This window comes from Sus scrofa, chromosome 2, assembly GCF_054392235.1.
Source record: "Sus scrofa isolate SSC_HxYL_T2T_F1_AM1 chromosome 2, Sscrofa_HxYL_maternal_Yorkshire_Landrace_v2.0, whole genome shotgun sequence".
Lineage (NCBI taxonomy): Eukaryota > Metazoa > Chordata > Mammalia > Artiodactyla > Suidae > Sus > Sus scrofa.
This window is the reverse complement of record NC_139384.1, coordinates 145,207,264-145,694,968: the sequence shown is the minus strand read 5'-3', so window position 1 is coordinate 145,694,968 and position 487,705 is coordinate 145,207,264. Positions and strand designations below refer to the sequence as shown.

Genomic DNA, 487,705 nt, shown 5'->3' with positions numbered 1-487,705 from the left:
GTTGATGTACAAGATTATGAGTTACAGGTATATGAAACAGGAATGCACAATTTTAAAAGTTATACTCCCTTTCTGATTATTATGAAATACTTGCTATATTTTTTGTTTTACACAGTACATCCTCATAGGTTATTTTATGCATTATAGTTTGTAGGTCATAATCCCCTCTCTGTATCTTGCCTATCACTCCTTCCCTTTCCCCACTGAAAACCATGAGTTTATTCTCTACATTTGAGTCTTTCTTTTTTTGTTACATTCACCAGTTTGTTGCATTTTCTTAGATTCCATATATGAGTGATATCATACAGTATTTATTTTTCTCTGACGTATTTCACTTAGCATAATAACCTCCAAGTCCACCCGCGTTCTTGCAAGTGGTGAAATTTCATTCTTTTTTTATGGTTGAGTAGTAGTCGTGTGTGTGTTTGTGTGTGTGTGTGTGTGTGTGCGTATACATATACCATATTTTCTTTATTCATCTGTGGAAGGACATTTAAGTTTCTTCTCTATCTTGCCAATTGTAAATAATGCTGCTATGAACATTGGGGTGCATGTATCTTTTCAAATTAGTGCTTTTGTTTCTTTTGGGAATATGCCCAGGAACAGAATTCCTGAGTCACATAGTAATTATATTTTCAGTATTTTTGAGAAAACTCCATACTGTTTTCCACAGTGGCTGCACTAATTTACTTTCCCACCAACAGTGTACAAGGGTACCCTTTTCTCCACATTCTTGCCAACATTTGTTATTTGTGTTCTTTTTAATGATAATCATTCTGACAGGTGTGAGGTGTTAGCTCATTGTGGTTTTAATTAGCATTTCCCTGATGATGAGCATATTTTCACATACCAATTGGCCGTCTGCAGGTCCTCTCTGGAAAAATGTTTATTCAGGTCTTCTGACCATTTTTTAATTGGGTTGTTTATTTGTTTGGTCTTTTGAAGATCACACCCATGGCATATGGAGGTTCCCAGGCTAGAAGTCCAATAGGAGCTATAGCCGCTGGCCTATGCCACAGCCACAGCAGTGTGGGATCCAAGCCACATCGACCTACACCACAGCTCACAGCAACGCTGGACCCTTAACCCACTGAGCAAGACCAGCAACTGAACTATCGTCCTCATGGTTACTAGTCAGATTTGTTTCCACTGAGCCTTAACAGGAACTCCAGGTTATTGTTGTTTTGATGTGAGTTGTGTGAGCTGTTTATATAATTTGGATATTAACCCCCTATTTGTCGTATTCTCCCATTCTATAGTTTTTTTTTTCATTTTGTCAGTGGTTTCCTTTGCTGTGCAAAATCTTTTAAGTTTAATTAAGTCCTATTTATTTTTACTTTTATTTCTTTTACTTTAGGAGGTAGATCCAAAAAAAAAAAATTGCAGTGATTTATGTCAGTGTTCTGTCTATGTTTTCCCCTAGGAATTTTATGGTTTCTGGCCTTATTGATTTTGGGGGTTTTTTTGTCTTTCTTTTTTTTTTTGTCTTTTTAGGGCCGCACCTGCAGCACATGGAGGTTCCCAGGCCAGGGGTCAAATTGGAGCTACAGCTGCTGCCCTATACCACAGCCACAGCAACACCAGATCCGAGCCAAATCTGCGACTTACACCACAGCTCATGACAATGCCAGATCCTTAACTCACTGAGTAAGGCCAGGGATCAAACCTGCAACATCATGCTTCTTAGTTGGATTCTTTTCTGTTTCGCCACGACAGGAACTCCCATTTTGAGTTTTTGTATAAGATGTTAGAGAATGTTCTTATTTCATTTATTTTTACATATAACTGTCTAGTTTTCTCAGCACCACTTTATTTATTTATTTGTCTTTTTGCCTTTTCTAGGGCCACTCCCAGGGCATATGGAGGTTCCCAGTCTAGGGGTCTAATTGGAGCTGTGACCTCCAGCCTACGCCAGAGCCACGGCAACGTGGGATCCAAGCTGTGTCTGTGACCTACACCACAGCTCAGGGCAACGCCGGATCCTTAACCCACTGAGCAAGGCCAGGGATCGAACCCACAACTCATGCTTCCTAGTTGGATTGGTTAACCACTGTGCCACAATGGGAACTCTGTCAGCACCACTTATTGAAGAAACTGTCTTTTCTTCATTATATATTTCTGCCTCCTTCATCATAGATTAATTGCCCATATAAATCTGGATTTATGTCCAGTCTCCCTATTCTGTTCCATTTGATCTATGTATCTGTTTTTGTGCTAATACCATACTGTTTTGATTACTGTAGCTTTGTACTATAGTGTGGAGTCGAGAGTGTGATTCCTCCAGCTCTTTCTTTATCAAGATGGTTTTGGCTATTTGGGGTCTTTTGTGTGTATACACAAATTTTAAAATTATTTATTTTAGTTCTATGAAAAATACTCTTGGTATTTTGATAGGGATTGCACTGAATTTGTATATTGCCTTGGGTGGTATGGTCATCTTAATAGTAATTCCAATCCAATAACATGGTATATATTTCCATCTGTTCGTGTCATCTTCATTTTTTTTCAACAGTGTTTTTCAGTTTTCTGAGTACAGATCTTTTATCTTCTTAGGTAGGTTTATTCCTAGGTATTTTATTCTTTTTGATACAGTGTTAAATGGAATTGTTTCCTTAATCTCCCTCTCTAACAGTATAGAATGGTAACAGATTTCTCTATATTTTGTATTCTGCAACTTTACCAAATTCATGGACACACTTTGGTAGTTTTTTGGTAGCATCTTTAGAATTTTCTATGTATAGTATCATGTCATATATATAAACAATGACATTTTTACTTCTCCCTTTCCAGTTTGGCTTTCTCTTATTTCTGTTTCTTGTCTGATAGCTGTGGCTAGGACTTCCAATACTACGTTGAATAAAAGTGACAAGAGCAGGCATCCTTGTTCTTAATCTTAGAGGAAATGCTTTCAGCCTTTCACTGATGGGTCTGATGTTAGTTGTGGGTTTGTCACATATGGCCTTTGTAACATTGAGGTATATTCCCTCCATACCCACTTTCTAGAGATTTGTTTTTATTTTTTGTCTTTCTAGGGCCACACCTGTAGCATATGGAGGTTCCCAGGCTAGGGGTCTAATTGGAGCTGTGGCCACCAGCCTACATCAGAGCCACAGCAACATGGGATCTGAGCCATGTCTGCAACCTGTACCACAGCTCACGGCAATGCCAGATCCTTAACCCACTGAGCAAGGCCAGGGATTGAACCTGCAACCTCATGGTTCCTAGTCGGATTTGGTAACCACTGAGCCACGATGGGAACTCTTTTTTTTTTTTTGTCTAGATTTGTTTTTAAATCATAAGTGCATGTTGGATTTTGTCAAAAGCTCTTTCTGTATCTATTGATATGATCATATGGCTTTTATTCTTGAATTTGTTAATATGGTATATCACCTTGATTTTTGGATATGGAAAAATTCTTGTATCCCTGGATAAATTCCACTTGATCATGGTGTATATCTCTTTTAATGTATTGTTGGATTTGATTTACTAATATTTTGTTGAGAATTTTTGCATCCATGTTCGTCAGAAGGTTTGAGCCTTTTCAACTACAATTTTATTTCTTCAATAAATATTTATTGGGCGTATACCACATGCATGAGACTCTTTTAGATGCTGATGGAAGCATGGTAAACAAGATAGTCATGGCACTTGATTTCATGGAGCATCTACTACAGTGGGGAAGAGGCAGACAATACACAATTAAACAACACAAGCAGCCATGTACAGGATAGATAGAACAAATGGGGTTGAGAAGAAACTTGTATTTGAAGTACAGAAAGAACTGGGTATGACTGGCAAGTGGGCATGATGGGCAACTGGAGAGGGAGGAGATGGGGCTGAAGCAGCAGCCAGATTAGATGATACAAGACATTGTTGGCCAGTGCAAGGGGGTGATTTTTATGCCATGTTTAATAGGAAACCCTTGAAGTATTTAATCAGGGGTCTGAAATAATTAGATTAATTTTTTTAAAAGATCTTTTCAGTGTTCTATGTCAAATTGCTTGGCAGAGATGAGTCTGAAGCAGGATCTCTTAGGTTTTAGGGAGCTATTGAGAGATTGGAAGTAAGAGATTGGAGAATGAGATTGGAGAGACCGATGAGAGATTGTGGAGTGTGACAGTGGAGATGGAGATGCAGGGACGTGAAGAAACTTGGAATTTGGTTTTGCGGCTTCTCTGTTGCTTGGCCTATCTCTCTGAGGCTATATGATGACAACTTCTAAGAGAAGAAACATAAGTTCTTTGGGTGAAATGAGGGGATAAAACCCATTCCTTGTCCTCATATTCCCATCCACATGAGCTGCCTCTTGATTCTATTTGTGTTCTTCTTTTTATTTTTAAAATTATTTTAATTTATTTATTTGGCCTGCCCATAGCATGTGGAAGTTCCCAGGCCAGGGACTGAACCCTCACCGCAGCTGCTGCCCAAACTACAGCAGAGACAGTGCCACATCCTTAATCTGCAATGCCAGCAGGGAATTCTTGTTTGTTTTCTTCTTGCATTATTTCTTGAATTTTTTGTTTCAGTTTTTGTCTTTCGTGTTAGAGGTTTTTCTCAAATGTCTTTTTTTTGTATATTTATAAGCATAAGGCTCTAGAAAGCTGTTGGAATCTGCATGACAGAGTGGGATGGGTTAATTAATAGGTTCTTTGGTTTGATACTCCTCTGCTGCTTTAAATTTTTCCCCAAAAGAATTCCAAGCTTCTGGTGGGAGGAAGACGGGGCAAAGATAAAAACTTAGCTGCTGGTGGTCTTAGAGCCCAGCAGTGCAAAAGGCTATATGCTTTTACCTAATCCCTTTTAATCCCAATATTGCATCTCTTTCCCCAACATCTATAATACCTCTTCATTTCAATCTTCTGCCTGGAGCCTCTTTGATTCAACTCTTCCACAGAATCCACCTTGGACTCCTGCTAGGTTGAATGGAAGGTGGTCCCCTAGGTGCTTGGTATAGGGGAATATATATTGAGTCCAACTGTCCCATCTACACATTCGAGCAATACCCACTTAGTTGTAACTGGCGCCACTGCCTTACGTGGCATCCCTATTTCCTGAGCTTCCCAGGATTCTGTGCGAAGCTCACCTAGCTTCTCACTGACAATCTCATCCCCAGCAGGCTCAGGTTTCCTTTTTAATTAGCTCTGCTCACTCTCCCAGCCATTTTTCCATCCAAAACTTTTTTCACATACCTACTGTGCTCTCCTCACCTGTCCTTTGCCCTAAGGGTATATTTGATAAACACTTCTGATGTTAGTGAGAGGGACTGGAGATAAGTACATGTGTTCAGATCTCCAAATCAAAAAGGGGTACTTCTTTAAGCACCATGTAAGTACCTTGTTCAAGCTGCTTAGAGAAAGGGGGTAAGAAAAAGTCTATTGCAAATTGTAATCCCTTTGTGACCCGCAAAGAACCTGCCACATGTTCTCTGTTTAATGGCTTCCTTAAACTTCACCATCTGATCCTTGTCCAGTCAGTTTTAGATAAGGAAAGTGGGAGTACATCTAAAACAGAACATCCAATATTTGAACTGCATACCATATTTAACATAAAATAGTACCTTATTGGATAGTATTGACCAGCAGGACCAAACTGCTTGCCAATAAATAATCTGACATTTTGCCTAAATGTAGAAAAGCTGAGATCAATCGTACCTGTAAAAGAAAAACAGACTTAACAATTTATTAAAGTCAAAATGAAGGTGAATATGTCCAGCTTCCATTGCATCTTTGCCAGGAATATTTGTAGTGCAAACTTTGTACACCATGAGATTTTTGGAGAAGAAAGTAATCAGGACCATAAGCTTTCATTGTGCCCCTGCCCTTGACCATTACCAGTTTTTGAAATACTTGTAAAGGGCTCACCCAGGGTTATGGAGATTAAGGAATCTTGGCGCTTTTCTGAGTTGATGCCACACATTGAGCACTTCCTGGGACTGAAGGATTCATGGCTTCATCTTATTCAACTTCTTCTCTAGCACAACTACAAGCAGATGACATAAAAAGAATCCCCAAGGAAGCAGTATTTGGTTTATTACTACTTATCAGATCATAAAAGAGACAACTGTAGAGAATAGTTTGGGGAATATAGTAGAGATGCTAAAAGCATGAGTTAATGGACCCATCCTGGCTATGACTATAGGCAAGTAAGTTAACCTCCTGTGAACCTAGTTAAGCCATCTGTAAAATAGCACCTATTTAGTAGAGTTGTTGTGTGGATTAAGTAAGTTAACACATGTAAAGAGCTTAGAACAATGTCAGGCAAATAGATTCTAAGTGCTGCTTTTATTAGAACCACCATAACTATGATGCTCCGAAGCTGTGCTGTCTGATAGTGTAGTCACTAGCTACCTGTGGCTATTGATCACTTAAAATGTGGCTTCTTAAAATTGAAGTGAGCTGTGAATGTAGAATATATATCAGATCCCAAAGACTTAGTATGAAAAAAATGTGAAACATCTAATTTTGTTACATCAGTTACATGTGGATAATATTTGGATCTATTGGATATATTAAATATGTATATATATTTAATATAGATTAAATTTTACCTCACTTTTTTACATTTTTAATGTCGCTATTAGAAAATTCAAACTATTTATGTGGTTCATATACTGTTTCTTTTGGGCAATCTTCTCACATGACTTTACTCGAACCTCCACCCTGATATTGCCTCCCAAGGTAGAGCTCATAACTTACGAAGCACGGGCACCATACAGTCGGCCCTTGGTATCGACCAGGTTCTGCACCTGGATTCAACCCACCTGAGGATATGCAACTTGTAGATATGAAGGGCTGACTGTACTCCATCAGTTTAAATAAGGGACATGAGCATGGTGGATTTGGGTATCCTCAGGGAGTCCTGGAACCAGTCACCCTGGATAGCGATGGAAGACTGTGTATTTATTACTTGATCGAATACATTTCCCTCGTCCTAGTTCTCCCTTTTGAATAATAATATCTGAATGTACTTTTCCCCCACTGTGGAACGGCTCAAGCTTGGTAGAATCACTGTTGGTAGAAGATGACTCACAGCTCTTGCTGGTGAAATAGTGACAACAGTTTGAGTAGAGAGGCACAGATTGACAGATAGGTGAAGCATGCAGTAATTTTTTGGAGCTATCTTTGGAGTGTAGTCCTCAGGAGCTGCCTGATTACCTGCCCCATCCAAGTCAGAGGAATTAGTAGCACTCTGCTCACTAGAAAGACCCTGGACCTCGTTCTGCCAAAGTTCTTTTTCTTTCCTGAAACTGCATGTGTAAAGCTGAGAACTACCACATAGATACACATACAGTGTCACAATTGGGATATGCCTTTACTCGACAGGTCCTGAGAATAATTTAGCTAGTCTCATCATTTCAAATCAGATCAAAATTTAATAGGTAGCACTAGGCTATATACTTTTGAACAGACTCTTTTTGTACTACTACTAAATTACTACTTTTTAAAATTTTTTATTATTTTTTTTGTATTTCCTAGGGCTGCACCCATGGCATGTGGAGGTTGCCAGGCTAGGGTCTAATCAAAGCTGTAGCTGCGAACTCTGCCACAGCCACAGCAACGCAGAATCTGAGCCATGTCTGCAACCTACACCACAGCTCATGGCAACACCAGATCCTTAACCGACTGAGTGAGGCCAGGAATTGAACCCACAACCTCATGGTTCCTAGTCAGATTTGTTAACCACTGAGCCATGACGGGAACTCCACTACTTTTTTTTTTAGAGTAGATTTCATCCTCAATATTAATTTAAAAGTCTTGTGACTGGGAGTTCCCTTCGTGGCGCAGTGGTTAACGAATCCGACTAGGAACTATGAGGTTGCGGGTTCGGTCCCTGCCCTTGCTCAGTGGGTTAACGATCCGGCGTTGCCGTGAGCTGTGGTGGAGGTTGCAGACGCGGCTCGGATCCCACGTTGCTGTGGCTCTGGTGTAGGCTGGCAGCTACAGCTCCAATTCAACCCCTAGCCTGGGAACCTCCATATGCCGTGGGAGCGGCCCAAGAAATAGCAAAAAATGACAAAAAATAAAAAAATTAAAAAATAAAAATAAAAGTCTTGTGACTGGATTTCCCTTCATGGCGCAGTGGTTAACAAATCCGACTAGCAACCATGAGGTTGCGGGTTCAATCCCTGGCCTTGCTCAGTGGGTTAAGGATCCAACGTTGCTGTGAGTCATGGCGTAGGTTGCAGACGCGGCTCAGATCCCGCATTGCTGTGGATTTGGCTACGCTGGCAGCTACAGCTCCAATTCGACCCCAAGCCTGGGAACCTCCATAAGCCGCAAGAGCAGCCCAAGAAAATGGCAAAAAAACAAAACAAAACAAAAAAAGTCTCGTGACCTCTGTGCATGTGAATATCGGGATAAACCTGAGATCACCTGGCTTGTAAGATGCTTTAATTCTGTGGGCAGATGGTGGGTAAAGTAGTGCAGGAATGCACGAGCTGATAAATCGTGTACACTCTAAATGTACTAATAATACCATTACTAGAAACATTAATGTGTGCGTATTTGAGAGTTCTGTGTTTTGTTTTGCTAGAGTATTTGTTTTTTGTTTTGAGGGCTTTTTAAAAAGTTTTCAAATGAAGACTATTATCTAAATTCAAGTTATAGGAGTTCTGGTTGTGGTGCAGCGGAAACAAATCTGAATAGGAACCATGAGGTTGAGGGTTTGATCCCTGGCCTCGCTCAGTGGGTTAAGGATCCGGCATTGCCATGAGCTGTGGCATTGCCAGGAGCTGTAGATCGCAGATGCGGCTTGGATCTGGCGTTGCTGTGGCTGTAGCGTAGGCTGGTGGCTACAGCTCGGATTAGATCCCTAGCCTGGGAACCTCCATATGCTGCAGGTGAGGCCCTGAAAAGACAAAAAAGGCAAAAAATAAATAAATTCAAGCTATACTATAATAATAATTACTATTCTTTTTAACCATCTCTTATTACTAAAATTTTTAGAAAAAATGTTCAGTACTCAGTGATAATTCAGAGAGAATACCCGCAAAAATGAATATATGTCTTTCTGCATTTAAAGGCACATGCTTAAAATGCTAGGGTGGTTACAGTCTTTGGAGACCATATGAAGGTCTTGAGCAAGAATGAGCCACTGTCAGCAACAACTGTTAACTGTTCGTGTATATGCATACATCCATACATAAACAGAGAAAAATTCACTTACCCTAAAATTCACATCAAAGCATACCATTTAGTGATTTTTAGTGTACTCACAAGGTTGTGCACCTATCATCAATATCAAATTATAGAGTATTTCCATTATTCCAAAAGAAAACTTCATACTAGTTAATACACACTCTCTACACCCACTCCTCCCAGCCTCTAGAAGCCTCTAAGCTGTTTACTATCTCTATAGATCTGCCTCTTCTAGACAATTCATATAAATAGAATTATATAATACAGAATTTTTTGTCTGGTTTCTTCAACTTAGCATGTTTTCAAGGTCCATCCATGTAGTAGGATATAACAGTATTTTATTTTTTCTTTTTGCTTTTTTTTTTCTTTTTCTTTTTAGGGCTGCACCTGCAGCATATGGAAGTTCCCAGGAGAGGGATCTAACCAGAGCTGCAACTGCTGGTCTATGCCACAGCCATAGCAACAGCAGATCTAAATCTGCATCTGTATCTACACCACAGTTTACATCAATGCTGGATCCTTAGCCCTCTGAGTGAGGCCAGGGATTGAATTGCATCCTCATGAATACTAGTCAGGTTCTTAATCTGCTGAGCCACAATGGGAACTCCAGTATTTATTTTTATGGCTAAATAATACGCCATAGTATGGTTATGCAACATATTGTTTATTCATTCTTTTGTCGATGGCCATTTGGGTTGTTTCCACTTTTTGGTTGTTTGGAATAATGCTGCTGTAAACATTCACATATAGGTTTTTACATGAACATATGTTTTCACTTCTCTTGGTTATATATTCAAGAGTGGAATTGCTGGCTCAAATGGTAACTGTGTTTAATTGTTTGATGAACTGACAAATTGTTTCCAAAGCAGCTGTACCATTTTACATGCCCAGCTGCATGAAGATCCCACATCCTTGCCAACCCTTATGATTATAGCCATTTGAGTGAGTGTGAAGTGGTACCTCATGGTTTCGATTTGCATTTGATGTCGAGCATCTTTTCATGTGCTTATGGGCCATTTGTAAATCTTCTTGGGAAATAAGTCTGTTCAAATCCCTATTTTAAAAATTGGATTACCTATCATCTTATTATTGTTGAGTTGTTAGCCATTGAGCCTGCTAAGGTAAATCTAATTTAGATAAAGCATAAATTAGAGAAAGCACTCACTGCTCCAGGAAGACCAGAGGGTTGCACTTTGGCTTTATTTTTAATTCTTTTCAGGCACTTACTACATTTTAAAAAAGAACTTCTATTCACAGACTGTCTGTGAACTAGGACCTACTGCCATCACTAAGTTAATTAATCTGCCTCTAAGAACGAATGCAGAGAATATGGAAACACAAAGGAACTCTCAGAAAACCTTGCTTCCACCCGTGGCAGCAGCGCCCAGACGTCCCTTTGCTGTGTCCAAGTGAGTGACTGAAGCAGTGTGCTCCGAAAAAAGAAAAGTAGCCCTTTCTAGTAATGGTAAGTCACATCTTTTTGTTAAAACCACCAAAAGAAGAAAGTGAAACAAGAATTGTAGGTATCCTTTAAAGTGGCTGCGTACACACACACACACACACACACACACACTCACACTTAATCACCAGATTCTCGGGACCAAGGCCTTCCTTGGAATGCTGCTACCAGTGAACTCACAGGATGGAGGCATGACACAACTGTTCACCTGGGATCACCCGAGATCAGGCCTTCCACTGGCATTCATTCAACAAGCACTGGCAGTACTTCTGAGCCTGGTACTGCCAGGCAGGGTGCTTTCCTTCAAGAGCTCACAGTCTGTCTTGTGAGGCTGACACACAAAAAGGGGAGTGTATATGCTACAATGTGGTATTAGGTGTAGCAGGGAAGTGTGAACCCTGCCTCGGGATAGCAAAGAAGTTTCACAAGGAGGCAGTAGTTGGCTCAGCTGTGCTTAACTCAGCCTCACGATTGGTCTTTCCCAGGACATTTGCTAGTAGGAGAGGGAAGACAAGAGGAAACTTCAGCCTGTGTCTAGCCCTCTATGGGGGCAGCTATGGGATGGGAGCCTATGCTTCTGCATCTCCAGGCAGACCATCTTGGCCTGATGTCAGCTTAGTCTTTTGGCCCATGCTGGTGTGAAAAAAAACCAGGTAGAATCCCAGTTAACCCTCTTTACTGCAGGAATAGGAAAAGGCACCCAATCTCCAAATTTTCTTGTCTTTGATTTTATGTTTATCAAGGGAAATCTTGTTTTCATTTTCATAGCAAATGTTGATGACTTTGAACCAGGAATTTGCCTGCCTTGTGTTTCTCCTGCACTGCTTTATCTTGTTTCCTGAGTTGCTACTTTTGAGCTTGTGTAAGTCTTGTTGGAGGGTCTCCAGCCACATCAAAGGGCAGGGACTGCATGCCCTTAGCCCCAGGGAGCTCTTTGACCTTCTCGCCTGGTGGTGGCTTCTTCCACATAAAGAGTACCTCTGAACACCTAAATCTGGCCAGATTTTCCTTCAGCCTAATACTGGCATTCCAATAGTACAAGGTGTCTTGGCTGTATATCAGAAACTTCTTAGATTCAGGCAGCAGCAACCAGCTCTAGCAACTCAAAAAAGGAACGCATTAAAAAAAAAAAATGGAGTTCCCATCGTGGCTCAGCAGAAACAAATCTGACTAGCATCCATGAGGAGGCAGGTCCAAGCCCTGGCCTCACTCAGTGGGTTAAGGATCAGCATTGACATGAGCTGTGGGGTGGGTTGCAGACATGGCTCTGATCTGGTGTTGCTGTGGCTGTGTTGTAGGCCAATGTCTACAGCTCCAATTCGACCCCTAGCCTGGGAACCTCCATGTGCCGTGGGTTTGGCCCTAAAAAGACAAAAAAAAAAAAAAAAAAAAAAAGGGTAATGCATCGGAAGGAGATTTGGTTGTCCACAGAACTGACTAACAGGCAGGAGGACCAGGCTATGAAAATAGACAGGAACCAAAGGATGTTGCGCACCAAGAGCAGGAGAGAAGTTAGGACGGCCGTACCACACACCCAGCTCTTGATGGTCCCTCACCTGGCCCTTCATCCCTACGTCGCTCACTTGAGAGTCCCAGTCCCTGGCAGGAACATCACATTGGTGAAGCCCAGGTCTCAGGCCTGTACTGTGGCAGGTTGGCTTTCCTAGTGGGAGAAGGGGCTCTGTCTCCAGAAACCTACCCAACAGAAGATTCACCTGCCAGAAGAAAGTGTTCAGATGTCCCCTGCAGCCCTGTTTAGGGGAGTCGTAGGCAGAGCTTAGAAGAGGAACAACACTCATGGGAGACCTCTGGTGTATAAAGCAGTCCTTAGAGATAAATTTGAGGCTGGGATTTAGCTGAAGTGAGACTAATAATGATAAGTGAGTCCATTTGTTGATGACCTACCATGAGCCTGCCGCTGGATCTATGTGATGAAACCTTTATCTGGCAAACATGTAGTAATATCCTGTTTTACTGATGAGGAAATGAAGGTTCAGGAAGGCTGGACTGTCTCCAAGGTCATACTGGCATTCGCACTTAGGCCTGCCAGGCTGTGGACCCACCCCCACTCCTCACTGGTGTTTTTTTTATACCTCGGATTCAGGGATTGGAGAACAGCTCTCGGTCTCTGCATGGTGAGGAGTCACAGGATGGCCACTAAGCCATCTGTGAATCCATCTACGTGCCTTCCAGGCAATTGCTATTTCATGCTGTTTGCACCAGAATTCCTTAGGTTTCCTCCCTTCCTCACTCCCTTCTTTCCTTCCTTCCTTTCTCTCTCTCTCCTTTTTTTTTTTTTTTTTTTGGCCTTTTTGCCTTTTCTAGGGCCGCTCCCACAGCATATGGAGATTCCCAGGCTAGGGGTCTAATTGGAGCTGTAGCCACCGGCCTACACCAGAGCCACAGCAACTCGGGATCCAAGCTGCATCTGCAACCTACACCACAGCTCACGGCAACGCCGGATCGTTAACCCACTGAGCAAGGCCAGGGTTCGAACCTGCAACCTCATGGTTCCTAGTCAGATTTGTTAACCACTGCGCCATGAGGGGAACTCCTCTCTCTCTTTTTTAAAACTTCTCTGGATGCTTCCCTTGAAGTACCAAAACTGCCAACGAGACTCTGTGTGTGTACGACTCTGGGTAACTCCGCCACATTCACTCCTGGCATGGATCCTGGACCTACACACCCTCCGGGTTTTCACACTGTCTCCTCCGTGTGAGTAATGGACCAGACACATCGGTTAAAATTCACAGGATTTTCTCGGTGAATGTTAAGGACATGTGTTATGTGTTTTCAGAGCCAATGACCAAAATCCATCCTACGTGCATGTGGCATGCTGTGACCCACTCTTGCACCAAGCCCAGCACGTGGCTTCTATGTGCAGCCCAGGGCCCAGAGCTCTAGGGCTGGAGTGTTCTCCCAATGCAAATGCCGACCAGGTGACTCCTTGGTGAGAGATGCGGTAGATTTCGTCCACACAGAAGGCACTTTTAGGAGAGAGGCCTTTGGAGACCATCCCATTCCTTTGTTAGGGCCTGAACGCAGATGGGGCAGCTTGAGCCAACTGTTGCCCTTTCTGGGGATGCTATTGGGGGTCTCGTTCAGAGTCTGGGTTAATTTCTATTCTTGGGGACCAAGAGGAAGTGTAAGAGACATCTTTCCTCTGGGTTCTGGGAGCAGCGCAAAGTGGAAAAGCTAACTTGGCCACCACTTATCTGTCCTGGGTCCCCTGGAGAAGGTAGCAGAGGAAAGGCCTCTATCCACCCACCTTGTTTAACCTCTCCCGTCCAAGGATGTGTGGGTAACACCTAAATGAGGATGGAATGGTTCCAGGCCTGGGGCTTTGGACCAGGCTAGAGCAGAAAAGCTGAGTGGTTGTGACCAAAGCAAAGAGAGGCTGAGGAGTCACTCAGTGTCTGTAGGGAAAAGGTGATAGATGTGTACTCAATAGGAATGTGACAGCCCAGCATTCTTTCCCGGGAACTGCTGATCTGAAAGGGAACTTTGGTACAATTCCTGGGACAATGAGTCCCTACCCAACCCTCGACCAGTGGTCTTCCTGTCGGAAGCCCCTGCAGGAGAAGGGGAGCTCCAATCTCCCTGCCCTTTTTCTTGTGGCTGCTTTCCCATAAAGCCCTATTTTTAGACTAGTGTGGTGAATTCAGTGCATAATTAAAAACAAACAAACTTGCTCTAAGAGTACTCTTACGATTTACGGAGACATTTGTATAAAAACAACAATTCATGCTTTGCTGGATTTCCAAAAATAGACAACATGATTTCATTGAAAGATTTCTTCTGGTGTTTTTTAACCCATACACAATGGTCTCTGAATTATTAAGATAGCTATGTATGTCCAAAAGAAACAAATATCTTTTACCTGAACTGTGGATTTTATTTTATTGTATTTTTATTACTTTTTTTTTTTTTTTTTTTTTTTTGCTTTTTTAGGACCACACACACCTGCAGCACATGGAAGTTCCCAGGTTAGGGGTCGAATTGGAGCTGTAGCTGCCAGCCTACACCAGAGCCACAGCAACTCGGGACCCGAGCTGCGTCTGCAACCTACACCACAGCTCACGGCAATGCCGGATCCTTAACCCACTGAGCAAGGGCAGGGACCGAACCCTCAACCTCATGGTTCCTAGTTGGATTCGTTAACCACTGCGCCACGACCGGAACTCCCTGAAAGAGAGGAAATTGAAGCAAGAAACCACAGAGACCTGTGAGGTGGGCACTTGCTTTCGCATGCTTCTGTTAGTTCAGATGACAAGGGCCAGATGGCATGGACTGGAGGCCCACCACCTTCCCACCTGGCAGCTCTGTGAGCAGAGCCAGATCTATGCCTCTAACCCTGGCCAAACCCAGTCACTTACAGGGCTCTTTGAAAGAACTCTTGGAGTTCCCGTTGTGGCGCAGTGGTTAACAAATCCAACTAGGAACCATGAGGTTGCGGGTTCAATCGCTGCCCTTGCTCAGTGGGTTAAGGATCTGGCATTGCTGTGGCTGTGGTGTAGGCCGGCGGCTACAGCTTCGATTAGACCTCTCGCCTGGGAACCTCCATATGCCATGGGAAGTGGCCCTAGAAAAGGCAAAAAGACAAAAAAAAAAAAAGAAAGAAAGAACTCTTCCAGGACTGGAAAAGTACTGAGACACTGAGGGGCACGGGATGTCTTCATGAGCAGTAGAAAACCATGATTATAACATGTGCACGTCTTCATCTTTTCCATGGTCCCTGCTCCCCAGCCAGCGCCACTAAAGGAGACTCTGACTTAGCAGCAGTGTCTTCCTCTTCCTCCCCGCCAAGATTCTTTGGGCTTTTGGAATAAAGAGATGCCCTCCAGTCAAAGACCACCAGGAATGCACCTGTAGTCAAAGTGTATTCGTTGTCGCAGTGAAGGAAACACACGGGATGGGAACCCTGAAGCATCTTTGGTAAGAGGGCATTGTAAGTAAGGACTTAGAAGGATTTGGGCTTGTGTGGGTGATTTTAGAGAGTTAAAGAAGCAGGATTTTTTTTCTCAGTGTTTGATACTGTCAGGAAGAAAGAGGGATTCTCTGGGTATCTTCCATCTTATCTAGAAAGAGGAATGATGAAAGCAAAGCTACAGCTGCAATTGGGAAACAGTGGTCATGCATATTATCCAGGACAGAAAGACGTTGGGTCATTTTTGTGACGTGGACAATGTTCACGGTTTGTCTGTGTCCAGATTTGACTACAGAGCGGTCTTGTTTTTGTCTTGACCTGGCCGAGTTACAGATGGCCTTGTCTGATGTTGCTGTCCTGTGAAATTGTTTATGGGCAACAGGAGAGCTCCAAGGCTTTGGCTGTGAATGTCAGGTCAACTCCTTTAACACGAAGGTCTCGCGGATAGTCCCAGGCCAATTTCCAGATGTCAGAGGCTGCTTTCTCTTTCCCAGAAGTGGCAAGCAGAGAAGTGGGTGGCCGGGATTTCATTCTGAGGGTGTCAGGCAGAAAGTTTCTGAAGTGCATATAAGAGAAATAAGCAGACCAGAGGAGGAGAGGATTTACAAGAATGACTGTGAACACCGTGTTTACTTTGTGGTTTGTATATTCAAGAAATTTACTTTTGGAATTCCTGTCATGGTGCAGTGGTTAACGAATCCGACTAGGAACCATGAGGTTTTGGGTTCAATCCCTGGCCTTGCTCAGTGGCTTAAGGATCCGGCGTTGCTGTGAGCTATGGTGTAGGCTAGCGGCTACAGTTCTGATTCGACCTCTAGCCTGGGAGCCTCCATATGCTGTGAGTGCGGCCTTAAAAAGACCAAAAAAAAAAAAAAAATTTATTTTTAAAAAATATAAATTAAAATCTTGACCAATTTTGAGTTGGCTTTGGATGGCTGGGTTGTGTTACCTCTACTGTGATTCTGCTCTGAGACCAACCATGTGTCTTAAGCTCTTAAAAGAGTAGGTGTTCAAAGCCAAGCAGTTCTGAGTGATTAGAGTCTAGCGCTCCAGCTCCAGCTGAAGTTGATCCTGGGTCAGGACAGTGTTTGAAGAAAGATCAGAGTCAGGGGGATGCCAACAGAAGCCAAGCTCAGGTGCCTGCTGCCTCCGTCCCCTAGAAGACCCAAGCAGACAGAGTTCCCCAGGCTCTCAGTGCCCCCAGAAAGTGGCAGCCTTGACCACCAGTCTGAGTTCTGGGTTCTGGTCATTACCAGCAACAAACCTTGTCAGCCAAGAATGCTAGGATGGGAGGATATGGTCCCTGCCGCCCGGCATGCTGATTCTGTGGGAGAGTGAGGGCAGCCACGGCAACAGCAGAGAGACCTGAGCTCTGAAGGGCTTCAGCCAGGGGCCCCAGCCCCTTCCAGGGATGGAGTATTTCTTGGCAGAAGTCAGTATTCATAGGATTAGAGCTTTGCAAAGTGGGAGCAGGGAGGGCTGAGCACAGAGCAGGAGGAATGCGCAGTGGCAGATGAATTCAGATCATTCTTTGGGGTCTGGAGATCCCCAAAGGTGAACGCCTTGAGAGCCAGACCCTATGGTTGAAGTAAACCCTATCCAGGCCACAGGGGATAGGCCTAGTTGAACACCTAAAGGAGCCACTGAGGACAGTTGGAGCGAAGACACAAGTCAGCAGCGCCTCTCTGCCGCCTCCCTCCCACTTCCCCTCTCCCTCCCCCTCAGATGAGTGGCCAGAGGGCCCAGACTATGAGGGGTAGGGGGAGAAATGAAAAGAAAAGGGGCAAAAATAAGAGAGCTGACGATGGGCATCCAAGCGTTGTAAGAGTTTTGGAAATGAAGGATCTGGAGGGAGAATTGGTCAATGGATGCGTCAGCCTCCGAGCTGTACTCAGAGGACGGGGACAAAGACGGGTCTGTGTACTTGGCCAAACTTGAAAGGAATAGGGTGGTCGTCTTAGAGCACCTGGGACCCGGCCTGGGCTTCCCCACGAGGGGTCTGTCCCCCCGCCCCCCCGGCGGGGGGTGCTCGGGTCCGCGCGCTACCCGCGGTGAGACGGCGCTGCGCCAGGCGGCGCTGGAGGCGGGCGGGCGAGCACCTCGGTCGCCCTTTCCCTCCTTCCCCGCTTCTCCCGCCAGAGTGAGAGGCCTGTGTCTGGCAGGGGAAGGAGCGTCCCGCCCCCGGTCCCGGGTCTGGGCCGCCAAGCGGACATCACGAAGGGGCGGGCGGCTCCCGGGGCAGCCCCGCCGCCCCGCTCGGTGCGCCCGCCCCCGGGAGCCAGACGTGGCGCCTCCCCCGCGGCGGCGGGAGCTGGGAGGTGGGGTCGGGAGCCCGAACCCGGGGCTCTGATGTCACCGCGCGGCCGCCGGCGCCCGGGAGCGCGTCTCGGGCTGGAGCTCAGGTACACGGCGAGGCTGGGTCCAGGCGCGGGGGGTGGGCGGCCGGGCGAGCCGGCGGCGAGGAGCGGGTGGGAGTGGCCGGGGCGCCACGGAGCACTCGGCACCGCGCTGGGTCTGGAGGTGTTGGGTCCGCGCCGAGTGGGGTCTGCGCGAAGCGCGTCGGTCCCTGCGCGTCTGTGATCTTGGAAGAGGGGTGAGGGGCGCAGAGCCGGCAGCCGCGGGAGCTGGTGGGGAGCGCGCCGGGGGGGGGGGGCTCCCCGATAGCGCAGTGGTCTCTCGCCCCGCGTCCGCCAGCTCCCTCCCTTCAGCCGCAGAGCCGGAGGCTGGGGGCGGTGGGGTGGCAATCCTGGGCCCCTCCTGCCCAAAATCGCAGGGTCCCGGCGCATGTCCTGAGCCCTACTTCCCCGACGGTGAACCCAACAGGAAAGGCCGAGAAATGCACCGGCCAACGGCCATCCGCTCTCCCAGAGTCCCCGAGGCCCCGCACTCCTGCTACTCCGCGTGATTTTGTCGCCCCCTGCGGCCACCGGGCCCGTGCCTCTCTCCTCCCTGGAGCCCCTCGACTCAGCTTGAAGCCAGGTATGTGGTTTGACTTAGATCAGGCCTCCTCTCCCCAAGTGTCGCCAGTATCCTGCGTTTCCTGTCCGAGGCGCAGAGCTAGCGCCTAAGGTGCTAGAAGAGAGAGGATGATTTGCGGGGTGCGCTGTGGTGCGGCCAGGCCAGGAGAACAGGGGCCCCCTGGGAAACTGGGAGAGCCCCAAACTTCCCCAAATGCCTACTCTTCTAGACCTAGTCTGGGGTGCTGGGACTCAAGACACGGCCCAGGAACTCAGTCTGGCCGGGAGACTGCTGTGCAGGCAGCACCCCACAGAGAGCCTAGTGCTGAGGCATCTGATCTGGGACGGGTGGCCTGGACAACCTCTCCATAGAGAGGTCAGATGTGAGATGGCCTTTGAGAAAGTTAGGATTTAATTCCTGATCGCTGTTGGTCATTTGAGGCTGGCTGTCCTTCTGGTCACCTTACCTGGATCTTCTGTTGTCTTTGTGTAACGTGACCCACCAGGAAGCTGTCTTAATCGATTTCTTCAAAAACCTCTACCTAAAAACTTGGGTCAGCCTGCCTGCCTGGTCCAGTGTCTCTGCTAAGGGCCAGACCCACATCTCAACTTTCCAGCTGCTTGCCAGACTTGCCACAAACACTGCAACTCCCAAAGGCCCCAGACTGAATGAGCACTGGACCCCTTGGCCAGTTGCATCTCAGCTTCCTCATTCCTGAGACCAACACATCTACCTCCCCAGCCCCTAGCTCTGAACACTTAACTCCTTCTTGTCTCCTTTTCCTTTCTTCTCTTTGAGTCAGGTATTGAGTTGATCTCAAATGCCCTAATTCCACATGACCCCAGTCTGGTGGTTTTCCAGCAGGGATTCCATGCTGCTTCCCCTGCTCTGGTAGGACTTGGCAAAAAGTTCTTTTAGGAGCTCCTTGAGCTCTCACCTCTGGATTTATCTTCCATGCAGGCACTGGCTCTGCCACCTAGCCCACAGCTGACACTAACCCTGCTAAGGTTCCTGGGGTGTGGCCACTCCCAGGGGCTGGCTGGACTGCCAGAGGCTCCCTGAAGCCAGACAAGTGTGAAAACTCTCTGCTCTTTGAGCTGAGGCCCCAAAACACACTAAAGGAGCTGGACCTTTCTGGCATAACAGGTTCTGCAAAGAGCACAGGGTGAGCGACCTGCATGGGTATCAGGTGCTCGGCTTACCACTAAAAAAGCATCCTTGAGGAGTTCTCGTCGTGGCTCAGTAGTTAATGAATCTGACTAAGAACCATGAGGGTGCAGGTTCAACCCCTGGCCTTACTCAGTGGGTTAAGGATCCGGCGTTGCCGTGAGCTGTGGTGTAGGTTGCAGATGAGGCTTGGATCCTGTGTTGCTGTGGCTGTGGTGTAGGCCGGCGGCTATAGCTCTGATTAGACCCCTAGCCTGGGAACCTCCACATGCTGCAAATGCGGCCTTAGAAAAAAAAGACCAAAAAAAAAAAAAAAAAAAGCATCCTTGAGACAAGTTAAGGTCAATAAGAAAATGTACACATATTTTCTTATCCAGTTGAGCTGTTTTTATTGAGTGAACTCAGAATCCTTTGTTAGTAATTCAAATATAAGATAGAATTTTCAAGGCCTTTTTTGAGGAAACATCTTTGTATTCAAACAGTTACCCATTCCTGTAGATGCAGCAGAAGTCAACATGGGTGGCATGAGCCAGAGTAAACAGGGCTTACAAGCTCAGATCAGAAAGCTAGGAAGAGGAGTTCCCATCTTGGCACAGCGGAAACAAATCCAACTAGGAACCATGAGACTGCAGGTTTGATCCCTGGCCCCGTGATCTATGATGTAGGTCACAGACATGGCTCCAATCCAGCATGCCTGTGGTGTAGGCCAGTAGCCATAGCTCCTATGCCACTGGTACAGCCCTAAAAAGCAAAAAAAAAAAAAAAAAAAAAAAGGCTAGGAAGAGTCACAACATTGTAGATCACTATACTGTAATAAAAAATTTTTTAAATACTTTTGAAATATTTTTTAAAATTAAAAAAAATACTTTACATTAAAAAAAAAATACTGTGGCTCCCAGAGTTCCCACTGTGATGCAACAGGATTGGTAGCATCTTGGGAGCACTGGCACGCAGTGGATTAAGGATCCAGGTAGCTGCAGCTGCAGCTTACTTAGGTCATGACTATGGCTTGGATCTGAACCCTGGCCTGGAAACTCCATATGCGTTGGAGCGGCCAAAAACGAGAAAATAAAGTGTCTGATTAAACAGTTTATGTAGGTTAACTTATCTCTGGAATTATTTACCATTTTAGAATTTTTTTTTTTTTTTTTTTTTTTTTTTTTTTTTTTTTAAGTTTAGGGAAGAGAGAGGGCTAGTGTCTGGTTGCTAGGGGTTTACCTAGAGTAGGTGACAGTCCTCCAGGGGCTGCTCCTCAGGGTGGCTTCTTGTCTTTCTGAAGTCATAGAAACTGCTCTGCAAAAGTGGTCCCAAGCTTGAGTGTGAGGACCAACCTGCAAGGCTGGCCTTAGTGGGCACAAAGATGCCACCAGGTGGGTTCTGGTACCAGGTCAGCTAAGACACCCCCCCTCCCCCGGGAATGTTGCAGGTACTGCCTCTCCCTTCTAGGAAACACCATATCCTCCCACCACTGACCTCCCTACCTTCCCTAACCAGCAATCTGCAGCATCTGGGATGTTGGTGATCCTGGGCTTCAGAAGTATCTAGGAGACTCAGATAAGCCTGTTTTTCAGTTTCCACCCCAGCTCTGGGCCACCTTCCTCTGTACTCCCCATCAAGCAGCTCAGGGAAGGCAAGCCCCTACCCCCTCCAGTCCCTATAGCCCATAGGGAGCTCCTGGTTCCAAGACTCAAAGCTGCTTTCACCCTTATCCAGGCACACCCACCCAGTCCCTCCCCTCACTCCTCCTCCTGGCACTGGGGAAGTATTGATTTCTGGCTATTCCTGCTCCAAGCTGGGCTTGCCCGCTCCTTTGGTTCCCAACAACTGGAGTCACATGATCAGTGTGCATGGTGGCAACTGCCTCACTCATTCTGTCCCCTTCCTCAGAAAAGACAAGTAGGGAGAGAAGAGTGGCTAGAAGCAAAGGTGCCCTCTTCCTTCCTACCCCCCATCTACTCCTTGTAAGGCTGCTCCATTCCTTGTCATTCAACAAATATTTATCATCATTACCTGCCAGGCACTGACGGTACAGAGATGTGTAAGCGCAGGGCCTGTCCTCAGGAAGCTCAGGGGTGGATATGGGGAGACTGAATCACTAGTACACGGCCGCCAATCAATGTAGGGTTGACTGCTGTGATGGGGGAAGCTCAGGAACCGCTGGGAACCCGAAAGGTCAGGAGACCTCTAAGCTGAGCCCTGTAGGAGCAAGAGTGGCAGGACAAAGAGACCGGTGAGCCTGTCATTCCTAGACAAAAGGCAGAGGCTCCCAAGCAGGGGACATATTATCCAGGAATCTGCCAGTATTTTGAAGCGGCGGGGAGGGGGGGTCACCATTTACCACAGTGGAGTCTGGGCTTTGTTGGAGGCTTCAGGCATCTGGGGGGTGGGTGGGGTTAAACTGGCTTTCAGCAGGGTTTGCTTCTAGGAAATCGATTCTGGCTGCAGTAAGTTTGGAGGCAGGCCCAGATTCCAGGCAGGGATCTGACTCTTACCAGCTGTGTGCCTCTGGGCAAATCATTTCTCCCTCAGAACCTCGGTGTCCTCATCTGTAAAAATGCAGACAGCACTTGTGAGGGTCAAGATAAATATTTATTGAAAGCACCTGGAGCACAACCAGCCCAGAGGGAGGGAGGAAGGCTCTGAAGCTGCTCCTGCCACCTGACCCGGCCTCCCCCACCTCCTTTCTTTGTTGGCCTGCGATCTCGGACTTGATCTCGGATCTTGACCATTGTTTATCAGGGAAAGATCACAGGGAGAAGCTAACAAAGCTGCCAGGAAGCAGCCTGGGTGGGACAGGCTGGGGGAGGGAAGGAGCATGGGTACATGCAGCGCTCCAGAAGGTGCCAGGGTAGAGCCAGGGCTGCTAGCCAAGAGCGCGCCCCAGCGGGGAATGGGCTAGTCGCCAAGAATAAGTGAACTAAGGCCCTCACCCTCCATAGTGGCTCCCTTGGTCCTACTGCCCTTGCTAGCCCCGACTAAGGGGGTGACAAATGCTGGCGCCAAGGATCCTGTGGCCAGAGAGAGGATGTGTAAGCACCAGGCCCTCTGTGATGGAGGGGCCAGCAGGCTGCCCCAACCCTTCCCAGGAGCGCCTCACCCACCGCACCACGTCTGCTCTTCCAGGCCAGCCTCGGCCCTCGTCGGAGCCATGGAGGCCCTGGGTCCTGGAGGCGACCGCGCCTCCCCAGCCTCATCCACTCGCAGCCTGGACTTGCGGCGGCTGTCTGCGCGCGCTGACTCGGCCTACGGCTCTTTCTCCGCCGCCTCCGGCGGTCCGGAGCCGCGCACACCTTCGCCGGGGACCCGCCCGCTCCCCTACCTGGACTGGGACTACGTGCGCGTGGTCTGGGGAGGCCCGGCCCCCGCCGCGCCCGCCGCGGGCCCTCGCACCTGCCCGCAGCCCCGGCCTGCGGCGGCCGCGCACAGCGGGCCGCGTCCCCCTGAGCTCCAGGGCACCCCGGGGCCTCTCAGCCGCCACGCCACCCCGCTGCTGTACGCGCTGGCGGCCGAGGCGGAGGCCGCGGCGCGGGCTGCCGAGCCGCCCAGCCCGCCGGCCTCGCGGGCCGCCTACCGTCAGCGGCTGCAGGGCGCGCAGCGGCGAGTGCTCCGGGAGACGTCCTTCCAGCGCAAGGAGCTCCGCATGAGCCTGCCCGCCCGCCTGCGGCCCGCGGCCCCCGTGCGGCCCTCCGCCGCGCACCCGCGCTCCGCCTCGCTCAGCCACCCCGGGGGGGAAGTGGAGCCGCCGCGCCCCGGGGCTCCCGGGCCGGGAACCTCTGGCCGGGGACGCCTGGCCAACCAGCAGCGGAAGTGGTGCTTCTCCGAGCCGGGGAAGCTGGATCGCGTGGGTCAGGGGGGTGCGCCGGCCAGGGAATGTTCGGGGGAGGCCCGCTCCAGCTCAGGCCTTGGGAGGCTGGAGCCCCAGGAAGAGCAGCCGAGGACCCCGGCGGAGTTCGATGGTCACCAGATCAGGTGGCTGCCTGTGACCCAGCCCCGAGACATCGAGGACCCGAAACCCCGGTCCTTGAGGCTCGGCCATGGCTACAGACCTGCCGGTCGGAGTTGGAGCGCTTCAGGAGAAGTCTTGGCCCCGTGGGGAAGTTCAGGAGGGGTCATGCCCATTTCGCAGGTATGGAAGATGGGGGTTGCCAGCTTGGGATGGGGGCAGCTGGAAGACTGAAAACCTGAGCAACATTTCATCCATCTGCTTGCCTTTCTAGGCTGTTCCCCAAGGAGCAGAAACCACCAGCAGACCGTTGTTTCTGACCAAACGTTCTAGGTGAGAGACATGGACCCCTCTGGGGAATGAAAGCTGGGGGCAGGCAGCTTTCATAGATCCTGCCCAAGAAAGAAGAGGGCCTCCCACTTAGCCTCAGTTTGAACCTTCTGACCCTCTTTTGCAAACCACATCTCCTAATCCCTGCCCCCCAACACCCTACTGTTCCTCTGGTGCAGAACCAGGGTCATCTTTCCTGGTGACTGTGGTCAGTGTGGGGTCCCTGCCTCCAGGTTTCTGACTGAGAAAGATGCTGCAGAGGTGTGTCCTGCAGAGGGCCCCCAGAGCAGCCCCTCTGACGGTGAGCAGAATGTCTCAGAGAACTGCAAGGTGTCTGTTCGGCTTCCTTCCCTTCCCGATGATGAGGTTTTCCTGGAAGAAGCCCCGCTGGTCAGAATGAGATCACCTGCAGACTCCTGCGCTCCCTTGGGGCTCCCATCCAGGTGAATTCCCTGGGGCTTTTAAGCAAAGTGAGACACCCCGCTTCCTACACGCGTCTACAGAATGCTGGAGGAGCAGGGAACCCTCTTGCTGCTGGGGTCTGAGAGCCAGGAGGCGGGGGTGGGGGTGGGGGTGGGGGCAGGTTGTCCTTGGAAGCCACCACTTATCTTTGGCCAGAGCTTTTTCTGATTCACTGTCTCTTCCACTTCCAGGGTCCATGCCTCTGACCAGCATTATGGAGCTGCCTTGGGCCAAAGGGCTGACCAGGCTGTAATTTCCGCAGCGAAGCCCCTCCATGAGCACTCAGAGACTGCAGGGGCAAATGACTGCTGGCAGGGGGTAAACGGTTCTGAGAGTGACTCCAGGCCTCCATGCTATAGCCCCCCTGGGACTGCAAATGGTGACATCCCAACGTCTGACACTGGACTGCAGACCACTGACCCCCCCACAGCTGCAGAGTCTGACCCCCTCAAACCTCTCCCAGCGGATGTCCTGGGACCTCAAGCCAATGACACCCCAAGGCCTCCGGACTACACTGCCCTGGCTTGGGGCACTGGCCAGTCTGGTTCCAGGCCAGTATGGCCCAGTCCCCGCCTCGAGGAGCTGGTTCAGGAGCTGGCCAGGTTGGATCCCTCTCTGAGTGATACTCTCATCTCCTGCCCCAGCCCAGAGCCATCCCTGGGCCTGCTGGATGGGCTGATTCCTTTAGCTGAGATCTGGGCTGCAATGAGGCCAGGCTGTGAGGAGGCTGAAGAGGAGGCTGCTGCTGCTTCTGAGCCAAGGTGAGTGAGCGGCACCTGGGACTCAGGGGATTCTGAGCTCCTGCAGTGTCTGCAGTGTGGGGCAGGACAACCCAAGGAGCTCTGGTTTCATCTCCCCTCCAGGTCCTATCTACCTAACTCCACCCAGCACCTGCAAACTTCTCAGGCGGAGACAAGGCCCGAAAACCTTACCGCCCACACTGTGCCTGACCAGCCCTGTGACCAAGGTCTCCCTGAGCCAGATAACAGCATCCAAGCCAAGAAAGTGAGTGTGGAGGTCTGGCGGGCGCCGGGTGGGGCAAGAGCCCAGAGACTGGGCTGAGTACTCAGGGCCTGGCTCCAGTCTTAAATACCCATGCCCTCCCTGCAGGTGGAGCTGGCCAACCTCCTCCACAAGATGCTAAGGGACCTCCAGGCAGAGCAGGAGCAGCTGCAGAGAAAGGCCCAGGCTTGGGCCAGGTGCAGGGCTGCTCTGGAGTCCGCGGTGGGCCAGGCATGTGCCCCCCAGGAGCTCGAGAGGTTCAGCCGGTTCATGGCCGACCTAGAGCGGGTGCTTGGGCTCCTGCTGCTGCTGGGCAGTCGCCTGGCCCGCGTGCGCCGTGCCCTGGCCCGGGCGGGCGCAGACGGCGACCCTGAGGAGCAGGTAAGGGTTAGGGGAGAGCGGGCCGGTGAGGGACCTGCGGGCTCTGGCTGGAGGCATCCCGGGAGCGCTGGCACCCCCGCCCGGCTCACGGCGCCCTCCCCCTGCGGCTCCAGGCCTCTCTGCTGCAGCGACTGGGGCTCCTGCAGAGGCAGCAGGAAGACGCCAAGGAGCTGAAGCAGCACGTGGCGCGGCGCGAGCGGGCCCTGCGCGAGGTGCTGGTGCGCGCGCTGCCGGCCGAGGAGCTGCGCACCTACCGCGCCCTGCTGGCCGGCAAGGCCGCCGTCCTAGCCCAGCAGCGCAGCCTGGACGAGCGGGTCCGCCTCCTTCAGGACCAACTGGACGCTGTCAGGAACGACCTTGGCCGTCGTCCCCCGCCTCCCAGGCCGGCCTGGCCCCCAGGCACCCGTCCTCCGGACAAACCGCCCTTCCTCCCCTCCCATCCTCTGGTTACAGGCGGTGGGGGTGGGGAGCCCTGCCCCAGCCTCTCCCTCTCGAGGTGACCTGAGTTTATCCTGTGCTTTTGCATTGGGGTGGCGGAGCACCCAAGCCGGACCTTCCCTGGGGTCCTTTTCCAAGTCTTCTCACGTGGCCTTACCCAAGTCTTGCGGATTATTTGGTAATTAACTTAAGAATTTTTAAAACTGAAGTATTTCCCCCCCTCCCCTTTTGTGATGAGAAAGAGGCTCCATCAAGGTTGGCTGGAGGGAGGAGAGACAAGTCACGGGAGTATTTCCACTTAAGAAGCAAAATGGCCTTTTTTTTCTTTTCAGTAAAAAATTAATGTGGGAAGTGTGCAAGTCGGCTGGAGCCTGGCTTTGAGCAGGGATCTTTTTTGCTCAGTGCAGACACCAGTCCTGCCGAAGGTAGGGCAGAAGAGACATTTGTTGCAGAATACGGCTCAGGTCTGGGGATCTAGAAGACTGAAGAAACAAGCTTGAAATAGGAGGGGGCCGTCTCTGTTTTGGTGCCTGCATCATTACCGCAAAAGCCTAGGCCTTACGGGCTGAGTTCAGGTCTCCTTTGCGGGTTTTGACCTGACTCTGCAACCTCAGTAGTGGAAGTTGGGGGCTGCCTCACTTCAAATCTCAAAGGATGGTAATTTCCGCTAATGGAACATGGGTTCAGATGCTTTGCTGCCTAAAAACCCTGATGAAGGTCAGGTATGCTTGGACATTTGAGGACATTTATTACCAGATCCTGGAAGAACTTTCTTCCTCTTCCAGTTATGTCATCTAAATGTATCCAGTTCCCCTTTAGAGACCCCCCTGGGTCAACCAGGCTTGGGGAGGGAGGGTGGGAGCTACAGGTGAGTTACGGAGCACCTGGAGACCTGTTATGGGGGAGATGCTGAGGACTTGCAGAGGCAGTGTCATGTGTGTTCTGAAGATTTGTGGCTGGGCTGGGGTCGGGAGTGGGGAGTTAAGGGCGGGAGTGGTGTGAAATAGGCTACACACGCCCCTCTGTTTGTGGATTAGCCCTGTGTACACAGAATCAGTGTTAAGTTCGCAAATATACAAGTGAAAAGTCTGCCCTAGTGTTTGCAGCTGCAAAGGCCAGGGCAAGAACATTGTCCATGCAAACGTCCAGTGTGTTTTTGGTAGCTGGGTACATTCACAAGCATGTGTATGTGTATCTAAAGCCTGCTGACCCCAAAGTGAGAAATCTCTGCTTCTGGGCTCGTTTTTTCTGATGCATATTGTCACGAACTGCAACTGGCTGGGAATTTTAAAGGGTCGTATTCATACCAAAAGCATTAGTTATAACAGTCGCGCTATTGAGCACAGAACAATGCTCACATTGTGCCTTTTTATAAAAAACACATGGGGCTCCTGCTGAGGCAGTTGTGGGTTCTAACATTATGCTTTGCTTCTCTCCTTTGAACGCTGTGGGCGGGGTCTCGGCTCCAAGCTCCTCGGCCTAGCAGGCTCCCTGTAAGACGCTTTCTGGATGGAATCTACTGACTTCTGTCTTTTTACACCGACCCCATTGCATTCTCCCACTTGGATAGTCTTAGAAACACTTAACGCCGTCTATTAGGCCAGCGGAAATTGGGAAATTGCGTATTTCAGACACATCAGCCCCAGCCCCCAGGATGGGCATGAGAAGCAGCGTCTGCCTTTGTCTGGTTAAACTGCCTCTTTGCTGGGTTTTGCTCTGCGGAAATTGGAGGCTTCGGTGCTAGTCTCGACCAGATCGAGGGAGCACACGAAAGCAGGGCCACACCTCCCGCGCCCATCCTTCCATTTTGCCGCCGTCTCCTTCCTGCCCCCATCATCTCCTTTCCACCCACCCCTTACTCCTTCAGAGGGCAAGAAGGAGCTCACTAGGCTTGTTCGACAACAGCACAGCAAAGACTTTGGGGCCGGGGGCGGGGCAGAAGCCGGTGAATTCCACCCCCGTGGACGCTGCCAGCAGAGGGCACTGTTCTCCTGGTGATGAAAGCGTCTATCTCCACTTGACCACCCGCAGCCTCCTCAGCTCCCAGGCCGTCTCGGCTAGCCACAGGGATTTTGGCTCGTTCCAAGCAGTGTCCTTGTTGGGGCTGAGGTTAAGCCCTTTTGCTTCTAGCGGGAGGGCATTCTGGCCAGCCAGCTGTGGGCAGGGTGGTTCGCTTTCCTTTGCCACAAGCCTTTTGTTCGAAAGTCCCTGGGGAGGGGGAAGCTGGGGGGTGTCGATCTCGAGTATCAGTATCAAAAAGAGCCTTACTAAGAAATAGCAACAACAACAACAACAACAACAAAAAGACAAAAAAAAAAAAAAAAAAAGGAGTTCCCGTCGTGGCGCAGTGGCTAACGAATCCGACTAGGAACCATGAGGTTGCGGGTTCGGTCCCTGCCCTTGCTCAGTGGGTTAACGATCCGGCGTTGCCGTGAGCTGTGGTGTAGGTCGCAGACGCGGCTCGGATCCCGCGTTGCTGTGGCTCTGGCGTAGGCCGGTGGCTACAGCTCCGATTCAACCCCTGGCCTGGGAACCTCCATATGCCGCGGGAGCGGCCCAAGAAATAGCAACAACAACAACAAAAAGACAAAAAAAAAAAAAAAAAAAAAAAAGAGCCTTACTTAGTTCCCCAGGGTGGAAAAGACGGTTTCTCGGGTCTCTGCGGCAGTTTTCTGCCTGCGCCCCCGCCTGCTGGTCCCGCCCCCACCCGGGCGCCCGGGTGCCGCTCCCAGGCTGCGCTGAGCAAGGTTGTTGCTGGGCAACAGTAAGCCTCGTGGCCTCCTCCCCCGCTTGCCTCATCCCGCCTCCGCTGCTCCTCCTAATAGGGATTTAATGAGGGTACTTTTTACCTCCAGACTGTAAATTGCAAACCGAGTAGGGAAGCAATAACGTTCCGCGGCGCCCCAAACCAGCGCGCAATCGTGCTGGAACAGCCTGCCTGGCACCCCGCGTACCTCGGCGAGCGGCTGGTGTAAACCTCTGCGCTCCTCACGGGAGCAATTTACAGCGTTGCTCAGTCACGTGTAATTCAGAAGCTTCCTGGGCCCTTCAGGTCGAATGCGGTTGAGGACCGCAGGCGGAAGAGGTCAAAGGGGAATGTAGGGGACGGAGGCAAATGCTGTAAAGCAATCCTCCCAACGACTCTGTGGCGTGACTGTCACAGCCTGGCTGCAGATGAGACAGTCATGACGGGTGTTTATCTGTTGTCTTTGAAATTTAAGCCAGCACCAACTTCTCACTTGTCTCCCACTCCCCTCTGGAGGAGAAGTCTAGATAGCTCTCGCTCAAGCGCTGTCCTCTCCCTTCCCCCCGCCGTCTCTTCCTTTCCTCTTCCCTGCAGTAAATCTCAGGCCACCTCTGCTCCACAGGTTCAAGTCCAGAGGTGTGGCCGTTCTGAGACGGTGATGCCAGTCACAGCTTTTTTCACGGCAAAAAAGCTATCTGGAGAGGAACAGAGAGTCTATTTATTAAACCATTTTAAAAGGTCAAATAACTTCTTCCAGGAAAGGCCCAAAAAAAGGGGGGCAGAATATGGGTCCTGGGTGGGCCCAGCTTTATAACCATGTACATGGAGGGGTGCTTTCAGTCCAGAAGGCTGAATGACTGCTTGTTTAGATCTGGGAGGTGCGGGTGGGGATGCTGGAGGAATGTGCATGAAGAAAGGCATTGTGGGATTTCCCTTGTAGCGCAGCGGGTTAAAGACCCAGCATTGCCACTGCAGCAGTGCTGGTCACTGCTGTGGTGCAGGTTCGATCCTTGGCCCAGGAATTTCCACATGCCACTGGGTGTGGCCAAAAAAGAAAGAAAAAGGTGACATTCTAACTTAAAGCATTTTCATTTTCAGAATATGGGATAATTTTCCTTTTGTGAGAATACATTTCGTTGGTAGAGTTAGTGTTGTTTATATATATATATATATATAAATGCTACATAGTAAAAGAATGGTGATCATGGAGAGCAGAGCCACAAATAAGATTCGGTTTTGGAATTAGCCAGCTATCCCTTTGGGACCAACTGGGCACTCCCTAGTGTTTCCGGATGGCATTGCAGTTTACGAAGAATTCTACTTACTGATTCCCTGTGTTTCTGCCTCTCCACAGCCTGTAGGATGGGTAATGCCAGTCTCATAGAGAGGGGGAGATGGAGCTTGGGGAATTGGTTTATTTGCCTAAGGTCACTAAATGAATAAAGGGCTAAAATGAGCCCTTCTTGCTTCTCTGCAACAGGACAGTGTAAGGGAAAAGAGCACCAGGATAGCGTCTGGACTGTGACAGCTACTGTGAGGTCTGGACAAGTTACTTACAGTTTCCCTAGGCTTCAGCTTATTCTTTTTTTTTTTTTTTTTTTTTTGCTTTTTAGGGTTGCACCCGAGGCATATGGAGGTTCCCAGTAGGCTAGGGGTCCAATCAGGAGTATAGCTGAAGGCCTACACCACAGCCACAGCAACCCAGGATCTGAGCTGCATCTGTGACCTACACCACAGCTCACGGCAACACCGGATCCTTAACCCACTGAGCAAGGCCAGGGATTGAACCTCAACCTCATGGTTCCCAGCTGAATTCGTTTCTGCTGTGCCACGATGGCAACTCCAAGTAACTTCATTTTTAAAGTGAGGAAACTGAAGAGTTCCCGTTTTGGCTCAGCGGAAACAAACCCGACTAAGAACCACGAGGTTGCAGGTTTGATCCCTGCCTCGCTCAGTGGGGCCTCGCTCAGTGAGGTAAGGATCTGGTGTTGCCGTGAGCTATGGCGCAGGCCAGCAGCTACAGCTCTGATTCTACTCCTAGCCTGGAACCTCCATATGCTGCAGCTGCGGCCCTAAAAAGACCAAAAAAAAAAAAAAAAAATTCAAATTACTCCGAGTACATACCTTGTAAGGTGGTGGTTAATACCTGCAAAGTGTTTAGAAGTGTGCCCCACACTTAGCAAACACAGGTCATATATGCCTTACCCATACCCTGGTCTCCATCAGGTGTGTGGAATAGGAAATGTACCACTGTATTAAAAAGCTTGCTGAATACACATCTACATAGCAGTTAACTCTTCCCCTATTAAGAGGAGTGATTTTTGGAGCTCCCATAGTGGCTCAGTGGTTAACGAATCCGACTAGGAACCATGAGGTTTCGGGTTTGATCCCTGGCCTCGCTCACCAGGTTAAGAATCTGGTGTTGCCGTGAGCTGTGGTATAGGTTGGCAGTCGTGGCTTGGATCCTGCGTGGCTGTGGCTGTGGCTGGCGGCTACACCTCCAACTGGATCCCTATCCTGGGAACCTCCACATGCCGTGGGTGCTGCCCTAGGAAAGACAAAAAGACCAAAATAAATAAATAAATAAAAGGAGTGATTCTCTTCCTTGTGATAATTCTAACCAGGTACATTGCCCTAAACCAATGAACAAATTTTTCTTTTTTTCAGTTGGAAATACCCTTCCACAGGTGTACCTCCTACTAGGCAGATATTGTAATTTCCTACTGACTTTATAGTTTCAGAAGGGTCTTAGCCTACAAGGAAAAAGTGCAGGTTTCTAACACCTGAGTTTTAAGCTTATTGATGCTGGACTCTCACCAAATGTTTTTACTTCACTTGGAAGGCGTGCCACACACTCTTCTGAAACAAAGTTGCTTCTGGCTGTTCCAGAACCCTCCCCTGATCTAAGTGTGCGGTAAACATCAGTTATTGTTAGGATGGCTTTGCTGGTTCACATTTTGTCTTTCTCAAAGCTGCTCAGACCCATGTTTATCACCTTTATTACCCGTATCAATCAAGCTTCTCTTTTACCATAAAAAAAAATCTCTAATGTTTTATTCTATCTTCTCGACCTTCAGCTTCTCGGATTGCTTTAATTATTGCCTCTCATCATTTTTTCTTTTTTTGCAGAGGCAGAAGAATTAATTTGCATTTAAAAATAATTTATGCAGCTTAGCTTCAGTTCCAGGCAAGGAAGGTGAGGAAGGTTAGATTGGGGCCTACCTACAGTTTCTGGTTACCATAGCCATGTTTGGTGGACTCCTTTATTTTTTCAGAGAAACACAATTTTTTTCCAATAACGGAATGCTTGAAGGAGGCAGAAGAAGGGTGAAGAGTAAAGAGAAGAAAAAAATACAGTAGCTAGTGCTATAGAATGTGCTATAGAAGTATCTCATCACACAAGCAGGGAAAAACGTTTATTTCATTGCTTAAATCAAAACATTCCATGAAAGACTGCCTTCAGTAATTCCAGAGGCCTCACTGATATGTACACAGGAGGGGAGCCTGTGCCACAAGAACCATTTGGTATAACTAATGACATGCAAACACAATGTGCAAAAGCAGGGCATTATTTCAACAAGATGTTTTTTAAAAGCTTGGTTGAGCAAAGAGATGCCACACATTTAAAATGGAAAAAGAGCCATTATGATTACACTGCATTGAACCTGAGAAATCTTGGCAATACCTAAAATCTTCTCCATTACAAATGCAAGCAAAGATGCACATGAGTTAAGCTAGCCCTCTCCTAAGGTCATTGAGCAAAGAGAATGTGCGTTTGCTATGTTGGAATAAGCTGTTTGTTTTCAGATGGCTTTTTAAAATGGCTGTCACGGACTTTTTGTTTGTACATAACTTTCATGTAAAATAGTTGGTCCTTAATTGTATCTGTTATTATTTAACTAGTAATTTTTCTGGTGTAATGCTATGACATTTTTTTTCTTTGAATGTTTACCTACTGCAGTGATAGGCTCAGCTGGACTCCAAAGCCACAGGTTCAGAAACATGGCACAGTGGTGCAATTCACAGATAAGCCATACTTTAAAAATTAAATAGTCATGCCAAATCAAAACAGCCAGCCACCAAGTGCCAAAGACAAATAACCACGAATTTAAAGTATTTGTCAAAATGTGCCTTTTCACTCACTGTTAAATCACTTTTACTCCCAGGATGCACTTGTTTTCTAGTAATTAGCATTCACAGTACAGCTGAGATTAATTACATTCACAATGGTCACATTCTGGGTTCAAGACTCCCTAGAATCTTGATTGCCTAAAATGAGGTAGATAACCATTCAAGGGTTTTGTTGGTTGGGACTAATTTCCTTTAGATCTTGATCACTTTTTTTTTTTTAAATAGAATTCCAAAATATTTAGCAAAAGATTGAAAATGATCATTTTGGAAAAATATATTTTCAAAAGGTTCTTTTATGAAAGTCGTTTCACCTCATTTCAATTTAAAAACAGGATAAAAGCATCAAGTTACAAAAGCACAATGTATCTTAAAGCTGACAATCGATCATCACAGAAAGCTCTAATTCGGGCTTAGGAGGGTAGGGATGCAGAAGGAACAGGTTAACTCATTTAGGGGCCAGACCAGCTGCTGCCCCTTAACCTTTTTGATCCTAAATTTCACATCTCCAAAGTTTAAGCCTGACTTCTGGAGTTCTTCATAGGAAGCTCTCACTGAGATCTTAAATCCCATCTCTGGAGAAAGATCAAGCCTCAGACAGAAGCTGGAGGCGTAGGCCCACCTGCGTATGACAGGCTGCGGTGGACAAAGCTGGAAACAAGATGGAGCCAAAGGTGCTGGGCCGCCATCTGATTGAGAGGCAAGGCCAGGTTAGAGAAACCAAGCCATAACCTTGGGACCTTCAGGTTGCAGTGGGTAGGCTGGGCACTAAACCAGCCAAAGGCCCCGGAGTAGGTCGACGAGAGATTTCTGAAAAGGCCTGTAGACTGTTGCGAGTCTTTGTCTTTTTACGAGGAGCCATGGGCGAGGCACCCAAGAATTTGCTGAAGGAGCCGGACTTCCTCATGCCTCGAGCCAGATCCTGGAGCATCAGATCGTCGGCCAGGACGCCCAGAAACGCGCTGGTGGTGGAACTGAGAATGGTGGCGGCCACCTGCACCGGGCGCCGGGCCGCAAGATTGCCGCTGCCACCGCCAGCTCGGTCAGTCTCGGTAGAGCCTCGCAGGCCGGGGTCGCCGAGGAGGTGGCGCAGCGCGTACGAGGCGCCGGGCGGCAGGTACTGGTAGGCTCGCCGCCCGCTGTGGTCACGCACTTGCACCTGCGCACCCAGGCGGACCACCAGCAGTACGGCTGCATCCTCGTGCCCGTGGAGGGCCGCCAGGTGCAGCGGCGTGTAGCCGCCGTGTGAGCGCGCGTTCACGTCGACCCGCGCGCCCCCACGCCGCGCGACCTCCACCAGCTGCTGCACCATCTCGAGGTCGCCGCTCTTGGCTGCCCAGTGCAGGGCCGTGAAACCCGACATGAAGTCGCGCTTGGCCGCCAGACCGAGGTCGCGCAGCAGCAGCCCGTGGAGCTGGTGTGTCCAGCGGCCCCCGGCCGCCCGCACTAGCCACTCGTGTTCGGCCGGCTCCAGGGGCACGGCGGACGGCGGCGGTGCAGCGGGCACCTCTTCGGTGTCGGGGCTAAGCAGGCGCTGGCCGGCGCGTGACAGGCGCCTCAGGTGCGGGGAGCGGCCCGGACCCAGGCTGAGGCCCAGGCCAGGCTCCTCTACCGAGAGCCGCCTCAGCAGCAGCGGGGAGCTCCGAGGGCTGGGCTCCTCCGACAGCTGCCGACGCAGGCCTTGATCTTCCGTCCGGATCCGGAAGGGACCCGGGACGCAGCGCACCGGCAGCATGCAGGGCTTCTGCAGCGGCGCGCGCGGAGGCGGCGGTGGCGGTGACGGGGTTGGTGGCGGCCCTTTTGATTGTCTAGGCCCAGGTTCCAGGTCTGGCGGCTCTGCGTGGGTCAAGGTTGCCTCCGACGGTGCCCTAGACGGTGGAGCCACGTCTGCAGAGAGCCCCTCGGAGGGTTGGGATAGCTCAAAAGTTGGAATCTGCGGGTCCGAGGCTCCCCCTGACTGCAGGGCCGGGCTTAACAGCAGCTCCCTGGTTGGCTGAGTGGGCTCGGAGGCCGGAGCCCCGAGGGTGTCCTGCGACTCTGATGGTGGAGCCGGGTCTCTAGGTGGTTCCACCGCCTTCTGCTCGGAGGCCAAGGATGGAGTGCCCGAGGCAGCGGCTTCCACCTGTGAGACGGAAGTGATCTTCGACGGCGGGGCTAGTGTCCCCGGGGTGCTGTTCCAGCAGGTGGTCAGGGGCTCTGGTCCCTCCCGGGGCCGCAGCTTCTTCCTCAGCACCACGAATTTGACGCCGTCGAACTCTTTCACCACGGCCACGTCGTTGACAAACTGTTTGAAACGATCCCTGCGGGCTGCACGGCCGCGCGGGTCGCCTGCATCCAGCAACGGCTTGAAGCGGCTCAGAAGCTCGGAGTTGCGCACCTTTCCGCCGTGCTCCTGTAGGAAGCCCAGCACCGCCGCCTGGCTCACCCCGGCGGCCGCAGCGGCCGCGGCCGCGGCCAGCGCCATGGTCAGGGTCCGTACCCTCTCGGCAGGGAAGCCGGGGCCGCCCCCCTCCCACCGACCCGCGGCTCCCGGTTGCGCGGCAGGTGTACGTCGCGGCGCCGGCCGGGAAGTGCAGGAGCCCGGGTTCCGGGAGTCAAGTCCGCCTCGGCCAGGCTCACCTGATCGTTGTCACCGAGGCGTGACGGGCGTGTCCCCGAGGCTGGACCTTGGTCACGCCCGCGCCGCGGAGTCCGGGAGTCTCGCGGAAAAAGGAGCTGGGGGCCGCGGTGCGCGCCCCCCGCCGCCGCCCCGGGGGGCCCCCAGTCTTCGGGGTAGGTTTCTGCCTTTATATTCTGTCCAATGGGCGCCGGGCTCCATCCCCTTGCGTGCGGTACTCGCCTTACAGGTGACAGCTGCCACCAGGGCCGCGGTGGGAGTAGGGGAGCGGAAATTCTCCACCGCCCCTCCCAATTGGAGAATTAAAGGCGCAGTGCCAGGCTTCAGCTCGGCTCCCGGTTGCTAGGTGGGTGTGTTCGCCAGGGATGCCGCGGTCTACAGGCGAGGCAAGGATTTTTACTCCTTTCTGAAATATTTAACCACCACAAAATACTGGGCGATTGCTTAAAAGCAATACTTTATTTGAAAATCGTCACTACCTCTTGAATTGTTGACTGCGTTTCACACAGGAAAAACGGCTTCATGCAACTTGCGGTGAAGACCGTTTGCTGCGGATGGCAACGTATGCCATCCGAGGTTTAGAAGAGACGTTTTAAACAGCAATTTTCTTATGATAAAATAATACATGTTCGCATCGAATTTTGGGAGGAAACCCACAGGAAAGCCTAAGGAAAATAGCATTTGAAATCATTAATAACATTTGCACTCTTTTTCTTCTCCCTCCCCCATACGCATGTGTATACATGTGTATGCTTTACTGTAAGAAAGCAAAATTGGAATCGTGTTTTTTTAAAAAATTCACTTCACCAATATTTGTTGCGCACTTCGTTTGTGCCAGTGCCTTTTCAGTCTGTGATACATCAGTAAGCAAGACAGCTGACCTCGTGCAGCTTGCGTGGTAATGGAGGAGGGGGAGGGACAAAGAGATGTGATGGGTGAATCTGAAAATTGTATAATATGTTGGAGAAATGCTATGGAAAAAATAAAGCAGAGTAAGACGGAGGGGCAGGTTGCAAGTTTGAATCCTGTGTTAGGGGCAGGACTCCTTGTAAAGGCCACAGCTAAGCAAGGGCTTGAAGAGATTGGGGGGGGGGTGTTAGGTAGCTAGGTAGGAAAAGAAGCTTTGTCAGCAAAGGGAGCAGCCAGGGCAAAGGTGAGATCAGTTTTTTAATTTGCAAACACAATCCTTCAAAGATATCACCAGAGGCACCATACCTTAGTAGTTAAAAAGAGCAAAACTCTAGAGTCAAAATTCCACACTTGAATCCTGGCTCTGCATTGGGCTACTTGCTTGACCTCTCTGTGCCTCAATTTTCTTATCTGTGAAGGGGTAAGGAGATGGTACTAATTATACTCAGGTCACCAGGCTGTGAGGAGTGAGAGAATGGACGTAAAGCACTTACAACAATGCTTGGCTCACAGTAAACATTCAAATTATTAGTAGCAGTATAGTCGCTTCTATTATTCTTACCGAAGGGGGAAAAAAAAAGAGAACATAGGAAAGTTCTCCCTTTTCCCAAACCCTTTGCCCAGAGACAATTTCCATCTTCGGCTATTTCCAGAATGCATTTGACCTTCTTTGTAACCTCACTTCATAGTGTGAGTGCTTCCCCCAATGACAATAACTATTCTTTAAAAATATATAATGTTTAAATGAGAGCCTCAAATAAATGTAGATACACTTTATGTTCTTATTGTCCACAGTCTACGTTGTTTTTAATTCTTTTGGATAGTGCTGCTTATGTATAAAATTTTGTACGTGTTTCTGATGAATTTCTTTAGGATAGACTCCCACAAGGAGAATTACTAAGTCAAAGGGAATTATTTTTAAAACTTTTGAAACTTTTTACTAAGTCGTTTTGCAGAAGTTACAGCCCTATGAAATTCCCTAGTCTTTCCCTCCCTGACTTGTGTAATATCTTCTATAATATCTTCTAATTTGTCCATCTGAAAGACAAAAAAATGGTATCTGATTTCCACTTACTTTATCACTAATGAGGTAAAACTTCTCTTTCTCCTCTTATTTGATTTGTTCTTTTATGACTTGCCCCTTTCCCTCTTTACCCATTTGTTAATGTTTTCTTGTTAGGTCGTTATCAATCCTTTATTATATATGCTGTATTTTTCCACTTTGTCATTTATCTTTTAATTTTGTTTTCTGATTATACATTCATTTTTAGACAGCCACTTTTTTACTGAAGTACAGTTGACTTACAATGTTGTGTTAAATTCTGCTGTACAGCAAAGTGATTCAGTTATTTATTTATATACACACATAATGTATATATGCACATTCTTTTTATATTATTTTCCGTTATGGTTTATCTCTGGATATTGAATATAATTCCCTCTGCTATAAGTAGGACTGCGTTGTTTATTTGTTTTATATGTAATAGTTTGTATCTGCTAATCCCGAACTCCCAGTCCATTCGTCCCCTGCCTCTCCCATCTTTGGCAACCACAATTCTGTTTTCTGAGTCTGTGCGTCTGTTTCTGTAGGTTCATTTGTGTCGTATTTTAGATTCCACATATAAGTGATATCATATGGTATTTGCCTCTCTCTTTCTGATTTACTTCACTTAGTGTGATAGTTTCTAGGGCCGTCCATGCTGCTGCAAATGGCATTTTTCTTTCTTTTTTATGGCTGAGTAGTATTCCATTGTATATATGTACCACATCTTTATCCATTCCTTTCTCACTGGACATTTATTTTCAGTTGTTTCCATGTCTTGGCAATTGTGAATAGTGCTGCAATGAATATAAGGGTGCATGTATCTTTTTGAATTATAGTTTTGTCTGGATATATGCCCAAGAGTGAGATTGCTGGATCATATAGTAGTTCTATATTTAGTTTTCTGAGGACCCTTTATAGTGTTATCCATAGTGGTTGCACCAATTTACATTCCCACCAACAGTGTGGGTGAGTTGCCTTTTCTCCACACCCTCTCCAGCATTTTTTTTTTGGGGGGGTGGATTTTTAGGGCCACACCTGCAACATATGGAAGTTCCCAGGCTAAGGGTCGAATCAGAGCTTCAGCTGCTGGTCTACACCACAGCCACAGCAACGTGGGATCCGAGCCCCATCTGCAGCCTATACCACATCTCACGACAATGCCGGATCCTTAACCCACTGAGTGAGGCCAGGGATCGAACCTGTCCTCATGGATGCTAGCCAGATTCATCTCTGCTGAGCCACCCCAGGAACTGTTATGTGTAGGCTTTTTAAAGATGGCTGTTCTGACCAGTATGAAGTGGCACCTCACTGTAGTTTTGATTTGCATTTCTATAATAATTAGAACCGCTTGGAGCATCTTTTCATGTGCCTGTTGTCTGTATGTCTTCTTTGGAGAAATGTCTATTTAAAGTCTTCTGCCATTTTTCAATTAGGTTCTTTGTTTTTTGTTGTTATTAAGTTGTATGAGCTGTTTGTGTATTTTAGAAATTAAGCCCTTGTCAGTCACATTGTTTGCAAACATCTTCTCCCGCTCTGTGGGCTGTCTTTTCATTTTGTTTATGGTTTCCTTTGCTACGTGAAAACTTGTAAATTTGATTAGGTCCCATTTGTTTATTTTTATTTTTATGTCTATTGCCTTGGAGATTGACCTAAGGAAACATGTATATAATATATGCCAGAGAGTGTTTTGTCTAAGTTCTCTTTTTGGAGTTTTATGGTTTCCTGTCCTATATTTAAATCTTTGAGCCATTTCGAGTTTATTTTTGTGTATGGCGTGAGGGTGTGTTCTAACTTCATTGATTTACCTGCAGCTGTCCAGCTTTCCCAGCACTTTGCTGAAGAGATGGTCTTTTCCCATTATACATTCTTGCCTTTTCACTCCTTTGCCTCCTCTGTCGAAGATTAATTGACTGTAGGTGTGTAGGTTTATTTCTGGGATCTCTCTCTCTCTCTCTTTTTTTTTTTTTTTTTTTTGCTTTTTAGGGCCACACCTGAGGCCTATGGAGGTTCCCAGGCTAGGGGTCCAATTGGAGCTACAGCTGCTGGCCTCCACCAGAGCCACAGCAACACCAGATCTGAGCCACATCTGTGACATACGCCACAGCTCATGGCAGTGCTAGATACTTAACCCACTGAGTGAGGCCAGGGATTGAATTCACATCCTCATGGATCCTAGTTGGATTTGTTAACTGCTGAGCCATGACGACATCTCCCTGGGATCTCCATTCTATTCCCTTGATCCATGTGTCTGTTTTTGTGCCAATATCACGCTGTTTTTGTTTTGGTTTTTTGGTTTTTGGGGCTACACCCTCGGCCTATGGAAATTCCCAGGCTAGGGGTCCAATCGGAGCGATAGCTGCCAGCCTACATCACAGCCACAGCAACGCAGGATTTGAGCCGCATCTGCTACCTGCACCACAGCTCATGGCAATGCTGGATCCTTAACCCACTGAGCGAGGCCAGGGATCAAACCCACAACCTTGCAGTTCCGAGTTGGATTCGTCAATCACTGAACCACGATGGGAACTCCCTTTAATTCCTTTAATAACGTTTTATAGCTGTTAGCATATGTCTTTCACCTTCTTGGCCAGGCTTGTTCTTAAGTATTTAATTTAATTTTTTGGGTGCAATTTTAAAAGGTATTGTTTTTTTCATTCCCTTTCGATATTTCATTGTTAGTGTAAAGAAATGCAACTGCTTTCTTTATGTTAATCTTCTATCCTGCTACCTTGCTGAATTAGTTTATCAGTTCCAGTAGGTTTTATGTTCAGTCTTTAAAGTTTTCTATATATAGTATCTTCATCTGCATATAATGACACTTTTACCTCTTCTTTTCCAATTTGGATGCCTTTTATATCTTTTTGTTAGATGACTAATTTTTTTTTTCTTTCTTTCTTGGCCATCCTGGGCCATACGAAGTTCCTGGGCCAGGGAGCAGATCTGAGCTTCAGTTGGAACTTACCCTGAAGCTGTGCTCATGCCAGATCCTTAACCTGCTGTGCTGGCTGAAGATCAAAGCTGCATCTCAGCACTCCAGAGACACTACTGATCCCATTGCGCCACAGCAGGAATTCTGACAACTAATTTTTAATTGCAAATATTGGATCCTTTTAGCTTAAGAGGATACATGCAAAATATAAGAAGGTACATCTCCTATTTAAAAGAGAACTTTTGGGATCACTTTACCCTGGGGCATCAAACAATCTACATCAGAATGATAACAATGCCGTTGGGAAAAATCCTCACATTTTTATCACAGAATTATAACCATGATCAGCTATCATTTCTCTCTAAATATTACCCCTTCTTTAAACCCAGCTCCAATCCCAACAGTGTCAAATCTTTTGCAACTGCCCAGGGTGTATAATCCTCTTCGCTCTTCTGTAATCTCTTTCAGTGACCATTCTTGGCTATCTTTGGGTGCAAGGCAGTGAACCAGGTGTTGTGAGAAGATACAACTTGCCTTTGAAGAGCTAACCGCTTGGAGGAGAGAAAACCACAGTGAGTTGTGTTGTGTGTACTATCTGTACTATTTATTTTATCTAAATAAATGCTCCATGTGTTTTCTAGCAGGTAGACTGTGAGAACAGGATAGGCGAGGGCTTGGAATATGGACCGTGAAGGCTAAGTTCAGGGTGAAGAGTGTCTAGTGTGTTTTCTGTTTAGGGTATGTGTCAGATACACAGGAGAAGACAATGTTTGAAAAGTACGTATGGGGTCATGGATGGAGAACCTTAAATGCTCGCTTGACTTTACCCTGTTTGTGGTAGGATGCCATTAAAAACTTTTATTCTTTTTAAAAGTAACTTTAACAATTTCCTGATTATAAAATTAAGAGTGATATTTTCCAATTTCTCAGTAGTTTCCAAAATACGCAAAGAAAAAATCACATGTTAGAGAACCACTCTTAATATGTTTTGGCTTATTCTGTGAGCTTTGTGGTTTACATCCATAGATGTAAAACCCACATTGCACAGAATTAGATCACTAATTGTTTCATAACCTGTGCTCCCTCATAGCCTGCTGTAACCAGTGCTGGTGTGGCGAATGAGTGGAGGAGGGGGCCCTGGAGAGATGATGGCAGTGTCCCTCTGAGAGATGCTGAGGGACTTTCAGCTAGGGCAGAAGGACAGAGGAATGACAAAGATGTTTCAGAAGCAGAACTTGCATTATATTGCCTTCGTGCATTTTTTTGGGGGGGGGTCTTTTTAGGGCTGCACCTGAAGCATGTGGAGGTTCCCAGGCTAGGGGTCCAATCGGAGCTGTAGCCACCAGCCTATGCCAGAGCCAGAGCAACGCCAGATCTGAGCTACGTCTGCAACCTACACCACAGCTTACAGCAATGCCAGATCCTTAACCCACTGAGCGAGGCCAGGGATCGAACCTGCAACCTTGTGGTTCCTAGTCGGATTCATTAACCACTGAGCCATGATGGGAACTCCTGCTTGGACTTTTGTTCTGCCCCCTCTCTCTCTGAGGGGAGGAGGAAGGAGATTTCCCTGTTAAAGATCATTATTAATTTATGTAGTTTGAACTCATTCTGACCGTGATCCCTGAGAATAGACAAGGGATTAAATACTTTGCTTGTACCGAATTGCTGATACAAGCGAAGTTTATTGACAGCGCTTTACAGGCTCCGGGCTCTGAGCTTTACAAAGAATTGTGCCTCAGGTCAGAGTTAATAATTGGCGGAGCCCAAACTGGAGCCCCAGGCTGTCCGATTCCAAAGCCTGTGCTCATTTACTGTGCAAAATTAGATCACCATCACTTAAAATGGATGTTTTGGATGCTCAATCAACAAAGAAGGGGAGAAAGTCCTCAGATAAAAATCTGGCTTAAACTTTTCTACCTTTGCATCTGCACATCTTCCGCTTTACTATTTTAAGTGATTAGCTTATGCTTTGAGCAAATATTAGGATGAGGATGCCAGTGACATCCAGTTCCCCAGGCTGCTTTTAAATCTGGGTGCCCTGCTGCCAGTGAGGCCATTGAATCAATTTTTCCAGTGACCCAGCAGTTTGCCCGTAAACATTAGGAAAATCAAATAGAGAATGATATTTATAGCAAGGGTAAAATTCTATAATGTGTCTTGAACACTGAGAGAGAGAGCAATAGGCAGGACATTTTGTTCCTGTCTCATTAACTTAAATCTGGAGGCGGTCAGGCTAGAAGGAGGCCCTTTGCATGTTCAAAGCCATATTGTTAAAGAAATAAAAAATTAAAGCCCTCTACAACTATATTATATTTTTGTGTTACGTGGTTATGTTATATTACATTGCCTGTTCCATCCGACACTCTTCTCTGAACCCCAGGCCTGAGCCCCGCAGAGAGCCATAGAGGATGCTTTATGTTTGCAACTGCCTGCTGGCCCCTCCCATTAGGCTTAGCCCACCACAGCCTGCCTCCTCTGCCCCCTGCCGTCTCACCAATGCCTAGTTATCTAGAAGGAGGAGGATGAGTGTCTGGGGCCCCAGTGGGCAGGAGCTCCAGGGACACGAGGGGGATGGGCTGCTCAGAACGGCTGTAAAGGGACTTTGTCCACATATCAAGCTTTTGCAGTCATGACTTCTGGAACAAATCATGTTTTGTTCTTGCTTACCAGCCCAGGGGAAGCAAGAGGGGCCTCTTTTTTTCCTCATGCCTCTAAGTTGTGAAGCCCAGTCCTCTCTGAGGTCAAAGGGACTTTTCTTTATTTCTAAATCTTAGTGACACATGTCAGAGCCTTTGCCTCTGTTATAAACTGAGTTTTCCTATCTGTGAGTCAGTTTTCAGGCTGCTTCTTTGATTCCTCAGATGGTTGCTTGCTTGCTAGGTAGGGAACAGGGGAGTTGGTCCCTGGAGACCTGGAAAGGTCCATGGTGTCCTGGCCAGGTGAAGCATGAGGACATCCTTGGCTGCCTTCAGTCATCCATTCTTGGCCTGTTTTATTTTCATAGATTAGTTATGACCTAAAAGATTTTCTTTTGCGGGGGGGGTGGGGGGGGAGTTCCCATTGTGGTGCAGTGGAAATGCATCCAACTAGGAACTATGAGGTTACGGGTTCGATCCCTGGCCTCGCTCAGCGGGTTAAGGATCTGCCATTGATGTGAACTGTGGTGTAGGTTGCAGATGTGGCTCGGAGCTGCCGTAGCTATGACTGTGGCGCAGGCCGGTAGCTACAGCTTCAATTAGACCCCTAGCCTGGGAACCTCCATATGCCTCGGGTGTGGCCCTAAAAAGCAAAAAAAATTTTTTTTTACCCCCAGAGGGACATTATGGGTCTTTTACTTGGGTCAGTGTCTATGTTAGGAGGGCTTAGTTTGAGGGGCCTGCGAACTGCTGTTCTAACCATTTCCTTAATCGTAGAGTCCCTACCTGGGTCAGGATGGACCAATCAGCAAGCCATGACGGTTACCCGTTCAGATGGGCTTGGGGATGACAGTACCAAACATTTGGCCCTGTGAAATCCCCAGCAGCACCTGGCTTTAGAGATGGACAAGGAGAAATAGCTCAGCTCTTTCCTAAACGCCTGTGGTACTGGTACACCCTGTGTAACTTGCCTTCCATTCAGCATCCTGGGTAAAGGTGCAAAGAATCCTTTCATGTCAATTTCTCCAGCTTCCTGTTCAGTGTTTCTAAGAGCTCAGTAAGGGAAAGCTCAGAATAGGATACTTTGAAGCAAGTTATACAAAAGACTGCAAGGTTGATTGAGACCCTTCCTTCTGGAGGGCTTGTTGGGGAGGAGTCTAGCTGAGGTCTGCCTAACTGAGGGAGCTGCCCAGGTGGGAGGGGAGGGGGGCAGGCAGCCAAAGGGCTGGTTTCAGGTCCTCAGAAGATCTGCTTGCCTGCTGCTTTGAGACTATCTGCTAAGTAAATATCAAACAATTTTATTAACAGTCCCCAGAGTAATAACTAGTGACATTGAACGATGAGCAAAAAGCAGGAAGATGAACTGTACTTCTCAGGTTGTGTGGTCTGGCCAAGAACTCATCAACAGTACTGGTTTTTCTTACCTGACTAAACATCAATAAATTACTAGCAGCGCTAGATGAAAACTTGGATGGTTTAGGTCTCTTTTCATCTACCTGTTCTCTCAGTAGCTCAAGCTCCCAGGAGCAAGATGCTATGTCCTCATCTGTTGGGTGATAGCTGTATGGTCAGTTAATATTGATAATGATAAAATGGCAACAATTTGTCACATAATAGTGACTTTTATTGCTTTGATTTTTCTTTTTCAGAATGGGGCTAGAGGGCACGTCTACAAAAGCTATTCAGTAGTTCTCCTATATGTTCGATAACCATTGATAATAACTAAAAAGTAACAGTGTGTCAGATGGTAGGGACTCTCATCACTTTGTTTCTTTTTCTTTTTCATTTCTTTTATCATAGTTGGTTTACAATGTTCTGTCAATTTCTGCTGTCCAGCAAAGTGACCTGGTTATACATATTATATATACACATTCTTTTTCTCACTTTCTTAGCCTCCATCATGTTCTATCACAAGTGATTGGATATAGTTCCCTGTGCTATACAGCAGATCTCCTTTCCTATCCACTCCTCATATAATAGTTTGTCTCTACTTGCCCCCAACTCAAAGTCCCTCCTACTCCCCGCCCCATTGGCAACTACAAGTCTGTTCTCCATGTCCATGAGTTTGTTTCTTTTTCTCTTTCTTTTTTGAGTAATTTAAAAAAAAACCCTAAGGGAAACATACACCACAGCTCATGGCAATGCCGGATCCTTCACCCACTGAGCGAGGCCAGGTATCAAACCCACACCTCATGGTTCCTAGTCAGATTTGTAAACCACTGAGCCACGATGGGAACTCTACAACCTGATTTTATAGCATTTCCATCCCAAACCCCCAGTGCATCCCCCCACCCCCAACCTGTCTCATTTGGAAACCATAAGTTTCGCAAAGTCTGTGAGTCAGTATCTGTTCTGTAAAGAAGTTCACTGTGTCCTTTTTTTAGATTCCGCATGTAAGTGATAGCATATGATGTGGGTGTCTCACTGTCTGACTAACTTCATTTAGCGTGATAATTTCTAGGTCCACCCATGATGTTGCAAATGCCGTTATTTCTTTCCTTTTAATGGCTGAGTAATATTCCATTGTGTATGTGTACCACATTTTCTTTATCCACTCCTCTGTCGATGGACGTTTAGGTTGTTTCCACATTTTGGCTATTGTATATAGTGCTGCAGTGAACATCGGAGTACATGTATCTTTTCGAGTCATGGTTTTCTTTGGATAGGTGCCCAGGAGTGGGATAGCTGGATCAAATGGTAATTCTATTTTTAGTTTTCTGAGGAATCTCCATGTGTTTTGCACAGTAGTTGCACCAATTTACATTCCCACCAATGGTGTAATCGGGTTCCCTTTTCTTCACGTCCTCTCAGCATTTATTGTTTGTAGACTTTGATGACAGCCATTCTGGCTGGTGTTAGGTGATATCTCATAGTGGTTTTAATTTGCATTTCTCTAATAATTAGTGATGTTGAACATCTTTTCATGTGTTTTTAGCCATTGTTTCTTTTCTGTAGATAGGCTCATTTGTGCCATATATTAGATTCCAGATATAGGTTATATCATATGCTATTTGTCTTTCTCCTTCTGACTTACTAAGAGTCTCTAGTTCCATCCATGTTGCTGCAAATGGCATTATTTCATTCTTTTTTATAGCTGAACTGTGTACCACATCTTCTTATTCCAGTTTTCTGTTGATGGACATTTTGGTTGTTTCCATGTCTTGGTTATTGCGAATGTTGTTGTATGAACATAGGGGTGCATGTATCTTTTTGAATTATAGTTTTGTGCAGATGTATGTCCAGGAGTGGGGTTGTTGGATTGTATGGTAGTTCTGTATTTAGTTTTCTGACCTTCAGTAATGTTTTCCTGAGTGGTTGTACCAATTTACATTCCTATTGACAGTGTAGGAGGGTTCCCTTTTCTCCACACCCTCTCCAGCATTTTTTATTTGTTGACTTACTAATGATGGCCATTCTGACCAGTGTGAAGTGGTACCTTAATGTAGCTTTGATTTGACTTTCTCTAATAATTAGTGTTGTTGAGCATTTTCTTGTGTGCCTGTTGGCCATCTGTACATCTTCTTTAGAGAAATGCATATTTAGGTCTTTGCCCATTTTTCAGTTAGGTTGTTTGCTATTTTGCTGTTGAGTTGTATGAGCTGTTTGTTGTTTCTTTTCTTCTCCTTTCTTTTTTTTTTTTTTTGTCTTATCAGGGTCACACCCATGGCATATGGATGTTCCCAGGCTAGGGGTCAAATTAGAGCTATAGCTGCTGACCTATACCACAGCCACAGCAATGCCAGATCCAAGATGCATCTGCAACCTACAGCACAGCTCATGGCAGTGCCAGACCTTCAACCCACTAAGCGAGGCCAGGGTTCGAACCTGCATCCTCACGGATACTAGTCAGATTTGTTTCCATTGAGCCACGATGGACACTCCTATTGTTTCTTTTCAAAATGGAGTCAGAGGTTACTATCTACCTACCTCTCCTTGGGGTTGATGATGAAGGTTCCACCTTGGGATGGGAGTCAGTAAACAACCTGGATATGTTCCAACGGGTTAATGTAGCCCCATAATTTCAGGAACTAAGAATGATGCCACAGAGAGGGCTGCCTTCCTGAGCCACTGCAGTCTGATTCTTTTTTTTTTTTTTTTGTCTTTTGTCTTTTTGTTGTTGTTGTTGTTGCTATTTCTTGGGCCGCTCCCGCGGCATATGGAGGTTCCCAGGCTAGGGGTCTAATCGGAGCTGTAGCCACCGGCCTACGCCAGAGCCACAGCAATGCGGGATCCGAGCCGCGTCTGCAACCTACACCACAGCTCACGGCAACGCCGGATCCTTAACCCACTGAGCAAGGGCAGGGACCGAACCCGCAACCTCATGGTTCCTAGTCGGATTCGTTAACCACTGCGCCACGACGGGAACTCCAGCAGTCTGATTCTTAACTCGCTGCACCAGAGAGGGAACTCCGCCCTGGATTTTTCTAAGTGTAGACTTCTGGTTACCTTCGCAGATGTTGATCAAATGGAAGTGAGTACAGCACAGTCAGCAACACAAACGTCTACCCTGATGCTGCAGGAATTCAATTCCAGGCAGAATGGCTGGAGCAAGAGCAAGGATCCAAAATACAGAGGTGCTGGGGGTGCTCGGCAGGGGGAAGGCTCTGCTTCCCCATCCTGTCTCTGAAACCCTAGCCATTGAGGGTTTCTCTCTCAGTGCAGAGGGGCTGCAGCCTGCTGCTTGGCTCTTCATGCAAGACGCCGTGTTCCTTCCTCTTTTTTCTTCCTTCTCCAAGCTTCCCTTCTTGAGCCATGATAATAGAATTTCCTGGGCAAAAGAAACGTTTCTTTTTTAATGGGAAACATTTGGCAAAATGTCCCAATATTCTAATGTCCTCAGAGCCCAACATACTGGGCCTTAGAAAGTTTCCAGGGGAGAGACAATAAGACCACAGTCTGCACAGAGCCTTCTCTGTGGCTGTGACAGTGAGGACAAAAACAATCATATTAAAGCTGTTGTTTGGGATTAGGCTTTTTGCTGCCGTTTCTTTGTCATAGGTTTTTTTTGTTTGTTTGTTTTTTTTACTATTCACTCTAAATTTTTAAAGAACATTGTGTGTGTTTCCATGAAGACAAATTGTTTACATCTCAAAGTTAACAAATGCTGTTCCCTCTTTGTCATTTTCCATTCAGAAGATACAGTAGGTTGAATAGTGGACCCCCCAAAGGATAAGTCTACATCCCAGAACCTATGAATGGGACTAGTATTTGGGAAAAAAGGTCTTTGCAGATGTGATTAAATTAAGGCCCTCATCTTGGATCATCCAAGTGGGTGCTAAATCCAGGGCCAAGGGTCCTTATAAGAGACAGAAGTCACGGAAGCAGAGACTGCCAAGTGAAGACAGAGGCAAAGATTGGAGCAATGCAGCCAGGGAAGCCATGGAATGCCCAGAGCCCCCAAAGCTGGCAGAGTCAAGGAAAGAGTATCTTCTAGAGCTTTCAGGGGACTACAGCCTGATGACACCCTGATCTTATTTTGTTTTGTTTTTCTTTTTAAGGTCACACCTGCAGTACATGGAAGTTCCCAGGCTCGGGGTTGAATCGGACCTGCCACCCCTGGCCTACACCACAGCCACAGCAACACTGGATCCAAGCCACAGCTAAGAGCTACACCACAGCTCATGGCAATGCTGGATCCCTGACCCACTGAGCAAGGTGAGAGATAGAACTCGCATCCCTATGGACACTGTGTTGGATTCTTTTTTTTTTTTTCTTTTTTTTGCTATTTCTTGGGCCACTCCCACGGCATATGGAGGTTCCCAGGCTAGGGGTTGAATCGGAGCTGCAGCCACCGGCCTACGGCCTAGGTCAGAGCCACAGCAACACGGGATCCGAGCCGCGTCTGCAACCTACACCACAGCTTACGGCAACACCGGATCGTTAACCCACTGAGCAAGGGCAGGGACCGAACCCGCAACCTCATGGTTCCTAGTCGGATTCGTTAACCACTGCGCCACGATGGTTTAAGAATCTATGTTGGATTCTTAAACCCTCTGAGCCACAGTGGGAACTCCGACACCCTGATTTTAGACTCCTGGTCTCCAGAACTGTGAGAGGACAAATCTCTACAGCTTTTGGCTCCCCAGTGTGTGGTAATTTGTTATGGAAGCTCCAGGAAACTAAGACAGAAGGAAAGGAAGACATGGGGGGTTTATCCAAATATTCCCAGAGTGGAGGATTTCATCCCGAAGTAACATTCCCCGGGTCCCTAGGACGCAGATAACTCAAGGCTGCGACAAGATCTGGCCCAGGCATATCTCAATGAAAGCCCATAGCTGTGGCTGCAGCTTGGAGCATCCTGATATATGCATCAAATTTTGGGGAGCAAAAATTCGCCAACAGTGTAAAGGTAGCCAGATCTAAGGTGGTCTTCTGTGAGGTCTGTTCTGTGTTGAGATGGTAGGCCAGCAGGGAATTTTCTCTCTGCTGGGGAGGGCTGTTTCTGGTCAGCTCCTTCACCGAACTCCTGGTCCGTCTTGTCCTCCGCCCACAGTAGTTTTTGAACTTTCCCGGAACCCCCCACCACCTTGCAGTGCCTGCATCTGCAGCACGGCCTTCTGTGTTGTCATCGCCAAGCTGAGCGGGTTGGCAAACAAGGTGAGATAGCTTCATACTTCTAGTTTCAAAGGTAAAAAGAGAAAGGATAATAGGCGATGTTTCCTCTATGCTGTAAACCGTGGCTGGTGGGGAAGGTGATGTCAGCGGGGATCTACGAGAGGATGCGCTTAGGGCCAGACGGGGATCTGCGGGCATGCTGCGCGCCCAGGCGGGAAGCCCTTCTCCCTGGGAGATGCTAAAGCCTTTCTGAGAAGACATGTGGGCTGATGACCAGGAGCTCTGCAGACTGAGAAGGGAGAGGAAAGCATTCTCCGAAAAGACGCCAGCAAACGCAAAGGCATGTAGAATGTTTGTGGAACAGCAAGAATCCCAGGATGAAAAAGGAGGGTGAGGATGGGGTGAGTGAGAGCAGAAACAGGATGGAAAAGGTGATTGGGTCGAAACTGCTGAGGACCTTACGCATCCCCAGTAACTCAGACCTACCGTCTAAGCTGGACTGGTTCTCTTCCTTCCCAACCTCCCCTTCCCTCCCTCATAAAAGGGACCCTCAACCACCTGACCAGGCACTCACCCTCTTTAGTACTTCTTGAATCCATCCAGCTTTCTCCATCCCTGTGCCAGGCTGCCGTCATGTCCAGTCTGGACGTCTGCCGTGGTCCTCCCGCCCCACCTTGCCCCAAACTCCTTGCTCCTCTGCATATCATTCTCTCTGCAGCCAGAGCAATCTATTTAGAACACTGATCTAAGCATATCACTTGGCTGTCTTTGTAAAACTCTAAACTATTTATTTATTGTGATTGTTTTTTGGTCTTTTTGCCTTTTTTTAGGGCCGCTTCCTGTGGCATATGGAGGTTCCCAGGCTAGGGATCTAATCAGAGCTGTAGCCACCGGCCACAGCCACAGCCACAGCAATTCGGGATCCGAGCCAAATCTACAACCTACACCACAGCTCACGGCAACGCCAGATCCTTAACCCCCTAAGCAAGGCCAGGGATCGAACCTGCAACCTCATGGTTCCTAGTCGGGTTCGTTAACCACTGTGCCACGACAGGAACTCCAACTCTAAAGTATTTAAAATGGCACCCTGGGAGTTCCCATCGGGGCGCAGTGGTTAACGAATCCTACTAGGAGCCATGAGGTTGCGGGTTCAGTCCCTGCCCTTGCTCAGTGGGTTAATGATCCGGCATTGCCATGAGCTGTGGTGTGGGTTGCAGATGCGGCTCAGATCCCGAGTTGCTGTGGCTCTGGCGTAGGCCGGTGGCTACAGCTCCGATTCGACCCCTAGCCTGGGAACCTCCATATGCCACGGGAGTGGCCCAAGAAATAGCAAAAAGACAAAAAATAAATAAGTAAAAATAAAATAAAATAAAATGGCACCCTCTGTGTTACAGCTTCTGATCAAAGTGATACCTGCACGGAGGTGTTTATAATTCGAAGCATTTATGCCCTGACATGGCGTTTTGCATCCCCAGGCTTTCTCCTTACAGAAACTCTTTTGGCCAATTCTGGGTTTTGGTACCTTTTTTTTTTTTTTTTTTGCCATACCTGCATCATGCAGAAATTCCTGGGCCAGAGATCAAGCCCATGTCACAGCAGTGACACAAGCCACAGCAGTGACGACTGCCAGATCCATAACCCACTGAGCCACCAGGGAACTCCTGGGTTTTGGTACTTCTGGTGGTTACATCCACATTCCAAATATCATGCTTATACTGAAGTCTCCTGAGTCATCAATCTTGAATGTCCTAGTATAATAAATGAGAGTTTAATTAATTTCTTTTACCTTTTGTCTCCCATCTCCATCTCAGATTATACCTAGTTCTTTCTCAGGTCTGTTCTGAAACCTAAAAAAATATTCTCTTTCTCTCTTTTTTTTTTTCTTTTCTTTTCTTTTTTTTTTTTTTTTTGTCTTTTTAGGGCCGCACCGCACCCACGGCCTATGGAGGGTCCCAGGCTAGGGGTCGAATTGGAGCTGTAGCCACCCACCTACACCACAACCATAGCAACGCAGGATCGGAGCCACATCTGCTACCTACTGCACAGCTCACCGCAATGCCGGATCCTTAACCCACCAAGCGAGGCCAGGGATGGAACCTGCAACCTCATAGCTCCTAGTCGGATTCGTTAACGGCTGAGCCACAACAGGAACTCCCTAAAAAAATTTTTTAAACCTTAATTTCTTTCCTTATTAATCGAGGACAGATTTCCCCCTGATTTACCACTTTGTAAGATGGGAGCCTTAGCGTTCCCATCCGACCATCCACCTTCTACGCCCCAAACATTCCTTCCCTACACCCTGACTTATAAGTTATGCCCTTTAATAACATTTATATTCCATTTAACTGTAGTGGAATCTTCCATAAGTTCTTTTTAAGTTGATTCTAAAAGTAAAATAATTTTTAAAAATTTTATTGTAACCGTGAAAACCCATTCCCAGCAGCTCACCTCTGTGTTGCGTTTCACTTTGCTTCACATTTGAGTCCTGCCGTTCTTGTCTATTTTTGTTCGTTTGTTTTTCTGGGAATATAATTGCTTTTTTTTTTTTTTTTTTGGCATTCTGTGGGTTTCCCAGGCCATCAGTCATACTCTCTATCCTTTGAATGCCTCCCCTCAGCCCCCACCTCGCTCCGGGAGCCCTCGGGTCTCTCTGGCCTGGGGGCCCAGGCTTGCTGCACAGCTCTCAGCCCTCATCCTGGGCCTGCCCTTGGCGGCTGTCCTGGCTTGGACACACTGTTTCTCAGTGTCTCATCTTTCTCTTTTTCTTGGTACCTGTTGAAGCATGCGATCAAGTAGCTTCCTAGGAAAGGACGCTTAGGGAATAATTTTGTTTTTTATCTTTCTGTGCTTGAAAACTTCAAACAAGAGGGCAGAAAATAATACAATGAACCCTCATATACCCATCACCCAGCTCCAGTAATTATCAACTCAGGGTCAGGCTTTTTTTCACCCACACTCCTAGTCATTTCCTACCACTCCCAGATTATTTTGAAGCAAATTCCAGATATCATATCGTCAGCAAATATTTAAGTATGTATTTTGGAAAGGTGTGGACTCTTTCATTCTTTATTTATTTTTTATTTTATTTTTTGTCTTTGTAGGGCCACACCCGTGGCATATGGAGGTTCCCAGGCTAGGGATCAAAATTGGAGCCGTAGCCGCTGGCCTACACCACAGCTACAGCAAAGCCAGGTCCAAGCCATGTCTGCAACCTACACCACAGCTCATAGCAACTCTGGATTCCTAACCCACTTAGCGAGGCCAGAGATCAAACCCACGTCCTCATGGATACTGGTCAGGTTTGTTACCACTGAGCCATGCTGGGATCTCTCAAGGGAACTGCTCTTGAGTCTTTTTTTAATCTATGGTTCCCCTGTCTCGTTTTTCCTTACAGTTTATTTATTAAAAAAGAACTTTTTTGTTTTTGTTTTTCTTAAAAGTTTCCCACAATCTGGATTTTGCTCCTTGCATTCCTGTTGTGACATTTGACGTAGTCTTTTATCTCCTGTACTTCCCGTGAATTAGTAGTTGAATCTAGAGTCTTGAGCAGATTCAAGTTCGATTACTTTGGGGCTACCGTCATAGACGCTAATGTGTACTTCTAGAAGATGTCATGTCTACTTATCTCTCTTTTATAACATAGCAGCCATTGAGATTCTTGCCTAGATGCCTTGTTTTATTGGGGATTGCAGCAAGGTGATATTCTGTTCCTCCTACATTTACCAGCTGCAAGATCTCTGCATTAGAAATTTCTCCTAATTTACCATTCAGCTACCCTGAGGCTCCTATGGGAAAGATTGAATAAATTCCCGTTATTTACCATCTTTTAAACTAATGGATCCTTAGCATCTTCCAAAGGCAACCCGTGAGCTTTAAAAATTTTACTCATGAATTTAAACATATTTGATGTGTTTCATTTCATTATAGTTATTATCCTTCATGATGCTCACATCATCTTTCCATTTGCCAGTGGCAGTTTTGTTCACTTGGCTCCTGAGCCTCTTGACATCATTTTTCCTTGACCTCTGAAATGAGAAGGTGTTCCATTTTCATCTTGAATGTTTCCTGTCCTAGGCCTGGAATAAGCCATTTCTCATTGTTGCTGGGCTGGTCATTTTCTAGCCCTTTTCAGTAGACAGATCTGGAAATACATTTTTTTCCATTATGATTTATCATAAGATATTGAATAGAGTCCCTTGCACTATCCAGTAGGACCTTTTTTACGTATTTTATATGTAGTGAGGTATATCTGCTAGTCCCAAGCTCCTAATTTAGCCCTCCCCCACCCCCTTTCTCTTTGGTAACCATAAGTTTGTTTTCAAAGTCTATGAGTCTGTTTCTGATTCGTAAGTTCATTTGTGCCTTATTTTATTTTATTTATGTTTATGGCTGCACCTGCAGCATGTGGCAGTTCCCAGGCTAAAGGCTGTGGGAGCTGCAGCTGGGGCCTTCGCCACAGCCACAGCAGCACCAGATCTGTGCCACATCTGTGACCTATGCCACAGCTTGCTGCAATGCCGGATCCTTAACCCACTGAGCAAGGCCAGGAATCAAACCCGCATCCTCAGAAAGACAACATCAGGTCCTTAACCTGCTGAGCCACAATGGGAACTCCATATGCCATATGTTAGTTTCCATGTATAAGTGATATCATATGATATTTGTCTTTATATGTCTGACTTTATTTAGAGTGATAATCTCTATGTCCATCCATGTTGCTGCCTATGCCATTATTTCATTCTTTTTCATGGCTGAGTAATATTCCATTGTGGATATACCATGTGTTCTTTACTCATTTCTTTGTCAGTGGACATTTAGGTTGTTTCCATGTCTTGGTTATTGTAAATAGTGCTGCTTTGAACATAGGGGTGCACGTATCTTTTTGAATTATAGTTTTGTCTGGGTATATGCCTAGGAATGGGATTCCTAGGATCTCATGGATCATATGGTAGTTCTATTTTTAGTTTTTTTGAGGAACTTCTATATTGTTTTCCATAGTACATCAATTTACATTCCCAACAACAGTGTAGGAGAGGTTTCTTTTCTCCACATCCTCTCCAGCATTTATTTTTTTGTAGACTTTTTTTTTAAGGCTGCACCTGCAGCATATGGAAGTTCCTGGGCTGGGGGTCAAATTGAAGCTGCAGCTACAGGCCTATGCCACAGATCCAAGTGGCATCTGTGACCTATGCTGCAGCTTGAAGCAACACTGGAACCTTAACCCACTGAGTGAGGCCAAGGATTGAACTCACATCTTCATGGATATATGTCAGGTCCTTAACTCGCTAAGTTGCAATGAGAACTCTGCTTGTTTGCAGACTTTTCAAATGATGGTGTGATGTGGTACATTACTGTATTTTTTTTTTCTTTTTTTGATGCATCCACAGCATGTGGAAGTTCCTGGATCCTTAACCTGCTCTACCACATGGGAACTTGCTCATTGCAGTTTTGATGTGCATTTCTCTAATAATTAGAGATGTTGAGCATCTTTTCATGTGCCTATTGGCCATGTGTATAACTTCTTTGGAGAAATGTCTATTTAGGTCTTCTGCTCATGGAAATACATTTTTTAAAGAGAAAATATGTCATAGGAGTTCCCATTATGGCTCAGCAGTAAGGAACCCAAACAGTATCCAGGAAGATGCCGGTTCGATCCCTGGCCTCGCTCAGTGGGTTAAGTATCCAGCGTTGCTGTGAGCTGCAGTGTAGTTCTCAGATGCAGCTCAGATCTAGTGTTGCTGCAGCTGTGGCATAGGCTGGTGGCTACAGTTCCAATTAGACCCATAGCCTGGGGACTTCCATATGCTGCAGGTGTGGCCCTAAAAAAGACAAAAAAAAAAAAAAAAAAAAAAAGAGAGAGAGATGGAGAAAATACTTCATAAATTCATAAACTTTTTTTTTTTTTTATGCTAGTCAGATTCGTTTCTGCTGAGCCACCAAGGGAACTCTCATGAGCTTCTAAATCAAATCGAAGACTGAAGAATTTTACTTAACCTCGTGGATCTTATATCTGCATTCCCCCAAACTCAACATGAGGTAAGCTTTGTACCTTTTAAAATTCTGAACATTTCTTTGTTCCCCCTGAGAAAAGACTCAGAGTAAAGAAGTGAGCCATGTGGATATGTGGCTTGGGGGGGGGGTGCTTACAGGAAAGGAAGGCACGTGGACTGTTTGAAGGCTGGCAGGGACTCTCGTGTGACTGGAGCAGAGAGAGCAAGAGAAGAGGAAGCATGAGGCGGCTGCATCCCATACAACCTCGCAGCCCATGATAAGGGCTTGGGCTTTTGCTCTGGGGGAGGTGGGATCCGCTGCAAGTTTGTAAGCATGGCAGTGACAGCGGCGAACGTGGGCTTCAGCAGAGTCACTCGCTGAGCAAGAGAACTGGCGTTGAGAGTGTTGCTTTGAAAGCCAACACAATGATAGATGAATGTGGGAAAAGGAAATTCAGAAGTTGGCGTTGCACTGAAACAAGATAAACATTTCCATGGGCCGGAAACAGGACAGAAACTCAGAGACGCAAGCCACAGACCTGATGGGCTCAAAGTCCAGAGGCAGTGGAGATACTCAGGAGTGTTGCTCTTGCCAAGCGCCAAGGGCTGAAAATGCCCTTCAGCTATTTGGGGGCTAGAGCCAGGCCCACGGCGGGAAATCAGTGCTGGGATGGAGCATGTAGAATGAGATGTATAGTTTCTGATGTGTTTTGTTTTGTCTTTTTTTAAAATACAGACTCTAAATGTGCATGGATTCTGCTTTTGTTTATACCTGGACAAACATTTGGAAAGCCTTGGTCAGCCTGGGAGTGGAGGGGAGGCTGGACAGGGGCCTCCCAGCCCACTCTTTCCTTTTTATGTCCTTGTAGAGAGTTGGCTTTTTCTCCGTGAGTAGATCCAATCTCACAGAGAGAGTAACTGGAGCCCAGTGCGGGGTGCGAGGAATAATAAAATCAGAATTGTAAAGAAGCCCCTGAGTTTGACCTTTAGGAGGTCATTGGTGACCTCGAGAAGGACAGTTTGTTTGGCGATGTGGAGGCAAAAGACAGATTGACAGGAGACATAAGACACACCAGTGAGCTGAGAAGCAGACTGTTCCTTCCAGACGTTGGACAGGAGAGGGAAGGAGAGAGATAAGCAGGGGACATGGGAGGAATGGGGGTCAAGAGAGCCTTTTTTAGATGATGCAGCTTGGGGGCATTAGCCAGATGGGACAGTAGGAGGAGAGAGGGAGGGAGAGAGTTAAGACGTGGGGAAAAGGAAGGAAGAACGGACACTGTGAAAGAGGGGTGCCCCCAGGAGGAGTTGGGGACCTCCTTCCTTGGATTCCAGGGGAAGGTGGTCCAGGCAGTGCTGCTGGACGCATGCGTGGCGGCTGGGTGAGCTCTGAGGGTGGGTGTGGGGTAAGGGCTTGGAAGCTGGCCTGTGCCTGCAGCTTGTTACAGCGTAGCCTGCTTCTTGTGTGTCTGTATTTCTCTCTTTTTTTTTATTTTTTATTTTATTTTTTTTTTGGTCTTTTTGTCTTTTCTAGGGCCAATTCTGCAGCAAATGGAGTATCCCAGGCTAGGGGTCGAATCAGAGCTGTAGCCGCTGGCCTACACCAGAGCCACAGCAACGCAGGATCTGAGCCATGTCTGCGACCTACACCACAGCTCATGACAACGTCCGATCCTTAACCCACTGAGCAAGGCCAGGGATCAAACCCACAACCTCATGGTTCCTGGTTGGATTCGTTAACCATGATGTGACCATGGGAACTCCGTGTCTGTATTTCTCTGACTCCACACTGTCCATGCCTGGTTTATCCCCATGGTTCTAGCACAGAGGAGACCTTTAGCGAATGTTTGTTGACTGAATGAAAAAGAGAAACAGTGTGAAGGTGGATGGAGCAGGGCAAAGTGTGTGCTGTTTGGAGCCACTGCCATGGGGAGTGGGCCAGTGGGGTGACTAGCAAGAAGCATGGGATTTCCAAGCAACCTGGGAGGTCTGCCACGCATGCAACCATCAGGAGCTGGTGCTGGCAGGCAGCAGGGCTTGTGATCCTTTTTCTCTCTTGTAGGAGGCCAGGCAGTGCAGGAGCATGCCGAGAAAGCAGATGGGTTTTTTTGTAGTGTGAGTTGACCTGCTGTCATCCTCTCAGTGGAGGCCTGGAAGAGTTAGTGTCGCTCCCAGGGCCCTGGCTTCATTCCTAGAGAGCATGTTTGCCTAGGGTGGCCTTGTCCTTTGGGTTTGTAGCTGCTGTGACCAGAGCAAATTTGTGTGTCTGAATGTCATTTCTGGGAGACTTCTTCCCTCTCCATCCTTGCATCCTTCTCTGGATCCCTGGCAGGGGGCACCGATAGCCCCATTGGGGAGCCTGGGCTGAGGGTACAGTCTCTGCCCAGGCAGAGATGCTGGAAGGGTGGGAGCCAGGTTGAGCTGTCAGGTGTCCCCGGGGGCCTTCGGTTGGATGGTCCAGCCAGGGAGAGCAGGAGCGATGGCATGAACCAGGACCCAGGGTTCTGGAGGCATACCTCACACCTGGCAGGCTGGGTGAGTGAGACAGATACAGGAGGGACAAAGAGAGGCTGGCAGTGAGAGACTGGAGCAGGTGGCTGGCACAAGGCGGCTCGGGCTTTGGGCTTCATGATACTGGTGCTGTGCCTTTTCTTGGACTCCCAACATGTCTTGCTTTGCCCAGGAAGGATTCTGAAAGGGTGGCCAAGATCAGCCATATATTATCATTAAAAACAATTTTTATGTTTGCTCTCCTGACGTCTGGGAAGCAGTGACTGTGTCTTGCTATCCTCATGCCTACGGCACGTGGGAAGTGCTCCCTGAAGCTCTGTTGTGTGAATGAAGACATGACCGCAGTGTTTAGCCAGTCCAGGAACTTCTAAAACTGTATGATCGTCTGGGGAGTTGCTGTCGTGGCTCAGCAGAAACGAACTCGGCTAATATCCATGAGGATGTAAGTTCAATCCCTGGCCTCACTCAAGGGTTAAGGATCCTGTGTGGCTGTGGGTAGCCTGGCAGCTGTAGCTCCAATTCAACCCCTAGCCTAGGAACTTCCATATGCTACACCTATGCACCACCTGCCCCCCCCAAAATCAAAAAGTAGTCTGGACCAGCAGGACCCTGGGAAAATTGTCCTCTCCACGAAGGATTTCATAGATGAGAACAAATTCTAAAGGCCCCGAATCTGCAGCTGATCAGAAAAATGGACTTCGTGTATCTGACCTGGAGTCAGGAGGCCAGACTAGATGGACTCCTTTGACTTCAGGCACCCACCACCAGCCGTTCTCCCCTTCTGTGTAACAGGACTCCAGATTTGTTTAGATAGCAAGGCGCTCAGCTCTGGGGATGAATCATTACTGTTTGTCTTGTGGGAAAGGATCTTGACTCCATGTGGCTTCTAAGTGCCCTATGGGGCAAGCTGTCCAAAGGTCACGAACAGAAAGATTCCGAGAGCAGTTTAAGATGGTCCAAGCACCTAGCTTCAGGGTTCGATTTGTATTTTTTTTTTCTTTTTTTCTTTTTTTTTTGTCTTTTTGCTATTTCTTTGGCCGCTCCTGCGGCATATGGAGGTTCCCAGGCTAGGGGTTGAATCGGAGCTGTAGCTGCCGGCCTACACCAGAGCCGCAGCAACGTGGGATCCGAGCCGCGTCTGCAACCTACACCACAGCTCGCGGCAACGCCGGATCGTTAACCCACTGAGCAAGGGCAGGGACCGAACCCGCAACCTCATGGTTCCTAGTCGGATTCGTTAACCACTGCGCCACGATGGGAACTCCCAGGGTTCGATTTGAAGCTTGCAGCGAGAACCAAGGGGAAGGGGGAATTGAGGTAGGTGGATCCACTTAGGGTGTGGTGTAAGCAGAGGGGAAGGCACACACTGCCTGAATCCTGTGTGCCACGACGAGCTCCCATCCTCCCCGTCCTGCCCCTTCAGGCATCATCCTTCCCCACGGACCATGCGGCTGTGACAGCCAGAGTTGGGACTGGACAAAAGGGTTCAGCGACCAGCTCTATTGGAGAAACACAGTCGAGTACCCCTGGCTACACCCACAGCGCATGGATGACGCTGTGGGCAGCTGGGGAAGAGCAAGCGAGGGGCCAGAATGGGATCATGATGGGTGTCACCAAGGGGGGGGTCTCTTGGGAGGATGGCTGTCAATCTAGAATGAGCATGATCCTTACCTTGCAACTTTCCCCATCCCTTTCTGGGATGTACAAATAACACTTTTGTGTTCTTGTATCCTCCTTGTCTGTGGTCAATATCCATATGTTTCATTTATACTAAGTCTAGCACATGTCACAAATTAGCAACTTACTATCTGTACTTACCAGATCTGATGCATTTTGCATGTTTGTTTTGTTTTGTTTTTTTGCTTTTCTTACTTTCTGCAGCAGATTTAAATATTCTCAGTAATACAGCCGACACACATTAAGTCTGAGCCACTGTTCGGCAATCTCAGAACTTCTGTTGGTCAGCAGGTCTGGTGGTCAGCAGTCTTTCTGGGCTGCAACGAAGGTGGTTATGTGACTCATTTTTGGGGGTCAGTGAGACTGCAGGGGAAGTTTTTAGGGGGCCATCCAGGAAAGGTTTTCTTCTTGACAAATGGTAAGAGCCATGCAAGGAAGAGGTCCTTTGTCCCCTTCCTCCCTTCCTTTGTCCTCAGCACTGAAACGGTGGCTGGCACATGACAGTCACTCAACAAATGGTTGAATGAGTGAATGAATGGTCCTGGCCCAGCCCTAACAGCTGTGATTTTGACATCATGCTTCGTCTTGCCATCAGGCTTCATTTCTGTGTCCCGAGTAGGGAAGGTGTAAGCAGGATGGTGAAAAGGAGTCTTATGATGACCATGGAATAATAATAGTGTTAACAGCAGTTCACATTTAGTGAAAGTTTACTCTCTCAGGAATGGTTCTAAGCACTGCACATTTAATCCCCAAAGAGGGAGGTTCCATTGTGGCTCCGCAGTAATGAACCTGACTAGTATCCATAAGGATGCAGCTTCCTTCCCTGGCCTCGCTCAGTGGGTTAAGGATCCAGCGTTGCTGTGAGCTGTGGTGTAGGCCGCAGGTGCAGCTTGGATTTTGCCATTGCGGTGGCTGTGGTGTGGGCCGGCAGCTACGGCTCTGATTTGACCCCTCACCTGGTCATGTCCATATGCTGCAGGCATGGCCCTAAAAAAGCAAAAAATAAACATTTAAAAAAATGCCCTTATGAGGTGGAAATGATCATTATTTTCATTTTGCACGAGAGGAATCTGAGGCACAGAACATAAGGTACCATGCCTGAGGTCACTCAGCTGGCAAGTGGTGGTCCTGGAATTTGAATCGAGAAACTTGAATTCAGAGTGTACACGCTTACACACAGTGCCATCTGCAGAGTCTCCTGTTGTTGCTCTAACCAGTTGCCTCAAACCGTGTAGCTTTAGAAGCATAAATTTGTTCTTTTTTTTTTTTTTTTTTTTTTTTTTTTTTGTCTTTTTGCTATTTTTTTGGGCCGCTCCCGCGGCATATGGAGGTTCCCGGGCTAGGGGTCGAATCGGAGCTGTAGCCACTGGCCTACGCCAGAGCCACAGCAACGAAGGATCCAAGCTGCGTCTGCAACCTACACCACAGCTCACGGCAACGCAGGATCTTTAACCCTCTGAGCAAGGGCAGGGATCAAACCCGCAACCTCATGGTTCCTAGTCGGATTCGTTAACCACTGCACCACAACGGGAACTCCTAAATTTGTTCTTACAGTTCTGGTGGTCAGCAGTCTTTCTGGGCTAAAACGAAGGTGCTGGCAGGGCTGCGGTCCTTCGGCAGGTGTGCAGGAGAACAGGTTTCCTGGTCTTTTCCAGTTTTAGAAGCTGACAGAACTCCCAGCCTTGCGGCTGCCTCACCCTCAGCTCTGCTTCCTCTGTCACAGCTCCTTCTCTGATACTCCAGACTCCCTCCTGTAAGGACTCTTGGGATTATACTGGGCCCAACTGTGTAATCCAGCATAACTTCTTCATCTGAAGATCCTTAATTTAGGAGTTCCCGTCATGGCTCAGTGGTTAACGAATCCGACTAGGAACCATGAGGTTGTGGGTTCGATCCCTGGCCTTGCTCAGTGGGTTAACGATCCAGCATTGCCATGAGCTGTGGTGTGGGTGGCAGACGCGGCTCGGATCCCCCGTCGCTGTGGCTGTGGTGTTGACTGGCGGCTACAGCTCTGATTAGACCCCTAGCCTGGGAACCTCCATATGCCACGGGAGCAGCCCAAGAAATGGCAAAAAGACCAAATAAATAAATAAATAAATAAATAAAAAATCCTTAACTTAATGACATTTGCAAAATCCCTTTTGCCATGGAAGGTGACATGTTCACAGGGTCTGAGGATGAGGTCATGGATGTCTTTGGGGGCTATTACTCTCACCACCACACCATCCTGCCTGTGCAGCTCCAATGTCCTGTCCTACACCAGGGCCCGGACTTCCAGGCCCCAGGTCCCGCCGCAGACATTCTGACACACACTAGGGAATGGAGGAGTGTCCCCTCAAACCTTTGCCTGCTTTCCTGAAAGCTTCTGTTGTATCCCGCTCACCCCTAGCCTGCCCCTGCCGACAAGCAGAAGATGAATACCTAGTAAACCAGTAGTAGGACCCAAACCGCTGAGTTACAGGCCTTGGCCTCCTCGGTTCTTCTAGATTAGGTTCTGTACATAAATCAGATCCTCTTTTTCCCCTTCTGTTTTCATTCCAGCTGACCTCTTTCTTCTCTGTGTGTTTTCTCTTCTTCTTTTTTTTTTCTTTTGCTGTACCCACAGCATGTGGAAGTTCCCAGGCCAGAGATCGAACTTGCACCACAGCCGTGACAACCCTGGATCCTTAACCGCTAGGCCACCAGGGAACTCCAAGTGTTTTCTTTACTGCTCATTTACTTTTTACTCCTAATTCAAGGTAGAGTAATTGCTCTCAGCTCCCTTGGATTCGTTCCTCCAATCTCCCTGGCCAGTCCCTTGGTTCCAGGTCTAACTCTACCTCTCAGCTGTCTCACACTCGGTTTCCTTGGATTCCTTCCAGCAGCAGCCTTTTCCAGACCCATTTCGTCTGAGTAAATTCCCCCAGATATGTGGTTTTCCAATCTATTTTTAGCTGCAGAAGAATCCTTCGTTGAAATGAAAACCCAATGTATAAAGCAGATGAAATGGAACTCTTTCGGGAGAGGGTAGGCTCTTCTCTTCCCTGCGCTCCCCAGGGCCCCTCTGGGCTCTTTGCTCTCCAGACCTTTTCCCTTTGTCTTGAGCTGCCATTGGCTTCCCCGCGGTTTACTGTCTCCTCTCCCGAACCCTTCCTTTGGCCCCTTGGCCAGAATCAAGGATTCTTTCTCCACTTCCCTCATGCTCTTTGAAAGGCACATTTTTCCAAAGCAGCAAAGCATTTTAACTTCATCCTCTCGGTCCAGCTTGTCATCATGTGAGGCCACCTCTCACCTGCTGGTACCCTGCCTATAGGTGGGGCTGCAGGGATGGAGACCAGGTGGAAATGGGCTGGCCAGCAGCACTGTCACCTGGCTTCTCCATATGCAAGCATCTTGGGTCTTCCATTTATGTAGATTGTAGCTCTCTGGTTACTGGAGGGTTGACACATTTTTTTCCCAGAGAATTCATTTTGGTCACAGTGACCTTGGAGGAGCTGAAATGCTTCTACCTTAGGGAGGCCTGTGCCTACTGGGGATGTTGGCATGGGGGTAGGGGCAGAGGCACGGACAGAATCTTCTGACAGGTCACATGGGGTCTCTTGTAAAGTCGATAGCAACCCCTGTCCTTGGGCCCTCCATGCTGGGTTTGGAGTAGGATTTCCTTCCCATTGGGCAGCTCTGGACCGTGGGGGTTGATTCCAAAGTGCCTGTAGATGCAGAGTCTAGGCACCCATGGGTGTCTCTGTGGTCCATGTACTAAAGGCACCCTGGACCTTTGGAAACACATGAAGCTGAAGAGTCCAGCATGTATAGGTTCCTTCCAAGTCCTGTTTGTTTCTCATTCTCAATAATTAATTCCATACTCAATCTTGTATTTATAATTGTGTATTCTTTTTTTCTCAAAGAAAGCCTTCCAAATTCCATATGCTTCAGGCTCTACAAAACCTGGACGTATCCCTGGGACCCATGGTTTCGGTGCTCTCCCAGCAGATCCAGGGACTCATGTGCCACGGGAGGATCTTCTGTTTGAAAAGACAAAGGAGTTCCCATCATGGCTCAGTGGAAACAAGTTTGACTGGTATCCATGAGGATGCAGGTTCAATCCCTGGCCTCACTCAGTGGGTTAAGGATCCCACGTTGCTGCGGCTGTGGTGTAGGCTGGCAGCTACAGCTCCGATTTGACCTCTAGGCTGGGAACCTCCACATGCCACAGTGCAGCCCTAAAAAGACTAAATAAATAAGTAAACAGACAGAGATTCCCATCTCCAGGGCTTTCCAAAGCATCCATGCCACGTGCTCTTGTGGAAGGCAGGGAGGCCTGTGTTTTGACGTGCTTCCTGTCCCATCTGTGGGATGCAGTTTCCAGGTGGAGCTTGGGGCAGAGGCCAGCCGGAAACCCATGAGGCCAGGGAAGGGCTGCTTTCCACTGTTCGTTGCCTCTGTGCCACATGGATGCTACAGTCCAGCCTTGGTGCAAACTCTGGTCAGTCTCCTAGAAGTTGGAACATGGTTCCTTCTCTCCAGGCCAGGACTGCTGGTCTAGGCCTCAAGCTGGCAGAACTGCCATTTGACTATAATTCTTAAATCTGGCTTTTAAGAATCATATTTTGCAAAATGGGAGCATTTGTCTGCCAGCTCGGGACAACCTAGGACTTGGGAACTCAGTGCTTAGGACCCAGGAGGCTCCTTGGATCTGCTCTGCTTTGTATCGTTTCACAGTCCTTGATAGCAAGTCAGATGTGAAAGCCAGAGATGGGCAATGCTGCTTTAAAAACATGTAAGGACGGAGTTTCCTTGTGGTCTAGTGGTTAAGGATCCAGCATTGTCACTCTGTGGCGCAGGCTTGATCCACAGAGTGACAATTTCCACATGCTGCCTGTGCAGCAAAAAGAAAAAAAAAAATAGGGGCCCTTCTAGATGCAGACAGTAGATTAAAGCTTCCCTAAAGAATTCCTCTTTTCCAGTTCCTAACAAAATTAAGTAGATAAAATCACAGGGGAAATTTACTATCAGCAACAAATACAATACACTTCAAATGTGGCATCCAAAGAAAGAATCAGAAGATTTTGAGTGGCAAGGAGTGGCACAGCGCACCTCTGCTCCCTATTCTGTCCTCAAAGCCCAGAGGATGACAAAAGCCTTGCACATTCCTCCCAGTGCTCCTGAATCTGCAAAGAACCATTTATGAGTCATACCCTTATATTCTTCCTCTTCTGAATGAGCAATATTAAAAAGCATGCTGGGTTGAAATAGAGGAAGCTTGGCGCATGATCCATGGGGCTGACTCAGCCAGTGGAAATACAGACTCCAGATCAACACTCCAACTTGAGAAATTGATCCAAAGCCTGGGTTATCCTCCTTCCTTGGAAAAGGTGTATGTTGTCCCCCTTGCCATGCCCAGCAGGTGACCTGAGACTTGTGCTGGACATTCATCAGAACCTCAGGACAGGGATACGCACAGCTATACCAACAAAGGCTGCACCTGCTTTGACTGAGCTGTCCTCTTCAGACGACCAAAAAGTTCATAGACTCTACGTGCCCTGCCTGTCTTTTAGGTCAGAGGGAAAAACACACTGGTCTCAAACATGAGAAGATGGTCAGTAAGCAACCCCTCCTTGCTGTCATATTCTGGCAGCATAAAGAAGATCTGGACAGAGTCTCGAAACCAAGATGGAAAGAAATGGATGCCAACTCATGACAGCGAATTATAAATGATACATAGAAGGAAAACCGTGGGCAAAAGACTAGGGCTCCTCCCCTCCCCCCAAAAGGAAATTTCTTACCACTGCTTTATATATAAAGCACCTTAGTAAGAACATGAATTTAATAAATTGGAGGCTCCAAGATGGGGTGATAAAACAAAAGAACTGATGGAAAGGAAGCAAACTGAGAACAAAAGCAACACCATGATAGAATAAACAAATAAGAACTAACAAGAAAGAGAACTGACCCCACTGAAACTCCAGTGACTGAGCTGGGGCAGCTAAACAAGGTAAGGTGATTTAAGAAATTAGAACTAATAGAAATGGAATACAGATAAAGACGACCCAATATAAGGATTCATTGATATTGCTGAAGAAGAGAAACCAAAAATAGAGCTAAAAGAGAATTCTAACACAGAAGAAGCAAAACTAAAACTGCAGATTGAAAGACACTATGTTCCAGAAAAGCTCTACTCAGAATGTTTAATACTAAGACATGTTTTTAGTTATTGAACTGGAAAAAAAAAAAAAAAAAAAGAATGAAGAGTGACTTCTTTACACAAACAAGCAGGAAAAAAAAAAGTCAGCCACAAGAATAGAAATGCAGGCTGGCCTCAGACTTCTAACCAGAAGAAAAGGAGCAAAAGCTGCCTGCCACATTCTATGGGAAGGAAGGTGAGGTTCAAGAATATTAAATCCACCCAAGGGTGGAAGTGTAAAAGCAACAGCCGGATAGACTCACACAGCTAAAACCCTCCTTGAGAAAACAGCTTAACAGTGAAATTAGGAGTTCCCATTGTGGCTCAGCAGAAATGAATCTGACTAGCATTTTTGAGAATGCAGGTTCGATCCCTGGTCTCCCTCAGTAGGCTAAGGATCTGGTGTTGCCGTGAGCTGTGGTGTAGGTTGCAGACGTGGCTTGGATCTGGCGTTGCTGTGGCTGTGGTGTAGGCCGGTGGCTACAGCTCCGACTGGACCCCTAACCTGGGAACTTCCATATGCAGCAGGTGCGGCCCTAAAAAGACAAAAAAAGACAAAACAAAACAAAACAAAACCAAAAATGAAACAATGAAATTAGGCCATTTAGAGATGAAATGAAATAAAGAGCTTGCAAATAGAGAATCCTTGATAAAAGAACCTGTGATGAACATTGAATTTATTTAAATCTGGAATGTATACCAACTAACTAGAACAGAGTATGATTATCGTAAACCTGGACAATGTATCAATAATAATATAAGCAGTAAATGTCAGGAAGCAGGGTCAGGGGAGGTGGAGAGATGGAAAGAATCATGAGAGCTAACACTCACATGCACACGCATAATATTGAAGTGTGTAATTTCAAAACACTGGCCCCAAGCTCTTAATGTTTTTCACAATCTTTGCTTAACCTCAGAGGTATCTTTTAGGAAGTAATATCTCCTGTGGTCAAGAAGCATTATTTGAAGCTCAACTCTTCCTTCAGTTTCACTTCCACTTCTTTTAAATTCGAGGAAAATTTATTAATAAAAATAAATTTTTATTAAAATGGCATCTGTATGATGATACAGTTCATATAAAATATTTCTGTGGTCTTTTCTCCTGTCTATAAATATGCGTAGAAAGCTTTCTCAAACGTTGTAATGTAATGCTCATTTCTGTGGCTGACTCTGAAAGGTGGTATATAGCTGATTGTTTACTTGCTTGTCTTTTTTTTTTTTTTTGCTGCACCCATGGCATGCAGAAGTTCCCAGGCCAGGGATCGAACCTGCAGCACAGCAGCAACCCTTGCCACTGCAGTGACACTGCCAGATCTTTAACGGCTTCCCCACAAGAGAACTTACCATTTTTTTATGTTTTAATTTTCCAACAAATAAACAAATACATTTAAAACATTAAAAAAATATTATTTCAGGCATCGCACTAAACGGAATAAATAAACACAGACTTGGCAGCGATGGCTGCTACCTCCCAATGTCTACTCTCCTAATATTTTATGGAATTTTTTGCTGTGCACTTGATGGCCAGAATAAAGACCCCATTTCCTAGCTACGGTCAATAGGATGTAAGCAGACGTGCTATATGGCAGCTTCTGGAACCATCTGAGAGTGTTTGCTCAATTTTCTCTTTATTATCTTCACCCTCTCCTACTGTCTGGAATGCAGATTTCACCACTCGGAATCATGAAGTCAAGACTTTTCAAAGCAAAGCAACAGAAAGTGTGAACAGAATGTCGCATCACCTAGACTGCCTCTCTGGATAAAGTTAGAAACGTCTATCTTGCTGAAGTGACTGAACCTTATCCTAACCCATCCACAGACCTACTTACACACATATAGAAATAGAGTCTTTGGTATTATTTGCATTGCATTATTTTTTATTTTTTGTCTTTTTGTCATTTAGGGCTGCACCCGAGGCATATGGAGGTTCCCAGGCTAGGGATCCGATCAGAGCTGTAGCTGCCGGCCTACACCACAGCCACAGCAACGCGTGATCCAAGTCACATCTTTGACCTGTACCACAGCTCACGGCAACGCCTGGTCCTTAACCCACTGAGCGAGGCCAGGGATGGAACCCGCGTCCTCATGGATGCTAGTTGGGCTTGCTAACCGCTGAATCCCGGTACAATTTGCCTTGTAGATCAGTGATGGTGACACAGCCCAGTTTGTCACATACACAAGCAAATCGCTGATGGACTTAGATGTGACAAAAAATTTTGGAACGTTTTATACGGAGAGCCAAAGAGAATAACTTCATGAATTTAAGATAGGGAAGGATTTTTAAAAGGGGTTTTATGATGAAAACACTAAAGGAAATTTCGAGTACACTTGACAGCATCAATATTCTACACTTTTGTGTGACAGAAAGAAACTATAAACAAAAGTAAAAGGCCAGCAACAGTGAGGCCTGTGGGGTTAAATTTCAGTGCAGTGCTAGGTGTATATGTGGGGGGGGGAGCGGGGGGGGGCGGGGAACTAAGTCTGAGGAAGGCTGCATTGTCCCTTTACCTCTCAGACGGTGTCACCCAAAGCTCTGAGGACTTCTACAGAAACCTTGTCCTGTCTGGAACTTGGCATTGCACATGTACTATTATTTAATTGGGGAACCATTGTGTGTGTGTGTGTGTGTGTGTGTGTGTGTTAGCAGGTATCCCCTTCTCCTAGGTGTGTAAGGAACACTGGGAAATGCTGCCATGAGAAATACCACTTTACCTCGTGTGAGAAATGATTGCTGTATCTGCCTTTGTTTCCCCACAGGTAACTCACTCTCCCTCCTTCAGTAGTTCTGACCAGCAGCCGCACTGGAGGAGGTGGGGGCAGAGAGGAAGACGACGACGAGGGAGAGGGAGAAGAGGAGAGAAGAGCAAGTTCCCGTCGGGGCGCCCGGGAAACGAACCTGACTAGGAACCATGAGGTTGTGGGTTCGATCCCTGGCCTCGCTCGGTGGGTTAAGGATCCGGCGTTGCCGTGAGCTGTGGTGGAGGTCGCAGACATGGCTTGGATCTGGCGTTGCTGTGGTTCTGGTGTAGGCTGGCAGCTGTAGCTCCTATTAGATCTCTAGCCTGGGAACCTCCATATGCCATGGGTGCGGCCCTAAAAAGCCAAAAACAAAACAAAACAGGAGGAGGAGGAAGGAGAAAAAGAGGAACAGGAAGGAGAAGGAGAAGAGGACGAAAGAAAAAGAAATTTGGGGTTTGGGGAGGAGATGTAAATTTTCCTAACAGTGACCACATCCCAAGAGAAGGAAGTCAGCTGTAATCTCGCTTTTCCTTCTCACAGCCAGCAGCTGGGGCTGCAGAAGTGGATTATTTTGAAAAAAATGCACAACTTGGGGGAAAGACCATTTTTGAGATAATTTAGGGCAGATTCCAGAGAGTTGTGATGCAGAAAATGGTCTTCAGGACAGATTTCTTGCCAGTTACAGGAAAGAAAAGGGAAATAGCAGATCTGGTCCAGGCTGATCAACGCAACACCAACTGACCACACATCTCGCTCCCTCTCTCTCTCTCTCTCTCTCTCTCTCTCTGGGCTTTGAAATTAAGGTTTTTGTAGTCTAGAGAAGGAGATTTGATTAAGCATTTTATTTCAAGTGTAGAGGAGAGCCCTTATTTTCCTGAGTTGAATCCTGTGGCAGAGGTACTCTAATTAGCCTCAGTTTTAGGAGGAGGAAGGGGAGGCACAGGTAAGTAAATTGCCTGAGGTTAAAAAGCTGGCAAGGGATGGAGGCAGGATTCCAACCCAGGTGGTTTGTTTGCCTTGGGTCCAGCACCCTTAACCACAGCTTTGCCTGTTTCTCGCAGATAACTACAATACAGCATGGGAGACACTGCGAGAGGGAGGCACAGAGTGAACACTGAATCAGAAAGGACCAGCAAGATGTCATTTCACCTTAGTGACCTGCTACAATGTGCCCTGGAGAGAAGGAAGACGAAAGCTACTTCAAGGGGACAGGGTCAACTACCTGAAAGCCAGTGGAAGGGCAGGGAGGAGCTCCTCTTAAAGCCAGGTGTGCCAAGCCCAGATGTGGTCCTCGGACACCTTCAACCACGACAAGTTCCTGAGTCAGAGGGACAGGCTGGGCTGTTGCTCAGGAAAATCTTGGTGGGTGGGAAGGGTGTGGAGGGTGGACCCACCCAGGTTGAGGCCATTGAAATAGCAGGAGACAAGCCTTGCTACCTTCCCAAAGAGAGAGCAGACAGAGAGGCAGAGGGAATGACAAAATAAGGAGGGTTTTGGAGGATTCGGAGCTGGATTTTAGAAGGCTAGTCATTGAATAGGACCAGAGTCCCCTGAAGGCCTTTGGCTTGGGCAGAGGTATTAGTTTTCTAAGTTTTGTGCGTGTTTTGAGTAGTGGGATTCGCAGAGAGAATGCGCATGCATTGGGAGCTGCAGTCTTCCTTGCGTGGTGCCCAGACTCCATTAAGACCTCGCCCGAAACCCTTAGGGGTAGGCAGGGTGACGGTCACTTGTTATCTGATGTCTTGAATGCCGAACTCGGCTTGTCTATTGCACGAATCTGAGCCTGAACTGCGCATCCTGCAACTTTATTGCGCAAGGAGCCGAAGGCTGGTCCCTGGCCCGGGAAGGCCGCCCAGCCGGACGCGCGGGTCCCACCCCGGGTGCCGCCCTGGCTCGGACCAGAGCATCAGGTGGGGCCCAGCGTACGGCCATAAGAGGCTGAGGCGGCCTCTCCTGGACCCGACGGGCCGCACGCAATCCGCCGACACTCTGGCTGGTGGTCTCCGTGTATTTGCAGGCTCTGACCGGGTGGAGGCGGCTTGGGGGAGACCTCGAGGGCGCACGCCGCACCCTACTCTTCTCGGCACCGAGCGGGCTTCCTAGCGCGGAGGCGCGGGACACTCCCTCCCGGCCTCGTCCCCAGCCTCCCAGGGACACGCGGCAGGCCGGCGGGCACTGGCCCGGGTCCCCAGGCACGGCCCTCCTGGCCCCCCAACTTCGGGACTACAAGTCCCAGCAGTCCTCGCAGTCGGCACCTCCCGCCTCGCCGCGGAGACCCCCGGCCGTGCCCGCGCTGGGGCTCGGGCTGCGCTCGCGGCGGGGCCAGGCGGGGAGGCCGGTCCCGCGGGCGGGGGCGGGGGCGGCTCCGCGGCTTCTCCCGCCGCCGCCGCCGCCGCTGCCGCCAAGGGGAGTTTCCAGGAAGTGGCCATATTGGATCCATTCAGCCGCAGCCGCCCGGGCGGAGCGCGTCCCGCAGCCGGCTGGTCCCTGTCGCGGCCCGGGTGCTCGGCCCGGCCCGCCTGCCCGGTGCGGAGCTCGCCATGGCGGCCACTGACCTGGAGCGCTTCTCGGTGAGGGCCCCGCTGGGCCGCGGCGCGCGCGAGAGGCGCGGGGAGGGGGCCGCGTGCCGCTGGCCGGGGGCGCGAGCCGGGCTGTCAGTGCCGTGCGAGCCGGCCTCGACTCCGGGCGGGCCGGGGGCGCACGAGCTGGCTCTCCGAGCAGCGCTAGCCCCGGGACCTGGGGCGTCGGGCGGGGGCGCCTCGCCGGGCGGCTGGCGGGGTCGCTCTGCTTGGGCGAAGGCGAGGCGGACTCCTTTCGCGGAAAGGAGCACATAAATATCCGCCTGGTTCCGGCCAGGTGCGAGGACAGACCGGAGCCCCGGGCGCCGGAGGGGAGGATCCAGGTTCTTCCAAAGCCCCGTCTCCCTGCCTGTTTCTGCACGGCGGGGGAGACCCCTGGCCGCGCAGGTGCTGCTGGCTGGACTCAGGATGAAGCCCTAGGGGTCCGAGGGAGTCCCTCAAGTGAGCCAAGGGCAGTTGCAGACTTGGGTCCTGAAGACCCAAGGTCCTGGCCCTGCGTCTCCCAACCCCAGCCTGCACCCCAACCCAAGCGGCCGGATCCCGGGTGCGATTCCAGGCAGGTCCGGCCTCAGTGGTAGGGTCGGAGGCAGCCATTCCCCAGAAACTGGAGAGATTCCAGATTCAGCCCAGTGGATGTTTGCTTGGGCCCCAGGTCGGGTATGCCTTCTGCAGGGCTCACATCTCTGGTGGTCCCTCCAGAGGTCTCTCCGGGCCCGAGCCGGCCTGTAGCCTATTTTCTAAAGGCTTTTATAATTCACCCGAGGGGAGAGGGGACTCTCGGGGGTCGTGGCTGCATGTCCCCTGATTCTAAGGCTGAATTTGGGTGTGTCTGGGAGGTTGGGCTCTGACAGTGAAGGAAGCTGTGTCCTCTTGCCAGCATGTGAGGCCCTGGTCGTTGTAAGGGAGAGTCGGGAGACGTTGGGGGTGGGGGGAAATGCTAAATATATGACCGATAAGGAATTGGTTCTGGGGCTAAATAAGGGATCCGGGACTTACGTAATTAATGCTATAAATACTGCCATCCGAATTTATATATGTAAATTTTCTCTTTCATCTGAAAATACATTTGTTGGTCTACTTTGGAAATAGGGGTAACTAAAGCAGAGACTCTTGGTTTCATAATTTCTATACTGGAGTGTTTCATTTCCAGTGGAGAGGGGGCTGCGAGTCAGTTCAGTAAGTTTGAATACAGGCGGAGCAGGTTCAGAGCTTGGCCTGCACAGTAAATAGGAATTTATGTACCCCAGGAGGGCTGCACGTGAATCCCGACAGACCTGCTGGTTAGCTGGAGGCCAAGAGACCTGTGTGTGTTTACACATCTCTCCCCGCGTGTCTGTGTGCATGTTCTGTGCCCTGCTGAGCAGAAAGTTATGTCTGGGTTCTGTCTCTCCGTGGCCAGAGGTTGCTCTAACAGGAGGTCTTGCGGATGGAAGGGGTGTGTAGCGTAACTAGAATCAGACGCCCCAATGTGAATCCTGGACTCGCGTTGGCCACGTGACCTTGAGCAATTTGTTTAAGCTTTCAGTGTTCTCACCTGTACAATGGGATAAGAGTACTGCCTTTCCCATAGGGTGATTAGAAGGATTTAATGAGAGGATCCAGGTCAGGTAGTCAGAGCAGTGACTGGCACGTGGTAGGCACATCACAGGGTACATTCTCCCCAGCGCGCATGTGGCTTTGAAGACTGGCTCTCTGTGTAAGAAGGCAGCAGCGAATGGGTTTGCTCCGTTACAGGGCCCCCTCTCCAGGGGCCACCATCCCTGAGAGATGGTAGCTTTTAAACCACATCTGTGGGAATTCCGGCTCTTAATGCCCAGAGTGGGCCAGGACGCAAAGAGGGGGCTGACTCAAGGCAAGGCGTACCGTCCCGGCTCAGGGGCCTTGGTTACTGTGCCAGATTAAGCTGGATGGATGGACGCCATCCACACCCTTCGAGCTCTGGGCCGTCAGCCTCCTGGGAGGACTTGGACACAGTTGAATTTGGGTGGAGACCTTGGGTGGGGTTTGGCCTTCATGTAGGAGTCTGGGCTCCATTCTCCTCTCCTGCCTTGTCATCCTCGGCAAATTATTTCTTCCTTTACCCCGCTATCCAGTGAGCATAACCATGCTGATGTTTTCAGAGAGTTTGTGGAAGATAAATCGCAGTCTACGGCATGTCTGGGGGCATGTGCATAGTTGTCTCACCAACCCCATGGTTGACTTGGGTCTTAAGCAGTGGCCGGGAGGCTATGATCTGCTTGAACTGTGGCAGGTTGACACTGCCGCTGAGGCCAGCTCAGTGGTCAGACCAGCCCCAGAGGGCCTGGGAACTCTCCCAACCTGAAGCTTAGACGAGCAGATGGAATGGTGCTTTGAGGTCAGTGTGTGCCGGGTTCCTGTTCTCTACGTAGCATGATGCGAACAGCTCAGGCTCAGCAGCCTTTACCTTTTGGCTGGGCCTGGCCCAGCCCTAGGTGAGCCCCAGAGTTAGGGTTGAAATCTCCTTGGATGAGCGTGTCTGGGACAGCCCCCTGGGGAGTCTCTTGCCTCTTGCCCTCCTTGGACAGCCAGACTCCTGTCCACGATGCTCTGCCCCTTCTCCAGCCTGGGTCCCAGGCTCTGGGGCTTATTCTTTTTCGGTCTCAGGGGCCGGCTCCTGTGTTTCTCCTGTTAGACTCTCATGGGCAAGGTTCAGACTCCGTGGTGAGGGGGGATGGAGGGCCCGGGGGAAGTGGAGCTCTGAGGGGGAGAGAGGAGTGTGCGGCATGGCAGCCTCACGCCTGGCACCCCTCCCAGCCGATCACCCGCCCCCACCTCCATCTCCACTTTATCCCAGCGCCATCTGTCACTTCCGTTGTCACCCCTGTAATCTTGACACTTCCCCAAGAAGCAGGCTATCCCGGGAGTGCCTGTTCCACCCCTGAAGCAAGAGCTGGAGGGAAGGAAGGCAGGAGGCAGGCTCTCACCCTGGCGGGGCATCATGGAGTGGTAGCGCCTACCCCTGCACAAAGGGCCAGTAACTTCCTGGCTGAGCTGTTCTGAAGGAAAAATGAGGGCTCAGCAAGGGGTGTCTGTGCAGCTCTCAGTGCCTGGAGGTCTGGAGGGTGCGTAAGTGAGCACCAGCTGCAGAGCCCCTTGCCCTGGGAGGTGGGTCTGGCCTGCCTAGCACCATACCTTGCCGTGGGTGCTGACCTAAGAAAGATCTGCCTGGGATGTGGATTGGAATGGGCCAGGGCGGGGAGACGGGTGGGAGTGCGTGGGTGAGCCAACACAGCACATGACAAGGGACAGACCAGAGTCGGAACAGAGAGGTGGGTGAGAAGGAGACTGACTGCAATGCCAGTGACACAGGAGAATGGATGAAGGCTGGGAACCCAGGACCAGACATCTGTCAAAAGCTTTGGATGGCAGGGAGGCCACTGGATGCTTTTGTCCATCATCTTGTTGATGCCAATAGCCCATGGCTGGGTGAGATGCAAATGCTGGTCATTGGCACGTTGGGGCCTGAGACCCAACCTCAGTCCCCAAGGACCCCTTGAGATGGCAGAGAAGGTGGAGCCCTCTGAGTTTTGAGCCCTGAGACAGGCTGGGGGGAAGGTACGGATTTGGGGCAGTAACCACCATGCATGTTTCTGTGGCTCCAGTCCAGCTACCAGAAGAAAGCTGCTGCAGGATGACAGAGCAAAGGGCCTGAGGACTGGCTGGCCTCTGTGTGTCCCCTGCAGCCTCTCCAGTCTTCCTGCCTCTGTGCTGCCAGCTTGGGTCCCAGGACTCCGTTATGGCCGCCAAGGCACAAACTTTGCCAGATAACTCGATGTGGAGCTAAGCAGGCCAGAGGGAGACACAACTGCCTGGTGAGGATGCCTCCCAAGGGCAACATGTCCTCGTGATAGAGTTGGGGCGATCTGTGCCATCTGCATGCCCAGGGCTCGTACGAGGAGCCGCCGCTGGGAAGAGGTGGTGGACGGCAGGGCAGGGGACCCCTGGCCTGAACCATCAGTTGCCCTGGGTGCTAGTGGGGCAGACTGGATAGTCTCTTCCTCAGGACACATGGCTTCTGGATGGTTCCTGGCCCCTATCTTTGAGGCTCCATTGGAGGGACAGAAGCCGGGGAGGAAGGAATGGGAGCCGATTTCGGATCACAGGTGCTAGTTCTTCTGTGAGGGGCCTTCTGGGCTTGGACCTTCTGGGCCCTGAGGTTCAGCACAGGCCGTGGGCATGGACTGTGAGTCTGATACTCTGCCAGTGTGGCGGTGGGGAGGGGGCGGTGGGGAGACAAGCAACAGGAAAGTGGAGCAGCTCTGCCTTGAGCCTCAGGTTGGTGCTCAGGCCCTTCTCACACACCAGCATCCATCCCCGGGGGCGGGGGTCACGGTCACCTTTGCTGCCCACTTTCCTCTTTCCAAGGGTGGCATCTCCTTCCCTGTGGAACATAGGCTGCCTCCATCCAGCTGTCCAGACCGTGTGGCTTTCCCTGCCCCCGGAGTCCCTGCGCAAGTGGGAAAGTGACCACCTGGGGTTCCAGTACCTTCTGCAGCCTAGAGTGCCTTCCGCATCTGCTCTGTGGTGGGTTGGACTGTTCCCTCTCAGGAGGATGACGAAGCCCAGGAGCGTTTCAGGGACAGTGGGCCCAGAGACCAGTAACTTGCCTTCCTGGAAACCTCATTTTGACCAGAGAAGTGTGCGCTCCACCATCCCGGGGGACTAAGCGGCAGGCCTGGTTGTCTGTGTGCAGGAAGAGGGAGCGAAGCGCCTCTCGGAGGGACCAGAAGCCCAGTGGTTGGAGTGCTGGGGTCAGGGCGTGAGGTGGCCTTGGACTCTTGCCGGTCGTTTGCTTCCAAAGTCCCTTCGCTTCCCAGGATAGGGGCCCGGATGACTGGCCTTGAGAGAGTGACTGGTGGCCTCCTCCTGGGGCCCAACTGCCATCTTGCCGTTGTTACCGTGTCTGCCACTGTGCTGTCACCATGAGCCTGGCTTGTGTCTTCTCCCCGGGTTTTTGTTGCCTCCTTAGGAGAGGGCCACTTGGGTTCTCACGTGTCCTCTTGACCGGGGACAGGTATATCCTGTGTCTCTTCTTCCCTCCTGGCCCAAGGCCGCAGCATTCCCACCCCTGCCCTCCCATGTACATCCCTGGGTTATTTCCCGTAACCTCTGACCTGGACTTAGAGGCTTGCTATGGAATCCTGGGACCAGAGCCTAAGCCTTTCCTGGGAAAATTCCTAGGATTCCTCTTGGACTCAAGGACAGTTGCGCTATGACCGGTTCTGGCCAGAGGCCTCTGCTCTGGCTATTTAAGGCCCAGGCTGCTGAGCATAAGCTAGAGCCGGGGGTAGGGTGGTTTGTGCCAGGCCCATGGGCAGAGAAGTCTCCCGGTGGCACAGTGACTCCTGTGTCCATTGCACAAGGACTTTAATAGCCCCCCCACACACACCCAGAGCTCAAGCTCTTGTGAGGAGAAGGCTTCCCGTCTGCCTGGAGGGTGCTCAGGGCAGTGGGTGTCAGGCCTGGGAGCCTGACAGGGGGGGACATCCTGTCCGATATCCATGGCACTTGGAGAGAACTCTGTGGAAGGCCTGGGGTGGGGGCCGCTCTTTGTCTGGGATTCAGGAGCCACATACACTGACGGTGGGGCATCACCTCTACTTTCAGCCCAACAACCAACCTAGTTTGGGAGGTTTGGTGTCAGGGGCTTTTTTCACCCATGTCTGCCTCAGTTCTGCTGGTTCTGATGAACAGATTCCCAGTACTTCCGGACAAAAAGTTTTGTCTTTTGGGGGAGGGGGCAAGCGCAAGACACAGTTTCTCCCCAGTTCCCACCAAGAGCCAGCTCCTCTTGCCTGGTGATTCGGGCTGCTCCAGAAAGCTCAGACAGCATTGCCTGGTCAGGAAAAGGACATCCTATTTATCCACTGGGCTACATAACAAAACGCCATTCTCCACTTTGTTCTGGACGAGCGGGCATGGAGGAACGCAGTCAGCCTGAGCGGTTATTATTTTGGTTGCTGTCTTTGATGTTTGCAAAGAAATGATGACATAGAAGCCCGGAGCCCGGCGCAGGAGCCAAAAGCTTGTTAGTGATTAGAGGGGGGATAATGGCCCTGTGGAGTTTCCCATTGTGTGTGTAAAGCTCAGAGCTGCCAACTTCTGTCCTGGAGCTGGAGCTCTGAGGACCGTTTGAGCCCCCTGAGCTGGCACCCCTGGGAGCTGGGCATATGGAAAGGGCCAGAAGCAGCTGGGTCCTCCTCTCATTAGGGTCTGAGTTAAGTCATCCAGCCTGAAAGCTCCTTCCACGGAGCAGCCTCCTGTGGGTCCCCATGCCCCAAGAGTGGAGACGGAGTGTTTTGTCTTTCCAGGTCACTCTCCTGCCAGCCGGGGTTGCAGACCGCCAGGCCATGGGTCAGGTCCATCCCCCCAGACGTGTTGTGTTGGGCCATCATGATAATCTCAATTTGTAGGTGTTGCCAATCTTCGAAAAGTAATGAGTTTCAAACAAAAATCTAGATTTCTGGATTCTCTCTTTAAAAAATTGGAAGATTTGGCAGCACGAGGTGTGCATTCCCCTAGTTGGCTGGAGTCATGAAACCATAGCCATCATGGGCCGAGCACAGCCTCTGCAGTTCCCCACGGTTCCTGCCTCTCTCTGCAGGCCCCCACACTCAGCCCAGTCACCGAGTCTTTCGTCCAATAGGCAGCAAGCAGAGTGACGTGGCTGGAAGTGTGGGTTCTGCTGTCGCACCCTCTCCATCCAGATCGTGTCTTCGCCCTCCTGAGCAGTGTGATCTTGGGAAAGTTACTTAATCTCTTGGTGCCTCAGTTGTTGTTTCTGTGCCGTGGAGATAATAGGCAGCCTACCTCATAGGGCGGATGGGTGGGCTAAGCGAGATGGAATTAGAAGCACACATGGTGAGCCCTCGATAACTGGTAGGTGTGGTTGCTGTCATTATTACCGTCCTGCTCCCCTTCACCCATTCACATTACCTGCCTGGCCTCTCCAGCCGGTTGAGTTTAGACTGAATTAGACTGAGCCCCGTGGTCAAGAATTCAGTGTCCTCATCTTTTCGTTGGCAGCCATCCCAGTGCCTGGCACACAGCAGACGTGCCAGCGAGCATGTGTCGGGTGGCTAGATGAATGAGTTGGGAGTGTTGTAAGAGCAGCGGAGGTAGTAAAGCTGAGTGTCTCGGGGCCAGGCCTCGGCTGCTCTCAGACCCCTCCTCTGCCCTGATTAGTTCTTCAGCTTCTGTGCACCTCAGTTTCCTTACCTGTAAAATGGGTAATAATGGTCTCTGCCACACAGGGCGGGCAAGGGCCTGTGGGACTCTCCTGGCTTAGCCCGTGCAGGTGGTCCTCAGGGAGGTGTTGGTGTCATCACTGGACATCCATTCCTTCCTGTGGTTGGGGTACGACTTCTCCTTCCCTGTCCGTCCTCTCCTTGCTTTCTCCCTGTTCCTCCGCACTCAGAGTTTTATTTGGGAGCCTGCAGCAGTCAGGATGCTTTCCATTGCAAGTCTAGATGGCCCCATTCAGCTAGCTTCAGCAGGAAAGCTGGCTGTGGCCCCGGTAAAGGGAAACGCCCAGAGGGAGGGAGGACACCAGCTCTCTCCTCAGTGCTTTCCTTGGCTCTGCCATCCTCCGTGAGCGGGCTTCGGTCTTAGACCGGCTCCCCTCATGGTTCAAGATGGTCACGAAGGCTCACCCTGGGTCACTCGCCTTTGCCTGAACCCATCGTGGGATCATGCTCATTGGCTCAGGACCATGAGAACCCAGCCCCGGCGTTGGAGCTGAGGTCTTGCCCGACAGATTGCAGTAGCCAGTGGGAGCCCTGAAGTTCCTTTCTGAGTTGTGGTGGCTGAGACGTGCCAGTGGTGCTTTGTAGGCTGCTGGCTCCTCCTGGGCTGGGACCCTGTGCAGGTCAGCAGAGACACGTGGGACGGGCGCCTCGGAGTGAGTGAGGCCCCTTGGATCACATGTTGTGGATGCCAAATATGGGATCAGGGAGGTTGGCGTTCGTGAGAGTCACACCTCAGTGGAGCCGGGAGGTCAGACCAGCCTCCGAGACCGGGGACGAACACTCTGTTCCCGTGAGGACTAGCGGCCATTCTTCCGTGTGTGGACATGTGTGTGTGTGCACGCATGCGCTGGATATGGACACTCCTGTGGCCGCAGCGACTCCTGAGCAGGCATCAGTTGCTCTAGGTCTCCGGGCCTTGCAGTGACAGTGCAGCCTGGACAACCCCTTGGAGACGAGGCCCTGTCCGCTGCACATTCCTCCAGGGTGAGCCCAGCTGCGTAAGTGAAGGCAGGCAGGGCTTGCTGAGTGTGGTAGGCGGGCCAGTGTGAGACCCTGAGGGCCGCTCGTAGGCTTTGGAGCCTGGGACTCCAAAGTGAGAGAGGCAGGGCACCCCAGGAATAGGATGGCCTCTGTTTGTGTGCAAGGACTCTGCAGCAGAGCGTGTCCGTGCGCATGCGCACATGTGTGGCTTCCAGACACAGCTGACGGGGTGGGTTTTGGCGGCAGACTACAGGGCGTTGGATTGCATCCTGATGGTGTCGCCCTTGGAAGAAGAGGATGAATAAACACATAGTCTTCTCTGCGAGCACAGCACGCCTTACATGTTGGAGATTTTCAGTCTCGCCTGGAAGGAGGCAAGCTCTAGACTAACTGTTCTGTCCTCCATTTGATCCCTGCTGCCACGAGCAGGTGGAACAGAGGCTGAATAATGAAGCTCTGTGTGAGGGGGCAGCTGCCCCTGGTGCTGTGGCGGCGAAGACGAAGACGGGTTTGGCCGTTTATAAATGCTGGCGTTGTCTAGCAGGTCGGGCACAGTGGTGGGAGGGTGGGAAGAATGCGAAACCTGCCCTCCTGCAGCCTCCTTCAGGGGGAGGCTGGAGAATCACGTCGCTTCTAAAAAGGACAGCTAACCATGTAAGGACATGGGGTCAGAGCCCAGCCAGGGGTCTGGAATGTAAGCACTTAGAGGCCAGGTCCGAGCAGGTGCCAGGGAAGAGGTCGCAAGAGCTCTGGAGCTCAGGGAAGGGGCTGAGTTTGGGAAGTACGTTCCAAGGTTACCAGCGGGGCAGGAACTGAGCCTGTGAAAAAGAAAGGCCTCGGATGGTGAGGGGCCCCGAGTGCCATGCTGGGGGGTTCGGCCCTGGCCCAGCACATCCACTTACTGGTTTTGGTGTGGGCACCCGTGAAGGGAAGCTGCCTTTGGGGGGCCGGGCTTGATTGGGAAGTTGGTGATGTAATCCCCTGGGGTCAGGGGCTAGGGAGAAGGGGTCAGCTCTTCAGAGCAGAGGCGCCGTGGGAAGAGGGTCGTTGGAGAGAACAGGTTAGGGGTAACTCTGACTTGCTCAAGGGAATAGTACCACTGCCCAGAGAGGCCACGAAGGGTCTCGGCTGCTCCTGTACACACTTGGAAGTACTCCATGTAGGGTCGCAGTGACTGAGCTGGTGGGGGGTGGGGGAGTGAAGGTGGGGAGAAGAGGCCAATGGGCAGAACTGATGAAGAAGAGAGGGTTGGGTTTGAGTGCCAGGAGCTCTGGTTGGGAGGAAAGAGTTGCAGGGTTCAGGCTGAGGCTGCAGGGAGGTCAGGGGGAGCTCAGATGCTCAGAAGGCCCCTGTGCTGGAGGACAGGGAGCTGGGGCCCTGCTCTCTGGTCCTCAGCCCCCTCTGTTCACTGTGTCCGTTTCTATAGGGCATAAGGACTGCCACTGTCACAGTCAGTGCTCCTGGGACCATCTTCTCTTAGGCCTGTTTCCTCCGCTCTGCAGCTGTGGGCTGGATGTCAGGAGTCTCAGACCCACTGCCCTGACCTGCCTGGCTCTGGCTGGCACTCAGGGCAGAGGGGCTCGGGGACAGAGGAGGCGCGTTTCTGCCCTCCACGGAGCTGACTGGGGCTTGCCCTTGAGAGGGGCCAAGCCCAGAATGGCTGAGCCTGGGAACCTTCTCTCTGAGGACCACATTCCAGCCCCATTCCCAGGGAGGCAGAGAGTCCATCCCCACAAATTGGAGCCTGACCCTGACCCTCTACTTCGGGTCCTGGTGGGTTCTTTTTATAGTGCTGTGGGCAGCCCAGTGGCCCCTGCTCGCTCCCGCCCGCTGCCTGCCTCTCTGGGCAGGCCTCCACATTCTCATCTGGCATCTCAGTTCAAGCAGCTAGGACTTGGGTGGGGCTAGGAGGGTGGCAGGAACCCAAGCCTGGGAGTCCCTAGAGGAGGCCTCAGAGTCCTGAGACCTAGTGGTGGGTCTGAGTGAGTACTGGCCCCTTTAGCAGGGCCCATGTGTGCATTCTGCCCTTGGGTGCGTGACGAGCAAGGGGTGTCTGTGGGGGACCCTGAAACCAGCCCAATGGGAGAGGCCCCCAGACAGTGTGAGCGTCAGCGGGTTAGGCCAGACCTACCTGTGCTTGAGTCCTGCTTCAGTGGGAGGAGACTGCAGGAACATGCACACTCTTCAGTCTTGGCCTTTTGAAATCTTTTTTTTTTCCCCCTTTTTAGGGCTACACCTGCAGCATATGGAGGTTCCCAGGCTAGTTGTCTAATAGAAGCTACAGCTGCCGGCCTACACCACAGCCACAGCCACGCCAGATCCAAGCCGCATCTATGACCTACGCCACAGCTCACATCAATGGCAGATCCTTAACTCACTGAACAAGGCCAGGGATCGAACCTGCAACCTTGTGGTTCCTAGTCGGATTTGTTTCCGCTGCACCAAGACCAGAACTCTTTGAAATCCTGGTTTAAGGTCCAGGGGTCATGTGGGGCCTCCCCCTGGGCAGGAGGGCAGTGAGCCCTTGGGGTAGCAACCATAGGTGTTTGGGCCATCTACCAGGAGACACCTCAGGCCCAGGCGTTCCTCACCAGCCCAGGAGGCGCAGGGCCGTGGGTGAGAAGGCCTTTTCACTTGAGGCTCCCTCTGTGGATACTTGGCCTGGAGTTGGAGCTCTGGTGCCCTCAGGGTGTGTCCTGAGATTTTCCAGGAATTCAGACAGGGTGGTGGCGGGCAGGGGGTTGACCCAGGCTTAGCCTCCCTCTTCCCCAGTGGGCTCACTGCCCCTGTCTCTCCTGTCTCGGCAGAATGCAGAGCCCGAGCCCCGGAGCCTCTCCCTGGGCGGCCACGTGGGCTTTGACAGCCTCCCCGACCAGCTGGTCAGCAAGTCGGTCACTCAGGGCTTCAGCTTCAATATCCTCTGTGTGGGTGAGTATCAGGCCCGGCCGGGGGCAGCCTCAGGCAGAGGGCAGACGAGGGCCTCCCGGGAGATGGGGTGCTGCTGCCCTGGCCACCTGTTGAGCTGCAAGGGGGACTCTCAGGCAGAGTGACACTTTGTGGGGTCGAGGGAGTCAGGATCAAGGATCAAGGTGGAGCCAGGGCCTGACTCAGGGTTGCTGTGAAGAGTAAATGCGATTCGGTGCCTGAAAGTGCTTCGTACAGTGAGAATATTTATCACAGTGGTTTACCTTTTTTGTCTTTTGTCTTTTTAGGGCCGCACCCACAGCCTATGGAGGTTCCCAGGCTAGGGGTGGAAACAGAACTGTAACTGCCGGCCTACACCGAAGCCACAGCCACGCCAGATCTGAATTGAGTCTGTGACCTATACCACAGCTCACGGCAGTGCTGGATCCTTAACCCACGGAGTGAGGCCAGGGATGAAACCCGCAACTTCATGGTTCCCAGTCGGATTCGTTTCCGCTGCGCCACAATGGGAATTCCTATCACAGTGGTTTAGATGCACTTGTTTGTTTATTTAAAAAACATTTATTTCTGTTCCTACTATGTGTCACAGACACTGTGGTAAATCAGACTCTCCCTCCATTACACTGTCATATGGCACACACCTGAACAAATAAAGCCCCTAACAGGGAGGCTCTGGAAGGTTCTATGTGCCTCAGGGCCTGGGCCTCTCAGAGGGGAGAGAGAGCTCTGCCAGACCCTCCACAGGTGCCCAAGCCCTGGCATCTGCTTATCCTGAGCCTCCCTGCTCCTAATTAATGCTACATGGAGTTGGGGGGTCACCCGGACAGTTAGGCCGAGCTGCTAGTGGCTCCAGACCCCGGCCCTGTTGGCCCCATGACCGTCCTGGGCCCAGAAGGGCTGGTGACCACGTTGGTCCCACTGAGGCCCACAGAGGCCAGTGTCTAGTGGCATCTCACAGCACCCTACGCGCCCCTTCCCTGCTCCCTGAGGAAACAGCTCACGTGTCCCACGCACCCACATATTATGTTTGAGGCAGCCTTTTTTTTTTTTTTTTTTCTTTTTTTTCCTGCTTTTTAGGGCCACACCTGCTGCATAGGGAGGTTCCCAGGCTAGGAGTCGAATCGGAGCTCTAGCCCCTGGCCTACACTTCAGCCACAGCAATGCGTGATCCAAGCCGAGTCTGCGACCAACGCCACAGCTCACAGCAGCCCTGGATTCTTAACCCACTGAGTGAGGCCAGGGATTGAACCCGCGTCCTCATGGGCGCTAGTCGGGTCCTTAATGCTGAGCCACAATGGGAACTCCTGAGTCAGCCTTTTGACTCTTCTTTCTGAGGCCACTGAGAAGGGATGGTTCCTGGGGTTGGGGACGGTGAGGGATGGGGGGGGGGCTGCCCCTCTGTCTTGCATGGAGGCCGAGGGTACCTGAGCCCCCCCCCCCCCCACCAGCCTGGCTGGGTTGCCAGGGAGGGCCCCTGTTCTGGCCTCTGACCTCCCCGCCCCCCAGGAGAGACGGGCATCGGCAAGTCCACACTGATGAACACGCTCTTCAACACGACCTTCGAGACCGAGGAAGCCAGTCACCACGAGGAGTGCGTGCGGCTGCGGCCTCAGACCTACGACCTCCAAGAGAGCAACGTGCAGCTCAAGCTGACCATCGTGGACGCCGTGGGCTTCGGGGATCAGATCAACAAGGATGAGAGGCAAGAGGCAGGAAGGGCAGCCCCGCCTGGTCTCTTCCCTGTGGCGCCGCCCACGCGGGTGGGGTGCCAACCCTCCGCCCGAGGACTCCGCGCTCCTCGCTGCCCCTGGACCAGTAGCCCAGCCCGCGCTCCGTGGGGGCCAAGGGAGCGCCGCTTGGGGAATGTCTGAGGTCCCGAGGACCCCTTGGGGACCAGGAGAAGGGGTCAGCCACCGGCACCCAGACAGGGATCCCAGGGAGACGCTGTCCGTCTCCTCAGAGAAGGCCGGGGGGCAGCTGGCCTGGCTCGGGGCCCTGCCGCCGCTCCGCCGCCTGCCGCCTGCCTGCCTGCCTGTGACGGAGCTCCCTGTAGTTACAGGCCCATCGTCGACTACATCGACGCGCAGTTTGAAAACTACCTGCAGGAGGAGCTGAAGATCCGCCGCTCGCTCTTCGACTACCACGACACGAGGATCCACGTCTGCCTCTACTTCATCACGCCCACCGGGCACTCCCTCAAGTCCCTGGATCTGGTGACCATGAAGAAACTGGACAGCAAGGTCTGGTGCCCTCCCGCTGGTCCCGTGGGCTCCCGGTCCTCCCCGGAGGTGGGGTGAGGCGGCTGCATGCGACTCTGCGCTGTGGTCCTCAGGGCTCCGCTGGCTGGGGCCTTGCAGACAACCCTCTTGGCTTGGTCTTCTCTGTATTTTCTCTGTCCCTGTGCCTCCAACCAACCCCCGATGCTCTGGGCTCTTTCTGCAGAGCTCTGTCCCCTGCGTCTGGCTCTGAGCCCCTTCTTTCCTGCTGAATTGGTTCTTATTCTCAGCCTGCTAGCTCGTGGCCACCTCCCCATCACCCTAGGGTTACCCCCGCCCCCCTTGTGTGTCCCCTAGCCCCTCTGGCCCTCTGACCCCCTCCCCAGGGCATCCCAATTCTCTGCTCATCTCATCTCACTTAATTCCTAGTTCCTCTGCCCCCTTCACGTCCCTTGTCCTTCCTGTCGTGGCTCCCCTTGGGGTCCTTCTGAGGACCTCAGAGAGAGGAGAGTTAAGGCCCAGAATTGGAGTAGGAAGGGGGAGTGGGTGTTACGAGGGCAGTTTCATGGGGACGGTGGGAACCGCGTGGGGTCCTGGAGGGTGTGCAGCTTCACAGTCACCTGTCACCTTCCACAAGAGTTAATTTTCACCGGGAAGAATGGGGTAACCTTGGCTTGGGAGATCTTGGGGTCTTCCTTTGGCTTCCTGCTTGTGGGGAGCTCAGCCTCCTGCCATTGCTCCTGTTAGGCTCCATGCTAGTTAAGACCTTCAGAGCACACTAGGTCAAAGCTGAGCATGCACAGGGGACTAATTTTGGGCTGAATGGAGGTTTGAGGGAGCTGGGGCTATGAGCCCTGCAGCCAGTTGTGTCAACCCATCGCAATGGCCCCAGCTGGCTGGGTTCAGGCCAGGACTCCCCTTGGGAGCAGCTCCTTTTCTCTGATGTCGTGCCCCTCTGCCCAAGTCTGTGGCCTGAGCGGGGCTGTCCACAGTTAGGGAGTAACTCGCCTGCTGTCTCCTCTCCCCGATCCTGGCAGGTGAACATCATTCCCATCATTGCCAAGGCTGACACCATCTCCAAGAGTGAGCTCCACAAGTTCAAGATCAAGATCATGGGCGAGCTGGTCAGCAATGGGGTCCAGATCTACCAGTTTCCCACTGATGACGAGGCTGTTGCCGAGATCAACGCAGTCATGAATGTGAGCGTCGAGGCGGGGCTTCAGGGCTCTGGGGCTGGAGGGCTTGGAGCTGGCACAGATCTCTGGCAGAGCCCCAGGCCACTCCTGTTCCCCTAGATGCCAGCCTTTGCTCTTTAGCAAAGTCGGGTGGGCATCTGGGAGCCAGCCAGTCTTGTGTCCTGTGGACCCGGAATAGGAGGACTCGGGTGTTAGCCTGGTACTGGGCATCCCTAGGTTTAAGCTGCCCATGAGGCAAGCTCAGGGCGGGGATCTGAAACCTGCCGGAGTGAGCAGGTAGGATGCCACGGCTTGGGAACTTGGAAGAGAGCCAGGCCCACAGGTCCTTCGAGGGAGCTTCTGGGGGCCCCTGGGGAGTCCAAAGACTGAAACAACACCCTAGAACATGAGGAACCTTATTTTGGAGGTTCCAGGATACTTCTCCCAAGGAGAGCCAGGAATTGAGTATCTGGTCAGGCCTTGTTCAGGTCTGAGCAACCCACTCCCCTGGGGCCCAGGGGCAGTGAGGGTGGGGCCATCCGTCAACCGAGTCAGCTCAGCGCTCACGTGCACTTGGACCCCTTGCAGGCACACCTGCCCTTTGCCGTGGTGGGCAGCACGGAGGAGGTGAAGGTGGGGAACAAGCTGGTGCGAGCACGGCAGTACCCGTGGGGAGTGGTGCAAGGTGAGTGTGGTGGCGAGAGCGCGTCCCCAGCCAGACCCGAACCTCGCCCCCTGCCCTGCGTCCTCCGCGCGACTATCTGCCACCCGTCCGCCCTCTGGAGTCTGCCTCTGACACTCTAGCCGCGGTCCTGCGCTGTCCTCCCCATGCCGCCTGCCTGCATGCCCGGCTGATGCCCACATGCCCTCTGCTTTCAGTGGAGAACGAGAATCACTGCGACTTTGTGAAGCTCCGGGAGATGCTGATCCGGGTGAACATGGAGGACCTCCGCGAGCAGACGCACAGCCGGCACTACGAGCTCTACCGGCGCTGCAAGTTGGAGGAGCTGGGCTTCCAGGACAGCGATGGTGACAGCCAGCCCTTCAGGTGACAGCCTGTCTCCACAGCCACGGCCAGACTTGCCACACGGGCACCTGTTCTGGGGGCTCGTGAGCCAGGGAGCGAGGCCCCGGGGATGCCAGCATCCTTCCCCCTGGCCCCAGCGTGCCCAAGTGCTTCTGCCTCTCTGGCTCTGCCTACCCCGTCCCGGTCCCGCCGTAATCCCGCCCTTGGCCTCTTTCCCCCGGGTCCCCACAGCCTCCAGGAGACGTATGAGGCCAAGAGGAAGGAGTTCCTGAGTGAGCTGCAGAGGAAGGAGGAAGAGATGAGGCAGATGTTTGTCAACAAAGTGAAGGAGACGGAGCTGGAGTTGAAGGAGAAGGAGAGAGAGGTGGGTGCCGGGCCGGGGGTTGTGGCGAGGCCAGGGGGGCCCCGGCGCTCCTTCCGGGCCCACGCGAAGCCTGGCCTCTGCTCCTTCTGCTCGCAGCTCCACGAGAAGTTTGAGCACCTCAAGCGGGTCCACCAGGAGGAAAAGCGCAAAGTGGAGGAGAAGCGCCGCGAACTGGAGGAGGAGACCAGTGCCTTCAACCGCAGGAAGGCTGCAGTGGAGGCCCTGCAGTCCCAGGCCCTGCACGCCACCTCGCAGCAGCCTCTGAGGAAGGACAAGGACAAGAAGAAGTAGGTGGTGGGCTCCTGGCCCTGGGCTCGCTCCCACTCCCACTCCTTCTCGCCCCTTCTCAGCTCTCATCTCGCTCCCTTTCATTCTCACGTTCTCACCCCCCTCATCTCTCGTTCTCACCCCCTCTCTTGTTCTCACTCCCTCTCATCTCTCGTTCTCACCCCCTCTCGTCTCTCGTCCTCACCCCTTCTCTTGTTCTCACCCCCTTTCATCTCTTGTTCTCACCCCCTCTCTCGTCCCCACCCCCTCTCTCGTCTCTCTTGTTCTCGCCCCCTCTGGTTTGTTCCTTCTCATCGCCCCCTCTGTCTCCCTCTTTCTCACCGGTTCACCCCTTTGCTCTCTCCTTTCCCCTGCTCTCTCACCTCATTCTCACTCATCCTTCGTTTTCTTTCTCTGGTGGCCTTCATGGACCAAGACCTCAATCAAGCGCAGGCGCCCACCCTTGTCTTGGTGCATGAGTGGCCCCTCTCCCTCCCCCATCCCACAGCCCATTACTCTCTCTCTCTCTCTCTCACTGTCTTTCTCCTGCAGCCCCTCAAGAGCTGGGTGGAGGAGGCCGGCCGCCCAGGCAGGGAGTGGCCCCTGAGAGGGTGTAGGCTCCTGGGGAACGTCTCTCAGGCCGGGAGAGGGTCAGGGCCTCGGCATGGCAGCATTTCTGGACAGAATCCCAAAGCCCCTGTGGGTTCTCCTTGGGCGGCCGGGGTGCCGCCCCTCCGTCCTGAGGCTGTGGACATGGTCCCCATGTGGACAGGCAGGTGCTGACTGAGGACAGTGGAGCCCAGCCAGGCCTGACCCCCTGGACACTGTGATCACGGCCTGCTGAGGGAAGGGCCGCAGCTCCCGGTAGGGGCTCCCTGAGTCCTGCTGGGCAGAGGGGCTGCCCCTCGAGGAGAGGCTGGAGTTGTTCTTCTGAGAGTCAGGAGTTGACGGGGAGGAGAGAGAGGGGTGGGGGATGGAGAGGAGGCCTTTCCCAGCCTCCAGGAGGCCTGGCAGCCTCCTGGCCAGGTGGGGGCCGCCCTAAGTCCCTCCTCCTCAGCGTTTTTCATGGCCCGTTTCCATACTCAGAGCTGGCGCCCGGGTGCCCTGGCTTCCTCTCCCACCTCACTTCATTCAGCGTCCCACACCCCGTCCCCCCGTGGGGATCTCGTCCATTCCTGCTTCTCCCTGCTCCTGGCCTGTGTCGGTAACTTCCTTCTCTTGCCTACCTCGAAACTAAGCAGGCGTATCCATCTCGGCCCTCAGTCTTATCCTCTTGGAATCTCATTTCCTCCTGGAATGTTCGAGAATGTGTATGTCCAGGCCCTTCTTTCCTTGGTGGCAGTGGAGCGTTGTGGTTAGAGCCATGCAGTGCATAGCTAGCTGTGGCCCTGGGATGCTGCTTGTGGCGTTAGCCCTCCCCTGCCCCCCAGCATCGCGTTCCCTAACATACGCACATGCGTGACACGGGTACACTGTCTTAGTCTCTCCTGCCGCATCACACACAGAGACTCAGATGCATGGCTACCAATACACACAGTTCCCAGGACACACCTGCACAGAGGCACAGACACACCTAAGGAAAAGAAAGTTAAAGGGCTCCTCCCTCAGGGGAGGCCAGGAGGACAGAGCCAGGCATTTAGGAACTAGAGGCTAGTTCTCAGTCTTCAGGCCTGTTTTCTGCTTTGGGACAGAGAGGCTTCTTGCTATAGTTTCCCCATCCTGCTGACTCATGGCTCCAATCCCCGTGCTGGCACCTCTGGGGCAGATAAGCCCCTGCCTGTCCTCAGGGAGGACCCCGGCCCCACACTCCCCTCAGCTGTATCAGTTTCCCTTCGGCTTTGCCTTTGCTTCTAGCCCTGGTCCCATGTCCAGCTCTGTGAATTAGAACCTGTGTGGATTTCAAGCTAGCAGCTCAGAAATCTGGTTTCTCCTGGAAGGAGTATGCCAGTCTGTGGCCCAGGTGCTGGCACCCCAAGAGACTTTGCCCTGTTCCTGCCAGCTTAGCCCAGGCCATCTCCATTAAAAAAAAAAAAAAAGGCAGAGTCCCCTAGGAAGCGAGATGTGGAGAAACCTCTGAAAAACTGAAGACAATAGAGTTCCCGTTGTGGCTCAGTGGGAAGGAATCTGACTGGCATCCACGAGGACGCAGGTTCGATCCCTGGCCTCAGTCAGTGGGTTAAGGATCCGGCGTTGCCATAAGCTGTGATGTAGGTCACAGATGTGACTGGGATCTGGCGTTGCTGTGGCTGTGCTGTAGGCCAATAGCTGTGGCTCCGATTCAGCCCCTAGCCTGGGAATCTCCAGATGCCATGGGCATGGCCCTAAAGAGAGGAAAAAAAAAAAAGCAAAAACCCCTAGAAAACTGAGGACGAGGACCTGTGGCTGGGTTAGGGTGTAAGGTCAGTGGGGTGGGGTCGGCCGGGTTCAAGGGCATCATCACTGGTGTCAGGTTTCCAGGCTTTTTTCATGTGACCTGAGCCTGGAAACAGGTCTTTTCTGTTGGCGGGACATTCCAGAAAGCTTCAGTCAGTTTGGCCTCTGGGAGAGGGCCCTCTCCTCCCGTGCGGGCCTCGGGGAGGCCGGGAGCGGGGTAGATGGGGTGGCCGGGAGCACCCTTCCCCCGGCCTGGTCAGGGCACCGGGGTGAGTCAGGAGTGCATTTAGAGGGGCCTTTGGGGACGCCCGTTTACTTGAATGGCTTTGACCGATTGTACTTATTCGTCAAACCTTAATCCCTTTTTGTAAAATTACCTCCTAGTCGGATCTGGACGCGAAGCCTGGGATGCCATAAACCGAAGCGAGTTCTCTGCTTTGCTCGTCCCAAATGCCAAACTGACTGTCCTTTCCCAGTGTCCACCTTGCTGTCTTTTGCTTCTGTTTGATTTGGTCGTCGGCGTATCTTTTAATGTGTCTGTTTCTGTTCTGTTTGTTTTATTTTTATTTTTCAGTTAACGCACGCACAGACTTACATGTCAAGAGCGGACTTTAGACTTTCATGTGTTAAGTTGCTTGAGTTACACCTTGTGACCCTTCTCCCATAACTTGGTGTGAGGACGGACTGGGAGCCGGTACAGACTCCAGTGTTTACAGCCCTGCTTTGTCCCCCAGCCCTGTCCCCCCCCCCCCGAGGCTGCCCGGGCCTTGGGGAGGGGCCACCCTCTCTATGCAAATTCGTCAAAGCCATGAATGCTGGAATCCCAAACTGATGAGGTTTATTTTTTTCAGAGCCAGTGGCTGGTCTTCCATTTACAGTGTCACTATCCCTTGATGGAGCAGTTTTGTGCCGCTCCAGCGAAGGCCCCCGCCGGCGATGCTCGGCCTAGTTGTTCAGCGTCAAGATGGCAACTCGCGCAGTGCCCTAGGCGAGGCCGGTATCAATGCTGCAGATCCGCCCGATTCCCCTTCGTTTTAATTTTTCTAACCTAGAGCCTAATGATAATAATAACTTTTAAAGCACTTCTAAATTTTTTATTTCGGCACCAGCATCAAGACAAATAATACCCTCTCCCATTATTTTCATAAGTAACACAGATACCCTGATTTTTAAAAACTAAAAACATCTCAGCCTTCCTGATGTATAAAGTATCCCTATACAATACAGGGAGAGGTGGGTAATAAACATCCTGTCATGACAGTGTTTGGAATTTCTTTACGGATGGAAGCGGGTCACGCACCAGACCACAGCCCGTGTTTTCACTGTGAATGTAAATGGAACAGCAGCCCGCAGCCGTTGTCCGTGTGCCCCAGCGGCGCCACGTGTAAACAGGGACCAGCCCCACGTGTGTGTGTTCAGTGTGTGACTCCTGCTAAGACTCCCACCCCAACCTTGCAGATTCCGAATGCAAAGCGTGCTCAGAGGGAGAAGGTTTCTTTTTTCCAGGTCATTGTTTGCTTTTTCCTGGTGGAGTCACAGGACGAAGAGACGAAGGTGTCTGATGTTCATGAACAATGTGAGAAAAAACTGCCTGCAGAGGAGCTTTTCCTCTTTAGCTGCCCTCTTAGGGAGCCCATCCCAGGTCCACACATGCTCCTCTGTTCCTGTTGGTTTGCAAGCCACTGAGACTGTCAGGGTTGAAAATACGCTCTGATAACATGGGATGCGAGAAATGCATGGCTAAAGGGAGGATTTCACTGAATGCTGGTGAAGCACTGAGCTGGGCACAGGCTCCCCAGAGTGACACGCAGCTCTAGCCTCAACGAGCTCAGTCTAGTGCCCTCCTGAGTTGGAAGCCTTAGGAAGCCGCGCTCATGTATGGTCGGATCGGCAGTTTGTTTTTTGTGTCCTCCTTCTTTCCTCCCACCGTGGCTTCCCTCTTTGTGCCTTGGCTTCCTGCTTTGCTGATGTCCAGGACTAGGTCCTGGCTCCCTGCTGCCATGCAGAGAAGGGTGGAGGGTGAGTTGTGTGTATCCATCGAGGCACGGCCAGGAAAAGCAGGCCTTTTTCTCCTCACCAGGAGGGCAGGTTTTAGTGACGCTCACGTTTTATCGCTGGCTCCAAGGATTCTGCCCTGACCAGGGGTGGATACAGATTTAGAGGGGCTGGAAGCTTGAACTCTTTGAGAAGCCTTCTTCCAAAACATACCCCCCCCCCCAAAGAACAAAAAAAAAAAGGGATATGAATATAAGGTCGGTACAAGGCTTTAGAAGGGGCCTTGAAAATTAAGCTTCATTCGTGTCATAGTGAATCCACCTCTGCTTGTAACGGAGGACTGATGCTTCAGTGTGGGTATCCAGAAAGACACATCAGCCTATCTGAGGCAGATGTGGACTGCAAGCAGCTTAACTTTAGGGCCATTATGTGTCTGAAAATGTATTTAGTTGGTGGGAGTATGACCTTTAAGATCGCCTCTGTCAACTAATGTATTTCTCAAGATGAGGCCCAGCAACCCAGCGGGGTCCTCGATTATATAAGAAATGAAGATTCCTGGTTCGTGGGCCAATCTGGGGACTCTCAGAGCAGGTAGACTCTGCCATCCGCCCACCGCCGCCTGCGGGCCACCCCCAAGGCATACCTTGGAGGCCAGAGGTGGGGCTGGTTACCTGTCTTTGGGCCCAAGGCTTCCCAGCATCTTGGGGGAGACCTGCCATTGTGACGTTTTCTGAGGTCTGAGCTGCCTCCCAGGTCCCACTGGCTTTGGTGGGCCCCGCTGCACTTTTCTTCCATGCTGTTTGTGTTTGGAATTTTGTCGTTTTTAGCTGAGACCAAATTAATCCTCGGTGCACACGGCAAGCTTGAAACTTGCTGTTATTTACCGAGCTGCCCCCCATGGAATGGGGCCTTTGTCGCGGGGCCTGCCCGCCCCTCCTTTGCTGTCGCAGTGGTGTCTGTTGGTATTGTTAGGGTTGTCAGTGGGATCACACTGGCTTTTACTATCATGTCTTTCATGAACCAAGTTGGTTTGGGGTAGAATCACCATATAATTTACTGCCCAAACTGAGACTTTGCGAGTGAAAGGAGATGCTCTTAATTATTATGCCAGGTCAACAGGCATAAGCCGTAACCGTCTCAGGCACCCTGGGATGTGCGGTCACCCGAGTTATGGGGAACCTGAGTCTAGGTGGTCTGTACTTGTGCAGACCGGCCGCATATGTGTTCGTGTATGTTCGTGTGGGTTCCCTGTGAAGTGGGGCTCAGATAACTGGATATGAGGCCGGAGGGAAGTGTGGCTTGCTACTCTGTTACGTTAACATGCTTTTCTAAAACTGCCTCACTGGTTAATTCATTTACTCCTTCATTCATTGACTGTTTTTGTTCCCTTCCATTCACTTTGTACTCATTTTTTTTCCATTAAATTTTGCATTTATTTTGAGTTTTTGTGGTGTCTTTTTTTGGGCAGTGGCTTTTCTGATTTAATGTTTCCTAGCCTATTAATCCGCTATGGCATCCCGTTTAAAACGCAGCTTGTCTTATCTGTGAACTTTGTGGAGTTGATCAGCCTCTGTCGGAGGTATGTTTTAATAATGAATCCTGCCATGGGCATCTGTGAAAGGCTCTTGAATAGGTTGGCACTGGAGGAAAGATAGTTATGACTGAGAAGAGGTAGCCTGTGGCCAATGCATCTTTACCAGGTGACTGTCAGGTAGCACATGAGGAAAGGCAGACCCTGCCCTTGGAGAGTTTATATCCTTGTGGAGGCTTGACATGGAACAGCCAACCTTTGAGTTCTTCCTGTCTGCCAGTCATGACTCTCAGGTGCCTTACATATATTAATTCCTCTAATCTTCACCATAATCGTATGATTAGGTATCATTTTCGCCATCTTAGCGGTAAGACACAGAGAGGTCGAGCAATGACCCAAGGTCATACAGCTCTTAGCTGGGAGGATTTGGGGTTTGAATATTGGTATCTTGCACCCTTAATTTCTGAGCTATGGCTGTTCCTTGGAAACCTGATGGAGTGATGGAGGAACAGGGGAAATGTGGCCAATATTAAAGCATGCAGTTTGACAGTGTGGGAGGGTGGCCTTGAGATGGTTATGTAGACATGGGGTGCCCTGGCAAGGAGACGAATCTGTGGCTGAGGAAGGGCAGACTGGTGGTTGAAGGAAGCGATGGCAATCTCCTGGGCCCGCCTGTTGGGGAGCTTTTTCTTTTGGACACTAGGCTTATCTCTGGCAAGACCCAAGTGTGGAGCTAGGGGACCAAAGTGGGGACGTTGACAGCCCAGCTGGAAGAAGGGCATGCAGGCAGCCCTGGAGAAGGTACGGCACAACTCTCCCCATGGGGAGGCAGGTGGCAGAGACGCAAAGTCTTCTCTAAGCTGTGAAGGACAGACTCTCCAGGAAGCCAGGGGCAGTAGGGCCACACCGCGGGAAGAAACAACATTATAAAACTTGGCTCACACAACTGGGGGAGGAAATATCTGAAAAGTTTCAGACAGGTCTGTGATGCTCATCTACCCTGTTCTTCTCTTAGCCCTTCCACCTCTGAGCCCTCTCCCATCTCCATTTTTCTGCAGCCACAGCCCTTCACCAGCCCCTAGCCCCTGTAGGAGGATGGAGTGTGTCCTTATTTCTGCCACCACAGTGACCCCCCCCAATCTCTGATCTGAGTTCCTAACCTTGGGGAAAAAAAGTGTTAGAGGAGAGTAGGATGGGACCTGGGACCCCCAGGCAAGCTTGGACAGCACAGAAACTCAAAACAACAACCACCACCTCACGAGTGGTACTTGGGCAATACGGAAGTTTGCCTCCCCAAAGAAGGGGAAGGTTATTTACAGAAAGATGAAGCAGCAAGGCGGTCCCTTACCCCAGGACTGTGGCTCACAGCTCTACCTTCTTTCTCCAAGGGATTGAGAGCTGGTTTACCTCCAGGGATGCAGCTTTACATCCAGAGCTACTGGGTTAAGGGGTCTGGGTACCTGTCAGCAGTGTCCTGATGTCAGGGACAGCCTGAGCTGGCGTGGGCCTGTAGGACAAGCCACCACCAACGACAGTGCCCCCTCACAGTGGGAGGAGGGGGGCAGAGGGAGCTGTGGCCACAAGCAGCCTGCTGCCACTCAGTGTCTTGCTCCGGGCTGGACTAGAGGACGGTTCCTGATAGGACCTGGGAGATGGAATTTCAAGTGTGTTTGACTCTATCATAAAATCCACATGCATGGTATCCATGTGAAATAAGACTCAGATGGGGTTGAAAGGAATCAAAGTGTATTTTACCAAAAGCCCCAGCAAGTAGCTATGTCACAACAAATGGTAGAGATGTGAACTGACTACCGTACAGACACTATTATTATCTCTGGTCCTTGACTGTTTTGAACCTTGTAGCAAATCACACGCCCTATGGCTTAGCACATTTACCCAAAAAAACTTCCATGGAGGGACCTCACAGAACACCTCTACGTGTGTGGCTTAGTCCGTGACATCCCCAGCACTACTGACACAGCCCCCGCAGGCATCTCTGTCAACTGGATGCCCCTGCCTAGAGAATGGCTCTGCAGTGTCACAGCATCCGAGGGCAGCTGGCTTTCCCCTCACAGCCTTGCGAGTCCTCTCCTCCTGCTGGCAGCGCAGGGCCGGGGGCAGACTCAGCCTCCGAACCTGCTCACCTCAACCAGCGTCTGGGAGCTGTGCCTTCCCAGCTTAAGGGTAACTGGAAGTGTCATTCTTTAACTCAAAAATTCCCCTCGTTAAGCTAATAGACTCCTTTGCTTAGGAGTAAAAAGAGATTTGCCTAAAGCTTCATCAAGTTACTTTCTGTACATAAACAAAGCCTACTTGATCATCACGTCCTTAGAACAAAAGACTTAAATCATGGCTAGGTCCAGGTATCTGGAGAGACTGTCCCATTTTTGCAGGGGCGGGCAGGATGCTGGGACCCGAAGCGCTGCACATGTTCATGAGATAAGCCTAGGGAACTGGAAGGCCCTGGCCAGCCCTGGCAGGTGGAGCAGCTAGAACGTGTCTGTCAGTACCAGCCTGGCCCTCCGGCCCTCCGCAGAGCCTACCTCTGGCCTCATATTCCAGCCCTGATACAGCCCTTGCTGGAGAAAGGAGCAAAACCGCACTGCAGCAGGAGCATTTATTCCTTCTCCCTGGGGCCCAGAGTGGCAAGGGAGGCAGGGGTTCAATCTGTCAGACTCCCTTTCCCTTTAAGGACCCAGACCCATCTTTTTTGCCCCCTTATTTTTTTTTCTCAAGATTCAGGAACATTTTCTCAGTTTCTCTTTCAGGGCCTTCTTCCTTTGTTATAGGATCCATAAAGCCATGAATATAGAGGAGTCCATGCAAGGAGGGATTGCCATTATGCTCTCAAGGGCACGGGGGTAGGGGCACAGGGGCTGGCAGGTGAAACAGAACGTTGTCTGTGCAGGAAGGTGACTACACACGTATCAGCTGCTGCTTTACAAGTTCTTTGCAGCGGTTCCACTGCCTAATGCCAACCTGTAATTAAAACAGAGTGGTCATTCTTGAGGCAGAACCCTTTTACCTTCTAAAGAATGAGCAACTGAGTGCCAACTTGGCAGCATGGAGCAATTTCAGGAAAGTCCAACCACCCAACTTAAGAACCTAAACTCCACCATCTCAGGGACACCCATCTTCCACCTCCCTAAAACTGTCCTTCGTCTAACACATTCCATCTTAACCCTGTCCATCCTAAGCAGTTCTGCCTCCCAGTGCCTGCCTCATGGAAGCCCAGTGCCTGGGACCATATAGCGGGGGTGGGGGGGTGGGGGGGTGGGATCTGAAATTTACACTCCCCAATATTAAGCTCAGTGTTGCATCCCACTGAGCTGGGCAGGTCCCTGAATGCTCTTGGCTACAGGGGCTGCCGCTGGGACAAAGCGTCTCTCCCTGTCTAATTGGTCTGCTGAAGGAATGGGTCCCATACTCAGGTCCAGAGGGAATGCCATGCGTGTTCAGAGTCCTCATGGCCAGAGCATCTTCTGAAGCCCACACGGGTCGAGAAGGGCCACGGGTACCCTTCGGGGGGCAGAGTGCCTCAGCTCAAGGGGCAGAACTGAGAGCCTGGTCTGGGGCCAAGTCCATGTCTACCTGTGCTTTCTTTAGCAGATCAGAGATAGGAGCGCAGCAGTCGGGCATGAGCCTCTCCAGCTCTAAGGTGATGATGACCAAGGCCAGTGTGGAGCCCTTGAACTGCAGCAGCTGGTGGCCCGCCATACAGTGCTGCAGCTGCCTGGTCAGGGACGCGACGTGGAGGGAAGGATTCCTCTGAGGCAGCAGCTCCTTCACGTGGGGCCAGCCCAGGACCACCAGGGTGTGGAACTGGAGACGGTGGTTTTTAAGATTAGGTCAGAGAGGCCCATACTTTTCAGATACCAAGGACCCAAAGTGCAAACAATTTAAATTTCCATCAGGGAACATCAAATGTTGCCCAAGCCCTTTCATTCCCATTCATGGCCCCGCAGGGGCTCGAGGCTTAATACCCACTCTGTGGCCAAGTTCAGCTTCAACCTGGGAGAGGAAAAGACAGTCTGCTTTGCAGCAGGGTCATTAGGAGCCTCAAGTACCCCGCCTGACAGTGTTTCAATTCTGAAACAGAGAAACAGTCCATTCAAGATTAAGGTCACAGAAAAGTTACTTGTATCTGCTGGACGGGAGAAGAAACTCTGCAACTTGGCAACAGTGGCGGGTTTTCAAAATGCTTAGTGATTTAATCTTCATGCTTCATAACAGACCAAAACCCCATGACGTTTCCACATTGCGTAATTTTGCCTTACTAACGGAACCATATCCTTAAGGACGACCATCATCCTCCAACTAAAACAAACACAAACTAATATGACATTTTTTTAAGTGCCGGATCAATATGGTCTAAAGCCTCAGTAAGGATTGTGGGTAGGTGCATAAAGACAGCTAAATGAATGTGTGTAAAGTGTAGCAAAAGCAGACAGATTTTTATGTACAGTATTCATAGAATGGAAAGTTACATATTTTTGCAGTGTGTATTTAAAAGAGAAACTCACTCTAATAGTGCCGTCTAAATATCTTTGTAAAGTTCATGTCTTTAGAAGTGGGAGTCTGGCAGAACTCTGTTGGATTGAAGATACAATGTCACTTGTCCGTGTGTCGTGAGCCCTGTGGGTGACCTCACTGTGCTGCATGTGCAAGGACGTGTGCTTTGCCGTCCTGTGTTGTGAACAGCTCTTCCAAAGGCACGACGAGTCCAGGGAAACTCCTCATACTTACTATGGTCAAGAAGTCCAGCGGTGTCCCAGTGTAGAGATCCCAGTGCAGTTTGTTCAGAATAGCCAGCTCCATCCTCAGCAGCTCATTCGGGGAGTAGCCAGAGCCATAGTGCTTTATGAAGTCTTTTACGCGCGGAACTAACTGTAAAAAGAAAATAAAGAGGCCAAAGCCCTACACCATGTCATGGTAGCTTTTGTTTTCCTTTCCTTGGGGATTGGGCATCCATGACCCTAGGAGAGTGGTCTGCCAGTGACCCACCACAGAAAACTGCTTCCAGAAGAAAAACCAAACCAGATCTTGGCTATCTGTCAAGTCCCCAGGTCGTTGGGACAATGTGTAGTGACTATCACATGGCCGCCTGCTGCCAACAGGTCTTGATCCCCAACTGCATTCCAGCTCATACCCGAAGGTGCCTTGCAGGCTGGGGCTGTGCTGTCTCCCCTATTCAGCTGCAAGAACGCACTCAAAGGTTTCCAGCTGTGGCCTCAACCCATTCTCCATCTCTAGCCCTACCGTAATTCCTTGTCATAGAGGGTATGCCTTTCTCTCTATGAGAAAGAGATGCTGATAAAACCTCGCAGGGTTTTGGCAACACCATAGGCACAAACACATTCCTTTCTGCCTTTATTGAAGGCAGGTCAGTCCCAGAAAAACTGAATTTTTTCTACATAGACTACAAAAGTTTGTCTGTGAATAAACATTCAAGTACCAAGTGCATCAAAGACTTCGTCCTACTTTTTTTTTTTCAATTAACAAAATCTTACTACAACCTCTAGGAACAGTTCTTTTATAAAGGTTATTTACTTGATTTTTAGTTGGACAAAACATCTTGGGGGGAGGCTTACATTATATTCTAACAAACAGGATTTAAATTTTTTTTCCCAAAGATTTGGAACTGGACACACAGGAGACTCTTTCTGCCTGCTTAGACCCTGAGATCAGCCAATCTCAGGGTGAGACCTTGTAGAAATAGCAGGGGTTCCATATCCCCAAAGGAGGAGAAGTTGGAGGGAGGGAGAGACAGAGGCCTCAGAAAGTTCAGGATTCTCTCCTGAACAGAAGCCACAGTGAAACAGAAGTTCAAGCAAGGTGAAGCCTTTCTGGGGGCTTCTTCACCCACTGCACATGGCCCTCCTGGCCTTCTGGGAGAATGGTCCCATAGTCCCTGAAAACCAGGGACACAGCCAAGTCCTTAAGCAGCTTTCTTAGGTGTAGTGTCTGGGGGTGGCCATTTGGCCATATGCTTTGGCCATATGGCCTTTTTCTTCTGCTAAGTGGGAAGTGGCATCCTGCATCAACCCATGAGGCAAGATCAATCTGCCAGGAGGTAAGCCCTCTGGGTTTGCTGTACCAGGAGAATTCAGCTCTTCTAATTCCCCATTGTGGGGTCCCAGCATCTGACGAGCCTAAGGAAGGGACAGTTGAGATCCTGGAAAGGTAATGACTTTTCCAGGATGCGCATTCCCAAGGGCACAGACCCTACAGGAAACTTCCAGTGTTATACACCCATATCCCTCAAAAGTAACTTGGAATGAACTTCCAGGGACCCATACCTCCTCTTCTTCATTAACTTTGGCAGCAAGTCTCAGGGAAGTAATTGTGACACAATGGAATAAACGCCTTTTTACCTGAAGTGGGGAAGAAACACACTTGAGCAGAATACGAATGCCAGAGATTAACTGTAAAGTATCTTTTTTTTAAGTAAAGAAATCAAGTTTTTCCTTTTTAAATTAAAAGGCAGACTGTATTTATCCATATGGAAGTTAGTTTCATTTTCAGACATGATCAGTGAAAACCTCCTGGTTTCAGAACCACAAATGACTCACTAGCCAGCAGTCGTCTATCAGAGGACTGTCTGGAGGTGGGAAATAGGGCAGCATTTTAGGGAACACACAGTCTCATCCTGGCCTGAGGCTGCTGTGGATGGGTCCAGACAAGCACACCCAACACCATCATACAGGGAGTCCTTTCCCCACTAGGTCCTCTTAGGCTCCCCAAGTCAACCCCTAATGGACCCAAAATACTGAGCAAGACGGGGCAGAGTGTAGGAGGTGGAGGGGCTCCAATTCCAGTTGGAACAATTTACTTAGCGTATGAGGCTCAGTGTGGACATCTGGCATGAGTCTCCTCTCAGGCAGCAATGGGAACAGAGTTCCCTTTCCGCCCCCCAACACCTGTCACCATCCATCAGAGACCTCCTAACCTTTACTGAAAGTATGAAGCGGCTGAAGATAGTGAGAGCCAGGTTAAAAGTGGTCTGGGAGAAGCCAAAGATATTCTCAACTCTCAGGAGCCACAACACGACTCCCTCGAAGGCTTTGCACATCTCCACCTGCTGGAAAGAGGAGGTGGGGGAGGGAAGGGACAGTCACTAGTGGCCGGTCTCTGTCCACCAGGGGCTGGACCGTCTGCTTAAGTTGATCAGAAAGGCGGTGAGAAGCCCCCTCAACTTCCAATCTCGGTCAGTAAAGAGCCCCTCATGCCCAGCGGCTCCCCCATTCAGATCTTCTTCCCGTACCCGTTGTGGGTCCTACGAAGAGTTCCCCAACTCAAAGAAGCCCTTTTCCGAAGCACCCTCTCAGTGGGAGAAGTCAGCGAATCCCGCCTCTTGCTTGGTGCGAGGGGACGCACCTGGGGAAGGTGCGCGCTCCAGGCGCGGCTCACCTGAGCGCGGGTGCAAGTGGAGCCCGGCCGCGAACCGTGTGCGCGTGAGGACGGGGATGAACACGCTCCCAGGAAGGCCCGACGCGGGGACCGGTACCTGGATTTGGCCGCCCTGCCACAGGCGCGCCTCGCGGCCCAGGGCCTGCGTCAGGTGGGCATCCAGCTGGCGCTCGTCCACGACGCCTCCCCAGTCGCTTGGCACCAGATAGGGCTGGCTCGGGACTGGGGGCGGCGGGGGCGGCGGGGGCGGCGGGGGGGGCGGAGGGGGCGTGGTCGGCGGCCCCACAGCGGCGTCGGGGGCGGGGGTGGGGCGTGCAGCGGGCGGAACCGGCGCGGGGAGCCGGGCGGCCCCGCACAGGCACGCCCCCGGCAAGGTCCTGAGTCTCGTCCGGGGGAGAGAGGCGGTCCCCAGGGCCGGCGAGAGAATCCAGCGAAGGACCAGTTCAGCTGGACGCGGGACGGTTCTTACCTTCGAGGCCGAGGGCTGCGGCGGGAGCCGCGGGCGGGAGGCCATGGCAGCGCAGCATCCTGGGTCTGCATCCGAGCTTAGCCCGGCTTTTTCTAACCCGGCGCCTGGGAATTGCAGCTGGGGCGGCCCCCGGGCGGGGCAGGGCGGGCTCGGAGGCCCCACCCTGCCCCGCCCTGGGCCCAGAGGTGTCCCGGTGCGTGGGGCCAGCCCCTCCTAGCCATTTGCTCGCCAGATGAGGAACAGGGACTTGGGAGGCGGGTGGGACAGAGAGCGCGCAGGTGGGTGAAGGATCCGCTCTGCTCTTCCTCCCTCCTTATGCGAACTCACTGAACGCCCAAAGCCTGCGTTCAGAGTCGCGAGAGCCCAGGATGGGGCAGCTGGTACCAATGCTGGTTCTGAGGAAGGTTATTTATTGAAGCCCTGCAACGTGTTAGGTGCTACGACCATAACGGTGAATAAAATAGCCGAGGAACGTACGTTCTGGTCAGGAAAAAGGCAATAAATATGAGTAGAATATATGGAAATCCCAGCAATTCCACTTCTAAGTATATGCCCAACAGAAATACACTTGGATGCACCAAAAGACACCCACATGATGTTCCCAGCAGCGCTATTTGTAATAGCCCCAAACTGGATACAACCCAAACATCTGTCAACAGTTGAATGGGCTAAACAAATTGTGGTACATTCATACAACGGAACACTACACTGCCCTGAAAAAGAATGAGCTGCTGTACCCAATAAGGAAGACTCTCACAAACATCATATTGAATGTAGGGAGACAGATAAAGAGTTCATACTGTATGATTTCATTTATATAAAGTATACAAATGAATCTATAATGTTAGAGGAAGGATAGTGGTTACCCTTGGGGGCATACTTTTTTTTTTTTTTTGTCTTTTTGCCATTTCTTGGGCTGCTCCCGCAGCATATGGAAGTTCCCAAGCTAGGGGTCCAATCGGAGCTGTAGCTGCCAGCCTACGCCAGAGCCCCAGCAACTCGGGGTCCCAGCCGCGCCTGCAACCTACACCACAGCTCAAGGAAACACGGGATCCTTAACCCACTGAGCAAGGCCAGGGATCGAACCTGCAACTTCATGGTTCCTAGTTGGGTTCGTTAACCACTGAGCCACAACGGGAACTCCCTTGGGGGCATACCTCTATGTTGATAAGTTATCACTGAAAGAAATTAAAGACTTAAATAAATGGAGAGACATCCTGTGTTCAAGAACCAGAAGATTTAAATTGTTAAAATGGAAATACTTCCCGAATTGATCTATAAATTCATCATAATCCCTGTTAAGTTTGCAGATGTCTTTTTGCAGAAATTGACAGGGTATTTCTAAAATTTCTATGAACCTGCAAGGAATTCACAATGGCCAAAACAATCTTAAAAAGTTGAATAGAGTCTTTACATTATCCGATTTCAAAACTTACTACAAGCCTAGAGTAATCAAGACAGTCTAGTATTTAATAGACATATATAGATCCATGGAATTGAATTGAGAGTCTATAAATCAACCCTCATGTTTATGACCAATTAATATTTGACAAAGATGCCACAATAGTGGGGGAAAGAACAGGTTTTTCAGCAAATGGTGATGGGACAGATGAATATTCATACTGCAGAAGAATGAAGCTGGATCACTAAATCATATCATATACAAAAAGAACTCAAAATAGATCATAGATCTAAATGTAAGAGTTAAAACAATAAAACTCCTAAGAGAGTAAATCTTCATGTCTTGGGTTGGGATGTGGTTTCTTAAGTATGCCCCAAAAGTACAACAAAGGAAAAAAATGTATACATCGAATTTGATGAAAATTGAAAACCTTTGAGCTTCAAAGAACACCATCCAGAAATTAAAAAGACAATACACATGAGAGAAAAAAATATATATAACGTATCTGAAAGAGACTTGTATTTTGAATAAATATAAATAATTCTTCCAACTTCATGAAAAGACGAATGAAAAGGGCAAAGGGTTTCTCTGAAGAAGATATTCAAATGATCAATAAGCGCATGAAATGACATCCAGCATCATTCGTCATCAAGGAAGTTAAGTCAAAACCACAAGGAGATACTATTTTACACAAGTAGGATGGCTGTAATAAGAAAAGCTTGAATACAACACTACCAGGTGTTGTGAGGAGGTGAAGAAATTGTAAACCTCATACATTGCTGGTGGTGCAGCCACTATGGAAGACAACTTCGCGGCGCCTCACAATATTAAATATTAGAGTTACCAAATGATGTGGAAATTCCTCTTGTATATACCCAAGGAAAACAAAACATGTTCACACAAAAACTTGTAGCAGCATGATCTACAGTAGCCAAAAATTAGCCAAACGTCCATCAATTGACAAATGGACAAAAATATGGCATATCCATACAATGGAATATTATTCAGCCATAAAATGAAAAGGATTGCTGGAGTTCCCGTCATGGCTCAGTGGTTAACAAATCCGACTGGGAACCAAGAGGCTGTGGGTTCAATCCCTGGCTTCTCTCAGTAGGTTAAGGATCCAGCGTTGCCGTGAGCTGTGCTGTAGGTCGCACACGTGGCTCAGATCCCGCATTGCTGTGGCTCCAGCTCCGATTGGACCCCTAGCCTGGGAACCTCCATATGCCGGGGAGGGGGGGGGGTGCGGCCCAAGAAAAGATGAAAAGACAAAAAAAAAAAAAAGATTACTGATACGTGCTATAATAGGAATGAACCTTAACATTATTCTAAGTGATAGAAGTCATTTTACAAAAGGTCATATATAATTCCACTTACATGAAATGTCCAGAATAAGCAAATCTGTAGAAATAGAAAGTAGATTGGTGGTTGTCTAGGGCTGGGGTACAGGTGGGAAGAAGGCGTGATGACTATTAGTATAGTGTTTCTTTTTGGGATGATGAAATTATTTAAAATTGATTGTGGTTATGGTTGCACAACTCTACAAATAGTAAAAATCATTGAATTGTACAATTAAAATTGGTGAATTGTATGACATGATTATATCTTAATAAAGCTGTGTGTATGTAAATGTTATATATATATTATATATGGTATATCAGATAGTTATAACTACTATGGAGAAATATAAAGTAGGGTGAGGTGATAAGAAGGCTGGGGCTAAAGGTTGGAATTTTAAATAGATCATTGGTAGGGCTCACTGAGAAGGTGATGTGTGAACAAAGACATTCTAAAGGAGGTGAAGGAGTCAGGTGGGTATCCAGGGGGAGGGCTCTCGAGGGCCTAAAATTGAATCTGGGTCTTGTCGCTACTGGTATGTATGACTTTGGACAAGTTCCTTAATGGCTCTATGGGGCTGTTTTAAAATCGGTGAAACAGTTACTATTTTCTATTAAGATGTCTAGTAGTACCTATTTCAAAAGGTTGTTGTGTGAATTAAAGTAATAAAAGAAGTAAATCACTTAGAACAGTACACTGGCACCTGAGTGTTTTTATTAGCTCCTATTGCAAGCACAAAAGCCCTTTTATTCTAACATGAAACAATGTCTTCAATGTCAGATGAATCAAGGAGGCCAGGTGGAGCTGGTGCAAGGAGGATAGCTTGCAATACTGAGTAAGGATGATTGCAGGAAGCAGGAAGAGGGCCTTTGACTTTTATCTCTCTGAGGTGAAATCATGGATAGGTTCTGAACTGAGAAAATGCAGTGTCTGATTCATGTTGAAAGTAGACTAGCATGGGAGTTCCCATCGTGGCACAGCAGAAAAGAATCTGACTAGGATGGGGTTTCGGTTTGATCCCTGGCCTCTCTCAGTGGGCTAAGGATCTGGCGTTGCCCTGAGCTGTGGGGTAGGTCTCAGACGTGACTCAGATCCCACGTTGCTGTGGCTATGGCGCGGGCCGGCAGCTACAGCTCGGATTGGACCCCCTAGCCTGGGAACCTCCATATGCCGTGGGTGCGGCCCTAAAAGGCAAAAAAAAAAAAAAAAAAGAAAAAAAAAAGAAAAAGACTAGCACGGACAAGAAAACCAGTTCTGAGTTGTTTAGTAGTAACGCAAGTGAGCGTTGGTGTGGTAGAAGTAATCAGATTCTGGTTCTACTTTGAAGATAGACAGATAGCTCTATAGAAAGATTGGATATTGTGTATGAGAGAAAAAAGACTGTTTTGACCAGATCACTTGTCAGAATTGAGTTTACATTTATTGTGATGAACCTTTAAAATAAACGACTTTATTTATAATAACGTTTGACGGGGGTGGGGTGGGTACTAGTAGGGAATAGGAGGCAGGAATCAACGTTTCAATTTTGGACACTACAAATTTGAAGTGCCTATTACACATCCAAGTGGAATTGTATTCAGAGGAAAGGTTCGGACAGGAAAGAGGATAGATTATTCTTTTTTAATTTCACAAATATGTATTGAAAACCCACGTTTTGCTTATTCTAGGCTCTGGAGGTAATTGTGAGAATACCGACAGAGCCGCTCAGGTCCTCGCCTAAGGGTGAGACAGATCATAAACAGGGTCAGCCATCAAGCGCAGTAATGTCTGTCTAGTTTTTGACTCTTCGGATAGGACACACTATACAATTGCTATTCTTGTTGTTAATATTTGGAGTACTGCAAACGCTAGAAGATAGAAGATGCGGATCTAGGAGTGCCTTCTCCTCCCCTTTGGTGATAGCCTGGTATCCATCCCCACCCCAAAGTGGGCCACGGTTCCAGCACAGCGGAATGGCAGCATTGCGCAGGCGCGGCTTCAGCCTGGCGTCCTAGGAGACGGTCCCCGAAAGTCTCCGCGCAGGCGTAATGCAAGAGGAAACCTGAGGCCAGGGGATGGGGCGGGGCGAGGTCGGAATGCGCCTGCGTAGCGCGCGCTCTCGCCCCGGGAGCCGCAGTCTCGGGAGCGCCCAGGCGGTGTTTCGGTATTCTCTGACTCGCCTCTCCCGCGAACCCGGCGTCATTGGCCTGCACCCCGGGCGGGGACGTCCGCCGGGCACGGGAGGAAGCCACGATGCCGGTGAGGAGAGTCTCACAGCCGCTGGGGTTCCTCCTCATCCCAGCGGCCTGGCGGGGTGGCGCGGCCGTTGCCATGGAGGCGCGGAGCCGAAGGGCGGCCGGGGTGGGGCGGGGCGGGACCTGGCAGGCCCGGCCGGCCGAGCATTTGGGGAGCCCGGCGGATGGGCCTGGGCCTGTGGGGGGTCTGCCCGACCTTGGGAGGGGCCCGGGGCCGGCCTTTCCGCCTTCGTCGCTGCTGCATCCCGCAAGGCCTGCGCTGTTTAACATGAAGGCGCTGTGCCAGAGGATGCGCTCTAGCTCCCAGCCCAGCCCGTTGGGTAGGGCGTCTAGGAGCTGCAGCCGAGGGTCGGCTTTGGATGCCTCTCACCTCGCGGGGTATCTGCGCTCCGGAGCCAAGCTCTGGAAGGCGTCAAAGCACGGGCTTCCTCCCCTACTCCAGGCTCCTGAATCGACCTGTCATTCCTCTCGTGGCGCTCTGGCTTACAGTGCAGAATGTAACCCGTAGGTGTCTTTGTGTGTGAGGGGGGTGGGGGGTGGTATGTTCGTCTGGTAGGATTTCACAGATTGTTATCTTGCATTTGATAAGGGGGCGTCGTGTAAGTCTAGTATAGGGTCATGGAGAACACTTGAGCTGTGGCCAGTTATTTACTGGTTACGAGGCCTTGGGCAATTATTTAATCCTTGTGGGCCCTTCGTTCCCACATAATTAAACTTTTCCTCATGGGGTTGTCATCTGGAGGAAATAAGCTACTGCGCAGGAGACTTGAAGGACAGTGCTTGACCTTTAGCGTTAAATGCTTAATATTTGTTCCTTGTCCTTGCTTTCTATTTATGAATTCATTCAGCAGATATTGGGCACCAGCCACATGCTAGGCAATAGCGATACAATATTGAGCAAAACCAACCAGGTGCTTGCAGTTGTAGACACGTACCTTGTTGAGCAGAGGTGAAAACCATACGTATTTAGAGAGACAAGGCACTTAACAGTAATGAGTGACGTGATTGCGTGGCATACTGTAGATAGGAGTAGATTCTGGTGAATTGTAAAGTACTGCCATGTGGGAATACTGACCTACAGATGTCAGATCATCTGTTTTTTTCAAGAGAATCTAGAAATTGTGACTTTTGTGAAATTTCTCAATTTTTAAATTGTAGCGGCTAATTCAATTGAGCCAAGCAAAAGACATTTGTGGGTTGAGTGTAGCCCCTTGATTTCCTCTTTGGAACCTATGGTTTAGATAGACACACATTAATCAAATAAAGAGAAAAGGGGAGGGGAGAGAGAGAGAGAATTGTAACCACTGTAGAGGAAGAAGAGAGAAGCATGCTTTCAGGGCCTATACAAGGATTTGACGCAGTAGTAAGGGAAGTCTTCCCAGGTGAAAGGGCTATTGAGCTGAGATTTGCAGGGTAAGTGAAGGGGCGGGTGGAGAATGTTCTAGGCCGAAGGAACAGCACATAGGCGTGTGATAAGAAGGAGCATGGTGACAAGAAAAGGCCTGAGAAACCCGATGTGGCTGAGGCTAAGAAAGCCAAGCAGGGTAACTCGTGAGATAGGGCTGGAGAGGTAGACAAGGGCCAGAGCCAGACCTTACAGACCACCTTCAGGATTTCAGTTTTTTCCCTAAGATCTGTGGGAAAACCACTGAAGAGTTTCAAGTAGGGGAGTGACATAATTAGGCTTGTGTTGATGCCGACTGCCATGTGGAGAACAAACTGTAGGGGGATCTAATTAGGTGCAGGAGGACAGTTTGGAGTCTCTGATAATTCCAAGTGAGATAAGATGACCTGGATGAAGGTGGTGAAAGTAGACATGGAGATAGGTGTGTTGAATTGGTATCATCTGTTCCTTGTCAAGAACAGTAGCTCGTATTTTTTTCTCTAATGCTTAGGAGAGAATTTGAGACATTAGGAATTTAACTACTACTTGTTTAATGGAAGTGGTGAACTTCCTTAGTATTTTAATATAGATACTTAATCATAAAATTTCAAAAATTGAAACTTTATATATACAAATGTTCACAAGGTTAGAATCAAGATAAAACATTTTTCTCTGCCAGTCTTTTTTCACTTGTCTTCTGTAGAGAAGGTAGACTATATATGGATGCATTATCTAATTAAAATTTGTTGCTAATATATCATAGAAAATAAAACAGAATCTCAGGAGAACAGAGGACCTACTACCATGTTCTTGATTAAAGTTATTAACCATGTTCACATGTGTTTTCCTACAGGCTGGAGACTCAGGAAGTCAGGGACTTCTGTGCAGAAAGAAGTCTCTGATATACTCGCTCATTTTCTGCCTAAATTGCATGAACTATAAATTACATTTCCTCTCCCCTCATTTATATTGTAAAAGAAACTATTTTTATATCTTTTAGTAAGCTTTTTTCCTGTATATCTGTAATTCTTTAATTGCATTTAACAGTTATTTATGGAGTGCTTTAATGTGTGCAAGGCACTGAGATAGCAAAGCATCCTTTTTCAAATTTTAAATTTAATCTTCTGAAGGTAAAAGTAAATACCATTTTTATCATTTGTAAATATTTTCTCCCCCAGATCAATAAATCGGAGAAGCCGGAAAGCTGCGATAATGTGAAAGTGGTTGTGAGGTGCCGCCCCCTCAATGAGAGAGAGAAATCAATGTGCTACAAACAGGCCGTCAGTGTGGATGAGATGAGGGGGACTATCACTGTACATAAGACTGATTCTTCCAACGAACCTCCAAAGACATTTACTTTTGATACTGTTTTTGGACCAGAGAGTAAACAACTAGATGTTTATAATTTAACTGCTAGACCTATTATTGATTCTGTTCTTGAAGGCTACAATGGTGAGTACTTTAAACAACTTGATCAGCTATTTACATTTCCCAGTGAATTCACCCTTTGTAATTGTACAATCAAATTGTACAGTGTGATGACTTGTAGTAAATACATACAGTTGCGAAACCATCCCCACAATCTAGTTTTATCACCCCCAAATTTCTTTTATGTCCATTTGCAGTCCCACACCCAGGCAGTCATTGACCTGTGTTCTGTCTAGTTTTGCCTTTCATATGAATCGGACATTCCTTTGTGGCAAAGTGGGTTAAGAATCTGGCATTGCAGCAGCTGTGGCCAAGGTCACAACTGCAGCTCAAGTTGACCCCGGGCCCAGGAACTTCCACATGTCTGGGGGGTGGCCAAAACATTTTTTTTCTGTAAATCAAATCATAGGCCATTTTATCTTTGTTTCCTTAGACTTGGTGTAATATTTTTGAGGGTCACCCATGTTGTTGCATGTATCAGTTGTTTGTTCCCTTTTATTGTTGAGTTGTAGTCTGTTCTATGACTCTGCCATCTTTTATGATCTTTGATGGGAATTTGAATGATCTAGTTTTGTGACTATGAAAAATAATACTGTTATGAACATCCTTTTAAAGTCTTTTTGCTGATATGTTTCAAAGTTTCTCTTGGGCAGATGCCTAGGAGTGGAATTGCTAGGTCTTTCCTTTAATATATGTTTTTCTTGTGAAAAAACTAAAACTTTTTTCCTAAGTGGTGACTGTACTGTTATTCCCAGCAACATGGTGTGAGCTTTCTAGTCTCTTCACATTCTCACCAATATTTAGACCATTAGTCTTTTTAATTAGAGCTATTCTAGAGGATCTGTAGTAGTATCTCATTGTTTTAACTTGTATTTCCCAAATGATTAACAACGTTGAACATTTATTTGTGTACTGATTGAACATTTGTCTATCTTCTTGGTAAAATATCTCTTAAAATATTTTACCCATTTTATAATTTGATTTCCCGTGTTCTTTTTTTTTTTTTTTTTGTCTTTTTAGGGCTGCACCCGCGGCATATGGAGTTTCCCAGGCTAGAGATCTTATCAGAGCTATAGCTGCTGGCCTACTCCACAGCCACAGCAATGCCGGTTCCGAGCCACGTCTGCGACCTACATCACAGCTCATGGCAACGCCGGATCCTTAACCCACTGAGCAAGGGCAGGGATCAAACCCACCACCTCATGGTTCCTAGTTGGATTCATTTCCTCTGTGCCGTGACGGGAACTCCAAGATTTCCCGTGTTCTTATTATTGAATCATACTCTTTAATACTCTTTATATACATTCTAGATTCATATCCATGATCAGATATGTGTTTTGAAAATATTTTCTCCCAGTCTGTGGCTTGTCTTTTCATTTTCTTAATGGTGTTTTTTTGAAAAGTTTATGTTTTAAGTCCAGCTGTCAATTTTTTTCTTTTGTCACATGCTTTGGTGACATAGCTAAGAAATTTTTGCCAAACCCAAGTCCACAAAGATTTTCTCCTATGTTTTTATCTAGAAGTTGTAAACATTTTAGGTCTTATATTTAAGTCTGTGATCTATTTTGAGTTCATTTTTATACAAGGTGTGAGATGAGGGTCTGATTTCTCCCCTCCTCCTTTTATTTCCTTTTTGCCTGTGGATATCCAGTTGTTTGTGCACCATTGGTTGAGAAGGCTATTCTTTCCCTATTGAATTAACTTGGTGCTTTTGTCAAAGTTCCACCGACCACAAATGTGTAGGCTTATTTCTGGATTGCCTATTGTTTTCCAGGTCTGTGCTGGGGTTTTTTGTTCTTGTTTTTTCTTTTTGGCTGGCATGTGGAAGTTTTGGGGCCAGAGATCAAACTCATGCAGCCACAGCAGTGACCCAAGCCACTGCAGTGACAGTGCCAGATCCTTAACCCACTGTGACACAAAGGAGTTCCTCCATGTCTATGGTGTTTTTTTTTTTTTTAGGGCTGTACCCATGGCATATGGAGGTTCCCAGGCTAGGGGTCAAGTTGGAGCTGCAGTCGCTGGCCTACACCTCAGCAACACCAGATTCAAGCCATGTCTGGGACCTGTACCACAGCTCATGGTGACACTGGATCCTTAGCCCACTGAGTGAAGCCAGGGATTGAACATGTGTCCTCATGGATACTAGTCAGATTTGTTTCCACTGAGCCATGACAGGAACTCCTCTGCTGTTTTAATTATTACAGCTTTCTTGAATATTTTGAAATTAGGTAGTATATGTTGTCTAATTTTGTTAGTTCTTTTTCAAGGTTGTTTTGGCTTTTCTAAATCTAAAATATGCGTTTTCATATAAATTTTAGGAATATCCTGTTAATTTCCTAAGGAAAAAAATACTAGGATTTAGATAGGGATTTTGCTGAATTGTTACTCTGACCATATTTAGTCTTCCAGTCATGAATATGATATTTTTCTCTGTTTATGTCCTGTTTAATTTCTGTCATCAATATTTTGTAGTTTTTAATTTATAAATTTTGTTCTACTTTTGATAAATTTATTCCTAAATTCTTTCTTTTATGCTATTGTAGATAGAATTGTTTTCATAATTCCCTTTTTGGAATTGTGCATTGTTAGTATAGAAATGCAGTTGATTATTTTTTAATTTTATTGGGGTATAGTTGATTTATAACATTGTATTTGCTTCAGGTATACAGCAGAGTGAATCAGTTATACATATACACATATCCATTCTTTTTTCCCAGATAGGTTATTACAGAACATTGAGTAGACCTCCCTGATTATTTTATTAAAAAAATTTTTTTTAAATTTAATTTTTTAATTAAAAAAATTTTTTTGTCTTTGGTCTTTTTAGGGCCACACGCATGGCATATGGAGTTTCCCAGGCTAGGGGTCTGATCAGAGCTATAGCTGCTGGCCTACGCCCACAGCTACAGCAATGCCGGGTCTGAGCCGCGTCTGCAGCCTACGCCACGGCTCAGGGCAACGCCAGATCCTTAACCCACTGAGCAAGGCCAGGGATCGAACCTACAACCCCATGGTTCATAGTCAGATTCGTTTCCACTGCGCCACGACAGGCACTCCCTAGTTTTTTTTTATTGAGATAAAATGTAAATAATGTGAAATTCATTGTTTTAACCGCTTTACAGTATAAAAATCAGGGGTTTTGTACATTCGCAGTGTTGTGTAACCATCATTACCTGTTTCCAGAACAGTTTTATCATCCTAAAGAGAAACTCTGTAGCCATTAGCAGTTACTCCTAATTTGCTCCCTCCTACCCTAGCAGGCACTTACTTTCTATGCATAGGAGTTTACCTGTTCTGGGCATTTCATATAAATAAACCACATACCATGTACTCTTTTGTGTCTGGCTTCTTTTACTTAGCATGTTTTTGATGTTCATCCATGTTGTAACATGTATCAGTACTTCATTCTTTTTTATGGCCAAATAATGTTCCATTGTCTGGATATACTCTGTTTTATTTATCCATTAGTCGATGAACATTTATGTGGTTTCCATTTCTTGGCTTTTATGAATAATGTTGCTATGAATATTTTTGTTCAAGTTTTTATGTGGACATGTATTTTCAGTTTCCTTAGGTACTGAGGAATATAATTGCTGAGTCAAAAGGTTAATTGTCAGACTGTTTTCCACAGTGGCTGCACGGTTTTTACATTCCCACCAGCAATGTATGAGGTTTTCAGTTTCCCCACATCTTTGCCAAAACGTATTATCTTTCTTTTTAATTATAGCCATCCTAGTGGGTGTGAACTAATATTTCATGTTTTGCAATTGATTTTTGTATATTGACTCTGTATCTTGCAACTTTGCTAAACTTGATTATCTCCAGTATGCTTTAAAAAAGTTTTATTGGAGTATAGTTGATTTACAGTGTCATATTAGGTTCAGGTGTATAGCAAATGATTCAGTTGTATGTCTATCCATTCTTTTTCAGACTCTTTTCCCATATGGGCTTTAGGAAATATTAAGTAGAGTTCCTTTTGCTATACAGTAGTAGGTCATTGGTGATTATCTATTTAATTTGTTTATTTTAAATAAACAATACTTTATTTAATTTTTTGTAGTATACATATACCCATTCCTTTTCAGATATTTTCCCATATAGGTTATTACACAGTATTGAGTAAATTTCCCTCTGCTATATATTAGGTCATTGTTACTTATCTATTTTATATATAGTAGTGTGTATATGTTAATCCTAACTAATTTATCCCTCCCTCCCACATTTCCTTCTTAAGTAACCTTAAGTTTGGTTTCAAAATCTTTGAATCTGTTTCTATTTTATGAATAAGTTCTTTTTTAAAATTAGTTTCCACATATTAGTGATCTTCTATATTTCTTTTTCTCTGTCTGACTTATTTCACTTAGTGTGATAATTTCTGTGTCCATCCATGTTGCTGCAAATGGCATCATTTCGTTCTTTTGTATGGTTGAGTAATATTCCATTGTATATACGTACCACATCTTCTTTGTCCGTTCCCCTGTCACTGGACATTTAGGTTGATTCCATGTCCATGGCTGTTGTGAGTAGTGCTGCAGTGAACATCGGAGTACATTTGTCTTTGCAAGTCGTGGCTGTGCATGTATGTTTTTGAATTATGATTTTTTCTGGATATATGCCCCAGAGAGGGATTGCTAGATCAAATGATAGCTGTATTTTTATTTTTTTAGGGAACCTCCATATTGTTCTCATTAGTGGCTATACTACCTTATATTCCTACCAACAGTGTAGGTGCATTCCCTTTTCTGCACACCCTGTCCAGCATTTATTGTTTGTAGACTTTTTGATGAGGGCCATTCTGACTGCTGTGAGGTGGCACCTCACTGTAGTTTTGATTTGCATTTCTCTAGTAATTAGTGATGTTGAGCATCTTTTCATGTGCTTTTTTATGTAGCTGCATTAGCTGTTTGTATATTTCGGAGATTAATCCCTTATAAGTTTCTTTGTTTGCAAATATTTTCTCCCATTCTGTGGGTAATTTTTTAAATTTTGTTTATGGTTTCCTTTGTGTAGAAGCTTTTAAGTTTAATTAGGTCCTGTTTGTTTATTTCTGTTTTTGTTTTCATTACTCTGTGAGGTGTATCCAAAAAGATATTGCTGTGATTTATGTCTAAGCGTGTTCTGCCTATGTTTTCCTCTAAAAGTTTTATAGTATTCAGCCTTACATTTAGGTCTTTAATCCATTTTGAGTTTATTAGGCTTTTTAATGGGTTGATTCTCTAGGATTTTCTACCTACAAGAGCATGTCTGAAAATAAAGATAGGACAACTTCTTTCTTTGTGATCTTTTTGTTACCTAATTTATCCTAGCTAGAACAGAAGCTCCAGTACAGTGTTGAATAGAAGTGGTGAGAGTGGACGTTTTTGTATTGTTCCATGCTTTTACCAGTACCATGTTATCTGTAGATTTTTCCAGAGATACCTTTAATCAGAATAAGTTCCCATCTGTTCCTAGTATGCTGAGAATTTCTTTTGGGGATTGTATTGAATTTTGCAAAGTGCAGTGTTTTCACACTTAGAAATTATTTTTCAAAGTTTTTTTTTTAAAATATGGCCAATTACATTGATATTTATTTATTTATTTAAATGTAGTGAGATTCTGTGGATTTGACCTAGAGTCACACCTCCAATCCTTTGCTCTTTTCAGTGACACCTTATATATATATATTTAAAAAAATTTTTTATTATAGTTGATTTACAGTGTTCTGTCAATTTCTGCTGTACAGCAGAGTGACCCAGTTATACATATATACATACACACACACATATATATACACATTCTTTTTCTCACAATATCCTCCATCATATTCCATCTCAAGTGATTAGATATGGTTCCCTGTGGTATACAGCAGCATCTCATTGCTTATCCACTCCAAATGCAGTAGTTTGCAGCTACTAACCCCAAACTCCCAGTCCATCCCACTCTTTCCCCCTTGGCCACCACAAGTCTGTTCTCCCTGTCCATGAGTTTGTTTCTTTTCTGTAGATAGGTTATCTATGCCGTATATTAGATTCCAGATATGAGTGCTATCTTATGCTATTTGTCTTTCTCTTTCTGACTTCACTTAAGTAGAGAATCTCTAGTTCCATCCATGTTGCTGCAAATGGCATCATTTTGTTCTTTTTTATGGCTAAGTAGTGTTCCACTGTATATAAGTATCATCTTCTTCATCCATTTTCATCTCTCAATGGACATTTGGGTTGTTTCCATGTCTTGGCTATTGTGAATAGTGCTTCAATGAACACAGGAGTGCATGAATCTTTTTCAATGAAGTTTTGTCCAGATATATGCCCAGGAATGGGATTGCTGGATCATATGGTAGTTCTAAATTTAGTTTTCTGAGGTACCTCTATACTGCTTTCCATAGTGATTGTACCAATTTACATTTCCACTAATGTTGTTGGAGGGTTCCCTTTTTTCTACCCCCTCTCCAGCATTTGTTATTTGTAGACTTACTAATGATGGCCATTCTGACCTGTGTGAGGTGGTAACTGCCTTGTAGTTTTGATTTTCATTTCTCTAATAATTAGTGATATTGAATATTTTTTCTTGTGCCTCTTGGCCATCTGTATGTTTTCTTTGGAGGAATGTCTCTTCAGGCTTTCTTCCCATTTTTCAGTGGACTTGTTTTTTTGCTGTTTTGTTTTATGAGTTGTTTATATGTTTTGGAGATTAAGCCCTTGTTGGTTGCATCATTTGAAATTATTTTCTCCCATTCTGTAGGTTGTCTTTGAGTTTTTGTTTGTTTGTTTATTTGTTTTTTATGGTTTCCTTTGCTCTGCGAAAGCTTGTAAGTTTGACTAGGTCCCACTGGTTTATTTTTATTGCCTTGGGACACTGACCTAAGAAAAACATTCGTAAGGTTGATGTCAGAGAATGTTTTGCCTATGTTCTTTTCTAGGAGTTTGATGCTGTCTTGTCTTATGTTTAAGTCTTTAAGCCATTTTGAGTTTATTTTTGTGCATGATGTGAGGGTGTGTTCCAGTTTCATTGATTTACATGCGCCTGTCCTGTTTTGCCAGTATGACTTGCTGAAGAGACTTGTCTTTTTCCCATTTTATGTTCTTGCCTCCTTTGTTGAAGATTAATTGATCGTAGGTGTCTGAGTTTATTTCTGGATTCTCTATTCTGTTCCATTGGTCTATATGTCTGTTTTTGTACCAGTACCACACTGTCTTGATTCCTGTAGTTTTGTAATATTGTCCAAAGTCTGAGAGAGTTAGATCTCCTGCTTGGTTTTTGTTTCTCAGGATTACTTTGGCAATTCTGGGTCTTTTGTGCTTCCATACAAATTTTTGGATTGTTTGTTTAAGTTCTGTGAAAAATATCATGGAGAATTTGATAGGGATTGCATTGAATCTATAGATTGCTTTGGGTAGTATAGCCATTTTAATGATGTTAATTCTTCCAGTCCAGGAGCATGGAATATCTTTCCATTTGTCTGAATCCTTTTTAATTTCCTTGATTAATGTTTTATGGTTCTTAGTGTATAAATCTTTCACCTCCTTGGTTAGGTTTATTCCTAGGTATTTAAATTTTGGGGTACAGTTTTAAAAGGTATTTTTATATTCTTTTTCAGATATTTCATTTTTAGTATACAGAAATGAAAAATGCAACCCCAATTTTCTGAATGTTAATTTTGTATCCTGCTACTTTGCTGAATTCATTGGTGAGATCCGGTAGTTTTTATGTGGAGTCCTTAGGGTTTTCTATATATAGTATCAAGCCTTCTGCATAGAATGACAGTGTTACAACACTCTTTTCTTCCAATCTGGGTACCTTTTATTTATTTATTTTTTTGTTTGTCTGATTGCTGTGGCTAGGACTTTGAATACTATTTTGAATAAAAGTGGTGAGAGTGGGCATTGTTGTCTTGTTCCAGATTTTAGCAGGAAGGCTTTCATCTTTTCTCCATTGAGTATTATATTGGCTGTGGGTTTGTCATAGATGGCTTTTATTATATTAAGATATGTTCCTCTATACCCACTTTGCTAAGAGTTTTTATTATGAATGGATGTTGGATTTTGTCACATGCTTTTTCTGCATCTACTGAAATGATCATGTGGTTGTTGACTTGTTCTTTGCTTTTTTTTTTTTTTTTTGAAGGCTGAACCCATGGCATATGGAGGTTCCCAGGCTAGGGGTCAAATCAGAGTTATAGCTGATGGGCTACACCACAGCCACAGCAATGTGGGATCCTAGCTGTGTCTGTGACCTACTCCATAGCTCTCAGCAATGCCAAATCCCCAACCCACTGAGTGAGGGCGGGATTAAACCTGCATCCTCACCGATGCTAGTCAGATTCCTTTTCACTGCACCACAACGGGAACCCGACTTTTCTTTTGCTAATGTGGTGTATGAGGTTGATTGATTTGCATATGTTGAAATCCTTGTGAACTTGAGATGAATCCCACTTGGTCGTGGTGTATGATCTTTTCTAAATAATGTTGGATTTGGTTGGCTAAAATTTTGTTGAGAATTTTTGTGTCTATATTCATCGATGATATTGACCTATAATTTTCTTTTTTGGTAGTATCTTTGTATGGTTTTAGTATTAGGGTGATGGTGGCTTCATAGAATGTCTTTGGAATTATTCCTTTTTCTTCAGCCTTTTGGAAAAGTTGAAGAAGAATTGGTATAAGTTCTTCTTGTATGTTTGGTAGAATTTGCCTGTGAAGCCATCTGGTTCTGGACTTTTGTTTGTAGGGGAGTGTTTTCATTATGTATTCAATTTCATTTCCAGTGATCAGTCTGTTCAGGTGATGTATTTCTTCTTGATTCAGTTTTGGCTGGCTGTATGTTTCTAGAAAGTTGTCCATTTTTTTCTAGGTTGTCCAGTTTGTTGGCATATAATTGTTCATGGTATTCTGTTATGGTTTTTTGTATTTCTGCAATATCCATTGAGATTTCTCTTTTTCATTTCTTTGTTTATTTGAGTTCTTTCTCTCCTCTTCTTGGTGAGTCTGGCCAGAGGTTTGTCAATTTTGTTTACCCTTTCAAAGAACCAGCTCTTAGTTTTATTGATTTTTTTCTATTGTTTTTCTTTCTTTCTTTTTGCATTTCTATTTTATTGATTTCCTTTCTGATCTTTATGAATTCTTTCCTTCTGCTGACTTTAGGTTTTGTTTGTTCTTTTTCTAATTCTTTTAGGTGGTAGGTTAAGTTGTTGATTTGAGGTTGTTCTTTTTTGAGGAAGCCTGTATTGCTATGAACTTCCCTGTAGGAGCTGCTTTTGTGGTGTCCCGTAGATTTTGAATGGTTGTGTTTTCATTATCGTTTGTCTCGAGATATTTTTTAATTTCCCTTTTGATTTCGTCATTGACCCATTGGTTTTGTTTGTTTGTTTTGACCCATTGGTTTTTATTGTTTAGTCTTCGGGTAGTCGGTTTTTTCTCATTTCTTTTCCTGTGGTTAATCTCTAGTTTCATGCCATTGTGGTCAAAGAAGATACTTGAAATAACTTCTGTACTTTTAAATTTGTTGAGGTTTAGTTTTGTGCCCCGGTATGTGGTCCATCCTTGAGAATGTCCCATGTGCACTCGAAAAGAAGTGTGTGTGTATAGGGGGGGTGTATGTGTGTGTATGTATATATTTCAGGAATGTAATTTCCTAAAAATGTGAATTAAGTTTTAACTTTTCTATTGTGTCATTTAGGATCTCTGTTGCCTTATTAATTTCCTCTCTAGAGGACCTGTCCATTGATGTGAGTGGGGTGTTGAAGTCTCTTAGTATTATTGTATTCCCATCAATTCTCCTTTTATGTCCTTTAGTATATGTTGTATATATTTGAGTGTTCCTATATTAGCAGCACATGCATCGATGAGTGTAATATCCTCTTCTTGAATGGATCCTTTAATCATTAAATAATGTCCTTCTTTTTATGGCTTTTGTTTTAAAGTCTATTTTGCCTGATATGAGTATTGCAACTCCTGCTTTCCTGTCTTTTCTATTCCCATGAAATATCTTTTTATATCCCCTCACTTTCAATTTCTCTGTATCTCTTTGCCCTAAGGTGAATCTCTTGTAGGCAGCATATTGTAGGCTCCTTTTTTTAAAATCTAGTCTGCCACTCTGTGTCTCTTTTGATGGAGCATTCAGTCCATTGATATTTAAGGTAATTATTGATAAATATGTGTCTATTGCCATTTTAAGCCTTGTTTTCCAGTTGATTCTGTTTCTCCTTTGTTCCTTGCTTTTTTTTGGTTGGATGATTTCCTTATATTTTATGCTTGTATCCTCCTCTTTTTAGTTTTTGTAAATGTAATGTTTGGTTTTGATTTGTGGTTGCCCTGTTTTTCAAGTATATTAACCCCTTCCTATATCTGCTTGCTTTAGCCTGATAGTCATATAGGCTGAAACATGTTCTAAAAGAAAAAAAAAGAGTTTAGATTTTCTTAAATTCTTTGCCCATATTTTATGATTTTGATGTCATTTATTAGCATCTTCATGTTTATCCTTTTGCTGTTCCTTGTGTTTATTGTCACCTTTACAGTTGCTTTCCCCCCCCCCCCCCTTTTAGGTCTATATGCTGGCTTATTTAGGTTGTTACTTTCCAGTTGTGATTTCCACCATCCTATTTTTTCTTAATTCTTTTTTTATTTAGAGAAGCCCTTTCTGTAATTCTTTTAGAATGGGTTTAGTATTGCTGTACTCTTTGACTTTTTGTTTGTTGGAGAAATTCTTTATTTCTTCTATTTTAAATGATACTCTTGCTGGGTAAAATATTCTAGGCTGTAAATTTTTCCTCTGCATTATTCATTCTGCTGTTCAGTGCCTTTAACTCACCTTGTGTGTCTGAAAATGAATTTTCTAATTTTTCTTGGTTCCATATATTTTAAGTTCCTCTCTAAAGTAATCTGTATTACTATTCACATCCACTATTAATTTCTTCATATTTTCTCTTAATTCCTTGAGTATTTTCACTATCTCTTTTTTAAACTTTGTGTCTGTTAGACTGCATAGGTCTCTTTCATTGTTTGCTTCTTCAGGCAAATTCTCCTGTTCTTTTAACTGGGAGTGGTTCCTGAGCTGCTTCGTTTTGCTTGTATTTTTCTTATTCTGTGAGTTCAGGGAAAACAACTACTGTAGTATCAGAGAGCTATTTATATGCAAGAGTGCCCCTGGGTATTTTGTGAGGGCTTACTATTTATTTTTGGCATCAGGGCTGCTTTTGGTTTGGATGCTTGCTGTCTCTTTGCTCAGTGCGTGCAGGCTGTTATCTCCTTGATAGGGTGCTGTGCATGCTTCCAGGTAGATGGAAGGAATGGGCAGGGCTAGTAGACAGGGCCTGGTTGCTGGGCCCTTGACAGTGGCAAGGACCCATGGAAACAAGGCACAGGTTCTTCCTCATTGCAGGGCCCTGGGAAGTAACAGTGACCCTCAGGCAGGTGTAGGTGGTGCCTGGAGCTTGCGGCAGTGGCAGGACGTCCGTTTTAACAGGGGAGTGAGAGCAACAGTGGGTGGTCCTCAGTTGCAATGCCCTATTCTGCAGCAACCCATGAAGTGACTGGGGCTGCAGGTGGTATCTGTTCACAGACCCCTAGTGGTGGAGGGCCATGCCCATCTCTGGAGTCAGAGATAACTATGGTGATTTGCCTCCGTTGCTTGTACACCACACAGGAAGTGCCCTGTCATGCTTAGGCCATGCCACTGGTAGCTGGTGCAAGAGGGGCTGTCACCTGTAGCCCACACAAGAGGTGCCTCTCTGCTCGTAGCCTCACCCTCTGAGAATCCACGCATGCATAGTGATAGATATTCCTATTACAGTCTGCACCTACTCATCTTACCCTCACCGAGAATGGTGCCTTGCTTCTCCTGCAGGACCAGACCTCCCAGATTCTCTCAGCTGTGGCGCTCCACTCTCCAGCCCTTGGCACACTGCCCCCAGCCCCTCAGGCCATCTACACACAGCCAACCCTAGTCCTCTCCCCAGTACTGACCTCCAGAGCCTGAGTCTCACTGCTCAACCCCTTTTTGAGTATCTCTGGCTGTGGTTTCCAGGGAGGTGGTATTGATGATCTGTGCAGCTTGCTGTCTGCTTTGCCCCCTTCAATCCAGCTGGGCTTTTCTCTGAGGCTTTGAGGTCCCTCTGTCTCAGCTGATCTCCCCATCAGTTTGGTGGGTTCCCAGGGTGTGGGTTTCTTTCCTCTTTCACACCTGCCTCTCAGAGTTCCGTCCTGATGCCTCTCTCTCTCTCTTTTTTCTGTTTGTTTTACTGAGTTATGTGGAGGGTTTCTTGCCCTTCTTGGAGGTTTAAGGCATTCTACCAGCGTTCAGTAGATGTTGTATTTGAATCGTTGTACATGTAGATGGTTTTTTGTGTGCATGTTTTTGGGAGAAGGTGAGCACCATGTCTTACTCCTGCACCATCTTGATCTTGGCTCTCCTTGATTGATTTTTTTTGGGTCTTTTTTTTTTTTTTTTTTTTTTTAAACTTGGGCTGCACCCTCTGCATGTGGCAGTTCCCATCGGTTGAATCGGAGCTGCAGCTGCCGGCTTGTGCCACAGCCACAGCAATGCTGGATCCAAGCCATGTCTGCAACCTACCCCACAGCTCATGGCAACAAGGGATCCTTAACCCACTGAGTGAGGCCAGAAGTAAAACCCCCATCCTCATGGCTACTAATCAGGTTCATTACCACTGAGCCACAATGGGAACTCCTCTCTTTGAATGATTTTTAAATGGGAAACCAGCCATGCCTCTTGGTCTTGCTGTATTATTTATTCTTTTGTATATTTTTAGATTTATTTGCTAAAGTATTGTTTATTTTTGCAGCTGTGGTCATGAGGGATATAAGCATGTAATTTCTTGTTTGTTTTTATCTGCTTTTGGTATCAGAATAATGCTAGTCATAGACTGAGTTGGAAAGTATTCCCTCTTTAATTACCTGGGAAAATTTGCGTAGAATTAGTATTACATCTTCCCCAAAGGTTTGGTAAAATTAACCAAATGAAGCCTACTGGGCCTGGAATTTTTTGTGTATGGGAAGGTTTTTAACTACAGATTCCATTTCTTTAATTCAGTTTGTTTTAATAGGTTTTCTTTGAATATTCAAGTTAACTGTTCCTTTAGTGGTTTTTTGCACTTCGTCTTTAATGAAATTTGTCTATTTCATCTAAATTGTTGACATTATTGCCAAAAATTTGTGTGTATCAGTCCCCTATTCTTTTTTTTTTTTTTTTTTTTTTTTTGTCTTTTTGCCTTTTCTAGGGCCGCTCCCGCGACATACAGAGGTCCCCAAGCTAGGGGTCCATCGGAGCTGTAGCCACCGGCCTATGCCAGAGCCACAGCAATGCAGAATCCGAGCCACGTCTGCGACCCACACCACAGCCCACGGCAACGCCGGATCCTTAACCCACTGAGCAAAGCCAGGGATCGAACCTGCAACCTCATGGTTCCTAGTTAGATCTGTTAACCACTATGCCACAACAGGAACTCCAGTCCCCTATTCTTATGTTAGAATGTAGTGATAGAACTTTTCTCATTCCCAATGTTGGTATGTGTGTTTTCTTTTTCTCCTGATTAGTGTGGCCAAAGGTTTATCAATTTTATCGATCTTCTCAAAGAACCAACATTTGGTTTTATTAATTTTTCTTTATTATTTTTATGTTTTCTCTTTCAGTGATCTTTGTTTCTTTTCTCCTATTTCAGTCTTTTTCTAATTTTTAACTTTTTTTTTTTTTTTTTTTTTGGTCTTTTTTGCCACTTCTTGGACCGCCCCTGCAGCATATGGAGGTTCCCAGGCTAGGGGTCGAATTGGAACTGTAGCCACTGGCCTATGCCATAGCCACCACAGCAATAGAGGATCTGAGCCACATCTGTGACCTACACCACAGCTCATGGCAATGCTTGATCCTTAACCCACTGAGTGAGGCCAGGCGTCAAACCTGCATGCTCATGGACAGTAGTCAGATTGGTTTCTGCTGAGCCATGTCGGGAACTTCCTCTACTTTCTTAAGATGGAAGTTGAGGTCATTGTTGTGAGAGCTTTCTTCCTTTCTAATACAGAAATTTAATGCTATTTAGTTATCTTCTAAGTACTGCTTTAGTGGCATCCTGAAAGTTTTGACATACTGCGTTTTCATTTTCTATACAGTGCAAAATACTTTCTACCTTCCTTCTTCTTTTTTGATTCCTAGGTTATTTAGAAATGTCTTAGTTTCCAGTTGTTTTAACATTTCCAGAGATTTTTAAGGTTTAAGTATAAACCTGGTTGCTTTAAGGTTTATAGTATAAACTGCTGATTTCTAATGTAGTTCCATTTTAATAAGGGAACATACTTTTTATCTCTTGACTTTTTCGTTTTATGACCCAAAATGTTTCTTTTTTATTATTTAAAATGTTTTGTGTATACTTGAAAAGGACATGTATTTTGCTATTGTTGAATGGAGTGTTCTATAAATGGTCAATTTGTAGTGTTTAAATCATCTTTGTAATTAATTATTTTCTACTTGGTCTATCTCTTATTGAGAAGGGGGTATTGAATTCTCTGACTGTATTTTTGTATTTCCCTATTCCTTTAAATAGTATTAGTTTTTCCTTCATGTATTTTGAAACCCTGTGAGTAAATGCATAAATGTTTAGGGGTTTTATGTCCTTTTGGTGAGCCTCCTTTTTATTATGAAATTACTCTCTTTATCCTTGGTAATATTCTTTACTCTGAAACCTACTTTGTCTGATATTATTATAAAAATTTTAGCTTTCTTTTGAGTGGTGTTAACATGGTATATATCCTTTCCCATCTTTTTGCTTTTGATGTATTTGTGTTTTTATATTGAAACGGCATTTTTAGTAGGTACCTTTTCTAGAGGTTGCTGAGATCATGCCAGTTTTGTTGATTTGCTAGAAGAATTCATGGCACTGAAGGTGTAGTTGTATTTATGGCTTTGGTTATTAGAACAAAAAGGATACTAAAAAAAGAAATCAGCGAATGGGAAAATGTGCATGGGATGAAGTCTGGAGGAAACTAGGCATAAACTTCTAAGAGTCCTCTCATGGGTGGGTGCTGAGGATACATCTAATTGTCCTAGCATTGGCCACGACAATACACATGAATGTTCTTTGTCAGGAAAGTGATGTAAAGACACAGTGCCCAAGGTTTTTATTGGAAGCTGCTCATGGAGTCACCTTCAGCCTAGCAAGTGCAAAGATCCCAGACTCTCAAAAGAAGTAAAGCAGATGTTAGTATAAACCACTGTGTTTGTACGAGCAATTGCGGCATAGTGAGCCACTCTTATTAGTTACGGATTGGTGGGAATCCTCCCTGAATTTAATTTCCAGATACTAGTCAGAGGCCAACTTTAAAAGCAAAGGATAGCAAAAGGTAACAGTCTAGGGTCTGCTGTGTTAGCTCTTTTCTGCACAGAAGCATATAGTTTGTCTTTTTTTTTTTTTAATCCATTTCTGCTATCTCTGCTACTTAATTAGGGTATTGAGCCTATTTGTATTTATTGTGATTAGTTCTTAGGTATAAATCTGTCATCTTGCTATTTGTTTTCTCTTTGTCCCATTTGTTCTTAGTTCCCCTTTTCCTCTTTTTATGCTTTCTTTTGGATTAATCAAGTATTTTTCTTATTCCAGTCTATCTTTGTGATTTGTAGCAGTGCACCTTTGTTGCTTTATAAACCTTAAATAATTACAGTTACTTTCAAGTGATACTATATCACTTTATGGATAATATAAACATTTTATAATACTATACTGTAGTCTCTTTTTTTAGCAGGATAAGTTTTGTTGAGGTATAAATAATTTACAAGGCTGTGGTAATTTCTGCTCTGTACTTCAATCTCTTTCCTCCCAAGTTTTGTGCTATTGTTGGCATAGATTTTACTTCTACATGTTGTAAACTCCAAGTGTTACCATTTCTGTTTAAACCATCAGTTGCCTTTTAAAGAGATTTAGATAACAAGAAAAAAGTTTATGTCTTTATTTATTCATGTAATTACCGTTTCATGTATTCTTCACTCCTTTAGGTAGATCCATATTTCCGTCTGGTGTCATTTTCCTTCTGCACTGAAAAATTAACCTTTTCCATAGTATCATGTTGCTGAAATCACATAGTATGTTGCCTTTTCAGATTGACTTCATTCAGTTAGTAACATGCACTTAAGTTTTCTCCATGCTGTTTCCTGGCTTGATAGCGGCATGTCTTTTTATTGATGAATAATATCCCATTGTCGCAATGTATCATAGTTTATCTATTCACCTGCCTACTGAGGAACATCTTGGTTGCCTTCAAGTTTTGGCAGTTATGAACAAAGCTGCTGTAAATATCCACGTGCAGGTTTTTTGGTGGACCTCCTGCTATTTTAAATACGTAATTCAGAAATGAGATTAGATAAAATCACAGGGAGAAGTTCATGTTGAAGGAAATTATAATGCTCTATTTGTTAAGTTTGGCATTTAAAAACTGGAAATTGGGACTCGCATCTCTGAAAATAAGATGGGATTCTTTAATTTTAGGGATACTTGGTCTTCCTTTCTCAGTTCTAAAATTGTACATAAATGTCCTTTTTAAAAAATTTTATAACCATTTTTTTTTTTTTGTTATAGCTGGTTTACAGTGTTCTGTCAATTTTCTACTATACAGCAAGGTGACCCGGTTACACATACATGTATACATTCTTTTTTCTCATGTTATCATGCACCATCATAAGTGACTAGATACAGTTCCCTGCGCTATACAGCAGGATCTCATTGCTTATCCACTCCAAAGGCAATAGTTTGCATCTGTTAACCTCAAATTCCCAATCCATCCCTTCCCTCCCCCTCCCTCTTGGCAACCTCAAGTCTGTTCTCCATGTCCATGGTTTTCTTTTCTGTGGAAATATCCTTCTTAAATTAGTAATCTTCATATATTTAATGCATTAATGGAAATTGCAGTAGGAATTAATTATGAGGGTTTTTTGTTTTTGTTTTTTTTTTGGGGGGGGGTCATTACATATTGGTAGAAAGTATGGGCTCTGGAGACAAATGGACTGTGTGTGTTCAGATCTTATTTCTACCACTTACTATGACATTGAGCAAGCCAGTCAGCGTCTTTAAGCCTTTGTTTCCTCACCTAGACTGTGGGAACATAAATAGTGCCTAGCTCTTAGAGTTAAGGTGAAAATTAAATAGAAATGCATGAAAAGTACATAACTCAGCACATAGGAACAATCAGTAAATAGTAGCTGTTGTGTCTGTTTTAAAATGCAATATATGAAGAGTTCCCTGGTGGCCTAGTGTGTTAAGGATCCAGCATTGTCACTGCTGTGGTATGGGTTCAGTCCCTGGCCCAAGAGGTTCTGCATGCTCTGGACATGGCCCCCAAAACTGCAGTGTATGAGTTCATGATATTTTCAGCTCCTTTGAAGGCAGTTATTTATATTCTTTTTTTTTAAGTGTTTCTGGTATATAGCAAAGTGATTCAGTTTTATATAAATATATAATACAGATATGTATTATATGTTATACATATATAATATGTAATGTATTATATAATATATATTCCTTTTCATATTCTTTTCCATTAAGGTTTATCTTAGGATACCGAATATAGTTCCTTGTGCTATACAGCAGGAACTTGTTGATCCATTCTATATATAATAGTTTGCATCTTCTAGTCCCAAACTCCCAGTCCATCCTCCCCATCCCTCTCTTCCTTGGCAACCACAAATCTGTTCTCTATGTCTTTGGGTCTGTTTCTGTTTAGTAGATAAGTTCATTAGTATAATATTTTAGATTCCATGTATAAGTCATCATATGGTATTTATCTTTCTCTTTATGATTATTTAATATGATAACCTCTAGGTCCATCCATGTAGCTGCAAAGGCATTATTTCATTCTTTTTTATCGGTAATATTTCATTGTATATGGGTACAGTGTCTTCTTTATCCATTCATGTGTTGATGGGTATTTAGGTTTTTTCCATGTCTTGACTATTGTAAATAGTGCTGCAGTGAACATATGGGTGCATTTATCTTTTTGAATTACAGTTTTGTCCAGATATATGGCCAGAGTGGGATTTCTGATCATATGTAAATTATATATATATATTTTTTGTCTTTTTGCCTTTTCTAGGGCCTCTCTCACGGCATATGGAGGTTCCCAGGCTAGGGGTCTGATCAGAGCTGAAGCTGCTGGCCTACACCAGAGCCACAGCAACGCAAGATCCGAGCCTCACCTGAGACCTACACCACAGCTCATGGCAATGCCCGATCCTTAACCCACTGAGCAAGGCCAGGGACCGAACCCGCAACCTCATGGTTCCTAGTTGGATTCGTTAACGACTGAGCCACGATGGAAACTCCTAGTTTCTTTAGCCCTATCTGCATCCACCTTCCTTTTCCATCTCTATTTCTTCCATTCTGTATTTCATTTCCTCAAGTTCTCTACTCTCTATTTTGCCATTTGCTGTCCACTCTGTTCATGTCTAATTCTTGCTACGACATCAGATCATATCTTAAACCTAGCTTTTCTGGAAAGCCTTCCCTGACTGCTCCCAACCCCTTCCTGCATCAGCTCTCCTGTCTAGATTATATTCCTTACTGTCTTCTAGAACTGTGTTTCTCATTCCCAACACTCATCCAGCTTTTAATGATTTGGTCAACATGGCCTCCCCAAGATTACATGCACCGTAAGATTAAAGGTTGTGTTTTTTTTGTTTGTCCCTGTGTCCCTGGTGCCCAGTACAATGCCATACCCAGGTGTGTACTAAGTATTTGTTGAAGGAATGAATTTGGGTATCTAGAAAGTTTTAAGTTGTATCTGGAATTACATGTAATAATTGCATTGTCGCCTTTTTTTGTTGACTTTCTCTATTCCTTACAGCTGTTACTTAAAACAATTTTTTTTAAATTTAATTTTATTTATTTATTTTTCTCTTTTTGCGATTTCTTGGGCTGTTCCCGTGGCATATGGAGGTTCCCGGGATAGGGGTCCAATTGAAGCTGTAGCCACTGGCCTACACCAGAGTCACAACAACAAGGGATCCAAGGTTTGTCTGCAACCTACACCATAGCTCATGGCAACTCGGGATCCTTAATCCACTGAGCGAGGTCAGGGATGGAACCCACAACCTCATGGTTCCTAGTCGGATTCGTTAACCACTCACTGAGCCACGACGCAAACTCCAAAACAATTTTTTTTTTTTAAGTAATGAACTTATTTTAGATTAAGAGGGAAAAAAAGCTACCATTTGCCAGGCCTCAGGTTGGTCTCTTTAAGTAAATTGTTTCATTTGGTTCTTACTATCAATGTGGAGTTGGTTATTCTTATCTCCATTTTACCAGGAGATAATCTCTGGTTAGATATGTTGAAAGGTCAAATGGCAGAAACTTGTCAGATGAGTGGATTCAAGCTGAGATCTCTCTACTCTGGAACCTGTATTCTTTTGCTCTAACTATATTCCTTCTCTAATTTAATGTCCACATTAAATAATTAATACACACTTTCTAAGAAATTTCTTATGAGTAGCTCAAATGTCAGATTTTGCATTTATGGCATTGACTGCAGTACTTACAACAGTGCTATCTGTGCTCCTGTGGCGAACAGTGCGTATTGTACAGCACAGCATAGTAAAGGTGAAATTTGCACTGGAATAAATTTTAATCTAGGGTAGAAATTGCATCACAGTGTCAAAGGAATTAATTTTAAGAGCTCTTGTTCTGTAACATTAGACTAAAAAGTGATTCTCTTCATTATTTTCAGGGACTATTTTTGCATACGGACAAACTGGAACAGGTAAAACTTTTACCATGGAAGGTGTTCGAGCTGTTCCTGAACTTAGAGGAATCATTCCAAATTCATTTGCTCACATATTTGGTCACATTGCAAAAGCAGAAGGTGATACAAGGTAAATGAAAATTGTTTTCTAATATTGAGAAGTACAAACATTAGAAGATGTCTTCATATCTATTTTATAAACACATTGCAAAAGTGTTCTTTAAACATTTCAGTATTTTTTTATGTTGTTAAGAAATGATGTTTTGCTGGAGTTCTGCTGTGGTGCAGTGGGTTAAGAATCCAACTGCAATAGCTCGGGGTTGATCCCTGGCCTGGCGCAGTGAGTTTAAGGATCCGGCATTGCCACAGCTGCAGCAGAGATTGCACCTATTGCTCAGATTCAATCCCTGACCCAGGAACTTTCATAAAAAAATAAAATAAAATGATGTTTCATTTACAGATTTTTGGTTCGAGTGTCCTATTTGGAAATATATAATGAAGAAGTTCGTGACCTTTTGGGCAAGGATCAGACACAGAGGTTAGAGGTAAGGATAATTGAAATTGGAGCAATAGAATATGTACTAAATTAAGGTCTTTTGTGTACAAAATTACTTTTAATATTTAACTTATTTTTTGACCAGGTAATGTGATATCATGGTTTAAAAATAAAAATATTTTAAACATTTATACGTTGAAAAATCTTGTTCCTATCCCATTTTGCCCAGCCTAAGACAACCATTTTCATTCATCCTTTCAGTGTACCTGTTTTTTGGGGCGGGGGAGATGCCTCTGGCATGCAGGAGATCCTGGACTAGGGGCCAAACAATGCCACAACAGTGACAACACCTTATCCTTTTTTTTTTTTTTCCCACATCTTTTTAGGGTCACACCCGTGGCATATGGAGGTTCCCAGGCTAGGGGTCAAATCAGACCTGCAGCTGCCATCCTGCATCTCAGCCACAGCAACACCAGATCTGAGCTGTGTCTGTGACAGCTCACAGCTCATGGCAACGCCAGATCCTTAACCCACTGAGCAAGGCTAGGGATCTAAACTGTGTCCTCGTGGATGCTGGTCAGATTCATTTCCGCTGAGCCATGGTAGGAACTCCACAACATCAGATCCTTAATCACGAGGCCACCAGGGAATTTTCAGTATTCTTTACGTAAATACAGACAAATTTTATTTTTACTCCAAAAATAGCATACTATGTACATTGATAAAAGCAAGTGCCTAATTGAAATTTTTATTGAGGCAAGTGTAGATTCACTTGCAATTGTAGAAAATAATACAGAGGTGGCCCTTTGCACAATTTGCCCCAGTGGTAACATTTTACAAAGCCGTAATGCATTACCACGACCATAATACTGACCTTGATACAGTCCACAGATCTTCTTCAGATGCTCCCAGTTTTTCTTACACTGACTTGTGTCGAATACCATTTTATCACATGGGTAGATTGGTGTATCTGCAGCCACATCAGGGTACTGAACAGTTACATCTCAAAGATGCCCATGCTGCCTTTTTCTAATCACATCTGTCTCTTTTGTGACCACTACCCTCTGTTCCCAGCCCCAACCCCTGGCAACTGCTCATCTCCTTTCCAATTCTTCAGTTTGGTCATTTCAGAAATATTAGGAAAATATAACCACACAATATGTAACTTTTCGGAATTGTATTTTTCACTTGGCATGACACCCTAGAGATTCATCCAAGCTGTTTCTTGTATCCATAGTTCATTCCTTTTTATTACTGAGTAGCGTTGCATAGTGTATTTAACCATTCAGCTGTTGAAATTCGTCTGCACTGTTTACAGTTTGGGGCACTTATTGGTAAAGCCACTGTAAACATTCACATAGATTTTTATGCAAAGTTGTCATTTTCTGGTATGAATGCTCAAGAGTACTTCAGAATTTAAGTCAAACATTTAAAGTGTCAAAATACAGGTATTAAGACTAACTGAATGTAGTCACAGATACTTGTGATTTCAGTCTTTCTTTGACCTAAAGGAAAAACTATACTTTATTAATTTATTTATTTTGTCTTTTTTTTTTTTTTTTTTTTTTTTGGTCTTTTCTAGGGCTGTACCTGCAGCATATGGAGATTCCTAGGCTAGGGGTCTAATCAGAGCTGTAGCTGTGGGCCTATGCCAGAGCCACAGCAACTTGGGATCTGAGCCACGTCTGCAACCTACACCACAGCTCATGGCAGTGCTGGATCTTTAACCCACTGAGTGAGGCCAGGGATTGAACCAGCAACCTCATGGTTCCTAGTCGGATTTGTTAACCACTGAGCCATGACGGGAACTCCAAAAAACTAAACTTTGTGATTGAGAAACTCTAGTTTCTGTACTTTTGGATAATAGATTGGTACTAAAGACTATTTTCATCCTGCATCTTAGAAAAGGGCAATTGTGAGATTATTTGCATAAATGTCAGATAATCACAAAATTTGTAAATTGGTACATAATGCTTTTAACTGACAGGAAAGCTGCTTCACATTCATTTTTAAAATCGAGATATAATTCACATAGCATAATATCTTTTTAAAGTGTACAAGTTAATGATTCTTAGTATCTTCACAAAGCTATGCAGCCATCACTACTATCTAATTAGAACATTTTATTTATTTATTTTTTAATTTTTAATTTTTATTTATTTTTATTTTTATTTTTATTTTTTTTTTGTCTTTTTTTGCTATTTCTTTGGGCCACTCCCGCGGCATATGGAGGTTCCCAGGGTAGGGGTCTAATTGGAGCTGTAGCCACCAGCCTACGCCAGAGCCACAGCAACGCGGGATCTGAGCCGCATCTGCAGCCTACACCACAGCTCACAGCAACGCCGGATCGTTAACCAGCTGAGCAAGGGCAGGGACTGAACCCGCAACCTCATGGTTCCTAGTCGGATTCTTTAACCACTGCGCCACGACGGGAACTCCTAATTAGAACATTTTATTACTCAGTAAAGAAACTCATTGACCATTAGGAGTCACTCCTCGTTCCCCTTTCTCCCCCCCTCCTGGTAACCAGTAGTTCACTGTCTGTCTATGCATTTGTCTATTCTGCACGTTTCATTTAAATAGAATTATAGAATTTTTGTCTTATATGTCTGACTTCTTTCACTTAGTATAATGTTTTCAGGATTCGTGCAAGTTGTAGCATGAATCAGTATTTCTTTTTTATTTTTACAGCTTTATTGATATATAACCCACATACCATACACTTCATCCATTTAGAGTATATAGTTCAGTGTCTTTTGATACTGTCACCACAACTAGTTTTAGAATTCTTTTATACCCCCAAGAAGCCCATACCCCTTAGCTATCACCCCCACAACCCCACTCCACCTGTTTTCCACAGTCCTAGGTAGTCATTAATCTACTTTTTGTCTCTACAAATTTGCCCAATTGGATATATCATATAAGGGGATAACACAGTATGTGGCCCTTTGGACTAGCTTTTTTCACTTAGCATAACTTTTCGTGGCACAGGCATATTGTAGCATGTATTGGTATTTCATTTCTTTTTTTGCTGAATGATATGACATTGTATTTGATTCTTTCATCAGTTGAACATCTGAGTTGTTTCTTTTCGTCTGTTAGAAATAATACTGCTCTGAACATTCTTGTACAGATTTTTGTGTGACTATAGGGACACCCTGTTTTATTGTGCTACTAGATTATGCTTTTATAGATAATGTGTTTTTTTCAAAGTGAAGGTTTGTGGCAACTTTACATTGAGCAAGTCTGTTCAGCACCGTTTTTCCAGTAGTGTGCTTATTACTTCATGTCTCTCTGTCACATTTTGGTAATTTTTGCAATATTTCACACCTCCCACCAGCTCAAAGTTTGTGACTCGCTGAAGGCTCAGATAATGGTCAGCATTTTTTAGAAATAAAGTATTTTTAAATTAAGGTACATACATTTTTTTAGACATAACGCTATTGCACACTTAGTAGACCACAGTATAAAGATAGCTTTTATACACACTGAGAAACCAAAAAATTCATATGACTTGCTCTATTGCAGTGGTCTGGAATTGAACCTGCAATATCTTTGATCCATAGATTTTTTTCAGTTCTCCTGGTTGTATATCAGTGAATGCAATTGCTAGATAATGTGGTAACTCTATTTTTAATCATTCGAGGAACTACTAGACTGTTTTTCCAAGAGGCTGTATCATCTTACATTCCTGGCAGCAATGTATGAGGTGTTTAATCTCCACATCCTCATCAGCACTTGTTATTGTCACCATTTTAGTGGTAAAAGGGTATCTCATTGTGGGCTTGATTTCCATTTTCCAGATGGCTAATTACATTGAATATCTTGTCACACCATTTATATTTATTTTTTGGAGAAATTTCAGTTCAGATCCATTGCTCATTTTTAATTGGGTCTTTGTCTTTTTGTTATTGAGTTGTAATAATTCTTAATCTATTTTAGGTACAGGTTTGTTAATAGGTAGGTAATTGGCAAAACTACTCTCCCATCTGTGGGTTGTCTTTTCACTTTCTTTTTTTTTTAATTTTATTATTTTTTATTTTTTTTTATAATTTTATTTTCCCACTGTACAGCAAGGGGGTCAGGTTATCCTTACATGTATACATTACAATTACAGTTTTTCCCCCACCCTTTCTTCTGTTGCAACATGAGTATCTAGACAAAGTTCTCAATGCTATTCAGCAGGATCTCCTTGTAAATCTATTCTAAGTTGTGTCTGATAAGCCCAAGCTCCCGATCCCTCCCACTCCCTCCCCCTCCCATCAGGCAGCCACAAGTCTCTTCTCCAAGTCCATGATTTTCTTTTCTGAGGAGATGTTCATTTGTGCTGGATATTAGATTCCAGTTATAAGTGATATCATATGGTATTTGTCTTTGTCTTTCTGGCTCATTTCACTCAGTATGAGATTTCTCTAGTTCCATCCATGTTGTTGCAAATGGCATTATGTCATTCTTTTTTATGGCTGAGTAGTATTCCATTGTGTATATATACCACATCTTCCGAATCCAGTCATCTGTCGATGGACATTTGGATTGTTTCCATGTCCCGGCCACTGTGAATAGGGCTGCAATGAACATGCGGGTGCATGTGTCTCTTTTAAGTAGAGCTTTGTCCGGATAGATGCCCAAGAGTGGGATTGCAGGGTCATATGGAAGTTCTATGTATAGATTTCTAAGGTATCTCCAAACTGTTCTCCATAGTGGCTGTACCAGTTTCCATTCCCACCAGCAGTGCAGGAGGGTTCCCTTTTCTCCACAGCCCCTCCAGCACTTGTTATTTGTGGATTTATGAATGATGGCCATTTTGACTGGTGTGAGGTGGTATCTCATGGTAGTTTTGATTTGCATTTCTCTTATAATCAGCGATGTTGAGCATTTTTTCATGTGTTTTTTTGCCATCTGTATATCTTGTTTGGAGAAATGTCTATTCAGGTCTTTTGCCCATTTTTCCATTGATTGATTGGCTTTTTTGCTGTTGGGTTGTATAAGTTGTTTATATATTCTAGAGATTAAGCCCTTGTCCGTTGCATCATTTGAAACTATTTTCTCCCATTCTGTAAGTTGTCTTTTTGTTTTCTTTTTGGTTTCCTTTGCTGTGCAAAAGCTTTTCAGTTTGATGAGGTCCCATGGGTTTATTTTTGCTCTAATTTCTATTGCTTTGGGAGACTGACCTGAGAAAATATTCATGATGTTGATGTCAGAGAGTGTTTTGCCCATGTTCTCTTCTAGGAGTTTGATGGTGTCCTGTCGTATATTTAAGTCTTTTAGCCATTTGGAGTTTATTTTTGTGCATGGTGTGAGGGTGTGTTCTAGTTTCATTGCTTTGCATGCAGCTGTCCAGGTTCCCCAGCAATGCTTGCTGAATAGACTTTCTTTTTCCCATTTTATGTTCTTGCCTCCCTTGTCAAAGATTAATTGACCATAGGTGTCAGGGTTCACTTTCTTGATGTCCTTTGAAGCATAAAAGTTTAAAATTTTGATCATGTCTTATTTATCTGTATTTACTTTTGTTGCTTGTGCTTGTTGGTATTTTATCTAAGATGTTGCTTCATCCAAGGTCATGAAGATTTATGCCTTTTTTTCACTAAGAGTTTTATAGTTTTAGCTCCTATATTTAGGTCTTTTATTTATCTCTAGTTCATTTTATATATAGCATGTGAGGTAGAGGCCCAAGTTCACTCCTTTGCATATGGATATCCGGTTGAGTTATCACTATTATTGAAAAGACTACTCCTCTCCTGCCACCCCCATTGCAGTTTGCTTTTTTCACTGAACAGTGGATTGTGGCAGTCTTTCTATATTACTTCTATCCATGTTGCTGCAAATGGCATTATTATGGTTTTTTGTTTTTTTGTTTTTTTAGGTCTGCACCTGCAACATATGGAAGTTCCCAGGCTAGGAGTTGAATCAGAGCTACAGTTGCTGGCCTGCGCCATAGTCACAGCAACTCAGGATCCAAGCCATGTCTGTGACCTACACCACAGCTCACAGCAACACTGGACCCTTAATCCACTGAGTGATACCAGGATGGAACCCGCATCCTCATGGATACTAGTCAGATTTGTTTCTGCTGTGCTGAGATGGAAACTCCTATTTTGTTCTTTGTTATGGCTGAGTAGTATTCCATTGTGTATGTATACCACATCTTCTTAATCCATTCATCCATCAATGAACATTTAGGTTGTTTCCATGTCTTGGCTATTGTGTATAGTGCTGCAATGAACATAGCCATGCATGTATCTTTTTCAATGAAGTTTTGTCCAGATATATGCCCAGGAGTGGGATTGTTGGATCATGGGGTAGTTCTTTATTTAGTTTTCTGAGTTACCTCTATACTGCTTTTCATAGTGATTGTACCAATTTACATTCCCACCAGTGGTGTAGGAAGGTTCCGTTTTCTCCACACCCTCTCCAGCATTTGTTATTTGTAGACTTGAGTGGTTCCCGAGCTTCTTCATTTTGTTTGTATTTTTCTTATTCTGTGAATTTAGGGAAAACAGCTATTGTCTTGGAGGGCTATTTATATGTGAGAGTGTCCTGAATATTTTGTGAGAGCTTACTATTTATTTTTGGCATGGTGCTGCTTTTGGTTTGGCTGCTTGCTGTGTCTTTGCTCAGTGTGTGCAGGCTGCTATCACTTTGATAGGGTGCTGTGCATGCGTCCAGGTAGATGGAGGCAGTGGACAGGGCTAGTAGTCGGTGTCTGATTCCTGGGCCTTTGACAGTGGCAAGGACGCATGGGAAGGTAGTGCAGGTTGTTCCTCATTGCAGGGCCCTGGGAAGTAGCAGTGACCCTCAGTCAGGTGTAGGTGGTGCCCAGAGAGTTTGACATCAGCAGCTGCAGGGCATGTGCATTTCCAGGAGAGTAAGAGCAATAACGGTGGTGAGCACCACCCTCCTCTGTGCCAACCTCTGAGGTGACTGGGGCTGCAGGTGCTGCCTGTTCACAGACCCCTGGTATTGGTGGACCACACCCACCTCTGGAGTCAGAGATAACTGCTGTGGTTTGCCCCTGCCACCTGTACCACAGGAAGCGCCCCATCATGCTTAGCCCAAGCAGGAGAGGTGCCACCACTGGTAGCTGGTGCTCTTGCACCCATAGCCCCACCCTCCAAGCATCTGCTCAGTGATAGATAGTCCTATGGCAGTCCCCCCACCTCCTCTTGCCCTCCCCAAGAATGGTGCCTTGCTTCTCCTATGGGACCAGACCTCCTCGTGGGTTCCCTTGGCTGTGGCGCACTACTCCCCAACCATTGGCACACTGCTCCCCAGCCCCTCAGGCTGTCTCCACACAGCCAACCCTAGTCCTCTCCCTGGAACTGACCTCTGGAGCCTGAGTCTCAGTGCCCAGCCCCTGCCCAAGTGTCTCAGGCTGTGGTGTCTGGGGCAGTGGTACTGACAGCCTGTGCTGCTCTCTCACTGCTTTGCCCTCCTCCGTCCAGCTGTTGGGCTTTTCTCTGAGGCTTTGAGGTCCCTCTGATCTCCCCATCAGTTAGGTGGCTTCCCAGGGTACAGATTCCTTTCCTCTTTCACAGCGCCCTCTCAGGAGTGCTGGTACTGCCCTGATTCCTTTCTCTCTTTTTTCCTTTTGTTCTACCCTTTTGGAGGTTTATCTGCCAGCGTTCGGTAGATGTTCCCTGTGAATCGTTGTACATGTAGCCTTTGGTTTGTGTCTGTGTTTGTGGGAGAAGGTGGGTACCACATCTTACTCCTCTGCCATCTTAATCTCTCCCCTCCTCGCCCACAAATTTCTATACTGTTCTGGGCAGGGGAGTAACCGGCCCTGTTGAGATCCATTGTTTTAGTACTGTGAACTATTTGTTAATACAAATTAAATTTGTTTTTTTATGGAAAAAATTCTTTGATAGCGTTTCCACCCAAATTTTGAAAAGGTTTCATAAATAACAGTAATAGACAATAATGTATATCACTCACTCATGTTCATGTGCCTTATATCTAGACGAACTTGCCAGTTCTGAGTCAGACTCTCCACTAAATATAAGCGGTTAGTTTCCAGGAATGTCTAGACCATATTTGAGTTACCAGGACTCTCTGTAATGAAGCTGAGATCAATACATGGTGTCTGTGGAAAGGATTAATTCTTTCCCTTCCTTTTTCTCCTCCTGGTGGGGTCTTGCCTCAAACTAGGGCCAGGATCACCTAACGAATTTCAAAACCAGAGATGGAAAACAGGATTCGAATTCATGTGCCAAGACACTTATATGCACACCTAAGATAAAAGTCAAACCATTTCCCAAAGATTAACTTTGATGCAATAGAATAAAAGCCTGTACATAAGGAATTTTATCCCATTTTCTTTCCCTTTTACGAAACAGTTCTTGTTGACTCTTGGTGTTACAGTCTAAAGAACCTTTGAGGGATCATTGTTCATCAGAGCCTAAGGGCCGTGTGGTTTTACAGCAGAGTTTTATTTTCTTCGTTTCCGTGGGAGCATGGCTGAAGATCTTCCAGCTTCATAAAATAACGTCTTGCGGGACGACAGATGGAACAGAGTTTTTATTACCCATTATTCTTTCACAAAACTGACATGGCCAGAAACAGACATACTGGGAGATCGGTATCTGGTGTCTTCTCAGGGTCATAATTTCCTAGCACGTGAATGGAAAGTTTCCTATCTGCTCTTCGAAGTGGGGGTGCAGATGAGACTTGCTCTGACAAAGAGTTTCTCATGTTAGAGCAGTGCCAGATGGCCAAGGGATGCCGCCACCCAAAAGAGAAGGTCCAGTTAAAGCAGTACTCTGCTCAATACCAGATGACCAAGTTCTGTGTCTTCCCCTACAAAAAGTGAAATTCCGGTCTCGATAACTCAGTGGTGAAGAATGCCCTGGTGTCAGCTAACGCGCAGTCGCGCCCCTTACCAGAGACCATCTTGCAGACCAGGACCAGAGCCTTGTTTCCTTTACCGGGGGAATCACTGTACTAGGGGCTGGCAGGGTCTGGCTAGCAGCAAGTGCGTGGGTTGTCCCTTAGACAAAAATGCTCAGGCAGCTGCTGGGCAAGATCAACACCTTACTACTAGTAAAATTAGGGCTTAACGTTTATCTCATGAGAAAAAGGGTAACTTTTTTCCTGATGTATAGATGTATCTTGTAAAAGAGACCCCTCCCCCTAAAGCCCAAACCTCTAATTGGATTTAAAACAAACACGTGGAATTTAGTGACTTTGTGACTTTTGTCTCTGCTTTTTTTTTTTAATTAAAAAAATGAAAAAAATTTAATTATAGTTCAATTACAGTGTTTGGTCAATTTCTGCTGTACAGCGAAGTGACCCAGTCATTCATACATACACACACATTTTTTTTCTCATACTATCTTCCATCATGTTCTGTCACAAGTGATCACAGCAGGACCTCACTGCCTAACCACTCTAAATGTAATAGTTTGCATCTGTTAACCCCAGATTCCCTCTTAGCAACCACAAGTCTGTTCTCCATGTCTGTGAGTCTGTTTCTGGTCCATCGATAGGTTCATCTGTGCCATATTTTAGATTCCACATATAAGTGATAATTATATGGTATTTGTCTTTTTCTTTCTGACTTACTTCACTTCAGTGAGAATCTCTAGTGGCATTCATGTTGCTGCAAATGGCATTGTTAATCGTTCTCTTTTATGGCTGAGTAGTGTTCCATTGTGTATGTGGAGCACATCTTCTTAATCCATTGATCCGTTATGGACATAAAGGTTGTTTCCAGGTCTTGGCTGTTGTGAATAGTGTTGCAATGAAGATGGGGCGCATATATCTTTTTGAAATTGTAGTTTTATCTGGATATATTCACAGGACTGTAATTGGTGGATAATATGCTAATTCTGTTTTTAGTTTTTTTGAGGAACTTCTGTACTGTTTTCCATAGTGGCTGTACCAGTGTACATTCCCACCAACAGTGCAAGAGGGTTCCCTTTTCTCCACCCCCTCTCCAGCATTTGTTATTTGTAGACTTTTAATTTCTTATTTATGTTTTTGTCATACCCGTGTCGTGCCTGGACCAGGGTTTGATCCCACACCACAGCAGCAGTCAGAGCCACAGCAGTGACAATACCAGAGCCTTAATCTGCAGACTTTTAGTGATGGCTCTTTGAACTGCTGTGATGTGTTACCTCATTGTAGTTTTGATTTGCATTTCTCTAATAATTAGTGATTTTGAGCATCTTTTCATTGTGCCTATTGACTATCTGTATGTCTTTTTTGGAGAAACGTCTATTTAAATCTGCCCATTTTTCAATTGGGTTTCGTTGTTGTTGAGTTGTATGAGCTGTTTGTATATTTTGAAAATTAAGCCTTTGTCAGTCACGTCATTTGCAAATATTTTCTTCCATTCAGTAGGTTGTCATTTCCTTTTATTTATTGTTTTCTTTGCTGTGCAAAAACTTGTAAGTTTGATTAGTTCCTATTCGTTAATATTTGTTTTTCTATTGCCTTAGGAGACTGACCTAAGAAAACGTTGATATGATTGATGTCAGAGAATGTTTTGCCTGTGATCTCTTCTGGGAGTTTTATGGTGTCCTGTCTTATGTTTAAATCTTTGAGCCATTTCAAGTTTATTTTTGTGTATGGTGTGAGGGTGTGTTCTAACTTCATTTATTTACATGCATCTGTCCAGCTTTCCCAGCACCCCTTGGTGAAGAGAGGGTCTTTTTCCCATTATATATTTTTGCCCCTTTGCTTCCTTTGTCAAAGATTAATTGACTCTAGGTGTAGGTGGGTTTATTTCTGGGCTCTGTATTCTGTTCCATTGATCTGTTTTTGTGCCAGTATCATACTGGTATGATTACTGTAGCTTGTTCTATTGTCTAAAGTCCAGGAGGGTAAGTTTCCAGCATTGTTCTTTTTCCTTAGGATTGCTTTGGCAATTATAGATCTTTTATAAAGGTTCCATATAAATTTTAGGATTATTTGTTCTAGTTCTATGAAAAATGTCATGAATAATTTGATAGGGATTGCCAGTGTTTGTAGATTGCTTTGGATAGTATGGCAATTTTAATAAAAAAACTTATTCTTCCAGTCCAAGAGCATGGGATAGCTTTCTATTTTTTTGAACCCTTTTTAAATTTTTTATTAATGTTTTACAGTTTTAGCACATACATCTTTCACCTCCTTGGTCAGGTTTATTCCTATATAATTTTTTTGGGGGTGCAATTATAAATGGTGTTTATTTTTACATTCCCTTTCTGATATTTCCATTGTTAGTGTAAAGAACTGCAACCACCTTCTGTATGTTAATCTTGTATCCTGCTACTTTGTTGAATTAGTTTATCAGTTCTCATAGTTTTTGCATGGTGTTTTTAAGGTTTTCTATGTGTAGGATCATGTCATCTGCATGTAATTACAATTTTGTTTTTTCCTTTCCGTTTGGGATACTTTTTTCTTTCTGATTGCTGTGGCTAGGACTACTAATACTATGTTAAATAGAAGTGGTGAGAGTGGGCATCCTTGTCTCTTGTTCCAGATTTTAGTGAAAAGGCTTTCAGCTTTTCACCATTGAATCTTATATTGGCACTGGGTTTGTCATAAATAGCTTTTATTATGTTGAGCTATATTTCCTCTGTACCCACTTTGGTAGGGGTTTTTATCATGAATGGATGTTGGATTTTGTCAAATGCTTTTTCTGCATCTTTTGAGATGATCATGTGCTTTTTGTCTTTGCTTTTGTTAATGTGGTATATCACATTGATTTGCATATATTGAGCTATCCTTGTGAACTTGGGATGGATAGTATGTTACCCCCCCCCCTTTTTGTGTTTTTGGGGCCGCACCCGTGGCATGTGGAGGTTCCCAGGCTAGGGGTCGAATTGGAGCTGTAGCCACTGGCCTACTCCACAGCTACAGCAATGCCAGATCTGAGCCAAGTCTGTGACATACACCATAGCTCACAACAATGCCAGATCCTTTAACTTACTGAGCAAAGCCAGGGATCGAACCTGCATCCTCATGGATACTAGTCAGATTCGTTCCACTGAGCCACAATGGAAACTCCGTGTGTGACCTTTTTATTGTGTTCTTCAGATTCAGTTTGCTAATATTTTATTAAGAATTTTCACATCAATATTCATCAAAGATATTAGCCTCTAGTTTTCTTTATTTACATATTTTCTATTAAAGTACAGTTGATTTAGAGTGTTGTGTCAGTTTATGCCATACCGTATAGTGATCCAGACACACACACACACACACATATATATGTATACACATTGTTTTGCTCATACAGTCTTCCATCATGTTCTGTCCTAGGAGATTGGATATGGTTCCCTCTGCTGTACAGTAGGACCTCATTTTTTGGTCATATCTTTTTCTGGTTTTGTGTCAGAGTGATGGTGGCTTCATAGACTGTCTTTAGTAGTTGTTCCCTCCTCTTCAGTCTTTTGAAAGAGTGTGAGAAGGATTGGTAAAACTCGTCTTTCTTTTGCTTGTTTGGTAGAATTTGTCTGTGAAGCCATCTGGTCCTGGACTTTGGTTTGTAGAGAGGTTTTTTTTTTTGATTTTTTGAATTACAGATTCTACTTCACTTCTAATGTTTGGTTTATTCAAGCTATTTCTTCTTGATTCAGTTCTGATGAGCTGTGTTCTTCTAAAAACCATTTCTTCTGGGTTGTACAGTTTGTTGTCATATAATTGTTTATAGTATTCTCTAAATTTTTTTTTTTTGTATTTCTGTGCTAACAGTTGATGTTTCTCATTTTTTATTTCTTACTTTGTTTATTTGGCTTCTTTTGCATTTCTTGGTGAGCCTGGCCAGAGGTTTGTCAGTTTTGTTTACCCTTTCAAAGATCTAGCTGTAGGTTTTGATTTTTTTTCCTATTGTTTTTAATCTCTATTCTGGTATTGTTTTTTAAACTTTTGTCTGTCATCTTTGTCTGTGAGGTTTTATTACCTATGGAATGGCTTGTCCTACTGGTATCTTAAGCTTCAGTTTCACGTCTGTTGATTTATGGAGGTGACTTCTAGCACCTTACAAAGTGAATTTGGTATTTCTATTCGTATTTTACAGATAGTAATTTAGATAAAAATATTCTACATGCATCCTTCAAATTTGGTGAAAGTTCTCATAAAGTTACTCACAGAAAGGTAATATTTTTACATCAATACTACAGAGCTGATTATTTCATGCAACTTTCATCCTCAAGTGGCTGCAGATTGCTCTTAAGATAAAGACCAATAACTATGCTTAATCTTATCTCTGCCTACATCTGTAGCCAAATATTCCACCTGTTTCCCTTTTGTCCTCTACTCTTTCCCTGGCTTTTGTTTGGTTGTTTTCTGACTGTTTGTTTGGCGGGAAGTGGCATGTGGAAGTTTCTGTGCCAAGGATCAAACTCAAGCCACAGCAGCAACCTGAGCTGCTGTAGTGATGGTGCTGGATCCTTAACCTCTTACACCACAAGGGAACTCCTGTGCGATTGTTTTTTATTTTAGCTAGTACCCAGTGTTTTTTTCTTTTTTTTTCCCCATTTCAGTATTCTTGTACATACTCTTTTCCTCCTATTCCAGCAGAATTGGCTCCCTCCTATTTAGTCTTAGCTTAAACATCATTTTGGGGAAATTTATCCTGTCCCCATTTCACTAACTTAAGTCTCTCTCTATATATAATATATTCTCATAATTTCCTATTTTTTTTTCTTCATGGCGTTGTAACAATTGAAATAAAATAATTTTGTGTGTAATTATTCATTTGTTCTCTCTATGGATTGTATCCTCCACGTGTAGAAACTATGTCTGCCTTGTTCATCAGTGTATCCTCAATATCTAGCATAGTGTACAACACACAGTAGGTATTCAATAAGTAACTGTAGAAGAATTACGGATATATATGTAAAATCTTATTATTATTTTTTTTTAGGTTAAAGAAAGACCTGATGTTGGAGTTTATATTAAAGATTTATCAGCTTATGTGGTAAACAATGCTGATGATATGGATAGAATCATGACACTGGGCCACAAAAATCGTAAGTATTGTGCTTAATTGTGATTAAACATTTGTGTATGGAGTAGAGTGGTTTAGAAGCAAAACTGCTATGCACTTTGCCTTGTAAAGATTGGATTTTTAGGTTTCTTGAAAACCCTTTCTCTTTGATTGTTTACTATGTGGAAAGCATGTATGAACGAAAGATTGCTTTCCATGCTGACTGACATTTTGCTTCTTAGTAGTAATGCTATATCTTTGAGACCCATATTGCTGTTTCCTGTTAGCTATAATAATATTGATTACGTTTATTGAGCACTTACTATGTGGCAAGTGCTTGTGCAAATGCTGTATAAGCAATGATCTAATTCCAAAATGAACTGTGAAGTATTAAATTCCTATGTTATGATTGAGGAAACTGAGGGTTAAAGTAACTTGTCCAAGGTAATATACTACTTGATAAGTGGCAGAGTGAGTATTTGAGTATTTTCTATTAGTCAGTATTGACCAGGCATTATAATGCCTCCACTTTATTGACAAGAAAAGTGAAACAAATCAAGTTTTTTCTAAATAAAAAGCTTCGGCAGTATTGCTGATGCCACAGGTGTAGTACTAATGATGTTGCTATCAGCAGTTAGAGATGAGAGGCAAAAGATAAAAACACAAAATAAGCATTTTTTTTTCTTTTTGTTTTTTAGGGCTGTCCCTGTGGCATGTGGAGGTTCCCAGGCTAGGGTGTCTAATCGGAGCTGCAGCTGCCGGCCTTCGCCACAGCCACGCCAGATCTGAGCTGCATCTGCAGCCTACAACCTGCAGCCTGCAATCTGGCGTAGCTCATGGCAACGCCAGATCCTTAACCCACTGATCGAGGCCAGGGATCGAACCCGCAACCTCATGGTTCCTAGTTGGATTCGTTTCCGCTGCTCCACAGCAGGAACTCCCAAAATAAACATTTTTAATATTTTTATGACTACGTTAAAAGCAAACTCAAGGAAATGAAACAAAAGTTTTTTTTTTTTTTTTTTGCTATTTCTTGGGCCGCTCCCGAGGCATATGGAGGTTCCCAGGCTAGGGGCTGAATCGGAGCTGCAGCCACCGGTCTACACCAGAGCCACAGCAACGCAAGATCCGAGCCGCGTCTGCGACCTACACCACAGCTCACGGCAACGCCGGATCGTTAACCCACTGAGCAAGGGCAGGGACCGAACCCGCAACCTCATGGTTCCTAGTCGGATTCGTTAACCACTGCGCCACGACGGGAACTCCCCAAAAGTTTTAAAAAATAATTTCATTTTTACAAAGGAAATAATAGAAAAAGACCAAAATTTTAACAGGAAAATGAGCAAAAGATATATGTATATGAATATGTTCACAGAAGAACTATTCACAGCAGTAAGCATATGAAAGGATATTAAACTTCACAGGTATTCAGGAAAATGCATATTAAATCAACCTCAGGAGATGTTTTACCCATCAGTTTTAATGAAAAGATATCCAGATTGGTGAGGCTCTAAAGAAATGACAATGGTGATGAAAATTTACAGCCTCTTTTAAGGGCAGTATAACTATATCTGTTGAAATTTTAAGAATCCATTCCTTTGACTCACTGTTTCTATTTCTACGTATGTATTCTAGAAAAATATTTTTAGCTGTACAAAAAATACTATATTGCAGCATAATTTGTAATAGCAAAAGTTTGGCACAATCGAAGTAACTGTCACTAAAACATCAGTTATATAATTATGGTACAAAAATACTATGGACTATAATGAAGTTGTTTAAAAAAAAAAAGGAGTTAAGTCTACATGCAGAAGCATGAAAGACTTAGCTAGATATATTGCTAAGTGAGAAAGAAAGCTAATTTTCTTTCTTTGCATCATCCCACTTCCATGTGTAAAAAAGCCAAATTATTAACCTGTGTATTTGGATATTATGTATTTGTGTGTCAGCATGTGTGTATGTGAAATACAAAGTGAAAGGGTATTTAACAGTGGTTACCTTAAAGGGAAATAAGGTTGAGGGAAAAGAGTATAGGGAGCTTTCATCTTGTTTTTTTGTATGTTTGTATTTTTGAATTTTTTATATCAGGAATATTTTCATTTTATCGCCCATTTAATTAAAAATTTTAACATAAGATTCCACTCACAATAGTAAATAAAACCTTCCATTAATTACGCAGGAATTAATTTAACTTGGTATGTGAGATTTTTTTTTTCAAGGAAAAGGAAAAATTCTAATGAGAGAAATAAAATGAAAGAAAGATGAAGGGATTTAAAGGTCTAAAATGGCAGAGAGGAAAACACTCTTAATTAATAAATAGATTGAGTTCAAGAATTAAACATTTAGTACAAATATCCAAGTGGAAAAGTTTGTCCTGAAAATACAAACTGTAGTATCTTGAAATATAATAACATAAGTATCAAGAGGAAAATAGCAGAGGGGGAAGATATGACAATAAAGCTGCCATACATTTACAAATGTAAAATTAGTATCCGTTTTGTATAGTATAGAAATAATTTTATTTAGTCAGTATTATTTGGAGGAGTTCCCATTGTGGCTTAGTGAAAACAAACCCGACTAGTGTCCATGAGGATGTGGGTTTGATCCCTGACCCTGCTCAGTGTGTTAAGGATCCGGCATTGCCGTGAGCTGTGGTGTAAGTTGCAGATGTGTCTCGGATCTGGCATTGCTGTGGTTGTGTTGTAGGCCGGCAGCTGCAGCTCCCATTTGATCCCTAGCCTGGGAATTTATACATGCCGAACCTGTGGCCCTAAAAAAACTAAAAAACAGAAAGCAATATTATCTTGGAGATCATTTCACATTAACACGTACCAGTACATATATAAGCGTTTTAAAGTAGCTGTATATTGTCTTGTTGGATGGATCTACCTAATTTTTTAACCAATCTTTTATTGATAACTTTGGGTTGTTTTCAGTCTTGCTATTATGATCCATACTGTAATAAATACTCTTTTATGCACATGAGTTGATACACAAGCAGGCATATTTATAGGATAAGTTTTTCCATACCCTCTTGAAAAACATACAACTTAATTTTTTATTCCAAAACAAATATTTTGACAAAAAATTTGTGGAGGTGTTATATTTTATTTCCATTATGTGATGTATCAGTAGGTTGGAGCATTGAATCTACTTGATTGCTGCAAGCTGTTCTCCTAGGGATTGTAGGTCACTTTTGACAGCATGTCTGTTACATTGCTTTGTTTTCATAATGGGAAATACTACAATCATAAATAGCATATTACACATATATTGCAAAAAATAATAGTTGTTAAAACATTTAATATGACATTTTCAAATTAAATGCTCTCTCCCATTGGAAATTCAAAAGCAGTGCTGCATTTGGATTTGATAATCACATACCTCTAAAACTGTTCCTATCCTGTGATCAGATAATTGCAGTTTGGAAAATATATCCCATGGATATAATTCTAGAGAGAAAGAAAGGTATCTGCTCAAAGATGCTCATATTAATGTCCCTTATGAAGACCTAAAATGGGAAATAATCCCAAATATTTCTTAGTAAGAGAACAGCAAAACAAGTTTTAGTAAAGATTTCAAGTTGTTTTTGCAGGGAAATATATGTAGTAGATAATGTTAAGTGGAAGGAAACAGAAAATAAAGTAAGATCTACTATTCTGTGGAAGTGTGTGTGTGTGTCACTTCTGATTAGATGATTTGAAGTGGTATCAAATTTATGTTTTTTGTATTTTTGGAAAATTTTCATAAATTCATTATTTGATTTAGAAGAAAATTGGAAAATGTAGTATGGCATCACAAATCCTGGCATTTTCCTCCATGGATTTTCCATTTACCCTTCTTCATTGGGCTTGGCTTTACTTTATCAGTGCAATTAACATTCTGGTTATCTGATTTTTAATATAGCCGCTTGCTAATAAAGAATATGTTTTAATGTTTAAGTTCTAAGATCACAGTTTGCGTGGAGAAGTTCTACATGAATATAAAGTGAGAAAATAATTTTGGTCTTAGGTTAAATTAATATGCTTTTAAGTACTTTGAAATTTGAGGGAAAAAACCAGTGAATGCCTATTATAAAATCAAAACAGGCGTTTCCGTCGTGGAGCAGTTATTAACGAATCTGACTCAGAACCCTGAGGTTGCAGGTTTGACCCCTGGCCTTGCTCAGTGGGTCAAGCATCTAGTGTTGCCGTGAGCTGTGGCGCAGACATGGCTTGGATCTGGCGTTGGCTGTGGCTCTGGTGTAGGCCGGCTACTACAAGCTCTGATTAGACTCCGTATGCCGAGGGAGTGGCCCTAGAAAAGGCAAAAAGACAAAAAAAAAAAAAAAAAAAAAAAAAAAATCAAAACATATCTTTTTCTTTGCACAATATATTCATGTAAAATATTTTACGCACACAAATTCTTAGCATATTTTGAATGGATACTTTTGTTTTACAAGAATGGAATTATATTCTACATTCTTCTCTTTTTTCCCCCCTCAGTTCATGTATTACGGGTATCTTTCCATGTCACTCAGATCTACCTTATTGTTAGTATTTTTGCTTTTTTTTTTTAGGGCCACACTGGGGGAATCTGGAAATTCCCAGGCTAGGGGTCACATGGGAGCTGCAGCTGCCGGCCTACGCCATAGTCACAGTAACGCAGGGATCCAAGCCTTGTCTGTGACCTACACCACAGCCCATGGCAGTGCTGGATCCTAAACCCATTGAGCGAGGCCAGGAATCAAACCTGTGTTCTCAAAGATATTAGTCGAGTTCGTTACCACTGAGCCACGATGGGAACTCCTCTACCTTATGTTTTTTTCAAGACTGGTTAGTAATCCATAGTGTGACTATTCTGTAAGTGGTTCACCATTGTCCTGTTGGTTGTTTCTGATCTCTCTGTTGCACACAATTCTGCACTGAATATCCTTGTATTATCTATCATATATATGCAAGTATTCCTGTGGTTGATTCTCAACACATAGTACTTTGTAGAGAAAGCTGAAATAGCAGTTAATATTTTGAATGATTTAAGATTTTTTTAAATGTAAATTAGTTATTTTCTGGGGCCTGTAATAGTTGTAACTTAAATTAAGTATTTTGTCCTAAAATCACCTCTTTAATATGAAAAAATTACAATTTTTGTTATCAACATAAAATGTCGAAAATTTCTAATAATGGCTAATTACACTTAAGCTTTTATATTTTAGCCATGCTCTCAGGCTTTTGGCTGTGATGAAATTTAGTAATTTAATTATTTTTAAAGGTGTTCCCAGTTGTTACAGTTTTAAAGAATTTCTTCCTTTTATTCAAGGTTCTGTTGGTGCAACTAATATGAATGAACACAGTTCCCGTTCCCATGCCATCTTTACCATTACTATAGAATGCAGTGAAAAAGGCGTTGATGGAAACATGCATGTCAGGATGGGGAAGCTCCATCTTGTAGATCTTGCTGTAAGTAACAAGATGCTACTTAAGACATAACTCTTGTGAGTCTTTTTATTTTATAATTGAATAATTTAAGTGAAAGGGAGTGATTATATGTATCATTTTAAAGTTGTATGTGTTTAACTCATTAACTCTGTACTATTTCAACTCTGTATAAAAGTAGGTAGAATAAGTTGATGATTTCCCATGTACCCATCACCCAGCTTTATTAATTATCATTTCATAGTCAGTCCTATTTCATCTCTACCCTCAGCCACTTCTTCCCTTCCAGTTTTGTTTTGAAGTGAATTCCAGATAGCAGATGTTTTATTGTTAAAAAAAAGTTATAAGTTTTTTAACTTTGGGAAGAATATTATGTGTTTTTTATTTTAGTTTTGTTTCTGTCGCTCTTTATTGCTAGGGTTCAGAAAGACAAGCAAAAACTGGAGCTACTGGACAGCGCCTAAAAGAAGCTACAAAAATCAATCTTTCGCTTTCCACCCTGGGTAATGTAATTTCTGCCTTGGTTGATGGAAAAAGCACTCATGTGCCTTATCGAAACTCTAAGTTGACTCGGCTTCTTCAGGATTCCTTAGGAGGCAATTCAAAAACCATGATGGTAAGACTTTATTGGTAGTATAGTTATCATTAGGGAAATTTAAGCTTCCTGTTTATGTAAGTAATTGATATTCATAAAAATTTAAAAACTGTTGATTATTTTACTTTTTGAAATGTATGATTATTTTTCTAGTACATCATGTGTGCTAGCCTACAGTTATACTGTTTGTAAACCCATGTGGTGATGCCCTCTTTTTCAAGAAGGCCAGTGTGGAAATATGCTCCAAATTTCTTTTTGATTTTATTTGTAATGGCAGTATTAATTTTAACTATGTCAAGTGTAAAATGTTTTGTATTTATAATTCAACAGTGTGCAAATATTGGGCCAGCAGATTACAATTACGATGAAACCATCAGTACATTACGATATGCTAATCGTGCTAAGAATATTAAAAATAAAGCTAGAATTAATGAAGATCCAAAGGATGCTTTGCTTCGTCAGTTTCAGAAAGAAATAGAAGAACTGAAAAAAAAGCTTGAAGAAGGTAACTTTTTCTCAAGATAATTAATCTTAATGTTGGCTAAACATATGCTGTTTAACAAGTACGTATTGTAATAAAAATCACCTATTAAAAATTCTTTGAACCTCTAACATTGATCTTTAAAGGGATATTTCTGCAGTGTAACTCGATACTTACATACTTTGGCATTTTATTAAGCTCAAGTAAAGTTATAGTATTTATGTATGTGATTTTTAAAAATTCATTTAAACCTTCATCTCAATCCCTATGATCTTTTGTAAAGATTTCATATGAACACTTATTAAATCATGATTTTTGTTTGTTCCTCTATAAGAGCAGGTTCTACCATATATGTATTTAGTGAAAGTGACCAGAGTTGTTTATGAAAGGTATCATCACTATTATGGGAAGTAAACAAAGCTGTCAGAGAATCATGGGTTAACCTAGTTCACTGTAAGTAAAAATTCATTGCATGGCCTTGAAAATATGCTTTCATGCTTAAATTTGAACATGAGATTATATTTTGGGAATTCTTTTCTAACAAGATAATATTAGTAGGTTAGATAATTTGAAGAACTTATTCATGAGGGTGAGAAGTTCCGCAGCCATCATTAGGTGCTCAGTGACTCCCTGAACCTTCATGCTAAGAACTAATTGATCTAGGGCTCCTTTGCGTACCAGGTGAGTAAAGGGCTTTGAAGAGGCCTCTTCTCAATCTGCAGGTTAGATTAGATGTGAAATCCAGAGATGCCACCATCACAAACCTTTGGAGATGGTGCTGAGTCAATAAACTCTAGAGGTTATTGAGAAAAAGTGATAATTGAGCTGCCTCTTAGATAAGGGAATCTGATATTTTAAATGTGACCACTAGGTGGTATTTATAGTCAGTATGTTTTTAAGATGTGAAATTTCTTAGATCTGTTAATATTGAGAATATACTTTTATGTTGCTGAACTTCTTAAATATTATTTATTTTGATAAAATTTACCTTTTTAACTATTTTGTGTGCAGTTCTGTGACATAAAGTACATTCACGTTGTTCTGCAACCATCACACCATCCACCTCCAGGACTTTATTATCCCAGAATGAAACTCTGTACCCTTTAAACACTAACACCCCATCTCTTCCTGGTAACCTACCATTCTACTTTCTGTCTCTACAAATTTGTCTCTTCTAGGTACCCCATGCATGTAGAATTTCTTGTTGTATCTGACTTATTTATTTTACTTAGGGTAATGTCCTCAGTATTCATCCATATTGTAGCATGTGTCAGAATTTCCTCCCTTTTTTTAAGGCTGAATAATATTCCATTTTGTGTATATACCATGTTTGGCTTATCCCTTCGTCTGTTGGTGGACACTTGGGTTACTTCTACCTTTTCACTATTGTGAATATTGCTGCTGTGTATGTGGGTATACAAATATCTGTTTGAGTCTGCTTTCAGTTCTTTTGGGTATATACCCAAAGGTAGAATTGGATAATATGGTAATGCTGACTTCATTTTTATTTTTATTTATTTATTTTTAATTACTCAATGAATTTTATTACATTTATAGTTGTACAACAGTTATCACAACCAAATTTTACAGCATTTCCATCCCAAACCCTCAGTGTATCCCCCTACCCCCAAACCTGTCTCATCTGGAAACCATAAGGTTTTCAAAGTCTGTGAGTCAGTGTCTGTTCTGCAAAGAAGTTCACTGTGTCCTTTTTTTAGATTCCACATGTAAGTGATAGCATTTGATGTTGGTGCCTCATTGTCTGACTGACTTCACTTCTGACTTCATTTTTAATAAATTTCATTTTGTTTGTGCTCTTACGACGTTTTGTTTTTATAGTCCAGTTAACAGAATTTTATAAACCAGTTAATGGAGTTAATCATATAAACAATTAAAAAGTAGGCAAAAACATTAAAAGAATACTTTTAAACTTTTTATTTTGAAATAATTTTAGACTTGTAAAAAACGCAACAAGTATAGCAAGGAGAGTTCCTGTGTACCTGTCACCCAACTTCGTCTAATGTTAACATGTTACATAATCATGGTACAGTTATTGACACCATGAAATTTACAGTAATACAATTTTCTTTGGAATGTCCTTTTTCTCTTGTTCAGGATCCAATTGTGAATCACATTGCATTTAGTTGTCATGTCTATTTAGTCTCCCTCAGCCCCCAGTTTCTCAGTCTTTGTCTCTGATGATCTTGATACTTTTGAAAAGTACTGGTCAGTCTATGGCCATACCACCCTGAACGTGCCTGATCTCGTCTGAAAAGTACTGGTCATATATTAGTAGAATGTTCTTCAATTTGAATTTATCCATAGTTCTCTCATAATTATAAGTTTTTTATAAATCTTCTATTTTGTTATTTCCTTTGTCATTTATGTCTGTCTTGTGGAGATAACACTTTGAGGCTATACAGAGGTCCTGTTTCTCATCATACTTTCTTCCACTAATTTTAGCATCCAGTAATAGTTATGTGCATTTGCTCAATGGGACTTTCTCTTCCCCTTGTTCCCTCTAGTGTTTAGTGTTTGAAATTCTATATTAAGAAAGAGCGATCTCTTTTTCCCCATAATTTATTTATTCAGGTTTTTATTTATGTTACTATGGACATGTAGATATTTATTTTAGTCTGTGAGTTATAATACATTAATATCATTGTTTATTTTATTGCTCAAATTATACCAGCTTTGGCCATTAAGAGCTCCTTCAGTGTAGTTCCTAAGCTTTCAGCATATTCCCATCAGTTTGTTTGGTTGTTTTTTTGAGCACTTCCTCACTTTCTGGCACCACATATGTTTGGGGCTCATTTTGTATTTTCCTTACCTGGTCCCTAAAATCAGATATTTTCTTCTGTTCTTTCATTGGAGAATGGTAATTTTTTTTTCCTTTTTTATGACCACACCTGTGGCACATTTAAGTTCCTGGGTTAGGGGCTGAATCAGAGCTGCAGCTGCTGTCCTGTACCACAGCCACAGCAACATTGGATCCGAGCCACATCTGTAACCTGTGCCATGAGGCCAGGGATCAAACACACATCCTCATAGAGATGACACTGGGTCCTTACCTATCTGAGCCACAGTGGAAACTCCCAGAGGATGGTATTTAGAAACTAAGATTTGGGCATTAAGTGTGCTCATTGCTAGCAGGCCTATGAAACAAGATATTTTTAATTAATTTCTTCTCTTAAGACTCTTGATTTCTTCCCATATTATATTTACAGTTTCAAATATTACCTTGTAATTGGTGTATATTTTACTTTTTTCCTCCAGTTACTTTATTTTCTTAGAAATTTAATGTATGGGAGTTCCTGTCGTGGCGCAGCGGTTAACGAATCCAACTAGGAACCATGAGGTTGTGGGTTTGGTCCCTGCCCTTGCTCAGTGGGTTGACGATCCGGCGTTGCCATGAGCTGTGGTGTAGGTTGCAGACGTGGCTCGGATCCCATGTTGCTGTGGCTCTGGCGTAGGCCAGTGGCTACAGCTCCGATTGGACCCCTAGCCTGGGAATCTCCATATGCCACGGAAGCGGCCCAAAGAAATAGCAGAAAGACAAAAAAAAAAAAAAAAAAAAAAAAAAGAAGAAATTTAATGGATGGCCGATAGTAATTTTTAATAACTACTTGGAAGGTAATATAGTGCTGATTTGCATTAATATTAGCTTAATTACTCCCTTTGGTTTTTTAGGTTAAAGTAATCATTGTACAAATAAGCCATTCTTACTTTGAATTATTTCATGTGATATAGTCCTAAATGTGGGATCACTGTATTAGATGACAGATTTGTGGCTCTTAGAAAATAAACAGGTTGAATGAATTATGTAAAATCTTAAACAGAAAACTGAGGAGAAAATGCTCCCCAAAAGAGATCATATTTTGTAAAGACTGAAATATTCTCTCAAGATAACAGAAATAAAAACAAAAATAAACCAGTGAGACCTAATCAAATTTAAAACATTTGTACAGCTAAAGAAAACATAGAAAAAAGAAAAAGGCAACCTACAGAATGGGAGAAAATAATTTCAAATGATGCAACTGACAAGGGCTTAATCTTTAAAATATGCAAATAGCTTATACAACTCAACAACAAAAAAACCCAACAACCCAATTAAAAAATGGGCAGAAGATCTGAATAGACATTTCATCTAAGAAAATAGGAGATGGCCAACAGGCATATTGAAAAATGCTCAACATCACTAATTATTAGAGAAATGCCTATCAAAACTTCTATGAGATACTGCCTCACACTGGTCGGATGGCCATCAGTAGTAAGTCTACAAATAACAAATCCTGGAGAGGGTGTGGAGAAAAGGGAATCCTCCTACACTTTGGGTATGTAAATTGGTGTAACCACTATGGAAAACAGTATGGCAGTACCTCAGAAAGCTAAATATAGAGCTACCATATGATCCTGCAATCCCACTCCTGGGCATATATCTGGACAAAACTTTAATTGAAGAAGATACATGCACCACTATGTTCATTGCAGCACTATTCGCAATAGCCAAGACATGGAAACAACCTAAATGCCCATCCTTAGAGTGGTATATATACACAACGAAATACTTCTCAGCAATAAAAAAGAACAAAATAATGTCACTGGCAGCAACACGGATGGAACTCTCATCCTAAGATGAATACTATATGATATCACTTATCTCTGAAAACTAATATATGGCACAAATGAACCTATCCACAGAAAAGAAACAAACTCATGAACATGAAGAACAGACTTGTGGTTGCAGAGGAGGGAGGGAGAGGGATGGACCAGGAATTTGGGTTTAATAGCTGCAGACTATTGCATTTGAAGTGGATGAGCAACGAGATCCTTCTGTATAGCACAGGGAACTTTATCTAGTTACTTGTGATGGAACACGATGGAGGATAATGTGAGATAATATATATGTGTATGACTGGGTCACTTTGCTATACAGCAGAAATTGACAGAACCATGTAAATCAACTATGATAGAAAATAAAAAACTAAAAAAAGACTGAAATATTAACTCTAACATTGAACATTTAGAACTGTGTTTAAACTAATCATTTGAAATTATAAGTGGATCAGAATTTAACTTCTCTTTAGGAACTTTAAAAATAAATATTCTGTGTACGTCATATCTGTTTCCAAGGTTAATGTATCTGATATACTGTCTAAGAATATTAGAGTTGGACAACTATACAAAATCTATAGAATGCTGCAAAAGCAGTTCTTAGAGGAAAGTTCATAGTGATATAGGCCTTCTTCAAAAAAAAAAAAAAAGAAAAATATGAACTCAACAACCTAACCTACCACCTAAAAGAATTAGCAAAAGAAGAGCAAACAAAACCTAAAATCAGCAGAAGGAAGGAAGTCATAAAGATCAAAGAGGAAATCAATAAAATAGAGATTTCATAAAAACACAATAATACCAAGAGCTGGTTCTTTGAAAGGGTAGACAAAATTGACAAACGTCTGGCCAGACTTACCATGAAGAAAAGAGAGAGAACCCAAATAAAATAAGAAGTGTAAAAAGAGAAATCTCAACTGATACTGCAGAAATATAAAAACCCATAAGAAAGATACTATAAACAAATATATGCCAACAAATTTGACAGCCTAGAAGAAATGGAGACTTTCTAGAGACATAAAGCCTGCCAAAACTGAATCAAGAAGAAATAGTCTGAAAAGATTGATCACTAGAACTGAAATTGAATATGTGATAAAACACTCCCTATAAACAAAAGTCCAGGACCAGATGGCTTTACAGACGAATTCTACCAAACATACAAAGAAGAACTTATACCCATCCTTAAACTTTTCTGAAAGATTGAAGAAGAAGTAACACTCTCAAGGACATTTTATAAAGGCATCAACACCCTAATACCAAAACCAGACAGACTACCAAAAAAGAAAATTACGGGCCAATATCTTCAGTGAATATAGATGCAAATAATCCAGAAATGTATATGGAACTATTAAAGGCCAGGATTGCCAAAGCAATCCTGAGGGGGAAGAAAAGCAGGATGCATAACTTTCCCAGACTTCGGACAATATTACAAAACTACAGGAGTGAGGACAGTGTGGTCCTGGTACAAAAACAGACATACAGACCAATGGAACAGAATAGAGAACCGAGAAATAAACCCAGACACCTATGGTCAGTTAATCTTTGACAAAGGAAGCAGGAATATAAAATGGGAAAAAGAGAGCCTGTGTCTTCAGCAAGTGGTACTAGCAAAACTGGACAACTGCATGTAAGTCATTGAAACTAGAACACACCCTCACACCATCCACAGAAGTAAACTCAAAATGGCGCAAAGACTTAAACGTAAGAGAAGATACCATCAAACTCCTAGAAGAGAACATAGGCAAAACATTCTGACATCAACTGTACAATTGTTTTCTTAGGTCATTCGCCCAAGGCAATAGGAATAAAAATGAGTTCCGGAGTTCCCGTTGTGGCGCAGTGGTTAACGAATCCGACTAGGAACCATGAGGTTGCGGGTTCGGTCCCTGCCCTTGCTCAGTGGGTTAAGGATCCGGCGTTGCCGTGAGCTGTGGTGTAGGTTGCAGACGCGGCTTGGATCCCGCGTAGCTGTGGCTCTGGCGTAGGCCGGTGGCTACAGCTCCGATTCAACTCCTAGCCTGGGAACCTCCATATGCCGCGGGAGCGGCCCAAGAAATAGCAACAGCAACAACAACAAAAAAAGACAAAAAAAAAAAAAAATGAGTTCCCATCATGGCTCAGCGGTAATAAACCCGACTAGTAGCTATGAATATGCGGGTTTGATCTCTAGCCTCACTCAGTGGTGTAAGGGTCTGTCGTAGTGTGATCTATGGTATAGGTTGCAGACGCAGCTCGGATCTGGGTGTAGCTGTGGCGTAGGCCGGCAGCTACAGCTTCGATTCAGACCCTAGCCTGAGAACTTCCATGTGCTGTGGGTGCGGCCCTTAACAACAACAACAAAAAAAAAAGACCAAAAAATAAAAAATAAACCAATGGGACCTAATCAAACTTACAAGCTTTTGCACAGCAAAGGAAACCGTGGGAAAAAAAAAAATGAAAAGATAACTTGTGGAGTGGGAGAAACTAGTTGCAAATGATGCAACTGACAAGGGCTTAATCTCCAAAAAAACAAAAACAAAAACAACTCATACAAAGCAACAACAACAAAACAAACAACCCAATTGAAAAATGGGCAACAGACGTAAATAGACGTTTCTCCATAGAAGACATACAGATGCACATGAAATAATGCTCAATATAACTATTAGAAAAATGCAAGTCTAAACTACAGTTTCTCTCAAGATATACAGATGGCCATCAGGAAAATGGAAAAATGCTCAACATCACTAATTACTAGAGAAATGCAAATCAAAAGTACTATGAGGTACCACCTCACACTGGTCAGAATGGCTATCGTTAATAAGTCAGCAAATAACAAATCCTGGAGAGGGTGTAGAGAAAAGGGAACCCTCCTTGCACTGTTAGTTGGAATGTAAATTGGTACAACCACTATGGAAAACAGTGTGGAGGTTCCTTAGAAAACTAAACTACCTTATGATCCAGCAATCCCAGTCCTGGGCATATATCCAGATGAAACTACAATTCAAAAAGATACATGCACCCCTGTGTTCATAGTAGCACTATTCACAACAGCTGAGACATGGAAACAGCCTAAATGTCCCTTGACAGATGAATGGATTAAGAAGATGTGGTACATATATATACACAGTGAAATTCTACTCAGCCATTAAAAAAAACGAAATAATGCCATTTGCAGCAAATCGATGGAACTAGAGATTCTCATACCAAGTGAGGTAAGTCAGAAAGAGAAAGACAAATACCGTATGATATCACTTATATGTGGAATCTGAAATATTGCACAGATGAACCTATCTACAGAACAGAAGCAGAGTCACAGACATGGAGAACAGTCTTGTGGTTACCGAGGGGGAATTTGGGGTTAGATGCAAACTGTTGCATTTGGAATGGTTAAGCAGTGAGGTCCTACTGTATAATACTGGGAACTATAGCCAATTTCTTGTGATAGAACATGATGGAAGATAGTATGAGAAAAAGAATGTATGTGTATGTATGACTGGGTCACTTTGCTGTACGGCAGAAATTGACACAACATTGTAAAACAACTATAATTTAAAAAGTTTGGGGAGTTCCCGTCGTGGCGCAGTGGTTAACGAATCCGACTAGGAACCATGAGGGTTCGGTCCCTGGCCTTGCTCAGTGGGTTAAGGATCTGGCGTTGCCGTGAGCTGTGGTGTAGGTTGCAGACGCGGCTCGGATCCCGCGTTGCTGTGGCTCTGGCATAGGCCAGTGGCTACAGCTCCGATTAGACCCCTAGCCTGGGAACCTCCATATGCCGCGGAAGCGGCCCAAAGAAATAGCAAAAAGACCAAAAAAAAAAAAAATATATATATATATATATATATAAATAAAAAAATAAAAAGTTTGGGAGTTCTCTGGTGGATCACCAGGTTATGGATCTGGCTTTGTCACTGATGTGGCTCGGGTTGCTATAGTGGCACAAGTTGACAGCCTGGGAACTTCTGTTTAGGGTGCAAAAACTTAATGAAGAAAGTTGATATAGGCAGTTCTTAAATATCCAGTGATGTGATACAAAAAAGAAATTGTATTAAATTTCTTCCTTTCAAGGGGAGGAAATATCAGGCTCTGATATCAGTGGATCAGAGGAGGAGGAGGATGAAGAGGGTGAGGTTGGAGAAGATGGAGAGAAAAGGAAAAAAAGAAGAGGTAAGTTCTTTTTAGTATTCTAGAAATTAACCGAGATTGCTGGCTAATGATTTAATATTTCCAAGGCAGTTGCGTGCATGCCTTTAGTTTTGCCCTTTTTAATTGTGGTAGTAATTCAGAGGAAGTATGCCTGGTTAATTTTGCATTATTTTTTCCTCCTATACTGTTCTCCTGTTTCTAGGTGAATCAGCATACCGTATGTTCTGGGTTTTTTGTTTTGTTTTTACAATTTCAAATTATAACAATCTATGATAGTGGATATACCATTTTAAAATATTATATGGGGTTTTAGTTTAATGCAAGGACTTTTATTGTGTTAGGAACCTAAATTTTTTAGAAAATTAGGATAATGTGGATTTTTTTTCAAATGTGATTAGGCTTTAGATGTCATTGAGTTTTTAAGTAATAAATTTGTAGGTGGATTCTATTTTTTAATAGACTGTAAAATATATTTTCTATAAAATGCAGTCTCATACTCACCTGTTATAGGACACTTGTTAAGTATGAATTAAGACTAATATTATTAAGTAATAAATTTGTAGGCGGATTCTATTTTTTAATAGACTGTAAAATATATTCTCTATAAAATGCAGTCTCATACTCACCTGTTATAGGACACTTGTTAAGTATGAATTAAGACTTTATTAATTGTGATAAAAGTATTGGTGACATATTATAATGGCCTACATTTCAAACCTTTTTACCCTAAATATTTAATTTGTTTCAGAACTCTCTTCCATTAATGTGGATCATTGTTGACAAGCTGGTGCATATTTTCCTTGTCTTATTAAAATGTTCTTGCTGAAAATACACATATCACTGCTTGATCAGGAGTCCCAAATTTAAAAGCCATAAAGAGTCTGTAACCTCAAAAGAGAGGAAAAATATGATTTAAAGTTGGCAAATAGTGTGCTGGCCAAATCCAGCCCATCACCTTTTTTTTGTAAATAAAGGTTAAACAAACAACCATGCTCATTTGTTTACATATTAGTCTATGGTGGTCCTCACATGAGTGTATTGGCCCAGAAAGCCTGAGGTACTTACCATTTGTCCCTTTTCTGAAAATGTTTGCTGACCCCTGATTTTGAGAAATGGTTTTGTTTACAGACCTGTTTTTTTTTTTTTTTTTAAACAGAGTAAACTATTCACAGCTAAAGCAGATAATAGATTTGTTAAAAATAAAATTTTACGACGTTTCCCTGTGGTGCAGTGGGTTAAGGATCTGGCATTGCCTTAGCTGCGGTGCAGGTCGCAAGTGTGGCACAGATTTGATCCCTGGTCTGGGAACTTCTGCATGCCACGTGTGTATTCAAATAAATAAATAATACAGTAAAAAATTAAAATGCCACTACTTAATATGTCAAAACATTTAGTAGTAAAATATCTCCCTTCTAGTCTTAGAAATCTTAAAGTTTTCAGTGAGCCTTTCAGAATTTTGCTGTGAAATCTTAAACACCCATAATCACATCTGATAGTTTGATGTTTTGGAAGGGAAAGAGCGAAACTGAAGACAAACCAAGCTCTCTGTATTAAAGGGTAATTTATCATTCCTACAATTTTAATGTGCATGACTTTAATGTTTAAAACTCACTTCCTTTAACTTATCAACTAAATAGTGTAAAATAGACATAAAATGTCACCAGATAGCTTATTTTTTATTCTTGTCATTCCAACCCTCTACATTACTACATTTTAACTGAATAGTAGAGTTTATCGACAGTGGATACTTGAAGGAATACAGTTCCTAATTCCCCTGAATGGCGTTGTAATTAGAAAATACTGGATTTCGGAGTTCATGTCATGGCTCAGTGGAAACAAATCCGACTAGGAACCATGAGGTTGCGGGTTCGATCCCTGGCCTTGCTCAGTGGGTTGGGGATCTGGTGTTGCCGTGAGCTGTGGTGTAGGTCGCAGATGCGGCTTGGATCTGCTGTGGCTGTGGCTGTGGTGTAGGCCTGCAGCTGTAGCTCAGATTCACCCCCTAGCCTGGGAACCTCCATAAGCTGCGGGTGCGGCCCTTAAAAAAAAAAAAAAAGGGAGAGAGAGAGAAAATACTGGATAGACTACTAAGACTGGTTTTAAGGGAAAGTAAGTTTTGGTTGTTTAATACAACGCTTGATTGTGTCCTTTAAAATTCTTTCTCTGGAATTGAATTTTTCTCTGTGTGTGTGTTCATTTTCTTGTCTCCTCTTTCTTTGGTTCCCTTTGGGCTCATTTCTTTGTCTTCCAGGCAGTAGCAGCAGCAGTAGTTCAGACTCAACATGTTCTGTCATAGAGAAACCTCTGGATAAGTTCTTGCCTAGTGAGTGGTAGCTCTTAAATTCTCTAACAGAGCTTTGGCTTTTTCATAACCCATGGGCTTCATTTGAGAAATGCTGCACTGCACCCTGTCATTAATTAAAGAATACATGTTGGGCTTCTCCGTAAAACAAGCATGTGATGATTTTTCCTCCCTCTTCATTGCTTCCAGTCAACCATAATTGTTAAAACATATGCTTAAGCTTATGTTTGAGACAATGGAAGAGAGATTCATGCTTTTGCAGTTGAGATAATGTAAAGAGAGCTAGTAAGCTGTTTAAAGAGTAATTCTTGTGATTCTTTTTTATGTTTCATGGTACATCTTAGTCGCTGTAAAGGACGTGTAATAAATCCTGAATTTCTTAAAGTACAGATTATATTTGGAAATACACCAGTGCCCATTATAACATGTCTTAAATTTGTGAAGATTTTTCTGCTGTGGTGTCCTACTCATAAGGGTAGCTTAAGATTGAAAGCTCCCAAATAAAGAAAAATGTAAAGTTTGAAGCAAGTAAAGATAAATTGAATGGTATTTTATTTCAAATGGCCATTTATCCCTATTTCTAAATTACCTGATTGATTTTAAGAAACTTTCTAAGATATGTTTAGGAAATTCAGATCCACAAGAAATTGTTTATGAAGCGTCTACTTATTTCAAACCTAAAAACTTTTTCTTAAGCCATAATTTAATAAAGTTGTAAAGTATTATTTTATTTTCAGAATAGAATTGATGCTTTATTGTACTAGTTGCAGCTTACTGCCTTTTAAAGCATTATCTATATACTTAACTTTCCAAAACTGAAAACAACAATATTTGGTTATTCTCATGCTTTTAGCTTTCTAGAGAAAGAATTCCAAGAATATTAGAAATTATTTTCTCTATTTTCAATTCTTACATTTTACCAAGACATTGTCATAGGATGACTTATAAAATACATGAAATTGTATTTAGAAGTACTCCAATTTAGAAACCATATAGAAGTCTCATTTTGTATTATAAACTGTAAAATATGCAAAAATAACTGAGTGGGAGGCATTGTAATTTAATTTTGTTTTAAAATTCACCTTAATCCTTAAAAAATAGTTACATGAAAGTATGTGATGAAATGAGTTGTGCTTTGTTCAATTCAAGCAGTGCTAGTTACTCTTTCTGTACTTAGCACATAATATTAAGTTCTTTTGTTGCAATATGAATGTGTAGGTGAAGTGGAGAGATGGCTGTCCCAGCATGTGGTTGCTGTGTGTAACTTGTATGTACCTTTCCTTTAAAAGAAAGAAAGAAAGGCTCTTTTTTTTTTTTTTTTTTAAGGTATTCTTTGCTTGAAGCATCAATTGATCATTTACTTCTGTGGAATCATTATTATAACTACCCTTAATAGTCTACTAATAGATTGAATGCAAGTTTGTTATACAGGTGTACTTCACTTTATGCAATAATTTTTTTCTGAAAAAATTGCTTATAAATCAAGTTGGGATATCAAATGCATTGGGAGAATTCTCTTTAAAAATTCTTTGTTAAATGCTTTCGTTAATCACAAAATTACTACAAATTACTATAATTTATCTGTTTAGTCGGTTGAATTATTTGTGTTGGATTTTCTTAAAGGGAGGCACACCTGTGATGTATCCTCATGCTAGGTCATTGAATTGGGAAATTTTGAAAATAGACAATATGAATTTTGCTACTTTTAACTTACTAATTTTTTAAAATTGGCTTAATTTCCTGCTTTGCCCTTTTAGATTACTTCCCAATTCCATGTCCATCATTTGTTGCGAAACTGTTATGTTTGCAGGAGTTTAGGAGTCAGTGTGAACTCTTGGATTGATTTGAATTGTAATCTTAGGCTAAATTAATCTTCTTATTACCCTTGGTTGAATTATATCTCTGATTATGTTGAGTATACTTTTTTTTTTACATAAACCTCTCTATTTCAGTTTTTATAGTGATTTATTCCTATACTTATACTATAAATCAATGCTATTACATTTTTCTTTATTTTATAAAATAAATAATGTTTTTCTTTTTTTCCTCCTCATCTTTGTGCACATGCTTCCTGTCTCCGATTTGCTTACTGCTTCTTATTGAAAGATCAAGCAGGTTGGTGTGATTGCTTTGCACTGCATATGGTACAGTTAATTAAACTAAAAAGAACTTTGTTATTTAAATACATTACATTTTTTAAATATAGTTTTTTATAAGGTAAGTGTGTTTTGTATTTTAAAATATCTTTCAACTTCAGCTTTTTTTAAAAAAAACTTCCTTTTTTACTAAATTCTTTTTTTTTTTAATTATTTCAGTTTTTATTAAGGAAGGTCTTAGGAACATTTTTCTTTCTAAGTAGTCTTATGGGGACATTTCAGAAGTATTAGATTGACAGTGACAAGCATATGGGATATTCTAAGCCTAATTAACTAAATAGACAACAAAAATAGATATTATCACCAGAATCAGATGGCATAATCATTTTTCTAAATTCTTAAAGACCCATTAAGCCAAATTTTAGAAATACAGCTATAAATAATTTCATTTTTTTCCCTTTTTTTAAAAAGTGAGGAATCAGATACCTGGCATGTATGCCCATAGATGCTCATGTAATGAAAATGAAATAAATTCCTCCCTTTAACTTTGCCTTGCCAGGGAAGTTTACCTTCACAGTTTCGGTTAGAGTATGTGGCAGAGGGAAATTTAAAATATTACCACTGCTATTTGACTCAGTTAAATACTCTATGATATTAACATTCTTTTTAGATTTTTTGTTTTTACCTGAAATTTTGTGTTGAATTCTTGCTGTTTTAGAAGAAGAATTATTTGTTTGTTGGTTTGGCTTATTAATTTTTTTAAAGATCTTAAAAAAAAAGACAGTGTAACAGTGACTTTTCTTGATGTCATGTTTTTAAGTGCTTGGTTAGGAGAGTTGGTACGCATTACCATTTAGCTTAAAATTATTTGCAGAGAAGTATAATGATTTATCACACTGATTCTGGCTAAAATAATACGTTGCTTAACTATTAGACTTTTGAAACTGAACCTAGTTATATTTCATGGTCATCTTTATGAAAATACTATAAGAGTGCAATAAGATGTTTACTGCTAAAACATCAGTTTGAAAATATTACCCGAATGGTGTGGGTAACTTATGCAATTCAGGTATAGTAGTAATCCATCAATAGGCATGTGGTTTGTATTCTTACATATAAATTTTATTTTACTGTTTTTTAATGAGTTCGGAAACTATACGTTTTTGACTTAAGAAAACAGTTGTAGCCCTATAAGCCTAAAAAATTAATGTACCTCTTTTGATCAGATCATTTCCTCTATACACATACAGTTTTCACAATACATTCTTTTTATCTTGATATATTTGCCATTTTTTCTTTAAATACTTGCAATTCTCAGGTGGAAAGGAAGTTATTTTTTCATGTTTACACTTACTTGGTACCTGAACTTACACTCTCCTCCCTCAAATTTCTAAGAAATAATATTACTTATGGGAAATTCTTGCCAGAAATGCATTGGAAACAGGAGTTAGATTGCTTTTTAAGACGAGTTTTTAACATTTTAATTTAGAATGTTCAGTACAGGTGACTGTGCCAAAGAAGCCAACAGAGTCAGGTCTACAGCCTGACTTTGGGTTGCAATGAATCACACCACACCAAAGCATGAATTTGGATCATTGCTTTTGTTTACTCTTCTATTTAACTTGTGTTTTTTTTTTTTTGTGGCTTTAGTTTATTTTGGACTGAGATTTCTTTTTTTTTTTTTTTTGGACTGAGATTTCTATGAAACTGAAGGGTAATGTATTTTAAGCCCTTAGGGTTTTTATGTAATTTTAACCTAGCGAATTAAAGCCTATGAATGATTCATTGTCTACTGGTTCCTAAAAGAGCATATGCAGATCTCTATCTCCATTGTCTTTATTTTTCAGTTCTCTTTCCTTGTTAGCAGGAGCGGTTAGCTTTTGAGTGGAGACATTGACAACTTATAAACTTGTCTGTTTTACACTCTTCTGTGGTCCTTTGGGAAGGAAGTTAAGAATGACAGCTTTCAGGAGGGCCTCAGACCAATTCTGTGAAAAGTTTGATTGTTTTTCTGAAGGAAAGTATGTTTCAAAGAAATTGTATTACTAGAAATGAATTATCTTTGATTCAGTTTCATGATCAGTTTAATAAGTTAGTTTTTCTTTTTTTGATGTTTTATTTCATTTTAATGATTTTGAAATTCATACAATAAATTCATTGAACAACTCATATATATCTATATAATCCTAGACATTATCAAAATAATCCTTTGGAAGCTGTATTTCTGGCTTTATTATTTGGTAGTGCTTCTACTTATGTTTGACACTTGGAATGTGTAATCTAACTTAGGGAGATTTAGGATCCTGAATTTGACATAGCAACAAGCTGTTTTAATTGTTCATTTAAGATATATGTCTGAGTTCCCGTCATGGCGAAGTGGTTAACGAATCCGACTAGGAACCATGAGGTTGTGGGTTCGGTCCCTGCCCTTGCTCAGTGGGTTAACGATCCGGCGTTGCCGTGAGCTGTGGTGTAGGTTGCAGACGTGGCTCAGATCCTGAGTTGCTATGGCTGTGGTGTAGGCTGGCAGCTACAGCTCCGATTAGACCCCTAGCCTGGGAACCTCCATATGCCGCGGGAGCGGCCCAAAGAGATAGCAAAGAAAAAAGACAAAAAAAAAAAAAAAAGTAAATAAAAATAAATAAATAAAATGTCTTCTATGAAAAAAAAAAGATATATGTCATGACAGCTCAACACTGTAAAATGCCTGGTTAATTATTATGTAATTATAATTTATCTAATTAGTATAGAGTTACTTGCTTTGAAAGTATACTGTGAGGAGTTCCCTTTGTGGCACAGCAGAAACGAATCCAACTAGAATCCATGAAGACACAGATTCATCCCTGGCTTCGCTCAGTGGGTTAAGGATCTGGCATTGCCATAAGCTGTGGTGTGGCTCAGATCTGGCATTACTGTGGCTATGGTGTAGGCTGGCACCAGTAGCTCCGATCGGACCCCTAGCCTGGGAACTTCCATATGTCATGGGTGCAGCCTTAAAAAGAAAAGAAAAATAGGATTCTATGAAATAAAATACTTTCAAGTAATTTTATCAAACAAAATTTTAGAAAAACTCTGAAGATTTATATTAAAAAATTACTTGCTATAAATTCTGCCTGATAGGAGTTCCCGTGGTGATGTAGTAGTAACAAACCCGACTAGTGTCCTTGAGGATGCGAGTTTGATCCCTGACCTTGCTCAGTGGTTAAGGGTCTGGAATTGCCATGAGCTGTGGTGTAGGTTACAGACACACCTCATATCTGGCGTTGCTGTGGCTGTGGTGTAGGCTAGCAGCTACAGCTCCAATTCAGCCCCTAGCCTGGGAACTTCGTTATGCTGCAGGTGCAACCCTAAAAAGACACACACATACACACACACACATACACACACACAAATTCTGCCTGATATTTTTATCTATACATTTTATACCTATTAGTGATTTTTATTTATTTATTTTAATGAATTTTGTGGGGAGATGTTTTGAGAAGCTGCTTGATTTCGAACCTGGTTATCAGAAAAAGGTAATTTAATAGTCATATTGTTTTTTCGATGATACATTATTTGGGTACATGGAGATCTTTGCTTGTATAATTTATTTTGTTTTTCTGTTGATCTTTCTTTTTTCTTGTCCCTGCTCATCTGTTTTGCTTCTCTTTCACTTAGTTTTGTTAGTTATCATTGCATAATTGGACAACAGTTTGAATTTAGCAAGTAGTTACAAAGATCTTCTAGGGAACATAATAAATAGAAATAAAATTTATTAGCTGTTTTCCTTAAAAAATTAACATTTGATTTTGTGTCCTTGAGGAATGTATCTTTTATATTGGAGATAACTTATGTCTGAAACATTGACTCTGAAGTGATTGTTGCAATTAAATGACTCAAATAGGTAAAAAGAAAGTTTCCCCAGATAAGATGGTTGAAATGCAAGCAAAAATTGATGAGGAGAGAAAAGCACTTGAAACAAAGCTTGATATGGAAGAAGAAGAAAGAAACAAGGCTAGAGCTGAGTTAGAGAAACGAGAAAAAGATCTCCTTAAGGCCCAGTGAGTATTACTGAGTTGAGATGAATTCATGATTTTAATTTCTTGGTTTTTTTATAGGATGCATAAGCAAGAAATTTGGATAGTAATTAAAAGCAGTATAACACAGTTGTGTAATTTGATAGAGGTGTTACATAATTATATTCCTATTTTGAAATTTTACATCCAAATTCTTACTAAATTTTGGGAAATTTAGTAGAATGGTAGATAATGGATGGGTATAGAGTATTCTTGTTTTAATTAACAGACAAGAGCATCAGTCTTTGCTAGAGAAATTATCTGCATTGGAGAAGAAGGTAATTGTTGGTGGCGTTGATTTGTTGGCGAAAGCTGAGGAACAAGAGAAACTTCTTGAAGAGTCCAACATGGAACTGGAAGAAAGGAGGAAAAGAGCAGAGCAACTTCGCAGAGAACTTGAGGAAAAAGAGGTAATGTGAATTTTTGGTTTTGGTTGATTCTTCACCTAAGGTATTCAGCTTTTCTAGTGAAAAGCTGAATATCTGTAATTAGTAAAATTTTTAAAGCATATCTATACATTTATGTCATTTGTTAAGTAATTAAATTTGTGATTTAATGATGAAAATTATTCTGAAATTTATCACTTGTTGTCATAGCAAGAACGCTTGGATATTGAAGAGAAGTATACCAGTTTGCAAGAAGAAGCTCAAGGAAAGACCAAGAAGTTAAAGAAAGTTTGGACTATGCTGATGGCTGCAAAGTCAGAGGTTGGTCTTTTAGAAATTACCTACTCTTGTAGTTCTGAATTTTTTAGAGAAGAATTTCTTTGATTAAATATGATTAAGAATCCTAAAGGAGGAGTTCTCTGGTGGCTCACGTTAAGGATCTGGCATTGTCATTGCTGTGGCTTGAGCTGCTGCTGTGGTGCAGCTTTGATATCTAGCCCAGGAACTTCTGCATGCTGTGGACATGGCCAAAAAAATATATATATATATATATATTCCTGAAGGTATCAGGCAAGCATACATTTTAGGGCTGCACCTGCACCATCTGGAAGTTTCCAGGCTAGGAGTCCAATAAAAGCTGTAGCCACCAGCCTGCACCACAACCATAGCAACGCAGGATCTGAGCTGTGTCTGTGACCCACACTGCAGCTCGTGGAAACTCTGGATCCTTTAACCCACTGATCAAAGCCAGGGATTGAACCTACATCCTCATGGATACTAGTTGGATTCTTAACCTGCTGAGCCACAATAGGAACTCCATATGCTTACAATTTTAAAGAAATAAATTTTGCACCTGTAATGCAGTCTTTAATTTCAGCTCTTGAACTAGATGATTTATTTCCAAACTTAAGTTAATAGTGTGGAATAGACAATAATAGTGTTATTCTGTCAAGTGTTTTTGTGAAAGAACTGGGTAAGCTTTTATAAGGTCCTAAACCAGTGTCCTATGTCAGATAGAATTGTTTTGTTACTTAAAATCTTGTCTATATTTAATATTTTCGTTGATTTTCTGGTAGATGGCTGATCTCCAACAAGAACATCAGAGGGAAATTGAAGGCCTCCTGGAGAACATTCGACAACTTAGCCGGGAGCTTCGACTTCAGATGCTTATTATTGATAACTTTATACCTCAGGATTATCAGGTAAGAGAGAAGTTCTCTGACCTAGATGCTAAATCACTTGGCTGGGGTTAAGGAATAAAAAATGTAATTTCTAATTTAGTCAGTGGTAAATACTTACATTTCAGTTGTTGATGATAAAATTTTCTTGAACGAATGCCGTCACACTTCCCTTTAGCTGTTAACTTTTCTTCATATATAAATCTCAGTTTGAGTATCTAAGTATCTAAATAAGAATTTCTCATCCCTTTGGAGGAAGTCAGACTCATGTAAATCATGTAAAGGTGTGCGTGAGTTATAACATTCTTTATCCTATACATAGAATGACTAGAATTCCTGTGCTACCTTTTTCTCCCTGTTTATGAATGCTAATTCTGTGTCTGTGGGTGTGTGTGGTAAAATACACATACCATAGAATTTATCATTTAAAATTTTAAGTGTACAGTTCATTGACATTAAGTACATTCACAGTGTTGTGCAGTCATCTCTACCATCCTTCCCTAGGTAGATGCTAACTCTAAATACTAGTATCATTTAAAAAATGTGTTTGTTTTTCTTTAACCCAAATTTCTCTCTTTCCAGTACATTTTAGCACACTTCAACAGTGATTTTTTTTTAACTTATTTTGAATCTGTATACAGCTTTAAGAAATTTGTCTGAATATAAGCCTTGGTATTTGTCTCCTTTGGACCTCAATTGCACAGAATTAATATTTGGCTTGCAGTCCTTGATGGTCCTTGGATGGCCTGTTTTTATATAGTTAGTTATTTTCTGGTGAGCTTGTCACCCAAAACAAAAACTAGGACCATGACAGTGATCCATTTCTAACCAAATGGTTTCCCTCTTCCCTGTTCCATCCTTTTGCCTCTTCCAACTCAAACCACCATCCTTGCTTTTTATTTTTTAAATAAAAATTAGCTTAATTGCATCTACATATATTCCTCGCAAGTGTATATTTTAAAATATATATTGGAGTTCCCCTTGTGGCGCAGGGGAAATGAATCCGACTAGAAACCATGAGGTTTCGGGTTCAATCCCTGGCCTTACTCAGTAGGTTAAGGATCTGGCGTTGCCGTGAGCTGTGGTGTAGGTTGCAGACACGGCTCAGATCTGGCGCGGCTGTGGCTGTGGTGTAGGCCAGCAGCTGTAGCCCCTACTCAGCCCCTAGCCTAGGAACCTCCACATCCATGGGTGTGCCCTAAAAAGCAAAAATAAATAAATAAAATTTATAAAAAGGGTATCATGCAGTATATGTTTTGAGATTTAACTTCTCACTTAATATATGATTTTAGTTGCATGAGTATTTTTATGTATTTTAAATGTTATTAAATATTAAAAGTAGATCATCTTCCTCTTTTAAAAGGAAATGATTGAAAACTATGTGCACTGGAATGAAGACATTGGAGAATGGCAGCTAGTGAGTGTTACCGTCATCCTTTCATAAACTACTTCCGGAATACTTCCTGTAGCCTGGAATTGTGCTGGCTGTCATGGAGAGAAAGGTGGTCCAGAGGATGAATCAAATGAGAATCCAGTGGGGTAGATAAGATGTTTTTCTAAGTAACTAGATTCTTTGTAATACAACACTCAGTAGAGCTGGTATAGGTTGGTGTATAGCATTGAATAACCTCTGGGCCTCTTTCTGTTCCAGCATTCAAATCATGTTTTATGAATGTACTGTCTTATAGTCATTTGCCTCATTCATAGTAAAAATTGCTAATTAAGGTAATTCTCCTCTTCCTCTTCTTTCCTTTTTTTGAGAAATGTGTTGCCTACACAGGAAATAACATGAGAAAGCAGACTCCAGTTCCTGATAAAAAGGAGAAAGATGTAAGAATTCTTTTTTTAAAACAATGAAAACAACAAAAACTACAGTTGATTCTTTATAGGAATGTGGGTTACTGAATTGTATTATTATCATAATATGTTATCAACTCTGTTGAAAAATAGGCTAATCTGGGAGTTCCCATTGTGGCTCCATGGAAACGAATCTGACAAGCATCCACGAGGACTCGGGTTCCATCCCTGGCCTCACTCATTGGGTTAAGGATCTGCCGTTGCCGTGAGCTGTGGTGTAGGTTGCAGACACGGCTCAGATCTGGCGTGGCTGTGACTGTGGCCTAGGCCAGCAGCTCCAGCTCTGATTTGACCCCTAGCCTGGGAACTTCCATATGCCACGGGTGTGGCCCTAAAAAGACATAAAATAAATAAATTAAAAAAAAATAGGCTAATCTTTTTAAGAGGCTCTATGACAGAGAGATTATTAGGACAGTTCTGCTCACCTTCAGTCATGATGCCCGGCTTATCATTTCTGTTGCCATAGTGGCCTGGAGTCCTCTTTGAAGATTCTTTTCACCACCTCTCTGGGTCTTTGGGATATGGTTAGAGACTAAAATATGTCCTGTCCTTTTCAAAGCTGGTCCTGGTCGTAGGTCACCAAGAGGAAGTAGCAGCTTTGGGGAAAACACCAACACTTTTTCTTTACTAAAAGGAATTTATAGTGTGTCAGGGGCTTATACACTTGGTGAATACATTTGAGATAAGTGGCATTAGGAAAAGAGATCTTTAGATATTTATTTGGTTTCGTCTTTGATTTTTTCTAGGAGTTAATTCAGTATTTTAAATCTTCCCCCAAATCTGGTTTAAATCCTTTCTGTGAGAGTGTCTTGTGTTTCCTTCCTTTTCATAGCCTTTTGAAGTGGATCTTTCCCACGTTTATCTTGCCTACACTGAGGAGAGCCTGCGCCAGTCCTTGATGAAATTAGAGAGGCCACGGACTTCAAAGGGGAAAGCAAGACCAAAGACAGGGAGAAGGTAAGAACTGTCCTGGAGTCCCAAGAAGTAAAAAAAATGAGATTTTCCAGTTAGATACATTTAAAGGAAATCTAGTTAACGCGGTGAGTATTTTGACTAATAATATTTGATGTTAAAGTCTGTATGTAGTTACAATTTGGGTAAATGAAATCTAGCTAAATAATTAAGGTCTTCCACCTTCTTTAGCCCTCCTGAGTAGTAGGATTTATTTTTAATTTACTTTGTCCTTTCCAAATGTGTAATAAATCATTACTCTCTTAATTCCTTACTCCTTACACTAACTATTCTACTGAGATGCTAATTAATTTGCCTGGCTGGACTCCCAGGGTATTATACGTAGCCGACTCATTGTTTCTGTCATGGATGTTGCCCCATGAACCTTGATTATCTCAGGCACCAACTGAAGAAAACTTTTCTGACCATCTCTTCCTCTCCTTTGGGGGCTGGTTTTGAGTGTGTGTGTGTATTGTCATAGAGCCCCGGGAATTCGGGATATGAGAGCCCTGGGCTGGAGCTTGTTTCTTCTCTGTTTTCATCAAGCATGTCAAGTTCTGTTCAGCTTATTTAAACTGACTGTAAGACTTTGGGGTTCCTGAAGGGGCAGGAAATAAAAGCTTATTTTTTTCTTTCTTTGAGTATATAGACTTTTGAGTTACATGTAGGATGAAGTTTAAATTGCAGTATTTTTGTGTTACATAATCTCATAAATGTAACCTAAATAACATTTATAAATTTGGGGAGGAGGAATTAGTAGCATACTAAAAGTGTGCAAATTTCTGCACTCTTCAGCATTTAGGTGCCAGAGGTTAAAAGGTTTTTATATGCCCACAGAAGCCAGGTATGTCATACTAATGAATGACGCAAATCAATTAAAAGATATACAAATCCCTTTGGATCTTTGACTTTTCCAGTTTTAATGGAGATACTTTCCTCTTAACTCTGCACTCAGTAAGAAAAGTAGCAATGCGAGTGTGTTGTGCAATAATAAGACGGTTGGTCTCAGTGTAGGCGGAAAGCAGGCAGTGGTGTGGACTGGGCAAAATGGAGTGCAGTCCGGTCCGTCTCAAGTGAGTGGTCTGTCTAACTACCCTGTGTCTTGTTCTTTTGAGGAAGAGTGCCTCATTGTTTCTGGATCTTCTTGTTTCAAAGGAGAAAGCCAGAAATCAGGATTATTTACATGAGTTTTCTGTTTTTAGTCCCTTGAAGAAGAACTATGTGGACCTAAAACAAGCAAATAATTTGATAAAGTATTTGGATATAGTTTTCAGAATGCTCCTTTAAAAATGTATACTCTTTTGGAGTTCCTGTCGTGGCGCAGTGGTTAACGAATCCGACTAGGAACCATGAGGTTGCGGGTTCGATCCCTGCCCTTGCTTAGTGGGTTAACGATCCGGCGTTGCCGTGAGCTGTGGTGTAGGTCGCAGATGCGGCTCGGATCCCGCGTTGCTATGGCTCTGGCATAGGCTGGTGTCACAGCTCCGATTAGACCCATAGCCTGGGAACCTCCATATGCCGCAGGAGTGGCCCAACAAATGGCAAAAGACAAAAAAAAAAAAAAAAAAAAAAAGTATACTCTTTTGGTTTCATCTGAAAAAAAAATGTGAGCTATCATTAGATGAGCCAAACCCAGCATCTCTTATACCGGAATTAGCCTGCAGTATTATGAAAACAGTAGATGGCCATAAAGATGGACACATAGCCACAACAAGTAGGTTTATTAATCCTACATTACAATACTTGGGATTGTTCAATGTGACATTCCTCAGCAGAAATAGATAGTTCAGTGTGCTGAAGAAACTTGGCGTAAACATGATACATTAATGGACCCTTTCCATCGGTTCCTAGGCATGTGGGGGGTGTTGCTTCAGATGATATTTGTCTTTGATTTTCACTGAATAAGTCTATAACTTTAGCATACTCCAGAAGAGGTAATCTGAAGATTCAGATCTGGGAAGCGTGGAGACCGCTTGGCCCACCCTGATTGTCTAGTCCAGCTTATTATTCACACATCTCCTCATCACTCTGGGTGGTAGAATGGCGTTCCATGCTCTTGCACTCACTGTACGTGACCTTGATCTTTTAACATGGTCAAGCATGTCAGGCCTTGGCCTATTTCTAGATTGTGTGGCTTCGAATTATCATCTACTACGTAAAGTGTTTGCAGTTCAGTCTCTTAGGAGAGCGAGCATTCACGTTTTCTTTCTCTCTTCTCCAAACAGAAAGCGTTCTACAAAGCCCGAAACTGTAATTGACTCTTTACTTCAGTAAATGTTACAGACTTAAAAGTCACAATAAAAATTAGTGATACTCTCATGCCTGGACAAAATCATTAATAAAAACACTGAAGACTTTTGTGTCATTTCAAATAATGGAAGCTGTAGATCATGGAGTAAGACTGGAACTAATAATTTGCCTGATAACTTTTAGTCTATATATATTAAGTTAATATAACACTAAAAATGTACAACTAGTAATTGTTCAAATTGTCATAGTACTTTTCAGTTTGTACTGTGCAGGGAAGTTGAGGGAGCAGCTCATTCTGTAGAGCATTGCAATTTAAATGTATACAAAAATCTGCTAGTGATTTATTCAACTACTGTATATTTAGATAGCCAGATATTCAAAACAAAAAAAAAAAATGCAAGTCCTGTTGTGCACACAGAAAAGTGCAGGTATAATTGTCCTGTATATGTTTTGCTGTTATATATGAATGTATGGGCTGTGAATCTAAGAAATGATTCAATCCTAACACCCCCCTGACCTTTTAAAATATATTCTAATTTTTATACTTAACATTCATTGAATTTAAAGTATGAGATGAGTGAACTTACTGATACATGGAAAATTTTATAATTTGATAGTCCGTCTTTAGAAGTATACATATTTAAAAAGCAAAAGTTGAAAATGCTTTTCATCTGGACCTCTCTTGATCTTTTTTGCCACTTTGACCTCAAGTTAAATTGTTTGTTTGTTCTTGGTTTCATGATTCTTGAAACATTGAATTTGTACCTAAATATAAAGGAGCCACAGTTGCAGAAAATTAAGAAGCTAAATACTGACCACTAATATTTGCCTATATGTGTATATTTTTAAAAATTCACTTTGAAGTGTGACTAACGGATGTTTTCTTGTGTCTGCATTATAAATTTTGATGGAAACTGCTTTTTTTCTCCCAATTGAGAAAGGTCTTCATTTTCCAGCAAATGCAGCCAAAGGAAGAAAAATGTCTTTAATTCTTTGCCATTAAAACAGTTAGTTTTGTTTTTCTTCATATTATAAAGAAAATACTCTTACCTGAATTTCTTCCATTGTTAAATCCAGTTAGACCATAACTCTAAAATAAAAATTATTTTTATTTTATAGTGAAATAAGTTGTAGTAGATAGAATTGTTTATTATTTTGTTGGCTGCTTACAACATTTTTATTTTTTTTAACATTATGCTACTCCAAAACCACTATGTGCATATATATATGTGTGTCTTTTGTGAGTTTTTAAATTATGTAATCAGCCCTGAAACACATTGGCTACAAGTTTGGAGACCTCATAAATGAGTATTTATTAAGTAAACATTATTTTAGTAAGTTTGGTTAAATACTGGTTTATAATTACAAAGCTGTATAGAGCAGGTATGAGTGAAGGAGGCCTGCTTGTGAAGTGGTGGTAAAAATGTGTCCATAAGTTCAAAGTACATTCCAAAGGTGGCGTACTCAGATGTCCTGTGTATGGTGGATATTTTCTAGGAAATAAAATTGCATTTAACTGGCAACATTTCCTTTGTAATGTGTAGGATAGTTAGACATTTACAACTTGACTCTGTGGGGCATTGTTTAGGTACTGTGAAGCCTTGAGGTGAATTTGTGTCTTGTAAAAAAGCTTTGTGTGAGCAGAGTACCTTGGCAGTTGTAGATATACGTTTAACTCTGTTAGTGATTATTCTAGAGAAATCTTAATTGTCCCAGTAGAAAAAATATGACTGCTACTTAACCATCCAGTTAATAGAAGTGGAATAAAGCTTTGCATTAAGCTTTAAAATGTTGTAGAAAATGTAAGCCAATCTTGTTAGATTTTTTTCTTTTCCACACCATTGCAGTAACAAAAATCTATAAAAAGTTAAAACATTGAGAAAATTTAAAAACAGGCAGCTTTAGCTTTTTTAAGGCATTTACATCAGAATTGATCATAGCAGATGGGCATTAAATATTCATCTTATGTAATACCAAAATTAGATATTCAAGCCAGGTCTGAATATCTGTATGAAAACATGGGAGCCTGACTTAAGAGCTCTTCATTTAGCTCCAGTCATAGCAGTTCTGTGGTTTCTTCACGTTCACTTTTTGTCTTTGTTCACAAAGAGAATATTTTGTAACTTCATTGTTAATTTCATGAAAGGATATGAATGAACAGACTTACTCATTATTTGAAATGAGGCAGATTTAAAATGAGTGTTACATATAAGTAGGTTATTGAATGGCTATTTTTTCTCATTAATTTAAAAAAGTAATGCTTATTTATTAAAAGAAACCTTGGTAGAATGTGGTATGTTCTTTAATAAACCTGTAATTATATATAGTAATAATTAGGACATTAGGATATAATAGTTCCTGTTTTTGTTTAGATTCTTGTGAAGTATTAAGATTCATCAAGACTGCGGGGGCGTCTACATCTATTTGTTTTGTTCCAAAAGTAGCATCCACTTGACATGCTATGTCATCTACTTTCTGGGAAAAAGGACCTTGTTTTGCAGCAAGAAATTTAAGGTTACTTTAGAGGAGGGGGCGGTTCTACTTCAACTGTAACATGCTTTTAAATTATGGTTATAGCTTTAGGTTGTTTTTGTTTTTTTCTTTTTAGTCCTTTAAAATATTTTCCCCCTTAGCTCTTATCTTGAGGAAGGTCTCTCCCTTTCCTACAGGGCTGTGAATTAAAGATGGGTAGAGTTTACATTTAAGTATGCCAGTGTCTGACCAGTTTCTTAATGTATACAGTTGTTTTCCTTTTTACTTACTCTTTGATCTTAAAATGCTAGAAGAAAACATAGATCTTTCTAGTGCCTTTGAACTTAATTGTAGTCTAATTTAAACCATTAATAACTTCAGTAGCATTACTACAACACTGTATACTGGCCAAAATTATAAATTGTATGATGCGTTTGTTGCATTAATTTCAAAAGCCACACTTTCCTTGTATTTTATGTATAAATTTTATTTGTTCAAGTTGTATATATTGTTATTGTATGTACACATACAGCATGGTTAAATAAGAAATAAAAATCTTTACCTAATGCGTGGAATAGTGGTCTGCTTCTTTACTGAACAATTTTTGTGTTTATGTCCATCCTGATCGTAACAGGCAAGTTCTTTGTGCTTAGCATCTCAGTTTCAAGAAGAGAGGGCTATGTAATTTCACACCCAGAAACTCTTTAATGTTGTGGGTCTTCATCAGAAATCATCAAGATGCAGAAACCTGGGAGAGATGTTTTTTAAAACGCTTCTTCTCATCGATCCAATGTATTTTCACCAAGAATATCTTTTTCCAAGTTTTGTTATCCTTGTCATTATTAAAGAAGTCTGCATGGAAAATGCATCTCACTAAAAGGTAAAAGACATTTCTTCATGGCAGTGATATCATGATCTCTTTCAAAAATATTTAATGAGCTTAAAATATTTCCAAGACAATAACATTGCTTGGATTATTGCTAATCATGTGTTCTTTTGACAAATATTTCTTGATTACCAGGCACCATGCTAGGCAGCCTCAAGAAGGTCACTGGACTTTGAGAAGTTTTGATTTGTCGACAAGTTTCAAAGGGTTTCAGTGTGCTTTTTGCATAGGAGAGAAGACACCTCTGGCCATCTCAGGGCTTGCTCTCTTCCTTTTCCATCTGCTAGCTGGTGTAAAGCTCCTCCACACGCACATAGAACATGAAAATAAAATTAGAGGCCTGTCATCTGCCAAGCAAAATAATGAGTAGTGGAGTTCCCATTGTGGCTCAGTGGTTAACGAATCCAACTAGGAACCATGAGATTGCAGGTTCGATCCCTGGCCTCGCTCAGTGGGTTAGGGATCCTGCGTTGCTGTGGCTCTGGTGTAGGTCGGCATCTACAGCTCCGATTGGACCCCTACCCTGGGAACCTCTGTATGCCGTGGGTGCAGCCCTAGAAAAGACAAAAAAGACAAAAAAATAATAGTAATAATAATGGGTAGCACCACCTTCCCAACCGCTGCCCGTCCGCCACCACGATACTCAACTCTCTCCAGGCAACACCAGTAAGGTGCGCCCCTAGGAAACCGTAATACCTGTGTTGTCAGCATGCTGCTGGGGGTGTTGCCCATCCCACCTGCTTATGAATACTCACCCCTGAGAATCTCTTTTAAAAGCAAGTACAAAAAACAACAAAATAAAAACCCCACGTCCCACAGTTAGACATAGACCCCACAGTTAGTCTATGCCTACAGCAGCAGTGAACACAGATCTGAAGCTGTTGCCTAAACTTAAAGCAAACTGGAGGAGTCTTCTGAACACACGTTACGACATTATCTGCATGTTGCATTCTTAAGCTATTTCATTTGCAAAGCAAATCAGGTATTTAGTCCTCCTTCGGAAGTTGAACAAATGTGTGGGAAAATGATTATGAAGAGGCTACTTCAAAAAGGACCTGCTTCCTCTCAGCATTTATCTTGGGCTTCCTGTGACCCAGTCTTCAAGTTACTTTTATCAACGTTATCAGAACATCACTCCGTCTTACCCAAACACGTTTATGGCTCTGACTAAAGAATATGACAGATCAGATACTCTCCTACACCTGCTCCCCTCCCTCATCCCTTTTTAGAGGGCTGGGGAAATTTTAGTTTCTAATCAAAGGCTTTATTTCTCCAGTTTTACAAAGGAATTTAACTGGGACTTTACAACTGAATAAAATATTTCTCAGAGTTGATACCAATCTTAGCAAGAGGATATTGCCCAACCCAACCTGTAACTAGTAGAGTTATTGCCAAAATACTATGTTGGTCTTGATTTGTACACCATCATGAATTATGCCACTCAGTCACCGGATGTCTTCTGTGTTTACTGTGGGCCTACGCTGTGCTGAGTGGAAGGTCCTTGCAAAGCTCACGACGACATTAGTGGAGACTGAGGGCTGTAGTGAAGGAGGTGGAGGGTGAGCCACCAGGCACTGCATTTTTCCCTAGCCGCTGACACGGTGCCTCGTATGTATCTACCCAACTGGAAGATCAGAAAGTCTTCTTGCCAGGGAAGTGCTGTTAGAAGGTGTGAAAGCCATCTGACAAGTGGGAGAAGAACATTCTAGGCAGAGGAGTAACATGAATATAGATGTGTGTTGGGTGATCTGTTTGAGGTCTGGCAAAGGGGTGGTGCTGGATGAGCCTGAAAAGGAACGAGATGGGGCAGGATCTTACCGTCAAAGAGTTTTCTGTAAGCCTTGGGAAGCCACAGAAGGATTTTAAGGGGGTGACTCACATTGTGTTTTAGAGAAACAACTGCTAGAAAGATTGTGAAGGATTAGATTCGAGGGTGCTGGGAGAGTAGATGATGTACACACACGTGCCCTGGAGGCTGGGATGCTCATGGACCAGAGGAGCTAACCTCACCCTCTTAGCTGGCTCTCTTGCCTGCATGGCTGGTACCGAGACTTAGGGAACATACATAGCTTTACTTTTCTTTTGTGTAGCAGGTACGCAGGTGTGCAGTCAGCGCCCCCTAAACATTTGAACATGCTTGTGTTTACTTTAAACGCTAGCTGATTGGAATCAAAAGAAGAGATGGCATAGAGACTGCACAGTGAGCTAGGAGGAAGTTGACAGGAAGGATGGATTAGAAGAAAAACCCTGGAGAGCCAAGAGGAGAAAACGTCTGAGTGCCCAGGGCCAAGACCAGTTCAGGAAATGTTAGGCCTGACAACTAACCAGGAAGTTATAGTACTCCACCTGGGAACCGAGCGCCTGTTGAGCTGATAACTTGAGCCAGGAAATCAGCTCCGAAACTAGAGAAAGTGCTTGCCTTGCCCTCAGTGGAAGGTGGTAGAACTGCCATGCTGATCTTGTGTGCTGATAGGCCAGGCCTTGCTCCGTGAGAAAGCTGTGCCCTACCCTCTGCCCTGGAAGTGCCCGTTCTCAGATGATTGGGGTACCCTGCGAAGCTGACCAAGATGACACCTGGAGGAAGGTGGGAAAAAACAGGACAAGGGCACTGGCAAATAGCAACAAGAGAACCCCCGGTGTGTTCTTTATCAGAGACCATCATTTCTAACTGGCCCGAGCATATATCAATAAAAGACATTCAGCCACAGATTTGGGCAAAACGTTTTTTTCTTTCGCTCGTATATTTGACTATTTATTACCTACCAGGTCCAGTTAGACATAGAATATATTCATAGGTCAAAGGTTGAGGTCACTGATAACAGGGAGGCAGGGGATCTGCCTTTGCTGTCAGTGTCACACATTCTGTGCAGCCAGGAGGCCCGTCCCATGAAGCAGGTGTGGCCTATAGCTGAGTTTCCTAAGTGAATGTGCCTAGTGATAAGCATCTCGACTTTCACATACTCCTGAAGTTTCCTTGCTCTTTATTCTCATGTATGTCCTTAATTCGTATCCTCTCACTCGGTAAACTCACAGGCTTATTGTTGGGTATTTCCATCCATGACAGACCTGCTTGGAGCCTGCGTACTCCCTTCTGTGGCCTATTCAGAATCTTCCTTCCGACTGCCTTTCCTTTTACCATCCTGGCCTCATACATAAACTATAACCCACAACTCATATCCTGTGGCAGACTACAGCTCACATTAGCCATTGAATGCAAATGAGTCTCAATCAAAGAAGAAAGGAAATTAGAATTTTCAGCGTGGCCTTAGAAGGCTCCATGACTCTCTTAGGTACTTGTTGCCCTTGGCATGCTGGTATTTTATGTGGGCAGGGTGAAACTGGCTGTGGTCAGGGTGAGACTTTAAGCTTTTGATTTGTTCCCTTATTTTGAAAGGGTTAAAAAGATGTTGCATGTTTTGGTATAATTTTAGAACTAGTATTAATTTTTGTCACATGGTTGAGCGAGGATGAAAAGAGAATGCTCATTCACTGTTGCTAGGTCCATGTTCTTGCAGAGAACTTGTCTTTAAAATGTACGTTTCAATGACTTGACACTTGTCTTTTCCCTTTATTTTATTTTTTATTATTATTTTTTTCTTTTTGCCTTTTCTAGGGCCACTCCCACGGCACATGGAGGTTCCCAGGCTAGGTGTCTAATTGGAGCTGTAGCCACCGGCCTACACCACAGCCACAGCAACACAGGATCCGAGCCACGTCTACGACCTACACCACAGCTCATGGCAACGCCGGATCCTTAACCCACTGAGTGAGGCCAGGGATTGAACCCGCAACCCCATGGTTCCTAGTCGGATTCATTAACCGCTGAGCCACGATGGGAACTCCCCAAAGATTTCTTGATTTACTCACTATTGGTTTGTTTTTTTTGTTTTTTTTTTTTTCACTTTTTTCCTTTTTTTAAAAAAAAATTATGGTTGATCACTTTTATCATGGAAATACAAGCAAAGGAATATAATCAAACCCTCATGTACGCGTCCCCAGCTACAATCATCAATTCATGACCACCTTGCCAGCTCTTTATTTTTATCACCTTTAGATATTTGTGTTGATTTCCCCATTGAAAAGTGAGAGTTTACCTTAGTTATACTACCCCTTTCGAATTACGTATAGGAAGTTATTTTTAGATCTTCTATTACTGTTGCAATTTTTAATAAATACTTAAATCTCTTGTTCTTGTTCTGTCAACCTTCGATGGTATTGCTCAAGTGACCTCTGCCCGAGTGAACTAGGGATATTGGTGTCCTACTGCTCTTCCTCTGACTTTGCTTCTCAGTAATTTTCAGCTATATTTTTATGTTGTCAGTTGGACAGCATTTTCATTCTGTTCTGTAACCATAACTAAGTCTTCCATGCTTTGTCTGCTGGTTGGTTCTAAGACTTGACAATCAAAAAATTTACATTATTAGGGCTTTAAATATTGTTTACCACAGAGCCATGTAGTATGCTAGAATGATTCCCCCCCCACCATGGAGTCAATATTAACAACCCTTGTGCCAAGGGGATAAGAATGTTCTAAGCCTCCAGTTGATACCTTTTCAGTTCAAAATTATTTCATAGTCCATGGGACTTATGGACCCAGTCTGCAAGCTCTCTTAATTATCATTTACATCTTGTGTAGCCTCGTATGCTTTAGTCATTTCCTCTCTTATATCCCTGATGAGAGAGGGACCTCCTCAAGAGGGAAGCGGTCTTTTGGTTTTTCACTCCCAGTTTGAGTGTCTCATTAAAAAGTTAGCAAGTAAATGTAGCCTATGCCATTAAAGTGACATCATGCTGTCAGATTCTACATATACTTTATTTTATGAGTTATAAATATATAAATATTTTTAAAATAAGTGTATAAAAATCATAAATTAAAAATAGTCAGCTTCAACACTTTGAGTATTTCTCCTTCATAATCGTCTTTAGCCTTTCCAAGAAGTCTTTCAAAGTGCTCTTCTTGGCTTCATGCACAGAACAGGTCTACAAAAGAAACATTTCATTAGTTAGCTAAGTATTTGAATCTTGCTCATGCCTTTCTCCCTGGGTCAAGCCTACACTGGCATTTGCCACCCAAACAGTGATCAAACCAGGGCCTCCAGTCCAGCTCCAGGCCAACAGGGTTTTGCCTGTTTTCATTGCATACCATGTACACTCCTAGAAATGGTCACTGTACCATCACTGACTCTGTGCCTTCAGGGTGCAGCTGTCCCTGGAGAGGTGTGGCACAGCTAGGTGCTGCTCAGGTACCTAACTTGAGGGCGGAGGCTCAGACCCGCTCACTGTTGTCTTGGCCCTTCTGCGTGGCTGTGGACGGCTGAGAGGGAGAGTCAGTCCACTTGCCCTCCTGCCCTTGAAATAGCAACACCGTAGCTTGGGACCACTTCAGGTGGAAAGGATACCTACCACCAGGCCACTGCTTCAGTTTGAATCTCAGCTCTACCAGCTTATTAATTGCATTGCTTAGGACAAACACTTTGTTATAAAAGCTTCAGTTCCCTCCTTTGTAAAATGGGAACAATAGTGCCTACTTCCTAAGATGATTAAGAGGGTTAAAAGAGAGAATGAGTGTGGTATCAGCTCCCAGTTCTATTACCAGGAAAACTCTTGATCTCTTGATCACAAGTTCTGACTCTGCCTGAAGCTTCAGACTTCTTCAGCAATCTTTTCACCACCTTCATTTGGCTACTCAGTAGGTACCCCAGACTTACTAATAAAATTGAGCTCCTGACCTTCCATTCAGCCTCCAGCCCCACATCACCCCCAGTCTTCCCTATCTGTCAACAGCACCAACTATCCCCCATGGGCTCAGGGTAGGAACCAAGAGGTCACCTACTCTCTCCCTCACCCCCGCAGTAGATCTCGCAGCACATCCTTCTGGCTCTGTGTTTAGTTCTATCAGTTACATCCTCAAGCTAACAACCTCGGCTGCGCCCGCCCTGTCATAACCACCATCATCTCCAGCCTGGAATCCTGGAATAGCCTCCCAGCCTCTGTCTTTGATGCTCAGCCAATTTACCACAGTAGCCAGAGTTGTCATTTAAAATCGCATCGGTCAGATCGTATTCTCTGTCCTGCTCAAAACCCTATTCCCTCAGTTGCCCACCATACGTGGGGCAGGATCCAGAGGCCCTGTGTGATCGCCCTTAAAATCCCCCTCCCTCCCTCCCTCACTGATGCAGCCACACTGGCCTTCCTACTGACCTCCTGATCTTTGAGCCCATGAAGCCATCTCTACCTTAGAGCCTTTGTTCCCTCTTCCTGGAATATTCCTTCCAAGTTGGTGACGTGACAGCTCTCACTTCATTCAAACACCTGCTCAGGGGATGTCACCACCTACTAAAGCAGCCCTCTCGCTCATGACGCCCATGTTTTCATTCGTGTATTTTTCCTTGTAGCACTTAACGCTACCAAACATGATATTATATGCTCGTTTGCTTTTCTTACTCCCCCATTAGAACATTCTGTGGGAGCAAGAAATGTATCCCAGCGCCTAGAACAGTACCTACGAATAACACAGAGCCTCAAGAGATATTCGTCGAACGAATGAATGGCTTGATTAACCCAGGGCGCCTCTATTCCTAAGGAGGAATATTTAGAAGTAAGGCCGCTGTCTGTTAGAAGCCAAGCTGTGGGCACCGGGCAGCTTACCATGTTTGCCATGCTGCTCAGGTTCCTGTCAAGTCCGCTCAGGAGGCTCTTCATGCACGTGTGGTGTCTGTAGATGTGCCGAAGCACAGTCGAGGCCCGGCAGAAGGTTTCCTTCTCCGTCGTGTTCTAGAAAAGAGCCACCAATTACCGTGTGCTTGCTTGACTTTGAACGTTGGCGAGAGATTTTTCCTTCTGACTTCTGCTTTCCGGAAGGATGGGTGGAGAAAAGGAGTTTGCTCAACTCTGGATCTGATAGTCAAGTATTCCTGTTGTGTGAGTGGAGGCTGCTCATCAGAGGAAACCAAGTCTCCCAATCATCGACCGATGCAGCAGCCTTTTCCTAAAACCTCCCCATTTCTTTTCCTCTGGAGGGTTTTGCTGAAAGGATACCTGAATCAGGTCCCTCTAGTGAGTAAGCAAGAGGGTGGGCATGCAGGGCCATCTGTCTGCAGCCCATGTCCACCTCCTTATCCCATGCAAGCTCTTCTTTCTATGGAAGGGGTTGAATGTCTATGAGTCTTCTGTCTTTCTCATTCCTATAAGGGTTTGAATCCAGGTTTCCCTGGAAATCTCACATGCTTGTTGAGTAAATGGATGCCCGTCCTTTGGCCTGGATGCTGCTGCTTTGGCCAGCTCGCTCCACTTAGCCCTCTCCTGGGAGGTAGCAGTGTGAGAAGATAGGCGAATGCTGGGATCAGAGTCAGGGGCCCCCAGAGTCTGGCCTGGGGAGATGAAGGCAGCTTCTGTAAGGGGCTCTTGGCCACATATGTGCAGAATCAGAGACTCCTTGGCATGCTGGCAGCTCTGATGTGGACGTGGCCGCATGGCTCTCTTTGGGGATTTTGAATCTTAGAAGAGGGCGTGTACCAGTGGGGAGCTTTGACTTGGGAACCGGGGAGAGGAATGTGTCTTAGTCTGTCAGGCCTGGTGTGTCCTCTCACTCTCCACTGAAGGACCGAGGCGTGGAGCCTGGAGAGTGCTCTCAGCTTGGGCCCATTCCGGCTCAGATAAACCTGTCTCTAGCCCCTGCCAGGATATGCTCTCATCCCTTGCCCCTCAAAGTGTGGTCCCTGAAGCGGCAGCGTGGGCATCACCTGGGAACTTGTTAGAGCAGAATCTCAGGCCTCTGCTGGACCCACTGGATCACCATGGGCATTAACAGGGTTTCCAGGACTTTATAAGAAGAGCACTGTCCAAGCAGTTTTTTAGGTTCTTACATATTTTTTCTGATTCACAAATTTTTACTATAAAAGTTATATACATACATTCAACAAAAATGAATTCATTCATTATCTCACTGGCCAGAGAGAACTACTAAGATTTTGATAACTATCTTCCCAGATTTTAAAAATTCTTTTTTTATGTTTTCAATACAGACTAATTATTGACACGCTTTTGTAACTTTTTGCTTTTAACATATAGTGCTAGCAATTACTGAAGTCATTCAACAGTTTGGAGTGCTGTGCAGGATCCTAGGGTGTATTTGTACTATAGTTGATTAATCCCTTATCATTGCAGTTTTTTGCTTCTATAAATAAAAGAGCACAAAGTCATCTGTGTAAATCTTTGTGTTCACCTCTTATTTCTTTAGGCTAAATGCTAAAAGTGCAGTTCATATTTCAGGGTTTTGCCAGGAAGATTTAGACCCAGACCAAGGCACCAGAATCAAAGACTGCAAAAGCTTGCCCTTTGCACTGTGGCGCTTGATGGCCCAAGGACAGGGCCTTTGGAGGAACATGCCCTTAACGAATTGGCCGAGAGCCTTCCTGGGCCCTGACCATGGTTGGAAATTTAAGAAGAGCACCAGTATCTCTGGGCTCTGAGAGTCAAGAAACCTTCCATAAATCCCTGTACCTCTGGGGGGCCTTTGCGAGTGAGCAGAGGTTGAGGCCAAGAAGAAGGCAGATACTCCCTGTGTGTGCCGATGGAGGGAAATGCTTCTGCCACTGGGAGAGAACACTGAGGTTCAAAAAGGCTGAAAGGAGAAGAAACCTTTTTCTTATTTTTCCATCAAAATCTAGCGTGACTTTTCTAAACCTATGGCTGGGAACCTAGAAATTATATTGCCTCAGTTCTGAGTGTGTGACCTTATAATATAGGAAGACAGCCTGTAAAGAGAGTTTTCAAAAGACTTCTGAAGGATAAAATAAGTCTAGAAGAGAGTTTGATTCACATGGAAAAAACTTCAAAAGAACAAATTCTACTAAAGGCAGGTTTAGGTAGAGGCCATAAAGTTGTGGTTCCATTGGCATGGCAGCACCAGGATACCATGGTGGCTTTCATCTGCCCATCTAGCTTTCGCTGTGGGAATATGTCTCGTGTAGCTTGGGGCACACTGAGGAGCCAGGAGGAGTCTGCAGCTCAGAACTGCTTAGGAAAGGGACAAAAGGAAGGTCCCAGGCCAGAAAGAAGCCCGTCTCTTGTGGGAATGGTGGCGTGCCATCCAGAAGACTGTGAAGAGTTCTCACTGGAGCCATGACCTGCTTCACTTAGGGACCTACAGACAGATCCAGTCCTATTTGTGGTGTATTCATTATCTCCACGTCCACCCAAATTTAGTCAGCCTGTGCCATATATGAAAAAATCCTTAAAAAACAAACAAACAAACAAAAAAACCCGGGGGTTGGGGCAGTAATTCCCTTTGTGGCTCAGCTGTTAATGAACCCGACTAGGATCCACAGGGATGTGGGTTCAATCCTTGACCTCCCTCAGTGAGTTGGAGGTTTGGCATTGCCATGAGCTGTGGTGTAAGTCACAGACACGGTTCAGATCCCGCGTTGCTGTAACTGTGGTGTAGGCCAGCGGCTGCAGCACTGTTTCGACCCCTAGCCTGGGAAGAACTTCCATATGCCACAGGTGCGGCCCCCAAAACCAAAAAAACAAACAAACAAAACAAACAAAATATCCTTTCATTTTTTGAAAAAGATTTGAGGGTTGGCATAGAGCCCTCTGAAAAATGATGGGTTTTCACTCTCTTTGGTAAGTAGAAAATGCCTCCAACTAATGGTCCACCCAAGAAGTGTTTCCTCGACCCACTGGCCGGCTTGCTTTCCACCTTGCTCTTCCTCAGACCACCTTAGTCCATAGACACCCTGGAGGCACTGCCTGGGAAGCACATTGTTCCAGCATCTGCCATAAAGAGCAGGATGTCACACAACCTGGACATAATGGAACTCCTAATCCCCAAAAGCACTAAAATTAACGTGCTAGATTTTGGAACGATGTTCTTCTTTGAGAACACAAAGCAATAGCTTCTCCTCCCACATACCACCTTTGTGGGTTTTGAAAATAACAACCTTTCTTTGTTCGGAAGGATCTTAATAGATAAGTAAGCAGTGCTGAGTTGCGGAGGAAAAGAGAAGAATGGAAAAATGAGATTGTTAATCCAGGAAGAATAGAATCAGTTTGGGAGAAAGGTAAGAGTGAAGGAAGACACCGGGGTTTGGTTTTCAGAGGTGTCTGCAATGTGTGGGGGAGGACGTGAGACGTGAGTGAAGAGGAGGCCCAGGAACAGAAGGAAGGCGTTGTGGCCTGGCCTGCACTCCCGTTAGGGTGATGACTGGCTGGGCCCTCTAGAGCCGCACAGAGAGTGGAGTCAGCCTGGGCTTACAGTCATGGAAGGTTTGATCATTTCCAACTGTTGGCCCCTCTTAGTTTTTGCCTTTAATCAAGTGTTGTATCATACAATAACACTTTCCACTAACTCAAGGGTTGGACTCCAACCAACTTTCAAAATCACTTTCATATCTTCAGATGTAGAAACTGAGGAACAAACTGCTGTGGAGGCTTGCAGAGGCCACATAGGTAATGGCAGAACTGGGGCTAAAGCCACAGACCCTGTCACTTCCAGACCCTCGGCACTTCTTCTGGGGCCCTGCCTTTGGCTTTGGTAGAACCCTCTCAGCAGTGGAGCCACCCTCTGGAGAAGCCAGAGCATAAGTCAGGGACTCCCGGAGGAATGTGTGTGTATGTGTGTGTATGTAAACAAACATGCATATGTATACACACACACACACATATATACACACATACATGTGGCATACATATATATATATATACACTACTGATGGAGAGTCTGATACAAGAAGAGATTCTGAAGAATACAAAAATATGTTACATAATAGTGTATGTTATACATACATTTATATAATAGTATAGGATTACATTGCAGTCTTAGATATTATCATATCTCAGACTCCTGGAATAACCGTTAATGAAATGAGATAGTCCAGATAAAGGCCTAAAGAACAGTTCTCCTCCCAAGTAGGACAGACCCGTTCTGTGGCCTGGCTGCGGGGTGCGGCCCTGCCCAGCCCACAGGACCTCACTCCTAGCCAAGTCACCCTCTCGTACATGTGGAAAGCAGGTGGTTAGGAGACCACTGGTAAGTTGAAGCTTTGGGTTTTTCATTCTCAGTCGTGTGTTTCCATGAAAACAGGAACTGGTGTGCAAAAAGCTATTGATATGGCTATAGTCATGTGTTTGTCAGAGAAAATGCACTATCAGCTGTCAAATCTATCTCCTCCCACTACAGTTGGGGGGTGGGGGTGAGACACAGCAGGAGGAGGAGAGGCGAGATGTCCCCGCAGGAGCAGCCGGAGGCACGGATGTGTTGGATCCTGTCCGGCAGGCTGGTTCTGGACCAGCTTTGGAGGGGAGCTGGCAGGACAGAGTAAGCTAAGGGTCTCTTGGCAGTGGTGCCCAGAGCTGGTGGGCCGTTAGGTGACCAGGCTGCGGAAGAGGAGGGGCTCTGGCGATACCTTTTCTGTTGCCATAGGAAGTCTCTTAGACAAAATGAAAGCTCTCTCAACCTGTAATCTCAATATCTGTTTTTGTGAGAGTATTTGGTTTTTCAGAAATGTATGGGCCAAAAACATTCTCTCCTTCAATAAGCGTTTATTGACTGCCTCCTGTATTCCAGGTATTAACCTTGGGCTGGGTAAAATCCTCAAGAGCTTTTCCTTGCCCAGGATATGAATTATGGCTGTAAAACCCAAGCTTGCTATCATAACATCTTCTAAATCGAGTGAGGCCAGAAACACCAAGACGTATTTGAGAGTAAAGATCAGAATTCTCCTTCTTTGAAAACATTTCACACCTTGCAGTTCTCTCGGCCCTGTTGGCTTTCTCTTAGAAAAGTTTCCTGTTCAGACCCTTGTGGATGGTTCTCCTCACCACACCCCACACGCCCCCCACCGACCAAAGCAGACCTGGGCCAGCTCTTACCTCTGGGGCAGCAAAGACGTCCGTCACGGGCAGCTCCATGCACGAGTTCTTGGCCCAGGCAGGAACGAGAGAGCAAGAGAGAGCGTTACCTCCAACTGCACAGACTAACCCCTGCAGGGCAACTCTGACTCTCTCCTGCTGAGAAAACCTCCTACAGCCCCTCAGCGGGAGAAAGGCCCTGGGATGACAGGCTCCCCACTGCTCCCCATCCTGTCACCAGCCACCAACTACCAACTCTAGAGGCTGTTAGGTTCTTAGCACAGTCTAAGAAGTGCACAGGCATCATCAGAGCATCTGGAGAGATGGTGCCAGATAGCTTACTCACCTTTCTCGCTGTGAGAATGTTCAAGGTTTTGATGATCTCTTGTAAGGTGATGTCGCACTTGTGTCCGTGGACGAAGTTGCTGGTACATGCCAGTAAGCAGACCAGGGTTGGGATCAGTTGGGAGGTGAGACCCATGAATAGAGCTCTATTTGCACTGACGATGTGAGACAATTAGTTTACTGGGAGGAGCTAACAATGCAATTCTGACAAAGATATCTCTATATATAGATTTAAAATTGCTGAAACCGAGGGAAAATAAGTTTACATTGGAAATTTTCATTACACCAGGTTGTCAGTCATTCAGGGCCAATCAGCGCTTCTCTTCCAGGAGAAAAAATGCCTCACAGAAATAGGTAAAATGTTCCTGTGAAATCAGACCAGTAGGAAAATGAAACCTTTTTTTTTTTTTTTAAATTAACTACAAAGTATCAGCATAGGAAATTACACCATAATTTTCTCTTTAGATTAATCTTATCAGCTCGGGGTTGCTGCTGGCTTTTTGCTTTGCATAGAAGGAAAGAGGCCACAGGTGTCCGAGTCTGTTTTAGTGCAACCCTCCTGGGGAAAGATAGAGTAATATCAAGAAAGTTTGACTTGGTTAGTATTTCAGCCTGGCTTCTTCCAAGTACGGGTGGCATCTGGGAAACTCTCCTTTTGTGGAAAAGATGATCAGAGGTTCTTTCTCTGGGTAGAAGGCAAGTAACAGGCATAGAGTGTCTGCTGCTCTAGTAATCGCCTTGCTGTTCTTCCACGTTTAGGATTTGGGCCGAGGACAATTAACTTCAGGTGGGCCTTAGTTTGGGTGCCATCAGGTCCATAGGTCCTTAACGACAAGGGAGCTCTAAGCCAAGTGTGCCCATCTGGAGGTTTCAGGCATAACCACTTTGAAAATGGAATTTTAGGCATTAAGGATCTAGCATCGTCACTGCTGTGGTTTGGTCACTGCTGGGGCATGGGTTCGATCCCTAACCCAGGTACTTGCACATGCTGCAGGTATGGCCAGAAAAAGAAAAAAAAAGAAAATGTAATTTTAATACATCCTCAGCTAATGAGGCAAAAGAGCCGTCATTTCACAGGTTAATGATCAGTTGTCCTGGTCAAGGCGCCACTACTTGCCCTGACACCTCAGTCTAAGTCCTGTGGACCTGGCGAGGCACCGCACACCCCACTGTTCACTCAGATGCAGCAGGATTCCCGCACCACGTGCCGCTGCCTTTTCCTCCCTGAGCCTTCCCTTCCCTTTCTTCCCCACTTCCTTTCTTGGTTTCTGACCTTCCTCTCCCTACTGAATTCCTCTGAAAGCTCACACAGAAAAGACTACTGCTAAGGTTGTTCCTGCGCTTTGGAACTCATTGCAGTGCCTTGTACTCCATGAAAGAGAGGATCTGGATAGTTGTTTGGGGAAGGTCCTTGGACTACATTTAGGATGTTTCCATTGGGACTGTGCAGGGAGTTTGACAGACTCAGTGCAGTGACTTCCAACTACATGGAGTTGAGCCAGATGTCACAAGTTAAGGGCACAGCCTCCACAAGACTGCTCTCATTTCAGACACTGGCTGCAAATTCAGGGATCCCCAGTTTACATTCACTTCTGGCTAGTTGGCTAATCTGAGATCCCACCATGCTTGCAGGTTCAATAACTTGCTAGAATGACTCACAGAACTCAGGAATCACTATACCTAAGGTTATATAGTTTTATTATAGCAAAAGGATCCTGGTCAGACCCAGAGAGAAGAGACACAGAGGGGAGGTCCAAGAGGGTCCCCGACACGAAGCTCCCTCTGCCTTCTTCCCATGGAGTCAGAATGTGTCGCTTCTCCGGCACCTCAGTTTGTGACTACACGCAGAGTGTGCCAACCAGGACAGATCATGAGAGCTTCAAGGTCCAGTTTTCCTGGTGTGTCATTCAGTAGGCGTGACCAGTTGACTCCTTGGCTACTTGGTTGACCTCAACTTCCAGCCTCTTCCCTGGAGGGCAGGCTGGTATCTTAGCAGCTTGCTTTTGTGACCAGTCCCCACCTTGAGTGGCCTCATTAGCGTAAAAAAATCAGGGCCCACCACTCCCAGCAAAGACACTCCTGTCACTTGGAAAATCCAAAGGATTTAGCTGCTCGCTCCCAGGAACTGGTGACAAAGACCAGTCAAATTCTTTTCAGGGGCTTTAGAGGTTACCTCCCAAGAGCCAGGACAAAGGTCAGAGCTCTCTGGGTAAGTTAATTCCTTTTTTTAAATTGCTATTTCTCTTTTCCTAGTTTTATTGAGATATAATTGACATCCAGTACTGTGTAAGTTTAAGATGTACAGCTTAATATTTAAGATATATGTTGTGAAATGATTACAGTAAGTTTGGTTAGCATCCATCATCTCATATGGCTACAACAAAAAAAAAGAGGAATTTTTTTTCCTTATGATGAGAACTCTGAGGATTTATTCTAACAACTTTCAAATAACTATCGTCATCATATTGTACATTGCATCGCCAGTACTTACTTACAACTGAAAGTTTGTACCTTTTGACAGCTTTTGTCCAATTCCCCCTCTTCCCACCCTCTGCTTATGGTAACCACCAATTTTTTTTTTTTTTTTTGTGCCCTGGCATGTGGAAGTTCCAGGGCCAAGGATTGAACCTGCTCCACAGCAGCGGACCGGGCTGCTGCAGTGACAACGCCAGATCCTTAACCTACCGTGCCACAAAAAAAATCTCCTAGTAACCACAAATTCGATCCCTTTTTCTATGACTTTTACTTTTTTAGATCCATATATAAGTGAGATCATAAAGTATTTGTCTGAGTTTTCACTTAGCATGATGCCTTCAAGGTCTGTCCATGTTGTCACAGATAGGAGGGTTTCCTTCTTTTTTTATGACTGAATAACGTGCCATTGTATATATACCACAACTTTTTAGTCCATTTTTCTGTCAGTAGATACTTACCATGTTGCCCTACCTTGGCACTTGTAAACACTGCTGATGTGAATGTGGGAGTACAGATGTCCTTTTGAGTTAGTGGTTTTGTTTCCTTTGGATATGGTCCCAGGAGTGAAATTGCTGGATTGTATGGTAGTTCTGTTTTCGATGTCCCGAGGAACCTCCATTCTGTTTTCCATAGTGACGGCACCAGTTTACATTCCCACCAAGAGCGCATGAGGGCTCTTCTCTCCACGTCCTCACCAACATTCTCATTGCGGTGATGGTCGTTATTCTCGTGGCTGTGAGGTGATAGCTCGTTGCGGTTTGGGTTTGCGTTTCCTTGATGATTAGTGGTGTTGAGTACCTTTTCGTGATCCTCTTGGCCATTTGTATATCTTCTATACTGGTTCTTTGCCCGTTTTTATTTTTATTTATTGTCTTTTTAGGGCCACACCAGCAGCATATGGAGGTTCCCAGGCTAGGGGTCCACTTGGAGCTGGAGCTACCAGCCTATGCCAGAGCCACAGCAATGCCAGGTCTGAGCCACGTCTGTGACCTACATACACCACAGCTCACGGCAACGCTGGATCCTTAACCCACTGAGCAAGGCCAGGGGTCGAACCTGCAACCTCATGGTTCCTAGTCGGATTCATTAACCACTGAGCCACATGGGGAACTCCCTTTGCCCATTTCTAGATTGGATTATTTGTTTTTTGCTAGAGTCAGTTTATTCTTTGCCACACAAGTAGGGGTAGTTAATAAGAGGGGCAGACTTGTTAATAAACGGTAGAGACTTCAAATCAGATTAATTATTATTTGGAGGAAAATGGTCTGGACTCCTCTCTGAAGGAAAGATGGCAGTTAAAACAGGAGTAACCTTGGACATGCAGATGCACTGGAGGAGACTCTGGGGCACAGAGCACACCTTTGAGAGCCCTGGGGTTTGAGGAAGAGCTGGAGAGGAGGCTCTAGGGGCAAAGATAGGAGTCAGAAAAGGAAGGTAATTCAAAATTTATAGTTCAGAAGCGGAATACAGGTTTTTGGCTTTTTTTTTTTTTTTTTTTTGTCTTTTTAGGACTGCACCCAAGGTATATGGAGGTTCCCAGGCTAGGGGTCCAATCGGAGCTGTAGCTGCCACAGCCACGCCAGAACCGAGTCACATCTGCGACCTACACCACAACTCATGGCAGCACCGGATCCTTAACCCACTGAGCGAGGACAGGAATCAAACCCGCATCCTCGTGGACACTAGTTGGGTTTTGTTAACCGCTGAGCTATGACAGGAACTCCAGAATACAGCTTCTTTTTGGCTTTGTTTCAAAGGCTGGAGGAGGTTGGAGTTAAAAGGATAAACTTTCCAGACTGTCAGGGAGTGAACAGAAGTTCCCTCAAAGGGCAGAAGGTAAAAATGGTCCCCCCCCCCCCCCCGCCCCGCCGTAGAACGGCACCTTGGCAGCCATGCATGTGGCTGCGTTTGCGGAGGCTGAGAAGGCGGAGACCTGGACCTCAGGGACGACAGCAGCCACCAAGGGGCCTCTCCCAGCGTGTGGGAGTCGTGGGCTGGACCCTGCGAGGCCAGTGGGGTGGCACCCGAGAGTACAGGGAAGTGGAAGACACTGCTGGGCCCTGGCTGCACTCAGAGACCCACTTCCCTCTCTCTTCCTGAGAGCTGAGACCAGCCCAGAGACCCGCAGAGCTCTCCTTAGGGCCCTGGATCCCAGCAGGTGTGAGTGCTGGATTTGGAGCCCCGCAAACAAATCCGTTGACTCTGTGGCTGTGGACAGATCACCAACTCTCTTTGGTCTCAGTTTCCTCACCTGTGAAATGGGAATAATGTAGCTCCTCCTCAGGAGAGTCCTGAGGAGCAAGTGGGAGATTCCATGGCATGCGCTTCATGGCCCACGTTACTGCATGAAAGTCACTACTCCTAGAGGCCCCCAGAGCTCATGGTGGGCCTGGCAGTCCTGGCTTCTCTGGTTCCTCATGATGCAGCCTTAGGCACACCCCTCAGCCTCCTTTGTACGGTGGGGGTCACAGTGGAACCTGCCCCTTGAGGTTGTTCTGAGGAATATCTAAGTGTGTGTATTTTCATCTTTTTAGGGCTGTACCTGCAGCATATGGAGGTTCCCAAGCTAGGGGCCAAATTGGAGCTGTAGCTACTGGCCTGAGCCACAGCCACAGCAACACAGGCTCCGAGCCGTGTCGTCATCGTACACCACAGCTCACTGCAATGCCCGATCCCAACCCACCCAGCGAGGCCAGGGATCGAACCTGCATCCTCATGGATCCTAGTCAGTTTCTTTTCCACTGTGCCACGAAGGGAACGCCAGTGAGTGTTTTTAAATAGACTACTGCCTGGCCTTTAGTGAGTGCTGTTGTTGTTGACTGTGTCTGCAGTCGGTCAGGTGACTGTGGTACTTAATCTGTTAGGCACATCTGAGTCTGAACAGGACAATGGAGGTTTTGCAGTGGACACTGGCCCACATGTGTCGGTTTTAGGTGGCCTTCGAGACCCGTCCCTGTTTCGAGGAGTAACTCTCAGTTGCTGCACTGTGGCCCTCGAGCTTATGCATCTGGATTCATTGCAGAAAGCGTTTCATGCCTGAAAGTGGGCGTTACAAAATGCTGGGAGGGCAGAGGGCAGGCTCCAGACTGGATCCGCAGGCAGGACCCCGACCCCTGTGGCTGCCGTTGCAGGCCCAGTGCTGTCAAACACGCTGGGCTGCCACCCATGGGTCCTCCTGTGGCTGCTGCCTCAGCTGTCCCGACAGCCCCAAACTCCTCTGGGGAAAACCTCCTCTCCCCACGTCCAGACTCCGCCTTCAGGGGGTCTGAGGGTCGAGGATCCTGGAGTCAGCGGGACAAGGTCATTCTGAATCCCAGCTCTGCCACCATTGTCTGGGTGGCCTTGGGAAGGGTTCTCTGTCCAGGCTTCTTGGTCTAACGGGGCTAATGACAGGGGTGTGAGAGGATTGTATGAAGTGATCACGATAAAAGCGTTGGGTGTGCCTGTCACATAGGAAGCCCATTAGTGCCACCTGTCATTGTCACCATTATCATGATTCTCTTCATGGTTACTATTAACCACAATTGGAATTGGCGAAGTATAAGGGTGAAAAAGAGGGAGAAGGCCCCGAAACCCCCAGGTTTCTGGCTTGGGGAACCACCCCTCACAGAAACGGCAGTTGAGGGAAGGAAGTGGGGCGTGGGGCCCACGAAGTGAGGCGCCTGCTATGGGGTCCACTGAGCTGAGGAGGGTCTGGCTTGTAGACACGGACGGTGAGGGGGCCCAGGGACCAGGACTCTCCTGGGTCGGGGGCCGGGCAAGAGACGAGAGGGAAGCCAGGAGAGGAGGCAGGCAGCCAAGAGGGGACCCGGCTCGGGACGCAAGTGGTCAGCAGCGTCACATGTTCCGCAGGGTCGGGCGAGATAAGGACGGAAGGGCTTCGGCTGGAATTACTGATAGGAGATAATCAGTGGCATCACTGAGGCGGCTTCTGGAGCCCGGGGGCCTTGCGGAATGGAAACTGCAGTCTCGATGCCTTTCGGAAGGTGGGCTCGGTTGGGCCACTGGCTGCAAAGGGGGGTGATCACCCATGACCCATAGTTATTTTTTAAATGGGACACATGTGAGCACAGGTTCCCTCAGCTCAGGAAATGGCAGCTCCACCTGCAAGGTGCTCACACCGTGGGCAGAACGCCCATGCCCACACCCAGTGTGAATCCAGAGCCTCTGCCCTCAGACTGTAGCCGGAACTGAATGGTATGCTGCCTCAGAGGGGGGCCACTGGGGCCGAGAGGAAAGGAAGCTGGCCAGGAGTTGCCAGCTGTTGAAGGAGGACTGTGGTTATCTGGGAGTTACTTTTGTACGTGTCTGAGATTTTCCCATAACAGAAGATTTTTAAGACTCATATAGAGAGAAAAATTCAATGTGTATGTAATATTTATTATAAAATATATGTACATGTACAATTACTATATGTCATACGCAGCGTAATGGTGATGTAAATGCTATATACAAATAAGCATGTATTATGGAGATTACACACATATCTCTAGAATCTGACCACATCCCACCCTCACTGCCACATCCAGCGTCATTGCCCACCTGCGGGTCCGCAGAAGCCTCTTGCTATATATAGTCATCCGGCCCCCACCTCGTCCCCGCGCGTCTGTTCCTCAGCAGCCAGAGTGTCGCCAACCCACTGGGAGCAAAGCCTAGTCCTGCTCGCCGTCTGCTTCGGCCACACGAATGCTTCTATCCCTAGGACTCTAACACGCACGGTCCCCTCTCTCTGGACAGCTTTCTCCCTGCTCCTCCCACTTCATCCAGATTTTGGTTCCATCCTATCTCACCAGAAGCATTTCCCTGACGGCCTTCTGCCCACCCCGTGTTCTTTTGTGTATGCATCCTGTCCCCCAAATAGAAGTCTCCTGATTTGTTCACTGTGGGTCTCCAGCCCCTAGAACAGTATCTGGCACCTAGTAAAAGCCTCGGCAGACACTTGTTGCATGAATGAGTGGCACTCCGTTCCCCAGAGGGGCAGCTGAGGCTCTGTCGAAGTCACAGCAGGGAAGTTGGGGCACATCTGGGACTCGGAGCCTATGCTGTTTGGACCCTGAAGTCCTTGTCCTGAGGCCCTGGAGAAGGCAAGGGGAATGGGATCCTGGGCACAGACACAGGGAGGACACCCTCCAAGGGGACAAGAGGACCAGGGAAGGAGGGAGCCAGGGCAGGCATGGCTGTGGATTCTGGCCTCGCTGAGTGGATGGTGAGATGGCACCTTCTCCTGAGAGAGAAGGAAGCTGACTAAGGAGTCCGTGGGACCTGTCCATCCATGTCACTTGAACCTCAGAGCTGGGCTGGTGGCCCACTCCTTTCCCCCTCCTCTGCCTCTGGTCCCTCTGCCCCCCGGGCTAGGTGAAGACCCCCACCCCACACTGGAGCATCTTCCTCTATCTTAGCAACACAGGATCTAATTGACCCGAGAAGGTCCAGCCCATGGGGGGAATAGTGCAGGACCGGCTGGGTCCCAGGTTCCTCCAGGGCTCAGCTCCTCTCCTGAGTAGCCACTCCCAGGGATCCTGGCTCAGGCCTCCTGGGAGCACTGCTGGCCCTTTCTGACCCAGACTTTGATCAGGTCCCTCATGGACCAGGCATCATTCCATGTTCAATTTTTTTTAATTAAACGTCTTTGTGCCCCAGTGGGAAATGAATCTATGCTCATAAAACTGCTCAGTGGGGGTGAGGGGGCTCAGATCCTCTGGTCCATCAGCTGAGGTCTCCAGGGGTGGCCACAGCCAGCTCAGGCCTTCCCACCCCATGGGTTTCAGGAAGAGCCCTCGGGCCCCACGCTGGTCCAGGTGATGCAGAGAGTAGGGCTGACGAGAGTTGCTATATTTAATTTTGGCGTCTGCGTCACTGGTGACCGCATAGCAGAATCGGCAGGGGCTGGGGGCGTTTCCAACGACGACGCTGTGAGAGAATGACTTTCCACAAGAGAAGGTGCCCAGGAGGGGAAGGGAGAGAGCGCAACAGAAAGTGAAGTCGTAAGTAGAAAACTAACTGCTTCTGGGATTTCAAATGGCTTCGTCATGGGGCCCTCCCTTGCTGCCGAGAAATCAGTTGATCTGGGAAAGTTTGTTGCAAACCCTGTGCTCTGTTGCTTTTGGGTGGAGCCGAGAAGTGAGCGAAGATAATGAGGCTTTATGACTTTTCTTTTTCAGAGTAGGAGTGGGCACCTTGTGTGGGAGGGGTGACACCGCCCCTGTTCTGGCACTGGTTTGGGCCTCTGGGAAGGCTGGGCCCCTGGCCCACGGGTCCCAGCCCAGGCCGCCTCACCTGGACAGGTCTGTCTGGCCTCGGCCGGCTCTTCTTAGAAGGGAGTCAGCTCAGGGCAGGAGTAGGTTTTGAGTTTGCTCAAAGTGACCAGCTGAATTAAGATCATAAGCAGAAGGCACTTCCCCATGGATCCTGACGAAAAGGTGATAAGCTGATGGATTCGATAAAGCCCAGCCATCAAGCTGTTTCGTCGCGAGGATGCAAGGTGCAGGCCCTTGTCCCCCTGGGTCCCGAGTCAGACGGCCAGCCTCAGAGAAACCCCTGAGGTGACTTGGAGTGTTTTCTGACACTTCGTCTGAACAGCAAACAGAGGTGTGTGGCGCCAAGTTCGCTGGAAACCCAAATGAGTGTCTCACTTCTCACTTGAGCCCCAGCCCCTCTTCCAGTGAAATCTCCCAGGCCTGGGGTTCCTGGGGTGCCACGGGGCTCCCCACCCTAGGCCCCATGACCAGCATCTCCCTCCCACTCGCCGAGCCTCCATCTCTTCCTCACGCCCCCTGCTCTCTGGGCCCCACCGGGGGTTTGCCTTGTGCGTGAGGGAAGGGAGACAGACCATGGTTAGAGAAAACTCCCAGCAAATGCCCGGGGTCAGTCCCCAGGTGCTGATACTCTAAGCCACAAAAGCTGACACATACCTTTTCTTCTCTCTCCCCTTTCTCTCTCATTCCTGGCTGAGCCTGCCTTCCTGGGGCCACCAGCAGAGGCTTGCTTCTGTGGCTCTGTGGGATCCGTCACCCCTGGAAGGCCCCCAGCCCCCTCAGGCTCACTGCACACCGCCGGTGACCCCAGACCCCTGTCTGGGGACAGTCTCAGGAGGTGGCGGCACAGGCAGGGAGCTGCTGCTGGTCGAGAACACGGTGTGCGGCGGACCCCTAGTGGTGGGGGCCGGGCGGCCCTGTCGCACTGTGCTCCCGGTAGCAGGGCCCGCCAGGCTGTGTGGTTTGGGAAACCCTAAGCAGTCCTCCCCCACGCCATCCTCAGTTCCAGTCTTCCTTCTCTAAAAATTCACATGGAATTTCACCGGAAGACTTTCCGTCTTTTTTTGAGCAGACAGGCCAGTGCCCCAGCTGGGCAGAGAGGACATGTGTTGGAGATGCTGCTGCCAGAGAATAGATCGCCGTCTGTCTGTTTAATCGATCTTCCTATGTCTTCTTCTGACTTTAACACCCTTGCATCTCGGCCTGGAAGCGGGTAGCAGAGATCTTGCTCCTATCCCCACCCCTGCCTTTTGAGCTTCCTACCGTCTCAGGGTGGAGCACCGTCCCCCAGACCCTCTGTTGTGTAACGACTTCTTCCTGCTGCTGTACTTTGAGCCCATGTAGTGTGTTGCTCATCACAGCTCCGGTGTCTGGTGCGGCGCAGGTCACAGGCAGTCGTCAGCAAACGTGGGGCTTAATAGGCTCTGAGACCTCTGGGCACAGAGGCAGTCCATGCCCCACCCCTACCCCCGCCCCGGGCAGTCAGCTCCTGCCCCCTCCCGGGTCTCCCCTCCCCAGGCCCAACATCCCCACATCCCTGCGCACTTGATGTGGGCTTCTTCCCTCACCTCCACTGGGGCTGGTGAAGGGGCTGGTCATCTGCCCCCTGGACAAGTCCCGCCGTGGCTGCTGCTGCCTGAGTCGCGTGCGGCGCGAGCTGCCTCTGCCCCTGAGTGGCTGCCTCCACTGACTTGGGTGCATCATTGTAGATGTTTCCGCAGGGCTCTGGGCTCTCCGTGGAGGGCGCCTCCCTGCCGCTCAGCATTGGAGACCCGTCTCCGATGACCCACCACCCACCGCGAGAAGGATCCTGTCCAACCAGACCCAGGAACAACCGCGGCTGCCAGGCCTGCTTGTTCGCTGTGCCCCTCTGAGGCCTGCCGTATCCCACCCTCCACGTACTGACCTGGGCCAAGGGAGAAACACACAGACCTGCTTGGAGGAGCAGTCCGATCCGGGCCCTGCGACCTTGGTTCTCCATCTCAGTCACTCCACTGTCCAGGGGCCACAAGTCCCTGGTGTGTCTTTGTTCGCAGAGGTGGTGGGTGTGCACTCTCTAGTGACAAGAGGTATCCAGACATTGAATGGGCTGTGTCCTGAGAGGAAGTAGTGAGCTTCCCATCAGGGGTGGTGCCCACACAGGCTGGTGACAGTCTTATAAAGGTCTTGCATTCAGGCCAGATGGCATTTTGACGGAGGAAGGCAGAGTAGTAAAGCGTGTGGGGTTTGGAATTGGAGTGAGTTTGGGGTGCACATCCTGGCTTTTGCTCCTTACTGGCTGCCGTCTTCTCTTCCCGGAGCCCTGGGGGGTTATGAGGGTGACCCCGGAGGCCTGACCCAGGCCGGCCACTCATCAAGGGCTGTAGTCGTGAGATGACTTCCAAGGTTTCCACCTGCTCCAGACACCCTCCTTGAACCCCGACACCCTGGCCCATGCTCCTTCCACCTTCCTGCAGGTGCCAGTGGGGGCACTTCCTGCTGGCCAGGTCCCCTCTCCCCAGAGGCTGGCTGGCTTTCTTTCAGCCCTGGTCTTGTCTCCCACTGTCCCTCCAACTGGCCAGTCTCTAGAGGAGTTCCTCAACGTTCTAAGAACACAAGTCTGTGTCTCCAAAGGCATCCCCCCCACCCCAAAAAAGGGCAAACATGGTCAAGTCTCTTATCACCATCTTTATTTCTGGCTTCCAGCTTGATTGACATAGTCAGTGAAACAACTTAGTGACCCCCACCCCTACCCCAAGTCCATATACACTATATGCAGTGTTCTAGGCTGCTCTTCTATATATTAACTCTTTGATAACATATTTTAATACTTAACTTTAAATACAAGGACAAAATAAATTACTTGGCTGAGGGCCGAGTGCTGGCTGGCAGACAAGAGCGGCCACCCTGGCCTTCTCTCCTGTCCCCTGCCTCGGCCCCAGGACCCCTGTGAGGTAGCAAATGTATGCATACAGTACTTATTGCCAGAGATTCCTGATGCCCGCTGCTGTGGTGCTGCAGCCCCAGGTCTCCAGGCCCTTGGCTCTAAGTTCTGGCAGTAACAGTCCCTCCCTATGCCCGGTACAGACAAAAACACTTGTTTAAATAACACACAATAATAAATAAGGCCGAGAAGAAATGTGCCTGGCTGCTCTCTGCCTCAGTTGCCCCCGTGTCAAGCCGATGCCTCCTCACCATGTCTGGCAAGGAGAGGTCGTGTGGGGCGATGCCATCCTCGTCCCCTGAGCGCAGAGCCCCGGATGGAGGAGGCCCCCAAGCTGAGCCCTGGGCACCACAGGCACAGGGCAGCTGGGGTCGGCTAGGCTCAAGGCAGACAGCACAGGCTCAAGTCTAAGCTAAGGAAATCTTACCCCCCCCCCCTAACCCCCTCTCCCTTCTCCCCAGTGAGTTCCTGACATCTGGAAGAAAAATGAATCCGCATCTTAGATGGTAAAGGGCTGCCTCTGCAAAGATCAGTGCTCTTTTTCATGCTTCATCTGAACTACCCGTGGCGAAAAATCATCCTTAAATGTTTGAGCAAGTCTTTTACGAACTGGGCCACTTCAATTTTGGTGTCTCGGATGTGCTTGCCAGGAACTTGCTGCAGGACAAAGAGGCCAGCGTGTTAGTGGGACGCCAGAGTGAGGACAACCCGCATCCACCAGGGGCTTTCCCGGGGTGGGGGTTGCGGCGGGGGGGCTGGTTTAAGCCTCACAAAAGCCCCCGTGAGGTGGGTATGGTTCTTAGCCACATGTTACACATGTCAAACGGAAGCTCGGGTAGGAGTCAGGAACCCTCAGGGTGAGGGCTAGGGAAATCCCAAGGGCACGTCCCTGCTTCCACAGCCCGGGTGGTGGTGGGGGGCTTTGTGCTTCGCTTGCTCAGCCAGGTTCCCCTGAAGCTCCTGCGGTGAGCCCAGGGCTGGCAGATGTGGATGCGGGGACGCAGGTGGTGGTGGGGGGCGGGGGAGGCTTACCTCGCTTGGGGGCTTGTGAGAACAGAGGGCGCTCAGCATCCTCTGGGTCTTTTGGATGGCGCTGCAGTCGGAGATGTTGATGAGGGATTCCAGGGCGGCACAGTACTGCTGGGAGGAGAGCACCAGCGAGTCAGGCGTCAGGCGGAGGTGGGTTTAGTGAGTTTGCAGGAGGAAGGGGGCTGGGCCGCCTGGAGGAGGCGGGTCTGGCTGGTGGGAGGGGCCCAGGTTATGTGGGGGCAGAGGGTAGCCCTTGAAGCTTGGACAACAACCACCCCTCGCCCCCCGCCCGCCCTGGCCGTGTGAGCGAGGCTCAGAGAAGACAAGCCCGCGAGGGCCACAGCCTCAGCCACCTCCCCGCAGTGTCCAGGTCCTCACCATGCTGGTGGTCAGGTTGACGCTCCACACCATGCTGCCGTTGCATAGGGGTGTCTGGGGAGCAGAGGACAGGAGGCTGAGTGCCGGCAGGGTCCCAGGCCTCCCCCCGGATAGCCCCCCAAGCATCCCCAGGAGAGCCGGGGCAGGCCTGGGACCTTCAGAGTTCCTGAACTTGGTTCCCTGCTCTTCACAGTGGGGGAGACCTGTTGTACAGGATCTTGGGGCTGGGAGAGGAAAATGTGAGTGACACAGCCAGTGAGGGGACAAGTTTTGTGTGAAGCTTGCCATAGCCATGGCAGGACAGGTGACACGGGCCGTCAGCAGGAGGCCTGCAGGGAAGGCCCAGGGCAGGGTCGGGTGAGGGAGAGGGTGGCCTAATGGCTTAGGAAGGAGTGGGGGTCTAGGCTCTGATCAGCCTGCCTTCTGAATCGGGGACACTCCAGCTCCCAACACCAGCACTCTGGTATCAGCCAGTACTGGTTCTTATCTGACTTTTGTCAGTTAACCTCACTGAAGCTTAGTCTGTCAAATGGGATATCATATCTGCTTCTTGAGGTCGTTGGCAGCAATTAAATGAGCTGTAAAGCCCCCAGCAGTGGGCCTGGCACATTATCAGTGCTCAGAAAGTGTGAGCCATCCCACTGGGCAAAGGAGCTGACTCTGCTAATGAATTCTTCCGTAAGAATGAGCTTAACTAAGATGCTGTGAATAACGGCCCATTATTGCCTTCACATCCCGTTGGCAAATGCCAAATAGTTCTAGGCGGGTGCCAGCCCTTCTCTGTTTGCCTCTGTGCAGTAACGGCTGAATAGGAGCTGGACATGTCAGGCAGGGCCAGGCCAGGAGAGGAAGTGGTCCTTGGGGGCTCTGCCAAATTCTTTCATGGGTCCGTCCGTATTGCTACACCCCCCCACCCCCGGCCTGGCTCCTCTCCCTCAAGGCCAAGCTCATCTCCTAGTCCTTGAGGCTTCTTCCTGACCCACAGACATCTTAGGACCAGGCCCAACCTTCGCGGCCCAGACCATGACCAATCCCCTTCCTGAGTGTCCCCCATCCCCAAACCCTCGGAGCTGGCATCTGGCCAGCAGGCACTCACCTTCTGGTTCTGGGTGATATTGACCAGCTCTTCAATGAGCTCCTTGAGGGCTGTAGAGTGGGGAGGCACAGGGCCTGGGGAGGCGAGGCCACCAAAGCAGGTGAGAGCAATGACCAGAGTCAACCAGAGCGCCATGGAGCCTGGAGCCAGCACAGGAGGAGTGAGGAGCAGACTTGTAGGCTGGCCTAAGCTGAGCAGCTTGTGGCCTTGGCCTCTGTGACAGCATTTATAGGCCCAAGGAGTGACGCCTCACACCCTGGTCTCCGCTCTGTCGGGCATTATCTAGAAACCACATCTTTACTCATCTTGATTTTACTTTGTGGAAAATCCAGCATCGCATAAAGGAAAGAATTTGATTTCTTGTGGATTTCTTCCTGAGGGGGGTCTGGGCCCCTTTCTAAGATATGGATGGGCTTCCTGCAGGGGTAGGCGAGAGGCCCTGAGGGTGGCCTGGTGTCAGTCATGCCAGCTGGAACCCTGGCACTTTAGCCCACTGTCCTGAGTGCCTGCCCTCCTGCCCTCAGACCCCTTGAGGTGACCAGTGCCACGACCACAGTCTATCACATGTGGGAATCTGCGGGTTTTATTTTTTCAGTGAATTTATCTGTTACGTTACTAAAGCCATGCTTGCTCTGGATTCAAACTTCGAACCAGATAGAAGGGGAGAGTGCAGTCCACTTCGTTTGCCCATCTGAGTCCCTGTTGGCCCCCACCGTGGGAAGGATTATAGAAGTTCGGATCCCCAAGCCTCTGTTGAAAGATCCAGTCAGAGTCAGGGCTTCTCCTGGGATGTGTCTTTCCAGAAGTTGTTTTCATGATTTCTCAGCACAGGCGGCCTGGACCCTGGGTGCCTGGGCCACACCTTCAGTGTGGACCCATCCTCCTGGGAAGGCCTCTGTGGGCAGGGCTGGAGGAGGCAGACCCAGCCTCAGCCCTGAAGAGACCTTGGGCACCGCTGATACACGGCTGTCAGTGAGAACCAACCTCTGCCCTCTGAGGCTTCACACTTCCCTTGCAGATTGAGGGCTGCGAAGTGTGACTCCTGGGCCTGCCCCCACTCCAATGTCCCTTGTGAGCAGCAGCCCCCCCCCCCCCCCCCACACACACACCTTGCAGGGACGCTGGCACGTAGCCATTTCCCAGCTTTTCCTTCATTTCTCAAGAACTCCTCCCAGAACCGTGCGCAGCTGTGGCCGCAGCATTTGCCTACTAGGTGCTGATGTCAGGCGCTCTCCTTCACCCACTTCCTCCCCTGGGCCAGTGCCTTTCCCCTCCACATCCCCTCCCGGCCTGCTCGGGTTCCCTCTGCCCCATCCCAGTGGGGCTCAAGCTCCCCTAAGGGTCCTCCACGGGGCGCTGGCGCTCCTGCTCAGGAGGCTGCCGGCCTTGCCCACCCCCTCCTCTCCCTGGTACCACGATTCCCACCCTCGCTTCTCTCCTAGCCCCAGGCTTCCCAGCACAACCGCAGGTCCAAGGGCTCCCCACCCTTCAGGGCTTCCCCACCCAGTGCCCAGAGGGCTGCCATCTGTTTGTGTGACTTCGGTTTCCTCAACTGCAGAATAGGATCAGTAGCGTCTCCCGTGGGGTCTCTGTGTTGGGGGAGGGAGTGAAGAGCCCCTGAGGGCTGTGCCAAGATGAGTGGATCGGCCCCCTCTCCCCCGCCAGGACCGGCAAAACCGAGCGGGGAGCTGTGAGCAAGCGCGTGGGAGAAGGCTCGCGGTCACGGCGATGCCCGGGAGATAGGCGCCACATTATGTAATGGGAGATGGGGCTGATAAACGGGATCTGCGCAGCGCTGGTCCCCTCTGTGGCCACAGGAGGTGCGGGTGCGGGGAGGAAGGAGTGAGAGCGCAGACCCGCTTCTCGGGGGAGCCTCGAAGCACCCACTCCCACCGCCACGCCCACCGGGCTTGGGGCTGCGCAGGGGGAGCAGCCAGGGTGGGAGCCAGAGGTCCGAGCGCACCAGCCAGGGGAGGGTGTGCGGGTCCCCCGGGCCGGAGATCCTTCGAGCTGTCTGACCGTCCTCCTGCCCTGGCCCTCCGAGGCCCCGCTGGCTAGTCAGTCATCCACGATGCTATTTTGAAATTTTCGGCGGGGTTCGGTTCACCTCCAGATCCTGGCGATCAACACAGAGTACAAAGGAGCTGCTCCGGGCACTTGACACCCGTAGCTTGCAGCTCTCCTCCAGCCGCGACGCTGCGCCATCTGGTCTGGGTTTTACTGGTCCAGAACCTGGCGCTCAGGGAGTGGAGGAACCCGCCCCGATGGGAGGCCAGGGCTACAGAAGGCCGGGGCTCTCGCCACGGATGGGATCGGTTCCGGATCGGTTCGCTGGGGTTGGGATCGCCCTTCCTGGGGTCCAGCCCGCCCTGCGTGAAGTTTCAGAAAACTTTCTTACGCATTTTTTTTCTCCCTTGACTTTGTCTCTCCTTTGGAAAGAAGAGATAACCAGTCAGTAGGAGTAAGAGTTAGGTGAGATGTTTTAATAATGTAAAATATCTAACTCAGTACATTTTCATTTTTATCAAAGTTATCTGTGCTTGTAATTCTAAAAAATTAATTCGAGGAGGTTGATTATGGAAAAGAGCATTTTTGAGAATCATTTCTTTCTTGGTCTGCATGTCTTATGAATGAGGCACTGACCGTCCTACTTCATTCCCTACAAACTTTTTAGAGATGTTTGCATGGCAAACAAACTTGGAAGAGACAGCATCTTCCTCTAAAGCAAAGGGTAGGCAGGCTCACTTTCCATAAATAGCAATTCAGGTTCTGGAAGCTCAGGCTTCCTCTCCTGTAACACAACCCACTCTGTACTCTGGCTCTCTTGGCACCACTCTGAGAATTGGGGTTCAGGGAACCAAATAAAAGATAATATTCTAATACTAGTGGTGTGTCTAATAAACTGTTCTCTCTGACCCTGGAGTCGTGTCTTCTGTCAGCCTCCATGAAACTGTGGCAAGCTGAATGGTTAGCATGCAAGTGGGATAGAATCTCAGAGCCTCCAGCTCTTGACAAGCATCTCCCTGCCCCCACCCCTTTGGCCCCTTCTCCAAAGGAACCTTAACTGCTTCTTTTGCTATATACCACCTCCATATCCATAGGTTTCTCAATTTTCAGATGCATGAGTTATCTGTGGTTTACGATGAATATTTAATTCTCTCTCTTTACCGTCCTTCCCCTGCATCTTTCCTTTTTTTGCCCCCCTCATTCTACCAAAATGTATAGATCATAATTTGGGTCAGTCAAAAGCCTTGTTTGCTGTTTACATAATTATGCCAGTATATTCTCAGCTGAAACATGTATCGAGCTAAGATTAATTTTCCCTCCAAACTTGTTTTTCCTTTTGCTTAGTTTTTCTATGTTCCTCTCGGTGGCTTAACGCTAAATCTCCTTTCAAAGGATCTGGGTAAATCAGTTACTCTCACAATTGCATCTTCCCAGGAAAGTCTCCTCTAGAGCCTGCTGACCTGCTCTGACATGAACAGCTGCTCTCTGACAATTTCTCTATAGCTGGCGTGCTGAGTCTCCTGTCATTCGGCCTGGGAGTTCCCTTTGCCTCTCTGCTATGTGGCTCTCTTGTCCCTTGCATCCCAGCTATTCCTCTTTCTTGAGGGGAACACATCCAAATAAACACAGAATTTCAGGCAGGGAAATAATTTTCCTTCGTTTTGAATACCTGTGCTATTGTCTCCTATCTTCCAGTGGAAGTTCCCAGGCTAGGGGTTGAATCGGAGCTGCAGTTGCTGGCCTACACCACAGCCACAGCAACGCAGGATCCGATCCACATTTGAGACCTATACCACAGTTCATGGCAATGCCAGATCTTTAACCCACTGAGCAAGGCCAGGGATCAAACCTGCATCCTCATGGAGGCTACATCAGATTCTTAACCCAATGAACCGCATTGGAACTCCCCAAATTTTCTTTTTTAGAAAATCTTTTTTACTGAAGTATGGTTGATTTACCATATTGTTTTGGCTACAGATGTCCTGCAAAGTGATTCAGTTTATATGTGTATTATTTTATTTTAAAATTCTTTTCCATTATAGCTTATTAAAAGATATTGAATATAGTTCCTTTGCTATACGGTAGGTCCTTGTTGGTTATCTGTTTTATAGATGGTAGTGTGTATCTGTTAATCCCATACTCCTAATTTATTCCCCCCCCCCTTTGGTAACCATAAATTTGTTTGCTATGTCTGTGAGTCTGTTTCTGTTTTGTAAATAAGTTCATTTATGCTGTTTTTTTTTTACATTCCACATATAAATGATGTCATATAATATGTATCTTTCTCTGTCTTCACTTAGTTTGATAATCTCTAGGTCCATCTATGGTGGTGCAAATGGCATTATTTTATTTTTTTAATAGCTGAGTAATATTCTGTTGTGTAATTGTACCACATCTTTTTTACCCATTCATCTGTTGATGGGTATTTCGGTTACTTCCATGTCTTGGTTATTGTAAGCAGTGCTGCTGTGAACACTGGGGTGCATGTGGCTTTTCAAATGTTTTCTGGATATATGCCTAGGAGTAGGATTGCAGGATCATATGGTAACTCTATTTTCAGTTTTTTAAGGAACCTCCATACTGTTCTCCATAGTGGTTATACCAATTTACACTCCCACCAACAGTGCAGGAAGGTTTCCTTTTCTCTACACCCTCTCCAGCATTTATTATTTGTAGACTTGGATGATGGCCATTCTGGTAAAAAACAAAAACAAAAAAACCGCCTTAAAATTTCTGTTAGTATTTTATTTATTTTATTTAAAAAATTATTGTGGAGTTCCTGCTGTGATGCAGCAGGATCCTTGGTGTCTCTGCAGTGTCAGGGCGCAGGTTCGATTCCCAGCCCGGCACAGTTGATTAAAGGATCCAGCTTTGCTGCAGCCATGGCATAAGTTGCAACTGTGGCTCAGATCTGATCCCTTGCCTTGGAATTCCATATGCTGCAGGGAGGCCAAAAAAGAAAAATAAATAAATGAAATTAAAACAAAAAATTACTGTAAAGCCATTGCTTTTTTTTTTTTTTTAAAATAGATTTTATTTTTTAGAGTAGTTTTAAATTCATAGCAAAATTGTGTAGAAAGTACAGAGAATTTCCATAAACTCCCTACCCCCACAACACATAGCCTTCCACCCATTATCTTCATCCCGCATCAGAGTGGCACATTTGTTAAAATTGATGAACATATCATTATCACCCTGGGTCCAAGGTTACCTTAGGGTTCACCTCTTGGTGTTGTACATTCTATGGGTTTCAACCAATTTTAATGTCATGTATCCACTGCTGTGTATATACAAAGTTGTTTTATCACACTAAAAAATCCTCTGTGCTCCTCTATTATCCATCCTATCTTTGTTCCTAACCCTTGACAACCACCGATCTTTCTATTCTTTCCATAGTTTTGTGTTTTCCAATTATATAGTTGGAATCATTCATTATGTAGACTTTTCAGATTGGTTCCTTCACTTAATAATATGAATTTATGGTTCCTCCATGTCTTTTCATGGCTTGACAGCTCATTTCTTTTTAGCACAGAGTAGTATTCTGTTGTCTGCAGGTACCAAGTTTATTTGTTCAGTCACCTACAGATGGACATCTTGGTTGCATCGAATTTTGGCAATTATGAATAAAGCTGCTATTAAACATCTATGTGCAAGTTTTCTTGTGGACATAAGTTTTCAATTTATTTGTGTAAATATCCAAGAATGCAGTTATTGGATCACATGGTAAGAGTATGTTTAATTTCCTAGGAAACTGTCAAAGTGTTTTCCAAACTGGCTGCACCATTTTGCATTCCCACATGCAGTGAATGAGACTTCCTGTTGTTTTACATCCTCATGAGAATTTGGTGGTGTTAGTGTTTTGGATTTTGCTCATTCTGATAATGTGTAATTGTATCTGACTATTGTTTTAATATGCATTTTCCTGATGGCATATGATGTGGAGCATCTTTTCATATGCTTATTTGCTATCTTTATATCTTCTTGGGTGAGGTGTCTGTTAAGGTCATTGGCACCCTTTTAAAATTGGGTTGTTTATTTTCTTATTGTTGATTTTTAAGAGGGTTTTTAAAAAATATATTGGTTAACAGTTCTTTATCTGATATCTTTTGCAGATATTTTTTTCCCAGTCTGTGGCTTGTCTTCATTCTCTTGACAGTGTCTTTTGCACAGCAAAAATTTTTAGTTTTAATGACATGCAGCCTATCAGTTATTTGCATGGATCATGCCTCTGGTGTTGCATGAAAAAGTCATCACCAAACCCAAAGTTATGTATATTTTCTCCTGTGTTATCTTTGAAAAGTTTTATAGTTTTGTGTTTTACAATCAGGTTTGTGATCCATTCTGAGTTAATTTTTGGGAAGGGTGTGATGTCTCTGTCTATATCTGTATTTTGTGCCTGTGGACATCCAGTTCCAGCATCATTTGTTGAAAAGATTATCTTTGCTTCCTGTATTCCCTTTGTTCCTCTGCCAAAGTTGAGTTGACTATATTTGTGTGGGTCTATTTATGGGCTTTCTGTTCTGTTCCATTGATGTATTTGTCTATTCTTTTGCTAATACCATACTGTCTCGATTTGGGCACTGTCAGTCCTCCAACTTTGTACTTCTCCTTTAATGTTTGGATCTTTTCCATATAAACTTTATATAATCAGTTTTTTGATATCTATAAAATAACTTGTTGGAAATTTGATTGGGATCGCTTAATTATATAGATCAATCTGGGAAGAACTGATATCCTGAAAATATTGATTCTTCCTATCCATGAACATGGACTACCTCTCCACTTATTTTGTTTATTGAGTTCTCTCATCAGAATTTTGTAGTTGTCCTCACATAGATCTTGTACATATTTTGTTAGGTTTACACCTACGTATTTCATTTTGGGAGTGCTAATGTAAACACTATTTCAGTTTCCACTTGTTTGTTGCTGGTATATAGGAAAGTAATCAACTTTTGTTTATTAAGTTTGTACCCAGCAACCCTGATATAATTGCTTAAAATTCTAGGATTTTCTATTGATTCTTTTGGATTTTACACTAAGATGATTGTGTAATCAACAAAGTTTCCTTTTTTCCCACTCCATATACTTTTAACTTTTAATTTCCTTTCCTTGTCTTATTCCATTAGCTAGGCTTCTAGTATTATGTTGAACAGCAATGGTGAGAGGAGCTATCCTTGCCTTGTTTCTTCTGATCATCAAGGGAAAACTTCAAGGTTCTCACTATGAAGTATGACATTAGCTGTAGGTTTTTGTAGATATTCATCAACTCAAGGAAGCTCCTCTCTATTCTTAGTTTACTGAGACTTTTTATCATGAATGTGTGATGGATTTTGTAAATGCTTTTCTGCATCTATTAATGTGAATATGTGATTTTTTTCTTTAATTGTTTTTTGAATATTGAAGCAGCCTGGCATATCTGGGATAAATCCAATTTGGTGGTGGTGTATAATTCTTTGTATACATTGTTGGATTTAATTTGCTAATATTTTGTTGAGGATTTTTGCATCTGTGTTCATGAGAGATACTGACCTGAGGGTTTTTTTTCCTTTTCTTTTCTTGTAATGTCTTTGTTTTGGTATTAGGGTAATGCTGGCCCCATATGATGAGTAAGGAAGCATTCTCTCTTCTTGTATATTCTGGAAGATATTGTAGAGAATTTGTATAATTTCTTCCTTAAATGCTTGGTCAAATTCACCAATGAACCCATCTGGGCCTGGTGCTTTCTGTTTTGGAAGGTTAATAATATTATTCAGTTTATTTGATAGATATAGGCTCATATAGATTGCCTCTTTCTTCTTGTGTGAGTTTCGGCAGATTGTATCTTTCAAGGAATTGGTCCATTTCATCTAAGTTATCAAATTTGTGGCCATAGGGTTGTTCATTTCATTCCTTTATTATCCTTTTAATGTCTATAGGATCTGTAGTGACATCTCTCTTTCATTCATGTTATTAGTAATTTTTGTTCTCTCTTTTTCCTTAGTTAGCCTGGCTTGTCGATTTTATTGATCTTTTCAAAGAACCAGCTTTTGGTTTTGTTGATTTTTGCTCTAATACTTATTACTTCTTCTGTTTTCTTTGGATTTAATTTGCTCTCCTTTTTCTACTTTCCTAAGGTAGAAGTTTAGATGATTGATTTTTTATCTTTTTTCTTTTCTGATGTATGTTTTCAGTGCTATAAATATTCTAAGCACTGCTTTCATTACATACCACAAAATTTGATAAGTTGTGTTTTCATTTAGTTAAAAAAATATTGTTTAATTTCGCTTGAAATTTTTTTTTCTTTGACCCATATGTTATTTGGAAGTGTTCTGTTTAATCTCCATACATTTGGGAGTTTTCCAGCTTTCTTTCTGTTACCAATTTCTAGTTTAATGCCACTGTGGTCTGAGAGGAGGCATTATATGTTTCTATTTTTTTTCTTTTATTTTTTTAATCACATCTGTAGTTGTATAATTATCATCACAATCCAATTTCACAGGATTTCCATCCCACAGCCCAGGCACATCCCCCCACCCCCCAAACTGTCTCCTCCAGAGACCATAAGTTTTTCAATGTCTGTGAGTCAGTATTTGTTCTGCAAAGAAGTTCTGTCTGTCCTTTTTTCAGATTCCACATGTCAGTGAAAACATTTGATGTTGGTGTCTCATTGCAGACTTCACTTAGCATGATAATTTCTAGGTCCATCCATGTTGCTAAAAGTGCTGGTATTTCGTTCATTTTAATGGCTGAGTAATATTCCATTGTGTATATGTACTACATCTTCTGGATCCACTCCTCTGTCGATGGACATTTAGGTTGTTTCCAAGTCTTGGTTATTGCAAATAGTGCTGCAGTGAACATCGGAGTACATGTGTCTTTGCGAGTCATGGTTTTCTCTGGATCGATGCCCAGGAGTGGGATTGCTGGATCAAATGGTAGTTCTATGTTTAGTTTTCTGAGGAATCTCCATACTGCTTTCCACAGTGGTTGCACCAATTTACAATCCCGCCAACAGTGTACTAGGGTTCCTTTTTCTCCACACACTCTCCAACACTTATTATTTGTAGACTTTTGGATGATGGCCATTCTGGCTGGTGTAAGGTGGTACCTCAGAGCGGTTTTAATTTGCTTCTCTCTAATAATGAGTGATGTTGAACATTCTTTCATGTGTTTTTTGGCCATCTGTATGTCTTCTTTGGAGAACTGTCTGTTTAGATCTTCTACCCATTTTTTGATGGGGTTGTTTGTTTTTTTGGTATGGAGCTGCAGAAGGTGTTTATAAATTTTGGAGATTAACCCCTTGTCAGTTGATTCATTGGCAAATATTTTCTCCCATTCTGTGGGTTGTCTTTTTGTTTTGTTTAGGGTTTCCTTTGCTGTGCAGAAACTTTTCAGTTTGATTAGGTCTTATTTGTTTATTTTTGTTTTTATTGTCAATACTCTAAGAGGTGGATCTGAGAAGATATTGCTGTTGTTTATGTCAGAGAGTGTTTGGCCTATGTTTTATAGTGTCTGGTCTTATATTTAGGTCTTTAATCCATTTCGAGTTTATTTATGTGTATGGTGTTAGGGAGTGTTCTAGTTTCATTCTTTTCCATGTGGCTGTCCAGTTTTCCCAGCACCACTTCTTGAACAAGCTGTTCTCCATTGTATATTCTTGCCTCCTTTGTCATAGATTAGTTGGCTGTAGGTGTGTGGGTTGAATTCTGGGCTTTATATCCTGTTCCACTGATCTATATTTCTGTCTTTGTGCCAGTACTATATGGTTTTGCTGATTGTTGCTCTGTAGTGTAGTCTGAAGTCAGGGATCCTGATTCCTCCAGCTCCATTTTTCTTTTTCAGGATGTCTTTGGCTATTCTGGATCTTTTGTGCTTCCAAATAAACTTTAAAATATTTGGTTCCAGTTCTGTGAAAAATGTCCTTGGTAATTTGATAGGGATTGCATTGAATCTTTATATTGTCTCAGGTAGTATAGTCATTTTGATAATATTAACTCTTCCAATCCACAAGCATGGTATATTTTTCCATCTATTTGTGTTATCTTTGATTTATTTCATCAGCATCTTATAGTTTTCAGAGTACAGGTCTTTTGTCTCTTTAGGTAGGTTTACTCCTAGGTATTTTATTCTTTTGGATGCGATGGTAAACGGGATTGCTTCCCTAATTTCTCTTTCTGATCTTTCATTGTTAGTGTATAGAAATGCCATCAATTTCTGTGTATTAATTTTGTATCCTATATGATGTCTATTAATCCAAATTTGTTGAGGTGTGTTTTATGGTCCAAAATGGTAGTCTATCTTGCTGAACTTTCTGTGTGACCTCAAGAAGAATATACATTCTACTGTTGTTGGATGAAGTAGTCTATAGATGTTTATTATATCCAGTTGATTGATGGAGCTGTTGAATTCAGTTATGTTCTTACTGAATCCATTCATTTCTGATAAAGGGATATTGAAGTCCCCCAACTATAATACTGGATTCATCTATTTCTCTTTGCAGTTCTATTAGTTTTCACTTTATGCATTTTAACACTCTGATATTTAAGGGGATACACTTTAAGAATTGATATGTTGTCTTAGAGAATTGACTCCTTTTATCATTTTCTTTTTATCTCTGATAAATTCCCTTGGTATGATATCTGTTCTCTCTGAAATTAATATATTATTAATCCTAATATAGCTACTCCTGCTTTCTTTTGGTCAGTGTTATCATAGTACATCTTTATCAATTTACTTTTATTCTATATATGTCTTGATATTCAAAGTAGATTTATGGATTGGTCTTGTTTCTTGACCTACTCTGAAATAATTGTTGCATTTAGGCCATGGGTATTCAAAGTGATTATTGATACAGTTGAAGTAATATTTACTATTAACTGCTATTTATTTTTTGCCCTCATTCTTTGTTGCTATTTTTGTCTTCCACTCTTTGCTGCCTTTTTTTGTTTTTTAAATAAAAATACAATTGATTTACAGTGTTGTGCTAATTTCTGCTGTAAAGTGACTCAGTCATATATATATGTGTGTGTATATATATTCACACATGTATATATATTCTTTTTGTTTACTTATTTATTTTTGTCCTTTTGCCATTTCTTGGGCCGCTCCTGCGGCATATGGAGGTTGCCAGGCTAGGGGTCCAATCGGAGCTGCAGCCGCTGGCCTACACCAGAGCCATAGCAACGTGGGATCCAAGCCGCATCTGCAACCTATACCACAGCTCATGGCAACGCCAGATCCTTAACCCACTGAGCAAGGCCAGGGATCGAACCTGCAACCTCATGGTTCCTAGTCGGATTTGTTAACCACTGAGCCATGACGGGAACTCCCCAATTCTTTTTTATATTATTTTCCATCATGGTCTATCTCAGGAGATTGGATATAGTTCCCTGTACTATACAGTTAGGATCTTATTATTTATCCATTCTAAATGTAATAATTTGCATCCACTAACCTCAAACTCCCAGGATATTCCATTATCCCTCCTCTTCCCATTGGCAACCATATGTCTGTTCTCTCTGTCTGTGAGTCTGTTTCTGTTCTGTAGATATATTCCTTTGTGCCACATTTTAGATTCCACATCTAAGTGATATCATGTGGTATTTGTCTTTGTCTTTCTGACTTACTTCACTTAGTCTGATAATCTCTAGTTGCATCAAACCTTTTGTGGTTTTAATCAAGCATTTTATGTGCTTCAATTTTCTCACCTTTATTAGTACATCACTTATGCTTTAAAATTTTTTTTTAGTGGTTGCCCTAGAGTTGCCAGTATACATTTACAATTAACCCAAGTTCACTTTCAAATTACACTTCACCATTTCATGGGTAGTGTACCTTGTAATAACAGAATAATTCTGATTTCTCTTATTTTTTTTTTTTTGTCTTTTGTCTTTTGTCTTTTTTTTTGTCTTTTTGCTGTTGTTGTTGTTGTTGCTATTTCTTGGGCTGCTCCGGCGGCATATGGAGGTTCCCAGGCTAGGGGTTGAATCGGAGCTGTAGCCACCGGCCTACGCCAGAGCCACAGCAACACGGGATCCGAGCCGCGTCTGCAACCTACACCACAGCTCACGGCAATGCCAGATCGTTAACCCACTGAGCAAGGGCAGGGACCGAACCCGCAACCTCATGGTTCCTAGTCGGATTCATTAACCATTGCGCCACGACGGGAACTCCTCTTATTTCTTATTTCATTGTTGTTACTCGTTTTGTGTGTGTGAGAGCTTATGTATGTGTATAGTCATCTCTCAGTATCCACATGGGATTGGTTCCAGGATCCTCTGCAGATACCAACATGCACAGATGCTGGTGGCTGGGGCATAGGCCAGCAGTTGCAGCTCCCATTCAACCCCTAGCCTGGGGTCATCCATATGCCACACGTGTGGCTCTAAAAAGATAAAAAAGAAAAAAAAATTCACCCATGCTGAAATCCCTTACAGTCAGCCCTTGCACCTGTTTGCAGAGCTTGTGGATATGGGGGGCTGACTCTGTCTGTGTGTGTGTATTTATTTATATATGGGCATATATAATCAAATACATTGTTGCTATTATTTTGAACAAATTGGTGTCATATCAGCTATGAATAAGAAAAATAAATGTTTGTATTTTAACTTCACTTATTCCTTCTCTGATGTTCTTTCTTTGTAGATCTGAGTTTTATCATTTTCCTTCTCTCTAAAAATTTTTTATTTCTTGCAAGGCCAGTCTACTAGCAATAGATTCCCACAGTTTTTGTTTGCCTGATAAAGTCTTCATTTCTCCTTCAGTTCTGAAGGGTAATTTTGCATGGGTATGGAATTTTAGGTTGGTCCCTCTGAGCACTTAAAACATTTCACTCCACTCTCTTCTTGCTTGCCTGGTTTCTGAAGAGAAGCAGATGTAATTCTTATCTTTGTTCTTCTCTAGGTAAGACATTCCTCCCCCATACCTCCTCCTGGCTGCTTTTAGGTTTTTGGTTTTGGTTTTCTCTATTTTGAAAATGGTATGCCCAGGTGTGTCTGAAGAGGCATAGGAGGTGGGCATTTATCTTGCTTGGTGTACTCTCAGCTTCCTGGATCTGTGGTTTGGTGTCTGACGTAAATTTGGGGAATTTTCCCATCATTATTTTTTCAAATATTTCTTCTGCTCTCCTTTCTTCTTCTGGAATTCTGATTATAACCTTTAGAAGTTGTGCCGCAATTCTCCTCACCTCCACCTTATATATTTTTTTTTTCTCCCAGTTTTGGTGGTTTCTACTGAGATAGTCTCAAGCCTCGAGATTCCTTTGCTCAGCTATGTCCATTCTACTAATAAGAAAAACAAAGGCATCCTTCATTTCTCTTACATTGTTTTTGTTCTCTAGCATTTCTTTTTGGTTCATTTTTAGAATTTCCATTTCTCTACCTACATTGCACATCCATTCTTGCATCCTATTTTATCCATTAAGGCCCTTACTAATCATAATTGTTTTAAATTCCTGGCTTGATAATCCCAACCTCCCTGCCACATCTGAGTCGGGTTCTCCTGCTTGCTCCCTCTTTCAGTTGCGTTTTTGGCCTTTTGGTATGTCTGGTAATTTTTTCTTGATAGCCAGACATGATGTATTGGGTAAAAAGAATTGCTATAAATATGCCTTTAGTAATATAATGGTAAGTTCTGTGTGTGGGTTGTTTTCTATAGTCCTATGAGTAATAGGTCTTACTCTTTTAGTGAGCTTATTCCTCTAGACTATGAACCTCACACCCTCAGTGGGACAGGATGGCTAGAGTGGGCTGGTCTTACCCTTCCCTGACTTGGAAGGTGAGAGCCAGCTGGAAATGGGTACTTCTCTTCTCCTAGGTCCGTTAGCCTCTGATAAAACTCCAGCAAATTAGGGTCTGGTTAGTTTTTTCCTCCTGAGGGCAGATTTGTTAACCAGAATAGAATGCTCTGGCATATTTCAAAATGTTTCATTTTCCTTCCCGTTGCCTCCAGCATGAGGTGATTTTTCTGATATTAACTGTGAGGAACTGATGAGATCCTGGAGGCAAGACTCTTAAAAATGTGCCCCCCTCACCCTGACTGGGTCCCCTGGAGTTTTTATCTTTCAGTTGTAGTTTTATCTCTCACCTCATCAGTTGTAGTTCAGGTCTCCCTACCTCAATACTGGTTCTTGAAGAATAATTTAATTTTTACTTTTAATTTTGAATAGGTATTCCATTCATATGGCTCAAAAATCAAAGCTATATATATGAAAAAAACTCAGTGAAATGCCTCAAGCCCCTCACAAATAACTATTTTTATTAGTTTTTTTTTTTTTTTTGGTGTATCCTGAGTTTATAGAAATAAAAGCAACTGTGATATATGGTCTTATTTTTTTTGTTGTTCATACACGTTAGGTAGCATCCTATATATCTTTTGTGTCTTACTTTTTCTCACTTTTATAAGAAAATATTTCTATATTCAAACTTAGATTGGGACATTTAAAAATGTCTTATGATTTTTCCTCTCTCTTCTATTATTGGAACTACCTCTTTAAATTATATACCTCCTGGTGCTCTAATTTTATCTTTTTCTTGTTAAAATTTTTTCCCTTCTCTGGAATATGTATGTGTCTAATAGCACCAAGTTCTCATTTCATTGATGGGTATCTTTTTGCAATCTGAAAATTTTACTGATAATTTGTATTCTTTTACGTTTCTGTCTGCATGGTCTTTATTAACTCCACCTTTAAAAAAATTATTTTGGGAGTTCCCATTGTGTCTCAGTGGGTTATGAACCAACTAATATCCATGAGGATGCCGGTTCAATATCTGGCCTGCCTCGGTGGGTTAAGGATCCGGCATTGCTGCGAGCTGTGGTGTATGCTTGGATCTGGCATTGCTGTGGCTGTAGCGTAGGCTGACTGCTGCAGCTCTGATTTGACCCTAGCTCTGGGAACTTCTGTATGCAGCCCTAAAAAAAGAAAAAAACTACTTTGATCTTTTTCTCTCATATTATGGACTTTGCTTGTATGTCAGGGGATCCTGGACACCCTGATCATATTTAAGAGTGGAGGCCAACAGCAGATTTGAAAGCCTTGAATGTGTGTGGTGGTGGTGTTCACTAGAGGGCTGCTGGCTTGTTGTTTCATTGGGAGGCCTCCCACTCCAGCATCTTTAGGTCATTTTTTGGTAACAGAGTGACTTCCCCAGAAAAGAATCACCATGTCTCTAGGCTGACTGATCCAGCCAAGGGTGGATAGAGAGCTGGGCATGGGAATCCAAGCATCTGTTTTTTTTCCTTGCCTGTGGCATGTGGAAATTCCTGGGCCAGGGATTGAATCCATGCCACGACTTTAACCAGAGCTACAGCAGTGACAATACCAGATCCTTAACCTGCTGAGCTGCAAGGGAACCCTGCAGCATCTGTTTTTTTTTTTTTTTTTTTTTTTTTTTTTTTAATGGCTACACCCAAGGCATGTGGAAATTCCTGGGCCAGGGATTGAATCTGTGCTGCAGCTGTGACCCATGCTGCAGCTGTGGCAGTGCCAGATCCTTTAACCCACCACACCAGGCCAGGGATTGAACACACCTCTGCAGTAACCCAAGCTACTATAGTCAGATTCTTAACTCACTGTGTCACAGTGAAAACTCCTACAAGCATCTGTTAATTATTCATTTAGTGCCCTGATTTCAGCACAACTAGAACACCCTTAACTCTGCCCAGTGTTTCTTTGATACCCTCTCCAGAGAAAAAACACTCTCATCTTCAGCTCAAGTGGGGTCACTCAACTTGAGGAGTGGAAGTGGGGATTTAACTATTCTTCTTCTTTTTTTTTGTCTTTTAAGGCCACACCCTTGGCATATAGAAGTTCCCAGGCTTGGGGTTGAATAGGAGCTATAGCTACTGGCCTACGCCACAGCCACAGGATCTGAGCTACATCTGTGACCTACACTACAGCTCATGGCAATGCTGGATCCTTAACCCACTGAGCGAGGCCGGAGATCAAAATTGCATGCTCATGGATAGTAGTTGGGTTCACTACCACTGAGCCATGATGGGAACTCCCTTAACTGCTTCTTAAATCAAGTTCCAACTTATTTTCACCACTCCATGTCCAGAGGTACTTGGTCTTCTGCCTATTTCTGAGAGTTTGAGGAATCTGCACAGCAGAGTTGGTCTCAGCTTCTCTGTAGCTGGCGTAGGATTCATTTGTCCTGGGTCATTCAAGTAGACTACCTACCTGCTGTCAGTCTGCTTTCTGCCCTTCAGGATGCTGTTATTATTGTCCCTTTCTCCCATTTGGGTGGACTTAAACCTTTTAAAGATTCTGCTACTGTCATCTTACTGGATTATCACATAGGAGTTTGTGTTCATTGTTTTTACTAGGAATATATGTTTTTTTTAATTTTTAAAATTATAGTTGATTTACAATGTTGTGCCAATTTTTGCTGTACAGCAGTGACTCAGTCATTCATATATATATATATATATATATATATATATTCTTTTTATAAATACTTGCTTTCCATCATGGTCTGTCCGCGGGATTAGGTATAGTTCTCTGTGCTCTAGAGTAGGAACTTATTGCCTATCCATTCTAAATATAATAGTTTTCATCTACTAACCCCAAACTTCCAGTTCATCCCATTCCCTTTCCACTGCCCCGGGCAACCATAAGTCTGTTCTCTATGTTTGTGAGTCTATTTTTGTTTTGTAGATAGGTTCATTTGTGCCATGTTCTAGATTCCACATATAAATGAAATCTTATGGTGCTTATCCTTCTCTTTCCTACTTACTTCACTTAATATGAGAAACTCTAGTTGCATCCATATTGCTGCGAATGGCTTTATTTCATTCTTTTTTATGGCTGAGTAGTATTCCATTGTATATATGTAACACATCTTCTTAATCCATTCTTCTCTCGATGAACATTTAGGTTGTTTCCATGTCTTGGCTATTGTGAATAGTGCTGTGATGAACATAGGGGTGCATGCATCTTTTTTGAATTATAGTTTTGTCTGGATATATGCCCAGGAGTGAGATTGCTGGATCATATGGTCATTCTATATTTAGTTTTCTGAAGAACCTCCATACTGTTTTCCATAGTGGTTATACCAACTTACAGGGAATATATATATCCTAATCCAGTAACCTACATTGCATTTAGTTATTAGTTCCCTTTGGTCTTGTGTAGTCTGTAACAGTTCTACAGTCTTTTCTTGTCTTTCATAACCTTGACACTTTTCATATATGTGTGTGTGTGTGTATGTGTATGTGTGTGTGTGTGTATATATATATATATATATAGTGGCACCTGCCACTTATGGAAGTTCCCAGGCTAGGGGTCGAATCAGAGCTGCACCTGCTGGCCTATGCCATAGCCACAGCAACACCAGATCTGAGCCACATCTGCAGTCTACAGCACAGCTTGTGGCAATGCCAGATCCTTAATCTACTGAGCAAGGCCTGGGATCAAACTCAAATCCTCATGGATACTAGTCAGGTTTTTAACCCACTGAGCCACAACAGGAACTCTAGGGAATATATATCTTTAATATAGTGAATTTATTAAAGAGCTAAGTGATGAGAAGGAAATACCAACTTTGCACCTCTCTGACCTGACACTGATATCACCTCAGTATCTATATATATGTTTTTTAGAGCCGCACCAGTGGCATATAGAGGTTTCCTGGCTAAGGGTCTAATCGGAGCTGTAGCTGCTGGCCTGTGCCACAGCCACAGCAATGCCAGATCCGATCTACATCTGCGACCTACACCACAGCTCATGGCAACACTGGATCCTCAACCCACTGACTGAAGCCAGGGATCGAACCTGCGTCTCCATGGTTCCTAGTCAGATTCTTTTCCGCTGAGCAACTCCAGCACCTCAGTAGCTATCAACAGTCCTTTTTCTATGCACGTTTATATATTGTGTCGCAAAAATGAGATAATACTCTCTAACTCTGACCATCTTTTTTTCCAGTTAAAATAATGACAAGCATTTCCCAGTATCAGTATTCTGCATTTTAAAAAATTCACAGAAATGTTGTATAAAGTGAGATGTGCAAAGGAGAATCCCCCATAATTTCAGCACCCAGATAATAATCACTGTAATATCTTGCTATCTGTCATTCTAACAGCTGTATATGTATGTGAAAAGTATTTCATTCCTAAACAAAAATGAAATCTCTGCCTTTGTAAATATTCAACCTAGTGTAGAAGACATATTTTAAGCAAATAATTGCAAATAATACAACATGTGATACAGTGGATACAATAATCATAGTGCAAAAAACAGGAAAATTAACACTGATTTAGTATCATTAAGTAAACTACTGACCTTATTCTCACTGTAACAGTATATCCACTACTCTCCTTTTCCTGTTCCAAGTTCTAACCCAGGAACCCACACTGCATTTAGTTATTAGTTCCCCTTAGTCTTCTACAGTCTGTAACAGTTCTTCAGTCTCTTCTTGTCTTTCACAACCTCGACACTTTTCAGGGTTGATCACTTATGCTGTCACATGTCCCTCAATTCTGATGTTCTTGATGTTTCCTCATAACTGAAACGAAGTTACACATTTTTGGCAAGAATATCACAGAAATGAGATTGCAGGAGTTCCCATTGGGGCACAGCAGAAATGAATCCTAAGGAATCATGAGGTTGTGGGTTCGATCCCTGGCTTAGCTCAGTGGGTTAAGGATCCAGCATTGCTGTGAACAGCTGCTGAGCTACAGCCCAGCAGTTGTAGCTCCAATTATACCCCTAGCCTGGGAACCTCCATATGCCGTGTGTGCAGCCCTTAAAAAAAAAAAAAAAAGACGACAAAAACAAACAAACAAACAAAAAAAAACCCACAAAAGAAATGAGATTGTGTTCTTTTCAGTGCCTGTCACAGGGTTCATGATGCCAGTATGTCTCATAATAGCGGTGTTGACCTCAATCACATGGTTAAACTGGTTTCTACCAGGTTTTTCCACTATAAAGTTATTTCTCTTTTAGGTGATAAATATATTGAGATCGTTTGAGGCTATATAAATTCTGTTTCAGAGTTTCTACTGTGGCACAGTGGGTTAAGAATCCGAGTGTAGTGATTGGGTTCCTGCAGAGTTGTGGGTTTGAAACACAGTGGGCCAAAGGATCCAGCATTGCTGTAGCTGTGGAGTAGCTCACAGCTGTGGCTTGGATTTGATCCCTGGCATGGGAACTTCCATATGCCATGGGTGTGGCCATTACAAAAACTCTATTTCTCCTCAAATTTGTACCAACTAATATTACCATCCATCAATGGATCTTGTCTGAAGTAATTTTTACTGTGTTATTTTCTGTTCTTCTACATCTATCATTCATAATTCTGCTATAAAAAGAGCTGTTCCTGGGAGTTATCGTTGCGGCTCAGTGGGTTAAGAACCCGGCTAGTATCCACAAGGATGTGGATTCGATCCCTGTCTCGCTCAGTGGATTAAGGATCCGGCGTTGCCACAACCTGCAGCATAGGTCACAGATGCGGCTTGGAGCTGGCATTGCTATGGCTGTGGTATAGACTGGCAGTTGTGGCTCCAATTTGACCCGTAGCCTGGGAACTTCCATATGCCAAAGATGTGGCCCTAAAAAGAAAAGAGAGAGCGAGAGAGCGAGAGAGCGAGCTGTTCCTTGTCCCTCTTTCATTTACATAATTATGTACTTATGTCAGTATGACCTCATGACTTCAGTTCTTTTGGAAATGTACCCTGAAGGGGATCATTTTGGTAATCTACTTTTAATTTTTGGAGAACTGTCATAGAGGTTACACCGTTTTATTTTCCCACCAAACGGTGCACAAGTGTTTCAATTTCTCCACATCTTCATCAAACACATTTTCTGTTTTTTTTTTTTTTTTGATAGCCATCCTAATAGATGTGAGGTGATAACTCATTGTGGCTTTGCCTTGCATTTCCCTAAAGATTACTAATGTTGGACATTTTCTCATGTACATATTGGCTTTTGGTATATTCTATGGGTTGTTACAGCAGTATTCTACTCTTGGGGTACTTCTGATTTGGGCTGTTTTTGAAAAATACCATAGACTGGTATTTTTATTTTAATACTAGTGTGTAACTTAAACAAGAACTTACTTATAACAGTTCTGGAGGCTGGGAAGTCCAAGATCAAGGCATTGGCAAATTTGGTGTGTGGCGAGGGCCAGCTTTCTGGTTCATAGACGGTCATTCTCTTGCTGTGGGGAAAAGGGTAAGGGGAGACTCTGGAGTCTCTTTTATAAGAGTGCTAATCCCATTCTTCCTGGCCCAGGACCAGGGATTGAATCTTAGCCACAGCTGCAACTTATACCCCAAGCTGGAGCAATGCCAGATCCTCAACTCACTGTGCCAGGCTGGGCATTGAATCCACACTACCCCAGAGACAATGCCGGATCCTTAAAGTGCTACACCACAGCAGAATGCAAACATTCAATTTTTAGTAGGAAGGGTAGGTTTTGATTTGAGATCGTTTTTTTCTTTTTAAATGCAGCCCCCTAAGTTTTGGATGTTGTGTTTTCATTTTCATGCATCTCAAAATCTTTTCTCATTTTCCTTGTAATTTTTTCTTTGACCTACTAGTTATTTAAAAATGTCTTTTTATTTTTTTCTTTTTTGGCCACCCTGCAGCATATGGAGGTCCTGGGCCAGGATCAGATCTGAGCCACTGTTGTGACCTAAGCTACAGCTGCAGCAATGCTGAATCCTTAACCCACTGTGCCGAGCCAGGAATTGAACCTGCATCCCAGACCTCCCAAGATGCCACCAATCCCACTGCACAACAGTGGGAACTCCAATAGTGTGTCTTTTAATTTCCACATACTTGTGACCTTCCTAAATGTCTTTCTGCTACTGCTTTCTAATCGCATTCCAATGTGGTAGGAGAACGTACTTTTTACAATTTCAAACTTATTACATTTCTTGAGACTTGTTTTATGGCACAACATATGGTCTATCCTAGGGAATGTTCCATGTCGCATGAGAAAAATGTGTATCTTGCTTTTCCCAGGATAGCTTTTTTTTTTTTTTTCATGTGGATTTTTTTCTTCACGTGGTTTTCTTTTGTGTCAGCCCAGAGGATTCTTCTTTTAGTACTGTAGGGGAGACAAATTATCTTAGTTTTTGTTTATCTGAAAATGTTTTATTTTCTCTTGTTTTTGAAGGACAGTCTTACTGGATATAGAATTCTTCGTTATAGTCTGTTTCATCCAGCCCTTTTTGTATGTCATCCTAGTATGACTTCTGGTCTCCACTGTTTCTAAGGAAAAGTCATCTTTTAATTTTATTGAGGCTTCATCACTGCTTTCTCTTGTTCCTTTTAAGATTCTTTCTGTCTTTCTCCTTCTTATTATTTTTGCCTTTTTAGGGCCACACCCATGGCATACTGAAGTTCCCAGGCTAGGGGTTGAATCAGAGCCATAGCTGCCGGCCTACACCACAGCCACAGCAATGCAGGATGTGAGCTGCATCTGCAACCTACAGCACAGCCACAGCAACGCCAGATCATTAACCCACTGAGCGAGGCCAGGGATCAAACCTGCATCCTCATGGATACCAATCAGATTTGATTCCGCTGTGCCACAAGGGGAACTCCCATGTCTTTTGTTTTTTGACAGTTTTGAGTAGGATGCATCCATATGGATGTCACTATACATAGTTGTAAAATTTTTTTGTTGTGATGAGAACTTTGAATATCTACTTTCTTAGCAACTTTCAAGTATGTAATACAGTATTCTTAACTATAGTGGCCATGCTATACTCTACATCCTCACAGCTTATTTTATGACTAGAATTTTTTTTGCCTTAGGCTATTCTTCATCCAATTCACCCACCTCACTGCTACCCTCCATCTCTGCCAATCTGTAATCTGTTCTCTATCTATGAGCTAGTCTTTTTTTTTTTTTTTACGATTCTGCATATAAGCGAAATTATACAGCATTTGCCTTTCTCTGCTTGACTTATTGCACATAGCATAATGCCCTCAAAGTGCATCCCATGTTGTTGCAGTGGCAAGATTTCCTTCTTGTGTGTGTGTATGTACTCATACATGACACATTTTCTTTATCCATTTATCTGCTAATGGACACTTAGGGGGCTTCTCCGTCTTGGCTATTGTAAATAATGCTGCAGTGAACAACGAGGTACGTGTATCTTTTCAAGTTAGTGTTTTTTGTTTTCCTCAGATAAATACCCAGGAGTGGAATTGCTGGATCAATATGGTAGTCCTATTTTAATTCTTAAAGGAAACTCCATACTGTTTCCCATAGTGGCCGCATCAATTTACATTCCCACCAACACTTCACAGGGGTTCCCTTTTCTCTATATCCTTGCTAATACTTGTTATTTCTTGGCTTTTTTTTTTTCTTTCTCTTTTTAGGGCTGCACCTGTGACATATGGTAATACCCAGACTAGGGGTTGAATTGGAGCTGCAGCTGCCGGCCTATGCCATAGCCACAGCAACATGGGATCCGAGCTGCATCTGCAACCTACACCACATGATGGCAATGCCAGGTCCTTAACCCACTGAAAGCAGCCAGGGATTGAACCTGAATATTTGTGAATACTAGTCGGGTTCATTACTGCCGAGCCACAAGAACTCCATTATTTCTTATCTTTTTGATGTATTCTAACATGTATGCAGTGACACCTCATTTGTTTTTTGTTTGTTTTATTTTGTTTTTGGCCACACTTGTGGCATGCAGAAGTTCCTGGGCCAAGGATCGAACCTGAGCCACAGCAGCAGTGTTAGTCACTGCAGTGATAATGCTGGATCCTTAACCTTCTGCGGCTCCATAAGAAAACTCCTCATTGTGGTTTTGATTTGCATTTCCTTCATGATTAGTGGTGTTGGGCACCTTTTTGTGTACCTAGTGGCCATCTGCATGTCTTCTTTGGAGAAATGTCTAATTAGATTAGCTGCCTATTTTTAGAATCAGATTTTTCGGTTTTTTGCTATTGTGCTATATAAGTTATATATATATATTCTGGATATAAACCCCTTATCAGATACATGATTTGCAAATATTTTTTCCCATTCAGTAGGTTGCCTTTTCATTGTGTTGATTGTTTCCTTTGCTGTGCACAAGCTTTTTAGTTTGATGTAGCCCTACTTGTTGATTTTTGCTTTTGCTGCCTCCACTTTTGGTGTCAAAAACCAAAACTCATTGCCAAGCCTGATGTCAAAGAACTTACTGCCTATGTTTTCCTCTAGTTGTTTTTTGGCTTCAGGTCTTCAATCCATTTTGAGTTAATCTTTGTGTATGATGTAAGATAGTGGTCCATTTTCATTTTTCTGAATGTGGCTGTACAGTCTTCCCACCTTCATTTATTGAAGAGACAGACTGTCCTTCCCCCATTGTGTATTCTTGGCTCCTTTTATAAATTAATTGATGATATGCTTGGGTTTTTTTCTGGGCTCTCTACTCTGTTCCATTAATTGATGCGTCTGCTTTTTATGTCAGTACCATACTAATTTTGATTACTCTAGCTTTGTAACATAGTTTGAGATCAGGGAGCATGGTGCTTCCAGCCTTGTTTTTCTTTCTCAATATTGTTTTGACTAGTAATGATTTTTCATGATTCCAAACAGATTGTAGGATTGTTAGTTCTATTGCTATGAAAAATGCCATTGGAATTTTGACAGGGATTGCACTGAATCTGTGGTTGCTCTGGATAGTATGAACATTTTAATATTAATTCTTCCAATGCATGAGCATGGGATATTCTCTCATTTATTTGGATCATCTTCATTTTTCTTTCATCATTGTCCTATAGTTTTCAATGTAAAGGTCTTTCACTTCCTTGGTTAAATTTTTTTCTAGGTATTTTATTCTTTTCTATTGTAATTGTAAAATTGGTTGTTGTCTTAATTTCTCTGATAGTTCGTTGTTAGTATATAAAAATGGAACAGATTTTTGTATGTTGCTTTTGTATCCTGTAACTTTATTGATTTATTTGTTCTAACACGTTTGTTTGTTTTTTGGTGTTTAGGGTTTTCTATTAATATATGTTATATGCAAATAGTGACAGTTTCACATCTCCTTATCTGATTTGGACTTCCAATACTATGTTGACTAAAAGGGGCAAGAGTGGTGGTCACCCTTGTTTTGCTAATCTTAGAGGAAAAGCTTTCAGATTTCCAGTGTTGAGTGTGAAGTTAGCTGTGGGTCTTTGAGTTTATTCTACTTGGAATTTGTTCAGTTTCTTTGGCTATGAAGATTAATGTTTATCATAAAATTTCAGAAGTTTTTGGCCACTAGTTTCTCAAACATTCTTTCTGCCCTTTCTCTTTGCTCCCTCTAAAATTCCTGTTAAACTTGGTGTGCTTGGTATGCTAGTATGCTTGAGAGTTGCCTTGACAGTTGTCTCATAGGTCTCTGACTTTCTATTTACTTTTCATTCTATTGCTCAGACTGGATAATCAGTTGAGCTGTTTTCAAGTTCACTGATTCTTTCTTTCAGTTTAAAACTGCTCTTTGGACTATAAACCAACTATAATGGAAAAAATAAAAGTCATTAAAAAACCCCCTGCTGTTTAGCTCCTTTAGTGAATTTTTATTTCAGCTAATGTATTTTTGAACTCCATAATTTCTAGTTAGTTCTTTAAAAAATAATCTGTTTCCTTAATGATAGTTGGTGAGACATCATTCTCATACTTTCCTTTAATTCTTGAGACATAATTTTCTTTAACTCCTTGAACATATTTATAAAAGCTGATTTAAAGTATTTACCTGGATTTCCTCACGGATAGTTTCTTTTGATTGCTTTTTCTCCCCCTGTGTATGAGGCATATATTCCTGTTTTGTTGCATGTTTTACAATTTCTTGTTGGAAAATGGACATTTAAAGTAATATAATGTGTTAACTCTGATAATCAGATTACCTTCTCCCTAGGATTTGTAACTGTTGCTGTTTGGTGATTTTCCTGGACTAATTTTGTAAAGCTGTATTCTTTCTCATGTGTGGTCACCGAAGTCTCCGCTTAGTGGTATACTGATGATTGCACAAAGATTTCTCTTAAGGCCTTAAACTTTAATAAATTTCCAAGATTTGTTGAAGGGCTTTGTGAGTTTGTTCAGTCATGGCTTCAATGCTGCAGCAGGTGATTTACATCCGGGCCTTCCCCTTCACTTCTTGCATGAGTAGTTTCAAGGTCAACAAGAAGTCAGAACTTAGGGATGTCTTGGGTCTTCCCCAAGTGTGCACACATCTGACCTACACATGAACATTTAGGCTCCTAGGAGTATGCTCAGGCTTGTGAAAACTCCCATGGTCATCTCCTTTCCCTATATCTAAGTTTTTTGGTTACTCTCTTTTTGACCCCCAGTTAGTAATGCTGCCTCAGGCAGCTGCAGTGTTAACCATTCACCACTAACTGCCTGCAGCAGGTAGGGCTGTTTGCAGATCGAGTGGGAGTTGGGTTAAATAAAGCAAGCCCTGAGGATGGAGATTTTCAGTGAGCTGCCAGACCGAAGATTTTGGGGAACTCTGTATCCACTCTCCTTTCCCCAGTGGTTGTTGCTTTCACAGGTACTGTAGTTGTAGGGCTTTTGGCCTTCAAAGATACCAAAGATGGGGAAAGGGAGTGGGTTTAGGTCAAGTTAAAATGCCACTGGTTTTTCTCACAGAGATTTAACTATTTGTCTTGAACAAACAATCCTTGGCTTGTTGTCTTTAGTTAATTTCCAAAGTTCTGAAAAAGTTTGAGTTTGGGCCAGTGTTTTCATTGCTTTTATGGAGGAGCAGATTTTGGCAGTCCTTACATCTTCGCTCATTCTCTATCTACTTCCCTCTTTTCCCTCCCTTTACACCCTTAAAGGAAGTAGAAGCCCTTTACCAACCAAAACCATAAATCTACACTGATAACTCAGATTCAGTCCAACACTATAGACCTTCCCCTTTCCTGAATGCAGTCATCTTTTTCTAACAGTGACAAACTCAGTTCTTATTATCTACCGTATATGTATATATTGTTTGATGATAGTATGTAAAGTGGGTTTAGAATGCTAATCCACATGCCTGTGGAAGACACATTTATTTGATTTACAGTTGAAAAGGTGACAGACTGCTGTGTTGAGAACAGACTGTGAGGGTCAGGACCACATCAAGTGAGAGCAGTTAGGTCATTACTCAGATTATTTGGGTTAGAGATGGTGGTGGCTTGGACCAAGAGCATTGACAGTTCAACAGTGAGGCATCGTCAGATGCTGGATATACTTTGAAAGGTGAATTCAGGAGTTCCCGTCGTGGCTCAGTGGTTAACGAATCTGACTAGGAACCATGAGGTTTCGGGTTCCATCCCTGGGCTTGCTCAGTGGGTTAACGATCCGGCGTTGCCGTGAGCTGTGGTGTAGGTTGCAGACGTGGCTCGGATCCCGCGTTGCTGTGGCTCTGGTGTAGGCCGGAGGCTACAGCTCTGATTCGACCCCTAGCCTGGGAACCTCCATATGCCACTGGAGCGGCCCAAGAAATAGCAAAAAAGACAAAAAAAAAAAAAAAAGGAAAGTTGAATTCATACTGTTAAGCTGATGGATAGGATGTGGGATATGAGATAAATGGAAAAATGGGGAGCTCCCGTCGTGGCGCAGTGGTTAACGAATCTGACTAGGAACCATGAGGTTGCGGGTTCGGTCCCTGGACTTGCTCAGTGGGTTAAGGATCCGGCGTTGCCGTGAGCTGTGGTGTAGGTTGCACACGCGGCTCGGATCCCTAGTTGCTGTGGCTCTGGCATAGGCTGGTGGCTACAGCTCCGATTCAACCCCTAGCCTGGGAACCTCCATATGCCGTGGAAGTGGCCCAAGAAATAGCAAAAAGACAAAAAAAAAAAAAAAAAAAGAAAAATGAAGGATGATGCCAAGATTTTTTTCCTCAGCAATTGGAAGAAGAGAAATGGAGTTGTCATTAGGCGAAAGCCTGTGGGAGGTGGAGGTTCTGGGGAAAAGACTATTTTGGTTGTTGTAAGTTTCAGATGTCTGTTAGATATTCAAGTGCAATCAGATATCCAGTAGGCAGCTGAATATGAATCAGGAGTTAAAATGAGTTTGGACTGGAGACGCATTTGAGGAGTCAGCATCTACAAGATTGTTAAAGGAGTTCGCCCTGGGTCCTAAGAACTTCCAGTGTGCTCCAGCCTACTTCTTCTCGTACCTATGTCACTGTCAAAGGGCTTTTTCTTACTTTTTTTTTTTTTTTTAAACTGTGGAAGGCAGCTCTGTGGAAGATGCACTTGGCAAGCCAGTAGCTAACGTGCCCTGGAATAGCACTCAGTTAATGACTCTCGGGAGTTGGGATATAAATACCCCAGCTCTTTTGTGGCTCAGGTGGGATAATTCTGAGGCATATTATTTTGCCAAACTTCCCACAGTCTCCCTGTGGGATTAAACTCCAAATTGCCTACTATGGGAGCTGGTTCAAGAACATACTATTTCTTGGCTGCCTTCATGACATAATTCCTTATCTCCTAGTGTTTACTTTTATTTGAATCACTGATTCAGGTTCTGTTTCTGGGAGAACTCAAACTAAGAGAATAGTTTTAAAGCTATGAAACGGGATGAGGTCACCAAAGAAGTGAGTCTGCAAACAAAAGAGCTAGAGATGCGGACAGCACTAAAGCAGGCCAACGCCAAAAGGTCAGGGACATGTGAATCCGGCAAAGGAAACTGCAAGGGCATGGAGAAGGCAGAATCCTCTTTAACCAGGGTTGGGGACTTTGAGAAAAGTTTGAGGACAGAGGAGGGGCAAGACAGTTGAGGACCTATGCAAGACAGTGACAGAAGGAAAGACCATGGCATTTAAGCTGGCATTTAAGCTGTATAAAGAGAGACGTATAGGCACATGAGGGAAGTGAAGAACTGAAAGAGTGGTAAAATCAATGAACTGAAATCCTGGTGGGCTCGAAAAATTGCTGGAGTTGGGAGACCCCAGGAGAGAATCGTGAAGATTCCAGGAGTTGTTGGAGAGTGAGATGCTTAGAATGGAGATAGGGAGGGTTGTGGTTGCTGTTGTTCAAGGACTGGACTCTGGAGTAGATTATGGAGTGAGTGTCTCCTCCCCTGAGGAAAGAGCAAGGAGCTGAGAGACCAGGGGGGTTGTATTAGACCATCATTTGGATTCTGAAATCACCAATGATTATGAAATTAGTGTGGGAGAATAATATTTAACAGGGAGCTAACACTGTCAATGGATAAGCAAGAGTGACCAAGCTAGTGGCTGAAGGTAACTTCAATATGAAAGAATAAACTGATGATGTTTTTCTTGAATACACATATAGCATTTATGTGCCACGCAGTTCTAAGCAGTTTTTAGTCAGTTACTCCTCATAACAGTATACAAGATGGGTACCAGTTCATCTACTTGTATAAGTAAGGAAACAGGAGGAAAAGAGGGTAAATGGTATGCCCAAGGTCCCAAAACTAGTAAGGGGTGAAGCTAGTCAGGGGTGGTACTAGGACTTAGCCTGTGAGTCTGGCTCATCTTGGGATGCCTATTCACCCCGTGTGTGTGTTGGGGGGGGGGGGAGTGGCTACTGGAGCATGATGTAGAAGCAGCAATGAAAAGCAAAAAGGGCACCTATTCCACCTCCAAACCCACTAATCAAGGAAAATGGGAGAGAAAGCAACCACTCTCATAAGGGCTGGGAGGGGAGCCATAATATCCTCAGGGAAAGCCAGGCTTGAAATGGGAAGTCTGCCTTAATTTGTAAGTAACTTTGTTTCATTGCTGTATTTATGCTTTATCACCTTGTTTGTCCTTTCTTGTGGCAATGGCTAGAGCTTTCAAAAATAATGTTGATAGAAGTTAACCTGTTTTTTTAATTTAATGAAAAATACTTCATTTTTTGCTATATTTCATCTTTTGCTATTAGGATAGCTGTTAATTTTTAATTTATGGCAAATAACACTAAAAGAATACTAAAGCTAGGAGATGTTGAATTTTTATCAAGTACTGGTTACTGTTAGGTGTCTATCATTTTCATTTGTCCCTAGGTTTTTTTTGTTTTTTTTTTTTTTAAGTTCATCTTTGATTTCTTCAGTAATCTGTTGGTTGTTTAGTAGCATATTGTTTAGGCTTTTTTTTAAAACAGTTTTTTTCCTTGTAGGTGTTTTGGTCAGAAAAGATGCTTGATATGATTTCAGTTTTCTTAAAGTTACTGTGGCCCAGCATGTGGTCTGTTCTGGAGAATGTTCCATGTACACTTGAGATGAATGTGTATTCTGCTGCTTTCAGATGGAATGTTCTCTAAGTACCCCAAAGTCCATCTGGCCTAATGGGTCATTTAAAGCCTGTATTTACTTACTGCTTTTCTGTCCAGATATCCCCACTGATGTATATATAAGTGGGGTGTTAAATTCCCCTACTATTACTGCGTTACTGCTGATCTCTCCTTTATGGCTGTTAGCATGTGCCTATACATTAAGCTGCTTGTATGCTCGGTGCCTATCTATTTACAATTGTTTTATCTTCTTGGATTGATCCTTTGATCATTATATAGTGCCCTTCTTTGTTTCTTGGAACAGTCTCTATTTTAAAGCCTATTTTGTCTGAGTATTGCTCCTCCAGCCTTCTTTCGATTTCCGTTTGCATGGAATACCTTTTTCCATCCCCTTCCTTTCAGTCTATAAATGTCCCTATCACTGAAGTGGGTCACTTGTAGACGGTATATATATGGGTCTTGTTTTTGTATCCATTCAGCTGCTTCTATCTTTTGGTTGGAGCATTGAATCCATTTACATCTGAGGTAATTATTGATATGTATGTTTATTACCATTTTGTTAATTGTTTTGGATTAGTTTTTGTAGCTCTTCTCTTCCCCTTTTGTTCTCTTGTGATCTGAATGACTAGTTTTAGTGATGTGGTTTGACTGCTTTTTCTCTTTGATTTGCAGTTATCATGAGGTTTTGACATAGGAGTCTATATACATATGATTATTTTGGAGTTCCCTGGTGTCTCAGCATGTTAAGAACCCAGCGTGGTCACTGTTGTGGCGTGGGTTCAAATCCTGGCCTGGGAACTTCTGTGTGCCACAAGCACGGCCAAAAAAACAAAAAGATTGTTTTAAGTTTCTGGTCTCTTAATTTCAAATGTATTTCCTGCATGTGTTCTCTCTTCTTTTCAAGATTGCTGGTTTTGATACCATAATTTGTGTGTGGATGATTTCCTGACTTACACATGTTTGCATCTACTGGTGAGCTTTGCCATTCATAATTTTCTTGTTCCTAGTTGTGGCCTTTTCTTTTCCACCTACAGAGGTTCTTTAGCATTTGTTGTACGGCTGGTTTGGTGGTGCTGATTTCCCTTGGCTTTTGCTCATCTGTAAAGCTTTGATTTTTCCATCAAGTCTGAATGAAAGCCTTGTTGGATAAAGTATTCTTGGTTGTAGGTTTTCCCCTTTCATCGTTTTAAATGCATCACGCTACTCCCTTCTGGCCCACAGTTTCTGTGGAAAAATCAGCTGATAATATTATGGGGATTCATTTGTATGTTAGTTGTTCCTTTTCCCTTGTTGATTTTACTATTTTCTTTGTCTTTAAAGTTTTGTCAATTTGACTAATATGGGTCTCAGTATGTCCCTCCTTGGGTTTATCCTGTATGAGCTTCTCTATACTTCGTAGACTTGAATGTTTCCTTTCCAGTGTTAGGGAAGTTTTTGGCTATTAGCTCTTCAAATATTTTCTCCAGCCCTTTCTCTCTTCTTCTTGTGGGAGCCCTATAATGTGAGTGTTAGTGAGTTTAGTATTGTCCCAGAGGTCTCTTAGACTATTTACGTCTTTTCATTCTTTTTGTTACTCTTCCTCAACAGTGATTTCCACCAATCCATTTTCCAGTTCACTTACTCATTCTTCTGCCTCATTTATTCTTTTGATTCCTTCTAATGTATTTTTCATTCCAGTTATTGTATTGTTCATATCTGTTTCTTCTTTAAATCTTCTAGCTCTTTGTCAAACATTTCTTGTTATCTTCTCTGTCTGTGCTTCCATTCTTCTTAAGAGATCTTGAATCACCTTTACCCTGAATTCTTTTTCAGGCAGATTGCCTATCTCTTTACTTAGTCGTTCTTCTGGGATTTTATCTTGTTCCTTCGTCTGGAACATACTTCTCTGCCATTTATAATTTTGCCTTTGTTTGTGGTTTCTGTTCCACAGGCTGCAGTATTGTAGTTCTTCTTGCTTCTGGTGTCTGCCCTCTGGTGGATGAGGTTGATCCAGGGGCTTAGGCAGGCTTCCTGGTGGGAGGGGCTGATGCCTGCCCACTAGTGGGTGAAGCTGGGTCTTGTCCTTCTGGTGAGCAGGTCTGTGTCAAGGGGTGTGTTGACATGTGGCTCTGGGCTCAGGACTTTGGGCAGCCTGTCTGTTGATGGGTGGGGCTGTGTTCCCACCCTGTTGGTTGCTCAGACTGAGGTATCCCAGCACTGGAGGCCCAGGCTGTTGGATGGAGCCAGAAATGGCAACCTCCAGGAGAGCTCACATTGATGAATACTCCCTGGGTTCTCTGCCGCCAGGGTCCTTGACCTCACAGTGAGCCACAGCTTTCCCCAGTCCTGTGGAGCTCCAGTACTCAAGCCCTACTGGCCTTCAATGCCACCTGTTCTGGGGGCTCCTCCTGCTGATGCCAGACCCCTAGGGGGCTCAGAACTCTCACTCCTACGGGAGAACCTGTGTGATATTTTCCAGCTTGTGAGTCACCCACCCAGCAGGTATGGGATTTGATTAAATTGTGAAAGTGCCCCTCCTTGTTGGGGCTTCTTTGTTTTTGGATATAGAATATCTTTTTTGGTAGGGTCCAGTCTTTTTGTTGATGGTTGTTCAACAGTTAGTTGTAATTTTCATGTTTTCATCAGAGGAGTACAAGTCCTATCCTGCCATCTTGTCTTATTTTAGTAGATGACTGAAATTGATTTGTTCTTAATTTACAAATTCCTGTCTGTGCTGAGTGAGACTGGTCTTTTTTTCTCATGGTACTTTTGTTGATTTCATGCTGGTTTTGGTTAATATGGGTAATTTCAGTTTTTAAAAGCTAATTAGGATGACTGAACATTGTCAGTCGATGGACAGAAAGCATGGCTGAAGTGGTAGCCTGCTGCTTGGCTATTTCATCCAATGTTTGGGTGAGGGTTTAGACCAGATTTTCTCAACCAGCGTTTTTTATGTGAGCCACGGAACACAGAGAATGATTTCAGTAACTTGCCCCCCCCCAATCCTCTCAAGGATAATACATAACTAGTATCATACTAGATGCACAGAAATTGATTACATACAATGAGTACTGTATTTGTTTCCTATTACTGCTGTAACAAATAAGCATAGACCAAGCAGCTTTAAACAAGTAATCTTATATACTTCTGAAGGGCAAAAATCCAAAGTCAGTTTACTGGGCTAAAAGTCAAGGTGTCACCGGGGCTAGTTCTTTTTAGAGGTGCTGAGGGAAGAATCTGTTTCTCTGCTGTTCTCAGCCTCTAGTGGTTGCTTGTATTTCTTGGCTCACAGCCCTTCCTCTACCTTCAGAGTGCTCGCTCCAATCTCTGCATCTGTCAACATCCTGCCTTTCCTCTTGTGCTGCCACCCTCTCTGTGCCTCCTTGCTTCCTCCTTTCCAGGATACTTATATTACATTTAGGCCCACCAGATAAATTCCACCATCTCAAGCTCTTTAGCTTTAATCACATCTGCAAAGTCCCCTTTGCCATAAAAGGTAACACTCACAGGTTCGAGAGATTAGAACTTCAGTGTCTTTGGAGGCCATTATTCAGCCTGTCACAGATACCTTAGGACATTAAGGCCTAATTCTCTTCTAGACACCGGTTGAGAAAGGCTGTCTTCTCATATGCGTGTTAGATCTGCAGATAGCCACAAAAGTGGTTGTGCCACATGACTGATAGACTCTGAGATGGGCCACATCCAGGGCAGTATGGCCATACACATGACTGACAGACTCTGAATGATGAAGGTCCACAAAGTCTAATCCAAAAGTGCATGATTTGGTAGCATTCTGTGTAGAATGCTTGTACAAGGCTTCAAGTTGTCAGCTGCAAATTCCAGGGAAAGGTTATGATTGAGCTCTTATTAGAAAAAAACATCTGGAATAAAAATGAGATCTGTTCTTCCAAGTCTCTTTGGACCCCATAAGGAGCTGGTCTTTACTTTGAGCAAACTCTGCTTCCCCTCTACACCTGAAAGCATACTTGGAGAGCAATTAACATTGATGATGAGGCTGAGATGATAAACAGCACAGACATACAGGAAAGTTACAGACTCCTTTATGAAGGAAGGTCAGGCCCCAAGTGAAGGGAGGCCTTGCTCTTGGGCAGAGCTTTTCAAAGGTAGATCTTCACAATGGGGAACTTCCTCTCTCTAAAGAGAGCTCAGATTGGTATGACTCCCCAGTAGGGATATATGGGAAGGGAAGATGGTGGGTACAGAATTAGTAATTACTTGAGGTTCTTTTCAAACCCTGAAGCCCCCACTTGAGTACTGCAAATTTTAGTTGGGGAAACTGAGGCCCAGAGAGGGAAAGGTCACTTGCCCAGATGTATAAAGTTAAGAGCAAAGCCAAATATTAATATTTAATCATTTCTTGTGATCTTCAGATATTAATATGGATAATCCAGTTTTTAAAACCACATCCAAAGAAATAAATTTAGAGGTAACACTTTTTAACACTTATTTTTTTTAAAATGCCCAAATGATTAAAGTATCTAGGCAGAGAACCTGCTTCTAACTAATGCTTTGAGAAGTGAAAGGTAAATAGCTTCAGGTCCCAAAGAATCCTTCATTAGTTCTGGGAGGGAAGCAGAGAAGCTGAGTCCAACTGTGTTGCTGTTGAGCCCCGCCGCAGGCCTGTCAGAGGCTGCTTGGAGGGGGATGAAGTTCAGGCAATCAATCCAAATATCAAGCAAAACAATTTTAATGATTTTAGAAGCTTTCACACATTGAGAACTCCAGACACAGGGCTCATTTGAAAGTACAAATTTTCATATTGACTCAATACCAGAAATAAGTTGCCTTAGGACTGCATTTTGAGCATTTAATCTCGAATGCTTTTAATGCACATAAGATCCTAGGGAACTAACACTGCATTTTACAATCTCTGAGCACTGATCAATATTCTTCTTAATCCTGTAGAATTTTTCCACATATTCAGAACGCCCTAAGAGTTCCACAAAATCTTCATCATGAGTGATTACCAGAAGCTGGAAGTTACGCTGCTGTGAGCGACTTTTTATTATCCTGAAACAATATAACATTTTATTACCAAAGAGCATACATAACCTTTCCTTTATTTCAAAAAGCCACTGAGGACCCTGTCGGCCACAGAAATGTGTGCTCCGTGTGATGACTGGGCTTTTCCTGTGCTGTGTGAGTATCAGGGCCTCTGATAGCCTTGCAGGAAGTGGCAGGGGGAGGGGGGAGGTGGATCCAGGCCTCAGGCCAGCCCGTGGCAGTCTCTTCTCTCCAGACCGTGGGGATGCATGGCTCTTCTCTTAGGTGTGGCTTAGACACTGGTGAGAATACCTGATCTAGTTTCTTCTTAAAGCAGGTGGAAATGTTTTACTGAGTTTTCATTTATGTTTATGCTGCTCAATTTTAGGAGTCTGACTTACTCCTTTGCTTGGGGTTTTCTTGACCTCTTACTAGTTTTCTCTGGAAGAAAATTATATTAAAAAAAAAAAAAAAAAAGACAGACTACAGGCAAGGGGAATAACATTGCAAGCCCCAATGCCTTCTTAGGAGCTGGGTCTACTTAGAATTCTGTCACCACCAGTCACTAGATGCATCATTGGTATGACACACAGAGGACTTGAGTGGGTGTACTGAGAACATTTTTGCTCATTATCTGTATGTGGAGGTAACTAGCTACGAGACAAAGTCAAGTTTCAGTCTGTTAACTAACCACTTACTTATCTCTTGCTTAGAGATAGATGCACTAGTCTTAGGTTGCACTAAGTTTCAAAAGCACTAGCCCTTACTTGGTCACATGGGACTACTGAGAGATGGCTGGAGAAAGGTGGCAATGAGGCTACTCAGTTCTCCCTCTGGCCCCATCTCTGCTATCAGACAAGAAACATTTTCTATGGCAAAGAGGTCAGTTTGGAGCAAGGAGTGCCCATAATAGCTCCTCTACCTCAGGGAAAGTGCCTTTCTTCTGCCAACACAGTCCTTAAGCAAGGACTGCCTATCCCTTGAGCCTGCGTCCACCACAAGTGAATTGTTGTAAAAGATGTATGCAATTTTGTCCTCTAGATTCTAATTCACCACTAGTGTACTTTTTGAATAAGAGCTGTCATTCCTTAGAGATGTGAAAAGCTGGGGAGGCAGTCTAAAACCTAGGGATACCACCTAGAAATGCTTTAGCAGGGCATGCTAAATCCTGTCCATCACATGTGGGCCCCTATGGCAGGTTTACAGGAAAATCGTATCAAGCCAGGAAACCCTCACCCTGGGTTTCCCTATCAACACTCTTGGGGAGATGCAGGATATGTCTGGGACAGCTGTTCACCACACAGTTCTTTTTATAAGCATCTGAAGAATTATTATCAAGGTAAAGCCTAAGGTCTGGTAAAACCATTTTCCCCAAAGAAGACAAATCTACAGAGAGAGGGTTTATACCACAGATCTCCCTTAATTTTACTTTAAAAACTATCATAACTTGATCCAAAATTTGAGATACTTACTCAACCAGAGCATGTGCAAGAGATTCGATATTTTCACGGTCAAGATTTGTTGTTGGCTCATCCAAGGCTAGAATGCCACAGTTTAAGCAGAATGTTTCAGCCAGGGCTAGGCGAATGATGAGTGAAGCTAATACCTGGAAAAAAGCACCACAGTTGAGCTATACTGCACAGATGTTTTTCTCATTCACCTTAGGAAGACATAATGTCTTTAGAAGGGAGAAGAAGGGGTAATGTCACAGGTTCACTGACCTTAGGTAAATCGCTGCTCTTTTGGTTGGGAAAGCCTGGCATTGTGACCAGACTCTCATGTCTTTCCGGAAGATGAACCATCATTTGCAATGAAATAAAATGCCAAAAGCAGTACTGATCTACAGCCCCCCCCCCATACTTCATATCAGCTATAATAAAACTTCAAATTACAGACCTGAAATAGAAATGCATTACCATTTATCTGTAATTAATAATAATAATGGCATAAGATTGACAACCTTAAAAATTCATGACCTGAGAGTTCCTTCCATAGCTCAGCGGAAACGAATCTGACTAGTGTCCATGAGGATGTGTGTTTGATCCCTGGCTTCCCTCAGTGGGTTAAGGATCTGACATTGCCATGAATTATGGTGCAGGTTGCAGACACGGCTTGGATTTGGTGTTGGTGTGGCTGTGGCATAGGCCAATGCTTACAGCTCCAATTCGACTGCTAGCCCAGGAGCCTCCATATGCCACAGGTGCGACCCTAAAAAGACAAAAAAAAAAAAAAAAAAAAAAAAAAAAAAAACCCAAAAACCCCAAACCAAAAATATGACCTGGCTATTTTATTTTCCCGATAATGAGATTTGTTAGAAACCTTGGGCATAATACATTTTTCCCAGAGCTTCACAGGCACCTTTATCTCAGAGATATTTTTAAATCCCCATGTTCTGTGTGTATGCTTTTGAGGGAGAAAGGGGGAGGGAGGGAGAAAATTCCTAGGTCAGAGTATCAGGAGTACAGAAGTATGGTTTTATTTAAGCTAGACTATAGGAAATTCAGGCAACCAAAAACATGAGTCATGTCTGTGGTTAATAGAAACCTAATACTAAAACACTCATACTGCAGCTAAAGCCATCTGAAGGTACCAGGGATACAGAATTAAGAGTGAAGGACTACTTCTGTGTGAGCTGTGACATCCCTCTACCTCTGGAATTTGTGAGGGAAGTAGCATCAGTAAGTGAGAACGAGTGATTTCAGAGCAGTTTACAGCTTGTCTTTGATGCACAGGGCATGCTCACAGATTGATGATGCCAGGACCATAGTTTGACCCTTGGAGGATTGGCACTGCCCTCCTGCTGCCACCTCTACCACTACCCAGTCAAAGGGGACTATGAATGGAGCTCCTGGCTAACCTCTACCAAACCATTGTCTATTTTGTCCCCCAACACCAAGGAAGTTCTGTTAATTAATTTTAATAATTTACAGTAGCTATAGGAAGTCTGCTTTTGTTCAGAAAGTGTTTTTAATTCAAACAGGCATGTTTCAAAGTACTTTCTCATTCACATAATTACAGCAAAAAGTCACCAATATAAGTAGCGGATACTGATTATAGATCACAAATTTGTCATTTTTGCAGACTATGATTAAGATAATAATCTGCAGATGCCTTATAAATTGATATCAGCTGCCTGGGCTGACCACAAAATACATACATGCATGGAGTGTCTTCAAGCAAAAACTGAAAACATTTTTATGAAAATAACTCAGATAATGTGAGTATCCATTTCTATCTAGAACTATAAAATTTTAAGAAAACCAGGGGTCCAGAGGTGTCATCCAGTATAATTTTCTGCTTCTAATGTGAAAGGTGGAAGCTCAAAAATGTGTAACATCTTTGGTACAAACCTGTACACAGTGTAAGTACCTAGCTTTGTTCCCCAAGGATGCAGGTCCCACTTTCTCAACTCTTGCAAACTTGATTCCTCTATGTTCTATGTATCCAACCTGGGATGTCTCCCAGAGTTTCCTATAAAGCTTAGTGGCCTGGCCCAGCGCTGAGTCCTTGTGTTTGTGTGTGTGCGCACTGGGAGGCTGGCAGAGGCACCCGTGGGTATCACAGCCTTTGGCTCTAGCAGACTCTTCTTTGGGAATGGTGGTGGGAACTCAGTCCTGTGATGAGGCTGCTTTCTCAATGAGACTCTTATTCATTATAATGCCTTATCTGGCTCAGTTGAGGATCTGGTTTGCTAACAGTCACTGATTCTAGGAGTTCCCATTGTGGCGCAGCGGAAATGAATCCGACTAGGAACCATGAGGTTGCAGGTTCGATCCCTGGCCTCGCTCAGCAGGTTAAGGATCTGGCATTGCCGTGTGTAGGTCGCAGACACGGTTCAGATCCGATGTTGCTGTGGCTGTGGTGTAGGCTGGCTGCTGTAGCTCCGATTTGACCCCTAGCCTGTGAAACTCCATATGCCACAGATTTGGCCCTAAAAAGCAAAGCAAAACAAAAAAACCCCAGAAGGTGGCACATCTCTATTTAAAAAAAAAAAAAAGGTATCGATTCTAAAACACACCCCTACCCCACCCCCTTGACATCTCTGAAATCAACTTACAACTGAGTATTTTCTTTCTTGGTAGCACAAAAAATAGCAGTATGTCTTATAATTTATAACCCAGTAATCTTATTCTCATGAGGAGTACTTTGAAATAATAAATGCTCCTCAGCTCTTGTTCTACATTTTGGCAAGCCTGTGTGAATGTTTCAGGCCTTTCTTCTAAAAGCCTACCTTACATAATATTGCAGGAAATGCTGGTCAGAATCGAGAGTGTGATGAGAGCAGCTGAGTCTGATCCACTTTACAGGGCAGCAAGGAGTGCTGTGAGGCACAGTGCCCTACCATTCAGGGGCAGCCTTGCAGCTTACCTTGTACTGACAGTGGTTTCTCTTTGTCAATTCTCTGTGTACAGGCTAGCCCACTGAGATACCTGCCTTCTGTCCAGCACTGCACCGTCCTCGCATATCCAAGGCTGTGTCTCCCTTTAGCATCACCACTCGGTAGTTGTAATTCCGCCTCTTATCAGAAGCTGATACATTTTCATCGGCATCAGATCGAATTTCTATGTATTCAATATCTGACACAGAAAGAAAAAGATTTCAGGGGAACCTGGACTCTGCAGCCCTTTGCTATTTGGAAACGTTACCAAAGTTAAAAGCAAACATTACCAGGGGGCAATACAGGCTGGTTTGAGACCTTTTTCTCTAGTTATGAAGATTCATGGCCAGAATCCACCCAGATGCCCCAACCCTCCATCTCAGTATGCCTTTCTTAGTTTCCCATGAAGAGTTTCCTCCTGATGGTTTTCTTACCGCATTTTGCATTTTGTCTTATCCCTATCTGCACTGCAGCAGAACTGATTATGTCATCAGCTAAATATAATGTGCATCATAGCCAAATTTGTAAGTCCTGTCAGGCTGTGCGATAGAAAACTTTGCGCTTTTTTTCCTTGATAGAAGATGTTGTCAAGATAAGAATTCTTAGAAAATCTCATAGAGGTGTTCAGAAAGAGGTCCAGAGGTAGTAACGGGCATGACGGGATCATCTGAGGGCTTTGGGAAGAGCACCCCTGAAACACAATCACCTTGTCCACGATAGGTACTTCGCCAGAGGTCACGAATAATTTTGTTGATTTCTTCCATTTTCATACTGTGAAATTTCATTATCGCTCTGGGAAAAGAAGCCATTGACACTTTAATGACAACATAATATTTAATAACATATATTAAAATATAGAAAATGTATAATAACATCATCATAACTCCCCCACTATTCTCAGTGGCAAAAATAGAATACAGTAAGAGCTAGGAAAAAAAAAAAAAAAAGAACCAAAACCTTGCTGCCAGGCATATATATAGTTCTAGTGCTCCAGGGTCCTTAACCTTCTCTATTTTCAGGCTCTATGATATGACAAACATTTCTTTAAATGCTTAAATACTGTGAAAATTTTACTTTTTAGAAGACTTTTTCTTGGGCTTAATGGAAGAACTATTTACACTCACATGAATCACTTATAGGAGGACCTACTGAATGGATGACACTGAGTTGAAGAGGGAATGGGAGGTGTACAGGGTCCCTTAGTCTCTGGGAAAACAGAGGTGAATCTCTGGAACTGCTTTTTTTCTCTTCAGTTATTACTAAGGTTTATTACCAAAGTCAAAACTTCTTATGATTTTACTCCTCAGATCTGTGAGCTTTTTACCAACCAGAAGTGCTGGTTCAGAGAGGGTATTATAGAGGCTTAAGCTGAACTGAATCTCAAAACTTTTATTTTCCCTTTCTAGGTGAAGATTCAGAAATCCTAACTCCAAATATGTGCATCAACTTTCTTGGACCACAGCACCCCTCTGCTTCCTACAACACTCTTAACATACTAGTAGTTTCTAAACACTAAAAAGAAGGGAAGAAATGTGTGTAAAAACAAAAATAGCCTGACAAAATCTAACGTTGTTCTTACTATAGTCACCTTTTGTCAAAAAGCCCTTAGGTTCTTTGGAAGTGGGTTTATGAACTAATAAATGTTGTATCAGTAACAAAAAGGCAAACATCACTGCCATTACCATACAAAGGATGTGAGGCGGACATACTTCCATTTGCAAGTGTCTTATCTGATACATACAAAAAAAGAAACTGAACGTAATGCTACTGCCTCTGCAGAATCATTTCATGATTTTCTGGTTTACCAGCAAAAGAGAAAGAAATGACTCAACATAAATACATCTTAAATATCAGATGAAGGATTTTGAAGTAATAAAGACTGGAAAAAACCGTATTCTGCTTATTGATGAGAATGCAACAAGTCTCCATTTTCTACTTTAAACATCTCAGTCTCAGATTTTATACTTTTTTCGAAAGGACAGAGCTGTTTCTCAGTATTTGCCTAAAACAAAACAAAACAAAACAAAAAACAACAAAAAAACCACCCTGAATGTTCTTGGGGCCAATTATGTCATCCTTAGCTTTATACATTATGATCCTAATTTTTTTAAATGACTCTTTAAAAATGCCATAACTAACATAAATAAGCACTCCCATTGTGGGAACAAGCTCCAGGTGGGGCACAAGAGTTCAAAGTGCACACACATAGCCTCGGCCATGGCTCCCGTATACATGCCCGCCCATGGGTAGGTCTGCTGAGAGACAACACTGCAGGAAAAAGCTCTGGTCCTTAGAAGACTCTAGACCCACCAAGGGGTACAGCAGAGAGAGGTGATGCCAACTACTGTTGGTTACACCATTCACTTATCTTCCTATCTTATCTCTCTGCCAGTATGGAGGTCAAAACCCTACTGTGCAAATAGCAGGGGATGATTACAGTAACTACTAGTGGTGAGCATTCACCTTATCTGAGGTACAATTATGCTCAACAATCGTAGTTTATCTCATTTAACTCTTACTACAATACTGAGAACTAAGTTTGGTTATCCCCATTTTACCATTAAGAAAACTGAGATTCTAATAATTTTCTGGAAAAAAGAAAAATAAATCAATCCCATTTACAACAGCATCAAAAACAGTAAGGTATTTAGGAATAAATTTAACCTAGGAGGTGAAAGAAAACTGGAAACTATGAGATCCTGATGAAAGAAAATGAAGAAGACATAAATAAATGGAAAGATATCCCCATGAACTGGAAGAATTAACACTGTTAAAATGTTAATACTACCCAAAGCGATTTATAGTTTCAATGCAATCCAAAGGCATTTTTTAGAGAAATGGAAAAAAAAACACTCCTAAAACATGGAATCGTAATAGATGCCAAACAGCCAAAGAAATCCTGAGAAAACAAAAAAGCAGGGGGCATCACACTTAACTGATTCCAAGCTATACTATAAAGCTATAGTATTGATACAAAAATAGACCAAAAGAACACAACTGACAACCCAAAAATTAACCCAAGAACATATAGTAAACTAGTATTTGACAAGGGAGCCAAAAATACCCAATGTTGAAAAGACAGTCTTCTCATAATAGTGCTCGGCAAACTGGATATTCATATATAAAAGAATGAAACCAGATCCCTACATTACACTACTCACAAATATGAGCTCTAAATTGATCAAAGACAAACATAAAACCCAAAACCATAATACTCCTAGAAGAAAACAAAACAAAAGCTCCCTGACATGGGTCTTGGTAATGATTTGTTTGGAATCACATCTAAAGCAAAAGCAACAAAATAAAAAATAAACAAGGGGGACCACACTGAAGTAAGAAGCTTCTGAACAGCAAAAGAAACCAACAACAAAGTGAAAAGACAACCGATGGGATGGGAAAAAACTTGATAACCATATATTTGATAAAGGGTTACTATCCAAAATATGTAAAGAACTCATAAAACTTGTTAGCAAAACCCCCAAAAATCCAATTTAAAAGTAAGCAAAGGACTTGAATAGACATTCTGCCAAAAAAAGACATGAATGGCCAACAGGTAATATGAAAAGAGATTCACAGTCATTAGAGAAATGCAGATTAAAACCACCACGAGGCGTTCCCATTGTGGCTCAGCAGGTTAAGAACCTGACATAGCCTCCATGAGGATGTGGGTTTGATCCCTGGCACTACTCAGTGGGTTAAGGATCCGGAAGGCATAGGTTATAGATGTGGCTCAGATTTGGCGTGGCTATGGCTATGCGTAGGCCTGCAGCTGCAGCTCTGATTTGACCCTAGCCTGGGAACTTCCATTTGCTGCAGATGGGGCCATTAAAAATAAATAAATAAAAAAAACCCTGCAATGAGATATCACCTCACATCCATCAGAACAGCCATCATCACCAAGAGATAACAAATGACGGTATGGATGTGGAGAAAAGGAAATACTTGTGCACTGTTTGTGGGACTGTAAACTGGTAAAACCATTATGGAAAACAGTATAGAGTTTCCTAAAAAAATTAAAACCAGAACTACCATTTGATCTAGCAATTCCACTTCTGGGAATATATCCGAAGGAAATAAAAACACTAACTTAAAAAGTTATCTGCACCCCTGTGTTCAGATTATTTACAAGAGCTTTATTTACAATAGCTAAGACACAGAAACAACCTAAGTGTCTATTATGAGATAAATGGATAAAGAAAATAAGTGATATCTCTCTATCTTTGTACCTATCTACATACATGTAATGGAATATTATTCAGCCGTAAAAAAACAAAGAATTCTACCATTTAGGACAACTTGGATAGACCTTGAATGCATAATGTTAAGTAAGACAGAGAAAGACCAATACTGTAAGATCTCATTTATCTATGAAATTTAAAAACAAAAACCCCCACCAAATTTATAGAAAAAGAGATTAGATTTGAGATTACCAGAGGTGGAGGGGGGAGGTAAGGAAATGGGGAATTGGATGAAGGCAGTCAAAAGTTACAAATTTAGAGTTGTAAGATAAATATGTACTAGGATGCAATGTATACATGATAACTATAGTTTACACTGATGTATGACACATAGGAAGTTGTTAAGAGAATAGAGCCTTAGCACCCTCATCACAAGGAGAAACATTTTTCCTTTCTTTTTGTTGTACAGACCTATTGTATAGACCTATTGTGCTTATGAATACAGATACAAACATTCTAAATAAAATCAAATTTAGGACTGTTACAAAGAACATATCATGACCATATAGTGTTTATTTCAGGAAACCAAGAATAGTACAAGAGGAAAAAAATTTTAAGATAATTCAAAGCATTAACAGATTAAAAGAAAAAAATTTATCTCAAATGAACATCAAACAGTATTTGTTACAACGCCAAATTTTGATAAAAATCCTCAATAAGGAGATCCCCTGTGGCAGAGCAGGTTAAGGATCCTGTGTTGTCACTGCCATGGCTTGGGTCGCAGCTGTGACACAGGTTTGATCCCAGGCCCTGGAACTTCTACATGCCATGAGCATGGCAAAAAAACCAAAAAACCAAACCCTCAATCCTCAAAGAGGAAAATTTTCTTAGACAAAATGACTATCAGCTACAGTAAACATCAAACTTAATATTAAAATATAAAATTTTATAAAACTCCTCCTGGAGTTCCCGTTGTGACTCAGTGGTTAACGAACCCAACTAGGATCAATGAAGACATAGATTCAATCCCTGGCCTCACTCAGTACGTTAAGGATCCAGTGTTGATGTGAGCTGTGGTATAGGTCACAGACATGGATCGGATCTGGGATTGCTGTGGTTGTGGCTGTGGTTGTGACTGGCAGCTACAGCTCTGATTTGACCCCTAGCTGAACCTCTATATGCCGCAGGTGTGGCCCTGGGGAAAAAAAAAAAGGACCAAAAAAAAAAAAAAAAATTGTTCCTCCTAAAGCTAAGAATAAGAGAACGATACCTCTCTCTCAAGGAATCAGTATCTCTCAGAATATACTTTGGGAAACACTGCCCCATGAGATTGATTCCTAATTCTTATGGAGTTGAAAGTGCCCTTTTCAAAATCATATTCTCTACACTTAAGAGGGAAATAAAAAACAACAGAGAAAAAACAAAACAAAACCAAAAAAAGATACCTCTTATTATTGCTACTTTAAAATAATGTCCTAGAAATCCCTAACAATTGAGCAAGACAATAAAAAGAAGAATAAAAGAAAGGAACAAAAACAACTTGTCACTGTTTATGCAGGTGATTTAACTGCACACTCAGGAAAACGTAAGAAATCAACTTAAAAATTACTAAGACCAATAAGATGGTCAGAAATAAACATAGTCTAGTAGCAAAACCCAATAAGAAACATAATAGAAAAATGGATCCTATTCATGGTGGCAAGAAAAAATATGAAATATACCTAAGGGAGAAATCTAACAAAAAGGTACATAATCTACAGGAAAAAGCTAGAAAACTTTATAATAGGACAAAACAAAACAACCCTGAATAAACAGGAGAGACATATTATAGGGTCCAAAATGGGAGATTCAATATCGCAAAGGTGTCCACTCCCCCTGAGTAATCAATAAATTAAATGCGATCCAAACAAAACTGTCAAGATTTTTTTAAATGAAACCTGCAATGTGACTCTTAAGCTTTTATTTTAGAGATACAAATGAATAAAATCACAGCACTGGGACAGGAATAAAAATTAAAACAAAATACACACAGAAATTTAGTTTATAATTGACATTTTAAATCAATGGAAAAGGTTTTAATAGTGTTGGAAAGAGAAAAAAAATTAAAATTGTATCATCTTTCATTAAATTTCAAATAAAATCCAAATAAAAGATTAAAAATAAATGAGACTATTAAAACATTTTTATAATCTTAGGATTGGAAAAGTCCTTCTAAATTGAGAAGTTATAGGTATAAAGACTAAAGATTTGCTTACCTAAAAATTCAGTCACAGTTAACAACATCAAGTTAAAGGTCAAATGACAGACTGGGAATAATTACTTGCAATGTGTGTTAAAGGATTAACATCCAGAATCTATTATGAAAAAGTGGTACAAATCACTTAGAAAAGCAGATTTGTCCTTGCCAATTAAATAGGGAAATTAAAGTGAGAATGATTTGGTGCAACAGATTGTCAAAAATTTAAAAAGCTGATAATATGAAATGCAGACCTAAAGAAATGGGTACTTTGATAACAATACTGGTAGAAACATATATTTTGTGTTTCTGAAGGGCGATGTGGCACCAACAATTTAATAATGTACATACCCTCTGACCCAGTTACTCTATTTCTAAGAAGCTATCTTTCTGGTATATCTGCACAAGTGTGCAAAGACATACACTGCAGAATTATCTGTAGCAGCAAGCATTTAAGAGTTTCCTAATATGTCCACCAGTAGTTAAATAAAGTAGGTAACATCCATTTTATAGAAACACTATGCAGCCATTAAAAGTAATGAGATACACGGAGCTCCCTGGTAGCCTAGTGGTTAAGGATTCAGTGTTGCCACTGCTGTGGTTTGGGTTTGAACCTGGCCCAGGAACTTCCGCATGGTACAAGTGCAGCCAAAAAACAAAAACCCAACATACTTACTTTTTAAAAATGACGCATTTACATATGTGAACATGATTTCCTCACATAGTAAAGTGTAAAAGAAAAAGCCCTACTGTGTGACAGTATTCACATAAAGCCAAAAAAAGATACATAGTGTACATATATGCAAAAGCACTGCCAAGGAAATGAAAACATGCCACCAATGTAGTAATACTTAAGTGCAGAATAAACGTCAGACACTGGCATGGAAATGAACCTAAGTCCCAATTTGAATCCTGTTCTGTGATCTGCAGAAATAAAGGAGTAGAGAAGTATAGATATCTGTAACACAAGCCTAAATGAGTTACGTGGTATGAGATATTATGGTGTACAAAGGGAAAAAAATTACATCTGTTTGGGAAGGGCTTCATGAAGGTAATGTTCAAAAGGACAAGAAACATCACAGTAAAATACAAGGTGTCTTAAAGGATTTAAATAGTTCAGTTTGGTTAGAACATGTTGAGTACTGAGAGGAGAAATGGAAAAGGCCATGTGTGTAGTCTTTCCTAAAATTAGAAGAGAACACCTACCACCAGCTTTAAGAAAATTAACCTGGTAGAAGGATAACCGGAGTGAGAGGAATAATGGAGGGAAGACTACCACAGCTATACAGATAAGAGTTAAGGCGAGTCTGACTCAGGTGTGGGCTGTGGAAGAAAAGCAGCTCTGAATGAGTATGCCGCACAAACCGTGTGGGAGCCGACTACTGACTGAAATATACATACCCGAAGATTAATTTACTACATTTTTTATAGGTCATTAACATTTAAGAATGATGTTGAAGGTCTGTGGCCTCTAGTAAACTAAACTATCATTCTGCTGATGCAAAATGTAAATTTCATGGGCTGGAATCTATTGTGGGCTAGTTGCATCAAGCCCCACCATGTGCCTGGAGTTTGCATGTCACTCAGCTAAATGCATACAATACTAACGCATATGAAGTGTATGTTTTGTGAAAACTGATTCCCAAAAGAGAGTGAAAGGTCTAAGAGCTAAGAAAAGTGATTTATAAATCAGTCTTATATTTAAATACCTTTCAGAATCTGAAAGATTTCCTTAAAAACTTCAGTCACAGTCTATATTGCATTTGATGAGGACAAATGATGGTTTTAGTGGTATATTTATAATTGCGGTGATCCACGAAAGCCTTAGGATGTGATCCTCGCAAATGACAAGGGCCTTACATATTAACTGTTTGAAAGGAGGCACGGTGAGGCCCAAAGACAAAAAGACATTTATCAGTGAAACTGTTTCTTATGATACTATAACGGTAGTTACATGTCATTAAACATTTGTGCAAACCCATAGAATGTACACCACCACAAGTGAACTATAATGTGAATTACAGATTTGGGGTGAGTAGGATGTGGGAATGCAGGTTCGTCAAACGTACCACTCTGGTAAGGGGTGCCGACAGTGAGGGAGGCTGTGGTTGGGTCGAGGGGAGCAGAGGTATATGGGAAATCTCTGTACTTTCTGCCCAATTTTACTGTGAATCAAAAACTGCTTTAAAAAATAGTCTATTAAAAAACGAGAGGGCTATCTGCTAGTGTAGAGTGCAATGCTATTTTCATCCACGTCCCCCTTCCTTCTTCACGTGGACACCTCCTTTGAACGCTGTATGGTACCATCCTTTAGCCTCTCTTTGCACTACAGCTTCTGCCCCAGCAACTTCTATGTGACTTTCCTTTTTGTTCTATGCTGTCCAACTGCTTCCACACTTGGATCTTTAATAAAAAGCTTCTGTAAGCCTCCGAATTAGCTACTTTCTAAGTATATTTGGATTCTAGCTTGATATCACAAATGAAGCATATCAGCACTCCCCAGAACAGGGTTTCTGCTGCTACACTGCTCTGAGGCCACATTTTTTTTTTTTTTTTTTGGTCTTTTCTTGGGCTGCTCCTGCGGCATATGGAGGTTCCCAGGCTAGGGGTCAAATCGGAGCTGTAGCCACTGGCCGACGCCAGAGCCACAGCAACGGGGGATCCAAGCTGCGTCTGTGACCTGCACCACAGCTCACGGCAATGCCAGATCCTTAACCCACTGAACAAGGGCAGGGATCGAACCTGCAACATCATGGTTCTTAGGCAGATTCATTAACCACTGCGCCACGACGGGAACTCCGGAGGCCACTTTTAAAATCATCTCAGGACTTGGTAGAGAACTGAATGCCTGAAGTGGAGTCATTAGAAAGCAGGTAGACCAAAACCTCACTTGGCGGGAAAAGAATTTTCCAGCTCTTACTTCTTTCATATTTAAATCATTTCGAGGATTCAAGCTACTGAGGAAGTTTAGTTACTATTTTGCAAAATTTGAACTGATGCTTAAAATTAGAAGCACACATAAAATGGCAAATCTTTTTTTTTGGGGGGGGGGGACAAACTCAAGGCATGGAGAAGTTCCCAGGCCAGGGATCAAACTTGTGTCACAGCAGTGATCCAAGCCACAGCTATGACAACACTGGATCCTTTAACAACTAGGCCACCAGTGAACTCCTGAACAATGGCAAATCTTGAACTGGATTTCCCCATGTCTCAAGCTATTTCAGTGAATAAAATAATAATTAAAAGAGCCAAATACCTATGTGCCTTCCTAATTAAAAAATTAGTTCAAAAGGAGGATAAAAACTATTAAGTTCATGAAGATTATCCAAGCTGGAAAAAGCATTAGAAAAGATCGTATGTACAAAAGGCATTTTCCAACAGTATTATCCTCATCCTTATATATAAAATTGTACCAAACTATGAGGTACATAAGTCATCAGAAAATTGGCTAAGACCAGTTTTATTATTCATTATTATATTGGATACTCCTTCCTACTGCCCTGGTAGTTACAACCCTGAGAATTTCCTGTCTTCCTACATTTAGGTCAGTGGAAGCCCTCTAGTATAAGGGAAATGGTATGATGAGTATCACGCTCCAAACTAATAGTGATTTGCATTACTCAGCACAATTTCAAAATCCCTAATTTGCCAAGTCCGAGTTGCACATTTAAAAGAAAAAAGTCCTCTTTTCCTAGATAAAACCTTTAAGACGATTAAACTAATTTCCTGAAACCCTGAAAACTTTTAAACTGCTGTAATTTCCTTTAGCCAGCCTCCTAAATTTTAGCTTTTAAAGTTCAGACAATGAGTCAACCACTACTGCTATAGTGAGTTGATAAATATTTGGTTTAAAAACACTGCAAGTGACTATGAAATGCCACTAGCTATCATTGGTTTCTGTAACCCACCTGCTTTGATACTACAGGGGCTGCTGATATCAAACTACTGTATCCAAGGTAAGAATGAGAATGGTGGCCACAAGCTGAGTCTTGGATAAAACCCTCATCCCCAAGCTCTCCTTGATTTTAAGAGACCAGGCTCTGAACAGACTCAAAGGAAGTTGGCTGCCTTGGATGCAAAAGTATAAAAGTTCTGTTTCCATTGAATCTCAGGGGAAATACAACTTAAGATGCAAAATTCCACGTTTGGAGAAAAACGACAGTGGGACATTCTGAGGGTAGGATAAAACACTGTACTTTGAATGATATATTCCAAAAATCACTTAATTGTAATTGACGTCTTTTATAAAGGCATGGATAAGGGCTAATAAATTCTAAATAATGGATGTCTTCCCTCTTCATATCGAGTATAAGTGTCTCTGGCCACTGGCAATGCTTATTATCAGTGATGGTTTCAGATGATTACTAATAACAGATGGTAATCAGCTTTTCTTGAAAATGCACTGCTGATTTCCTGTGTTACCTAAAATAGATGAATGCAAAAATTACACTGACTGCATGCTTCTTCTAAGAGATGAAACACTGAGGGAAATTTTGGACCTTTTCTTCTAGGTGAAAAGGCAAATTTAAGGATCACGGTATAAACCTTAAGATTTGCTAGCACAAGCCCACAAACACTCAATTTTGGGGAAATCTGTACCACTTCTTGCCTTCTCATTTAAAAGAATCCATCTGATTACCAGATAACAGAACTCAGTAAACAGCCTGGTCTTATTCCTCAGGCAAGCCTTAACTGCTGGAAAGCACCCCTGTGCCTCCCCACACCCACAAGCTCCTGACTGGCCCCATCAATCTCCCTCACATGCACTCACTCTGCTCAGTGTGATGCCCCTGTGATTGTACCACTTTTCTCTACTGAAATGCCCTTCCTTCAATATTCAAGGCCCAAGTCAAGTATAGACTGTGGAGCTACCATGGTCTCCGTTTTGGAACTGTTACCACTTTGCAGGAGGGACAGGGTATGATATTTCTGTCTTCCCAGAGTCCTTCAAGAGAGGATAGAACAGGGATTGTTTAGTTTTGTTTTTTGGCCTCACCTATTGCATGCAGAAGTCCCTGGGCTAGGGATCAAACCCATGTCACAGTAGTAACAATGCTGAATCCTTAACCATTAGGTCACCAGGCAACTCTAAAACAGGGATTTTTGAATGAACAGATGCCTTATTGAGGGAATTCCTCTTGTTCCTGCTGCCAATGGCTCTTAGAGTATGGGGGTAGCTGGTGGGCTCCTGGGTATAATTTTGTATTCAGTTAACCCACATGAAACCCCAGGTCTGCAGGCCAATGTACTGAGAAGAGGTGCCACCTTGTAGCAGAGTATGTGCAAATAAAATTTAAGACAAAACCAACCTACCTACCTAAGCTGGCCGCTCAGTCACCTTTAGTTAGCACCCCATTTTTCTCCTCTTCACAGCAGAGCTCTTAAAAGAATTCTCTCTACTCACTGTCTCCATTTCACCCATTTTCTCCTTATCCAAATCTAGGGCTTTGGTTCCAACTGTGCCACTGAGATTGCTCCCCAAAGTCATGATCATCTGCCACTTTATCAAATTCAAGGGTCACTTCTTAGTCTTCATGTCATTTGACCTCTCGGTAACATTAGATTCCTGAAATACTTCCTTCACGTGGTTTTCCAGATACCCTATCTTTAAGGTTTTTCTCCTACTTCATCAGCTACCACTTCACTGGATTTGTAAACATCTGAGTCTTGGGACTCACTCCTTCTCTATCGACAGTTATTCCATATGTAATCTCACTCCATGGCTATATGTACTACATATATACATTCCCAAATGTATATACCTTTCTCCTAAACTCTAGATTATACATCCAACTTCCTGCCTGACATCTCTACTCAGAGGTCTATAGGCACCTCAAACTTCATCTGTTCAAATCAGAATTCTAGATTTTCCACTCAATCCTGCCCATTTCAGGGAATGGCAATTTGCTTCCCCAACATCCTGTTGCTCAATTTAAAATATGTAGGATCAATCTTTGATTCTTTTCCTTTCCCTTTCCAACATTCAATTCAGAAGCAAGGCCTGTCAACTCTATCTCCAAAACAAAAATCAAGTCCATCTACTTCTCTCCCTTCTACTGCTATCACCTATTCAGTCTATCACTCTCTGCCGGGTGCCCCTATAACCCATTCTCCACACAGCAACCAGTGTGATTTCTTTAAACCATGACTCAGATCATATTACCTCTCTCCTTCAAACCCTCCAGTGTCTTTCAATCCCACTTAGAATAAAATCAAACTGTTTACCAAGGCTCCAAGGCATGGCACAGTGTGGGAGCCATCTCTCTCTGACCTTATCCCCCTGCTCACGATACCCCAGCTGGGCCTGCCTTCTTCCTGTTCCTTGAACATTCATGTTCTACTGGTCTTGGGGCCTCTGTATCAGATATTCTATCTAGAATGCTTGTATCTCAGCCTTCTGCGTATCTTGCTTCCCCTCATCAAGCAGGTCCCAGCTTAAATGTCACATTCTGATGAGATCGGGTGCATTCAGGGTGGTATGGCCGTAGACTTAAATGTCACATTCTGAAAAAAGATCCTGTCTTAGAAAAGGGCTAAAGAAGCCCCTCAATTATTCCCACCACCATAGTTAATTTTCATTGTTTATGAATTTCTTAATTTTCTATTTCTTCATCCCTGTATACTTAATATATAATATCTAGAACAATATCAATATAAGCACTCAAATCTTAATTGAACAAAATCCTAATATACATGACAATATATATTATGCACATACATACATACTTACTTCACTGAGGAGGTATAAAATATACTAAAATATATTGTGGCTATTGTGGCTCTAAATCAGCAAGTATGAGTTAAGTAACAGTTAAGAAAACATTCTCATATAAATTTTAGTTATTTAAAGATTAAGGAAAGCAAAGGAGTACATGGTAGCAGCACAGTATAGTAGGAATAGAAAGGCCTCAGTTCTGAGATTTAATTTATCTCTACTATTTAGCTGGGTAATCTTGGACAGTCTACTTAACCTCTCTGATAAATACTTGCCCTTTACAGGGTAGATGCAAGAATTCAATTAGATTATGGCTAACACATATAAGTATTAAATTAATATTAGTATCTCTTCTGCAGAGCCAGAACTTGAGAAATTTAGTCTTAAAGCATTTTTAAAATATTTGTTTTGCTTTTTAGGGCCACAGCTGTGGCATATGGAAGTTCCCAGGGGAGGGGTCGAGTCGTAGCTGTAGCTGCAGGCCTACACCACAGCCACTGCAATGTGGGATCTGAGCTGTGTTTGCAACGTACACCAAAGCTCATGGTAACGCCAGATCCTTCACCCACTGAGGGGGGCCAGGGATTAAACCTGTATCCTCGTGGATACTAGTTGGGTTCGTTTCCACTGAGCCACAATGGGAACTCTCTTAAAGCATGTTTAAAGAGAAACAATGGAAACCTGCATTTTCTTGGTAAAGTTAAATTCCTTACTGCTCTTAAGAAATAAAGATTTAATAATACACGTTGAAGAATGAAACATGACAAAAGTTTCTCTTTTAACTTGACTCTATATTGAATGCTATAAAAGACTTAAAAAAAAGATTTCCCTTTTATAGATAAGGAAAGTGAAGCTTGGGGCACTTGAATAATTTGCTACATGTCAACAGATTCAGATTCAGGTTATCCCTAGAGACAACACTTTTAATCACATATTATGGATTTTTGGGGCCTCAAAAAAGTAAAATTTATCAACTTTTACACACATTTCCTGCTTTTTAAAAGATTTAATTTTTTTTTCTTTGTCTTTTTGCAATTTCTTGGGCTGCTCCCGCAGCATATGGAGGTTCCCAGGCTAGGGGTTGAATCGGAGCTGTAGCTGCTGGCCTACACCAGAGCCACAGCAATGTGGGATCCGAGCCGCATGTGCAACCTGCACCACAGCTCACGGCAACGCCAGATCCTTAACCCAATGAGCAAGGCCAGGGATCAAACCGGCAACCTCATGGTTCCTAGTCGGATTCGTTAACCACTGAGCCACCACGGGAACTCCAAAAGATTTAGTTTAATTTTTTATCAAAACCAAGTTAAGTTATCCTGCTTTATAGTGTAAATTTTTACTGATAAAAGACAGTTCTGTGTCTTCAAATAAACTTGCCAGTAAGGACTGGGTCACCTATTCCTTAGTACTCAACAAACGTTTGGTAAGTTTACTGCATATGCAGCCTCAGCTATTAAGAACTCAAAAAACTAAAAGCCCGGAGTTCCCATTTGGCTCACCAGTAATGAACTTGACTAGCATCCATGAAGATGCAGGTTTGATCCCTGGCTTTACTCAGTGGGTTAAGGATCCAGTGTTGCCGTGAGCTGTGGTGTAGGTCACAGACATGGCTCAGATCTGGGTTTGCTGTGGCTGTGGCTAGCAGCTGCAACTCTGATTCGATCCCTAGCCTGGGAACTTTCGTACACTGCAGGTGGGGCCCTAAAAATAAATAAATAAAAAGGCTAAAAGCTTTCTTGGGGAGTTCCCGTCGTGGCACAGCAGAAACAGATCCAACTAGGAACCATGAGGTTGTGGGTTCGATCCCTGGCCTCGCTCAGTGGGTTAAAGATTTGGCATTGCTGTGAGCTGTGGTATAGGTTGTAGATGTGGCTCGGATCCCACATTTCTAAGGCTGTGGCGTAGGCTGTAGCTCCAATTCAATTCCTAGCCTGGGAACCTCCATATGTTGTGGGTGCAGCCCTAAATAGCAAGGGGGAAAAAAAAAAAAAAGAAAAAAAAAAAGGCTAAAAGCTTTCTAAAGGCATATATGAGGGAGCAGGAAAGAGTAAAAAGAATTATGGAATTTTATTTTTTAAAAAGGCCAGTGGCTGCAGCCCCAATTCAATCCCAGACCTGGGACTTTCCATGTGCAGGAAGTGTAGCCCTAAGAAAGAAAGAAAAAGAAAAAAAGCAAAATTAATTAACTAATTATAAAAAGACATGTTGTCTATATATAGTCTACCAGGCAAGGATTCTTTATTAACGTCTTGTTTGGGCTCTTATTTCAAAACATTAAATTTCAACAATTTAAACTGTTGGATCTAAAAATCTAGGAGAGATTTCAATATTCAAAGAGGTTAAAAAACAAAAGTTCCTACTTGGTACAGGCATACATTTCCATGAGCCTTTCTGGACCCAAGGGGCATTATAATGCTAACCTATTCATTCAGAGTGAAAGACAGAAGACATATCCCTCCAAAAGTCATTTCAGAAGTCAAACTTAATCTAACAAAAGTCTTATTTACTTATTTCTTTAGTCATTTTAGGGCCACACGTACAGCATATTGAAGTTCCCAGGCTAGGGGTTGAATCAGAGCTGCAGCAGCCAGCTTAAACCACAGCTACAGCAACGTGGGATCCGAGCCACGTCTGCAACCTACACCACAGCTCATGGCAACATCAGATCCTTAACCCACTGAGCGAGGTCAGGGATCAAACTCGTGTCATCATGGTACTAGTTGGATTCATTACCACTGAGCCACAACAGGAACTCTCCAACAAAAACCTTATTAGTACTTATTTTAAAAAATGACTAACATAATTGGCTCACTGAGTTTTCACTTACCTTTTAAAAGACTATGTGCTTCCTCAAACTTGTACATGCCAGAGCTATGGCTAGGAGATAGATTTGTTATCATTAACTAAAAGAATCCTCACACTGAAAAGTAAGGGGTCTTCCTGTTCTCCTCAGCCTTGTGGTCTGAATGCCACTTCCTGAGGCTGGTCTGGTTCACTATGCTCTTTGCAGAAGAAACCTTAAAAGAGAAGAGACCCTGTCTGTGGAGTTCTCTTAGCATTGAGAAGATTTCCCCTTTTAGAAAACAACAATAAACAAAATCTGAGATAAGTGATAATTTCCCTGCTACAAATACCTAGACAGTTGTATAACAAAAATTACTTTATATTAGGAGTTCCCTTGTGGTGCAGTAGGTTAAGGATCTGGCATTGTCACTGCAGTGGCTCAGGTCACTGCTGTGGCATAGGTTTGATCCCTAGCATGGGAACTTCCACATGCTGTGGGCATGGCCAGAATATTATTTTATATTATAGTTGAGTTCACAAGAAAGAAAAGCAAATCCTTACATGGTGGAAACAAAGATGGAACTAAAAACCAGAATGGTCAATGCGTGATGATACTACAGATTTACTTGGTTATTCCTTTCATAAGCTAGGATTAGGTATTATCTATCACCCAGGACACAGGACGAAGTAGGGCCCAAATGAGGCAGAGAGAAGTGACTCCCAACATAAAGACCAAGACTCTTGAAGAGCTATACCAATTACCCTGAATCGAAGAGTGGAAAATTAATAAGTTGAGAGTTCAAAGTCTGAGGCAAATGCCTTACATGGATTTAAGGTTCACTGTTACACCACCAATGTAGTTTAGGAACTCCCCAACTGAAAAACTATCAGGCCAGTGTTATCGTTGGAGTGCTTAGCAGATACAAAACTAAAATCTCTGTGTGGAAGGACATCCACACAAAAAGGTCATGAGGGTGCTTCACAGATAAAACAGCACTACAAGAAGAGTTTACAATTAAACACTACATGAAACCAAAAAAATACTTCGCTAGGCTAGAATCAGCACACAAAATAGCAGAAATAATTTCCTAAAAATATGAAATGAAACAATGGCTTTATGAATGAAAATATAAAATATGTATATTTAAAGACATAAAAGAAGGAAACAAAATACTATGGAGAAATACACTATGAAAAAAGAACAAGAATTTCTGAAAATGAAAAAATAGAACTTGGAGAAATTACAAAGACAGTCTCTTGAGCAAGTGGTGCTGGCGAAACACAACAGTTGCATATAAATCAATGAAACTAGAACACACCTTCACACCATGCACAAAGATGAACTCAAAATGGCTTAAAGACTTAAACATAAAACATGACACCATAAAACCTGTAGAAGAGAACACAGGCAAAACATTATCTGTACACATGTTTTCTTAGATGAGTCTCCTAAGGCAACAGTAATAAAAACAAAAATAAACAGATGGGACTCAATCAAACTTACAAGCTTCTGTATAGCAGAGGACACTTAAAAAAAAAAAAAGGCAACTTATGGAATGGGAGAAAATCTACAAACAATGCAACTGACAAGGGCTTAATCTCCAAAATATACAAACAACTCACACAACTCAACAATAACAAAAAAAAAACAACTCAATCAAAAACTGTCTGGAAGACCTAAAGAGACATTTCTCCAAAGAAGACAAAGGGATGGCCAGTAGACACATGAAAAGATGCTCAACATCACTATTTACCAGAGAAATGCAAATCAAAAATACAATGAGGTATCACCTCACACTGGTCAGAATGGCCATCATTAAGAAGTCCACAAATAACAAATGTTGGAGAGGGCATGGAGAAAAGGGAACCAACCCTCCAACACTGTTGGTGGGAATGTCAATTGTACAACCACTATGGAAAACAGTATGAGGTTCCTCAAAAAACTAAAACAGAACTTCCACATGATCCAGCAATCCCACTCCCGGGCACCTATCCAGATAAAATCATAATTCAAAAATATATATGCACTCCAATGTTCCTTACAGCACTATTTACAATAGCCAAGACAGGGAAGCAACCTAAATGTCCAATGACAGATGAATGGATTAAGAAGATGTGGCACATATATACAATGGAATATTACTGAGCCATAAAAAGAATGAAATAATGCCATTGGGGCAACATGGATGCAACTAGAGATATTCATACTAAGTGAAATCAAAGAGAAAGACAAATACCACATGATATCATTTACATGAAGAATCTAAAATATGACAGAAATGAACCTATATACAAAACAGAAATAGACTCAGAGAGAGAATACACTTGTGGTTGCTAAAGGGAAGGAGAGGGAATGGGATGGACTGGGAGCACGGGATTAGTAGACACAAACTATTATATTTTAGAATGGATAAGCAATCAGGTCCTACTGTATAGCACAGGGAACTGTATCCAATCTCTTGGGATATACCATGATGGAAGATAATATGAGAAAAAAAATGTATATAGATTTATGACTGTACAGAAAAAAAATGTACATAAATGTATGTCACTTTGCTGTACAGTAGAAACATTGTAAATCAACTATAATAAAAAATAAATATTTAAAAACTGGCAGTATAAGCAGCAGCTAAAGAATCTGTACAATGAAAGATATTTATGGGGAAGTTACCCAGTGTATTACCAATATATGCAAGAAGGGTTAAGCAATGTGGAGGAAAGAAATGAGAAGGTTTATTTATGGCCAATGAGAAATGAAGGAGGGGAGAACAGCATGAAATGGAGAAAGGATAATATTTGAAGAGATAATACATGAGAATTTTCCAAAATTGATGAAAGCTATCAATCCTCAAATCAATAAGCATAGTTCTTGAACAGAAGTAAAAGCAAACCTACATCTAGATGCACTCTTTAAAAAATGCAGAATAGGAATTCCTTAGTGGCTCAGTAGGTTAAGGATCTGGTGTTGTCACTGCTGCAAGCATGAGTTTGATCCCTGGCCCGGGAATTTCCACATGAAGCAAGCATAGCCAAAAAAAAAAAAAAAAAAAAAAAAATACGCAGGATAATAAAGACAAAGGAAAAATCTTAAAGGAATCAGAGGAAAAAAGGTAAATTACCTCCTAAAGGAATAATGAGAATTTTCTCAACAGTAACCACAGAAGATAAGAAAAAAAATGGAATATTTTCAAAATACTAAAAGAAAAAACAAACCTGTCAATCTAGAACTCTATGCTCAGATAAAGTATCAAGATTGAAAGCAAAGACTGAAAGATAATTTACTACAAATAATCCTTCACTGAAAAAAAAACTATTAAAAGACATATTTCGGAAAAAAAAAAAAAAAGGAGTTCCCATCGTGGCACAGCTGAAACAAATCCGATTAGGAACTATGAGGTTGTGGGTTCGATCCCTGGTCTTGCTCAGTGGGTTAACGATCCAGCATTGCCGTAAGCCGTGGTGTAGGTCGCAGACTCGGCTCGGATCTGGCATTGCTGTGGCTGTGGCATAGGCTGGCAGCAACAGCTCCGACTAGACGCCTAGCCTGGGAACCTCCATATGCCATGGGTTCAGCTCTAAAAAAGACAAAAAAGACCAAAAAAAAAAAAAAAAAAAAAAAGAGAGAGAGAGAGAGAGAGAGGGAGAGAGAGAAACTGTACCTCAAAAGGAATGAGTGGAACTTATAAGAAATTGGTAAACATGAGGGTTTATATTCAAATAAGCACTATGAAACCACGACAATTATTACTAGTCTGGGATGATATAAAAACAAGGTAAAATGAAAATACTAGACAATAGAAACACTGCAGACAGGAGAAATTAATTAGCATTCAGAAAGAAGATAAAGCAAATCACATCAGAGCCATGGTTCTTAAATTTTGCTGTGCATCAAAATCACCTGAAGACTTATTAAAACACAGACTGCTGGGTCTTTTCCCTAACATTTCTGACCTAACAGATCTGGAGTGGAGACTTGGAATTTGAATTTCTAACAAATTCCAATATGATGCAAATAATGCTCCTCCAGAACCGCTTTGGGAACCAATGCATTTGATTTTTAGCTCAAAATATGCATGTTAAAAAATTAAAGGTAAACACCCAAATAACTAATGTATTATGTATCATTTACAACCCAATGAAGAGAAAAAGGAAGAATAAAGAAAAATAATCCCATAAAGGTCAGGGAAACAGAGAAAAAAGATATAAATAAATACCACTAAGTAATCAATTATAATGAATTAAGTGAATGGATTAAATTCACTAGTTAAAAGACAAAGATGGGCACAGTGAATAAAAACCCAAATTCTCCTATACAAGGTGGCAGTAATTAAGACAGTCTTGGTAATGGCACAGAGACAGACAAAGTGACAAATGAAACAGAATATAAAACCTAGAATCAAGCCATAAACACATGGAATTCAGATATCCGACACACAGATCATTAAGAAAAGGACAGACTACTCAATAGAGTCAGGATGACTGGTATCTCTCAGAGAAAAAGTGAAATTGGATTCCTACTTCATACTGAACATAAAATTCAATTTAAAATCAAATACTTAAATGCATTTGAATGTGAAAAGCAAAACTTCAAGACTTTTAGAAGAAATTATAGGAACAGTGAAGAATTTTTTGAGACACAAAAGAGCTAACCATAGAGGAAAGATTGGTAAATTCAACTTCCTTAAAATAAAACCTGTGTATTAAAAAACTATAAGAATGTAAGATAAATATAAAAAGCTTGAGAAGGTATTTATAACACATATAACTGAAAAAGAATTAAAATGCAGAAGAGATACAGAACACCTGCAAATCAGTAAGACTACCAATAATACATTAAAAATGAGTAGAACATAAACATTTCAAAGAAGAGATAACATGCTCAAACATAAAAAGATGTTTAGTATCATTAGAAATCAAGGGACTGCAAATGAAGATCACAATGATTTACCATTTAAAATCCATTAGATTGACCAAAATTAAGAAACAGACAAAATCAATCAGAGGATGTATCAAAGAAAACCCTTAGATTCTGCCAGTGGTAAAAAACTAGTAGTTGTAAAACTAGTAGTTGTAAAACTACTTTGGAAAACAACATTATTTTGTAAAACTGAGCATACCCTGCAACCCAGCAATTTTATTTCCACCTATACTCTAGAGAATCTCTTATACCTTTGTTCCAGAAAACATGAAAAGACTGTTGGCAGAAGCAAGGGTTATATTAGTAAAGACCTGGAAACAAGCCAAGTGTCCATTTACTAGAAAATGGCATATGGCATATTTCCACAGTAGAATTCTATACATCAGTGAAAATGCATGAGCCACAGCTATAAGCAACATGAGTAAATAAAAACAAGATAAACAAAAAGGCAAATTCTAGAAGAGTATACAGAATATGATACCATTTTTTAAAAAGCTCAAAAAATATACACATGATAAAATTATTTTTTTATAAAGCAGAGAAAGCAAAAAAAATCTATGTCAGTGGTTACAGGGAGTAGGGGTGATAAATGGGTGAGATAAGGAGGAGCATACAAGAGGATGGCAATTAGTGATAATGGCAGAGTTCTTGGATTGGGTGTGGGGGGTGGGATCATGAGTGCTCCTTAATATTAATATGCTTTATAACTTCATAATTTAAGTAAGCGTGTGTGTGTGCATACAAATACATACATGTATTTTTCCATTCCTTGGTAGTATGAAATACATTTAAGTAGTAAAAAGGTAGAAAAGAAGATTAAATTATGCTAGTTGATATTGACTGCAATGGGAACCAAATCCCTAGGCCAATACTTACTGGTCAAGGGTCTTATAATAAATGTCTAGATCCTTGTTCACAAGCTCTGTTGTTCTCATAACAATCAGCATTTCCCTATACTTTTCATCAGCATCCCGAAATTGAGGTTCTCGAAGTTCTTTCTTAAAGTGAATAATTTCTTCCTCATAACCTTTCTGTCGCCCTATTGCCAAACTGTGATTTCTTTTTATATTTTCAATTTTTTCTTCCAAATTCTGATGTTCACTAGGAGGGAAAGTGACAGATGAGGATCATTTTTGGATTTTAGCAGCTTGAAGTGGAAAAACCAGATTTCTTCAGATAGATAAATATCATTTATCATCCTCCTTAGTAATGAGCCTATGTTAACAGTCTCTCCTTGCTTCTTACTTAAGGCTTCAGTACTAAAGAAAATTTTCTTCCTTCCAAATCTCTGAAGCATCCACATTTTTAAATGGCTGATTTTCGTGTGCTGAATGAAGGAGACTCATAACACATGAACACTAGAAAAGTTCCTGATGTTTAGACGCTAACCTAAGTAAAGTATTCTTGATGATGAGTATTACAAATTCACAAATTTCTCATTATGAGAAATGCACAATTACCAACTCTGAGAAGTTACTAATAGGTCTCATCATTTTGCTCAGAGTATGTCAGATAAAACAGAATTTTACCTCAAACTATTTATGCAGTAATATTTACTAAAAGTTTGTATTCCTCTATGAGAACAAAATTTCTCTTCCATACATATGAAAAGCATCAATATTGACCAAAAAAGAAAAATAAACTTTTCAGATAACTTGGTAGATAATATGGATTTTAATCTATGCTTTAAAAATCTTCGTTCATTTAACAATTACTTATTAAGCATTCTCTTATTTGCTAGGCACTGCTCTCAAGTTTATGGATATCCTTACACACCTGGCCTGATTATCTGTTTTGCTGACATTTCTGTTGCATCTGGTTGAAGAAGAGTAGTTGTGCCTGGCAGTCTGAATGAATGTAAAAAGTACTGTTATGTAACAATCACAGAAGGGATTATAAAAATGTCTATTTTTCATTTTAGTAGCAAGGAATAAACAGTTTCATTTAAAAACTTCTCTATAAGCTTTACTTTTCCAACTTGGCATCAAAAGGACCAACATTACAGTGTTAAACAGCTGAGGCTTGGGAGTTAGGATATCTGGGCCACATTCCTGACTTCCATTGTAATTTCCTGTTTAAAAGATGAAGAGCTCTTCTAGTTATTAAGTCTGATTTCCTTGATAGATGAAAGAGATTTAACACAGCTAAACCAAGAGAACTTGCAATAATATAGGACTAACTATTTATTAGGTTTTAATAACTAAATTTCAATTTATTATATCCTTAGAAAAACTTAAGCATTCTTTGATTCAGATTTCTTTGTAAAGTCAAGAAAAAAAAAATGAAAAATCTAAAAGGAATGGCCAAATGATTGGGAAGCCTATATATAACCAGCTGAAATGGTTCCCAAAAGTCTATTTGGCTAGTCAACCTTTTATACCAGTCAGTCTAGTGTCTTAGCATCAACCAGGTTCTACGGAATTCCTAAGGCAACTCTAAGGCAGACAAAGCAAGAATAAAATCTTTTTTGCTGTAGCAGGCATATAGCAACTGCATAAGTACCAATAAAACCGTATGAAAGAATCAGATTAATTGCAAAAGAAAAAAAAAAAACCTCTGGTTGGCACATAATTACAATTGGAACCATTTATAATGGGTCATCAATGACAAATTGCTTTGGCAGTAACTCCACTGGCAATTACAGAATGCATAAGCTCTGACCCAGAAAGGGTCCAAAGGCTATATATTCCTTATGCTTGGTGCCATTATCTCATGAAATAAGCTCACAGAAGTCTGGGAACTTGGTATTTTTAATACTGGTTATCACTGCATAGTCAATAGTATGACTATATATTATCTATTTCTTCTTCAGTAATTCAGTTTGTAAGGCCATGAAATACACTTGTATAAAAAGTGACAATCTTCCTTTAAGTCAGAAGGGACATTTAGGATGTCAGCTTAACTTCTTTTTAAAAAACATGTATTGAATATTTTTCACATTTCAATAATAAAGACCTTTCTTTGGACTAAAGACTATTTTTAAAAACATACTTTTTCATTTGTAAAACCTGCATTTGACCCATTTCCTTCAAATGCTGTTTTCTTTCTTCTTCAACCTCTTTCAGTTCTTCATTTCTTTTTCTTAAAGTAAGGTTATCCTGTAGCCACCTTTCTTGTATCTAAATGTAAATATTAAATCCATTAACAAAAATACTCAAGTTATTAACATGTACTTCAGAGTAGGCAACTGCTGACAGGTAGTCCCAAGTCTGCCTTACTTTTTTTTTCTTTGGCCATGCCCACAGCATTTGGAAGTTTTCAGGTCACGGATTGAACCTGAGCCACAGAAGTGATCTGAGCTACAGCAGCGACAATGCCAGACCCTTAACCACTAAATCTGCCTTACCTAAAAACAAGTATAACTCAGCAGAGGCAGAAGCTAGTGTGAAGGAATCTCCAAACCTGGACAAATCTAGATGGCCCATGTAAACACAAAACACAAATTTAAATGATGAGATAAAATGATATAACTAGATGTTTTAATATTTTATGCTTACACCCCACTGGATCGTCTTGCATAGGAACCTCACAATGAAGCCTACTGATGTAAAAGATCACAAGAGAGCAAGACTATTATCAAAGTCTCCCCCACAGTTTTATTTGTCTCCTAACATATGCCAAGACTGTTAGGTACTGTTAAACATGTTAGTTAAGATCTTTTTTTTTTTTTTTTTTTTTGAGAGTTTTTTTTTTTTTTTTTTTGTCTTTTGTCTTTTTGTTGTTGTTGTTGTTGCTGCTATTTCTTGGGCCGCTCCCGCGGCATATGGAGGTTCCCAGGCTAGGGGTTGAATCAGAGCTGTAGCCACCGGCCTACACCAGAGCCACAGCAACGCGGGATCCGAGCCGCATCTGCAACCTACACCACAGCTCACAGCAACGCCAGATCGTTAACCCACTGAGCAAGGGCAGGGACCGAACCCGCAACCTCATGGTTCCTAGTCGGATTCGTTAACCACTGCGCCACGACGGGAACTCCATTAGTTAAGATCTTTACCTTCAAGTTGACAATCATACATGGCAGTAAGAGGTCTCGCAAAAACAGTACGTCTATATACTTGATGTTAAATTTTCTGGCCATTGAATTGAAAGGAAAAAAATTTTAGATTCAGCTGTTCTCATGGGAGTTCTGTTGTGGCTCTGTGATAACGACCCCAACTAGTATCCATGAGAATGTGGGTTTGATCCCTGGCCTCATTCAGTGGGTTAAGGATCCACTGTTGCCATGAACTGTGGTGTAGGTTGCAGATGTAGCTTGGATCTGGTGTTGCTGTGGCTGTGGTGTAGGCCAGCAGCTATAGCTCCGATATGACCCCTAGCCTGGGAACATCCATACGCCACAGGTGCAGCCCTAAAAAGTAAAAAAAAAAAAAAAAAAAAAAATTTAAAAGAAGTGTTATTACTGTTTGCATTTCTAATCAATGCAAATATTAAAAATTTTAGGAGCTCCTGCTATGGCGCAGCAGAAATGAATCTGGCTAGGAACCTTGAGGTTGCAGGTTCAATCCCTGGTCTCGCTCAGTGGGTTAAGGATCTGGTGTTTGCTGTTAGCTGTGGTATAGGTCACAGATGCAGCTCCGATCCTGCGGTTGCTGTGGCTGTGGCGTAGGCCAGCAGCTACACCTTCGATTTGACCCCTAGCGTGGGACTCTCCATATGCTGTGGGTGTGGCCCTAAGCAGCAAAAAATAATAATAATAATAATAATAATAGTAATAATAATAATTTTTAAAAAGAGAGAAAGATAAGAATGTTATTGGTATAAGTGCCACCATAAGTCATTAACAACAGAGACCTACCTTCTGTGTATCAATATCTTGTCTCATGATTCCCATTTCCTTATTAACCTTTTCTTTGTGCGTCTCACATTCACTTAGTTGAACTATTACTTTATTAAGTTCAGTTTCTTTTTGCTACAAAAAAAGAAAATTCCTTAAGCATAGGAAATAAAAATATTAACAAGTAAATCATTTTAAACTTAATAGCTTTAAATTACCTTCTTATACTCATCTTTTCCATCTTGAATATAATTTTCAATGTCTTTCACATAACCATGAATATTTTTAACCTTCTCTTTGATATCATTTATCTGTAGAAAAATATTAAATACACACTGGTTGAGACTAGGGCATTTAAGATTTATTTCCAAGGAATATCTTACACAAAGGTAACAAAAACAGTAGGAGAGTACAGTAAGTACAGTGAAACACTGACTTAGAAGTTAGAAGCCCTGCGTTCCAGTTTCCATTACCAGCCAATTTTATCTCAAGTCAAATTTTATGATCTTCCTTTAAAATCTACTGGATTATTAAAAAACAGTCTCAATTCTCAATTTCTATTTTAGATCAAGAAGCAAAATAATTTAAGTTTAATTATTATTCTAACAAAAATGTTTAATGCCAAGATAGGTCACAAATCTGAAAATACTATTTTATCATGTTTTCTTTTCTTTTTTTTTTTTGTCTTTTGTCTTTTTAGGGCCACACCTGAAGCATATGGAGTTTCCTAGGCTAGGGGTCCAATCGGAGCTGCAGCCACCAGCCTACACCACAGCCACAGCAACATGGGATCCGAGCCGCGTCTGCAACCTACATCACAGCTCATGACAATGCCGGATCCTTAACCCACTGAGTAAGGCCAGGGATTGAACCCGTGTCCTCATGGTTGCTAGCGAGGTTCAATAACCACTGAGCCACAACAGGAACTCCATATTTTATCGTTTTTCATTTCATGTTAAATACTAGTGTCCAACATGGTGCTCTGAATATAGTAATAATTTTAATATATATTTTTGATAAGTAAATATATAAATGAAATCTTACTTTATCCTGTGCTATTTTGCTGCTTGTATTTTTTTTGTTGATTAATTCTTCTTTCTCCTGCTGGAACTTTTCCAATGTTGTTTCCAAAGGGTTTACCTGCTCTTTAGCATCCTAAAAATATAAAAAATATAAAGTCTTTTATAACAATCCATTATCCCATTTCAGGTGTTAGACTTTCTAGTCCTAATAAAGTCACTTTTCACGTACCAGTCTTTAAAAATCAACTCATTTACTCCTTCCAGCTATCCTATAAGGTACCATTATTTTCAAGTTATATTTGAGATGAGCAGAGGAATGATTTGTCCAAGGTCCCAAAAGCCAATAAATGAAAGAGCCAGGATTCAAATCCCACCTAGATCCAGATGCTACGCTACGCCACATCAGACACTGCTATGCTATACTGCGTCAGACACTGACTTGATTCTTAGTCTATGCCATGTGCTCCTAATTATATGAGCATGTGGCTTTAGGTTTAGATTTTTATGCGTTTGTAGGGGCCCACATCAGCTCTGCGTGACTGAAGAATGGTTTAATGTCAAAGAGCATTATAAGCAGTAAAATATATAAAGGTAAGGTGGTTCTACTATTTTATATCATACTCTGTGCCTCTGATATTTTGTAACCCCAAAACACTTAAGAAAGTAATGAGTAACAGATTCAGTAATATATTTAGTGCTACTGAATGTGCACAATTAGGTAAAACTAGATGAGATCACTTCCAAAACTTCAAAATTTAATTTGTTGGGTCTTAAGTTTGATTAATCTAGATGAGGGTTGCCCAATGGGCTCTATTCCATGTGTCAATTAAGTGTCTGCTCACTCTAGTGGGAAATACTTTGAGACCACATCTGGACTCAAAGAGAAAAAGTGTCTGAGAGGCAGTGTCTGCCATGGACAAAGGATTTTTGTAGATAAGACAAACCTCCCAAACAAGCAGGAATCCTTATATGGAGTTAACCAGCCATCACTTGATGACCTCCAGTGACAGGAAGTTCACTACTTAACCAGGTAGCCAGTTCCTTCTTATTATGGCTAACAGATCTTTTCTTAGAAATCTTAATATATTAATACAAGCTCTATACACCATTTTCATTTGGCCCTCACAATAACCACAGCTCCGGCAACTGCATCACTAAAGAGCATTTTACATATCTGAACTATTCTTAAAAACAAATATATATGACTTTTTAACCTTTATTTCTCTTTGTAAGGACTGAACTTCAGTAGATAATTCCACAGTCTGCTCCTCCAGTTGCTGACGGCGCTGCAAATTAGTAGATATCTGAAGTTTCTCTGACTTAAGCTCATTTGTGGTACTTTTTAGGTGTTGAATCTGTTCCTGCTGGTCCTGTATAAGCTTTCGATTCAGTTCAATCTTACTGGCAACTGTTTGAAAACATATTGATACAGTGATTAATGTAATACTATAAGCACTGTCCTTTCAGTTTTATAGGTCTGTGGCATTCACAAAGGTTGAGTTTCTTGGGTCCCACCTACTGCAACAAAAATGCCACAAGAGTCCATCCAGCCCCCCAAACCTGCTTGTCATACCCTCCTGTACACCCACAGGAGAGGCTCACAGGACAGGTATGATTGAAAAACAGTATAGCTCATCTGTTACTCATCATTCAAAATCTATCATTCAAAATTTGTTCTGCAAAGAAGGGAAACAAAGAAGAGCTGCTTTTGAGAAAAGAGACCAAACATACTGCGGACTGCAAGAAAGTTTCTCACCCACATAAACAGTTACACATATGCTGGGAATGTTGCAGTCTTTATGAGGAAAACACATGGTATTACCTGTATCTAGTTTGTGCTGTTTTTCTTGTTTTTCCTGGTTTACTTGTTGAATAGTTCTATGCAAATCTACTCCTTGGAGCTTAGCTGCTTGTTGTGCGATTTTTCTTTCAACATCTTTAAGTTCCAGCTTAAGAATAAATCAAAATTATTTGCTTTAAGAAACTTACATTATCATTATTCAAAATCTTTAAAAATTAACAGCTTTTACTTATTTTTAAAATCTAATTTGTAAATGCTCTCAAAGAATTTCAACAAATTTTAATAGGATAAAAATTAATTTTATGATGAAATTAAATTTTGTAAATAAAAGGAAGCTGACTAAAAAAAGTAAACAAGACTTTTTAAATTTTATTTTTAAAAATGTATTATAGTTGATTTACAATGTTCTATCAATTTCTGCTGTACAGCAAAGTGACCCAGTTATACATAAATATACATTCTTATTCTCATATTATCATCCAGCATGTTCCATCACAAATGACTGGATATAGTTCCCTGTGCTACACAGCAGGACCTCATTGCTTATCCAGTCCAAATGCAATAGTTTCCAACTATTAACCTCAAATTCTCAGTGCATCCCACTCCCTCCTTCCATCCCCTTGGCAACCATAAGTCTGTCTCCATGTCCATGAATTTGTTTCTTTTCTGTAGATAGGTTCATTTGTGCCATATATTAGATTCCACATATAAGTGATATCATATGGTATCTTTCTGAGTTACTTCACTTAGTATGAGAAACTCTAGTTTCATCCATATTGCTGCAAATGGCATTATTTTCTTTTTTATGGCTGAGTAGTATTCCATTGTGTATATGTACCATGCCTTAATCCATTCACCTGTATATGAACATTTAGGTTGTTTCCAGGTCTTGGCTATTGTGAATAGTGTTGTAATGAAGATAGAGGTGCATGTATTTTTTTGAATGAAAGTTTTGTCCCAATATATGCCTAGGAATGGGGCTGCTGGATCATATAGTAGTTCTACATTTAATTTTCTGAGTTACTTCCACACTGTTTTCCATACTGGTTGTACTAATTTACAATCCCACCAACAGTGCAGGATTTCCTTTCTCCACACCCCCTCCAACATTTGTTATTTGTGACTTATTAATGATAGCCATTCTGACTGGCTGAGGTGGTACCTCATTACAGTTTTGATTCACAATTCTCTAATAATTAGCAGTGTCAAGCATTTTTCCATGTGCCTAGTGGCCATTCCTATGTCTTCTTTAAGGAATGTCTATTTAGGTCTTCTACCCATTTTTAAATTAAGTTTTTGTTTTGGCTGTTGAGGTATAAGAGCTGTTTGTATATTTTGTAGATTAAGCCTTTGTAAGGTGCATTGTTTGCAAATATTTTCTCCCATTTCGTAGGTTGTTTTTTTGGTGATTGCCCTTGCTTGCTGTGCAAAAGTTTATAAGTTTGATTAGGTCCTATCTATTTTTATTTCTATTGCCTTGGCATAACATTTGTATGGTTGATGTCAGAGAATGTTTTGCCTATGTTCTCATCTAGGAGTTATATGGTGTCTTGCCTTACATTTAAGTCTTTAAGCTATTTTGAGTTTATTTTCTTGCGTGGTGTGAGGGTATGTTCTAGTTCCAATGATTTACATGCAGATGTCCAGTTTTCCCAGCACCACTTGCTGAAGAGACTTTTCCCCATTTATATTCTTGCCTCCTTTGTTGAAGATTAATTGACCATAGGTGTCTGAGTTTATTTCTGGGTCTCTATTCTGTTTCATTGGTCTGTATGTCTGTTTTTTCTACCAGTACCACACTGTCTTAATTACTATAGCTTTGTAGTATTGTCTGAAGTCTGGGAGAGTTATGCCTCCTGCTTTCCCCTGCTCCCCAAGATTGCTTTGGCAATTCTGGGTCTTCTAAGGTTCCATATAAATTTTTGGATTATTCTCATTCTGTGAAAAATGTCATGAGTAATTTGATGGGCACTGCATTAAACCTGTAGATTGCTTTGGGTAGTATGGCCACTTAAATTCTTCCACTCCAGGAGCATGGAATATCTTTTCATTTCTTTGAATCCTCTTTTACTTTCCTTGATTGATGTTTTATATTTCTCCGCATGTAAGGCTTTCACCTCCTTGGTCAGGTGTATTCCTAGGTATTTTTTAGGGTGTGATTTTAAAAGGTGTTGTATTTTTATATTCTTTTTCTAATATTGCATTCTAAGTATATGGAAATGCAATCAATTTCTGAATGTTAGTCTTATATCCTGCTACTTTGCTGAATTAATTGATGAGATCAAGTAGTTTTTGTGTGGAGTCCTTAGGGTTTTCTATATATAGTGTCATGTCATCTGTATACAGTGACAATTTTACCTTTTCTTCCAATCTGGATACCTTTTATTTGTTTGTCTGACTGCTGTGGCTAGGACTTCCAATACTATGTTGAATAAAAGTGGCAACAGTGGCCATCCTTGTCTTGTTCCAGATTTTAGGGGGAGGCTTTCAACTTTTCTCTATTGGGTATTATATTGGCTGTGGGTTTGAAATAGATGGTTTTTATTATGTTAAGGTATGTTCTCTCTATTCCCTCTTGGTTAAGCGTTTTTAATCATGAGTGAATGTTGGATTCTGTCAAATGCTTTTCCTCCATCTACTGAGATGACCATGTGGTTTTTAAGTTTTCTTTTGTTAATATGGTATATGACATTGAATGATTTGCATATGTTGAACCATGCCTGTGAACTTGGGATGAATCCCACTGGGTCATGGTGTATGATTTTTTTTATGTATTGGATTCAGTTGGCTAAAATTTTGCTGAGAATTTTTGCATCTCTATTCATCAGAACTTTCTTTTTTTGGTAGTATCTTTGTTATTAGGCTTTGATATTAGGGTGATGGTGGCTTCAGAGAATGTCTTTAGGATTATTCCTTCTTCAACCTTTTGGAAAAGTTTAAGAAGAATGGGTATAAGTTCTTTGTATGTTTGGTAGAATCTGCCTGTGAAGCCATCTGGTCCTAGATTTTCTATTTGTAGGGAGTATTTTTATTATATATTCAATTTCATTTCCAGTGATCAGTCTGTTCAACCATCTATTATTTCTTCTTGATTTAGTTTTGGCAAGCTCTATGTCAATTTCTTCTAGGTCATCCAATTTGTTGGCATATAATTGTTCATGGTATTTTCTTACAGTTTTTTTATATTTCTGCAGTATCTGTTGAGATTTCTTTTTCATTTCTTACTTTGAGTTCTTTCTTTCTTCTTGGTGAGGCTGGTCAGAGGTTTGTCAATTTTGTTTACCCTTTCAAAAAACCAGTTCTTAGTTTTATTGATTTTTTGTTTGTTTTCTACATTTCTATTTTATTGGTTTCCTCTCTGATCTTTATGATTGCCTTCCTTCTGCTGACTTTAGGGGTTTTTGTTCTTTCTCTGATTCTCTTAGATGGTAGGTTAGGTTGGTGATTTCAGATTTTTCTTCTTTTTTGAGGAAGGCCTGTATTGCTATGAACTTTCCTCTAGGAACTGCTTTTGTGGTGTCCCATAGATTTTGAATGGTTGTATTATCTTCATTATCATTTGTCTTAAGGTATGTTTTAATTTCCTGTTTGATTTCCTCATTGACTCATTGATTTTTCTGTAGCATGTTTAGTCTCCATGTAGTCAGTTTTTTCTCATTTCCTTTCCAGTGGTTGCTTTCTAGTTTCATGACATTGTGGTCAAAGAAGATACTTGAAATAGTTTCTATATTCTTAGATTTGTTGAGGTTAGTTTTGTGCCCCAGTATGTAGTCCATCCTTGAGAATGTTCCATGTGCACTTGAAAAGAAAGTATATTCTGATTTTTTTGGATGTAATGTCCCGAAAATGTCAATTAGGTCTAACTTTTCTACCATGTCATTTAGGATCTGTTGCCTTATTGATTTTCTGTCTAGAGGATCTGTCCAATGATTTGAGTGTGGTGTTAAAACTCTATTATTATTGTAGTCTCATCAATTTCTCATTATATGTCTGTTAGTATTTGTTGTATGTATCTGGATGCTCCTATATTAGGGGCATGTATATTGATGATTGTAATATCCTCTTCTTGAATTGAGTGTTTTATCATTGTGTCCTTCTTTGTCTTTATGTCCTTTGTTTTAAAGTTTATTTTGTCTGATATGAGTACTGAAACTCCTGCTTTCCTGTCTTTTCCATTCACATAAAATATCTTTTTCGCATCCCCTCACTTTCAATTTCTCTATGTCCTCTGCCCTAAGGCAAGTCTCTTGTAGGCAGCATATTGTAGGCTCTTATTTTTTTGTCTAGTCTACCATTCTGTGTCTTTTGATTGGAGCATTCAGTCCATTGACATTTAAGATAATTATTGATAAATATGTATTTACTGTCATTTTAAACTTTGTTTTCCTGTTGATTCTGTTTCTCCTTGGTTACTTTCTTTCTTTGGTTGGATCATTTTCTTTTATCTTATGCCTGTGTCTTCTTTTTAGTTCTTGTGAATGCATTTTTTTGGTTTTGATTTGTGGTTGCCCTGTTTTTCAAGTATGTTAACCCCTTCCTTTGTTTGCTTTAGCCTTATTGTCATATGGGCTCAAACACATTCTTAAAAAAAAGAGTCAGTCTAGATTTTACTTTCTTTCCCCACACTTTATGATTTTCATGTTCTTTTTTCACATCTCCATGTTTCATCCTTTTGCTGTTCCTTGTGTTTTTCATTGCTTTTAAAAAGTTTTTTTTTCTTTTAGATCTTTATACAGGCTTAAGTGGTTGCTTTCCAACTGTGGGTTTCTCCATCCTGTATCTTCTTACTTCTTCCTTATTTAGGGGAGAACTTTCAATATTTTAGAATGGGTTTAGTATTGCTGTACTTTTTCAATTTTTGTTTGTTGGAGAAATTATTTTAAATGATATTTTTCTTCTATTTTAAATATTTTCTTCTATTTTAAATGATATTCTTGCTGGGTAGAGTATTCTAGGCTGCAGCATTTTCCCTTTTAGAACTTTGAATATATCTTGCCTGGCCTGTAGTGTTTCTGCAGAGAAATCAGCTGATAGCCTTATGGGGGTTTCCTTATAATTAACTTTTGTTTTCCTCTTGCTGCCTTTAGATTTCTCTCTTTAACTTTCGCCATTTTTATTATATGTCTTGGTGTGGGGCTGTTTGGGTTCAACTTGTGTGGGGCCTTCTGTGCTTCCTGATTGTTATCTGTTTCCTTTAGATTCAGAACGTTTTCAGACATAATTTCCTCAAATATATTTTCAATCCTTTTCTTCTCCTTCTGGAATCCCTATTATGCACAGATTGACCGGCTTTCATATATTTTCTGTCTGCTGTCCTGATTGGATGATTTCCATTATTCTATCTTCTGAGCCACTCATTTGTTCCTCTGCATTATTCATTCTGCTCTTCAGTGCCTTTAACTCAGCTTGTGTCTCTGCAAATGAATTTAAAAATTTTTCTTGGCTCCTCCTATTTCAAGTTCCTTTCTAAAGTAATCTGCATTACTGTTCATAGTCACTCTTAATTCCTTCATTACTTTCACCATCTCCTTTTTGAACTTGGTGTCTGTTAGACTGCAGAGATCTGTTTCATCATTTACTCCTTCAGGGGACTTCTCTTCTCTTGACTGGGCATGGTTCCTGAGCTTCTTCATTTTGCTTACATTTTTCTTATTTTCTACTTCCTGTGGGTGCTTCCAGGGAGGTGGAGGCAACAGGCAGGGGTAGTAGCCAGTGATAGGTTGCTGGGCCCGACAGTGGCAAGGACCCTTGGGAAGGTGGCACAAGCTGTTTGTGATTACAGGACCCTGGGAAGCTATAGTGGCAACAGCAGGGCATGTGCATTCCCAGGGGAGTGAGAGCAACAGGTGGGACTTGGTTGCAGGGGCCTCTTCTGCAGTGACTCCTGAGGTGACCGGGGCCACAGGTAGTGCCTGTTCACACACCTCAGTGGTGGCAGGCCACACCCACCTCTAGAGTCTGAGATGGCTGCAGCTAGTTGACCCCACCACCCTTAGCCCGCACAAGAGATGCTCTGCTGCCGGAGAGCACCTGTGTGCATAGAGCAAAGTATTACTATGGCAGTTCCACTCTTCTTCCTCTTACTCTCCCCAGCAATGGCACTTGCTTTTCCTGTGGGCCCAGGTCTCCTCCCAGGTTCCCTCAGCTGTGGTGCTCTGCTCCCCAGCCCTTGGCACACCACTCCCTAGCCCCTCAGGCTGTCTCCACACAACTAACCCTAGTCTTCTTCCCAGAACTGACTTTTGGAGCCTGAATCTCAGCGCCCAGCCCCCGCCTGAGCATCTCAGGCTGTGGTGTCTGGAGGCAGTGGTACTGATGGTCTGTTCAGCACTCTCTCTGCTTTACCCTCCTCAGACCAGCTGCTGTTTCTTCTCTGAGGCTTTGAGATTTTCCCCATCTCGGCTGATCTCCTTGTCAGTTAGGTGCCTCCCAGCGTGTGGGTTCCTTTCTTCTTCCACAGTTCCCACTCAAGAGTGGTGGTCCTGTCCTGATTCCTTTTTCTATTTTTCCCCCCTTTTGCTCTACCCAGTTATGTGGAAGGTTTCTTGCCCCTTCTGGAGGTTTAAGGTCTTTAGCTGGAGTTCAGGAGATGTTCTGTGCAAATTGTTCTACGTGTAGATGGGTTTGTTGGTTTGGTTTTTTTTTTTTTTTGATGTTTGTGGGAGAAAGTGAGCACCATGTCTTATTTCTCTGCCATCCTGATCCCGCTGCTAAGAGTACTTCTTAATTCTCATAATTAATGAATTTAAAAATCTAAACTCAGGAATATAAGCTAAGCAGTTACTTCCTAAGACTACCTGAAATTCAGGACAGAGAACTCTAAACACAGTCTGTATCAGAATTCTAGCTTCTATCTGTAACACTCACATTTCACATTCAAATCACCATGAAACAAGTTTTATTTTGCCTTAAACTACAGTAAACCTACCTGGAACCTCTCCATAATTGTAACATCAGTCAGACACACTTTAGCACTTTCTTCTTCAGGTATTATTGCACCCAAAAGTGTATCCTGTTCTTCTATGTCAATCTTTAGGCTCTGTATATCTCTGTTCACATTCTGCAGTTTGTTTCTTAATGCTGGTATTTCCTTCTCCTTCAAATCAATTATGCTTTGCCTTCACAGAAAACACACAAATAAAAATAAGCAATCTAATGTTTTCTCATAATGAGGCTGAAGTTATGTATTCAGGGCAATAATATGATAGAAGTGATGTTGTATACTTCTCAGGGCATCATTTCGGTGGGTACACGATGTCAGTATGTTAATCTTAGTTAAGACAGTGTCAGCCAGATTTATCCAGTGTAATGTTACTATTTTTTTCTGTGTAACCAGTAAGTACCTTAGGAGAAATACATTAAAGACAATGTAAATATCCTGTTTCTCTTTGAAGCTTTGTCCACTGATTTTACTATCTCTTAACAGGTCTTTCCAACCCATGTCCTCAGAGGCCACCTCCCGGCTGAGCCATGACGGGAATTCTCTATGTTGGTAGATCTTGACTGCAACAATTTTTGCTGAAACATTGCCAAAGACAAAAAGTTGTTAAAGACTGCAGGAGACTAAGGAGAAATAGCAAGTAGATGCAATGTGGGGATCCTGAAATAGAAAAAGGACATTAAAGGAAAGACTGCTAAAATTCAAATACGGTTTATAGTTAATTATACCAATGTTAACTTTTTAATTTTGATAACCATATTACAGTTACATAAATTGTGAACACCAGGAGAAGCTGGGGGAAGGATATATGTGAATTCTCTGCACCATTTTCATTATTTTTCTGTAAGTCTAAAACTATTTCAAAATTAAAAGTTTTTAAAATGATGGAAGGATGGATGGAAGGAAGGAAGGAAACCACTAAGTCAAATGCTACTTGGGTTTATGTTACAACCCACTTTACTAATGAATTACCACCCCCGTAGCAGGTATTGGCCCCACACCTATTTCTGTTGACACCACTGAAATAATAAAACTTGCATTTAATCTTAGGGAAAAAAAAGCTATGAAAAGGCTATTTCAGAAAAATTCAAAATTCTTAACTGAAATTAAATTAGTATGGGGAGTTCATGCTATGGTACAGTGGGTTGAATCTGAATGAAGTAGCTTGGGTTACTACGGTAGCACAGGTTCAAAGGGTCTGATGTAGCTGCACCATAGGTAGCAGCTTTCATACACCATGGGTGGCCATTAAAAAAATAGTATAACAGGTTAAATTGGTTTCTAAAGGGATTCTTATAATAAACTAGAAATTCAAGTTAGCTCTTATATACTGTTACTATTTAATGCTTTTTTAAAAATTCTACACTGTGACCAAAAAATGCCAACCTGAACTAATCTGCGGTGATATAAGACTTGTAATTTTTTATAAGAGAACAATGAAAAAAATTCCCTGAATAAATATGAAAGTACACAGATTATAAGTAATTCCATGCTCACATTACTACCTGATGTTAGAGACCAGAAGTTGGTCTTAAGTTATGTACTCAGTACTTAAAAAGTAACAAGGCTATGATGGCCTACTGAGTCAAGCATTCACTTGACTGGGACATCTTTTTGGAGAACTACAAGCATCTATTCAATTTTAGCCCCACTTTTACATTTTCACATGCACATAAAAAAACCCTTTTGATGCCGTCCAGGTTTTAGTGCTTTCTTTTTTGATGATTACCTAAGATGCTAAAATAAGTATTCTAAGAAACAGTAAAGACATTTCCTGAGAATGGGCTACTGAGATCTATTAGGGTTTTCTGTTTTATTTTTAAAATTTTTCAGAAACTCAATTTTGTAACAACATTCTTTTTCCAAGGGGATTTTATGTAAAAAGGACCAACAAAGATATAGTGCTAAAAAAAAAACTGGGAGAAATAGGGAAAAATATTGTTTTTATTTAAATGAAGTATTATAAAAGTGAAACCAAGTCAGAACTAAGAAAAATGATGAACAGGTACATTTCATCTGAGATTTCATTCACGATAGCTGTCTTTATTTAAGTGTTGGTGAATTTGGTGTTTTAAATGAAAATATATTTCCCTCCAAGAGGATAAGCAAGATCTGGTTCCTGACAACCTCTATAAGCATATCTTCAACCACTTTCCCCTTTGGCCATCAGGTCACACATGCCTCAGGGATTTTATACTGCCTGGAATGTACTTCTCCTGGACAACTGCACGGCTAGCTCCCTCATGACTTGGCTCAGGTCTCCATTCAAATGCCACCTTCATCAGCAACAAACCCCCCCCCCCCCCCGCACCAGTCTCAGGTGCTCTCTATTGCTATATCTGGATAGATTTTTCTCCATGATACTGATCATCATCTGACAGACTAAATATTTGCTTTTCTAGCTTCAACTTACTTTGCTTTTGGTAACCAGAATGGCACACTCGAGTATTAGGGTACTGTGTGGATTAAAGTGGGCTACAAATACTGTCATACTCCTCCCATTGAAAAGCTGGAATCTGTGTCCCATCATCAAAATCTTGGCAGGTTCTGTGACTACTGCGACCCAGAGAAAACAGCAGAAGTAACACTGCCAGTTTCTGGGTACAGGCCTTAAGACATTTGTTCTTAGGATACTCCCTTTGGTAGTCCAGCCACTCTCCTGCCAAAAGCCCAAGACACTGGTGGAGGCTATGTGAAGGCATTCTGCTTGACACCAATGGGTGAGCTCCTGCCAGTCATGAGTAAGGTATCTTGAACCTCCAGTCCAGCAGAGCCTTGAAAAGACTGCAGCCAACATTAGACTGCAACTGCATAAAAGACCTCAAGTGAGAACCACCTAGCCAAGCCCAGTCATTCCACAGAACCACAAATGATCATAATAAATCACTGTTTTGGCATACCAGGTTTTGAAAAGGCTTGTCATGCAGTAATAAATGAAACACACACTATACAGTTCTCATTCATTAAGCAAACAGTTACCAAACTTACAATACACGAGGAACTGTGGAGATACAACAATGAATAAGCTATGCACCTTACACGGACAAGGGGAGTTGCGACGGCAAGGGCCCTAAAATATAATACAATGTTGATTTCTGCTGTTGATAATTGATCAGTTTGACCCAGACCTAAGCTCGCATTTCCCCTACAGGCACTTTCTACCAACTTCAAATTTTATCTTTTATTTGATCTTTCTCCTTTCAAGATCCTGCCTTACTCCTCTCCTTTTCATTCTTAAATTGCTGCTTTTGTCTCCTTATGACATGCTCTCTGTAGCCCCCCAAAATCTGTTTTTCATCATTGATTATTAGCTAACTACTGCTATATAATACCCCAAAACTTAGCAGCTTAAAACAACAGCACTTATTTTTCATAGATATGAGAACTAGGAACAGCTGAGTTCTTTTGACTCAAGTACCCAGGCAGCTGCTCCCAGTTGTGTCACTGAAGTTGCAGCTGAGCTGTGGGCTGTGGTCATCTGAAGGCACGACTGATGGAGAATCTGCCTCCAAATGGTACATTCACTTATGTGGTTGTTCAAAGACCTCAGGTCCTCGCCAAGTAAATCCCTCCACACAGTTGCTCACAACCCAGCACATAGTTTCCCTTAGATCCAGGAGAAAGAAAAGGAGAGCAGGAAGCTGTAACACCTTAGATAACCTAACCCTGGAAGGGACAGGCTATCAATTCTGTCATATTTTACTGGTTACAGAGACCAATCCTGAAAGATGATAGAAGACTATATATATACTAAAGTGTGAATACCAGGAGACAGGGATCATTGGGGACCATCCTGAAGACTGGGAACCACAAATCCTATCTTCTTTCCTTCTTCTTTTTTTTTTTTTTTTTTTTTTTTTTTGCCTTTTTAGGGCCACATCCATGGCATATGGAGGTTCCCAGGCTAGGGGTTGAATCGGAGCTACAGCTACCAGCCAACACCACAGCCACAGCAACAGAGGATTTGAGCCGCAACTGTGACCTAAACCACAGCTCATGGCAACACTGGATCCCTGACCCACTGAGTGAGGCCAGGGATCGAACCTGCATCCTTATGGATACCAGTCGGATTCATTTCTGCTGCGCCATACTGAAAACTCCTCTTTCCCTCTTCTTTTCCTCCAACTTCTCTTCAGTTTTCCAGGACAACATATCCACCTGGACTTTGGCTTCCAGAGTTTTTCTCACTTTGATCCATTTAATATATTAATATCAGATTAATTTCCTAAAATGTATCTTTCATTAAATCCCTCAGGATGGCTCATCACCTATCGGAGAGAGCTGTTAACAATCCTGAACATAACGTAGCTCTATCTTCTCTACTTATGGGAATCAATCCCTACAAATAAGTTCTTAAACTCCAGATAAGTTTCTATTGAAGCACAGGTCACTCTCCTACCCTTTACAGACAGTGGCCTAATTTCCATCTCCACTCCCAATTTCCCTATACTTTATGTTCCTGGTCGTACCTTATTCTCAAAATCCTATTCTCATTCTGTAATCCACTGGCTGCTCTCTTAACTAACGCATGTGTTTAAACCAATCAAGCATTTCATTAAGTCCAGCTTTCTAAATGTCTAATTTTGAGAGCTTTTCTCCTTGCATAAACCATCAGCTCCATGAAAGTTATATCTTACTGGTCTCTGTGACTAGTGCTGTGTTCTACGTTCTGGGATACACCAAGGCAAACATCACATGCTTTCTGACTTATTTTATTTATAAATAGACCAGCACCTGAGATTCTCATACAAGTGAAAGAAAAATAAACAATAAAAATCACCCCTATGTTTCACTCTTTCTGGAAGTGGGAAAAACATAAAAGTATAGTTTAAAATATGCTTCTTGGGGGCAGCTTTCTTCTAGTACTTTAATCCTTTTGCTGAGTTTAGAAAATGAGACATCAGCAAATAGTTATAAATCTGTCAAAATTCCTACCCTCAAGCCAAGTCTCAGGAATGGAACACACACACATACACCGTTTTTATCTGCCCTAGTTTAAGAAGCACGCTTACCTTGAAATAAAATAATTCTTCCTTCTTATCACATAAATAACATGAGATGGGCATACTGGCATAGAATCCTGAGTTTTAACTTTTATTCATTCAACTCATGCTTACTGAATACCCACCATATGCTAGGCCTTGGATAGGTACCTCTTATAGAGCTGCTATACATGTACAGTAATGGTAAATCCCTATTCTCACCTCATGGGCACAAGTCCCAGCATTTCATCACGCCGCTTTTCTTTTTTCTTCAGCTCTGATTCTGTTGACTTGAGTTTATCTGGAGCAAGCCTCAGCTTAGACTGCAAATCACTGATGACTTCTTGTAATTCAGCTTCTGTCTGAAAAACTCTCTGACAGACGGGGCAACATGACTGGTTTTCATCTGTTAGCTGAGTGATGAACTGGGAGTAAACTGCCGTAGCTCCAGCCAGCATGGCTATTTCAAGAAAATAAACATACTCCCAGTGAGAAAAATATATTTTGTCAATATGGTTACATCCTTGTCTGTAACTAACGGATTATTCTTCTTGCTTTATAAACATACTATGAAAGAAATCAAAATTCTGATACTTAAATCTTCCAAAGGGCACAATGTACTCAGATTTGTAAAATTATTTTCTGGTAACACACAAAAAACATAACAAAACTTTAGATCTTATTGTGTAAGTTTCTAAGAGCTTCACAACTATAATCTCATTTACTCCTCTCTAACACCCTTCTCCTGGTAAGGAGTATTTCCTCAGGTAATGAATGTGATGTACAGGAAGGTTTCAATAATTTGTACAAAGTCACACAGCAAGTAGGCTGGAGAACCAGAAGTGAAACTTAAGCCACTTGGCTTCAGAACTAAATTATAAAATCTCCCATCCTTAATAGTTACCTGTGAATGCAAAGTCAAAAATGTCAAAATGGGAGTTCCCATCGTGGCTCAGCGGTCATGAACCCAACTAGAACCCATGAGGACAAAGGTTCAATCCCTGGCCTTGCTCAGAGGGTTAAGGATTTGGCGTTGCCTGAGCTGCCATGTAGGTCGCAGATGCAGCTAGGATCTGGGTGTTTCTGTGGCTGTGGTGTAGGCTTGCAGCTACAGCTCTGTTTGGATCCCTAGCTTTGGAACTTCCATATGCCACAGTGTAGTCCTAAAAAGACAAAACAAAAACAAAAAGAGAACTCAAAATGCCTTGATAATAAAAATTAAGGAACTTACCTCGTTGTTTTGAGGATTTTTCAATTTCTTCTTTAAGCCTGTCTAAATCACTTTCAAAATCCTGGCTACCACAAACATCAAACAGTTTGTCTTCATAGCTGGACAACTGCTCATCCTTACTTTTTACTTCATTAATTATATGATTTTTATTTTGCTCAGCTGAAGCTAGTTCCTTGCTAAAATAAGAACAAATATGGATCACAGTTTTAAAACATGAGAAATGAGTTGGAGAAGTTTGAGTATGTAGATCCAAGACATTATCTGCCAACAAATAATACAAAGGTTTCCTGTGACTGAGCACTTTTTTTAGAAGTCATGGCAACAGTCCACTATTGTTTGAATTCTACCCCTGACACACTGACTTAGCTGCTAACCCTGGTCATAGGCCTGCTCTCAGAAAAATATGTACAGGAGTTCCTATTGTGGCTCAGTGGGTTACAAACCCGACTAGTATCCATGAGGATGCGGGTCCGATCCCCGGTCTCACTCAGCGGGTTAAGGATCCAGTGTTGCCGTGAGCTATGGTGTAGGTCACAGACACAGCTCGGATCCTGCAATACTGTGGCTGTGACATATGGGAGCAGCTGCAGCTCCAATTTAACCCCTAGCCTGGGAACTTCCATATGCCACAGGAGTGGCTCTAAAAAGCAAAAGCAAAGAAAAAGAAAAAGGAAGGGAAAATGTGCATAGACAAAACTCTGCTTGGTTTTGGGGGATTCCTGGTCTTAGATCTCAGGTTAAGAGCCTCAGCAAAGAGAATATGCCTGCTAGATCCACTGGAATGAGAGAAAAGAACGTTCTCCTAACTCTGTATGGACACTGTCACAAGTGTACTTCTGTTCCTTTCTGTACAAGCTTCTCCTTTATTCCCTTGGTGTTGTCATCTACTTACAACCTCATCATCCATTCCCTCTCATCCGTCAAAGAAGACTTTGCTCAGCAGTACAATTTATTTTCACTCCAACTCTTAAATATCATCCTTGTCAGCCTCCAGATCCACAAAGATCAGGGTTTTTCAATTTACAAGTTATGATGCACTAGGCAAGTCATGTAATCAATTTAATGCAGTATATTCAGCATATTTTAAAAAATTAAACAGAATATGTGGAACAACAGAGTATACTGGATGTGGTTGGTACTATTTTAAGAAATTTGCTTCAGATAAATGTCTATGAGTGTACATATGCCTCATCTTGATACTTGCCATTGAGTCACAGTAAAAATTTGAGAAAAAAAATAACGTGTCGATCATGTTGTCACCATCCTGGCCATTGAGCACTGTATATCATGACCACTATCTCAGGAGCACTGAACACGGCTGACCCCCTCCTTCAAAGCCTGTCTTCTCAAGGCATCCCAGACACCACTCCTATCTTACTCTCACCCTGGCTCTCCTCGGGCATTTACTTCAATTCACTTGCTCCTCTTCCTTCGCCTGTCAAGAGTTTGTTTTCCAGGAGTCTAGACTGTAATTCTTTTCTCTTTGTGAAACTCCTTGATGGTTATAGGGCCTACTGACTCAAGTTATCAGTTACAAAGCAACAACTTCTAATATTCTGAACTTCAAACTCCAATATTCTATTGCCTAATAGATATTTCCAAAAGAAACACAAATTTAACATAGCTAAATCTACTATCTTCCTCAAAAATCTGCATGGAATTTTTAACCCCCTTATCCAAAAACCACTCACGGTGACAGTTGAGGGGAAAAAAAAAAGATAACTCTTTTAAATTATGGGAAAAAGATAAAATTTAACATCTTGACTACTTTTAACCACACAGCATGGTAGTGTTAACCATGTGCAACACGTCTTAGAACTTCTTCACCTTGCAAAACTGACACTCTAAACCCACCGAACCACCTCACCCATGCCCTAGCTACTCTGAACTCCCATCTTCATACCTTCTAAGACTTTGGCAACTTTGGGTTTTCATATAAGTGAAATCATGCAGTACTTGGGATTTTTTCATGTGTGACTAGCTTACTTCACTTAATATCAAGCTTCGCGTTGTAGCAGATGAGATAATTTCCTTCTCTTTTTAAAGATAAATACTATTCCATTATATACACCAAATTTTCCTTATCCATTCATCCATCAGTACACATTTTAGGTGTTTCCACCTCTTGGCTATTGTGAATAATGCTACAGTACACATGGATTAGCAAATATCTCTTCAAGATCTTGTTTTCAATTCATCTGAATATATACTCGGAAGCAAAACTGCTGGATCATCTGGTAATTATTTTCTTAATTTTCTGAAGAACCTCTGCAGGTTTTCTATAGTAACTGCAGCACTTTACATTCCCAATAATAGTGCATAGGGTTCCAATTTCTCAACATCTTCACTACTAACTTTTTTTTACGTGAAGTATAGTTAATTTACAGTGTTGTGTTTAGTTTCAATGTTAGCAGAGTGATTCTATACACGTGTGTGTGTGTGTGTGTGTGTATGTAGGTGTATATACATATGTGTGTGTGTGTGTATCCCTTTTCAGATTCTTTTCTGCTATAGGTTATTATAATACATACTATCCTACTTTTTTGATAGTGGCCATCCTAACTGGTGTGAAGTGATATATGACTATGGTTTTGATTTGCACTTCCCTGATGATCAGTGATTCTGAGCAGCATACGCTCATTGGTGGTTTGTATATCTTCTTTGAAGAAATGTCTATTCAATATCTTTGCCCATTTTCTAATCTGGGTATTCGTTTTTTCATTATAGAGTTGTAGCAGTTCTTTGTATATTCTGGAAACTAAGCCCTTAAACAGATGCATAATTTGAAAATGTTTTCTCCCATTCTGCGGATTGCCTTTCTCTCTGTTGATCATTTCCTTTGCTGTGTAGCAGTTTTTAAGTACGTTGTAGTCCATTTGTTTATTTTTGCTTCTGTTGCCTGTGCTTTCTGTGTCATACTTGAGAAATACTGCCGATTTCAATTTAATGAAGCTCTTCCCCTATGTTATTTTCTAAGAGTTTATAGTTTCAGAGCTCACCTTTTACAAAGGACAATTTTAATCCTCTCAGTTCTACAAACCTTCAAGGAACAAGAGGCTCAAATCACTCTCTGTTACCATTTTACTTAGTATATAAAATATAGGAAAATCAAAATCAATTAGCAGGACATACTATTTCATGACAACAAATGATTTTAAAACAATTAAAAATGAAAGCATGAAATAAGAGACTTACATCTTCAAATGTTGTAACTACTTACTTCAATTTGGCAATTTTGTCCCTGGTCTGATTGATTTCTTTTGATTTACTATGAAGCCAGTCTTCAAGCTGTTTTTTGTTGGGAAAATACCCTAACAATGAAGATAATACATCACTGTGCCTAGACTTTATTTTTCTGATGTGTTCATCTTTGTCAGCCTATAGAGAAAAAAAAATCTTTTAAAAATAAAGTTCAATAAAGCTTAATATCTCCACATCATATATGAAAAAAAAGTTTTAGATTACAGTTCTAGTCTTAAAAAATAAAACTATAAAAATGCAAGAAGAAAAAATATAAAATTTCTTAAAATGGGGATGGAATTTCTAAGCCATCAGAGAAAAGAGTAACAAATTAAACTTCCATATGGTATATGATAAAAAATTAATAGAAATGCGTATCTGTGTTTACGTATATACATTTTTTTGTAAACAGAAAAGTTTTTAAGATTGAAAGTCTATTTTATACCATATTTTGCTCACTTAACCCCGAAAATATAAAACCAATACCAACAAATGCTTCATAGTGTAACAATTATGAACGTAAGATATGCTATTTAAAATAACAGAAAGTATAATTAGAATAAAAAGAAAGCTCATACTTTGTCTTTGGTCAGCATCTCCATCTGGGTGCGTGTGGCTGTATGATGGTTTAATTGCTCCATCTCCTGGTCCAATTTACGCAGGGTCCTGTCTAGGTCTGCTTTCTCATTCTGAAGGCTTATTACTTCTATTTTTAGAGTTTCTACATTGCTGTTTTTCTCAGCCTTGCTTAGCTCATGTTCCTTATCAATAATTCAAACAAATGAACAGGTTTATATGTTTTGTATTAAAAACAATGACAAAGTGTATTACAAATCAACTACTCCCAGAATGTTCAAAATATTACTGTTTGCTTTTATCCAACAATAGAAAAAAAACAAAACAAAACAGAAGGGATAAGATTTTTAAGGAAAATCTTATATAAGTTACCTTACTATTTTATAATGGTAGAGAATTAAAATAATCTGGAAGGGTCAAAGAGGAGGGAAAAATGAGAACTAGTGTAAAATTTTTAAAAAAATATGCCTAAACATACAGTTTTAGTGACTCTTCAGTCAACAATTAAGCATGTATCAAGTACCCATGTAACTCCCTCTATTATCTGGCATATAGAAACTAAAAATAGTGGGATGTGGCCCCTGAATATTATCTCTCCACCACAACAGGGCATACTGTGATAAAATGCTAATGTGAAAAAGATGTATGCTTGGTGTTGGAGTTCCCTTGTGATGCTGTGGGTTAAAGATCCAACACTGTCATTTCAGTGGCTCGAGTCACTGCTGTGGTGTAAATTCAATCCCTGGTCCTGGAACTTCATGGGCCTGGAATGCGGGTATGGCCAAAACAAACAAACAAACAAACAAACAAACAAACAAACAAACAAAAAAAACACTAGATACGAAGTTTTGGAGCAGAAATAAATGTTTAAATTATCAAGATGAGATCTTAAGGAGTTCCCTTCGTGGTGCAGTTGAACCAAGTCCGACTAGGAACCATAGGAAACCATAAGGATGTGGGTCCGACCCCTGGCCTCACTCAGTGGGTGAAGGATCTAGTGTTGCGGTGAGCTGTGGTGCAGACAAGGCTTGGAGCCTGCAATGCTGTGGCTGTGGTGCAGACAAGGCTTGGAGCCTGCAATGCTGTGGCTGTGGCGTAGGCCAGCAGCTGTAGATCCGATTTGACCCCTAGCCTGCGAACCTCCACATGCTGCTGGTGCAGCCCTAAAAAGAAAAAAAAAAAAAAAAAAAAGATGAGTGTGAGAGGAGACGATGGGGGGCATTTGCTAAGCTTTAGGATGCTTATTTTGGTAGTGGAGATGTGAAACAAAAAATGAGACTAGAAACAAGGATGAAATTTCTCAAATTCATCAAAGAAAGAGGTAGGCTAACAAAGTTTCCACCATAGAAAAAGTGATAACACGGCAATAATCATATAAAACCTGCACTGTGTGGAACCTAGAAAGAAAATACTTTTCTAACTTAGGTATGCTGTTCTCAGTCAAGGTACTTTTAAGAATCACCTAGTCATGTTTCAGACACACCTTTCCATGCCCCACTCTTCTGAGATTTTCATTTGGAAGGTCTAGGGTCTAAAGCTTCCTTAGGAGATTCTAATTTTCAACCTACCAGGTTCCAACACCAGAGGGTGATTAAAATATTCAGATGAATTCATTTTATGAGACTGACAGACAAGGTTGAAACTTTTATTAAAATGTCATAATCTTAGGATTAGCAACAGACAAAATACTTCAGAAAGCAAAGTTCTAAATATTTTATACTTAACATTTTTAGACTACTCAAATAATATCTTACCGCTTTTGTGAGCTCTCGGTCCAGTTCAAGAATTCTATCTGAAGATCCTTCCAACTGCTGTAATTCGTACTTCACATTTCTCAGCTCATTCTGCTTCTTACTTAGGATTTCTGATTTTAGCTCAATTATTCTTCCCAGTCCAGTTTTCTTATCCCTTATTTCATCTATTTGTTTTTGTTTCAGAGTCTCTTTTTCTGCAAAGTCATTCTAAATACACAAGAGAAAAATGAGCATTAACAACTTTTTCCACTAAAAATTTCATTAAGACAAGGTCTCTTCATTGCAAAATAACACATGCATTCTGAAGGAAAAATAGAAAAGGGTAAAAAAAAAGTAATTAATGATCATCATCCTGTGAGCAAACCTTTTCTTTACAATTAGCTTTAAAAATAAACTTTCTTAAAAATCAAATTTAAAAATATAGGTCTATATTTTCTTCATATTTTTATCCTTATAAACTTCAAAAAATTTGCTTTCAGGAGGTCTAAGATGGAGGAGTAAAGAACGTGTGGTTCACCTACTCCACAAATACACTGAAAGTATAATAACTACATGCGGAACTATTAACACAGAAAATTTGTGAAAAACTGACAAAAGACCCCAGGATTATGACAGAGCAAGAAAAACTTTACAAAACCAGATAGAACAAAAGAAAGAAGAAGAGCAAGAGGAAAAGAAGCAAAAGGAAGCGAGATGGGACCTGCTCTCCCAGGAGGGAGCTGTAAAGAGGAATAGCTCCTGCACCCTGCGAAGTTCCCCCACCAGGGAGGAGAACAGCCAAAACGGAGGAGCAACTCTAGACACAAGGTGTGAAGCAGTTAAAAAGGAGACAATCCTCCACAAACGGTCAGTGCTATGGACAACGGGCAACTGTAGGTGGGTGCCAGCAGGTGTTGGGAACTAAAATTCTGGTCTGAGAGATCAGACCCAAAGAGGGAGCTGGGGCGGGCTACATGAGAAAAAACAGGGTTGACTGTGTGGAAACAGTCTGGAGGGACTAGAGTGAAGGTGACCACAGAGAGAACGTCTGAGCAGAGGCAACCCATTTGGGGTTAGAGACTAGATCACTGTTTGGGGGTGCTGGAAAAAAAGGGCAGGGTCAACCACTATGGCCATGTTCCTTGCGTGCACTATCTCAAGCTGCAGGATCCTCCCCCCTTGAGCTCGGGAAACCACTTGGCGGCAGTGGCTGCCTAGCAACAGCTGGGCAACAGTCCCTCCCTTAGGGCTACAGACTTCTTGGAGCAGGTGGCATAACTGCCTGGGGGAATAACACAGTTCCTGGTTCCTGCCGGTGGTTTGCATGCTGGTGGAGCCAACCTGTGCCAGAAGAGCTGTAGGTGGTGGTGCATGTTTCCCAACAGAGCAGTAATCAGCTTGGTCAGGGAAAACACAGACACTGTGACTCCAGCAGAGGCTCCCCGGGGGCCGATCTGTACCAAAAAGAGCCAAGAGGGGGCCACAGGTGCCTGCTCCCTGCAGGAGCTGCAGGCTGCCCGACTGAAGAGAAGCACAAGATACAGAGCTCCTGCCAGTGGCCCCACGAAGGCCCATATCAGTGGCACTTGTTCCACACCAAGGGAGCCGGGGGAGGACCATTAACTCAGATCCACAGCAGCTAGAGAAAGCATTCCTACCAGCAGCAAGGTGGGAGGGGGCACCAGAAACACACATCCTGCAGCTGCGGAGACAGCCTTTTAGCAACAGTTAGGGAGAAGCCCTCTACCCCTGGGGCATTAGAGAGAGATCCCTAGAGTGGCCAAGCAAGGGGAGTGACAGCTAAATAGCAGCACCTGCCCCTATAGCTACAGAGAGCAGTCCCTAAAGCATTCCTGGCAAAGGGAGGGGAGGCAAGAGAAACTGCTAACATTGCAAGCTACAGGAAATAACCCCAAAAGCTACCTGGTAGCTAGAGGGGTTGTAAGAGACACTGCTACCCAGCCTCACAGACCCCATCCCTATCAGCCACCCAGCTCCACTACAGGAGTGTGATACTTCTGCTCCCAACATGTGCTCTTGGTACATGTGAATCGCTATGACCCCTTGAGAACTCCAGGACTAGGTACCTGATTCAACATCCACATACAAATTGTTAAGGGGATGATAAAGAGAAAGGTAAACACTATGAGTCAACAAAGTAAGCTTTCAGACAAAGGAACAAGACCAAAACACACAAAAACCACTAAATGATGAGGAGATAAGCAATCTACCAGAAAAAAAGTTCAGAGAAATGATAGTAAAGATGATCCAAGATCTTGGAAAAAGAATGGAGATATAGATCAAGAACTTAAAAGAAATGTTTAACAAAGAGCTAGAGGATTTAAAGAGCAAAAGAGCAAAATGAATCACACAATAGCTGAAATGAGAAACAACCTAGAAGGAACCAGTAGTAGCTTAACGGAGGCAGAAGAAGGAATAGGTAAGGTGGATAGAGTGATGTAAAAGCACTGCTATAGGAAAGAGCAAAGAAAAAAGAATGAAAAAAACAGGATAGTCTAAGAGACCTCTGGGACAACATTAAATGTACCAATACTCACATCATAGGGGTTCCAGAAGGAGAAGAGCAAGAGAAAGGACCAGAGAAAATAGTTGAAGAGATTAATAGCCAAACATTTCCCAAATATGGGAAAGGAAACACTCATGCAGGTGGTGTTACAGTTGTGGCTCAGCAGTAACTAAACTGACTAGTATCCATGAGGGAATGGATTTGATCCCTGGCCTCAGTCAGTGGGTTAAGGATCTGGCATTGCCATGAGCTGTGGTGTAGGTCGCAGAAGTGGCTTGGATCCTACACTGCTGTGGCTGTAGTACAGGCGAGCAGTTGCAGCTCTGCCGGGACCCCTAGCCTGGGAATTTCCATATGCCACAGATGTGGCCCTAAAAAAGACAAAAAAAAAAAAAAAAAAAAAAAAGAAAGAAAGAAAGAAACACAGCAAGACACATACTAATCAAACTACAAAATTAAGTTCAAAGAAAAAACACTAAGAGCCACAAGAGAAAAGTAACAAATCACATATAAGGGAATCCCTATAAGGACAACAGCTGATTTTCCAGCAGAAACTCTACAAGCCAGAAGGGAGTGGACGATATATTTGAAGTGATGAAGAAGAGGAACCTAGAACCAAGAATACTCTATCCAGCAAAGCTCTCATTCAGATTGGATGGAGAGATCAAAAGTTTTACTGACAAGCAAAAGCTAAGAGAATTCAGTACCTCCAGTCCAGCTCTATATCAACTACTAAAGGAACTTCTCAAAGCAGAAAAGGAAAAGCCACAATTAGAAACAAGAATAATACAAATGGAAAAGCTCACTGGTAAAGGCAAAGATAATATGAAAGTAGGAAATCACCCATTGACAAATATGATATCAAAACTAGCAAGGTGTTCCCGTTGTGGCTCAGCAGAAATGAACCCAACTAGTATCCATAAGGATGTTGTGTTTGATCCCCGGCCTTGTTCAGTGGGTTAAGGATCCAGCGTTGCCATGAAATGTGGTGTAGGTCACAGAGGTGGCTACACACACACACACACACACACACACACACACCCTCCAAAAAAACTAGCAAGCATGAGAAAAGGACAAATGCAGAACATTGAAAATGCATTTGAAATTAAAAGACCAGCAAGAAGAAACATTTCTACACACATATATGGCTAAATCAAAATATAATGGGAACTATAAATCAAGTAACTATAATGCTCACACATATTTAAAAAAAAAAAAAAAGCAAGTGAAACATAACACGAAAGATGGCAAATCACAAGAGAAGACAAGAAAGGACAGGAAGAAAAAAGACCCAAAATAGCAACCCAAAAAAATTAAGTAAATGACATTAAGAATATACTTATCCATAATTACATTGAATGTAAATGGATTAAACACTCCAACTAAAAGATACAGACTCGCTGAATGGATTCAAAAACAAGACTCAGGAGTTCCCGTCGTGGCGCAGTGGTTAACGAATCCGACTAGGAACCATGAGGTTGTGGGTTCGGTCCCTGCCCTTGCTCAGTGGGTTAACAATCCGGCGTTGCCGTGAGCTGTGGTGTAGGTTGCAGACACGGCTTGGATCCCGCGTTGCTGTGGCTCTGGCGTAGGCCAATGGCTACAGCTCCGATTCGACCCCTAGCCTGGGAACCTCCATATGCCGCGGGAGCGGCCCAAGAAACAGCAACAACAACAACAACAACAAAAAGACAAAAGACAAAAAAAAACAAAAAACAAAAAAACAAGACTCATATCTATGCTATTTACAAGAGCCCCACTTCGACTCAAGGACATGTACAGACTGAAAGTGAGGGGGTAGATGAAAATATTACATGCAAATGGAAATTATAGAAAAGCAGGAATAGCAATACTTATATCAGACAAAATTGATTTTAAAAGAAAGAAAGTCACAAGAGACAAAGAAGCACATTACATAATGATTAAAGGATCAACCCAAGAACAATAAATAACAATTGTAAATATATATATATATTTATATATATATATATATATATGCACCCAATATATAATTTGGGTGCATATACATAAATATAAATATATATTTATATATAAATATGTATATTATATAGAAATATAAATATATATATATTTATATATAAATATATATATATGCACCCAATATATAATTTGTAAATATAAACAATTATATATACAAATATATATATATATATACACAATTGTAAATATATATATATATATGTATATATATGCACCCAATATGGGGCACGCCAATATATAAGGCAACTACTAAGGGCCATAAAAGGAGAGACGGACAGTAACATAATAATATTGCTGATTTTAACACCTCATTTACAGCAAAGAACAGATCATCCAGACAAAAAAATCAGCAAGGAACCACAGGCCTTAAATGATACACTAGACCATACAGACCTAGTAGATATCTATGGAACTTTTCACCCCAAAGCAGGAGAATATACTTTCCTCTGAAGTGCATATGGAACATTCTCCAGTATAGATCACATCTTGGGCCACAGAACAAGCCTTGGTAAATTTTAATAATTGAAATTACCTCGAGGATTTTCTCTGATCACAATGCTATGAGACTAAAAATCAACAACAACAACAACAACAACAAAAGCAAGAAACACAAACTCCTGGAAGGTAAACAATATACTACTAAGCAACGAATGGATCACTGAAAAAAATCAAAGAGGAAATTAAAAGATACTTAGAGCCAAATGACAATGAAGATACAACAATCTAAAACCTACGGGAAACAATGAAAGCAGTTCTGAGAGGGAAGTTTATAGCAATACAATCGTATCTCAAATAAACAAGCCAAACTTACATCTTAAACATCTAGAGAAGGAATAACAGAAAAAGCCCAAAATTAGTAAAAGGAAAGAAATCATAAAGATTAGAGCATAAATTAATAACATAGACACAAAGAATGGAGTTCCCGTCGTGGCTCAGTTGTTAACGAACCCAACTAGCATACATGAGGACACGGGTTTGTTTGATCCCTGGCCTCACTCAGTGGGTTAAAGATCCGGCATTGCCATGAGCTGTGGGGTAGATCACAGATGCGGCTCAGAATCCTTCATTGCTGTGGTTCTGGTGTAGGCCAGTGGCTACAGCTCTGGTTGGATCCCTAGCCTGGAAATGTCCATATGCCTCCAGTGCAGACCTAAAAGGACAAAAAAAAAAAAAGACAAAGAAAACAACTGAGAGGATCAATGAAAAACAAATGGTTCTTTGAAAAGATCAATAAAATTGAAAAACCTTTAGCCAGACTCATCAAGAAAAAGAGAGGGTTTAAATCAATAAAATTAGTAATGAAAAAGAAGTTACAACTGACACTGCAGAAATACAAAGGATCATGAGAGACTACTATGAGCAACTGTATGCCAATAAGATGAACAACCTAGAAGAAATGGACAGGTTCTTACAAGGTACAACCTACCAAGACTGAACCAGGAAGAAATAGAAAATATGAATACATCAACCGTAAGTGCTGGAATTGAAAGTATGATTAAAAAACTTCCAAAAAACAAAAGTACAGGACCTGATGGATTCTCAGCTGAGTCTACCAAACATTCAGAGAGGAATTAACACCACTTCTTCTGAAACTTTTCCAAAAAACTGCAGAGGAAGGAATACTCCCAAACTCGTTCTGTGAAGCCACCATCAACCCGATATCAAAACCAAAGATACCACAAAAAAAGGAAATTATAGGCTAATATCACTGACAAATATAGATGCAAAAATCCTCAACAAAATATTAGGAAACCACAGAGAAATACATATTAAAAAGATCATACACCATGATCAAGTAGGATTTATCCCAGGGATACAAGGATTCTTCAATATCCACAAATCTATCAATGTGATACACTACATTAACAAACTGAAAAATAAAAACCATATGATCATTGCAACAGATAAAGAAAAAGCTTGTGACAAAATTCAATGCCCATTCCTGATAAAAACTCTCCAGAGAGTAGACACAGGGGGAACTACCTCAAAATAATAAAAGCCATTTATGACAAACCCACAGTAAACATCACTCTCAATGGTAAAAAAACTATAAGCTTTTCCACTAAGATCAGGACCAAGACAAGGATGTCCACTTTCACCAATGTTATTCAACGTAGTTTTGGAAGTCCCAACCATCGCAATCAGAGAAAGAAATAAAAGGAAACCAAATTGGAAAAGAAGTAAAACCATTGCTATTTGTAGATGACATACTATACCTAGAAAATCCTAAAGACACTACCAAAAAACTATTAGACCTCATCAATGAATTTAGTAAAGTCACAGGATACAAAATTAATACACAGAAATCAACTGCATTTCTACGTACTAACAATTAAAAGACCACCAAGAGAAATTAGGGAAATGATCCCATTACCACCACATCAAAAAGAAAAAAACACCTAGGAATAAACCTACCTAAAGAGACAAAAGACTTGTACTCTGAAAACTATAAGATGCTGATGAAAGAAATCAAAGAAGACACAAATAGATGGAAAGATATACCATACTCTTAGATTGGAAGAATTAATATAATCAAAATGACAGTATTGGAGTTCACATCATAGCTCAGCAGAAACGAATCTGACTAGCATCCATGAGGACAAGGTTCGAGCCCTGGCCTTGCTCAGTGGGTTAAGGATCCAGCATTGCCGTGAGCTGTGGTGTAGGTGGCAGATGTGGCTGGGGACTGGCGTCACTGTGGCTGGTGTAGGCCAGCAGCTACAGCTCTGATTCGACCCCTAGACTGGCAACCTCCATATACTGCGGGTGTGGCCCCCTCAAAAACAATGACACTACTACCTAAGGCAATCTACAGATTCAATGCAATCCCTATCAAATTAGCAATGACATTCTTTACAAAACTAGAACAAGATAATTTTTTAAATATTTAAATAGCCAAAGCAATATTGAAAAGAAAAAACAGATCTGGAGGACTCAGGCCCCCTGACTTCAGACTCTACTATAAAGCTACAGTCATCAAACAGTAGTGTAGTGGCACAAAAACAGAAACAGATATCAATGGATTAGGATAGAAAGCCCAGAAATAAACCCAAGCACCTATGGTCAACTTATCTATGATAAAGGAGGCAACATAGAGTGGAGGAAAGACAGTCTCTCCTATAAATGGTGCTGGGAAAACTGGACAACGTCATGTAAGAGAATGAAATTAGAACATTTTCTTTTTTTTTTTGTCTTTCGTTGTTGTTGTTGTTGCTATTTCTTGGGCCGCTTCCGCGGCATATGGAGGTTCCCAGGCTAGGGGTTGAATCGGAGCTGTAGCCACCGGCCTACGCCAGAGCCACAGCAACGCGGGATCCAAGCCGAGTCTGCAACCTACACCACAGCTCACGGCAACGCCGGATCGTCAACCCACTGAGCAAGGGCAGGGACCGAACCCACAACCTCATGGTTCCTAGTCGGATTCGTTAACCACTGCGCCACGACGGGAACTCCAGAACATTTTCTAATACCATACACAAAAATAAAATCAAAATGGATTAAAGACCTAAATGTAAGGCCAGATGCTATAAAACTCCTAGAGAAAAAGACAGGGAAAACGCTCTTTGACATAAATCATAGCAACATCTTGTTTGATACACCTCCTAGAATAAAGACAATATAAACACCAACCAGGGAGTTCCCGTCGTGGCGCAGGGGTTAATGAATCCGACTAGGAACCATGAGGTTGCGGGTTCGATCCCTGCCCTTGCTCAGGGGTTTAAGGATCCGGCATTGCCGTGAGCTGTGGTGTAGGTCACAGACACGGCTCAGATCCCGCATTGCTGCGGCTCTGGCGTAAGCTAGGGGCTACAGCTTTGATTCGACCCCTAGCCTGGGAACCTCCATATGCCGCGGGAGCAGCCCAAGAAATGGCAAAAAGACAAAAAAAATTTTTTTAAATAAAAAAATAAAAATAAACGCAAACCAATTGGACCTAATTAAACTCCAAAGCTTCTGCACAGCAAAGGAAACCATTAAAAACACTTAGAAAACCCACAGGATGGGAGAAAATCTTTGCAAGTGACTCAACCGACAAAAGTACAATCTCTAAAACATACAACTCTTGGGGAGTTCCCGTCGTGGCGCAGTGGTTAATGAATCCGACTAGGAACCAAGAGGTTGCGGGTTCGATCCCTGCCCTTGCTCCGTGGGTTAAGGATCTGGCGTTGCCGTGAGCTGTGGTGTAGATCACAGACTCAGCTTGGTTCCCGCGTTGCTGTGGCTCTGGTGTAGGCCGGCAGCTACAGCTCTGATTAGACCCCTAGCCTGGGAACCTCCATATGCCGTGGGAGTGGCCCAAGAAAGGGCAAAAAGAAGACAAAAAGGAAAAAAAAAAAAACAAAAAAAAACATACAACTCTTACTACTCGAAAACAAAAAAAAAACAGACAACCCAATTGAAAAATCGGCAGAATACCTAAATAGACATTCCTCCAAAGAAGCCATACAGACGGCCAGCAGGTACATGAAAAAAATGCTCAACATTACTAATTGTTAGAGAAATGTAAATCAAAACTACAGTGAGGTACCAGCTCAAACCAGTTAGAGTGGCCATCATTAACAAGTCAACAAACAGCAAACCCTGAAAAGGATGTGGATAAAAGAAAACCTTCCTTTACTGTTGGTGGGAATGTAAACTGGTACAACCACTATGGAAAACAGTATGAAAGTACCTCAAAAAACTAGATATAGATCTACCATATGATCCAGCAATCCCATTCCTGGGCATATATGTGGACAATACTTTCATTCAAAAAGATACACGCACCCATTATGTTCACTGCAGCACAATTCACAACAGCCAAGACATGAAAATCTAAATGTCCATCAACAGACAAATGGATTAAGAAGATGCGGTATATGTGTACAATGGAATACTACTCAGCCATAAAAAAGGACAAAAATAATGCTATTTGTAGCAACATGGATGGAACTAGAGACTCTCATACTGAGTGAAATCAGAAAGACACCATATGGTAGCACTTACATGTGGAGTCTAAAATATGGCACAAATGATCTATCTACAAAACAGAAACAGATCATGGACATGGAGGACAGACTTGTGTTTGCCAGGGGAAAGGGGAGCGAGTAGGATGGATTGGAAGTTTGGGGTTAGTAGATGCACTTGGAATGGATTAGCACTAAGATCCTACTGTATGGCACAGGGAACTATATCCAATCATTTGTGATGGAACATGATGTGAGAAAAAGAATGTGTATATATGTATAACTGGGTCATTTTGCTGTACAGCAGAAATTGACAGAATACTATAAATCAGATATAATAAAAAAATTTTTTTAAATTTCCTTTGAAAAATGTTTTTTCCTACCTCATAGCAAATTTTGTCCTATCACTAATCCGAAAATATGACAAAATAATGAATTATTATTAAAATAATTCAACTAGACAATCTGATACAAACAAAAGAAAATAATATTTACCATCAGTCGGCTGGCAGTTTCTGCTTCCCTTTCTTGCCTCTCTCTCACAAGTTTGTGAAAATTTTTTATCTGTCTTTCACTGAATGGTCCACGCTCAAAGCCATCCAATTCTAACTGTGTTGCCAAAGAATGAATCAACGAATCTCTAGCTCGAATATGCTCTTGATGACGATCTGCTTGTAGCTGTAGACGACCTTTAGAAAACACAGTTAATTTTTTCAGCTGACTTTTTAAAAATTGAGATAACTGTACATTCACATGCAGCAGTAAAAAACAATACAGCAAGATCTCATATCCTCTGCTCATTTTCCCCCAATGGGTATAATTATATACTGAGATATAATAAGAAATACACATTTGGTCTTTGTCCCTGATTCCTGGTACAGAGCTCCAAACACTCTTAGAATTTCTCAAGGACAAGGGTGAGAGGAATATCTTTTGTTATTCATTGTAAGTTCCTTTCAACTGTACCTGAGTTTATTCTAATGAAGTGACTCTTGGAGGATGGGACCTGGTTGTCAGAGGAACCAACTACATGATTAGAGAGTAAGAACTTTCAGCACTCACCCCTCTTAATTCTGGGGAGGGTCTGAAGACTATGTTCAATCACCAATAATTTAATTAATCATGTCTACACAATGCAATTTCCATAAAAACCCTAAACAACAGCATTTGAAGAACTTTCAGATTGAAGAATTATCAAGGTGTTAGGTAAGTGCCACACATGGAGAAGGCATGGAAGCTCAATGTCCCTTCTCTATAACTTGTCCTACGCATCGATTCCATTTGGCTCTTCCTGAGCTGTATCCTTTATAATAAACTGGTAACAGTTTAAGTAAGCATTTCCCTGAGTTCTGGGAGCTCAGAATTTTGACAATTACTAAATTTGAGAACAGGGTTGTGAGAACCCCTGAATTATAACCAGGTGGTTAGAAGTACAAGGGCCAGACAATCTGGGACTTGGGATTGGCATCTGAAGTGGAGTGGGTGGCAGTCTCATGGGACAGAGCTCTCAATCTGTGAGGTCTATGCTAACTCCAGACAGGGAATGTCAGAACTGAATTAAGTTAGAGGACACTCAGTTGGTGTCCAATGAGAACTGGAGAATTGCTTAGTGTGGAAAAATTCACACATCTGGCATCAGAACTGTTTTGAGTAGAAAAACAGTGTTTTCTTTTAATAATTTACAAAATTAGTGTAATGTCGCAACCAGGATATTGACACTGAAATAATGCATCAGTCTTATTTCCTCAGTTTTACTCATAACTGTGTATTGGATTTTATATAATTTTACCAACCATGTTGGTTCTTATATCTTCCATGATAGTCGAGATACTGAACAGTTCTAGTACAATGAGAATCCTTCATGCTGTTTTTAAAATTGTAACCACACTGACCTTCCTTCTCTCCTGCTCCTCCTCCTACTGGGTAATACTGGCAATCACTTAATCTGTTCTACATTTCTAAAATTTTGGCATTTCAAAATGATACATAAAATGGAAGCATACTATTTTTAATCTCTTGAGAATGAGTTTTTTCACTCAGCATAATTCCCTGGAGGTTCATCATTCATTCAGAAAATGCACATTATAATAGGGGAAAAGACCAAATAAACAACATCCTACCCTGTTCAACAAGTAGTTCTGATTTTTCTTGATTGAGAAGCCTAGATTCTTTATTTAATTTTTCCAGTTCACGCTGACAGTCTACCAATCTCTTTTCTTTCTCCCTTACTGTTCTCTGGTGATTGTGATATAAATCATTTAGTTGCTCATCAGTCCCTTGAAAAACCTGTGTAGAACCAAAATAAAGAGCTTTAATGAATAAGTATAACAAGGTACCACTCTGAGGTACAAAATATGAACCAAAGCTTATTCAAAATTCCTCCTCTTAACATAAACATGGAAGTAAAACAAGCATCAATATTTGTATGTTTGTTTCAAAATCTGACCAGCAAAATGGAATCAAATGAAGTTCATCACAATAATCTCAAAATTCTGAAGTAGAACAAAATTCTACCACCACAAACCTTTTCCATTTTCTGTTCCAATTCACTATTATCTTTTTCCATTTGTCTCTTTCGGCTATCCAAAGCTTTAATTTCATTGTCGAGTCTCATTATTTTAGAGAGATTCTGTTCAATTTCTTTTAGACGACTCTGAAAATAAATGAACACCCTACATCAATAAAATTTATTGCAGTTTACATTGCAAATAACTGAAGATAAGTAAGATATCCCAGAGCCAGGCACTTAGTAAAAGTGACCTCACTTAATACTAACAATGCTATAAAGGGGGCATGGAGAAGGTGAGCATCAGAGAATTAAGTAACTTGTCCAACTCCTCAGAGCTAGTAACGAAAAGCAGGAATTTAAACTGCACTTCTAACTCCAAAGTCTATCTCCTGCCTTTAACACCTCCCACAAATCATTCATTAGGTAGTTAGACCCACAGTAAGTCAAGTACCATATATTAGGAATTTAATCCTTAAAAGATAAACTATTTAATTTATTAAAAAAGAAATCATGGTTAATGAATCCAACTAGGAACCATGAGGTTGTGGGTTCGATCCCTGGCCTTGCTCAGGGGGTTAAGGATCTGGCGTTGCCGTAAGCTGTGGTGTAGGTTGCAGACGTGGCTTGGATCCCACGTTGCTGTGGCTCTCGTGTAGTCCGGTGCCTACAGCTCCGATTCGACCCCTAGCCTGGGAAACTCCACATGCCGCGGGAGCGGCCCAAGAAATGGCAAAAAGACAAAAAAAAAACAATAATAATAATAAAAAAGAAATCACAACTACTGAGTGGACCAGAAACCCTTGGTGTGTCACAAGTGAAATATGACTAATGATCTCAGGGGCCTGCTTCCAGGGACAGGTGGTTGCCTCATTTCCTAGGAATATGAGTGACCCGGCTCAGCATTTCCCTCCTTGGATGATGCTAGGGATACTCGTCCAGTGTTTGCCTCTAGGATTCCAAGGCTAACCAATTCCTCTAAGACATTTTCAGACCTAATTTTAAACAAACACATTATTACAGGTATCAATTGTAAGCTTTCATAGCTGCACAAAAATGCATCCTCAACTTCAATGTCACAATAATAAAATTATACTAATACCATATTTTGTGATGTGTATATTAATAAGCAACATATAATCATCAGAGAAATTTTACTTTAACAATGTATCCCCAGCACATGCAATAAGTGTTCAGTATGTTAGCAGAATGAGGCCTGAAAAAAATTTTACCAATAATAAGTTATTGACTGAATGCCAACTATACTATAAACATTGTACTAAGTGCTTTGATACATTCTAATTATTATGACACTACAAGCAAACCTCAGAGATATAGTAGGTTCAGTCACACACCTCTGCTAAAATGATTACTTCAGTAAGGCAAGTCATATGAATTTTACGGCTTCACAATGCATATAAAAGTTGTTTACACCATACTGTAGAAGTATGCAATAGTATTATGTCTAAAAAAGACCCACAACATTCATATTTTGATCTCTTTCCATGAATCCCAAATGTTCTTAATGACATCTAGAATGGTGAATACTTTCCAGAAGGTTTTCAATTTACCCAGATCCATCACGTCATAGAACTGAAGAGAGTTAGGACCTTGCTCTGCATTAGGGAATGTTTGCTTAAGGGAATGCTGTGGCTGGTTTGATCCTCTATCCAGACCACTAAAACCTTCTCCATATCAGCAAAAAGGCTGTTTCACTTTCTTATCATGTCTGTGTTCACTGGAATAGCACCTTTAATTTCCTTCAAGAACTCTTCCGTTGCATTCACAACTTCACTAACCATGAGGCCTAGCTTTTTTACCTACCTTTTTTTTTTCTTTTTGCCTTCCTTGCTAATCTCAATCATTTTTAGCTTCTGATTTAAAGTGAGAGATGTGTGACTCTTGAACACTCAGAGGCCATTATAAGGTTATCGATTGGCCTAATTTCAATATTGTTGTGTCCCAGGGAGTAGGAAAGCTCGAGGAGAGGGAGAAAGATGGGAGAATGGCTGATGGGTAGAGCAGTCAGAACACATATAACATTGAGCAATTAAATTCACGGTCTTGGAGTTCCCGTTGTGGTGCGGCAGAAATGAATCCGATGAATAACCATGAGGTTGCAGGTTCGATCCCTGGCCTCGCTGAGTGGGTTAAGGATCCGGCATTGCTGTGAGCTGTGGTGTAGGTTGTAGACGCAGCTCAGATCCTGCATTGCTGTGGCTGTGGCTGGCAGCTGTAGCTCTGATTCAAAACCTACCCGGGGAACCTCCATCCACATGCCATGGGTGTGGCCCTAAAAAGAAAAAAAAAAAAAAAATCAATGTTTTGGGATTAAGATGGTGGAACAGAAGGACTGGGGCATGTCTTCTCTCATTAAAAGCAACAAAATTACAACCAACGGCTGAACAACCTTCAACAAAACAGACTGCAAACTATCAAAAAGGATACCCTACTCCAGAAGACAAAGAAGAGGCCAAATCGAGACAGTAGGAGGGGCAATTGTACAGTATAAGCAACCCATACCCGCCAGGTAGGTGGCTCACAGACTGGAAAGTAACAATATCGCAAAGGCTCTCCCATAGGATTGAGAGTTCTGAGTCCCAGGTCAGGGTCCCACAACTGGGGATCTGGCATTAGGAAGAGGAGCCCCTGCACCTTTTGGTGTTGAGGGCCAGTGGGGCTTCTGCACACGAGCTCCATGGGACTGGAGGAAATGGGGACGTTACTCTTAAAAGGAGCACACAGGCTAGGTGTGCTCATGTGCACTAGGTCCCAGAGCAAAAGCGGAAACCCCATGGGAATCTGGGTCAGACCTCCCTGAGGTTCTTGGAGAATCTCCTGGGTAAACAGGGGCAGGGGGTGACTGTGGCTCGTTGTGGGGGAAGGACATTGGAGGCAAAGGTCTTCAGAAAAATCATCAGAGTGAACTCCTCTAGAGGTGGCCATTTTGGAAATATCTGACCCCCACTCATCAGGGCTGAGAAGCCCCAGGCCAAACAACAAACAGGGTCGGAACACAGCCCCACCTATCAGGCTGCTGAAAGATCTCCTAGGCCCATGGTGAGTCTCTAATCTCACCCAGAAACAAAGCCCCACCCACCAAAGGGATGAGAATCAGCTCCACCTACCAGTGGGCAGATACCAGTTCTTCCCATCAGGAAGCCTGCAGCAAGCCCTTGTAGCAACTTCTGCCACAAGACAGGCAGACATCAGAAGCAAGAGAGGCTACAACCCTACCGTCTGCAAAAAGGAGACCACACCAAAAATCTATACAAAATGAAAACGCAGAGAATTATGACTCAGATAAGGGAACAAGAAAAAAACTGCAGAAAAACAACTAAGTGATCTGGAGATTACCAACCTTCACGAAAGACTGATGATAGTAAAGACGATTCAAGATCTTGGAAATAAACAGGAGGCAAAGATTGATAAATTACAAGAAACACTGAGCAAAGAAATAGAAGATGTAAGGATGAAGCAAGAAGAGATGCAAAATACAGTAACTGAAAAAAAATTCACTAGAAGCAATCAACAGCAGAATACAGGAGGCAGAAGAAGGAATAAGAGAGATGTAGGGCAGACTAGCAGAAATCGCTGATGAGGGAACAGCAAAGAGAAAAAAGACTGAGAAGAAATGAAGACAGTCTAAGAGAACTCTGGGACAATGTTAAACACACCAACATCTGTATCAAAGGGGTGCCAGAAGAAGTGAGAAATGGTCAGAGAAAATATCCGAAGAGACCATAGCCAAAAATTTCCTTAACATGGGAAATGAATCACTCACCCAAATCCCAGAAGCACAAAGAGTACCATATAAAATAAACCCAAGAAGAACACCCTAAAACACATATTAATTAAAAGTGACAAAAATTAAAGACAAAAAAATACTGAAATCAGCAAGAGAAAAGAAACAAATAACATACAAGGAAACCCTGATAAGGTTATTGGCAGCTTTTTCAGCAGCAACTTCGCAGGCCAGAAGGGAGTGGCATGATATACTTAAAGTAATGAAAGGAAAAAACCTCCAACCAAGATTACTCTACCTAGCAAGGCTCTCATTCAGATTTGAAGGGCAAAAGCTTTACAGACAAGCAAGAGGTAAGAGGCACCACTAAACCAGCTTTACAACAAATACTAAAAGACCTTCTCTAGGTGGAAAAGAAAAGGCCACAAAGAGAAACAAAAATATCACAAATGACAAGGCTCACCAGTAAAGGCATACATATGGTAAAGGTAGGAAAATCATCCACACACACAAACATGCTACCAAAACCAGAAATTGTGAGGTGAGAGTACAGATGCTGAACACTGGAGCTGCACTTGCGATTAAGAAACCAACAACTTAATTAAAAAAAGAGAGACCAACAACTTAAAACAATACTGTATATATATATATATATAGATTCCTATATCAAAACTTCATGGTAACTGCAAACCAAAAATCTACAATAGATACACAAATAAGAAAAAGCAATCCAAATACAACACTAAAGACAGTCATCAAACCACAGAGAACAAGAGAAGGAAAGAAAAAAGACCAACAAAAACAAATCCAAAACAGTTAATAAAACCGCAATAAGAACATACATACCAATAATGTAAATGGACTAAACGCCCCAACCAAAAGACACAGAGTGGATGAATGGATACAAAAACAAGACCCATCTATATACTATCTTCAAGAGACCCACTTCAGTCCTAGGACATGTAAAAATTGAAAGTGAGAGGATGGAGGAAAAGATTCCATCCAAATGGAAATCAAAAGAAAGCTGGAGTAAACAACACTCAAAGAAAAGAGACCTTAAAACAAAGAATATTATAAGAGACAAAGAAGGACATTACATACCAAAGTATTAATCCAAGAAGCCTTAACAACTATAAGTATGTGTGCACCCAACAAAGGAATGCCTCAGTAAGTACAGGAACTGCTAACAACCTTAAAAGGAGAAATTGACAATAACACAGTAGTAGCAGGGGACTTTAACACCCCATTTACAGCAACGGACAGATCACCCAGACAGAAAATCAAAAAGGAAACACAGGTCTTAAATCGTACATTGGACCAGATGGACTTAATACATATTTATAGAACACTCCATCTAAAAACAGCAGAATAAACATTCTTCTCAAGGGCACAAAGAAAATTCTCTAGGATAGATCACATCCTGGGCCACAAATTAAGCCTTGTTCACTTTAAGAAAACTGAAATTATATCTGTATCTATATATCTATATATTCTAACTACAAAGCGACACAACTAGAAATCACTAAGAAAAAAAAAACCTGCAAAAAACACAAACACATGGAGACTAAATGATATGCTACTAAACAACCAATGGATCACTGAAGAAATCAAAGGAAATTTAAAAATACGTAGAAGCAAATGACAACAAAGACACAACAATCCAAAACCTATGGGATGCAGCAAAAGCAGTTCTATGAGGGAAGTTTATAGCAGTACAAGCCTACCTCAGGAAACAAGAAAAAGCTCAAACAAACAACCTAACTTTACACCTAAAGCAACTACAGAGAAAACGACAGACAAAACCCAAAGTTAGCAGATGGAAAGAAATCATAACTATCAGAGCAGAAATAAATGAAAAAGAAACAAACAAAACCATAGAAAAAAAATCAATGAAACCAAAAGCTGGTTCTTTGAAAAGATCAACAAAACTGATAAACCCTTAGGCAGACTTATCAAGAGAAAGAGAGGACTCAAATCAATAAAATTAGAAATTAAAAAGTTAGAACAGACATCACAGAAATACAAAGGATCATAAGAGAATACTACAAGCAACTATATGCCAATAAAATGGACAATCTAGAAGAAAAAGACAAATTCATTCTTAGAAAAGTACAATCTTCCAAGACTAAACCAAGACAAAATAGAAAAGATGAACAAACCAATCACAAGCACTGAAATTGAAACTGTGATTAAAAAACTGTCAACATACAGGAGTTCCTGTCGTGGCGCAGTGGTTAACGAATCCGACTAGGAACCATGAGGTCGCGGGTTCGGTCCCTGCCCTTGCTCAGTGGGTTAACGATCCGGCGTTGCCGTGAGCTGTGGTGTAGGTTGCAGACGTGGCTCGGATCCCGTGTTGCTGTGGCTCTGGCGTAGGCCGGTGGCTACAGCTCCGATTCGACCCCTAGCCTGGGAACCTCCATATGCCACGGAAGCGGCCCAAGAGATAGCAACAACAACAACAAAAGACAAAAGACAAAAAAAAAAAAAACTGTCAACATACAAAAGTCCAGAACCAGATGGCTTCCCTGGTGAAATCTATCAAACATTTAGAGAAGAGCTAACAACTATCCTAAAACTATTCCAAAAAATTGCAGAAGAAGAAACACTCCAAGGTCATTCTATGAAGCCACCATCAATCACCCTGATACCAAAACAAGACAAAGATACCACACAAAAAAGAAAATTACAGGCCAATATCATGGCCTGTTTGAGGTGCAAAAATCCTCAACAAAATACTACCAAATCGAATGCAACAATACATTAAGAGGGTTGTATACCATGATCAAGTGGGATTTACCCCAGTGATGCAAGGATATCCACAGCTCAATTTGCATGACACACCACATTAACAAACTTTAGAATAAAAACCATATGATCCTCTCACAGATGCAGAAAAAGCCTTTGACAAAATCCAACAACAATTTCCAATTAAAAAGCCTCCAGAAAGTGGGCATAGAGGGACTTTACCTCAATATAATAAAGGCCGTATATGACCAACCCACAGCTAATGTCATTCTCAATGGTGAAAAACTGAAAGAATTCCCGCTAAGATCAGGAATAAAACAAGGATGCCCGCTCTCACCATTACTACTCAACGGTTTTGAAGGTCCTAGCCACGACAATTAGAGAAGAGAAAGAAATAAAGAGAACGCAAATTGGAAAAGAAGTAAAACTATCACTGTTTGCAGATGACATGATACTATACCTAGAAAATCCTAAAGACACTAACAGAAAACAGTTAGAACTCATCAATGAATTTGGTAAAGTTACAGGATACCAAATTAATACACAGAATCGGAGTTCCCATCGTGGCTCAGTGGTTAACAAATCTGACTAGAAACCATGAGGTTTCAGGTTCCATCCCTGGCCTCCATCAGTGGGTTAAGGATCTGGCACTGCCATGAGCTGTGGTGTAGGTCACAGACACAGCTTGGATCCTGCGTTGCTGTGGCGTAGGCCGGCAGCTACAGGTTCGATTTGACCCCTAGCCTGGGAACCTCCATATGCCACGGATGTGGCCCTAAAAAGACAAAAAAAAAAAAAAAAAAAAAAAAAATACAGACTCAAGTGCGTTTCTACATACTAACAATGAAAGATTAGAAAAAGAAATTAGGGAAACAATCCCATTTTCCATCATATCAAAAACAATAAAATACCTAGAATTAAACCTACCTAAAGAGACAAAAGACTTGCACTCTGAAAAATTTAAGATACTCATGAAAGAAACGGAAGGTGACACAAACAGATGGAAAGATATACCATGCTCTTGGATCGGAATAATCAGTGTTGTCAAAATGACTATACTACCAAAGGCAATCTACAAATTCAATGCAATCCCTATCAAATTACCAATGGTATTTTTCACAGAACTAGAACAAAATATTTTAGAGTTCATTTGGAAGCACAAAAGACCCAGAATTGCCAAAGCCATCCTGAGAAAGAAAAACGGAGCTGGAGGAATCAGGCTCCCTGACTTCAGACTATACTACAAAGCTACAGTCATCAAAACAGTATAGCGCTGGCACAAGAGCAGAAATAAAGGTCAGTGGAATAGGATGGAAAGCCCAGAATTAAACCCATGCACCTACAGTCAACTAATCTATGACAAAGGAGGCAAAAATAAACAATGGAGAAAATACAGTCCCTTCAATAAGTGGTGCTGGGAAAACTGGACAGCTACCTATAAAAGAATGAAATTAGAACATTCCCTGGGAGTTCCTGTCATGGCTCAGTGGAAACGAATCCAACTAGTATCCATGAGGATGAGGGTTCGATCCCTGGCCTCACTCAGTGGGTTAAGGACCTAGCATTGCTGTGAGCTGTGGTGTAGGTCCCAGCTACAGCTCAGATCCATGTTGCTGTAGCTGTGGCGTAGGCTGGCAGCTATAGCTCCGATTCAACCCCTAGCCTAGGAACTTCCATATGCCTTGGGTGTGGCCCTAAAAAGAAAAAAAAAAAAATTAATTAGTTAAAATAATAATTATTATTATAAAAATAACACTAACACCATACACAAAAATAAACTCAAAATGGATTAAAGACCCAGCTATAAGACCAGATACTATAAAACTCTTAGAGGAAAACAGTCCAAACATGCTCTGACATAAACCACAGCAAAACCTTCTCATACCCACCTCCCAGAGTAATAAAAATAAAAACAAAACAAACAAATAGGACCTAATTAAACCTAAAAGTTTTTGCACAGCAAAGGAATCCCTAAACAAAATGAAAAGACAATCCACAGAATGGGAGAAGATATTTGCAAATGAAGTGACTGACAAGAGATTCATCTCCAAAATATATAAACACCGCCTGCAGCTCAATACCAAAAAAAAAAACAAACAGCCCCATCAAAAAATGGGTGGAAGATCTAAACAGACAACTGTCGAAAGAAGATACACAGATGACAAAAAAACACATGAAAAGATGTTCAACATCACTAATTATGAGATAAATGCAAATTAAAACTACTATGAGATACCACCTTACACCAGCCAAAATGGCCATCATCAAAAAGTCTACAAACTAGAGTTCCCTTTGTGGCGCAGCAGAAATGAATTTGACTAGAATCCATGAGGATGCAGGTTTGATATCTGGCCTCGCTCAGTGGATTGAGGATTCAGCATTGCCATGAGCTGTGGTGTAGGCTGCAGACATGGCTCAGATCTGGTGTGGCTGCGGCACAGGCCAACAGCTACAGCTCCGATTTGACCCCTAGCCTGGGAACCTCCATAAGCCATGGGCGCAGCCCTTAAAAGACAAAAAAAATTTCCTAAATAGGAATCAAAAAGCCAATAGGATAAGAGAAAATTTTGATAAACTGGACTTCATCAAAATTAAAAACATTTGCCCTTTGAAAAGCAGTTAAAAAAATAAAGCAACTACAAAACATAACCCGATTAGGGCTTATATCCAGAATAATTAAAGAACTCTCACAGCTTCGACAATGAGATTAAAAAAGAAAACCCTTATTGTTAACAGGCACAATATTTGGAGACACTTTGCCAAAAAAGACATCCAGATAGCAAATAAACATATAAGACACTCAACATCAATTAAAATTAGGAAAATGCAAATTCAAACCACAATGAAAAAAAACTGCTTAGAGATTCTACCACACATCTAACATAATGGTTAAAATAAAAGACTGATGATTCTAAGTGCTGTCAAGCATGAAGCACAACTGAACAGGTACCAAATAATACAGCCACTTTGAAAAACGGCTGGGCAGCTCATAAGGTGAAACATACACTTACTATACAACCTAACAATCTCACTTCTAGGGAGTTGTTACCCAAGAGAGATGAAAAGGTATCTCCAACATAGACCTACACACAAAAGTTCATAGTAGTTTTTTGTTTTTTCTTTTTCTTTTTTCAGCTGCCCCGTGGAGTTTCCAGACCAAGGATCAGATCTGAGTCACAGCTGCGACCTATGCCACAGCTGTAACAACGTCAGATCCTCAACCTGCTGGTAGGGCTGGGGATCAAACACATGTCGCAGTGCTCCAGAGATGTGGCTCATCCCAGTCTGCTACAGTCCGCCAAGTAGTTTTACTTGTACTAGCTAAAAGCTGATAATGACCTAATGTCCACCAAACAAGGAATGGATGAACAAATTATAATATATCCATAAAATGGAATACCCTCAGCAATATAAAGGAATGAATTAATCATATATGCAACACAGATAAATTTAAAAGCATTATGCTAAGAAGTCAGACACAGGAGTTCCCGTCGTGGCGCAGTGGTTAACGAATCTGACTGGGAACCATGAGGTTGCGGGTTCGGTCCCTGCCCTTGCTCAGTGGGTTAACGATCCGGCGTTGCCGTGAGCTGTGGTGTAGGTTGCAGACGCGGCTCGGATCCCACGTTGCTGTGGCTCTGGCGTAGGCCGGTGGCTACAGCTCCGATTCGACCCCTAGCCTGGGAACCTCCATATGCTGCGGGAGCGGCCCAAGAAATAGCAACAACAACAACAACAACAAAAGACAAAAGACAAATAAATAAATAAATAAATAAATAATTAAAAAAAAAAAAAGTCAGACACAAAAGTTATAAAATGCATGATTCCACTGACATGGCATTCTGGAAAAGGCAAAACTATAATGACAGAAAACAAATCAGTGATTACCAAGGGCTGGGAGCAGAGGTAGAGGACTAACTATAAATAGACTTGAGGGAACTTTTTGGGGTGATGGAAATATCTTACATCTTTTTTTTAAATTATTTCAGTATTGTCTTTTACACCAGATCCTTAACCCATGAGCAAGGCCAGGGATCAAACCCAAGCCCTCATGGATACTAGTTGGATTGGTGACTAGTGAGCCACAACGGGAACTCCAGGGAATGTCTTATGCCTTGATTGTAGTGGTAGGAATACTACTGTATGCATTTGTCCAAACTTATCAAATCATACACTTTCAAAAAAGGTGAATTTTACTAAATGTAAATTACACTTCAATAAATTTCACTTTTTCTTTAAAGTATGGGTTTAGGAATCAGAGAAGCCTGGGCTCAATTCCTGGCTTTAGCCCTTACTTCTAATATGAACACCTGTGTCTGTTTTTTTCACCCACAAAATATCACGGGGTTACTGTGGAGCAATAACATGATACATTTCAAAGTCCCTTGAGAGTGATGGGCATACAGTAGGCCCTCAATGAACAGGCCCATTCACATCACTTTTGAAAAAAAATTCTGTATTCAGAAAATATCCCTGAGGAATTCTCTGTGGCACAGTGCGTTAAGGATCTGACATTGTCACTGCTCAGGACACTATTGTGGCACAGGTTCAGTCTCTGACCTGGGAACTTCCACATGCTGTGAGTGTGGCAGAAAAAAGAAGACAATATGCTCAAGCACGCCAACAAAGAAATCTGCATAAATTCTTAAAAGCAATGAATATTAACACCTCTGTTATGGTACCCCACTTCTCATAAACTTCTCCACTTCTATCAATGTTTCCACAGCATCTTGGTGGCATTAACACTATCTCGGCTTTTCTCTCTAGCTGCTTCATTCCTTAAATCTAGCCAGTCACTGGATCCTAGGAATTCCTTCTTTGACATATGTGTTTTGGCTTAAACACCAGAGCACAAAACATAGGCTCTATCCCCAGAGCATGCAACATAGTAAAAGGAGCAAAGACAAATAAAAGACAACAAAAAATACATCAGTGTTTAAAGTTTAGGTGTTAGTGTGAAGTAAGACAAGAAAATCAGGCACTTGACCTATTAAGTACATGAGGACCATGAACTTACATGTGGAAGAATAAGTAAGAGGGCCAGAGGGTGCTTTTGAACTTGAAAACACATTTCTCAAACAATTTCCACTGAAGGCATGAAAAGAAAACAAGCCTAAGTGGGCCACGGTCAGGACAGGATGCAATGGTACAGGAATAAAGTAGTTTATGAGAGAGTTACTGTGATGGAGGAAACCCATAAAAATGGGAAAGCATGAATTACAGTGCAGTGTTGAAATGAAACTGTCTTCTGGATGGCTGCTGGGAAGACGACCTGATCCAAACTTTACACTGAGTTCTATGAAGGGAAGAATCCTTATAACTCAGAGCTAAAAAAGGAGTTCAGAAATCATCCTCTTAAAAATATTTACTGAACCACCTGCTAAGTGGGCTAGGCTACTGCAAATATGGGGCTAGGCTCTGAAAACAGAGTAAGATTAAATCCTTAGAAAACCAGCCAAAATTAAATACAAATAAAGAAATACACAAATACCTCAACATTTGCTACAGCCTTAGTTAGAATCCTGGCACTGCTCAATAAATACCAGGTATCATCAGCTCTGCTCTGACATCATTTCCCATACAAATGCTCCATTTCAGCTGTAAGGATTTCCTTGATAGTGTTCAAAAATAGCTTGCGTTTTACTGTCACTATATCTACTAATTATCCAGCCATTTAAAGTTAACAAAATGATATCCAAAATTCAGTCCTATGAAATCCTCTCTGGCCACCTCAGACAGAAATTCTCTTCTTTCCTCCTCAGAGTTCTTATAGCTCTTGTCTTTTCCTGCCTTCTATGTGCTTGTCATCTCTCCAATCATGCTGTTCCTCAAGAAAATAAAATGTGTGCCAGTATACTGGTAATTATAAGTTATTAGGACAACTCATTTGTTCTAAGATATAACATAATTTGTCACTCTTTCATCTACTGAACTAAATTATAAGCCTATTAGGCTCTTCAAAGTCTCACTGCAAGTCTTATCTCCCACTCCTTTTATTCTAATTTACTTAATCCAGGCTCTTCCTCACACAATCCTATTTTAATAAGCTTGTACTTGTGAATATGTACATATATACAGAGGCATGTTTGTATACACATATACAGTGAATTTTTGCAAAACAAAAACAAAAAACACCACCTGCTCATAGAATATATGTGGAAGGTCAGAGATGAGGAGTGGGAAGAGCATCTCTCACTTTTAAGCTAATATTCTTTCATAATTTTTTCACTGTGAGCATATATTACTTTTAAAAGAAAAAATACAAAATGAAAACAAAGTACATATAATGCCTTCTAGTGTGTCAATTTGATTTTTCTTCATTTGGGGGGGGCTACGCCTGCAGCATGTGGAAGTTTCTAGGCCAGGGATCAAACCTGCACCACAGCATCAACCCAAGCCCCTGCGGCAACAATGCCGGATCCTTAACTGCCAGGCTATACTAGGTCATGGTGGAGCTCAAAGGCCATCACTTTCTTAAACAGCTTTACTCAGATGTAATACACCTACCATACAATTCAGCTGTTTAAAGTATAAAATTCAACATTTTTTTAGTATATTCAGAGTTTTGTGACCATCCACATAATCGAATTTTAAGACATTTTCACTTCCAAAAACACTCTTTGCAGTCACTATTCATTCTTCTCTACTCATTACCCTAAGCAACTGCTAGTCTATTTTCTGCCTCTACAGATTTGCCTATTCTGGATGTTCCAAATAAATGGAATCATATCGTTTACACCTGGCTTTTTTCACTTAGCGTGTTTTCGAGGCTCTTGGCTATTGTGGCATGTATCAGAACTTTATTTCTTTTCAAAGCCAAATACTATTCCATGCATGGATATGTCACATTTTATTAATGGTCTTTTGAGTTGTTTCCAATTTTTGGCTGTTATGAATAATGCTGTTATGAACATTCCTATACATTTTTTGGTGCAGATATATGTTTTAATTGCTCTTAAGTATAAGATACTTAGGATTAGAAAAAGAATGTGTGTAAAGAAAAAGATGCTCAGGAGTAAAACTGCTGGGTCGTATGGTAAATCTATGATTACCATTTTGAGGAAATGCTAAATTGTCTTCCAAAGTGGCTGCCCCACTTAACATTCCCACCAGCACATATGAGGGGTCCAATTTCTCCACATTCTTATCAATACTTATTATCTATCTTTTTGACAACAAAATATTAACTCAGCCATAAAAAAGAAATAATGCCATTTGCAGCAACATGAATGGACCTAGAGATTATCATATTAAGAGAAGTTAGTCAGACAGTGAAGAACAAATATCATATAATTTCACCTGCACGTGGAACCCAAAAAAGGATACAAATGAACATACATACATTTATGTTCATGCATACATGAAAAAAAACAGAGACTCACAGACTTTGAAAACTTAAGGTTACTGAAGGGAACAGGTAGGGGAGGAGGAGGGATGGACTGGAGGTTTGGGACTGGCATATGCACACTGACGTACATAGACTGCCTGGTCAATGGGGATCTGCTGTATAGCACAGAGAACTCTACCCAATACTCGGTAATAATCTATGTGGGAAAAGAATCTGAAAGAGAACAGATGTGTATATATATGTATAACAGAATCACTCTGTTGTACAGAAATCATCACAACATTGTAAATCAACTATACTTTAATAAAGCTTTTAAAAAAGAGAGATCATTAAAAAAAAGAACACTAGAACTGTAATGCTGAGTCATTACACTGATATTTAACAACTAGTCAGCTACATTACCAATTTAATATGACACTAACAAATTAGCTTACCTTCAAATCCAAGCCCTCTGGGCAACTTTAAGACTAACTATCTAATGTAGATCTAAGACATTAACCGTAATATATATAGTCTGATAAATTTTTCAAGAAACATACATACCATTCAAATTCAAAGAGAAAGAAATGCTTTTAGGCTGAGAGATACCATGATAAAAAGTGACCTTCTCCTTAGCACCCAAGAAAAAAAAATTACCTTCAATGGATCAAGTTCATTCTCATAGGACTTGACAATTTCCTTTGACGATGTTAATTGGGCTTCCTTACTAGTAATCTGATCGCGAATCTCACAAGCTTTTTCCTTATTCTGCTTCAGATATTTTAGTTCTGTTTGACACTCTTTTACTTTCTGACCCTGTGTCTGACGTACCTGCCGAAGTGTTTCCAAGGCTTTAATATACCTTTAAAGATATTGAATAAAAATCAAATTTCAGGCTAAACAAATTACATTCAAGTAAGTCATTAAGAAGACATTTACAAAGAGTTTTAAGTAACTTAGAAAATGCTTATGACATTACAGTAAGTAAAAAGTTACTTATATACTGTCAACCAGGAAAATAAAGATATAAAGAAAGAAAACTGAAAGAAAGTATGCAAACTGGTTGCCACTGGATAAAAGGTAGTAATTGCTGACTTTCTTGCTTTACAAGTTTTTTCTGTTTAAAAAAAGACGCATCTAAATTGCAACCCTGGGAATTCCCGTTGTGGCTCAGTGGTTAACGAACCCGAATAGGAACCATGAGGTTTCAGGTTCAATCCCTGGCCTTGCTCAGTGGGTTGAGGATCCGGCGTGGCCATGAGCTGTGGTGTAGGTCGCAGATGTGGCTCAGATCTCTCAGTGCTGTGGCTTTGGTGCAGGCCAGCAGCTATAGCTCGGATACGACCCCTAGCCTGGGAACTCCCATATGCTGCAGGCGCAGCCCTAGAAAAAGACAAAAAGACAAAAAAATAAATAAATTGCAACCCTGGCTCAATAACCTAATGGACTACAAAATCTAATTAAAGGTTACAAACCTTGTTGCTGAAAAAATCTCATCAAATTTTTGCTTCAAAGCTTTTCCTTCACTTAAAGGCCAATTAGACTCTTCTTGGTGACAGAAAATGACATTATTGAGCACAGATTTGGAAACTCCCAGAGAACTTATCATTTCTCGGTCAATTTCCGCACACTTGGAGCTGATACTGACTTTCTCGCCATGCCTATAGAAAATGAAAATCAAGAACGTATGTAACATAATCTCTAGTTGTACATATCTTATTAATTAATCAATCCTTCATGCCATACTTGCAAAAACAGTCCCGTCATCCATTCCCTGTTGATTTAGTAGCTTTCTCATAGTAAAAAGTGTAACTCTTAAATGATTCAGCAGTTTCCTAATGAAAAAGTATGCAGAACAGAGTTGTAGGGAAAAGATGCTAGAATTTTTTTTTTTTTTACATATTTGGATTTTCAATAAAATAACCTAAAATATTTACCAATAATACAGAGAAGAAAATAAACTGTCTTTCAACCTCAGAATTAAAAACAAAGAGAGACTTAAAAGAATAAAACAAAACATGATGATACACAGCAGACAGGCAAAGGTGCTTAAACAAAAACATCTAAAGACTGCATAGTTTGATAAGGGGTTGTTCAGTAACAAACACCACAGCAAAAGGAATATAAAGGTGAACCGTGGCAATGCCCAACCCAGCAAAGTCAGGAAGGATTCTCAATCAGTAGACCTAAGTTCTAGGGTCACACTGACAAAGCAATCAAATAGAATTGTCTCAGGGTCTTTTAAATGAGTTCCCTACTTCATTATACCAAGGGCCAGGAGCACCCCTGCCCCTGGATTCTAAAAGATCACTCAGTATCTTTCATCAGAAGGATAAATTTAACATTTTCTTTCATGTTTCAGTTCAGTATCTGTTAAGAGATAAGACGAACTGAGGCAGTGTCTGTTTTTACTGCCATTTTATATGTATTTTGAGAACATTACACTGAAGGTACCAAGAACACTGTGTAGAGGGATAGAATGGACACAGAGAGACCAGGAGGTTATAACATTAGACTAGGGAAAGATGATAGTAACTTGAACTAGAATGGTTCAGACAAAAACAGAGAAAAACAGACTGAAAGGCCATGTAGGCTGAACCCATAGGACATGAAAATGAACTAAGTATAGAAGGCAAGGAAGGTGTCAAGACACCTAGGCTCTTGGCTTTTATCACTGGATGAATGGGGGCGGGGGGAGTCATTCACTGAGATGAGAAGTGCAAGAGTAACAAGTTGTGGGAGGCTTTCTAAAGGGGAGTTAAGAGGAAAGGATCATGAGCCTGGTTTTGAATTCACTGAAACTGATGTGTCTTTGGAAGAACTGGTAGAAAATGAGATAGTTGGGTACATGGGCCAGGAAACAGGTCTGGTCTGGAGACATAAATCTGTAAGTCACCTACAAACACACAGTAATTCAAGCAATGAATATGAATGAGATTATCAAGAAAGAGAATACAGAGCAAAAACAGGAGAGGATCTAGGACTGAGCCTGTGGAACTCCAAACTCTACTGACTAGGTAGGATGTGGCTGTGAGCAAGAGAAAGAGGCAACAATGTTGTGTCATGTAACTGAAGTCCAGAAAAAAATTTTCAACTAAGAAGTGCTTAATAGTTACAATTTACTCAGTTATACATAGAACATTAACCCTCAAAGGTAACTATATTCTAATCCCTGGAATCTGTGAATGTGTTAGGTTACATGGCAAAGAGGATCAAGATCACAGATGGAATTAAGATTGTTCCCCAATTGACTCTATTTTTTAAAATTTATGTTACATATATTTACCACAATTTAAACATTTAAAAATAGTTCCATTTAAAAAAATAAAATAAAAATGTTCAAATGACATACAATAAATTTCACATATTGAGACTGTACAACAGTTTCTATTTTTGGCAAACGCATACAATTGTCACACCATCATCACAGTAAAAACAACCATCTCCAACATATTCATCATGTCCTCACGTAATTGTGCCCTTCCACTACCCCCAACCCCTACCCTCAGCCAACCATATCATATATCATATTACAGATTAATGTATATGTTCTAGAATTTTATATATAAATGGAATCAGTATGTACTGTGTTTTGTCTGGCTTCTTCCTTTGAAATTTACCCATGCTGCTGTGAGTAGCAACAGATCATTCTTTTTTCTTTTTTCTTGAGTAGTATTCCATCATATCATCTGACTTTAAACAGAGATTATCCTAGATTATCTGGGTGGGGACAAGGTAATCACAAGAGTCCTTAAATGTGAGAGAGGGAGGCAGAAGAGGAGGCCAGAATGATGTGATATGAGAACTCTGCCCACTGTGGCTGGTTTTCATGAAGGAGGAAGAAGGCCATGATCCAAAGAATGTGGATGGCCTCTAAAAGATGGAAAGAGCAAGGAAACAGAGTTTTTTCCCCTAGAACATCCAGAAAGGAGCAAAGACCTGCCGACACCTTGATTTTAAGCCAGTGAGACCCAATATGGACTTCTACACTACAGAACAATAAGATAATAAATCCATATTGTCTTAAGCCACTAAGTTAACTAATTTATAAGCCCCAATGACATATTAAGCATTTTACATGCATTAGCCCAATCCTTAAAACATACTTCTAAGACAATGTATAGTGATAATGAACCCCTATTTTACAAATGAAAAAAAACAGAGACTTGCTATGAGATCTATTTTGTACAGCAAGTGTTATCCTAATTAGTGTTGATGTTATTTGTGACCTTAGTTGGAGCTGTTTCAATATGAGAATGGGGCCAGAGTAGGTGTCAAGAGGAAGTAAAGAAAAGGAGACAGTGGGTACCAACTACTCTTTTGATTGCCTGTAAAGGAGAAGATGGAGACAGGCTGTAACTGGAGTGGAATGAAATCTGAGGTTGTGGGAGAGACCTGAGTGTATTTAAAAGCCAGTTGAAAAGAACCTGCTTGAGAAGCCAGTAACAAGATGAAAAAAATGAAAGGAAGGGATAAGGGGATTACTATTTTGCTTAACAAGGATAAAGCCCAGAATCCAGGGCAGCTTCAATCCAATAACCATACCCATTACAAGATGACACCCACCCTTAACAGAATGACAATAACTGAAAGGGACAGATTGTTACTTTCCTGTCTGCTTTTCATCTCACCCCGTCACTACAGACATGAATACTAACACTTTTCATTCATTCAATCTATATTTGAGTGATTATGCACCCTCAATCCAGCAACTGTCCATAAATTAAAGAAATGGAGCATTATCACTAAATTTTTAACAGTATCATTCTGTTTAACTGATAAATGGTATCAAAAACTAAATGTTGATAGTGGACGAGGCCGTGTAGGTGTAGAGGAAGGGTAGAACTCTAATTCCTGCTCAGTTCTGCTGAGAAACTAAAACAGCTCTAAAAATAAAGTTTGTTTAAATAAATTAGTAAACTCCCCTAAAATAAAATTTAAAGTAGTAGGAAAAAAAAAAAAAAAGTCTAAACGACCTAAAGACAAAAAAACAAACAGATATTCAAATATAAAACAAACACCTACACTGTTCTGGTAATGACTCCTTCCAAGGTTTTAAATTCGGTCTTTTTGCTTTTCTGAGTACAAAGCATAGATCTCTGTACAGCTACAAGTTCTCCATTGACATTACGAAACTGCAGACGAATCTGGGCTCTAACATCTGTTTCTTGAGCAACCTTTGAAGGCAAAGAGAAAAAGTACACTTTAATAAACATCAGATCATTAGTTCTGAAAGAAAAGATATAAGCAGTATTACTTATAAAAAATGAGAAAAAAACAAAAATGAATGACATTTTTGCACGCTATTCAAAACATAGGAGGAAAAGAATACATACCGTTTGATTTACTACTACTGTACTATCTACCTCTATTACTCAGCACCTTTAGGAAATCAATTATGTGGATTTTTCAAATAAGTGAATTTTATCTTTTTAAGTACCAAAAGTGCTTTTCAGAAATATTTTCAGATCACAAGCTTATAGAAAAGCAGAAATTTAGCACACACTATGACTTATTCACCCAAATCACTTGAGAGTAAGTTGCAGATCTGATTTCCCAATACCAATACTTCCTACAAAACAAGGACATTTTCAATTATAAAAATCAGGAAAATGAGTGATATGTTACACCATTTGTTTCTCAGATCACATTCAATTTTGCCAATTGTTCCGACATGTCCTTTGCATCAATAAGATCCAGTTCAGAATTACACACTGTTATCACACATTGTTCGGAATTACACATTGCTGTCATGTCTCTTTGGTTTCTTTCAGTCTGAAACAGTTCCTCATATTTTCCCTGGCTTTCATGACTGGTAACTTTTAAAATTACCAAACATTATTTTATAGAAAATCTCCCAAAATTTGGGTTTGTGTCACATTTTCTCATGACCAGAATCAGATTATGCATATTTGGCAGGAATATAACAGAAGTGATGTTCCTTTCGTTGCATCGTATCAAATGGGACACAATTTCAATTTACCTCAGTACTAAGGATACCACCTTCAATCTCCTGGTAAAGGCATCATCCGCAAGGCTTCTCCACTACTCTTTTTTCAACTTTGCTTTTAATAAATATTTGGAAGAGACATACACTGAGACTACAAAATGTCTCATACTGCAATCAAGCTTTTTCTCCACTAGTTTTGGCACCTCTATTAAGGTTTCTTACATGAATTATGATAGCTATCAAAGAGTAATTTTCTAGTTTCATTATTCCTCCTACATTTATTAGTTAAGATTCTACTATATGGAAGGGCTTTGTCCTTCACCTCCTGCCTTTTTTTATTATTCATTTAAAAAATATCACTATGAGTTTCCTAGTAGCTAAGCAGGTTAAGGATTCAGCATTGTCACTGCTTTGGCTCTGCTTACAGCTGTGGCATGGGTTTGATCCCTGGCCCAGGAACTTCTGCATGCCATCCATGGGCACAGACAAAAATGAAAATAAAAATATCACTATAGATTCATGTATTTCTCTCTTGGGCTCCAATTCTCAATGAGGCTGCCATAGCTACTTTTGTAGATGCCCTCCTCCCTCAACCTTACCTACTGGCTCTCAGACTGAATTACTTAGGAATAAAACAATAAAGACGCTGAGTTTTTAATCATGAATGAATACTGAATTTAAATACTTTTTGGTACCTGTTGATGCTCAAAGGATTTTCCTTTACTCAGGGTGGTGTATAGCAGTGGTTGGTTTTCAAATGTTAAACCTTACGTTACTGAGATAAATCCACCTCAGTCATGGTGTATTATCTTTATTTATAAATTGCTGAATTTGATTTGCTAATATTTTGCTATGGATTTTTGTATTTGTCCATGAAAAGATATCTATCTTTAGTTTTCTTTCTAGGGCCACTTCCCACGGCATATGGAGGTTCCCAGGCTAGGGGTCCAATCGGAGCTGTAGCCGCCAGCCTATGCCAGGGCCACAGCAACACCAGATCCAAGCCTCATCTACGACCTACACCACAGCTCACGGCACTGCTGGATCCTTAACCCACTGAGCAAGGCCAGGGGTTGAACCTGCAACCTCAAAGCTCCTAGTCGGAGTCGTTTCTGCTGCGCCATGACAGGAACTCCCCGATATTCTACATTTTCTGTTTTTTTCTCCTGATAAGGGTACTGAGATCTCCAAGTATAACTGTGGATTTGTCTATTTCTCCTTTAATCCCATAGGTTTTTTTTTTTTGGCTGCACGTGTGGCGTGTGGAAATGCCATTAAGCGAGGCCAGGGATGGAACCCACAAAACTGATGAGACACAGGCAATAAAGAAATGAGTGCCTGAGGGTTCAGGTCAACTAAGGAGATGCAAATCAGGTCAGAGGAAGAATGTGAAAGGTACTATAGCTGAAACCTTGAAAGAAGTAAAGGAGAAAGGATGGTGTCCCCACACTGGAGAAAGGCACAAGTGGGATTCAGAGCCTGACAACAAGGAGGAGGGAATCCCCGTGAGGAGGGAAGTCTGCTGGGGGAATTCAGATCTCAGATTAGACAGGGCATCCCTACAAAAGGCTACCTGGTAAAGAGTATCAGGGACTGAGAAGGGTGAGCAAAGTGTCCAGGGATAGTAAAGGGGAAGCAGCCTAGCATGGGAAGTCAGAGCCCAAGCAGAATGGGAAAACATCCACATGAAAGGACCAGCATGAGGAGTTACGGCCCAAGCAGGGTCAAAGAGGACTTGTCCAGGGCAGTAGATCTAGTGCAATGAGAGGAGATTCATTACATACAGGAGGACTGAGCACATCAATCTATTTAGAATACAGTCAATTCCTTGCTTCTCACTCACTCGCTTCATTATATTTATCAGACAAAGCCCTAACCGTGATTAAACCCAACTTTTCAAGTTAGTTCTTGGCATCGAGCAGCTGCACAAAACTGAAAAATACATAACCTTAATGACTGCTCTCCCTATAAATTTTCACCCGCAAACCTCAACTGACCCCCCAAACCATCGCATAACCCTTTAACACTTCCCTAATCACTTTACTCTGAGATAAAAACTACTTTACACTTTTACTAGTCTCAATCAACCCCTTCTCCCACCCTCAACCAATAATTTCACTTCTTTTTTCCACTGAGAATAGAGAATCAAAAGAGAATTGATTCATTCTCTCACTATTAAATTTACCACATAGACCTTGCCATCCTTTTACACTGGATAAAGAGTACGCACTCCTGTTAACTCCTTCAGTGGAGCAATGGAGTCTATCTCTTTTTGTCTACTCCAGGATTTTGCTCTGTACCTATTCCCTCTCTTGCATCGAATTCCTCCTCTATGCAGTCATTCATATCCGTTTATCAATGCTCTAGTATTTCTCACTTTTATGAAAACAACGTATGGGAGCAAACAGCTAAGGAAATAAGCATCCAGACAATTTACAGTATCAGCCAGAAGCAAAACAAAACTGATAAGATGCAGACAACAGAGAAATGAGCTTCTGAGGGTTCAGGTCAACTGAGGAGATGCAAATTAGGTCAGAGGCAGAATGTGAAAGGCTGCTGTAGCCAAAAGTTCGAAAGAAGTAAAGGGGGGAGTTCCCGTCGTGGAGCAGCAGAAACGAATCCGACTAGGCACCATGATGTTGCAAGTTGGATCCCTGGCCTTGCTCAGTGGGTTAAGAATCTGGCGTTGCCATGAGCTGTGGTGTAGGTCGCAGACAAGCAGCTCGGATCTGGTATTGCTGTGGCTGTGGCATAGGCCAGCAGCAACAGCTCCGATTAGACCCCTAGCCTGGGAACCTCCATATGCTGGGGGGCTGTGGCCCTAAAAAGACAAAAAAAAAAAAAAAAAAAAAGAAGTAAAGGGGAAGTGGGGGGAGTTAGCCAAATGGAGTAACATGGAGATCAAAGTTCCTAAGAAGATAGGAACAGATAAGATAGCTAAGAATAACTGCTGAGAACTGGAGTCCCTGCTATGGTGCAAGAGGATCGGCAGCATCTTGGGAGTGCTGGGACACAGGTTCAATCCCTGGTCTAGCACACTAGGTTAAGGATCTGGCATTGCCGCAGCTACGGCTTAGGTTGCAACTGCAGCTCAAATCTGATCCCTGGCCTGGACCCTCCATATGCCATGGGGCAGCTAAAAAAGAAAAAAAAAAATTATTGAGGAGAACGAGAAAAACTCAGGCATTTGCTTAAGACAAGGTAAAGAGTATTAGGTGCAGGATCAAATTAAAATAAGGAAAAGGAAAGACAAGAGTAGCTGAAGATATAAGAGGATGGGAGGAAGTGAAATGATGAGAGGAACATAGCATATTAGGAAAACTGAAGGGATGTGAGCAATTCAGGTGAGGGGAATGGCTCCACCCACAGTAAGAGGTGTGAGTGACTCAGGAGAGAAGAGTTGATGAACAAGTGTGGGTGGGAGCTCAGAAATGGGAAATAAGAGAAACCAAAAAGTGGGCAGTATGTGAAGAGAGCTAAACCACCACAGCCAGAAGAAACACAGGGAGGACATAAGAAGATAGCTGAGAAAAAACTGCTCCAAAAAGATGAAAGCATTTGGAAACGGGGAGGGTGATCAGTGAGACTGGATACCAGAGTATCAATCAACATAGAAACATCCAAAAAAAATAAATGCACCCATACACATAAGAAAACAAGAACAAGAGCCAACAAAACTCTCCTTGACCCTGCAAACCTTTTCAGCTATTGCTCTCTCTTGTCACTTACAGCAAAATTCATTCAAAAATTCTATGTATTTCACTTCCTTAGTTCCTGCTTTCTCAGATTACTAAAACTAGTTTTATAAAAATCACCAACGGTCGCCTTAACAAAGCCAAATCTGCCTCTTACTTGAGTTATGAACATGCCTGACACAGAAGATAACTCCTTCCTCCTTGTGACACTTTAGTCTTGTCTTCCAAGACACCACTCTGTTTTCCTTACTTTACTGACTGTTCTTTTAGCATCCTTTGCTGGCTCTTCCTCTTTACCATTTCTAAATGCTACTGTGCTCTAGGCTCAGGTCTTAAGATTCACATCTCTATATTTACTTCCTATGAGATCTCAAGACTACATAAATATATATATATAGAACTATGTGCATCAAAACCAAGCATTTAATTTAAGATCCACATCTCTATATTTACTTTCTATACGATCTCATTAAGACTACATAAATATATATATACACACATATATATAACTATGTGCATCAAAACCAAGCATTTAAGATTCACATCTCTATATTTACTTCCTATGCGATCTCAACAAGACAAATAAATAAATTTAAAAAAATAGAAATATATATATATAACTATGTGCATCAAAACCAAGCATTTCTCACAAATTCCAATTTTCACTACTACTTAATCAAACCACCAATATTTCTCACCTGGATTACCACAAAAACCCTTTTATTAGTCTTCAGCCTTCTACCCTTGCTACCTACAGTCTTCTCTCAGCAGCTAGATCGACCACTTTAAAATATAGATCATGGAGTTCCTGCTGTGGCGCAACAGCATTGGTGGTATCTTTGGAGCTGTGCGATGCGGGTTCGATCCTGACATGGCACAGTGGATTAAGGATGTGGTGCTGCTGCAGCTGTAGCACATGCTGCAACTGCAGCTGGGATCTCTCTCTGGCCTGGGAACTCCATATGCCAAAAGGCAGGAGAAAAAAAAAAAAAAAAAAACCACCTGATATATATCTATGTATCTTCATATCTATAGACAGATATCTATCTATACATTTACATACCTATAGATAGATATCTATAGATATACATAGAGAGAGAGAGAGAGATCATGCCCTGACCCTCTTAAAATCTTCCAATAGATTCCTATTTAAATTAGAACACAAGGTCCCATAGGATCTAGCCCCTTCAACTACTTTAACTTCATTTTCTACTAGACTTCTTGCCATTTTGTTTCGCCTCATGATCCCTTGAACACACCAAGCATGCTCCTACCTCAGGGACTTTACACTTAGTGTTAACATTGACAGAAATGTTCTTCCCTCATATTTTGAATGACTCACTCCTTTTTGAATGAATGAACAAATATTTTAAGGTAACTCGTTGCTATATAAAAAAAGAGAGAGCTTCAAGAATAAGGCAAGAAAACAAGTTTGGAGACTACTTGAATAGTTCAAAAGGAAAAGAGTGGTGGCTTGGACTAGGAAAGGAGTAGAGACGAAATGAAGGGACAAATTCTGGATATATTTTAGAAGCATAGGTAAGATTTGCTTATGAATTAGAAACAGGATAAAATGAAGGAATCACTCAAAGGATGGCTCACAGGTTTTGTATGAGTAAATGTGTGGATAATATCAATCATTTGATTAGAGAGTACTGAGGGAGTAACAGCTTAAGAAGTGAGAGGGATGGGTGGACAGGGAACCAAGAGCTCTGTTTTGAATATGTTAAATTTGAGATGTCCATTAAATAGCCAAACAAATCACTGGATATATATAGGTCTACAGCTTAGGAAAGAAGTTAGGGCTAAATACATAAATTTGTGAGTCACCAGCATATAACCATTACTTAGAGCTGTGAGAGTGAGTGAGATCGCCCAAGAGTCAGGCAAAAGCAGACTCATTAAAGAAGACTAAAGTATGGCCAGTGAAAAAGGAGGTATGAGATTATGGCGTCATGGAAGTCAAGAGAGCAATGGTTTTTAAAAGGGGGGAAAACAAACTATATCAAATCTGCAGAGAAGTTACTGAGAATTAGAAAATAATCACTTTACCTGGCAACATAGACATTGCTGGTGACCTCACAAGAGCAGTTTTAGTGGGGGGGCGGGGGAGAAAATCTAAACAGAGTAGGCTGAGGAGAAAAGGGGGATCAATAGAGCAATAAAGTGAAAACATTAACTACATACAACTCTTGTGAATTTTACTATGCATTGGAACAAAGAGTGGTAGCCAGAGCCTGATTTGGAGTAAAGTGAGAGTTTGTCCATTTAGGACAGAGCTACCAGAGCATCTTTATATGCTAATGTAAATGATTTCATAAAGAGGGAGAAACTGCTGATATAGGAGCAAGGACAAGTGAAATGTAAAATGCTAGACTTGGCAAAAAGGACTGATTAGATCCAGCTTTCAGGATGACTTAAATGACCTTAAGATAAAACAAAAAAACAATTTACCTTTAACACAGAGGAGAAAACAGTATGGGTACATATGCAGGGTAGCCTGATAGATTTTATGACTGGAAATGAGGACTTTGCATCTGATTCCTTCTATTTTTTTCAATAAAATACAAGGCAAGATCATCAACTGATGAGAGTAGATTGTAGGTTTAAGGAAAGAGAAGATGAAAAATAGTCACTGTTAACTCAGTAAACGTATTAAATGATTTACTATTTTTTTCTTCATTTTATGGCTATACCGGTGGCATATGCAAGTTCCTGGGCCAGGGGACTGAATCCGAGCTGTATCTGGGGCAATGCCAGCTCCTTTAACCCACTGTGCCAACCCAAGCCACTGCAGTCGGATTCTTTTTTTTTTAATTTAATGATTTTTATTTTTTTCCATTATGCAGTCAGATTCTTAACTCACTTCGGCACAGCAGGAACTCCACGACTTACTATTTCTAAGAGGAAAATCAATACTTTCATAATTACAGTTATCTTTACTGATATAAAAGTTGAAACGACTTAAAAGACCATCAACAGTGGGTCAGTTAAATAGAGAATATAAACTAACGGAACACTATTTAGTAATAAAAAATAATAAAACAAAGGTATATGTATTTTAACATATCTTCAGTATATCACTCATTAAGTAATTTATACAATGGTATAATAAAATTCTGATGTATTAAAATATTTATGTGAGGACAAACTCTCACTTTACTCCACACACACACACATACACACACAGATGTTTTTATAAAAAGAGAAAAAGCCTGGAAGAAATACACAACAAACTCTTGCGGGGTATGGGGACTGAGAGAGGAACATGACCCCAGTAAAAATATAATAAGAAAAACCTTTTGGGGGTAGGGAGGCATAAATTCAGAGTATGGGATTAATAGATACACACTATATAAAATACATAAGCAACAGGGATTTACTGTATAACACAGGGAACAATATTCAATACAATATTCAGTTATTATTGTAATAACCTATAATGGAAAAGAATCTGAAAGTGTATATACAACAATGAATCACTCTGCTATACACCTGAAACTAACACCGTATTGTAAATCAACTACATTTCAATTAAAAAAAAAAAGAAAAATCTATAGGCCAAAATATGTACAGAAAGGTCCATCTCCTATACACACATTAATAGTTTAAACACCATAATTCAAAGATTGATACACAAAGATTTTCATCATAGTACACTTCAATGAAAAACAAAGCAATATAAATGTAAAAAAAGTATGTAATTATTAAAAATGTTCATAAAAGGTTACATGTTTTAGGTAGGAAAGAGTTCAGCCATACAAAAAAGCAGAAATATGAGAAGAAACACCCATGTACCAGACACCCAGATTAATAATTTAATGACATGGGACTCTATGATGCTAAGTGGGAAAAAAAATCTCAGAATACAAAATTAAAGTAGGACATCAACTATGTAAGACAGTATGTACAGAAGAGAATACAAGAAAACGTCAACAATGGCTTCACTGGGTGGTAAGGCTGTGTGTGGGTGACTTTCTTATATCTTCGTATTTCTCCATTGCCAAATTTTCCACAATAAGCTATCATCACTTTAATAATTATAGAAATTTTATTTTAAAAATACTAAGTTATGGAGTTCCTATCGTGGTTCAGTGGAAACGAATCTGACTAGTATCCGTGAGGATACAGGTCCGATCCCAGGCCTTACCCAGTGGGTTAAGGATCTGGCATTGCCCTGAGCTGTGGTGTAAGCCGCAGACAAGGCTCAGATCTAGCATTGCTGTGGCTGTGGCATAGGCCAGCGGCTACAGCTCCAATTCGACCCCTAGCCTGGGAACCTCCATATGCCACTGGTGTGGCCCTAAAAAAAAAAAGACAAAAAAATATTACAAAGTTTTACTAGCATCATTACCTTGGGATCGTGAACAAATGTATTTCCTTTGGTTCCAGGAGGAAAATCTCCAGTACAAATATATTTTAAACATTCAATGATGGTCTAAAAAAACAGAAAATTATATTATTTAGTTATCAGAGAAATGTAGGATTTAATCATAAAATAGTAATTCATTATAAAAATATCACCATAAGACTATAAAATAAATGATCAGATAAAAAATTTGACATTATAAAACCTATAATATACTGGCACAATACTGTATACCAACAATACTTTAATTAAAAATACCTATAATGGAGTTGCCATTGTGGCGCAGCAGAAACAAATCCAGCTAGGAACCATAAGGTTGCAGGTTCCATCCCTGGCCTCGCTCAGTGGGTTAAGGATCTGGCGTTGCCCTTAAGGAGCTGTGGTGTAGGTTGCAGACGCTGCTTGGATCTGGCATTGCTAGCAGCTACAACTCCAATTAGACCCCTAGCCTGGAAACCTCCATATGCTATGGGTGTGGCCCTAAAAAAGCAAAACAAAACAAAAGACAACAACAACAAAAACACAATATAAATATGATTAAGCATTTAAGAATAATTGCTCTAGGTTCACAGAAAAGCTACATAATTAGGAAGGTATACTGAAATAAAGTATTATTATTTGAGGGAAAATATTCTGTTTCTAATTAAAACCCTTTAAACTAAGTCAAGTTATTAATAACAATGGCTAAAGTAAAACATGGTCAATATAGTTGATAACACTGTATCTGTATAACTGAAATTACCAAAAGTAGAACTTAAATGTTCTCACACACACAAAAAGATAAATAAATATGTGAGGTGATACATGTGTTAATTAAGGGAATCCTTTCACAAGGTATATATGTCAAATCACTATGCTATGTACTTGAAATAGCTTACAATTTTTATGTCACTACAATAAAGCTGAATTTTTTTTTTTTTTTTTGTCTTTTTGTTGTTGTTGTTGTTGTTGTTGCTATTTCTTGGGCCGCTTCCGTGGCATATGGAGGTTCCCAGGCTAGGGGTCGAATCGGAGCTGTAGCCACTGGCCTACGCCAGAGCCACAGCAACGCGGGATCCGAGCCGCGTCTGCAACCTACACCACAGCTCACGGCAACGCCGGATCGTTAACCCACTGAGCAAGGGCAGGGACCGAACCCGCGACCTCATGGTTCCTAGTCGGATTCGTTAACCACTGCGCCATGACGGGAACTCCATGCTGAAATTTTTTAAGGAATTGAAACAAAATAAATGGCTAGTACCAACAAAGACCTTACTAAGTACTAGGCATTATACTAACCACTTTACATATATTAAGCATTTAATTGTCACATTAATCCCAGGCTGTCAAAACTTTTTTTTTTTTTCTCTTTTTAGAGCCACACCTGCAGCATATGGGAGTTCCCAGGCTAGGGCTCAAATTGAATCCACAGCTGCTGGCCTACATCATTGCTAGAGCAACGCCAGATCCGAGCTGCACCTGTGACCTACAGCACAGCTCACTGGTGACGCTGGATCCTTAACCCACTGAGCAAGGTCAGGGATCCTCATCCTCAGGCACCCACATCCTCCTAGATACTAGCAGGGTTCATTACCAGTGACCAACAAGAGGAATTCCCTAGAAACTATTTTTAATCTCCATTTTATAAATGGGAACATTAAGGCACAGATCATTTAGGTTACTTTTGCCCAGTCACACAGCTAATAAAATGTGAAGCAAAAAATTTGTATTCAAACAGCTGCAGCTCATAAACACAAAACAGAAGTCTCTCTTTAGGTGGCGCACTCAATACAAAGCTAGGTACATAATAAGCATTCAATTATTTTTACATAAACAAATAAAAGTAGACAAGAGTCTGGCACTCAGCTCTCAACGTTAAACCTTATCTCTTTTTCTACACTTTTCAGTTCATTTACTCTTCTCCCTATTACCATGGATCACCTGGCTTTTTCTCAAACCACCCTTTCAAATCAGAGCCTCTTGGCTACTCTCTTCCTGTAACTGCATTCCACTCCTGGGCTCAACTCAAATTTCTAAATATTTCCAGGGCTTTAAAACGTCAGTGTAAGCTGTATTCCAATTTTTAATTTTGATTAGGGAAGAGCATCCTAAAAACAAAATAGTTCTCCAATTTAACCAAGCCCCAATGCAAGTGTCATTTTTAAATTATGTCATTTATTTATCATGTATTATGCTCAGTCGGATAGAGATTCTTCTAAAAGTCACATATTTATCACTTTATAATTTTTAAATAAACCCTGTACTGGGATAACTACCAAGAAGTGAATGCTATGCTAGGGAGCGTTCAAAAAATATCAATGAGGACAAAAAGGCTTCTTGTGGGACTGTGAGCTCGCTGAGGTAGCTCCTGGCCCCTTGGGATTGTCAAAGAAACCTTGTCCATCGGACTGGCCTGGACACAGGAGCGTGTTTGGTGGGCACATGAAGTCGCTGTGGCCCGAAGGGACACCAAGCCACGCCCCGCGGCCGAGGAGTCACCCGGAAGCCCAGGTACACCTCGGGGCCCCAGGAGCTGAGCCAGACAAGACTCCTCTCTTCCTAATCAAGAGTTCCGAACTCTGCAGGTATTTTACTCCTCAGATTTGTAAAATGTGGCGACCTGTAAACTGAAGGCGGATACTCAAGACTTACCGTCTTCCCCGCCCCATTGGGTCCGACCAAAATTGTGAGGGGACTGAAGAAAGTAATAATTTGCTTATCTTTATCCTCTATTCCAAAACTCCGTACGCCCAGAATGCTCATCTTTTCGATCCGGGACATGTTTGCAAATTATTTCTTTTCTCAACACCAAGGGTGTAGAGCCGGGGGCCCACCAAGCTTTAGCAGTGAGGCCGGAGGAGGGCGAGCGTGGGCCTTAAGGACTCCGTACCGGGGTTCGGAGTACCAGGGTTGGGAGTACCAGGGTTGGGAGGCTCCAGGTGCGAGCGAAGGCTCCGGCTGGAACCGTTCCTCCCACACGGGCTTCCTTCCTGGCAGGAGGGCGAAAGCGGGGGTGGGGGCCAGTCCGGGGCTGCCAGCGGGAGCCGCAGAACCCACGCCTAGGGACCCCCGCAACCGTGGGCACTCACAGACTACCACCTCCGCTGCGCCACGGGTCACGTAAGCGTTTCTGCGGCCGGCGCGCTTTTACGCCGCCCCGGGGCACGCCGGGAAGTCAGAGGCTCGCGGTGCGCGCGCAGCTCTGGCTTCCGGAAGCCGTCCCTCCTTACGGGAGTGTGAACCCGGTCCCCCTTGGCGTGGATTCTGCTTCTGTTAAGGGCAAGGCGGCACCGGGAGGAGTTAACGCTAACGGACTACAAAGACTTGTGATGGGCAGCGATTCTCAAAGCGTGATCTCGGGTCTCCTACAGCGGAATGGGGTCCGGTGTCCATTCGTGTGAAAACTTTTTCTAACAATAGTAACACGTTGTTTGCTTTTGCGCTTCATTCGCTCCCTAACGTACAGTGTTTTCTAGTCATCACATGACGTATGGAGACACAATTGCAATGATGGCTAACGTGTTTGTATAGTGTTGTGCATTTAAAAAAAAAAATCTCAATTTTAGTTCTGAGTAAATATTAATAGTTATAACTCACATAAAAGCTCGAGTGTAGAAAGGTGTTTAATACCAAGTTTGTAAACTGCTATTGTAGACCAAAAGCCAAAAAGCTGTTTTAAAACTATAACATGTTATGCAAATATGTGAAGGAAATCCATTCTTGAAAGTACCACCACATGCCAGGAATAGATCCCTTTATAATAAGAGGTTCAGGGAATTCCCATTGTAAGGCAGGGGGAACGAATCCGACTATGGATTGCATGAGGATGCAGGTTTGACCCCTGGCCTTCCTCTCAGTGGGTTGAGGATCTGGTGTTGGCTGTGAGCTATGGTGGAGGTTGCAGATGTGGCTTGGATCTGTCGTTGCTGTGAACAGCTCCAACTGGACCCCTCGCCTGGGAACTTCCATATGCCACAGGTATGGTCCTAAAAAAATAAAACCAAGTAAGAGGTTCAGGAATTCCTGTAGTGGCTCAGCATGTTAAGGACCCTAAGAACTGGACATTGTCTCCCTAAGAATGGATCCTTGGCCTCACCCTGTGGGTTGAGGATCTGGCCTTGCCCCACCTGCAGCTTCGATCCAGTATTGCCATGGCTGTGGCCATGGTTTAGGCCTGCATCTGCAGCTCCTAATTGACATTAGCCTGGGAACTTACATATGCTGCAGATGCCACTGTTAAAAAAAAGAGAGAGTGGAGTTCCTGCTGTGGCCTAAGGGGATCAGCAGCATCTTGGGAGCACTTGGACACAGGTTCCATCCCCAGCTCCGCACAGTGGGTTAGGATCCTGCACTGTCCCAGCTGTGGCTTAAGTCAAAACTGCAGCTTGGATCTGATCCTTGGTCTGGGAACACCATATGCCTTGGGGCTGTCAAAAAAAAAAGAGCACAATTCAGCTATGCAAGATGAATAATAAGAGAAATACTGTATGCCATTGTGCGTATATTCTATATTGTATAGTTTGAATTTTGCCAAGCTGGTAGGGTTTTTTCATTGTTTTTTGTTTTTTTCTTTTTTTGGCATTTTAGGGCCACACCCATGGCATATGGAAGTTCCCAGGCTAAGGGTCACATTGGAGCTACAGCTGCCGACCTTTGCCACAGCCTCAGCCGCACAGAATCCGAGCCGTGTCTGCCACCTACATGGCAAAGACGGATCCTTAACCCACTGAGTGAGGTCAGGGATTGAACTGGCGTCCTCATGGATACTAGTTGGGTTCCTTTCCATTGCACCACAACCGGAACTCCCAACCAATCTGGTAGATCTGTGTTAGCTATTCTTATCAAGAAAGAAAGAGAGAGAAAGGAAGGAAGGAGGGAAGGAAGGGAAGAAAGAGAGAGAAAAAAAAAAGGAAGGAGGGATGGAAGGAAAGAAAGAAAATAAAAATAAAGAAGATGGAAAGAAATTTTTGGAGGTGATGGATATACCTACCAATGGCACTGAATGTCTGTACAACAAGACATCATATGTCTCCTCCTGAGTTCTTAACATGAAGTAGCCAACATTACCTCATATGCAGTTTCTTTTTTAAAAAAAGTTTAGGAGTTCCCATCGTGGTGCCATGGAAAGGAATCTGACTAGGAACCATGAGGTTGCAGGTTCAATCCCTGGCCTTACTCATTGGGTTAAGGATCCAATGTGGTGTAGGTTGCAGAAGTGGCTTGGATCTGGTGTTGCTGTGGCTGTAGCATAGGTCAGCAGCTGTAGCTCTGATTCGATCCCTGGCCTGGGAACCTCCATATGCCGTGGGTGCGGTCCTAAAAAAAAAAGCAAATAAATAAAAATTTAAAAGTTTAACTTGAAACGAATCACATCTTTGATTATACTTCCAATTTACAGGAAGTATTAAGCTAATAATATCACGAGGATGGAAAAGGCAATCTGGAAGGTGGAATGTGTTACAAGACACTGGCCCAGGCTCTCAGATTAGTGTCATTAAAACAAGGACTGTTGAGGATTCTAAAAGACTTTTTTTTTCCCTTGAAAAGGATGGTTGGGAATTAAGAGAGATTTGTTTCCTGTTACCAAGATGCAACACATGGTCCTGGATTGGATCCTGGTTTGGACATAGAGATGTGAGGGATACATGAGGAAATACAAATGTAGACTGGAAATTAATTGCTAAAAAACAGGAGTTCCTGTCATGGTTCAGTGGAAACGAATCTGACTAGTGTCCATGAGGACAAAGGTTTGATCCCTGGCCTCGATCAGTGGGTTAAGGATCCAGCGTTGCCATGAGCTGTGGTGTAGGTCACAGATGCAGCTCCCGCACTGCTGTGGCTCTGGTGTAGGCTGGTGGCTACAGCTCTGATTCGACCTCTAGCCTGGGAACCTACACATGCCACGGGAGCAGCCCTAGAAAAGACAAAAAAATAAAAAAATTAAAAATTAAAAAACGCTGAAAAAAAAACCCAAACAAAACACATACACAAAACCTTACTGTTATTTTCATTATATTAGGTATGATATTTTACTATGTTAAAAAAAGATTCTTTTTTTGAAATGCATATAGAAGTGTGCATAGAGTTTCATGCTTACTATAATTTACTTTAAAATACTTGAGGAAAAAATAATGAGTTGAAGGGAAAAAATGGGCATGACAAGGTACCAGATTCCATTACAAAAATTTTCAACTTTGTAACAGTAGGAAACTATAAAACTACAGGGTGGGGGTGAGGAGGTGGAAAGATTGTAATAAAAATGATTAATCTTTAAAATAAAAAGAACTAAAAAAGCAAATCAGTCAAGCTCCCAGTTCTTGGTAAACTACTGCTGAAAAAAATGTTTAGTTTTACTTATATCATAATTAATGAAATGGAAAATAAAACTACCGTGAGATACTATCTTATTAGTGAATCTCTTTATCCTTATAATACAGTTTGACATAAATTCTCTTTTTCTGATACCGATTTCAGTACATCGGCTTTCTTTTGATTAGTATTTGTCTAGTATATCTTTCTAGCCCTTAGTTTTTAACCCTTTAATGTCATGCAGCTTGGCGTGTACTGTTATTCCTGATAAATTTGGATGTACCTTTCTTTTTTAAAAAAAGTTTTATTGACGTATAGTTGACTTATAATGTTGTGATAATTTCTGCTGTGCAACAGAGTGATTCAGTTATACATATACACACATCCATTCTTTTTCCATTTCTCCTTTCCTGCTTTCTGGATTGATTGAGTTTTCTTTATTCCCTTGTTTTATTCTACTAGCTTTGAAGTTATACATTCTGTTTTGGTCCTTTTAGTAGTTATTCTTAAATTTTTCACATGCCTATTTTGAAGTCTGAAGTTAATATCTTTAATATCCTTCCAAACAGCACAAGAGCCATAAAATGCACTGAATCTGATCACTCTTTTCATTCTCCCACATTATCATGGTTTAACCTTTTCGTTCCACGTGGTCTTGAAATCCCCTAAGTTATTTTTTTAAGCCATCATTATTTAGTTAGGTTTACCAAGGTGTTTATCAAGCTTTTTCATTACCACTGCTCCTTGCATCGCTCCTTCCTTCATGGTTTATTTCTCATCACATTAGCAGACCTATTAAACGATAGTGCTAAAGAATCTTGAGGGAAAGAAATGTATCCCACAGTGCTGATATCAGGATGAAACCAACTTAATTTTGTGAAAGTGCTTTATAAATGGTAAAACACTAAAAATATGAGATTTATTTTTTGTGCATTGAATATTTTTAAATAGTTAATCTAGTAAAATGTAACAAAGCTATAAAATGACCATACCAGTTCCTTAACACAGGAAATATTTTTAAAAATTACACAGAGAGCTTCTTAGCATTGTTTGTAATTGTGGAATACTAGCAACAACCCAAATGGTGAAGCAAACTGTGGTACATCAGTTTCACCTAATAGCAGGTAACCTTTAAAATAATAATTAGTTACATGAGAGAGAAGTATTAATAAGCCGTACGTCGCAACACAACAATGGGAGGAAAAAAATATGTATGTACGTGTAACTTGGTCCCTATGCTGTACAGCGGAAAAAAAAAGTATTAATAAGCAAAAAAAAGATAAACCCAATCGCACACATTCACTGATCACAACTCTATAAAGCTGTCTTAGTAAAGGTTGGAAGAAGTCAACAAAAACCTGGTAGGTGCTGTGCTAAGGGGAAAAAGTTCTTGTTTATTTTTCTATACTATTATTTATTCAATTAAAAATATTTAAAAGATATACTTGGAAATTGAAAGGATAGAGGTTAGAATAGGGTCAAAAAAAGAAAGAGATGCTATCATTTTACACTTAGTCACTGCAAAAAAAAACTGTGGCATCATGCCTGGTCGATTGATTAGAATCAGTTCATAGAAAAGTCATTTGACCTTCATGACTACGGTTAGTGAAAAAACAGTTATCAGTTTTTAAAAACAGGTTGCCGATTTGGAAACCACTGATAGAGACAAAGGTTTTAGGGCAAAAGGATGGATGTTACCCACTAATCCACCTATTCAACACCATTCAAATTTCTTTTTCTAAACTATATCGTTACTAATAATTCTTTAAAATTCTGAATACTGATTGCTCATTTCTTTCTATTCTCCTAAAGTAACGCATGTTTTTTAAAAAATGCTATGGTGGTTCACATTGATGAGCTTGCAGCTTTGCTCTTTTTTTCCAGGAGTCCTGCCAAAGTTGTTTTTATTATTTAGGCCCCTGGCCCCGGGAAATAAACTCCTTCAGTTTCCGCAGTATTCACACTAATTTGTTCAACTAATACAACCAAGTACCTGCTTTTCGTTCAGTTATTTATTCAATAAACATGAATTGTATGTGTATAATAGGCTGGTCATTGAGGATAAAGAAATCACTTAAAGAAGTTCCCATCGTGGGCAGTAGAAATGAATCTGACTAGTATCCATGAGGATGTTGGTTTGATCCGTGGCCTCCCTCATTGGGTTAACGATCTGGCGATGCCATGAGCTGTGGTGTAGGTCACGGCGTTGCTGTGGCTGTGGAGTAGGCCACCAGCTGTAGCTCCAATTTGACCCCTAACCTGGGAACCTCCATATGCCACATGTGGGGCCCTTAAAAGCAAAAATAATTTTTTTTTAAAGAGATCAATTAGGAGTTCCCGTAGTGGCTCAGTGGTTAACGAATCCGACTAGGAGCCATGAGGTAGCAGGTTCGGTCCCTGGCCTTGCTCAGTGGGTTAAGAATCTGGTGTTGCCGTGAGCTGTGGTGTAGGTTGCAGACATGGTTCGGATCCCATGTTGCTGTGGCTGTGGCTGTGGTGTAGGCCAATGGCTACAGCTCCGATTAGACCCCCAGCCTGGGAACCTCCATATGCCGTCGGAGCGGTGGAAGAAATGGCGACAAAAAAAAATGAGATAAATTGAACAAAACCCTTATTCTCAAGGAGCTCATGGTCTAGTGAAGTGAAAAGGTCCCAGGTGCATGACACTTCTGGGATACAAAGTATTTTTTTTGGCCGCAACCTCTGCATGTGGAAGTTCCCAGGCCAGGGATCACATTCAAGCCACAGCAGCAACCCAAGCCACTGCAGTGACAATGCCAATCCTTAACCTGCTGCAGCACAAGAGAACGCCACAAAGTCTTTTTAACAATAATAATATATTAACTTTTTTACCTCGCAGGTTTACTTTTAATAAACTTTTTATTTTAGAGAGTCCCTGTAACCCTGTACCTAGTATCCTCTGTTGTTCACATTACTGTGGTACATCTGTCACAACTAGATAAGCGACGCTGGCACATTACTAGACTCCACAGTTCTTAGGGGGTTTTCTTAGGTTTTACCTATCGCCTTTTTTCTGTCTGGGATCTCATCCAACACACCGCATTACACTTAGTCATCATGTCGCCTTAGATTCTTCAGGGCTGTGACAGTTTCCCAGACTTCACTTGTTTTCGATGACCTTGACAGTCTGAAAGAGCACTGGTCAGGTGTTTATTTTGTCCTTCAATTTGGGTTTCAGTTTTCTCATGGTTATACCGAGTTGATGAGTTTCGGGGAGGAAGGCTACAAAGGTAAAATGCCATTCCCATTACATCCTGTTAAGGGGACATGCCACTAACATGACTTATCACTGTTAACGTTGACCTTGATCATTTGGCTAAAATTTGCCAGGTTCCTCCATTGCGAAGTTACTCCTCTCATAATCCCACTTCCAGACTGCACTCTTTAAAATGAACTGTGGATTTCCCCTTGTGCCTCAGCAGAAATGAATTTGTATCCATGAGGACACAGGTTCGATCCCTGGCCTTGCTCAGTGGGTTTGGCGTTGCTGTGAGCTGTGGTGTGGGTCACAGATGCGGCTGGGATCTGGCATTGCTGTGGCTGCGGTGTAGGCTGGTGGCTCAGCTCTGATTCGACCCCTAGCCTGGGAACTTCCATGTGCCACGGATGTGGCCCTAAGGAGCAAAAATAAAAAAATAAAATGAACCGTATCTCACACTTAATGGGAATTAGGCTCCATTTCCTTGAGGCTAAAATGTTTACAAAAATTACTTGGAATTCTGTATAGGAGATTAAAACTATTAACTTTTTTGGGCAGCTTTACATTAATAAGCGTCTTTCAAAAACATTATTTTATGGTCCCTGCTCAGAGAGATTTACAATAAGGTTGGAGAGATGAAACTAATAGAGGAATAATTAATCACTTATGACAACATTATAAGAAATGTAATTTCATACACTTGTTCATAGTGGCATTGTTCAAAATAGCAAAAAGTTGGATTCAACGCAAATGTCCACTGATGGATGGATAAACAAAATGCAGTACATACATACAATGCAATATTATCTCACCTAAAAAATGAAATTCTGCCACATGCTACAAGATGGATGAACCTTGAGGACACTATTCTAAGTGAAATAAGCCAGTCACAAAATGACAAATACTATGTGATTCCACTTATATGAGTTACCTAGAATGGTCAAATTCATGGAGGCAGAAAGTAGAAGCATGGTTGCCAGGACTGGGAGGAGAGGGCTATAGAATACAGAGTTTCATTTTTGCAAGATGAAAAGAGTTCTGGAGATGGATTACACAAGATTATGAATGTATTTAACACTATTCAACTCTATACTCAAAAGTGATTAAGATGTTACATGTATTTCACCACAATTGTAAAAATCTTAAAGATACACCATTTTTAATAGGAAGTTTTTAAAATAACTTACCCTCCAATAGGGACCCACAGTCATACTGCAGATCAAAAGCTGCAAAATATCCCACTCTTGGGCATCTATCCGGACAAAACTCTACTTAAAAGAGACACATGCACCCACATGTTCATTGCAGCACTATTCACAATAGCCAGGACATGGAAACAATCCAAATGTCCATCGACAGATGATTGGATTCGGAAGATGTGGTATATATACACAATGGAATACTACTCAGCCATAAAAAGGATGACATCATGCCATTTGCAGCAACATGGATGGAACTAGAGAATCTCATACTGAGTGAAATGAGCCAGAAAGACAAAGACAAATACCATATGATATCACATAACTGGAGTCTAATATCCAGCACAAATGAACATCTCCTCAGAAAAGAAAATCATGGACTTGGAGAAGAGACTTGTGGTTGCCTGATGGGAGGGGGAGGGAGTGGGAGGGATCTGGAGCTTGGGCTTATCAGGCACAACTTAGAACAGATTTACAAGGAGATCCTACTGAATAGCATTGAGAACTATGTCTAGATACTCATGTTGCAACAGAAGAAAGGGTGGGGGAAAAACTGTAATTGTAATGTATACATGTAAGGATAACCTGACCCCCTTGCTGTACAGTGGGAAAAAAAAAAAAGCTGCAAAATAGCCCCCAGGTGATTTTTTAAAATACGAATAGCCAACACTTAAAAATCAGTAGCTTATACATAATAACCAGGATTTCTGGCTTCTTTGAAAAAGAAATGAAATGATGGATGATCGGGCAACATAAATCCAAGGATGTCACATAGCAATAGTCAGCTGGAGCTGAGCAGCACTGGCCATCTGGAGTCAGGTCACGCTGCTGCCATTTACTGCAGCCTCCCCCCCCCAACCTGTGTTGTGCCACATCTTGCTCATTTCGCTCATTCTCATAACCAGCCAGCATCATTCCCTAAAAACAATGAGTGGTTGGTGAGTTTTCTCCTGCTTAGTGAAGGCTAGTAAAGTGGTGTCTCAGTCCTTTACCACCTAGATTCCTTGTGCAAGCCTATAACAGACTTCCGAACTCAGAACTTTGTGCATTTAAGGTACTAAAATAAGTCATCTGGCGTTCCTCCGAAAACTTCGTCTAAGTCCATGCTTCCTCAGTGTAGCCCAAAGGAGTCAGGGGAGAGCCAGAGTGAACTCTCTCATATGAAACCTGCTAGAACTCAGCTTTGGTTTTGGGAGCACCATTTTAAGAGCCCCTGGATCCAGTGGATTGTGATTCCTACCTCACCCCTGCAATGAGCCAATCACTCCTGCAGTCTCACGAAAAATGCCTTTCAGGTGCTCAAACCTGGCATGTCCAACCAAGAGCCCAAAACATCAGTGCAAACAAACCCAGACATGGTACCGGAGGGCTGCCACTTCCCACACTACTTTTATCGCACCTGTGCAGAGCTGTGACTAGACACATGGAAAAGCCTTGTCTACCTCCCAGATGCCTCTACTTCTCATACGGAACTCTACCCAGCTTTGGAAAAGGAGGCAGCAATTTGTGTTTGGTACCATCTGTGCTAGATACTCCAGATAATCCTAAAGTCAGGCTTCCAGGCCAACACAGTACAACTTTGAGATGCTCATGGGAACCCTCCATTACAAACCCTGGCTCCCAACTCCATCATGTGTCTCAGGCCAGGGAATAAGAAAGTATGTGATCTAGAAGGGGGTCTCACCTGCTCCCTTCTGGGATTACATATTGGAGCCTAACGTACATAAAGGCTGATTCCCCTGTTCACTCCTATTCATACAAGGCCCACACAGGGTGTGACAGAACACCCCTGCCCCATGTGGGACACATTATGTGGCTGTGGAGGATATTCCTTGGTTACCTTCTTAGCATCCAGTTCCCTCACACAACTGCCTAGGACCCCAAATTGCTCAGCTATGCAGTTTGGGTAGGATGAAGCCTACCTCCAGTCCCAGGGAGAGCCAAGCAATATATTCCACACCACTGGCCGCAGTTCAAGGGTGAACAAGGCTGAATTCTAGGACTTTTAAATGAGCAAGCAGAAAAACACAGTCTGCTTCTCCTGTGGCTCAGGAATGGGGTTCACATAGGCTCAGGGGTTCAGACATCATCTTGGTCTACAGGGGGAGAGCTGCCTGAGAATGGAGATAGTGGTCACTGAGGCAAACAACATAAAGGAGCCTCCACCCTGGATCATCAGGTTTTATGGGCGAATGAGTCCCTCATTTGGCTTCAACCAATTTGGGTTGGGTTTTTGATCACTGGCAACAGAAAGGAGCCTAATCCAGACCCTAGTGAACACAACTTGACCCTGCTAAATTTTGATGGTCTCTGCTCTAGCCACCACCTTCAGTCACCAGTATTTGCAGTCCCTTTTAAGACAGATCAACCTAGATAGCACTGTGTTAGCATTTACTTGATCTGAAAAAAGCTTCCCAATATTTATGTATTTTAACATAAAATTCTATTTAGCAGTTTACATTATGGTTCTTTTTACATACATCTTTTAAGAGAAAATTCCATCTTCTGATTTTACGAAATTCAAATGTGGGACAATGATATATCAACCTAAGGATTTTCTTTTGTAATAGAAAATGTTTTTAAAGGGGAAAAAAACAGGGATTTTTATTATTAAAAGACAAAAGTAAAATTATGTTTTAAGATACAAGGCATTGGAAACATTGTTTCACGATATACCATTATTAGGCATTCTCTATCTGATTGTTAGAAATTATTCATTTCCTCAAAGAGAGAGAATAAATTGGTTGGGGATGCAGTCTTGTACTATGCACTTTCTTTGCCAAGGCAAAGGTTGAACATTTCAGAACCATGAGAATGCTTCTGCATTTGAGTTTGCTAGGTCTTGGAGCTGCCTACGTTAGTGCCATTGCTGTAGAAAATACCATGAATAGACTGGTGGCAGAGACCTTGACACTGCTCTCCATTCATCGAACTCTGCTGATAGGCGATGGGGTAATTTTCTTTTTGATTCCTACGCTTTTTTAAATATATAGGTAATAATTTGCTGTGGCTACTTTTTTAAAGATCTGTTATTAATCATGCAATTATGAGTGATAGCAATATATAACTGATAACCATATTAGTAGCAAGCATTTTACTAAAAGTGATGTGTGCTAGAGTACTTTATAAATGAATGTATTTCCTTTCCTTTTCAGAACTTGATGATTTCAACTCCTGTACATACAAATGTAAGTCAAATCATGATTTGATAAGTGTCTGCACAAATAAGTAAATTTCATATTTTCAGCTATAAAACATTAGTTATCACTGGAATTATTTAATTTTGTCCATTTTGCTTTTATGTGTGTGGATGCAAACGTATGTACTTAGAAATATTAGGAATGATTTTATGACAAACAGAATCCATTAAAAAAGTGGATCAGGCCCTTCGATGTTGTCACTTCTCCATTTCAAAGAGCCTTGTGTTAGGTGGTCTTTCTAGAATAATTCCACACTGGTTGAGAGGGGCCTCCTACCCTCCAGTCAGCTCTGATTATTGTTTTCCTCACTTTCATGTCTTTCTGAAAGTATTAGCAAGTTAGGGTTATGTTTTTAGAATCACGGTCAGGAGTCATTAAAATATACGATGAGTGCCCTAAATCAAGAGTCATTTCCACATATTTAAATTCTTATGACTAAATAATGGAACTGTATACATTTGCAGTATGTCTGGTCTTATTAAAATGTAAAATATATGATTTCATTTGTCTACATAGAATAAAATTACCAACTGGAACTACAAAAGGAAACTGATGTGAAGTCAGTACATTTGCATCACATTTCCTAATCATTTTAGTTTTGGTTAGAGAGTTAATTTATATCATTTATAAAACTCCTCAGGAATTATGTAAACTTCATCTACTTTTGGAAAGTATGTCTTAGTGTGAAGTGGTTTGCCACTTGGAAAAGGAACAAGTAAAAAATTCTTTGGAGAAGGGGAACTTGTGTAAACACCACTAAACACTACCATTGTGGACCAAATTTTTATACCTTGTTTTGATTATTTATCGTTTTAAAATTTCCCTCATCTAGCACCAACTATGCATTGAAGAAGTCTTTCAGGGAATAGACACGTTGAAGAATCAAACTGCACGAGGGGATGCCGTGGAAAAACTATTCCAAAACTTGTCTTTAATAAAAGAATATATAGACCGCCAAAAAGTAAGTTGAAAACATTTAGTGGAAACTTAAGTATATTTGTCTGGCTGTGCCTATGTTTACAGGAACTGACAACTTCCCACAATACTTATTTGTTCTTTTCATAGAAAAATTGTGGAGGGGAAAGATGGAGAGTAACGCAATTCCTGGACTACTTGCAAGTTTTTCTTGGTGTGATAAATACCGAGTGGACAATGGAAAGTTAAGACCAAACTGTCTTACCGAAGCAAAAGATTTTTGAGGAGGAAAAGGATGTTTTTACTTCAACAAGAGTGAAGGCCAACCAAGGGGGGGGCCTTAATGTGCAGTGTAATTAAACTTCAAAGTCAAAGTAAATATTTCAGGCATACTGCTACTGTATCACCTCACAAGGCAGAAAGCATAAACTTTTTGAGATATATTTCAGACATCAGAATCACTGAAGTATTTTCTACCAGTTTGCTCTGGTAAAATAGACAAATACTTTTATCTATATTATTTAATGTAATGTCTGTTAACTTATTATTTATGAAATGATTGAGAATTTGGAAAGTTAATATTTATTTCTTCTTAGGCTGTGTTCCAATAAAACAAAAACAGACAACTGTAGTTCAATCTGTCTTACTCCTTTTATTTTTTTATTTTTTATTTATTTATTTATTTTTTGTCTTTTTAGGGCCGAACCCATGGCATGTGGAGATTCCCAGGCTAGGGGTTGAAACGGAGCTATAGCTACTGGCCTACGCCACAGCGATGCCAGATCCCAGTTGCGTCTGTGACCTACACCACAGCTCATGACAACGCCGGGTCCTTAACCCACTGAGCGAGGCCAGGGATCAAACCTGCATCCTCATGGATGCTAGTCAGATTCATTTCCGCTGAGCCACGACGAGAACTCCTAATTTGTCTTACTCCTGAAGTGAGCACAGCCTGTGTGAGAATGTGCCGAGTTTGAGGATTCTCATCTCCTGGGTGGCAGAAGTCACGGGACACCAGGTGTACCACAGGTGGACGTGATCTAGAAGGATCTAGTGGGGATGTGGGCAGTAGGGACACGGGTAGGGGCTGGAGTCTACCCAGAGCCTAGAATGGTGCAGGTCAAATTGTAGGTGATGAATGAATGAATGAATGATTTAAAATTCTGGCCAGAGAATTACCATGAATTTCACAGCTTCCCCTGGGAGAAGAGCAGTAGAGGAATCTGTAATGAGGTCTCTTCCCAGCCTATGAGAAGAATGTGACATATCAATCCTATTGCCAGTTGGGGAATGAGCCAGAAACCCTCTGTGTGGAGCCCAGGGCACTGTGGCCTGGAGGAGTTCTTCCTCATCTCACCTGACACTGTGGCAGAACAAAAGGGGCAGAGAAGCACCGGTAGACGGTTATATTAGAAAGGCCAGGTTCTAAAGGTGCCCACCAGCTGTATTCCCAGAGAAAGCCTCAGAGAGAACCATACCACATTCTACCTATTTAGGACTGTCAGTTCCATAACTGAAAGTGCCTCTTCTTGAGAATATTTCTCAAGGATTCGGAAAACATGTTCTTTAAAATATATTTTGAAACTAAGAACTGGAGAAGAGGCAGTAACAATATTGAGTTATGTCATTAATTCCTTCATTCATTTACTGACCATAGCCCTACACTGGGTGCTGGGAGACAGCCGTGGGCAAAGGCCGGAGGTCCCTACAGATGGTGCCATTACCTTCGGCATCGTCTGCATGGATTATGCATGTTGTGTTTGACTGCCTGTGTGAAACAACAGCTCCTACTTTTTCTGGGCATGGAAGAAGGGCCAGAGCAGTCAAACAAATTCCCAGGTGGGAGAATGCAACGCTTTCTGTGCGAAAAAACGTGTTTCCCTTCCAGCACAAACCCAAGCATGGTGGTCAGCGCTCTGCTGTGGCTTCAGCTCCAGCATGTGCACCTGCCAAGCTCCAGGAGGTGAGGTTGAGCCAATGAGAAGAAGAAGCACAGCACCACAGATCGCCCCAGAGACTGACAGGAAATAGGAAACTGAATTTGCAAAGAGACCGAATGTCAATTTAATTCAATTCAGCAAATATTTACTGAGCTCCCATATGTTCCAGGACTGTTCTAGGGACTAGGATTCATCAGTGAATAAAAAAGACAAAATTCTCTTCCCTGTTAAACCTATATTCTATCTCAGAAAAGATCATTTTCCAGCCAAGATGTGGAAGCAGCGTAAGAGTCGATCAAGAGATGAATGTATAGGGAGTTCCCGTTGTGGCTCAGTGGTTAACGAATCTGACTAGGAACTATGAGGTTGGAGGTTTGATCCCTGGCCTCGCTCAGCGGGTTGAGGATCCCGCATTGCCGTGGTGAACTGTGGTGTGGGTCACAGACAAGGCTCGGATCCCACGTTGCTGTGGCTCTGGTGTAGGCTGGCAGCTGCAGCTCCGATTGGACCCCTGTCCTGGGAACCTCCATGTGCTGTGGGAGCAACCCTAGAAAAGGCAAAAAGACCAAAAAAAAAAAAAAAAAAAAGACAGAGATGAATGGATAAAGAAGATGTGAGAAAAAGATGTGATACACACACACACACACACACACACACACAAGAATATTATTCAGCCATAAAAAAAAAGAATGAAATTTTGCCATATGTAACAACATAGATGGACCTGGAGAGTAATATGTTTAGTGAAATAGGTCAGACAGAGAAAGACAAATACCATAGGTTATCATTTATATGTGGAATCTAAAAAAATTAAAGTAGTGAATATAACAAAAAAGAAGTAGACTCACAGATACATAGAGAACAAACCAGGGGTTACCAGCAGGGAGAGAGAAGGGGGCAGGGAATACAGGGGTAGGGAACTAAGGGGCACATATATCATAGGAGTTCCAGCTGTGGTAGAGTGGGTTAAGAATCTGGCTGCAAGAATTCCTGCTGTGGCTCAGCGGTAATGAACTCTACTAGCATCCATGAGGATGCAGGTTCAATCTCAAGCCTTGATTAGTGGGTTAAGGGTCCAGCGTTGCCATGAGTTGTGGCGTAGGTCACAGACATGGCTCAGATCCCATGTTGCTGCGGCTATGGCACAGGGCTGCAGCTGTAGCTAAGGGCTGTAGCTGTAGCTCCGATGTGACCCCTAGTCTGGGAACTTCCATATGCCACAGGCACAGCCCTAAAAAGACAAAAAAAAAAAAGTATCTGACTCCAGCAGATCAGGTTGCTGGAGAGGCTCAGGTGCAATCCCTGGCCCAGTGCAGTTGGTTAAAGGCTCTAGCCATTATCACCTAGGTCGCAGCTGTGGCTCAGATTCAATCCCTGGCCCAGGAACTTCCACATGCCACTGGCATGGCATAAAAAAAAATTTTTTTTTAAATAAAATAAAAAGTTGTAAGGATATATTGTAAGCACAGAGAATATAGTCAATACTTTATTATAACTATAAATGGAGTATATAATCTTAACAAATTTTAAATTACTATGTTGTACACCTGAAACTAGTATAATATTGTAAATCAACTATACTTCACTTTAAAAAATAAAAACAAAATTAATTTGAAGGAAAAAAGTCATTTTCCCCACTTGTTTGTGTGTGTGTGTGTGTGTGTGTTTTCCTTTTTTCTAGGGCCGCTTCCTGAGGCATATGGAGGTTCCCAGGCTAAGGGTCGAATCAGAGCTGTAGCCACCACCCTACCCCAGTGCCACAGCAATGCAGGATCCGAGTTGCATCTGTGACTTACACCACAGCTCACGGCAATGCCAGATCCTTAACCCACTGAGCAAGGCCAGGAATGGAGCCCCAAACCTCATGGTTCCCAGTTGGATTCGTTAACCACTGCACCACGACGGGAACTCCTTCCCCACTTCTTTATCAAGGTCCACTACAGTTACTATAGATTTAAGGTTGGAATATTTCAACTAAAGTCCCACTGATAAACTCTTATCAATCTACCAGGTTTCAGAGAAACTAAAAGCCCTCAGGGCTGTAAGCAACTAACCAAAATGGTACTTCTTAGGCATAGCAAAGATTTTAAGGCAGAAACAACAATTCTCCCGCTGATTCTATTGTTCCTATAGAAGCAAAGGCAACCAGATGGCCCCTGGCTAGAGAGAGTGGGATTCCTACAAGTTACATCAACTGCCTCCTCACCTAAGCCTGACTATGGCAGGGCTCCAGAACCTAGGGCATCAGAGGAGAGGGATGTGGCAGACTCCAGGTTACAGGATGAGTGTTGCTTTTCCCCTCCAACACTTACCTCAATAAAAGAGCACCTATTTACATTCTTTTTTTTTTTTTTTGTCTTTTTTGTTGTTGTTGTTATTGTTGCTATTTCTTGGGCCGCTCCCGCAGCATATGGAGGTTCCCAGGCTAGGGGTTGAATCGGAGCTGTAGCCACCGGCCTACGCCAGAGCCACAGCAACGCGGGATCCGAGCCGCGTCTGCAACCTACACCACAGCTCACGGCAACGCCGGATCGTTAACCCACTGAGCAAGGGCAGGGATCGAACCCGCAACCTCATGGTTCCTAGTCGGATTCGTTAACCACTGCGCCACGACGGGAACTCCTTTACATTCTATTTTAGTGATGATGCTGTCATTGTCCAGTGGGAGGAGTCAGAGTGAGAATATTAGGCTGGGTGTTGGAGGAACACAGCCGAGGCATCCCAGAGAACACCTTGATACAAGTTATTGAAAACCAAAGGCCCTCTTTGTCATCCACCCTCAGCCCCTGAAGCCTGCGGCTGTTCCTCCTTGTCCTTCTTTCTCTTCTTCTTTTGAGGTTCCCTATTTGGCTCATATAACCATGACTACCTTCCCATCACCTATCTGGAAACCTCCCTGACTTTTATTTAGCCTCTGTGCCCTTCCATCCACCGTTCAGCCTCTGAAATGCCTCTCCAACTCCCCTTTCCATCGCTGCTGCCTCACCTGAGGCCCTTGCCTGTCATCTAGACTCAGCGATCACCAGTCCCCTACCTCAGGCTCTCTCCACACCTGTCAGGTCAGGGCTATTGATAAAATAAACTCATGTCCATATGTCACTGCTGAGCATAAACCTCTATCTCACTGCTGTCTCAGGTCTAGCTCCTTCTCGGGTTAGACCTCTGTCCCCTCCAAGCCCCGCCATTCAGAAATTCAGGCATCTCTCACTGAATGTTTGCAAGAAAACGCCAACTGGGAGCCCCATTTCCATTATTTTAAATGGCAAAGTTTTAGTGTATTACATCTAAATTCAAAATCCTCAAACAACTTTCCAAAACATAAAACACAGTAAAATGCCTATATATAAGCAACAAGCTTACAGGTTGTAAAATTTTTTAAAATAGATATTTCTGTGTTTATTTATCCAATAAACTGTGGAAAAATAAGGATGCAAAATATTTAAAACCATACTTCTTGTCCCTAAACCACTAATATGGCTACTTTATCTACATAACATGCTATAGGTCCCCTTAGTTGATATTCAGAGACTTTCCAGTTGTCTTCTGTGAACGCTGATATGCTACCAATTATATTTGGAACAAACCTAAAGACTTTCTCTGTTGAGCTCTGTCCCTCATCACTTCATTTAAAAATGCATGGAGTTTGGGGAACATATACCTAATATTTTCCCTATATAAGTATTAGTAGAAAGCATTGTATCGAGTAAGTATTGCAGGTTCTATGAAATGATGTTCTACATGGCAAACTTTAACTGGGGACAAGTTTACCAGGAAGGCTAGCTCTTCTTTGTCCTAGAAGACACGATGACGTTTTACTGTGCCTTTGCCCACACTGCCTCTGTTCAGCTGTCCCTTCCCACGTAGGGAACCTATCATTGTTCTTTAGATCTTTTCATTTGACCCTCTCTTTTGTCTCTCACAGTCCCCTCCAATGCCACCTCCTCTCTGGTTCTCTCCTCGCCAAGTCCAGCAGAATCAGGGGCTCCCTTCTCGGTGGCCTGCATTACTTTGAACATTCCTCTATCCGAACTTTTGTTTTTATTATTTTATTTTTTTATGGCCACACCCAAGGCATACGGAAGTTCCCAGGCCAGGGATTGAATCCAGGCCTCAGCTGTGACCTATGCCATAGCTGCAGCAACACCAGATCTTTAACCCATTGCACCACAGAAGGAACTCCCAGAGCTCTTGTTTTTATATTGCAGCATTTTCGGATTCATCTTATACATCTCTGTATACGTATCAGTCAGAAGAGTTTAGATGATGCTTCGGTAACAAACCACCTCTCAGTCCCAGTGTGTACCTTCCTTCAACCATGTATCATCACCCTGCTGGTCTGTCAGCAGAGAAGGACTGGACTAGTTTTGGGGAATTTGTTCTTTCTCCCAATACTGATATAGGTGATTTGTTTCTTAATCACATAAAGTCTACCATGAGTGTGGTCTGGGCAGACCTACAGAGCAACGGTCCTCCATGTGCTAGATCGGTGTTCCCGGATTTCCATTTTACGGTGCCATTACATCAACAGTATTTTGCAATTCCCTTGGCAGAGAACAAGAGTCATGGAGACTCACACTTGAGTTCTTAAAGACTTCTACTTACATCGCATTCGTTAGATCAAGTCATACTGCCATGAGTACCTTAAAGAGGTGAGGGAAATGCAATTCTCCCATGTGCCCAGAAGCAGAACAGACTCAGAAATACTGTAGAGTAACACTAATATCTAACACAACAGACCCTTAAAAAATGTTCACAATGTCCCAGTGTTTTGCCAAGGAAGGGGACCAAACTACTGTTTACTGACCACTTACCAGGACTAAGACTTCCCTAGACGTCTTACAGCATTATCTCAGTTCATTTTCATCACAAGCCAATATAAGATAACATTATTTCTTTTTTATGACATGGAATCAAAGGCTCAGAGAATTTAAATTATTGGCCAAGGTCACGCAGCAAATAAGTGATACTGTTAGGATTCAAACCCTGGCATGTCTCATTCTAAATCTTTCATGATTTCTGAGGAAATCTTAGTCTCTTGGCCTTAAGAAATCAGTGAAGTAGAAAAGATAGCTGATCAGCACATCCAACTGGCACAGTAAGTGGCACTCTTAAGTGTCTTCAGGAGAAAGAAAGGAGGAGAACAAGGATGGAGCAAGAGTGCACTTGTGCATAGAATCCTGTCTTTGCCTGTTTCTGCACTCCACTGTGGGTCAGAGGAGGCACAGGCATGTTTCTTTAGCATTGACCTTGTCTAGCAGTTCACTAGATCATGGAGGCTGTTTTCCTCCAACCTGTCCACCTGACTCAGTGGGTAAGAGAGTAAGACTCATCCAGGTCCAGAAGATCAGACCTGCAAAGATAAGAAACTCATTCAATGTGCCCATTGTCACTACACCCATGCTTTACTTAGTTTTTTAGCTAGTCCTGTGCTTATTTGTTCCACCAGGAACAAAGAAAGACTGCTTCCCTCAAGAACATACCCTGCCCTTTTCGGAAATAAGCCAGTGAGACCCAACATAATCATTACCTTCAATGTGAAATGCCCAGGCCAGTGGCCAGCATACCAACAACTGGTCCCTAAGAAATTGGACCACTCTCACATCATCCCATAAATCTCAGTCACCCCAAACCAGAAGCTAAGTGATAAACCACAGATACCCAGGCAACCTGGCAGGTGCTTTGTTGAGCCATCTCCCTTCAAACACTTTTGCACATTGTCAAGTACAGAAGCCAAAAATTTCCACGTGACAAGTTACCTCTGAGCAGAGAAATCAATGCTCAGGTGCCTCTGAAATCTGAAGAAACACTGAAATGGAGCCATCTGACTTGGCCACTTTACCTTAGGAATACTCACCCCTCACCACTGCTGTATAATCACAAAAATTCCTGCAGGGACTCCAGAGAGCAAATTCCTTGGAGTTCCTGTTGTGGAGCAGTGGAAATAAACCCAATTAGTATCCATGAAGACATAGGTTCAATCCCTGGCCTTGCTGAGTGGGTTGAGAGTCTGGCATTGCCGTGAGCTGTGGTGCAGGTTGCAGATGTGGCTCAGATCCAGCGTTGCTGTTGCCTATGGTGTAGACCGGCAGCTGTAGCTCTGATTTGACCCCTAGCCTTGGAACTTCCATATACTGCAGGTGTGGCCCTGAAAAATAGGAAAAAAAAATTCTCCAAGCCTAGTCCAGTCCTGCTCTGCTGACAGACTAGCAGGGTGATGACACACAGTTTAAGGAAGGTGCTCACTGTATTAATTTGTTGGGAAGTCCAAGATCTAGGTGCTGGCAGGGTTGTCTTCCTGAGAAGTGGTTTTCCTGGGCTGCCTTCTCATCCTCCTGTGGCCTTTCCTCTGGGCATGTGCATCTCTGGTATCTTTCTATGTGGATCAATCGCCTCTTCTTATAAGGCCATCAGCCAGATTGGGTTAGGGGCCACCCTAACAACCCCATTTTAATGTACCTCTTTAAAAGCTCTGTCTCCAAATACAATCACATTCTGAGGTACCAGGGGTTAGGGCTTCAACATGTGAATTTTGGAGAATACAATTCAGTCCAAACTACATACACATTAAAAGGAAACATTTCCCTCTGGCCTCTGGGATGGTGCAGAGGCCGCCTCTACCAGGGGCAGACAGATCACATTTTCCTCTCCGTTTCAGGAACCCACAGAAGTTAGAAACAGCAGGCTGTACATCTGAAAATCAAAGTGTGGTACATGTGTGGAAAAACCAACCCAGGAGGCCCCAGGGTTTTTCCGATCTAGTGCAGCATGGACATTTGCACAAAGTAGCTTCTGCCAGGACCTCTCAGGCAGGTCAGGCGAATGTCAAGGCAGCCTGGTGCTCAGCCAGCAGCTTCACTCCTGTGCGGGCCCATGTTCCAGTGAACATTTCTCTCTGAGAACATTCCCTCTAACAAGTGACCCTGAAGTCCAAGACAAATGCCAGACAGCTTTCTGATGGGTCTTGCCACTCATCTACTCTGCAACCCACTGTTGGGCCATTCCTCTGCATCCCCAACATACATAGGAAGAAGTCACAGGAGATACAGAGGATAAAATGAGAACCTCTTACAGGTATCTAATCAGAGCTCTAGAAAGACAGAGCAAAGAGAATAGGGAAGAGGAAATAGTGGCTGAGGATTTTCCAGTATTGATGAAAATAACAATCCATGGATTGAGGACATCTAGTGATTCCAAGCAGGATAAATTAAAGGAAATTCATACCTAGATACATCATAGTAAAAACCCAGAGCACAAAAGGAGAAAACAAACAAACAAACAAACAAAAACCCTTAAGAGAAGCTAGAGAGAAAAGATAGGTTGCCTGTTAGAGCAGTTACAGTGAGATTTTTCAATAGCATAAAATTAAAGCCCAGTAACTGCAGAATGTTATTTTCAAAGTGCTAGAAAAAAACTGTTAACCTAGACTTCTAAGATCAGGGAAAATTTCATTCAAAAATAAGGATGAACTAAAAACATTTTTAGGTTGTTTTGTTTTGTTGTTTTTTGACCATGCCCACTCATGCGGAAGTTCTGTAGCCAAGGATTGAACCCATGCCAAAGCTGTGAGCAGTGCAGGGACTTGGGTTGCTATTGAGGCATGGGTTCCATCCCAGCGTGGTGCAGTGGATTTAAGGATCTGTGTTGCCACAACTTCAGCATAGGTCAAAACTATGACTTGGATTCAATCCCTTGCCCAGGAACTTCCATATGGCATGTGTGCAGCCATAAACAAAACAAAACAAAATCACAAAGTATCATCTCATACCAGTCAGAACAGCCATCATAAAAAAGTCAACAAACAATAAATTCTGGAAAGGGTGTGGAGAAAAGAAACCCTTCCTGTACTGTTAGTGGGACTATAAATTGGTATAACCACTACAGAGAACAGTATGGAGTTTCCTTAAAAACTTAAAATAGAACCAGCACGTGATCCAGCAATCCCATTCCTGGGCATATGTCCAAATAAGATCATAATTCAAAAAGATACATGCAGCCCAATGTTCATTTTGGCACTATTTACAATAGCCAAGACATGGTAACAACCTAAATGTCCATCGACAGAAGGATGGATAAAGAAGACGTGGTATGGATATACAATGTGGTACCCAGCCCTAAAAATAATGAAATAATTCCATTTGCAGCAACATGGATGGATCCAGAGGTTATCATACTAATTGAAGTAAGTCAGGCAAAGATAAATATCATATGATATCACTTATATGTGGAATCTAATTTTAAAATGACACAAAATAACATATTTACAAAACAGAAACAGACTCACAGATTTTGAAGTCAAATTTATGCTTGCCAAAGAGGAAAGGTGGAGGGGAAGGATAAATTAGGAGTTTGGAATTAATATATACACGTGAGTATATATAAAACAGATAACTAACAAGGACCTGCTGTAGAGCACAGGGAAATTTACTCAATATTCTGTAATAACCTACATGGGAAAAGAATCTGAAAAAGAATGGATATGCGTGTATGTATAACTGATTTACTTTGTTGTACTACCTGAAACTAACACAGCATTGTTAAGTCAAGTATATGCCTATAAATTTTTTTTTTAAAGAACTAGAAAAGTAATCACAGGGTGTAAAAAAAAAGGGTTATGTCAAAGCTCCGTTTATCACTTTTTCTATGTAAGTTCTGTTCTAACCAGAAAATCACAGTGGAGTTTAGGTTTTCCAAATGTCACTGTCAGTTCAGACCTCCTATGTATCAATTTTTGAAGAGTCTGAGTATCTCCTTTACCAGTGCATGGTTATTCTGATGGATGGCTCTGGGTTGCTTTGGTAAAGAACTGAGGAGAGTTTATTGCATATACACACAGTGGGGCTGTAGGATTCTTCTGTTTAATAAATGGACAGGGGGTTATGAACTCCCCTAGATCTGGGAAATGGATGAAGGGTCTGATTTTCCACTGGAGGGCTGATTTTAGGCCTCTATGCACAAGCTCTTGATTTTATCTGACTACATATACAGGTGGCCCTCCTTATCCATGAATATCCTCGAGATGTGAACCTGCGGATAGAGAGGGCCAACTGTACGACACCATTTTTTAGGAGGAATTCGAGCATCCCTGAGTTTGGTTAACCAATGGGTCCTGTAACCAATTCCTTGCCAATAATGAGGGAAGACTCTACGTTGAATAGCATGCTGATTTGCTTCTCCTGCCTCTGGGTACAACTTACTGTAATAACCATTACTATAAATCCATGAAGGTCGAAGATCCAGGCACTGTGACTGCCACTACAGCCATGCTGCTGACTATCGTAATTATGCCCATCTTGCCTCTGATGATTAAATGCCCCCAACCTGACCTCCGTGGGATCCCATCACGCCCACAGATCCTGGGGAGCCCAGGTCATTGGCAGCATCCCCCACCGTCAGCCCAGCTTGAATATCCACTACCAAGCTATGCAATGATGCCTGTTTCTCCTCACCAGGGCATCCCTTGCTATGTTAGTGAAGGAGTGTTCTCTGAGCCCTCTAGGGAACATAGTCAGAGCTTCAACACTTTGGAAAGGAAGTACTGGCATCTCCATTTCATATTCTGTAGGCCACCATCTGAGTCAGATTTCAAAGAGCCATTCCAGCAAAATGTCAAGATGGGCTCTAGGTGTCCTTGCGAAAACTTTAAATCTTGAGTCACTGTGAGTAGCCACCACATCAATGAATTCAACCCTACTCAGACCTATGTTCCTCTTGACAGCTTCAGGTCCACTGTGCTCTGCATTCTTTTTTTTTTTTTTTTTTTTTTGCCATTTCTTGGGCAGCTCTCTCGGCATATGGAGGTTCCAAGGCTAGGGGTCGAATCGGAGCTATAGCCACCAGACTACGCCAGAGCCACAGCAACGCAGGATCTGAGCCGCGTCTGCAACCTACACCACAGCTCACGGCAACACTGGATCCTTAACCCCCTGAGCAAGGCCAGGGATCGAACCTGAAACCTCAAGGTTCCTAGTTGGATTCGTTAACCACTGAGCCACAATGGAAACGCCTGTGCTATGCATTCTGTCGGTACACATTAATGAGCCCCTGCAGGTCTTACACTCCCCTGCCAAAGCTTTATGTCAGTTGTAAAGCTATTGTCCTTCAGCTGCAAACCTACCTTCCCTACTCTGCTGGAACCCAGTTCTCCTTTGCCGGCTGCTTCTCTGCTAGAATCTACCTGCAGCAGGTGCTAAACTAGGAGGCTGCAGGGAGAAGAAGGGGCTTGCTCCTTCCCGTTTGCTTCCCAGTCATTGTTTTTCTTTCCTCCTCCCGTCTTTGATATTTCTATGCCTGGTTCTAAGGTTAACCCTGACAGCAGTTTGTTCCAAGAACAACAACTGACTAGAGTGTGCAGTTTTTCTGACATTCATAGAATCTCAGCAACCTCATTTCCCTCTGAGACGCCAGCATCAGACAATTAGCACCCCCCCAGAGGTCTGGATCCCATTCCCAATTCTGATCTCAGAAACACTACTACTAGTAGGGCAGTGCCCCTTCCTCAGAGATCTGAGTCTCAGGCCCCCCAAGTCTCTAGGTTTTTGTATTTTTAGCCTCTTCCCTTTGCTCCTCAGCCATTGGGGTGGTAGCTGCCTTCCACGGTTGTTCCCTTCATAAAATACCTTATTGTTCCCTTTTGCCTCTCCAGTTCTCTAATACCTGCTTAACAATTATTTACATTCAATTATCTCTATTAAAGTAACTGGTATATGGCACAATATTGTAAATCAACTGTAATTTTAAAAATAAAGAAAAAAAAAAGAAAGTTAATAGTATAGGAACTCCTTGGTGGCCTAGCAGGTTGGGGATCCCGCATTGTTGCTGTTGTGCTCAGGTTGCTGCTGTGGCTTGGGTTCGATCCCTGGCCTGGGAACTTCTGCATTTTATATATATAGTAACTGGTATAGTTTCTGTCTCCTGATTGGGCCCTAATTGACACAGGTTATCTGAGATATGACTCTGATTATTGGCCTGGAGACAATGAGGGGTGTTGAGGGACGGTCATGAGGACAACAAATGTCACTGTGTGAAGCACATGTTTCAAAGAAATGATAAGCCTATCTCCAGCAAGCAAAAGCTACTCTGCTCTGGTAAGTGGGGAAAGGGCTGAGGATGCCAGTTAAGGAGGCTTCAGAAGAAAGGGTTTCAGGAGTCTTAGGTTTTCCCACCAAAATTTCCTATCCCAGATCTCATTATTTCCTATAAGATCCCCAACTTTGCCTAAGAAGAATGTCAAAAGTATGCACTATTCTCCCTTGAAGCTCTACAAAGACCTGCAAATCATCAGACCCTGAGCTTAATTTTCAGCTCAGTCTGCCCTGCAGCTATAGGAGGTAAAGGTCTCCTTTAAAGTTGTATAGACATCTTCAAGTATTCAGAGCATATCTTATTGGAATGAGATGCCCTGAGCTTGTCATTCTCTTTTAGTAAGGTCTCTAGTGGTTTCAGAAGAGTCAGTGTACGCTGCTGTCCCTGTAATTTACATGGTAAAATGTTTCCCATAAATCCCAGCCACTTTACCTGCCATTGCCTTGACCTCCATCTGCCCTTCATCCAAATTAACCAGAGTTTAAAGCTTAAGAAATCTCGGAGTCACTGTGTGTCAGAAGTTATTGCCAACCTACTTATTCTCAGCGATAGGTTCCTATTGTTTTAGAGAGCTGAGCAATCCAACTTACAAATTTAATCCCAAGTGTTCATTATACCTGATACCAACTGTCATAGCTCAGGTCTCAGAAAGCAGAGCCTGAGGCAAGGATTAAAGTGCTGACACTTTATAGAGGAGTTATAAGCCTAGGTTGCTGAGGCTGAGGAAAAGGGGGAAATGAGGGAAGAAAGATGTACAGCAATGTCAGGTGATAGACTGGCCAAAACTTCACTCCAAGGCAGGAAGAAAGAGCAAGTCTCAGGAGGTATGTTTGCTAGTCACACAGATTGCTCCAGAAGGGTTGAAAGGAGAAAGTAGACCTGAGAACAGTGCTGAGAAAGGGCAAAGGAGAGGGGCACTGATATGCTAGGTTCCCTTTTCTCTCCCCTACCCCATTGGTCAAGGTTTACTCCACAGGAGCTTACTTCCCCGAACTTCTGAACTACATCACCTAGTCACTGGTGGCCACATAAGAAGCCAGACCTCATTCCACACAGTGTGACACTTCATCTATATCTGCAAGTGAAAGGGAGAAACTCTGAAAAGGTACACAAAAATGTACCCAATACAAACAGGAATTCTCAAAACTGATGCAAGAAGACAAAGGAAATTGGAAGGGTTCTGTAATTATTAAAGACATTGAGCGAATCATGTAAAGTCTCCCCACGAAGAATACACAAAGGCTGACCAGACAGATTTATAGGTCTTTCCAAACTTTCAAATAACATGTACTTCCACACATACATAAACTTTTACAAAAAAGAAAATGGAATATTTTTGATTTTATGAAGCTAATTTATATTATAATAAAATCAGAGGGGGCTGTATAAGAATAGAAAATTAGGAGTTCCTGTTGTGGCTCAGTGGTAACGAACCTGACTGGTACCCATGAGTACGTGGGTTCGATCCCTGGCCTCACTCTGTGGGTTAAGGATTCAGCATTGCCATGTGCTGTGGTGCAGGTTGCAAACACAGCTCGGATCTGGTGTTGCCATAGTTGTGGTGTAGGCCGGCACCTATAGCTCTGATTTGACCCCTAGTCTGGGAATTTCCATATGCTGCAGGTGCAGCCCTAAAAAAGATTAAAAAAAAAAAGAATAGAAAATTACAATCCTATACTTACTCATGAACATGGATGCCAAAATCTATAAATGAAAATATTATCAGTTTAAAGCCAGCATGTATAAAAAGATATTACATAATAAACCAAGTTGAGTTTATTCCAGGAATTCAAGATTCAACATTAGAAAATCTATTAATGGCAACAGAAATAAAAGCAAAAATAAACCAATGGGACCTAATCAAACTGACAAGCTTTTGAAATCATAAAAGAAACAAAAAGACAACCTACAGAATGGGAGAAAATAGTTTTAAATGATGCAACTGACAAGAACTTCATCTCTAAAATATACAAACAACTTATACAACTCAACAGAAAAAAAATCAACAACCCAATTGAGAAATAGACAAAAGACTTGAATAGACATTTCTCCAAAGAAGATATACATATGGCCAATGAGCACATGAAAAAATGCTCAACATCACTGATTATTAGAGAAATGCGAATCAAAATTACTATGAGATACCACCTCACACCAGTCAGAATGGCCATCATTAATAAGTCCACAAATAACAAATGCTGGAGGGGATGTGGAGAAAGGGGAACCCTCCTGCACTGTTGGTGGGAATGTAAATTGGTACAACCACTATAGAAAACAGTATGGAGGTACCACAGAAAACTATATATTGAAATACAATATGAACCAGAAATCCCACTCTTGGGCATATATCCGGACAAAAATTTTCTTGAAAAAGACACATGCACCCATATGCTCACTGCAGCACTATTCACAATAGCCAAGACAGGGAAACAACCTAAATGTCCATCGACAGATGAATGGATTAAGAAAATGTGGTATACGGAGTTCCCTTAGTGGCCAGTGAAAACAAATCCGACTAGGAACCATGAGGTTTGATCCCTGGTCTTGCTCAGTGGGTTAAGGATCCGGCGTTGCCGTGAGCCGTGGTATAGGTCACAGATGCAGCTCAGATCCCAAGTTTTTGTGGCTCTGGCGTAGACCTGCAGCTATAGCTCTGATTAGACCCTTAGCCTGGGGACCTCCACTTCAGATGCAGCCCTAAAAAGACAAAAGACAAAAAGAAAAAAGAAAAAGAAAATGTGTTATAGGTACACAATGGAATACTACTCAGCCATAAAAAAGAACAGACTAATACCATCTGCAGGAACATGGATGGAACTGGAGACTCTCATGATAAGTGAAGTAAGTCATAAAGAGGAAGACAAATACCATATTATATCACTTATATCTGGAATCTAATATATAGCCCAAATGAACCTTTCCACAGAAAAGAAACTTATGGACTTGGAGAACAGACTTGTAGTTGCCAAGGGGGAGGGGGAGGGAGTGGGATGGACTGGGAATCTGGGGTTAATAGATGCAAACAATTGCCTTTGGAATGGATAAGCAATGAGATCCTGCAGTATAGCACTGGGAACTATATCTAGTCACTTATGATGGAGCATGATGGAGGATAATGTAAGAAAAAGAATGTATATATGCATGTGTGACTGGTCACCTTGGTGTACAGTAGAAAATTGACAGAATACTGTAAACCAGCTATAATGGAAAAAATCAAAATCATTAACAAAAAAGAAAATATATTAATTTACCACGTTAGCTAAAGAGATAAATCACATTATATCAATGAAAAAACTATTACTGAAGTTTAAAATCCTTTTAGCAAAGTTGAAATAGAAACCTCTTTCTTTAAGCTGATAAGATTACAGCAAATACTGTGCTCAATAGTGATACATCAAAAGCAACCCTTTGAAAGCAGGGACAGTATAAGAATGCCAGCAGGACCACCATATGTGCAATGCACAATCCCAGAAAGCACCATTTACATCATAGACATTGTAGATTTGAATATGTATCATGATGATTTCCTACCAGATAGAAGTAAAGTATCTTGAGAAAGAGGCTTTTTCTTCCAATTTGCACAAAAACTTTACATGGGCTAGTGGTGGCCCTGGATAACACTCATTCTATTTGTATTAGAAACTGTGGCTGAATGTCCTGGACTTTGCAATAAGATTTTTTAAGTAGTACTAATAAACATGAGGATTGTAATAGAAGACAGTCAAAAGACATGCCTGCATGCAGCAGCCTTGCAAGGAGAGAGCTGGGAGAACATGTGCCCTGACTCTACCAAGCTCCTGCCTTTTGACCGCCAACCCAATGGGGAGCCCTGAGCAAATAAGTCATTAATGTAGTCCAGACAGGCCTGCTTCCCAGGAAACAAAAAAGACTAAAGAAGGGGTGGGAGCGGGTCTGAAGGTGCAAACAGGAGTTCTCCAGCACCGACAGAAGGATTTCATAAATAAACCCACAGAGTATAGATGGTTAAGGAAAAGATTAATGTCGGAAATATTCCTCAAATTTACCATAAAGAATGAAAAGATAAGTCACAAACTAAGACAAATATTTGTACCACGTATAAAAGACAAAAGATTCATTTCCAGAATGTGTAATAAAGTCCTCATATTCATTAAGAAAAAGATAAATAACCCACTAGAAAAAAAAAAAAGGTAAATGACATGAATAAGCATTTCTCAGAACAGGAAATACAGACAGCCAGTAAACACATAAAGAGATGCTCAACCTTGTTAGTAGTCAGGGGAAATGCAAAATTCAACCACAATGAGATAACATTCACACCCACCAGACTGGCAAAAACGAAAAAGTTAGCTATTACAAGTCTTGCCCAGGATGTGAAGTAAAAGGAATTCTTACACAATGTCAAGTATAAGTGTAAGCGGGACAGTCAACTGTTACTTTGGAAATGTAGTGCCTAGTAAGACTGAAGATGCACGTACTCTTTGACCCAGACTTTCAAGCGACTATGTATTCTAAAGAAATTCTTGCACGTGTATATCAGAAGCTGTAAGCAAGGATGTTCATAACAGCCCTGAGGTTTTATTTTAGATTTACAGAGAAATTGTGAGGAGAGAACAGAGAGTACGCCATACCCAGTTTCCCTATTATTACATCTTATATAAGTAATGTACATTTGCTACATGGATGAACCAACACTGATATGTTAGGATTAATTAAATTTTCTACCTTACTCAGATTTCCTTGTTATTTATCTAATGTCCTTTTTGCATCATTGTTTTAACACCTAAAATGGGGGGGGGGTGTAAATATCCCTAAGCAGATAAATTGTGGTTTATTCATTCACCAGTTTACAGTAAAGCAAGTACAGAAGAGTAAATGAATGGACAGCTACATGGGGTGACACGGATGAGTCTGGAAACATTTTGTTCAGCAAGAAAGTCAGTTTTAAATACATCCAACATGATTCCATTTATGAAGAGTCAAAAATCAGTGAAATATAGTTCCCACTATGGCACAGTGGGTAGGATCTGGCAAGGTGTGGCTCGGATTTGATCCAAGGCGGGGAACTTCCACATACTGCAGGCGAGGCCAAAAAAAAAAAAAAAATCAGCAAAATACAATCATATACAACTTGGGGATATTTACTTATGTGAAAAAACTATAAAGAACATCAAAGAAACAGTTAACCAAAAAATTAATATAGTGATTACCCCTGGTGGGGAGGGAATAGATGCTGTGGAAGAGAGACCTTCATCGTGCAGTGTCTTCAAAGGTGGTGAGACTAAGAGTTTTTATTCTGTTAAACTTTAAACTGTGCATGTACATTATGTTTGATTTTGTAAGTATGTTTCATAAGAATAATTTTATCTTTTTGCCTTTTTTTCTTGAGCCACTCCCGTGGCATATGGAGGTTCCCAGGCTAGGGGTCGAATCGGAGCTGTAACCGCTGGCCTACACCAGACAGTTTGGGCTCAGTGAGCCACTCCCAGAATCATGGGAGATTTTTCTCTTGATTCAGGGAACTCTTCATCATTCAAATCCCCAGATGCTAGGAAAGGGGCTGCCTTGCCTTCAGGCCTATCTGAGGCTCTCAGTCTCTGGCCTCTCTGTGAGCTCTTTCTGCACAGTCACTGCTCCAGCTCTTGGTACTGTGGTGTATCTGATTACTTTGATTGCTTTGTAACTAGGGCCTGGGTGTATTTCACTTTTTTTTTTTTTTGTCTTTTTTTTTTTTCACCTTTTCTAGGGCCATAACCATGGCACATGGTGGTTCCCAGGCTAGGGTGGAATCAGAGCTGTAGCCGCCAGCCTACACCACAGCCATAGCACCGCGGGATCCGAGCCTCGTCTGTGACCTACACCACAGCTCATGGCAACGCTGGATCCTTAACCCACTGAGCAAGGCCAGGGACCAAATCCCCAACCTCATGGTTCTTAGTCAGATTCGTTAACCACTGAGCCACAACGGGGACTCCCATAAGAATAATTTTAAAGCTCTCATACTCTTGCTCTTTTTTCCCCCTTAAAGCATATTTTCCACACAGTCCTCATCCTCCAGAATTCTGGCTTAAGGGAAAAGATGATGCGTTAGAATTAGAAGAAACAGGAACCCCAGCCCTCCATGCCCAAACCAAAGAAGTGTGATTATGTCTCTTATCATCCTTTCAAACCCCACCATACATCATGATGCTTCCTGTTTCTCAGAAGCTGAAAAAGGTGCTGACATAATGTAATGAGTGGGAAGTGAAGCCGTTTACACAGATCCACCCGGAACCCTGGCTATCACCCCACTGGACAGGCTGGACCCTCAGCTGTGGTCAGGAGCAAAGGCCAAATCCCGGCACCTCGTTGGGAAATAACGCCAAGTTTGAAAAGTCATGGAGCTGGTGATTCTCACCAAAAGAGCGAGCAAGGCTGCTGGCACCTGCCCCCAAAGCAGCCTTCTGCCACAGCGACAGCACTGCTGGGCTCTGAGCAAGGACTCCAGCTGGGACCTGGGGACATCTGCCCTCACTGTGCCCTCAATTCCTCTACATCCAACTGTTGCTTGTCTAGCCATGTGCTTGTTTATCCATTACCCAGAAAACACTTACCAAGCACCTGTGATGTACCGGGTATGGTTCTCAGCACTGACAACATGGCAGGAAGCAGGACACAGGCCTGTTCTAGCAGCATCACACCAGCAGAGGGGTCAGCCAACAAGCAAACAAAACAGTTACAAACTGTGGTAAGTGCTGTCCAGAAAAAAAACAAACAAAGGTAGAAGAAAATAACCACATGTCAAGGTGTGAGCATGAAAGTCAGGTTACTTGAGTTCAAATTCTACTGCGTCTTCTTTGGGCAAGTTAACTAACCTTTCTAGGCCTCAGTTTCCCTTTCTATAAGTTGGAAGTGATATTCAAACCTACTTATAGAGTTGAATAAACATTTATTCTTTCAAAAAATATTACCGAGCATCTTTACGTGCCAGGCACAAAGGATTAATAGTGAAGATGACAAGCAAGGCCTTGCCCTCGAGCTGTTTACACCATAGTGGAAGAAGTCACTGAATTTCTGAAAGGCCATTTCAGATAGTGATAAGGGCTTGGTTCTGATGTGACAGAGGGAGACAGGGGTGTACTGGGGAGCATGGGCCACCTTATGTGTCAGGGGAGGCCTCGGTGCTAATGATGAGAAAGAACCAGCTGAGAGAAGGCTGAGAGAAAAGACAGCCAAACAGAGGTAATAACCACAGGAAGATAGAGATGGATAGAGCACATTAGCTGGGAATTAGGAGTCAAGTCCAGAGAGAGAAGAAAGGGCCCATTCAGGCCTTGGAGGGGACTTGGCATTTCTTCTACTATGGGAAGTCGCTGAAGGTTTAAAGCAGAGGAGGGACACTCTCTGACATGTTCTTAAAAGATCTCTTGGGAGTTCCCTGGTGATCTAGTGGTTAAGAGTCAGTGCTTTCACCGCTACAGCCTGGGTTTGATCCCGGGTTTGGAAACTGGGATCCCACATCAAGACTCTGAACACCACAGCCAAAATCAAAAAAAGAAAAAGAAAACAGACAAACTCAACACTCTTGCATCTCTGTGGAAACAGATGAGGGTACTAATGTTTAACCAAGGAAGTAAGCCTATTGCTCTAGCATTGGTGGCTTGAACTTGGGTCTGTGTGTGATACACGGTACAGGGTGAGAGGGTACAGGGTGAAAGGTGATACAGGGTACAGGGTGATGGGCTGAAGGCGGCGGGATCTTACTATTCAGGGCTTTTAGTGGGTTCCTTCTCTGTCCTCTCCCACCCCCTGAAGCTTCTTACCTGCACTTGAGATTCATATCTGATTTTTGGAAAAGCTCTTCCCTCTTTGAATTCCACAATCTCTGCAGGTGGTGGGGCTCCCTGGACCTGGGGTCTCTGCCTCCTTTCTCCCTACCTGCTACCTCATGGTCCTGGAACCCTCTCATGTAACTCAAATGTCTGAGACCTGGATGAGTAGGCTCCAACTCTCATCTGAACAAATGCAGCCTTTGCTAAGGCAGCTGCATGTCCCAGGGGCCTTGTGTTTGCATGACCACCACTGGGTCCCTGCTCCTGCTTACTGTGATCCATCCAGATACTCTATGAGTGCTGCTCCTGGAATGCAGCCCTTTCTACTGAATCCTAGTCACACAGCAAAGCTGACCCTGACAGAGGCAATCTCAAACTGAGAATTAGTGTTCCTAGTCTTAGGGCCTCACCCACGGCATATGGAGGTTCCCAGGCTAGGGGTCCAATCAGCTGCTGGCCTACGCCAAAGCCACAGCAAGGCCAGATCGGAGCCACGTCTGCGACCTACACCACAGCTCACAGAAACGCTGGATCCTTAACCCACTGAGCGAGGTCAGGGATTGAACCCTCATCCTCATGGGTCTTAGACGGGTTTGTTAACTGCTGGGTGATGGGAACTCCGTGTTCCCGGTCTTTGAAGTCCTGTGGCCACCCCTTTAAGGTGGATTTTCCTCTTCTCCATTTTGCCTTCCTCTTGTACCATTTTGCCAGCTCCCTTCTTTTCTCACCCAATTCCAGTTCATTTCTAATACAGAGCATTTTCTTAGCCCTTTTGTGATCTCAGCTCCCATGTTCACCTGGAAACCCAGGGTCTCAGCTCCCTGGCTCCCCCTACTGCCTGATCTAGGTATTTCCCCAAGAATTCCTACTCGAGCTAGATTCTGTGACTGGCTGCAGGGCTGCCAGTGAAACCCCTAAACATATAGTGACCCCAAGAGTTTAAGGTGCTTAAGCCATATCAGAAAACAAATGAAGCCCGTCTGACACGGAAGCTCAGACTGAAGGAAGCCAAACTCTGTTTACTGTCCCTTGGATGAGGGACAGTGTTCTGGGATGTTCACATGCCCCACCACTGCCCTCTGGTGGCTGATAGATGTTAATTCCAAAACCCACTGTCGCCACCTCTGAGGTGAAGCACTGGCTTTCCCCACTCTGAGCGCAGTGGCTCACTCGCCAGGAGCGGACAGAGCCAAGACCTTCTCAGACTGAGTTCCGTCTTCTGGCTTGGACCGAGCCATTAGAGTCTCAGCAGTGGTCAGGTGGGACCCTGAGCTTGGAAGATCTGGAGATCACCCATCCTCTGTCTCAAGTCCTTCTCTTGACTACTCCATGTCTCACAGCTTCTTGCTCCCCACCCTAATCATGGGCCCAGTGGGCAGCAAGAACAAACCCAGGAGAATGGATGTAGGGATGATGCGTGTAACGGCTCATTCTCCACTTCCTCCCGCCTTCTCATCCTGCCTTTAGTGCAGCAATCTGTGGCTCTTAAAATAGCTTCCCACATAACTACCTCCCTACTTTCCCACCTCCAGCCCCCAAGTGACAACTTTTCTTGTTCGCCCACTGGCCTTGGTTCCTCAAATCTGCACTTGTTGTCACAATACTGGCCTAGTTGTCAAGAGCCCCAGCTCTGACACCAGTGAACTCTTGGAGGTTCTCATATTCCCATCCGTAACTTAAATGGGGCGCTCCTGGACGTAGGAAGTAACTAGTGGGATGAGAAGGTACCCAAACATACTTAGGACTATGGTGTCCTGACCCGGGGTGGCAGTTGTAAATATATGCATACATGCATGATGTAAATATATGTGTACACTTACAAACGAATAAAACAAAATCCTCTCAGACGTATCCTTGGTCAGTTGGGGATATGTTATTTGATGGCCTTGGTGTCATTTATTTGCCAGGTGGGAACTTTAATTATCCATTTTCCATAGATCAGGAAAGTGAGGTTTAGAGAGGTCAGGTAACTTGCTCAGAGTCACATAGCTTGTGGGTGGTAGGTTTTGATACAGCATGAGGACAAAAGATAAGGACTAGGAGGGCATTTTGAAGAGTTTTCTCGAGTGCTCAGCTTTACCATCAACTGGCCCTGTAATTTCTGTTGCTCAGGCTGTGGATGCAAAGTCTAAACAGTATGAGCAGTAACCAGCTACAAGGAGGATTTCTAAGTTGGATGGGGGTTGGGGTAAGTGGGGGGTGTTCCAGCTTTGGGCTCCCACACTTTTTGTTCCTGTAACTCTGGGTTACAAAACTGTCTATTTCCTTGTCACTGGCTCCTGTGCTCCTTGAGGGCAACCCGTGTATTTTCTATTACAGCTTTACTGAGGTACAATTAACACAGGAGAAACTGGACTTAGTTACAGTGTACAATTTATTACCTTTGGAATATGTATGCACCTGTGAAACACTTACCAAAATCAAGATAGTGAACAGATCAATTACCCTCAAAAAATTCCATCCTGCCACTTAGCAATCCCTTCCTCCACTTTTTTTTTTTTTTGGCTCCCTACCCCTTGACAATCCCAGATCTGTTTTCTATCACTACAGATTAGTTTGCATTTTCTAGAATTTTATAAAAATGGGATCATCCTCAGCCTGATTTCTTTGATCCAACAGAATTATTCTGATATTTGTCCATATTGTGTTTTTTGTTTTGGGGGTTTTTTTTTGTTTTTTTTTTTTGTTTTTTTGGTCTTTTGTCTTTTTAGGGCCGCAACCATGGCACATGGAGGTTCCCAGGCTAGGGTCGAATCAGAGCTGTAGCCGCCGGCCTACACCACAGCTACAGCAACGTGGGATCAGAGCCGCATCTGTGACCTACACCACAGCTCATGGCAATGCTGGATCCTTAACCCACTAAGCAAGGTCAGGGTCAAACCCGTGTCCTCATGGATACTAGTTGGGTTCATTAACCACTGAGCCACCACAGGAATTCCAGATATTTGTCCATATTGTATGTATCAATGTAGTTGACCCTTGAAAACATGGGCTTGAATTGCATGGGTCCACTTTAATGCAAATTTTTAAGAATAAATTCATATATGTGCTGTAAATTTTATTTTCTGAATAACATTTTATTTTTTCTAGGTTACTTTATTCTAAGAACACAGTGTATAATACATATAGAAAAGATGTATTAATCAACTGTTTATGTTAACTGTAGGCTTCCAGTCAACAGTAGGATATTAGTAGTCAAGTTACGGGGCAGTCAAAAGTTATAATCAGATTTTTGACTGCATGGAGAAATCAGAAAGAATCCTTAACCCTGTCATTGTTCAAAGGACAACTGTAGTTTATTCCTTGTTTGATTTTTTGTTGTTGTTGTTTCTTTTTTAGGGCTGAAACTGCAGCATATGGAAGTTCCTAGGCTGGGAGTCGAATCAGAGCTGCAGCTGCAGGCCTACACCCCAGCCACAACAACACCAGATCTGATCCGCATCTGTGAACTATGCTGCAGCTTACAGCAACATCAGATACTTAACCCACCAAGTGAGGCCAGGGATTGAACCTGCATCCTCACGGACACAGTGTCAGGTTCTTAGCCCACTGAGCCACAACAGGAACTCCCTATTTTATTTTTAAATTAACATACAGTAAAAAAAAATTTTTGGTGAATAGCTCTATGAATTTTAACATGGGTACAGATTTGAATAACCAACATCCAGAATCAGAATACAAAACAAAAATTCCTCAATGCTGTCTCCACCTTCCTCCACCCCGAATCTCCGGGAAATTATGATCTGGTCTCCATCAACATAGTTTTCTCTTCAAGAATGCCACATTGATGGAATCAGGCAGTATGTAGCCTTTTGAGACCAGCTTCTTTTACTCAGCATGACTAAGAAATTCACCTAAATCATGTGTCCATTTATTTCTCTTTCTCTCTGTTTTTCCCTTCCCTCCTTCCCTTTTCCCCCTCCCTCCCTTCTTTCTTTTTCTTTTGAAGAGTAGTATTTCATTGCATGGATGTATGAATTTCCTTATCCATTCACTTGTTGAATATTTGAGTTGCTCCCAATATTTGACAATTATAAATAGACCTGCTATAAACATTAGTGTACAGGTATTTGTGTGAACATACATCTTCTTTTTTTTTTTCTTTGTCTTTTGTCTTTTGTCCTTTGTCCTTATAGGGCCACACCAGCAGCATATGGAGGTTCCCAGGCTAGGGGTCAAATCAGAGCTCTTGCTGCCAGCCTACACCACAGCCACAGCAATGCCATATCCAAGCTGCGTCTGCAACCTACACCACAGCTCACAGCAACACTGGATCCTTAACCCGCTGAGCGAGGCCAGGGATTGAACTCAGAACCTCATGGTTCCTAGTCAGATTCGTTTCCGCTGCACCACGATGGGAACTCCACATCTTCATTTTTATGGGATAAATATGTATAAGTAGGATCACAGGATCATATAATAAATGTATGTTTAACTTTCTAAGAAACTGCCAAATTGTTTTCCCAAGTGGCTGTACATTTTATATTTCCATCTGTAATGTATGACAACTCCAGTAGCTCTATCTCCTCACCAACACTTGGTCTTGCCAATATTCTTTATTTCAATCATTCTAATACATGTGTAGTGGTATCTCATCATAGTTTTAATTTGCACTTACCTAAGAGTTAATGATGTTGAAATATTTGCATCTAATGTAATTTTTTTTTTGTCTTTTTTTTTTTGCTATTTCTTTGGGCCTCTCCCGCGGCATATGGAGGTTCCCAGGCTAGGGGTTGAATCGGAGCTGTAGCCACCAGCCTCCGCCAGAGCCACAGCAACGCGGGATCCGAGCCGCGTCTGCAACCTACACCACAGCTCACGGCAACGCCGGATCCTTAACTCACTGAGCAAGGGCAGGGACCGAACCCGCAACCTCATGGTTCCCAGTCGGATTCGTTAACCACTGCGCCACGACGGGAACTCCGCATTTAATGTAATTATTGATATGTATGGCTTAAGTCTGCCATTAAATTTTTTTTTGTTTTCTCATTTCTCATTTCTTTTGTTTTCTTTTCTCTGCCTTCTCAATTCTTTATGTAATTTAGACATATGTCTTTTATCCAATATGGGATTTCATATGTTTTTAAGTCTCAAGTCTATGGCTTAACTTTTGCCATTCTCTCTCTCTCTTTTTTTTTTTTTTTTTTTTTGTCTTTTTTGCTATTTCTTTGGGCCGCTCCCACGGCATATGGAGGTTCCCAGGCTAGGGGTCTAATCAGAGCCGTAGCTGCCAGCCTACGCCAGAGCCACAGCAACGCAGGATCCGAGCCGTGTCTGCAACCTACACCACAGCTCACGGCAATGCTGGGTCCTTAACCCACTGAGCAAGGGCAGGGACCGAACCCGCAACCTCATGTTCCTAGTCGGATTCGTTAACCACTGCGCCACGACGGGAACTCCCCAACTTTTGCCATTCTCGATGATGCCTTTTGAAAAGCAAACGTTTTATATTTTGAGGTCTAATTTGTCAAATTTTCATTATGGATTATACTTTTGGTATCGTAGTTCAGAAATCTTTGCTTAATCTCAGGTCACAAAGATATTCTCTTATGTTTGCTTCTAAATATTTCAGAGCTTTAGCTCTCACAATTATGTCTATGAAAAATTTTGAGTAAAATTTTGTGTGTTATGTGAGGTAATTATATGAATTCTTCTTCATGCATGTAGATATTCAATTGTCCTAGCACCGTTTGTAGAAAATACAACTGAAATGCCCTGGAATTTTTATTAAAAATAAATTGATAGGCATTCCCTGGTGGCCTAGCAGTTAAGGATTTGGTGTTATCACTTCTGTGGCTCAGGTTTGGTCCCTGACCTGGGAACTCCCCCATGCTGCAGGTGCGGCAAAAAAAAAAAAAAAAAAGAACCGACAATAAATGTAATGGTTTATTTTAGTACTCTCAATTCTGTTTCAAATATTTACATTAAATTTGGATATGGATATATATTTATCTTTGTGTCAGTACCACACTATTTTGATTACTGTAGCATTATAGCAACTTTTAAAATTTTTATTATTTTTGTTGAGTTATATTTGAAGCACAAGATTGTATAAGTTTACGGTATATAGTATATTGCTTTGATACATTTATATTACAATATAATTGCCATAGTAGCATTAGCTGTCGCCTCTGCCGATTAATGCTCATGATACAGTTTTGCTGTCCATAATCACTGGCCTGTATATTAGGTCTCCAGGACTTACTTATCTATTAGTTACAAGTTACAACCTTAAACAACATCTCTCTCATTCCCCTACTTTCCCTCACCAGCTAGGCCCCAGTAACCACCATTGTGCTCTCTGCTTTTACGAGTTCAGGTTTTTTTAATTCCACATATGTGGAAGAAATACTATATAGAACTTGTCTTTCTCTGTTTAACTCATCTTACTTAACATATTGTCCTCAAGGCCCATCCACATTGTTGCAAATGGCAGAATTTTCTTTTTTCTCATAGCTGAATAGCATTACATTGTATAAATATACCACATCTTCTTATCAATTCATTCATTGATGGACACTTGCCATAAACAACTTGGGTCGTTTCCATATCTTGGGTACTGTGAATAATACCGCAATGAACATGAGAGTGTAGTTATCTTTTTGATATCATATCACTTCCTTTGGGTATATACTCAAAACTGTGATTGCTGGATCATATAGTAGTTCTATTTTTAATTTTTATTTTATTTTATTTTTTTTTGGTCTTTTTGTCTTTTAGGGCCACACTGGTGGGGCACATGGAGGTTCCCAGGTTAGGGGCTGAACTGGAGCTGTAGCTGCCTGCCTACACCAGAGCCACAGCAACTTGGTATCTGAGCCGCGTCTGCAACCTACACCACAGCTCACAGCAATGCCAGATCCTTAACCCACTGAGCAAGGCCAGGGATGGAACACACATCCTCCTGGATGCTAGTCAGGTTTGTTAACCACTGAGCCACGATGGGAACACCTCTATTTTTCATTTTTTGAGGAGCCTCCATACTTTGTTAATAGTACTAAATCAATCAGTTTACAATCCCACAAACAGTGCACAAAGGTTTCTTTCTCTTTATACCCTCACCAACACTTATTATCTCCAGTCTTCTTGACGGTAGCCATTCTTAGAGGTGTGAAGTTAAATCTCAGTATGGTTTTGATTTGCATTTCCCTAATGACTACTGAGATGCTGAGCATCTTTTCATTTATCTGTTGGCCACTTGGATGTCTTCTTTAGAAAAGTATCTATTTAGTTCTTTGCTCACTTTTCAATTGTTTCACTTTGTTACTGAATTAGATGAGTTCATTATCAATTCTGGGTATTAACTCCTTATCTGATAAAAGGTATGCAAAAAATGTCTCCCATTCTTTAGGTTGTCTTCATTTTATTCATTATTTCTTTTGCTGTACGGAAGCTTTAAAGTTTGATTAGTCCCCACTTATTGATTTTTTTCTTTTGTTCTTTGTGCTTTTGGTATCATATATAAAACATGATTGCCAAGATCAATGTTGAAGAGAGTCTTCTCTGTTTTCTTCCAGGAGTTTTATAACTTCAGGTTATATGTTTAAGTCTTTGATCCATTTCTAGTTAATTTTTGTGAGAGGTGTATAGTGGGTGTCCAATTTCATTTTTCTGCATGTGGTATTTTTTCCCAACACCATTTGTTTAAAAGTCTATCACTTCCCTACTGTACATTCCTAGCTCCCTTATCAAACATTAGTTGACCATATATGTGGGAATTTAATTCTGCACTCTCTATTCTGTTCTATTGGTTTAAGTGTCTATTTTTATGCCAGTACCATACTGATTCAATTACCATAGTTTTGCAGTATAATTCAAAACCAAGAAGTGTTATGCCTCTGGTTTTAATCTTATTTCTCATAATTGCTTTGGTTCCACACAAATTTTAGGATTGTTTCTTCTATTTCTGTGAAAAAATGCCATTGGAATTTGATAGTGATCGCATTGAATCTATAAATGGCTTTGGGTCGTGTGGACATTTTAACAATATTCGCTCTTCCAGTTCATGAACACAGCGTGTCCTTCCATTTGTTTGTGTCTTCTTAGATTTCTTTCAGCAAAGACTTATAATTTTTCATGGTACATATCTTTCACCTCCTTGGTTAAATTTATTCCTAAGCATTTTATTGTTTTGATGCTACTGTGAATGAGATAGTTTTCTTTATTCACTTTTCAAATGTGTCATTGTTAGTGTATAGAAAAGCAAGTGATTTCTACATTGATTTTATATCCTGCAAGTTTACTAAATTCATTGATTGGATCCAACAGGTTTTTTTAGAGTCTTTGGGATTTTCAATATATAAGATCATGTAATTAGCAAATAGCAAAAATTGTGCTTCTTCCTTTCCAGTTTGGATGCCTTTTCTCACTTTATTTTGCCTGACTACTCCAGTTAGTAATTCCAGTACTATGTTGAGTAAGAGTGATGAGAGTGGGCACCCTTATATTGGTCCTTATGTTAAAGGAAAGGCTTTCAATTTTTTGCCACTTAGTATAATGTTAGCTGTGGGCTGGTTGTATATGGTCTTAATTACACTGAGGTATGTTCTTTCTATACCCAATCTATTGAGGGTTTTATCAGGAAGGGATGTTACTTTTGTCAAATGCCTTTTCTGCATCTATTGAAATGATCACATGGTTTTTTCTTTCACTATATTAATGTGGTATATCACATTTATTGAGTTGCATTTGTTGAACCATCCTCACATCCTATAAGATAAATCCCACTTGGCCATGGTATATAATCTTTCTAATGAATTCTTCAACTCAGTTTGATAATATTTTGTCTAGAATTTTTACATCTCTGTTCATCAGAGATACTTGTCTATAATTTTCTTTTCTTGTAGTGTGCTTATTTAACTTTGGTACCAGGTAATGCTGGCTCCGTAGAATAAGTTTGGAAGTATTCTCTCCTCTTTGATTTTTGAGAAGAGCTGGAGAAGGACTGGCATTAACTCTTCTTTAAATGTTCAGTAGAATTCTCCCGTGAAGCCATCTTGCTCCAGAGTTTTCTGTATTGGGAGGTTTTTGATTACTCATTCAGCCTCCTTATTTATTACTGGCTTATTCAGACTTGCTATTTCTTCTTGATTCAGTCTTGGTAGGTTGTATTATTCCAAAAAATTATCCATTTTTCTAGGTTATCTAATTTATTGGTGTTTAATTGTTCATAGTAGTCTCTTATGATCTGTGTTTATGTAGTGTCAGTTTTTTTAATTTTATTTCATTTTTGAATTTATTTATTTGAGCCTTTCTCTTTTTTTCTGCTAGTCTCTCTAAAGATTTGTCAATTTTGTTTACCCTTTCAAAAAAGCAGCTCTTAGCTTCACTGATCTTTACTATTGTTCTCCTAGTCTCTATTTCATTTATTTCTACTCTGATCTTTATTATTTCCTTCCTTCTGCTAACTTCAGGATTAATTTGCTCTTCTTTTTCTAGTTTCTGGAGGTAAAAAACTAGGTTTTTTAATTTGTGATCTAATTTCTTTTTTTGGTTGCACTTGCAGCATGTGGAAGTTTCCAGGCCAGGGATCAAACCTACACTACAGCAGTGACCCAAGCCACTGCAGTGATAACACCAGATCCTTAAACTGCTGAGCCACAAGGGAACTCCTCTAATTTATTAATAGAAACATTTATCACTATAAACTTCCTTCTCAGAACAGCTTTTGCAGTATTCCATAGATCTGGGGAGGTTGTATTTCTATTTTCATTTGTTTTGATATACTCTGTGATTTCTCTTTTGATTTCTTCTTTGACCCATTTGTTGTTCAGGAGTGTGCTGTTTAGTTTCCACAATTTGTAGAATCTACAGCTGTTCTCGTGTTGTTGATTTTTAGTTTTATACCATTATGGTCAAAAAGATTGTTGGTATGATTTCAATTTTCTTAAATTTGCTAAGACTTGTTTTATGTTGTATCATATGATCTACCCTTGAGAATGTTCCATGTGTACTTGAAAAGATAGGTCAAAACAAACAACCACAATTCCTTGAGAATAAAGTCTACTCTGCTTCCTCTGGTACTAAGAACCTACACTGGGAATGCAGGATATTGTTTTAAAAGGCTCTCACAAAGCTTAGGAAAGGGGATTGGGCCTTTCCACAAAATTCTCCTACCAGGATTCAGCATTTTGCTTTGTTTTGGTTTTCTTGATTAAGCATTTCTCTGGTTGCTGTACACTTTTGATAAGTATTCAGAGTTCCAATAAAGTTGATTCTGATAGTTTCCCCAATTTATTTACTGCTTCTGTGTAGGGATGGGATTTTGGAGTTCCCAACTCCACCATTTTGCTGACATCACTCCTAAACCATTTACATTTAACATATTTATTGATGTGGTTGGATTTATGTCCAGCGATTTTTTTTTTTCTGTTTTCTCTCCCTCTTTTCCCTTTATCCTGAGTATTTTTTGGTTGTTTGAACTTTATTTAGCATTGCATTTAAATGCATCTATTGTGTTTTCAACTACCTCCCTTTTTTTAGTGGTTGCTCTAGGGATTACAGTATACATATTTCCTTTTCAGGTCAGCTTAGAATATATGTTACCATTTTAAACAGAATGTAAAACTTAGCATTATATAGGTTCCTTTACTCTCCCCTCTTTCTATTATAATTTTCTTACATATTACATACACATACACTGAAACACCATGAGAAAAGTTTATAATTTTTGTTTTAACCATAAAATACATTCTAAAGAACTCAAGAGCAGAATAGAATGTTAAATTAACCCAGATTTTCCCATTCTGTTGGTCCTCCTTTGTTCCTGATACTCCAAGTTAACTTTTAGTATCATTTCCCTTCTGTCTGAAGGAATTCTTTTGGAAATTATTTTAGAACAAGTCTCCTGTCAAGAAATTCTCTTACATTTTCTTCATCAGAGAATTTTTTATTTCACTTTCACTCCTGAAGGATATTTTTATTGGATACAGAATTGTGGGTTGATGATTATTTTCTTATATGTTATTTTTTTAATTTAAAAAAGCTTTTTAGCCTGCGTGTGGCAAGTGGGAGTTCCCAGCCCAGGGACTGAACCCACACCACAGCAGTGACCTGAACCCCTGCAGTGACAATACCAGATCCTTAACCCACTGCACTACAAGGGAACTCCTCCTCTTATACTTTAAATAGGCAATTCCCAGAGTTCCCACTGTGACTCAGTGTGCTAATGATGTAGCCTGTCTCTGTGGTATTGCAGTTTGATCCCTAGTCTGGTGCAGTGGATTATGGATTGGCTTTGCTGCAGCTATGGTGTAGGTCACAGCTGTGGCATAGGTTACAGATGTGGCTCTCAGATTTGATCCCTGGCTCAGGAACAGCCTTAGCCACAGGTGCAGCCAAGAAAAAAAGATGTGATTTTACTTCCTCCGAGTTCTCCACAATGAGATTTTTTCTTCTGGCAGATATATTTATATCTATTTATTTATCTATGTGTATGTGTAGTGAAATATGCATATCCATATATTTAAAATATGTATATTTTATATATTCATGCACACATGTGTATAATATATAATGAAATACATAGTGAAATATACACATGTGTGTGTTGTGTGTGTGTGTGTGTTACTGTTTTCAACAGTTTCATTAACAATGCATGTAGGCATGAATCTCTTTGGTTTATCTTTGGGGCTTGCTGAGATTTTTGAATCTGTAAACCTGTGTCATTTGCCAAATTTTGGAATTTTTCAGTCATTATTTCTTCAAATTTTTTATCTTCACCGCATTCTTTCTCCTCTCCTTATGGAACTCCAATGACATAAATGTTAGATTTTCTGGTATTGTCTTTGAGGCTCTATTCATTCTTTTTTCAGTGTAAATCAGATTGGATCATTTGTATTGGCTTATCTTCAAGTTTACTTACTGACTGACTCCTCTGTTACCTCTATGCTATTATTGAGCTTCTCTAGTGAGTATTTTTTTTTTTTTTTTGGTCTTTTGTCTTTATAGGGTTGCACCCGAGGCATATGGAGGTTCCCAGTCTAGGGATCTAATCAGAGCTATAGCTGCCAGCCTACACCACAGCCACAGCAACCCCAGATCTGAGCCACGTCTGCAACCTATACCACAGCTCATGGCAATGCCGGATCCCTAATCCACTCAGCAAGGCCAGGGATTGAACTAGCAACCTCATGGCTCCTAATCAGATTCATTTCCCCTGTGCCACCACGGGAACTCCCTCTAGTGAGTATTTAAAATTTTGTTCATATATATATATATATATATATATATATATATATATATGTTTACTTCTTAGGCCCACACATGCAGCATATGGAAGTTCCAAGTCTAGGGGTCGAATCAGAGCTACAGCTGCCAGATTATGCCACAAGCACAGAAACATAGGATCAGAGCTGCATTTGCAACCTACTCCATAGCACATGACAATGCCGGATCCTTAACCCACTAAGCTAGGCGAGGGATCAAACCCACATCCTCATGATCCTAATCAGGTTTGTTAACCGCTGAGCCAGGAAGGGAACTGTTATATTTTTAAGTCCTAAAATTTTCGTTCCTCTATTCATCTTCTATTTATTTGTTAAGACTTTCTATCTTTCCATTCGTTTCGAAAGTGATTGCCTCTACTTTTTGGAGCATTTATTTTCATTACAGTGCTTTAAAATCTTTATCACTTATTTCAATATCTCACTGTTGGCCTCTTTTGATCATCTTTTATGATACAAGTTGAGATTTTTCGTATGCCAAGTAATTTTGTTGTTTTTTTAAATTTTTTTATTGTTATTTCCCCAATACAATTTTTTTCTACTATAAAGTATGGTGGCCCAATTACACATACAAGTATACATTCTTTTTTCACCCATTATCATGCTCCATCATAAGTGACTAGACATAGTTCTCAGTGCCACACAACAGGATATCATTGCTAACCCATTCCAAAAGCAATAGTTTGCATCTATTAAGCCCAAGCTCCCAATCCATCCCACTCCCTCCTCCCCCTTGGCAACCACAAGTCTACTCTGCAAGTCCATGATTTTCACTTCTGTGGAAAGTTTCATTTGTGCCGTATATTAGATTCCAGATATAAGTGCTATCATATGGTATTTGTCTTTCTCTTTCTGACTTACTTTACTCAGTATGAGAGTCTCTAGTTCCATCCATGTTGCTGCAAATGGCATTATGTCATCCTTTTTTATGGCTGAGTAGTATTCCATTGTGTATATATACCACATCATCCTAATCCAATCACCTGTCGATGGACATTTGGGTTGTTTCCATGTCTTGGCTATGGTGAATAGTGCTGCAATGAACATGCGGGTGCATGTGTCCCTTTTAAGAAAGTTTTGTCCAGATATTTTGTTTTAATCCTGGACATTTGAACTTTATTAGACTTTATTAGACCCTTGTCTGAATACTATGGAGAATGTTGATATTTGTATTTTAGCAAGCAATGGACTCTGTTGGGCCCAGGACACAAATTCTGACCAGCCTTCTGTGCATTGTGGTTTCAATGTTAGTTCGATTTTCTTTTCTCTCTTTTTTTTTTTTTATTGTTTTAGTGCTTAAAAATTTTTTTTAATTATAGTTGATTTACAATGTTGTGTCAGTTTCTGCTGTACAGCAAAATGACCCAGTCTCTCTCTCTCTCACACACATACACATCTTTTTCTCACAGTATCTTCCATCATGTTCTGTCACAAGAGATTAGATATAGTTCCCTGTGCTATACAAAGCATTTCAGTGCTGCTTAGGTTTGTCCTGTATGTGCACCCTCCAGTGGTCAGTCTGAGAAGAGGTGGTGGTTTATTCTTTAATTTAGTTCTCCAGTCTTTGGTACAGTGTTTAGGATCAAATCGGTGCATGCTCATCTTGAGGGTGATCCCAGGAGTTCATCAACAACTTTATGGAGTCAGTTTCCAGAGTTCTGCCTTCTCCACAATCTCCCTAGTATTCTTGGGTTCTCTGGGGCTTCTCTTTGTGGTTCTTTAGCCAAAATGCCAGCATTTTAGTTACTTTGCTTTGTTGTGCCCTCACTCAGCGCTAAGAGGCAAAAGGTTAGAGAAAGTGAAAAAGAGTTAGTGAAAGAGGAGAGCAATTAGATTTGTCCCAATCCCTCTCTCTCTCTCTTTTTGGCTGCACCTGCAGCTTATAGAAGTTTCTGGGCCAGGGATGGAGCCCTCACCACAGCAGCAACCCAAGTTGCTGCAATGACAATGCCAGATCCTTAACCTGCTGTGCCGCAAGGGAACTCTTAAATTTGTCCCAATCTCTTGAGATTCCTCCAATCAGAAAGGTGTCTCTCCTTTAGAGTTTTAGGTGACTGCAGGCCTCATATGTCACTGCAGCAGGAATGTTAGGAGGCTGGGGCATGAGAGAATAGAGAACATTTTTAAAAGGTGTATTTCCTCACCCTTTCTGAGCATGAAGAGTGCCTTTCCCATTCTTCAAATGAGAATTAGGAGACTTCTCCTATAGTTTTCACCATCTCTGGCCCAGCTGCCCACTTTCAGGTTTCAGGCTGTTTGGGTCTGGCCTAGGAAATACTGAGGTGATTTTCTTTCCCATTCGCCTGCTACTATTTACTCTTCAAAACCTCCCATGTATTTTGTCCAGGTTTTATTATTGCATTTAGCAGGAGAGATAGGGAGGAGTATGTTTACTTTATGTTACTTAGCTCATTCCTTCTTACTGCCAAGTGGTATTCCATTGTATGCGACCCTCTATTTATTCATTCTCTTATTAAGGTCATTTTTATTGTTTTTCGTTTGTGGCTATTACAAATTAAGCAGCAAGACGCATTCAAGTACATGTCTTTGTGAAGACACATACTTTCACATTTATTTTGCAAAATATCTAAAAATGGAAAGCCTAGGTTATATGGTAGGTATGTACTTAAATTTTTAGGAAAATGCCAAAATGTTTTCCAAAGTAGTTGTATCATTTTACATTCCTGTCAGCATCTTAGGAACATTCCAGTTGCTCCATATAACTGCCAACACTTGGTAAAGTCTTTTTCATTTAGCCTTCCTAGTAGATGTATGGTATTATTTCATTGTGGTTTTAGTTTGTGTGTCCTTAATGACTACTGATGTTGAGCATTTTTTCATATGCTTATTTGCCGCCCATGTATCTTTGGTAAAATATCCAGTTAATTCTTCTGTCCATTAAAAAAAAATGTGTTGTCTTACTATTCAATTGTAAGCATTCTTTATATACTCTATATACAAGACATATGATTTGCAAATATTTTATCAGACATATGATTTGCAAATATTTTCTTCATTCTACAGCCATCATGTTTTATTCAGCTCTCTTTGACTTCTCCTCCATACTGTGCCTGGATCCACTCCCTGTTCTTTCCACTGATACCACCATTACCTTAGTTCATCTCTCCTGGATTGTCCTCCTACTCTGGCCTCCCCCACAGCTGTCGTCTTATTCTACTCCTCCTTCCCCTCCTCCTTCCCCTCCTCCTCCTGCTTCTTCTTTTAAATGTTTTTGGCCACACCCGTGGCATATGGAAGTTCCCAGGCCAGGGATGGAATACAAACTGCTGCTGCAACCTAACCCACAGCTGTGGAAATTCGGGATCCTTAATTCACTATGCCACAGCAGGAACTCCTCCCATAGTCTTCTTGCTTTCACACATGGAGAAAGACTTAGTCTGGACCATAGTCGGGTCTGCAAACAGTAGGCAGTGAGCACTTAACAATGCACACTGAGGAGCTCCTGTAGTGACTCAGCGGGTTAAGAACCCAACATAGTCTCCATGAGGGTGCAGGTTCGATCCCTGGCTTCACTCAGTGGGTTAAGGATCTGGCATTGCCACAAGCTGCAGCATAGGTCACAGATGCAGCTCGGATCCAGTGTTGCTGTGGCTGTGGCACAGGCCTCAGCTGCAGCTCCAATTCCACCCCTAGCCTGGGAACTTCCATATACTGCAGGTTCAGCCCTAAAAAAAAAAAAAAAAAAAAAAAAAAAGCACACTGAAAAATTCTCTTGTGGCGCAGTGGGTTAAGAATCTGGCGTTGTCACTTCTGTAGCAGCTTGGGTTGCTGCTGTGGTGCAGGCTCGAACCTGGCCCAGGAACTCCTACATGCCATGGGTGTGGCCAAAAAATGCACACCGAATCATTTCACCTCCAAGTATAACATCATACAAAAGCTCTCCAGTCCCCTGGCATAATGCTCAAGCCCAAAATGCCCCACATTATCTGACCCTTGCCTCATTTTTCCCCTTTGCCCACCATATTGCAGCCACAACAATCTTTTTCCTCAAATGCACTGAGTTTTGTTTTCTTCCCAAGACCTTTGCATAAGCTATTCCCTCTGCCTGGAGTGTTCTTCACCCTGTTTTGCACATTTATGCCCCTTCTGTCATTTAGAAAGTTAAAATGTCACCATTTTAGATATCCTTTGAACACAAAATCTAAAGTGGCTACCTCCATACTGTCTATGACATGCTATTTAATTTCTCTGCAGAATTGTTATCACAATATAGTACTTTGTTTGTTGTTTGTTGCCTACCTTCACTAGGGTTTCATGAGAGCAGGGATTCTGACTTATTCATTTCCATATGCCTGGTGTCTACAGCCATGCACAGCACATAGTACAGGCTCAGTAAATTCTTACTGAATATCTGAGCCCATAGCACCTGCCTCTGTGTCTGGAGCTTTGCCACAGAATAAATGCCACCTGAATTTGTCAAGAAATCTATCCCCATAGCACAATGATCAAAAAGCACCCATGAACTAGAAAAGGGAGAAAAAAGACACCCATGCAGGAAAATGACAGAAGAAAAAAATGAAGAGATCAATTCCTCTAGAAGTGTTTTGCAAGCTTTGTGACAGAGTTGCCATGTTCCTGGCTCTGGTGTGGGTTTCCACTCAAGGGACGGCCCTACCTTGGTTGCAGGGGTTGTTAAGCCCACACGGAATACACACAATGTAGTGGTACAGTTCATAGGTGCCGTCCAGACGCCTCCACAAGGCTGGCTTCTCAAAGGAGATTAGACCCCTTCAACCTTATCCACTGTTGACTCTGTTCCTGTACTTCCTAGGGTCTGTAAGTTGATTTTCCCATCCCACAATCCTCAGCACGATGGGTCAGCCCTCCCATGAACTGATGATAGCTCACTGCTCCCATGGCCCCCACCCTCTCTCAGGCCAAGACTAGGTGCTAAGACAGCACCTAGGGTGCTAGGAAGTTTGAGCACACAGAGTCTGCTTTGAGGGCCCTCCTATAGGCCTCGTGTCTCCCTGAGAGCCTGGCAGGTGAGTGGTCTGAGCAGTTTTTGTAAGTAGCTTACACTACCCTGCTGAATCAAGATGGCTGCCAAGACCACACCCGGGCCAGGGTGAGGAGCTGCTCTTCTGAGCACCAGGGCATCTCTAGGGCCTGTCCCAAAGATAACAGCAGCCATCCATACTGTCTTGACCTGGAAGACAAGCTTCCCGGAGGTCAAGACAGCTGCCTGGGCTCCAGGTAGCCAGGTGAGGCCTCAGCCTTGATTGCAACCAAGAGTCATGATGTAAACAAACTCCTTGAAACCTCTTATCCAAGGTGGGAAATTCAGATGCCAGGCCATGGGTGAGCACGACTCATCAGGGAAAGCCACCTTGTTTTTTAGTGGCAGAAACTTCTGGGAAGTGGCTGCCCAGGGTATGGCCCTATTTGTAGACTTTCTGGCTTGGAGATAGAGGGACTGTGGTGGTGCACATGGGGTCCTCTCACTCCTTTGTCTCCTGGGCATCTCATTGCACTCCACACTGGTCCCTGTGTCCAAGGCACTGGCTTGGGGCTCAGGAGGGGAGTGAGTCTAGATAAGGTTTGAATCTGAGAAGCCAGGCAGCTGCTCATGCATTCTCTGACTTTTGTTGTGCTGAGTGCTGGGTGCTGGCAGGGTGCTAGCATTTCCCTGTCTCTATTCTCAGCCTGGACTGGACGGCTGGGGCAGGAATTATGTCTGGGGCTGACTCTGCCTCTATTTATAGAGTACCAAGGGCACTGTCCCCTCCCAGTGGACCCTCATCCAAGACAAATCCTTCTGGGGACCAGAAGGGTTGCTCTGGGAGAATCTGAGGGGGGTGCCCACCCACGAAATGTGTGCTCAGCCTAGGATGCAGACCTTCTTGGGCCATGGGGCTGGGGGAGACAGGGTGCTCATTCTCTGGCCTCCCTCAACAGTCACCTTAGAAAACCCCATCTTGGAGTTCCCGTCGTGGTACAGTGGTTAACGAATCCAACTAGGAACCATGAGGTTGAGGGTTCCATCCCTGGCCTTGCTCAGTGGGTTAAGGATCTGGAGTTGCCGTGAGCTGTGGTGTAGGTTGCAGACGCGGCTTGGATCTGGCATTGCTGTGGCTCTGGTGTTGGCTGGTGGCTACAGCTCCAATTCAACCCCTAACCTGGGAAACTCCATATGCCGCGGGAGCGGCCCAAGAAATGGCAAAAAGACCAAAAAAATAAACAAATAAATGAATAAAATAAAATTCAACCACTTTAAAAAAAAAGAAAACCCCATCTCTCTTTTTTTGGGGGGGGGGTGGTTTGCACCTATGGTGCATGTGGAAGTAGTTCCTGGGCCAGGGATCAAACCCACACCAAAGCAGCAATCCAAGCCACTGCAGTGACAATGACAGATCCTTAACCCACTGTGCCACAAGAGAACTCCTCTTTTTTTAAATTTATTTTTTATTTTTTTGGCCACTCCTACAGCATGTGGAAGTTCCAGGCCAGGGATCGAACCCACACCACAGTGGTGACAATGCTGGATCCTTAATTAGTAGGCCACCAGGGAACTCCAGCCCTATCGCTTCCTTTTCTTGGAGTCTGCTAAATGATACTGACCAGGAAACAGGTGCTTTGTTTACCAGGTGGCACTGTCTATGTACCTTAGCCAAACTCTTCAATTTCTGCTCCCACCCTTTGAGCCAGCATTGTCCCTTGCACACTTCTCTCCTTCCTAGACCCCCAAGGAGGATGATATCCAGCAGGGGGCACTGCTGTCACAGGGTCAGAGCTTCCAGAGGTCTGGGGCCTGGGAGCAGAACTGCTAATCCTCTGGGAATACAGGAGGATCTGGAGGTGGACTCTGGTCCTGCTAGACAGCAGAGGGATGATGGATTGATAAACATGCCCCATCCAGCAGTGGGGCACCCTTATCTGGCCTCCCCTGCCTGCTGTACTCACACACCCAGTGTCCAAAGGGCAGAGCTGAGCAGTGCTGTTATGTTGTTTCGGGTTCTGGCTGTGGTCACCAATGCCCTGGGCATTCCTAGGGCAAACTGCGAGCTTTTGACCTCCTGCTCTACTCTAGCTCAATGCCCTTGGCTCCCCAGATTCATAACTTAAGACCAAAGCCAAGGCTCCTTGGGCAGAGTGGGGATCTCCCTAAACTTCTCCCAAAATGGGGAATCTAGGGAAGGCCTGAGAAGACTCCTGCTCCAAGCCACCTCAAATCCTCACCATCCACAGATCCTATTCTCAACTAGGCCCATTCTCTCCATCCCCTATGGCCACAGCCCTAATCCACATGCAGCGCCTGAGCTGCCTCCTGTCCATGGCCCTGCCTCCAATGTGCAGCAGGGTCCCAGACTAGCGCAAGGCAAGTAGGGGCCTATGGCGCACCATTTAAGGAGGTCCTCACTCTCACGGTTATCTACAAACAGAGTTGAATGAGTGTCTCCTCCATAGAAAGTTTTCTAAAACACAGGTCAGACTCCCAGTTACCCTCACAGAGCCTGGCCTAGAGCTTCCTTCAACAAATATCGGATGACAGACTTGTTTCTCCAGAAGGAGAGGAACCATAGGTCCCACCCTGTAGACCCTTGCCTGTCAGGATCAAGTCCAGACTCCCGACGAACATTCAAGCTTCTTCACAGTGTGGTCCCTGTTGGCTGGTCCACCCTTAGCTCCTGGGCAACCATATGAGGCCACACCACGAGTGGGATCTGCCCTGCACTTTTGAGCCTCCAGGCTTTTGCTTGGGCTATTCTTGCATCCTAAGATCCTCTCCCACTGCTGACTCATCATCCTGCTGATGGTCCTGCTGAAGGCCAGCTGCTCAGAGTGGCCATCTGTGAACACTGGCTGAGATAAATTGCTCCTGTCCTTACACCGCAGCATCTCCGCTCCTTTGCCTCACACTTCAGGTAGGACATACATCTGTTATTCTGCAAATCAAGTGCACTTACTAAGTGCCTACTGTTTGCGAGGAAAGCACTGGGTGCCAAGGAGGTAGCTCTGGGCGTAACATCCACATCTTCTGTCTTTAGAGAGCTCACATCCAGGTTTGTTGTGGGGACCATGGCTCCTCACTTCTAAGTACCCCCATATGGCTGGCATAGGCAAGGCGCTGAGCAACATTCCATGACCATTAGATGCCCCTAAGTCTTCAGCTTTCTGGAGTTACCACTCCACTAAAAGCCAAGTAATACATGGATGCTCCAGCCCGTGAGTCTGTGGGAAGCTTTCTTCAACACTCCTGTGAGTTCTTGAAGAAGGGAGAATAGCTTTGGTTTCCTGAGGATGACCTATCACTAGAGGTCTCCTGGCTCAGAGCTCCTTCCCTAGCACACCCTGGCCCATTTTGCCCCCCAATATGGACCCAGTCCTATGAAATACTCCCAGAGCAGCATTTCACGTAGGCAATCTGATATGGTGACATCTGCACTATAGTCTGTCACTTGCCAAGCTGGAAGGCAGACAGGCATGCTTTCTCTTAGACCATCCAGCCAGGGGGCCTCTGCTGACCCTTCACCCCTTCTGTCAGTTAGTTAGTTGGTCAGTCAATCAACAGATGCTTTCCTGAGGACTTATTCATGCAGAGTAAGGACTGGAACCTTTCATAGCTAGCTGAGGTCCTATTTAAATTGAGGCCCTTTGTGGACCTACCTTCCAGGAGAAGGAAGGAGCCCCTACCTGATGTTAACAGCCCCTTCCCCTTGTTATGTGGCTGGATGGTGCTTGTCGCTGGACTCCCAATCTCTCTGCAGATCTGGGAGGGGCCACACACATGAAGAGGATGATGGGAAAGAGGGGAAAGATCTCTTAGTAAAGACAGAACCAGACAGAAATAACCACAGTGCTGCTCAGGGAAGCCATGTCCCCCTCCTTCTCCCTCCCTCCCTCTCAGTATCCATGAATTGCCATGGAAATTGTCTGTTGTCAAGAACATTTCAGGGAAAAGGTGCACGCTGCTAAGACAATTTGAATCCATCATCCATCCACCCATCCATCCCTCCATCCCCATCCAAGCCACACTAGGTCATGGGGCACCTGCTGCACTCAGCTAAAGCTGGATCCTGGGGCTACAGCAGTGAATGGGGCAGAGAACCCACTGGGCCAACCCCTTTTTCTCCTGCCTTTGCCCTGCTTTCTTTCCATGACTGTACCTATATCTCATGGCTTGCTCAGTCCAAGCTACAAAGGCATATTCCTGTTCTTATTTTCAAGCTTAAGTTACATCTACTGTTTCCGAAATGTGACCTCAAATGGAGCGCTACACAGACACTCTGAAGACTGGGTCCTCCACCAAGTCTAATTTATAGGCTAGAATCAGGGTTGGGTTCTCTGCCTCAAAGATACTATGTGGATTAGGCAGAGGACCAGCATCAGTGGGTCCAGACTTGGGCTACAGGAGAAGGGAACAATACCATATTGGCCTGGGGTCTCACTAAGCTGATTCCATGGTCACTAGACCCCTTAAGGGGCACCCCCTCATTGTCTTAAGCCTTATTTCCAGGGCAGCCCCTGGACTCGGGATTCCCAGACTGAGTCACCAGGGTCACCAGGGGCTGTGCTCATAGCACAAGCTCTACTCTTGCAGCACTTGGAGTTTCCCTGGCTCTCTCCCAGGCCTGCCACCCTGATCCTAAGCCTTAGCCAGAGGAAAGCAACTCTGGCCTGGACAAGGGATGCTTTAGGGTCCATCTGCTCCTCTACTGCCTAGCTGGCTGCCTCCAGAGTGGACATCACTGCTAGCTAGCTGCTCCACGCCCCGTTCTCCTGGACTGAGGGAGCTCTACATGTTTGATTTGTCTTTCTAAGAGCCACGGTCTCAAGACTATAAGTAAGGTGACCTCTATGTGGTAATCCAAAAACAAGAATTTAGGAATCGGGCTTGTAGGCAACACTGCCCACCTTGATGACAGGTATTTCTTTGGCCTGAACAGGTAGTGTCCTGGACTTTGCCTCACCATCCCAAACTCCCAGCCTACCTGGCTCCAATCCAGGCCCAACCTACAACCATCCCCTGAGGCCTGAGCTACAAGCCCTGGGGAGGGAAGGAAGTGGCCGGCCAACCCCCATAGCCAGCATTCCTCTGTGATGACGACAATCTGCTCACAGCTCAATCACCCCATCAGAAGCAGTTCTCTGGAAGCCACAGGGGACTCCCTCCCAAAGTAAGTAAGGCCTGCTCCTACAGAGTGGGGCCTCCTTCAGCTGGGGGCATCAGCAGGACTTGACTGGACTAGGCGGCAAGGAGAGCTGGGCCCAGAGGTCCCCTGGGAGCAGATCAGAAGATCACAAAGCCCACCTAAATGCCTCTCACTCGTTTTTGCACTCATTCAGTAGGCACTCACTGAGATCCTTGTTGCGGTTAGCCCCATTTGAGGCCCTCAGGACCCAACAGGCTGGACTAGGCAGGTAGGGCAGCATTAAGGGGCTCCAAGATATGTAGGAGGAATCCTCCAACAAATAAAATACACAAAAAGGATAACTTCAGCAATGGTAAGAGAGAGCTATGGAGGCAATAGAACAGTACATGACAGCAAGTGGAACAACTGAAGACCTCAGCCTTTGGAGGGGGGCCTCCGAATTCCTCGGAGGCCACCTGCCTGCATACAATCCCCTCCTTCCATGCATGTATAGCCCCTCTTTCACACTCCACCTGGGAAGGAGCTGGGGGCAAGTGCGTTCAGGTGGGGCTTTTCCGAGGCCGATTTTCCAGCTTCCACTGGAACTTCCAGAGAGCCAAAAGCCCGCGCGACACAGGATGCCCGCCCCTCCCGCCTCCACGCCTCTCCCCACCTCCTCCTAGGCCAGCGACAGCTCGTGAACCTCTGCGCTCCCGGCGTGGTTCCCGGAAACTCCTCGATTTCCCTGTCTCCGCAGCAATTGCAAGAAACCGAAACCCAGACCCCGCCCCTTCGGCTCCATCCCGCAGAACCCGGCGCAGGACTAGGGGCTGGGAGCTGGGGGCTGGGGGCTGGGGGCTGCGGGCTGGGGGCTGCGGACTAAGGGCCTGCCTGAGGGGCGGGTCCGAAGGGGCGGCCGGAGCGGCCCCTCCCCCACTGGCAGGGCCGAGGCGGAGGTGGGGAGCCCTCAGAGTGACCCGGCTCGGGCGCCCACCTACCCCCGCGGACATCGTCCCCAGCGGCTCAATACCACCCTCGCCTCCCACGGGAAAGCTGCGCCCGAGTCTAATCCGATCGCTCTGGCTGCAGCGGAGGGCGGAGTGACCAGTGGAGGGGACGCAAAGCGGCCTCCCCCACAGCAACATCGAGGTGGGCGCCATTTCTGTGCGCCTACTGTGTGTCGGCCAAACCAGGGAGGGGGCGCAGGGGGTTTAAGAAGGAAGGGCAGGAGCATTTCCGAAGACCTCACCCCTTGCCCCCACAAAACTCGCTAGCTTCTTCTTGGGGGAGGGCACAGAGAAGCTTAGCAACTTGCTACAGGTCACACAATCTGTAGCAGCAGAGTTGGCTGCAAACCTCTGGCCTGCAGCGGGAGGCTGGGCGGAGAAGGAGGAGGAAGTGCCCCGGCCGGCTGTGGCAGGTGAGCCGCCTGGCACCAGCGGGGCAGCCAGCTGGGGAGGGGGAGGGGCGGTCCCAAGCAGCCACCAGGGCGGCGTGGACCGGAGGCTTTGCTTTCTCCCGCCCTCCCTCCCTTTCCAGGAAGCCGGCCAGCCCTGAGCCGGCCGCTCACCCCAACTCACCCCCAGCCGGGGCCGTGCAGGAATGTGGAAGTTGGCCGGAAGGGCTTGTGCCCCCTCCTCTCCAAACACACACCCACACCCATCTTAGGCTCGGGCAGCGCGCTAGCGTGGGTCACCTGGGGTTGAGAGATTTCATACCGGGCTTTATTTCCCAGATCGATGTAGGAGTGCTGCTACCCCCTTAACGGCAAAGAAGCCTGCCAGGGGCAATGGCTGTGGTGCAAGACCCATTCGCATGGGGGAGGAGGGTGCTGCTTCCATCCAGCACCATTCTGGGTCAGGCTGCTGGGTCTGGCCACAGAGCCGCCCCAGCCTCAGGGCCCCCTGGGGGAGGATGAGAGCTGAGGCCTCTTTCCTCCCAATGCAGTGTTTATAAGAAATGAAACTGCACAGGGCATCAGCGGCAACCCACACTGACACCCCGCTCCCCCTCAGGGGTTCCGGAACAGCCCAGAGTACTGGAGCAATCCTCTGCCCACTCTTACCCACTCTTACATCGCAGGACCCCTAGTGCTTTCCCAGCCAGCTGCTGACTCCCACTCTGCATTTAGGATTTTTATAACAGCACATTTATTCTGCTGTGTCATACACCATTTTTGCCAGAGCTGTGAGAGGGGAGGGGCTAGTCTTGTGCCTCAGCACATCCCCAGGAGTTGACCCAGAGCAGGCATGCCATTCATACTTGTTGAATGAATTAAGAAACGACTCTTTATTGGAAATTAGGCTCCTTTCAGACAAAGTCAAGCCGTTGGTTGCTTTCACATAACTGTATACCTGACCTGAGTTCGCACAGTTTAGAACTGCCTGCCTCCCACCTTGCTGTGCAAATAGAAAGATGATGGCTGGGAGGGACTTTGAGCATCAAAGAGAGCTCTCTTCCTGAACTTGGAAGGCTGGAATGCCTGCTGGGGGTTCATCTACTCTGGGGACTGTGGCTCTTTCTCCAAGTAGTAGGTCCCACAGGGCCCAGTGCTGCCCTACTCTCAAAACCTTAGTTAAAGCCTTGCTGGGTCCTGTACTTCAGAACTAATTGGAACCTACCTAGGGGGTGAACACTATGTCCTGAGAGCCCGAGGGAGGGTGCTGGGGACAAGATTTAGTCCATATAGGAAGAGGTTTCCATAGGGGTGATATTGCCCCCAGCAGCAGGCAGCCCCTTCCGCCAGTCCAGAAAACCTAGGGCCTAATACAGAGAACCTGCCCAATAAATTTACCTTCATTGAGTCACTGAGTGATGGCATAGACAGGAGGCATCTTGTGAGTGGGACCCTGCTCCTGCTCCAGAGATAACCCCCAGCTCAGCTAACTCCAGCTGCAGATGTGAGGAACCCACCTAGGTCTCTGCTGGAAAATGCAGACTTTGTTCTCCAGGTCACCACTCAGAAGGTGCTAAGTGGAGAAATGGCAGCAGGAAAATTAAGGGCCAGGGGTTTTGAGGAGGGGAAGGATTTCTGCTTGGCTGCTTTAGAGGTGCTTCATAGAAGACCAGACATTTGCTCTGGGCCTTAGAAGAGAGACTGAAATTGAAATTGGGGGTCGGGGAAAGAACTGAGATAGAGGGTGGGGGTGAGTAAGTGTTGCTAATTACCTGAGGAATTCAGGGATGAGAAGCAAATGGAAGGAACAAAGAGGGGGAAAAATACAGTGTGTTCACAGAATGAAAATACATTGAAAATTTCATGCAATACTTTAAATACTGTCCTTTGACTAATGTTTTACAGTTTAGAAGGGAGTTTGATAGTCTATCTAATTTCATCTTCATAACAATTAGGACATGTGCAGAGAGCACCTCTCTTTCACACATGAGAAAACTGAGGGGCAGAGAGGGACAGTAACTTGTCTCACATCAAGTGGCAAGTGGCAAAATCTTAAGAACCGAGCTTTTCGGACTCAAATCCACCCCCCCCACCCCCGTGCAGGGAAGGAAGACCTAGAGGCCCCAGTGAGATAAAGAGGGGAGGAGGATGGGGAAGACAACCAGGATGGAGCTGGAATTAGGAAGAGAGAAAGCTGCTGGAGGCAGTGCAGAAAAGAGAGGCTAAGAGTTCTACTTGTGTGAATCTGTGGATAGAAGATTCATCCAGAATGTAGGGAAGCATCCAGAAGGCAGCCAGAGCTTGGTTTGGGGGTCACTTGCCTAGAGGGGATGGCTGGAATTACAGAACATGAGTATTTTGAGTCAGAGAGGGAAATGCGCCAACCCCAAATTACCAAAAGAAACCTAAAGAAGACAAAATACGTTCTGCCCACCTTCTCAGGGAATGTGTGATTCATCTTAGAATGGGATTCATCAAGAGCAGTTACAATAAATATTAGAGATACTTAAACAGGGGTTAGCTTTATTTCACTGATTTGGAGTATAGCCCCCCCAGTCATGATAAGCAGATTCTTAGAGGCTTCAAGATTACATAAGAATCCCTAATGTTAAAAAATTTTTTAATTAAGAAAAAGCAAAGAACACTTCAAAGATGTAAATGACAATTTCATTGGTAAATCCTAACACTGGGGAATTTCTCCTTAGCAAAAAAGTATTGATGTGCGTGAAGATTGAGCTACACAGTGCTGTTGGTGTTATGAAAAAATGGAAATAACCTAAAGGTCCTACAACAGGGGATTAATTGGGTAAATTTTTATTTATCCTTGTGATAGAATATATGTACCCATTACAAATGACATTGGAGAAGTTATTTCATGACACAGGATGCTCATTTTATACATATGTACACACACAGATGATTATCTGAAGCAAAATAAAGTTCTTGTTTTAAAGCACTTTTGACACTCTCCTGTTGCCTTCACAGGGTCAATTTCTCAAAACACGTGAGCTGCAAACTTAATCTCCCTAACCTTATTCTGAATTTCCCAGTGGCTATGTCAAGTTCTTAGAGATAGGATAAGCATTCATTTGCTGCACAGAGAAAAAGACTAACTCAGGAGCCACTTGTTTTCTACTCTTCTTGCTCAGAAGGTCTTGGTCTCTATAGTGTGCTCCCATTCCCATCTGCCACTTAAAGCACCCCAATCCTTCTCCCACTTCCAGGACACCTTCCACTTTGCTTAAAACCCAGCTAGGCTCATTTCTCCCAGTTTCTCCTCCCTCTCTGCACCCATCAGTATCTGGGAGACAGCTCTGACCCATTCCTGTTGGTTTCCTGGGAACCAAGCTTGGTCTTACAGCATCAGATTTGGGTGTACCAGAATTGGATTAACCCATCCATTTCTTCCGTGGGAGGGAGCTGTAGTGTGACTGACAGGTGGAATGCTGCATCAAAGTGTCTATTTATAGCTTGTAACATTGAAATTGGGGGCTGCTACAGAGGGCGAGCTTGGGTGACAGGAGTGATACCACCAGCCTGGCCTGGAAGAGTGATTTACTTCTGAGTCAGCAGCTTTGGGGAGGTGAAGGAAGCAGCCTGCTAGGCCAGAGTTCTGGATAGAAAAATGAACATAGTCCAGTCACTAGGAGCACAAGCAGGGCAAGGTCTAGTTGTAAGCACAAGAGTTAAAGAGCTGCCATTCCCAAGAAGCTTAGGACCTGGACTTTCCAACCCTTCCGCTAGACCCACAGCCTTGCTCAGCCCTAAGCAATTCCCTCATGTTGCCCAGAAACCCTCTGGACTAAGCATTGAGGGCCCAGAGACTACACCAAAGCTTCCACAGTGGGGCTCCGATGCAAGTGCCACGTGAGTCTGTGGATGTGGCCTAAAGGAAGAGGGCTAGGAGGAACCAAGGCTACCCCACCCCTACCCCAATTCAGCAGTCCTGGGTTTTCTGAAACCCTTCTTCCTTTCCCTAAGGCCAGTCGTGGGGCAGTCCCAAGGAAGTAGACAGAGAAGTGGAAGAGATCCCTCCCTGATCACTATTAGACTCTGGACAGGGACCTTGCAAATCATGCATCATCTGTAGCCCAAGTAGGGCATGGCGCTTTATAGACATCAGCCCTTTTTGTCACTGTAAAGCCAGCAAGATACGGTTATTATTACTGGAAACTGAGATACCCACGAGTCCCTTGGCAGGCTGCACCAGCAGGGGCCAACCTGTCCAGGCAGTCCCAAACAGGGTATGCTTTCCTTACTTCCCCAGGGCAGGTGAGTGACCTGGAGGTAGGTCACTCCTCAAAAAGGCGACCTTTTGAGAGCCAAAACCTTCCCTCTTGACACCCCATTTCCGGACTTGAGGAAGCAGGTTGGTTTTGGAGATTCAGTCCTGGCCTCCACTCTTAAGGAGGAGGCAGGTGCCCAGGTGACCCCCTCACCGGGCCTGGGGAGACTGCTGTCCCTACCCTCCGTAAAGGAAGACGAAGAGATGGCCATGGCAGCTAGCAGGTTGGGGAGTGCTGAGTGACAGGAGTAACTGCGGGCCGGGGGCGTTTGGCTTTCCAGGACAGCCTTTCTCCGGGGCGAGCTGCTGTGGGGGTGGAGTGGGAGGCGGCGGGGCGGGCCCGCGGTCGCCCCGGGGCGGCGGCGCCAGGCCGGAGGGGGTGGGGAGGGGCAGCCGCCCTGTACTTCCCCTTCGCCGCTAGCTCTACAACAGCCTGATTTCCCCGAAATGATGAGGCGGCGCCGGCCAATGGGCGCCCTCGCGGCTCTTTAGGAGGCGGGGCCGGGCCTGGGCTGGGGGAATCCCGCTAAGTGTTTAGATTTCTCGCCCGCGTCGCGGTTCAGGCAGTGCGCGCCACTCCTTCGTCCAGGCAGGACGTGCGCTCGAGCCCGGCCGAGCAGAGGCCAACGGGAGCCGTGCCAAGCCAAGGCCAGCCGTGCCCAGCGGCTCCGCGGCCCGGGCATCCTCTGCCTTCTCTTCGCTCCCACCGGGAATCGCGCTCCTCGCGCCCACACAGCAGCCCTTGCAGCGCCGGGACCCTCGGGCACCACTGCCGGATAGCGCTTGCTGCCGAGGTGAGCACACCTTCTCCGCGGGAGGCATCGGTGGCGTCGAACAAAGGCGCGCAGGGCACAAGGAAGTAGGGACCGAAAACCCTAGCCGGGAGAGTGGCGGGCGCGCGGCGTTGCCTGGGTCCCGGCGCGGGCTCAGGAGGGCGCTGGAGGAGCGGCGAGCGGCTGCGCCGGATGGGGGCAGGCGGGAGGGGAGGCGGACCGCTGCATGGACCGCCTACCCGGCCAAGGTTGCCGGCGCCCGGCCGCTGTCGCAGATCTGTGTGCGCGAAGCCGCGGGCGGCCTCTGGGTGGCCCTTGTGTGTTGGTTGCGCGCATCCACGGGACTCGAGTGTACGTCGGCGCGTGGGCGCCCTGTGCTCCTGGCGTCAGCTATCTGTGGCCCCAGCTCGCGCACAGGCCCCAGGTTTCAGGCGGTCTATGCAGGTGGCGGGGTCTGGGGCTTGCTGACCAGGGTGGCTGGAGGATCTCCCCGGGCCCCGGGAGGAGGCGCCACAGGTGTTCCTTGGGCCACTAAGCCCGAGGAGGGGAGTCTGGCGGGAATGGTTAGCGTCCTGGCCTTTGCACTGTGGCTGTTAGGGAGGTGTAGAATAGAATAGATGGGGGGGGGGGGAGGCTGGGCGGGAGGGGGGTGGTGGTCCAGAATGCAGGGTGCCTCCTTGTCCCTAAGGGAAAGTGGACAGCTAGTGGCAACAACTCAAGTATGGAAATTTCTGGCATTAAGCAAAAGAAGGCCCTAGCTTCCCAAAGGATTTGAATTTTGAGAGAAAAGTTCTGGAATTTAGATACCTGGTTTCTGTTTTGTTTTTTGTTTTTTTTTTTTTTGCTTGTTTTTGTCTCTTCCTACACATATATCCTGAACCATCACTTGCATGCCTCTCTCTTCCCAAGACTGTCTAGGAGGGAGGGAGTGAAGAAAAAATGTTTTGCTCAAGGTGATAACAAGATTCGGAGGGTGGTTTTATTCCAGAGAAAGCCCTCTTCCCAGCTGTAGTACTACAATTGTAGTACTTGGTACCTGGCAGAGGGCAAGGGAGGGTAAATGAATGACCTGGGGTGGGGTAGGGTAATGTCCAGGGGCTTCTCGACAGTCCAAACAGGAGCCTTCTGTCTTCTCTTTACAGCCAACATGCCCATCACTCGGATGCGCATGAGACCCTGGCTAGAGATGCAAATTAATTCCAACCAAATCCCAGGGCTGATCTGGATTAATAAAGTGAGTGTTACTTTTTGGGTTTTTCTGCCACTGTTTTAACCTATGTCCTTTGGGGGACCAAAGCTTCCGATGCAGCTCAAAAAGGGAAGTACTGGGAAGTAGGCAGATGTGTTTCTCAGTGGGCCCTGCATGCACCAGGGCCCCACCGGCTGACTTCTGCTTGCCTCCCTTCTTGAGGTATGGACAGGTCACCCATCTGAGGGCACTGACAGGTTTCCAGTAGCAGGATACTCCCAGCATCTGCAGAGCCATAGTTCTGGTCTCTCCTGAGGGAAATACCTACAGGTACACACAGCATCCTGCAGGGCTCCAGTCAGTCAGATAAGAGACAGAAGAGTGGGCACTGCTGGCAGGGGAAGGTAGCTGGCTTAGCAGGGGACACAAGAATGAACTTTGCATTAGTCGTCCAGGCCCAGGGGGCCTCTTGCTGGTGCTCACGGGGCAGCATAGACCCTGCACACTTAGCAGTAATAATAGTATTCATAAGAGTTCCTATGGTGCAAGAAACAAATCCGACTAGGAACTTTGAGGTTGTGAGTTCGATCCCTGGCCTTGCCCAGTGGGTTAAGGATCTGGCGTTGCCATGAGCTGTGGTGTAGGTTGCAGACGTGGCTCGGATCCCGAGTTGCTGTGGCTCTGGCGTAGGCCGGCGGCTACAGCTCCGATTAGACCCTAGCCTGGGTACCTCCACATGCTGTGGGTGCGCCCCCCCAAAAAAAAGTAGTATTCATAATAATAGCTAATGCTTACTATATGCTTACTAGAAGCGGGCATGGCACCATGCTAAGTGTGACACATTGTGTCATTTAATCCTCAAAATAGTCCTATGAGGTAGATCCTATTAATCTTCATTTTCAGGTAAGGAACCTGAGGCACTGAGAGTAGATAATGAGATCACACAAAAAGCAATGAAGCCAAGATTTGAACCTGAGCAGTTGGACTCAAAATGTATACTGTAATGAAACCTGAGAGCTTAGCCTTTATATTTGTTTCTGTGTTTCCTTCATTTCACAGAGGAGGAAACAATGAGGGACAAAGAGGTACAGGGGCAATGCCAGGTACACACAGGTGGTCATTATCCAAGTATGGCCCTGGGCCCCCACAGGTATATGGCCAGGACCCCCTTTGTAGAAGCCAGTGTTCTCAGTTGTCACTCTGTAATGAATGGAGCAGCCCTATGTAATGAATGGAGTCCTCACTCCCATGTTGGTGCTGACAAGCTGGAGTGAAGCATCCCAGGGTATTCTGTATAGGTCCCAGCACATCTGTACTAGGCAGAAGGTCTTTGCTGAGCTCATGGTAGCACAAACTCATCAGAACCCTGAGTCCCTTCTGAGAGATCTAGAATGATGGAGTAGCTTGTTTAAGCCATTCTCAGGATGGGTCAACTCAAGCCATATGTCAGGGTGAAAAGGGGAAGTCAGCCTTTTCTCAGACCTGGGGGCTGGGCAGATTCAGGCCAAAAGCCTGTGGTCTCTGAGCTGACACAGCCTTGTGTGTATGTGTGCTTGTGTGCTGTATAGGAGGAGATGATCTTCCAGATCCCATGGAAGCATGCTGCCAAGCATGGCTGGGACATCAACAAGGATGCCTGCCTGTTTCGGAGCTGGGCTATTCACACAGGTGTGTGCCCTGGACTCCAGCTTAGGAGGGGCTGGGAGGAGATAAGGGAAGGCTCTTCTCTTAACACAGAGGATCTTTGTTGGGTTCTCTGAGCTCCCTAAGATGTACAGAATTCAGGGGTGGGCAGGGGGCAGACCTCTTCATCCTCAAGGGGAGAGGGTTCATCATTTCAACAAATTCACAAAGGAATTTGTGAAGCCAAAATCTTAGAAAGTGTGGCTTCATGGAGTTTGTGGCTGGATTAAAATTCTCTCTGGTAAAAGCAGTTGTAAGCATGGACATTGAAAGAAACCCAAGTCTTCCTTTTTCTTGATCTAAACCAGTTGGCCTAGGCCCGAGGTCCATCTGGTTGGTAGCCTCCTTTTATCCTTGAGAGATGGGGCTCTTGGCCCATCTCAGACCAACCAGCTTACCAGTTACTATTCTTTGATGCCTACCCTGGGTCCACTCCCATGTTTGGAAATATGAGTTCCAGTCCCTGCCATCTGGTTGCTGAGAGCCAAAGCAGGGAGACTTGGCATGATCGGGGACAAAGACCACACTTTTGGGCTTGGCCTCTCCGGTGCTTTTGGCAGGGCCCTTCACTGAGGCTTGCTGGATGTATTTGAGCCAAGTCTGGGCAGCATGAGAGCTTAGAGTTACTCTTGTGTTTCTCCTTCCAAGGTGGGGTGCAGCTGAGGCTCCCCACCTATGGCTCTGATGATCCTCTTCACTTTCCTGCCCACTAGGCCGATACAAAGCAGGGGAAAAGGAGCCGGATCCTAAAACATGGAAGGCCAACTTTCGCTGTGCCATGAACTCCCTGCCAGATATTGAAGAGGTGAAGGACCAGAGCAGGAACAAGGGCAGCTCAGCTGTGCGGGTGTACCGGATGCTCCCACCCCTCACCAAGAACCAGAGGAAAGGTAGTCAAGGGCTCTGGGTCCCGGGGAAGGCCTGAGAGAGGGAGGGAAGGAAGAAGAAAGGCAGCCGGGGCTCGTATGCCTGCCTATACACAAAGGCTGACAGCCTACTTGCCCCACAGAGAGAAAGTCCAAGTCCAGCCGAGATGCTAAGTGCAAGGCCAAGAAGAAGGTGAGTATGCTTCGTCACCTGAGAGTCAGGGTGGGCAGCTGAAGGAGTGTCATAGCAAGCTTGGGCCTAAGCTTCTTTCTCGTTCTACAGTCATGTGGGGAATCCAGCCCTGATACCTTCTCTGATGGACTCAGCAGCTCCACCCTGCCTGATGACCACAGCAGCTACACAGCTCAGGGATACATCGGGCAGGACTTGGACATTGAACAGGCCCTTACTCCAGGTAAGGAGGACCAGATCTGGCAGGGGACCATATAGGTTGGTGGGATGGCTCTTTCTCTTGGGTCCATCCTTGCTTTTGGATGGTAGCCTGTTAGAGCAGGCTGTGACTGGGGAGGATGATGGGTGTCCCGGCAAACTAAGAAAGCACACAGCTCTAACCAGAGGTTTCTGTTGTCCTGAAGCACTGTCACCGTGTGCCATCAGTAGTACTCTCCCTGAGTGGCGCATCCCAGTGGAAATTGTACCAGACAGCACCAGCGACCTGTACAACTTCCAGGTGTCACCCATGCCCTCTACCTCTGAAGGTTGGTGCTTCTGGGGCCTGGCCTACCTACCTGCCTGTTTGGGTCCAGGGAGGGGTTTGCTGGGGGAGAAGAGATGCTCAGAACTGCCTGAGCTATGTGGTGGAGTGGAGAGAAGAGGGAAGAGGTGTGGCTTTGGGGTTCGAGAGACTGAGACATCAGGACAGTGTTTTGTTCTGGAGTCTCTATGCAGATATCCACTGGGAGGCGTGTGTGTGTGTGTGTGTGTGTGTGTGTGTGTGTGTGTGTGTGTGTGAAGGGGCAGGGGGACCTTTCAGGGCTGGCACTGCAGGGTGATCCCGGCTGACTGCCAGCCAACCTCTCTGCTATTCCCCATCCACAGCTGCAACAGATGAGGACGAGGAGGGGAAATTAACTGAGGACATCATGAAGGTAAAGCCCTTCCTACCTCTGTGGTGCTCACAAGTGTGTCACATCCATGTGGCTGGGGACCACTGACCTCCTTGGCTGGTGGGAAAGACACTGTGGAAGGGAGGGCAGGACAGAGGCCTGGTTTCTGGAAAGCTGTCCTAGGACAGCCTCAGGGCCTCATACAGCTCTGAGTCAGCCACCATCAATGCCAGGTCCCTGGCCCTGTGTCCTCCGTTCCAAAATGCCCTAGCCCTGTCAGTGCGGGAAATGCACATCGGGTTTCAATAATCAGCCTGTAATGTGTGGCTTTTTTTTAAAGCAAATTAGGTTTTTGGTTTTTTTTTTCTTCAGTTTTTAAATTTTTTATTAAAAAGTTTTTGTAAGAGTTGTACCCAGCCTCTGTTCCATTAGCACAGAAAATGGAGACATGGGCCTAGTTCCTTAACTCTAGATTTTCTAGGTATCTTTTCTTGACTTACTATGTTAACCATTGTTTTAGCCACACTCCCGGTTGGTATGTCCTTACCCAGTTGAGAGGGAAGTCTTGGAGATTCTAAGACGGTAGACCCTCACCTCCCCGGCCCCTTGCTAACTGTAGTGCACATCTACATCTATCTGAGGATGTGAAAATGGCCAAGGATGGGATCCTGGCTGGGAAGCTTTGGCTCATTGAAGGCAGGGCCAAAGGATGAGTCTGTACAGGAAGTGAGCTGATGCCTTCTTGTTTCTTTGTCCCCAGCTCCTGGAGCAGTCAGGGTGGCAGCAGACAAACGTGGATGGGAAGGGGTACCTGCTTAATGAACCTGGGGCCCAGCCCACCGCTGTCTATGGAGACTTCAGCTGCAAGGAAGAGCCAGAAGTTGAAAGCCCTGGGGGTAAGAAGACCCTGGATCCATACGGTTTCTCAGAGAAGGGAGAACCATGTAGTAGGTGGGGAAGGCTTGGGGGCAGGGCTAGAGAGCAGCAGAGGTAAAGCATCCTTTTTGACATTCATCTGGGTCCAGGAGTTCCCATTGTGGCTCAGCGGCAACAAATCTGACTGGTATCCATGAGGATATGGGTTGGATCCCTGGCCTCGCTCAGTAGTTTAAGGATCCAGTGTTGCCATGAGCTGCAGTATAGGTCACAGATGCAGCTTAGATCTGGTGTTGCTGTGGCTGTGGTGTCGGCCTGCTACTGCAGCTCCGATTCGACCTCTAGCCTGGGAACCTCTATATGCTGCAGGTGCAGCCCTAAAAATAAATACATAAATAAGTAAATAAATAAATAAATAAATAAATAAATAAATAAATGCATCTGGGTCCAGATAGCTTGCAAATTGGCTCCTGCTCCAAGATCCTAAAGATGAGGCCGCCCTTGGGTGGAAGCAGAGGCTGCTGTGTCTGTGCCCTTCAGGGATAGGACTGGAGGGTGGCGGGGAGAACACACCTGCCTCCCTATCCCCAGTCCTCACACAACCTTTTTCACATCTTTAGGGTATACTGGGCTGATATCTTCAGATCTGAAGAACGTGGACACCAGCTGGCTGGACAACCTGCTGACCCCAGTCAGGCTGCCCTCCATCCAAGCCATTCCTTGTGCACCGTAGGCGGGCCTTTGGCTCCCTTTTAGTCCTCTAGGTGAGCGGGACCTGGCATCATGGTGGCTGTGGTGCAGAGAAGCAGGACTCCTGTGGCCTCTTGACATGACAAAGTGTGACCCCACTGCTGACCGGGGATGGGGCCAGTTTCCTTGGAACAATGGCCTCTTGGGGCCTGGCAAGCCAGATCTGGACTCATGTTGTGGGGTAAAGCTGGCCTTGTCTCCTGGGAAGATGGGCTTCTGAGAGTGGTGTGTCAGGAAGAGGTCTCAGACAGGAGTCAGCCTCCAGCTCTTCCCTCTGAGCCCAGCTGCCTGGAGACGGTCTTGCTGTCACTGAGCTGGCCCAAGGGAATGGACCATTGACCTCAGAAAAGCACAGCACCAACCCCAGGGCTGGCTCTGCACTAAGAGACGATTGCACTAAGTGAATCCTGTTCCCAAAGATTCGCCTCCCTTCTTAGCTGAGCCTTGGGGACTGTTCCAAAGCCAGAGAAATGTGAAGGAAGAATGGGGTCCTGTGGGACATGTCCCCTCTGCCTCAGAGGAGCTCTGCCCTGCTCCCTGCTTGGGCTGGGGGGCTTGTGAAAAAACATGGCACTTTTCCTGTGGACGCTGCCACATTTTTGATCAGAGGTGTACACTAATGTTTTCCCCAAGCTCTAGCCTTTGCATTTATTTATACAGTGCCTTGCCCTATACCCACCTGCCCCTTAAGCAGGCCCCAGCAGCCCCTCAGCAGGCCCAGGGAGGCAAGTGTGAGCGCCTTGATGTGACTTTTAAAATTGGAAATGTCATCTGACCACTAAGTCGTGTGCGACCACACATGTATATGTGTGTAAATATGTACATTTGTCTTTTTATAAAAAGTTAACTGTTTATAAGGGGTGTGGCCCTTTATTTAGAAATAAATTGTAGATGATTTTACTTTTTGTAGATACATTCTGATGGATTCATTGTTGGCATCCTGCCTGAGCTTGACTTTGGGGTGAGCAGTGAGTGACATATGCACCTATTGCTAAGTCCTTTCAATTATGTTCATGGAGAAGATGCCAGGAGAAAGGATAGTCGTTGCACATGGACATGCTCATGTAAATATAGTCACTGAGATGAATTTTGGCTTCTGGGGCCTGGGGAGTGTTAGGTTTTGAGTTTTCCTAAGGAATGTGCCATAGACTCTGATGTCCTGCCAAACATAGTGCAAGGGTACTCAGGTAGATGCTACTCCAAAAAGTTAACAGTTGGTACAGTACAGTCACAGACAGATCAGACACCGGCTCCCAAAAGGTCCCTGAGGCCTGCTGTGCCAAGCATTACTTGCTGTCCATTTTCTGCACTGATGGGAATGTTCTCTTGCACTGTCTGCCACAGTAGGCAGCGGCATAGGGAGTTCCCTGGTGGCTTAGCAGTTAAGAATGCAGTATTATCACTGCTGTGGCAGTTTGATCCCTGGCCTGGGAACTTCCACATGCTATGGGTATGACCAATGAAGACAAAAAAAGGGAGTGCCCACCGTGGCTCGGCGGTTAACAAATCTGACTAGAATCCATGAGGATGCAGGTTCGATCCCTAGCCTTGCTCAGTGAGTTAAGGATCTGGCGTTGTCATGAGCTGTAGTGTGGGTTGCAGATGCAGCTCGGATCCCACGTTGCTGTGGCTGTGGTGTAGGCCAGCAGTTATAGTTCCGATTGGACCCCTAGCCTGGGAACCTCCATATGCTGTGGGTGTGGCCCTAAAAAGCCAAAAAGCCAAAAAAAAAACAAAAAACAAAAAAAAACCCAAAAAACAAAAAAACCCACCTGTGGCCAGTACAGGTAGATACTTGGATTAGATACTGGATTGGGAGCAGATTTGAGGGGGAGGGGATGGGGTGGCTGGAGGACAATGGGGCTAGGATCTTGGGGCTGTTTACCTGCCCGTTCAAGAGCATTTTAGTATTTGACAGCCAACAGTAACTGGTACTGAATACCAGCCTGCAGTGTGCTGCGAAACAGGTCCAGGCACAAATATGTTAGGAAAGCCTTAGATGACTTTACATGAAGTAGGCTTTTTTCTTCCATGTCTTTTCTGGGTTCTAGTTAGGCTGATGCACAAAGAATCTCTATGATGGGGTGTATTTGATCAGAACCGTGTTTCTGAAAACCACAGGTTGGGAATCACTGATACATAGCAATAAAGGGTTTCAGATAAGGACCAAGTCATAGGAGTACCTGAGAGGGAGTGGTCTGGAAATGGGCTTTTCTCATCTCCCTCCACAGTCTCTAGCCCTAGGTCTAAACAGCACCCAGCAGTAGGCAGGCTGGCCAAGGGAAGCCAGCTGGCATCACTTGCAATGTCTAGGGAATGAGGCAATGGCAGTGAGGGGTTGCTCAGGGAAACCAAGCCCTGTGGACGCCTCTTCCATTTTTTTGGCCCCAGAAGCTGCTTTGACTTTGACTTTGACACCCACCCGCCTTCAGGCCCAGCTACCTGTAAGGAGTGTGGGAGAAGGAAAGATGAGCAGGAAAATAATGAAAAAACTGGAAAATGGGCAAAGTTTAGTCAGACATTCTCTGCCAAGTTCAGGAAATAGTGTTCCCTGGTCTGGAAGTGCCGTGTGAATGGTAGATGGCCTCCTGCTGGGTGGACATTCTGCTTGTGGATGCCTGGGTAGCCTCCAATCTTAAGCCCTGCCCATCAGAAGATCCACCTGGACTTTTCAAGAGTTAGTTAGCATCACCTAGGGGCAGAAGGGGAGAGAGAAGGGTACAGCCCTTATTGAGGAAAACAAGACTGGGGAGGCTAGCTTCTTATAGCTTCTAATGGGGCTTGAGAAGGTCTTCTAGTGGGTGGCTTTTCTAGCTAAGGATGGCTGGGAGTGGTGTGGCCAGGTAGGGATGGGAGGGAAGGGATGCAACCCAGACCGAACAGCAGGGACTGCTTCTGACCTTTCTTCTTGTCCTTCAACCTAATCTTGACAGAGAAGGTAATAGATATGTTGAAGTCCCAGGCAGGTACAGAAATCTCTCAAGTTCTAATATGCAAAGCTCATCACTTCTAAGTTACCAAAGTGGGAGAGGCACTCCATCAGTGAGCTCCCAATCTCCAGAACCAAGATGGAGTTCTGGTCTCCAACTCTTACTCTAGGCACCCTAAACAACTCCTTGTAATGCCCAGGGGGGGACCCCAAAACTCTACCCCTCCCATCACAAGGGAGTTGGGTCCTAGGGAAGAGACCTGGAAGAGTAGTGTGGGATAGAGCCAGACTTTGCAGGATGGTAAGCTGTCCTAGTACATCTCACCGTGGACCTCAACCCACACCTGACAGGAGAAGGAAGAAAATCCAACTGCTCACCTATGGATGATGCCAGCTGACACAAACTTATTAGCCAGTGTCGGAAATGGAGCAATATCGGCATAATCTGTGTCAAATTTGGATGAGTTAATTTAAGTTCATTCAAAGGACCTGCCAATGCTTCCGTGGCACATTTCCAAGAATTTCAGTTTAAGCACTAATGGTAGAAGCTCTTGGCTGAGGAAGCTAGCGGCTCACTGTAAGATCATTGTTGGCATTGTGATGATACCACTGTCAGGAAGGACCACTTTTCAATGGGGTAAACTGGCAATGTGGGGCTCAGCCCCACTAGCCAGAGCTCCTGCTAAATCTATAGAGGTTCAAGGGCATTTCCGGTTAGTAAAGGGAGTTTCTTTGCCTCACTCCAAAAGGGTCACTTTAGATGGTTATTTTTCAGTCAGCTCTCTTGCCAGTAGCAAGAAAGCTAGAGGCTAATATGCCAGTTGCCCATACTCATGCTCATGGCCATGCTCACTGTGGCAGAAGACCTTTAGGGAAGACAGGTGCAAACCGTCCCTTCTTGGTTGTATCGGTTCTCAACATCTCTCAGTGCACTGTGTGCAAGATAATGCTTTCTCAGATCTCTAAAAATCTTGGGTGGGATTGCCAAAGAAAGAACTAAAGTCTTGGAAAGAGTCCTGGCCTGGCTGGAGGTGAAGTCCTTTCCTCTGGGAGTGATGCCCACTGGCTGGTGGGGCTGGGTCACACCCAGGCTGTCATCCTCTGGGACCATTTGGTCTTCTTTCACACAGTTTGCACATATCCAAAAATCCTTGTATTACTAGGGTACAGGACTCCTCAGCAGCCCTGTTGGAACACCCAGGAAGCTTTTGTCTGTCAGATGTAATGCCCTTTCTTACTCTGGGCACAACTAACCCTCATCCTGAGGATGTGTGAAATTCATCCGAACTCTGCACTATCCTTTCCCCACATGTGCCAGCAGTCACAGGGGCTTGCAAGGAGATCAAAGATCTCATATACTCCCTTTTCCAGGAGTCAGAGTACTGGGCAGGGTGAGACGTGTCTTTGACAGCCAGAGCTCCCTTGTGAGGCCAAGTCTAAGTCAGCACAAGGACATAGCTTGTTGGCCGCCTGGTTTTCCTAGCTCTAGGGAGTTCCCACAAGACCCATTTCTGCTGAAATCCTAGGGCTGGGGAGCTGAGAAGAAGTCCCTACTTCTGCAGGCTCAAGGGTGAGGCAGGCCTAGGGAATCTATGCTGAGTTTAATTTTAATTGGGGAAATATTGGAGGCAATGAAGCAAAGACATGGGGACTAAGTACAAGGGAAGAGACAGCTATTTATCCATTGTATCATCCCTGATCCAGCTCCACGAACTCAGAAAGGAGCGGAACAGGAAAGGACCTCACTGTCCAGCTGCATAATGACAGCGTAGCGTCAAGTGCTCACTCTGCACCAGGCACTGTGCCAATTACCCTGTGTGCACCATGGCACTGGCACCATACCACAGCCCCTGTTCACAGATCCGGAAACCAAAGCTCGACTGGCATAAGGTGCTTGCCCAGGATGATTCAGCTAATCAGTATGAGGCCTGAATTCCAACCCACATCTGTCTGTGCCCAGAACCGAGACTGGTTCCACAGTGTCAGGCTGCCCACAGAGGAGGAAACTGAGGCCTCGGGAAGAAGTTTGGAAGAGCTTGCCTGGGGCAGCTAGCACCTCAAGCCAAAAAAGCATTTGGGCCCTGCATACTCCTGGGGAACCTGGTGCTAAACCACTTGTAGGCAACCTGCTTCTGGGTCAGGGTTTCACAGGTAGCAGAGTAGCTACTTTGTTGTAATCTATTATGAGTCAGCAGCTCTCAACACAAAGGTTTATAAAAGAAAAAAGAAGAAGGAAAAAGCAAAGGAAGAAAGCATTTGGGGACACTGAGGGAAGGCAGCAAACCCTAAAGCTGCTCTGGACACTGTGCCCTCAGTTCCCTGCCCCCACTCCAGGCAACGTGGCTCTGTGGCTACGGTCCTAGGGTCCCAAAGAGGTCCTAGGGTCCTCAAGGGGAGCCATGCCCCACAAATGTCCTGGAGGCCACTTGCAGTTTGAAGGGTGTGTCCCCCAGGGGGTGGGACACAGGCCTGTAACTTGGTCTCAGTGCAGGGGGCAGCTGAAGCACGCAAGTCTGTTTATGAACTGGCTCCCAGCTCCAGGGGACTCTGGCCTGCCAGGTCTTATCTCAGGGATCAAAGAGGACTTTTCAACTGCATTTCTGCCTGAGCAAAGCAACTGGATCTCTCTTGTTCTGCTTTAAATTAGACGCTTTGTTGGGTCTTGAGGTCCTCAGAGATCTAGACTCTGGGTGACTGTACAGGTCAGGACCAAAGGTGCCTCCCAACTCTCAAGCGTAAAGTTGGAGCCACCCTCTGGCTGTGCTGAGTCTAATCCTGGCTTCTTGGTCTCTGAGAAAACCCAGCATCTCTGGGAGCTGGCTGTTTGCTATCCTACATCAGGTGAGCTCTCAGCCACACTGGCAGGCTTCCTTCAGGGAAGGCCTCCCCAGCCTGGGTGCCTCTCACTTTCATTGCTATCCTTATGCCATAGATTGGCCTGGATTCTTCTGTTTCTGCCCTCCCTTTTTCCTTAACAGCCAGGGGATGTGGGGTATCTGGTTTACTACCAACTTCTGCCTCACACTGTCAATCCTGAATCTGCCTAGAATTAAGGCAGGTGCAGTGAGGTCTTCCACAGCAGTTAAAAATATTCAGCCACACCTTTGCTCAGACAAGTGAAGAGTTGTACTTGGGATCACAGTTCAGGAGTAAAATAAGTGGCTCAGGCCACATGAGTCCTGGGGTGGGGGTGGGGGGAACTGTGCACAAGCTTCTCCGAGAAAGCTGACTTCATGGAAAGAGGAATATGTGTGGTTACGTGAACATGGAGTTGGTGTTTGGGGATCTGGGGTGAATAGAGATGGGGGGAGTTGTTAGGCCAGAAAAGCAATTACTTTCCTTAAAACAGAACAAGTCAAGAAGTCCTTTCATGTTGCCCACACAATGGTGATGGTGAATTGAGGCGCGGAGGTGAAGGGTGGTTGCCTCTGTGCGGAACTCGGGGCTCCCTTCTCAGGGTCCCTTCTGGGCTTGCCAGGGTAAGGGCTGAGCTTCTAGGTGTATGGGAATGGGATGTGGCAGGAGGAGGACCTGAAGGGTGTCCAGCCACCTAGGACTCAGAACAGCAGTCCTCACCACACTTCTGTCATGACCTGGAAGCAGCCAGAGTCTTCCTCCCAGAAGAACATCTGTCCGCACTTGGGAGGCCTGCCTCGGGATACTCGGGCGGACCCCCATTTGGGTTTCTGGCCGGACTGAGACACATGCAGTGTGGCCTTGGGGCCCTCCCATATCTGACAGCTCACTTAGGTGAAAACCTCACCAGTCCCCTTCCTGCCTGCTATTCCCCATGTGCCCAACCCCCTCTGGCCAGATGGCAAGCTCTCAAGGGACCAGCAGCTTATCTGCATATTCTCACAGGAGGAGGTCCTGCACAGGCAGGATCTGTGCATGAGAGCACCTCCTGCAAAATTCTGTGTTGGCAAAGCCCTGCAGTTTATCTCTGCTCACCTGCTCTGTCCAATGTCCACCTGATTCTCTGAGTCCTTCCTTGGGGGACAAGCCAGGATGGACTCTGAGGTGCAGGAAGCAGGCTAAATGGCAGAGAGGGCACAGAGTGCTAACTAGCTCTGCCCCTGCAGTAGAGCCTTGGGCAGAATGCGCCACGATCAACCAGTAGCCAAAGGCCCCAGAAAAAGGGCCACTGGGTCCTATGACATGCAGCACAACCCATCCATGTCCCTCAGCAGGACTTCTGGCTAAGTCATTAATTACTTTATTAAAAATGTACACAAGTAAAAAGGAACATGTTTAATTGTATAGAGTAAGAAATATAAATGAGTAAATAGAAACATTAATTAAAGCCACCCGCACTATACCACCCAGAAGCAATCAGGCTGTTAAATGTTTAGAGACTGGGTGCAAACACAATTTTTCACTCCCCTGTGCATGTATTGAGGAGCTCTGTCCCATGCAGACCCAGGCATGGTCCCAGGAGTGATGCCTCTGCTAGGAGCACTGCAAGCAGGAATCTACTTTCCTGGTACTCGCCTGGGGCCCTTCCTCAGGTCTCTCTGCTCCCAGATACAGTGCAGAGTTTGGCATCCGAGAGTCCAAAAGGGTGGCCTTCCAGGCTGTCAAGGTAATCTAGAGTCGATTAGGAGGGGCAAAGGGCCTTGGAGGCAAGATGACCAACTGCCCAGTTTGCTCGGGACTGAGGTGTTTCCTGGGATATGGGACTTTGAGCATGCAAACTGAGAAAGTCCTGGGCACAGGCCTTGTCTGGCCCCTTCTTCCTTGCACTGTGCACAGGCCCTCCTGCTGGATCTTAGATTCCTCAGGACCTCAGCAGGCATCCCAGGGACAGAGGCTCCACAGGGGGCCTCCTGCTCCCTCAGGCCCCTACAAAGTTCCAGCCTGAGGCCCAGGGAAAGGGTCAGGGATGGGAATGAGTAAAGACAGACCGGCAGTCATATTGAGGAGAGGAGCCAGGAAAACTGGCTGCCAGGGGCAGACAGGGATACAGAGGTAGAAGGGCTCCAATACTTGGCTGCCTGTCCCCACAGCACTGGAGCTACCTTTAGCTCTCAGGGTCTAGGCTCTTTAGTTCTCAGAGGCTAGGCTCTGGCCCCAGTCCTTGGAAGCCCTAGGGTCTCTGGGCAGTTGGGAGGGGACCCAGGCACAAAGGACCACTCTAACAATGGTGGCCATACTCTGTTTTTTGGCCTGTCCTGCTGTCTATGCCTGAGAATGTGGCCCTTGGAAAACCCAGAAGAGTAGGCGGAATAGTGGTCCATGGTAGAATAAAAATGTCCACATTCTAAAGCATGGAATCTGTGACTATGTTATGTTACACGGCAATAGAGAATTAAGGTTGCTCATCAGCTCAGAAAGATTATTCTGGATTTTCTGGATAGGTCTAATGTAATCACAAGGGCCCTTACACAAAGAAGGAGGTAGAAGAGTCAGAACCAGAGAGATGGCGTTACGTGGAAGCCATTGCTAGTTTTGAAGATGGAAGAAGAAGCCAAAAACAAGGAATGCAGGTGGCCTCTAAAACCTGGAAAGGGCAAGGAAACAGATTCTCTACTACAGCCACCAGAAAGGAATGCAGGCCTGCTAATTCACTAAGACCCACTTGGGACTTCTGACCTACAAAACTAGAAGATAATAAATTTGTGTTGTTTTAATCCACTTAGTTTATGGTAATTTGTTACAGCAGCAATACTGGGAAACCACCTGAGGGATATAAAAATCCACTAGTTACAGTCAGTCTCACAGAGAACCACAGTCCCTCTGTAAAGACCCTGTTCTGTTCTGGGATGCACAGTGACTCTGGAGCCCTGGGCGGGGAATGAACCTTCACAGCTTGGGTGGGTCAAGAAGGATGCCTGAAGAAGAGGGCCTCTGCTGGAAGCAGCTGCCTCCTTGAACTCACTACCCAAAATTCCAATAATGCTAGCTCTGAGCTACCCTGGAAGAGCTGCCCTGAGGTCAGGCCACCCAGCACACCCAGCCAGAGCCAGCAGGACTTGCCCTAAGACTCCAGGGTGGCGTACCGTGGCCTTTCCACATGCCCATAATACTCAGCTCTCATCTTTGACCTCACTAAAGGGATTCTGTTTAGCTTAGGAAAAGCTAAAACTAGAAAGAAAAGTTTAGAGGGAAAAAAAATAATTAGAGTGGATGTCAGCAAGATCTTCATAAAATCCCTGCTCTGTCACTTACTGGTTGCATGGCCTCAAATAAGACACTAAACCTCTTATCAACTGTTTCTTCATCTGTACAATGGGTAATAACAGCTTCTGTCTTACTTGCCTCGCGGGGTGTGTATCTTGGGTAAGACAACACATGAGAAAAGGCTGTGCTGCACAGACTGAGATGCTGTTGTTATTAACCAGTAAAATAATGATCACAACCCCACAGGCTTCTGTTTGGAGTGGATGATCACACATCCTGTGTCAGGAAAGGAAGGGTGAGTGCAGATTCATCAACTCTGCCTTGTTGACAGGCAGGAGGCTGCAGCCCCGCCAGGACAGTAGAGAAGGGCTTGTCTTTCTCTGAGCCACTGCCTCGGCGCTCATACCGGACGTGAGACACAACCACCCTGTAACCCGCAGGATGTCCTCCTAACCACTGCAGGTTGGGGCTTCGCAATTTTTTTTCCTAAGAAAAAGTTTCTCTAGATTCTTTTGCATAAAAAAGTCCCCCCCCTCATAAAATATTCTCAATTTACAGAGAAAAGGTGGGACATGAAACTGTACACAATACAATTACAATCTAATGAATATATAATTTTATATGTGGGACACCTACTGGAAGAAATGCATCAGAATACTAATGGTGATATCTTTGGTTGGTAGGCCCATAGGTGATACTATTTTCTTCTTTTTATTTCTATAACAATAATGCTCTAACTACTTTTACAGTTAGAAAAATTATACATGTATAGGTATATATGAAAAGTGCCAGGGACTTCCTTTTGTGGAACCACAAACTGGGCTGGAGGAATCATTTGAGCTGGATTCTGCACAGGCAGGAGTCCTGAACTTGGCCCTTGCTGTGAGACCTCGGAGACTCACTACTTTCCCTCCCTGGCCTCTGTTGGCCTGGCACAATATTCTTTCGGATTCTCACACCTCGATAATTAAAGTATTCTCCTCAGTCTCATTCATCCCTGCTCCATACCCAGCTTCCAGTGGCTTCTCTTTTCCTAGATAATTCCTTGCCACTTCCCTCACCAGCTTCACTTCTCCAAGACCTGCCCTGGGAGTTGCTGCCTCCTGGCATTTGCTTGCATCAGTCTACTTCTCAGTGCCCTGCCCTTCCTTGAAGAACAAAGCCTGTGCAGCCAGCTGGCTGGCAGTGAACCCTGCTTCCCTCTAACTTGTACATAACAATAGCTACCATTTATTGACTATTAACTTCAGGTCACATGGCAAAAGTGGTCTCATTTAATCCTAGGCCACCAGCAGCTGCTGCAGAGACTTATATTTGAACAGCAACCCCGGCCCCATAGTTGTCCAGTGTAGTGATTCTCTCTTGCCTCTGGGCAAGAGGGTTGTATTGTTAATCTCCGTTTTGCTATAAGGTAACTGAGGCTCAGAGAGGACAAGTCAATTCACCTGTGGTCATACAGTGGGTCTGTAGCAGAGCTAGGATTTGATCTCTCGACAGTTCATTCCAAGTTCCGTGTTTTTTCACTCCCACAGTGGTGTCTTTCTCACACAACAACTCCCACATTCCAGCGATGGGGGGCAGGAAGGATCTATTCTTTTTTTTTTTTTTTTTGCTATTTCTTTGGGCCGCTCCTGTGGCATATGGAGGTTCCCAGGCTAGGGGTTGAATCAGAGCTGTAGCCACCGGCCTACGCCAGAGCCACAGCAATGCGGGATCCGAGCCGAGTCTGCAACCTACACCACAGCTCACGGCAACGCCGGATCATCAATCCACTGAGCAAGGGCAGGGATCGAACCCGCAACCTCATGGTTCCTAGTCGGATTCGTTAACCACTGCACCACGACGGGAACTCCAGGATCTATTCTGAGTTGAACACACCAGAGAGCACTCAATGACTGTCTGGTGGAGGTGGTGTGGGTCGCAATGAGTTCACATCTTCCTGGAGTGTCTGGGAAGTTCTGGGGGGCAAGAACAGGCCTATTCTATTCACTGCTATATTCCCACACCAAGCAGTGCTTGAAACATAGGACATGCTCAATAAATGACAATAAGTTCATGATTGTTCATTCAATTAAAAAACCAATAAAGTAAATAATAGCAGCTAATATCTACGGAGTGCCTACCTTTAGCCAGCTCTCAGGGAGTCTCCAGGAGAGTTGAGGAGGAATATAACACTGGATAACAAGGGCTACAGCTTGGGGTTTTATGTCCAAAAAGTGTCTATATAAAGGCCATGAGCACACCAAAGAAAGAAAGATGCTCAGCAGCAACCCAGTACCATGTCAGAGGCCAAGACAGCAGATATCACCATCCACAACTTGAATATGCTGACTGCCAAAGCATACTAATCCAAATTTGCCATCTGCATCCATGGCTCTGCCTCTTTAGACCATGTGTGGATACTTTTATTGTCTCTCCAGACTGGGTAATCCGAATACTGAGGGCTATGGGACAAACAGTCATGGAAACCAGTGATATTTAACTTGGAGAAGAAAAAAGGATGGTCTTCAGTACCTGACTGGCTGCCGCTGGACCAGAGCCCTAGGTACCTCCTGAGGAAGTCTGCTCCTGCTGGCTGGGATGTCTGGAGATGGACCAGAGAGGCAGGGCACCTGGCAGGCTGCCTCTCTGGGATCCAACGGGGCCTTACTCTCTATAGCATACACTCTGCACATTTGCTCACACGCAAAAGATTTATTAACTGTCATCTATGGCCTATTCCAGGCTAGAGAAACAGGGATGAATAAAACAAGCTTGCCAGCTTAGAAACATCAGCACCCTAGGAGGCAGAGTCAGGAAAGCCTCATCTTGCGGCCTTGGACTCCCAGGTGTGCACCCCACAAGGCTCTGTCTCAGCCACCACTGAAGGCCATTTTCTTCCTGTATTCTGAAGGGGCCAGGCATATGGCAGGTAATCAGTAAATACACACAGCCCTGAGGAGGGGATGCTGGGATGCAAACTCCAGCTGAATCAACACCCTGTGAGAGCCAAGCAGAGCGGGTCCCAGGTATTTGCATGTGTCCTTCTGCCCCTTCAGATCCTCTCAGGTCCAGCCAGGTCCTGACGATGGTGTCTTCCAGCCTCCGTCCACAACCACTGGTTCATCTTCCTGGGCTGTAATGATAGGTCAGAGGATGTCCTCTGATCCTAAATTGCCTATTAGCCTTGATTTTCCATTCCTTTCAAGGCTGATCATCTGTAGCAACAGTTGTGGTTCGGCAAACAGCGTGGAACTCCTGAGTGCTGTTCCAAAAAAAGGCTCACGTGGGATAAAGCTCATTCTGCTGTCCTGTCCAGTCACTGCACTGTTCAGTGCTGGAAATGACATACGTACACGTTTATTTTTTTATTGCAAAGCAATAGTTATGCAGAAAAATGCACAAAGCATATGTTCAGTTTAACAAGTATAAAATGTAAATACCTGTATGATCACCACCAGATCAAAAGATAAAACAATGCCAAGACCTTCAAAGACACCTATGTCCCTGCTAATCACAATTCTAACCCTTCTCTGTGGTCATGAATAAACTGACTTTTGTAACAATAAATTCTTTATTTATTTTGGCTGTGCTCACTGCATGTGGAAGTTCCTGGGCCAGGGATCAAACCTGTGCCACAGCATCAATCCAGGCCACTGCATGGATAATGCCAGATCCTTAACCCACTGCACCACAAGAGAACTTCTAAATTCTGTTATAGTTTTACTTACTCTACATATATCCTTTAACAATACAGTTCAGTTTTGCCAGTTAAACTTTTTATGAGAGGAATTGTACTGTACGTATTCTTTTGAAGTTTCATTTAACATTATGTTGATGAGAGTCACAGTATTATTACAGTATTCTGATCCAATATTACAGTATTATGGGTCACTACAGTTCATTCATTTTCACTGCAGGAATATTTCACAGTTTATTTTCATTCTCTAGCACTGATGGGCATTTGGACTCCTGGTGCCGTGTGAATATGTGTGACTATTGTGGGCTAGAGTTCAGTTAAAGCAGATTCTGAGGAGTAGACCTGCTGGGGTACAGGGTACATGTATTTTCATCTTTACCAGATCATTTACGTACTTTTCTTTTCTTTTCTTTCTTTCTTTTTTTTTTTTTTTTTTTTTTTGTCTTTTTGCCACTTCTTGGGCCGCTCCCACGGCATATGGAGATTCCCAGGCTAGGGGTTGAATCGGAGCTGTAGCCACCAGCCTACACCACAGCCACAGCAATGCGAGATCCGAGCCGCGTCTGCAACCTACACCACAGCTCACAGCAACACCGGATCCTTAACCCACTGAGCAAGGCCAGGGATTGAACCCGCAACCTCATGGTTCCTAGTCGGATTCATTCGTTAACCACTGTGCCACGACAGGAACTCCCTATTTTTTTTTTTTTTTTTTTTGGTCTTTTTGCCTTTTCTAGGGCCGCACCTGCGGCACATGGAGGTTCCCAGGCCAGGGGTCTAATCAGAGCTGTAGCTGCCAAGCCTACGCCAGAGCCACAGCAACATGGGATCCGAGCCACGTCTGTGACCTACACCACAGCTCACGGTAATGCTGGATCCTTAACCCACTGAGCAAGGCCAGGGATCGAACCTGCAACCTCATGGTTCTTAGTTGGATTCGTTAAACAGTGAGCCACGACAGGAACTCCTATGTCCTTTTCCATTCTGAAAATGTTCCTCAGGGAAGCAGTGCTCCAACAACTGAACATTATCCGGGATACGGATACTCGCTAGAGGGACAGAGGAAATGAGGGATGCCTGCACTTGCAGTTTAACTGGCCCACCTTTAGTCCTCTGAACTCGTCCCCTCCAGCCTGCCCATCCCGTCCCCTCTGTGCCCAGAGGCTGGGGCCTCCCAGTAGCACGCTCTTCTCCAGCCTCTCTACTTCAGTGATGCAGCTAAGTGAGGGTGGGAGGAGGCTAGGAATGAGGAAGTGGAAACCACCTAGGAAGGCCCAGAGAAGTCTTGTCCACAAACCTCAAGATTTCAGCAGTACACTCTGTGGGAGAGGAATGTGCAGGCTGCCCACAGAGCATGCATGCCTAGGAGGCACCAAAGCCTACAGGTGCCAAGTTGTGCCACCAGACAAGCCACCACTTTGCACTGGATTCCTGCACATCAGTCACTCCATACCCTCCTCATCCCAAGCCTCTGAAGTAGGTATTATCATCCCAGGTCACAGGTGAAGGTACTGAGGCACAGAGACATTGGCCGACTGCCAATGTAGTACAACAGTTAACAGTGTGGGGGCTGAACCTGTAAAACTGGGTTCCAATTGCAGCTTCCCTACATACTGTTGCAACATAGGGCCAGTTACGTGACTTCTTTAGACTCAGTTTCCTTATCTGTAAAATGGGGCTAATTCACTCACAGGTTTACTAAGAGAGTTAAAAGAGAGGATGTGTAGAGGGAGCTTAGCAGAGGGCTTGAAACAAAGGAGGAAAGAGCAGGAATGAGGAATGGGAACTATGGACTTCCAAGGTCGCCAGGACAGGATGGGCATGGGAGGGGACATCTCATCTCGGCAAGCTGAGACAAGGCCATCAGCCGAGGGAGCAGACTGGTGCTGTGTGAAGACTCAGTCAGTGGAGGGCTGGCTAGGTGGACTCCAAAACGTGGGCACCCAGGCAGTCCTGTCGCCTTGACACCTTTGCTCAAAGCTCTCTCCCTATCTGTGCTGCTTCAAAGGGCAGTGATTTCTGACAGGCAGCAGCTGGATCCCTGCACATGTGGAAGCTTTAGCCCAGCTTCAGCGCTAGCCTGCAGGAGGCCGCATTGGCTGGCAGCAGCAGTGTCAGCCAATGGGCAGCGAAGGCTGTTGCTAAGGTCACTGGTGAACCTTATTTGGCTATATTGGGCTGACCCTGCATTCACCTCTGAGAACCCTGGGAAACGCCAACCACAGATGTGAAGTGAACGTCTCAAAACCACAACTGCATTTCCTTTGAGAAAAGAATCGACTCTCCTCTCAAGCCTGCCCCACTTGGGCTGGACACCCTCTCTGCAGTGGCTTGCAACCTCAAGAGAGAAGAGCCTCGGTGGGGAGTTTGCTATGAACCCATCCTGGGCAGGCCAGGGCAGGGAGAGGGCAGAAGCTACACCCAGAACACACCAAGGACCTGGAAGGCTTCTGCTCTCACCCTAGCAGCTGCCGACCTTCAGCCCAAGCCTGCCTGCACACACCCTGAAGTGTTCCTGGCCCCACTTCCTGCAGCCTTGGGAAGCGGCTGGTATGAGGAAGACCCGTAGCACGCAGGGAGGAAGTGGGCCTGCCCAGGCCCTCACCATCTGCACCGGCCACACTGTTTCAATGCAGCCTACAGCTCAAACGGTTGGCGGTTTCAGTTTTTCACCTTCCTTTGGTACACCTTCAAGCTAACATTAAATAAGTAAAACTGCTGCCCCACCCCAGACAAATGGGGGAGGGAAGCTGTGCCTTCAATATTTCCAAAATAATACTGTTTCTTCATATTTGTACAGTGCCTTCGGGTCTGGGAACTGTGCTGACATTTGCCATCTCGTTGGACCCTCACAATCCCTGCTAAGGTAATAGCTAATGACAACTGAGCCCTTGGCAGGTGTCAGGAACAGGAATTAACTCATAGAATCCACTATCACTGTTCCCACCTGACAGAAAAGAAAAATGAGGCAAGAGAGACTCAGTAATTGGCTCAAGGTCACATAGCCCATAAATGCAGAGCTGAAATTTTACTCTGGAATATTTAAAATTCCACCCTTTTATCTTCTGTTATACTTCTCTTCCAGGCACATACACAAGAACAAATCCCATTAATGGATGAGAAAGTGAGGCTGAGAAGAATAAAAGGTGTGGGGCCTGATGTTAAGGCTGCTCCCCATGTTCCCATCTCCTCCCGGAAGACCATCCACTGGCATCCTTCTTATGTTCCCCCCGCCTTTTTTTTTCTGGCTCTGGCTGCACCAGAGGTCACACCCACACCACCGTGGTGACCAGAGCCATAGCTGTGACAATGCCAGATCCTTACCTTGCTGCACCTTTTTATCACTATGACAACCTCCCCCAACCCTGGCTTGTTTCCTTTTGACCCAGGGGCTAAAGGTGGCCTTTCTTTTCTGGGTAGCCCAAGAAGCCAAGTGTCTCGGCCTGTTGGGAAAGGCTATGTGAGCCCATCTGTCAGGTAAGGGGGACAGAACTAGGGCCATGGAGGATGAGCCACAGAAGCACCCCACACCCCCTCCTCTCCCTCTAAGCCCTCACCTATACACACTGGGACAGTTAAAGCATTTCACAGGCAGGAGTCTGGGGATAGCAGCACTGGGGCATCTACCTGTCCACTGCCTCCTTCACTTTCAGGCTGCCTCACTCATGGAACATATACTTTTTCATGCCCCTATCAAGTGTCAGGCACTATTCAAAGAATCAAGGATATAGCAGTGAATAATACGGACCTGAAGAGTTTTGTTCCAGGAAGGGACAAAGATGGGAGGCAAATAACTACACAAATAGCTGGAAAACCCGGTGTCCTATGAGAGGATGCACCCACCTTCGAGGTCTTAATCAAAGGCCTGTGTGGCATTGGGGGTGGGGCAGCCAGGAAGGTGCAGAGTTGCAGGTAGGGACAGTCTTGGCCCCTATCCCACAGCCCTTCTCTCCCCCGCATTCCAGGCCCTTCAGGAAATCTGCTTCCATGAAAGCTGCTCTGTGGTAGCCTCAAAACTGCCTCAAGCAGTGCCTTTGCGGCCAGCTGCTTTTCCGTGTTTGCGCCTGGGTGAGCACAAACTCAGGTTTGAGTGCTGTGGGAGACCAGCAGGGAGGGCAGGCTCGGGCGTTTGATCTCTGATCCTCCGCTAAACTCAAGCACCTCCATTGCTCATCAAAGTTCTTCGTGTGCACGTGGGAGAGGCCCAGTGGGGCAAGAAGCTGCTGGTACCAAATGCTGGCATGAAGTGTTCAATTCTAAGAAACATTTAAAATTTTTTTCTTTTTCAAAAATTTTTTGTTATTTCCCCAATACAATTTTTTTCCCTACTGTACAGTATGGTGACCCAGTTACACATACATGTATACATGCTTTTTTCTCCCATTATCATGCTCCATCATAAGTGACTAGACATAGTTCTTATTCTAAGAAACATTTTAATAATTAAATATTTTCAGATTAGTGGAGAATCAGGGCCCTTTCTAAAGTACCTCTGAAAATAGTTTTTCAACATAAAGTGTGAAATTAGCTTTTGCTGGAGAGGAAGCCCTCCAGGGCTGACAGTAGATGGCCAGGCTGGGGGAAGCTGGTGCAGCACTGTGCATCTTTGCTGGCACCTCCTGCCCTGAAGACGGCTGTGGCAACCCTGTATTTGTGTGCCAACTGCCAGGGTGCTTAAAAAAAAAAAAACAGCTCCACCTTGCTGCCTTTGCTAAACATGCTTTTCCCTCTTCCTCCACTTTCTTCCTCAGGGACTCTCTGTGTGGAAAAGAAAGCCCGACTCTTTGGGTTGTGAGGCTGTGATTTCTAGTTTCATTTTCCAGTTTCCATTTACAAACTGCTCTGCCAGCTCTCCACTCCCCATGCCGCAGGGCACTACAGAGGATGAGGGGCAAGAAAAAAGCATTCCAGCCAGTACCCTGCTTCCTGGGGCTCACAGAGGGTGGGGACTGGCTGAAACTTGGGAGGAGGTTGTTAATATGCAGATTCCTGGCTCTCCAGCCTCTGAGGCAGTAGAATTGGGCCCTTAAAATTTGTATTAGGTATTAATAGAAACAAAAAAAAAAAAGAAAATTTCTATTAAGAGCCCCTAGGGTCCTTTTGCTCTGTCCCTGCTCATTTGCAATTTAGAGCCTATCTAATTTCAAAAGTATTTAAGGATATTTACATCTGTATTTTTCCTGTGTGTGTGTGTAAGAGAGAGAGAGACAGAGAGAGAGAGATAGAGAGAGGAAGTGGGTTGGGTCTTCCAATGTATCCTTGTCCTGGTTTAACCCTGGAGAGAGCAGGTGGTCAGGTCCCCAAGCCTGGCAGATGTAGACCTTTGCTAATCTCTAGGGCAAATTTGTTCTTCAGTGTTTCTAGTATCACTTTTTGATCAATCATTAATCAAAGTTGTAATAAAAAGATAATCTTCTCAGGACTGGGCTATAAAGGTCCTGGTTAAAACCATAAATAAACCCTTCCATGGAGGCCTCAAAGCCAAGAGAGAGGGTCTCATGTCTGTGGCTGGATTTGGAAACAAATGAAGGTTGGGCACAGACATGAACTTTAGTCACCTGACTGGCTGTGGCCTCTTGCTTCACCTCTCACTGCCAATGAAGCTGGCCATGTCCTGGCTCCTGGATCAGGTGACAAAGCTAGGGAAGGAGGCTGTGGCTGGGCCCAAAGGCAGGGGCCTATAGGTACCTCCGCAAGGTGTGACAGCTGTGGTGTGGCTCTGGGGCCAGGCCTGATGGCAGCCCCCGAAGCCCACAGAGCCCATGTGGTGGAGGGCACCCTTAGTACTGCCTGGGGTGAAGGAGGCTCACTTCTCAAGGGAGGAAGAGAGGAAGTGGCTGGTCCTCCCAAGGGCCAAGAGGGCTAGACTGTGGGGCCCTCACTCCTCTCCAAGCTCCCTCACAGTGAAGAGGGCAGATGTGCTCCCAGGGGCATGAGGTCACTGGCTCTTGACTGGGTGCAGAAGCTGGATCTAGGAGCTAGACAACAGGGATAATGAGAGGCCCAGCACCAAGTCCAAAACAGCAAGAACACCAAGGCACAGCAGGGGACCTGGGCCAGATGCAGCCTGGACCAAAAGACTTAGGGTTTAGTTGTCGCGAGTTTGGCAGGAACTAAAACAACTGCATCATCCAAGACAGCAGACATGCTCAGGTGGACAGAGCAAAGAAGGGCACTCTCTGAGAAGGTAGAAAAGGCACTCACTGTTCTCTCCAACCCCTTCCGACATGCTACTGGGCCCTCTCTGTACCATATTTTCAGACACAGAAGAAATGGGCATTTTCAGAGAAATGTAACCCTAGAGGTGCAGGGCAGAGAAATCAGGTATGAGAAACTGTTTGAAGGACTGATGTCCAGAACAGGGTTGTTTCGGATGGCTGGAAGGGAGGACGAAGTATCAGTGGAACAGTCGAGACACATGCGAGGAGGAGACTTTCTTAGATCCACTGTGGCTTCCAAAGACAGATAGATACACACACACAAGCACACACACACACAAGCACACACACGATTTTTTTTTTCTTTTTAGGGTCACACCCACAGCATATGGAAGTTTCCAGGCTAGGGGTCAAATCAGAGCTGCAGGTGCCAGCCTACACCACAGCCTCAGCAACGCCAGATCCAAACTGCGTCTGCGACCTACACCACAGCTCATGGCAATGCCGGATCCTTAACCCAATGAGTGAAGTCAGGGATCAAACCTACATCCTCATGGATACGAGGCATTACCACTGAGCCACAACCGGAAGTCCTGATTTTTTTTTTTTTAATGGCCACACCCACAGCATATGAAAGTTCTCAGGCCAGCGTCTGAATGCAAGCTGCAGCTTCAACGTACGCTGGATCGTTTAACCCAGTGCCCTCGGCTGGGCGACCCAAGTCACTGCAATCGGATTCTTAACCCACTGCAAAATGGCAGGAGGAACTTCCACACATGCTTTTTTTTTGAGAGAAAGATAAACAACAAGAAAGGTATGGAAAGATAAATGCTGAAATTTTAACAGGGACTTTCTCTAGCTGGTAAGATTATGAATGATTTGAATTTCCCCCCCCTTGTGCTTATCAATAGTTTCTAAAATGTCCATAACATACCCAAATTACTTTTTTTATAATGGTAAAATAGACATAACATAAAACTTACCATTGTAAGCATTTTTAGTGTGCATTTCAATGTCATTAAGTGCATTTACATTGTGGTGCAGCCATCACTACCAATCAGCTCCAGAATTTTATCATCCTCAATACAAACTCCAAACTCATCCAACTAATTCCTCATTCTCTCCTACTACCAGTGGTGGCAACCACCATTTTCCTTTCTATCTCTGTGAATCTGATCATTCTAGGTACCTCATGTAAGTGGTATCAACATTTGCCCTTTGGTGTCTGGCTTATCTCACTTCTTAGCATAATGTTTTTCTTTTCTTTTTAAAAGCAAATCATCACCTTTTTTATTTTTAAATTTTTTAAAATTAAAATTAAAATTTATTTTTTTCTTCACCACACCTAAAGCATGTTGAAATTCCTGAGCTAGGGATCAAACCTGCATCCCAGGAGTGACCTGAGCTCCTGCAGTAACAATGCCAGCTCCTTAAGCCGATGCACCATAAGAAAACTCCCAGCATAACGTTTTTCAAGTTTCCTCCATATGGCAGGATTTCATTCCTTTTTTAAGGCTGAATAATATTCCATTGTGTTCATATACCACATTTTGTTTACCCATTCGCATATCAAAGCACACTTGGACTGTTTCCACATTTGGGTATTGTGAATAATGCTAACAATAACTGGGTGTACAAACATCTCTTTGAGGACACTACTTTCAGTTCTTTCGGGTATATAGCCAGAAGTGGAACTGCTGGATTATATGGTAAGTTTATTTTTAATTTTTTGAGGAACTGCCATACTGTTTTTCCACTGCAGGCTGTACTATTTTGAATTTCTCTCAGCAGGGCACAGGGCTTCTAATTTCTCCATACCCTCACCAACATTTGTTATTTTCTTTCTTTTGTTTTGTTTTTATTTATTTATTTATTTTGGGTCTTGTTTTGTTTTGTTTTGTCTTTTTAGGGCCACACCTGTGGCACATGGAGGTTCCCAGGCTAGGGGTCTAATCAGAGCTGTTGATGCCGGCCTACACCACAGCCACAGCAACACTAGATCCAAGCCGTGTCTGCGACCTACACCACAGCTCATGGCAATGTCGGATCCTTGACCCACTGAGTGAGGCCAGGGATCAAACCCACAACCTCATGGTTCTTAGACAGATTTGTTTCCGCTGTACCATGATGGGAACTCCTCTTTTCTTTTTTTTAATAATAGCCATCCTAAAGGGTGGGAAGTGGTATCTCATTGTGACTTTGACTTGCATTTCCCTAATCCAAACTACTTTCCTTTTAATCCAATTTTATCTGAATCAAATCCTTTGTCCTTTATTTCTCAATAATATGGACCGTTTCCTCCTTTTCTGTACCTAATATTTGCATAAAGGGTTTTTTAAACTGTAAAATACACATAGCATAAAATTTACATTTGTAATCATTTATAAATGTACAGTTCAGTATTATTAAATACATTCACTGTTGTAACATGACCCAAATTACTTTTATAATGATAAAAGAAACAAAAGGCTATTAAAAAACAAGAATAAAGTAGTGGATTCTCAGGCTCTGAAGATGTTCACACACTTTGGGTCAGTCTTGGCAGGGACCTGCATTCCTCTACTGAGCACCTCTGATGTGCTGGGCTCTGTGCCAAGCAGGGGACTCCAAGGTGAGCATGGTCTGGTGTCTGCTCTTGGATTTTAGCCTCTGTGGGAAGCAGTTATACCCAAGAATGCTATAGGCCCAGTGGGCCACACAGTCTGCAGGTGCAGCATTGGGAAGGCAACACAGATGGAGTGGCATGTGAGCTGAGCCCCGAAAGAGGAGCAGATGTTTGCAGGTACACAAGGGCAGAATTCTGGAATTAGTTTGTGCTGTTGGGTTGTGGCAGCACCTACATAAGCACTTGCTAATGATTAATGTCTGTCTTCCCTACTCAATTATAAGCTTCATGAGAGCAGGGCCAGCTGGTCTTGTTCACTTTTGAACCCTACTATGCCCACCACAGACAGGGATAAAATTAATACTGACTGAAAAAATGAGCAGGTGAGGAGAAGGAGATGGAGAGAGGAGATGTCACCTTCTAGAACCTTGGCCACAAGAGGCAGACAGCATGGCTGTACTCCATGGGGAAGAGGGCGGAGGGAAGCATTATGCAGATGATGGAGAAGGAGCATGCCAAATACTGCACCACGGAGCCAGTGGAGAAGCCCAGGTTTGAGAGAACACTTCAGGGCTTGACTGCTGGGTAGGGACTGGGAGAAAGGGGAGAGGCTGGGGTGCAGGGCCAGTGGGAGGAGAGGGGTCTCTCCTTTAATGAGACTCAGATGGCCAGTATGAAAAAGACAGGAAATGCCAGGCACTGACAAGGACATGAAACAACTGGAACTCTCATACATGCTGGGAGAGTGTTCTTCCTGTTCTTTCAGGCTTTAGACAGCATTCTGGTTGCTGGTTGGTTTAGGCTACTACCATTTGAGCCAATCAAGGGAACCTCAACATCTGCACTTGAATTATCAAACATGAAAGGCTCTAGGTCCAGAGCAATTTCAAAGATAGGCCTGAATCGAAGAGACACAGTACAATCAAGAGCCCAGAACTGGCTCTGTGTTCACAAGGCTCCACAATGTCAACTTTGCCCATGTGCCTTCTTAACCCTCATCTCACGTCACCCACAGCTGGCAGGACTTCAGTCAGCAGAAGGTGGACTCTGCTCTTTTCAAAGCATACACGGTGTGAGCTCTGGGCACTCCACCAGGGTGTGTGGAGCCCCTCTGTCTGAGAGGCCTTTCTGCACAGCCAGTCAGGCACCGGAGCCCTCACCCCCTGCCGGTGCTCCAACTTGCCTACCAATGTGCCAACATGGAGCCCACTCAGGGCAGTACTGCTTGATACTTGCACAGCTCTAGTCTGAGGGAAGGACTCTGTGTGGTTTGTATTTTTACTGCCTCTTCCTTTTCAATTTGGAGGATGTTGTCACTGAGTTACCAAATGCCACTTAACCCACTGCAGGGGAGCATGAAGAAGTACCTGCAGGCAGTCCCTGGGATGAGGTTGCAGTCCAGAGGGGAGTGGCGAGATGAGCACAGATGATGCAACAGGGACTTAATAGAAGGCAATGTGGAATCAGGAACCACACTGTGTGCTCTCAGTGCTACAGGAGCTCAGAAAAATAAGGGGTCAAGTAGGGGTGAGTTGGTTAAGGAAGGTCTTGAAGCAGAAACCAAAATGGGGAGCAAAGAAGAGGGGAGACCATTACAGATGAGAGAAACAACTAGGACCTCTATGCAAAGACACAGAACTCAAGAACTGGTCAGGCCTGGCCTCATATGGGACAGCCCCATGGGCTGCTCTTTCACCCAAGAGAGAGGCCACAGAAAGCAGGCCTCCCCTGGAGTTCCCATTGTGGCTCAGCAGGTTAAAAACCCAACTAGTATTCACAAGAATGCGGGTTTGATTCCTAGGCTCATTCTGTGGGTTAAGAATCCGGCATTGCCACAAGATGCTGTAGAGGTCGTGCATGCAGCTCAGATCTGGTATGGCTGTGGTATAGGCCAGCAGCTGCAGCTCTGATTTGACCCCTAGCCTGGGAACTTCCAGATGCTGCAGGTGTGGCCCTAAAAAAAAAAAAAAAAAAAGCAGGCCTCCCTCAGCTCCACCCAGCTCCCTGGAACACATGTTCCACCATCTTCAGCCTGAACACAATGCCACATAAGCTGTGTCCCATTCATGCTGGCCTGGAAACTGAGAAGAACCTGGCATAGGGCCCCTCTACTTCTCCCACATGATTGTCTGGGACTCCAGGGGGACCAGCAAGGGGTCGTATTTGTGGTCAGGAAATGCCTGTGGCAGCTGTGGACACCACAGCCCCTCTGTGAACCCTTCTGAAGTGGAGGCCACACTCCCAAAGATTCTCAGCTGCCTAAACTCCAGTTCCAATCTCCCACTTCTTCCCGGTAGGCTCATCTTGTCATGGCAGGTGATGGTTATCTTTCTCCAAGACCATCATGTTCTCTCAGATCAAAATCCTCTAAGCTCAAAGCCAGGACACCGACACTCAGAAGAGCAGATAGTAAGCTGTGGTTTAACTCAATGGTTTTTAACCTTGGCTGCACACTAGAGCCACCTAAGAAACTTCTTCAAAGTACTCATGTCCAAACACTTCAACAGGCACTTTGCAAAGAGAGGATCTAATGGCTAACAAACATGTGAAAAAGTACTCAACTATATTAGTCATCACGGAAATGCAAATTAAAACCACACTGTGAGATCATCACACACCCACCAGAATGGCTAACGTGAAAAAGACAGAAAATACCAATTGTTGGCAAAGATGTGAAGCAACCCGAACTCTGATACATCTCTGGAGGGAGTATAAATTGGTACGATTTTCACTTTAGAAAATTCTTTTGCATAAAGTACCAAAAGTGAACATACTGGTTTCCGTACTTTCCCAGAAATTCCATGTCCAAGTGTGGATCCAAAAGAAATGCAAGCAGATGTGCTCTAAGACACCAATGAATGCTCACAGCAGCAGTAGTCATAAAAACCCCAAACTACCAACAACAATCCAAATACCCGGAGTTCCCATCATGGCTCAGTGGTTAACGAATCCGACTAGGAACCATGAGGTTGTGGGTTCGATCCCTGGCCTTGCTCAGCGGGTTGAGGATCTGGTGTTACTGTGGCTGGGGTGTAGGCCAGCAGCTATAGCTCCGATTTGACTCCTAGCCTGGGAACCTCCATATGCCGCAGAAGCGGCTCAAGAAATGGCAAAAAGACAAAAAAAAAAAAAAAAAAAAACAATCCAAATACCCAAACACAGATAAACGGAGGAACATCTACATGGTGGAATATTCTATAGCCATGAGAATGAACTGACTACAACACCTACAGGCAACAGCTTCCACGAATCTCAAAAACACAATGTTGACCGGAAGAAGCCAGACACAAAAGAATATACACTTGATGATTCCATTTAAATAATAAAAGCTTAAAAACAGGCAAAATTAATTTATATCATTAGAAACAAGAATGGTGGTTATTGGAGTTCCCATTGTGGCTCAGTGGTTAACAAATCTGACTAGGAACCATGAGGTTGCAGGTTCGATCCCTGGCCTCACTCAGTGGGTTAAGGATCCGGTGTTGCCATGAGCTGTGGTGTAGGCCGAAGACACAGCTCAGATCTGGCATTGCTGTGGCTGTGGCGTAGGCCAGCAGCAACAGCTCTGATTAGACCCCTAGCCTGGGAACCTCCATATACTGAGAGTGCAGCCCTAAAAGAAAGGCAAAAAGACATACACAGAAAAAGAAAGGCAATTATCCTTTGGTGCATCAGAGGATGCTGGTGATGTTGTTTCTTGATCTGGATGTAGATTACTCAGGGTAAATGCACTTCGTGAAAAGTCACTAAGCTTTCCCTTTTCTTTTTTGCATGTATATTATCTTTCAGTAAAAATGTAAATTTAGAAGTTCCCGTCATGGCACAGTGGAAACAAATCCGATTAGGAACCATGAGGTTGCAGGTTCAATTCTTGGCCTCCCTCAGTGGGTTAAGAATACAGCATTGCCATGACCTGTGATGTAGGTCACAGACACGGCTTGGCTCAGATCTGGCATTGCTATGGCTGTAGCATAGGCCAGTGGCTACAGCTCCAATTCAACCCCTAGTCTGGGAACCTCCATCTGCCACAGGTGCGGTCCTAAAAAAGCAAAAAAAAAAAAAAAAGATATAATTAAAAAAAATTTTTTAAAGACATAGATCAAAGATCAGTCAGTATTTTTGGGGGTGAGAGCGAGGCCCAGGCATACATATTTTTTAACATTCTAGATGACTATACTGCACAGTCAGGACTGAAAGCCAGTGGTTTAATTTCTTGAGAAAAGCAGATCCACTCAAAGACCTCAAATGGTCCTGACAAAAGGCACTTCCAGCTTGGTGGAGTGAAATATTATGGTGGGAAGATGCCCAACTTTGTTGATGTGATGAAGCCTCCTGCATGGGCAGAGGAAGTATTGCAGTATGATGTTGTAATGTGTTTCTTCCCTGTCAGTGTCTGTTGAAAGCTGGTTGCACTGGTTTGTAAATGGTGTGTAATAGGAACAAGGTGGTCCCTGGCTTCACCCCAGGCATGGGGGGCGGTGTAGGTCCCCCTCAGGGTGTCTGTGTTTATGGGTAACAGCCAACTCTGGGTTCAGTGGCAATGCCCAAACTCCCTGGCTTCTGGGTTCAGATTAGGAACTTGCAACATCTTGGTGAGGACCACGTCAGGCTTGGCTCAAATGCTTTAGCTGAGAATTTTCCTTCCGCTCCATGTGGTTACTAGCAACCACTCTAGCAATGGCTGAATTCTGGCACCCTCTAAACAAATTATAGGCAGCTTGGAAAGGACAAGACAGTACTCGGACTTAATACCCAGGTATTCTGCCCACTTGGACCCCTTCCACCCTCCCAGAAGTGCATGGACCATGAACCTTCTACTATGGGAGTGGCTATGCAGAGAGGTCTCAGAAACCTTCCCCAGCCCTCCACGGTTCTCTGCTACCCAGGCATGGGCTGGTTCTTCTGGCCATGTCCCTGCATATCTGCCACCCAGTGTGGTGTTCACAGAGCAAGAGTGAACAGGATGGGGCCCGGGGCCTCTTGTTCCTCCTCTGGGTGGGATGCTAGGGGGCCTAGGCTGGGCTCACTTGGCTGAAGGATGAGTGGTGTGGACTAGAAAAGGACAAGCTAAGCTGAAAAGGGCTACATCACTTGATGGTGGCCCGTTAAAAACAAACAAATCTGTCTCCAACTGCGCAGTCCACACCTCTCAGATTAAAAAGAAAAAACCCTGGAGGTAAAAGAATCATAAATAAGGAAGCCAGGGTGTGAGACTGTGGAAATGTCTATCCACAGAAGCTGCAGCTTCTGTTTCCCTGGCTTCAGGCTCCTCTCTGTGAAACAGGGCTGATGACTCCCAGGCCTTCTCCTCCTGCGCAGGATGGCTAAGGGTCCATGGTGCCACTGGAATGGGCACAGAAGGATGGGTCCTGTGGGCTGTGCCTGCGCTGCCCTTGGCTGGGACCTCAGCCCTCATGTGCCACCTCACGTCCATGTTTGTGAAAAACCACTGTGGCAAACTCTGCCAGCCAGAGTGGCACTACCCCTTCCTGTTGTCTTCTTTAAAAAGCATTTATGAAACATTTCCTTTTTGTGCTTCAGGAAGTGGGTGGCCAGGAAATGGTGTTGATTCTACTTTTTCCCTAGAGGTGTGTGGGCTACAAAGGGGTGCACAAATTTAACAGAACTGAAGGCTGCCTGGACAGTAGGGTGAGAAGGTGAGAGAATCCAAGGAGTCTCCAGCAGGAGAGTCAGGCAGGCTGATCTCAAAGGAGGCTGTAGAACAGCTCAGTGCTGTGGGGTGTGAGGCGTGAGGGGGCAAGGCCATGGGCTGCACAGGGCTCCAGTTTATCCTCAGCCCAGAGGAGAGAAAATCTCTCCCCAGAGCAAAAGTAGCCAAGAAACTACTGACAGGTTGGACCTGAGGGACCCCTAATGTCACATCTAGGGAAATCCCACCCAGACACGGCCTGGAAGTCACCCAAACATCCACTTTACCTTAAGACCCAGCAAGGATCTGTTATCCAGGAAGGTACTCGATAAGCTCTTTTCTGAAACCATTGACATTTTCCAGCCTGTCATATAATTTCTGAAAGTCATTATAAATTCCCTCTCCTGGTTTCCTTCTATTTAACATGCTTATTTTCCTTCTCAAATCACTTCAATAAGTAAGATTTCCTCATATGGAGATGTCACTAACCCACTACTCTCTACTATGTACTACAGTTAACAGCTAGGAAGAGAATTTTCGAAAGCCCGTGAGGAGCCCAGAGGTGTCACAGAGCTCAGACACAGCAAACATTCTGAGGAGGATCTCTCAGGGCTCAAGCAGGGACAATTCTTATTTTAGATGCAAATCAGAAGAGTTTCTGTTCGGGCAGAGTCCCAGTAGGAAAGAGATGCACACTGCATAAGTAACAAGGAGAGCTCCAAGAAGGACTGTTTCCAAGGGGGTGAGCAGGATTAAGGGAACTGATAAGGGAAGGACAAACACCCTGGAGCCAGCAACAGTGAGGAGCTATTACCATGGCCAGAGGGAGGAGAAGGTGGGAGTGTTACTGGGACCCTGAGAGAGCTGCAGGAGAGGGCTGCTGGGAGGGAGGGCTTTAGGGAGAAGCAGACAGATGCTGACCTGAAGCCTGGCAAGGCAGGGAGCTGGGAGTGGGGATAAAGCACCCTAATGCACCCCAAAATTACTCTCTAATCTCTAAAAGCAGTCTTTGATTGGTCAAACCCAACTGGAAGCACAAGAGCATGGAGCCTGGTTGACACAATCCACAAAGGTCAAACACTGGGAGGTGCAGGAAAAGAGAGAAAATGGGTAAGGGCAGGCTAGTGGGGGGGGATAGCCTGCATGGTTATCTAGTTTAGTAGCCATTTAAAAGGAGCAAATTAGAAGTTAATGTGCTGTAGTGTGGCATCCTCACCACAAAAAAACGGGACAAGAGGCAGTCAGAGACAAGAGCTGACCATGAAAAAAGTTTAAGGAACTTTAGCACAGTGATCTGGGTCCCTATCATGGAGAAACAGACAGCTCCACTTAGCTTAATAATTCTAAGGTAAACATGTGTGTTCATAATGATGATTCTAAATCACCAGCAAAACATTAAACGTGGTCAATGTACTACTACTTAGCACACCTTCATCAGGCAGGGAAGAGTATAACACAATTTAGAGACACTATATATCCACCCAAGCAAAACATAATGGGCTTAAGTTAAACACGTCAAGTTATTCCTATGTCTCAATCTCCTTTCTCTCCTGGAGTGTCCCTCAAGTGCCAGTCAAGAAGTGAAACTGTAGGGAGTTCCCATTGTGGCTCAGTGGTAATGAACCCAAATAGCATCCGTGAGGACGAGGGTTCAATCCCTGGCCTAGCTCAGTGGGTTAAGGATCTGGCGTTGCCATGAGCTGCGGTATAGGTTACAGACACAGCTCTGATCCCACGCTGCTGTGGCTGTGGCATAGGCCAGTGGTTATAACTCCAATTCAACTCCTGGCCTAGGAACTTCCATATGTGGTAGGTGTGGCCCTAAAAAAGACAGACACACACACACAAAGAAGTAAAATTGTATAAATCTTCAAGAGCAAACAGAACGATAAAGAGACATCAGTGTATAACAGATTTCAGCAAACCCTGGGAAGCTGGTAAGCAGAGGGAGGAATCTTGGCTGATGTGGAAGAAGCTAGTCTCTTAAGGGCCCACAGAGGGGGATACTGAGAGGTGGCAGGCCACCTCACCCTCAGAACCCTGGGGGGCTCAGACCTTGGAGAGAGTGGGTATTATGATGGTGAGGCTCAGATCAAAGTGGGTGGGGGTTCTTTAGAACCAGGGCAAGTATTTGGAATCCTCCCACCCCACACTCTGTCCCACACAGCAGGAGACTTAAGACACTAAACAGGAAAGACCCTGGAAAAAAAGAGGACAGGTGAACACAAGGATGAAAACAGAGGGATGTGGGCAAAGTCTGAAGACTGAACAATGCTGCCACCCACCTTCTCCACATGAGTCTGCACACCCCACCCTGCCCCAGGCACATACCACTGTGTACCAGAGCTTTAAGTAAGTTTTAAACATTGTTGGAACTTTTTTTTTTTTTTCACATTTCTTCCACTGAGAACTAGGTCTTTGTCTCCTTTCCTGAATCTGGGTGGCTTATGACTACAGTGGAATTGATGCTAAGTGACTTCCAAAGCCAAGCCATACAAGGCCTTGCGGCTTCCATATTGCTGGCTGGAACACTGACACTGAAGCCCTGAGCAACCACACAAGAAGTACAACTACCAGGCTGTTGTCCTTCCGGGGCCATGTGTAGTCTATCTGGTCTCCAGGTCCAGCTGCACCCAGTCTTCCAGCTATCCCTGCCAAGTAAAGTGCCATCTTAGAAGTGGATCCTTCAGCCCCAGCTGGTTTCGACTCCCAGCCATCTCAGCCTAGACACCGGATACTGTGGAGCAGAAAAGAGCTAATCCTTTCCTGAACTGCTGACTTGCAGCACAATAAATGGTTGTTGTTTATGCTATGAGTATTGGGGTGGTTTGTTACGCAGTAACGAAAACTGGAACAGGGAGTTAGGATGCTTCTCTTGAGAAGCTGCATGACTCTAGAATAGCCGTTCTCAATAGGGTGATTTTGCCCCCAGGGGACACTTAGCAACATATACAGACACTTTTGGTTATCACAAATCAGGGAGGGGGGTTACTACTGGCAGCTGGCGGGCAGAGTTCGATGATGCTGCTAAACATTCTACAAGAGACAAGAGCTTCTGACCACAAGGAATTATTTTGCCCAAAACGTTAACATGCCAAGGTTAAAAAATGCAGCTCTAGAGAAAAAAGTCTGACATTTAGAGGTTTGTTAATGAAAAGACTGGCTTCCTTACTATAGAGAAGCCCCAGTTGATAAGTTTTTCCCCAATCCAGTTTAATTCAGCTTCTTATTGCTTTTGTTCATAAATATTGATAGATAATTTTTGACATTTGAGGAAAAGCCTCCAATAGGAAAGAGAGAGAGAAAAAAAACTAAAAGAAGTAGAAACAAAGACCATTTAGAGAACAGAAGAATACTAAAACTAATAGACAAATGAAGAATAAGGAATACCTTCAGAGAGATAAGATGGAGATAGTGAATTCATAAAACAAGAATGTAATACTAGGAAGGAGGAACAATTAGAAAATAAGAATGAGTACTTATATATTAAAAATATAAAAGCTAAAATTAAAAAAAAAATAACAAGAGGTCCTGTCATGGCTCAGTGGCAGCAAATCCTACTAGTTTCCATGAGGACATGAGTTCGATCCCTGGCCTTGGTCAGTGGGTTAAAGATCAGGTATTGCAATGAGCCTCTGGCATAGGCTGGCAGCTACAGATCCGATTGGACCCCTAGCCTGGGAACTTCCACATGCCATGGGTGTGGCCCTAAAAAGACAAAAAAAAAAAAAAAGATTGAAGGATAAAGGCAAGGAAGGTTTTGCAAGAAAGTAGACCAAAAGGGAGGGGAAATGAAAGAAAAAATATGAGAAAATTAGATGATCAATCCAGTAGATTCAAAAGATAAAATAGAGGGAATAAAATTATCAAAGAATATAATTTTCTTCCCAGAATTCAAAAACATGTAACACACTACTTAGCACAACCAGTAAAGTATGTCTACAATCATGTACTGAGTTATGTATTGAGTTAACCAAAAATTGTGTTAGTCCTATTGGGAGGATAGAGGGAGAATGAGATGTGGTTTTGTAGGTGAGCTCAGTTCTCATCTACCACCATACGTCCACAGAGGTCTAAAATTGGTAAATCAAGAAATAACAACATGAACAGAAATAGAAACTAGTAAAAGGGTTGAAAGGGGCTCCCTCTTAAGAGAGTGGGACTAAGAAAGGTTGAGAGTGGATTTTTATCATAAGCCTATTTTATATAAATTATAACACATGCATTATTTTGATAAATTTGATAAAATAAAACCAAGAATGAGTCCAATTAAATATTGCAATGTGATGCAATTAAATTCAATTATTTGGAAAATTCACTTATGTGGACAAACCATGCAGCAAGAATGCTCAGTAAACTGGCATGGGCAGCATACACCTCATTAATGTGGAAGAATTTCTCCTGGTGTCACTGGCCAGTAGACAGTTGGTGGGTGTGAGTTGGGATGGGAGGCACCACAGCAACCCTTGGTTAGTCACCCGCTCCCTTTCCCAGCAGTTGTATTTGCTTGAGAGACCCTGTCCTTGAGTATGGCTCCTACCAGGCTGCCAAAGAGAGAAGGTAGTCATTCTTCTCAGATGACTTGATTAGGATTCCCTGGCTTTCCTACTCTTAACACTGACAAGATGCTGAGTTTCCAAAGAAGGGTAAAAAGCCAAGGCCTAGGGCTAGAGCCACAGAGCTCTTCCCAGAGGTGCAGGAGTCAGGTTGCCTCAGCAGCAGAAGGTGGCTACGCCCACTCGTAGTCATCTGACAGTCACCATATCTCCTATTAGAGGCTCCCGAAGAGGGGCCAATGTGGGGAACGTGCTTGCAGGGGCTTTAGTCCTACCTCTGAGATGCATCTCCTTGGACACCAGCCCTCAGGCCTAACCATCCTTTTCTTTCTTTTCCTTCACCCACCACCTCTTCCCCCTCTCCCAGCCTCTACCTCAGTCCTCAGGAGCTTTGCCCTGGGGGCTGCTCAGTTGGCTCGTCAGCCAAGGCACTGCATTTTTTTTTAAAAAAATCCTTTTCAATTGTTAAGTCCTTTTTAAATATTACATCATTGTTATGTAAGTGTGGATGAAAAATGTTGCATGCCATATCAGCAAAGAATGTTGAGCCCTTTAAGCTATCAGCTACTACTGCTAACTAAGGTGTATATCAAAGGAGTGATTTCAATATGCCCAGACTCTTGTGTCTTCCCATACATAGAAAAGCACTAATTCATTAATTTGAGATGTTTGGTTTTCTTTAATTAACATAATCTTTTGATGTTCCGACTACTATCCGGTCTTCGTTGCAAAACTCCCGTATATCCTGGCTCCTCTCTTACCTATTCTGAGCAGACCCTCAGAGCCATCGGAGAGGCTGTCTCCCTAGCTTGAAGTCCTCAGAAAGTCCACCAAATAAAACATAATTCTCAACTTTTAGGTTGTGTATTTTTTTTTTTTTTTTTTGTCTTTTGTTGTTGTTGCTATTTCTTGGGCCGCTCCCGCGGCATATGGAGGTTCCCAGGCTAGGGGTCGAATCGGAGCTGTAGCCACCAGCCTACGTCAGAGCCACAGCAACTCGGGATCCAAGCCTCGTCTGCAACCTACACCACAGCTCGCGGCAACGCCGGATCGTTAACCCACTGAGCAAGGGCAGGGACCGAACCCGCAACCTCATGGTTCCTAGTCGGATTCGTTAACCACTGCGCCACGACGGGAACTCCGGTTGTGTATTTTTTTTTCTGTCGACATAAATATGTATTCCTTGTAGGAAAATTTTAGAATATTGAAAATCACCCATAATTCTAACCAGACAACTAAAATCACATCTCATCTGAGTACCCAACCAATGAGCACCCACCATATACTGGGCCATGAGCTGAGCTTTAAGAGATGTTAATCTCACCAAAGCCTCACAATTCCGTGAGGCAGACACCCATTTTACCGGCAGGAAGCAGAGGCTTAGGGAGAGCACGTCTCTTGCCTAAGTCTTCATGTTAAAAGACTGATCTGGATTTCAACCCAGCAGGCTGAGTCCAAAGCTACTTTCCTTGCATGTTTTGTAGGATATTTTCCATTTTTTCTTTTCCCTTTTTTTTTTTTTAAATTTAGCAATATATGCAAACGTCTTGCTTGTCAATATACACCTAGGTCATTCGGCTGCAAAACATGCCCTTGTGCGGATATGCCAGATTCTAAATAACCCAGTCCTTTTTGTTGAGCTTTCTGACATTTCCTTTTTTTCTATTACAAACAATGCAGTTATAAATATCTCTGTTCATACACCTTTGCACAAATGTGGTTATTTTCCTAGGATAAATTCCAGAAGGTGGAACTGCTCGGACAAAGTCTAGATACATTTTAAAAAGCTGCCCCCTTTCCAGTCACATCAGCAGTACACATCAGTACATGTTCCCCCACATCCATTATTTACTGAGTATTTTCACTTTTTAAAATTTGAACTGGGACTTAACACAGAATCAGAAAACCCCTGTGCCAGAAGCATGCTGGTGTATTCCTCTAGATTTAGAACCAAACCATCCTTGCTTTTGATAAAAGCCGAAACACTCTGCCAAGGCCAACTGAGACTCCAGCAGGCAGGGCAGAACCTCCAGCAAGAACGAGGAAGGGCAGAGGCCTAGAGGGAGGACAGTAGGGCAGGAGGGCCCAGCTGTGGGCCCACAACTGATCGGTTTTGGGAAGGGTGACAGGTTTTCCCAAGGAGAGCAATGTCTTCCCGGGTCTGAAGACCTGAAGCCACCTCTGTTGATCTACTCCTCAATACTGAATGGTTCCTCACTGTCCCCAGCCCTCACACTCTAGGCAAGAAGTCAGAGTGAGTTCCTGGACCTCCACCATATTCAGTTGCCAATACTTCCAGCACTCGGATCTTCCCTGACTATCTTTCAAGGCCTTTTAAACTGGAAAGTCCCAAACTAGACAAGATCTTATTGTTCTTTTACCTTGATGTTGATTTCCTTCAACAGGCTGCAAACTCTGGCACCTGGAGGAAGAAAGGAGAGTGAGCCATTAAGACAGAGCAGTGAGGGAAGCCTTGAGACAAAGCAAGCATGGATGGAAATTGAGTGATGAGTGTTCATCTTCAGAAGCCACTGAGGTGTGAGTTGGCTGCACGCTGGCCCAGGGCAGCATAGGCATTCTCCGCTCAGGACAGTTCTTTCTCACCTGGCCTGTTCGTGCTCCTATGCTGGCAGAAACCCTCATGCTCTTTCCCCTTGTCTAAAGGCCTTCTATAAACAGTAAGTGGTCCTGCCCTACATTTTAGTTCATATACCCATCCATCAGATATTTACTGAGTACCTACTACATGCCAGGCACTGTCCATGGGTTCTGGGGATACAAGAGTAGACAAAAGGACAACAGCTCTGTACCCATGGAATCTGAAGTCTACTGGGGAGACTAACAACTAACCAACCAGTCAGTCAAATAAATAAATAAATACACAAAATAGTAGTCAAAAGAGTTAAGGAAAAACAAAGCAAAAGAGGGGGAAGGAAATGTTGAAAAGGAAGGTGGGAAGAAGTGTTGAAATTGTAAATGGTGCGGCCAGGGAAGCGGAGACATCCAAGAAGATGACTTATGAACAAAGACCCGAAAGAAACGAGGACATGTGCCCTGAGAATTAGGGGGGGAAGAAGCTTTCCAGGTGGAGTCAACAGCTTGTGCAAAGGTTTGAGGATGAAAGCCTGCCTGACATGGTAAAAACCAGAGAGGAAGGCAGTGCGGTCAAAGCAGAATGAGTGAAGGGAAAGCAAGAGACGGCATCAGAGATGTCGTGAAAGTCTCCAGAGTAGGCAGGGCATTAAAGTTCATCAAATATCGAACTTGAGCTTTGACTCAAGATGGGAGCCACTGGAGAGTTTTACACAAAGAAGTGACATGATGCAACTCACACTTTAACAGGAACACTCTGGATGTTGTGTTGAGAATAAATTGGGGAGCATAGGTGGAACCAGCTGGGAGGCTACTGCAGGAATCCTGGCAGGAGACAATGGTGGCTTGGACTATGGTGCTGGCATAGAGGTGCTGAGATAAGGTCAAAATCTAGAAAGTACAGCCAGCAGGCTTTGTTGATGGATTGGAAGTGAAATATGAAATACAGGAGTCAAAGAGGACTCCAAGTTTTTTGGCCTGAGCAAATGAATGGATAGAATAGGCCTTATTTGAATGCGAAAGCTTGACAATGGCGCATGTTTGGTGTGGAGATAAGGAACTTAGTTTTAGATGTGTCAAGTAAGAGATGGCTTTAGACACCCAAGTGGAGAAGCCTGTAGGCAGGTGGATATATGATCTGGAGTTCAGGGGAGAGGTCTTGGCTGGAAATGAAGATCTGTGAGTCCTCAGCGTGTAGCTCCTACAAAGCCACTACAAAGGATGAGATAACCAAGGGGGTGATTGTCAACAGAGAAGCTGCCCACAGTCCATGAGGACTCAGCCCCACCATTCAATTGCTGTGCAAAGGAGCCTGAGAAGAAGTGGGAAGCACAATAGGAAGGAAACAAGGAGAAAAGGTTTCAAGGAGATGGGCAATCCACTGTAATAGGTCAAGTCAATGACGACAGAGAATTAATAACTGGATTTAGTATCTTGGAGTCACAGGTGATCTTGGTCAAGGGCAGATCCAGTGGAATGCTTGGGATGAGAACCTGACTGGAAAAGGTTCAAAAGAAAGGAGCTGAAGTCATGAACTGGAGGACAGAGTGGGCTGGCAGCCACAGGAACTCTGGAAGCAAAGGGGTAAGTGATGATCAGATAAACTGCTTCAAGCTTCACTTTACTCATTCATAAACTATAAAGCATAAAGCTGTCATTTTCACAACACATGTGACCATTTGGCAGCGGTTATTACCAAACTGGACCATCTTCTACAGGTTGCTGAGCTTCAACCAGTTCTGGCCCCAGGAAACAGCAATCAGCTTGTCTCTAGACTCCCAAAACGTTATTTCCATTTTCCCAAGGTCACCCATAACCTTAGGATCAGTGCTTATAACCCGGGCTGCTCAGAAGGTCCTCTGTATCTTACAGACCAAGATTTCAGTTGGTCCTCTTCTTTGGATGGGAAGTCAGAGTAAGCAAGACAGGCAGGGTTCCCTGCTCTCACCGAGCCTACCTTCTGGTGGAGGAGATGAACAATCATCAAGGAACAGAAGAGAAGGCAGATCACTGCAGATGTGGACAAGCGCAATGAAGACAATAAAATGGGGTAACAGAGGTCGAGAGAATGTGGGAGTAGCCGCTCTGGGAAATGACATTTTCTTTTTTTTTTCCTTTACTATTTTATTTTATTTGTCTTTTTAGAGCCACACCTGCAGCATATGGAAGTTCCCAGGCCAGGGTTGAATTGGAGCTGCAGCTGCTGGCCTACATAACAATCACAGCAACATAGGATCAAGCCACATCTGTAACCTACACCACAGCTCACAGCAACACCAGATCCTCAGCCCACTGAGCAAGACCAGGGATTGAACCCGCATCCTCATGGATACTAGTAAGGTTCTTAACCTGCTAAATCACAACAGGCATGCCCTGGGAAATGATATTTGAGATGAGACCCTCAAGCTGGCCCCTCTCCCATAATACTCTTGAGCTTTCAAATCTCCCAAGGCTAGGTAGGTCCTGGGGCCAACTAGAGGCTTCCAAAGCGAGTTCCCTTGTGGCACAGAGGGTAAAGGATCCGGCATTGCCGCTGTAGCAACTCAGGTCACTTTTGTGGCATGGATTAGATCCCTGGCCCAGGAACTTCCACATGCTACAGGTGTGGCCAGAAAAATAAACATAAAAAAGATATGCATTTTCACTGAAAGAATTGGAAACTATTGAAAACAGAAGTTATAATTTCACTATCCAGAGATAACTATTGTTCACATTTGGAGTGCGTCTTTCTAGACATTTTTCTATGCATATATAGATGACTTTTTAAAAAATGGGATCATGTTAGTGTTCCCACTGTGGTGCAGTGCTGATCGGCAGTGTCTCTGCAGCACCAAGACGCAGGTTTGATCCCCAGCCTGGCACAGGAAGTTAAAGGATCTGGCATTGCCACAGCTGTGGCACAGGTCTGCGGCTCAGATCTGATTCCTGGCCCGGGGAACTCCATATGCCATGGAGTGGCCAAAAAAGAAAAAAAAAATTGGGATCATGTTGTAAATTCTGCTTTGTGTTCATTTTTTATGTCATGAATTTTGACTAAATCTACTCTAAGTACTCATCATTTTCTTCTACCTGATTTTAATGACTGCATAGTATCCCACTGAATGCTTACTTTTACCATATTTTATTCAATTCTCAAACACTGGCCATGTATATTGCTTCCAAGTGACTGCTACCATGAGTAAATATGACAGTGAATAAACCTGTATATAGCTTTTTTCTTTAGTGGCGAAGACCTGCAAATCTCTGATTGTTTCTTTGGGTTAAAAGAAAATATCACTGCCCTAGTGGGAGTGCTCCAGATCTCACGGCATCGAGAGACAGCCTGAGTATGAGGGCAGTGGGAGGGCAGAGCTGAGCCGAGAACCCAAGGAGCCCAGGGTTCACTCAGATGCCAGAGGCTGATTTAATCCTTTGACCTACTCTCGTCCTCAGCAGTAGGAAAATAGGTCCTCCCATAAACCCAGTGAAATCCAAAGGGATTCCCCACCTGAGCCAGGAAGGTGTCACTCTCTGACCTGAGCACAGATAGTACCCTCATCCTCCCTTGAAACCCCCTTAGGGATGCTCCTCCCTCCATCCCTCCTGGTCAGGCAGTCGGCCTCTTTGGAGGGAGGGTGGGCTGCTGGGGAATGCTCTCAAAATAGAGGGTTCTATAGAAATAGCAGCTCCTCTCCCATTTCTAATCTAGCCTTGCTCCTGAATCTCTGAATTCCTCCCCCAGCCTGAGAGGGGTTGGTGGGGACAGTTTATGCCCCCCACGAAAGGACTGTCCTCAGGGATGGTGAGTTTTGGGGTAAGTGGGAAAAGCACAAGCCCAGGAGGCCACCAGACCTGGGTTTGAATCCCAACTTGGCGTGGTCCAGACTCATCTTGGGCAAGTGACCATCTGGAATGCAAGCTCTCTGAGGGGGGTACTTGGGTCTCTGTAATTTACTGTTATATCTGCGACACTTAACAAGTAGGAGGCACTCAATAAATATTATGCCAGGTCAATGCATGATCTTTTCTGAGCCTCAGTTGATTATCTGTAAAATGGGGATAACACCTATCTCAAAGGCTTGTTATGAATTACAAAATAAAACACAGGTAAAATGCTTAACACAGTGTCATATGCTCAAGAAACACTAGAGTCCAAAGCCCTGGAGAGTTGCTTCCACCACGCTCTGAGCCCTACAGCACTGACACGAAGCTCTGCAGCTTCTCCTTGTTAGAATTAGTTTGCCTCTACACTACTCACTGCTGCCCCACAACCGTGCCTCTGGTATGGTACCCATCATGTTGTGCGTGTGCTTGTCCAACTCTCCCATTAGGCTTCAGGGAAGTTTAAAGATAAGAATTTTGCCTCTGTATCCCCCATGCCTCTGAATAACACTATGAATAAGCAAGGTCCTTATTCCCATTCTACAGATGAGGAAACTGAGACTCAGAAAGGTTAGGTGCCTTGCCCTAGTTACAGAACCAGGGAGTAGCAGAACAAAATCCAAACCTGGTTCTGATTTCTGGGCCCCTGCTCTCTTTTTGGTGACTCTCTTACAAACGGGAGTGGAGGGTGAGGAGGAAGCAAGCTAGTTCCCACGTCCCCAGGGAAAAAGTCAGGCAGAACTCAAGAACAAGGAGGTCTTCTGGGAGTTGAAGAGTTGTCAGGGCACTGGCAGCCACCCAAGTTCCCTCTCATTTTCCTGTGGATCATCGTGCATGCAACAGCTGCAACCCCCAGAGGCCTGTGGTCTGGTCTCTCTGGGCCAGACTGATGCAAGGGTGGGCCCCCTAGGCACCTTCTATCAATGCAGAACCCAGCCAGCAAGGGAACTTGGGTTTCCTCAGCACAGAGCTGATAGTCATGGCCTGAGGAGCAGAGGTGGCAGCCGCAAGGCACCTGCCCAGGACTGGCCTATCTTCAGTTATGAGGCATGAAGGGCTCCCTACCAGACCACAAGCATCTTGATTTACTCATCTCTGTGACTCCAGGATCCTATTGAATGAGTGAGAGCCCCAGCCTCCAACACTTGGAAGCGGGAGAGGAAGCAGCTAGATCTAAATTGGGGATGTGAAGGGAAGAAATAAGGGACCAGAGAGGAGGGTGTTTAATGACCAAGAATGACCTCTATCCCCTCTCCCCTCCCCTTTATTAAACTGTATGTTTCTAGAGGGCAGATCTGTGGCTGATTCATCCGTGTCTCTACCACACCCAGTAGATGACTTTGCAGAGAGGTGGTATTCAGTAAGTGGAGCTTATTAGAGACAAAACTGGAAGCCAGTACACAGAATGACAGATGGCATCTGCTTTTCGGGCATGGGTCATCTAAGAAAGGTAGTCCTGCTAGACCAGTGTCCTGGTCAGGAAGCCCCAGGGAGGGGTAGGGACTCTTCATCAGGGGGTTCACAGCATGTGCCTCCTTCCCCAAATCCCATCCAAGTGACTAACTCTTCCTTCCAAAGAAAGATTTTGGGGAAACCTCCTGGCTCTACATGTCTCCCTGGCAAGAGAAATAGACTGGGCATGTGGTGTAGTATCCTTGTCCTTGGGAATCTGGGAGGACTGTGGATCGTAAGAAAGAAAAATTCAGAGTAATTATCTTTTTATTAAAAGTAAAACTGCTGCTTTTGCCTGAATGGTCAGATCAGCAGGTTTTTTTTTCCATAAGCCTTCTCCAGAGTATATATGTGTTGCATGGCTATATATAATACTGATGCTGCATATTTAAAATAATGCCTTTCTTCAATTGTTGTGTATCTACACGTATAAACTGTGTTGCACTCTGCACGTGTGCTGTGTGCATGGCTTGCCTCTATGAGGCCAAACTCAGTGTGCATTTATCACCTGAACATCTGTATAGACTTAAGCCTCAGGCTGAAGGGACCCAGACCCTAGAGTGGGATATCCTGGAGACCAGTCAGCACACATGCCTATCCATGTAGTCCAAAATTAAGTCGATCACAGTAGAAGCTCACAGAACACTGTAAATCAACTATAATGGAAAAAATAAAAATATAAAAAATAATTAAAAAAAAAAAAAAAACTAAGTCTATATGATTAGGTTTAAACTTTTCCGATAGCAGCCAAAGATCTCCACCTGTCCACACCCTCCTCCCATCCTACACTTCACTTTCCCAACAGTGTGGCTCAAGTGAGATGCAACTACCTGGATCAGCCAGCTCTGATTTAGCCAATGGTTCCCAAAGCGTGGCTCTCAGACCACCAGCATCAGCATCAGCTTCACCTGGCACTTGTGAAAAATGCAAATTCTCAGGTTCCACCCTAGAGCTACTGAACCACAATCTCTGGGGTGGGACCCAGCTGCCTGTGTTTTCGTAAGTCCTCCAGATGATTGTGGCTTGCACTAAGGCTTGAGAACCACATAGTTAATGCCATTCCCTAAGCCCGAGTTGCCCTTCTCGAAACTTTTCTGCTTGTTATCTCAACCACTTGTCAGAGAAAACTCAATACTATCCCTTTCAGGAAGCCCCCCAAGTCCCCTGAGCACCTGTGAATGCTTCTCCCTGGAATTCATAGCCCCTTTGCCACCCCCTCCCCCATTATGGTAAAAGAGCTTCATTTCTGTTTCTCTTTACAGCATGTATTTTCTGCTTCATTATATAGCAAATTGTGAGCATTTGTTAACTGCCTTCCAGACTAATTCAACCCTAATACACACACACAAATGTTACTTTGAAAACACCTTCAAGAATAAAGTCCACATCTTACTTCACTCGCTCTGTCAACAAACTTCTCCTCAGGGCCTGCTATGTATCACAGGAACTGTGCAAAGCTCTGGGGTTTCAGAGATAAAAGTGTGGTCCTATCCTCCAGGGGCACTGAATCATATAATAGATATTTTTTGGTGTCTAGCTTCTTTTTTGTTTGTTTGTTTGTTTTTGTCTTTTTAGGACTGCACCTGAGGCATATGGAGGTTCCCAGGCTAGGGGTCAAATTGGATCCACAGGTGCCAGCCTACATCATAGCTCTAGCAACACAGGATCCTAGCCGTGTCTGCAACCCACACCACAGCTCATGGCAACCCCAGATTCTTAACCCACTGAGTGAGGCCAGGGATCAAACCTGCATCTTCATGGATACTAGTCAGGTTCATTACCACTGAGCCACTGAGCTCCAGGTCTAACTTATTTTGCTCAACATGTTTGAGATTCATCTGCATTGCTATGTGTCAACATAGTTTGTTCTTTCTTAAACTGCTGTGGTGTACGCCATTGTAAGGATATGACACAATTTATTTATCCATTTTGTTGTTGACGGGAGGGGCATTGAGATGTTTCCAGTTGGGGCTTTGATAAATAAGAACACTACAAATATTGTTGGATATGCACACTCATTTCTCTTGAGTATATACCTGGAAGTGGATTTGATGGTTTATGGAATGGGTATAATCTTGGCTTTAGCAGATACTGCTAGACAGTTTTCCAAATTTCCAAATGCTCAAATTTATACTCCTACCAGCAATGTATGAGGGTTTGCCAATATTTGGTATTATCAATTTTTTTACATTTTAGTCCTTTGGGGTGGATGTATAGTGTTATACATTTTAATTTGCTTACTGGCTATTTAGATATCTACTTATAAGACTTTGCTGTACACCTGAAACTAATACAACATTGTAAGTCAACCATATTTTAATAAAATTAAATTTAAAAAAAGATTTTCTTGTTCAAGACTTTTGCTGATTTTGTCTTTTTCTTATTGACCTAAAGGAGTTCTTTATATAGGCTGGATACAAGTCCTCTGTCAAATATGTTACTGAAAATATCAGTCTGTGGCTTGCCTTTTTATTCTTTTCATGGTATCTTTTGATGAACAAAAGTCCATGAACATTCAATTTATTTATCTTTTCATATATGACTAGTACTTTTGTATCTTATTTAAGAAATCTTTATTTTAATGCCGGGAAATCTAGTGAATACAGAAATAATAACAAAAGTAACTAATATTTAAAAATATAAAAAATTGAAGGAAGGACAAAATTTGACAGTAAGTGGGAGAAAGACTGCATCTGACCAAGAGGGTGTGCCCATTTGAGTGTGACGTGCAAAGTCTGGGCTTTGTCCTATGGTGTGATATGGGTGAGAGGTGAGCCTCTAATCAGTTCAATGAGCAGGTGTTAGTACAGTTTGGACGGGGTGTTGAGCCAGGTCTGAGGATGGCTCTGTGGGGACAGGGGAACCCTGGCTGACTGGCTCAGGAGAAGGACCACCCCATTTCATATATGTTAAGCTGGGTCCAACCCCCCAAATCCTGGGGACTTCCCCTCATCCAGGCCCTGTTCCTCCTCCTCGGCACCAGAGCCTGCAAAGAGAGCAGTGCTGACACTTGTCCAGCTGGCTCAAGATGGGGAAATTCTCCCCTCCTTGAGTCATCACAAACAGGAGGAGCTTCATATAACAAGCATGGGACTACAAATGATCGCTATGCTTGTTTCACTATGCTGCCTCAGTTCCAAAATCCCCTGTGATGCTTTCGAATGAAATCTAGATCCAAAAACTTTCCCCATGTTTCCCCCGGTTTGAACAGAACAATACCCAGGGAATCACATGCTGCCTCAGAAAACTGACTTCCTCAAAGAAAATAAAAGAGATATCAGACTCAAGGTTATGCCTATGTAGTCTAGAGTAACTAAGCCCCCATCTCTTCTGCTTGGGTTGGTGGTGGTGGTAGCAGGCTGGCGGCCCCCGTCACCTTGCCAAGAGGACCCCAGTTCACCAGATGGACACAAGTCATCTTCTGCCTCCTCCAGCAGAAAGCCAGCTCCAGTGTCCCCAGGGCAGTTTTCTCCTCATCCAGCTTCATGGAGATATACTGCCCATAGCCTTGGGAGCTCAGAGATGTGGTGTACAGGTCCCCAGCCTCACTGCCCACAGAAGCATACCTTCTTCCTAGGGCATGGCAGTGACCACAACCAGGTAACAAAGGCATTTCTGATACAGTCACACCACTGGTCTTTGGGAAAAACCACAAAGTGATCTCTACTTGCACCCAGGTTCCATGTTTGTCCTGATTCCCTACCCCTCCCCCACTACCCTTTCCCATCTACCATCCTCTCATAAGAACTCAGAACTCCAGGGTAAAAGCAGTCCTTGAAATCCACAAATGGTATGCAAAATTCTCCATGTTTGTGCATTTTTCCTGGAAAGGATCCATCTGTTTCCTTAGAATCTGAAAGGGGAGCGTTACCTCAAAAGGCTAAGAACCCATGGACCCAAGCCTTCTTTACATACAACCCACTGGTTTGATAAAGTTAGTTTATACTAATGACGTGGGCAGCTTTAGCTAACTGCACTTCCAAAATAACACCTGGGAAAGGAGAATGAAAACAAATTCAAATGAATTAGCAATGAGATCCTGCTGTAGAGCACAGGGAACTATATCTAGTCACCTATGATGGAAGATGATGGAGGGTAATGTGAGAAAAAGAATGCATATATATGTGTGTGACTGGGTCGCTCTGCTGTATAGTAGAAATTGACGGAACGATGTAAACCAACTATAATGGGAAAAAAATAAAAATCATTAAAAAACATTTAAATGAAATGAAATACGAAAACACATTTCTTAAATGAATACATGGTGCTGAAATGAAAACATATTTCTGATGACAAAACTGAGGGAAAGTTGAAACCTGAGGCGGGGGCGTGATGCTGAAGTGGGAGGCCTTTCTGCTACACTTTCTGCCACTCCCACTAGTGCAGAAGACCAGTTTTTCTGTCTAGATGGCTTGCTTTTGTTTGTTTTTGTTTGTCTTTTTTGCCTTTTCTCGAGCTGCTCCTGCGGCATATGGAGGTTCCCAGGCTAGGGGGCGAATCGGAGCTGTAGCTGCTGGCCTACACCAGAGCCACGATGCAGGATTTGAGCCGCGTCTGGGACATACACCACAGCTCACGGCAACGCTGGATCCTTAACCCACTGAGCAGGGCCAGGGATCGAACCCGCAACCTCATGGCTCCTAGTCGGATTCGTTAACCGCTGAGCCATGATGGCAACTCCTAGATGGTGTTTTGAAGGCTACTAGAGTGGAGACAGGAGCTGGTGACCAGGACGTGTCACAAGAGACAAAGGCATATCTCCAATGAAGCCCAGCCCCTCAGGTTTGAGGAACTTTCAAGGCCACTGAGGCTGCTAAGACCTTAGAAAGAGGGAAATATTCTCACTATGACTTAGGGGCCTAGGAACTCTGTTTCCATCATCATATCAGTCCTTGAATGGGAAGACTGTGCCTCCCAAAGGGCCAAGCCCCCAGAAAAGCTCTGTTTGCGGCATCCTGGGTCCCCACTCTCTGCTGTGATAAGACACAACGGCTGCCCATGGAGGAGCTATCTGAGGCCGCCCCCTCCCTCCCACTGCACCCAGAAGGCTCTTCCTCCTCTGCTCCGTCTCCCCCCCCTCACAAGGGAGCTTCATTACCAAGCCAGGGCCCTGCCCCCGCTGCAGTCAGGAGGAAGTGATTCTGCAAGGCCTCCCAGGGACTCCCAGGGCTGGCTCAGGCATCACACTGTTAAATAAGTGGGATTTTTTTCCCAGTGTTTTCAGAAACTGTTGTTTTAAAAAAAATAACCGTCTGAATTGTTTATGTAATTCTTGGGAAGTCTCAACAGATATGGTTACCTATTTATAACTGGAGCAAGGACTTAAAAAATAAATGTAGAGGGGCTGTTAAACTGGAGAGGCTCTCACGTTAAAGTTCTGTGCTTTTGTGATATCAGAACTGCCTTCCTGAAATGGAGAACAGAATTTGCTCAGAACTCAGGTTTTTAGGGGTTTTTAGCATGGTGATGCTAGATTTCATTTAAAAGCCCGGGGATATTCTATTCTCATAGACATTCCATGCCTACCAGAGTCAACATAGTTCCTTTTCTCCCTCCACATACCTACAGGGTCTGCTCTGTCTCTGGATTATCCTCCTTGGAGGTGGACATCAGATCTCTTGGTGCAAGTCTCAGGGGTTCAGCTGAACCCATAGATCTGTACCAACTGAACCCATATGGTCACTAAATCACAAACCTTTTTTTTTTTTTTTAAATCACAAACTCTGATTACAGGGGAGATGCAAAGTTCCAGGAGGACAATCACAGTGTGAGGGTGATGATATGGGCTTCTTTCTAGAATCCCTGGTGTCTCCATTACTCAGTGGTGGCAATCCAACTAGAGTGCAGGAAGATATCCTCTTTTCTCTTAGGGAGGCTACTCTTCTTGGACTTAAAGCAGTGGTTTGGATCAGACTTTTCTGGTAAAAAAAGAATCTGATGAGAGCTATGTCTTTAATAAATGTACAATTTAAAACTAAATTGAGGGGGAAAGGGTGGGTTCACAGCCCATGAAAATGAGCCTGTGGACCCAGAGATAAGAACCTCGGGCCTAGGATGGGCTTTCTGATAATACCATGCCTCTAAGTATTCTTAACCACTGCCAAACAAGCACCAGCAGCTGAGGCTTCAGCCTAGACCCTCCCTCACTTGAACTGAACACCCTGGGAGAGAAGGCAGAGGCACATGGCAAAGTGATCTCTAACAACAGTCGCCAAGGGACATCTAAAGGAGGGTGAAGAGGAGTTTCTGTTGTGGCTCACCAGGTTAAGAATCCAACTAGCATCTGTGAGGATGCAGGTTCAATCCCCAGCCCTGATCAGTGGGTTAAGGATCCGGCGTTGCCATGAGCTGTGGTGTAGGTCGAAGATGCTGCTTGGATCCTGCGTTGCTATGGCTGTGGCGTAGGCCATTGGCTACAGCTCCAATTGGACCTCTAGCCTGAGAACCTCCATATGCCATGGGTGTGGCCCTAAAAATACCAAACAAACAAACAAACAAACAATCCAATTAAAAAATGAGCTGAAGGAGTTCCGGTCGTGGCTCAGTGGTTAACAAATCCGACTAGGAACCATGAGGTTTCGGATTCGATCCCTGGCCTCACTCAGTGGGTTAAGGATCCAGTGTTGCCGTGAGCCGTGGTGTAGGTCACAGATGTGGCTTGGAGCCCAAGTTGCTGTGGCTGTGGTGTAGGCAAGCAGCTGCAGCTCCAATACGATCCCTAGCCTCAGAACTTCCACATGCCACAGGTGCACAGCCCCCCAAAAATAAATAAATGTATTATTTAAAAACCAAAGGAGGGCAAAGAGTCTGGGCCAGCAGTTCTTCCTCTCTGCACTCTCCACCCCCCTTTATGCCCTGATGTGGGCTCTACTATGCCCACCTGGAACGCCTCAGCCATTTTCCACAGGTTCTCTCCCAGGGAAGCTCTTTAACTGGCAGGTGTGGGAAAGAGAAAAAGAAAACTATTTCTGTCCCTCCCAACTCCCTCCATTTTATGAACACCTCGTTAGAAAGTGATTACTCATCCAACCAGGAGAACTCATCCCAGGTATCTTAATGGCTCTTCTGACACCCATAAGGACAATGAGCGATGAAGAAAGGCAAAATCCTAATATATAAAAATGTATTTGAAAAAGGGAAGCCCCCCCAAAAAAGTTCCCATCTGTTGACCAGAGGCAATAAAATGACTTTTAAAAAAAACCTTTGGGGTCTTTCTTTGAGGAAAATATAAACAAAGAAAGACATGTTCTAGTCTTAAAACTCTGACTTGGTATCAAGCGAAGTGATCTCTAACAACAGTAAACAACCTCTCCGCAGCACTCTTCGACTCACCTTGCCTCGCCCATACTGCCTCACCCAGACGATTCAGCAAACATCTACTGACCACTGACTGTGTGCTTCCTATCATTCCAAGAGCTGGAGTTCTGCAACCTCTGGGCATTTTGAGAGGAGCAGGAAAACCGTTCAGCCAACATTTACCGTGTAACTACACTATGTTAGGTTTTGAATTTTGAAGAGACAAGAATCTGAGAAAAGAACAGCTAAGAATAATCTGACCTGGGGGGTACGAATCTACAAATAGCAAGCACCATAGGTGCAAGGAGCAATTAATTCTGCATGGTGGGGTTAGCGAAGGTGACCTAGAGAGGTGACATTTAAGTTGGGCTTTGAAAACATATTAAGACTTTGATGGGTGTAGCTGGGAAGGAGTGGCATTCCAAGCAGAAAGAATTGAGCGAGCAAAGGTTAGTGTTGGGGGAGGGGGTGATATGAATAGTTGATTGTGTAGGGTATGAGATGCTGTCAGGCCAGGGGCACTAGAGCATGTGGTCTGGGAGCAGGAAAAGAGGAAATAAGAGGCAGGCTGAAGTTTATGATAGCCATGGGTAAGTGCAATTCAGAGGACCTGTTATACAGAGTAATAGCCAGCAGCTTCGCCATCTGCCATAACTACCATTCAAGCCAAGGCCCCACTGCCTCCTAGAAAGCTCCCAGCCAATGGTGGCTTATGGCATGGGTGCTAGGGCCTGTCCATTTCTGTTCAAATCGGGATTCCTCTAATGGGCAATCTTGGAGCTGGAGCTTCCTACTGACTAAGATGTTCTCAAAGCTGCATCACAGCATCTTCCTACCCAATTCTCCTTCCTTCCCCTTCTTTCCCAGGAGGCAGACCTCAATTGCTAGATTGTCCTCTGAAGGCTGCCTTCTCTCTGGCTACTCCTACTCCCTTCCCTTTATCTTTCACAGGCATAACCTCCACTCCCCAAGTAAACCTCCTGCTCTTCAAATTCCATCTTGGTGTCTGCTTCCCAGAGGACCCAAACTGACTGAAAAGCATCCAGTGTCTGGACTCTGTCTTGTTGGCAAGGAGGGGCCTTTGAGGTCTTTTAAACAGGGGAAGCCAGGCTCAGGTATGAATTTTATAAATGTTATTTAGCAATACAGTGAGGAATGAACCGTGGGGAGAGAACACGGTGTTGAAAGGACCATTCATTTAAAAGGACAGTGCATTTATTGTTACAAGATTTTGACAAGAAGAAACTGGCAGCATGTATAACTAACTATACTGCTCTTTAAATCAACAATCCCAATTTTAGAAATCTTATAGAATTCTAGCACAAATGTATGAAAGTAAAAGGATGAGGACGTTTATAATAGCCTCATATATATTAGTATGACATTAGAAAACCCCATGTTCATCTATACGAGGGAAGATAAAAAAATGATATACCATACAGTGGATAATTCCACGCAGGCTTTAAAAAGAATGTAGTAGGTTTCTTTGTACTGTCTTAGAAAGAGGTACACAATACATTGCTATTTGTAAAAAGTCAGTTGTTGAACAAATATAGAGCATGATCCAGTTTTCACAAACAAAATTGAATGTATACATATCCTCTACATGTGGTTGTATAAATAAGTCTGGAAGGAGACATGAACTGTTGAGAGGGGTTATTTCTTGGGGTGGAGGTTTTTCACTTTTTAGTTTATTGGTTTTTTACAAAGTATTAGTAGAAGAGAAATTCTGGCTTTTATTTTTATTTAGTTTGGTACTTTTCTGTATTTTCTAATTTTTAAGGTGATAAATATGGTTCATTTCTTTTAAAAGAAAACAAAATTTTAATTTAAAAAGCTCTATGTTTATCTGGGGAAAAAATATAAAAATTCTTCATATCCAGAGGAAAAAAATAACAAGAAGCTCCTGGGATATTTGGGAAGTCTGTCAATGGCCTGGTCTAGGTGAATGGGAATTAGAGATGATCTGAAATAGAGCTGAATACCAGGTGGCAAAGACAGAAGTTCCAGAAGAGGCCCAGAGCGCTACCCTGGGTAGTGGGTAGATGATCCAGAGAGGAGGAGTGGGTGGGGGAAGGAGCAGGAGAGAGGATGTAAGCTGACTGAGCTGGCCTGAGCGTGGGGGCTCAGGCCACACCAGATGGTGTAAATGAGAAGTGATGCTGGTTCCATCCCCACAGCTCCAGAGTAGCTGGGGCTAGAAACCCATGATCTACGAAAGATTCAAACTCACCAACAGAACTTACCAATGGACTAAAATGCTAAATTTAAACACTGAAACTGTTAAAAAAAAAAAAAAAAAAAACTTGAAAAAATTCTGGTGAATGTTTATCTGATCTGAGTGGAGAAGGACTTTAAAAGGAAATGCAAAAAGCATTTGAAAATTCTGTAACTTTTGGAATTCTCTTGTGGCCCAGTGGGTTAAGATCTGGTGTTGTCACTGCAGCTGTGGTGAGGGTTTGACTCCTGGCCCAGGAAATTCTACATGCCATCAGTGTGGCCAGAAAAGAAAAGGAGTCTGTAAATGTTAACAATAAAAATGAACAGCTATCATTTAAAAACAAAACTCACAAACAAAATCAAAAGGCAAGCAAAAGTAGGGAGAAAATTCACAATATTAAGAAAGGAAATATCTTTCATATACAAGAAAGCGGAATGGTAATTAAAAAATGGTTGACAAGAAAACAGAGCATTTTGTATTGACAGAATTTGGTTCAGCGACATATAACAGAAAACAACTGTGGCTTAGATGGAAATTGGTCTCTCTCACATTTAAAAAAAAAAAAAAGTTCACAGCTTGTCAGTCTAGGGTTGGTACAGTAACTCCAGGAGTCATTAAGACTTAGGCTTCTTTCAGCTATTCTACCCCATCCCAAGAGCACTGATTCCATGATCCATGTTGGCTGCTAGACCTCTGGTCATCATGTCCTCATTTAAGGAAGTAGGAAGGAGAAAATGGGGGTGGGTAGAAGGGCACCTCTTTCTCCTTTAAAGGAGCCTTCTTGGCAGTCCCACATGATGATTAGATCTCATTGGCCAGAACTCAGCCACACAGCCATATCTAGCTGCAAGGGAGCCTGGAAAACATAGCCTTTTAGGTAAGTAGCAAAGGGCTCAGCTAAAAATTGGGTTTGTTACTAAGAGGGTGAGATGGACATTGGAAAGAAACTATCAACTTCTAACACACAGCTGAACAGAATTCTCAAAAGAATAAATACATAAAAGATTTTAAAAGGATCAATTGTACTAATAAATGAACGTAAAGCAGCCTTCTTTTAGTTTATTCCTGCTAAGATCTTGAAGGGCTGTCCAAAAGAGGACACTCAGGAGCTGACTATCTTAATGACAACTTCCATACAGCTGCCCATTGAGAGAGTTCCCGGGTAAAGGCCCTTCCACCTGATAAACAGCTTCTGACGCTTCTCCTCAGAGTCTCCCTCCAACCCCAAGTGATGTCAGATTCTATAAATACTGGGAAGTGGAGAAAATCCTGCACCCAGGGATTCTCTAACTAAAATTATGGCCACAATTAAATTTTAGGTGTTTTTGAAAGTTCCTTAAAAAATAATATCCTCATGCATACTGAATCAGCAGTTTCAGAACTAAGAAGAACCTCTTCCCTGTGCTTTAAGTGTCACAAACCAAGCATGAAAACTGACCACTAAAATAAGGACTAGTGTGAGGGAGAATTAGGCAACCCTGAGTTAACTCCTTTGGCCAACTGAGAACTTTACATAAGGCTCCAGAGGATGGTAACGTCAGAGCTGCCATCCCACAGAATGCAGAGGACACAGCCAAGCATCGACTCTGAAGGCTGCTTACATTCTTAGGCCTATTTTTAATAGCTACTATGCCTTTTCTCCATCTCAGACTGTCACCAGTCACTTCTCACTATTTAAGTGAAAGACTGCCTTTAGCACCCACTTATCATTTCTGTTCTTTTTTTAACGGTTGTGATTTGGAAACAAAACACAAGAGCAAACATATTTAGTAGAGTCTGGGGGACCTGGTCTTTAGGGTCTGTGAAGCAATGTGATATAATGACTAAACATACATGTGCTCAGTCCCACGTATCAGGAACACCCGGATTTGACTCCTAGTTCTACCATTTACCAGTTGTATGTTCTTGAACAAGTTATTAAACTTCTCTGAGCCTCAGGAGTCTTGTCTCACAATGGGGAAAATACTGTTCTTATCTCATAAATTTTATCACACAATCAGGGTCCTACAGGAAACAGACGACAAAGAAACCAACAAGGGTTAGTGAAGCACTTTAGGGCTGGCAGCAGTGAGGAGCTGTTACCACTTCTGGCCTGAAGGTGTACAGGGAAGAGGTAAGGGAACCCAGAGAGGGCAGCTATCTGTACAGGTGTCTGACAGGAGTTGTGGGATCTAGTGGAGGAGGCAGCTGGCCTACAATGATCCATTGGTGACCCAGGGGAATAGATTCTTGACCTAGTTTTCCTGCGTCCACTGATCTCCGACCAGTATTCCCCATTAGCCACACCTAGCAAAAGGCAGAGGCCAGAAGATGGTGATGCAGTACATACAAGTCAGCCTCCCAGGGCACAGAGCAGATGGAGATGGAGAAAGCAGATCTGGACGGGCAAATGGAAGATGGGAAGATAAAATAAAATAGAGAATGTGATGAGCTTAGCACAGTGCCTCTAACATTGTAAGTCCACAAGTCCTCAATAAATGTTAATTCATTTTGAACTTTGGTCTTTCTCTCTTTCTCTCTCTCTCTCTCTCTCTCTCTCTCTCTCTCTCTCTCTCTCTCTCTCGCCCGCTCTTTCTGGCTGCTTTTTTTCCTTGCTGCTTACTTCCTGGTTTTTAATAGGTCACGAATGATTGAGGTGACTTACAAATAATAACGTGCTGTTATCTATACTGGAGGGTTCTGAGGGTTCAATGAGTGTGTTAAAAAGATAACCAGGACTCTGGGGGCTGGGAATGAGAGAAAAAAAAGAAGGGGAGAAGGAAGGAGGAAAGGATGGAGAAAGCTGTATATTCCCTCTCAGGATAGCGTGAACATAGAATTATCTTAGTTTACGATCAAATTATGCACTTACTAGGATGTAATAACAGGGTCTTTGCAACATACTTGCAAGGATACAAAGAGGTCTTCTTGCCCTAAATGCAAAATCTTGTTCTTACCTATAGATTAACTGGTTTTATCTCAGTGCCCCCTTTCCTCCAAAAACCAAGTAGTCCAATTTGTTCACATGGATGTTCAAACACTGACATGCTCTCACTGTGTGCCTGGTTCAGGTGAATCTTATATTCTGATTTGGGAAATGATGCTTGGAGTGAGCTGGTCCTCCCACAGGATGACTCTCAATGGGTAGGGAGGCCCAGCGAGGGGTCTGAGCTCATGAACCTCAGCATTCTTTCCTCAAGCCTCTGCCCACTGCTGACTTGGCCCCTTAGCAATCTGTCTGAACTCTACAAGCTCTTCTTGAGGGTCTGGTATAGGCTGCAGGGCAGAGCCTTCCTGGCTCCCTGTTCTGCTTCAGCAGCCTTCTCACGTGCCCTGACCCACCCTCTCCAGGCCTTTGCACAGGCCACTCTCTCTGCCTGGAACATACCCTCTGTCTCCTTCACCTGGCTAACCACACCTCATCCTCCAAGACCCTTCAGGGGTCACCTCCTCCAGGGAGCCGTACTGGACTTGTCTCCTTTCAGTGCCCACAGGGATTGGGAAGCCTTCTGGATGCTCCCATGAACCCTCTTTGATTTTCACACCCAGAGCACATACCACGCAGTCTTGGTTTCCTGGCCTAACTCTCCCAACAGACCTCTTGAGAGGCCTTCACATATTCATTCTGGTTTTACCACCATTCAGCAGAGCGCCTGGCACACAGAGGACAGTCAATAAAGGTTTACTGGATGAATGTATGGGGAATAATTCAGAAAAGAGCAAAGAAGTGTCACAAATCCCAAAGCATCAAGTTAACCAAGCTATATGTGTTCTAGAATATTCTTCCTCTCTGGTCACCCTGGTTCTCCTGTCCTAATAGCAGTCAGGAAAGGTAGCTTTATGACTATTCACCTGCTCCTTCCTCAGGCTTCTTCTTTTTCAGGTATTCTCTTAAATGCCATTTCCTCAGAGTCTGTCTCTGACCACCTGATCTAAAGTAGTCAGTCACTTGAAAACACATCAGTATATTTTAATTTGCCACAAAGCATTTACTGATAGTGTTGACATTTCATTTATGTGTATGTTTAATTATTTTCTATCTCCACCACTAGACCATAAGCTCCATGTGAGGAGGGACCTCATCTGTTTACAGGTGTATACCCAGCATCTGGCAAAGTGTGTGCCACACAGCAGAGGGTTCGTTCAGCATTTGTTAAACGAATGCGTGCTGTTGTTACTGCAGTCTGATTTAATCTGATACATGTCTTCTCTCTTTGCTGTTGGATTAGGTGCTCCAGAGAAACTGGGAAGGGTTTCCCCTCAGCGCGCTGGAGGGTGGAAAGGAGAACTCAGTTCCTTTCCTAGGCCAAGGTAAGATAAGCTGCCTACCTATAGCTTCCTTGTGACCAGACGCTGCTAAGTATTTGCAGGCCCTAGATGCTGGAAATGCCCCTCCATCCAGCTTTCTGTGAGAGCAGCTCCAGCTGCCCATCACCCAGACTGAGAGAGCAATGTGCCCAGAGCTCCTGGATGGCCTGACACCCAGCAGGGAGCAAAGGCAGTGGCCAGCACACTGAGAACAGAAGTCTTCCTTTTCCCATGTGGACCCCCTGAGAGGGCGCGTAGCTGCCTGGCTGGGTGCAGCAGCTGGCCCCGACTTACGTGGCTGGGCAGCATGGCTCTCTGGCTCTGCTATAGAACAGGGCTAGCCTTGAGAGGCTGTAGCCTCCCTCCTGCCCTTTCGCTCCTGAAGAAATTGCTCTGCCAGCTCAGTGCAGGGCCAGGCCTGGAGTGTCTCACCTGCCCCCTTCCTTGAAGTCCTTTGGATTACTGGAAATCATAAACTGTGAGAGACAGCCTTTATCACACCTTGAACAGTGCACTCTTAATGTTTAACGCCAGAAGCTGAAACAGCTAGGGACGCTGGCCTCCTGGTTACTCCCAGTTACTGATATTTGCACCTGGTGATTGAGGTCAGATTTGCTTCTCTTAAGTCACATGATTTGCTTCAAGACAGGAAGATGTCAGGGCCATTTGTTGCAAACGAACCAGGGGCTGATCACAGAAATGCTGCAAGCCAGCTTTGGCAGCAAAGGCTGTGCTTCTTAGGGAGCCAGCCCTAGGAGCATGAAGCTGAAGCAGTAAATGACCCACATAGGGGTCATTTAACTCAGAGCAAGCTTAGGATGCCTTCTTTACTCCAAGATAGCTGCTGAATGGAGTCACTCTGAATCCTTTCTGGAATAGACTGGGACATTAATTAAATAATTAACGAACTAATTAAACATATTGAACAGGCCACTCAGATGATTCTGGTCATTTAAGGGTCTGCAAATCATAGTACCTGCCCCACCCTATGCAGACACCCTAATCTTGCTTCTGGATTTGCTTGGCCTCAGGTATTTATCTCCTGGTTGTCATGGAAGCTGCTCAGATAAACAGCAACACAGCCAACTTGGCTCCTCTGCTAGCCTCAGATCCTTCTGAGAGCAGTGGAGCTCCCTGGTGGCCACTGGTGGCCCTGCCCGCTGGGCTGGACACAGCCCTATACAAACTCATGTCTGATGTCTCTTTGACATGGCCTCTTGAGGCACACAATAGGTGCTCAATAAATGCTTGCTGAATGAAGAAACCCCTGGGGCATATGTTGCCTCTCAGGCTTCAAGGCTCCTTAGATAACCCTTCAATGTTTGCTGTGGCTAGAGAAGGTCCACCCTTGCCAGTCACAGGGGTCACCCCAGGCACTGCAGGCAAGGCTGAACATGGCCACTCAGCTCCTCAAGTGATCCAACGGGCTTACAGGCCATTCCTCTGCTCCCAGAGCCAAGTGGACACAGACCTGTGAGGAAGGAGTCAGCTGTGGTCAGGCAACTCTGCTGGAGGGCAGACAGGGACAAAGTTGGGCCTCATTCACACTGGATGCCACATGCCACAGCGTGGCAAAGGCCCCACCACCTGCATGCCAGTGGAATGTCACCTTCACTGTCTGTGTGTCCATCTGAGGGCAGAGCACACCCTCTTACTTGAGGATGGACAGCTGGTCTCAAAAGGACATCACAAAGGGACTAAGAAAGAAGCCACTGTCCTTGTAGACCCTGCAATGGCTATCAAAGAAGGATGATCAGTGTTCTTAGGAAAGACTCTAAAGTGGGGCAGAGTCTCTAAAGTGTGCCTCACAGAAAGCGTGCTGGAGGATGGGCCAGACCAACTCATCTCTCAAGGCCACCAGAGTCAACTACTGCCTTGTTTAGGGAGGCAATGCAGGACTGAGTCTAGATGCTGGACTCCAACCTGTGAAGCCCAGGTCTGCTGCATGAAAGCAGTGTAGCCTTAGGCATCATTTAACCTCTGTTTCTTGGAGTTCCTCTTGTGGCTCAGTGGTTAATGAATCCGACTAGGAACCATGAGGTTGTGGGTTTGATCCCTGGCCTTGCTCAGTGGCTTAAGGATCCGGCATTGCTGTGAGCTGCGGTGTAGGTTGCAGAAGTGGCTCAGATCCCGCGTTGCTGTGGCTGTGGTGTAGGCTGGTGGCTACAGCTCCGATTAGACCCCTAGCCGGGGAACCTCCATATGCTGCAGGAGTGGCTCTAGAAAAGACAAAAAAAAACAAAAACAAAAACAAAAAAACAAACCCTCTTTCTTTATTTGGTTGTTCACATGAATTTAAGAAGATAATACAGGTAAAACTTTTAGTATAAAACCAATACATTTATAGAACAATACTTTCAAGAACAACTAAGCAGAAAAGAAACAGGGAAATAAATGGCATGGCATTACATACATCAACAGAAATTTGATTCCCCACCCTGGAGAACAGAAACGATTGCAAATAACAGTACAGCAAAGACAAGTTTGAGCTCTTTGGTTCAGTCATTCTAGGCTCCTGAGTCATGGCAGATGCACAGCCTACATGAGGCTGAGCCACACGTGAAAGCTGTTTCCACCCACAGACTGGTGGAGCCCACTGATACACTTAATGACAAGGATGATAAAAATACCTGCCATGGGCCAGGCACATGCTAAGCAGTCCATGTAGGTTATTTTTATTTAATTCAAACTGCAAATCTGTGAGGCAGGTATTCCTGTTCCCATTTTACAGAGGTAGAAACTGAGAGGTGAAGAAGTTAAATAATTTCCCAAGAACATCCCCACTCACTTGTGTACATACGCAAAGAAGCAGAGCTGGGATTCAAACCCTGGCCTGACGGCAGACCGAAGCAAAACTGTAGGAGCTGTCCATGTTCCGGAAAAACCTGATAGGGTAATCTTTAAATCTACGTCGCTAGGGGCAAGGGCCACTACTGTGTATCTTCCAGGGGAGCGGTCCTCAGGCAACAGGATGAATAGGGCAGCTGGAAAGGGCATCTGCAACCCCTCCCCCACAGGGCAAAAATTGGGCTTCCTTTTTCCAAGGGGTCTTAGGGAGACCCCTCCCATATCCAGTTTGCAGGCCTGAGCTACAGACTCCTGCGGCAGAGTGAGGGCTCAGCTCTGCTCAGGGACAGAGAGTTCTAGAGTACCCACTTGCCACCTGGGTGGTTGCCCCACTGCCCTCCCCACTCCAAGGGCAGTCTCTGGGGTCCCGGGAGGGGGCAGGGTGTGAAGAGGGATCTGGCCAGCAGCAGTCAAGGGGTGGGCCTGCAGAAGAGGAGCGCTGGAGGCATACCACGCCCAGCCCTACTCTGCCTCTCAGAACACAAGGAAGGAAGTTCCCTGCTTCTGCTACCACAAGTGTCCCTCCCTGAGGACTCTTAAGGCCCTGGACTGAGGGTCCTGTGTGCTGAGGAAGCCCTAATCTCCAAGCCTCTGCCATTGCCAGGACCAGCTGCCAAAGGATTAGACTCAGAACTGTTTCTGTATATTTAACTTTTTTTCCTGGAGACCAACAAGAATCCTGGGGAGAGAACACTGGCCTGGGATTCCATGAGCCATGGTTCCTATTTCTGGCTTTGCCTCTAACTCTCCACATGACCTCAAGTAAGTCACTTGACCTCCCTGGTCTAGACTGTCCTTCCTGTTAAATGGGAATAATTACATAATCATCATCATAGCTGACAGTCCCTGAAGTCTTACTCTGAGCCAGCCCTACGCTAGATGCATCATCGCATTCATCCTCAGAGTATCATTTGAGGAAGGGAGGTACTATTTTCATCCAATTTTCAGAAAAGTGTGGAGGAACAGGGAAGTTAGGGGACATGCCCACAGTCACATGGTTAGTAAAGGTGGATCTGGCTCTCTCGGTGGCTCTCAGAGCTTTTTCTAAGCTCTTCACCACTGTGACATATAGAGTTACTCTATAAAGTATTAGGGACACTTGCAAAAATGTTCTGAAAGCAAAAAAGGGAGGGAGGGGCCAAAAATACAAATACAGATCACAACCCCCTGGACATGAGTGAAGATAGAATCCTAATCCCCTGAAGCACATTCTGTGGAGTCTGTCCACGGAATCGGAGCCCTCCAGGACGGGGAAGACCCCAGGAAGTCACTTTTCTCTTTCTCCTTCTCTTTGGGCAAGAATGCCATGACTAGACAAATTCTACAGGTTGAGACCAGAAAGGTCAAGCAAGGGTGACCAGGTTAGGGCCTCAGCTGTCAGGTGAGGAGGGAGACAGAACCAGGCCTCCCCCTTCCTAGAGGAGAGGAGAGTGATGGTAAAAGGCTCATTTGTGTCAAGGTGGAGGCGCTCCAACCAAAATTTAAACATTTTAATGTAATACTCCAGTATATCTTTTCTAATCTTAAAAACAAATTTTAGGTGGAATTCCCATCGTGGCTCAGTGGTTAACGAAGCCGACTAGGAACCATGAGGTTTAGGGTTTGATCCCTGGCCTCGCTCAGTGGGTTAAGGATCTGGCGTTGCCACGAGCTGTGGTGCAGGTCGCAGACACGGCTCAGATCCCTAGCTGCTGTGGCTGTGGTGTAGGCCAGCAACTACAGCTCCGATTGGACCCCTAGTCTGGGAACCTCCATATGTCACGGGTGTGGCCCTAAAGAGGCAAAACAAAAACAAACACAAAATTTTATTTCACTAAAAAAAACTGGTTAATATTGAGTTCTAAATGTAGTTGGTCCTCTCCCGGCAAAGCTCTTTATCAGGGTTCATAGCTGCGGACGACAGAATTAATGGTGGTTAATACTTCCAGGAAGGGGACTCTACAGAAGGACAGCGAGTAGATAAAAAGGCTCTCAGGGAGGCCTGCAGATTTAGAGGCCAACCAGCCAGGAACAACGTCTCAGCCACACCTTAGAGCTGGGCTGAGAACCCCATCCCAGCTCCTCCTCCCTCTGCTGGCTCTGCTCCTCCCACTCTCCTCCAGGCTCCCTGGTGCACCCCGCCTCCTCCAGCTTTGCAAACAATCCCAACTCAGGGCTATGAACTCGCTGTTCCTTCTGCCTGGAACACAGACATTCACACTGCTTGCCCCCTGGCTTCACCCAGATTTCTGCTCACATACCCGCGCCCTCCTCAGAGAAGTCTTCCTGGGCTGCCTTGTCACGCTATCCCCTCTCTCTGCCTCACTCTTCTCACAGCACCTCCCGCGTTTCAGACACTGAATTAAGCATTGCCTGTATCTCAGATCAAACTGCAAGCTCCATGAGGGCAGGCTGTTTTGTTGGTTGCCGTAAGCCCCCAGACTGCTATGTTTCCGGTGCTTAACTATTTGCTGAATACTTTATGAAGGAATAAACAAAAGAATAACTGGAAAACTTCAAGTAGATGGGGCTTTTGATGTGTTTGTGGGAGGTGAGCACCGCGTCTCACTCCTCCCACAAACCTGATCCTTCTCTTGGAAAACTTCAACATGAACCAATGTGTCATGTTCTCCAGCCTGTGCTGGAAGTTTAGGGTAGCAGCAAGAGTCAACTTGTACTGTGGCTGCAGCTGTGCTGTCATGCTGCCCAGATCTCGATCAGCTCTACGGATCCCACTTTGGAGGGAAGACTTGCCCGGGGACCTGTAGCTCCAAAACTCCCCTGACAGTCTCTGCAGCTCTTGGAACTTGTCTGGACTGTTGCTATGCAGACCATGGAGGCCTGGCTGGGTTCCTGCCCCTGCTTCCCAGGCCTTGGACAGGCTGGGAAGTGACTTACCCAAAGTCCTCTTTCTCCCCTAGAGCGGTTCAGCCCAGGGAGTGACACTAACAAACAAATGCAGTCATGTATAGATTCAGAGGGTCATACAAGGTCAGAGTGGGGTGAAGCCTTGGTAATCTGGAGACAGCCTGTCCTCTGCAGATAACGCGAGCCAGTGCAGGTATAAGAGTGTGTGTGGACTCTGGGGTCTGGCAGATCCAACCTCCACCAGCCATGTGACTTTGGAGACTCATTCAAAAAGACAATATTTGAAAAGCACTGCTTTTCTCAGGTGTAAAATGGAAATAAAAGTCCCTACTTTATACAGTAAGCTTGTCCTCCTGTTCAAAAGTCTTTACTTCCTATTCTTTATGATATTAAAGTCAAACTCTTTGGCCCAACAGTCAAATTGCACTACTACCAAAATCCAGCCAACCCAGCATATCGGGCATGGTCCCTCCAACTCCTCCTGAAGCTACTGCTCCCTCTCAAATCCTTGCGCCTGGAGCCACCACCCAATGCCTTCTCTCCTACCTGAGTCTACCAAACCCCACGGGTAGGCCTCATGAAGTCTTCCCTGATCTGGGCTTTTCTGGGCCCTCACTGGTGTAAGTACTGAATGTTAACAGATAGCAACAAAGTTTTGACTCTCCAACCAGAAGGTGGGATCTGTGAGGGCAACCATCTCTTTTATAATGTTTCCCTCAACCAAGTATTAAATAATACATAAAAATTCTTGACTGACTCACCTGCAGTTAGGATTCAGTTAAAATGATCCCAAATATTACCTCTGTTACCCAAGAAAGGAAAATAGATATAGAAATAAATTAAATTGGGAGTTCCCATCGTGGCGCAGTGGTTAACGAATCTGACTAGGAACCATGAGGTTGCGGGTTCGATCCCTGCCCTTGCTCAGTGGGTTAACGATCCGGCGTTGCCGTGAGCTGTGGTGTAGGTCGCAGACTCAGCTTGGATCCCGCGTTGCTGTGGCTCTGGCGTAGGAGGGCAGCTACAGCTCTGATTCGACCCCTAGCCTGGGAACCTCCATATGCCACAGGAGTGGCCCAAGAAATGGCAAAAAACAAAACAAAACAAAACAAAAAAACCTATTAAAAAAAAAAAGAAATAAATTAAATTGGAGACAAACGCAAATCACTCCTATTTTTTGTGTACTTCATCTGAGGGAGAAAAAAAAATAAAACTCTATCTCTGACCCAGATTTGTCAAGTAGAGGAACTCCCTAAAAACAATGCATAGAATAAATCACAAGGACTAGTCTCACTTAAAGATTTCAGGAAGGAAAACACAGTTAAACTGAAAACTGTTAACTGGTGTTAAGAGAAAAAAAAAAAAAAAAAACAAAACACAACAAACAGCCCGGAAATGTTTTTAGAACCTTGTCTGTCAAAGTCCCTTAGGGGTTGATTCTCCCTTCAACATATTCTTCCTAACACCTGCTTTTACTAAAAACCCAGCACCAGTGTTGTGTGAGTCAGAAGCAGAGCGAAACTGGACACAGAGGCACCCAGCTGTGAAGCAAATCAACCAGACAGCACTCAAGAGCCGCACTAAGTATGACTTGCCAGGGCCCAGTGGCCACGAGCGTGGGGTCTGGGGAAGTTGGACCAACCTCACCCCAGACCTCCCTCCTGCCTTGTTCCTCTCTCTAGTCCATGCCTCCACTTCCACCACCCCCAACCTCACGTGGCATACACATGGACAAAAGGACTTGACCCAAAGCAATTCCACATTATTTCAAGTGAGACCTAAGGGCCAACCCATTGTTCTTTTTTTTTTTTTTTTTTTTTTTAATGGTTGCACCTGTGGCACAGGGAAGTTCCTGGGCTAGGGGCTGAATTGGAGCTGCAGCTGAGGCCTACACCACAGCCATAGCAAAACCAGATCTGAGCCCCATCTGCAACCTATGCCATGCCCCTGGCACAACGCCAGAATCCTTGACCCACTGAGCAAGGCCAGGGATCGAACCTGCACTCTCAAAGACACAATATTGGGTCTTTAATCTGCTGAGCCATAATGGGAACTCCCTCTTTCTTACTTTTTTTTTTTAAGCAAGAATATTAAAAGAGAGAACTTACAAAACTCAAGAGATATGGAGAAGAATTAGATCTAATAACTTTTTGAATTTACCTCATATTAGATAATCTTTTTGAATGCAATTCTACATCTATCTAAAGAAACTATCCCTTTAAAATTCAAACAACATGAACTTAGTTCTCTGCCTTTCTCAGATTTTTAAAAACAGTACTTGGTCATTAAAGCTTACAGAGTCACAAAACATGGGCCACACAAAACCCGCACACAAAAACGTTCATTGCAGAGAGTTCCTGTTGTGGCTCAGTAGTAACAAACCCTACTACTATCCATCAGGACGAGGATTCAATCCCTGGCCTCGCTCAGTGGGTTAAGGATCCAGCATAGCCATGGGCTGTGATGTAGGTCACAGACGCAGCTCAGATCTGGGTGTTGCTATGGCTGTGGCTTAGGCCATCGCCTACAGATCCAATTCAACCCTAGTCTGGGAACTTCCATATGGCACAGGTGTGGCTCTAAAAAGACAAAATAAAAAAATAAAAAGAGAGAGAGAGGAAAAATGTTCATTGAATCATTATTCATTATGGCCAAAACATGGAAATAACCCAAATGTCCATCAAATGATGAATGAATAAGCAATGGAATATTATTTGGCAATGAAAAGGAATGGAGTACTGACAAATGTTGCAACATGGATGAATCTCAAAAATATCACGTTAAGTAAAAAAAGACAGGCACAGAAGACTACATATTGTATGGTTCTACTTATATGATCCAAGGATAGGCAAGTCTATAGGGACAGAAAGTAGATTAGTAGTTGCAAGGGGATGATGGAAATGGGGAGATTAGGGAGGTGTACACTTTAAATGTTTGAATGAATCTCATGGTATAAAAAATATATCTCAATAAAGCTGTTTTTTTAAAAAAAGAGGACAAAGAGAAAAATTCCCACAATCACAAGTTAATGACTGCTGTTTTTAAGAATGACTATTGCGGAGTTCCCGTCGTGGCGCAGTGGTTAACGAATCCGACTAGGAACCATGAGGTTGCGGGTTCGGTCCCTGCCCTTGCTCAGTGGGTTAACGATCCGGCGTTGCCGCGAGCTGTGGTGTAGGTTGCAGACGAGGCTCGGATCCCGCGTTGCTGTGGCTCTGGCGTAGGCTGGTGGCTACAGCTCCGATTGGACCCCTAGCCTGGGAACCTCCATATGCCGTGGGAGCGGCCCAAGAAATAGCAACAACAACAACAACAAAGACAAAAAGACAAAAAAAAAAAAAAAAAAAAAAAAAAAGAATGACTATTGCGTAAGTCTGTTAGTTTGAAACATCCAGAGTTAATGCGTTCTGAGTGGCCCAAGAATAAGTGCCCCAAAGCCATGTTCAGAAAGGTCCCACAGGACAAAGGACAGCTTTTCTTCTACCGACCAAAATTTTAACTCTAATAGTTAAAAACATTCATATATCAGTAGACACTTATAATTGACCTGGCTTATAAAACAGCTGATTCTTTTGAGTTTTTAAAGATTAAAGTATAGTTGATTTACAATGTTGCATCAGTTTCTGCTGTAAAGCAGAATATATGTATATTATACACACATATATTCTTTTTATATTCTTTTCCATTATGGTTTAATCATAGGATATTGAATACAGTTCTATGTGCTAAATCAGTTGATTTCGACAATTTATTTTTATTTTTTTGCTTTTTAGGGCTGCACCCACGGCATATGGAGGTTCCCAGGGTAGGGGTCCAACTGGAGCTACAGCTGCCAGCCACAGCCACAGCCACAGTCACATCAGATCCGAGCCACGTCTGTGACCTACACCACAGGTCACAGCAACGCCAGATCCTTAACCCACTGAGCGAGGTCAGGGATCGAACCTGCAACCTCATGGTTCCTAGTTGGATTCGCTTCTGCTGCACCACGATGGGAACTCCTGATTTTGACCATTGAGATTTGGCTTTCATCAGTAACTAGAACCAGGCTGAGAGAGAGCTATGCTCAGGGAGCTTAGGCCTCATCAGTGGGTGCATCCTCAGAAAGGTCACCAAACCTCCTGGGTGCAGAGGAAGAATTTTCAAATTTTTGAAATCAAACTTTTCCAATTTATGGAAATTACAGTTCTTTCAAATTAACGATACAACTACCTTGCATCAACTGGTACACATAATGATGCACATAGGCAAACAGTAATAAAGGCAAATTTTACCAGTGTGCCAGCAATTCAGTTTAAATGAGATGAAAAAGAAAAATAGTATTATGTAAAATTAGGATAACAGTAAATTTAGAGAGAGGGGTTGTTTGGGAATTATAATGTTGTTTCCCACTAATTTCACTTTCTTCCTTTTTCAGGGCTATAAGAACAAATACAATTCATCTTCTACCCATAGTGGCCAGCCTTACTTTCTGATAAGAGGCAAGAGCTACAGAGACCTTGGGCAGCCACTTTGACTTGCTATCTTTTAGCTCTGTAAGTAATCAAATATCTGAATCCTGGTCCCCATGCTTGTAACAAAAGAATAATATCACCAGTTTGACCAAGTTTTTGAGGACAGTGAACAATATGTAAACCCTGGAGCACAGTGTCAACACACATGGAGGCCTGGGGCAAAGTAGGCACAGGCTGGCATGATGGACATGGGACCATCCGGCTCCTCGCAAAGAAAGACTTTTGGCACTGATGGGAAATGTCACAGAATCCTTGTCAGGCATGATCTCAAAGGGGCTGCAGTTAAGGGAAGGACATGGCCAAACCTACCAGATGCTGAAAATCAAGGAGGGCCTTTGCTAGATGCCTCATTAGAATGCCAACAAGTGGTATGGTTGCCCTTGGCTTTAAGGACACAAAGTATACTTATTTTCAAATATGAAAATGAGAATTATTGTCTACTGAGGACAAAGTTAACAAATGGGGTTGAAATAGAATATAAACAATTCCCATTCCGCTTCTCAGATTGCAGGACTAATGGGGGTCTTCAGATCAGTAAACTAGAGCTGTGAAATTCCCAGCTGTGGGATGAGGGGAAGATTAGAGGGAAAAACCCTCCAAGGGGCCTCAAGGTCAGGGCAATCAGAGAGACGCTCAGGGCCCTCCTGGGCCAGGGACAGCTCTCTGGCAGCACACGAACAGTCCACCCTGTGGGCAACTGGAAGAAGGACCACAAGATCCTTAGAAAAAAACACCTCGTACTTCCAGCTTACTACACACTTATTGAATTAAAGGAACTGTCTGGACGGGTATTACCTCCTAGGGTGAGAAAGGGGACAGACCCAAGGTGTAGAAGAGAAGGGACACCACACTCACGATGTAGTGGATGACCTCCTTGCCCTTCATCCACCTGTGACATTCCATTAATGCTTCATTCACTGCTATTGTTTTTTGCTTTTTATAAACAAACTGTGAAAATTAACAAACTACCTCAAAATCAAATACCTGTATTACACTAAAACAAACAAATAAAAAAAACTTAAAAACAAATAACAGAACACAAATAAGAGAAAAGCTTTGCTTGAGCTCCAAACTCACCCATGGCTGGTGGCTGGCATTCTTGTCTCCAGGAGGAAGGAGTCCATTTTCTTGTTTCTCTGCCATCCAGCCTCAGGGCTGTGTGCAGTACAGAAGTCCAGGGCCTGCTGCCACCTGCAGGCAAAACAGAAAACAACACAAGTTATGGTTTAAGTCACTCACCTAAAACTCCCAGCCTGGGCTTGTCCCCAGGGAGCTGGAAGAGCTAGGTCCTGTCCAGGTGCAAGAAACAGAACTTCTTCAGTTCTGTGTTGGGGATCCCACCACAGAGTTGTGACATATGTAGTGAGTAAAAATTCTAAATGATCAAGGGCTCAAGTTTTTTTTTTTTTTTTTTTTTTTTTTTTGCCTTTTTGCTATTTCTTGGGCCGCTCCCGCGGCATATGGAGGTTCCCAGGCTAGGGGTCTAATCGGAGCTGTAGCCACCGGCCTACGCCAGAGCCACAGCAACGCGGGATCCGAGCCAAGTCTGCAACCTACACCACAGCTCGCGGCAACGCCGGATCGTTAACCCACTGAGCAAGGGCAGGGACCGAACCCGCAACCTCATGGTTCCTAGTCGGATTCGTTAACCACTGCGCCACGATGGGAACTCCTCAAGTATTTTTTGACAGCAGCAGCAAACCCTTACACAGGGCTCACCATGTACCAGACATTGCTCTGAATGACTTACATTTATTAACTCATTTAATCCTCATAAAAATAGGTGAATTGTTTTAGGAGGTCTCTGCCAATCTGCCTGATTATTGAGTTAGGCTGAATAATTAAAATGAAAGCCTTGATAATACCTGATTTTAAAGAGGGTCATATATGAAAACCCTGTAAGAGATTCTGAGCATCCTACAGATCATTCATTCCCCAAATATTTATCAGCTGCCTGTTATGGATTAGACACTGCTCTAGCATCTAGGAAAAGAGGCATTAACACAAAAGACAAAGCCCCTGCTCTCATGGAGAGCTTCTCTTCTGGCGGAGAGAGGCTATGAGAGAAGAGGTGATAAATGGTGTGCCGAAGAAAAAGCAGAGTAAGAGGGAAAGAGAATGATAAGGATAGCTATGCTGTTACTATTCATTCATTTATCCATTCATTCCCAAGTGTTTATTAACCATCCACCAAAAGCAGGCACCCTGCTGGGATGCAATGACAGGCAAAAAACAGACATGGTCCCTGCTTGTAAGGACTACTGACTCACAAAGGAGAGGCACATGACTACCTAAAGATGGGCAAATATGTTAACCTATGGTAGGTATGATAGCAGAATGGCACAGGTCCCTATGAGAGCATCCTAGGGAGCTCAAAAGCCTTAGGAAGGCCTGGGATGGAGCGTGAAAAGGAGAAGAATTCTTTTTTTTTTTTTTTTTTTTGTCTTTTTGCCATTTCTTGGGCCACTCCCGTGGCATATGGAGGTTCCCAGGCTAGGGGTCGAATCGGAGCTATAGCTGCCAGCCTACGCCAGAGCCAGAGCAACGTAGGATCCAAGCCGCGTCTGCGACCTATACCACAGCTCACAGCAATGCCAGATCCTCAACCCACTGAGCAAGGGCAGGGATAGAACACGCAACCTCATGGTTCCTAGTCGGCTTTGCCAACCACTGCGCCACTATGGGAACTCCAGGAGAAGAATTCTTGGTAAAAAGCAGATCATGTGCAAAGGCTGGATCATGGACAGCAAGCAGAAGTAGAGTGGGAAGAGAGGAGGCAAGAGGATGTGGAAAAGGGGTGGGCGCCCTTGCACAACCCTCCCAGCCACGAGACATCCTTATCCTCTGAGAACTGGAGCACCACACAAGGGTCTTAGGCAGGGGAAGAACATGGCTGGATATGTGTATTTTAAAAAGATGATACTAGGTGGTAGGCTGAATAAGGGTGCTGCCAAAGATGTCAATGTCCGACTCCCCAGAAACTGAATATATCCCCTTACATGACAAAAAGGATACTGCAGACGCGATTAAGTTCAGGATCTTGAGATGGGGGGCGGATCGTCCTGGATCATCCAGGTGGGCCCAATGTAACCGCAAGTGTCCTTACAAGAGGGAAGCCAAGGGCGACATGACGACAGAAGAGGAGTGTCAGAGTGACGCCGTAGGAAAAAGGTGCCTCAGTTTTCAAGATGAAGGAAGGGTCCCTGAGCCATGGAATGAAGGAAGCCTCCAGAAGCTGGGAGTCAACAAAATGATTCTCCTCCAGTGTCTCCACAAGGAAAAGACCCCTCTGAAACCTTCAGAACTGTAAAAGAGTAAATTTGGATTGTTTTAAGCTACTAATTTTGTGGTGTTTGTTACAGCAACAAATACTGGTTTCTATAAAACACAGACCAGAAGTAAGAAGAAAGGGAGGGCAGGAAAGGGTTGTCTAGACTAGAGATGTGCAAGCTTAAAGCACAGCAATTGCAGTGAGGTACAGAGGAGCTGAAAGACCCCTGGAGGGGAGGAGCCGGCCAGTCAAAGGTCTTGCTGGACCCTGGCAGACATTAGTTGAATGCTGCAGCAGGCCTTCTTTAGGCTTGGAATCTGGCTGGCTCACCTCTGACAGAGCTTACCACCTTTTGCAGAAGGAGGAAGCTTGCACCAAGGCTGTAAGGCCCACCTCCAGATAGAGACACAATTTAGTCACTTCACAGGGACCCACCAACCCTCTTCCACAAAGAAGTCCAGGGATTTCCAGGAAAAGCTCTAAGAAGTAACATCCCTGTAATTTCTACTAGGCAAAAAGTAGCAATTGTCTCTGCTAAGCTTTAGGCCTTGTAGTGAACCTTTTTTTCCTAAGAAAGATTCTGTAATCCTGGAAAGGAGGTAACTAAATTTAAATACACGTTATCTTCAACCCAGGTAAAGCCGAGCCATGATTATATCCAACACGGATAAATTTCATAGTAAGTAGAATAACACAGAAGTTAAAGAAAGAGAATAAAGGAGAAACCAGGAGACCCTCTCTCAGCATCTCCTCCATTCTTATTTAATGATTCAGACCTGCTGAAAAAACTAGAATCTTAATTTGGTCCAGCCTAATTGAGAAAATGAGGCAATAAAAATTATGTCAAAGAATTTTAGGTATACTCTATTTTACTCCAAAAATATAAATATACACCCACCAAGACCAAGTACCTTGGAGTGTACTAAGGGGTGACAAGGAAGTCTTGAGGGCACTATCTCTCCAGGGCTTTGCAGCAGGCCACAGGGACCTAACTGGATTCTTGGAGCATATAAGGACCCAGGAGTGCCTGAAGATGGCAAATACCAAGCAGTACTGTTAAGGTTAGAACAGGTTAATTTAAAAATAGCTATATGTATATATTGTTTTTCTAGGGAGGAAATTAGCATGTTTATTAATGCAAAACACAAAAATTTCCTGTAGTAACAAGAGTCCGGGGACAATTTATTTGGAAATATTTCATCCAATATTTTTGGAGATTCACACACACACACACACACACACATGCTTTCTCTGAAACATTAGGATACTATGCATATTTTTCTTTTATAACCAGTTTTGTTTTACATAATGGTATATAATTTTCCCATGTCATTAAATATACTTTAAGGAGTTCCCGTCGTGGTGCAGTGGTTAACGAATCCGACTAGGAACCATGAGGTTGCGGGTTCGATCCCTGCCCTTGCTCAGTGGGTTAACGATCCGGCGTTGCCGTGAACTGTGGTGTAGGTTGCAGACACGGCTCGGATCCTGCGTTGCTGTGGCTCTGGTGTAGGCCAGTGGCTACAGCTCCGATTCGACCCCTAGCCTGGGAACCTCTATATGCCGTGGGAGCAGCTCAAGAAATAGCAAAAAGACAAAATAAATAAATAAATAAATAAATAAATAAATAAATAAACTTTAATAGTTGGCACTATTCCATCGTTGGATGGTATCAAAAATCACGTAACTAACCCCTACTGTTGGACAACTGAGCTGTTTCTAATTTTATGATAACAGAAGTCGCACTGGGAGGAACAGCTCCATATATTACAACATCTCTCCATTTAAAATCTGTGTCTAAAGCTCAGATTATTGGTTCCTTTTGTGGCACAGTGGAAACAAATCTGACTAGGAACCATGAGGTTGCAGGTTTGATTCCTGGCTTTGCTCAGTGGGTTAAGGATCCGGAGTTGCCACAAGCTGTGATGTAGGTCACAGATGCAGCTGGGATCTGGCATTGCTGTGGCTGTGGCCGCTAGCTGTAGCTCCACTTCGATCCCTAACATGGGAACCTCCATATGCCACAAGTGTGGCCCTAAAAAGCAAAAAAAAAAAAAAAAAGGATTTTAAAAAGCAAAACTTATTTACTATTATAAATGGAAAACCAGCATCATATGTCATAAAGGCAGTCATACAATGGAAAACCTAACAGTGTCATGAAACTAGCACTGATACTTCTATCCCTTTTCTCATCCCTTTCTATGAAATGGGAGAGTAGGAAGGCTTAAAAAGTTCTTGAAGTCATACTAGCACTAAGCTGAGATTTTTCTCCTTCCCTTGATCAGGAGATTGGAAAGGAGCTGACTAGAGGAGTCACTTCCTCTCTATGGGAGTCAGTGTTAGACGAGGTCACAAATGTGTACCACATAAAATTACCCTGCACCGCCTGAAATAAACCCAAAGGGAAACATGTTTTAGGATACATGTCTGGAAGTAGAATTACTGGGATAAAAGGTATGGACACTTTCCAAAAGTTTTGATAAATTCCATCCAAGTTAGTTTTACCATAGGTTTACTATGACAGTGCCCATTTTACTTTACCCTCAAGCACTAAGAGTTATAAACAAAAATGTTAAGCTTTTCAGTAAAAGATATTCAGCAGATGAATTTTCAAAGCTACTTTCGTATTCCTCCAGCAAGTCTCTGACCCTAGGGGAGGACAATTATATGAACCTTCAGATAGTGGTAAATTTACACAAACTGATATTGCACTTGGTTTCACCAAGCTAAAGTAAACTCAGTAAAGCATGAGTAAGTGACTTTAGCATTTGCAAATATTTTAGAATGTTTTTGTGCTGGCAAAGGTCAAATGAGGATCAGAAGAGCATGGATTCCAAAGTATACTTTGGAGAAATAAGAGACCCAAAGGAAAATTACTTTTGAGACACAAATAACTACAAATTTTCAGTAAGTCAAGGAAAACTCTAAAAGAAACATATGTTTAAGCCTTCCTATCTTGGTATGATATGTAGCTGCACAAGTAGATTACAGATTAACGCAACTGTTAAGAAAAGACTTTTAAAATAGAAAACTAAAAGTTTATTTTAAGCATGAAGAGTTAGTAACAACAGAAAGCTTGCAGATTATTTCAATAATTCCTTGGCAGACACGTGCATATATGCGCCTGTGGGACAGAAGAGAATTAAAAACATGCTAAAAAGTTTCTTATGTTTGGAATGAAACTAGAGGGTCTGATTAATTTTTAGCATTTATAGGAAAATATGTTTACCTATGCTTGAGAATTTAATGAGGGGTCCTATTCAAGTCACTAAATAAAATGAAGGAAGGAATGAGGACAAAAACACCTTGATGAATCCAGAAGTAGTTTGTAAGAAAAAAGCTCAGAGAACTCATGATAAATTGATGCCAAAACAAGATGGCAGAAATAAGGCCACATTTACCAGTGATCGAAATAAATATGAATGAATTAAATTTTACCATTAGACTTTCAAACTAAATGCCCAATAATGGAAAATGGATAAATAAATCATGATACTACATTTTAAAGAAAATGTGTATCTGTGTGTGTATATGGCACAGAACGAGGTCTGACTTAAATAGCTCAGAAAGTGGTAGAAAAATATATAAGCGCAGAAAAGAATCTAGAAAAAAACACCAATTTGGTAACTGGTTGCCTATACAGAGTAGAATTACAGGGGACAGGAGTGGACTTCCCCATCTCACTTTATGAATGTCACTAATAGCATGTAACCAGAGAAAGAAGAAGAAATGGGATAATAAATATAAGGGCAGAATCAATGAAACAGAGGATACAGAGGACAAAAAATAAAGGTGGTTAACAAAACCCAAAGTATTTCTGTGAAAATAAACAAACATCTAGGGAAACGGATGAAGAATAACTGATAGAAGGTGTATAGGGGGAACTACAGGGGGAAAAAAGGAAATGACAAATATAATAGACATTAAAAAACATACAATAATAATAAAAATAACTATGATAACACATTTCAAAAACTGATAAAATGAATACATTTCTAGAAAAATTGCCAAAATCCACACAAAAATTATTGACAATGTGAACAGCTATTTAAGACAGTGAAGTACCTTTTAGAACTTCTTCCCCATAAAAATCTTAGGCCTGGAAGGTCTTACAAGCACATTCTAATAAATTCTAAAAAACAGACAATTTCTATCTTAAATGCATTGCTTCAAAAAACAGAAAAAAAGGAGGAAACACTGTCTAACTTAAGGTTACTAAAACTTTGAAATTTGTAATATGGACTGCTCTAAAAAAAAAGAAAAATACAGGTCAGTCTCACTGATAAACATGGATGCTAAACACCTAAGTAAAATATTATTTAATCAAATCCAAAAGTGCATTCAGAAAATTACATGATAAGATAACAAAGAAATGAATTTTTAAAGTCAGAAAAATCTTTCGATATAACTCACCACATTTATGGTTTACAGAACAAGTTACTAGTGCCCACCATTTCTCTGTTCTCCTTTTCCTCCTGGAAATACCAATATCCTTCCCAGCCACCTTACAACTAGGTGGGACCACATTATTAGCCCTTGCCGGTGGAATGTGAGTAGAAGCGGTATTTGTCATCTCTGGACAACCAAAAGGATCTGTTGAAGGACTCAGGTCTTAGCATACGGGGAAGACACTGGCTAGAAAGAGCCTGAGTTCCTGAATGTGATACGTGAGTTCCTTGTTGGTTTAAGCCCTTGAAATGTTGGAGTTGTTTCAAGAGTTAGCATTATATACCCTAATAATACATGGACAATCACATGATCATTCCACCAGACGGAGAAAGACTACTTGTCAATGTTCAATAACAAATCGTGATTTAAAAAACAAAACAAAACAACAACAACAAAAACAACTTTTAGAGTAGGATTAAGAGAACAAGGCCCTGTCATCCCTACCACCTTTACTTCATAGCTTGGTTATTCATCAGTTTAGCCACAGTTTGTTGTTAAATTTCTCATTAGAAAGTAGTGCATGGGATTATATTTTCCTTCGTATCTCAAATCCTAAAGAAAGGGACTTCCTTTACTTGATAAAGATTACCATCTAAAAGCCTATAACTAACATCAAACTTAATAGGGAAACTATATCTATTCTTTTTAAGGAATGGAACAAGACAGCATGCTTGCTCCTACCTCCACCATGTAACAGAATTATACAGGCAGTAGCCGCTACAATTTAAGAAGAAACAATAAAAATGGAAACAAAGTATAAAATTGAAAGAAAAGAGATAAAAGTTGTCAGTGGTTGCAACTGGTATAGTTATTTACAGAACTCTATCAGAATGAATAGTTCATAAAGATAACTGTATAGGGATGAGACCAACCTAAAAATAATTGATTTCATTTATCTATAGCAACTGTTACCAATCACTGAGAGAAAATGAAACCATGTAACAGGCAACAGTATAACAAAATAAGATACCATTGTAATAGTAATATTATTGAATTATTTAATCTAGCAATTATCTTAAAGAGAACATGTAAGAATCCTGTGGAGAAAAATTTTAAACCCTATTAAAGCAGGAAGCATGAATAGATGGATACATATTCATGGGTGAGACGACTTGACAATGAAAAATATCAATTCCTCCCAGATCAATCTATGATTTCAATTAAATTCCAATCACAATTTCAGAAGGACTTTTGGCAAATTTTCCAAACAGATATTTCAATGTTTATGGAAGAACAAGTCCATGACAAGCTAAGAAGAGTTTGAAAAAGAAAAATGAAATGGTACCTATTAAGGCAAATCACAAAGCCATAGTAATAAAAAACAAAATCCAAGTGGAGTAAAGATGCAACTGTAAAAGAAGAAACAACAGAGTTTGTAGGAGGAAATACAGAAAAAATATTATTATCTTTAGGTAGACAACGATTTCTTCAGTAAGACACAAATGGCACAAACTAAAAGGAAGAAAATGATGCATACGACTACATAAAGTTTAAAGTTTTACGTCAAAAAAAAAGTAGACTATAGACTAAAAAGTAAGAGTTAAAACTATAAACTCTTGGAATAAAACGCAGGAGTGACCCTTCATGACCTTGGGTTAGGTAAGGATTTCTTAGATATGACACCAACAGCACAAGAAATAAAAGAGAATATTGATCAACTGGACATCAATAAAACTGAAAAAAATTTTTGTTTCAAAGAACACCATCAATTAAGTCAAAAGATAACTCACAGAATGTGGGGAGCTATTTGCAGCTCATTTGTCTGATAAAGGATATGTATCAAGAATATATAAATTATGGAGTTCTCATTGTGGCTCAGCAGAAATGAATCTGACTAGTATCCATGAGGACACAGGTTCGCTTCCCGGCCTGGCTCAGTAGATTAAGGATCTGGTCACAGATGAGGCTCAGATCTGGCGTTGCTGTGGCTGTGGCACAGGTCAGAGGCTACAGCTCCGATTCAACCCCTGCGAACCTCCATATGCCACAGATGTGGCCCTAAAAAGACACACACACAAAAAGAACATATAAATAATACAACTTAATAACAAAAGAGCCAAATTTTAAAAATAATTGTGAATAGACAACACTTCAAATAAGATATACAAATGGCTCAAAAGCGCACTAAAATATGTTCAACATCATTAACCATCCAGGAAGTGCAAATTAAAACCACAGTGAGCTAGAGATTTATACCTGCTAGGATGGCTGTAACCAAAAATACAGACAAGTGTTGGTGAGGATGTACAGAAATTGAAACAGTCATGCACTACCAAACAGGTGGTAGGATTGTAAAATGTTGCAGTTATTTTGAAAAACAGTTTAAAAAGAGACACACCATATAATCCAGCAATTCTACTTCAAGGTATACATGCAAGAGAAATGAAAATATATGTTTACACAAAAATGTGTACACTAATGTTCACAGAAGCATTATTCATTACAAGCTAAAAAGTAGAAACCACCAAAATGTCCATCAACTGATGAATGGACAAACAAAATGCAGTACATCCACATGATGGAATATACTGGGCAATAAGAAGGAACAAACTCCTGATACATGTTATAATGTGCCTAAAGCTCTAAAACATTATACTAACTCTAAGAAGCCAGTCACAACAAACCACATATTGTATAATCTCATTTACACGAAATGTCCAGAAACAAGCAAATATATAGAGACAGAAAGTGGATTAGCGCTTGCCTAGAGCCATGGAGGGGAATATTAAGGGCTACTGGAGAATGACTGCTAATGGAGTAAAATGTTCTAAAATTGGATTATGGCGATAGTTACACACTCCACAAATATATTAACCAGCACTGAATTGTATACTTTTAATTGATTTTCTGGCTCATAATAAAGGTGGTATTTTCTAAAAGCAGTGAATATTCAGCATCACCCGGGAGGGGAGTACACATGGGATACTCCATGTTTTAAGAATTAGGACCTCCATCTTTTGTCAAATTCAAATGGCTGTTTTCACAGTTAAGATTATTCAAATTTTCCTTCAGTAATAGGTCTTAGGATCAGATCCATGTGATGAGGCAGAAAGAAAAGTTGAGTAAAGCGGGGTGGGGGGGGTCCTTGGTATTGCCTACAAAAACTGTTATCACTCCAACCTAAGTCAAGTACCCGTAGATTCAGGCACTTAACTTCTAACACTAGTGCGTTCTCCTATCTACACAACTGGTCTTGCGGGCACCTGGCATATCTATTTTCTCTTGCCAGGGAATGGGGAACACCCCAGAGCAGGGACTCTCTCCACAGCCTTGAGGTGGAGCCCAATTCTGAGCTGCGTATTCGTGACCAAGGGCAAAGAGCTGGATCTCATTTTCCAGGGGACACAGTGGACAAAGAGTGTGTGCTGTCTGGGAAGGACGGAGTCCTGGAGGGCCATCCCTGACCATTTCTGCCAGTCCCAGGGTCAGGGCCCTTGCAGAGGCGGCCCTTGTCTTTACCTGGGCAGGGCTGTGGGGAGAGGGCGGCATCCTGGGCTAGTTACTCTCCAGGCCTCCCAGCTGCACCCCTGCCAGACAGAACGCTAGCGAGGCACGCCAGGTGCGACCAAGTGCACCAGATTCGAAAAACTTAGCCAAACCGCCCTAGGTATGGGGCCGCAGGCAGCAGCAGAGGAGTCTGATAGGTAAGAAGGGTCAATTGAGAGTTCCTCCCTGCTGGGCTCAGGTGAGTCACACTGCTGGGCATTTATACCTCTTTTTTTTCTTTTTTTAAAATTCTTGGGTGGGGGTGGGGGATGTCGGCGTTCCACAAAAAGAAAACGTGTGATGAGAGCGGTGGCCTGGCTTACCCCCGGCCCCCCTCAACCCCAGGCTGCCAGATCGTTAGTCCGAGCCCCCCGCCCAGGTTTTCCAGCCCCGCCCGGAGGATGAAGCCTCCAAAGTCCAGCTGGGCCCCTTCTCGGGCCCTCCCAGCCCCGCGGCAGCAACCCCCGGCCCGGCCGGCCCGCATCCAACCGCCGCCTGGCGTCCCGCCCGCGCGGTCCGCAAGGAGGAGCCCGCGAGGCGACCGCGAAGGGGCTGCGCTTACCTTGCCGGGCGCGGGCTGCGGCCCCAGCTCGCCTGCTCCAGGCCGGCCGCCCCGCACACTGCGCCCCTCGCCCCGACGGCTGCTGCGCCGGCCCTGGACACCAACACTTTCATTTTCCTCAACGCTCTCGGCAGGAAAGCGAAAGCGAAAACGGCCGAGAGGCGGGCCCGGGCCCGAGCGCGCGGTGAATGCGGAGCGCGGGCCCGCAGCCAGAGGCGGGGGCCCCGGGCCTCGGGTCAGCGCGCGGCCGCGCGGGCAGCGTTCCGGCGGGAGCCGCGTCCGCCGGAGAGGCCGCTACCCTGCCTGTCTCTCGGGGCTGCTTCCCCTCTAAGCCCTTCGTGCTGCGCCCGCTGGGGCCTCGCGGGTGGAGGCTGGCCCCCGCACCGCGACCAGGCTGCTGGCGGCGCTTCGTGGGTTGCTGGCCTGGACGGCCGGGGGGCCAGGCTCTGAGGGAGCCGGGCGGGAGACGCTAAGGGAACTGAGGCAGGTTTCGCTCGCAGACCCCAGGGGTCGGGCGCTCCGCAGCCCAGGCATGCGCACTGGTCCCTCTGCCCAGCTGGGGGCATCCGCACCGCGGACGGCTCGGTCCTGATGGTGAGGTACCAGGCTTTTCATCCTGGGTCAGGGATTCATCGAAGTCAGTGATTCCAGTGAAAGGCGGGGGGCGGGGGAGACATGCTTTATTTGATAAGAAAAACTGGAGCAAGATTAAGGTTTGGACTCCCTGGTCTAAGTGGTGCCCATCTTCATAATCCACGGATTTAGAGATTCCAGGTACAAGTTGGCTGTGTGATTTGGGGCAAAATATTTACTCCTTTAGCCATGGTTTCTTCTGTTGGATCAGGATAATAACCTTACCTACTTCAGGGTTGTGGGAATTAAATGAAACGATATAAGGAAGAAAATACTTAGTATTTTCTGTTAGGCTCTAGGTGCTTTCTCTGAGGGCAGCGACCAAGTCATTGTTTTTCGGGATGCTTAATAGACATCTTCGAATGGTCGTTTGATAAAAGGATAGTTTTAAAGGTTTTTTTTTTTTGAACTGTGTTATTTTGACTTAGAAGAACTGAGGGGGCACTGCAATTTTTTTGGAAGGCACCTCACACTTAGCCTGACAATTAGCCCCTATAATCATGCCACTGGAACAAGTTTTTATTAGAATAGAGCACTGCCTCAAAGTTTGACTGAAGTCCCCCCAGCTCAATCAAGCATTAGTCACAGAATCTGAAAAATACTTTTGTAAGCATTTCTGTAGAAATGTGAAAAACATTGTCAAGACTCTGTGCTCCAAACACAGTGCCTTGTGTTTCTTTGTTGGTTTTGCATAGAGCAATCTGATAACTGGAACAGAGAAACATAACATACTGCTTAATCTGCCAGGGTCACTTTGGTTTGCTCATTTGTAAATTTGGGCATGTTCCCTGCTTGAGGGAGGCCTTGATTTATGACTAAAGCATAAAATCCTCCCAGTAGTCCCACAAGAGCAGGTGGGGAAGTGAGGCAGGCCAAATGATGACCTTAGAAAAACACATTTCCTTCTCCAGAAAGTGATGCTTTTTGTCTGCAGTATGATGTGGGGAAAAAAATCAAGACAAGCCTAGGAGCCTCTTCCTTGTTATAGGAAAATCATTCTTGATTCTGAGGGCAAAGTAGAGCTAAATCTGCTTCTGAATAAAAAGAATGTCTGGGAGAGGAGGGTTAAGAAAAGAGAAAAAAAGACAAGAAGATAGAGAGAAATCCTGGTTACCTTTTATGAATGTTACCCATGGAAACAGAGGTGCCGGGAGGTGATGGCTAGCCTGGAATCTATCATTTTGGTGATTTCCTAAGGTCTAGATTTGGTCCTTGGCCTTATGGGGTCAAAATTTTCATCTTTTCAATGTTCCAGTGTTAATTAATAATCAGCATTATATGAAATCAGAATGCAAACTTATTGATTTTATTGACCATTTGCTACACATGTTAAGTGTGTTATATGCATTGCCTCATTTAATTCTCTCCACAGCCATGTGGTACCTTGTGGTCTTTTTTACAGTTGGGGAGTTGGGGGGGGGGAGATGAAGGAAATCACTAGGGAAACACAGTTGGTATGTATGTATGTGGTAGAGTCAGAGTTCAAATAAAGGCCATCTGATCCAAAACCTGGAGCTTCACTGTTTCTTGTTAGAAGCCATACTGTCCAGAACATCGGACTCTATAGAGTGGGCCTACTAAGTGACTCTCTTCTTGTAACTGTGCAGTGTGGACCCTCATTGTCAGAAAGTGGTTTAGTGAGCATAAAATAGAATCTGAAGGATGAATTATCTGACGTAAATGTTTAATGATATCAGCTTTGAGTAGCCTTTGTCTGTCTTCTTCCACAACGAAAATCTGGGAGGATTGGGCACTCAGTCCTGCTGGTCTGGCCAGCCCTACTCCTTGGAATGGTGCCTGGTCAATACTTGTATCTTTTTCTTATATTGCCTGGGCTGCTCCTTCTCAGATGGACACATTTCTTTTTTAGATAGAATAAGGCCTCACTAAGTAACAGTACTGTTAGACCTTGTAAGTCCTGGAGTCCTTATTGCTTTTTATGGAGGCATTTTGTGTATCTTGGCTCTGATTGGCTTGATTTATAATTTAACTTTGTATCCCACTTCTTTGGGGATAACTCACTTTCTTTTCTTTCTTACCATCCCTGAAATTCTAACTCTAGAATAAAATCTTGTGCAATAGCCATTTTCGCAATAAGCACTGAGGCCCGCAGTGCTCATCAATGAAGACCCAAAAATCCAAGTCCAAGGCCAGCCCTCAAAAATTTTATCATGGGCAGAGGGTGGGGTGAGATAGGAGGAGATCATGTCAGACATCTGGAGAACAACGTAAATGGAAAGAAATGGTTAGAAAACACCTAGTGTGTGATTCACATAAAAAGAAAAAATATTTAAAACCTGTTTTAGATACATCATTCATTCAACAAATGTTTTGAACAAATACAAAATGCAGCCACTCTGCTAATCATGGGGATTCAATAATGAAAACTGACACAGTCTCTGCCTTCAGGAAACACATCCAAATAATCAGTCAAATATAGAATACTATCCTAAATGTTACAAAGGGCATTTGATTCTCAGAGAAGGATTTGAAATTTCCTGAGGGGTCAAAGAAGTCTTCCTTAAAGAAGAGTTGTTTGAACTAGGAGCTAAGGAGTGAGGATTAGTTCACTGGGTACAGGGGATGGGGTTGGAGAAGAGATAATTAGTGAAGGAGACAGCATGTGCAAAGGTCCTGAGGCAGGAAAAACTTGGAGAATTTGGGGAACTGAAGCAGGCTGGATATGAACCATTTTCAATCTGATACCCAAAGGGTCAGTGAAGCTCAGAGAGAGAGAGAGTAAGGAGAACCCAAGTCCGTAGGAGGCTGGAAAATAAGGCAAAAGCCATAACAGCTAAGGTCTTGAAGGCCATGCTAAGGACTTAGGTCTTTATCCCATGAGGACTGATGTTGTTTAAGTAGGGGGTTATATCATCTCACTTATGTTTTAAAAAGACTGTTCTGTCTGCTGTGTGGTGAATGGATTGAAATATGCTCACCAATTGGGATCAAAATGAGGGGAGTAATGGTGGGAGAGATGGAGAGAAATGTACAGATATAAGAGATATTCGGGAGGTAAAATAGTCAGGAACTTGGCAATGGATTGGGTCTTAGAGATAAGGGAGAAAAAGATGCATGACTCCCAGGTTGCATGATTGAATGAATGATTGTGGAAGCCATATAGGTGATCAGAGGTCTCTTCAAGAGACCCTTCTACAAGGAACAAAGCTGACAGCCTCCAGCTGCTGCGCCTTCACATCTACTGCAATGTTCACACAAGGCCTCACACTGGCCGCTCTCAGTGAATGAACAAGCACAGTGCAGGTACTAGAGCCAAGCCCTTTCAGCTCCAAGGTGGGGCTCCTTCAGCAGGATATTTCTATTCTGGGGTTTCCTTTCAGTGTGCCCATCACTTTCTCAGAACTGCTCTGCATCTGAGGCTTTTCTTACCTAATCCTCCTTCCTTCCCTCTCCCCTTTCATAGAGGACATACCTGTATCATGGTCTGAGTCTCTCTCTCTGCCTTTTCCTGCTCCCTCTCCTCTTTACATTTCATGAGCCTTTCCCCCACTAAACTCAAATGTGTAATTCCATCTTGGTGTCGGCTCTAGGAGGACTCAGACTGACCCAGTGATGGCCCACATTGAACTGGAGAATCTTGGACCAGATTTTGGAGGGCTTTGATTCTGCACATGCTGGATGAGTTGTCAGGTGAGCCGGGGACCTCTCTGTTCACTTTCCCACTCATAGGATATGTTCTGCCTTACTACTAAACTATCAGCCATGTCCTCTTTGTGAGCTAGTGTCTGGTCATCTTTATAAAATGCTTGTTCCATGGATAATCTCCATACCTTAGTTTAAGACTCAATACTATAACTGTTTCCCTCTAGAAAAATATGACTTAACCACTAGCAAAAATATCCCTTCACTTTCTTGAGGAGGAGGCAAAAGGCAAAACACAGAAAGGGGGTGAGTAACTGGTCTTGAACAATCAAAGGTAAATAATTTTGCTCTGGGTAGCCCTGGCTTTTTGGGAAAAAGGAGTAGTCTTTTATAAGTGTTCCCAAAGGGAAAGACTTATACATGTGAAGACACAGATGGAAATCTGTCATTCCGTGGGAAAAAGAATTAACACACCAAAAAGCACGCTAGCTCTGACCTTTGTTTCCCAGAGCAAGGTGTCCTCAGAGAGCTGGGTGGCATAGGATGACCTTCTGGTGATTGCCTGTTTGGCTGAATCACCTGTCGCAGGGCGGCGCTCTTCAGGCCTGACATTGGCTTATCCTACTTGAAGCAGGCTTGAACACAAATCATGCCTACTCGTGAGTATTTGAACACTGAGCTTTCTCACAGGTCAGTGTTTCCTTCAACTAATCACAGACCTCAGACCGCCCATACCCATCTGTGAAGGATGGAAGCTGATGGTAGGTGAGTTTACATATTTTATTACTAAGCTTTTGGGAAGCCCAGATACCATTAGTCTGCTTGGACTAAAAAGAGAAAGAAGTGTGGGCATTATGAAGGGTATTTTCCTGGGGGTCTGTCTCTCATTAAGGGATGAATGAGTAAAAATATCTGTTAAAAACAAAAAGAGGAGTCCCTGTTGTGGCGCAGTGGTTAACAAATCCGCCTAGGAACCATGAGGTTTCGGGTTTGATCCCTGGCCTTGCTCGGTGCGTTAAGGATCTGGCGTTGCCGTGAGCTGTGGTGTAGGTTGCAGACACAGCTCAGATCCCGTGTTGCTGTGGCTCTGGCGTAGGCTGGTGTCTACAGCTCCGATTAGACCCCTAGCTTGGGAACCTCCATATGCCACGGGTGCAGCCCTAGAAAAGACAAAAAGACCAAAAAAAAGAAAAGAAAAGAAAAACTACCAAATGTAAAGTGAATGTACTACTTAAGTCCTTGAGGGTAGAAGCCTTGTCTTTTTCCCCAAAGGTAGTTATTATTTCCCTCGTTAAACCAAACAGAAAATGACTAGGATTAATTATCTGCAGAGTCCGTAATTACACTGGGGGTCAGGAGGAACAGCGGTATTATTATTGTCAGTACAAATTTATTATTGCTACACACTTTACATGCATGATCCAGTTGACTCCTTATAAAAACCCAAATGAGGTAACTCATCCATCTATTTTTACAGGTGAGGATACTGAGTCTCAGAAAGGTTAAGTGAGTTGCCCGAACTTACAGTACTACTAAGTGGAGAAGCCGACTTTTGGATCTCATGGACCGCACATCTATTCCAGGTGTGGACGCTTAGCCAATAAGCTATAATGCCTCCCAGGAGAGGATGTGCTTTGAGGTGACCCTTGAACATGGGTAGAATTGGGATAATCAGAGATAAGGAAGGACAATGTGGAGTTCCTGTCCTGGCTGGAGGAAACGAATCTGACTAGTATCCATAAGGACACAGGTTCAATCCCTGGCCTTGATCAGAGGGTTAAGGATATAGCATTGCCGTGAGCTGTGGTGTAGGTCGCAGACACTGCTTGGATCCCACATTGCTTTGGCTATGGGGTAGGCTGGAAGCTGCAGCTCTGATTCGACACCTAGCTTGGGAACCTTCATATGCCATGAGTTCAGCCCTAAAAAGCAGGGAAAAAAAAAAAAAAGTTACAATGTATGTATGAAGGCAGGAGTGTCAAAAAGAAATATAAAACTGGAAGTGTTCATACCAGGAGTTGAAATACATTTTTTCAAAAGTCTTTTTAGGGCCACATCCTCGGCATACAGAGGTTCCCAGGCTAGGGGTCTAATTGGAGCTGTAGCCTCTGGCCTATGCCACAACCACACCAACAACAGATCCTCAACCCACTGAGCGAAGCCAGGGATTGAACCTGCAACCTCATGGTTCCTAGTAGGATTCGTTTCTGCTGCACCACAACGGGAACTCCAGGAGTTGAAATACATTAAAATATGTGCACATTTGGGAGAGGGTTGAAGGAGTTTTAAAAAATACTGAAAAGTACATAGAAGAAAATAATTCACCCTTGTTTTCATCTTGCCTATTTACATTGTTTTGTTTTCAAATTAAAACTACTTAAAAACTTATACATGCTCATTATAAGGAATATAAACAGTATAGCAGGTACAACAATAAAAGCTTTTAAAAGCTCCCCAAATCCTATCTAAAAATTGTTACTACTAATATTAGGGAAAATATTATTAGATACATTTTCTTTGAATTTATACAGGGAGGAGGATGGATGGACAGATGGAAAATGATGTCTCAGTATAGTTTTCATTTGTATTTTTATTAGGGAGGTACAGAATCTTCTCATATGTTTAAAAGTCATCTGTACTTCAATATCTGTATTATTTATATTTCTTGCCCAATTTTCTATTGAGGTTGCTTATCTCATTTATTTGTAGGAGGTCTTTTTATACTAAGTAAATTAGCTCTTTATTATATGGGTTGGAAATGAACTCATTTAATAATTGGCCAGATTTAATTTTTAAATTGTTTCTTTCAAAAAGGATTTATGGGTACCTTATTGCTTGACTTTAATATTCAAGAATGTTTATTTCCATTATGTCTGAAAATTTCTTTAAAAAATTAATTTTTGTGATTAAAATATATACAACATTTACCATTTTTAGTGTACACTTCAGTGGAATTAAGTACATTCAAGTTGTGCAGTCAGCACCACCATCCAGCTCCAGAAGTTTTTATCATCTCAAACTGAAACTGTTTCCCCATTAAACAAGATCTCCCATTACCTATTCTCCCTTAGCTCCTGGTAATTATTATTCTATTTCCTGTCTCTATTAATTTGACTCTTCCAGAACCCCCTATACATGGAATCACACAATATTTGCCCTTTTGTGTCTGGTTGAGTTCATTAACAGTGTTTTCAATGTTCATCTATGCTGTAGCATGTCTCAGGATTCCATTCCTTTTTAAGGCTGAATAGTAGTCCTATGTGTATGCGTGTGTGTGTGTGTGTGTGTGTGTGTGTGTGTGTGTGTGTGTGTGTGTGTACCGCAGTTTGTTCATCCACCTGTCTGTTGATATACACTTGGATTGTTTCCACCCTTTTTTCTGTTGTTAAGTAATGCTATTGTAAACATAGATGTACAAATATGTTTAAGTCTATGGTTACAATTCATCTGGGTATATACCTAGAAGTGGAATTGCTGGATCCTATCATAATTCTGTTTGATTTTTTTTTTTTTTTAAAGGCCATGCAGTTTTCCATAGCAGCTGTGTCATTTTATTTATTTTATTTATTTTTTTTTTAGGGCTGCACCCACGGCATATGTTAGGTTCCCAGGCTAGGGGTCGAATCCGAGCTGTAGCTGCTGGCCTATGCCACAGCCACAGCCATGTGGGATCTGAGCCGCGTCTGCAGCCTACACCACAGCTCAGGGCAACACTGGATCCTTAACCCACTGAGCAAGGCCAGGGATCGAACCTGCAGCCTCATGGTTCCTAGTTGGATTCGTTACCACTGCACCACAATGGGAACTCTCTCATTTTACATTCCCACTAGCAGTGCATAAGGGTTCCAAATTTCCCTTCATCCTCACCAAACTTATTATTTTCTCTTTTGTTTGTTTGTTTTGTTTGCCACACCCATGGCATATGGAAGTTCCTAGGCCAAGAATCAAATCCCAGCTGCAGCTGTGGCAACACCCCATCCTTTTAATCCACTGCAACTGGAAGTGGATTGAACCTGCATCACTGCAAAGTCAGTACCAAATACTTAACCCACAGAAAGGGAACTCCTGTTTTATTTTGTTTTTAATAACAGCCATCCTAATGGGTGTGAAGTGGTATCTTATTGTGGTTTTGATTTGCATTTCCCAAAAGATTAGCACATCTTTTCATGTGCTTATTGGCCATTAGTATATCTTATTTGGAGAAAAGTCTCAAGTTCTTTACCCATCAAAATTTTTTTCACCAATTATTAGCATTTTGCCAGTGCTAACAAATTTGCCCCTTTCTTTTATTGCTGTCTCTCAAAATACATAAATATACTTAAAAATTTTTTTTATTGAAGTATAAAATATTTTTCTTTTAAAAAGTCTTAGGGTGTTAGTTTATGTTTAGTTTTTTAACCCATTCTTTTTACTTTTTATATTTTATTTTTTTAACTGAATGAATTTTATTACATTTATAGTTGTATAATCCATTCTTGAGTTAATTTTTGGATATGGTGTGAAAGGTAAGGGTCCAACTTCGTTCTTTTGCAAGTGGACCTCCAGTTTTGCAAGCACCATTGTTGAAAAGACTGTCCTTTCCCCCTCGAATGGTCTTGGCATCTTTTTTTTTGGCCATACCCATGACTTGCAGAAGTTCAGGCTAGGGATCAAACCCACACCATAGTAGCGACCCAAGCCACAGCAGTGACAACACTGGATCCTAAACCTGCTGAGTTACAAGGGAACTCCCTTGGCAAATTTTAAGAAAATCATTTGACTATATTTGTGATGGTTTATTTCTGGGCTCTCTATTGTTTCATTGGTCTATATGCCTGTCTTTCTGCCAATACTGTTTTGATTACATAGTTTTCCATATTCTTCCCAATTTGGATACATTTTATATCTTCTTCTTGATTAATTACTATGGTTAGAACTTCCAGTACAGTGTTGAATGGAAGTGGCCAGATGAACACCCAAGCTGATCTTAGGGGATGAGCTTTCAGTTTCACCAGTGAGAGTAATATTAGATGCAGGGATTTTCATAGATGCCATTTATCATGTTGAGGGAGTTCCCCTTCTATTTCTAGTTTGTTGAGGGTTTTTTGTTGTTGCTGTTGTTGTTGTTTGTCTTTTTGCCTTTTCTAGGGCTGCACCTGCAGCATATGGAGGTTCCCCGGCTAGGGGTCTAATCAGAGCCGTAGCCACCAGCCTATGCCACAGCCACCAGCCTACGCCACAGCCACATCAACAGAGGATCTGAGCCGCATCTGCAACCTACACCACAGCTCATGACAATGCTGGATCCTTAACCCACTGAGCAAGGCCAGGGATCAAACCTGAAACCTCATGGTTCCGAGTCAGATTCGTTAACCCCTGAGCCACGATGGGAACTCTGAGTGTTGTTTTTTGTTTCCTAATCAAGAAAAGGTGTTGGATGTTGTCAAATGATTTTCTGCATCAATTTACAGGATCATTTTTAAACCATTCTATTAATGTGTCATATTACATTGATTCATGTTTGAACCTACCCTTGTATCCCTGGGATAAATTCCACTTGGTCACAATATATAAACCTGTTATGTTGCTGGATTTTATTTACCAGTATTTTGTTGAATATTTTACATCTGTGCTCATAAGGAATATTTATTTTCTTTTGATATCTTTGTCTGGATTTGGTCTCAGGGCTGGCCTCAGAGAATGAGTTAGGAAGTATTTTCTCCTTTTCTATTTTTGGGAAGAAGTTGAGAAGGATGTGTTGATCCTTCTTAAAATGTTTGGAAGAATTCACCAGACAAGCCATCTGATTCTGGGCTTTTCTTTGTTGGGAGGTTTTTGTTTATTAATTCAATCTTTTTACTTAAGTCTGTTCAGATTTTGTTTCTTCCTGAGTTGATTTTGTTAATGTGTATGTTTCTAGGAATTTGTCCAGTTCATCTAGGTTATTCTAATTTATAGGCTTCTCTTATACTCCTTTTTTTCTGTAAGGTTGGTAGTAACTTCCTCACTCTCATTAATACTTTTATATTTATTAGGTAGTTCCCTTTATCCATGTTCTTTATTCCTTCACGTGGATTTGCTTTGCTGTTTTCATTTCAGCCTGAAGGACTCCCTTTAGCATTTCTCATAGAGCAGGTCTCACTCCTTTCAGAATGCTCAGCTCCAGTGTCCATTTTCTCCATCTCATCCATTTGTTTTCTATAGTAGTTGCCAAAAGTCTTTGAACAGGGAAATAAATAGAGGGCTTCACCCAGTCTGCTGTTCACCAGATGTGGGGGTAGGTAGAGAGACTATTCTAGACGTTGATGGCTTTTGAGTATGAGTAGAGTTGCAGGCAATATTAGAATCTTCTATTTCTTTCCTTTTACGTTTTTTTTTTTTTACAGCCACACCAGTGGCATATGGAAGTTTCCAGGGGTTGTATCAGAGCTGCAGCTGCCAGCCTGTGCCACAGCCACAGAAACAGTGGATCCAAGCTCCATCTGCAACCTGCACAGCAGCTTGCAGCAATGGTGGATCCTTAACCCACTGAGCAAGGCCAGGGATCAAACCCTCATCTTCATGGACACTATGTTGAGTTCTCAACCCACTGGGCTACAACAACTCTTCCTTTCACCAATTTTTAAAGTGTATTAAGTTATGCTGCTTTCTTGTTTGGTTAATTTTGGTGAAAAAGATTTATAGGTTTTAATTTTTTTATGCTCATTTTATTTGGTCTGGGGAAGGCAGTTCTATGATGACATTTGTTATTTTCAGAACTATTTTGTTTATGATCAAAGGTTACATGATTGTGAATAAAATAGTTCTGAAGATTTGGCAAACTATCCCTGTGACACACTGCTACTGCAGCATGCATTTAGCAGACTCTCCTTGATATGTAGAGCGTATTTCTACATGTACCCTGCATATCCTCGAGAAGAGTTTCTCATGCAAGACTTTTGGGTGAAAAGTCAGTCTGGAGCTTGGCTGCTGCCTTCTGGCTGGCCCAACGCGGATGATGTCTCAGTGTCTCCGGCAGCCTCTGGCACACTTGTCCTTGAGGTGAGGCCCTGTCTTTCCAAGGTGAGGCCTTCTGGGGGTGGGTCTGCCTGAGACTCCAGGAAGACATGTGATTTCTGCCGAAAAGCCTCTGATCTGCTATCCTGGGCATCCATTATCATTCTCAAAAGACTTTTATGAGGATCAAATGAGAAAAAAGATATATCTTTCCTAAGTGATTTTATAGCAGTGGCATGTAACATAAGGTATTGATAATGCTGAAGTGCATCAAGCCTCTCTCTATCAGCCTAAAAAGCCCTTTAGGGGAGTTCCCGTCTTGGCGCAGTTGTTAACAAAATCTGACTAGGAACCATGAGGTTGCAGGTTTGACCCCTGGCCTTGCTCAGTGGGTTAAGCATCCGGTGTTGCCGTGAGCTGTGGTGTAGGTCACAGATGTGGCTCGGATCCTGCGTTGCTGTGGCTCTGGCGTAGGCCAGTGGCTACGGCTCTGATTAGAACCCTAGCCCGGGAACCTCCATATGCCACTGGGAGCGGCTCAAGAAAAGGCAAAAAGACAAAAAAAAAAAAAAAAAAAAGCCCTTTAGGAAAATCAGTTAGATGACAAACACCTAAGGACAGTATTTGTTGTGCTACTTACTACCCCACGGAGAACATGGCCCTCTGCCCAACTCATTCACTGTCACTCATTCTAGGTATTAAGCAGACTAATTCCCTTTGGCAAACACCAGCCTCTTTGGAATTTAGGAGAGTGTTGAGGGAGCCATGGAGATGGGAACTAGTTGCCAAGAATAGGCAAAAATTAAGGGGTACACTCTTCACTTTGATCTATGGCAGAAATTTTTTTTTTATTATTTTAAAAATCTCAATTGCTCCTCTACTTCCCTTTTTTATCCTTTTCATTCTGTGGTTATCCTACTTTCTAATTCTTATGGGCATTAACTGAGCATCCCATCATGCACCAAACATCCCTGTGACTATGGGCTCTACATGCGTCTTTCCTTGAGAGGAGATCCCTGGTCCGGATAACCTAGTCACTTTCCCAAAGTCACGGCTCTGATGGAAACAAGCCACACTGGAGTCCAGCAGGCCTGCACAGAGGCCTTGGATTTTCAGATACTTGGTTCAGCCTGGGAGCAGTGATGTGGGCTATTGCCCTGCCAATAGGAAGAGCTTGAAGCATTTAGGTACTTAAGATTTTTGCACCCAGAGGCCACAAACAACTGGAATCAGTGGTGGCATTGAGAATAAGAGAGAAAACTCAGAACTGCTCATTTGTACAACAGGAGAAAGGGCAGAAAGGGCTATAATTCATATTCTGGAGCCACTGCGATGTCACATAATCAGGAACCCTGCACAGAACTGGGTGTAAGGAGAGGAGAGAAACTGACAGTGTTCTAGAAGCCGAGCTTTCTTCTCTCCCACCTGAGTCTGATGCTGCTTCTTTTGTTGCACAACATGGCTTTTAGGTTATCT

General features: G+C 43.6%; 13 protein-coding genes and 4 long non-coding RNA genes across 41 annotated transcripts; 8 read left to right on the top strand and 9 right to left on the bottom strand.

Annotated features, from left to right (window-relative positions):
* The first annotated feature begins 17,803 nt into the window (after positions 1–17,803).
* SHROOM1 (shroom family member 1) lies at positions 17,804–27,428 on the top strand. 4 transcript variants are annotated; one of them, XM_085014521.1, is made up of 9 exons: positions 17,804–17,925; positions 18,347–18,502; positions 22,772–23,774; positions 23,866–23,924; positions 24,155–24,364; positions 24,575–25,144; positions 25,247–25,388; positions 25,494–25,766; positions 25,880–27,428. In XM_085014521.1, exons 3-9 carry the CDS (start codon positions 22,797–22,799, stop codon positions 26,264–26,266), a joined length of 2,619 nt encoding a protein of 872 aa, XP_084870647.1. In that variant the 5' UTR covers positions 17,804–17,925; positions 18,347–18,502; positions 22,772–22,796; the 3' UTR covers positions 26,267–27,428. The 4 variants fall into 4 exon arrangements, with proteins under 4 accessions (XP_084870647.1, XP_084870648.1, XP_084870649.1 ...); XM_085014522.1 differs by lacking the exon at positions 17,804–17,925 and adding an exon at positions 17,990–18,116; XM_085014523.1 differs by lacking the exon at positions 17,804–17,925 and having other exon boundaries at positions 18,361–18,500; positions 22,768–23,774.
* LOC102159960 (uncharacterized) lies at positions 20,093–23,345 on the bottom strand. Of its 3 annotated transcripts, XR_014838771.1 has the most exons (5): positions 23,220–23,345; positions 22,141–22,194; positions 21,659–21,844; positions 20,867–20,941; positions 20,253–20,389 (listed from the first exon to the last, which is right to left on the bottom strand). It is a non-coding gene; the product is annotated as an uncharacterized LOC102159960 (long non-coding RNA). The 3 variants fall into 3 exon arrangements; XR_014838772.1 differs by lacking the exons at positions 22,141–22,194; positions 23,220–23,345 and adding an exon at positions 21,987–22,114 and having other exon boundaries at positions 20,099–20,389; XR_014838773.1 differs by lacking the exons at positions 22,141–22,194; positions 23,220–23,345 and having other exon boundaries at positions 20,093–20,389; positions 20,867–20,992; positions 21,659–21,782.
* Positions 27,429–32,352: 4,924 nt separating the features above from the next.
* SOWAHA (sosondowah ankyrin repeat domain family member A) lies at positions 32,353–35,958 on the bottom strand. The gene has a single exon (XM_003123927.5). The coding sequence runs from the start codon at positions 35,540–35,542 to the stop codon at positions 33,821–33,823; it is 1,722 nt and encodes a 573-aa protein (XP_003123975.2). The 5' UTR covers positions 35,543–35,958; the 3' UTR covers positions 32,353–33,820.
* Positions 35,959–58,571: 22,613 nt separating this feature from the next.
* On the top strand, positions 58,572–68,992 carry LOC146405751 (uncharacterized). Its single transcript, XR_014838784.1, has 3 exons — positions 58,572–58,712; positions 67,773–67,871; positions 68,865–68,992. It is a non-coding gene; the product is annotated as an uncharacterized LOC146405751 (long non-coding RNA).
* Positions 68,993–71,126: 2,134 nt separating this feature from the next.
* SEPTIN8 (septin 8) lies at positions 71,127–98,472 on the top strand. Of its 11 annotated transcripts, none has more exons than XM_021085441.2 (10): positions 71,127–71,416; positions 82,482–82,602; positions 84,106–84,301; positions 84,659–84,839; positions 85,853–86,014; positions 86,579–86,675; positions 86,870–87,038; positions 87,249–87,381; positions 87,478–87,668; positions 97,157–98,472. In XM_021085441.2, exons 1-10 carry the CDS (start codon positions 71,387–71,389, stop codon positions 97,317–97,319), a joined length of 1,443 nt encoding a protein of 480 aa, XP_020941100.1. In that variant the 5' UTR covers positions 71,127–71,386; the 3' UTR covers positions 97,320–98,472. The 11 variants fall into 11 exon arrangements, with proteins under 11 accessions (XP_020941100.1, XP_013850576.1, XP_013850575.1 ...); XM_013995122.3 differs by having other exon boundaries at positions 97,154–98,472; XM_013995121.3 differs by having other exon boundaries at positions 84,653–84,839.
* CCNI2 (cyclin I family member 2) lies at positions 98,195–101,531 on the bottom strand. The gene is made up of 4 exons (XM_085014564.1): positions 101,055–101,531; positions 100,497–100,628; positions 99,847–99,921; positions 98,195–98,434 (listed from the first exon to the last, which is right to left on the bottom strand). The coding sequence occupies exons 1-4, from the start codon at positions 101,469–101,471 to the stop codon at positions 98,195–98,197; spliced, it is 864 nt and encodes a 287-aa protein (XP_084870690.1). The 5' UTR covers positions 101,472–101,531.
* A 4,720-nt stretch (positions 101,532–106,251) lies between these two features.
* On the top strand, positions 106,252–243,748 carry KIF3A (kinesin family member 3A). 6 transcript variants are annotated; one of them, XR_014838764.1, is made up of 18 exons: positions 106,252–106,404; positions 108,963–109,236; positions 128,901–129,045; positions 129,376–129,460; positions 143,264–143,369; positions 148,625–148,764; positions 149,159–149,356; positions 149,666–149,840; positions 158,475–158,573; positions 160,804–160,882; positions 166,837–166,993; positions 167,238–167,418; positions 167,605–167,715; positions 168,471–168,596; positions 169,936–169,989; positions 170,334–170,402; positions 171,262–171,386; positions 173,606–176,668. XR_014838764.1 is itself a non-coding variant. In XM_085014524.1 (18 exons), exons 1-18 carry the CDS (start codon positions 106,399–106,401, stop codon positions 243,262–243,264), a joined length of 2,127 nt encoding a protein of 708 aa, XP_084870650.1. In that variant the 5' UTR covers positions 106,252–106,398; the 3' UTR covers positions 243,265–243,360. The 6 variants fall into 6 exon arrangements, 5 of the variants coding, with proteins under 5 accessions (XP_084870650.1, XP_003123984.1, XP_013850572.1 ...); XM_085014524.1 differs by lacking the exon at positions 173,606–176,668 and adding an exon at positions 243,261–243,360 and having other exon boundaries at positions 160,804–160,875; XM_003123936.5 differs by lacking the exon at positions 160,804–160,882 and adding an exon at positions 162,961–162,969.
* IL4 (interleukin 4) lies at positions 181,811–189,345 on the bottom strand. Its single transcript, NM_214123.1, has 4 exons — positions 189,188–189,345; positions 188,863–188,910; positions 183,637–183,762; positions 181,811–181,968 (listed from the first exon to the last, which is right to left on the bottom strand). The coding sequence occupies exons 1-4, from the start codon at positions 189,320–189,322 to the stop codon at positions 181,876–181,878; spliced, it is 402 nt and encodes a 133-aa protein (NP_999288.1). The 5' UTR covers positions 189,323–189,345; the 3' UTR covers positions 181,811–181,875.
* On the bottom strand, positions 200,568–203,586 carry IL13 (interleukin 13). 2 transcript variants are annotated; one of them, XM_005661643.4, is made up of 4 exons: positions 203,342–203,586; positions 202,246–202,299; positions 201,871–201,975; positions 200,568–201,495 (listed from the first exon to the last, which is right to left on the bottom strand). In XM_005661643.4, the coding sequence occupies exons 1-4, from the start codon at positions 203,474–203,476 to the stop codon at positions 201,397–201,399; spliced, it is 393 nt and encodes a 130-aa protein (XP_005661700.1). In that variant the 5' UTR covers positions 203,477–203,586; the 3' UTR covers positions 200,568–201,396.
* On the bottom strand, positions 237,163–331,897 carry RAD50 (RAD50 double strand break repair protein). Of its 2 annotated transcripts, XR_014838759.1 has the most exons (26): positions 331,430–331,897; positions 328,784–328,867; positions 319,810–319,961; positions 316,260–316,445; positions 315,442–315,646; positions 300,983–301,111; positions 300,579–300,744; positions 298,954–299,147; positions 289,006–289,212; positions 287,254–287,436; positions 286,656–286,813; positions 283,436–283,611; positions 282,427–282,664; positions 277,211–277,400; positions 270,304–270,430; positions 269,696–269,889; positions 268,504–268,614; positions 267,678–267,770; positions 267,481–267,594; positions 265,677–265,804; positions 264,462–264,532; positions 263,562–263,786; positions 242,561–242,646; positions 241,911–242,053; positions 238,949–239,082; positions 237,163–237,503 (listed from the first exon to the last, which is right to left on the bottom strand). XR_014838759.1 is itself a non-coding variant. In XM_003354274.5 (25 exons), exons 1-25 carry the CDS (start codon positions 331,556–331,558, stop codon positions 237,317–237,319), a joined length of 3,939 nt encoding a protein of 1,312 aa, XP_003354322.2. In that variant the 5' UTR covers positions 331,559–331,897; the 3' UTR covers positions 237,163–237,316. The 2 variants fall into 2 exon arrangements, 1 of the variants encoding a protein (XP_003354322.2); XM_003354274.5 differs by lacking the exon at positions 264,462–264,532.
* On the bottom strand, positions 253,246–260,823 carry LOC146405750 (uncharacterized). Its single transcript, XR_014838789.1, has 2 exons — positions 256,586–260,823; positions 253,246–256,146 (listed from the first exon to the last, which is right to left on the bottom strand). It is a non-coding gene; the product is annotated as an uncharacterized LOC146405750 (long non-coding RNA).
* IL5 (interleukin 5) lies at positions 331,300–344,257 on the top strand. 2 transcript variants are annotated; one of them, XM_085009699.1, is made up of 4 exons: positions 331,300–331,362; positions 342,661–342,693; positions 343,538–343,666; positions 343,771–344,257. In XM_085009699.1, the coding sequence occupies exons 2-4, from the start codon at positions 342,667–342,669 to the stop codon at positions 343,867–343,869; spliced, it is 255 nt and encodes an 84-aa protein (XP_084865825.1). In that variant the 5' UTR covers positions 331,300–331,362; positions 342,661–342,666; the 3' UTR covers positions 343,870–344,257.
* Positions 344,258–359,782: 15,525 nt separating this feature from the next.
* LOC146405748 (uncharacterized) lies at positions 359,783–475,158 on the bottom strand. Its single transcript, XM_085014559.1, has 6 exons — positions 475,019–475,158; positions 466,357–466,554; positions 464,328–464,441; positions 433,715–433,755; positions 363,215–363,355; positions 359,783–361,697 (listed from the first exon to the last, which is right to left on the bottom strand). Exons 2-6 carry the CDS (start codon positions 466,377–466,379, stop codon positions 361,591–361,593), a joined length of 426 nt encoding a protein of 141 aa, XP_084870685.1. The 5' UTR covers positions 466,380–466,554; positions 475,019–475,158; the 3' UTR covers positions 359,783–361,590.
* Positions 377,142–388,600, bottom strand: LOC146405749 (uncharacterized). Of its 2 annotated transcripts, none has more exons than XM_085014558.1 (2): positions 387,424–388,036; positions 377,142–378,430 (listed from the first exon to the last, which is right to left on the bottom strand). In XM_085014558.1, the coding sequence occupies exons 1-2, from the start codon at positions 387,908–387,910 to the stop codon at positions 378,396–378,398; spliced, it is 522 nt and encodes a 173-aa protein (XP_084870684.1). In that variant the 5' UTR covers positions 387,911–388,036; the 3' UTR covers positions 377,142–378,395. The 2 variants fall into 2 exon arrangements, 1 of the variants encoding a protein (XP_084870684.1); XR_014838768.1 differs by lacking the exon at positions 387,424–388,036 and adding an exon at positions 388,469–388,600 and having other exon boundaries at positions 378,296–378,430.
* Positions 392,997–400,488, top strand: IRF1 (interferon regulatory factor 1). Its single transcript, NM_001097413.1, is given in 10 exon segments — positions 392,997–393,225; positions 394,347–394,438; positions 395,962–396,061; positions 396,790–396,966; positions 397,086–397,135; positions 397,226–397,358; positions 397,540–397,662; positions 398,003–398,052; positions 398,771–398,906; positions 399,507–400,488. Coding segments are annotated over 9 exon segments (969 nt in total). The 5' UTR covers positions 392,997–393,225; positions 394,347–394,351; the 3' UTR covers positions 399,620–400,488.
* Positions 414,930–415,520, top strand: LOC110259703 (uncharacterized). The gene is made up of 3 exons (XR_002342096.2): positions 414,930–415,015; positions 415,165–415,230; positions 415,450–415,520. It is a non-coding gene; the product is annotated as an uncharacterized LOC110259703 (long non-coding RNA).
* Positions 466,378–480,163, top strand: LOC102157791 (uncharacterized). Its single transcript, XM_085011734.1, has 3 exons — positions 466,378–466,410; positions 474,818–479,302; positions 479,482–480,163. The coding sequence occupies exons 1-2, from the start codon at positions 466,378–466,380 to the stop codon at positions 475,466–475,468; spliced, it is 684 nt and encodes a 227-aa protein (XP_084867860.1). The 3' UTR covers positions 475,469–479,302; positions 479,482–480,163.
* The last annotated feature ends 7,542 nt before the right edge of the window (positions 480,164–487,705 follow it).

Excerpts from the sequence above, each read along its gene's own strand:
- SHROOM1 (XM_021084746.2), top strand. The coding sequence starts at position 22,674 with ATGTGTAAGCACCAGGCCCTCTGTGATGGAGGGGCCAGCAGGCTGCCC. Across the intron at positions 25,389-25,493 it reads ACAGCATCCAAGCCAAGAAA|GTGGAGCTGGCCAACCTCCT; the intron begins GTGAGTGTGGAG and ends CCCTCCCTGCAG. Across the intron at positions 25,767-25,879 it reads ACGGCGACCCTGAGGAGCAG|GCCTCTCTGCTGCAGCGACT; the intron begins GTAAGGGTTAGG and ends CTGCGGCTCCAG.
- SOWAHA (XM_003123927.5), bottom strand. The coding sequence starts at position 35,542 with ATGGCGCTGGCCGCGGCCGCGGCCGCTGCGGCCGCCGGGGTGAGCCAG.
- SEPTIN8 (XM_085014546.1), top strand. The coding sequence starts at position 71,387 with ATGGCGGCCACTGACCTGGAGCGCTTCTCG. Across the intron at positions 71,417-82,481 it reads CTGACCTGGAGCGCTTCTCG|AATGCAGAGCCCGAGCCCCG; the intron begins GTGAGGGCCCCG and ends CTGTCTCGGCAG. Across the intron at positions 86,015-86,578 it reads AGATCAACGCAGTCATGAAT|GCACACCTGCCCTTTGCCGT; the intron begins GTGAGCGTCGAG and ends GACCCCTTGCAG.
- CCNI2 (XM_085014564.1), bottom strand. The coding sequence starts at position 101,471 with ATGGCCTCCCGCCCGCGGCTCCCGCCGCAGCCCTCGGCCTCGAAGGTA. Across the intron at positions 100,629-101,054 it reads GGCAGGGCGGCCAAATCCAG|CAGGTGGAGATGTGCAAAGC; the intron begins GTACCGGTCCCC and ends TCCTCTTTCCAG. Across the intron at positions 99,922-100,496 it reads GCTTCATACTTTCAGTAAAG|GTAAAAAGGCGTTTATTCCA; the intron begins GTTAGGAGGTCT and ends TCCCCACTTCAG.
- KIF3A (XM_013995118.3), top strand. Across the intron at positions 158,574-160,803 it reads GAAAAGGAAAAAAAGAAGAG|GCAGTAGCAGCAGCAGTAGT; the intron begins GTAAGTTCTTTT and ends TTTGTCTTCCAG. Across the intron at positions 168,597-169,935 it reads TTATACCTCAGGATTATCAG|GAAATGATTGAAAACTATGT; the intron begins GTAAGAGAGAAG and ends CTCTTTTAAAAG.
- IL4 (NM_214123.1), bottom strand. The coding sequence starts at position 189,322 with ATGGGTCTCACCTCCCAACTGATCCCAACCCTGGTCTGCTTACTGGCA. Across the intron at positions 188,911-189,187 it reads ACATTCTCACAGCGAGAAAG|AACTCGTGCATGGAGCTGCC; the intron begins GTGAGTAAGCTA and ends GCCTGGGCCAAG. Across the intron at positions 183,763-188,862 it reads ACGTCTTTGCTGCCCCAGAG|AACACGACGGAGAAGGAAAC; the intron begins GTAAGAGCTGGC and ends GCTCTTTTCTAG.
- IL13 (XM_005661643.4), bottom strand. The coding sequence starts at position 203,476 with ATGGCGCTCTGGTTGACTCTGGTCATTGCTCTCACCTGCTTTGGTGGC. Across the intron at positions 202,300-203,341 it reads ATATCACCCAGAACCAGAAG|ACACCCCTATGCAACGGCAG; the intron begins GTGAGTGCCTGC and ends TCTGCTCCCCAG. Across the intron at positions 201,976-202,245 it reads TCAACCTGACCACCAGCATG|TACTGTGCCGCCCTGGAATC; the intron begins GTGAGGACCTGG and ends TCCTCCCAGCAG.
- RAD50 (XM_003354274.5), bottom strand. The coding sequence starts at position 331,558 with ATGTCCCGGATCGAAAAGATGAGCATTCTGGGCGTACGGAGTTTTGGA. Across the intron at positions 315,647-316,259 it reads GAGATTTTTTCAGCAACAAG|GTATATTAAAGCCTTGGAAA; the intron begins GTTTGTAACCTT and ends ATATCTTTAAAG. Across the intron at positions 242,647-263,561 it reads TATTATAAGACCCTTGACCA|AGCGATAATGAAATTTCACA; the intron begins GTAAGTATTGGC and ends TTCTTTTCCCAG.
- IL5 (XM_085009699.1), top strand. The coding sequence starts at position 342,667 with ATGATTTCAACTCCTGTACATACAAAT. Across the intron at positions 342,694-343,537 it reads CAACTCCTGTACATACAAAT|CACCAACTATGCATTGAAGA; the intron begins GTAAGTCAAATC and ends TCCCTCATCTAG. Across the intron at positions 343,667-343,770 it reads AATATATAGACCGCCAAAAA|AAAAATTGTGGAGGGGAAAG; the intron begins GTAAGTTGAAAA and ends TTCTTTTCATAG.
- LOC146405749 (XM_085014558.1), bottom strand. The coding sequence starts at position 387,910 with ATGGCGCCCACCTCGATGTTGCTGTGGGGGAGGCCGCTTTGCGTCCCC. Across the intron at positions 378,431-387,423 it reads TGTCGCTGGCCTAGGAGGAG|CGCTGAGTGAGGGCACAACA; the intron begins GTGGGGAGAGGC and ends TTTGCCTCTTAG.
- LOC102157791 (XM_085011734.1), top strand. The coding sequence starts at position 466,378 with ATGACGACAGAAGAGGAGTGTCAGAGTGACGCC. Across the intron at positions 466,411-474,817 it reads AGGAGTGTCAGAGTGACGCC|TCCGAGCCCCCCGCCCAGGT; the intron begins GTAGGAAAAAGG and ends CCAGATCGTTAG.
- LOC146405748 (XM_085014559.1), bottom strand. The coding sequence starts at position 466,379 with ATGTCGCCCTTGGCTTCCCTCTT. Across the intron at positions 464,442-466,356 it reads TCGCCCTTGGCTTCCCTCTT|GTGGCAGCAGGCCCTGGACT; the intron begins GTAAGGACACTT and ends TTTTGCCTGCAG. Across the intron at positions 361,698-363,214 it reads CGGTACATCACAGGTGCTTG|TATGTGGAAGTTCCCCGCCT; the intron begins GTAAGTGTTTTC and ends CCTCGCCTGCAG.